The sequence below is a fragment of the Carcharodon carcharias genome, chromosome 10, assembly GCF_017639515.1.
Source record: "Carcharodon carcharias isolate sCarCar2 chromosome 10, sCarCar2.pri, whole genome shotgun sequence".
NCBI classification, from domain to species: domain Eukaryota; kingdom Metazoa; phylum Chordata; class Chondrichthyes; order Lamniformes; family Lamnidae; genus Carcharodon; species Carcharodon carcharias.
In genome coordinates this window covers 138,395,904-138,853,108 of record NC_054476.1, presented here as the reverse complement: position 1 = coordinate 138,853,108, position 457,205 = coordinate 138,395,904, and the positions used below count along the sequence as shown (strand labels likewise).

Genomic DNA, 457,205 nt, shown 5'->3' with positions numbered 1-457,205 from the left:
TTGTCTGATGCAGTGATCTAGGTAAGTTACCCTTGCATTTTCAAATTCGCTTTTGGCCAGATTTATGACTAAGCCAGCCACTACAATTGATTAAACAGGTCCTCTACTTGTTTTACATGTTCTCTGCATGTCGTACTGTTTAGTATGAATGTAGCTGGGGCCAAACAGCATGACTAGACATTGATACAACCCACCTGGTGTAACAAAAGTGAATATTTCTTTCACCATTGATGTTAATCACACTTGCCAGTACCCCCTCAATAGATCAATATTAGAAAGAAATGACACACTGTCAACCCTATCGGTGCAATCTTCTAACCGAGGAATCGGGTATGAATCTGTCCTTGTTACTGCATTCACTTTCCTGCAGCCTATACAAAATTTAGTGGATCCATCCGGCTTCGGAACCAATACTAGCAGTGAACCCCAGCCACTTTGGCTAGGCTCAATCAATTGATTGTTCAGCATATATTGGATTTCTGTTTCTAACTGAGCTTGTTTCTCTGGGCTCAACCGACAATGATGTTGTTTTATCGGCACTGAGTCTCCTATGTCCATGTCATGTTTAGCTAATGTAATACATCCAGGTGTATCCCAGCAATTTCCTTATACTTCCTAAGTAACCTTATTAGAACTTTCCTTGGTCCTTCCTCTAAGTATGAGAACAGAGTGTCTAACTGTCCCAGTATTGTTGTATTGGCGAATTGTAGGAGGTTTGCTTTGGGCACTGTCGACTTCTCCTTCTACCTTGTCCTTACTGCCTCTGTCATCCTCCACTACCTCTTCCATCTGGCACACTTGCTCTGTCATATCATCTTCTTTGCGATGATATTGCTTCAACATATTTATGTAACATAATTGTTTCTTCTTCCTATACTCAGGAGTATCTATCAGATAAGTCACTTTACTAACTCTCCTAACTATCTTGTAGGGGCCACTGAATTTTGGTTTCAGGGGTTCACCTTGTAAAGATAATAATGCCAATACTTTATCCCGTTAGGAATGTTCTAGTTGTAGCATGTTTGGCTGTCCATTCTTTCATTTTGCCTTAGGAAATTTTTAAGTGCTCTCATGCTACTTTACAGTTCCTGTGAGTCTTTCTAGAAACATGGACACGTAATCCAACATGGAGGATTCATCTTTCTGCTTTCTGAACTTTTCCTCAATCACTTTTAATGGACCTCTTATTTCATGACCTTAGATCAATTCAAATGGGCTAAATCCAGTCGGTTCATTCCGAGAATCTCTAGCAGCAAATAATAAGAAATCTAATCCTTTGTCCCAATCCTTTGGATATTCATAGAAAAAGGTCTTAATCATGGATTTGAGAGTTTGATGGTATCTCTGTAAAGCTCCCTGTGTCTGTGGGTGATAGGCGGTAGACTTTAGTTGTTTCATACCCAAATTGCTGATTATGTCCTGGAAAATTTTAGACATGAAGTTAGGACCTTGGCCAGATCGTATTTCAATTGGTAGGCCATAACGAGTGAAAAACTGAGTTAACTTTTCCACTACTACCTTAGTTGTAATTGTCCTTAAAGGAGTAGCCTCTGGAAATCAGGTTGTCATATCCTTGTTTGTAACAATATACCGATGTCTTGCTTTCATTTTGGGTAATGGTCCTACAAAATCTACTAATACCCGGGCTGAATGGTTCTTCAAAAACTGGTATGGGTGTTAAAGGTGCTGGTTTGATTACATGTTGAAGTTTACCTACTACCTGACATGTATGCCACATTTTACAAAATTGCACTTTGCCCTCACGAAGTCTTGGCCAGGTAAAATGCCTGCTAATCGATGCTTGGGTTTTCTGCATTCCCACAAGTGCCGCCATAGGGATTCTTGTGCTACTCGCAATATCTCCTTATGATATTTGGGTGGTACCACTATCTGGTGAATAACCGTCCATTCCTCATCCACAGTTGTGTGAGGGTGTCTCCACTTCCTCATCAGAACTCTGTTTTAAGGTAATAGCATTCCAGAACTCCTTCAGCCTCAGCTTCAGTGTGGGCTGACTGTGCTAACTTGTTTAACTCTGGATCTGCTGTCTGAGCCTCAATTAATGATGACCTGCCAAACACTTCGTTTGAATTATCCTCTTTCCTTAAAGAAAGTTTCGGCTATTCTAACATCTGTTCGTAGTATTCCTTTGACCACTGGTGATGGACTTTGTTTAGCCATTGCTCTGGTCACCACACATGATGGAAAAATACCAGGAACTTGTTCTTGTAGCTGCTCCGTCTCTTTAGCCTCTCTCAGACTTTCTATAATTATGGGCGAAGCTATAACCTTCACTCCTGCCAAATTATTCCCCAGGAATAAATCAACTCCATCCATGGGTAATTTCTTAACCGCTCCTACAATCACCGATCCAGACAACAAATTACACTCCAATTGCACTTTGTACAATGGAACCAGGATATACGCTCCACTTATCCCGTTTACCAATACTTTAGCTTTCGTTAAACTCTCTGGAGGGAAAACTAGGTCTTTCTGCAGCAAAAGAGTTTGCATATCTCCTGTGTCCTTTAATATAGTTATGGGTTTAGCTGCATCATTTGATGAAAAAAGGGTTATCATTCCTTTAGACAAAAACCCTGATATCTCTCATCTACCATATTCACTTCACCTGCATTCACAGCAGTGTTCACCTCCAGATCCTTATTTGTACTTAAAGCTACAATTCGATCTGTGGAATTTTCTTTTTGAGTTCCCTTTTCGGACTCACTCTTATGAACTTCAATAATTCCCATGGGCTTCCCTCACAACACCAGCGTTCTGAACGAATGGGTTCCACTTTATTACAATGGAAACACTTAGGCTTTCGAGTTTCACCTCCACCCTCAGTACCTTCCTTCCTGAGCTGGGGAGGAAATCTCAAGGTATTCCCAGCTATCCATTCTTTACCCTGGCTACTTGCCTTCTTTTCACTCTCCCACTTTCCATCCTTTTCAAATTTATGGGGGTGATGGAAAAAAGGTTTAGCTTTATGGATCAGCTCAGGATTGTCAGCCATTATTGCTGCCTGTCTAGCAGTTGCAACCCTTTGGTCTTCAACATATGTTCTTATTACAGAAGGTAGGGAGTTTTTAAATTCTTTCAAGAGAATGGTCTCTCTGAGAACTTCATAGGTAGTCTCAACTTCTAATGCTCGTATTCACCAGTCAAAACTATTTTGCTTAATCCTTTTAAATTCAGTGGAAGTTTGCCCAGGCTGTTTCTGTAAGTTTCAAACTTTTGTCTGTATGCTTCAAGGACCAACTTGTATGCACTCAAAATGGCCTCTTATACCATATCATAATCCCTAGAAACCTCCTCTGACAGTGAAGCATAAATTTCCTGTACACTACCTATCAATTTGCTCTGCATGGGTAATGTCCGGCTTTCCTTTGGCCAGTTCATCTGTTTAGCCTTCTTCTCAAATGAAATAAAGAATTCTTCAACATCCCTTTCCTCAAACTTTGGAAGTGGCTGCACAAATTTAAACATCTCCCCACTGGGTTCTCATCTGGAAATAAATTCTGCCTCATCTACTGGTGTCTCTTTTTTAACTGCTAGCATTCTAAGCTGGAATTCTCTGTCTCTCTCTCTTTCTCTTTCCTCCTTTTCTAACCTCATCATTTCTAATTCCCTTTCTTGTTTTCTTTCTCTCTCCTGCCTTTCTGCTTGTTACCTTTGGAATGCTCTTTCTTTTTCCTTTTCTTTTTCTGCTGCCTCTAGTTCCATTTTTTTTATTTGCCACTGAATTTGAGCTCATTCTAATGAACCACCCCTTGGAGAACTCGGTCTCTCAGCTATTCCTTCCAAATGCTGTGCCATCTCTTCGATTATCTCTGCCTTCCTAGCTTGAGCAGGCAATCCTGCTCTTAATTTACTTGCTAATTTGATTAACTTGGCTTTTGGGATCCCTTGTAAAATCGTCAGGGAGATGTCTTCCACTTGCAAGAAAGCTTTAGCAGTTTCAAGTGCCATCTTTGACAGTACAAACCTGATGTTTCCTTTTAGATTTTATTACTTAGTAAATCTGCACCCAAATCGTTGTTGTCTTTTGTTCCAAAATATCCTGGACCCGAGCCCCCAAACTTTGTCACGACTCACTGGGGATAGTGCACTGTAATATCAAGCCCCACTGTTCCCTGAGCCATGACAAATGAGAAAAGTTTGACCAAAACACCAGGTTACCCTAATTCTACCTAACTGTTTAATTTAGGTTAACAGAATATGAGCATCAAGTTTGTAAACTTAATAAGTAAATAACTGTTTATTGAACAAACTGTCTTTAACTAGCGGCAAAAGAAAGAAATATGAACTGCTAACTTGTAGCACTATAACTTAAACTCTACCTGCTTCTTACATCCATCCACACACACACACACAAAAACACACACGACATATAAGACACACAAAACATGAATTTTAAGGGTGGGATAAAACAGTTCAATGGCACCAATCTGGAGTACAGAGTTTGATGGGTTGATTTTGATTGATATCCTTCAAATTCCTTGTTGATGACACGAGTTGGTCTTCCAGCACTTTTGGTATTGAATTCACTGGTTGAGAACTTGCTTTTCAATGTCTCTAACAGTGGTTTTTCCCTTTGCTACTTGACAGGGGTTTTCCGAGAGAGCAGGTTATTGAGAAATGAGGAAAAAATGGAAAAAAAACCCAGCCAGCTATTATTGTAGAATTAGTGAAATCTTCCACGCACAGAAGAGAGAGGTTTTAGGTTTTGTTCCTTTCAGGCTAGGAGTTATTCTGCTGCACTCACACAAAACCTGGTCACCTGTTCAGGTGCCAATTAAAATGCTGTTGTCAGGAAGCTCCCTTGGTCCAGGACTCCTCCTTGGCACCACCCTGTCTTTTATGGCATACTCTGTTCCAGGACTGTAACATTCTATATATCCCTCACACTGTTCTAGTGAACATTTCTTTCAACTGTAGTCATTGTAATTTTACCACAGTCTAACATAAAATAAAAAGATATGTTCCTTACATGCCTCCACCCTTAAAAGAGATGAAATGCCATTTCAAGATATGTTTCATCACAAGATGTGTGACACATGGACAACAAAATACGAGATTTACTTTCATTCATCCTTCCTCCCCCTTATAAAATCTTTAGCATTTCTTACTCCTTGAACTTATTTTAGTATTTTACACCCGGGATAATGCATCCACGATGACATTATATTTACCGGCAATATGAACAATCTTTACACTAATTGAAACAATATACTCCATTTAAAAAGTCTCGCATTTCGAGTTTTAAACTTGTCAATGAATGCCTGCACATTATGATCAGTGTAGATTAGTGTTTCTTTGTTATTGTGTCGGACATAAACTTCAAAGCGTTGAAGAGATACCAAAATGCCAGGGTTTCTTTTTCTACTGCAGAGTATTTCCTCTGATATTGACTTAGTTTGTTGGAAAAGTACCCTTCCGGCTTCTCTATCCCTAATTGATCATCATGTAATAGGACTGCACTTACCCCCCCCCCAAGTCGCTAGCATCAATTGCCATTTTAAAAGGTTTGGTAAAGTCAGGAGCAACCAATGCTGGTTCGTTTATTAAGGGTGCCTTCAGCTTTTCAAAGGCTGTTTGGCATTCCGCTGACCGTACCACTTTTGCCTGTTTTCCTAACAAATTGGCGAGAGGTATAGCTATTGTGCTGAAGTTAGGCACAAACTTCCTATAAAACCCACACATTCCTAAAATTCTCATGACCTCTCGTTTCGTTTTAGGAATGGGGAATTCTATTAAAGAGTTGACTTTTGTTCTTGGCAGCACTTGCCCTTGTCCGACGATATGACCTAGGTAAGTTACCCGTGCTAGTCCAGTTTAGTTTCTCGTCAATGGTAACCCCCGGGATGTTGATAGTGGGTGATTCAGTAATGCTAATGCCATTGAATTTCAAAAGGTGATGGCTAGATTCTCTCTTGTTGGAGATGGTCATTGCCTGGCACTTTTGTGGCATGAATATTACTTGTCATTTGTCAGCCCAAGCCTGGATATTGTCAAGATCTTGCTGCATTTGGACATGGACTGCTTCAATATCTGAGGAGTTATGCATGGTGCTGAACATTGTGCAATCATCAACATTGTGCGAACATCCCCACTTCTGACCTCATGATGGAAGGAAGGTCATTGATGAAGCAGCTGAAGATGGCTGGGCCTAGGAAACTACTCTGAGGAACTCCTGCAGTAATGTCCTGGAACAGAGATGATTGGCTTCCAACAACTACGGCCCTCTTCCTTTGTACTAGGTATGACTCCAATCAGCAGAGAGTTTTTCCCCTGATTCCCAATTGACTCCAGTTTTGCTCAGGCTCCTTGATGCCACACTCAGTCAAATGCTGCCTTAATATCAAGGGCAGTCACTCTCACCTCACCTCTGGAGTTCAGCTCTATTGTCCATGCTTGAACTAAGGCTTTAATGAGGTCAGAAGCTGAGTGATCCTGGCAGAACCCAAACTGAGTGTCAAAGATTCATAGAGGTCTACAGCACAGGAAAAGGCCCTTTGGCCCATCGAGTCTGCGCCGGTCAAACAAGTACCTAACTATTCTAATCCCATTTTTCAGCACTAGGCCCATAGCCTTGTGTGCCATGGCATTGCAAGTGCACATCCAAATACTTCTTAAATGTTATGAGGGTTTCTGCCTCTACCACTCTTTCAGGCGGTGAGTTCCAGATTCCCACCACCCTCTGGGTGAAAAAATTCTTCCTCACATCCCCAGTAAACCTACTGCCCTTACCTTAAATCTATGGCCCCTGGTTATTGATCCCTCCACCAAGGGGAAAAGTTCCTTCCTGTCTACCCTATCTATGCCCCTCACAATTTTATACACCTCAATCATGTCTCCCGTGATTCTCCTCTGTTCCAGGGAAAATAACCCCAGTCTATTCAATCTCTCCTCATAAGTAAAATTCTCTAGCCCAGGCAACATCCTGGAAAATCTCCTCCACATTGTCTCCAGTGCAATCACATCCTTCCTATAATGCAGATTCCAGAACTGCATGCAATACTCTCGCTGTGGCCTAACCAGCATTTTATACAGTTCCAGCATAACCTCCCTGCTCTTATATTCTATGCCTCGGTTAATGAAGGCAAGTATCCCATATGCCTTCTTAACCACCTTATCTACCTGTCCCGCTACTTTAAGGGACCGGTGGACATGCACTCCAAGGTCCCTCTGATCCTCGGTACTTCCCAGGGTCCTACCATTCATTATGTATTTCCGTGCCTTGTTTGTTCTGCCCAAGTGCATCACCTCACACTTATCCGGATTAAATTCCATTTGCCACTGATCAGCCCATCTGACCAGCCCGTCTATCGTCCAGTAATCTAAGGCTATCCTCCTCACTATTTACCACCCGATCAGTTTTCGTGTCATTCGCGAACTTGCTGATCAGCCCTCCTACATTCAAGTCTAAATCGTTTATATATACCACGAACAGCAAGGGACCCAACACCGATCCCTGTGGAACCCCAATGGACAAAAGACCATCACCCTCTGCTTCCTGCCACTCAGCCAATTCTGGATCCAATTTGCCAAATTGCCTTGGATTTCATGAGCTCTTACCTTTGTTTTTCTTTCTCCTATGTGGGACCTTATCAAAAGCCTTGCTGAAGTTCAAGTACACTACATCAAATGCATTGCCCTCATCTACACACATGGTCACCTCTTTGAAAAATTCAATCAAATTGGTCAGACCTGACCTCCCTTTAACAAAATCATGCTGACTGTCCTTGATTAACCCCTGCCTCTCCAAGTGTAGATTAATTCTGTCCCTCAGAATTACTTCTAACAGTTTCCCCACCACTGAGGTTAGACTGACTGGCCTGTCGTTCCCTGGTTTATCCCTTCCTCCCTTCTTGAATAACAGTACCACATTGGCTGTCCTTCAGTCCTCTGGCACCTCTCCTGTGGCCAGAGAGGTATTGAAAATTATTGCCAGCACCTCTGCTATCTTCTCCCTTGCCTCACTCAACAGGCTGGGATACATTTCATCCGGGCCTGAAGATTTATCTACTTTTAAGTCTGCCAGACTACTTAGAACCCTTTCTATGCTAATTTCTTTAATTATATCACAGTCCTTCTGCCTGATTTCCATACCCACATCATCCCTCTCACTTGTGAACACCGACACAAAGTATTCATTTAGAACCCTACCTACGTCTTCCGGCTCCACACACAAATTACCACTATGGTCCTTAATGGACTCTTTCCCTAGTTATCCTCTTACTCTTAATGTACTTGTAAAATAACTTTGGATTTTCCTTTATTTTACCTGCCACTGTTTGTTCATGCCCCATTTTTGCTCTCCTAATTTCCTTTTTAAGCTTCCCCCCTACACATTCTATACTCCTCTAGGGCTTCTGTTGTTTTGAGCCCTCGGTATCTGCCATAAGCCTCCCTTTTTCTCTTTATCCAATCCTGAATATCCCTCAACATCCAGGGTTCCCTGGATTTGTTGGTCCCACCCTTTGTCTTTACTGGTATATGTTGACCCTATACTCTCCCTATTTCCTTCTTGAATGAGTCCCACTGCTCTGACGCAGATTTACCCTAAATGTAGCTGCTCCCAGTACACCCTGGCCAAATCATATCTGATCTTATTAAAATCGGCCTTCCCCCAATTTAGAACTCTGATTTCTGGCCCATCCTTGTCCTTTTCCATAACAACCTTGAATCTAACGGAGTCATAATCACTATCTGCAAAATGCTCCCCCACTGATACCTCTACCACTGGCCCGGCTTCATTTCCTAAAATCAAGTCCAGGACCACCCCCTCTCTTGCAGGACCTTCTACGTACTGGCTTAAAAAGCTCAACTGGATGCATTTTAAGAATTCTGCTCCCTCTAAACATATCACACTATGATTAACCCAGTTAATGTTGGGGAAGTTGAAATCCCTCACTATCACTACCCTATTATTTTTACACTTCTCTGAAATTTGCCTACATATCTGCTCTTCTATTTCTCTCTGACTGTTTGGGGGCCTTTAGTACACTCTCAGCAATGTGATTGCTCCTTTTTCTGTTTTTAAGTTCTACCCAAATGGCTTCATTTGAGGAGCCTTCTAAGATGTCATCCCTCCTTACTGCTGTAATTGATTCCTTGATCAATATTGCTATACACCTTCCTCTCTTACCTCCTTCCCTGTCTCGCCTGAAGACTCTATATCCTGGAATATTGAGTGTCAGTGAGCAGGCTATTGCTAAGCAAGTGCTGCTTGGTGGCACTGTTGATGACCCCTTGATGATCGCTTTACTGATGATTGGGAGTAGACTGATGGAGTGATAATTGGCTGGGTTGGATTTGTCCTGCTTTTTGTGTACAGGACATACCTGGGAAATTTTCCACATTGCCGGGTAGATGCCAGTGTTGTAGTTGTACTGGAACAGCTTGGCTAGGGGCACAGCAAGTTTTGGAGCACAAGTCTTCAGTACTATTGCCGGAATATTGTCAGGGCCGTTGGCCCTTTCTTGACATCGAATTGGCTGAAGTCTGGCATCTGTGAAGCTTGGGACCTCCAGAGGAGGCCAAGATGGATCATCCACTTGGCACTTCTGGCTGAAGATTGTAGCAAATGCTTCAGCCTTCTCTTTTGCACTGATATACTGAGCTCCTCCATCATTGAGGATGGGGATATTTGTGAAGCCTCCTCCTGGTGGGTTGTTTAATTGTCCACCACCATTCACGACTGGATCTGGCAGCACTGCAGAGTTTAGATCTGATCCTTTGGTTTTGGAATCACGTAATTCTATCACTTGCCACTTATGCTGTTTGGCATCCAAGTAGTCCTGTGTTGTAGCTTCACCAGGTTGACACCTCATTTTTAAGTATGCCTGGTGCTGCTCCTGGCATGCCCTCCTGCACTCTTCATTGAACTAGGACTGATCCCCTGATTTGGTGGTAATGGTAGAATGCCAGGTCATGATGCAGCTGAGTACAGTGTTGCTGCTGCTGATGTCTCACAGCGCCTCATGGTTTCCCAGTCTTGAGTTGCTAGATCCATTCAAAATCTATCCCATTTAGCACCATGGTAATGTCACACAACACGATGGAGGGTATCCTCAATGTGAAGGCAAGACTTCGTCTCCACAACTACTGTGTGGCGGTCACTCCTACCGATACTGTCATGGACAGATGCATCTGTGGCAGACAAGTTGGTAAGGATGAGGTCAAGTATGTTTTCCCCTCTTCTTGGTTCCCTCACCACCTGCCACAGACCCAGTCTAGCCGCTGTGTCATTTACGACTCAGCCAGCTTGTCAGTAGTGGTGCTACCGAGCCACTCTTGATGATGGACATTGAAGTACCCCACCCAGACTATATTTTGCACCCTTGCCACCTTCAGTGCTTCCTCCAAGTGGTGTTCAACCTGCAGGTGCACTGATTCATCAGCTGAGGGAGGGCAGTACATGGTAATCAGCAGGAGGTTTCCTTGCCCATGACTTCATGCGGTCCGGAGTTGATGTTGAGACTCCCAGGTCAACTTTCTCCTGACTGTATACCGCTGTGCTGCTGCCTCTGCTGGGTCTGTCCTGCCGATGGGACAGGACATACCCAGGGATGGTGATGGTGGTGTCTGGGACATTGCCTGTAAGGTATGATTCCATGAGGATTACTGGTCTGTGAGATAGCTCTCCCAATTTTGGCACTCACCCCCAAATGTTAGTCAGGAGAGTTGAGAGGGCTGAGTTTGGCATTGTCGTTTTTGCTGCCAGGCGTCCGTCCAGTTTCATTCCTTTTTTGTAGTGGTTTGTTGATACAACTGAGTGGCTTTCTAGATTTAAGAGTCAACCATATTGCTGTGGGTCTGGAGTCACATGTAGGCCAGACAGCAGTTTTCCTTTCTTAAAGGACTTCTCTGGGACAGCAAGGGCATTAGTGAACCAGATGGGTTTTTATCATTAGACTTTTAGTTCCAGGTTTTTTACTAAATTCAAATGCCACCATCTGCCATGGCAGGATTTGAACCGGACCCCCAGAGAAATATCCTTGGTCTCTGGATTACAAGTCCAGCAATAATACTACTGCGCCATCACTATCAAGTATTCTAGCACAAATCATTAAACATTTCTGATGATGAACCTGAAATCAGACCTCAACAGTAATCATCTTTTTATGGCACCAATCTGATATAAATATCCTCTGCAACTCCTATCCTATTTCTGAAGTGCTCAATGTCTCTATGAAAATTGAGGATAGTTTTATGCTATGAATTGAAATTGTAGGCCATTTATCCTAAAGCTCTGTTGCTTCCCAATGTTTCATTACCTGTCTTTGTTGTATCATTTGCCTCATTTCAACCTATAACTGGCTGACCTGTTCCTCTGCCTTCCTTTGGATCTCATATCGAAGGTGCTGTTCCTATGTGAATGCAAAGATGATCAGAACTTTACTGAAGTAAAATTTGTAAATTATTTCAATTGCTCATAAAACTAGCAACACCAAGCATGAGTTTGGATATTTTTCTTATCATATTACAGGTTGTTTTGTAGTGAATGTCTCAATTGTTTTAGTTTAGTGGTGTGTGCATATTGGTTGGATTATTTGGGCCTCAATTATCTAGAACTGATTAGGATTACTTACTTCTATTGGGCTTGTCTGGTACTGCAAGCACTGGTTGGATTAATTCAGTAATGGATGCAGTGAATGTGTTTAGTTGGTATGTATGCATTGGTTGCATTTATTCTGTGGTGGTTGCATTGTAATGGACCAACTGGGACAATTTCACCATTTTTTCTGGTTTCCCAAAAACTCCTGTACAATTCTTACTAATAAGTGGGGCAGAACAGGAAGATGTGACCCCGCATTCATGAATCACATGTGTAATGCAAATCATTGGCAATAATGACATCTGAGTAATGAGAGAAAATGCAAACCTGTAAGACTTGCATGACATAAACCTTTCATAGTAATGGCACATTCCAAGGGTTCCTACAACTGATCTCACTTTGTTGAAGTACCTGCTGAAGCTTTTCTTCAAATGAAAACTTCTGTTCCAAATTAATTCTCTTGGTCTCTTCCAGCAGCCTTTTAAGTTGCTCCTCTTCCCTCCTGCAATACAACAGTTTGTTTGATTTGGTTATTTTTAGGCCTGTTTTTCTAAACATTGACAGTTTCCCCAGGTTTTCTTAATATGTAATATTGATGCACTTGCATTGTGGTGAAGAGTTATTTCTGGGAAATTTAGTGCTGTGGTGAGGGTTTTTTAGCGCAGTGGAATGGCACACTTGGAGGACACAATCACGTCTACATCTGTGGTGATCTTCACCCTACCGCTCAGAGCCTTTCAACGTTAACAACAACATCAAGAGCTAATGGCTAAGGGAGTAAACGCAACAAGATCTGGAATGGAGTCCCATCATGCAATTCGTGTATCCCTCAAATGAGCACCTGCTGGCAACTCCTGAAACTGACTGGGCCCCAGACGTGTAAGCTTTCCTCTTTTCTCTGGATATTAGCCTTAAGGGTTGAGAGTGAGGTCTAGATGCTAGGCAAGTCTGCACCTCCTAAAACCTTGTCTAGGCTATGCAGTTAAAAGTGAAGGTTTCAGGAAAGATAAGATTTCGGGACTGGTATTGGTACAAGAGGAATTCCTGTAATTACAGTTGCATTCCATTGGATTGCACAATTTATTGCTGCTCTCCACAATCCTTAGGTTAACAGTTGCCTTCCATGGAGTCAAAGACTAACTGGTGCACACTGAGTGAAGCAGGGGAGACATAATGCACATTCTGTTCTTCATCTTATCGTCGCACTTCATCCTCCCTTAGTCTTATCAACCTTTCGGCTTGTTTGTCTTTCTCCATATCTTTCATGCGTTGAGCCTCTCATTCCTCCCTATAAAATACAGACAGTTTGATGAAAGTACACTGTGCTTCATTAGATTTTGATTTAAAACTATGTGCTATGACTGGAACTAACATTTTTACAAACTCGTAAATGCTAGTCTGAGGAAACAAATATAAAGAAAGACTTAAAATTTGGCCTTTATTTATTCAAACAATACAGAGATATGATAGAAATTTTTAAAACTATGAAACATGGGGCAAGGAAGATACAAGCAGACGGTGTCCAATTATTGAGGGTCTTGAATGAAGGGCCAAAGATAGAAGATTAAAGCTGCAAGATTCGGCTCCATAGCACCTGTATTTTCAGCACTATAGGTGCAGTTTAGGTGTAAAATGGAGTCCGCATTGTGCACACACATTTCCACTATAGGGTGCACCAGACACCATTTTGGTGAGGGTGTTAGCACAGATGATAGTCTGCACTGGAAATGTGCAGAGTGAGAGATTGTGGCATTAGTCAGTGTGTTATGCTGATTTGATACCAGCTGTGCCATCTTTGACTTCAATGCCCCAGCTGATGCCCTCTCTTGAATACACACTGAATATGCGTTCAGCAACAGGAAGGACCCTCCGCCCACCACCATACTATTTGTCAACTATTTTCATGTTAGTTATTGCTGCTGAGTTCGTAGAATTTTAAACTGCTACCTAAAGTTGGTGAAGTCCACAGGCTAGAGTGTTGAAAATGGTGAAAGCCTTGGTTCTGACTTCAAGGCTCCTAGTCAGACAACTTGCTCCCAGTCATAGGTACCATTGTTACCATCTTCCCTTGGCCTGCAGCAGGATGTGGAGGTGGAGCAGAGGCAGTAGAGAAGAGGACAAGAAGCTCGAAGGGGGAAAAATGTTCTCAGCAGGAGGGCATATCCATCCAAGGTCTTCAGGGAGCAATTCCCTTCCCTGAACCTCAGTGATGAGCAGTGTGTATGATGTCTACATTTTATGAAGGAGTTGCTCACTGGTAACTGCCACCTGCAGCCTTAGAATAGGGCATGGATGATGCTGCCAGTGAAGGAAATGTGGCATTTCATTGCATCAGGATTCTTCTAGGCTGGAAAAAGCAACATCTCTAACATCTCACAGTTCACCACCCACTACTGTATAAGTGCAGTCTGCATTCTGTGTGCCAGGAGAGGGACATACATTGCATTTGCCCTGGCCAGAGAAGCAGGTAAAGGAAGCACATGGCTTCTCCAGAACACCAGGCTTCCCAATGGTCCAGGGTGCGACGAACTTCAAACATGTTACTTTGTGGGCATAAATGCAATGATGTACCACAATCTTAAAGGGTTCCACTCCCTGAGTGTGCAGCTGGTATGAGATTATGCTTAGCACACATGCAAGTTAATATCCTGGCAGCAGTCACAATGCCTTTATTCTGTGTAGTCTGCTGTACCATCAGTATTTCAGCCATCATGTCAAACCAGGGAATGGCTACTGGATGACCAGGGCAATCCATTGACCACTTGGCCTATAACTTTGGTGTGCAAACCAAATCTGGGCAATATGCCACACAAGTACCATGCAAAGACCATCTCCAACAAGACAGAATCTAATGATCTGTTCTTGATATTCAATGGCATTACCATCACTGAATCCCTCACCATCAACATTATGGGGATTGCCTTTGACAGGAAACTTAACTGGATCAGCTATATAATACTGTGGCTACAAGAACAAGTCAGAGGCTAGGAATTCTGCAGTGAGTAATTCACCTCCTGACTCTCCACAGCCTATCCACCATCTATAAGACATTAGCAAGGAGAGTGATGGAATACTGCCCGCTTGACTGGATGAGTGTATCTTGAATAATGCTCAAGAAGCTTGACACCATCCAAGAGAAAGCAGCCAGCTTGATCAGCACCCCATTCACACCTTAAACATTCACTCCCTCCACCACGGGTGCATAGTCGTAGCAGTGTAACCAAGATGCACTGCAGTAACTCACCAAGGCTCCTTCAACAGCACCTTCCAAACCCACAACCTCTACCAAGAAGGGCTAAGACAGAAGACTGTGAGAAATTGAGGTTATTCTTACTAATATTTTTGGGGAATATTATGATATTCTGTTAAGAAGGGTGTGTGTCTGTATGTGTGTGTTAATGGTTTAATTAAGTTGGGCAGAGATTACCAGGAGACAGGTTGTCTGGGGGGCTTAAAACATGAAAGGATAGATGTGTTAGGTTTGAGGTATAAGGAAATAGGATGGATCAACCATTTGCATTTTTAGATAAGTTAATTTGTTTGAATATCAAAGGGAAGTCAGAGGTAACAAGAAACATGTTTGCATATTGCAGGAGTTCCATAGGTAAACAGAAAAGGGTATATTACGTTTTATTGACCCGAAAGCAAAGACAAAGTAGAAACATGAAAGATGTTATATTTGGAAGAATGGGAGTTTCAAAGAGGTGTGAGAACAATGGAACGTGAGATGAAAGGGGGGAAAAACGTATTTTAGAGTTACTGTGGAAAGCTTAAGGTAGCTTTGAGATGGATCTGGAGCTGGGAGTTGTTCGTTGTAGCTCTAGGCTGGGAGAAGATGCAGTTTGAATCAACCATCCAGTCAAGCCAGAAAAGCCTTGGGCTACAAAAAGTCTGATTCTGAAGTCTTGGATTTCCACAGCAGAGTGGAAGAGAGTTTATGAGATCATGTGGTATGCCTTTATTAAAGCTACAGCAGTTTACCTTGGGTAATATTATTGGATTTTTATAGTTAAACATCTATAAGGGTGTGTTGCCTGGATGTGGGTCTGACCAAGTAGGGAGTCTTTTGGGGAAATGTTTTGTAAGACTAATTTTAACTGTGCAACTGTAATCTTGTGTGCTTAAGTTTTCTTTTATTCTTGTTAATAAAACTTTTAATTTATAAAATCCCAAAAGTGTTACTTGACTTCTTGCTGCTGAATAAAATAGAAAAGCCAAATTTTCCTCTGGGATTTTGTTTGTGCAGCAATTAACATCGGCTGTGGTCATAACAAGAGCTATGGGAATACTGCCACCTGCAATTTCCCCTGCAAGTCAGTCAACATCCTGACTTTGAACGATATCGCTATTCCTTTACCGTTACTTGGTCACAAACCTGGAATGCATTTCTTAACAGGACTTTGTGTGCACCTACCCCACAGGGACCTTTAGGGTTTCAAGAAGGCTGCCCACCGGAAATTAGGGTTGGGCAATAAATGCTGTCCTTATCAGTGATGCTCAAATCCCAAAGCAGAAAACAAAGAGTAGGAAGAAATTGGTTATTCTCAGCTTGGCAGGCTATAACTAGTGGGGTACTGCAAGGATCAATACTTGGGGCCCAGCTGTTCACAATCTATATCAATGATTTGGATGTGGAGACAAAATGTAATATTTCCAAGTTTGTGGATGACACAAAACTGGGAATGTGTATTTGAGAATGATGAAAAGAGGCTTCAAGGGGATGTGGGCAGGCTTAATGAGTGGGCAAATAACATGGCAGATGGAATATAATGTGGATAAGTGGGAGGCTATCTACTTTGTTAGGAGGAACAGAGGTGCAGAGTATATCTTAAATGGTGAGAGATTGGGAAGTGTTGATGTTCAAAGAAACCTGGATGTTCTTGTTAATAAGACACTGAAAGCTAACATGCAGGTGCAGCAAGCAATTAGGAAGACAAATGGAGGCACTCACAGCCTCTTGCAATGGCATCATTCAGGTTTGGACCAACCTCCTCCTTGGTTCAAGCTAACAGTGCAGCCTTGCAGTGCAGATTAGGAGAATGCTTGCACCTAAGCTGAGAGCACTGCATGCAGTCCAGTGGGCAAAATACCACTAATCGTTCAGGTGGAGTGCAGTGGAGTTGCTTGGAGACTTGGGCAGCCATGCAGCGCACTAAACTCTGGCCATCCAGCCAGCACTCTCTGGGATGCATTAAGAGATCTTCAGACTTAACCAAGTAGTTCTTAGAATATCCATACTAAGCCAAATGTGTCTCTCTTTCATCCTGCAGGAGGAGTACATCAGGAGCATGGAGCCTGGTGGCCTAGCTGTATGCCTCATGGCTAACAGAGAGCGGAGACAAGAAGAGAGTGATGGTGGCACCTGGCTAGGCAGAGGGAGCAGCAGCAGCACCCTCAGGAAGAAGGGGCAGCTGGGGCTCCCGCACATGCCATTGAAGAACCATAGCAAGCCATCACTGGTCAGTGCCTAGCTAGTCCCAGGGTCTATAGGCACTGCCTTTCACTCCTGCAGATGACTGAGAACCAATGTCGCCAAAGACTGTGCATGTCTAGGGAACTGGTTCGTCACCTCTACCACTTGCTGCAAGATTTGGCGCCAAGGGGACATGGAGGGCATCCACTGCCAGTGGCTGTGAAAGTGACCATGAAGCTAAATTTTTACGCCAGCAGGTCCTTGTCATGGATGTCATCTTTGCGAAGGCATGTAATTTTTTGTATTTCACCCAGGACCAGGAAAGCCAGGATACAAGAGCACTGGGATTTGCCCAGATCTTCGGTTTCCCACAGGTGCAGGGTGCCATTGACTGTACTCACGTGGCGCTCAGGTCTCCATGGCAACAAGCGATCAACTATGTCAACCGCAAGGGCTTCCACTCGCTGAATGTTCAGCTGGTGTGTGATCACCACAAACGCATCTTGCAGGTCTGTGCATGGTTTCCAGGGAATATCCATGACTCCTACACTCTCAGTTGGTTGCAGATTCCTGGTCTCAGTCTTCCAGGGTGCACAGAGGCTACAGGGTTGGCTTCTTGGGGACAAGGTCTACCCGTAGAGGATGTGGCTGATGACACCCGTAAAGCGTCCTTGGACAATGAGGCTTATGCTGCAACTCGCATCTTGGTGGAACAAACGATCAGGATGCTGAAAATGAGGTTCTGGTGCCTAGGCCAGTATACTGGAGCCCGGCAACATAGTCAACAGAGGCTGCCACGCATCGTTGTTACCTGCTGCACCCTTTACAACCTGGTGTTGCAATGGGAAGAGGAGCTGGTTGAGGAGGAGATGGAGGAGCTAGAGGTACGGGATGAGGGTGAGGAGGTCCTTGAAATGCATCTGACCCTTTGTCAGTCTTCAGCATCTGACCCCTTCAGGAGCACTGCGTCACTGGTCACAGATGCTGAAGAGATGGAGGGGTCAGCCCCACCTCAAAAGCGCTGAGAGCACACAGAGAAAATGATGGAACTTTGTGATGCCTCCCCATGATATTCTGGCAACAATGACAAGAACCATCAAGGTGCAGACATCAGTAATGTGTCCAGTGAGTGTGAAGCCGGACCATCACTTTGGTCTGAAGGCTGCACGAAGCACAAGGAAGAGGCTCTGGACACACTTGCCTTTACCTTGTGCAGGAACCAAGGTTTCACATCTGAGTGACACGAACACTGTTCATCAGAACAAGAAGCCATAGGCAGGGAGATATTCTTGGGAGTTTATTTACAATAGTGAACATTATGTCCAAGTGATTTACACCCATACCCAGGCTGTGCAACTACAGCTTCTTAAACTTCCTAACCCTGCCACTATGTCTTGGTGCTCCCCCGAATCCACATTGGAGTTGGAGGCAGTCTGCTGAATGCTGAGCCCTGTCTGTGATGACCTTGATGGGTGTCCTCTGGAGGGCTGAGACCTGGAGGGCCCCAGCATGCTTTTGGGGTCCTGCTGTGTTGTAGTGGCTCCCTCCTCGGCCTGCAGAGCTGGAGCTGCTAGAGTTACAAGAAGAGAGGATTTGATGGGCCGACACTCCTGGAGTTGCCTGGATGGATGGTCCCGGTGTGTGCACCTGCTGATCCTCCACCCTATGGGTCTCCGATGGCCCCTGGCTGACTCTTTCGGGGGAAGGGGAAGCTGGAGTGAGATCGAGCTGCCCCGCACCCCTCTCACATTGACACTGCTGAAGGCCATCTACGGCATCAGTGACAGAGTTCAGCCTGTGCGGCAGTGAAGGACTGATGTCCTTGACCAAGGTCTCCATGGCAGCTGCCTCCTACCAATGCTGACCTCAGTATGTTGACATGCCCATGCAATCACCTGACACTGAAGGCAGACGGACTCCTCCATCATGCCTTGCAATCTGAGGAGTGCAGCAGACATCCCTTCCTGATGTTCCCAAACTTGCCTTTGGCACCCCGGCATGAGGAAGTGGTGAGGCGCCAGCATTGCGAGTGAATGACAGCCCCCGCCACTGAAATGGCATGTTTCCTGGGAATGTATGATTAATGAAGCGGGAGTGGGACGAAACGGCGTGAAAAGTCGCCATTGCGGCTGGCAAGTAAAATGTTCTTTTTCCCGGCCACTACCAAATTTAGTGCAAACCTGGGACGATTCCACCTTTGCAATTGAAAGCTAGTCTCAGTAATGGTAACCATGAAACTATTACAATTATTGTAAAAAAATCAGATTTACTAATTCCCTTTAGGAAGAGAAATCTGTCATCCTTACCTGGTCTGCCCTACATGTGACTCAAACCCACATCAACATGGTTGACTCTTAACTGCCCTCTGAAATGGCCAAGCAAGCCACTCAGTTCAAGAGCAATTATGAATGAGCAACAAATGCTGGCCTTGCCAGTGACACCCACATCCATGAAATAATTTTTTAAAAAGTTATAGAATCCAGCAATTTCCTGACAACATGGTTGGCAGAAGGCTGATGTCTTTCACTGGGGGAGACTGCTTCTGGCCTTGAACAACTTCAAGCTCTGCTGGTCCTAAAAGTTGGTTTCAGACTGTACCACTTCAACAGTCTGGGCTGGCTAATATACAGGTAACAGCAAGGGCACTGATAGTGACTGTGCTCTCTACAGCCACTGTCAGTCTACTGGGGTGGACACTGAGTAATCCTAGTGTTGTGCCAATATGGCGTAAAAAGTCAAAAACTGTATGTATCAAAACTTTATTCTTTTTGCTATTTTCAAAATGAATTTTCTGCTGAACTGAAAAAGATTGCTGCTACAACTCACATGACCACAGGATTGGCCCTGGAAGTTACCAGCAAGAGTTACAACCTTCCTCTCATCATTGTGGAATCTCTCACCCAATTGCAACGATATTATCAGGAAACTAGGGGACTCAGATCGAAACTCATTATTCCTGCAGAGCTGTTAACAGACTCATCTCACAGCAGGGACTGTCCAGGTCCATTTCAAAAGGGGACCACTGAGGGGACAATGGATGTCTTTTGCATCTGGACAAGCTTATCCTTCTAGCGGAGTCAGAGGGTCTGCCTGGACAATAACTTCCTGACACAAGACCCTCAAGATGAATAGTAACTCTTTCAAAAGTTAACGGCTGGGACATTATCAATCCTGAAATCAAAGCCAATTCCAGACACTGGATAAACTTCCCTTTTGAATTTATTGTGGTGAAAGAAAGTCACATGATTCGAATGACCATTTTGAAATCTCTAGATTTCTTTGAGAACTAAGAAATCCTCAGTCTGTTGTTTAACATTCAACTAGTAAACAACCAAGAAGCAGAATTCCAAGCTGAACAACTGCCCTTTGAAGCCTGTCTGTTAGAAGATTTCCTACCATCACCTGCAGAATTGACCCATTCTCTGTGTACCAACTTTGTCTTGCGGTATCAGCACCAACTGTCAAGAGAACGCTACACCTCTGGTCTTCAGCCAGCTGAACCGAGCTCCTAGGACTTTGACTGTGGACTCTGATAATCACTTGAACTAATGTTCATTTCTGTGGTTCTTATACTATTACAATCCATAATTGTAACACGTTCTTTTTATTCTATTCCCCCTTACTGTGTGTGTGTGTGTGTGTGTGTGTGTGTGTGTGTGTGTGTGTAGTGGAGTGGGATGTTGCACTCTTCCCTCAGGTTTTGACTGTGAATAAACTAAACTTCTGAATTAACCATCACATGAGTTTGCTGGGAGTTAACCTTAAATTGGATCACACAAACTGAGGGCTTGAGAAAACACGCCACAGCATACTTAAAAAAAAATTCAAAACAGCACATTTATTGCTGGCTGAATGCTGCAATCATGCAGAAAGCTTTGTAAGCATGTAAATAAACAGGTAGCAAGAAGTTTGTGTGCTGCCTGCATTGGAACAAACGGACGCGAATTAAACATGCATTACAAACGTAGTGTCGTTTTTGGGCCTTATCCAATTTTTCCTCTTAAATGTAAGAGATTTCGAACAGTGGGCAGGAGAAACCTCTTTACACAGAGTTTTGACGCTGTGGAATTCACTTCTGTGGTTAATGGTATGCAGTTGAATGAAGGGATTTGGATACAGGGTAGGTAATTAAGATTAGGACTAAGTGTTTCCCTTCCAGTCAAACAAAGAAATAGACAAATGGCCCATTTCCATGTTGTAACCTCTGTGTATTTCCATAAATAATGGAAACTTGGGCAAGATATCACAAGGCAACTAGCACTATGGGATTATACTTTAGAATTGCCATATTTAAGCAGGGAAATAAGTTAATAGACAAAGAAAGAAGCAGAAAAAGAAAAACAACAGATGGGGTGTAGTATGCTGCCAATCTGGTACACTATGAAGTCGGTGCCCTTCAACTTGCTGTACTATCTGAGAAAAGCACTGATACGATTGAAAACAGCTAAGGTAATCATCATCCATACAGTACAAGCAGAAACTCAATGCTAGGCTTTTAATCATGCCTATTAGAACACTTCTAAGATGGACTCACACTGAACAACTTTGTGGTCTCCCTCACTGGAAGCTTAAAACCAGCAGTTTCCCCATGAAGTAGCCTATGTACTGATGGAGGAACGTCCTGAGCTATATTACTTTGAGAAGTAGTTGCCTTTGGTCTGATAAGTATGTACAGTGTTTCATTATCATTACCTGCCCTGCCGCCTCCCTTTTGGATAGATTTGATTAGCTAATTGTTCTCTGAAGAGGTGAGTCCATGGTTGTGGAAATCCTACTGCAAAAAAAAGTTCAGTGTGAAAGACCTTCTGACAAACTCAGGGCAGGTGTAAAATGTAATCTGTATCTCGGTGGCCGTAAAACTGCTAGTGTTGCTGCTTTATAATACTATGCAGTTCCTTCATCTGATTATGGATAGCAGGTGCACTATTCTTTGAACTATGCATAGCTGCTGAAAAGTTTTGTTTCCAGCAAGTTAGAAGATAGCAATTGTAACTCTACTATTCAAAAAGGGAGGGAGACAGAAAGCGGGAAACTACAGGCCAGTTAGCTTAACATTTGTCATAGGGAAAATGTTGGAAGCTATTACTAAAGAAGTTATTGCAGGCCACTAGGATAATTTCAAGGTAATCAGGCAGAGTCAACACGGTTTTGTGAAAGGAAAAGTATGTTTAACCAACTTATTGGATTTCTTTGAAGAAGTAGCATGAGATGTGGATAAAGGGGAACTGTGGATGTACTGTACTTAGATTTCCAGAAGGCATTTGATAAAGTGACGCATTGAAGATTATTGTGTAAAATAAAAGCTCATGGTATGGGGGGGGGGGTGGTGGTAACATAATGGCATGGATAGAAGATTGGCTGGCTAATAGGAAGCAGAGAGTAGGCATAAATGGGTCTTTTTCAGGTTGGCAAGATGTAACGAGTGGTGTGCCACAGGGATCAGTGCTGGGGCCTCAACTGTTTACAATTTATATAAATGATTTGGGTGAAGGGATGGATGGCATGGTTGCCAAATTTGCTGATGACACAAAGATAGATAGGAAAGTAAGTTGTGAAGAGGACATAAGGAGGCTATAAACAGATACAAGATAGGTTAAGTGAGTAGGCAAAGATCTGGCAGATGGAGTATAATATGGGAAAATGTGAAATTGTCCATTTTGGCAGGAAGAATAAAAGAGAGACATATTATCTAAATGGTGAAAAATTGCAGAGCTCTGCAATGCAGAGGGATCTGGGTATCTTAGTGCATGAATTGCAAAAGGCTAGTATGCAGGTACAGCATGTAATTAGGAAAGCTAATAGAATGTTATCTTTTACTATGAGGGGAATTGAATACAAAAGTAGGGAGATTATGCTTTGGTTATACAGAGCACTAGTGAGACCACATTTGGAGTACTGTGTACAGTATTGGTCACCTTATTTAAGGAAGGATGTAAATGCATTGGAAGAAGTTCAGAGGAGGTTTATCAGACTAATACCTGGATTGGGCAGGTTGTCTTATGAGGAAAGGTTGGGCAGGCTAGGTTTGTATCCGCGACTTGATTGAAACAAATAAGATCTTGAGGGGTCTTGACAGGGAGGATGTGGAGAGATGTTTCCTCTTGTGGGAGAATCTAGAACTAGGGATCACTGTTTAAAAATAAGGAGTTGCCCATTTAAAATGGAGATCAGGTGAAATTTTTTCTCTAAGGCTCAGGAGTCTTTGGAACTCTTCCTGAAAAGGTGGTGGAAGCAGAGTCTTTGAATGTTTTTAAAGCAGAGGTGGACAGATTCCAGGCAAGCAAGGGAGTGATAGGATATCAGGGATTGGCAGGATGCAGATTGAGGTTACTATCAAATCAGCCATGATCTTATTGAATGGCAGAGCAGGCTCTAGGTGCCAAATGGCCTTCTCTTGCTCCTTGTTCGTGTGTTCGTATGTTTAAAAATGTCTATTTTCAAAGCTTTTGTGGGCATTAAAGGGAACAACACATACTAATACAGTGCCTTTAGTTAAATAAAATATCCCAAGCTTCTTCATCAGGGCATTATAAAACAAAAGATGACACTGACATACTAGGGCAGATAGCCAAAAGTTTGGTAAAAGACGTAGTTTTAAGGAGCAGCTCAAAGGAGGAAAGAGGTAGTTAGAGAGTTTGAGGGATGTAGGGACGGAATTCCAGAGCTTGTGGCCCAGGCTGCTGAAGGGATTGTTACCAATGGTGAGGCAGTTAAAATCAGAGATGCTCAAGAGGCCAGATTAGATGAAACTAGATATCTTGGATGGATTGTGGGGCTGGAGGAGATTACAGAGATAGAGAGGGGTAAGACCATGGGGAGACTTCAAAACATGGGTGAGAATTTTAATATTAAGCCATTGCATGATGGGAAGCCAACGTAGGTCAACAAAAGAGTAAACAGGACTTGCTGTGAGCAAGGACATGGGCAGCAGAGATTTGGATGACCTCAAGTTTAAGGAGGGTAGAATGTGGGAGATCAGTCAAGAGCCTATTGCAATAGTTGAGTTTAAAGGTAATGAAGGCATGGAAGAGAGTTTCAGCAGCTAATGAGCTGAGGCAGGAAAGGAACCAGCTGATGTTACAGAAGTGGAAAAAGGCATCTTAGCGAAGATGTGGAAATGTCTTTGGAAGCTCATCTTGGAGTCAAGTATGACACGAAGGTTGTGAGCAGATTGATTCAGCCTCAGACCGTTGCCAGAAAGAGGGTTTGAATTGGTAGTTAGGGAATTGAGTTTTTATTGGGAACCGAAGACCATGACTTCCATTTTCCCAATGTTTAGTTGGAGGTGGTAACGAGGTAGAGATGGGTGTCATCAATGTATTTGAAGACTAGCACTGTTTTCAGATGATATTGGCAATGGGTAGCATGTAAATGAGAAAAAGGAGAAGGGGCAAGGATAGATCCTTGGGGGACACCAGAGGGAACGGTGCAAGAACAGGAAGAGAAGCCTTTGGAAACAATTCTCTGGCAATGATTAGATAGATAAGAATGGAACCAGGTGAGTTCTTTCCGACCCAGCTGGACATAATTGCTGATATCCATAGCACAACAGACAAAACCACTGTTTTGCTTAGTGAAACTTGACAGATAAAACTGTACAAAGTGCATAAAAACTCACCCTCTGATGGATCCAATACTTAAAATACTTTAGTGTCCTGCTTGTTTAATGTCTTGTAGAGATTTATGTAGAAATGTTGTTTAATTACTTTCTGAAACTGCTGAGTTGTCAGTACAGGAGCTTGGGATCTTAGCATCACATCCACATCACCTGGCTGGGAGAGAAACTGATTATGATCCAAGGTCCATCCTGTCCATCTTTGTTCCATTCAAGTGGGCAACATTTAATATTCTCAATCAATTTCAACGTATAAAGAGTTGCTTCTGTTACCTTTGGTGTTGGGAATAATTCCTGCCACTGCATTTTTCTTGGGGCTTTCCACTTGGGGGCAGCTGCCTGTTTCAGGTGGAAGCACAGTTTTAATCACGATTCTATGACATACAAAGACCCCGATGCAATATTGAGGGACCAATGAAAGGAGCGAGTGTGTCCACTCTGTCAATTGGTACTAGCCATTATCTAATTGAATGGCAGAACAGGCCCGAGGAACTGATGGCATACCCCTGTAACCAGGCATTAAGTAGTCTTATGAGTGGTCATTAAATGGCCTGTGCACACAAATGTTCAGATCTTACTTTAGAACATGTTCTCTTTGCGATGTTCGGTGCTGTATAATTGGACATCTCCCTGAATTGACATCGCCTTTTGTGTAATATCATTCCATTTGGTGTCACCACTTCGTATGATGTCAGCTCTTGACACACCTTAGCTATTTTAATTGTAAATGAGGTTCCCTCTGCTGGACATAGAACCTAAAACTTTTGTCCTATGATCAAATTTGGCAATTCTTTACCTGCATGTTGGTCATGCACATCCTTCATTCTCACTTGTTTTTCCAATAACTTGTGTCGTACAGTTGAAAACTTGGATTGCTGATTGCTTGGAAGTGTCATTCAGACTTGCCCCCGAAACATAAGTTCAGCTGGTGATGTCATGAAGAGATATTAATGGCTATAATGTTACTGGAAATTATTTTTAAATAGAATTGTCTTTAAATAGAATTGTGTGTCTTAATTGATTAAAGCCAGCTAGTCTGGGTGCTTTGATGTATAGAAAGAAGTAGGTTTGAAATGGTAATTAGATAAATATAGAAACGTTTAGAAACAGAGGTACCAAGGGGGCAATTTGTATTTTTAAATAAACTATTCAAAAGAAAGGGTTAAATCTTGCACCTAGCTGGAAGACACCGAGCAATGTGTTTATATTACTAATAAAATTCATGGGATGAAAATGTTATTGTTAGAAGATGTGACATTAAAAGCCTAGGATACAATGGAAAATTTGCATAGGAAAAGCTAGGTATAAACAGAAAGGAGTTTGTGTGTGTAAGGCAGAGGCATTTAAGATCTAACCAGCTTGTAAGCCTACAGCTGTGTCTGCAAAGGAACTAAATTGCAAGGAACCTCATTTTGAATTTGTAAGGTCAAATGTTCTTTGCCTGGTGTCTGTTTGAAGTGTATGGGTTATTGTTGCCTTGGTGAAGTTTTAACTGGGAGTGAATAATTTGGAGATTTGTTTAAAAGCTATTATGGTAGTAATTTGTAGACATGTATGTATTTAATTTGTTAAATTAATAAATGTTTAATTTAGTTTTATATAAAAACCTTTGAGGCTTAGTGGTCTTATTCCTGAATTCAGAGCTGCATCTCAAACATACCAATTGAAAGTATAGGATATGGCAGTTGTTCAAGTTTCCCTTTGGGATTTAAACAACTCAGCTTTTACCAATTGCTGTGTCATAACAGTGAAGATATACATGCACTCAGTGGTGTTGCCTTCAGATATACCTTTGCAATGTGGAAATCCTGATTTTTTTTCCTGGCAATAATCAAGGACTTAACAGTGCCGTTCATTCACCCTGCTTGGCCATTTGATTGAAAATAATGCAGCCATGATGTAACATGATCAATGACCCACTTTGCGCGCACGTCTTGAAATGGCTTGCCCCATGTACTAAAGACTGTTGTCAGAGACAATTCTTGTGGCATCCCAAACAAAGTGAAAATAGCACTCAGTGTACTGGCAATGGCTGCACTTGACATATTATGTAGTTATCTAATGAAACTTAAAAAAATGTCCATCACTAGTAGAAAGTCATCAGTACGAACATTAAATAAGTCTGCAGCAGTATTGCTCCATGGGTGTGAAGGAATCTTGCGAGGTAGCAATGACCCCTTGTGCTGGCTGACACACATTGTGCATCCTCACAGTCGTCTCTATATCACTGCTGATCCCTGTCCATTATATGGTTTCTCTTGCCAGAAGTCTAGTGAATATTATACCTTGGGATATTCCTAATTCATTTTTAAAGGCCTACATGGTTTTAAGGTTTCCTGGAATGTATCAGGCCAACCTTCGATTATAGTTTTCCATAGTGCCTGGAGTACTGGGTCTTTGGATGTCTCCTCTTACAGTTGTTGACATTTGTGTTGCCCAAAACTCATCAAATTGACTTGTAACGCATCTTCAACTTCTTATTTAGTAAACTGACTTTGCAAATCCAATGAAATATACATTCTTTGATGGATTCGGCAACATGCTCAAGGTGTCTGAAGTAACCTTACAGATAATATGGTCCTGTTCTATTTTGTCCAGTTCAGCTTTAATTTGTCTTGGATATTAACATTGCATTTTGTCAGAGAGTTTATTGACAGAATTCCATCCTCTCAAGACAGCATCCCCTTTAAAACTGCCGCTTGTGTTGAACCGGCCTCGGTATTTAGATTTCAAGTCAAAGACTGACTCAAAGGGATTGTTCTTGATATCTGATATTGCCACTTGTACCTTATTGATCCCATGAACAGTAAAAAGCTTGAAGTGGTGGGCCTGCTATAGCTGGACCTTGAGTATTAATGAGATAAAATATCTGTGACGACCATGCTGATTGATTGTAGCCGCACGTCAGTGTCATTGTACCAATGCAATAAATCCATTATATGCCATTAACTGAGTTGTAGTTTGTTTTACCACTGCCCTCCAGTGTTGGAGGTACGCACCTTCAGTAGTCTTAGGTGAAGGACATTGACACTCGTCCCAGTTTCAATTTTGCTCCTTAATGTGTGCTCTCCAATATTCCTAGGACACACAATGTTAATGGCTGCAAATGCTTCCAATGGTGTGACTGCATCTATGGGCTTGGCAATGCTTACATGCTTGCTCATTTTCCTTTGTTAGAGCTTGAACCAAACATTCTGAACTGGGTTTTTTACATGCCCAATGCCCTTTGATACCACATACCTTCCAGTGATCCTGGTATGCTGGACAGCTTCTTGGTGGCTGAAAAAGTCCATATCTTCTACACAGTTTATTCGGTTTAGCAATCTTTGCTACTGTACCAATGAAGTGCATCTAGTGCTTGCAAACTCTGTCAGCCTACAAGGATAGCTTTGCATTTACCCCTGCCTTTTAATACAGCGTCAATGTCTTCACCTTTTGGCTTTTATTGGAGCTCCTTTTGAAAGGCTTCAATGGGTGTTGATGCTATTACCAACTTTGCAATTCTTTCAGATAACTCAGATTTGGAAAAGTTGCAGTCCCTGCCTTTGCTCTGCAGTTGACAAATTGGTCGATATATTCTTTCATGGCTGCCTGCACAACGTAAATTCCAACTGATGAATGCTGAAATTGACTCTCACATTTAGTTGACCTTTACTGTGGTCCACATTTTCTAAGGGTCCTTCTGATCATCTTCAGGTAAGCCTAAGGTATTCAGCCTATGAAGTCCTTTGTTTCCAGTAGCTACCTTAATTTCGACTGCTTGCTTATCTGGTCCTGATACAGCAAAATCAAGGAACCACAGCAATATTCGTTGTTTGAATAGTTTGAATTCAGAAAGAATATCCACTGATTTTCAATTTATACTTGGGTATTTTACCAACACCCTGGGATTTTCTGTGATTTCTTCGGTCAGAAGAAGTTTTCCTGCTTTCCTCCACAGTGAGGTTTCAAAATATTGTAGGCCTGGCTGCCTGCAGTAATTTTAGTTGCCGCACGTTGTTTCTGAACTCTATGGCACTGCGGGTCTGTGGCATTCCTGCCCTAATTTGCATGCCACATGTATTAAATGGCATTTTGGCATGAACACCACCATGATGCCTCAAATATCTGTAATGGCTGTGATGGCTTTTTTCAGCCTCTTTTTAAGCCTGCCTTTGAATTGACCTGCACTGGAATAGCCCAAAGGAAAACGACTGATCGCACACCTTTATTACCGATCTTATGCATAGTTACTCACTGTTCCCAATGGAATATTGCTTGCAGATAGTGCTTCACCTCTTGCACCCTCTGGCAGCCGGTGCTTCCTTCACAGACTGCTGGTTTAATCCCAGATTGAATCTGATTCTCCAATGATGTTCTTTGCATCTTTGCCGTTCCCAATTTCAAAAAGCTGAGGGTTTTCTTTATTAAACTCAACGCACTGCTGTTATGATGCACACGGTGATCTTCAGATATGTAGGATCTTGAAGAGTCATTGAAGCTGCAACAATTTTGCAAATGTTGCTACCACATTTCATCAACTATCATTGGGACCAGGGAAGCCAGACACAGCTACCACCATGTTGTGCTTCTTTCTATCCTTCAAACACAAACTCACCAATCATTCAGGTAGGACTGGCAAACTATATTGCGACACAAAAAACAAAAATAGCTGGAAAAACTCAGGTCTGACAGCATCTGCGGAGAGGAATACAATTAATGTTTCGAGTCCGTATGACTCTTCATCAGAACTAAGGAAATATAGAAATGAGGTGAGGGGGGTGGGACAGGTACAGCTGGATAGAGGGCCAGTGATAGGTGGAAGCAAAGAAGAGATTGCCAAAGATGTCATAGACAAAAGGACAAAGGGGTGTTGAGGGGCTGAATGGCCTACTCCTGCTCCTTGTTCATGTGTTATAAATGTTACCTGCATTCAGAAACACAGGCCAGAATTTTCCTGTTGGCGTGTGTCCCAACGTAACCGCGTGCTATTGCGATATTGCGTTGGGCGGGTGCACGATGATATCCGATGCCCGCCCGCCATCAATTAACCGACCACGTAAGGTCCTTGAGGCGCCAATTGATGGCGATTTTTCAGCTCGTGTGATCTTTGGGTTGGCGCACTGGCGCAACAGGCAGGCGGGTAGGACACATTTATATAAACCTCATCCACGGGCGGGATAAGAAGGCTCAGTGGGGTCACGAGTGTGCTCTGGCAAATATTGATTTTTCAAAGTTACTGATACTTGCCTTTGTGATCTGCAACATTTCAAAACGCATACCAGCTGCTTGGTCTGGACTCAACTTTCAGGTCAACACTCTACAATGAGGAAACACTTTTGGGCCTGTAGGTTTCAGGAAGCCTTCACTTAGCCTGGGAATAGGAGCTGAACTCCCCACTGGAGGCACCTCCTCTGAAGAGGAAAGGAGGGCTAGAAGGGGGAGGAGGCCAGGAGTGCACATTCAGCCTCCAGGGGAGCCACCTTTGGGAGGACAGGCACAGGCACAAGGGACGCAGGGCCAAGAGGTGGTCCAAGGCGGAAGAGGCTGCAGAAGACACCACTATCCTGCTGCCAGTGTATACAGGCAGCAAAGCAGCTACCTCAATATGTCTGAGGTGCAGTGCCGAAGGAGACTCTGTCTCTCAAAGGAGACAGTCAATTATATCTGTCAGATGATTGAGCTTGAGATCTCTGTGAACTATGTGGGCGGGCATCCCATGCCAGTGGCTCTAAATGTCACAGCTGCCCTCAACTTCTATGCCTATCCCTTCTTCCAGGGGTCGGTGAGTGACCTTTGTGGTGTCTCCCAATCAGCTGTCCACAATTGATTCAAGCAGGTTACAGACGCTCTGTTCAGGTGTGCATTGACCTTCATCAACTATCATTGGGACCAGGGAAGCCAGACACAGCTGGAAAAATTGCTGGAAAAACTCAGCAGGTCTGACAGCATCTGTGGAGAGAAAGACAGAGATAATGTTTTGAGTCCGTATGACTCTTCTTCAGAACAGCGAGCCAGAGGCTTCATGGCGATTGCTGGCTTCCTCCATGTCCAGGGTGCAATAGACTGTACACGTGTGGCCATCAAGGCACCAGCAGATGAGCCCGGTGCCTTCGTCAACAGGAAGGGCTTCCACTCCGTGAACGTGCAGATAGTGTGTGATCACAGGATGCTGATTCTACAAGTCTGTGCAAGGTACCTAGGCAGCTCCCAAGATGCCTACATCCTCAGACATTCTCAGGTGCCAGGGCTCTGCAATGGTCACTGGCAGAGGGGCGGAGGAGCTGCCACCTTCATCCTGAGCGCCCTGAGAGGAGCCCGTTGAGATGACAGGCAGCTGCTGCACTGATGTGAGGTCGCTTCGGACCTCCCTGGTCACCGTGGATGGATGGGCACTGAGCTGGGAAACTTAGTGCCCAGACCATCTCCCACACTGGTACTGACCAGCTGAAGTCACGGCCGATGTGGGGGCTTGCTGGCCCGAGCTCATCCCCAGGAAACCCTGATTGGTCTCCTGGAGGAGTCTCTTCATGAAAGTCGCCATTCTCTCCATGGAGGACGCATGGCGCTTGGCCATGAGGCTCATTGCTTCGGCGATAGTTCGCATGGACTCCTCCACCACGGACACCAAGCCAAGCATAGCCTCATGTATCTCCACCAGATGCTCCCACACACCCTGCCACATTTCCTGCGTTTGCTGCATCGCGGATGACTCCAGAGGCACATCATTAGGCACCAACCGAGCATGTGCCTGGTTCCCTGCAGTCCTCCGACTGCTGGTGCCATGGGCACTCTGTCTCTGCCAGCTCCTCCAGTGAATGTGAAGTGCCCTCACTGCTGTGTCCGGGACACTAGCCAATGTTCTAATTCCCACTGAGATGCTAGTATCTGCGCTGGTGCCTGCCTGACAGAGATGGTGTGGCGCCGGTGAGTCGATGACTTCAGGGCCCTCAGGTGTGAGAGGGGGCCTCTGCTGAGCCTCCTCCCGGCCTTGCTCCGCTGATGCTGGAGACAATGTCAGTGTGCATCCCTGTCCCCCAGATCATTATGCGCTCATTCTTCCATAAGCAATGGTCAAGCCATGTTACAAACTTCAATCACTGAATATTCAGCACTACCATGGCTGTTGGGAGAACAATGGTGAGCTCATTGCTGGGCATACATACCTGCCCGTGGCACCCCACCCTCACCCACATTCCAAATCTTGGCCTCCTGCTCGAAGCGGCTGAGAATCGCTAACTGGGTTGGCCTGCTGCCAGTCCTCACCTGCTTGGCGGCATGATGTGCATTCTTCTCCTGAAAAGGAGAGAAGGGCATTGATTAGTGCTACTTGTACCTGGATTCTCTTCACGGACAGCCCACCCCAACCAGAATGGGACATTACAGGGCTCCAGTGCCTCCTCACCTCCGCTGCTGCACAACACTCACACAAAGATGCTAGGCCTGTTGGACCCCCACCCCCTTGGCCAAATGCTGCCTACATCACATTAGGCACCACACGGACTAACCTTCCATAGCAATGAGGAACAAGCACGTGGAGCACAGAGGACAGCAGACGCCACCTTGAAGCTCCCCTCCCAGTATGTCATGACCCTGACTTTGACATGTCCTGGAGTTCCAGCACTGCACCTCAATGCAGCTCCTCCAGGTTGCCCCCAAAACAGTAATGTGGGTCTCAGTGTACCACATGCTGTGAATGCAGAGCCCATCTCTTCACCACCCTCTCAAAGTGACCTCAGCATGGGCAATATCTGCTGGCCCACCCAGTGAAGGACACATGCTGTCAATAATTTAATGCAGTCATTACACTCAGACTTAGGGGTGAGGGTGGGGAGGAGGGGTGGGTGCCAGGGAGGGAAAGCCTACCTGCTGGGTTAAGTGACCAATGCCAACATGGTACTCACCCTTCCTGAGCGCAACAGGTCGTTGAAGTGTTTGCAACACTGGATCTAGGTGTGCCACACCATGTTGCGGGTGCTCACAATCTCCTCCACCACCTCCCAGACACGTTTGGTCATGTGGGGGGACCTCCTCCTCCCATTCTGGAGTATGAGCACCTCCCGCCATCGTGCCACCTCCTCAAGGAGGGCAGCAAGGCAATCATCAGAAAAACGAGGGGCACAGTGCCCCGCTGCCCTACCCTCCTGCTTGGCCTGCTCACCAGCAGCGCTCTGGGGAGCCCTTTCACTAGCCATGATTCACAGCCTTTGAAAGGCTGCAGGAGCTTTTTAAAACAGGCCGCTGGGTCGTCATTGCAACTCCGCCATCGCCCGCCCACTCCTGCTGTCCTTGCTGGGACCTGTGATTCACGCTGGGCAGGACTTAATTGGTCCAGCCGCTTAAAATGGCGGCGCGGACCCGATCGTGGCAGCGATCAGGTCCATACCCGCCCGCATCCACTCCTGCACCGCCCACCCGACAAGCAGAAAATTCTGCCCACAGTCTTTAGTTCTGTCTGTTTATTATTTTTGTAATCTCCAACCTTATCTGCTGGTTGACTCTTGGGTTTGTACACTCTATCCCTTCCTGCTACATTCTGATCATCATTTCCCTTATTCTGACCTTGGTCTCTTGCCTGGTCTTCTCTATTTAATTGATCACATCTTCCCAAACTTTATCCCTTGCCTCCACTATTTAGTTTAAAGTCCTTTCTACCTCCCTAGCTATACTCCATCCCAGCAAGTATCAGAAAGATCACAACTCTGTCGAAGTCATCACAATAGTTTCCCAAGTATTGGTGCTAGTGCCCCATGAATCGGAACTCATTTCTCCCACACCAATCTTTGAGCCACACATGTAACTTTCCAATCTGATTTACTCTACGACAATTTGCTCAGAGCTCAGGTAGTAATCTAGAGATTATTACATTTTGAAGCTCTGCTTTTTAATTTAGCCCCTGGTTGCTCATACTCAATCCCTCAGCAGAACCTGTTCCTAGTTCTACGTATGTCGTTGGTACTACATGAACCATGACCATCGGATCCTCTCCCTCCCACTGCAAGTTACTCTCCAGCATAGAGGAGATGTCCCAAACCCTGGCATTGGGCAGGCAGCACAGCCATCTGACTCTAGCTCTTGCCTGCAGAGAACCGTGTCTAACCCCTGACTATACTGTCCCCAACTACCACTACATTCCTATTAACTCTCTACACTTGAATGGTTTGCTGTACCATGGTCAGTTTGCTCATCCACCCTTCAGACACTGCTTTCATCCGTATAGGCTTCAAAAGCCTTGAACCTGTTGGACAACTGCAAAGGCTGAAGCTCCTCCGCTTCTACCTTCTGGTTCCCATATCTGCCTAACTCGCAGTCACACCCTCCTGTTCCTGACCACTGACCAAATCAGAGGACATTATCCTAAGGGGTGTGACTGATACACAGTATCCAGGTAACTTTTCCCCTCCCTGATGCAATGCAGTGTCTGACGTTTGGCATCCAACTCAATGACTCTGAGCTGAAGCTCCTCAAGCCACAGATGCTTACTGCTGACATGTTTGGCCTGGATTACCACAGCATCCCTGAACTCTCACATTCTGCAGTCGCAACACAACACCTACATTATCACTTTGATTATGTGTCAATTATTTTAATTTTGACTAATTTACAATTAATAAACACTGCTACTCCCAATAACCTTTACTCCTGTTAGTAAACCTTACAACAACTAATAAAACCATAAAATTAACGAATAAGTTGGACAAGTTTTGAAGCTAATTGAGAAAAACATTCACAAACCAATCACTTACCTGTTTTCCTGTGATGTCACACTTTCATTTCTCTCAGAACACGGACGCTCCGCTCTAGAGCCACAGACTCGATTGGATTGCTCATCTAGGTGGTGGTTACTGCCTCTGGGTCCTCTTTTCATTTTCTCTTCTAGGTGCTGGTTACTGCCTTGAGGTCCTCTTTTTGCTGCTCTTCTCTTCTGTATTCCCTTACATTGTTTGTTTTCCCAAATACATTACCTCACACTTCTCTGAACTGAACTCCATTTGCTACTATTTCATCCACTTGACTCGTCCATTGATATTTTCCTGCAGTCTACAGTTTCCTTCTTCATTATCAGGCACACAAACAATTTTAGTATCATCTGCATTTCCTATTTCAGATTATTTGCATTTTAACCTCAGACACGGCCCCAGCCCACTCATTTTTGGGAGTTAAGGTTCAGCTCTCATCTCTAGTTAGGGAATGGGAAACATACTCACTGTGTCTGCCCCTGATCATTAAGCTGCTAGCCAGACTGAAAGTGCGTGCATGGAAGTCAACTTAAGACAGGATCAGGACAGCCTGCAACATTCAATGTCTAGGCTCATGTAAGAGGAATGATCACTTAGGTGAGGTACCGAAGGGTGATGGGAACTCTGAAGCCATACCCTAGCTAGAATCAGCATCTTTAGAAGAGGAAGAAAACTGCTGAAAAACAATAATTGAAAACAGAACATTTATAGCAAGTGCAGTAAACATGTGCCTGCAATTTCTGTGCTCTTTAAACAATGTTGCTATGTAATTTCAGTGGGAGATTTATGGAAACTCAAAAAACAGCACAGGGAAATGTTTGTATATTTCTCCAGTGTTCCAGAAGACTTGATTTATAATTACTGTAGGCATTTTAAAAATTCTTTCATGGAATTGGGTGTCACTGGCAAGGCCAGCATTTGTTGCCCATCCTTAAATACCCTTGTATTGAGTGTCCTGTTAGACCATTTCAGAGGGCAGTTGAGAGTCAACTACATTGCTGTGGGTTTGGAGTCAAATATAGACCAGAGCAGGTAAGGATGGCAGATTTACTTCCCCTAAAGGAGATTTGTGAGCCAGATGGGTTTTTACAACAATTGGTAATAATTGTCATGGTTACCATTATTGAGACTAGCTTTATATTCCAGATTTATCTATTTTTAAATCAAATTTTGCCAGCTGTCTTGGTGGGATTTGAACATATATTTCCTGGGCATTAGCATGGGTTTACGAGATCACTAGCCCAGTGACACTTATCAGTACACCAGCACCTCCCCCTTAATTAAACAATGCCATTCGCCTATGTATCTTATCAATATAATTAACATACCATTAACAGATCCACTTTTTCTCTTTAAATGAAAATGCTAACACACTCAGTTATGGATCAAATATAAGAAAAATAATGATTTTCCATAGTTTGTACAACCCATCATAATACGAGACATTCCTCTTTGAGGACCTCCAACAATTTCTTTGAGCAAACATTCCTTTTTGTAAAGCAGCCTGAAAGTTGATGACTTGCATCAACCCATTTTATCTTGGAGATCTCTTTTCCCTCAAACATTTCTTTTCTATTAGCAAGATCAATCCTTGTCTTTGTCAAATGTATATTATCCCATTTGGTACGCTTACCTACATAGCATCTAATGGGAAAACTCCTCTGGGAATGCCCTTTATATAGATTTCCCTCAAAATATTTGATGAGTAAAACCTCATATCTATTGCTTATACTAGAGCAGTGTTTCTGCAGCTAAGGTACTTTTAACTACCCTTTTTATTTTCTTGGATTTGCAGGCCAAGGGACAGCATTTTTCATTTTCACCCACCAAGAATATTATGAACTCAGCCATTTTTGAATATCCATCCAGAAGACTGGCATGGGTAGCATCACTAAAAAGGAAGAACTTCATGTCCTTTGTCCTTCATGTCTCACCCCAGGCTGGAAATGTGAGTACACATTTCTCTAGATTTGAATTCTTTAATATTTTATTTGTTCTCAAAACTTCTTCAATATGAGTACATAGCCAATTTAACTATCCAATCAAGCTTCTTAACTGTTCTGTTTCTTCGTTGGATGTAAGATCATCTTTCTGTGATGACTTAGTCTGATTTATCAGGATAAGAGTAACGCTTTCTAAATTTCATTGTTGATTTTAAGTTACCTCCCCACTCGACCTATTCTGCTTAATGTCTAAGCCAATATAGTTAAAGGTCCCCGAAGCCTGACTTCCAATCTTAAATTCCCCTTTGATCTACTTATTACAAATTGCTCAAATTCCGCAGAACCTCCCCATAAAAAAGCATCAACATGCACCATGAATTATGGGGATGTGGTGGCTTAATGTTAATGTCACTGGAAGAGTAATTCAGAGGCCCAGGCTAATGCTATGAGGGACATGGGTTCAAATTCCACCATGGCAGCTGGTGGAATATAAATTCAATTAATAAATCCTAGAATTAAAAAGCTAGTCTCAGTAATGGTATCCATGACAACTATTCCCGATTGTTGTAAAAAAACATCTGGTTCACAAAAGTCCTTCAGAGAAGGATATCTGCTGTCCTTACCTGGTCTGGCCTGCATTTGACTACTGATCCACTGTAATGATTTTTAACTGCCCTCTGAAATGGCCCAACAAGTCACTCAATCCACTACAAGTTTTTTAAAAATTCATTCATGGGATGCAGGCTTCGCTGGCTTAGCTAGCATTTATTGCCCATTACTAGTTGCCCTTGAGAAGGTGGCGGTGAGCTGCCTTCTTGAACTGCTGCAGTCCAGGTGGTGTAGGTACACCCACAGCGTTGTTTGGAAGGGAGTTCCAGGATTTTGACCCAGCAACAGTGAAGGAATGGCAATATATTTCCAGGTCAGGATGGTGAGTGACTTGGAGGGATCTTCCAGGTGGTGGTGTTCCCATCTATCTGCTGCCCTTGTCCTTCTAGGTGGACCTCATTACAGCCTGGTTCAAACATGGACAAAGAGCTGAACTCCCGAGCTGAGGTGAGAGTGACTGCCCTTGACATCAAGGTAGCATTTGATCGAGTATGTCATCAAGGATCCCTAGCAAAACTGGAGTCAATGGGAATTGGGGAAAAGTTTCTGCTGGTTGGAGTCATATCTAACACAAAGGAAGATGGTTGTGGTTGTTGGAAGTCAGTCATTTCAGCTCCAGGACATCACTGCAGGATAGTGTTCTTGGCCTAACCATCTTCAGCTGCTTCATCAATAACCTTCCTTCCATCATAAGTTCAGAAGTGGGGAAGTTTGCTGATGATTGCATAGTGTTCAGCACCATTCGTGACTCCTCGGATACTGAAGCAGACCATGTCCAAATGCAGCAAGACTTGGACAATATCCAGGCTTGGGCTGACAAGTGGCAAGTAACATTCATGCCACACAAGTGTCAGGCAATGACCATCTCCAACAAGAGAGAATCCAACCATCGCCCCTTGATGTTCAATGGCATTACCATCACTGAATCCCCCACTATCAACATCCTGGGGGTTACCGTTGACCAGAAACTGAACTGGAATAGCCATATAAATACTGTGGCTGCAAGAGCAGGTCAGAGTCTAGAAATCATGCGATGAGTAACTCACCTCCTGACTCCCCAAAGCTTGTCCACCATCTAGAAGGCACAAGCCAGGAGCATGATGGAATACTCCCACTTACCTGGATGGGTGCAGCTCCTACAACACTCAAGAAGCTTGACGATCTACATGATGCACTGCAGGAATTCACCAAGGCCCCTTAGAGAGCACATTCTAAACCCACGACCACTACCATCTAGAAAGACAAGTGCAGCAGATAGATGGGAACACCAGCACCTGGAAGTTCTCCTCTAAGTCACTTACCATCTTGTATTGGAAATATATCGCTGTTCCTTCACTGTTGCTGAGTCAAAATCCTGGAACTCCCTTCCTAACAGCACTGTGGGTGTACCTCACCACATGGGATGCAGTAGAAGAAGTGAATGTTACTTGCCACTTGTCAGACCAAGCCTGGATATTGTCCAGGAGTTGTTGCATTTGGACATGGACATGAAGGATGAAGCAGCTGAAGATGGTTGGGCCGAGAACAATACCCTGATGGACTCCTACAGTGATGTCCTGGAGCTGAGATGACTGAGTTCCAACAACCACAGCCACCTTTCTTTGTGTTAGGTACGACTCCAACCAGCGGAGAGTTTTCCCCCTGATTCCAATTGACTCTTGTTTTGCTAGGGCTCCTTGATGACACACTCAGTCAAGTGCTGTCTTGATGTCAAGGGCAGTCACTCTCACCTCACCTCAGGAGTTCAGCTCTTTGTCCATGTTTGAACCAGGCTGTAATGAGGCCAGGAGCTGAGCGGCCCTGGCAGAACCCAAACTGGGCATCAGTGACCAGGTTATAGCTTAGCAAGTGCTGCTTGATAGCACTGTTGATGACTAATTCCTTCACTTTACTGATGATCGAGAGTAGACTGATGGAGCGATAATTGGCCAGGTTGGATTTGTCCTGCTTTTTGTGTACAGGACATACCTGGGTAATTTTCCACATAGCCGGGTAGATGCCAGTGTTGTAACAGCTTGGCTAGGGGTGTGGCAAGTTCTGGAGCACAAGTTTTCAGTACTATTGCCGGAATATTGTCTGGGCTCGTGGCCTTTGCAGTATCCAGCGCTTCAGCCGTTTCTTGATATCATGTGGAGTGAATTGAATTGGCTGAAGACTGACATATGTGATGCTGGGGACCTCCAGAGGAGGCCAAGATGGATCATCCTCTCGGCACTTCAAGAAGGCAGCTCACCATCGCCTTCTCAAGGGCAACTAGGGATGGGCAATAAACGCTGGCCCAACCAGTGGAACCCACATCCCGTGAATGAATTTTTTAAAAATTAAAAAAAAGATTTTGAACAGATCTAGCAACTTAAAACTGGGCATTCATGAGGCCACCAGCAGCAGAAGTGCATTCCACAACAATCTGTAACCTCATTATCTGGTATACCCCCACTCTACTATTACAGTCAAGCCGGGGATCAATCTTGGTTCAATGAAGAGTGCATGAGGGCATGCCAGGAGCAGCATCAGACATCACGAAAAATGAGGTGTCAAGCTTCAACACAGGACTACTTGCATGCTAAAAAGTGGATGCAGTATGCTATAGACAGAGCTAAGCAATCCCACAACCAACAGATCAGATCTAAGCTCTGCACTCCTGCCACATTCAGCAGTGAATGGTGGTGTAAAATTAAACGACTAATTGGAGGAGAAGGGTCCACAAATATCGCCATTCTCAATGATGGGGAAGCTCAGCACATCAGTGCAAAAGACAAGGCTGAAGCATGAAAGATCCTGATGGGACTTAATTGGATGGATGCTGAGTGGATGCTTCCCCTTGTGAGATAGAACCAGGGGACATATTTAAAAATAAGGGGTCTCCCATTTAAGATGGAGATGGGGAAAAATTTCTTCCCTCAGAGGATTGTGAGTCTTTTGAACAGAAAGTGTTGGTGGCAGGATCATTGAATATTTTTAAGACATGGTGGACAGATTCTTGACTAACAAAGGAGTCGACAGTTACCGGGGGAAGACAGAAATGTGGAGCTGAGACCACATTCATATATTGAATGGCGGAGCAGGCATTCATATGTTTATATTAAGCATTTGTAACCATCAGCTAGAAGTGCCAAGTGGATGACCCATCTCGGCTTCCTCCTGAGGTCCCCAGCATCACAGATCCCAGTCTTCAGCCAATTTGATTCACTCCACATGATATCAAGAAATGGCACTGTATACTGCAAAAGTTATGGGCCCTGACAACATTCCGGCAATAGAACTAGCTGCGTTCCCCACCAAGCTATTCTAGTACAGCTACAACGTTGTGGACAATGTGGAAAATTTCCCAGGTATAGAAACATAACAGAGAAACTAGGAGCAGGAGTAGGCTATTTTGCCCTTCAAGCCTGCTCTGCCATTCATTATAATCATGGCTGATCCTCCATCTCAACGCCACATTCCCACTTTCTCTCCATAACTCTTGATGTCCCTAATATCCAAAAAATTATCACTTTCTTTCTTGAACATACTCAGTGACCCGGCCTGCATAGACTTCTGTGGTAGACAGGTTGACCGCCCTCTGAGTGAAGAAAATTTTCCTCATCTCAGTCCTAAATGGCCTGCCCCATATCCTGAGACTCTGGCCCCTGTTCTAGAGTCCCCAACCAGGAGAAACATCCTCCCTGCATCCAGTCTGTCTAGCCTTGTTACAATTTTATATGTTTCAATCAGATCCCCCCTCATTCTTTTAAACTCTAGTGAATACAGGCCCAGTCAAACCAATCTCTCCTCATATGACAGTCCTGCCATCCCTGGTACCAGCCTAGTGAACCTTTGCTGCACTCCCTCTATGGCAAGTATATCCTTTCTTAGGTAGGGAAACCAAAACTGCATGCAATACTCTAGGTTTGATCTCACTGAGGCCTTATATAACTGCAGTAAGACATCCCTACTTCTGAACCTAAATCCTCTTGCAATGAAGGCCAACATACCATTTGCTTTTCTAATTGCTTGCTGCACCTGCCTGTTTACTTTCATTGACTGGTGTACAAGGACACCCAGAACTCTTTGTATATCCACATTTACCAATATATCACCATTTAAATAATACCATACCTTTCTGTTTTTCACACCGAAGCATATGACTTCACATTTATCCATGTTATACTGCATCTGCCATGTGTTTGCCTCACACACGTCTAAATCACCCTGAAGCCTCCTTGCATCCTCCTCACAACCCCGCCCAGTTTTGTGTCATCAGCAAACTGGGAAATATTGCATTTGGTTTCCTCATCCATGTCATTTATATATATCGTGAATAGCTAGGGCTTAAGCACTGATCCCTGCGGTACACCACTAGTTACCGCCTACCACCCGGAAAAAGACCCATTTGTTCCTGCTCTCTGCTTCCAGTCTGTCAACCAATTCTCAATCCATGCCAGTATATTACCCCTGATCCCATGTGCTTTATTTTTTCTCACTAGCCTCTTATGTGGGGCCTTATCAAAAGCCTTTTTGAAATCCAAATGCACCACTATCTATTGGTTCTCCCCTATCTATTCTACTAGTTACATCCTCAAAAAAATTCCAGTAGATTAGTTAAGCATGATTTCCCTTTCAAAAACCCATGCTGACTTTATCTAATCCCGCTAACGCTTACCAAGTGTTCCGTTACCACGTCTTTTATAATAGACTCTAGCATTTTCCCCACTACTGATGTTAGGCTAACTGGTCTGTAATTCTCTGTTTTCTCTCTTCCTCCTTTTTTAAATAGTGGGGTTACATTTGCCACCCTCCAATCTGTAGGAACTGCTCCAGAGTCAATAGAATTTTGGAAGATGACCACCAGTGCATCCAATATTTCCAGGGTCACTTCCTTTAGTACTCTGGGATGTAGATTATCAGACCTTGGAGATTTTTCAGCCTTTAATCCCATTAATTTCTCCATTTTTTTAATTAGCACTGATTTGCTTCAATTCCTCCCTCTCACTAGATCCTCGGTTCCCTAACATTTCTGGGAAATCACTTGTGTCCTCTTTTCTGAAGACAGAACCAAAATATGTGTTCAATTCTTCTGTCATTTCTTTGTTCCCCATTATAATTTGCCCCGTTTCTGACTGCAAGGGACCTCCATTTGTCTTCGCTAATCTTTTTCTTATTATAGAAGTTTTTACAGTCAGTTTCATGTTCCCTACAAGTTTACCTTCATACTCCATTTTCCCCATTCTTGATCAATCTTTTTGTCCACTTTTGCCAAATTCTAAACTGCTCCCAGTCCTCAGGCTTGCTGTTTTTCCTGGCAATTTTGTATGTCTCCTCTTTGGATACTAATACTATCCCCAATTTATTCTGTAATCCATGGTTGAGCCACCTTTCTTGTTTTAATTTTGCGCCAGGCAGGAATGAATAATTCATGCATAAGTTCCTTAGATATTAGCCAATGCCTTTCCACTGTCAGTCCTTTAGTAAGGTTCTCCAATCTATCGCTGTCAACTCACACTTCATACCCTGGTAGTTCCCTTTATTTAGATTCAGTTCCCTGGTTTCAGAGTCAACTCCTTCACTCTCCACCCTAATGAACAATCCTATCATTTTATGGTCACACTTCCCCAAGGGACCCAGCACAACAAGCTTAATCCTTTCTCATTGCACAATACCCAGTCTAGGATAGCTTGCTCTCTAGATGGTTCCTCAACGTATTGGTCTAAAAAACTATCATGTACACACTTAAGGAAATCCTCCTCCACAATATTATTGCTACTTTGGTTTGTCCAATCTATATGTAGATTAAAGTCACCCATGATTACAGTTGTACTCTTATTGCATGCATCTCTAATTTCCTGTTTAATGCCTTCCTTTACATCTCCATTACTGTTTGGGGGCCTATAGACAACCCCCACCGATATTTTCTTTCCCCGGTGTTTCTTATCTCCATCCAAACAGATTCCACATCATGATTTTCCAAGCCAATATCCTTCCTCACTATTGCATTGATTTCCTCCTTTACTAACAATGCTATCCCACCTTCTTTCCCTATTTGTCTGTTCGTCCTAAATATTGAATACCCCTGGATGTTCAGTTCCCATCTTTGGTCACCCTGCAGCCACGTCTCCGTAATTGCAACTATACCATAACAGTTTATATCTATTTGCTCTGTTAATTCATCTACCTTATTGTGAATGCTCTGCACATTAAGATACAATGCTTTTAGACTCGCCTTTTTAACCTTGTTAGTCATCTTAGCTTTATTTTGCACTATGACCCCATTTGTTTCTCACCCTTGTTTTTTCTGCCTTCCACTTTTGCTTCTTACTTTTCTGTCTTAAGTTTCTATCTTTGTTTCCCCTTTCTCTGTCTTTCTGCTCAGGTTCCCATCCCCCTGCCATTCTACTTTAAACCCTCCCTGATGGCACAAGCAAACCTGTCCTGTTTGTACTGGTCCCATCTTCCGCAGAACCAGTCCTAATATCCTAGGAATCTGAATCCTTCCCCTCTACACCATTTCTTCAGCCACGTATTCATCTGATATATCCTGTTATTCCTACTCTCGCTAGCATGTGGCACTGGTAGTAATCCTGAGATTACTACATTTGAGGTCCTACTTTTTAATATACATACTAACACCCTATATTCAGCTTGTAGGACCTCATCTCTTTTTTTTAACCTATGTCTTTGGTACCAATATGTACCATGAGCACTGGCTATTCACCTTCCCCCTTCAGAATGCCTGGCAGCCTCTCCGAGTCATCCTTGACCCTGGCACCAGGGAGGCAGCATACCATCCTGGAGTCTCTTTTGCAGCTGCAGAAATGCCTTGCTATTGAATCCACTGTCACTATAGCCCTGCCACTCTTCTTCCTCCCCTCTTGCGTAGCAGAGCCACCTGTGGTGCCATGGACTTGGCTCCTGTTGCTTTCCCCTGAGGAGTCGTCTCCTGCAGGCTCTGAAATGCAGTTAGCCAGCAGCTGCAGCTGGACATACTTCCTGCACACAGTTGTCAGGGTCACTGGAAGTGTCAATGACTTCCCACATAGCACAGGAGGAGCATATCACAGGTACAAGCTCTGCTGCCATTACTTTCCTTTAGACTAAGCTCATTAGTTACTCCCTTTAAAGAATATTAACAACGCTCGGGGCCTTATTCCACTCCAAACACTTCCACTACAGTCCAAAGTCCTCACCTTATTTTGTTTAAGCAAATGGACTGCCACAGTTTAATTGGTAGAAAAAGTAGAAGCAGAGGTACTCACTTGACCCTACTTACTAATCAGCTGCCACCCCTGCGTCACGTCACATTTTGAATCGTGACGTCACTTCGAACTCCACCACCTGAAGGCTCTGAGGGTACGCCTCTCCTCTCTTGTCTTGGCCTCTGTTTTTCGTGCCCTTTTATACTGCTCTCACTGGCCTCTCCTCTCTGGCTTTGCCCTGTTTTTCGCGCCCTTTTATACCACTCTCGTTGGCCTCTCCTCTCCAGCCTAAAAGTCACTTTCTTCCAACCCTAACAGCAACTTTTAGTTAATTGCTAAATTAAAGAAAGACTAGACTTTAGATAGAATTTAACCTTTAATTTAACCCTTAATCTCCCTTAGTCACCAATCTCCAACTGAAGCTGTCTACTGCAGCCAAACACAGCACTCCAGGTATGTCCTGTTCACAAAAAAGCAGGACAAATCCAACTGGGCCAATTACCGCCCCATCAGTCTACCCTTGATCATCAGCCCCATTACTCCCTCTACCACCGATGCACAGCAGCAGCTGTGCCTATCATGTAGGAGATGCACTGCAGCAACTCAGCAAGGCTCCTTCGAGAGCACCATCCAAATGCATGATGTCTACCAACTTGAAGGATAAGGGCAGCAGATGCATGGGAAGGGATCATCAACAATGCTATCAAGTGGCACTTGCTCAGCAATAACCTGCTCAATGATGCTTGGTTTGGGTTCCATGAGGGCCAATCAGCGCATGACCTCATTACAGCCTTAGCCCAAACATGGACAAAGAACTGAAGAGATGAGGTGAGAATGATAGTCCTTGACATCAAGGCAGCATTTGACGTGTGGCAACATGAAGCCCTAGACAAACTGAAGTCAATGGGAAGCGGGGAAAATGCTCCACTGGTTGGAGTCACCCCCTACACAAAGATGGTTGTAGTTGTTGGAGATCAATCGTCTCAGTCCAAGGACATTCCTGCAGAAGTTCCCCAGGATAGTGTCTCGGCCCAACCATCTTCGGTTTCTTCATCAATGACCTTCTCTCCATCATAAGGTCAGAATTAGGGATGTTCGCTAATTGATTGTATAATGGTTAGCACCATTTGTGGCTTCTCAGGCACCGAAGCAGTCTGTGTCCATGTGCAGCAAAACCTGCTCTACACAACATCCAGGCTTGGACTGATAAGTGGGAACATTCACGCTACAAAAGTGCCAGGAAATGACCATCTGCAACAAGAGAGTCTAACTATGTCATCTCGATATTCAATGGCATTACCATCGCTGAATATTTATTTAGTCATTCACGGGGCGTGGGTGTCGCTGGCAAGGCCAGCATTTGTTGCCCATCCCTAATTGCCCTTGAGCTGATTGGCTTGCGAAGCCATTTCAGAGGCCAGTTAAGAGTTAACTATATTGCACATAATCACATGTAGGCCAGGGAAGGATGGCAGATTTCCTTCCCTAAAGGACATTAGTAAGCCAAATATGTTTTTACAACAATCAATGATAGTTTCATCATCACCATTACTGACACTAGCTTTCAATTCTAGATTCATTAATTGAGTTTAAATTCCACCAGCTGCTGTGGTGGGATTTGAGTCCTTGTCCCCAGAGCATTAGCTTGGGTCTCTAGATTACTAGTCTAGTGACATTACCACTTTGCCAGCATCTCCCCCACAATCAACAACCTGGGGGTTACCATTGACTAGAAACTGAACTGGACCAGCCATATAAATTCTGTGGATACGAGAACAGGTCATAGGCTGAGAAATCTGCATTGAGTAACTGACTTCCTGACTCCCTGAAGCCTGTCCACCATCTGCAAGGCACAAGTCAGGAGTGTGACGGAATGCTCTCCGCTTGCCTAGATGTGTGCAGCTCCAACAACACTCAAGAAGCTCAACGCCATCCAGGACAAAGCAGCCTACTTGATTGGTACTCCATCTGCCACCTTCAACATTCACTCCCTCCACCACTGACACACAATGGCAGCAGTGTATACTATCTATAAGACTTACCACAGCAATTCAGCAAGGCTCCTTCGGCAGCATCTTCCAAACCCGCCTCTACCACCTCAAAGGTCAAGGCTATCCTAGCTTGGAACTATATCACTATTCCTTCACTGTCACTGGATCAAAATCCTGGAACTTCCTTCCTAAAAGCACTGTGGGTGTACCTACACCACATGATGCAGCAGGTCAAGGAGACAGCTCTCCTCCACCTTCTCAATGGCAATTAGGGATGGGCAATAAATGCTGGTCTAACCAGTAATGTCCACAAACTGTGAAAGAATAAAAAATTGACAATACCTGAGAATTTCTCTTTGTGGTACCAGTAGAACCATTTTTGGATTTGTTTTCAGCTGAGTACAGCCTACTTTCCTCAAATCAGACATAACTGAGAAGTACCATGCCCCTGATGGATCATTCAGTCCATAAACACATTTGTTTAATTTCCACACCTGCCTATCTATATTGCTTGCCTTTTTTTAGGCAAAAACACTTCTTTCTGAAAATTTTCACATTGCAAAATGTGGCTTTCATTTCAATTGACCTACATTCCTACAAATACGAGGCCAACAGAGTGAAGAAAAGTGTCAAAACCACTTTTCCTGCCTTGGGGGAGTCCACTCTAACATCATGAAGTCTCTCTTCCAAACCTGGAGCCACTAGTCTCAGTTTAGCCTTATTTGTCCCATCTAAGAATACTTTTTCCATACATATCTATCTGCGAGATAATTAAGGCTGGCTGACCCCTATTTAGAGTAGACACCGAATTCTTTCCAATTATCAAACTCTTTTTGTTTTGCTCTCTTTTTAAATTATCTTCTAATTTGTTTGCAGCCACTGAAACCTCCAGATCATAAGGGCTTCCGCTTCTGCAAAGTGTTCCCAAAGTGTTCTGTAGTCCTTGTTCTATTGTATAGCCCAGTCAAGCTACAGAGAAGAGTCATACGGACTTGAAATGTTAACTGTTTCTCTTTCCACAGATGCTGTCAGACCTGCCGAGTTTTTCCAGAATTTTCTGTTTTTATTTTAGATTTCCAGCATCTGCAGTATTTTGCTTTAATCTTAGTATTAAATTCCAACACATTTCTACTTCTCTTTAGCTCTGAAGAAGTCATACAAACTCGAAACGTTAACTCTGTTTCTCTCTCCACAGATGCTGTCAGCCCTGCTAAGTTTTTCCAGCATTTTCTGTTTTTATTTCAAGCCACAGTCTCTACTTACCTTCCTATCCTTTTCCAGACTACTGCTACAGGATCTCACTGTCCCATGATCAGAGGTTCTGTCACCAGTACATGATTGTTTCCTAGTGTCAGAGTCACTCCCAGATCCACCACGGGGACTGGCATTGCATTTTCTTGCTTTCCACTGTCTCACTTCATTTTGACAGTCCACAGATCTTAGCTCTTGTCTACCATCTTGGAAATGTAGCCAACGTTTGAATTTGCTGGTGGTTTTTCCTTCTCTTCCTACAATGGTCACATCTCTCCAGTCACTGGACCTCTCTGGTATGTATGTTATCATAATACCAACTTTAGACAGTTGTCCTTTAGGTAAAATAGCCCTGGTTTGTTCTCTGGTGTCACTTCAGCCATCATCATCTGGTCCCTTATTTACTGTGTTCTGTTCTTCATAACTGTCAAACATTTAAGTATGTGAGGTACAGGGTGCTTCATTGTCTTCTATTAATTGCTCTGATACTGAAAGTTTATAATCAATCCTGATTAACCGAGATTAATATTTTGACCACCATACTGGAGAACAACAGTCTTCTCATCACATCCTATCATCTTACCTGGACCATTCCATTCTTTCTGTCCCTCTCTTTTATAGTACACTAAAGCCCCAGAAGTAAAGTTTATCTTGGGTGGTTTTATGATATGCCATAAAGCTCACCAGGTTTTCTCTGAGACTTCTGCTTTGATGTATGCCCTACTCCCTGCATGTAGGGCATTCAAATGAGCAGAAAAAGTGGAACTAATTATAGTCCTTTCTAGGGCTGGGGATTATCATACAGCACAAAAGGTATTTAGGAATTCCTTCAATTGATATGGACTATAGTCCTTAACCATTTGAAGCAAATTCTTTGCATGAACATCCCACGTCAGGGCAGATATTAGCTTGCAACTTAGTTGGTCGGCTAAGATCTTATGGAGTATCTCATTGATCACAATTTCACAGAATTCTTTGCTGAAAGGATTTTCAGCTGCAGTGTTCATAACTACAATGTTCAGATTTTCACATGTCTCTAAACTGGTCATTGGAAATTCTCCCCCATTGTCAGTCAGGAATTTAGACAGTGCTCCCAGTTTGTTCTCTATCAATTTTTACATGATTTTATCTGCACTCACTCTTATTTTTACCATGTATTACAGCAGAAAGACTGAATTTGATTGCTATGTCGATAAAAAGCAAGATGAAAATGTTCCTATCCTAGTCCCACACCTTTAAATCCATAGCTACTACTTCATTAAACTCTAATGCTAATGAGAGACTTACAATAGGCCATGAAAGTATCCTCCAATACTTTTTGCATTTATCATATTTTTCATGATTCTCTTCAATGAGCTTTGTATTCATCATCAACCAGCCCCACATCTTTTAGTAGGATTTTAATCTCTGACAAGAGGGATGAGAAAATTGTCTGTATAAGTTTAAGACAATTTGCTTCTTTTTTCTCAAACACCTACCGCCTTAACACTTTTTTAACGTTATGATTAGAAATGCCTTTGTTAAAAGGATGCAAAAATGTCCTAATTGGGTAAATTTCAAATCTATTAGCTTGCCAAAGGCAATTGCTTTGTCATGTTCCATGAATAGTTTCACTTGTGCATTTTTCATGAAAGGCTTGCTTAGCAGGAAGGCTATCTCACTAGAGACTACATCTGTACTAATAAAATGGCTTGCTCCAGCTATGCTGCATAGCTTCACAATTCTTCTCAGTGACCTAAATGTGTTTTTGTTCCCAAACCTAATACAAATAGAACATTCATATTCCCTGACCTTACTTTTATCCTTACTGCTGAGTGAATCTAAATAACACTTTAACCAATATGTTCCACATACTGTCAAGGTGCAATCACTATCCAAAACACAGCAATTAAACGAATCTGTGACCAGTACACTCATTACCGGACTGAAGCTTCTCGTGACCAGTGCAATTCCTTCAGACTGATCAATATGATCGTCTTAAACTTCCAAATTTTCTGTGTCATTTGTCACTTCAAAGACCCTGCTGTTCCGCATCGGGCAATTTATTGTATGATGATATTTTGAGTCACATCTGAAACACCTGTTAAAGTTCCCCAGGCACTCCTAGAGTTTATTCATCTATCATTACTACTCTAACCTGTCATCTTTCAGATCTGCCAAAAATGGTTTCATCCTTATTTATTTTGCCTGTTACTCTTCTGTTGTACTGATGCCTACATCAATGAATGATCTCAAAAGGCCAAGATCATGGAGCCCTCCATCCTCTGTGTCACCGCAGAATGTCCCACTTATGCCAATAAAGCTACTGGAAATGACGGCTTTCCCAGAAATTTTTTTTAAAGCATCAGGCACCTGATCCAAAAGAGTGTTTCTCTCTGAGAATTTAACTCTAGTTAAGAGCAAGAGCCTATCAATGTGATATCTTAGCACAATCCAGCAATTTGAATTTGAGTAATGAACAAGGAATTTCCAAATTGAACTTCTGCAATCTTTTATATAGTCTGTTAAACTCCATGATATATTCCTCTATCAAACCTATCAACATCTGACCATGCCTCCTAGACATCTAATAGATCATCTTTCTTGTTGATTTTATCCATAAAGCTTAATAGAAGCTCAAAATCTTTCTCAGATGAGCCTCTAGCTCACAAAATACTTCTGATCAAAGCATTGTTAGCCGGCTGCACCAGCTCAGCCTTTCATAAAAGGCAGCAAGTGTTTGACAATAAAGACCTCAGAAAGTACAGAGCTATTGTTGTCACTGTACTCCTGTACTGCAGTGAGACCTGGATTGTGTGTCAGCAACATATAAGAGTGCTAGAGAAATTCCATAAACAATGCCTTCGCTGCATCCTCCAGATTTAATGGGTGGACCGTCTAACAAATGCTAGTATCCTCCTTGAAGCCAGCTCCACAATCAGTCAGGCAAAACTCCTGCAAAATCAACTATGATGGACTGGTCACTGTGTCTGGGTAGTTGAAAAGTGACAAAAACAGAATTATCTGGAAAAACTCAGCAGGTCTGGCAGCATCGGCGGAGAAGAAAAGAGTTGTTGTTTCGAGTCAATTCTGTTTTTGTTTTGGATTTCCAGCATCCGCAGTTTTTTGTTTTTATCTAGTTGAAAAGTGTCTGTCCCGCCCGGTCCTGTTTTCTAAACTTTCAAATGGCCAGCATTCCAGGGGAGGATGAAGAAAACACTTCAAAGATACTCTTAAACTCTTTTTGAAGCACGGCAGCATTGACATTAATGACTGGGAGGAGCTAGCGACCAATTGTTCAAAATCGCGACAACCTGTCCATCAAGCTGCATCATGCTTTGAGTCCAAACAACTTAATGAGGAGGGAGAGTGGCAGCAGAGAAGGAAAGAGAAAGGAAGAAAATCCTGCATTCCACATCTCACTACCTCATGGGACGTCCTGCCCCAAGTGCCCAAAAATCTGCGGGTTGAGAATCAACCTGTTCAGTCACATGAAGAGCCTGGCAGAAACTTGTGACCCTGAGTAGACATTATCCTTGAACTGAAGGACAGAAAATAATGAAGCCGTGTCCACATAAGCAGTTTATTTTTCCACTGGTCAAGAGGTTCAAATTCAGTGAACATTGATGGGAAATCATTCCCTGACAATTTACACTTCAGCCATTCTTCACAAAAGTAACTCATATTACAATCTTGTGTTTGTTAAAAAAATAATCTCAGTTTCCAATCTTCACCTTTAGGCAACCATTCTCTGCTACCATGTTAATTGGATCCTAAGTCAGAGGTGAAGAATGAAACTCGACACCAATCCTTTGCTTGATTATAGATTTGATTATAAAATGCAGCATTACATATGTCTGCCTTCCAACTACCACCCCAGTTTCCCAGCAGTCTCTATTTATAAACACTGCAGGTACTTAACGGAACGATGCCTTTCACCTGTGTATCATAATATAATTAACATATTATTAATAATGGTGTTTAAAATTGATATGTTGCCTGCTGTGTTAAGGTGACATTTTGCACCCAATGCAATTCAGACAGTAAAGTTCTGAAGATCACCGTGTAGCAAAAGGGTAACTCTTACATACCGTTTTACAAATTTGTAGATGATCTCGTAGCAAATGAATAAAGGCCATGCAGAATGCTGGAATACAGTTGTAAGAAGGGTGTCCAAGGCCCATAATGTACTGATCCCAGATGTACAACACAGTTTCCATGGTCAAGTGTCCTGTCAAAACAAGAGGTCCTCTCAAGTTCTCGACCTGTGAATACCGGAACGTTTTATTAATAAAATGGCTAAATGAAGGACAGTTTGTGATGGATACTAAATGAGGGCAGGTCCAAAGGCAAAAAACAAAATTAGGGGACTGTTTCTAACTGAATATGTTCATTCACGGGATAAAGGCATCACTGGCTAGGCCAGCATTTATTGCCCATCAAGAGCAATGCTCTTGAGAAAGTAGTGGTGCGCTGTCCTCTTGAAGCACTGTGTCATGAAGCTATTAATGTATATATTATCTTGGAAAACATTTTTCTTTTAAAATAGAGGTTTAGTCTGTGGGTGTGTCTTAATTGGATTAAAGTCAGCTAGTCTGGGTGCTTTGATGTGTACTAGTTTGAGATGTAAACAGAGAGGTAGGGTGCATTTAAATTTTTTGAATAGAGCATTCAAGAAGTGGGGTGAAAACTTGATGCCTTTCTAGCAGCTACCAAGCAATATGTTTATATTATTAGTAAAATTTGGTACAATGAATGGGGTTTCATTGTTAAAAGATAAAGCTCAAAGAGGTTGGTGAGATAATGAGAATTTGAATTCAATCAGTGGTGGTAGGTATAACTTCAGCAGTTTTCAGGTATGCAGGCAGAGGCAATGCAAGATCAAAAGGCAGCTGCAAGCCTCCAACTGGCTCCACAATGAAAAGAACCTCATTTTGAATTCGTAAGGTGAAAATGCTTTGCCTGGTGTTTGGTTAAGTCTATGGGTAGCTGCTGCCTTAATGGAGATTAGTTTGGAAATTTGTTAAAAGTAATGACAGTAGTAATTTGTAGCCATGTGCACATTTTTTAACCTGTGTAAATTAATAAAATGTTTCAATTAATTTAATGTAACCTCAAGAACTGATGGTCTGATTCCTGAATTTAGAGTCGCATCTCAAACATAGCACATAGGTTATGACAGTTGTTTAAAGTTTCCCTCTGGGATTTTTAAATAACTCTACTTTACCAACTGCATCAGTTATAACAATTGGGGGCTGTGCCGGGATAAATTATATTTCTAATTTCTCAATTGGTTAGGAATCAGTGAATCTTAAGCTTATGAGTATGAGAGGCTCTTTGAATTCAGGAGTTGGTGAGGTAATTTAGAAGTGGTGAGACTGCAAGATGGATTTGGCAATTGCTAAGACTTATCTCGGAGTAGAAGAGACAACTCTGATTGGGTTGGAGAAAATAACTAAAAGTAAGTTAACAGGGTTGGCAAGTTAAAATTGGGGTTACCTGATGGTACTAGGAAATCAGATATATTTAAAAGTATAGCACAGCGTCTACAGTTGGAAGTGAAACCTGACACTAGTGAGTCACAGCTGGAGGTAGTGAGACTTTAGTTACAAATTAAGACGTTAGAATTTGAACAAGCAAAGAAACTGAAAAAACTTGAATTTGAAGCAAAGGACAGAGAAATAGCTTTTAAAAGGGAATTAGAAATTACAAAGGTGGAGAAGGAGGAAAGAGAAAGAGAGAGAAAAAGAGAATTCCAACTGCAAATGTTGGCAGTTAGAAAAGAGATGTCAATAGGTGAGGAAGAATTTATCTCTAGGATAGAATCCAGTGGGGATATGTTTAAATTTGTACAAGCTCTTCCAAAGTTTGAGGAAACAGATATTGAAGCAATCTTTATTTCATTTGAGAAGCTAGCTAAACAGATGAAATGGCCACAGGAAACCTGGACATTATTATTTTTATTAATTTAAAAAAATGTTTTATTCATTCACGGGATGTGGGAGTCGCTGGCTGAGCCAGCATTTATTGCCCATCCCTAATTGCCCTTGAGAAGGTGGTGGTGAGCTGCCTTCTTAAACCGCTGCAGCCCATGTGGTGTAGGTACACCCACAGTGCTGTTAGGAAGGGGTTTCCAGGATTTTGATCCAGTGAAGGAACGGCAATATATTTCCAAGTCAGGATGGTGAGTGTCTTGGAGGGGAACTTCCAGGTGGTGGTGTTCCCATCTATCTGCTGCCCTTGTCCTTCTAGGTGGTTGTGGTTATGGGTTTGGAAGGTGCTATCTAAGGAACCTTGGTGAATTCCTGCAGTGCATCTTGTAGATGGTACACCCTGTGGCTACTGTGCATTGGAGGGAGTGAATGTTTATGGATGTGGTGCCAATCAAGTGGACTGCTTTGTCCAGGATGGTGTCCAGCTTCTTCAGTGTTGTGGAAGCTGCATTCATCCAGGCAAGTGGGGAGTATTCCATCACATTCCTGACTTGTGCCTTGTAGATGGTAGACAGGTTTTGGGGAGTCAGGAGATGAGTTACTTGTCACACGATTCCTAGCCTCTGACCTGCTCTTGCAGCCACAGTATTTATATGGATAAGTTATTAATTGAAGTTGTTAGGTAAGGCGCTTAAGGTATATGCTTCGCTTTCAGAAGAAATGTTGGTGAGTTATGATGTGCTGAAAAAAGCTATTTTGAGTGCATATGAGTTGGTTCCTGAAGCACACAGGCAGAAATTTAGGAACATGAGAAAACAGCCTGGGCAAACCTATATTGAGTGTGAATGAGTAAAACAAAGTAATTTTGACTGGTGGATACTGGCGTTAAAAATAGAGACAATCTATGCAGCTCTTAGGGAAGTCATTCTTTTGGAAGAATTTAAAGATTCAATCTCCTTGGTGGTGAGAACTCATGTGGAAGAACAGGGTTGATTTTGTAAGACAAGCAGCAGGGATAGTTAATGATCATGAATTAGTTCATAGAGCTAAACCTTTTTTCCGTCACCCTTTCAAATTGGAAAAGGATAAAAAGTGGGAAGGTGAAAGGAAAGCAGGTAGTCAGGGAAGAGAAGGAGTAGCTAGAAGTTCCCAGGAAGATTTTTCTCGGAACAAAAAGGAAGGCGCTGAACGTAAAAGTGACATTCGAAAATTGAGGTGTTTTTATTGTAATAAAGCGGGGCACGCAAAGTCAGTGTGTTGGAGATTGCAGGGAAAATCTGTAGGAATTATTGGGGTACAGAAAAACTCTGGAAGTAAAAGTACTTTGGGTTCTGAGGTTCAGGCACAGGAGAAACCAGTGGTTTGTATACAGGTGAAACAGGGAGAATCAGTGAAAGGTAAAGAAGTGGGAATGTGTACATAGTTTACAAAGAGAATCTGAGGAGCAGGTTACAGAAATGTTTAAAGATTTTGTGTATGAAGGGAAAATCTTTCCATGTGTACAGGGTGGAGTAGATAAAGATGTTAAAATTTTAAGAAACACAGGGGCTAGTTAATCCTTAATGTTGTGGGATACTGATATTTATTGTTCAGAGGGAGCGTTGCAGAAGGTAATAATAAGTGGGGTTCATGGTGATGCTAAACCTATTCCGTTGTGGAAGGTAAATTTAAAGAATAGATGGAAGACAGGCAAAGTTATAGTTGGAGTGGTGGAAAAATTGTCCAGTGCAGGGGTTCAATTTATTCAGAGTAATGACATAGTTGGATTTGCAAATGTGGGTGATGCCTGTGGTAGTTGAGCAGCCCGTAGAAGTGTTTTCAGCAGAAGTGCTACAGAAGGAACATCCTGGATTGTTTCCTGATTGTGTTATAATGAAATCAAAAACCCATAGGGAAGAACAAAATAAACAAGATAAGCAGGCAGTTCAAAGGCAAGAATATGTTGTCGAAATCCAATTAGCTAGCTCTGTATTTGATAACATTATTCAGGAGGAAGGAATGCAGCACAGTTCAGTTGAAGTGTTTAACTCAAAGAGATTAGTGGAGTTACAGAAAAATGACTTGCAATTAAAACAGTTATATCAGAAAGCTTATTCAGAAACTGAAGCAAAATGTATTCTGGTATGTTATTATCTTTGAGGGAATATTTTAGTGAGAAATTGGTGGTCAGATTACGTCTCAACATATGAAAACTGGAGGGAGGTGCATCAGATTGTTATCCCATTAGTTTATAGAAATGAGGTTCTGACGATTGCTCATGAAATTCCAATGGGGGGACATTTAGGAATTAGGAAAACATAGGAAAAGATAGAGGTTTTTCTTTTGGCCAGGATTGCATAGGGATGTAGTCAAATTCTGTAGAACCAGTCATATATCAAATAACAGGAAAAGCACAAGCAGTGATTAAGCCTGCGACTTTAATCCCAATACCAGCATTTGAAGAACCTTTTACCAGGGTCATGATTGATTGTGTAGGACCCCTCCCAAAGACTAAAAGAGGAAATCAGTATTTATTGACAATAATGGGTGTGTCTACTAGGTTTCCTGAAGTGATACCTTTAAGAAATATTATAATTAAGAAGATTGTGGAAGAGTTAATTTTTTTTTTTTACAAGATATGGTTTACCTAAAGAAATACAATCAGATCAGGGGTCAAATTTCATGTCACAGCTACTTAAGGAAGTAATGAGCAATTTGGGGATAAAACAGTTTAGGTCAACAGCTTATCATCCGGAGTCACAAGGAGCTTTGGAAAGATGACATCAAACTTTAAAAACTATGATAAGAGCATACTGTCAGAATTATGTACAGGATTGGGATACAGGAATTCCATTTTTGTTAGTTGCTATTAGAGGCGCTTCAAATGCATTGAGTAGTTTTAGTCCTTTTGAACTGATTTATGATCATGAGGCGAGGGGACCACTGAAACTGATTCATGAGAAATTGGTGGGTCAAAATTCTGAAGCCACTCTCCTGAATTATGTATCAAATTTCAGGGAAAGATTGAATAGAGCATGTGAGTTGGCTAGGGATTTAAAGATATCACAGTAAGTAATGAAAGTGAAAGCAGATAAGAAGGCTAAAGTTCTGGAAAGTATTAGTTTTGTTGCCAGTATTAGGGGATTCAATAAATGCAAGATTTAGTGGTCCTTACAGGATTGAAAAGAAATTGAGTGAAATAAATTATTTAATAAATACTCCAGATAAAAGAAGCAGAGTGTGTGTCATGTAAATATGCTTAAAATGCACTTGACAGGGAAGAGGAACAAAAAGGTGTTAGTGATGGTGGATGATGAGGAAGAGGTAGAACCGCAGGACTCTGAAGCTGATTTACCTCTAATCAAATTGGATAATAAGGAGGTGCTTGAAAATGTAAATGAAATATTGAGTAACCTTCCAAGCAAGTGTCAAAGTGATTTGGAAAAGCTATTGCAGTCACACAAACCTACTTGTGGAAATAAGTTGGGAAAGACACATTTGGCTTTACATGATGAATGTACCGAAATATCATCTTCAGTGAGGCAACAACCTTATAGATTAAATCCAGTGAAGTTATCACAAGTACAAAAAGAAATTGATTTCATGCTTCAAAATATCATTGAGTCTAGTTATAGTAACAGGAGTTTGCCTATTGTACTGGTACTGATACTGAATGGAACACAAAGACTGTGTGTGGACTATCAAAAGGTGAATGTGATGACAAAAGCAGATTCATATCCCATACCACAGTTGGAGGATTGCATTGAAAAAGTGGGACAATTGAGATTTACCACAAAGATTGACTTACTAAAAGGATACCATTGTCGGAAAGGGCAAAGGAGATATCAGCTTTCGTAATGCCAGGTGGACTATATCAATTTAAAGTCATGCCATTTGATATGAAGAATACGCCTGTGACATTTCAAAGACTGACAAAGTAATTGCGGGTCTAAGCAATTGTGCGGTATATATTGATGATCTAATTATTTTCAGTCAAACGAGGGAGGAGCATTTACAGCATCAGGAAGAATTATTTACTCGACTACAAGAAGCTAATTTGGTGATGAACTTGGCTAAAAGTGAATTTGCAAAAGCGCAAGTTACGTATCTAGGCCATACCATTGGACATGGTAAGGTGGCTCCGAGAGATGCGAAAGTCAAAGCTATCATGGATTTCCCAGTGCCTATAACAAAAGGCGAAGTTTTGAGATTTATGGGCATGAGTGGGTTTTACTGGAAATTTGTACCAAATTTTAGCCAACTGGTTGCTCCACTGACTGAACTATTAAAAAGAACAAGAAATTTCAATGGACACTGGAGTGTCAGAAGTCATTCGATAGTTTGAAAACTGTATTAACTATGACACCAGTGTTGGCAGTACCCAATTATGCCAAGCAATTCAAGTTGGCCGTTGATGCAAGTGATATAGGCATTAGGGCTGTCATCAAAACTGAAAATTGATAGGGTATTTTTCATGGAAGCTGAATGTACAATGGAGAAGATATTCAACGATAGAAAAAGAGACTTTGAGTTTGGTGATGATAGCACTGCAGCATTTTGAAATTTATGAACCCTATTTTGAATTCGTAAGGTGAAAATGCTTTGCCTGGTGTTTGGTTAAGTCTATGGTTTGCTGTTGTCTTAGTGGAGATTAGTTTGGGAATTTGTTAAAAGTTATGATAGTAATTTGAAGCCATGTATATATATTATAATCTGTGTAAGTTAGTACAATGTTTCAATTAATTTAATGTAAAACCTCAACTGATGGTCTGATTCCTGAATTTAGAGTAGCATCTCAAAACGTAACAATTAAAATTATAGGTTATGACAGTTGTTTAAAGATTCCCTCTGGGATTTTTAAATAACTCCACTTTACCAGCTGCATCAGTCATAACACGCTGCAGCCCATATGTTGTAGGAACACCCACAGTGTTCTTTGTAAGGGAGTTCCAGGGTTTTGACCCAGTGATGGTAAAGCCATGGCAATATTGTTTCAGGTCAGGATTGTGTGTGTCTTGGAGAACTTGCAGGTGGTGATGTTCCCATGCATCTACAGCCCTGTCCTTCTAGGTGGCAAAGATCATGGGTTTAGAAGGTGCTGTCGAAGAAGCCTTGGTGAGTAGTTGCAGTGCATCTTGTAGATGGTACACAGTGTCAGTGGTGGAGGGAGTCAATGTCGGAGGTGGTGGATGGGATGCCAATCAAGCAGGCAGCTTTGTCCTGGATGGTGTTGAGCTTCTTCAGTGTTGTTGGAGCTCATCCAGGCAATTGGAGAGTATTCCATCACAATCCTAACTTGTGCCTTGTAGATAGTAGCTGGGCTTTGGGGAGTCAGGAGTTGTGTTACTCTGCACAGAATTCCCAGCCTCTGACCTGCTCTTGAAGCCACAGTATTTATATGGCTCAGTATTTATATGGTGAGGGAAGCGGCCATGCATTAGGGAAACCTTGTATAAAGTGACCAGTTTAGATGCAGCCACGTTGACATCCGTGGAGTTGGGTCTCTAGCATATCTGCCCACTCAAACAACGCAGAGGCATGAAAGTGCCTCCAAATGCTCCAGAGCATTTTACTCCTTGGGCACAGACTGCAAACCAATGAGTGTTTTAGTGGACTGCAGAACAGTTGGACGACTCCGCAGGTTGTACAATCTCCTTGCTAAAGCTGGCCATGGAACAGTAGCTGATGGAGGTGCTCACAGCTCCTTTAATGTCATTCAGCTTTGGAGCAATCTTTCCCATGATTCAAGCTAACAGTGCAGCTTTGCAGTGTGGGTTAGGAGAATGCCTGCACCTGAGCTGAGAGCACAACATGTCCAGTGGGCAAAGCTGCTGCCAACTGGTCAGGTGGAATGGGGCGGAGGAGGGTGGGGTTTCGGGCAGCCATGTAGCGCACCAAACTCTGGCCATCTCCGGGATGTGTCTCTCTTTCATCCTGCAGGAGGAGTACACCAAAATCATGGAGCCTGGAGAATTGGCTGTGTGCCTCGTGGCATACAAAGACCAAAGATGACGGAAAAGAGAGTGACTAAGTGGCCTGGCTGCACAGAGGGAGGAGCATCACCCTCAGGAAGAAGGAGTGGTTGGGGCTCCTGCACATGCCACTGAAGAGCCACAGTGAGTCGTCACTGGTCGGTGTCTAGCTACACCCAGGATCTATATACACTGGGCCTTTCATTCCTGCAGATGGCCAAGAACTATTGTTGCCGAAGATTGTGCATGTCTAGGGAATGGGTTGGTTACATAAGAACATAAGAAATAGGAGAAGTAGACCATTTGGCCCCTCAAGGTTGCCCTGCCATTCAATAAGATCATGGCTGATCTGCCCCAGATCTCAACTCCTCTTTTCGTGCCAGCTCTTCATAGCCCTCAGCTCCCCGATATTTCAAAAATCTATCTACCTTCTCTTTAAATATTTTCAGTGATCTAGCCACGCCAACTCTCTGGGTTAGAGAATTCCAGACACTCACTACCCTCGGAGAGAAGAAATTCCTTCGCATCTCAGTTCTAAATGAGTGTCCCTTTATTCTGTAACTATGTCCCATAGTTCGAGATTCCCCCACTATTGGAAACATCTCAACATCTACCCTGTGAAGCCCCCTCAGAATCTTGTGTGTTTCAATTCTTCTAAACTTTAATGAATAAAGGCCTAACCTGTTTAGCCGTTCTTGATAAGTCAACCCCTTCATCCCAGTAATCAGCCCAGTGAATCTCTTTTGAACTGCCTCCAATGCCAGTACATCCTTTCTTAAATACGGGGACCAAAACTGTACACAGTACTCCAGGTGTGGCCTCATCAACACCCTGTAGAGTTGTAACAAGACTTCCCTATTTTTAAACTCCAACCCCCTAGCAATACAGGACAAAATTCCATTTGCCTCCTTAATTACTTGCTGCACCTGCATGCTAACTTTGTGTTTCATGCACAGCAACACCCAGATCCCTCTGTGCTGCACTTTTTTGGAGTCTCTCTCCATTTAAATAATAGCCTGCCTTTTGATTTGTCCTACCAAAGTGCATGACCTCACACTTTCCTACATTAAACTCCATTTGCCAAGTTTTTGCCCATTCACTCAACATACCTATATCCCTTTGAGATTCCTTATGTCCTCATCACAACATGCCCTCCCACCTACTTTTTATAGTCAGAAAATTTGGATACATTATACTCTGCCCCCTCCTCTAAATCATTAATATAGATAGTAAATAATTGAGGCTCTAGGACTGATCCTTGTGGCACTCCACTAGTTACGTCTTTCCAACCTAAAAGCTATTGCAGGATTTGGTGCCACATGGGCATGGAGGCCATCCACTGCCATTGGCCATCAAAGTGACAGTAGCGCTCAATTTTTATGCCAGTGGTTCCTTTCAGGGCTCCACAGGTAACCTCTGTGGGATATCACAAGCCTCCACCCACGAATGCATCTATGAGGTCACAGATACCAGCTTCACAAGGGCACACAAGTTTGTGCATTTCGGCTGGGACCAGGAGAGCCAGGATGCAAGAGCGATTGCATTTGTTCAGATCTCCGGTTTCCCACAGGTGCAGGGTGCGATCAACTGCACTCATGTGGCGCTCAGATCTCCATGACAACAAGCGGTCAACTATGTCAACTGCAAGGGCTTCCATTTGCTGCATGTTCAGCTGGTGTGCTACCACCACAAATGCATCCTGCAGGTCTGCACATGGTTTCCAGGGAGTGTCCATGACTGCTACATTCTCAGTCGGTCACAGATCCCTGATGTGTTCCAGGATCCACAGAGGCTGCAGGGATGGCTCCTTGGGAGATGGCCTCAGACTTCAGCAGAGCAAAGGTGTAATGAGGCTCATGCTGCAACATGCAACTTGGTGGAGCAAATCATCAGGATGCTGAAACTGAGGTTCCAGTGCCTCGACTGGTCTGGTGGAGCCCTGCAATATAGCCCACAGTGTGTATCACATATCGTCGTTGCCTGCTGCGCCCTTTACAAGCTGGAGCTGCAACAGGGAAGGGAGCTGGCTGAGGAGTAGATGGAGGAGCTGCACATCTCCTCTGATGAAGATGACGTCCATGGGGAAGAGGGTGAGGAGGTCCTCGAAGGTGCTGATGATGGCGATGAAGCCCTCACATTGGCCAGACGAGGCAGGTGTGCTCGGGAGGCTTTCATAACTGCTAGATTTGTGGAGGATGATGATGATATGCAGTGAAGAGACACCATGGACTCTCACATTGCACCTGTGAACCTTTGGCTCCATGTTTGGCTTATGTTAGTGCACATACCCTCTGTGATAAGACTCCTGACAGAAACGCAGCTTGGGCTCTGATAGTCGCTCGAATCCAGGAGGGTGATGGGAGAAATATATCACTGTTCCTTTACTGCCACTGAATCAAAATCCTGGAACTCCTTTCCTAACAGCTCTGTGGGTGTACCTACAACCCAAGTTCAAGAAGGCAGCTCACCACCACCTTCTCAAGGGTAACTAGGGATGGGCAATAAATGCTGGCCCAGCCAGCGAAGCCACATCTTGTGAATGAATAAAACAAACATGCAGTGAGGACACTCCATAGAACTTCACATTGCCTCTGAGGACGTCTGACTTCTGTCTGGCCAAGGGCAGCTCACTTTGCACTCTGTGATCAAGGTCATAACATGGAGGCACCTTTGTCCGTCTTCAACACCTGACCCCTTCAGAACCACAGTGTCAATGGTCACAGATGGTGAAGAGATGGGGCCAGCCCCACCTTAATGGTGCTGAGAGCACACAGAGAGAATGACGGACCTCTGTGACGCCTGCCCACTACATTCTGGCAGCAACAACAAGCACCATTGAGGTGCACACATCACTGATATGTCCAGGGAGAGGCCAGACCATCACGTTGGTCTGAAGGCTGTGCAAATCACAGGAAAGAGGCTCTGGACTGAGACACCTGCCTTTATCTTGTGCAGAAAGGTTTCACATCTGAGTGACAAGAACACTGCTCATCAGAACAAGGAGCCATAGGCAGGGAGACATTCTTGGGAGTTTATTTACAATAGTGAACATTATGTACAAGCAGTTAACACCCTTGCCCAGGCTATGCAACTACAAATTCTTAAACTCCCTCGGGTACTTGTGCCCCGCAATATGAGCTGCCTCGGGGACATGCCCTCTGTGCCATTTGGCACGGCAAAGAGGAGATTTTTGTATGGACTGCTGTTGCACTCCTTCCATTTTCTCGCCCTTGCCCGCCGCCCGGACACGCCCTGGCGTGCCTTGTTGCCGTCCGGCGGCGGAGGCCCCCGATGGGAGGCCCTCTACGGAGATGTCCTCCCCCTTTCTATCGGGGACCTGGGTTGGAGAGTGTTGCATGCAGCAGTCCCCTATAATAGGAGAATGCATAGGTTCACGGACTCCCAGGACACCTGCCCTTTTTGCGGTCTTGTGGAGTCCGTGGACCATGCGTATATAGGGTGTGGTAGGCTGCACTCCCTTTTTAGTTATTTGAAAAACCTTTTATTGATGTTTTGTTTGCACTTCAGCCCCACGCTCCTGATCTATGGACACCCGGTGCGGAAGGGGGTCAGGAAGGAGGAGGATCTCCTCGTGAACCTGTTCCTGGGCCTGGCCAAGTTGGCCATTAACAGGTCCAGGCAGCGGGCGATTGATAGGGGTGTCCTGCCCGATTGTTTGTCCCTCTTCCGCGGCCGGATGTCCCTGGAGAGGGAGCACGCGGTGTCTGCTGGCACACTCGAGGCCTTCTGTGCTCGGTGGGCACCGCAGGGACTGGGGTGTTTTATTGACCCTTTTTATCACATTTTGGTTTAAAGTTTGTAAGGTTCCTTTAAACTTTGTTCTTGGTTTTACAGCTGACCTGAATTAGGGGCTGTGCCTGATTTATCCAAATTTTGTTAATTTAGTTTAATTGTTTTGACTCAGAAAGAGTTACAAATTCTTAACCTTCCTAACACTGCCTCTATGTTTTGGTGCTCCCGGGACATCCACAGCAGAGGTGGAGGTAGGCTGCTGACTGCTATGCCCTGTCTGTGATGACCTTGACGGATGTCCTCTGGAGGGCCAAGACCTTGAGGGCCTCAGTCTGCTTTTGGGGTCCTGCTGTGCAGCAGTGGCACCCTCCTAGAGCTGTGGAACTGCAAACATAGAAAATAGGAGCCAGGAGTAGGTCATTTGGCCCATCGAGCCTGCTCCGCCATTCAATATGATCATGGCTGATCCTCTATTTCAACGCCGTACTCCTGCGCTCTTCCCATAACTCTTGATGCTTTCAGAGTCCAGAAATCCATCTATTTCCTTAAATATATTCAGTGCCTTGGCCTCCACAGCCTTCTGTGTTACAGAATTCCACAGGTTCACCACCCTCTAAGTGAAGAAATTTCTCCTCATCTCAGGCCTGAATGGTCTACCCTGTATCCTGAGACTGTGACCCCTTGTTCTAGACACCCCCCAAGCCAGGGGAAATATCATCCCTGCATCCAGTCTGTCTGTCCCTTTCAGAATTTTATTTTTTAATGAGATCTCCTCTCATTCTTCTAAACTCCTGTGAATACAGGCCTAGTCGGCCCAATCTCTCCTCATGTGACAATCCTGCCATCCGAGGAATCAGTTTGGTGAACCTTCGCTGCAGTCCCTCTATGGCGAGTATATCCTTTCTTAGGCTAGTAGACCAAAACTGCACACAATACTCCAGGTGTGGTTGCATCTGGAGCTGCTGGGGTCACAGGAAGAGGGGATTTGGATGGGTTGGACATAGACTCATAGATTCATAGACATTTACAGCACAGGAGGCCATTCGGCCCATCATGTCTGTGCCGGTCAACAAAGATCTGACTACACTAATCCCATTTTCCAGCGCTTAGCCTCCAAGTCTATGGGCCATGGAAACGCAAGTGAATATCTAAATACTTCTTACATGTTACGAGAGTTTCTGACTCAACCATCCTTTCAGGCAGTGAGTTCCAGACTCCCATCACCCTCTGGTCAGTTGGTAGGAGTAGCATGCCATCATATAGCCTCAGCCTTATTTTCGAGGGCTTCATTTTTGGATTGCCATGTTGAGCCACTTCATAAGATCTGTAAAGGTCAATATGTTGCATGATGCACCCAGTTGTCTATTTGGTATTTCTTATTCGCTTGATACTCTCCCTCTGCAGTCATCATGGCAACAGTCACAAACTATTTGTCACCTATAGACTTGACTATTGTATGGTATATGGTTCTTCATCAGACTCTTCCGTTGATATCTCTCCAGTGGCCATCTGTATAGGCTTGTTTTGCTTTTTTCTAGCCAAGCACTTGTGTGCAAAATGATACTGCTCCTTGCAGTTAAAATAGTATTTTCCCCATGCTGGTCAATCCTTCTTTTCCTGTGCATGCTGTCCTCTGCAGTATTACCATCAGCCTTTTGTCTGCGATTGCTCCACTCTTTTGGCTTGGACTGTCCCTCAGCATAATATATCTCTTGGTCTGCTCTGTCATTCAAATGCAGTAGATGATGTTTCACACCTTCTGCTTTGACACACGTCTATCACTTTCTTGAGCGTCAGTTTCTCATCTTTCAGTAGATTTGCTCTCACTGAGGGGTCTCACATGCCTAAAACTAATCTATCCTTAATCAGGTCATCTTTTAGCTGTCTGAATTCACATGATACTACAAGCTGCATTACTGCCATCACATACTGTTCAATGGTTTCTTGTGCATCTTCTACTCTAGTGTTGAAGACAGTGTTCATAAGTAACATTCACTCAGGGTTCAAAGCGTGCGCTCAAGGCTTTCAAAATCTGTCGTCTTTTTCTTTGTTTATCAGTTAGAATTTGGGTGGTATACACTTTGTAGCAGTTCTTCCCTAGTAATGTTAAAATATTATCAGTTCAGGCTTTAAGTGTAATTTAAGGCTAATTAAGCTTGCTGCTACCTCATAGTTTTGCCACTGTAGGTGGAAAAACTGCCGATTCTGCCATGTATCACTGTTCATTTCAACTGGAGCTAGAATTGGAAAGTTTCCAAAGTTTGCCATTTTCACTCATCCTGTATTTACTTGCAGCCTTCGATATGTGTTTGCTTGCCTTTTGTCCTTGTTCTATAGCTCAGTGCTTTTCCTGAACTTTTTAGCAATTTGTTTTTTCAGGTTTGAATATTTGTGTGTGATTTTCTGAGCTGTGTCTTTTCTGCAGCCAGTATTTCACTTGCAACCTTTGTGTGGTTTTTTTGTGTCTTTTATTTTTCAGCAGCTTTTTTGCAGATTTGAACATTTCCATGTGCCTGGGTTCTCACTTGACTTCTCTGCATAATTTCCAGGGTTCAAAAATCTGTTTCTTCTCCACTTTCTGATACCATGGGCCAGAATTTTACTTTCTGTAGGCGGGTGAGGGCCCAACCCGAATGGGCATAAAATTGTGCGAGATGACGTCGGGCGAGTATCCCAATATCATCGCGCAACCACGTAATATATTGCTCATCGGGCGGAACAGTCAGAAGACAGAAGCTGACAACTAAGCAGGCAATTAAGCTCATTAACAGCGCAATTGTAAGCAATTTTTCGTGGCCCATCCAACCTTATGGTTGGCTGATGGGTCAATTGGCCAGGCAACCTTTACATTTTTGATGAAACCTCATCGAAGGGCGGGATGAAATCTCCATTAGGACATAAAATAAAAATAAATATCTGGGGCCAGCATTTTTATGAGATATGCTTTCAAGTGCTTGATTGTGCTGCATGGACATTTTTTGCAGCATTTTTGTGCTTTCTTTTATTATTTGGAGGGCTGCAGCTCCCTGAGGCCCTCTTTCTGCCCCCACCGACAGTGCTGAACCTTTCTCATGGTGCATTTCATACTGGCTGGCCGTTAATTGGCCGGCCAGCCAGCGTGAAATCACGGTCTGGGGCCGATCATGGTAGGGAGCCCGTTTCCTGCCCACTAGCGGGCCCGCCGATCTCGTACAAAATTAAGGACCATGTTTCATGTATAAAGACAGCTGTACTTCAGTATGTTCTGAGAGAGAGGCTTTATTGAACTGATCAGAAATGGCAGCCTACAGTGAGCTTGCCTCGTGGCAGAGTCACGTGACTATGGCAAGTCAGATGTGACATGTAGATTGATTGCATTTCAAAACTCAAACGGACCCCGCCTCCCCCTAGCCTTCTACCCCTTCTCCACGAGCCCCATTCTGCCCTCATTCACATATTGGCCTGAGATGCAGCAGTGATCCTCGGCCTCTTGGTGCAGTGCCCTCAGCAGCCACTACACCTCCTTGGCGCTGATGCGAACTGATTGCTAGTGGCCTCTGATTGTCCATAGAGAGCTTCTGGCCAGGACTTCCATTCCCTAATCCTGGTAAGGCCCGCCACTGGCCAGTTATGTGCCCAATGGCATTAGCTCGGCGGCCTTCCCTAAAAAGAGGTGATGTGGGACCCTTGCCGGCTCTCCAGCTGACGGCTGAGACCCCTGTTACTTGCATTAAATACTGCCAAATATATCAGCTGAGATCTAATCCATTTTGCATAACTTCCCTGCAGTATTTTTACACAATGGCCACAAAATTGTCTTCTGCAGTGCAACTGGTACCGATGCTATTGGAGCCCTGAAGGCTACAATGACACCACATATTGAGAAGGATGCTAATGCAGGTGTGTGAGAAGTGGTGTTATCATAATGTCAGCCATTCCAATTGATCATCTGCTGATCAGACAAACATGGTCTGTTTCTTCTCTGTTGGCAAAACAACGCCATTGGAAGCTTTGATTCCCACTGCTGGCGCTCCCACAGCTACAGCTGCCAAAGCATACTCAATCTGGACTAGTTTGCCTGAAGGGCTGAATGTAGTGAGAGAGAAGCTGTATCCCCGGACCGCCATCTTTCTGCTGCTACCATAGCTAATAGCTCACAGCTGCAAATGTGTTCAGCAGCATGAGGGTAACTGACAAGTACTATTTAAAGGACAAAGCATCAACTTGCAGATGAGGTGCTCTTGATTTAATTATAGTGGATTGTGTTTGGAGAACTACTGCATACATTCAGCAAGGCATCAGGATTTGGTGATCTAACTCTGCATGAGGTACGTGGACTGTGTTGCAGGGCCTTTGGGTCTGAAACATGACTAACAAGTGAGTGAAGGCTGCAGAAAGGGGAAGCTCTGTAAAAGAAGAGAAGCAGAACTCCCTCCTAGGCTGTAGAGAGGGCTTTAAACTAAATAGTGGGGGGAGGGTTCAGATGTGGGGAGATTTGGAAAGTTGAAGAGAAAGTACAAGACGGTAGTGCAGGATTGCGATAATGAGAAGCAGAGTGTGACAAGAATGGGTAGAGCATACAAACTTGAGTGCACCAGCAGATAAGGTCACAGTAGAGAAAAATGGTAAAAAGATATGTGCCAGTGTGGTGCTAGGTACATAGGCCTTACATGCCAATGACTGGCAGATTGTATCAAACAACACGAACCAGCTGCTGTTCACAACAGACAAGGTACAGACTGTACCCAACCAGACCGTGCTTGCAAAACTCAAAACACTGTGTCCAACATTAGATGTGATTCTGTGATTAGATGACATTTGCTAATTAATCCTCAGTGTGCTAAGAATTATGCTGACAACCAATTTAAGATTGTCAGTTGGGCTCACAATGTGGCGCATTTGCATGTATTAGAAGCTACATATATTAATCCACAGGGCCCTGTTCTTTGCAGATAGAAAGAACATGTACACACATTGCACCTGTTTCAGCTAAACAAAATAAGTGAAAGCCATTCGCTGATTCATTCCTCAGGACAATGCCTTGACCAATCAGGGTCAAGCTGCCTGGTTTAACTTTCAAACAATGTTTGGCATTAACTATCAGTCACCATCAATTGGTGCATTCTTCGTAGCAATATCTCTACCAGTCAGAATCCATTTGCCAGTCAAGCAGCACTCTCTTCTCATACAGTATAAACTGTTTTCCCTTTGTATTGGTACTCTTGAAGTGTCCTGATGAGTGCAAGACAAAAAGCTTTAACATGTCTCTTTTTTTCAACAATAAAAAGACAGAATTAAAGACTCTTTATCTTAATGTACACACAATTCATTACAAGATGGATGAATTTATAGTATGAATAGAAATAAATGAATATAACATAGCCAATGAAGTGAAATGTTTACAAAGTGACCATGGCAGGGACATGAATATTTAACAGTATCTGACATTTTGGAAGGACAGGAAGAAAGGAAAAGGAAGTAGGGGAATCAGTAGAAAAGTGGACGAAAGAGGACCCAAAGGCAGTAAGCACCACATAGAAGAATAGGGGGAATTGCTCATTTATCTTCAAAACTTGTGCAACTTATTATTAGGTGTAAGGTTTTAATAGGTGTAGTAAGGATTACTAGCATTGGTAAAGGTTATTGGGAGTAGCAGTGTTTATTAATTAGAAATTAATTAAAAATAAATTGATTATCACACAATATAGATGGCAGGGCAGGCGATGTGTTGCAATTGTGGAATGTGGGAATTCCTCTTCGCTGGGTTGATCCAGGGCAAACATGTCTGCAGTATATGTCTGTGGCTTGAGGATCTTTGGCTCAGAGTCATTGAGCTGGATGCTGAACTGCAGACACTATGATGCATCAGCGAGGAAGAAAGATACCTGGACACTTTGTACCAGGAGGCAGTCACACCATTTAGGATAGGGCCTTCTGATTTGGTTAGTGCAGGGACAGGAGGATGTGACTGTGAGGCAGGCAGGTATGAGGACCCAAAAGATAGAAGTGGAAGAGCCCCAGCCTTTGCAATGTCCGACAGGTTCAAGGTTCTTACAGCTTGTATGGATAAAAGTGGTGGCTGCAGGGTAGGTGAGCAAATTGACCATGGCACCATGGTACAGGAAGCCATTTTAGTGGGGAGAGTTAATAAAAAATGTAGTGGTGGTTAGGGACAGTATAGTCAAGGGGACAGACATAGTTCTCTGTGCCAAGAACAGGTATCTAGGTGGCTGTGTTGCCAACCTGGTGCCAGGCTTCAGGACATCTGCTCTGGGCTGGAGAGGAACTTGAAGTGGGAGGGAGAGGATCCAGTGGTCGTGGTCCATGTAGGTTCCAACCACATGGGTAGAACTAGAAAAGAGGTTCTGTTGAGGGAGTATGAGCAGCTAGGGGCTAAGTTAAAAAGCAGAATCTCAAAGGTAATACTCTCTGGATTATTGGAAACATGAGCAAATTGGCATAGGGAAATCAGATTAGAGAGTTAAATGCATGGCTCAAAGATTGGTTTGGGATAAATGGGTTTTGATTCATGGGGTATTGGCACCAGTACTGGGGAACGTGGGAGCTGTACTGTTGGGACGGTCTTCACCTGAACCGTGCTGGGATGAGTGCTCTGATGACTCATAAGTAGGGTGGTAGAGAGGGTTTTAAATTAAATAGTGGGAACTAGGGATCAAGTTTGGGAAGATGTGACAAATTAAATAGAGAAGACAAGGCAAGAGAGCAAGGTAAGGAATAAGGCAATGATGATCAGAGAATGGCAGGAAGGGACAGAGTGTACAAACCTAAGAATGTACTAGCATATAAGGCTAGATCTTCATTATCTCTATAACCTCCCCAGCCCTAACATCTCTCTTAAACTCCACATTACTCTAACACTGTCTCCAGTTTTTACCCCACCATGGCCCATGTGCCCATACTCTGGAATTCTCTCTTTAAACTTGTCTGTCTCTCCAATTCACTTTCTTCCTTTAACACCCTTTCTCACTATGTTTTTTTTATCACACCTCCCAATCGTCCTTCTCTGGCAATGTCAATTTTTGCCTGTTTTGTGAAGCACCTTGGGATATTTTCCAACTCAAAATTAATGGAATGTGCATGGACTCTATGTAGGTCAAAGTGAATGTTGAACACAGTGCAGTGCCATGGTTGCTTGGTCAAGAAATAGCGAGTAGCTTTTGTGTTCAGAGATTCCCCTCTGGTTGTAGATGGGGGACAAGAGATGGCATGTAGAAAACCTCACTCAAGCTCCAGGATAAATTATGCAACAGGTCTGGAAGCTGTTACAGCTTACCAACAATTGCATCTTTAAGTACTCCAAGTACTGATGAAGAATCATTGACTTGAAACAATGGCCCATAACTTCTGACCTCCAGGGGGTCGTACCTGGGAGGTACCCAAGAAGATGTACTGGGGTACCCCCCGAAAGTCCCCATGCAAGGACTGCACATGTATTGCCTGGGAAGTTTTTTTTTATTCATTCACGAGGTGTGGGCTTCACTGGCTAGGCCAGCATTTATTGCTCATCCCTAATTTCCCTTTAGGTGGTGGTGAGCTGCTTTCTTGAACTGCTGCAGTCCATGTGGTGCAGGTACACCCACAGTGCTGTTAGGGAAAGAGTTCCAGGATTCTGCCCCAACGACAGTGAAGGAACGGCGATATATTTCCAAGTCAGGATGGCAAATGACTTGGAGGGTAACTTCCAGGTGGTGGCGTTCCCGTGTGTCTGCTGTCCTTGTCCTTCTAGATGGTAGTGGTTGTGGATTTGGAAAGTGCTGCCTAAGGAGCCTTGGTGAGTTTCTGCAGTGCATCTTGTGGATGGTACACACTGCGGCTACTGTGCGTCGGTGGTGGAGGGAGCGAATGTTTGTGGATGGGGTGCCAATCAAGCGGGCTGCTTTGTCCTGGATGGTGTCAAGCTTGAGTGTTGTTGGAGCTGCACTCATCCAGCAACAAGATAGCATTCCATCACACTCCTGACTTGTGCCTTGTGGATGGTGGATAGGCTTTGGGGAGTCAGGTGGTGAGTTACTCACCTCAGGATTCCTCGCCTCTAACCTGCTCTTGTAACCACATTATTTATATGGCTAGTCCAGTTCAATGGTAAACCCCAGGATGTTGATATTGGGGGATTCAGTGATGGTAATGCCATTGAATGTAAAGGGGTGATGGTTAGAGTTGCTCATTGCCTGGCACTTGTATGGCACGCAAGTTACTTGCCACTTGTCACCCCAAGCCTGGATGTTGTCCAGGTCTTGCTGCATTTGGACATGGACTGCTTCAGTATCTGAAGAGTCACAAATGGTGCTGAACATTGTGCAATCATCAGTAAACATCCCCACTTCTGACCTTATGATAGAAGGAGGTCATTGATGAAGCTGCTGAAGATGGTTGGGCCTGGGACACTACCCTGAGGAACTCCTGCAGTGATGTCCTGGAGCTGAGATGGCTGACCTTCAACATTGGAAGTTCAAACTTCCAATGGGCAATTACCCTGTGCTGGGAACCATCCAATACCCTGATTACCAGAGTAGTTACCCCAGAAAAGTCATAAGAATTAAAACCACTTCTAACTCCTGGGTATCGTTCTGACCACCACCCTCCCATTCCCACCACGTGAGCACCCCCCATTGGACGTCCCCAACTACCCACCCTCCACACAATATATTAGAACCTCCCCACCCCGTAACTACCTACCTGGTCATCTGACTACCCACTCCAACCCCCCACATCCTTAAACCCCCCCCGCCCCGACTACCTCCACCCCAACTACCCTCCACCCCTGACTAGTCTCTCATCTGCTCCCGACTACCTTCTCGACCCCCCCGATTACTATCCCATCCCCTGAATGCCCTCCCACCCTGATTACCCTTCCACCCCCTGACTACCCTCTCCCAACTTCTCATTGACCACCAGATCTCCTGACCCATCCTACACCCCCTCACTGACCACCCGATCCCCGTGATTTATTCTATCACCCCACTGACCACTGAAACCCCTCCCATACTGAATACCCAACATTCCCCGAACCCGAATCCCGAAATTCCCACTGACCACCTGCACAGCCTCCATCTTACACAGTTACCTTCTCCCTGACTTCTCAAAGTAGCTGGGACCTTTAAACCTACCTAGTTTACGACATGTAGTGCTGTAAAAAGGGGGCATGGCTGCCTTTTGTGCAACTCTGCTGCCCTGCACTGAAGGCCTTGGGAACCCACTGCACTGCACTTTTCTCACTTGGCATGAGTCAGATGAAGAAGGTACAGTTCCCCACTGAGGTAGGAAAAAGGAACGGAGTGGCAATCTGACTGCAATTGCTACTCCTTGGATTTTCTAACCAATTCTGGCCAGGATTTCCCAGCCCCGCTGTGGTGGGTTCCCTCATGGTGGATGCGGCTAGCCATTCAAAAGTCCATTGATTTCAGCAGGACTGGAAGATCCCACTGGCAGGAAGGGCCAGAAAATTCCAGCCTTTATCTCTTTCTACACAGATGCTGCCAGACCTACTGAGTATTGCCCGCATTCCTTGTTTCTATTCCAGAGTTCCAGCATCTGCAGTATTTTGCTGTTGTATTTCAAAGCATAGCTGCATGTTCTGATAGATCCAGTTTCCTCCTTATTTGCCAGCAGAAGTAAAGCAAGTTTGGAGAAAATGGAAACATTTACTGTAAGCAAATGATTGTCAAATACCAGATGGGCAATAGTTCATAAATTGTACCAAATCTATTTCTTGTTCCCACTTGTTATATGGCATGAGGTAGCTGCATACCGGATGCTGCAGCTATCATTGGCATGGCTTAGAGACACAAGGTTCTAAAAGATGGGTTGGAATTTAATTTAATATAAAAATGTGAATGGAATTACTAGCATGGTACAAAAATGGTGCCTTCATGATAAAATTTTCAGAAGGGAGAACAAGAAATACATTTGAAATGGGACAGAATGGGACATTTTTTTGTTAATTTTAATTAAGTGCTGCAGAGATGAAGGAAGTGGAAGTGTGAAACAGCTGAACTAATAAGGTTAATGTTACATAACTGCCTCAGGTTGCATTGCTCAGTTCAGCAACGTCTTACATCACAGTGCTACTCTGCTTCCAAATTTGGCCAAGCTCAAAGACATACAATTTCACTTCCAACCACTGTGTGGAACACACAACCACAGAAAATCACATTTAGCAGAAGTACATTTTTTTTTCATTTTTACATTGTTACCAATTCTCTTCAACTTTCTCTCACTCCTGAGAGTTCTGAATTAATGTTGGGATTTAATTCATAGACACCAGATACACAGTTGTACCTTACCAAATCTTCAGACTGAGCCTAAGAGAGTTTATACAGGCTATTCTATGAAGAGACATCGCAGATCAGCCTGTCCTGTCCTGACTTGACCTATGGTGTCCTTTAACCAGAGAGCCAGTGAGCAGGACCAGACATGGCATGTTTTTCCCTCTCTGGTTTCAAGGCTAATTGTAGACCTTCCTAATGGTGCTCTGAATGAGATCAACTAACTCTGCACAGATCAAATGTGGCACTTTCTGCTTTGTGTAGCTCAGTACCTTAGTGAATAAATTCATCAGGAAAGCAGCGTTGGATTTCTGCAGAGATGGCAGAAGTCCAAGTCTTGCTGTAGGGGCCAAAAGTGTTCCAGGTTGTTGTTGGGGGGGGGGGGGGGGGGGGGGGGGGGGGGGGGGGGGGGAGGTGGTGGCGGTGTTGAGTTGTGGGGTATTTGGGAGACAGGTTTCACAGGGGGTGATGACTCCGCTTTGGCAAGTGTCAGAACCTGGGGTCACATTTTGCCAGTGGCTGCAAATTAAGTGGTTATTGCCAGGGCTACCATCCTATTATGGACAGCTGCCCACCACCAAGAGCTGCAAGGCCAATTAGAGGGCCGATAGCTCAGCAGCACAACCACTAGTGATGGCCATTACTGGGGCTGCATCTGATATAGGGGAATACATCGATGGTCATGTGCCCTTGAAGACAGGTAAATAGGGTCTGGGGATGTTACTGACAACAGATGGTGCAGTTGCCATGGGGGCAGCCAGTGCTGTCCAGGGGCCTCTCCTCTGTGAACCAAAGAGTCCCCGAAAAGGAGGCACCCCAACCCCAGAGCCTGCTGGGAGGATACCAGCGCTTACCTGATGGCAGACCCTCAGCTGCGTGTAAGATGCCAACAGAGAGGCGTAAAGGCCCTTAATTGGCCCTTTAAGTGGCTCAATTGGGCTCTGGCAGTTTGCCATCGTTCCTGCCTCTGGCAAAATGGCATGGCACCAGAAAGATATTAACACCTTCTGCACCACTTTGCCAGCCTTCGCACCTCCCAACTCATCCTCAAAGGGCTGGTAAAATTCAGCCTGAGGGGTGGCTCCATCTGCCTCAGTATATTGCCAGTTCTAGCAGGGGTCAATGGGCAGAATCGTCCAAGATTTGCACCGTGTGGTAGCCTGCCAGTCGCAATGGCAGCTTTTCAAGCTGTATCATCCCAAACCCGCTGCATTAATCATGCATTCCTGGATACACATTGGTTCGACGGTGGGCGGGCTCCAATTTACCTGCCTTTCCATCACCTCACTGCTTCATCACGCCAGACACCACATTTAAATTACAGCTGTGCTCAGTGCTTTCAGCCCAGGACTGCAGCAGAGAAGACGGCCCTGAAAGGCAAGAAGACTGCAGCCCTTGAGCGCCTCACACTCAACTCCACCACACATTCACTGGCATCTCACTCACTGCCAGTTCAAGGGACATTACCACCCATTCTCACTCACATACCCCCACATGTCCATCTGGCTTCATCTCCCCTGGAGACTGCCTCCTTAGCCCTCACCATCTTGAGGCCACTTGCACAGATCAATACACCCTGGGATACCCTCCTTCCCCAGGACAGCTCTCATCCTGCAGCCTCTTCCCTTGCCTGAGGCCAATTCTCCCCCTTCCCCAAGCAAGACCTAGCCCTGCAGCCATTGAAAAGCCACCCACATTTGGCTGATCTGATAGGGAGTGACCTACCTGTGAGCCCCCCTAGAAGTGATGTGCTGCTGTGTGTGAAGCTTGGCAGTCATGAGTGCGAGTGCTGACCGAAGCAAGGTAGGCAAAGGAACCTTGAAGTCCCGAATGAAGTGCAGCCTGCCAATTGCATGCCTTATATATGTTGTTGTGAAACATGTTAGCATGTGTTTTCCTGCTGTTGTGGGCGGATGATCCAGTGGGGGGAGAGCAGTGGGGATGAGTCCAGTTGGCTGGTCTTATGATGATACGCTGACATATTGCAATGTGGTTCCTGACATCCGATGGCAGGGCAAGTGGCCCGCATTGGCGGCTGGAGCAGATGATTTCAAGCTGGTTTCATGATGTCATGAAACAAACTTTTAGCCATCTCGCCATATTGTCCGCTCACTGAACACGTCCGACACTAGCAGGTGCGGAAAAACCCAGCCAACGGTTAAGCATCAGGAATGAGAATACAGCTTGGTTTCTACTTCCCCAGCATGCAGTGCTTAATCCAATTAACACATTCCATCTTGACCTTGGAGATCAGCCATATTAGAACACACATGAGATTGAAACATAAATGTTGCTAACCTGTATTGTTGAATATCACTGCAGGCAATATTTATACCCACAAGGGGGTTAATGGAAGCAGGATGGTTGTATACTGCAATTCTGTTCACACAATGTAAAATATTAAAACTAATGAAAGCATCATTCAGCCCCCTGGACTTACCTACAAAGAGAGCACTGATCACTGGATGGAGAATGCTACGCACTCCTCTCAATAAGTCTTCCCTGCATTGGTTACCTAAATAGAAAAATACAAAAGTAAACGGTCAGTATTTCTTAAACTGTTTGTTTTCCAGCCCCCAAACTGCACCTCATTTGTTTCTCTCCTTTCCTCTCCTAAGTGTTTGCTGAGGTATCTAAATGGATCGCATCTACTTTTTGGTACCTTACCCAAATGTGTGAACATAAGTGCCAAGAGAAATTCAACATATATGTAGTTAATCTTATCATGGATTAGGAGGAGGTCATCTGCCTGTTATCCTGGGCTGGCCTGTCAGTTTCCAGGAGCCTTGGCCGTATAGAATTATGGAATCACATTGGTATCATCATAGTTCACTAACTCAATGATTCTAAGATTTGGGGTGCCCAGCCTGTCTAGATTGGGGACAGTATGGAAGAGGCAGGAAAATAGTAAACAGCATTGACAAATTTGGCTTGAGAAAAGAAAGAAACCAATAGGTAAAGGTATCATGGCTGATAGTGATCAATAGGTATATGGGTGCATGTTTTATGCAAGTTATGTTCTGAGGCAGTTGACAAATCAGCTTGAAGTGCAGAAAAGGGAACGGGAATCCTGAAATGAGGTTGTGGAAGCCATGGCTGACTAAACTGCCCTTTGGTTTGGAAAGACTTAATGTTATAGCTTGTGTTAATGTGGTTCCTATTCGGGGGATTTAGAATTCTGGCCTGTGTTACGTTAACCCTACCTGGCAGTCTACTGTCCAGGTCTGTGTTTACTTGGGAAGGCTCTGGCTGAGTAGATCTGTCTCAATATCCTTGGTGAAGAAAATCATCCAGGTTCCCTGCTCCTAATCACTCTCCTGAGATCCCTGCTGGAAACTGGGCATATGTGGACATCAGTTAATGACAAGATGAGGCCTGGTTATGATGCCTTTTGCAGTCAAATGGTCTGCTGATACCTGTTTTTATTCATACATGGGATGTGGGCATCGCTGGCTAGACCAGCATTCATTGCCAATCCCCAATTGCCCTTGAGAAGGTGGTGGTGAGCTGCCTTCTTGAACTGCTGCAGCCCATGTAGGTACACCCACAGTGCTGTTAGGGAGGGAGTTCCAGGATTTTGACCCAGTGGCAGTGAAGGAACGGTGACATACTTCCAAGTCAGGATGGTGAGTGGCTTGGAAGGGAACTTTCAGGTGGTGGTGTTCCCATGTGTCTGCTGCTCGTCCTTCTAGATGGTAGTAGTCATGGGTTTGGAAGGTGCATCAGTGATAAAGGGAGTGAATGTTTGTGGATGGGGTGCCAATCAAGCAGGCTGCTTTGTCCTGGATGGTGTCAAGCTTCTTCAGTGTTGTTGGAGCTGCAGTCATCTAGGCAATGGGACAGCATTCAATCACACTCCTGACCTGTCCCTTGTAGGTGGTGGGCAAGCTTTGGGTGGGGGGTGCGGTTGGAAGGTGAGTCATTCAGTGCAGGATTCTTACCCTCTGACCTGCTCTCGAAGCCAAGTATTTATATGGCTCGTCCAATTAAATGGATAACGGTAACCCCGAGGATGTTGACAGTGGGGGATTCAGTAATGGTCAAGCCATTGAATGTCAAGGGGTGATGGTTAGATTCTCTTTTGTTGGAGATGGTCATTGCCTGGCACTTGTGTGGCACAAATGTTCTTACTACCGTTAGCCCAGGGCTGGATATTGTCCATATCTTGCTGCATTTGGACATGGACTGCTTCAGTATCTGAGGAGTCATGAATGGTACTGAACATTGTGCAATTACCGGTGAACGTCCCTACTTCTGACCTTGTGATGGAAGGAAGGTCATTGATAAAACGGTTGAAGATGGTTGGGCCGAGGACACTACCCTGATGAACTCCTGCAGTGATGTCCTAGGACTGAGATGATTGACCTCCAGCACTCACAACTATCTTCCTTTGTGTGAGTTTTCCTCCTGATCCCCGTTGACTCCAGTTTTGCTGGGGTCCTTGAAGCTACACTTGGTCAAATGCTGCCTTGATATCAAAGACAATCACTCTCACCTCGCCTCTGGAGTTCAGCTCTTTTGTCCATGTTTGAACCAAGGCTGTAATGAGGTCAGGAGCTGAGTGACAACAGCGGACCCAAATGGAGTGTCAGTGAGCAGGTTATTGCCAAGCAAGTGCTGTTTGATAGCACGTTGATGACCCCTTCCATCACTTTAATGGGAGGCAGTGACGTAGTAGTATTGTCACTGGACTGATAATCCAGAGACCCAAGGTAATGGTCTGGGGAACCGGGTTCAAATCCCACTATGGCAGATGGTAGAATTTGAATCTAATAAAAATCTAGAACTAGAAGTCTAATAATTACCATGAAACCATCGTCAATTATCATAAAAAGCCATCTCTTTCACTAATGCCCTTTAGGAAAGGAAATCTGCTGTCCTCACCTGGTCTGCTGATACTGCAAAGCCCTCCTCACTAACAGAGGGGGGCTTGTGCCAAAATTGGGAGAGCTGTCTCACAGGTTAGCCAAGCAACAGCCTGACATTGTCTGTAAGGTAATTTTCCTTGAGTATGACTATGTCCCAGACACTACTATCATCATCCCTGGCTATGTCCTGTCCCACCAACAGGACAGATCCAGCAGAGGAGGTGGCACAGTGGTATACAGTTGGGAGGGAGTTGACCTGGGAGTCCCCAATATCGACTCTGGACCCCATGCAGTCTCATGGCATCAGGTTTAACATGGGCATCCATGAGGCACTGTGGGCCATCAGCAGCAGCAGAATTGTACTCGAACACAATCTGTAACCTCATGGCCTGGCATATCCCCCGCTCTACCATTACCATCAAGCCAGGGGATCAACCCTGGTGCAATGAAGAGTGCAGGGGCGGGGGGCATGCCAGGAGCAGCACCAGGCATACCTAAAAATGAGGTGTCAACCTGATAAAGCTACAACTCAGGACTACTTGTATGCCAAACAGCATAAGCAGCAAGTGACAGACAGAGCTAGGCGATTCCACAATCAACGGATTAGATCCATGTTTTGCAGCCCTGCCACATCCAGTTGTGAATGGTGGTGGACAATTAAACAACTCACTGGAGGAGGTGGCTCCACAAATATCCCCATCTCAATGATTGAGGAGCCCAGCACATCAGCTCAAAACATAATGCTGAAGCATTTGCAAAAATCTTCAGCCAAAAGTGCTGAGTGGATGTTCCACCTAGGACTCCTCTAGTGGTCCACAGCATCACAGATGCCAGTGTTCAGCACTTTGATTCACTCCACGTGATATCAAGAAACGGCTGAAGACACTGGATACTGCAAAGACTATGGGCTCTGACAATATTCTGGCAATAGTACTGAAGACTTGTGCTCCAGAACTTTACTTGCCCCTAGCATAGCTGTTTCAGTATGGCTACAACACTGGCATCTACCTGGCATTGCTGCAAATTGCCCAGGTATGTCCTGTACACAAAAGGCAGGACAAATCCAACCCAACCAATTACCGCCCCATCCGTCTACTCTTGATCATCAGTAAAATGATGGAAGGGTCATCAACAGTGTTTTCAAGTGGCACTTGCTTAGCAATAACCTGCTTACTGATGCTTAGTTTGGGTTCGGCCAAAGCCACTCAGCTGTTGACCTCATTGAACCCTTGGTTCAAACATGGACAAAAGAGCTGAACTGCACTCTTCATTGAACCAGGTTGATCCCCTGGCTTGGTGGTAATGGTAGAGTGGGGGATATGCTGGGCCATTAGTTTACATATTGTGGTTGAATACAATTCTGCTGCCGCTGATGGTCCACAGTGCCTCATGGTTGCCCAGACTTGAGTTGTTAAATCTGTTCAAATTCTATCCCATTTAGCATGGTGGTAATGCCACACAACGATGGAGGGTATCCTCAATGTGAAGTTGGGACTTTGTCTCTACAAAGACTGTGCGGTGGTCACTCCTACCAATACTGTCATGGACCGATGCATCTGCGGCAGGCAGGTTGGTGAGAATGAGGTCAAGTATATTTTTCTTTCTTGTTGCTTCCCTCACCTGCCACAGACCCAGTCCAGCAGCTATGTCATTTAGGACTTGGCCAGCTCAGTCTGTGGTTGTGGTACTGAGCCACTCTTGATGATAGACATTGAAGACTCCCACCAAGAGTACATTCTGTGCCCTTGCCACCCTTAGTGTTTCCTCCAAGTGATGTTCAACATGGAGGAGTACTGATTCATCAGCTGAGGGGCCATGGTACATGGTAATCAGGAGGTTTCCTTTCCCATGTTTGACCATGCCATCAGAATTCAGGTTGTCCGGGCAATGTTGAGGACTCCCAGGGCAACTCCCTCCCGACTGTATACCACTTACAGATGAGAAAGTGTTATCAGAGGCAGCACCTATGGAAATATAACCCAACTGCTTCAGGAGAAAAAGGAAGAAAAGTGGAAAGGAATACCTCTGGAAATATGTTGCATGAATCATGCATGTTGGCAGTACCTGCTTGCAGAGTATAAATGTTTTTGATTATATCTGATACTTCTTTGTCCTTTTCATCAAGCAGGTTTGCCACCTCTTCAAAACAATCCTCATGTGTCGAACTGTTGGAGACCTGTGGAATATAGCAAAAAATTACACCATGTAGCTCAGGAACCTGTTAGGATCTGTCAGCCATTACTATAAATAAGATGTGCATCAGTCATAAAGCATGAAATGCATCAGGTCCTGGCAGCATCTCAAATATATGGTGGTGCTTTGCATCAGTCCTGGAAATTGTTCAGCAAAGGCTAAATATCTGACTCAGCAGTAAATATATCACAAACCTCTATACCTCAAAACATGAAGTGTGGCTGAATCTCTCACTAACAGTATGCATGCTCCTAGGACCTGTTAAGTGCAGTGACATTGCTGAACAATCTGTTCTATTCAGCAGAATGTGTTTCAGAACCTGTTGCATGTAGTCCATGGTTATAATATAAACAGATGGAACTGGACTTTTATGTAAATCATGTTTCTTAACTTAGGAAGAAATTCAAATATATATTTTTTTGATCTTTAGAGAGCCTGTGTGTGCTATTTGGGAGCACTGTGACCCCATGTCTATCTGTTCAATTGAGACTAGTACTCAATCTAGTAAATAACAATTCTTTCATGCCTGCAACAGGACGAATGCCGCTCCATGTGGAATTCCCACTCACATTTTCAGTATACTTCATACATTATAAAAACTAAAAAACAATGAAAAACTTCATCCAGGGCAAGCTTCCTTCCATCATAACATCAGAAGTGGGGATGTTTGCTGATGATTGCACAATGTTCAGCATCATTTTCAACTCCTCAGATACTGAAGCAGTCCATGTTCAAATGCAGCAAGACCTGGACAATATCCAGGCTTGGGCTGACAAGTGGCAAGTAACATTCACACCACACAAGTGCCAGGCAATGACCATCTCCAGCAAAAGAGAATCTAACCATCACCCCATGGCATTCAGTGGCATTACCATCACTGAATCTCCCAATTTCAATATTCGGGGGGTTACTAATGACTGTTGAACTGGACTAGCCATATAAATACTGTGACGACAAGAGCAGGTCAGAGACTAGGAATCCTGTGGCAAGTAACTCACCTCCTGACTCACCAAAGCCTGTCCATCTACAAAGCACAAGTCAGGAGTGTGATGGAATAATCTCCGCTTGCAGCTCCAACAATATTCAAGAAGCTCGACACCACCCAGGACAAAGCAGCTCGCTCGATTGGCACCCCACCCATGAACATTCACTCCCTCCACCACTGACACACAGTGGCATCTACAAGATGCACTGCAGGAATTCACCAGAACTCCTCAGACAGCACCTTTCAAACATATGACCACTACCATCTAGAAGGACAAGGGCAGCAGATGCATGGGAACACCACCACCTGCAAGTTCCCCTCGAAGACACACACCATGACTTGGAAATATGTCACTGTTCCTTCACTGTTGCCGGGTTAAAAATCCTGGAACTCCCTCCCTAACAGCTGAGAGTGTACCTACACCACATGGTCTATTTACTATTTCCCACATTAATACCTTTCTCTCTTGCCTTGTCTCGAGTCTTTGATTTACCACATCTTCCCAAATTTTATCTCTTGCCCCCACTATTTGGTTTCATATCCTCCCTACTTCCCTAGTTACGCAGCTCACTAGAACACTGGTCCCAGCATGGTTCAGGTGTAGACCGTCCTAAGTACAGCCCCCAGTTTCCCCAGTACTGGTCCCAGTGCCCCACAAACCAGAATCCACTTGTCCTACAACAGTCTTTCAGCCTTGCATTCATGTCTTTAATTTTATTTACCATATGCCAATTTACATATGGCTCAGGTAATAATCTAGAGATTATTATCTTTGAGGTTCTGCTTATTAATTTAATACCTAGCTCCTCATAGTCCCTGAGCAGAAACTCCTTTTAGTTCTATCTACATCATTGGTACCTACATGAAGCACGATAACTTGATCCTCCCCCTTCCAATACAAGTTCCTCTCAAGCTCTGAACAGATATTCCAAACCCTGGCAACAGGAGACAACACAGCTGTCTGGCTGCAAAGAACAGTGACCAGGATTTTCCAAGCCCATTGCAAAATCCCAGCCAGTGTCTATCCCCCTGATTATACTGCTCCCTCCTACCACTGCATTCCTTTTAACTCCCTCAATTGAATGACTTCCTGTACCGTGGTGCTACAGTCAGCCTGCACATCCATACTGCAGCCCTCACTCTTGTCCATGCAAGCTGCAAGAACCTTAGACTTGTTGGTTAGTTAAAAGGACTGAGGTACCTCCACTTCTACCTTCTTGATCCCCTTACCTGCCTGTCTAGCAGTCACACCCTCCTGTCCCTAACCACTGACCAAATTAGATGACACTAACCTAAGAGGTATGCTTGCCTAATGTGTCACAATGTCTGCAGCTCGGCCTCCAGCTCATTAACGCTGAGCCAAAGCTCCTCAGGCTGCAGACACTTAATGTAGATGTGGTTGCCATGGATTGCAGTGACATCCATGAGTTCCCCAATGCTGCAGTCATGACACATCACCTGTCCTACCATCTGTATTGTGTTAATTAAATAAATTTATTTTTCTTAATAGCCCCCAACCTCCCCAACAAGCTCCCACCTTGACACACTGTGTATTCATAGCAGCACTGAGTGTAGACCAAGCAGGAACCCATTTTATACTTGTTGAAAATCAAATGATTCAAGCTCTGAAAGCCAGTTTAAGCTAGCTATCTAATTAACTAGTTGCAGCTGCTCTCAGAGAGCTTGTATACCCCTGTTTAAGGCTGCAATAAACTTAACTTCTCTTAACTTAAAGAGTAATTTTTAGTTGATTGTCGAATTAAAGAAAAAGAACCTGGAGTTTAGAGAGAAATTAACCCTTAAAACTCCCTCACTCAACAGCCTCAGCTCAATGCAGAACATGTAGTGCAGGGAGTTCCAGGATTTTGATCCAGTGATAGTGAAGGAAGGTGACATATTTCCAAGTCAGGATGGTGTGTAGCTTGGAGCAGAGGTTGCAGGTGGTGGTCTTCCCAGGTGTCTGTTGCCCTGTCCTTCTAGATGGTAGAGGTCATGGGTTTGGAAGATGCTGTCAAAGGAAGCTTGGTGAGTTGCTGTCTCTTGTATGTGATACATGCTACTGCCACTGCGAGGGAGGAATGTTGAAGGTGGAGGATGGGGTGCCAATCAAGTGGACTGTTTAGTCCTGGATGGTGTTGAGCTTTTTGAGTGTTGTTGGAGCTGCACTCATCCAGACAAGTGGAGGGTATTCCACTACACCCCTGACTTGTGCCTTGTAGATGGTGGATAGGCTTTGGGGAGGCAGGAGGTGAGTCACTTGCCAGACAATTCTCAGCTTCTGACCTGCCCTTATAGCCATAACCAGACTGATTCTTGGGATGGTGGGACTGACATATGAGGAGAGATTGAGTTGGTTAGGATTATATTCGCTGGAGTTCAGAAGAATGAGGGGGGATCTCATAGACCTGTAACATTATAACAGGACTAGACAGGGTAGATGCAGGAAGGATGTTCCCAATGGTGGGGAGTCCAGAACCAGGGGTCACAGTCTGAGGATATGGGGTAGACCATTTAGGACTGAGATGAGGAGAAATTTCTTCACCCACAGAGTGGTGAACCTGTGGAATTCACCACCACAGAAAATAGTTGAGGCCAAAACATTGTATGTTTTCAAGGAGTTGAATATAGCTCTTGGGGTGAAAGGGATCAAAGGACATGGGGAGAAAGCAGGAGCAGGCCACTGAGTTGGATGATCAGCCATGATCATAATGAATGGTGGAGCAGGCTCAAAGGGCCAAATGGCCTACTCCTGCTCCTATTTTCTATGTATGTTTCTATGTATATGGCTGATCCAGTTCAGTTCCTGGTCAATCATAACACCCAGGATGTTGATAGTGGGGGACTTAGTGATGGCAATGCTATTGAATGTCAAAGAAAGATGGTTAGATTCTGTCTTGCTGAAAATGGTCATTGCCTGGTACTTATGTGGCACAAATGTAACTTGTCACTTGTCAAATGGAAATACAAGTAATGTTGAGAGTGAAGCATTTTGTAAGCGGAGCGTGCAAAGATAGAAAAATTTTCATTTTTAAGAGTGACAGTCTTTTCTTAAGCATCTCCTTCAAATGAGTAATGTGTTCCATGACTATTTAATGCCTCACGGGTGCATCTGAAAAACCATGCTTTCTTGTATGGTTTCTGGAAGTGGCAGTGAAATTCACTGAATTAACACTGAAACCTGTTTCTTATCGAACAGCAAACCCCTGATTTCTGTAAACTCTAAATTATGAAGACATTACACAAACATCTCACACACTGATTTCTTGAATAAATAAAGGACAGAAATACTGTTGTAAGTGTGTTGTTTCTGATGTCTGGGAATAATGTCTCGATTGGCATCCCACCCACAAACATTCACTCCCTCCACCACTGACACACAGTGGCAGCAATGTGCACCATCTACAAGATGCACTGCAGGAATTTACCAAGGCTCCTTCAACAGCACCTTCCAAAGCCACAGCCACTACCATTTAGAAAGACAAGGGCAGCAGATAGATGGGAACACTACCACCTGGAAGTTCCCCTCCAAGTCACTCACCATCCTGACTTGGAAATGTATCGCTGTTCCTTCATTGTCGCTGGGTCAAAATCCTGGAACTCCCATCCTAAAAGCACTGTGGGTGTACCTACACCACATGGACTTCAGTGGCAGCTGACCACCACCTTCTCAAGGGCAACTAGGGATGGGCAATAAATGCTGGTGCAGCTAGCGAAGCCCAATTCCTGAGAATGAATAGAAAAAAAATAAGGTCAGAAGTGGGGATGTTTGCTGATGATTACACAATGTTCAGCACCATTCGTGACTCCACAGGCACTGAAGCAGTCCATGCCCCTATGTAGTAGCTGGACAACATTCAGGCTTGGGCTGATAACTGGCAAGTAACATTCATGCCACACAGGTGCCAGGCAATGACCATCACCAACAAGAGAGAATCTAATCATCTTCCTTTGACATTTAATGACATTACCATTGCTGGATACCCATCATCAACATAGTGGGGGTTGCCACTGGCCAGGAACTGAACTGGACTAATCATATAAATACTGTGGCTACAAGAGTGGATCACAGGCTGGGAATTCTGCGGAGAGTAACTCACCTCCCGACTCCCCAAAGTCTGTCCATCATCTACAATGCACACGTCAGGAGTGTGATGGATTACTCCCTACTTGTCTGGATGAGTGCAGCTCCAACAATACTCAAGCATCTCGACACCACCCAGGACAAAGCAGTCTGCTTGATTGGTACTCCATCCACCACCTTAAATATGCACTCCCTCCACCACCGATGCATAGTGGCAGCAGTGTGTACCATCTACAAGATGCACGGCAGCAACTCACTAAGGCTTCTTTGACAGCACCTTCTAAACTTGCAACTTCTGCCATGTAGAGGGACAAGGGTGCATGGGACCACCACGATGTGCAAGTTTCCCTCCAAGTCACACACCATCCTGACTTGGAATTATATCGCCATTACTTCACTGTCGCTGGGTCAAAACCTGGAACTCCCTTCCTAACAGTGCTGTTGGTATCCCTACAACAGATGGACTGCAGAGGTTCAAGAAGGCAGCTCGCCACCACCTTCTGAATGGCCATTAGAGATGGTAAATAAATACTGGGCCAACCAGCGCCACCCACATCCCATAAATGAATTAAAAAAACTTAAAAGGTCATGAATCTTGGAATTCTCTACCCCAGAGGTTTGTGCATGTTCCATCATTGAATGCGTTTAAGGCTGAGATGGACAGATTTTTAGTTTCTCAGGAAAGCGAGGTATAAGATCACCAATGTTCAGATTGAAGCAAGCTCGATGGGCTGTCTGGTCTACTCCTGCTCCTATGCCTTATGTTCTTAATTACCCATCTGAAGATAAATTCATGGGGAACAAGGTTAGCGTACCAAGAAACTTGGAGGTGTATTGACCTTCATGGCTCAATGTCAGTGAACCCCAAAATGCAGCCTGCATTAAATATTGACTTCTATAAACACTGGTCTAAGTGACTGGCTTGACCAAATAGGAGGACTGAACCGATGGAGGTAAAAACTTCATCAGACATTGCTCTGTGTTATTCATTGGACCCATGCTGACAATGGTTGACAACTATAATTCAATGGCTGAACCCAGAATTCTGTTTGCACTTGGGTGACTAATGCTGGAAGATCTGACTCAGCCATGAAAAGCGGCCTTAAGCAGAGCTTGACTAGTGCATCTGTGGGGAGGTTGAAAGGAGTTTGAAAGATGTCTTTATATTATTCCTTTCATAAAGTGTGAGACTGGAAATCCACCGCCCCCTTGCTGCAGTCCCCCGCTGCCCAACCCCCAAAACCCCAATCCCCAACTCTCCTGAGAATCTGAAGAAACCCTTTGGAAAGTACAACTACTACAAATATATCTGGTTAAAATCTGATTGTTGGTTGGTGCAAACAACTAGTTTTCAAATCTGCTCAGTGTGTCATTGTATTGTGCACCTTGTGCTTCTCAAAGCTGATCATGCCTTCCATCTACTCACGGGGCTGAATTTTCCCCCCGTCGGAGGGGTTGTGCGGGGGTGGGTGCGAACCCAATCAGCGCCCCCGATCAAAGATGCGCTGCCATTTTATGTGGGCAGGCCAATTAAGGCCCGCCCAGCATGTCACTCGCCCGTAAGCGTTGAGCGCTCCCTGTGCAGGCAGGGGGAATTCCCTGAGTCGTTCCCTGCGCTCTTTCACGCATGTACGCAAAAGAGTGCAGAGATCTCCCTGAGGCACGGAAGTGTCTCAGGGAAATCGGTTTGACATGCGTAAATTTAAATAAAGGGAAATAAAAACTTTTAAAACATGTCCCCTCATGTGACACTGACGTGAAAGAATTATTTAAAAAATTTTTATTGACTTTTAAAACATTTCATGAAACCTCATCCCGCCCGTGGATGAGGTTTCATGAAAAATGCGAAGGTCACCTGGGCTCTTCACCTGCCCGCCAACCTTAAGGTTGGATGGGCAGCTCAGCTAATTGAATTAATTACTATTTAAATGGCCGTAATAGGCCTTTGACAGTTTGAACTGAAAATCTAAATGACGCGTGGTGACGTCGGGACGCCCACCCCATGTCACTGTGCGTCATTTTACACGTCAGCTAGTGGGCCCCGCCCTTACTCGCCGACCGGAGAATTCGATTTTAATGTCAGTCTTGATCAATCCACTTGAAAGATACTTTGGCAAGGGCTTTTCATCCTAGCTCAAGAAGACTTTGCAATGCAGCTCTGTGACACTCCTTTAAAACCCTGTGATTAGAGTAAGGATTTGAATGCTAGTCAGGAAAGCTTAGCTGAGTGCCACCTCTCCATTGCCCCACCCCCACTTCCATCAGAGATGCACAAGTCAAGCTCTGCTTCAGGCTGTCTTTCACGGATGAGACAGATCTTCCAGCATAGAACTCCGAGATCAGCCATTGGATTATAGTGACCATTGTCAGCATAATCCAGTGAACAACACAGACTAATGTCTGATGAAGGCTTTACCTCCACTAGTGCAGTCCTCTTACTTAGTCAAGCCAGTCACCTAGACCTGAGTTTATAAAACTCAACATTTAATGCTGGCCGTACCTTGGGGCTCACAGACATTGCACCAAGAAGGTCAATACACCTTCAAAAGGCAGAAGTCAAAGGGAAATGTTTGATCTTTTACGTATACATACATTAGTAAATAAATGAATTGTATTTCTATTCTTTAATGTTTTATTGTGCACCTTATGATCTTAACTCCTCAGTTTCACTGAACTTTAATTGCCTAATGTGATATGCTAACTGCAAGGAACCACTTAGCTGACATCTGATCAATATGTTATATGGCAACCGTTATTTGTAAACACCAGCTGAAAGCAGAACAGAAAGAGGTTAAAACATGATGGATCCATACACAATTCCAGTTGATGCTAGTTTCCTTCTGTAAGGTATTTGTACCCTTGCACTGTATCATCTAACTGGAGTCTGTACTCAGCTTGCTATAATGTGCTCACTGTGAGGGGGCTAAGTCCTCACCCTGTATATTTTTATAAAATACATATAGATATCCTCATGGCTATTTCTAAAATTTTAAAAACTGGACAAGGACCTTTTAAAATGGCTGAAGCTATGTCTGTCTGTGACCCTCAAACAAAGGGAGCTGCCATGGCAGAAACTTGTACCTGGTTATCTCTGGAGAGACACAAACAACCCCCTGTGGGGGTTGAAATGCCATCTGCATTTTATAAGCCAGTCTGGCCAACCAGAGCTTATTTGTCTTCTAGGACAAAGGACCCCATAACCTTCCTTTCAAGTCTTAATGGTAAGAACATTTAACCATCTCGGGAACCCAGGTGAGGGATACACATCCCATGTCAAAGACTGTGGAGAGGGGGGAGTCATGTGATGTGAACCTCTAGCTGGTGGAACCAATTTTCGCCTCGCTGTACAGCAAACTCAGTCTGCCATTTTTCCATCTAACTAGCAGCAGCACAGAAAAGGGGTTTTGCCTAGATTGAATACCTGGGCCCCATCTACACTGTTTCTACTGGAACTTCACTACCATCACTTACAAGACTGATTCATCTCTGTGTTATTGTCTGATCGTGTGAAGTCAACTCCACTGGAAAAGTGAATTATACATCATTGGTTTTCAGCCTGTTGACCTCTGTGAAGTAATAACTCATTCTACTTTGATTCTGGACTCTGGATTCATGTGAAACAATAATTCTTTTTTCTGTGGTTTTTTTCCCTTTAAATCTTTCTTTTATCTATCCCTCTTTTATTGTATGATTACCAAGGAGGCAAAGTTGCTACCCTCCTGCTGTGCTTGACTGTGTGCAAATAAACTAACCCTTTGAGTTCATCCTATCTTGAGTTTGCTGTGGGGTTATTAGTAGAATATCGGATCACACCAAAACTGAGGGGTTGGGAAATATGCCGCCACTTATAAAGGGGGAAGCAAATCAAAATACCTTTCTGTTTATGGATGGGTGGCAAGAGCAGAAATCAGAGCTGTTTAAATTAATCCCACTCTGTCTGTAACATCACTATAGGTAGTATTGTAACTAACCTATTCGGGAATGGGACTATATTTAAGTGAAAATTGCATTGTCCCAATTACCACCTCATTATTGCTTGATTCACACCTGAATAAACTTGTTTTATCTTCCAATAAGTTTAGAGGATTGAGGGATGATATAATTGAGGTGTTTTAACTCTTTAAGGGATTTGGTGAGATAGATAGATATTTCTTCTGGTGGGGGAATCCAGAACTGGGGAAATAATCTTATGATTAAAACTAGGTTCTTCAGGAGTGCAACCAGGAAGCTCTTCTCATAAACAGTGATAGAAATCTGGAATTCTCTTCCCTAATGGTTGTGAATGCTGGGAAGCTTAATTGAAAATTGCAAGACTGAAATTGATATATTTTTGTTAGTTATCATAATGGATATGAATCAAGCACAAATTAGCAATGAACTACAAAATAGCACTTGGCTAAAATTGAATAGGTAAGAGTAGAACTAAAGGTAGATCCACTAAACTGGAAAAGAGAGAAGAGGCATTGGAGGAAGATGGTTTGCTCAACCATGTCAAAGACTGCAGAGAGGTTGATAAGAGATTGTGTACTGTGGTCACAGTTACAGAGTGTGATTTGTAACATTGGTTGGAATTCTTTGAGTGATGTGCCTGGTGCAGAAACCTGATTATGGGGAAAAAGGGGATGGATTTGGGAGGCAAATGTATCTTCAAGGTCCTTGAAAAGGTGAAGGAGGTTGGAGATGGGCAATATTTTGCAAGGACAGGGGTGTTGACCATTGCTTTTGTTTGAGGAGGATGTGATGACAATTGTTTTGAAAGGGAGGGGAACAGTATCTCAGGAGAGAGAACCAGTTCATGTCAGCCAGCATAGGGGCCTGGAGGAAAGTTAGATGATCAGCAGTTTTGTGGAGATGGACTCTTAGGAGCAGCTGGAAGGTCTTATGGACAAGATGAGCTTGTAAAGAGCATGGGAGGAGATGGGGAGGAACTAGAGAAAAATACAGTGTTAGTGCGGATGGGGATACTGGGAGGAGGTTCGCTGTGATGAATAAAAGAAAATGAGAAAGCAGCAGAGTCAGCTAAACAGTTAAGTTAGTGTTAAAGATGTTCCTTGGACCTGTTGAAAGTGAGAGTAGACAGGATGGAGGAAAGGGGCTCAAGGAAATAGTTAGGGTTAGCAGGTGAGAGTTATCTTTGATTTGCAAGTTTCAATGTATGGCATTGACAGGTGCGTGTGAAATCTGACCATGCTGGTGTGATCCAGACCAAAATTTGACCTGTCCTCATGTATCTTTCTTTGATTTAATATCAATTTTTGTCTGCATATGCTCCTGTGGAAAAGCCTTGGATATTTTACTATGTTAAAGGCACTTAATAATTGCAACTTGTTATTGTACAGATTAGCTATGATCTACCTGAACGGAGGAACAGGCTTGAAGACCTGGATGGCTGACTCCTATTTCTATGGCCTGAATTTTCAGCTCGGTAACTGAGGGCGGGGCCCGCTCGCTGAGGTGTCAAATGACACGGGGTGACATCAGGTGGGCATCCTGACCTCACCGCGTGTCATTTAGATTTTCAGTTTGGCGGGCTGTGTGAAAGAGCGCACTCCCGACTCAGGGAAACCTCCCCCCCCTGCCCACGCAGAGAGTGTTCAGCGCTTCCAGGTGCACGTCATGCTGGGTGGGCCTTAATTGGCCAGCCCACATAAAATGGCGGTGCGGACCCAATTGGGGGTGTTGACCAGGTCCGTGCCCGCCCCCGCACAACCCCCCCGAGAGAGGGAAAATTTTCCCCTATGTTTCTGAAAAATTATGGCATTGTGGAAATTCCATGTCAGGTACTAAATCTTAGTCACAAAGTTATGAGGAGCTGGGGCCTTGGATTTGAGTACAAAGTCAATGTTACAACGAAAAGATATAACTGCAGGAGGTGTGAAGTTAGTATTTTAATCACGACAATACCGTGGTCCGAAAAATGGCTGCAATACAGGAGAGTATTAGAGCATACGAACATAAGAAATAGGAACAGGAGTAGACCATTCAACCCCTCAAATTGCTCCACCATTCAATAAGATCATGGCTGATCTTCCTGTGTTTCGATTTCCACATTCCCATCTACCCCAAATAACCTCTGATTCCCTTGTCTAACAAGAATCTATCTACCTCTGCCTTAAAATATTCAATGACCCCGTCTCCACCACCTTCTGAGGCAAAGAATTCCAAAGTTTCACAACCCCCTGAGAGAAAAAAATTTTAAAACAGTGTCCCCCAGTTCTGGACTCACCGACAAGTGGAAACATCCTTTTGATATTCACCTTGTCAAGGCCATTCAGGATCTTGTAAACTGCAATCAAATCGCTCCTTACTCTTCTAAACTCCAGTGGAAACAAGCCCAGTCTGTCCGACTCTTCCTCATAAGACAACCCGCTCATTCCAGATATCAATCTAGTAAACCTCCTTTGAACCACCTACAATGCATTTACATCCTTCCTTTAATAAGGGGACCAAAACTGCACACAGTATTCAAGGCGCGGTCTTACCAATGCCCTGTATAATTGAAGCATAACATCCTTACTTTTATGTTCAATCCCACTTCTAATAAAGGATAGCATTCCATTAGCCGTCTTAATTACTTGCTGTACCTGCATACTAACTTTTTGTGATTCATGTACTAAAACACCTAGATTGCTCCGCATCTCAGTATTATGCAGTCATTCTCCATTTAAGTAATACTCTGCTTTTTTGTTCCTCCTGCCAAAGTGAACAACTTCACATTTTCCCACATTAAACTCCATTTTCCAGATCTTTGCCCACTCACTCATCCTATCTATATCCATCTGCAACCTCCTCATGTCCTCTTTCCTACCTATCTTTATGTCATCTGCAAATTCAGCTACCATGTCTTCACTCCCCTCATTTAAGTCATTGATGTAAATTGTAAAAGGTTGAGGCCCCAGTACAGACCTTTGTGGGACTCCACTCATCACACCTTGCCAATCAGAAAAGGACCCAATTATGCTTACTCTCTGCTTTCTGCCAGCCAGCCAGCCAATCTTCTATTCATGCTATGTTACCCCCTACACCATGTGCTTTTATTTTCCGTAATAATCTTTGATGTGGCACTTATTAAGTGCCTTCTGGAAATCCAAGTACAGTATGTTTACAGGCTCCCCTTTATCTACTGCGCATGTTACTCCATCAAAAAACTTCAATAACTTGGTTAAACATGATTTTTCTTTCAGAAAACCATGCTGACTCTTCCCTATTGCCTTGAGCTCTTCTAAGTGCCCAGCTATAACCTCCTTAATGGTCGATTCTAATAACTTCGTCACAACAGACGTCAAGCTAACTGGCCTATAGTTTCATGTTTTCTGCTTCCCTCGCTTCTTAAATAGAGGGGTTATATTTGCTACTTTCCAATCTGATGGAACCTTTCCAGAATGTAGCAAATTTTGGAAAATTAACACCAGTGCATCAACTATCTCATTAGCCACCTCTTTTAATAACCTAGGATGTAGTCCATCAGGACCCGGAGACTTGCCAGTCTGCAGCTCCATCAATTTGCTCAGTACCATTTCCCTAGTGATTTCAATTTCACCAAGTTTCTTTCTCCCATTAACCTCCTGATTTGTAGTTATTACTGGAATGTTTTTTGTATCCTCTATAGTGAACACAGAAGCAAAATATTTGTACATTTCATCTGCCATTTCCCTGTTATCTACTATTAACTCCCCACTGTCACTCTCTAGAGGTCCAACACTCACTTTACTTACTCTTTTCCTTTTTAAGTATCTGTCAAAAATCTTGCTATATGTTTTTACGTTTCTAGCTAGCTTCCTCTCATACTCTAATTTCTTTCTCCTGATTAACCTTTTAGTCATTCTCTACCACTCTTTATATTCAGTCGAATCATCTGTCCTGCTACTCATCTTTGAGGATTTGTATGCTTTTTCCTTCAGTTTGATGCTTTCCTTAACATCTTTAGTTAACCATGGATGATGGGTCCTTCCCTTAGAATTTTTCTTTATAGCAGGGATGTACTTATTCTGAATACTCTGAAATATCCCCTTAAATGTTTGCCACTGCTTCTCTATTGACCTATCCTCTAGCCTAGTTTCCCAGTTCACTTCAGCTAGCTCAGCTTTCATCCCCACACAGTTGCCCTTATTTAAGTTTGATACTAGTCTTAGACCCTCTCTGCTCCCTTTCAAACTGAATGTAAAATTCAATCATATTGTGGTCACTACTACCTAGGGGTGTCCATACTCTGAGGTCATTAATTAATCCTGTCACATTACACAATACCAAGTTCTTATTCAAAAACTGGCATTACCCCTTAATCCTATTTTCTCTTATAAAATTGCTGAATATATGATGATGTTCCTAACCAAAGGCATCATTAATTGGTTTTATTTACTTTCAACATTGAAGATATTGAATTATAATTTGAATTTGTAAATCCATTTTTTTCCTTCAACATACCTGATTAGCCTGGACCCTCGAGTGCCATTGCCACCGCTCCATGAATGTTAAATATTCTTCAACCAAAAGGGTGCTAAGCAAACTGAGTGTTGTGTTTTGAGTGGCAGTTGCAATGGAGACCTGCACCAGTGGAACCAGCAGGAGATAGTTTGTGTCTGAAAGACAGCTCTTGGAGGGTTGAATCTTCTGGTAGTAAGATGGGACATTCCTCATTGCCTTGGCTGCGTCTGTAAGCACATTGATGAGTATCAAGTATGGAGGGGTGAACATGCGACTAACTAAGAATAAACTATAATAAGATTAAAGACAGGCACACTACTGAGTACTTCAAAAACAATGCTGATGCAGTTATAAGGTATCTTTATCATAGTAAAATGTTAACAGACTTCACAGGACTATAATCAGCAAAATTTGACATTGAATGACATAAAATGTTAAAAAGCTTGGTCAAAGAAGTAGGTTTTAAGGAGAGGAGAGAGGTAGCAAGGAGAGATTTAGACAGGGAATTTCAAAGCTTAGGGCTGAGGCAGCTGGAGGCACAGCCAGTAATGGTGGGGCGAACAAATTCAGGGATGTGCCAGAAGCCAGAATTGGAGGGTTGTAGGGCTATAGGAGGTAGATAGGGTAAGGATGTGAATATAAGAATGAGAATTTTAAAATCAAGGGGTTGGTGGACCAGGAGCAAATGCAGACTTGTGAGAGTAACTGGTGAAAAGGGCTTGGTGAGAGTTAGGACATGATTAACAGAATAGAGAAAGCTGATGATTACGAGTTAGTTTGTCGAGCTAAACATTTTTTTCATCATCCTTTTAAGTCAGAAAAGGATAGAAAGTGGGAAGGTGAAAGGAAGGTGGGTAGTTAGGGAAGAGAGGTAGTAGGTGGAAATTCGCAGGAAGTTTTTTTCTCAGAATAAAAAGGAAGGTGCTGAGGGTAGAAATGACATCCGAAAATTGAGATGTTTTCATTGAAATAAAGTTGCACAAACAAAATCTGTGTGCTGGAAATTGTAGGGAAAATCTGTTGGAATTATAGGGATGCAGAAAAGTTCTGGAAGTAAAAGTACTGTGGGTTCTGAGGTTCCGGCACAGGAAAAAACAGTGGTTTGTGTACAGGTAAAACGGAGAGAATCAGTGATAGGTAAAGAAGTGGGAAAGCATTAACAATTTACAAAAGGGAATTTGGAGGACTAGGTTGCAGAAATTTTGTGTATGAAGGGAAAGTCTTTCAATGCATACAGGGTGGAGCAGATAAAGATGTTAAAATTTTAAGAGACACAGGGGCTAGTCAATCCTTAATGTTGTGGAATAGTGACATTTGTAGTTTAGAGGGAGTATTGCAGGAACAGGTGATAATAAGTGGAGTCCAAGAAGGTGCTAAATGTATTCCATTGTGGAAGGTAATTTTAAAGAGTAAGTGGAAAACAGGTAAGTTGATTGTTGGATTAGTGGAAAAATTGCCCATTGCAAGGGTTCAATTTATTCTGGATAATTATTTGGCTGGATCACAAATATGGGTGATGCCTATGGTATTTGAGCAGCCTGTAGAAGTGTTTTCAACAGAAGTATTGCAGAGAGAGCATCCTGGATTATTTCCAGATTGTGTGATAACAAGATCACAACCTCATAGATTGAAACAAGAAGAACAGGAAGTACAAAGGCAGGGAGAAGGAAATCCAATTAGCTGACACTGTGTTTGATTATACTGTTCAGGAAGAAAGACTGGAAGACAATTCAGCTGAAGTGTTTAACTCAAGGAGGTTAGTGGAGTTACAGAGAAAGGATCTGCAAATAGGGCATTTATATCAGACAGCTTATTCAGAAACAGAGGCAAAATGTATTCCAGAATGTTATTACCTTAAGGGTAATGTTTTAATGAGAACACGGAAGCCATATTATGTTTCAGCAAATGAAAGCTGGAGGGAGGTACATCAGATTGTAATACCATTTGGATATAGAAATGAGATTCTGAGGATAGCTCATGAAATTCCAATGTGGGGGTGGGGTGGGGTGGGGGGGGGGTGGTGGTGGTGGAACATTTAGGAATTGGAAAGCTGCAGGCGAAGATACAAACACATTTTTATTGGCCTAGATTGCATAGAGATGTGGTCAAATTGTGTAGGGCACGTCACACATATCAGGTGATAGGGAAACCACAATCAATGATTAAGCCAGCACCTTTAATTCCCATTGCAGAATTTGAAGAACCTTTGACTAGGGCCATGATTAATTGCATAAGACCCCTCCCTAAGACTAAAAGTGGAAATCGGTACTTACTGACAATAATGGATGTGTCTACCAGGCTTCCTGAAGCAATACCTTTGAGAAATATTACAACAAAGAGAATTGTGGAAGAGTTAACTAATTTTTTTTACAAGATATGGTTTACCTAGGGGAATACAGTCAGATTTGGATTCAAATTTCATGTTAGAACTGTTTAAGGAAATAATGAACGGTTTGGGGATAAAAGAGTTGAAGTTAATAGCTTACCATCCTGAGTCACAAGGGGCTTTGGAAAGATGGCATCAAACTCTAAAAGCTATGATGAGGGAATATAGTCAGAATTATCCACAGGATTGGGATAGGGGAATTCCATTCTTGTTATTTGCTATTAGGGACGCTCCTAATTTATCAATTGGTTTTAGTCCCTTTGAATTAGTCTATGGTCATGAGGTGAGAGGATCACTGAAATTGATTCATGAGAAATTGGTGAGTCAAAATTCAAAAACTACTCTCCTGGATTATGTGTCAAACTTCAGAGAGAGATTGGACGGAGCATGTGAGTTGACTAAGGAACATTTAAAGATATCACAGCAAGTGATGAAAATGAAAGCAGACAGGAAAGCTACAGCTCGCAGTTTTGTTTGCTGGAGAGAAAGCGCTAGTTCTGTTACCAGCAGTAGGTGATTCCATAAAGACAAGGTTTAGTGGGCCTCACAGGATTGAAAAGAAGCTGAGTGAAGTGAATTATTTAATAAATACTCCAGATAGAAGAAAGAAGCAGAGGGTTTGTCATGTAAATATGCTTAAAAAGTACTTTGATAGGGAAGAGACCAAAAGGCAATGTTACTGGTGGTAGATAGTGGGAAAGAAGTAGAAATGCAGGATTCTGAAACTGATTTTCCTCTAATCAAATTGGATAATGAGGGGGTACTTGAAAATTTAAGTGTAACATTGAGTTACCTTCCAGACAAGTGCCAAAGTAATTTGTAAGAGCTATTGCGGTCGCACAAAGATATTTGTGAAAATAAGCTGGGAAGGACAAATTTAGCTATACATGATGTGTTTGTAGAAGTTTCATCTTTGCTAAGGCAACATCCTTATAGATTAAATCGGCAAAGTTATCATAAATACAGAAAGAAATCAAATTCATGCTTCAAAATGATATAATTGAGTCTAGTTACAGTAACTGGAGTTCACCTATTGTGCTAGTGCCGAAACCAGATGGAACAGAAAGACTGTGTGTGGACTAATGAAAGGTGAATGCAGTGACAAAAGCGGATTCATATCCTATACCATGGTTTGAAAATTGTATTGAGAGAGTGGGACAATCAAAATTTATCACAAAGATTAATTTACTAAAAGGATATTGGCAAGCACTGTTGTTGGAGAGAGCAAAGGAGATATTGGCTTTTGTGACGTCAGATGGACAATATCAGTTTAAAGTCATACCGTTTGGTATGGAAAATGCACCTGTAACATTTCAAAGACTGACAAACAAAGTAATTGCAGGTCTGAGCAATTGTGCTGTTTATATTGATGACTTGATAGTTTTCAGTCAGAAGTAGGAGGAGCATTTACAACATCTGGAAGAATTATTTACTCGATTACAAGAAGCTAATTTGGTGGTGAATTTGGCTAAAAGTGAATTTGCAAAAGTGCAAGTTACGTATTTAGGCCATACAATTAGACATGGTAAGTTGGCTCCAAGATATGTCAAAGTCAATGCTATCATGGATTTCCCCATGCCTACAACAAAACGAGAAGTTTTGCGATTTCTGGGCATGAGCGGATTTTATCAGAAATTTGTACCAAATTTTAGCGGTGTTGCTCCACTGACTGAACTATTAAAAAAGAACAAGAAGTTTCAATGGGCACAGGAGTGTCAGAAGGCATTTGACAATTTGAAACTTGTATTAACCACGACACTAACTTTGATTACTCCAAGCAATTTAAGTTGGCCGTTGATGTAAGTAATATAGACATTGGGGCTGTACTGTTACAAGAAGATGAAAATGGAATTGAAAAACCGATAGGGTATTTTTCATGGAAGTTGAATGTACAACAAAGAAGATATTCAATGATCGAAAAGGAGATTTTGGGTTTGATGCTAGCGTTGCAGCATTTTGAGATTTATGTTGCAAACAATTCATTAGAAACAACTGCTTATATAGACCACAATTGTTTAAAGTTTATTGACATATTTCAACACAGAAGTGCAAGGCAATTCAGATGGAGATTATTACTGCAACCATTTAATCTACAGATTATACGCATAGTGGGATAAGAAAAGCTGATTGCAGGTGCATTATCAGGGGAAAAATTTCCCTGTTGGTGAGTGGGGGCGGGGTCCACTCACCGATGTGTAAAATGACACGGGATGACGTGAGGTGGAAGTCCTGACGTCACCCCGCGTCATTTCCATTTTCAGGTCGGCAGAGGCGCAGCTGAATCAGCTGCGCACCCGCCAATCTATCAACGGCCTATTGAGGCCATTGAGAAACTAATTAAAATCATTAGTGGATCTGTCCATCCAACCTTAAGGTTGGCGGGCAGGCCGGGAGCCCTGGCGGGCTTAAAAAATAGCATGAAACCTCATCCACGGGTGACAGTGTCACATGAGGGGACATGTTAGGAAAATTTTTCTCTCATTCGTATTACAATTTTTAATTTGGAGTCAAGGCAGCACTTAGCCTCAGGGAGATCAATGTGCTTTTGCATGAAAGAGTGCAGTCCTGGCTGAGGGAATCCCCCCTGCCTGCACAGGGAATGCATAGCACTTCCTGGTGGACGTCATTCTAGGTGGGCCTTAATTGGCCCACCCACATAAAATGGCGGCACACCCCCAATTGGGGCCGCAGATCAGAAACACACCCACCCGCGCCCGCCCCCGCACCTTCCCCCTAATGGGGGGGAAAATTTTTCCCCAAGAGTTTGAAGCTTACAGGGAAAATTGGACATTTAAAACCTGGACTCTAAATTGAAATGATTTCAGTTCATACAAATGATTTGTATATATATTGTTATGTTAAAGTATGCATCTGGTAATGTAATAGTGTAAGTGTATAGATAAGAATAGGAGATAGTATAAGATAGGTTAATAATAATGAAGCCATCTTCTTAAATTATAACATTTAATTTTTTAATAAGGAGGGGGATGTCAGGAAGATATAATAATGTTATTGGAATTTATTGTAAATAATGGTATATGTGTCCGAGTGTGTGTATGTGAGACTTAATTGGATTACAGGCAGCTGTGCTGAAGGCTTTGATGTAAACATGGGGCAAGTTTAGAATGTAAGGTATAAAAGGACATTTACATTTTAAATAAACCAGACTGGACTGTTTTCAAAGGAGGGGTGAAATGTGTCAGCTAGCCAGGTGAAGTTCAGGAACAGTGTGTTTATTTTTCCCAAAGATGACTGGTGAAATGGGTACTATGCTAAATTTTATGATCAGGAAGGTAAAGTCCAAAGACATAGGGCAGAATTTTGCCCCAGCATGCGGGCTCGGTGGGGGCGGTTGGGAAGCCGACCGTCGCCCATGATTTGCACCACACCACAATTTCATGTTGTTGGGCCAATTAAAGCCCGCCCAGCATGGAACTTGAGTGGCAGCGCTCAGTGCTGGCAATGGGAGCGGGGAAAGGAGGGCCAGCAGGCTGAGCATGAACTTCGTGCGTACGTGTGAATGCGCCCTATATAATCTCCCTGAGCAGTGACATGTTTTTAATTAAAAAAGAAAGTTTTTATTTTATTTGTATTTGCTTTTGGAGACCTCATCCTGCCCATGGATGAGGGGATGAGGTTTCCAAAAAATTGCAAAAGCCGCTTAGCCTTTTCGCCTTCCTGCCAACTGTTAGGTTAAATGGGCAGTGAAAAATTAAAGTGAATTGATAACTCAATGGCCTTAATAGGCCTTTTAATTGTCAGCGGGCGCTCTGCTTGCTCCGGCGTGCACCCACTGACCGAACTATCGCGTGACTGCATGTTGATGCTGGCACGCTCAGTCGATGTCATTGTGTGTCGGTTGGGTTGGGCGCACGCCCACCTGCTGAGCTAAAAGTTCTGGCCATAGTGAAACAATGGCAATTTGCATTCAAAGGGGTAAATATGTATAAAGGAGCAAAGGCTGTGTGCAAGGGTAGGCATTTTTAAGATCTAATAAGTGTGAAAAACCTTCAGCATCTATGCCTCAAGCTGCTGTTTTCAAAGAGCTGATGTTAAGAAAACTCACTTTGATATTGGCTGGTTCAGGGTTTGGGTCTCATTTTGCCTGGGTATTTTAAAATCTATGGTCTTACTGTTGCCTTAACGAAAGTGTAGCTGGGAGTTAGATTGATTAAAGGATTTAGAAATTATCATAGTAGTAATTTGCAGATCTATGTATGTATTTAAAATCTTTTCTCTTATTAATAAATGTTTAATCTAGTTTTGTAAAACCTTATAAAACTTGGTGGTCTTATTACTACTGAATTCAAGGCAAGCATCTCAAAATTTATACAAGTTGCAAAATAAGTTGTGGTAGTTGTTTCAAGTTGCCCTTTGGGATTTGAACAACTCAGCACTCACCATCGGCTAAGCCATAACAAGCAGCAGATAAGCTGAGGCAGGGGTGGAGTCAGGCGATATTGCAGTGTAATTCTTGGTGATGGAAAGGATGTAGGGGTGGAAGCTCAGTTCAAGGTAAAAGAGGATGCCAAGGTAGCAAACACTCTGTCCAACCTCAGACAGTGGTAAGGGAAAATAATTTAAATAGGTTTTTTATACACTATGGTGGAATGCATAGATGACTGCTACAACCCGTAACGTTTTAACCCAAAAGTAGGTTGGGTACCAGTCTAGAATTAATAAGCATCAGTGATCCATTAGAAATAAAAAGAAAAATATGAATGTTGAAAATATGAAATTATGGCAGAAAATTCCCCCAGTCGGGAGGATTGTGTGGGGGCAGGTGCGAGCCTGATTGGCGCCCCTGATCGGGGCAGTGCCGCCATTTTATGCGGGTGGGCCAGTTAAGGCCTGCCCAGCATGACGGCGCCCAGAAGTGCTGAGCTCTCCCTGTGTGGGTAGGGGGGGATTCTCTGAGTCTGTGCCTGTGCTCTTTCACGCATGCTCGCGAAGGAGCACAGAAATCTCCCTGAGGCAGATGTGCCTCAGGGAGATTAGTTTATGGTTTAAACATTTAAATAAAGAAAAGAAAATATTTTAAGACATGTCCCCTCATGTGACAGTGTCACATGAGCTGGGACATGTCAATGAATTTTTAAATTGAATTAATAAACCCTTCATGAAATCTCATGCTGCCAGTGGATGAGGCTTCATGAACAATGTGAAGGCCGCCTGGGCTCTTCGCCTGCCCGCCAACCTTAAGGTTGGATGGGCAGCATTCTTAATGATCTTAATTACTTTCTTAATGGCCTTAATAGGCCTTTGCCAGTTCAGCGGGTGCGCAGCCGAGTCGGCCGTGCACCGCCAAACTGAAAATCTAAATGACGTGCGGTGGTGTCAGGACGCCCACCCGACGTCACCACGTGTCATTTAATGTGTTGGAGAGCGGCCCCCCCGCAGCCCCCCCACCCCCACCCTGCTTGCCGACTGGAAAATTCTTCCCTATAGATCTGTGAACATCTTAAAGGGAGATCTTCATTAAAACCGGAAAAAAAGCTCATTGAGCCTCTTTATAACACTAGCCAAAACAAGCCAGGGAGAAGATCTGGTAAAAGTTGCCAGTCTTTGTTAAAAAAACCTTCACCAAAAGGAGCTGCTAATATATTGAAAAGACTATGAACACTTTTTGAAAATAAATACAGGAATCACTTGCATTTATATAAGGTCTTTACCTTAATAAAACAGGCTAAGGCGCTTTGCATGGTATAGTATAGCTTATAAACAAAAAGAACGATTTACATTTATATAACACTTCCACACCCATTGGATGTCTCAGCACTTTACAGCCAATGAAGTACTTCACTGTCACTGTTGTATTGTAGGGAACGTAGCAGCCAAAATGAACTCAGCAAACTCCCATAAACAGCAATGTGATAATGACAGGTAATACTGGACTAGTAATCCAGGGTAATGATCTGGGGACCCAGGTTCGAATCCTGCCACAGCAGATGGTGGAATTTAAATTCAATAAAAAAAATCTGGAATTAAAAGGCTAATGGTGACCATGAAGCCATTGTTGATTGTTGTAAAAACCCATCTGGTTCATTAATTCCCTTTAGGGAAGGAAATCTGTCATCCTTACCTGGTCTGGCCTACATGTGACTTCAGACCCACAGCAATGTGGTTGACTCTTAAATGCTCTCTGAAATGGCCTAGCAAGGCCATTGTAACAAACCGCTACAAAGTCTCAAAAAAGGAATGAAACCAGATGGACCACCCGGCATTGACCTAGGCACGGGAAACAACAACGGCAGTCATGGCCCTGTCAACCCTGCAAAGTCCCCCTTACTAACATCTGGGGGCTAGTGCCAAAATTGGGAGAGCAGTCTTACAGCCTAGTCAAGCAACAGCCTGACATAGTCATCCTCACAGAATCATACTTTACAGATAATGTCCCAGACATCACCATCACCATTCCTGGTGGCGGCACAGTGGTATACAGTCAGGAGGGAGTTATTCTGGGAGTCCTCAACATCAGCTCCAGACCCCATGAAGTCTCATGTCATCAGGTCAAACATGGGCTGGTTACCACGTACTGCCCTCCCTCAGCTGATGAATCAGTGCTCCTCCATGTTGAACCCCATTTGGAGGAAGCACGAGGGTGGCAAAGGCACAGAATGTACTCTTGGTGGGGACTTCAATGTCCATCAACAAGAGTGGCTTGATAGCACCACTACTGACTGAGCTGGCCAAGTCCTAGAAGACAGAACTGCTAGACTGGCTCTGTGGCAGGTGGTGAGGGAACCAACAAGAGGGAAAAACATACTTGACCTCATCCTCACCAACCTGCCTGCCGGAGATGCATCTGTCCATAACAATATTGGTAGGAGTGACCACCGCACAGTCAATATGGAGGCAAAATCTCACCTTCATATTGAGGATAACCTCCATCGTGTTGTGTGGCACTACCACTGTGCTAAATTTCGAACAGATCTAGCAACCCAAGTCTGGGCACCCATGAAGCGCTGTGGGCCATCAGCAGCAACATAATTGTACTCAAACACAATCTGTAACCTCATGGCCCAACATATCTCCCACTCTACCATTACCATCAAGCCAAGGGGATCAACACTGGTTCAAAGAAGAGTGCAGGAGGGCTTGCCAGGAGCAGCACCAGGCATACCTAAAAATGAGGTGTCAACCTGGTGAAGCTATAACACAGGACTACTTGTGTTACAAAAAGCATAGGCAACAAGTGATAGGCAGGGCTAAGTGATCCCACAACTAATGGATCAGATCTATGCTCTGCAGTCCTGCCACATCCAGTCATGAATGGTGGTGGACAATTAAACAACTCACTGGAGGAGGAGGCTCTACAAATATCCCCAAACTAATGATGGAGGAGCCCAGCACATCAGTGCAAAAGATAAGGCTGAAGCACTCACAACAATCTTCAGCCAGAAGTGCCAAGTGGATGATCCATCTCGGCCTCCTCTGGAAGTCACCAGCATCACAGATGCCAGTCTTCAGCCAAATTGATTCATTCCATGTGATATCAAGAAACGTCTGAAGGCACTGGATACTGCAAAGGCTATGGGCCCTGACAATATTCTGGCAATAGTACTGAAGACTTGTGCTTCAGAACTTGCTGCGCCTCTAGCCAAGCTGTTCCAATACAGCTACAACACTGGCATCTACCCAGCTATGTGGAAAATTACCCAGGTATGTCCTGTACACAAAAAGCAGGACAAATCCAACCTGGCCAATTACCGCCCCATCAGTCTACTCTTCATCCTCAGTAAAGTAATGGAAGGGATCATCAACAGTGGTATCAAGCGGCACTTGCTTAGCAATAACCTGCTCACTGATGCCAGTTTGGGTTCCACCAGGGCAACCCAGCTCCTGACCTCATTACAGCCTTGGTTCAAACATAGACAAAAGAGCTGAACTCCTGAGGTGAGGTAAGAGTCACTGCCCTTGACATTGAAGCAGCATTTGACCGAGTGTGGCATTAAGGAGCCCTAGCAAAACTGGAGTCAATGGGAATCAGGGGGAAAACTCTCTGTGCTGTTTGGAGTCATACCTTGCACAAAGGAAGATGGTTGTGGTTGTTGGAGGTCAGTCATCTCAGCTCCAGGACATCACTGCAGGAGTTCTTCAGGGTAGAGTCATCGGCCCAACCATCTTCAGCTGCTTCATCATTGACCTTCCTTCCATCATAAGGTCAGAAGTGGGGATGTTTGTTGATGATTGCACAATGTCCAGCACCATTCATGACTCCTCAGATACTGAAGCAGTCCTTGTCCAAATGCAACAAGACCTGGACAATATTCAGGCTTGGGCTGACAAGTGGTAAGTAATATTCGCGCACAGGCAATGAATATCTCTAACAAGAGAGAATCCAATCATTGCCCCTTGATATTAAATGGCATTACCATCACTGAATCCCCCACTATCAACATCCTGTGTTTACCATTGACCAGAAACTGAACTGAACTAGCCATATAAATATTGTGGCTACAAGAGCAGGTCAGAGGCTAGGAACCGTGTGATGAGTAACTCACCTCCTGACTCCCCAAAGCCTGTCCGTCATCTACAAGGCACAAGTCAGGCGTGTGATGGAATACTCCCCACTTGCCTGGATGAGTGCAGCTTTCACAACACTCAAGAAGCTTGACACCGTCCAGGACAAAGTAGCCAGCTTGATTGGCATCCCATCCACAAACATTCACTCCCTCTACCACTGACAAACAGTGGCAGCAGTGTGTACCATCTACAAGATGCACTGCAGGAATTCACCAAGGCTCCTTTGACAGCACCTTCCAAACCCACGACCATTACCGTCTAAAAGGACAAGGGCAACAGATAGATGGGAACACCACCACCTGGATGTTCTCCTCCAAGTCACTCACTACCCTGACTTGGAAATATATTGCCATTCCTTCACTGTCGCTGGGTCAAGTTCCTGGATATCCCTTCCTAATAGCACTGTGGGTGTACCTACACGACATGAGCTGCAGTGGTTCAAGAAGGCAGTCAAGGGCAACTAGGGAAGGATAATAAATGCCGGCCCAGCCAGCGAAGCCCACATCCTTTGAATGAATACAAGAAAAATCTGTTTATCCTGATGTTGATTGAGGGATAAATATTGGGCAGAACACTGTGGATAACTCCCTTGCCCTTCTTCAAAATAGTGCAATGGGATCTTTTACACCATCCAAGCAAACAGAAGGGGCCTCAATTTAACATCACATCTGGAAGACAACATCTACAATAGTGCAGTACTGCACTGGAGTGTCAGTCTTGATTTTTGCTGTTAAGTCCTGGAGTAAGTATTGAACCCTGAACATTGTCATTCAAGGTAAGAATGCTATAAATTGATCCGTAATCAGTAATAATTCAGATATGATTTGGCCAGCGTGGACTGGGAGCATCTACTTTTAGGTAAAGCTGTGTCAGAGCAGCGGGACTCATTCAAGAAGGAAATAGGGAGAGTACAGGGCCAACATATTCCAGTAAAGATAAAGGGTGGGACCAACAAATCCAGGGAACCCTGGATGTCGAGGGATATACAGGAGTAGATAACGCGAAAAGGGGAGGCTTATGGCAGATACCGAGGGCTCAAAACAGCAGGAGCCCTAAAGGAGTAGAGAATGTGAAGGGGGGATCTTAAAAAGGAAATTAGGAGAGCAAAAAGGGGACATGAAAAAACATTGGCAGGTAAGATAAAGGAAAATCCAAAGTTATTTTACAAGTACATTAAGAGTAAGAGGAAAACAAGAGAAAGAGTAGGGCCCATTAAAGACCATAGTGGTAATTTGTGGGTAGAGCCGGAAGATGTAGGTGGGGTTCTAAATGAATACTTTGTGTCGAAGTTCACAAGTGAGAGGGACGACATAGGTATGGAAATCAGGCAAAAGGACTGTGATATAATTAAGGAAACGAGCATAGAAAGGGAGGAGATTGTAAGTGGTCTGGCAGGCTTAAAAGTAGATAAATCTCCAGGCCCGGGTGAAATGTATCCCAGGCTGTTGAGTGAGGCAAGGGAGGAGATAGCAGGGGCACTGGCAATAATTTTCAATACCTCTCTGGCCACAGGAGAGGTGTCAAAGGTCTGGAGGACAGCTAATGTGGTACTGTTATTCAAGAAGGGAGGAAGGGATAAACTAGGGAATGACAGGCCAATCGGTCTAACCTCAGTGGTGGGGAAACTATTGGAAGCAATTCTGAGGGACAGAATTAAGCTACACTTGGAGAGGCAGGGATTAATCAAGGACAGTCAGCATGGTTTTGTTCACGGGAGGTCATGTCTGACCAATTTGATTGAATTTTTCGAAGAGGTGACCAGATGTATAGATGAGCGCAATGCATTTGATGTAGTCTACTTGGACTTCAGCAAGGCTTTTGAAAAGGTCCCGCATGGGAGATTGATAACAAAGGTAAGAGCCCATAGGATCCAAGGCAATTTGGCAAATTGGATCCAGAATTGGCTGAGTGGCAGGAAGCAGAGGGTGATAGTCGAGGGGTGTTTTTGTGACTGGATGCCTGCGTCCAGTGGGGTTCCACATGGATTGGTGTTGGGTCCCTTGCTGTTTGTGGTATATATAAATGATTTAGACTTGAATGTAGGAGGGTTGGTCAGTAAATTTGCGGATGACATGACAAATGGTTGGGTGGTAAATAGTGAGGAGGATAGCTTTGGATTACAGGAGGATATAGATGGGTTGGTCAGATGGCCTGATCAGTGGCAAATGGAATTTAATCCAGATAAGTGTGAGGTTATGCACTTGGGCAGGACAAACAAGGCATGGGAATCCACAATGAATGGTAGGGCCCTGGGGAGAACCGAGGGTCAGAGGGACCTTGGTGTGCATGTCCACCGGTCCCTTAAAGTAGCGGGACAGGTAGATAAGGTGGTTAAGAAGGCATATGAGGTACTTGCCTTTATTAGCTGAGGCATAGAATATAAGAGCAGGGAGGTTATGCTGGAACTGTATAAAATGCTGGTTAGGCCACAGCTGGAGTAATGCGTGCAATTCTGGAATCCGCATTATAGGAAGGATGTGATTGCACTCGAGAGAGTGCAGAGGAGATATACCAGGATGTTGCCTGTGATGGAGAGTTTTAGTTGTGAGGAGAGATTGGATAGATTGGGGTTATTTTCCCTGGAGCAGAGAAGATTGACGGGGGACATGATTGAGAGGTATGGTGAGAGGCAGGAAGGAACTTTTCCCCTTGGTGGAGGGATCAATAACCAGGGAGCATAGATTTAAGGTAAGGAGCAGGAGGTTTAGAGGGGACATGAGGAAGAATTTTTTCACCCAGAGGGTGGTTGGAATCTGGAATTCACTGCCTGAAAGGGTGGTAGAGGCAGAAATCCTCATAACATTTAAGAAGTATTTGGATGTGCACTTGCCATGCTATGGCATACAAGGCTATGGGCCTAGTGCTGGAAAATGGGATTAGAATAGTTAGGTTCTTGTTTGACTGGCGCAGACTCGATGGGCCGAAGGGCCTTTTTCTGTGCTGTAGGCCTCTATGACTCTATGAGCCAAAGCTGACACAGTAGTTATGGCTTAAAAAACAATAGGAAGCATCTGAAGGTAGTGCAAAGCTGCTGGGAGGTGAGGTGGGGGGGACGGGGGCTGGTGGGGTTAGGCGGACAGAGGCTCAGATAAAGATTTGGAGTGATCATGGTTTAACAGCAAGGATTTTAATTCAGTGGATTATGGAACTGGACACCTGTAGAAGTCTGCAAAAAAATGGAGTGATGGAAAATTTCAGAAGTGGATGTGGGCATCAGAATTTCAGAATGAGTAGGAGTTTGTGTAGGGTGGAGTTCAAGAGGTCAACAAGGATACCTTTAGCAAAATTCAGTCTTCAGGTGACAGAAGTGTAAGTAAGAGTTTCAGTAAGGTTGCCATGGAGGCAGGCAATATATAGACATGGAAATAAGATATATTTATGTTGGATAGAATATGGGTTTGAAATTCAGCACAGGATCAAATAGGACACTATTTGGTTCAGCTTGAACTAATGATCAGTGATGGAGCAAGGGCAAGAGTTTTGTTAGGAGCTAAGTAAGGTTGCTTATATTTTCGCAATGTTCAGCTGGAGAAAGTTCTGACTCATACATGACTCCATTCCAGATTCTTATGATAGCGAGGTGATCATGGAATCAAAAGTGGCAATGGAGAATTGGAGCTGGATCTCATTAGTATTGGATCTGTTAACTGATCCCATGTCTATAGATAACATCACAGAGGCAAAGGAGGAATCCAAGGATGGAATCTCTGTTGCAAGTGGAAGGAGGAGCCACTGATGGAGGTATGCTAGTTATATTTGGGTAGTAAGGTGTGAAAACAATTCCCAGGCAGATACTAAAGAAGGATAGAATAGTTAACAGTGCTAAATATATGATGAAGTTGAGGAGGACTGGAAGGGATAACTCTCTATGGTTGTGAAAAATGTCACTTGTGCTAATGATTAGTGTGGCCTCAAGTCTATGGACAGACTAGGAGCAAAACTGAAGGGAATTTTGGGACAGGTGACCATAGACTCATATGGCAATGGCATGTTTCAGGACATTGCAGAAGAAAGGAAGGTTAAATAGTAACACATTCAAAAAATGCTGGAAAAACTCAGCAGGTCTAACAGCATCTGTGGAGAGAAAGACAGAATTAACATTTCGAGTCCATATGACTTCTTCAGAGCTAAAGAGAAGTAAAAATATGATGAAATTTATACAGTTTAAGGGGGGTGGAGCAGGTGAAGCTGGATAGAAGGCAGTAATAGGTGGAGGCAAAGGAGGGATTGCCAAAGATGTCATAGACGAAAGGTCAAAGGGGTGTTAATGGTAGTGGTACTGGCTAAAGGTGGTGCTGATGGTGGCATTAAGGATAGAAAGCAGAATGTGATAATAGCTGGACGAGAGTAAGCACTCTGGAAAGAACAACATGAACAAGTTACAGATGGCCCAGGTGGGGGGTGGGGGGACAGGACAGTGGTGGGAAAAAAGATTGAAAATAGGATAAAAGGTGGGGATAAAACAATGAAAAATGAAAATAAATAAAAATAAAAATAAGTGGATAAAAAATAAAAATGAATATTGAAAAAAGCAGATAAAAAAGGGGTGAGGATGGAGGAGCGAGTTCATGGTCTGAAGTTGTTGAATTCAATATTAAATTGGGAAGGCTGTAAAGTGCCTAGTCGGAAGATGAGTTGCTGTTCCCCCAGTTTGCACTGGAACATTGCAGCAAACCAAGGACGGACATGTGGGCATGAGAGCAGGATGGGGTGTTGAAATGGCAAGCGATCAGAAGGCCTGGGTCATGCTTGTGGACAGACTGAAGGTGTTCCGCAAAGCAATCACCCAGTCTGCGTTTGGTCTCTCCAATGTAGAGGAGACTGCATTGGGACAGTGAATGCAGTAGACCAAATTGAAACAGGTGCAAGTGAAGCACTGCTACACCTGAAAGGAGTGTCTGGGCCCTTGGATGGTGAGGAGGGAGGAGGTAAAGAGGCAGGTGTTGCACCTTCTACGATTGCATGGGAAGATGCAGTGGGAGGGGGATGAGGTGTTGTGGGTGATGAAGGAGTGGACCAGGATGTCCTGGAGGGAATGGTCCCTATGGAATGCTGACAGGGGAGGTGAAGGGAAGATATGTTTGGTGGTGGCATCATGCTGGGGTTGGTAGAAATGGTGGAGAATGATCCTTTGAATGCAGAGGCTGGCGGGATGATAAGTGAGGACAAGGTGGACCCTATCATGGTTCTGGGAAGGAAAGGAAGGCGTGAGAGCAGAGGCGTGGGAGATGTGTCGGACATGGTGGAGGGCCCTGTCAACCACAGTGGGTGGGAAATCTTAGTTAAGGAAGAAGGAAGACATGTCAGAAGCGTTGTTTTGGAAAGTGGTACCATTGGAACAGATGCAACGGTGGTGAAGGAACTGAGAATGGGATAGAGACCTTACAGGAAGCAGGGTGTGAGGAGCTGTATTCACTGTGGGAGTCGGTGGGCTTATAACGAATATTGGTGGACAGTCTATCATCAGATATTGAGACAGAGGGGTCAAGGAAGGGGAGGAAAGTATTGGAGATAGACCATGTGAATGTGATGGAGGGGTGGAAATTGGAAGCAAAATTGATAAATTTTTCCAGGGAACTTCTTTGTAATACATCAGCATATCATCAGAAGCCCAGTTCACCGGAATCATCCCTCCATGGTGGATCATCTGAGCATGTCGGTGTGATTGCGCGCCAATGTATTTCACAACTGAACATAAGTGCACTTGATGAGCTTGGGAATTCGAGGTTTGTTTGTCTACCTTGCTTTAGGCAAAACTCCCGGTCATCTGTGCCAGGCTTCGCAGGCTGCACCACGTCACTTTTAGGAGGGTTAACAGGCAGGTCTCTACTTACGAGACCAGCTGTAAGGCAGGGATGGCTTTTCAATGGCTGCAGGGCTATGGCATGCTTGGTGAAGGGACGGAATTGGTCTCAGGCAAGGGAAGAGGCTGCAGAGCTCGGGCATTACTGGGGAAGGGGGGTATCCCAGGGTTTGTGTGGGAACGTATGTTGATCTGTGCAAGTGGCCTCAAGCAGGTGAGGGCTGAGGAGGCAGTCTCCAGAGGAGATGAGGCCAGATGGAGATGTGATGGCTTGTGTGAGAGAGTGAGTGGTGATGTCCCTTGAGCTGGCAGTGAGCAAGATGCAAGTATATGTGTGTGATGGGCTTGTGCGTGTGTGAGTTTGGAGTGATGAGATGGTTGTCTTACCCTGGCGGCATAAAAATTAGATCATTCATTCAATTTCTGCACTGGATGGCCGACCTCTTCTGTGCAGCATTGGCACTGACCACCTATGCCACTGCCTCCCAAGCTAGAGTGGTGACAGTGATGGGCCTCCTGCAGCCAGAGCGGGGGCAGAGGACATTGCACAGGCTCTAACGGTGTCCAGGAGGCATCCCAGGGAAGCATCACTGATTCAGGGGGCTGCAGCCTTCTTGCCTTTCAGGGCCATGTCTTCTGTACAACAGTCCTGGGCTGGAAGCACTGAGAGATATGCTCGCAGCTGCACTTTACATATAGTGTAGATTGTTAATGGTCTTAATAGGTATTTTAATTATTGGCGGCCGCACAGCCGACTCTGCGCACGCCCACCGAACAAAATATTGCAAGACTGTGCGATGATGTCAGGATGCACACCCGACGTCATCGCAGGTCATTTTACACGCCGAGTGTAATATTCTGTCTTTAAAGTTGATAAGGCACTGGGACTGAATGAGATGCACCCAAGGAAACTGCGAGAAGTGAGAGTGGCAATTGCGGAGGCACTGACCATAATTTTTCAGTTCACCTGGACTGTGGTGTAGTGTCAGAGGACTGGAGAATTGAAAACATCACACCCTCGTTCAAAAAGGGGCATAAGGATAAGCCCAGCAACTACAGGTCAGTCAGTTTAACTTTGGTGGTGGGGAAACTTCTAGAAACAATAATTCAGGACAAAGTTAATAGTCAAATGGACAAATGCAGGTTAAGTAGGGAAAGCCAGCATGGATTGCTTAAGGGAAAATCGTGTTTAACTAATGTGTAGTTTTTTTTGAAGAGGTAATAGAGAGGGTTGATGAGGGCAATGCTGTTGATGTGGTGTACATGGACTTCCAAAAGGCCATACAACAGGCTTATGAGCAAAGTTGCAGCTCATAGAATAAAAGGGACAGTAGCAACATGGATACGGAATTGTCTGACTGACAGGAAACAGAGAATAGTGGTTAATGGATGGCTTACAGGCTGGAGGAAGGTTTGTAATGAAGTTCCCTAGGGATCAATGTTGGGACCCTTCCTTTTCCTAATATATATTAATGATCTAAACTTTGGTGTACAGGGCACAAATTCAAAGTTTGCGGATGATACAAAACTTGGAAGCATTATTAACTGTGAGGAGGATAGTGTAGAACTTCAAAAGGATATGGAAAAGTTGGTGGAATGGGCGGACAGGTGGCAGATGATGTTCAATGCAGAGAAATGTGAAGTGATTCATTTTGGTATAAAGAACATGGAGAGACAGTATAAAACAAGGGGTACAACTCTAAAGTGGGTGCAAAGCAGAGGGACCTGGGTCAATATGTGCATGACATTGAAGGTGGCAGAACAGGTTGAGAGCAAGGTTAATAAAGCATACAGTATCCTGGGCTTTCTTAAAGGGGCATAGAGTACAAAAGCAAAGAGGTTATGTTGAACTTGTATAAGTCACTAGTTCAGCTTCAGCTGCTGTATTGTGTCCAGTTCTGAGCACTGCACTGTAGGAAGGATGTGAAGGCATTGGAAAGAGTGCAGAAAAAATTCACACAAATGTTTCCTGGATGAGAAACTTCAGTTATAAAGATAGGTTGGAGAAGTTAGGACTGTTTTCCTTGGAGAAAAGATGGCTGAGAGGAGATTTGATAGAGGTATTCAAAATCATGAGGGGTCTGGACAAAGTAGAAAGGGAGAAACTGCTCTCACTTGTGAAAGGATCAAGAATGAGAGGGCACAGGTTTAACGTAATTGGTAAGAAAAACAACAGTGACATGAGGAAAAGCTTTTTCATGCAGCGAGGGGTTAGGGCCTGGAATATTCTGCCTGAGAGTGCAGTGGAGGCAGGTACAAATTAAGCATTTAAAAAGGGGATTAGACTGTTATTTGAAAAGAAAGAAAGTGCAAGGTTACAGGGAGAAAGCGGAGAATGGAACTAGGTGAGTTGCTCATTTGGAGAGCTGGTGCAGACATGATGGGCCCAATGGCCTCCTTCTGCACCATAACAATTCTGTGATTCTGTGAAGTCATTTATGGTGTTTATATAACAAGAGAATTGATGCAAGCTGAAACGATGGTTCCTGTTTGCAAATCTTAGAAATATAGCAGAAACTGGGAGAAATAAGGATCCTAATACATAAAGAGAAAGTTATATTTTTACAGGGTTTTATGGGAATAAATAGCAAAACATTTCTGGGACCGTAGAAGCAGGAGATTTTGATTTATAAATCTCTGACAATTACATTGCTGCAGTTAAGATTGCCCAGAGTTGCTTACATTTTGACTCACTGAGAGTTTTGAAGGTTGGCTGTGAAGACAGCAGAGATTCACATTTCAGGGAGATCTCCATGTTAATGCTGGACTGGGGAAGGCTTCCTGAGAGGCTGGAAAGATACCCCAACCATGCTATAGGGATGGACAAAAGACAATTTTAAGCATTAAAGAAGTACAAATTCTCAAATATTCAAATTCAATCCAAGATTATGACTAAATCTGACCATGTACATAGCCTTCACGATCAGCACCCACATGATGATGTCACATGGCATGTTATCAAGATATCAGGAGTGTACATAGGCATGTTCTAAAACATGGGAAAGAAAATTTTAAAAATATGTAGTCGATGTCAAAATCTTGGAGATCCCTCCCTAACAGCACTGTGGGTGTACCTGCACCACGTGGACTGCAGAGGTTTAAGAAGGCAGCTCATCACTACCTTCTCAGCGGCAATTAAGGATGGGCAATAAATGCTGGTTTTGCCGGCGTCACCAAAATTCCATGAATGAATTTTAAAAAAAGCAACGTCTAGATTTTAAAATTCTTATCCTTGTTTTCAAATCCCTCCACGGCCTCCCCGCCCCCCCACCAATGTCTGTAATCTCCTCCAACCACACAACCCTCTCTCATTTAGTTCTAGCATCTTGCGTGTTTCCATTCATAAGTGCTGCAACGTTGGTGGCCGCACCTTCAGTTGTGTGGGCCCCAAACTCTGGAATTCTCTCCCTACACCTGTCCACTTCTCTACCTTTCCTTCCTCCTTTAAAATGCTTCTTAAAATCTACCTCTTTGATCAAGCTTTTGGTTAACTGACCTAATAGCTCCTTATGTGGCTAGGTGTTATACTTTGTTTTATTATACCCCTGTGAAGGGCCTTGGGAAGTTTCATTATGGTAATGGCGCTATATAAATATAAGTTGCTGTTGTTGTTGATGTGTACTCTACCGCAGGAGCTCTCTGTCTTCATCAACTGCTGATTCATCCATAGGTAAAGTTTAAATTAATGTTCCCTTTAATTTGCACATATCTCAAGCTAACAGATCATAGTGCTCTATTTTAAGGTTTATCTACAAAGAGAAATCAGGGCTAAGAACAACCCTTTCCAAACCTTCAAGCTCACAAAATTTAAACATAAGAAATCAGCAAGTACAAGTATAAGAACCGTGTTGCCTAGATTTGGGGCTTTCATTGTCAGTCTGTGCAGATCAATACTGCTCACAGGTTACAGGTTAGACTGCAGGCACACAGGCCTACCTCATTACTTTAACTGAATTTATCCTTCACCTACTTTAAGATAGGCCCTCATCAACTGAAGAATATTACAAAGACGGTGACACTCCAGGAGATAGACAAACTAAAATTTTGTCATCTTCCCCCAGTCAACCACATCCATACACTAATTTTCCACTATTTTCAATAGAAGCTTCTTGCCAGCTTCTCTCATCTAGTTGAAATTGCGTTGTGCAATGATCCCTAGCCGGGGTTACCACTGGACAAGCCTGATCCCAGGGTGGGACACAACTTGATAGATCCTAACTTTTATTTGTTTAGATACGTGGAGAGGGGCTACTGAACAGAGTCACCAGGGTCAGCGAATTAACTTTTAACAAAAGAATAAAACATTTATTAAACATGTAAAGATGAACAAATTATTACGATATTCCTTCACCCACATCTAGACCTTTATAGAAAAATTACAGATTTGTAAGGATAACACAGGTTATAAAAGCTTTCTTATACTCTAATGTTCACAGTAAGTACAGTCCATGTAAACCAATTAGCAACCCACGTTCAGACACACCACGCTCTGAAACCAAATGTGACCACACTCTGAAACCAAATGTGAGATATCACACCAAACAGATGCTATGGATCTCTCCACAACTCCCCGCCAGATGCTGTCACAGCATGAGTCAATCAATCTCACTGAACACCATCTTTCACAAGAAGGTTTCCAATCTCCACTCTCTCAGAGCTCACTTTGGAATCTTCTCCCAAACTGACACTCTCTCTCAAGACGCCCTCCACAAGGGTTCACCTCCAGGGTTTCGAACTCTCTGATGTTCCTCTCCCTAGGGTCACCACATGCATTCACTGACTCAGCTGTGAACAGTACACCACTGCATCACATGCCCATAGCAAAGAATTACAGACCTTCAGCTGTCTCTTTGGACCTTCTTGCCTCTTGCAAGATGTTCTCGCTTTAAATCTGCTTCATGCAGCTTTGGTCTCTTTAAATATGAAGCTTGGAGCCTTTCTGTCTGCCACTCACTCTTAACTTCACTTAACAGGGCCTTTTCCAAGTTCCTGTCCTTTCTTTGACTAGAAGGTCTGCTTGGGGCTTTCTCCTGTTCCACTCACCTGGATTTTAGGGGCTTTTCTTTAATTTGGGACTGGCTATCTGTTCCCTCTGCTCCAGTCTTTCCTGGCAGCTAGTTTCAAAACCAACTGAAATCAAACAGCATCCAAATCAAACTGCTGTTTTTAGTTTCTTCTGTGTGGTGTACCTGTAGGAGGGACCTGCCTCTCTGGACTCCTGTTGCTAGGCAGCAGCCCAGTTTCTCTTGTTTGTTTAACTTTTGCTGCAACAGTCATAAAACTCTCATTAGAAATGCAGGCACCTTTTAAGGTGAAAGCAAATCTCAATTTGACCTTTTCTTAACACACAAATACAGAAATACAAATCAAACTTAAACATTAAAGCTAAAACTCATTCCTAACACCCACAAAAACCAATATAACTTACTTGAACTATTTCTATTTCCTAGCAGGTTGATGTCTCTGACCAGCCCTGCTAGTCACGCTCTCGGTTCTCTCTCTCTCTCTCTTTCTATGTGTGTGTTTCCTTCTCCTCTCACCAGATTTTCTCTTTTTTCTCCCCAACAGCTTCTATCTCCTTCAACATTGCAACAATTTACCTCTCTCTTTTCCCACTGAACAGATTTACTTTCTCTTCCCCCTCCCAAAGTTTTTCACTCTTTTGCTTAACCACCACCTTCTCAAGGGCAATAAATGTTGGCCTTTACATCCCATGAATGAAAAAAAGAATAGGTTGGTCTGTCTTTCTGTCTGTTTCCCCAACGTGATCCACCTGTCAGCTGTGACTCAATTGGTAGCACTCTCACCTCTGAGTTACAAGTTTCCACATTCAAGTCCCACTCCAGGGCTTAAGCACAAAATCAAGGCCATTACTCTAGTGCAATATTACAGCAGTACTGAGAGACTGCTGCACTGTCAGATGGACCTCCTTTCAGATGACAAGTTAAACCAAGCTCCCAACTAGACACTCAGGTGGTTATAAAAGATCTGATGACACTGTTTAAAAGAAGAGCAGGGAAGTTCAGTGACCTAGCCAATATTTATCAGGCCAGAGGCAAGAATACCAAATTTCAAAAGGAATAACAATTTATACTGCATCAGAATAGGATGCTGATTGGCTTGCAAGTGGACTTTGATTGGTCAAGGCATTGTTTTGGAGAATGCACCAGAGAACAGTTATCTCCCAAACTTTTGTTTCATTTCAAAAAAGGCAAGTCAACTCTGATTGGTCAAGATGTTGCCATGGAGAATGCACCAGGGAACAGTTGTTCCCCGATGCTTTTGTTCTTTTAGAAGTTGTTGAACACATCCTACATCTTGGAAGTTACCTTTCTCAAATGGTCACTATCGAAGAGGAGATCAAGCACAGAATCAGCTGTTTCAGGTCTGCCTTTCAAATATTGTGTAACCAGGACTTGAACAATAGAAATATCTAGAAGAGGACAAAGGCTTTAGTCTGCAATGCTGATGTTGTCACCATCCTTCTATATGGCAGTGAGACTTGGGTCACCAACCAAAGGCACCTCCGGATCCTTGAGAATTTCCACCAGTGGTATCTCTGAAGGGTACTCAAAGTCAAATAGGAAGACAGGTGAATAAACTCCAGCATCCTCGCCAAAGCCAATTCCTCTAGCATTGCAACTATGATCAAGAAAACACAGCTCCACTGGTCTGGACACTGCATCAGCCTGCCAAATAATTGGCTTCCGAAGCAAATCACCTTTCACAACTTAAGGATGGCTCCTGATCTCAAAAAGGACAGTGAAAACATTTTACGGACACTCTGAAGGCCTCACTGAAATGGAGACAAATTGACATTGGTGCATGGGAGGAACTTGCCATGTGGTGACACCTCATCTAGGAAGTTGCAAAACAGTTGGAAGCTGACCACATAAACTCTGCTGTAGAGAAGCCACAGAAAAGGAAGGAGAGAGAGCAGAATATTTACTCGAGAACCCCCTCCTTTCTTCAGGACAACTCTTGTCCTCTCTGCCTAAAGATCTGTGGCTGTCTTCAGCTGATAGTCTCACTAAACTTCTGTATTAGTTAGCTATTGGAAAGCACTCCTTTAAATAGCACTACCTTCCTTCCACGGTTACCTTTTGTGTTAGACAGATAAAGACTCCAGGTGAACTTTCTCAAGTCTGGTGGCAAAGTATGGTTGAACAAAACATGCAGTTTGGACTTCATTTCTGGCCGCTTCCGTAATAGAGTCACCTAAAAAGTAAAAGAACATCCTTTCAGGTGAAAGAAATCTTTATCAAAATTTAAACCTATTCACCTAGCTTATGTAAATGAAGCTGCTGTCCTAGTCTGCTAAACTACTCCAGCAGCTTTAATATGAACTTTTTACTTTGTGTCGAGTTTTAATATTAGTTTTAATATTAATCTGATTAATTTATACTTGGATAATCAATGCAATGTGTTGCTGGGATGTAAAGCTTTTTTTATTTTAAAATGTTGTCATCTGATATTGAACTGGAATATTCATCTCAGGGAATTGATGAAATACTAAGTGTGCTGTCAATGTATTATCAAGAAAACTAATCTCAATATCTGGTGTATGAATGCACACTGGGGGCTGGATTTTTGCCATGGAGGTGGGAAACAGAAGCTGGATCTGTTTCTGCGTCAGAAATCCGCCTCCGATAGGAACTGAGTGAAGTTTAGATTTTTGTGGCGGTGAGCCCTTAATTGATATGGATATCCTGTCCAATTCCTGCAGGGGCAGGAATGGAGGCAGATCAGATGAAGTGTGATAGATCCCGTGGTTGTCTAAATGACTATCACTGAGGCTGTTGGTTGTCCTGAGGGAGGGATCTGTGGTTTATGCCAAAGCCTTAATTGTACCACAGTGAAGCAGGATGTTACAGGGGGTTGGAGGCTTGGTATCAAGGGCGGGGCAGGCCCTTGCTTCATTGATGTTGACCTGGATATAATGTTGGAGGCTATGAGGAAGAGGAGATTGGCAAGAAAATGTTTCCTGGAGGAAGGCAGGAAAAGGGCACCTCTATGTATAGTATAACCTCCAATTACACTCTCTCCTCTCTTACCTCTTGTTCCTCCCCTGATGGGCTGTAGCTTTCCAGGATCTCACCATCCTCAAAGTTCACAGCTCTCTGGACAGCCATGTTATGGAGTGCAGCAGATCACCACAATGACCAAGGTCTTGCAAGAGGGTATTAGAGGGCACCATCCAACTGGTCTAGGCACCAGTGCCCTCTGAGCCTGCTAAGAAAGCCCCAGTCAGTAGTGAATCTGGCATGTTGTCCAGCCTTGGCAAAGAGGGCATCTGACACATGGGTGATGCAGCAGTGTGCAGCTACCTAGATGCCACAGAGGTCTGCAACTTACGCTTAATGATCAAAGGATGAAGAAAATCAAGGCCACACAAAAAAAAAGAATGTCACATTTTGTTGTGTGGCACTACCACCATGCTAAATGGGACACATTTCAAACAGATCGAGTAACTCAAGGCTGGGCACCCATGAAGCGCTGTGGGCCATCAGCAGCAACAGAATTGTACTCAAACACAATCTGTAGCCTCATGGCCCGGCATATCCCCCACTCTACCATTACCATCAAGCCAGCGGATCAACCCTAGTTCAATGAACAGTGCAGGAAGGCATGCCAGGAGCAGCACCAGGCATAACTAAAAATGAGGAGTCAACCTGGTGAAGCTACAACACAGGACTACTTGCATATCAAACAGCATAAGCAGCAAGTGATAGACAGGGCTAAGCGATCCCACAACCAAAGGATGGTAGACAATTAAACAACTCACTGGAGGAGGAGGCTCCACAAGTATCCCCAAACTCAATGATGGAGGAGCCCAGCACATCAGTGCAAAAGATATGGCTGAAGCATTTGCTACAATCTTCAGCCAGAAGTGCCAAGCGGATGATCCATCTCGGCCTCTCTGGAGGTCCCCAGCATCACAGGTGCCAGTCTTCAGCCAATTCGATTCACTCCAGGTGATATCAAGAAACGGCTGAAGTCACTGGATGCTGCAAAGGCTATTGGTCCTGACAATAGTACTGAAGACTTGTGCTCCAGAGCTTGCTGTGCCCCTAGCCACGCTGTTCCAGTACAGCTACAACATTGGCATATACCTGGCTATATGGAAAATTGCCCAGGTATGTCCTGTAGACAAAAAGCAGGTCAAATCCAACCTGGCCAATTACCGCCTCATCAGTTTACTCCCCATCATCAGCAAAGTAATAGAAGGGGTCATCAACAGTGCTATCAAGAGGCACTTGCTTAGTGATAACCTGCTCACTGACGCCCAGTTTGTATTCCGCCAAGGCAACTCAACTCCTGGCTTCGTTACAGCCTTCATTCAAACTTGGACAAAAGAGCTGAACTCCCAAGTTGAGATGAGAGTGACTGACCTTGGCGTCAAGGCTGCATTTGACAGAGTGTGGCATCAAGGAGCCCTAGCAAAACTGGAGTCAATGGGAGTCAGGGGGAAAACTCTCCGCTGGTTGGAGTCATACCTAGCACAAAGGAAGGTGGTTGTGGTTGTTGGAGGTCAGTCATCTCAGCTCCAAGACATCACCGCAGGAGTTCATCAGGGTAGTGTCCTCGGCCCAACCATCTTCAGCTGCTTCATCAATGACCTTCCTTCCATCATAAGGTCAGAAGCGGGGATGTTCGCTGATGATTACACAATGTTCAGCATCATTCATGATTCCACAGATCCTGAAGCCGTCCATGTCCAAATGCAGCAAGACCTGGACAATATCCAGGCTTGGGCTGACAAGTGGCAAGTAACATTCATGCTGCACAAGTGTCAGGTAATGACCATCTCCAACAGGAGAGAATCAACCATCACCCCATGACATTTAATGGCATTACCATCACTTAATCCTCCACTATCAACATCTTGGGAGTTACCATTGACCATAAACTGAACTGGACTAGCCATATAAATACTGTGGCTACAAGAGCAGGTCAGAAGCTCGGAATCCTGTGAAGAGTAACTCACCTCCTGACTCCCCAAAGCCTGTTACACTATCTACAAGGTACAAGTCAGGAGTGTGATGGAATACTCCCCACTTGCCTGGATGAGTGCAGCCCCCACAACACTGAAGAAGCTTGACACCGTCCAGGACAAAGCAGCCCACTTGATTGGCACCACATTCACAAACATTCACTTCCTCCACCACCGAAGCATAGTAGTAGCAGTGTGTGCCATCTACAAGATGTACTGCAGGAATTCACCGAGGTTCCTTCGCCAGCACCTTCCAAACCCATGACCACTACAATCTAGAAGGACAAGGGCAGCAGATAGATGGGAACACCACCACCTAGAAGTTCCCCTCCAAGTCACTCACCATCCTGACTTGGAAATATATCGCCATTCCTTCACTATTGCTGGGTCAAAATCCTGGAACTCACTTCTTAACAGTACTGTGGGTGCACTTACACTGCATGGACTGCAGCGGTTCAAGATGGCAGCTCACCACCACCTTCTCAAGGGCAACTAGGGATGGGCAATAAATGTTAGCCCAGCCAGCTAAGCCCACATCCTGTGAAGGAATTTAAAAAAAGAGAACGTAGGATGAGCTTGTACAGGTGATAGCCTTGGCCAGGTAAAATTAATACTCATTGGAAAAGGCACTGGGGGAGAACATTCGCCCATTGGGGTGGGGGGGGTTTGCGCTGGGCGGGCACAGACCTGATCGGTGCCCCTGATTACGTCCGTGCCGCCATTTTATGGGGGCGGGCCTATTAAGGCCTGCCAATTGTGATGCGCTACCGAAAGCACTGAGTGCTCCCTGTGCGGTGGCGGGAAGGGCTTCCCTGAGGTGGGGCCTGCACTCTTTCGCGCATGCACATGAAAGAGCACAGAAATCTCCCTGAGGCATAGAGCTGCCTCAGGGGAATTAGTTCAAGTTCCCAAAGGTTTAATAAAGGAAAGAAAAACTTTTAAGACATGTCCTCTCATGTGACAGTGTCACATGAGCTAGGACATGTCAATGAACATTAATGAAAAAATTTAATTTATGAACCCTTCATGAAACCTCATCCTGCCCGTGGATGAGGTTCCATGAAAAATGCGAAGGCCATCTGGGCTCTTTGCCTGCCCGCCAACCTTAAGGTTGGACAGGCAGCTCAGTTTATTAATTTAATTGATATTTAAATAGTCTTAATAGGCCTTTGAATTGTTTGGTGGACACGCAGCCGAATCGGCTGTGCACCCACCGAACTGAAAATCTAAATGATGTGCGGTGACAGCGGGATGCCCGCCCGACGTCACAATGCGTCATTTTACGCCTCGGCAAGCGGGGCTCGCTCCCACTCGCCGAGCCAAAGATTCAGGCCATGGGCTCATTCAAGACAGCCAGCATAGAGGTATAAAACACAAGTTTGGCAAGTCAGGATGGTGAGCGGCTTGGTGGGGAACTTCCAGGTGGTGGTATTCCCATGTATCCACTGTCCTTGTCCTTCTAGATAGTAGCGGTCGTGGGTTTGGAAGGTGCTGCCTAAGGAGCCTTGGTCAGTTTCTGTAAACATTGTAAACAGTGGTGATCACTCACCCCTCTCAGGCCAAAATTAAGACCAATACATATAAATGATCTGAATTTGGAGACATGGGGCTCAATATCAAGTGGCTGCTTATGTGTTACGGATTTAAAACAGCCCTTGTTTCTCCTCTCACTACCTGTTTGTAAACAGAAAGCTGTTTTTAATTTCTAATTTTCCCCCCTTTATAAGTGGTGGTGTGTTTTCCCCAACCTTCAGTTTGGAGTGATCCAATCCTCTATTAGTAACCCCACAGCAAACTTGAGATAAGGTAAAATAAGAGGGTTGGTTTATTTCACACACACACACAAAATGTGGGAAAAGTGTTTCGCAACATCCATCCCTTTTTGAACTCATACAATAAAAGGGGCATAACGGTAAGAAAGGGGTACAGGGCAAGACCATGGTAAAAATAAGTGTTATGGTTTCACATGAGTCCAGAATACAGAATCAAAAGTCCAGTGGCGTATTCCTTCAGAAATTAGTAGGCTGAAACTGTTGCAGGGTGATCCGACTTTCCAGAAATGAGGATTTCCACGATGCAAGAAGGCACGTCGAGGTAAAGTAATCTTGAAGGCACAGATACAGAAGTTCCAATGTTCCAGTAGTTCACAGTGTAGATGAGGGCCAGGCACTTCACCTGGACAGAGATTTTTCTGCTACTACTTGTTAGATGATAAATGGTAGACTGCCTGGGTTCAATTCCACACAGAAATATTACAGAGTCTAGCAGCTTGTGGGAGGTCATGTGACATACCTTCCACTTCTTCTCCTGGGTTTTGGACAAAAGATGTATTTTCCCAGGTCTATAATCTTGAGGTTTTAGTAGAGAAGTTAGGGTCCCTTTAGTCCTTTGCAGACATTCTGGGCAGGATTTTTCAGTCGGTGTGTTGGGCCCGGCCTCCTCCCCCTGCCTGCACAGGTAGCCTGAGTGCTACCGCTCGCGTCTGACGCTGGGCAGGCCTTAATTGGCCTGCCCGTGTAAAATGGCTCCGTGACAGTCCCCGCCCACTCCTGCTGAGCTCGCCCACTGCCTGAAAAATTCAGGCCACTGTCTCCGTTGGCCAGAGCTCTGCCTTAGAAAAGTAAAAGGGTGTTCGTGCATTTCTTTGGAATTTGATCGTCAGCAATCACACAGGGCATTAGCACCTCTTTAAAGATAATGAGGTCCCTGATGGTTTGTGAAGGTTAGAAATTTCTCTGGTATGAGTCATGGCTAGTCAGGTAAAGCCTTGTCCATTTTTAAAATAAAAGTAATAATTTTATGAAGTAGCCAGGTTGACATCGATATAAAACAAATATATATATATGCCACTGGACTTTTGATTCTGGACTCATGAAACAATAACTCTAATTTTTATCATGATTTTGCCCTGTACCCCCTTCTTTCCCTTTTCCCTCTTCCCTCTTCTATTGTATGTATATATCTTTCATATATATATTCCTTCCTGTTTTATGGCCGGTACAAGTGAGATGAGGAAATAATCAGATTTGGATGCGATAGTTCCATGGAGAAACAAGCTGCTAACACTCACAAAGCTTCATCAGGAGGAATGGAAAGCATCAGATGAGAAAGGAAGAAAAATTATCTCCATATGTGCCAGCTCTGCCAGGTTTTATATTTAGCAAATGCAAATGCCCAAAGCCAGGCCTCCTCATTTAGTGCATTTAAGGTAATAGTCCGCCATTTAGCCTGTAGAAGGGACACTCCTCGGTAATGTGCGGCATTGTATGTGTCTCTCCGCAATGTGTTAGGGGTTTGTACTGAGGCCCCAATAGTGGAAGTTGGCTGCACAGGGGCCTCGGTCTGACGTAGACCTGTTTAGCAAAGACAATCTTTGCCATGGTAGTTCAAAGCCTGCCATTCGACAGATGTGGCTTCTCACAAGGAACTTGTTAGTGACTTCCCGTGTTTCGCATTTCTTGATTCAAAGGATGTCTACTGGTAGGTCTTGTTTAGGAAAGTTACGAACATATGAACATACAAATTAGAAGCAGGAGTAGGCCATTCAGCCTCTCGAGCCTGCTCTGCCATTCAATATGATCATGGCTGATCTGATTTTGGCCTCAACTCTACTTTCTTGTCTGCCTTTGACTCCCTTGTTAGTCAAGAATCTATCTACCTCTGCCTTAAAATTATTCAATGACCCTGCCTCTATTGCTCTCTCGGAAACAGAATTTCACAGACTCCTGACCCTCTGAGAGAAAAAATCCAGAGAAGAAAATATTTGGGTTAATGTCATTAATTGAACTGGCAAATTGAGCCTGGGAATGAATAGATTACATCAGGTAAATATTTACAAAATTCATTGTAGCACTACGAATGTTTTTACATCAAGTTGTTAATAGCTGAGTGCTTGCATGGTACATATCACTCATAATGTTAAAGGATATAAACTCACCACTCCATCTTGAACATGACTCAAAACTGTTTCACTCTTAGTTTGTAGCATTTTGCTGGTGAGGTGATTGCAAATCTGTTCCTCCAAGGAAGAGTTTATCCGATTCATGAGTGCTCTGTGGACATTTCCTGCAGAGGGAAAAAACAGTTGTAAATAATTATGTTTAATTCCCAAGTTATTTCTTGAGTAAATAAGTAGATTGTACTGTGTAACTTCCATAAGAGTAATGACAATGCTTGGACTAAAATTGGTGCCGGCCTTTAATCTCTATGTTCTTCATTTCAGGGCGGTTGATGGCTGCCTGCCTGTGGCTGTGACTTCTGGAGACATCCTGTCTTCCCCACATTGTGTGGCTGGAGTATGAGATCAAGGATTTCAGACCTTACCTGGATTACGTAGGATTGGTTACATTGGATATATGGCACAGAAACAGGCCATTCAGCTAAACCAGTCCACGCCATTCGAGCCTCCTCCTATTTTCCTCATCTAAATCTACCACCATAACATGTATTCTCTTCTCCCTCATATGCTTGTCTAGATTTCCCTTAAATGCATCTACACCTTCGTTTCAACCGCTCCTTGTGGTAGCAAGTTCCACATTCTCATGTATTGATGGCCTCTAGTTATGCTCTTCCCCAGAAGAGGAAACATTCTTTGAATCCACTGAATCAAAACCTTTCAGGGGGTTTGGCAAATCAATTTTGATTGTGGAGGAATATTCCTGTGCTTCCTGACCTAACAAGGAAAGTAAACTTATCTTTGGGCTCTTCTGGCCTCAGCTCCCTTTCTCTCTAGTTTAGTGAAACTTTTAAGTTGCAGTAGTTTCCCCACACAGGTCTCTGTTTAAATTAGTTGTCATACACAGGCTTCTGGTTAAGTTAGCCCCAAAAATGTAATTGGAGCCCAAACTGCAACATTAAAAAAAGAGGCTGACTGTTTGTGGCTGGTGTTCTGCTTGCCTGTTCAGAAGAATAGGTTACAATAAAAACTAAGGGGTGTCGGCAGCTGAGTCCCCTCAGCTGATTTTAACTGGTGGCCTGTCTGGTTTACACCACGCAGCAAGGGTTAAAATCACTTTGTATAATTTTAATAATGACTTTCAGCAGTTTTTTTTTTTGGTTTTCTCTTATTTGTAGGAAAGAAGAGTGAAGCTAGTGAATTATTGTCACTTGGCAGTCCCTTATAATCCATGATAGACAGAGCTTCCTGACAGCTGAAAATACTCATCCACAATCTATCCGACACAGACCTATGCACAGTGTAGCTTATACCTACTATGTGTTCTGTCACAAATGAACCAGAAAATGCTTGAAATACTCAGCAGGTCTGGCAGCATCTGTGGAGAGAGAAACAAGAGTTCAAATTTCTGTCATCTTGACTTGTGATTTTGTCAATGCCACAATCTTACCCCCATTGATCGTTTTGGCAGCTCGCTCTACGAAGAGTGCTTTTTCAGATGCAGATAAATCCGTGAAGAAATCAACATGGCTTTCTGCCAACTGTTGGAGCACCACATCAAATAGTTCTCTGCTAAATTCCTGCCAATCCTACATGAGAAACAACGCACATGTCAGTCTCAGCAGTAATCATTAAAGAGTGATTCCTCTACAAAACAGTTTGGGCCAAGTCCATTAGTGGGATTAAAACCAACAGTGAGATAAAAGAAGCTTTTTCCTCTCGCTCTCATTGACAACTTTTCACTTCACATTAATCCAGTCCTCTCCCAGTTTATAGTATTAATTCAGGTTAGGGTCCAGTGCCGAATTACTAGCTGAATCGGTGCACTCCTCATTTATGAAGATGAATCTGGGTGTACTCAGGTTTATTAAATGAATTGGTGTATTCCTGGTTTATCAGATGAATCTGAGTGAACTCCCAGTTTATTTGATGGATCTGGGAATACTCCGGTTTATTGGATGAATCGGGTATACTCCCGATTTATTAGATGAATAGGGATGTACTCCCGGTACATCAGATGGATCCGGGTGTACTCCCGGTTTATCAGTCCAAGTCCCAAATGCAGCAAGACCTGGACAATATCCAGACTTGGGCTGACAAGCGGCAAGTAACATTCAGGCCACACAAATGCCAGGCAATGAACATCTCCAACATGAGAAAATCTAACCATCGCCCCTTAACATTCAGTGGTGTTACCATCACTGAATCCCCCACTAACAACATCCTGGGGGTTACCATTGACCAGAAACTGAACTGGACTAGCCACATAAGTATTGTGGCTACAAAAGCAGGTCAGAGGCTAAAAGTCCTGCAGCGAGTAACTCACCTACTGAGTCCCCGAAGCCTGTCCACCATCCAGGAGGCACAAGTCCAGTGTGATGGAATACTCCCCACTTGACTGGATGAGTGCAGCTCCACAACCACTCAAGAAGTTTGTCACCATCCAGGACAAAGCAGCCCACTTGATTGGCACCTCTTCCAAAAACATTCACTCCCTCCACCACCAACACACAGAAGCAGCAGTGTGTACCATCTTCCGTCAGCATTACCCAGACCTCTCTGTCGCTTGCCATTTCAACACTCCACACTGCTCTCATGCCCACATGTCCGTCCTTGGCTTGCTGCATTGTTCCAGTGAAGCTTAACACAAACTGGAGGAACAGCACCTCATCTTCCGACTAGGTACTTTACAGCCTTCCGGACTGAATACTGAGTTCAACAATTTTAGATCATGAACTCTCTGCTCCATCCCCAACCTCTTTCCGATTCCCCCCCCTTTTTCCCCAATAATTTATATAGATTTTTCTTTTCCCACCTACTTCCATTATTTTGAAATGTATTTCCATCCACTGTTTTATCTCTACCTTTTAGCCTTTTTTGATTCCTTCACCCCACCCCACCCCACCCTCACTAGGGCTATCAGTACCTTGCTTGTCCTGCTTTCTGCAGAATTCCCGGCCTCTGACCTGCTCTTGTAGTCATAGTAGTTATACGGCTGTTTCAGTTTAATTTCTGGTCAATGATAACCCAAGATGTTGATAGTGGTAATGCCATTGAATGTCAAGAGCAGATGGTTGGATTCTCTCTTGTTAGAGATGGTCATTACCTGGCACTTGTGTGGTGCAAATGTTACTTGCCATTTATCAACCCAAGCTTGAATATTGTCCAGGTCTTACTGCATATGGACACAGGCTGCTTCAGTGTCTAAGGAGTCGCAAATGGTGCTGAACCTGGTGCAATCATCAGCGAACATCCCCACTTCTGACCTTATATGGAGGGAAGGTTATTGATGAAGCAGCTGAAAGTGGTTGGGCTGAGGACACAACTCTGAGGAACTCCTGCAGTGATGTCCTGGACCTGAGATGATTGACCTCCAACAACCACAACCATCTTGCTTTGTGCTAGGTATGACTCCAACCAGCGGAGAGTTTTCCCCCGATTCCCTTCGACTCCAGTTTTGCTAGGACATATTGATGCCACACTCGGTCAAATGCTGCCTTGATATCAAAAGCAGTCACTCTCACCCCACCTCCTGAATTCAGCTGTAGTTGTACTCCAAGCTTATCAGATGGATCTGGCTGCACTCCCGGTTTATCAAATGAATCTGGGTGTACTCCCGGTTTATCAGATGAATCCGGGTGTACTCCTGGTTTATCAGGTGAATCTGGGAGTACTCCCGGTTTGTCAGATGGAACCAGCTGCACTCTGGTTTATCAAGTGAATCTGGATGTACTCCCGGTTTATCAAATGGATCCGGGTGTACTCACAGTTTTTATCAGATGACTCCGGATGCACTCCCGTTTATCAAATGAAGTCAGGATTCTCCTGGTTTATCAGATGAATCTGGGTGTGCTTCTGGCTCATCAAATAAATCCAAGTCTACTCCCAGTTTATCAAATTAATCCGGCTGTATTCCCGGTTTATCAAATCAATCTGGGTGTACTCCTGGTGTTAAAACAGAAATTGCTGGAAAAACTCAGCGCCTCTGTGGAGAGAGAAACAGTGTTAACGTTTCAAGTCCATTTGACTCTTCTTCAGAGCTAAAAAGAAGTACAAATGTGATGGGTTTTATACTATTTAAGAGGCAGTGGAGCAGGTGAAGCAAGATAGAAGATCAGGAATAGGTGGGAGCTAATGAGAGATTAACAAAGATATCATGGGCACACAACAAAGGGAATGTTAATGGTAATGGTAAGGACTAAAGAAGGTGCTGTTATGATCCCCAGCTGATGTTATTACTGGACAAGCCTGAACCCGGGGTAGAACCCCGCTTGATAGATCCTAACTTTTAATTGTTTGTTTAGATACATGGAGAGTAGCTACTGAACAGAGTTACAGGAGTCAGCTGATGAACTTTTAACAAAATAATTTATTAAACCAGAAAAGATGAATTATACTACATTACTCCTTCACCCACAACCAAACCTTTACAGATACATACAGATGTGTAAGGTTAACACAAGTTACAAAAACTATCTTATATTCTAATGTTTACAATAAGTACATAGTCCATGTAAATCAATAGGTGACCTGTGGTCTGACACACCACATTCTGAAACCAAGTAACAGATGCCATCTCAACCAGATGCTATGGATTTTGCCTGAACTCGCCCAGACCCTTGTCACACCGTGAGCCAACCAGTCTCACTGAACTCCATCTTTCACATGAGGGTTTCTAATCTCCATCCCACAAGAACTTGCTTTGGATTTTCTCCCAAACTGATGGTTTCTCTCAGATGCCTTCCCTAAGGGTTCACCTCCAGGGTTTCAAACTCTCCTTCCAATGTTCCTCTCCCCTGGATCATCACATGCGTTCAAGCTTTCTTCCACGCAATCTCTCTCACTGACTCAGCTGTTAACATTACACCACTTCTTCACGTGTCCATAGTAAAATGTTACAGACCTTCAGCTGTCTCCTTGAACCTTCTGGCTTCTCGCACGCCAATATCACTTTAAATCTGCTTCCTGCAGCATTTGTTTCTTCAAGCTTCCTCTCTGCCTCTCACTCTTAACTTCACCTAACAGGGCCTTTTCCAGGTTCCTGTCCTTCCTTTGACTAGAAGGTCTTCTTGGGGCTTTCTCCTGTTTCTGAGTTACTCCTTGTTCCTGGGACCTTTTGGTTCTTTTGGGAAATCTACTCTCTGCAGTTCCCTCTCCCAGTAGACTGCTTCTCTGGAGTCTTGGCTTAACTTCACTTTGGGACTTGCCATCTATCCCTCTGCTGCAGTCTCTCCCTGGTAGTTGTTTACAACTGAACTCAAACTGCTGCTTTTTCTGCGTGTGTATGTGTGTGGGTGGGGCCTCCCTCTCTGGACCCCTAGCACAGTTTTTCTACTCTTGTGTTGCTTTAACTTCTCTTCAAGAGTTGTAAAAATCTCATTAGAAATGCAAGTATACAAATAGACCTTTAGATCTTTGCTTTGACCTTTAGGCCTGCTGTCTCCACTCAAAAATTAAACTAGATCCCAGGTTTCAGCTTTTAACCCACAATTAGGAAAAATATAAATTAAATGTAAGCTTAAAATATACCTTATTCTTAACAAACCCAAACACGTAACTTACTTAAACTATCTCTATTTCCTAACAGTGCTTATAGTGACAGAATGTGTTAACAGCAGAACAAGGGTGAGTGCTCTGTGAAAGCACAACATAGAAACAAGTGGCGGATGGCCCTGTGGGGGGGTTTGGGGGGATGTTGGTGGGGAAAAACAATTAGAAAAAAAGAATAAATAAATTAAAAACAAAAATAAAAATAAAAAGTAAATATATAAATAAAAATATAGGATTAAAAAAGTACAGACTGAGGAGAGAGTTCATGGTCTGAAGTTGTTGAACTGAATGTTAAGTTCGGAAGGCTGTAAAGTGCTTAATCGGTAGATGAAGTGCCGTTCCTTCAGTTTGCGTTGGACTTCACTGGAACATTGCAGCAGGCCAAGGACAGACATGTGGGCATGAGAGCAGGATGGTGAGTTGAACTGGCAAGTGACAGGAAGGTCTAGGTCATGCTTGCGGACTGAGTGAAGGTGTTCCTCAAAACGGTCATCCAGTCTGCATTTAGTTTTGCCAATGTAGGGGAGACCGCATTGGGAGCAGTGAATGCAGAAGACAAAATTGAAGGAGGTGCAAGTGAAGTGCAGCTTCACCTGAAGGAGTGTTTGGGGCCTTGGATGGTGAGAAGGGAAGAGGTAAAGGGGCAGGTGTTGCACTTTCTACAATGCATGGGACGGTGCCATGGGAACAGAATGAGGAGTTGGGAGTGGACCAGAGTGTCACGGAGGGAATGGTCCCTACAGAATGCTGACAGGGTGGGGTGTCATTGGGGAAGATCTGTTTAGAAATGGTGGATGGTGGAGGATGATCCTTTGAACGCGGAGGCTGATGGGGTGAAAAGTGAGGACAAGGGGGCCCCTGTCATGGTTCAGGAGAGAGTGGAAGGAGTGAGGGAAGAGGTGAGGAAATGGGTCAAACACGGTTGAGGTCAACCATAGTGGAGGGGACCCTCAGTTAAGGAAAATGAAAGATGTGTCAGAAGCGTCATTTTGGAAGTTGCATCATCTGAACAGATGTGACGGAGTGGAGGAACTGAGAGAATGAGATGGAGTCCTTACAGGAAGCAGGGTGTGAGGACTTGCAGTCGAGGTAGCTGTGGGAGTAGGTGGGCTTGTAATGAATATTGGTGGACAGTCTATCACCAGAAATGGAGACAAAGAGGTCAAGGAAGGGAAGAGATGGGCCTAATGAAGGTGAGAGAAAGGTGGAAATTGGAAGCAAAATCAATAAATTTTTCCAGGTCCAGATGAGAGCATGAAGCAGCACCAAAACAGTCATCGATATACCAAAAAAAGAATTGTGGGAGGGGGCCTGATTAGGACTGAAACAAAGAATGTTCAACATTCCCCACAAAAATCAAGCATAACTGGGGCCTATGTGGGTACCCACAGCCACATCATTTATTTGGAGGAAGTCAGGCAAGTTAAAGGAGAAATTGTTCAGTGAGAGAACAAGCTCAGCCAGGCAAAGGAGAGTGGTGGTGGATGGAGATTGTTCGGGTCTCTGTTCAAGGAAGAAGCGGAGAGTCTTCAGACCATCCAGGTGGGCACGGAAGTGTAGAGGGTAAAAGCAAAAAAGTGCGGATGCTGGAAATCCAAAACAAAAACAAAAATACCTGAAAAAACTCAGCAGGTCTGGCAGCATCTGTGGAGAGGAGCACAGTTAACGTTTCGAGTCCACATGACTCTTCAATAGAACTAAGAAAAAATAGAAAAGGGGTGAAATATATATGCTGGTTTATGGGGGAGGGATGGGACAAGAAGAGCTGGATAGAGGGCCAGTGATAGGTGGAGATAACCAAAAGAGAGATGGAGAGGGACTGGAAGTTCATGGTGAACAGGAGGTGGTTTGGGCCAGTGAACTGAAAATTGTTGATATGATGTAGGGCATCAGCAGGATCACAAATGTAGGTGAGAAGAGACTGAATAAGGGGAGAGACAATGGAGTCAAGATAGGAAGAAATGAGTTCTCTGGGGCAGGAACAGGCTGACACGAAGGGTCTACCAGGATAGTCCTGTTTGTGGATTTTGGGAAGAAGTACAAGCGGGCTGTGGGGGTTGGGAGACTATGAGGTTGGAAGCTGCGGAGGGAAGACCCCTAGAGGAGATGAGGTCAGTGACAGTCCTGGAAACAATGGCTTGATGTTTGGTGGTGGGGTCATGGTCCAGGGGAGGTAGGCATAAGTGTCTGAGAGTTGGCGCTCAGCCTCTGCGAGGTAGAGGTCAGTACGCAGACAACAACAGCACCATCCTTGTCGGCAGGTTTGGTAGCAAAATCAGGGTTGGACCTGAGAGAACGGAATGCAGTAAGTTTAGAAGGAGACAGGTTTGAGTGGGTGAGAGGAGCAGAGAAATTAAGATGGCTGATGTCACGCTGACAGTTCTCAATGAAAAGATCGAGAGGAGGTAAGAGACCAGAGGGAAGGGTCCAGTTACAGGGAGAATACTGGAGGCAGGTGAACGGATCTATTGAATAGGGGAAAGACTCCTGCCCAGAGAGGTGCGCACAGAGACAAAGGCGACTGAGAAAGACTTCAACCTCGTGACGAGCCTGAAACTCATTGAGGTGACGGCTTAAGGGGATGAAACTGAGTCCTTTGCTGAGTACAGAAGGTTCAGCATCAGTGAGGTAAAGGTCAGAGGGTATGGTGAATACATGGCAAGGGCTGGGATTAGAAGAAGGGATGAGGGTCAGAAGGATGGGAAGGGGTGGAGGGTCCCGGGTGGGTGTTGGTACCAATGAGTTGTTGGAGCTTGCGTTCCTTAGTGCCTGAAAGGAAGAGACAAAGTTTCTTGTTAAGGCAAAATGAAACTGGGGTCAAACTGAGGTCAAGGACAGATCTGAGATAGGGTGAGTCGGTGCTGCTGGAGAGAGGGGTCAAGTATGTTCATATGGCGGTGCCTGGCACTGAGTGTGGATCTCAGGATACAGTGAGAACAGCAATCCGAGGAACGTTGTATGTCCCAGAGATGCCTGTAATGCTGGGTAGATTCGAAACATGAGGCATGGAACTTCAGCTGGAATCCATGTGTGGTAAATTGGGGATGGAGAGTTACTGAAGAAAGAAATATGGCTGTGGGAAGCAAGTTTTGGTAAACACCTTGTCAAACACAAGGACGGAAATGGAAAGCAATGAAGGTGAACAGGGTGAAAGAGACAAGTGGAAATCCTGATGGAGAGAGGACATTCCTGGGAGAAGAGGCAGTGACTCCAAGCCCATATTATTATATATATTTTAAAATTTTTATTCCTATTTATTTTCATTTTTATTTTTTACTTATTCATCTTTTTGGTCCTTTCCCCTTCCCCCACTCCCAACATAGCCATCTGTCACATGTCTGTATGTTGCGTTTTCACAGAGTGCTTGCTCATCGTTGTTCTGCTAGTCTCAGCACCTTCTTTAGTCCTTACCAGTACCATTAACATTCCCTTTGTCTTGTGTCCATGACATATTTGTCAATCTCTCCTTAGCTCCCACATATCCTTGACCTTCTATCTTGCTTCACCTGCTCCACCCAATCTTAAACAGTATAACACCAATCACACTTCTACTTCTCTTTAGCTCTGAAGAAGTCATACGGACTAGAAATGTTGACTCTTGTTTCTCCACTGATGCTGCCAGACTGCTGAGCTTTTACAGCTTCTTCTATTTTTATTTCAGATTTCCAGCATCTGCAGCATTCTGTTTTATACTCCCGTTTTATCAGATAGATCTGGGTGTACTCCAGATTTATCAGATGGATCCGGCTGCATTCCCCATTTATCAAATGAATCTGGGTGTACTCCCGGTTTACTGGATGAATCCAAATGTACTCCCGGTTTATCAGATGAATCCGGGTGCACTCCGCCCTGTTACCTCACTCAGTCTGACTTCTTCTTTCGCTGCCGCCAACCACTCGACCGCCATGACCGCTGAAGGACGACAAACTGGTTACCATGGTGACCGCTGGACGTATTGGGACCGTTACCATGGTGAGCGCTGGGCGTATTGGGACCGTTACCATGGTGACCGTTGGGCGCGTTGGGAGCGTTACCATGGTGACCGCTGGACGTGTTGAGGCGGTCGTGGCCGAGCACAAGCGAAGATCTGGATGCCGGAGACATTAAGGTAGCGCCGATGGAGAGTGAATTAACATTGGCAATCATATGAGGTTTTAGGGCTTTAGTTCGTTAATCAAAGTTTATTTTAATTATTGCATTACTGGCATCATGTGGATCAAGTATTTCCTGCCACCATGCTAGTCACGTGGTGTAGAGGTAATGGAATTACTAAGAAAAGACAGCAAGAAATCTCAATCCATCGAACCCCGTCCATCTATCCCCATCCATCAATCCCCATCCTTCATTCTCCATCCATCAATCCCCATCCTTCATTCCCCATCTTTCAATTCCCATCAATCATTCCCCATCCATCAATCCCTGTCCATCAATCCCCTCCTTCATTCCCCATCTTTCAATCCCCATCCTTCATTCCCCATCAATCAATCCCCATCCTTCAATTCCTGTCCATCAATCCCCATTGTTCATCCCCCGTCCTTCAATCCCCATTCTTCATTCCCCATCCTTCAATCCCGATCCTACAATCCCTATCCATCAATCCCCATCCAATCAACCCCTGTCCACCAATACCCATCCTTCAACCCCTGTCCACCAATCCCCGTCTTTCAGTCCCTGTCCATCAATCCCCATCCTTCAATCCCCATCCCTCAATCCCTGTCCACCAATACCCATCCTTCAATCCCTGTCCATCCACCCCTGTCTTTCAGTCCCTGTCCATCAATCCCTGTCTTTCAGTCCCTGTCCATCAATCCCTGTCCATCAATCTCCGTCTTTCAATCTCCATCATTCAATTCCCGTCCAACAATCTCTATCCTTTAATCCCTGTCCATCTATCTCTATCCTTCAATTCCCATCCATCAATCCCTGTCCATCAACCTCCATCCATCAAACCCCATCCTTCAATCTCCATCCATCAATCCTGAAGGTTCACAACTGTTGGAGTGAAAAAATTCTCAGTTCTAAATGACTGACCCCCTATTCTCAGACTGTGGCCCCTAGTTCTAGATACCCCGGCTAGAGGGATACAGCCTGTTAGCATTTACTTTCTAAGAATATTTGTATGTTTCAATTAGATCACCTCTCATTTTTCTAAATTGTAGGATATATAGACCTAGCCTATTGACATGAAGCTATTAATTATTAGTTTTCAGATGTAAGCTGACGACACCCAGCTCTACCTCACCACTACCATGTCTCTTGACTTCCCCATTGTAACCAAATATCCAATACTAGATTAGCAGAAATTTCTTCCAATTAAATATTGGGAAAACAAGCCATTCATCAGAATTTTGCCAGCCTCATGGAGGTGGGAATGAAGGTGGGGGATCTGGTTGAATAGGGTAGGCCTGCATCGGGCATACTTCCCCGAAGTCTTCCCTCCATTGGCTGATTTTCCCAAAGTTGCCGGCATGGCGGATCACTACCTGACTGATCAGAGGTGGGCAGGTACTTAATATACTTAAGGACCCAATACACTAAGATTTACCCAAGTGATTCCAATTTGGCCAGTGGTGCATGAGAAATGAGAGTCAGAGGCTTGCCTGCTGTAACAAGGTGAGGTATCAGTGGCAGCAGAATTATGAAGGTTTATGGCAGGTTTGCAACCAAGCCAAGCTATCATGTTTAGTGGCTCTGTAGAGGATGGGACCAAAGTCTTTCACTGCTGCTGGACAGGTGACTCCCAGATCCTAAGTAGCCACTGGAGGCAGGACTTCATTGCCCTCTGGAAACTGCGACAGACCTTGACACATTTGTTGCATCAGCTGAAAACTCTGCTGTTTCAGTGATGACACCTGGGGCTCAGCATATGCATGGAGCTAAGCATTGCTAGACCTAGTCTCACTCTTTGAAGGAGAAATGCCTTTGCTACCTCCTCTTCCGCATCTGTGAAGTGTTCACCAGAGTGAACCACTAATTGCACATGCACAACAGAGCCCATGGACATAACTGCTTTTGCAGTGATGAAGGGTGTACAGGAATGAAGTGACGCAGTGTCTTTAGGTGGAGTTACACCATGTGAGCTTTCAAGTATTGGCTGTGTCCCTGGTCTATCCCTCATCTGCTATTGGATCCAGTGGAGAGAAATTATTACAGTGAAACATGTGATCCTTCAACTGACCCCTGTTGTCTCCCCTTGGTAAGCTATTCATTTTTTTAAATTTCATGGGATGCAGGCATCACTGACTAGGCCAACATTTATTGCCCATCCCTAATTGCCCTTCAGAAGCGATGGTAAGCTGCCTTCTTGAACCGCTGCAGTTCATGTGGTGTAGGTACACTCACTGTGCTGTTAAGGAGGGAGTTCTAGGATTTTGACACAGCAACAGTGAAGGAACAGCGATATAGTTCCAAGTTAGGATGGTATGTGGCTTGGAGGTGAACTTGTGGTTGGTGGTGTTCCCATACATCTGTTGCTCCTGTCCTGATAGGTGGTAGGGGTCATGAGTTTGGAAGGTGCTGTAGAAGGAGTCTTGGTGAGTTGCTGCAGTGTATCTTGTGCGTTGCTGGTAGTGGGAGTGGATGTTGAAGGTGGCAGATTGAGTGCCAACAGAGCAGGTCGCATTGTCCTGGATGGTGGCAAGCTTCTTGAATGCTGTTAAGGTTGTACTTATCCAGGCAAGTGTATATTATTCCATCACATTCCTGACTTGTGAATTGTAGATGGTGGACAGGCTTTGGAAAGATAGAAGATGAGTTATTCACTGCAGAATTCCCAGCCTCTGACCTGCTCTTGCAGCCACAGTATTTATATGGCTGGCCCCATTCAGTTTCTGGTCAATGGTAAACACCAGGATGTTGATATTGGGGGATTCGGGTAATGCCATTGAATGTCAAGGGGAGAGGTTAGATTCTGTCTTGTGGGAGATAGTCATTGTCTGGCACTTGTGTGGCATGAATGTTCCTTGTAATTTATCAGCCCAAGCCTGAATGTTGTCCATGTCTTGCTGCATATGGGACTGCTTCAGTATCTGAGGAGTTGCGAATGGTACTGAACATAGTGTAATCATCAGCGAACATCCCCACTTCTGACCTATTTATGGAGGGAAGGTCACTCATGAAGCATCTAAAGATGGTTGGGCCTAGGACAGTACCTGAGGAACTCCTGCAGTGATGTCCTGGAGCTGAGATGACTGACCTCCAACAACCACAGCCATCTTCTTTTCTGCTAAGTATGACTCTAACCAGCAGAGAGTTTTCCCCTAATTCCCTGTGTGGTGGTCACTCCTACTAACACTGTCATGGACAAATGCACCTGCGACAGGCAGCTTGTTGAGGACAAGGTCAAGTAGGTTTTTCCCTCTTGTTGGTCCTCCTACCGCAGACCCCGTCCAGCAGCTATGTTGTTTAGGACTTGGCCAGCTTGGCCAGTAGTGGTGCTACCAAGCCATTCTTGGTGACGGACATTAAGTCCCCTGCCCAGAGTATATTTGTGCCCTTGCCACCCTCAGCGCTTCCTCCAAGTGGTGTTCAAAATGGAGGAGTACTGATTCATCAGCTGAGGGGTGGAGTTGTACATGGTAATCAGCAAGAGGTTTTCCTGCCCATGTTTGACCTATGCCATGAGACTTCATGGGGTCCAGAGTCAATGTTGAGAATTCCCAAGGCAACTCCCTTCCACCCGTATATCACTGTGCCACCACCTCTGCTGGGTCTGTCCTGTCGGTGGGAATGGACAGGACAGGAGAAAAGGCTGGCTAATGTTTCAAGTAGAGATCTTCTTTTATCTTATCAGATGGGCTTGCTGTGTTTTTGCACTATTTTCTGATTTAGTTTCAAATGCTACAGTCGCAATAAATTCTTTTGGATAAAAATAAAAGGAAACATTAATCATTGGTGTCTGTTTTCCTGTTGGGGCTGAGAGATCTTAAAGTGAAGCTGATTTAGCTCAGAGCAATACTCCATGTTGCAAACTGTATTTCATGTTGAATAATGAGACTCCATCTGTTGCGGACAGAGTATAGAGTTTACGTGTTTCACACCACATCCTTTAACTTCAGTCTCATACAGTTGTGGTTTTCAAATTGTTCAACCTACAAGAAAAAAATATGTAAAACCGTCGTTGGGTAGAGTATTTGTTCATTTGTAGCCTTACCACCTACGCTTGTCTGTTTAACTTGAATGCGTATTTTCACATGTGAACGCTGTGGGGAATTGTTATAGTTTGTTAATATCACAGGCTGTATTGGTATTAAGATGGAGGAAACGATAATAACTCTATTTCTCTTGCTGTTATGTAAGTACATTTACATTTCTTTATAACGGTGATGTTAGGTAACAAGTTTGCTGTACGTTGTTGTGATATTTGACACTGAACTAGACTCACTAATGCAGCAAGCCACAGTTATCAATGTAACTTATTTACAAATGTCTATAAAAGCATTACTTTATTTTTATCTGATTTTAAAAAATAAATTAAATGACTACCTTTGGATTGTTCATTTTAATATTGGCTGCCAAATATTTAAAACCTGCTTTAAGTGGATAACTTTGTGAAGCTCCCACCTAGTGCAAACCTTGCTAATCACAAAATACTTAGAGTTAAGGAATACCATTTGCCGATTGGCAAGCTCAGCTCAGGGATAAGGCTGTAATGTAGCCCTGATTTTAGATCCATGCTCACTGCTAGCAAGGTTCTGGGCTGAATGGAGCCTCGCAGAATTACTCCCTAAGCATTTCAACTTTGATATAGTCACTTGTTTCACTAGAAATGTGGAAATATAGTAAGAAATATATAACCAGTTACATTTTGATCAAAAAATACCCTTGGCCCATCTAGCATGTACTTCTAGACCTCTCATCAATCTCATTACAATGATTCTGAAACTAACAGCACACTATCCCTTTTCATAATAGGAATTCATCCACTGCTCCTTAAAACTTTGCCTTAGTTTTCTGCTCCAGCATTTCCTTATTAAAAATTGTAACCCGAAATTCTGTCTTCATTTTACAACTGAAAATTGTATCTCTTTGTCCTCAAATCTTGAGCGTGACAGAATAACTCCGCTAGGTTCAAATTCTCCATAGCTGTGAAAATCCTAAATGTCTATCAATTCCTTCGCCTTTCCCCAGAGAGTAACCCTCAGGCTGGATTAGTTCCTTCATAGTCTTTCCTCATAATTCTGTTCTCTAAATTCGCAAATTAGCTTGGTAGATTCCTCTGGAAAATTCTACATCATTCCTGTACTCCAGGGGTGGCAATATCATCTCCCCAGGCTCTTATAGTTACACACCTCACCATTTTACTTTTATTCCAAAGTATTAAATTTACTTTTGTTTCAGACAGGGAAGAGATAGCAGGATGATTCCCCTTTTTTCCACCCCTCGATTGACCAAAGACAGATGTGTTTTAAAAGAAAGTGTTTTAACATCCTGAGTATTATGATTGTTAAAAACAGACAAAGAGGTTTCTCATAAGTTTTAAAAGAAGAAAGTAGCAGCACCAACTCACATAGGCACACTCACACAAACATACACACATACTTTTGTTGGGTCTTTTTGGGTGATTGGGCAATTGGTGATTGAGTACAACAATTCACTGTCAAAATGAAGCCTTGAAATGTTTCAGGCCTGTGATTCCTTTTTTGGTCCACTGAAGAAGTAGAGGTTAGAGGTTTATGAAGGCAGATTTGCAGTGGCAAATCTTCTTGCATTGGCAGGTCTCCATGGCTTCACTCCAGCTGAGGTGCATTCAAACCCCTGCATCGAGAACCTGGTTTGGTTTCTTTGGTAAGTAAAGGCCTACTCCAGTTCTTGCCTGCTGATGGATCTTAGGCAAGGCCCTGTTCCTTTGCTGGTCTCAACCTCTTCTCCTTCCTCTCTGCCTGCTGTCCCTTTTCAGAAACCTGGTTTTTGTCATATGACCATAGTACCTGTTTTTCATTTCCTTCACAAATGGTCTCTGATGACTTGACCACTGATACAATGATGTTAGAGTTTCACCCATTCGCATATCTTGTGATAGATTGGGGCTTTATCCATATCTATTCTTGGGAATTCCACTCTGAAGCTGAAAAGCCTGCAAATTCATTGTGAATGAGTTGTATAATTATTTGAATAATGTCAGCCATTAATCCACAGGAAAGATCTGTTACATTTCAATGCTTTCTCAATGAGATATCCTGAAACTTCATTTGCATTTTAGTGGCTTGTCCAGGCATGAAAGCTATCTCCAGGGCTTTGTGTAGTTCCATGTATATTGCCAGAAATGAGAAGGGTCACTTGACCTCTCAACTCCACTTTGTTTTAAAAGCAGAGTGTCCATTCTTTATTTTGTCTATTTAAAAGTAGTGTTCATTTTGACCTTATTCTACATAAATCCATGAGTCTAAGTTGCACGAGTGTAATACTTTCTAGAAATTGTTTAACTGCAGCCCTCTACATTGAAAGCAGTTTATTTTTATATTCACTTTGGCACAAAGGCTTTCCCTCTGCATTGGATGTAGCAAAAAATATATACTGGCATTTATAAAGAGCAATTTCAAAATTTTGTTACACTCTGTGTAAGAAGGAAATCTTCTTCCTGTGTTCTGATTATGGGCAACTTACTGGCGAACCAATAGATGGGAAGGGTAAATTCTTGCTTTCGCAGTCACAAAATGTCTCACTGCAACATTGATTTTTATGAGGGAATGTGCTAGGTTCCAATTGTAGATGAAGGTCTACCAGTAGTCTAGCAATAATTTTTAATCAGAAGTGTTAACATTTACGATTATGTTAACCTCACTACAATAGCTGTAATACATAGCAATGAAAGATCCTGAGTGTGAAGTAGCCTGTGCATCTGGACTGAAGGTGAAAATATTCTCAGCAAACTAGAACTTACCTTTTAGTCTACATGAAAGCATGTGCATTTCTTGTGGCTTATTCAATTGCACTATAGAAGTTTTAGTTTGTTGAGTCGAATGAATATAGGTGACGACTGTGTAATAAGAATCCAAACACTAAAATATTATGCCTGGTCAGTAATGAATTATGAATGTGAAGCTTGGAGCATTGGGAAAGAGAAAGAAAAGAAAGTCAACAGCTTTGAAATGTGGAACTTAAGAAGGATCCTAAGAGTAAGCTGGATGGAGAAAAGCACTAATGAAGATCAAAAGAAGACAAATGGAATTCTTCGCATGTGTTATCCATGCAGAAGGATTGGAGCCTAATCACTACTGGGTAGACTAATGGGAGAAGAGCAAGAGGCCAACAGCGAAGGAAACAGCTAAACAGCTTAAGCAGAACTCCAACAGTGGGATCATTCACTGTTGCAATCATCAGAAAGTTTGGAAGATCATTGTCGTCTTCGCCATTCAGCATGGCACTTAGATGACGACTGCGTAACCAAACATCAATTGGTAGAACATGATTACTCAAATAGGAGCACCTGACTCGAAGCTCAGAATTGATGAGCTGAAGTCTGAGCTCTGGATGCTGCAGCACATCCGGGAGGGGGAGAGTTAAATGGATGCTTTGTTTCAGGAGGCTGTCACACCCGATAGATTAAGTACCTCAAGTCCGATCAGTGGTCAGGGTCAGCAGGGTGTGACTGCAAGCAAGGGAGGGATCCTGTGTTCAGGAACAGAGGAGCCTCAGCTCTTGACCTTGCCCAACAGGTACGAGGTACTTGCTCCCAGTGTGGATGAGGAAGAGGGCTGTAGGGAGGATGAGCCAGGTGACCATGGCACCATGGCGCAGGAGGCCATTCAAGAGGGGGGAGCAAAAAGACAAGTGGTAGTTGTAGGGGATTCTATAATTAGGGGAATTGATAGCTTCCTTTGTAAGCAGGATCAAGACTCCCGCATGGTATGTTGCCTGCCCGTTGCCAGGGTGAGGGACTTCTCTGACTGGCTTGAAAGGATATTGGAGAGGGAGGGGGAGGATCCAGTTGTTGTAGGTCCATGTCAGGACAAATAACATAGGTAAGACTAGGAAAGAGGACCTGCTTGGGGATTGTCAGGAACTAGGAACTAAATTAAAGAACAGGTCCTCAAGGGTTATTATCTCCGGATTATAACCCGAGCCACGTGCAAATTGGCATAGGAACACGAGAATAAGGGAAGTAAACACGTGGCTAAACGAGTGGTGCAGGAAAGAGGGGTTCCATTTCGTGGGGCACTGGCATCAGTTTTGAACAGGAGGGATCTGTACCATTGGGATGGTCTCCACCTGAACCGATCTGAGACCAATGTTCTAGCCAAAAGGGTAAAAAGGGTAGTCAACAGGACTTTAAACTAGAAAGTAGGCGGGGGGGGGAAGGGAAGGGTAAAACTCCAAGAAGTATGACTAATGGGAAACGGCAGGTTAGCATGTGGGGGGTGGATTCAACTTCATGGAAAATTATGAAAAAACTGAAAAGAAAGGAGAGGCCAGGAGAGGCTCTTAAAGTCTCCAGAACACAAAATAGGACAGAGTGGAAAGGGCTAGGAATCTAACTTCAAGCACATCAGATAAAGGGATGACAATGAGAAGGGGGTCGAGAAATACAGGACTGAAGGTGTTGTATCTGAATGCACACAGTATACGAAATAAGGTAAATGAGCTTGTGGCGCAGATTGAAATTGGCAGGTATGATATGGTGGGCATCACAGAGACATGGCTGCAAGGGGATCAGGACTGGGAGCTAAATATCCAAGGATATACATCCTATCGAAAAGATAGGCAGGTTGGCCGAGGGGGTAGGATTGTTTTGTTAGTAAGAAATGAAATTAAATCGATAGCAAGAAATGACGTAGGGTCAGATGATGTAGAATCTGTGTGGGTAGAGTTGAGGAACCGCAAAGGTAAAAAAATATAACGGGAGTTATGTACAGGCCTCCGAACAGTAGTCAGGATGTGGGGCACAAGATACACCAGGAGATAGAAAAGGTGTGAAAGAAAGGCAAAGTTCCAGTGATCATGGGGGATTTCAATATGCAGGTAGACTGGGAAAATCAGATTGGTGGAGGATCCCAAGAAAAGGAATTTGTGGAATGTCTATGAGATGGCTTTTTGGAGCAGCTTGTGGTGGAGCCCACTAGGGAACAGGCACTTCTAGATTTAGTGATGTGTAATGAGGCAGATTTGATAAGGGAGCTTAAGGTGAAGGAACCCTTAGGAGGAAGTGACCATAATATGATAGAATTTATCCTGCAATTTGAGAGGAAAATGCTGGAATCAGATGTAACGGTGTTACAGTTGAATAAAGGCAACTACAGAGGCATGAGGGAGGAGCTGGCCAAAATTGACTAGGAGATGAGCCTAACAGGAAAGACAGTGGAACAGCAATGGCAGGAGTTTCTGGGAGTAATTTGGGAGACACAGCAAAAATTCATCCCTAGGAAGAAGAAGCATACTAAAGGGAGGACGAAGCAACCATGGCTGACAAAGGAAGTCAGGGACAGCATAAAAGCTAAAGAGAAAGCATACAATGTGGCGAAGAGCAGTGGGAAACCAGGGGATTGGGAAGCCTAAAAAGACAAACAGAGGACAACTAAAAAAGAAATAAGGAGGGAGAAGATTAAATATGAGGGTAAACTAGCCAGTAATATAAAAGAAGATTGCAAGAGTTTTTTTAGATATATGAAGGGTAAGAGAGATGTAAAAGTGGACATTGGGCCGCTGGAAAATGACGCTGGAGAAGTAGAAGTTGGGAACGAAGAAATGGCGGAGGAACTGAATAGGTACTTTGCGTCAGTCTTCACGGTGGAAGACACGAGTAACATCTCCAAAATTCAAGAGAGTCGGAAGGCAGAGGCGAGTACGGTGGCCATTACCAAGGAGAAGGTGCTAGGAAAACTGAAAGGTCGGAAGATGGATAAATCACCTGGACCAGATGGATTACACCCCAGAGTTCTGAAAGAGAAAGCTGAAGAGATAGTGGAGGCGTTAGTGGTGATCTTTCAGGAATCACTGGAGACAGGAAGGGTCCCAGAGGACTGGAAAATCACTAATGTAACCCCCCTGTTTAAGAAGGGAGTGAGGCAAAAGACAGGAAATTACAGGCTGATTAGCCTGACCTCGATCGTTGGTAAGATTTTAAAGTCCATTATTAAGGATGAGATTTCAGAATACTTGGAAGTGCATGGTAAAATAGGGCAAAGTCAGCACGGTTTCATCAAGGGGAGGTCATGCCTGACAAATCTGTTAGAATTCTTTGAGGTGGTAACAAGCAAGTTAGACAAAAGAGAGCCAATGGATGTTATCTACTTGGACTTCCAGAAGGCCTTTGACAAGGAGCCGCACAGGAGGTTGCTCAGTAAGATAAGAGCCCATGGTGTTAAAGGCAAGGTACTAGCATGCATAGAAGATTGGCTGTCTGGCAGGAGGCAGAGAGTGGGGATAAGGGGGTCCTTCTCAGGACGGCGGCCGGTGACTAGTGGAGTTCCGCAAGGGTCAGTGTTGGGACCACAACTTTTCACTTTATACGTTAATGATCTAGATGAAGGAACTGAGGGCATTCTGGCTAAGTTTGCAGATGATACAAAGATAGGTGGAGGGACAGGTAGTATTGAGGAGGTGGGGAGGCTGCAGAAGGATTTAGATAGGTTAGGAGAATGGGCAAAGAAGTGGCAGATGGAATACAACGTGGGGAAGTGTGAGGTCATGCACTTTGGTAGGAAGAATAGAGGCATAGACTATTTTCAAAATGGGGAGAGAATTCAGAAATCTGGAGTGCAAAGGGACTTGGGAGTCCTAGTCCAGAATTCTCTTAAGGTTAACTTGCAGGTTGAGTCGGTAGTTAGGAAGGCAAATGCAATGTTGGCATTTATTTCGAGAGGACTAGAATATAAAAGCAGGGATGTGCTGCTGAGGCTTTATAAGGCTCTGGGCATTTAGAATATTGTGAGCAATTTTGGGCATGTATCTCAGGAAGGATGTGCTGGCCCTGGAGAGGGTCCAGATGAGGTTCACGAGAATGATCCCAGGACTGAAAGGCTTAACATATGAGGAACGTTTGAGGACTCTGGGTCTATGCTCGATGGAGTTTAGAAGGATGAGGGGGGATCTGATTGGAACTTACAGAATACTGAAAGGCCTGGATAGAGTGGACGTGGGGAAGATGTTTCCATTAGTAGGAGAGACTGGGACTCGAGGGCACAGCCTCAGAGTAAAGGGAAGACCTTTAGAACAGAGATGAGGAGAAACTTCTTTAGCCAGGGAGTGGTGAATCTATGGAATTCATTGCCACAGAAGGCTGTGGAGGCCAGGTCATTGAGTGTATTTAAGACCGAGATAGATAGGTTCTTGATTAGTAAGGGGATCAAAGGTTACGGGGAGAAGGCAGGAGAATGGGGTTGAGAAACTTATCAGCCATGATTGAATGGCGGAGCAGACTCGATGGGCCGAATGGCCTAATTTCTGCTCCTATGTCTTATGGTCTTATAGTATGAAGAAGGTCACAATGAACAACTCCCTTAGATACTCAATAGTAATCATTCTGACTAACATTGTAGACTTTGTTCATTAACTTTCTTTAATTGGATGTAATTATTGGTGGAATGTGTTTCTTTTGTGTGAATTCCTTGCTTTGAGGATATGAAATTGTGTTTAGCATATTGCAGATTTGATTGTTATTTGTGAATTGACATCCTACACAAGTATGGAATGAAGCAGTTTTGATTTCACAGCGGAATTGAAAGTAATAACAGATTTGCAATGGTTGTTAGATTTTAGGTCGTTATTTTTAACCTTTTCTTTATGCAGTTTACTTAATTCTGGGAAAAATTGACAAGTTACTATTGGGCCTGCTGAAAAGGGTTTAATCTTACCATGTTAAAAGGATGAAACAATAAGCATACTAAAGGGAGTCCAACTCAGTCATTTTCACATTTTGAGAACATAGCTTAATTATTTTTTTCAAATTAAAATAATTTCAATTACTTTTGTACTGCTAACTCAAGCTTCAGAGAATAAACTGTTCAATTTAAAATATCACCATATATGGAAATTACTGAGAGAAATTACTGTGTTTGACAGCATCTAAATCAGAAATGGGGTTTTCAGTCTGTTAATGTCATCCACCTCATTAACCTCAAACGCTGCGACAGCCACATTGAATCTATTTTGCAACGGGCCACTTCCCAACTTGAGGCTGCTAGTTCTGTATGTTTTCTGTGAGCATGAACTGCAACCTTAGAACTGTTATATGGTGGAGATTTTAATTTTGCAATGCTGACACTAAGAAAAGTGATGGTATCAAGTTCCACACCACATCAGATCTATTTTATTCAGTGATGCTGAATTTATTTTATTGTCCCTAGATGAATTTAATATTTAAATATAATTCTGCAATCCTATTATTTCTATTTCCTGCAAAATAACACCCACATACAATCCAACATCCAAAGTAAAATGTGCCTGAAAATGACAGACCATCTGAAATGGTAGCCTGCTAGGGAAGACAGACAGCTGGCAGCTTGACCCTGATTGTTCAAGGCATTGCCATGAGGAATGAGTTAGCAAATGGCTGTCTCTTATTTTGTTTAGCTGAAACAGGCTCAATATGTGTACATGTTCTTTCTGTCTGCAAAGAACAGGGCCCTGTGTATTAATATATGTAGCTTCCAATACACGCAAATGCGCCACATTGTGAGCTCGACTGACAATCTTAAACTGGTTGTCAGCATAGTTTTTAGCACACTGAGGATTATTTAGCAAATGTCCAATTGTGGAATCACATCTAATGTTGGACACTGTTTTGAATTCTGATCCCAAACAGTCATGACTCTCTTCTCATACAGTATAAATTGTTGTTTTCCCCTTATATTGGTATTCTTGCAAAGTGTCTTGATGAGTGCAAGATGAAAAGCTTCAACATGTTTCTTTTTTCAGCAATATTTAAGTTCTACCAAACGACAATAATATTATAGCTATATATTTACAGGAAAACATCTTCTATCTAATTCCTCAAGCAAATAAAATCTGTAATTAATTTTTTTTCTTTCATTGGATATGTGTTGCTGGCAAGGCCAACATTTTTACCCATCCCTAATTGCTCTTGAACTGAGTGGTTTGCTAGGCTATTTCAGAGGGCAGGTAAGAATCAATGACATTTCTGTGGATCTGGAGTCACATGTAGGCCAGACCATGTAAGGATGGCAAATTTCCTTCCCTAAAGGACATTAGTAAACAAGATGGGTTTTTATGACAATTGATGATAGTTTCATGGTCATCATTGCTGTGACTAGCATTATATTTCAAATTTGTTAACCATATTCAGCTGCCATGATGGGATTTGAACCCATGTCCCCAGATCATTAAGCTGGTCTCTGGATTACTAGTCCAATGGCATTACCACTGTGCCACTGTATCTCTGTCAAAAAAAAAATTCAGTTTTTGTCTGAACTGTTTTGATTGGTCATTTTAAGGGGTGTGTTTATCAGTGGGTTTATTTGGTGGTTTTATTTCCTGACACATGCGGATGTACTTGAGGAACAAGGAGAACTGAAGCGTGTGGTGCATGTGAGGCTGCCAATGGTTGGTGGTGGCAGCAGCAGAGTAGGGTGGTTGATGGAGCATAAAATAGCAGAAGGTAAAGGGAGCCCAACAACAAATTTATCCTGGTTGGAGAGATTGTTTCTGTGATGGATGGGATAGGATTGATAGGGGATGGAGATGGCAGGATAGAGGTGGGGATGGCATGGGAAGGAATGGAAAGAATAGAATGGGGATGGCATGAGACAGATAACATGGGAAGGACGGAATAGCATGGGACGGGTGGATGAGATGATGGAATTGGTTACATGTGGCAAAATGGCAGGAACAAATATTTAATGCAACTTACTATTGAAAAGGTTTTTTTTGCTTAAAAATGTTGATTCACTAAATTTCAATGAAATAGTTTCAGAAAATCTGTCAGGTGAATTAATAATACATTGGCATTGATTCTATCTATGAAGAAGATGATAATGGCCTATACCCTCCAGTGCTTCCACACCATCTAACTCCAAATGGGCATTCCATTTCACACCTTAGACTCAAGGAGGGAGCAGTTATAATGTTGCGAGGAAACTTGAATCCTAGACTTTGACTTTGTCACGGAACAAACTTGGTTGTTAGGAAGCATTTTTTTGATGATAGCTGCTGAAATTATAATACTGAACCCCTCAGATGTAAATCTACCATTTCAACTCAGGTGAAAACAGGTCTCAAGTAGACTTTCATAATCTATAATTATAAACAAGTCAGAAAGCCAGACTCTTGTCAAAATCAGTATTTATATTCCTAGGACATATAGACAACTTTAAGTAGCTTTTTCCAACGTGAGAAAACTGTTAAAGCCTTTGGTAAAAGAATAACTAGAAATCCTATATCTTATTTTTATTCTTTCATGTGGATATGGGTGTCGCTGGCTAGACCAGCATTTATCACCCATTACTAATTGCCATTGAGAAGGTGGTGGTGAGCTGCCTTCTTGAACTGCTGCAGTCCATATAGCGTGTGTACACCCATGTGGTATTAGGAAGAGAATTCCAGGATTTTGACCCAGTGAGAGTGAAGGAACACCGATATAGTTCCAAGTCAGAATGGTATGTGGCTTAGGGAGGAACTTGCAGGTGGTGGTGTTCCATGCATCTGCTGCCCTTGTCCTTCTACATGGTAGTGGTTATGGGTTTGGAAGGTGCTGTCGAAGGAGCGTTGGGAATTCCTGCAATCCATCCTGTAAATGATACACACTGCTGCTATTTTGCGTCAGTAGCGGAGGGAGTGAACGTTTGTGGATATGGTGCCAATCAAGCGGGCTGCTTTTCCTGGATGGTGTCAAGCTTCTTGAGTGTTGTGGGAGCTGCACTCATCCAGGCAAGTGTGGAGTATTCCATCATACTCCTGACTTGTTCCTTATGGTGGACAGGCTTTGGGGAGTCAAGAGGTGGGTCACTCGTCACATGATTCCAAATCCTAGTCTCTGACCTTGTAGTCACAGTATTTATATGGCTGGTCCAGTTCAGTTTCTGGTCAATGGTAACCCCCAGGATGTCGATAGTGGGGTATTCAGTGATGGTAATGCCATTGAACATCAAGGATTCACTCTTGTTGGAGATGGTCATTGCCTGACATTTGTGTGGTGCGAATATTACTTGCCACTTGTCAGCCCAAGCCTGGATATTATCCAGCCCTTGCTGCATTTGGACGTGGACTACTTCAGTATCTGAGGAGTCGCGAATGGTGCTGAACATTGTGCAATCATCAGCGAGCATCCTCACTTCTGACCTAATGATGGAAGGAAGGTCATCGATGAAGCAGCTGAAGATGGTTGGACTGAGGACATTAACCTGAGGAACTCCTGTGGTGATGTCCTAGAGCTGAGATGACTGACCTCCAACAACCACAACCATCTTCCTTTGTGTTAGGTATGACTCCAACCAGCAGAGATTTTTCTCCCTGTTTCCCATTGACCCCAGTTTTGCTCGGGCTCCTTGATGCCACACTCTGCCAAATGCGGCCCTGATGTCAAGGCCAGTCATTCTCACCTCACCTTTGTTGCTGCACTAGTAAACCAGAGACCCAGGGGTAATGCTCTGGGGATCCAGGTTCGAATCCCGCCACAGCAGATGGTGGAATTTGAGCTCAATAAAAATCTGGAATTAAAAATCTAACAAGGACCATGAAACCATTGTCTATTGTTGTAAAAACCCATCTCGTTCACTAATGTCCTTTAGGGAAGGAAATCTGCCACCCTTGCCTGGTCTGGCCTACATGTGACTCTAGACCCACAGCAATGTGGTTGACTCTTAAATGCCCTCTGAACAACGAGAGTAAGGGATGGGCAATAAATGCTGGCCTAGCCAGCGATGCCCACAACCCATGAATGAATTAAAAAAAAACCTCGGGAGTTCAACTCTTTTTTCCATGTTTGAACCAAGGCTGTATAAAGCCAGGAGCTGAGAGGCCCTGGCGGAACCAAGCTGGGCATCAGTGAGCAGGTTATTGCTAAGCAAGTGCCGCTTGATAGCACTGTTGACGACCCCTTCCGTTACTTTACTGATGATGGAGATGATAGACTGATGGGGCGGTAATTGGCCGTGTTAGATTTGTTCTGCTCTTTGTGTACAGGACATACCTGGGCAATTTTCCACATAGCCGGGTAGATGCCAGTGTAGTAGCTGTACTAGAACAGCTTGGCTAGAGGCATGGCAAGTTCTGGACAGCAAGTCTTTAGTACTATTGCCAGAATATTGTCAGTATCCAGTGCCTTCAGCCATTTCTTGATATCATGTGAAGTGAATCGAATTGGCTAAAGACTGGCACCTGTGATGCTGGGGACTTCTGGAGGAGGCCAAGATGGAATCATCCACTCGGCATTTCTGGCTGAAGATTGTTGCGAGTTTTCGGCCTTATCTTTTGCACTGATGTGCTGGGCTCTTCCATCATTGAGGATGGGGATATTTGTGGAGCTTCCTCCTCTAGTGAGTTGTTTAATTATCCACCACCATTCATGATTGGATGTGGCAGGACTGCAGAGCTTAGATCTGATCCGTTGGTTGTGGGATCCCTTAGCTCTGGCTATCACTTGTTGCTTATTATTATGTTTGGCATGCAAGCAGTCCTGTAGCTTCAGCAGGTTGACACCTCATTTTTATGTATGCCTAGTGCTGCCCCTGGCATGCCCTCTTGCACTCTTCATTGAACCAGGGTTGATCCCCTGGCTTGATGGTAATGGTAGAGTGGGGGATATGCCAGACTATGAGATTACAGATTGTGTTCAAGTACAACTCTGCTGCTGCTGATGGCCCACAGTGCCTCATGGATGCCCAATCTTGAGTTGGTCGATCTGTTCGAAATCTATCCCATTTAGCACGGTGGTAGTGCCACACAGATCAATCAAGGGTATCGTCAATGTGAAGGCGGGACTTCGTCTCCACAATGACTGTGCGGTGGTCATTCCTACCAATACTGTCATGGACAGATGCAGCACCATCATCGTGCTAAATGGGTCAGATTTTGAACAGGACCTATGTGCAATGAAAATAGAAAATTCTAGAAATACACAGTGGTTCATGTAAAGGGAAGGTTTAGATGTTTTGGGTGCATACCCTTCATCAATCATCCATCTTGGCCTCCTTCTGAAGTTCCCAGCATCACAGGTGCTAGTCTTCAGCCAATTCAATTCATTCCACATGATATTAAGAAACTGCTGAAGAAACTGCTGGATACTGCAAAGTCTGTGGATCCTGACAGCATCATGGAAATCATACTGAAGATTTGAGCTCCAGAACTAGCTGCACCATAGCCAAGCTGTTCCAGTCCAGCTCCAAAACTTAGATCAGCATGACAATGTGGAAAATGACCCAGGTATGTCCCATCCACAAAAAGCAGGACAAATCCAACTGGCCAATTACCATCCATCAACCTCCTCTCAATCATCAGCAAAGTAATAGAAGGTGTTGTGGACAGATCTATGAAGTGGCACTTACACAGCAATAACCCAGTCATTGATGCACAGTTTGATTTCGGCCAGATCCATTTGGTTCCCAGCGTCCTAGGTCCAACCATCTTCAACTGCTTCATCAATGACCTTCCTTCCATCAGAAGTGGAGATGCTCACTAATGATTGCACAATGTTCAGCACCATTCGCAACTCCTCAGATACTGAAACAGTCCATGTCCATATGCAGCAAGACTTGGATAACATTCCGGCTTGGGCTGATAAGTGGCAAGTGCCAGGCAATGGCCATCTCAAACAAGAGAAAATCTAGCCATCTCCCCATGATATTCAATGGCATTACCACCACTGAAATTCCTTGTTTCAATATCCTGGGGGTTACCATTGACCAGAAATTGAACTAAACCAGTGATATAAATACTGTAACTACAAGAGCAGCTCAGAGGCTGGGAGATCTGCAATGAGTAACTCACCTCTTGACTCCCCAAAGCCTGTCCACAAGTCAGGAGTGTGATAGAATACTCTCCACTTGCCTGGATGAGTGCAACTCCAACAACACTCAAGAACTGGCCATCTTCCTTAACTGAGGTTTTCCACCCACGGTCATTGACAGGGCCCTCAACCATGTCCGGCCCATCTCCCGCCCATCTGCCCTCATGCCTTCTCCTCCCTCCCAGAAACATGATAGGGTCCCCCTTGTCCTCATTTATCACCCCACCAGCCTCCACATTCAAAGGATCATCCTCCGCCATTTCCGCCAACTCCAGCATGATGCCACCACCAAACACATCTTCCCTTCTCCCCCCTGGCGGCATTCCATAGGGATTGTTCCCTCCGGAACACCCTGGTCCACTCCTCCATCACCCCGTACTCCTCAACCCCCACCTATGGCACCTCCCCATGCCCACGCAAAATATGCAACACCTGCCCCTTCACTTCCTCTCTCCTCACCATCCAAGGGTCCAAACACTCCTTTCAAGTGAAGCAGCATTTCACTTGCATTTCCCCCAACTTCGTCTACTGCATTCATTGCTCCCAATGTGGTCTCCTCTACACTGGAGAAATCAAACGTAAACTGGGCGACTGCTTTGCAGAACACCTGCGGTCTGTCCGCAAGAATGACCCAAACCTCCCTGTCTCTTGCCATTTTAACACTCCACCCTGCTCTCTTGCCCACATGTCTGTCCTTGGCTTGCTGCATTGTTCCAGTGAAGCCCAACACAAACTGGAGGAACAGCACCTCATCTTCCGACTAGGCACTTTACAGCCTTCTGAACTGAATACTGAATTCAACAACTTTAGATCTTGAACTCCTTCCTCCATCCCCACCCCCTTTCTGTTTCTTCCCCCATCCTTTTGTTTTTTCCAATATAGATTTTTCTTTTCCCACCTATTTCCATTATTTTTAAATCTTTTATGCCCTGCTAGCCTTTCCACCCCACCCCCACTAGAGTTGTACCTTGAGTGCCCTACCATCTACTCTTAATTAGCACATTCGTTTAGATAATATCACCACCTTCAATGCCTCTATGTTCTTTTGTTCTTTTGTCTGTGATATCTTTTGATTATCTGCTCCTATCACTGCTTGTTTGTCCCTACAACCACACCACACCCACCCCCCCACTTCTCTCCCCCCACCCAACACCCCCCTACCTTAAACCAGCTTATATTTCACCCCTCTCCTTAGATTCACTCAGTTCTGTTGAAGGGTCATGAGGACTCGAAACGTCAACTCTTTTCTTCTCCGCCGATGCTGCCAGACCTGCTGAGGTTTTCCAGATAATTCTGTTTTTGTTTTGGATTTCCAGCATCCGCAGTTTTTTGTTTTTAACACTCAAGAAACCTGACACCAATCAGGACAAACCAGCTCACTTGATTGGCATCCCATTCACCAACCTATATGTTTGCTCCCTCCATCACTGATGCACAGTGGCAGCAGTATGCACTATATACAAGATGCACTGTAGCAACTCCTTTGATAAGGCTCCTTTGACAGCGCTTTCCAAAACTACGACTGCTACGACCTAGAAGGGCAAGGGCAGCAGACACATGGAAACACCACTCCCTGACTTGGAACTATATTGCTGTTCCTTCACTGTCGTTGGTCATAATCCTGGAACTCATTTCCGAACTGTGGGTGTACCTACACCACATGAATTGCACTGGTTCAGGAAGGTGGCTCCCCATCACCTTTTCAATTGGGGATTGATAACAAATGCTGTCTTGCCAGCAATGCCCACATCCCATGTAAGAATAAAAAAGCCTACACATCCATAATGGTAGCCTGGCCTTTCTCTTAATAAGCGCTGGCTGACCGGTTGCGTATTTCCAGCATTTTCTAATTTTGTTTCAGTTTTCCAGCATTAAACTAAATTTTAAAAAATCAGAGTTATGTGCAACACTCAAATCATTAATACTTGCCCCATTATATAAAACAATGCTACACAATAGTTTTAACACAGGTTTAAAAAATGTTTGGAAGAATTAACAAAACAAATCCTTGTGGTATTTCAGTTGAAGATATCTGTCTAACCTGTGGCAGTTCCTGGCTGCTAAGCTTGCTTTTAGATGCATTTAATGAGGAAGAGAGGAATGAAAGGTTATGATGATAGGGTTAGATGATAAGGTGTGGGAGGAGGCTCATGTGGAGCATAAACACTGGCAAAGACCTGTAGACCCAAATGGCCTGTTTATGTGTTATACATTCAAAGTAATTCCTTTTTTCAAATATGAAATGATGGATTTGCAGCTGAAAAGGAACATTCAGTAACAATAACATACAGAAAAATAGCAATGTTTAAATATAAAGTTTTGCCAAATATTTTCTGTGGAAAATTGGTCAAAATATTAAAAGATGGCAGAATTTGTTTTTCTGATGGTTTCCCACGTTTTGAATTAATGTTTCTTCATGTCAGTTGACGAGATGCCTCATTGTTATGCACCCCCTAGTTTGAGTATAATTGTGAATGCTGCTCAGGCAACTGACAGCTGCGTAAGATTCACGAGATCTAGTTCCTTCCTTCTCACATATCTGTAACAGTGGTCCTTTGCTGGAACCACTTGGCCTCATGCTTTCTGGTTGTGGGTGCAGTATTTTATGCCAGTGCTGGCACTGGCAAAGAGCTGCAACTTGATGAGTTGCCTTGTATTTCCCTTCACATGGCTTCCAATGGGCCTGTCTCCATGGTGCCCTTAGGTGTTGCTTAGTGTGCAACAGTGATAATGTACAAGTTTTTTAACTTCCCTGTTATGGTTGTCTTGTGTTCTCTGGCTGAGTTTCAGCCATACATAATTACTTCAAGAAGGGTACCCACCCACACCATGTTGCACAGCATTCTCTGTGTGAAATTAGGCTGCTAAACACCTGCACTCTTAAGCAGCTGTCAACAGGCAGGCAGCCTGCCAGACTTATGACTTGCACCAACTGCACTTCATCATAACTAATTGTTTTGCATTTTCTTCTAGCTTCAAACTTAGGAGAATAGGAAAGGGGGTGCAGAGTGGTGGAAAGACAGTTTCAACTTAAGTATTTTATGCAGAAGGCAGAATAGAACATAAGAAATAGGGGCCAGTCCAGTAGGCTATTTGGCTCTTGGAGCCTGCTCCACTGTTCAATAAGATAATGGCTGATCTGATTATGGCCTCAACTCAAATTTCCTGCCTGCCCATTCATAACCCTTGACTGCCTTGTAGATCAAAAATCTGTCTAACTCAACGTTGAATATTCTCAATCACCCAGCTTCCACTGCGTTCTGGGTTAGAGAATTCCAAAGCTTAATGACCTTCTATGAGAAGAAATTTTCTCCTCATTTCTGTTTTAAATGGAAGACCCCTTATTCTGAAACTGTGTGCCCTAGTTCTAGATTCCCCAGTGAAGGGAAATATCCTCTCAACATCTACCTTGTCCAACCACATCAGAATCTCAATCACTCATCCTTCTAACTTCAATGAGCATAAGCCCAACCTGCTGTGTCTTTCCTCCTAAGACCACCCCTGCAACCCAGGAATCAATCTTGTGAAGCTTCTCTTAACTGCCTGTAATGCAAGTATATCCCTCTTTAAATAAGGAGACCTAGAGTGCACACAGTACTTCATGTGTGGTCCTATCAATACCCTGTACAGCTGTAGCAAGACTTACCTATATCCCCCTTGCAATAAAGGCTAACATTCCACTTGCCTACTTAATTACTTGCTGAACCTCCATGTTAACTCTTTGTGATTCATGTATGGGACACCCAGATTCCTCTGTACCACAGAATTATGTAGTCGCTCTCTATTTAAGTAATATTCTGCTCTTCAATTCTTCCTACCATAGTGGACAACCTCACATTCTCTCACATTACATTCAATCTGCCAAATTTTTGCCCACTCACTTAACCTATCTATATCCCTTTGCAAATCCTTTGGGGACATTTTATTCACCCTCCTCATCCCCTGGGGATGGGCTGTGAAGCAGGGGGGCTCATTTAATCTGGTGGGAAGATGCAAGGTGGAGACCCTGTCACCTTCCCAACTCAGCCTGATTGTCTGGGGCAAGAATGCCTGAGGGTGGCTTTTCCCTCTGGAAGCCAATTGTGTGGCCAATTAAGGGCCTCATCCTGCTGCTGCTGGAATTTAACCAACTGTGTGTGGGGCCATGGAACATGGGCAAAATGCCAGGTGAATACTGGTGGGTATCTTGCGGCCTGGAAGGGAGTGTCCTTCCTACTTTGCCAGCCCATGTCCAATAGAGATACCCACCAGAGGTATGGGCCACCCTTGGTGAAGACCCCTGCCTGTCCTTCACCTTCTCGCTGGGGCCTCCATATCTGACCCTGGCAAACCCACCCCACTTAGCTTATTTCTGAGGCTCTGTCATTGACTTTCTGGAGAACTACTGGCCTCTGATTGGTGGCAGCTGTCAGGGGTGGGAAATTCCTGCTGAAGGTAGCGAGGACCCCAGCTTCGACTATGTAAATGGCTGATTCGGATCAAGTGGGGCACCGAATGGCTGTGGCAGAGTTGCCATCAGCTTTGCAGCCGGTGGTTGGGCCCACCACTGCGAGAATTAAATTCTGCCCTTATATTTAATTTTTGTTGCTCTCTCGCTCCCTTTCCTAAAGTTTATCTACCTGTTCCATGATGTCCTTCACTCTGGTAGCAGTGAACAAGCATATATTCACATCTTCACAATCATGACTGCAAAAAGGACTGTCCATGCCCCTAACCCAGAATCTCTCACTATTACCACACTCCTGTTCCTATGGGGCTGGATTTTATCCCCGCTGGACCTATTTTTGGTGGTGGGGCCACTTAAAATATGATGAGTAGCTAGCCCACTGCCTTCCTGCCCACCCTCAACCGTCCCATAAAAAGGTAGGCAGGTGTCTTAATCGGCGGATTGAGTGGGGTGGTGGATCAGGGGAGGGAAGTGATTCCCACAGGTGGAATCTTCTGGCCCCACCAGAGGCCAGAAGCTTTCGACTGGGGGAACTTAATTTGGTGTGAGGCCAAAATTGGGTTTTCCGATGGCGGGATGAACTTTGGCAATTATATCCTTAGGATTTAAGAGGTGGTTTAAGGGTGGGTTGACTTTCTGATGAACAATGTCGGGGAGCCCTTTTACATGCATTAGCATGACATACATACTCATTAAAAGACGAGAATTAAGTTCCCTCTCCAAATTAAGTTCCCCGTCAGTGAGAAATTAGAACGCTTACTTTTATGACTGTACACCTGGCAAGATAGATTTCTTCCATAATTAATGGTGAGTTTCTGATGCATTGTCCTCTTTGGGAAGCGTCTGTAAATGCCAGCCTATGCTCAAGACTGGATGGTGGCAGTGTAAGTTGTGTGGAGTATGACCAAAGAAGGGAGGAAGGGTGGAGCAGTAGCTGGACAAAAGTGGAAGGGTTAGTGCAGGCTGTCTCGGTGCCCTTTAAATATGGCGCCTGGACCTTCGACCTCATGAAGGAGCGACGAGGATGGCGACTTCCTGCCTTCCCTCACTGTGAGAATCGGTGAGCTCCTCGTGGATGCATACATAATGAGTTGAGCAATGCAAGATTAAGTCAGCTGTCTCCCTTCCAAGTAGAAATCGTTCCTACTTCCTCGCCTGCCATCAAACATAGACTCCAGAACGGAAGATTCTGGCCCACATGTGGGAATCCTGAATTCAGCAGGGCCAATTGAACTCAGATCTGAGTTATCCTGCAGTTTGAGTGTTACAAATCTTTAGAGAAGTTGTAAATGATTCTGAAGGGTGGGGAAGGTAGGTAGAACTGTCAAGCTGTCAAGTCATTTAAAACCCCTGCCGTTGAAAAATTGAAAAAAGCTGCCTGCCTGCTAGAGAGAATAAAAATAAGTTCTACCGTTTCAATAGCTGTTTGTTGGTATAATCCTAAATGCTATTATTATAGCATTATTAATGCTTGACTGCTTTCCACAACCTATCATCACAGTGGTGGGCTGTAAGTTCACAGTTTGATTGACAGCTCAAAAAGGTTAAAAAGGGATTAGCTGTCTTTGATGTGAATTTTTAAAAAATCATTCATGGAATATGAGCATCACTGGCTAGGCCAGCATTTATTGCCCATCTCTAATTGCCCTTGTTCAGAGGGCATTTAAGAGTCAACCACATTGCTGTGGGTCTGGAGTCACATGTTGGCCAGACCAGGTAAGGACTGCAGATTTCCTTCCCTGAAGGACATTAGTGAACCAGAATGGTTTTTACAAAAATTGACAATGGTTTCATGGTCATCATCAGAGTCTTAATCCCAGATTTTTTTTATTGAATTCAAATTTCATCATTTGCCTTGGTGGGATTAAAACCCAGATCCACAGAACATTACCTTGGCTCTCTAGAATACTAATCCAGTGACAATACCATTTTGCCACCACCTCCCTCCAAAATGCAAATGTTTGCTTTTTAAGGGATTAAGTATTTAAGGGGCTTTAATTGTATTGAATGTGTTTTCATGTTGAAAGATTTTTTAAAAATGTAATGAAGTCTGTAATAGATATTTAGAACTTTATTTTATTTCATCTCAGCATGGCCCCTGAGGTCTGTCCATGGTGGATATTGGGTAAGTTGTCAAAGGGGCTTTAAGGGGCCATATGGATGGGTGGGGAGGTGGCATGGGCTTGCATGAATTGGTACTAAGTTGACAGGGGCTACAAGGGGACATATGGCAGGGCATGGGTTGGCACTAAGTGGCATTAGTGTGTGGGGGTGAAGGGGTGTGAGGGGTGAGGGCTAGAGAGCCTATTGTTTAGTAAAACAACTGTGATGAAGTCCAAGAGAACTGAGGCAAGCCTTTTAAACATCCTGCCTTGGCACTTGGTAGCCTCTGTGCCCATTTCCAATCTGCGTCCAGAGGCGGCGGCCCTGACTCCATCCCGCACCCGCCCCTCAGAATGAAGATCTCTCCATTTGGTAGACTTTTACCTGCTTCAGGAGCAAAAATCTAGGCTGCTATTTCCCTGAATCCTGCAGTGAGCTAAATCTTGATATTTTTGAGTTCAATCATGTAATCAGCAATGGCGTCTGTTGTCCAAGTGAAATAGTTGATCTCTAATAATTTTTGTCCAGGCTAGGTCCTTTCACATGTAATGCATTATATATGACAGATTCTTGATTATCATTCCAGTTATAGCACTGAGGTATTTTACATTATTACCAGGCTCACTGTGCCTTCCCCTAATTTATTCTTTCTCTTCTTACTGCAGCTCTGAATGCATCAGACACCTTCAACATTGATACCAATAGAAAGGTGCACTTCCAAAAAGACAATGGCATCCTGTTTGGTCAGAATGTTATTCAATACAGTCATGGGTAAGAGCATTTATTCAGATTCTATTGGTTAAACTTTGCACAGGTTTTGAAACTCTGGGCTGAATTTAATAGCTGTGGTGGTGACCCTGTCCTGGCTGAAAAGCCAGGGGAAGTCCTGCCGTGGCCATTTTTGGAAGCCCAGAAAGAATTCAGTGGCAATCAGGCAGTTAACTGCTAGCATCTGGGGCTTCCATTCCTTTAAAGGCAAAGAGCCTGCCTCCAAGAGCTGCTGGCCAGTCAGACTCAGCAGCGCCACTGGCAGCAGTGTCTACAGCTCAGACTGCAGCTGACCAGGACCAGCCATAGAGGCCCTGAAATGAAGGTAAATTGAGTCAGGCTCACTTGGGCCTGAGGGGATAGGTGGGCACGGTTTTTCTGCAGGGTCAGCCCTGGGGTGCTCTGTGGGCCAGTGAGTGACTGATTAGGAGCCCTTTCCCGCTGCACCTCACCCCCCCGAGCCTTTACGGAGGCCACCAGCTTTAACTGGGTGGCCTTCCCACGTGGCATATGCTCCCCTCTCCTCTGCTGTTGGTGGAGTACCCACTGGTGGAACGGAACCATTAATTGTTCTGTTAAGGACCTCAATTGGCCTCCAGCTGGGAAGGCTGTTCTTGATCTGCCCCTACCCTGCCTTAATGAGGGCTAGTTGGGAAGGTGGCAGGCACTCCAGCTCTCACCTTCCCTCACAATTCTATGGCTCCCTCCGTGCCTGGTTTCTATGGGGGAAATTAAATTCTACCCAGGATAGTTAATTATTTAAGTTGGTGGTATTTTCTAACATAAATCTTATTCTGTACTTTTCAGTGATTTTTTTTTGCCTTGTGATTTTCATTCTCATCTTTTAAAGTCCTGGTAACAATGCCAAAATAAAAGCCACCACAAAACTTCTGTACCATACCAACTTTATCAAAAATACTATTGAATACTCCATACAAAAGTAAACTTCTCACCCTTCTGCATTGTCTTAGTGTCTGCCTTCTGTGTGCCTTTGCCTGTCCTATTGCTGCTATGCAGTGCTACCCCAGTGGCTGCAGCATGGCTGCACATAGCAACATAGGAACAGGAGGAGGCCATTTAGCCTGAGCATATTATGCCATCCAATGATGTCATGGCTGCTCTGTGATCTAAATCTATTAATTCCCAGTTAAGGGCCTCATCCCAATGCCCCTAGTATTCACCCAGCAGTGACTGGGAAATGCCATGCAGGAAAAACTTGAAAAGAAAACCTTGTTGGGGTTGCTTGTGGGATCCTGTTTGGGGAGGGCGTGTGTGGGTGAAGGGGTGTATTCTCTTGTTCAAAGGCACTCAGTGCCCAATCAAAGAACCTGGCACCGGGAAGAGGGGCCCACTGAGAGCCACACCCCTGGCCTTGCTGTTGACCCCCTCACTGTGCCCCGTCACCCACACCTCGCCACCCCTTGCACCATCACTCACCTGTGCGTGGGTCCATCGGAGATCCTGGACCTTAGGTGGATATAATACGGACAGATACAACACTCAAGAAGCTCAACACCATCCAGGACAAAGCAGCTGCTTGATTGGCACCCCTTCCACATTCACTGTCTCTACCATCGACACACAGTAGCAGCAGAGCGCCCCATCTACAAGACGCACTGCAGGAATTCATCAAGGCTCCTTAGACAGCACATTCCAAACCCACAACTGCTACCATCTAGAAGGACAGGGGCAGCAGACACATGGGAACACCACCACCTGGAAGTTCCGCTCCAGATCACTCACCATCCTGACTTGGAAATATATCGCCATTCCTTCACTGTTGCTGGGTCAAAATCCTGGAACTCCTTCCTAACATCGCTGTTGGGTGTACCTACATCACATGGACTGTAGCGGTTCAAGAAGGCAGCTCACCACCACCTTCTCAAGGGCAACTAGGGATGGGCAATAAATGCTGGCCTAGCCAGCAAAGCCCATATCCCGTAAAATGAATAAAAGAAAAAGCAGCCACCGCATGCCTGGTGGCATGGCAGAACAATGAAGAGTTGCCAGCCTTTGAATGGCCCGCAGCTCTTGGCAGGCAGGAGACAAGGGGCAGCTTTCACCGGCACATGAGACCCCCGCTACCTACATTAATTTCCGCCCATAGACATTTACAGCATAGAAAGAAGCTAATTGGCCCATTAAGTCCATGTAAATTAAATCTCTGTAAAGCGATTTAGTCAGTCCCATTCTCCCATTCTATCACCATAGCCTCCAAGTTTATTTACCTCAAATGCTCGTACAATTTTCTTTTAAAATTATTGATCACCTCCACTTTAACCACCCTCGTAGGCAGCATTTCCAGATCATTACCGCTTGTTGCATAAAAAATTCTTCCTCACATTCCCCCCTGCATCTCTTGCTCAAAATTTTAACTCTACTTCCACTATTCTTTATACAGTTCATCCATTCCCGTATCTCCACTATTAACCTCAGCCAGTGCCTTTCGTTGCCCGAGCAGGATAGGAGCTTCACTAGTTCCCTCAATGCCTTTCCCATACAGAAATTTATCCACTTGTTATTTTGAAAATAATCATTGTCAAAGTATAAGGTGTTTTGACTGAAAATCAGTGCCATATATTTGCTATTCTGTGTGGAAAAAAAAAAGCATTCCTTCAAACCTCTCATCTTGTTTGAGGCTTGCTACATTTGAAGCCATGTCCTGTACTTCCTGCACTGACAGTCCAGTGAAATAATTTATCAGTCTTGGCATCAATACAGCTAAACAAATCCAAGGCTGTATTATATCCTTCTCAGTCCTCCCTTCTCCAATGGAAATATAAATCCTTGGGCCACATTTGGCCTTATTGCTCTTCTCTAAATCATCTCCAATGTATCAATGCACTTTTGAGGGCAGTATGTTTACACACAGTATCCCAAATATGGCCTAATCAGTAATCTGTGTACAATAAGTCATTTATTTCAACTTGCAAACACGTCTGTCTTTGAGATCTGCCTTTAGATTTTTTTTTTCACTTTTTGAAAATGCCATTGCATTGTATTCAATGGATGATTTGTGATCCCAACTTTAATTTTGCACTTTTTTCTATTGCACTGCCATTTAATATGTACTTGTGTTTTGTTTCCTGTTCTAATGTGAGCTACTGCACATGTATTTAAATAGCCGTTTGTTCCCGAAGCCCTTCATCTCCCTTTCCTTCATCATCGAATTGTAGAATGACACATAAGATCATAAGGAACAGAAGCAGGAGTAGGCCATTCAGTTGATCAAGCCTGCTTCACCTTTCAATAAGATTATGGCTTAACAGCACTTTCTTGCCTCTCAGCCCCATGACCCTTGATTCCCAATCAAAAATCTGGTTAGCTCAGCCTTTAATATATTCAGTGACTCAACTTCCACTCCTCTCTGTGGAAGGAAATTCCAAAGACTAATGACTCTTTTAGAGAAGAAACTCCTCATTTCCATCTTAAATGGGAGACCTTGTATCTTTAACCTGTGCCCGCTAGTTCTTGATTCCCCCAGAAAAGGAAACATCCATCCTGTCAAGCCCCCCGAGAAACTTATAAGTTTCAAAAAGATCACCTCTCATTCTTCTCCAATGAGTGTAGGCCCAACTTGCTTAACCTTTCTTATAAGACAACCCCTTCATCCCAGGAATCAGCCTACTGAACCTTCTCTGAAATGCTTCCAATGCAAGTATGTACTTTCTTCTAAAGTAAGGAGACCAAAAAAACAGTAAACAGTAATTCAGGTGCAGTGTAGCAAGACTTCTCTACTTCTGAACTTCGTCTTCCTTGCAATAAAAGCCACTATTTCATTAGCCTTCCTAATTACTTGCTGTACCTTCCGTGATTCATGTACAAGTTCACCCAGATCCCTCTGTACTGTATCATCATGCAGTCTCTCTCCATTTAAATAATATGCTACTTTTCTATTATTCTGTTCTGTGCCAAAGTGGACACCTTCACATTTTCCCACATTATACGCCCATCTGCCAAATTTTTGCCCACTCACTTAACTAAATCCCTTTGCAAATTTGTCTCATCCTGACAACTTGCTTTGCTACCTATTTTTAATATCATCTGCAAATTTGCCTATAATACAGCCTGTCCCTTCATCCAGGTCATTAATAGAAATCATAAATAGTTGAGACCTCAGCACAGATTTATGTGGCAGTCCACTAGTTACAGATTTCCAACCTGAAAATTACCCATTTATCCCAACTCTCGTTTTCTGTTAGTTAGCCAATCCTCTGTCCATGCTAATATATCACCCCCCAACACCATAAGCTCTTGTCTTATACAGTAACCTTTTATGTGGCATCTTGTCAAATGCCTTTTGGAAGTCCAAAAACACCACTAGTTCAGTTTCCCTTTCTCCATCCTGCTTGTTATGTCCTCAAAGAACTCTAATAAATTTGTCAAGCATGATTTTCCTTTCACAAAATTATGTTGGCTCTGCCTGATTGTATTATGATTTTTTAAATGTTCTGCTACTACCTCCTTAATAATGGATTCTCGCATTTTCCCAATGATAGATATTAGACTAACTGGCCTGTAGTTTCCTGCTTTCTGTCTGCATCCTTTCTTGAATAGTTGCCTTACATTTGTGACTTTCCAAAATCTAGGGAATTTTGGAAGATTACAACCAATGCATCTACTACTTTTGCAGTCTTTTCCTTTAAGACCCGAGGATGCAGGCCATTAGGTCAAGGGGACTTGTCAACCTTAGCCCTGTTAGTTTTCCTAGTAGTTTTTCTGTAGTGATCTGGAACACACTGCCCAAAAGGATGGCAGAAGAAGATATAGTTATAAAATTCAAAAGAGAATTAGATATATTCTCAAAGGGAAAAGCAACTATAAGATCTTGGGAAAGACAAGAGTTCTGGAATTGATTGGACACAGTACAGAAGGAAATAATTTGGCCTTTGCCAACTCTTTTGTAGAGCTAGCCAATCAATCTCACACATTTTTTCTTTCCGAGGTCCTGTATTTTTTTCCCCTTGAGTATTTACCTAATTCTCTTTTGAATTTTGTGAATGTATCTTCTAACACCCTTTCAGGCAGTGCATTGCAGATCGCAACAACACGCTGGCTAAAAAAATTGCTCATGTCACCTCTGCTTAATTTCCCAATTATCTGAAATCTGTGTCCCTCTGGTTACCGACCCTTCCCTCCTACTGGAAACAAGTTATTCCTTGTTTACTTGATCATAACTGTAATGACTCGACAGAGCAGACAGATTTCAACAAGAAACAGCTAAACTTTATTACAGGAGCTTTTTAGGTGCCACATGCTCGATAAGGACTCTCGTCAGAAAGCCCCACCCTCCAGATTGCCCGCGCTTAGGGCTCACTGGTTGGATCCTTAACAAAACATCACATGACCCCGATAGACAGCAGGAGGGGCTATACCCTCAGTTCCCAAAAAAACCATCAACGATTTTAAACATCTCTGTAAGCCTCATCTTAGCCTTTTCTGTTCTATGGAGAACAATCCCAGCTCCTCTAATCTCTCTACTCAACAGAAGTTCTGCATCCCTGGTATCATTCTAGTAAGACTCTACTTCCTAAAGTGTGGTTCCCAGAATTGAACATAATACTCCAGCTGAGGCATAACCAGTGATTTATAAGATTAATGTAACGTGGAATATGAAAAGAAAACTGTGAATGCTGGAAATCTGAAATGAAGATAGAAAATACTGGAACTACTCATTAGGTCTGGCAGCATCTATGTAGAGAGAAACAGAGTCAACATTTTTTTTGGTTTTTAGTTTACATTTATCACATACATCATTAATTGGGCACATGTGTGTAATTAAGCAGCTCCTTAAGATTGCATCTTCTAATGTCCTGAGATTTTTGCAGGAGTGGGTGGCTGTTGGGAGTTGTGTAAAGCTGAACCGCTCCAGCCTGTTGGGAACAGGTTCAGCAGCATTGAAGAAGTTTTATGTGACAGAAAAAGTGGAAGTTTTGAAGAAAACCTATTACACAGCAATGGAATTTAATGACACGAAAATTTCTCTACCCTCTCCCAGCTGCCAGCTCTCCAGCTACACTGGCCAATTTGAAAAATCAGATGCTTCCACATTTTTTACACCATACAGTGATGGCAATCAGAGCAATGGCTGCTGAATCATTTCCCTGGTGTCCTGCCTCCATTCCTATCCCCTGGCTACTAATGGACTATCATTTTTGACCCTCACTAATTAACCCCTCACCTCCACCAAAATTGGAAGTTTTATCTGCCCCCCCATTGAAGAGGGTTTGCAACCCGGGAATGAACCTGTTGCCTGATTCCCGCCTTCTCAGCTAAAGCCTGGCCCATGCCTCTATTGTTAAAGCCAAAGATTTGTGTACCTACACCCCAGGTCTGTCTGTTCCTGCACCCCTTTAAAATTGTACCCTTTAGTTTATATTGACTTTCTTCATTCTTTTTACCAAAATGCACAATTTGCACTTTTCTGCATTAAACTTTATCTGCCATATGTCTGCCCATTTTATCAGTCTGTCCTTGTCCTCTTGAAATCTGTTATTATCCTCTTCACTGTTTGCTACATTTCAGAGTTTCATATAATTTGCAATCTTTGAAATTATGTCAAGGGCATTAATATGTATCAAAAAGAGCAGTAACCAACCCTGGGGAACACTACTGTATACTTCCGTCCAGCCTGAAAAACAACCATTAACTACCATGATAAGAGCAAAATACTGGATGCTAGAAATCTGAAATAAAAACAGGAAATGTAAGAAATACTCAGCAGGTTTGGTCTATGGAGAGAGAAACAGTCAAGGGGTGGAATTTAACAGCCCCGGTGCAGCGGGGGTGGGGCTAGAAAATATGGCGAGCCGTTCAAAACCCCATTGGCTTTGGCAGGAGCCGTCGGCAGGAGGGGCCATAAAAATTCTCCCAATGTTTTTTCTGTTTTTGTTTCACATTCATTACTACTCTTTGCTTTCTGCTCCGTAGACAATTTTGCATCCACACCACCGCTGTCCTTTTACTCTTGTAGGCTTTATTTCTGCCAACAAGTCTATTTATGTGGTACTTTGACAAACACCTGTTGAAAGTTTAAAAAACATTTTTTTACAGAACATGTTCTTTTTTTTAATAGTTATATAGATGAAATTTCATGCTAATGTTGAATGTTGGCAAAGCTTCTGACTGTACCACTAATGTGGGGAGTGAGTTTCACAGTCTCAGAATTCTGTATAAAAATGTTTCTTCTGCCCTTTAGCATTTTTCAGGAGAGTATTATAGACATTGTTAACTCATAGTTGCTCTTCACAGACAGCAGAATCTTGCAGTCCTCCACATACTATAATGTCTTGTAGCCTCTCCTTGCAATATCAGCATATTGCAATCTCCCCATGCAGACAATAGAATTGATCTTGGAAGAAGGCAATTCATGCAACCATTTCTTATGTAGAATGGAACACAACTGGTACAGAATATGTAGATTGTCACTGGTGAGCTCCAGTCTGTGAGTTAATTACTGACACAGTATGAGGGAATAATTGTGATTTGTTTTACCTGGAGCATGATGAAACTTGGCATCTTATTTATATATATGTATTTTTGTTATTAGGATATTGGTCAGTTCTCCCCTGTATACCAGTGACAACAGACACTATGGGAAAATAGAGAACTGCAATCCAAAAACAAAGTTATGTGAACATATCATTCTCAAAGGTAATCCCTATCAGAACAAGTTTACAGTTTGCTGTTATTAAATTATATGTTTAGGATTTTTAGAATGGTTTTAAAAGTTTATTTGTGTTGCAAGTCCTTTGTGAGTCTCAAGAGTACACCAACAACTTGGATTAACATAGTTCTCATGGACTTGAAAATTTCTGAGCATTTACAATTAAGATTCTGAGCATGTGGACAGTGGAGGGAGATGTGAGGGGAGATTGTGGAAGAGTAGTAATGTCACTGGACTAGTAATCCAAAGGCCTGGGCTAATGCTCTTGGGGTGGGGGTAGGCAGGAGACACAGGTTTAAATCCCACCACGGCAGCTAGTGGAACTTGAATTTGATTAATAAAATCTAGAATTGAAAGCTAGGGTGAAATCTTGTTTGAGGCGTCAGTGGGTCTTGCCTAGCTGGAGAGCTAGGGAGAGACCCACGCTGTCTCTTTTCTGGGAATGTCTGCTGAACCACAAGTCAATCAGGCAGTGGCGAGGCCACTGGCTGGCCTTCCCTTGTATTAACCAAACAGAGGTTGGCGGCTCTTGTGCTCAGCAGCACCACAGGGGAGACTGTGGCTGTTGTTGGAAGGACAGGCACTGTCCCAGGATCATGGAATGACCCAGGCCACAGGTAAGGAATGTTGTGGGGCTGGAGCGGGGGTGGGGGTGGGTTACAGGATGAGGGTTGCGGAGAGAGGGGTGAATGAGGGTGGGCAGCAAGGGCAGGGGCTTGACTTTCAGCAAGCCCCTCTATTCCCAATGTCGAGTCCCTCCATCAGGTACTGAGTGTCTTTGATTGAGGGACCCCCCCCCCCCCCACCCACCACCTTCGCCACAACACTCTCCCCACCATAGGCGACAAGCAGCCTGCGCAGGTTTACCTGTCCCGCATGCCGGATGGTGACAGGCCAGCCTACAGCTGGGTTAATGCCAGTGGCAGTGAGATAAGGCCTTAAATAGTCATTAATTGGCCACTTAGGGGTCACAACCGATGACATGGTGTGAAGGTTGCCCATGGGCCTTCTCATCCAGAACTTAATTCGGGAGGCGGGAAGACAGTGGGGTCCCGGTACACCAGCATCCCGCCTAATTACATGCCCTTCCTGCCTCCAAGCTCACCGCCAGTGATAGCACAAGATTCCGCCCTAGGGCAGGATCGTCCCAGAGTTGCACAAAGTGTGGTAGCGGGCAGGAAAATGTCGTTTCATCTGCCAGCCACAATGACGGGTTTTCACGCTGTATCATCCCATTCCTGCCACATTAATTATGCAGCCACAGGAAACATGCTGTCTCACTGGCAGACAGCCTCCGACTTACGCGCCACGCCGTTACCTCACCACTCCCTCACGCAGGGCGCCATACTTAAACTGCAGCCGCGTGTGCACTTCTCAATTCTTGCAGCCCAGGACTGCTTTGGTGAAGACAGGGCCCCAAAAGCCAAGAAGAATGCATCTCCCCACAACCCCCCCCGCCCCCACCACCACCACCATTTCAGCGATCCATTCCCGGGATGCCTTCTGGATATCGTGGAGGCACGCCGGGATGTCCTCTATCCCCGGTCTGGCTGCAGGAGGCACATCAATGTCACCACTCCATCTTGGGAGGCAGTGGCAGAGATGGTCAGTGCTAATGCGACACACAAAAGGTCGACCATCCAGTGCAGAAAACATGAATAAACTCATCTGTGCCGTCAAGATAAGGCAACCATCCTATCACTCTAAACTCACACACTCACAAGGCCATTACACATTCACTGGCATCTCACTCACTACCAGCTCAAGGGACATCACCACACACTCTCTCACACACACCCTCACATGTCCATCTGGTCTCATCTCCTCTGGAGACTGCCTCCTCAGCCCTCACCATCTTGAGGCCACTTGCACAGATCAACACGTGCCCCGCACACACCCTGGAATACCTCCCTTCCCCAGTACATCCCTCACCCTGCAGCCTCTTCCCTTGCCTGAGGCCACTCCTCCACCTTCCCCAAGCAAGCCCTAGCCCTGCAGCCGTTGAAAAGCCACCCCTGCCTTATGGCTGGTCTGGTAGTTAGAGACCTGCCCCGTGAGCCCCCCTAAAAGTGATGTGGCGCTGCCTGTGAAGCCTGTTGCTGATGACTGTAAATGCTGCCCAAAGAAAGGTCGGCAAATCAACCTCGAAGTCCTGAGCGAAGTGCAGCTTGCCAGGTGCACGTCGCTTATGTACAGTTGTGAAACACATCGGTGCCTGGATGATCCAGCATTGGGGGAATGATTCAGGCGAGCAGGACTTATAATGAGATGCTAAAGTATCGAAATTAGGTTCCTGATGTGTGGCGGCAGGAAATGCGGCCTGCCATTGACGGATGGAGCAGACAATCACAAACTGCTTTCATGATGGCGCGAAACTGATTTTTCGCCTCCTCGTCATATCGTAACCCCTGCCTGCAATGACACCTGACATCAATGGGGCTGGAAAATTCCAGCCTTTGTCTCAGAAATAGTGTCATGAAGCTAACATCAATTGTTGTAAAAACCCATATGGTTCACTAATGTCCTTTAGGGAAGGGAACCTGCCTTTCTTACACTGCCTGGCCTATATGTGACATCAGACCCACAACAATGTAGTTGGCTCTCTGAAATGGCCTAGCAAGCCACTCAGTTCAAGGACAAATAGGGATGGGCAACAACTGTTGGCCTTGCCAGTGATGCCCACGTCCCATCAAAGAATAAAAAATACTAGCTACATAAGGTATTAGGGCTAGCAGTATTCATCCACCTACAGTGGGATAACTATATTAGTTTAAAAAAGAGGTTTGCTTTATGCTGTTGAAATCCAAATTTTTTCCTGATTCTCTGTTTTCATTGTGAACATAACTGTGGAACAGTTGGGACTTTTTGTAATGTATGTTATTATGTGATGCAGTTTTTGCATCGTCTGAAATATTAAAATATTTTTCCTAACACTAAAAAGAAGAACAGAAGTACAGTATTGGTCTCCTTATTTAAGGAAGGATGTAAATGTCTTGGAAGAAGTTCATTGAAGGTTTACTAAACTAATACCTGGATTGGGCAGGTTGTCTTATGAGGAAAGATTGGACAGGCGAGACTTATATCCACTGTAGTTTAGGAGAGTAAGAGAGACTTGATTGAAATATATAAGATCCTGAGGGGTCTTGACAGGATCAATGTGGAGAGGATGTCTTGTGGGAGAATCTAGTGCCATGGGCCACTGTTTAAAAATAAAGGGTTGCTCAATTAGGACAGAGATGAGGAGAGATTTTTTCTCTCAGAAGCTTGTCAGTCTTTAGAATTTTCTTCGGTAGAGTGTTGAACGAATACTTCACATCTGTCTTCACCCAAGAGAATGAGGATGAAGGTATGGAATTCAGGGAGAGAGACTGCGAGGTTCTTGAGCAAATTGATACACGGAGTGACAAGCTATTGGAGGTGTTGGCAGGCTTAAAAGTGGACAAATCTCCAAGTCCGGATGATTTGTGTCCCAGACTGCTGAGGGAGGCAAGGGAGCAGATCGCAGGGGCTTTGACCCAAATCTTTAATTACTCTCTGGCCATGGGGGAGGTGCCAGAGGACTGGAGAACAGCTAATGTGGTTCCGCTATTTATGAAGGATTGTAGAGATAAGCCAGGGAACTACAGGCCAGTGAGCCTCATGTCAGTGCTAGGGAAACAATTGGAGAAAACTCTGAAGGAGAGAATCTATCTCCACTTGGAGAGGCAAGGTTTGATCATGGATAGGCAGCATGGCTTTGTCAGAGGGAGGTCATGCCTAACAAATTTGATTGAATTTTTTGAGGTGACCAGGTGTGTAGATGAGGATAGTGCAGTTCATGTGGTTTATATGGATTTCAGCAAAGCCTTTGACAAGGTCCCACATGGAGACTTATAAAGAAGGCAAATGCACATGGAATACAGAGTAATTTGATAAGGTGGATTCAAAATTGGCTTAGTTGTAGGAGACAGAGGGTGATGGCAGAAGACTGCTTCAGTGACTGGAAGCCAGTGTCCAGTGGCATAACACAGGGATCTGTGCTGGGTCCCCTATTATTTGTCATTTTTATAAACGACATGGATGACTACCCTATGTGGGGGTAGGATTAGTAAGTTTGCGGATTACACAAAGATTGGCTGGGTGGTTAACAGTGAGGTTGAATGTCTTGGGCTACAGGAAGATATAGACGGGATGGTCAAATGGGTAGATAATGGGCAGATGGAATTTAACCCTGAAAAGTGTGAGGTGATACACTTTGGAAGGAGTAATTTGACAAGGAAGTATTCAATGAACGGCAAGACACTAGGAGGTTCTGAGGAACAAAGAGACCTTGGCATGTGTGTCCATAGATCTCTGAAGGCAGAGGGGCATGTTAGTGGGGTGGTGAAAAAGGCATATATGAGACACTTGCCTTTATCAATCGAGGCATAGATTACAAAAGTAGGGAGGTCATGTTGGCGTTGTATAGAACCCTGGTGAGGCCACAGCTGGAGTACTGTGTGCAGTTCTGGTCACCACATTATAGGATGGATGTGATTGTACTGGAGGGGGTGTAGAGGAGATTCACCAAGATGTGGCCTGGGATGAAACATTTAAGTTATGAAGAGAGGTTGGATAGACTTGGGTTGTTTTCGTTGGAGCAGAGAAGACTGAGGGACAACCTGATCGAGGTGTAGAAGATTTTGAGGGACATGGACAGGGTGAATAGGGAAGGGTCAGTCACGAGGGGACATAAATTCAAGGTGAGGGCAGGAGGTTTAGGGGGATGTGAGGAAAAACCTTTTTTACCCAGAGGGTGGTGACAGTCTGGAATGCGCTCCCTGGGGGGCGTGGTGGAGGTGGGTTACCTCACATCCTTTAAGAAGTACCTGGATGAGCACTTGGCACGTCATAACATTCAATGCTATGGGTCAAGTGCTGGTAAATGGGATTAGGTGTGTAGGTCAGGTGTTTCTCATGTGTCAGTGCAGACTCGATGGGCCAAAGGGCCTCTCCTGCACTGTGTGATTCTCTGATTCTGTGAAAAGGTGATAGAAGCAGTGTCTTTGAATATTTTTAAGGCACAAGTAGATAGATTCTTAATAGGCAAGAGGGTCAAAGGTTATCGGGAGTTGGTGAGGATGTGGAGTTGAGGTTACAATCAGATCAGTCATGATCAATTGAATGGGCGCAGCCAGCTCGAGGGACTGAGTATTTTCATGAAATGTAGAGGCAAGAATGGGAAGCTGAAAAGACTGTAGGTAGAAGATTTTTGAGGGTAGGGAGAAATGGTGCTCGGCAGAGGAAACTGGGCAGGGAATTTCAGAGAGCAGAAATGCATTGGATGAATGAACAACTACCAGTGTTGGATTACAGATTAAATAGAAATCGTGTTTTAGAGGATCTGAGTTTCCTGCAGGGATGTAGGACAGGACATATTCATCAAGGTGGAGTAGCCAAGGTATGGAGAGATTTGAAAACAAGGCGTAGTTTGAAATTTGCACTTGAGGACAAGGGAAGCCATTAGAACTTAGGGCGAGGGTAGCATTGGAGGGCCTGATGGAAAGGCATCGTGTGGCAAGATGGAAGAGCATTTGAAGGTTCGGTGGAAGGCTATTGTGGGGCTGAAATGGAAGGGCATTGCAGGGGCTAATAGAAGGACGTTGGAAGATCTAGCGGAAGGGCACTAAGGGATTTGCTGAGGGGCATTTGGGGGCCTGATAGAAAGGACATTGGAAAATAAAGCTTGAAAGTGATGAAACCACTTACTTAAATTTTTAAAAATTAATTAAGATGATGTGAGCACAGCTGGCTGGGTCAGCATTTATTGCCCATCCCTAATTGCCCTTGAGAAGAGGATGGTGAGCTACATCCTTGAACTGCTGCAGTCCCTGTGGTGTAGTACACCCACGGTGCTGTTTAGGGAGGGAGTTCCGGGAATTTGACCCAGCGACAGTGAAGGAATAGCGATATATTTCCAAGTCTGGATGGTGTGTGGCTTGGAGGAGAACTTCCAGGCGGTGGTGTTCCCATGGGCAGAATTTTCCAAGCCCATTGGCAACGGGTGTGTTTGGTGGCATGAGCAGACAATATGGCGAGAAGACCAAAAATTGGTTTCACAATGTCATGAAACTAGTTTGCAATCATCCGCTCTGCCCGTCAATGGCAGGCCGCATTTCCCACCGTCGGATATCGAAAACTTCATTGTAATACATCTGCATATCATTAAAGCCCAGTTTGCTGGAATCATCCCCCCCACATTGGATCATCCGAGCACGTTGGCTTGATTGCACGCCGATGTGTTTCACAACAGCATATATAAGGTGTGCACTTAAAGTCTGCACTGGAGTGCTGTGTTTGGCTACAGTAGAGTGCTTCACTTGGAATTTGGTGACTGAGGGAGTTAAAAGGTTAAATTCTATCTAAAGTCTTTCATTTAGCAATTTACTAAAAGTTGCTGTTAGGGTTGGAAGAAGGTGAGTTTTCGTCCAGCCTTAAGACAAGGCTCATACAGGATCAGTTTGCAGCTGAAACTAGTTAATTAGATAACTGGATTAATCAGGCTTTCAGTGGCTAGGTTCAGAGAGTATAAAAGTAGGCTATCTTATAGTGCTGAGTTTGTCTGCAGTAGAGCACTTAAGTTGGAGTTTGGTGACTGAGGGAGTTTAATGGGAAGGGAGAAAGTGCTCCTTTCCTTTTCTACCTTTCCTCAGAAAGAATAGCGGCAGTCTTGGTAATAGGCCCTGGTGAGTAAATTAGAAAAGCGTAATATTTTTAAATAAGTTGCTATACTTGGATTTAACTGAGAAGCACCAGGAATAATGGAAATTTAGGGCCAATAGAATAGGGTAATATAAATAATCCAAAGTAGATTAAAGTTAACATAAGGGAAGTAGAGACATGGCAAGGCAGCTCAGTTGAGTGGAATGCATGTCATGTAATATGTGTGAAGCCATGGATGCTACCGGTGTCCCAGGTGACCACACGTGCAGGAAGTGCTGCGAGCTTCAGAAAATTGAGCTCTGGGTTTCAGAGCTCGAGTGGTGGCTGGAGTCACTGTGGTGCACCTGTGAGGTTAAGAGCTACGTGGATAGCACATTCAGAGAGGTGATCACACCACAGCTTAAGGGCTTGGAGACAGAGGGAATACGTGACCGCCAGGCAGTCTAAGTGAGGTAGGTAGATAGTGCAGGAGTCCCGTAGGGTCCTGCTCACAAATTGCTTTTTGTTTTGGAAGCTGGTGAGGGCACTGGTTCCTCAGGAGAGTGCAGTCAGAGCGGCTCAGCTGCACAAGAGGGGAGGAAGAAGAAAGGAAGAGAAATAGTGATCGGGAATTCATTGGTTAGGGGAACAGACAGGTGTTTCTGTGGCCGTAGACATGACTCCAGGATGGTATGTTGCCTCCCTGGTGCCAGGGCCAAGGATGTCATAGAGCAGCTCCAGGACATTCTTCTGAGGGAAGGTGATCAGCCAGAGGTCATGATCCACATTGGTAACAATGGCTTAGATAGGAAGGGGGATGTGGTCCTGCAATCCAAATTTAGGGAGCTTTGTAGAAAATTAGCAACCAGGACCTCTAAAGTAATAATCTCTGGATTACTCCCAGTGCCACGTGCAAGTGAATACAGAAATAGGAAGTTAAGACAGATGAATGCGTGGCTGGAAATATGGCGCAGGAGGGAGGGCTTTAGATTCCTGGGACGCTGGGACTGGCTTCTGGGGAGACAGCACCTGTACAAGCCAGACAGGTTGCATCTAAACAGAGCCGGGACTGAGTTCCTTGTGGATGTTTTGCAGGTGCTTTTGGGAAGGGTTTAATCTAACTCAGCAGAGGTTCTGGGCGCCACACTATAGAAAGGATGTGAACGCATTGAAGAGAGTGCAGAAGAGGTTTATGAGAATGGTTCCCAGGATGAGACACTCAGTTATGAGGAAAGATTGGAGAAGTTGGGACTGTTTTCCTTTGAGAGGAGAAGGCTGAGAGGAGACTTGATAGAAGTTTTCAAAATCGTGAGGAGTCCGGACAGAGTAGATAGGGTGAAACTGTTCTTGCTCATAAACGGATCAAGAACCAGTTTTCAAGTGTTTTGCAAAAGAAGCAAATGAGAGGTTAGAAAAAACTTTTTGACACAGTGAGTAGTTAGGGTTTGGAATGCAGTTTCTGGAAGTGTGGTGGAGGCAGGTTCAAATGGAGCATTCAAGAGGGCATTGGATGATTATCCAAACAGAAACAATGTGTGGGGTTATTGGGAAAAGGCAGGAGATTGACACTAAGTTAAAATGCTCAGAGAGCTGGAGCAGACATGATGGGCTGAATGGCCTTCTTCTATACCATAACAATTCTGTGATTCTGTGACTTGGCGGGCTGCATTTTGAGGGGAACTCAGAGCTGAGTGCAGTGTAACATTGCGCACGTTTGTGAGCGTCACCTGTTGGACTTCAAGGTTGAGGTGCTGCGCATTCAGGTGAGGGCAGGTCGCTTTTTCCTGGCTGGCGTAGAGTGCTGTGCTAGGGCAAAGGCTACCCTGCATTTGAGGTGACTTGGTGGGGATGGGGGTGCAAGGGCTGCACTGTGATCGAGGTGACTTAGGCGAGCAAGGGCTGCACTACGATTGAAGGTAGTGCAGAAGTGTGTGCGGGGTCAGGGGGACAACAGAAGCCACGCATTAGGGAAACCTTGTATAAAGTGACCATCCTCTGTAACAAGACAGTTCAGATGTAGCCACATTGACATGCTTGGAGTCGGGCCTCCAGCTTATCAGGCCACTCAAGCAACATAGAGGCCTGAAAGTTCCACCAAGTGCCCCAGAGCCTTTCACCCCTTGGGCACAGATTGCAAACTGACAAGCTTCAGAACAATTGCACGACAGGGCATGTTGCACAATCTCCTTGCGAAAGCTGGCCATGGAGCAGTCAGTGACGGAGGCGCTCACAGCCCCTTGCAATGTCAACATTCAGGTTTGGATCAGTTTCCCCCATGGCTCAAGCTAACAGTGCAGCCTTGCGGATTAGGAGAATGCCTGCCACTGAGCTGAGAGCACAGCATGCAGTCCATTGTGAGAAGCTGCCGCATATCAGTCAGGTGGAGTGGGACGGAGGAAGGTGGGGTTTCGAGCAGCCATGCAGCGCACTCTGGTCATCGAAGTGGTGGCCAGCACTCTCCAGGATACGTGAATGGGTCTTCAGACTTAATCAAGAGAGGTCCTCAGAACATGTAAGCTAACCCACGCGTTTCTCTCTTTACATACGAACATATGAACAAGGAACAGGAGTAGGCCATTCGGCCCATCAAGCCTGCTCTGCCATTTAATAAGACCTTGGCTGATCTGATAGTAACCTCAAATCTGCATCCCGCTTACCCCCGAAAGTCTATCACCCCCTTGCTTACCAAGAACCTATCCACCTCCGCCTTAAAAATATTCAAAGACTCTTCCACTGCCTTGTCAGGAAGAGAGTTCCAAAGATAGATCGGTTGGAGACTTGGGCGGAGAAATGGCAGATGGAGTTTAATCCAGACAAATGCAAGATAATGCATTTTGGAAGGTCTAACACAGGCAGGAATTATACAGTAAATGGCAGAACCCTTAAGTGCATCGACGGGCAGAGGGATCTGGATGTACAGGTCCACAGGTCACTGAAAGTGGCAACGCAGGTGGATAAGGTAGTCAAGAAGGTATATGGCATGCTTGCCTTCATTGGCAGGGGTATTGAGTATAAAAGTTGGGAAGTCATCCTGCAGCTGTAGAGAACCTTGGTTAGGCCACACTTGGAATATTGCGTGCATTTCTGGTCTCTATATTACCAGAAGGATATGGAGGCGTTGGAGAGGGTGCAGAGGAGGTTTACCAGGATGCTGCCTGGTCTGGAGGTTATTAGCTATGAGGAAAGGTTGGAGAAATTTGGATTGTTCTCACTAGAGCGACGGAGATTGAGGGGCGACTTGATAGAAGTTTACAAAATTATGAGTGGCATGGACAGAGTAGATAGTCAGAAGCTTTTTCCCAGGGTGGCAGAGTCAATTACCAGGGGACATAGCTTTAAGGTGAGAGGAGAAAACTATAGAGGAGATGTGCGGGGCAAGTTTTTTACGCAGAGGGTAGTGAGTGTCTGGAATTCGCTACCAGAGGAGGTGGTGGAAGCAGGTACGATAGTGGTGTTTAAGAGGCAGCTTGACAAATATATGAATAGGATGGGAATAGAGGACCCTGGAAGTGCAAAATGTTTTAGTTGACGGGCAATATGATTGGCACAGGCTTGAAGGGCCGAAGGGCCTGTTCCTGTGCTGTACTTTTCTTTGTTCTTTATTCACAACCCTCATCTGCATTTTAAATGGGCGACCCCTTAGTTTTAAAGAGTGACCCCTAGCTCTAGATTCTCCCACAAGAGGAAACATCTTCTCCACATCCACCCTGTCAAGTCCCCTCAAGATCTTGTATGTTTCAATCAAGTCACCTCTTACTCTTCTAAATTCCACCAGATACAAGCTTAATGTGTCCCACCTTTCCACATAAGACAACACACCCATTCCAGGTATTAGTCTGGTAAACCTTCTCTGAACTGTTTCCAACACATTTACATCTTCCTTAAATAAGGTGACCAATAATGAACACAGTATCCCAGATGTGATCTCACTAGTGTTCTGTATAACTGAAGCAAAACCTCCCTACTTTTGTATTCAATTTCCTTCACAATTATAAATGATAACATTCTATTAGCTTTCCTAATTACTTGCTGTACCTGCATGCTAGCCTTTTGCAATTCATGCAGTAAGACACACAGATCCCTCTGTATTTCAAAGCTCTGCAATTTCTCACCATTTAGATAATGGGTCTCTCTTTTATTCTTCCTGCCAAATTGGACAATTTTACATTTTCTTACATTATTACTCCATCTGCCAGATCTTTGCCCACTCACTTAACCTATCTATATCTGTTTGTAGCCTCCCTATGTCTTCTTTATAACTTACTTTCCTACCTATCTTTGTGTCATCAGCAAATTTGGCAACAATCCCATCCATCCTTTCATCCAAGTCATTTATATGAATTCTGAACAGTTAAGGTCCCAGCATTGATCCCTGTGGCACATCATTCATTGCATCTTGCCAACCAGCAAAAGACCCATTTATGCCTACTCTCTGCTTCCTGTTAGCCAGCCAATCTTCTATCCATGCCAATATGTTACCCTCAATATCATGAGCTTTTATTTTCCGCAATAACCTTTGATGTGGCGTTTTATCAAATGCCTTCTGGAAATCTAAGTACAGTACATCTACCTGTTCTCCTTTATCCACAGCACGTTACTTCCTCAAAGAACTCCAATAAGTTGGTTAAGCATGATTTCTCTTTCACAAAATCATGTTGACTCTGCCTGATTATCTTGAACTTATCCAAGTGCCCTGCTATAGCTTCTTTAATAATAGTCTCTAACATTTTCCCTATGACAGATGTTAAGCTAACTGGCCTGTGGTTTCCCACTTTGTCTCCCTCCCTTTTTGAATAAGGGAGTTATATTTGCTATCTTCCCCTGAATTTAGGGAGTTTCAGAAAATTAAAACCAATGCAGCAACTAACTCACTAAACACTTCCTTTAAGACCCTAGGATTAAGTCCATCAGGATCCAGGCACTTGTCAGCCCACAGCTCCAACAATTTACTCAGTACCACTTCTCTGGTGATTGTAATTTTCCTGAGTTCCACCCTCCCTTTCATTTCCTGATTTATAGTTGCTTCTGGGATAAGACCATAAGAATAGGAGCAGAAGTAGGTCATTTGGCCTATCAAATCCGCTCCGCCATTCAATGAAATCATGGCTGATTTGATAATCCCCAACTTTACTTCCCTGCCTTTTTCCCATAACCCTTGGTACCGTTACTGATTAAAAATCTGTCTATCTCAGCCTTGGATATACTTAATGACCCAGCCTCTAAGCCCTCTGCAGTAAAGAATTCCACAGATTCACTACCCTCTGAGAGAAAAAAATTCTCCTCATCTCTGTCTTAAATGGGTGACCCTTTATTCTGAGATTATGCCCTCTGGTCCTAGGCTCTCCCACAAGGGGAAACAACCTCTCAGCATCAACCCTGTCAAGCCCCCTACCAATCTTCTATGTTTCAATAAGGTTGCTTCTTATTCTTCTAAAGCCCAATGAATACAGGCCCAACTAACTCAACATGTGACATTGGCTGTCTCAGTTTCTCTGCTCCTCTTGCCCACTCTAACCTGTCTCCTTCTGAACTTGCTGCACTCCATTCTCTTAAGTCAAAACCTGAGTTTGTTATCAAACTAGCCAACAAGGGTGGTGCTATTGTTGTCTGGCGCACTGACCTCTACCTTGCAGAGGCTGGGCGCCAGTTCTCAGACACTTCTGCCTATCTCCCCCTGGATCATGACCCCACCACCAAACATTAAGCCATTGTTTCCAGGACTGGCATTGAACTAATCTCCTCTGGAGATCTTCCCCTTCATAGTTTCCAACCTCATAGTCTCCCAGCCCCGGACAGCCTGCTTCTACCTCCTCCCCAAAATCCACAAACAGGACTGTCACAGTAGACCAATCATATCAGCATGTTCCTGCCCCACAGAACTCATTTCTTCCTATCTTGAATCCATTCTCCCTCCCCTTGTCCAGTCTCTTCCCATCTCCATCCGCGATTCCTCTGATGCCCCATGTCATATTAACAGTTCCCTGGCCCTAACTGCCTCCTCTTCACCATGGACGTCCAATCCTTCTACACCTTCATCCCCCACCAAGACGGAATGAGGGCTCTCTGCTTCTTCCTTGAGCAGAGACCTAAACAATTCCCAACCACCACCACTCCTCAGTCTGGCTGAACTTGTTCTCTCACTGAACAATTTCTCCTTAAACTTGTCTCACTTCCTCCAAATAAAAGGTATGGCTATTGATGCCTGCATTGGCCCCAGGTATACCTGTCTCTTTTAGGGTATGCAGAACATTCCTTGTTCCAGTTCTACTCAGGCCCTCTCCCACAACTCTTTTCTCGGTACATTGATGACTGTTTCAGTGGCGCTTCATGCTCTCGTCTGGACCTGGAAAAATTTATCAGTTGTGCTAGTTAATTAAATGACTATTTCCTTAAATTTAAGTCCTGCTCTACTCACTGAAGTCTCGCTCTTTCCAGCCCCGCTCTGCTCACTGAAGTCTCGCCCTTCCAGCCCTGCTCTGCTCACTGAAGTATCCCCTTAAATGTTTGCCATTGCATCTCCATTGACCTATCTCTTAACCTAATTTGCCAGTTCACTTTAGCCAGCTCCACTTTCATGCCCCCATAATTGCCCTTATTTAAGTTTACAAACATAGTCTTGGACCAACTCCTCTCACCCTCAAATTGAATGTAAGATTCAATCATATGGTCGCTGCTAACTAGGGGAGGGTGGTATGGTGGCGCGGTGATTGAGCCTGCTGCCTCACAGCTCCAGATACCCAGGTTCGGTCCTGACCTGACCTGACCTGGGGTGTTTGTCTGTGTGGAGTTTGCACGTTCTGTGTCTGCCTGGTTTTCCTCCCACTGCCCAAAGATGTGCTGATTAGGTGGATTGGCTGTGGTAAATTGCCGCTTAGTTTGTATGTGCGTATGAATGTGCGCCCTGTGATGGACTAGCATCCCGTCCTGGGTGCACACTGTCTACTGTCATGGCTCTGAATCCCTGTGACCCTGAATTGGGTGCAGTGGCTCTGGAAAAGTGAGTGAGTGCTACCGAGGGGCAGCACTATGAGATCATTAATTGATTCCATCTCATTGCACAATACCAGGTCCAGTATAACCTGCTCTCTGGTTGGCTCCAGAGCATGCTGTTCTAAGAAATTATCCTGGAAATACTCTATGAACTCCTCATTTAGGCTACCTTTGCCCATCTGACTTCTCCAGGAGGAGTACATCAGGAGCATGGAGCCTGGCGAACCAGCTGCATGCCTCGTGGCTTACAGAGAGTGGAGACAAAGAAGAGAGCGACAAAGGTGTGCCTGGCTGGGAAGAAGGAGGAGCGGCACTCTCAGGAAGAAGGGGTGGCTGGGGCTCCCGCACATGCCTATGAAGAGCCACAGTGAGCCAACGCTGGTCGACGCCTAGCTAGACCCAGGGTCTATAGATGCTGTCTTTCATTCCTGCAGATGACTGAGAACCAGTGTTGCCAAAGACTGCGCATGGCTAGGGAACTGGTCGGTCACATCTGCCACCTGCTGCGGGATTTGTCATCACGGGGACATGGAGGGTGTCCACTGGCTGCGGCTGTGAAATTGACCACAGTGCTCAATTTTTACATGAGTGGTTCCTTTCAGGGCTCCATACGTGATCTCATAGGATTCATAGACTCATAAGCATTCACAGTTCATCGTGTCCAACTGGTCAACAAAGATGTGACTGTACTAGCCCCATTTTTCAGTGCTTGGCCCATAGCCCTGGGGCTATGTGTGGGATATCGCAAGACTCCACCCACAAATGCATCCATGACGCCATCTTCGCAAAGGCATGCGATTTTGTGCAATTTGCCCGGGACCAGGAATGCCAGGATGCAAGGGCGATTGGATTTGCCCAGATCTCAGGTTTCCCACAGGTGCAGGGTGCCATCGACTGCACTCACTTGGTGCTCAGATTGCCATGGCAATAAGCAGTCAACTACGTCAATGGTAAGGGCTTCCACTTGCTGAATGCTCAACTGGTGTGTGGCCATCTCCAACGCATCCGACAGGTCTGCACACGATTCCCGGGGAGTGTCCACGACTCCTACATTCTCAGTCGGTCTCAGATCCCTAACATCTTCCAGGGTCCACAGAGGCTGCAGGATTGGCTCCTCATGGACAAGGGCTACCCACAGAGGACATGGCTGATGCAATGGCCTCAAACTTCAGCAGAGCGAAGGTACAGTGAGGCACATGCTGAAACTCACACCTCGGTGGAGAAAACCATTCGGATGCTGAAAATGAGATTCTGGTGGACCGGTCTGGTGGAGCCCTGCATACAGTCCACAGAGGGTGTCATCACCTGTTACGCCCTTCACAACCTGGCACTGCAACAGGGAGAGGAGCTGGCTGAGGAGGAGATGCAGGAGCTGGACATCTCCTCTGATGAGGAGGACATCAATGGGGATAAGGGTGAGGAGGTCCTTGATGGTGAGGATGACGGCGATGAGGACATTGCATTGGCCTGACAAGACAGGCACGGTTGGGAGGCCGTCATAGCTGCTGGATTTGTGGAGGATGAGGACGACATGCAGTGAAGAGACCCCATAAATTGCATCCGTGATCGTTTGACTCCAGTCTGGCTGATGGCAGCGCACATACCCTCTTTCTTAAGGCTCCTGTCATGGAGACGCAATGTAGGCCTTAATAGTCACTCTATTCCAGGAGGATGATGATGACATGCAGTAAGGACACTCCATAAATCTTCACATCCTGTGAATGTCTGACTCCTGTGTGGCTGACACAGTTCACTTTTGCTCTTGACCAGAGTCATATAGAAATACAACCGGGAAACTTTAAATGTCAGCCTTCAGCACCTGACCCCTTCAGCGTCACTGGACACAGGTGCTGAGGAGATGGGTGCCAGCCCCACCTCAAAGGTGCTGAGAGCACACAGAGAATGACAGAACTCTGTGATGCCTGCCCATTACATTCCAGCAGCAATAACAAGCACCACCGCGGTGCAGCCATCAGTAATATGAGAAGGGAGTGTGAAGCCAGACCATCACTTTGGTCTAAAGGCTGCACAAAGCACAGAGAAGAGGCTGTGGACTGAGACACTTGCCTTTATCTTGTGCAGAAAGGTTTCACATCTGAGTGACACGAACACTGCTCATCAGAACAAGGAGCCATAGGCAGGGAGACATTCTTGGGAATTTATTTACAATGGTGAACATTATGTACAAGTGATTAACACCCATGCCCAGGCTCTGCAACTACATCTTCTTAACTTTTGTTAATTTAGTTTGATTGTTTTAACTCAGAAAGAGTTACATCTTCTTAACCTTCCTAACCCTGATGCCACATCTTGGTGCTCCCCCAACATCCACAGCAGAGCTGCAGGCAACCTGCTGACTACTATACCCCATCTGTGGGCGTCCTCTGGAGGGCCTCGGCCTACTTTTGGAGTCCTGCTGTGTGGCAGTGACAGCCTTCTCAGCCTGTTGTGTTGGAGCTGCTGGGGCCACAGGAAGAGTGGATTCGGATGGGCTGGACATTCCCAGAGCCATCTGGGTGGATGGCCACAATGTGTGCACCTGCTGATCATCTTCCCTATGGGTGCCCGAGGGTCCCTGGCTAACTCCTTGACGAAAAGAGGGAGCTGGAGTGAGATCGAGCTGCCCTGCACCCTTCTCGAAGGCCAACTATTGCGTCAGCGATGGAATTCAGCTTGCACATCAGTTCAGGGCAGATGTCCTGGACCAACGTCTCCGTGCTGGCCGCCATCCTACAAGTGTTGACTTCGGTGCATTGGCATGCCGGCACTATCATCGCAGACTGAAGTTGGCCGGACGCCTCTTGTGCCTTGAAATCTGAGGAGTGCAGCGGACATTCCTTCCTGATGTTCCCTACCTTGCCTTTGCAGCTCCAGCAACTGAGGTATGACAAAGTCCAGATGTTCGTCATCTGACTCGGACTTGGCAGATTACTGGCCCCCAGCAGTTCTCCCAAATACTGGAGACCTGGGAAGTCCCTGCCACTACCTGCTGTGGATCAGACAGTGCAGTGTGCTCACCAGATTTTGATCCACAGGCTACTCTAGAACTAGGTCCCACTGAGGTGTGTGTCTCTGCGCTGGTGGAGGGTGTGGGTGTGCTGTGACAGGCCTTCAATGAGGCTGCCTTCAGATTCCTCTTCTGATGTTTCTTCAGGGCTAGATTAGAGACTCTGGGTCATGATGCTCCTTGGCTGTTTCCCAGATGTGCCTGTGAAAGCAAAAGAGCAATAATTAGTGCATGGCAAGGGACTGCGGTACAGGACACATCATTCACAGTGTGGTTGGCTGATGGATGTTGCACCTTTGGATCATCACTTGGTAGATCACTGCCAACATCACCATCAGCACAGGAACAGAATCACAGAATCACAGAGTGCAGAAGAGGCCCTTCGGCCCATCAAGTCTGCACTGACACGTGAGAAACACCCGACCTACCCACTTAACCCCATTTACCAGCACTTGGCTCATAGCCTTGAATGTTATGACGTGCCAAATGCTCATCCAGGTACTTTTTAAAGGATATGAGGCATCCCGCCTCCACCACCCACCCAGGCAGCGCATTCCAGACCGTCACCACCCTCTGGGTAAAAACGTTTTTCCTCACATTCCCCCCTAAACTTCCTGCCCCTCACCTTGAACTTATGTCCCCTCGTGACTGACCCTTCAACTAAGGGGAACAGCTGCTCCCTATCCACCCTGTCCATGCCCCTCATAATCTTGAACACCTTGTTCAGGTTGCCCCTGAGTTTTCTCTGCTCCAACGAAAACAACCCAAGTCTATCCAACCTCTTTTCATAACTTAAATGTTTCACCCCAAGCAACATCCTGGTGAATCTCCTCTCCATCCCCTCCAGTGCAATCACATCCATCCTATAAAGTGGCGACCAGAACTGCACACAATATTCCAGCTGTGGCCTCACCAAGGTTCTTTCCTACTCTAACAAGATCTCCCTACTTTTGTAATCTATGCCTTGATTGATAAAGGCAAGTGTCCCATATGCCTTTTTCACCACCCCACTAACATGTCCCTCTGCCTTCAGAGATCTATGGACACACACACCAAGGTCCCTTTGTTCCTCAGAACTTCCTAGTGTCATACCATTCATTGAATACTTACTTGTTAAATAACTCCTTCCGAAGTGTATCACCTCACAATTTTCAGGGTTAAATTCCATCTGCCACTTATCTGCCCATTTGACCGTCTATATCTTCCTGTAGCCCAAGATACTCAACCTCATTGTTAACCACCCGGCCAATCTTTGTGTCATCCGCAAACTTACTAATCCTACCTCCCACATAGTCATCTATGTCGTTTATATAAATGGCGAATAATAGGGGACCCAGCACAGATCCCTGTGGTATGCCACTAGACACTGGCTTCCAGTCACTAAAGCATCCTTCTGTCATCACTCTTTGCCTCCTACAACTAAGCCAATTTTGAATCCACCTTATCAAATTACCCTGTATCCCATGTGCATTTGCCTTCTTTATAAGTCTCCCATGTGGGACCTTGTCAAAGGCTTTGCTGAAATCCATATAAGCTACATCAACTGCACTACCCTCATCTACACACCTGGTCACCTCCTCAAAAAATTCAATCAAATATATTAGGCGTGACTCCCTCTGATAAAGCCATGCTGACTATCCATGATCAAACCTTGCCTCTCCAAATGGAGATGGATTCTCTCCTTCAGAATTTTCTCCAATACTTTCCCTACCACTGATGTGAGACTCACTGGTCTGTAGTTCCCTGGCTTATCTCTACAATCCTTCTTAAATAGCGGAACCACATTAGCTGTTCTCCGGTCCTCTGGCACCTCCCCCATGGCCAGAGAGGAATTAAGGATTTGGTTCAGAGCCCCTGCAATCTGCTCCCTTGCCTCCCTCAGCAATCTGGGACACAAATCATCTGGACCTGGAGATTTGTCCACTTTTAAGCCTGCTATCACCTCCAACACCTTGTCACTCCCTATATCAATTTGCTCAAGAACCTCGCAGTCTCTCTCCCCAAGTTCCATACCTTCATCCTCATTCTCTTGGGTGAAAACGGATGTGAAGTATTCGTTCAACACTCTACCGATGTCCCCCAATTTGCTCAAGAACCTCGCAGTCTCTCTCCCCGAGTTCCATACCTTCATCCTCATTCTCTTGGGTGAAGATGGATCTGAAGTATTCGTTCAACACTCTACCGATGTCCTCTGGCTCCACCCATAGAGTGCCCCCTTGGTCCCTAATGGGCCCTACTCTTTCCCTGGTTATCCTCTTCCCTACGATATATTTATAGAATATCTTAGGATTTTCCCTACTTTTACCAGCCAGAGCTTTCTCATATCCCCTCTTTGCTCTCCTAACTGCTTACTTAAGCTCCACCCTGCACTTTCTGTACTCCACTAATGCCTCCGCTGATTTGCTCCCCTTGTACCTGCTAAAAGCATCTCTTTTCCTTCTCATCGTATCCTGAATATCTCTGGTCATCTATGGTTCTCTGGGCTTGTTAGTCCTTCCTGTCACCCTGGAGGGAACATGTATCCTCCCCATTTCCTTTTTGAACACCACCGCCGCCACCCCCCCCCCCCCCCCCCCCCCCCCCCCCCCCCGCCCCCCACTGCTCTTCTGCATAAGTAGCTGTTCCCAGTCTACCTTGACCGGATCCTGCCTTAATTTACTAAAATCCACTATCCCCCAATCTAAAACATTTTTTTGCAACTTGTCTATTTCTTTGACCATAACAAGCTTAAATTGTACCATGTTGTGGTCATTAGATAGCTGGTTACAAACAGAGGGTGAGCTAAGCAGAGTAAAGCAGTAGTTTGTCTTTTAATTCTTGACAAGGCTGACATTTGTTGCCCATTCCTAATTACCCTTGAGAAGGCAGTGGTTAGCCATCTGTGCAGTCCCACAGAGCTGTAAAGGAGGGAGCCCCAGATTTTTGACCCAGCAACAGTGAAGGAATGGCGATTTGATTCCAAGTCAGGATGGTGTGTGGCTTGGAGGGGAACTTGCAGGTGGTGGTGTTCCCATATATCTGCTGCCCTTGTTCTTCTAGGTGGCAGTGGTCATGGGCTTGGAAAGTGGTTTCAAAGGAAGCTTGGAGAGTTTCTGCAGTGCATTTTGTATATGATATACACTGCTTCCACTGTGTGTGTTGCTGGTGTAAGGAATAAAGTTTATTGTGGTGGGTGGAGTGTCAGTTAAGCAGGCTGCATTGTCCTGGATGGTGCCCAGCTTCTTGGAGTAGCACTCTTCCAGGCAAGCAGAGAATATTCCATCACTCTGCTGACTTGTGCTAGCAGAAGGTGAACACGTTTTGGGGAGTGAGAAGGTGAGTTATTCACTACAGAATTTCAGCCTCTGACTTGCTTTTGTAATATTTATATGGCTGGTTTCTGGTCAATGGCAACCCCCAGGATGTTGACGGTAGGAGATTCAGTGATGTGCTGTTGAATGTCAAGAGGAGATGGTTGGATTTTCTCTTGCTGGAGGTTGTCGTAACCTGGTACTTGTGTGGTGCAAATGTTACATGCCACTAAATAGCCCAAACTGTTGGGGGTTTCCACAGTTAGGGTAGTAGGCAGGCATTTCTGTAGCTACAACCAAGAATCCAGGATGGTCTGGGACTAATGGAGTGGGTCCAAAAGATTTTAATAGGGAAGTGAAACAGAAGTAATAGTTCAAATTACATCCCATGACAGAGGAAGTGATAGAATTGTAAAAGGAGTTTCAAGAATTAGGAAACAAATTACAGATTAGGACCTCTAAAGTACTAATATCATTAAGGAATCCTAGTTTTCATTGATAGCATTATGTCCTGGAGGCTAACAAGTAAATAATGCAGAGGAGAATGCCACAAATGAACTTAAGGGTACACCAGACGTGACATGTGAAAGCAGAGAAGGAGAAATCATTTCTAGCAACAGACACATTGACTAATTTTTTCATGGGATGTGGCATCACTGACAAGACCAGCATTTGTCACCCATTTTTAATTGCCCTTGAACTAAGTGGTGTGCCAGGCCATTTCAGAAGGCAGTTAAGAGTGAACAACATTGTATGAGCCTGGAGTTACATGTAGGCTAGACCAGGTATGGACAGCAGATTTCCTTCTCTAAAGGACGATATTGAAACAGATAGGTTTTTATGACAATTGATGATAGTTTCATGGTCAGCGTTACTGAGACAAGCTTTCAATTCCAGCTTTATTAATTATCAAGAGAATTATGAGATGGACTTCAGAGGAGACAGACTAGAATATGGTAACATGGGATGGGAAACCATGGCCTTGTGTGAGCAGGATGTCTTTTGTGACTTTGACCGGTAGAGTTTCAGTGCCACGGGCGGATGAAATTTGTCTGAACTTTCTCACTAAAGCATGGTCAGTTCTTACTAACTGATCTATTAACAAGCAAGGCATTTGGCATAATTAAATTGTTGATGCCTATCCAATACCTGTAAGAAACTTTGAACTATGACCTTAGCCTGTCCCAGATCTGACTGACTGATTTAACTGTTAGAGGATTGGACTTGATGTTTGAGGGCTACTTTTACTCAAAATATTTTTGTTGAACCTCAGCAAGAAAACTCTAATTTTAAAAAGTGCCACCCTCTGAAGCCATAAAGCCCAGGACAATATGACACTGCACTCCTCTTCTGGTTTTGCAGAAGTGACAGACTTCAAGATAAACAACAATAAATGAACCCATGAACAACAGTTGGAAAGGATAGAATAATGTCCATCTTGTTTGTGCATGTTTATTGTGTGAAATAACAGTCCCTTGTTTTCTGTTTTTCAGAAGATAAGAAGTCTCGTATCAGGTCCGGCTTTGCCATGGCTGCCAACTTACTACACTCACAATTCTTGGTAAATAATAAAGTACTTCATAAATTAAAGCCCATGGGATTAAACGGACTGTGGTAGCATGGATGCAAAATTGACTAAGAGACAGAAATAAGAGATAGATTATGTTGTGGTGAATACTTGTTTTTTAAACTGGGGAAATATAGGGCAGAAATTTCCCCCATTGGTGGGGGTTATGCGGGGGTGGGCAGGGATGGGTGCGAGTCAGATCAGCGCTGTGCTGCTGTTTTACGTGGGCGGGCCAATTAAGGCCCATCCAGCGAGACGCGTGCCCAGAAGCGCTGAGTGCTCCCTGTGTGGGTGGGGATGGTTCCCTGAGTCGGGGCCTGAGGTGCCTCAGGGAGATTAGTTTATGATTTAAATATTTAAATAAAGAAAATATAAAATTTTAAGACTTGGCCCCTCATGTGACAGTGTCACGTGAGCTGGGACACATCAAAGAATTTTTTCAAAATTTTTTATTTAATTAATAAACCCTTCATGAAACCTCATCCCGCCCGTGGATGAGGTTTCATGAAAAATGTGAAGGCCGCCTGGGCCCTTCGCCTGCCCACCAACCTTAAGGTTGGACGGGCAGCATTCTTTATCACTTTAATTCTTCCTCAATGGCCTTAATAGGCCTTTGACATTCAGCAGGCGCACAGCCAACTTGGCTGTGTGCTCGCCGAACTGAAAATCTAAATGAAACGTGGTGACATCGGGACACCCGCCCGACGTCACCGTGCGTCATTTTACGTGATGGCGAGCGTGCCCCCCCCCCCGCCACCCAGCTTGCCGACTGGAAAATTCTTCCCATAGTAATTGTATAGCCTTTCCTACTGACTACTGGGATCATGTGGTTGTTCTTGGAGATTCCGACCAGTGAGCCCTAAACGCAGGTAATCTGAGGAGGGCGTAGCTTTCTAGTCGAAGACCTGGTTCAAACATGCAGCTTCTGAGAAGCTCTCTGTAATTAAGTTATCTGTTTCAAGTAGAAGCCTGTCTGGTACATCAAGTTGTTACATTTGGTGACGAGGGTAAAATAGCTCCAACAGTGCACCTCGCCTTGTGAATGTGAGTACATCAGATCTTAAAACAAAAGAACGGATACTCACCAGTCATGCCACTCTTCGGCAGAATTGATCCTTATGACACAACTATGGAAGACTGGAGCCAGTACATAGAGTGCCTTGGTTTTTATCTCATGGTGAACAAAGTTATCGGGGAGGAGAAGCAGAAAGCAATCCTTTTGTGTGTATGTTTTAGCAAGACACACAATCTCATCCGCAGCCTGATGGCCCCGAACGCGTCCAATTCTAAGTCTTTTAACGAATTAGTAGATCTTCTGAAGACACATTACCAGCCGAAGCCATCTGTAATTATGCTGAGGTTTAAGTTTATTTCCAGAGTAAGGGCTCCTGGAGAGTCCATTGCAACCTATACAGCGAAATTGAAGAAGTTGACTGAGCAATGCGACTTTGGAGACACACTCAATGATATGTTGCAGGACCGATTAGTTTGTGGAGGTCACGACGATGCCATTCAGCGCCGTTTATTCGCAGAAGTCAACATCGATTTGAAGCGAGCCATGGAGTGCTGTGAGAGACTTGCAGGCTTTACAATATGTACAACATGGCATTGTTCTTCATGTGGGGCAGCAGCCTACCACCAGGTATGGCTCGAAAACCAGAGCCACAGCAGCGAAGCAAGTGACAATCTCTGCTGCTAAAAAGGGAAAAGGCCTAGTGGAAGCATTTCAGCAGTGACTCCAAGGTTAATCTATTATAGATGTGGGGATGATCACATGCTGGGCACCTGCAGATCCAAGGAGGCAGAGTGCCATTACTGCCATAAGAAAGGTCACATAATAAAACAATGCAGGGCAAAATCGAAATAGCCGATAAGGCAGCAGACCAAAACGATTGAAGTGAATAATATAACAGAACCTGAAGCTGCCGATGCCAACATCTATTCTCTGTACAATGTCACAGCAGTAAAAAACAAACCTATTACTGTCACAATCCAAGTTAATGGGAAGCCACTAATTAAAGAGATAGATACTGGAGCCCCAACCACCGTGGTGGGAGAGCACATATTTAAATACCTAAATGAAGGTACTCAGCCACTGAATCTGGAGCGAGCAAAAGCTCAGCTGAAGACATACACTGGGGAATCTATGCAGGTAAAGGGCATCGCCTCAGTACCTGTAATCTATAGGCAACAGACAGCCCAGTTTCCAGTAATCAGAGGGACAGGTGAAGGACCTAGTCTTCTGGACTGAGACTGGTTACAAAGAATTAAGCTCAAGTGGTTTGAAATATTTCACTTGAGAACAGGAGGAGCTGCTGAACTGCTAAGGGAATATGACAGTGTATTTCGGGACGAGTTAGGAGAATTGAAGAACCCTCACATGATGCAAGGATCCCTCAGGTCAGTGTTGGTTCCCCTGTAAAATCATATGGAGAAACAAAATTAAATGAGTGCCTCTCCGAACAACCTGAAGAAACAGTTGGCAGAGAAGAACTCAACAATGTTCAGTATTCCAAGAGGAAGCCAAGAGGTACAGGAAAGAGATTGAAGAGCTGAAGAATCAGCTTTATGAAGCAAAAGAGGCATTAAAAGTAAAAATCATGGAACTTTTCAAAATGTGAATGGATAATGAAGCTATGGATAGCTCAACTACCAAAGTGAACCAAATTAAGATTTCACTAGAAAGAAATTTGGCCGACTGTGAAATCAAAATGAAGGACGAGACAAAACTCAAAGCAAACGAGGAAAAAACAGAAATCAGATCAGTAAGGCCAATTGGCTATGTCTCCAGAACAGTCTGCAGCCGAAAAGGGTTATTCCCAACTAGAAAAGGAAGGTTTATCAGTGATATTTGGAGTGAAGAAATTCCACCAGTACCTGCATGGACGATATTTCACCATTGTGTCGGACCTTAAACCATTAATGGGTTTATTCAGTGCGGATAAAGCCATTCCACCAATAGCATCAGCAAGAATTCAACATTGTGCTTTGATATTATCTGCATATGAGTATACCTTTTATGTACTGTCCTGGCTTGCATATTGCAAATACGGATACACTCAGTCAACTCCTGTTACCAGATGGCATTGTACATGCTCCAGTGCCACAAGAAGTTATGCTTGCACTGATTTTTATGGATTCTTCGCCTGTGTGTGCAAAGTAAATTTTGGAATTGGACGAACAGAGATAAAATTTTATCTAAAGTCTAAGACCTTGTATTGCAAGGGTGGTCAAATGCACCAGTGTCTGAAGAGATGAGACCATTCCATGTCCGAAAGGCAGAGTTAAGTTGTCAGGATGGAATCTTGTTGTGAGGATCAAGAATTGTGTCCTTTCGCAATGAAGAGAACCACTCTTGACAGAGATTCACAGTGCGCATCCAGGCATATCAAAGATGAAAATGCCTGTGTGAAGCTATGCCTGTTGGCCAGGCATTGACAGTGACATTGAAAGCATGATCAAGCACTGTCTCCATTGTCAGCAACAACAGAATTTGCCTGTTTCAGTTCCACTGCCTCTGTGGCGTGGTCTGGTCGACCCTGGGTTAGACTACACATTGAATATGTAGGACCATTCTTAGCTATCATGTTTTTATTGATCATAGATGCGCATTCTAAATGGATAGATGTGTATGACATCACCGACATTGAGCAAAACTATCGAAAAGTTGCGTCAATGTTTTATTATAAATGGCCTACCGGAAGTCATAGTTTCGGATAATGATACAGTCTTTACCAGTACAGAGATTCATAAGTTTAAATGGAATCAGACATATTAAAATAGCATCATATCTTCCCTTATAAATAAATGGTTTAGTTGAAAGAGCTGTGCAAACTTTCAAATCTAGAATGAAGAGGTTATCCAAAGGCTATCTAGAAACTTGACTTTCCTATTTTCTTCTCAATTATCGTTTGACACCATAATCAAACGGGTTCAATGCCATCTGAATTATTGATGAAACGCCACCTAAGTACAAGGTTATGTCTGGTGTATCCAAACTTAGAGGGGAAGGTAGAGAAGAATCAGAGTTATTAAAAATTGAATCACCATGTTTATAGCAAAGCTTGAAGGTTTACTATAGGAGATGCAGAATTTTGGAAGTGGACCTTGTTGGGTTCCTGGCATACTTGTCTCAGAAAGTGGTCCCTTGTTCTTCCAGGTGGAAGTGGAAGAGCAAATTGCTCGAAAACAAACATGTGGATCATCTTAGGAATAGAGAGACATTCCAACAACCAGCTATTCCACCTGTGATTAATGTTGAACCATTAATCCCTGAGGTGACAGATCGACCTGGAATACACATACTTGATGTGTCTGTAGAGTTGCCTAACCCTGAACTGCCACTTTCTAATGATATACCTGATGCTGCAATTCCTGATCATGTTTATCCAGTGGAAGAACCTCAAGTGGTAGAGCTACGCCACTCCCTGAACGAATAAAGAAACCACCTCAGAGACACGATCTGTAGTCACCTGACTTGTATACCTGTATATGTTGTGGGTTTTTCAACTGTTCAAATTGGCAAGCAATAATGTAGAACAGCAATGGGAATCATTTAAAACTACATTAAACAGAATACAGAAAAAATATTCCGTGAAAAAACAAGAACAAACTAAATACTAATGAGACACCACGGTTGAAGAAAGACATAACGGGAAAAGACATAAGTAAGGAAAGTGGTATGTGCTAAGTACATGACAGCATGACAAGGTAAAGTATAAAGAGATTAGGAGAGAAGTAAAAAAAAAAACAAATAGGAAAATGGGGTATTATGATATAAATTTATCAAAGAACATAAAACAAAACAGTAAAATATTCTGCAGGCACATAAATACAAAAGGAAGGTTGGGATGGGAATAGGACCACTAAAGGGCCGACAGGATAATATCACAGGCAGAGATAGTGAAATCGTAGAAATATTAGATAATTATTTTGCTTTAGTAGCTACCAGTGAAATGAAATTGGTGAAAGTGGCATTGGAAGATGAGATTGGTAATGTATACTGCAATTACAAGAAAGAGAGAAGAAATATTAAATAAGATAACAGCTTATATCTGCAAATTTGAAAAGATTTAGAGATAGCAGGGGCACTATTGCACAGATTTAATAATTTGTTAGGAATAGGTGTAGTGCCAAGGATTGATGGATGGCTGAAGTTTTTCGTATACTTGAGACGGGAGAGAGAACATCTCCATAGAATTATAGCTTAACATTGGTGGTAGAAAAAGTAATATAATCCCTAATAGAGGGGAAAATAGAAACCTAATAAAGAATGGAGATTTAACTTGGATTTCAGAAAGAAAAGTCTTGCTTGACCAACCTCATTGAATTCTTTGAAAAGGTAACAGAGAAAGTTGATCCGGTTAATGTTGTATATATTTTATATCTAGATTTCAAAAAGGCCTTTGATAAGGTGACATATAATAGAGAAGCAGTAGAGCTGATAGCTAGCTATAGGAAAGACAGAAAGCAGAGGATGAGGGTAAAAGGTAGCATAACCAAGTCACAGAAGGTAGAAAGTCTCACAAGGATCAGTACCGGCACCACTGTTATTCTCAATTTATATTAACAATTTAAACTTCAGAATCAAAAAAATTCAAAATTTACAGATGACACCAAATTGGCTGGGAGTCGTGGTCAATACTGAGGAGGACTAAGCCAGAATATATTAATAACTTGAAAAATGGGATATAATTAACAAATGAATTTCAACACAGATAAGGGTGAGGTATTACATATAGGTAAGAAAGATAAGGAGGTCACATATTACTTTGGAAAGTAAGAGCTGGATTTATTCTAGAGGCCGAAGTCCCACCACTGGGGCTGGTGTCTCCTGCTTAGGTTGGCAGCAGCACCCAGAGAACCTTCTTGGTGATGGTCAGTTAACTGACCACCGCCAGGCATGCCGCCCCTATTACAAATGGTGGCCCACTGCTGCTCAGCAGCACCACTGCTAGCGGCAACCAGTTCTGATGCTGAAGCTGAACAATGTGGGCGTATTGATGACTAGGCACCTTTGAACACAAGTAAGTATTATCTGGGAATGCCAAGGCACAGCAGGCAGGCCATGGTGATTGGGGCAGGGTGGGTTTGGAGGTCGCTGAGGCAGGCAGTATCATTGCTGCCGGGGTGGGGGGGCCTTCCATAGGTCAGGGAGTGTCCAAAAAGAAGGGCCTTCAGAGCCAACTGACAGGTTGCTAGGTTTCACTGGATGGTCTCCCCATGCCGCAGAGGCCTCCCTCAATTTGTCATATACCCGTGGAAGTGGGAAGAGACCCTTAATTGGTCTCATAAGTGTCTCAATTGGCTTCCTGATGTGTGGCCTGTTTGCCAGCTTTCCTGCCACTGGAAAAATGGCATGTTGGCAGGAAGACATTGGGCATGCCTCCCAGTGCTCCCTAGCCCATCACCAAGGGGCTGGTAAAATTCCAGCCTAAGAGTCTAAATGGAGCAGAGGATGAGCAAAGGGACCCAGGATTACAATTACACAAATCATTAAAAGTAGTGATAAAGGTTAATAAGGCCATTAAAAAAAGCAAGCCAAGCAGTGCGATTTACTTCTCAGGGAATAGAATTGAAAAGTGGAGAAGATGTGCTAAACCTGTAAAGAACCTTGGTTAGACTGCACTTGGAGTGCTACCATCATATTATGAAAAAGTGGTAGAGGCACTGGCGAGAATACATGCAGGATTTACAATTATAAAGCTAGAAATGCTAGATCTTGCTAATCAGGAAAAGATGAACAGGCTGAGTTTCTTTTCTTCTGAAGAAGCGAAGGTTGAGGAGTGGCCTAGTAGAAATTTTAACATTGTGAAAGGTTTTAACAGAAAAATAGAAAGAGATTGTTTTCACTTGTAGGAAAAAGCAAAATTAGAGGTCATCAATATAATATAGTTACCAAGAAATTAAATAGGGAATTCAGGAGAAACTTTTGATGAAATGTGGAAGTCTCTAGCAGAGGAAATAGTAGAGGCAAATAGCATAGATGCATTTAAGCGGAAGCTAGATAAACAGCTGAGGGAGAAAGGAAAAGCGGGTTATCATAATGAAGACATACCAGACAGTTTCAACCAGAAACAGATAACTTTATCACAGAGTGATTTTCAGATGCTACATGCTTGAACCAGGTCCTCGACAAGAAAAGCCCCGCACCCCCTGGATTACCTGCGCTTATTGGTCAGAGCCTCCAAGAACAATCACGTGACCCCTGATAGATAGTAGGACAATTACTATATTTACTCCCCCTTTATTTTTTGTTACAGTTTCGATTTACAGAGAACATTTGAATAACCCACAACATATACATATATACAAGTCAGGTGATTACAGATCAAATCTCTGAGGTGGTTTCTTTATTCAGTTAGAGTGATGTAGCTCTACCACTTGAGGTTCTTCCACAGGATTGACATGATCAGGAACTGCAGCACCAGATACATCATTAGAAAGTGGCAGTTTAGGGTTAGACAACTCTTCAGAGACATCAGGCATGTTTATTCTAGGTCAATCTGTCGCCTCAGGGGCTGATGGTTCGATGTTAATCACAGGAGGAATAGCTGGTCATTGGAATGTATCTCTATTCCTAAGATGATCCACATGTTTTTGAACAATTCAGCCCTCCACTTGCACCTTGAAGGACAAAGGACCAGTTTCTGAGACAATTGTACCAGGAACCCTACAAGGTCCACTTTCAAAATTCTGCACAAAAACTGTGTCTCCTACAGTGAATCTTCGAGCTTTGCTATGAATATGGTGATTCAATTTTTGATTACTCTGATTCTTCTCCAACTTTCCCTCTAAGTTTGGATACACCAGACTTAACCTTGTACGTAGGTGGCATTTCATCAATAATTCATAAGGCGTTGAACCCGTAGTTGCATGAGGCGTCGTACAATAATTGAGAAAAAAGTGGGAAAGTTGAGTTTCTGGAGTACCTTTGGATAACCTCGTCATTCCAGATTTGAAAGTTTGCACAACTCTTTCAGCTAAACCACTTGATGAAGAATGATTTGGTGCTGTTTTAATATGTCTGATTCCACTTAAAATCATGAATCTCTGAAACCTTGTCCTGGTAAAGACTACCGTTATAATAAATAACAATTTCCGTTAGCCCATGGATACTAAAATATTGACGCAACTTTTCGATAGTTGTGCCCGATGTTGGTGATCTGACTTCATACACATCCATCCTTTTAGAATGCACATCTATGATCAATAAAAACATGGTAGCTAAGAATGGTCCAATGTAATCAATATGTTGCCTGACTAAGGGTTGACCAGGCCACTCCCACGGATGTAATGGAGTTGAAACAGGCAACTTCCCTTATTGCTGACAATGGAGACAGTGCTTGACCATGCTTTCAATGTCACTGTCAATGTCTGGCCACCAGACATAGCTTTGCACAAGCATTTTCATCTTTGATATGCCTGGATGAGCACTTCTGTCAAGAGTGGTTCTCTTCATTGCAAAGGGACACAACTCTCGATCCCCACAAGAAGATCCATGGCGACAAATTAACTTTTTTGGGCATGGAATAATCTCATCTCTTCAGGTACAGGTGAATTTGACCACCCTTGCAATACAAGGTCTGCGACTTGCATATAAATGCAAGTTGTTACATACATGGAAGTGGGCAAAACTGCTAATAGCAGCTAATCTATTAATTTAAGGACAGTGAGGCAATCTAAACCTGTCGAGATCAGTGCTGGATTCTCAACTATTTACAATTTATATCAATGACTGATGGAGTGACCAAATGTATGGCTGCTAAATTTGCTGATGACACAAATATAGGTATAAAAGTAAGTTGTGAAGAAGACATAAGGAGTCTGCAAAGGAACATAGGAACAAGGAATCTGCAAAGGGAGGTGGTGGCATAGTGGTATTGTCACTAGACTAGTATTCCAACAACTCAGAGTGGGGATCTGGGTTCAAATCCCACCAGGGTAAATAGTGACATTTGGATCTAATGAAGTCTGAATTAAAAGCCATGAAAAACCGTTACTGATTGTTGCAAAAACCCATCTGATTCACTAAAGCCCTTCTTTTAGGGAAAGAAATTTGCTATCCTTACCAGATTATTATTTAAATGGAGAGAAACTTCAGAATGCTTCAGTGCAGAGGGATCTGGGTGTCCTCGTGCATGAATCACTGAAAGCTAGTATGCAGGTACAGCAGGTAATAAGGAAGGCAACTGGAATTTTGGCATTTATTGCTAAAGGAATAGAGTATAAAAATAGGGAAGTGTTGTTGCAACTGTACAAGGCATTCGTGAGACCGCACCTGGAGTACTGTGCACAGTTTTGGTCCCCTTACTTGAGGAAGGATGTAGTTGCATTGGAGGCTGTTCAAAGGAGGTTCACTAGATTGATTCCAGAGATGCGGGGCTTGTCTTATGAAGAGAGATTGAGGAGTTTAGGCCTATACTCACTAGAGTTTAGAAGGATGAGAGGAGATCTAATTGAGGTACATGAGATTCTAAAGGGGATTGACGAAATAGACGTGGAGTGGATGTTCCCCTTGTGGGACATTCTAGAATGAGAGGCCATAGTTTTAGGTTAAGGGGTGGTAGATTTAAATCAGAGATGAAGAGGAATTATTTTTCTCAAAGGGTTGTGAATCTCTGGAATTCACTACCTCGGAGTGCAGTGGATGACGGGACGCTGAATACATTTAAGAAGGAGATAGACAGATTTTTAATTAGTAACGGGTTGAAAGGTTATGGGGAGAGGGTGGGAAATTGGAGTTGAGGCTGAAGTGAGATCAGCCATGATCGTATTGAATGGCGGGGCAGGCTCGAGGGGCTGAATTGCCTACTCCTGCTCCTAGTTCTTATGTTCTTATGGTTGACTGTTAAAATGCCCCAATTGTGGATGGGCATTAAATATTGCGATGCCCATATCCCATGAATAAATGGAAAAAAAAGTTTAGTGAGTGTGCAAAATTTGGATATGGAGTATAATGTGGGAAAATGTGCAGTTGTCCACTTTAGCAGTAAGAATAGAAAAGCAGCATATTTAATTGGAGAGAGATTGTAGAACTCTGCTTTATTGTGGCATCTGGGTGTGCTGGTATATGAATTACAGATGTTTCATTTGCAGGTAGAGTGAACTTTGGCCTGAAGAGTAAAAAAGCAGAGTATCACCTAAACGGAGAATGACTGCAGAATTCTGCGATGCAGAGGGATTTAGGTGTCCTAGTGCATGAGTCACAAAAAGTTAGTATGTAGGTACAACAAGTATTTAAGAAAGCTAATGAAATGCTAAAATGCTATCCTTTATTCTGAGAGGAATTGAACGTAAAAATAAGGATGTTATGCTTCAGTTATACATGGCTTTGGTGAGACTGCATCTTGAATACTTTGTGCGGTTTTGGTCTCCTTATTTAAGGAAGGATGTAAATGCATTGGAAGTGGTTCAGAGGAGGTTTACTAGATTAATACCTGGAATGAGCGGGTTGTCTTATTAGGAAAGGTTGGACAGACTGGGATTGTTTCCACTGGAGTTTAGAAGAGGAAGGGGTGACTTGATTGAAATATATAAGATCTTGAACAATCTTGACAAGGTGGGCGAAGAAATGTTTCCTGTTGTGAGTGAGTCCAGAACTAGGGCACTGTTTTAAAATTAGGACAGATGAAGAGAAATTTTTTCTTTTGGATTGTTGTGCGACTTTGGAACACACCGCCCAGAAGGCAGTGGAGGTGGTATCATCGAATATCTTTAAGTCAGAGGTAGATAGATTCTTGTTAAATAAGGGAATCAAAGGTTATCGGGTAGATGGGAATGTGGAATTGGAAATACAAACAGACCAACTATGATCTTATTGAATGGCAGAGAAGGCATGATGGGATGAATGGTCTACTACTTCTATTTTGCATTTTGTATGTTTCGACAGAATTGGATCTCTGTTCGCCCAATTTCTAATTTGTTTTGCACACACAGGCGAAGAATCCAAGAAATCCAGTACAAGCACAACTTCTTGTGGCACTGGAGCATGTACAATGCTATCTGGTAACGGGACATGACTGAACGCTTCCGCATTTGCAATATGCAAGCCAGAATGGTGCATAAATGTATACTCATACACAGATAATATCAAAGCCCAACGTTGAATTCTTGCTGATGCTCTTGGCAGAATAGCTTTATCCTCACTGAATTATGGTCCGACACAATGGTGAAATGTTGTTCATGCAGGTACTGGTGAAATTTCTTCACTTTGAATATCACTGATAAATCTTCCTTTTCTAGTTGGGAATAATCCTTCTCTGCTGCGGAGAGGTTCTTGAGACATAGTCATTTGGCGTTTTTGATCCATCTTCCATTCTATGTGATAACACAGCTCCCACACCGTAAGGAGATGCATCACATGTTAATACCAATTCTTTTGATGGGCCGTAGTGTACCAATAACATAATGAATGTAATAGCTTCTTAACTTTCACAAAGACTTCTTCCTGTTGTGAATTCCATGACCAACGATGGTTCTTTTTTAACAACAATTGCATTGGTGCTAACACTGTTGACAAGTTTGGCAAGAAGCGGCTATAATAGTTGATCAAGTAAAGACCTGAGTTCGGTTACACTAGACGGAATGGGCGCATCTTTGATTGCTCTAACTTTCTCTTCTACCAGATGCAAACCCATGGCATCTGCCCTGTCACCCAGGTAAGTAACCTCTGGCATTTGGAATGTACATTTCTCTTTCTTTAATCGTACACCGGCTTCTAAGAATCTTCTTAGCACCTCTTCCTGGTTGGCCAAGTGTTCGGTTTCAGTTGGCCCTATGATTAGAACATCATCTCGGTATACTACTACGTGGGGAAGTCCTTGCAAAAGACTCTCCATTGTCCTTTGGAAGATTGCACATGCAGACAATACTCCAAAGGCTAGATGAGTGTATTGATACAAACCTTTGTGCTTGTTAATGGTTACGTACACTCTAGACGTGCTATCCAGCTCTAACTGTTGGTAAGCCTGGCTCATGTCCAGTTTTATATAGGATTTGCCTCCAGCTAGCTTCGCATATAAGTCGCCTATCCTTGGATAGGATATTTATCTAGTTTGGCTGCCTTGTTCACGGTCAATTTATAGTCCCCACAAATGTATATAGTCTGCTCAGTCTTCGCCACTGGAACTATGGGTGCTGCCCATTCCGAAAATTGGGCTGGATGATGCCCAGCTTTTCTAACCGGCAAGTTCTGCATCCACCTTCTCCTTTAAGGCATAAGGCACAGGCCTGGCCATAAAGAACCAGTGTGTTGCCTGAGAATCCACATATATTTTTGCATGAAAGCCTTTTAACTTCCCTAATTTGTCATGAAATATACTGTCGTATTTCCTTAGCAATTCAGGAACTCTTCCTGTTCTCAAGTGAAATATCAGACCAGTTGAGCTTGATTCTTTTGTAACCAGACTCGGCCCAGATGACGAGGTCCTTCACCTGTTACTATGATCATTGGAAGCTGGGCTGTCTGTTGCCTATAGAACACAGGTACTGTGATGATGCCCTTTACCTGCATGGATTCCTCAGTGTATGTCTTCAATTGAGCTTTTGTTCGCTCCAGATTCAGTGGCTGGTACCTTCATTTAGGTATTTAAATATGTGTGCTCCCACCACTGTGGTTGGGACTCCAATATCTACCTCCATTATTAGTGGCTTCCCATTAACTTGGATTGTGACAGTAATAGGTTCAGTTTTTACTGCTGTGACATTGTACAGAGAATAGATGTTGGTATCGGCAGCTTCAGGTTCTGTTGTATTATTCAATTCAATCATATTGGTTTGCTGCCTTATGAGTTGATTAGATTTTGCCCTGCATTGCTTTATTACATGACCTTTCTTATGGCAGTAATGGCACTCTGCCTCCTTGAATCTGCAGGTGTCCATTACGTGGTCACCCCCACTGTCAGTCGCTGCTGAAATGTTTCTACCAGGCCTTTTCGTTTTTCTAACAGTGGACATTGCCTCTTGCTTTGCTGCTGTGCCTCTGGTTTTTGTGCCATGCCCAGCAGTAGGATCCTGCCCCACATAAAAAAACAATGCCATGTTGTATGTTTTGTAAAACCTATGAGTCTCTTGCAGCACTTTCCATGGCTAGTGCTATTTCCAATCGATGTTGATTTCTGTGAGTAAACAAAGTTGAATATCGTCGTCGTGAACTGCACAAACTAATCAGTTTCCGAAGTTGCAATGCTTTGTCAACTGCTTCAACTTCACTATTTAAGTTGCGATGGACTCTAACGGGGCCTTGACCCTGGAATTAAACTTAAAGCTCTGCATTATTACTGATGGCTTTGGCTGGTAATGCGTTTTCACGAGGTCTACTAATTCATTAAAACACTTAGAATTGAGCGCATTCGGGGCTGTCAGACTGCGGATGAGATTGTATGTCTTGCTAAAACATACACTCAAAAGGATTGCTTTCTGCTTCTCCTCCACGGTAATTTTGTTTGCCATAAGATAAAAACCAAGGTGCTCTGCATTCTGGCTCCTGTCTTCCATAGCTGTATCGTGAGGGTCGATTCTGCCGAAGAGTGGCATAACTGGCGAGTATTCTTTTCTTTTCTCTTAAGATATGATGTACTCACATTCACAAGGCGAGATGCAGCATTGGAGCTATTTTACCCTCGTTACCAAATGTAATTACTTGACGTACCAGATAGGTTTCAACCAGACACAGATAACTTTATTACAGAGAGCTTTTCAGAAGCTGCATACTTGAACCTGGTCCTCAACAAGAAAATCCCCACCTCCCGGATTACCCGCACTTAGGGCTTATAGGTCAGAGTCTCCCAGAACGATCATGTGACCCCTGATAGACAGTAGGAAAGGCTATACCTTCAATTACTACAGTTATACTGATATAATTAGATGAGAAAGGATGGGAATAAACTTGAGTGGAGCACAAATGGACTGGTTGGACTGCATTGCCTGTTTCTGTGCTGTACCTTGTAGCTCCTTGTACTGGAAGGAAAATAATGTACAGGGCTACAGACAAAGATCAGTAGAATAAAATTAATTGGAGAGCTCTACCATAGAGCCAGCACAGGCATAATGGGCTGAATGGCCTTTTCCTGTGCTGCAATATACTATGATTCTCTGAGTTTGAATTTATACTTTCTTTTACTCTTCTTCAGCCTCATTCTTTTGGTTAGCTGAGAGGTTAAACACATTATGGGAATAGTAATGTTCCCATCATTATGAAATAGGCTTCATTGTGACTTTAGAACAAATGACTATGAGAGCTAACAACTATAATAATATTACAGCTGTGTCAGCAACACCGGAAACGGCCTCATAAGAACAGTGAAAATTTGAATGGAGTTTGCACATTCCTGTCTTCAGAACTAAAGGAAACATCTTCTTTTGACACTGCCTCATTGGGTGTGTATAGATATCTTCAGTTCATATCTTTCTTGTACATTGATTAATGATTGTATTCAACAGGCCCTGAATTCTCTAGATTATTAGTTGCCTTCTGAAAAATTCTGAATGGGAATGGATGGATGATCTGTTATTTTGCTTGATCGTTTTGGGGGGTCAGAAGTGATGTGGTAGAATCTTTCCTTGGGAGATTACTGAGTGGAGACCACATTTGGAGAACTCTGGAAGATTTCTGGGTAAATTGGATTCTTGGATTGAACAAATGTTTCTCGTTCTAGGTGGTAAGGAATGTGTGGGCTGTGCCAATAAATTACTTTCTTGATGTCTTGAAAGCCACATAAAACTTTGACAGGCACTGAGAAAGGGAGAATGTCACTGAACTGTTCAAATGAAAGAGAGAACGTTAAAGGGCTTTGTGTTGAAGAGTCAGCATTCTCAACCTTGCCATTGCATAGAAGGATCAGTGGGGAGAGGAAACATCAGAGTCATTCTGAATCAATTACCCACCCCTGGATCAGGAATGAGGAATTGAACCCCTCAAGCACCCCTGGATCAGGAATTCAGACACTGAATCCCTTCTACACACCCCATGGATCAGGAGCCTAGATACTGAACCCTTTACGCAACCTTTTATCAGGAATTCAGATATGGAACCCCTTGCACATCCCCTGGATCAGAAGTTCAAATGAAAAGTTAACCTATTTCTCCCTCTTTCATAGAATCATAGAAAAATGCAGCACAAAAGAGGGCCATTCAGCCCACCATGCTTATGCTGGCTCTTTGAAAGATATATACAATTCATCCCATGCCCCTCACCCTGCTCCTTTCCTCTAGCTCTGTAATTTTCCATTTTCAAATATTTATTCAACTGCCTTTTGCAAGTTATTATTGAATCTGCTTTCACCAGCCTTTCAAGAAGTGCACATTCCAAATCATAACTCACCGCATTAATTGTTTTTCACTCAAATCACTTCTAGTTCTTTTGCCAATTCCCTTTCAGGTAACGGTTGTCATGGTGCAGTTCCACCATATTTGGTTTTATCAGATTTACCATATTCTCAGTATATATCCCCATCTCTCAGGTACTAGGGTAATGAACATAATGGAATGGAGATAATTCTGGAAAGAGAGATTGAAGCCTGAAGTGTTGTTCATATTAGAATTAATAATGTAGCATAGGGCAGAATGGTGATGTCTGAGCAGTCTAAGATAGTAAGTTCTGGTGGAGCTAAAATAGAGGCATAACTCAGGGTAAATAGGCGAGAAGGTGAGGGGGAATATAGCAAAAGAAGGAATATGAAGAAATAGAAGGTAAAAGGGTGCTGACGAATATAAATGAGGCAGGGCCCAGTATTTACATGTGAATATGCAAGGCAGTAAAATTAGTAGGAGAGCTCACGTGGAAGGATTGATGTAACCTTGGTAGAAAACACATCAGCTAAATTCTACAGAGTTGTAGAAATTTTGAGCACAGGAGACCATTTGACCTATTGCCTTCTTTCTAAAAGAGCATTCTATTCCTCTGACCTTTCTTCACAACTTTCTATATTCTTCTTTGAAATATATGTCCAAAAGCATTTCTGGATTTTGCTTCCATTCCTGTTTCAATTTCCAGTCAGGTATTTCATTCAGCAACACTCCTAAACTCATCCTTTCTTTGGGGGTAAGAGCAGGGTGTGGGGGCATGGGGCTAGTTGTATAGATCTTTCAAAGAGCCAGCACAGGCACACCAAGTTGAATGGCCCTCTTTTGTGCTGTATATTTCTATGATTCCATGAAAAAGGGAGAAACAGATTAACTCTAATTCTAATTAGTGACTCAATAATGAATGGAAACACATTTGCTCCAATTATCTCATGAATATCCCTTCAAGTTATGAGCACCTCTTTTCTAATCTCCTTTTAACCTTCCTTGTGCTCGTGAGAAGAGAGACTCGGATTAAAGCAGGTAGCTGCAGTTGAAGAGCTACTGCCTATGTAGGCCCAGTAGACAAATGGCTTCCTGCTCTGCTATCATTTTAGGTTTCAACTGTGATATTTGATATATTATTTAATTATGTTAATTTTTAATTGATATTATGGAAAATAAACAGTGAAACAACTTTTCTGGTTTACTTGTAGTGGAATCCAGTGTTGGGAATAACGACAATAGCAAGCTGGAAAGACTTGAAGAGTTTGCAAGTAAATTTATCATTTTTCTTTTAAAACCTCAATAAATTTGTAAGGATTTTTTCCAGTAAGCAGCTTTTGTATTGTAAAATGTTGAAATTGGGTTGAAGAATGGGATAAAAACAGAAAATTCTGGAAATACTCAGCAGGTCAGGCAGCATTTATGGGGAAAGAAACAGTTAACATTTCAGGTCAATGACCTTTCAGCAGAACCATTTCAGTTGACAGGTCATCGATATGAAGCATTAACTCTGTTTCTTTCTCCACAGATGTGGCCTAACCTGTTGAGTATTTCCAGCATTGTCTGTTTTTATTTCAAATTAGCAGCGTTCCCAGAATTTTGCTTTTGTATGAAGAATGGGATGTTGTGACAGATTAGGGTGTGAGCCTACATATCCATGGTGCCCCAGAGCACCTTTAATCATTGGGCTGGATTTAAAGCTCCCCCCACCACCACCCCCCCGACAATGCACCTCCCCCCTCCCCCACCAATGGGTTTGAAGGTGGTCCATCCAGCCCATTGTATCTTCAACAAACATTACAACATCTAGACCAGGAATGAGGATAAGATCCAAAGTTCCTCTCTTCATGAGGACAACTGGGACAGACCCTAACAACGTAAAATAAGGTTGTACTTATCAGATTTCCCACATTGTTTAAATATTCATCTACTCCTGTGCCCTATTGCTGCAAACATTCATTAAAAAAAAGTCCATTGCGAAAATCAGCCATTCGGCCCAACAAGTAAGTTCTACCCAGACATCATACATGATTACGCTTATTATTTACTGTTTCTGTCACTGGCCTATCCACCCCAACCTATCCTTTTAAAATCCACTGTACCATTTCAACTGAATTTTAGAATGATCATTAAGATTCAACCATATTTCAAAGATGCTTGTATAGAAACCCTCTAGAGAAGCAAATGCTAGTAATTCCAACACTAGAGTCTCAGAAGGTGGTGGAGGTGGGGGTCATTGAATGTTTTTAAGGCAGAGGTAGATGGATCCTTGTTAGGCAAGGGAATCAAAGGTTATCGGGTTTAGATGGGAATGTGGAAATCGAAACACAAGATCAGCCATGATCTTATTGAATGATGGAGCAGGCTCGAGGGGCCGAATGGTCTACTCCTATTCCTATTTCTTATGTTCTTAATACTTCTAGATATTATACACAAACATTTTAGGCCTTTTGTAAGCCTCAAAAGGTTTCCTTTCAGAAATTGCCTTGTCCTTTGTAATAAGTTTTAGTGTTGCCAGCAGCTGGTCTTTGGTCTTCAGTACTATGGAACACAGAATGAGCAAAATAGTGCCTGGTTCTTCTTTTTACATTATGGCCAACCTTTCAGTCTGAGCCACCTTAGATGTCCTGAAACATTTGCACTCTCCACCAAGTATCTTCTAGTATCGATAAACACCTTCTTTACTCTGAACCTCCAGGCAGCCAGTGAAGCCAATGATTCTGCCCATCCTTTCTGACAAACCACAGACCACAGCATCTATATCAACACTCCTCGTCCCCACACAGGAGGAGTCAGGAGGTGGGCGGGGAGCATAACTCTGGTCCTTTATTCTTAACTTTACTGATAATTCTATCCTCATGAGGACAGACCATCTATGTATCATTTGCACCCATGTATGTAAAGCAATCACAGATACCTGACATCCCACTTCACCAAAGCATCTAACCTACTATCTTTGATCTTAACCCTAGCTCCCCGAAAGCACACTGTCTTGGTGAATGACTTACCTCTGCACAAAAAAACTATCTGCTTATTCCTACATTACAACAAAGACATTTGAAATGTACTTAATTGGTTGTAAAGCATTGTGCAGTGTCCTAAGGATGTGAATAACTCTATATAAATGAGTATATAAAAGCTTTCTTTTATCTGACTATGGAGTTGCCAACTAACTAGGCTGAGCTATTGTCTAACTTTGTGAGAAAAAACACCTCGAGATGCTTCTCAGAAGATTCCAGCCATTGTTCAGTTGCCAGCACCCTTGCTTCTGGGTCAGAAGGCTGTGAATTCAAATGCTACTCCAGGGAACTGAGCACCAAAATAGCCTGACACTCTTAAGCAGTACTTGGGAATCTTGCATTGTTTAGTGGTGTCGTTGTTGAATGAGACAATAAACCAATACCCTGTCTGCCCTCTCAGGGGGATGTAAAGGCCCCACAGCCGCTATTTGAAAAGAGCAGGCCCCTTAACCAACATGCACTAAAAACAGGTTCTCACATTGCTGTTGGTGGAACCTTACTCTGTGAAAATTTGCTGCGGTGTTTCCTACATTCCTAAAGTCAACCTGGGTTATTGGAGTTGGACACAATTTCTGACTCAGAGGAGAGAGTGCTACCATTGATTCAATGCTGACATACACAGCAAACCAAATATATTACAAATGGATTTGGTTTGAGCTGAAGGCCCTGTTGGTGATAATAATTTATTGTAATTTCAGGAAAAGACAAGCTAATTACTGCCAAGAACAACAACAACAACAACAACAACAAAGAAGACAGTGAATTCTCAGGTAATTGACCACTACATAATGCATAGGCTATCTGCAGATTAAAAGAAATTCCAGACTCTCTGGGCCAGTTACTATTTTGTTGAATTAATTTAGCACAGTATGATGTTCAAACTATAACTAATATTAAGATAATAAATCTAAATTGTCAGCAATAGCTTTATTAATAATAATAATCGTATAGAACTACAATAGGGAAAAGTTATAAACGCTGCTATGTTGCGGGGGGGCGGTGTTTACTCCTGTAAAATAAACAATAGACATATCACTTACGAGACTTAGCATGGACTCTGATCCTGAAACAATGCCACCATATATTACAGAATATTACAATTACAAAGCATTTGCAGCACATTCAGTCTAACAGGCCTATATCAGTGTTTATGCTTCACATGAGCTTCTTCTCGCCTATACTTCATCTAACTCCACCAACATATCCTTCTGTTCTTTTCTCCCTCGTGTTTACCAGTTTCCCCTTAAGTGCACCTATATTAATGATCTCAACTATTCCATGGTTAGTGTTCCATATTCTAACCACTTACTTGGTAAAGAACTTTCTCCTGAATTCCCTATTGGACTTATTAGTGACTATCTTATACTTATGACCCCTAGTTCCATTCTCACCCACAAATGGAAACATTTTCTCTTAAGGGCTGAATTTTACACTCCCCTGCTGGCAGGTTTGAAGGCAGGAGGGCATGTAAAATTCAGAGGACAGCCTACCGCTGCCTACCAATGCAATTGACAATTGGCACCTTGAGGAACAGCAGGAGGAAGAGAAGAGGATAAACAACAGGAGTAGTCACTCACCTGGTTGCCAGAGAGAACTGTGATGGACTTATCCAAGCACAATTCAACTGACCTGAGGATGTGCAACCATTATGGCACAACAATGCTGAACCCATTGGGAACACCCCACCCCACAACACAAAGTATCCCCACAGCCAATAATCTTTTGCCAATCACCGTAACTTGGTGTCCTCTGTTTCTTGACTTTGGCCAATGGGAACAGTTTCCCTCTATCTACTCTGTCCTTACCCTTATGAATTTGCACACCTCTATGAAATTTCCCCTTAGACTTCTCTTCTTTGCCAACCTACCCTCGTAACTGAAGTGTTTCATCCCCAGAACACACTTAATTTTCCAGACCCACTTCATCAAATTTAGGGCTGCGGGGAGTCGGAGCCTATGCCGACAGACAACGGGCACCCAGGACAGGACGCGAGTCCATCACAGGGCACACACTCACATGCACACACACAAACACACAAAAAGGGGCAATTTACTGTAGCCAATTCACCTAACCAGCATGTTTTTGGACGGTGGCAGGGAACCGGAGCACCCGGAGAAATCCATGCTGACATGGGTGGGGAGGGGTGGAGTGGGGTTGGGGGGGGGGGGGGGGTGGCCTGAAGCTGCGAGGCAGCAGCACTAACCACCACACCAGAAACATTCTTGTAAATCCTTTTTGCACCGTCTCCAATGCCTTCTCATTCTTCCTAAAGTGTGGTGCCCAAAATTAGACACAATACTCCAGCAGAGGCCAGTCATTTCCAGAAAGCTGATCCTCTATCTGTTTACCCTATCTTGTGAGCATCACTTCCTCTGAGGTGACAGGTGGCTGAGGAGAAGGCAGTTGCTGCTCCTGTTGCTGTTGCTCTTGTGTTAGTAGTGCTGTTTCTGCTGCTGCTGGTGTTGGTAGTGCTGGTCTTTTTCTTCCTCATCTAAATTTTGAGATCGAGCTGCATAAAATGCTCCCATGCTGCAGTGAAGGGTGACAGATGGGAAGTGGAGATCATAGTCAAAAAAAGCTCAAAATAGCAAAAATGCCAGCCAAAGTTTTGGAAATTACCTCTGAAGCAGTGCAAACATGCTTTTAGAACAGGTCCTGTAAGCAAAAGATTTCAATTAGGTAAAAGGCAGCTGTCCTAGTTTAGAGTTTAAAGAATTTCGATCCAATATCACAATCCCATCAATCCCTGCTCTGTTCTTGTCTTGTTGACCCTAGCAAGTATCAGACAGCTTGGGAAACCCATGTGGTGGCAGTTAAAGCCAGAATCTAGTAAATCTTCAGGCAATTGCTTTTAGCATATTTAAATCGCAGGCTCACGAGTTCCACACGGATTTCCCTCACCTTTTGAAACATGCCTCAATTAAATGTGGAGGTTGGGGGGGTTTCTGCTGACTTCCTGACATGCTTACCTTTTTTGATGTTTTAATCCTCAGCAGACATCAATACCACCCCCATCCCCTTGTAGGTTAAAATTCCACTCAGTACTTCAGCTGAAACTTTATCAGTAATTCGTAAATATAAAGGTAATTTTCACTGTGCTCCTGCACAACCTTTAAAATTATACCATTTTGTTTATATTACCTCTCTTCATTCTGCCAAACAAATACATCATTTTATATTTCTCTGCAGTAAAAGGCAACTGCTATGTGTCTGCATTTTCATTTGCTGTAAAGCTTTGAAATTATGCCCTATATCGAAGTCATTATTATACATGAAACAGAACAGTGGGACTCATATACTGATCTTTAGGGCACACTTCCCACCAGTTTGAAGAATAACCATTCACCACTACACTCTGCTTTCTCTTTCTCAGCAAACTTCACATTCACCCAGCATAGTAATTATAGTTTTGGGAAATGTTGGACTGTAGCTTTAAGAATAATCCTTTGCTGTAAAATCACATGACCTGTGTAAACCAATATATTAGCAGCATGAGGAACCTCTACTGGAGAGTTCTTCTTTAGTTATGAAGTTTGAGGCATATGTATTGTTGCTACTGCTGTCTTGTAATAAAGTCAAATGTTTCCACTAAGAAAAGTTGTCTGAAGATCAACTCTATAACAAACTGGCGAAGGAGAATAAATCAGAATTGTGCAGTATCTTGCCCAGTGATTGAGAGTACCTAAGTTCATTAAAAGTAAAAGAAGATACACTCATCCAAAATGCCACAATTTGGCAGAATTGATCCCTATGAGCCAGCCATAGACGATTGGTCTCAATATATAGAACGAGTCACATTCTACTTCCAAGCAAACAAAATCATGGGGGAAGAAAAGAGAGTGATCCTCCTGAGTATTTGTGGGAGCAAAACCTACAATTTAATTCAAAGCTTGATGGCCCCGAGTGCCCCAGATTCAAAGACTTTCAGTGAATTCGTAGGCCTCATTAAGGGACATTTTCAACCCCAGCCCTCAGTCACAGTGCAGAATTTCAAGTTCAATTCACAGAATAGAGCTCTGTAAGGCAATTGCTACCTATTTGGCGAACTTAAAACGTCTAACGGAATATTGTGATTTTGGTGAAACCCTGAATGACATGCTCAGAGATCGTTTAGTTTGTGGTGTGCAGGAAGACACTATTCAGTGGAGACTGCTGGGTGAAGTGAATCTTGATTTTAAGAAAGCATTAGAATTAGTGCTGGTGATGGAAAGTGCTGTAAGGAATTCATAAGCAGGGGGCGCAAAATGGCGCCGTGCTCCAAATTTGGCGGGAACAATCAGCTGAAAATGGCTCAAAAAGCCGGGACACTGCCGCAAAGTGGGAAACAGTCCCCGCTAACCAAAAATTGAGGGGAAACAGCTTAGCAACTAAATCGAAAAATAACTTTCAGCGACGTGGAAACAATCAATCTTCTAGCAATTGGCAATTTAGAAAAGAAGAATGGTATTTTTGTCACAGAAGTGGATACAGAATGAGACAGTGCAAAGTGAGATTTAAACAGGCTTCCAAACAACAAATGAAGTCCAATGAAGTCTATAGTGTAGAAAAGCTTGAAACAACCAATTCTGACATTTATTCACGGTTTAACATGAAAGTGGGGAAGACAGAGCCAATATTTGTTACAGTGCAAGTGAATGGTAAACCATTAAAAATGGAAGTAGACATGGGTGCTTCTACCACTGTAATAGGAGAACACACTTTCAGACATTTAAAGGTGATGAACAATTAAAATTGGAACAAACATCTGCCAAGTTGAAAATGTACACAGGCGAAGAAATCCAAGTAAAATGTATCACCAGAGCAGCTGTTCATTATAGAAACCAATCAACATATCTAATGGTATTAAAAGGCAGAGGACCAAGCCTCCTAGGTCAAAATTGGTTGAGGGAAATTAACCTTGATTGGCCTGTGAGATCTCAAACGGAAGCTGGAAGAGCTCCTGTCTTGAAAAAGGAACAAGGATGATTTGTGTCCCAGACTTCAGAAAGAGCCTGGAGAGTCCAAAGACTACAACAGGATGAAAAAGGAGTGTGTAAGGATTCAACAACCTGAAGAAATGAAGATTGCCTTAAACAATGACACAGAAGAGCAGCAGAAGAAATTCAAGTAGACTCTGCTGAATGACAGAGTTCAAAATGAAGTGAGTACCCTTCACAAAGAAAAGGAAAACCTGTTGAAAGGGGCCTTCACACACTACAAGATTCCTTCAGGTCAAAGTTTGTGCCTCTGAAAAAATTTGAAGAGAAATAAAGATTTTGGCACATCTCTGAACAAACTGAAGAACCAGTTGGCAGAGAAGACGCAGCAATGTTCAAGTTTCAGGAAGAAGCCAACAAGAAAGAGACTGAAGAGCTGAAGAGTCAGCTAAATGAAGCTAAAGAGGCTGGGAAGCAAAAGTCATAGAATTTTCCAAGATGCGAGCAGATAATGAAGTCTTGGATAGCTTAGCTACCGAATTAAGGCAAGCTTGCATCTGAGAGAAGTTTGACTGATAGTGAAGTCAAAAAGAAGGCAGAGACAAAATTCTCCGTAAAAAAAGAAGACATGTAGAAAGATGCAAAATTACTGATGAGGAGCCACCTTCAGACAAGACTGATTCCAATACTTCCCAATTTGGAGGGGAAGGTGGAGAAACGTCAAGGAAACCAAAAAGCGACTCATTGGCCTGAATTTTTCAGGCAGCAGGCAGGCTTGGCGGGAGTGGGTCGATCACCGCCTGGGCCAATTAAGGACCACCCAGCATAAGGCGCGAGCCGCAGTGCAACCTGTGCTAGCGGGTGGGGGGAGAAGAGAAAGTCAGGGCCAGCGCTCTTTTGCACATGTAGAGTACAGAAAGTGCAGGGTAGAGCTTAAGAAAGCAATTATGAGAGCAAAGAGGGGATATGAGAAAGCTTTGGCTGGTAAAAGTAGGGAAAGTCCCAAGATATTCTATAACTATATCAATGGGAAGAGGATAACCAGGGAACATAGGGCCCATTAGGGACCAAGGGGGTACTCTATGGGTGGAGCCAGAGGACATCGGTAGAGTGTTGAACAAATACTTCACATCCGTCTTCACCCAAGAGAATGAGAATGAAGGTATGGAACTCGGGGAGAGAGGCTGCGAGGTTCTTGAGCAAATTGATATAGGGAGTGACAAGGTATTAGAGGTATTGGCAGGCCTCAAAGTGGACAAATCTCCAGGTCCAGATGATTTGTATCCCAGACTGCTGAGGGAGGCAAGGGGGGAGATCGCAGGGGCTCTGAACCAAGTTTTTAATTCCTCTCTGGCCACGGGGGAGGTGCCAGAGGACTGGAGAACAGCTAATGTGGTGCCGCTATTTAAGAAGGGTTGTAGAGAGAAGCCAAGGAACTACAGGCGAGTGAGTCTCAAGTCAGTGGTAGAGAAACTTCTGGAGAAAATTCTGAAGGAGAGAATCTATCTCCATTTGGTGAGGCAAGGTTTTATCAGGGATAGTCAGCATGGCTTTGTCAGAGGGAGGTCATGCCTAACAAATCTGATTGAATTTTTGAGGAGGTGACCAGATGAGGGTAGTGCAATTGATGTAGATTATATGGATTTCAGCAAAGTCTTTGACAAGGTCCCACATGGGAGACTTATAAAGAAGGCAAATGCACATGGGATACAGGGTAATTTGATAAAGTGGATTCAAAATTGGCTTAGTTGTAGGAGGCAGAGGGTGATGACAGAAGGCTGCTTTAGTGACTGGAAGTCAGTGTCCAGTGGCGTACCACAGGGACCTATTATTCACCATTTATATAAACGACATAGATGACTATGTGGGGGTTAGGATTAGTAAGTTTATGGATGACACAAAGATTAGCCGGGTGTTTAACAGTGAAATTGAGTGTCTTGGGCTACAGGAAGAGAGATGGGAGGGTCACATGGGCAGATAAGTGGCAGATGGAATTTAACCTTGAAAAGTGTGAGGTGATACACTTTGAAAGGAGTAATTTGACAAGGAAATATTCAATGAACGGCATGACACTAGGAAGATCTGAGGAACAAAGGGACCTTAGTGTGTGTGTTCATAGATCTCTGAAGGCAGAGGGGCATGTTAGCGGGGTGGTGAAAAAGACATATGGGATACTTGCCTTTATCAATTGAGGCATAGATTACAAAAGTAGGGAGGTCATGTTGGCGTTCTATAGAACCTTAATGAGGCCACAGCTGGAATACTGTGTGCAGTTCTGGTCGCCACTTTATAGGAGGGATGTGATTGCACTGGAGGGGGTGCAGAGGAGATTCACCAGGATGTTGCCTGGGATGAAACATTTAAGTTATGAAAAGAGGTTGAATAGACTGGGGTTGTTTTTGTTGGAGCAAAGCTACTCTCCACTTATCTAAACAAACACTTAAAAGTTAGGAACGATCAAGCTGGGTTCCACCCTAGGATCAGGCTTGCCCAGTGGTAACCTCAGCTGGGTATCTTAACATTAACAAGTCTATTATGTGGTACTTTGTCAAATAGAACCATAGAAAAGTCATAGCACAGAAAGAGGCCATTCAGCCCATCATGTCTGTGCCAACTGAAAAAGAAAAAAGTGGCTGCCCATTTTAATCCCACCTTCCTGCACCTGGTCTGTAGCCTTGCAGGTTACAGCATTTTAGGTGCAAATCCAGGTACCTTTTAAATGAGTTGAAGGTTTCTGCCTCCACCGCCAAACCAGGCAGTGAATTCCAACCATCCATCCTTCAGAATGAAGAAGTTTTTCCTCATGCCCCCTCTAATCCTTTACCAATCACCTTAAATCAGTGTCCTCTGGTAACTGACCTCTCTTTCAGGGGAAACAAGGCAACCTTATCTGCTCTATCTAGCCCCCTCATAATCTTGTACACCTCAATCAGGTCACCCCTCAGCCTCCTCAGTTCCAAGGAAAACAAACCCAGCCTAATCAATCTTTCCTCAGAGCTGCGATTTTCAAGCCCTGGCAACATTCTTGTAAATCTCCTCTGTACTCTCTCCAGAACAATTATGTCCTTCCTGTAATGTGGCGACCAGAACTGTACACAAAATTCCACTTTTGGCCTAACCAGCATTTTATACAGTTCCAGCATTACATCCCTGCTTTTGTATTCAATATCTTGTCCAATAAAGGAAAGCATTCCATATGCTTTCTTTACCACCTTATCCAGCTGTCCTGCCACCTTCAGGGACCTGTGGACATGCACACCAAAGTCTCTCACTTCCTCTACCCCTCCCAATATACTCCCATTCATTGTGTATTCCCTTGCTTTGTTTGCCCTCTCCAACTGCATTACCTCACACTTCTCTGGATTGAATTCCATCAACCACTTTTCCGCCCACTCAACCAAACCATTGATATCATTCTGGAGACACTATCAACTACACAGCCAATTTTTGTGTCATCTGCAAATTTCCCAATCATGCCACCCCATTTAAATCCAAGTCATCCAAATCATTAATATATACAACAAACAGTAAGGGACCCAACACTGAGCCCTGTGGAACACCACTGGAAACCGTTTACCATTTGCAAAAACATCCATCAACCGTTACCCTTTGTTTCCTGTTGCTGAGCCAATTTTAAATCCAACTCACCACATTCCCCTGTATCTCTTGGGCTTTTACTTTTCTAAGCAGTCTTCCATGTGTGACCTTGTCAAATGCCTTACTAAAATCTATGTAGACAACATCCACTGCACTACCCTCATCGATCCTCCTCTTTTCTTCCTCAAAAAAATGTGATTAAATTACTTAAACTACTTAAATTAATGAAATACTTAAATTACTTAGACACGACTTTCCTGTAACAAAACCATGCTGACTATGTCTGATTATCTGTTCCTTTCTAAGTGACAGTTTATCCGGTCTCTCAGAATTGATTCTAATAATTTTCCCATTACAGATGTCAAACTGACCAGTCTATAATTATTTTGGTCTACCCTTTGCATCCTTTTTAAATAATGGTCCAACGTTCGCAGACCTCCAATCCTCTGGTACCAAGCCTGCATCTAGTGAGGATTGGAAAAATGATCCTCTGAGCTCCTGCTATTTCCTCCCTGGCTTCCTTTAACAGGCTGGGATACATTCCATCCAGCCCTGGTGACTTATTCACCTTCAAGGGTGTCAGTCCCTCCAGTATTTCCTCTCTCATTATGCTTATTGTAACTAATATTTCACACTCCTCCTCTTTAACTGGAATGTCTGCTTCATCCCTCTCAGTGAAGACAGAGACAAAGTATTCAAGAGAACCCTGCCTATCTTCAGCATCAGAGCACAAGTTACGATACATCTCTGAACTGCCCTACCCTTTTCTTCGTTATTCTCTTGCTCTTAATGTACAGGTAAAACATCTTGGGGTTTTCTTTGACTTTACCTGCCAATATTTTTTCATATTCTCTCTTTGCTTTCTTAATGATCCTTTTTGCTTCACCCTGTACTTTACATAATCCCCAAAGCTTTCTACAGTATTAAGTTTCTTGTGACTGTCATAAGCTTTCTTTTTCAGCTTTATCTTACCTTGGATGCCTCTGGATAACCAGGATGCTCTAGATTTGGCAGTACCATTCCTTTTCTTTGTGGGGACATGTATACGCTGTGCCCATAGAATCTTACTTTTGAATGCCTCCCACTGGTCAGTCACTGATTTCCCTTCAAGTGGCTGTATCCAGTCCACAGTCTCCAGTCCACTCTCCCCAGCTCACCTCTTGAGCTTTGTAAAATTTGTCTTTCCCTAATTTAGAACTTTTATTCCTGTTCTATCTTTGTCCTTTTCTATAATGATGCTAAATCTAACTGTATTATGGTCAAAATCTCCAAAATGGTCCCTCACAGTTACTTCATCCACTTGCCCAGCTTCATTTCCTAAGACTAAATCTAGAATTGCACCTCCTCTCGTTGGGCTTGTTACATACTGGCTAATAAAGCTCTCTTGAATGCAGTTCAAGTTTTATGCCTTGTGTGCTGCTAATACTGTTTGTATCCCAATTGATATTAGCGAAGTTGAAGTCCCCAACTATTATTGCCCTATTGTTTTTGCACTCAAATTTGCCTACATATATGCTCTTCTATCTCCCTCTCACTATTTGGGGGTCTATAGTACACTTCTAGCAGTGTGGCTGCCCTTTTCTGAGCACAACCCATATGGCTTCATTTGATGATTCATTTATTATATCATCCCTTCTCACACAGCTGTAATTGATTCTTTAACCAATAATGCTACACACCCACTTATTTTAGCCCCCTCTCTACCCTATCTGAAAACCCAATATGCAGGGATGTTGAGCTGCCATTTTACCCCTCTTTAAGCCAAGTTTCCGTTATAGTGATGATATCATGCTGCTATGTGTCTATCTGTGCCCTCAGCTCATCGATTTTATTTGCTATACTCCTTGCACAGACAAATGCCTTTTAATATTGCCAATTTCAGAATCTCAGAATCACAGTGCAGAAGAGGCCCTTTGGCCCATTGAGTCTGCACTGACATGTGAGAAACACCTGACCTACCTACCTAATCCCATTTAGCAGCACTTGGCCCATGGCCATGAATGTTATGACGTGCCAAGTGCTCATCCAGGTACTTTTGCAAGGTTGTGAGGCAACCTGCCTCCACCTCCCTCCCAGGCAGTGCATTCCAGACCATCGCCACCCTCTGGGCAAAAATATTTTTCCTCACATCCCCCCAAACCTCCTGCCCCTCACCTTGAACTTATGCCCCCTTGTGACTGACTCTTCAACTAAGGGGAACAGCTGCTCCCTATCCACCCTGTCCATGCCCCTCATAATCTTGTACACCTCAATCAGGTTGCCCCTCAGTCTTCTCTGCTCCAGCGAAAACAACCCAAGCCTATCCAACCTCTCTTCATAACTTAAATGTTTCACCCCAAGCAACATCCTGGTGAATCTCCTCTGCACCCTCTCCAGTGCAATCACATCCTTCCAATAACGTGGCAACCAGAACTGCACACAGTACTCCAGCTGTGGCCTCACCAAGGTTCTATACAACTCCAACATGACCTCCCTACTTTGTAATCTATGCCTTGATTGATAAAGGCAAGTGTCCCAAATGCCTTTTTCACCACTCCACTAACATGCCCCTCTGCCTTCAGAGATCTATGGACACACACGCCATGGTCCCTTTATTCCTCAGAACTTCCTAGTGTCATGCCATTCATTGAATACTTCCTTGTCAAATTACTCCTTTCAAAGTGTATCACCTCACACTTTTCAGGGTTAAATTCCATCTGCCACTTATCTGCCCATTTGACCATCCCGTCTATATCTTCCTGTAGCCCAAGACACTCAAACTTACTGTTAACCACCTGGCCAATCTTTGTGTTATCCGCAAACTTACTAATCCTAACCCCCACATAGTCATCTATGTTATTTATATAAATGGTGAATAATAGGGAACCCAGCACAGATCCCTGTGGTACGCCACTGGACACTGGCTTCCAGTCACCAAAGCAGGCTTCTGACATCACCCTCTGTCTCCTACAACTAAGCCAATTTTGAATCCACTTTATCAAATTACCCTGTATCCCGTGTGCATTTGCCTTCTTTATAAGTCTCCCATGTGGGACCTTGTCAAAGGCTTTGCTGAAATCCATATAAACTACATCAACTGCACTACCCTCATCTACACACCTGGTCACCTCCTCAAAAAATTCAATCAAATTTGTTAGGCATGACCTCCCTCTGACAAAGCCATGCTGACTATCCCTGATAAAACCTTGCCTCTCCAAGTGGAGTTAGATACTCTCCTTCAGAACTTTCTCCAGTAATTTCACTATCACTGACTTGAGACTCACTGGCCTGTAGTTCCCTGGCTTATCTCTACAACCCTTCTTAAATAGCGGCACCACATTAGCTGTTCTCCAGTCCTCTGGCACCTCCCCCGTGGCCAGAGAGGAATTAAAAACTTGGTTCAGAGCCCCTGCGATCTCCTCCCTTGCCTCCCTCAGCAGTCTGGGACACAAATCATCTGGACCTGGAGATTTGTCCACTTTTAGGCCTGCCAACACCTTCAATACCTTGTCACTCCCTATATTAATTTGCTTAAGAACCTCGCAGTCTCTCTCCCCAAGTTCCATAACTTCATCCTCATTCTCTTGGGTGAGGACGGACGTGAAGTATTCATTCAACACTCTAGCAATGTCCTCTGGCTCCACCCATAGATTGTCCCCCTTGTCCCTATGGGTCCTACTCTTTCCCTGGTTATCCTCTTCCCATTGATATACTTATAGAATATCTTAGGACTTTCCCTACTTGTACCAGCCAGAGCTTTCTCATATCCCCACTTTGCTCTCCTAATTGCTTTCTTAAGCTCCACCCTGCACTTTCTGTACTCCTCTAATACCTCTGCTGATTTGCTTTCCTTGTACCTGCTAAAAGCCTCTCTTTTCCTTCTCCTCGTAACCTGAATATCTCTGGTGATCCATGGTTCTCTGGGCTTGTTACTCCTTCCTATCACCCTGGAAGGAACATGTTGAGCCTGCACCCTCCTCATTTCCTTTTTGAACACCCCCCACTGTTCCTCTGTAGATTTCCCCACAAGTAACTGTTCCCAGTCTACCTTGGCCAGATACTGCCTTATTTTACTAAAATCCACTCTCCCCCAATCCAAAACATTTTTTTTTGCAACTAGTCTATTCCTTTGTCCACAACAAGCTTAAATTGTACCACATTGTGGTTGCTATCACTAAAATGCACCCCACCAACACCTTAGCCACCTGTCCGGCTTCATTCTCCAGAATTAGGTCCAGCACTGCACCGTCCCTTGTTGGACCCTCTACATATTGACCTAAAAAGTTCTCCTGTACACATTTCAAGAAATCCACTCCAACCAAGCCCTTAACACTATGTCTATCCCAATTAATGTTGGGAAAGTTGAAATCACCTAATATAATTACCCTATTGTTATTGTTTTTACACACCTCTGCAAATTGTGCACATATTTGCTCCTTAATTTCCCGCTGACTATCTGGGGGTCTATAATAAACACCTAACAATGTGGCTGCCCCTTTTTTATTCCTGAGCTCTACCCACAAAGCTTCATTCGATGCCCCCTCCAAGATATCATCTCTCCTTACTGCAGTAACTGACTCCTTAACTAATAATGCAACGCTTCCTCCTCTTTTACCCCCTCCCCTGAAGATTCTATATCCCTGAATGTTGAGCCACCAATCCTGCTCTTCCCTCAACCATGTCTCAGTGATGGTTATTATATCACAATTCCATGTGTCAATCCTCACCCTTAATTCATCTGTTTTACCTATAAAACCCCTGGCATTAAAGTAGAGGCCATCCAGCCTTGCCTTACTCCCTTGAAGCTTAATGCAGCTGTACTCCCTCTGACTTGATTGTTTTACTGTATTATGATGTGCCCCTAATCTGCTAACATTCTGTGTCCTCTCCCCCTGCTGAATTAGTTTAAACTCCTCCCAACAGCACTAGCAAACCCACCCGCAAGGATGTTAGTCCCGCTCTGGTTCAGATGTAGACCGTCCCGCTTACTCAGGTCCCACCTTCCCCAGAAACGGTCCCAGTGATCCAGGAATCTAAAACCCTCCCTCCTGCACGAACTCTTAAGCCACGTATTCATCTGCGCTATTCTCCTATTTCTGAGCTCACTAGCACGTGGCACTGGGAGTAATCCAGAGATTACAACCCGAGAGGTCTTGCTTTTTAGTTTACTGCCTAATTCCCTGAATTCTTGATGCAGGACCTCATCCCTCTTTCTACCTATGTCTTCGGTGTGACCAACTCTCTAAACGTGCTATCCATGATGCTCTCAGAGTTGTGGATGCTCCACAGTGTCCCCAGCCGCTGTTCCAGCTTTGAAACCCGAGCTTCCAGGAGTTGCAGCTGGTCACACTTCCTGCACACATGCTGGTCCCAGGCAGTGGAAATGTCCCCAGCTTCCCACATGGAGCACGAGGAGCACACCACGGCTTTGAGCGCTCCTGCCATGACTTATCCCTTTAAATTAAATCTTTTAAGTCAATTACTCTAGGGCCTTTTTTCCTGATCCTCCTTACTGTAGAATATACAAACTGTAAACCACAAAAAGACCTTAAATTATAAGCTATTAAAGTAGTAAATACCTCACCCACTGCTTACCAGTGAATCCTTTCCCTTGTAGCCTCTACTGCTGCAGCACGCTCTGAAGATTTAAGAAGTTGGATAGCAAGGAAAAAATGCAAAGAGCACCTCATCCCTGATACACCGAATTCCCGCTTTGCACCAAATTGCCAATACCCACTCTGGCTGTGCCCCACTCAGGATGTGCTCTCTCTCCTGTTTGTGTGCAAGCGTGCTGTAGTGTGCTTCTAGATAGTCCCTTTCTTAAACAGAGCTGAGTTAACGCACCATTAGTTAAGCTTCAAATAGTACTTAACACCTATTCAGGCCCTAACCAGGCTTCAGGTGATTGACTGTGCTGTAAAACTTTAAACCTTTGCTTCTTCTGTCTTTCAGAGTCACCCTCTAATTTTCTACCTCCTACTCCCTGCTCTGAATTTGTCCTACCTGAATCTGCCTTCAGGTTCCCATCCTCGTTTAAACCCTCCCCAACAGTAGCCAATCTCCCTGCAAGGACATTTGTCCCGATCCTATTCAGATCGTCACCATCTGGCTTGTACAGATCCCACCTTCCCCAGAACTGGTCCCAATGCCCCAGATCTCTGAAGCTCTCCCTCCTGCAGCATATCTCCAGCCATGCATTCATCTGGTGTTTTCAAATGACTTTTGAACATCAATGTACACAACATCAACTGCACTATCCTCATCAAGTGTCTTCATTACTTCATCAAAAAATTCAACCAAGTTCGTCAAACACAATTTACCTTCAACTAACCCATGTGGCTGTACTTCGTTAACCTGTACTTCTACAAATCAGAATTATTTTAATCTGTGATTGTCTCGATTACCATTGACAGTAATAGGTCACCATAGAGAGAATAATTTTTATGTAATTGCTTTTGTCACCATGATCATCCATCACTGTTGACAGCCTTCTGTTGTCCGTGGCTTAGGGTGAATTTTATGGGGCGATGCATTGCTGGCCACCCCCTCCCCACCCGCTGCCCCTGAGTGATAATACACTGGGGGGCAACCTGAACAAATTCAGCATGGAGCTTCTGCCCCTCAGTGGAAGGAAATTTCACCTGGAGAGCTGAGTCCAATCTGATTGGCCGACACTTCTTGGAGTCCCTGCAGTGCCAGAACTCAGTAGTGGGTGCTGCTGGGACTGCAAGCAATCCAAGGAGAGACCACATGGATGCTGGACTTGGGTAAGTCCAGGATTTTTGGGCAGGGAAGGATCAGACATCCTAGAGAGGGATGAGGGGATAGGGGTTGGGTTTTGAAGGCCAGCGGTGGTGGCACAAAGGGGGTTACCATCTTGGTCGGGGGAGGGGGGGTGACCTGATGTGCACAGGACACCTCCAAAGGAGGTACCCCTCCTTCCTTCCTGCATTTTTACCAGCGTTGATAAAAAGGGGCCTCCCCACTCTCGACTGTCTTCCACCACCAACAATACTATGGATGAATTAGGCCCTTAGCTGGGCAGTTAAGGACCTCAAAAGGCCTTAGACCAGACAGGAGAGCAGGCTTGTGGGTGCCTTAACCATCCACCATGTTATGGGGAATGGATCAAGGGTGAGCAGGAATGCAGTGGGCTAACCACCCATCATATTTTACATGCCCTCTCCACCAAAAACATGCCTGGCAGGGGGCTGTAAGTTCCAGCCTATGATGTAAAATGGATGCCTCAGTTTCTGTAAAGGGTAACCAACAGGTAAATGTCTATTTCACTGTTGTAAAGTTTAATGACTTACATTAGCTCTGAGGCTTGAATTACTCTGGTGGTAAGTGTAAAGACAGTGCAACAGAACTGGATCTCTATTGACCATGGCGTAAGGCCTGCCTCAGCACTCTGGCACTGGGCTTAAATAAATTTTAAAAGGAGTAAAACAAAAAGCCCTCACCCCTCAAACACTCCCTGCCCTCATCCATGCCAGCCTATGCCAACACATGCCACCTTTCACCCCTTTGGCCCCTCAAACCCCCATGCCAACCCATACTCACCTTTGTGGCCCTGAGACTCCTGTTACATCAGTGATACATGGAAAGAAATTTTCAAAACTATATGTATCAAAACTTTTTTTTTTGCTATTTTTAAAATGGGTTTTCTGCTGAACTGAAAAGATTGCTGCTACAAGTCACATCTCCACAGGATTGGCCACTTGTTCTGGAAGCTATCAGTGGGAGTTACAAGAACAAAGGAACCCTCCTCTCATCATCATGCAATCTCACACTCACAATTATAAAGATATTATAATCACGACACCAGGGAACTTGCAGATCAAAACTCGTTATTCCTGCAGGGTTGTTAACAGACTCATCTCACACCTGGGACTATCCAGGTCCATTTCAAAGGGGACCTTAAAGGGGAATATGGACACCATTTGGATTTTAATAAGCTTACCCTTCTAGTGGAATCAGAGGATCTGACTAGACAATGGATTCCTGACAAAAGAACCACGATATGGATGGTAACTCTTTCCAAAACTAATGGCTGAGGCATTATCAGTCCTGAAACCAAAGACAGTACCAGACAATAGATAAACATCCTTTTGGAGAAAGAAGATCACATGATTCAAGTGACCGTTTTGAAATCCCTATATTCCTCTGAGAACTGAGAAACCCTCGGACTGCTGATATAACACCAACTGGAAGGAACTCCAGCAGCTCCCAGCCGAGCATTAGCCGGCAACCATTTCTCAACTCCTCGAAGCCTGTTTAATTTTAAAAGCCTCTGATCCAATGCCTGCTAAGCAGTCTAAGTACAAAAAGCCCACTGTGCTGCAGCATCATTCATTTCAAGAATTTTCATTTTGTTATCTCCAAACAGAAACTCATTGGACCTGACCTCCGCCAGGAAGGAAACACCCTCTGGACTTTGACTTCTCGGACTCTGGAAATCACATGAACTAATATTCATTTTTGTAGTTGCCCATAGTTGTAAATCTTATTCTTTTCTATCCCCTCTTACTGGATATACGTGTGTGTGTATCACAGAATCACAGAATTTTAACAGCGCAGAAGGCCCATCGTGCCTGCACCGGCTCTCCAAATGAGCATTATGACCTAGTGCCATTGCCTTGCCTTTTCCCTGTACCCCTGCACACTATATCCTCTTGAATGTCTCGATTGAACCTTCCTCCACCACACTTCCAGGCAGTGCATTCCAGACCCAAACCACTCAATTGTGTGAAAAAGTTTCCTCATGTAACATTTGCTTCTTTTGCAAATCACTTTAAATCTGCCCTCTCATTCTTGATCCTTTTCACAAGTGGGAACAGCTTCTCCCTATCCACTCTGTCCAGCCCCTCATGATTTTGAACATCTTTATCAAATCTCCTCTTCGCCTTCTTCTCTCCAAGGAGAAGAGTCCCAACCTCTCCAATCTATCTTCATAACTGAGATTTTTCATCCTTGGAACCATCCTTGAAAACCTCTTCTGCACTCTCTCCAATGTGTTCATATCCCTCCTATAATGTGGCGCCCAGAACCCTACACAATACTCCAGCTGAGACCAAATGAGTGTCTTATATAAATTCAGCAGAACCTCCTTGCTCTTGTACTCTGCCCCTATTAATAAAGCCCAGGATACTATATGCTTTATTAACTGCTCTCTCTACCTGTCCTGCCACCTTCAATGATCTATGCACATATACAGCCAGGTCTTTCTGCTCCTGCACCCCCTTCAAAATTTCACCCCTATTTTATATTGTCTGTCCATGTTCTTCTTACCAAAATGTATCACCTCACACTTCAGGGGGAGGTGATGGCATAGTGGTATTGTCATTGGACTGGTAATCCAGAAACCCAGCATATTGCTCGAGGGACCTGGGTTTGAATCCTACCATGGCAGATGGTCGAATTTAAATTCAATCAAAATCTGGAATTGAAAGTCTAGTGATAACCATGAAACCATTGTCAATTGTTGTAAAAACCCATCTGGTTCACTAATGTCCTTTAGGGAAGGAAATCTGCCGTCCTTATATGGTCTAGCCTACATGTGACTCCAGACCCACAGCAATGTGGTTGACTCTTAAATGCGCTCTGAATTAGGGATGGGCAATAAATGCTGGCCTAGCCAGTGACACCCACATCCAATGAAAAAAAAAATTCCCTGCGTTGAATTTCATCTGCCACCTGTCTGCCCACTTCACCAACTTGTCTATGCCCTTTTGAAGTTCCACATTGTCCTCCTCACAGTTTACAACACTCCCAAGCTTCATATCATCCACAATCTTTGAAATTGTCCCTTGCACACCAAGATCTCGATCATTAATATGTATCAGGAAAAGCAAGTGTCCCAATACCGACCACTGGGGAACTCTACCACCATTACTCTCTGCTTCCTAGTTTTCAGCCAATCCACGTTGCTACTGTCCCTTTTATTCTATGAGCAATAACTTTTATCACAAGTCTGTTGTGTGGCACTGTATCAAATGCCTTTTGAAAGTCCATGTACATCACATCAACAGCATTACCCTCATCGACCTTTTCTGTCACTTCTTCAAAAAACTCCAGCAAGTTAGTTAAACACAATTTTCCCTTTAGAAATCTATGCTGGCTCTTCCTTATCAACCCGTATTTTTCCATGTAACCACTAATTCTATCCCGAATAATTGTTTCTAGAGTCCTGCCCACCACTGAAGTGAAACTGACTGATCTGTAATTGCTCGGGTTATCCTTACAACATCTTTTGAACAAGGGTGTAATGTTTGCAATTCTCCAGTCCTCTGGCACATCCCCCAACTCTAGGGAAGACTGAAAAATTATGGCCAGTGTCCCTGCAATTTCCACTCTGACATCCTTCAATATCTTTGGATGCATCTCATCCAGTCATTGTGCCTTGTCAACTTTAAGTACCAACAATCTATTCAACACTTCCTCTTTATCAACTTTGAACCCTTCTAGTGACAGAGTTTCCTTGTCTGTCACCATGGCCTGGGTAGCATCTACCTTCTTGGTAAAGACAGATGCAAAGTATTCATTTAATACCTTAGCCATGTGTAAATTCCCTTTTAGGTCCCTAATTGGCCCTACTTCCCCTTTTACCACCCTTTTAGTATTTATATGCCGATAGAAGACTTTGGGATTCCCCTTTATGTTGGTTGCCAGTTTTTTCTCATAACCCCTATGCATTTCTGTATTATGCTTTTTCACCTCCCCTCTTTTGTATTCTGTTTTCCGTGAGTGAGTGAGTCATTGAGAGAGTTTGCCAACAGGTCCTCCCCCACCTCTGAGTTTGAATGTGAATAAACTAACTTTCTGAATAAATCATAATGCAAATTTGCTGTGAGTGAATTAAATTGGATCACACAAACTGAGGGTTTTGGGAAACACATCACAGCATACTTTAAAAATAATTCAAAACCACCTCTTCTTACAGACAGTTGGAGAGAAGATAAAGAAGTTCAGCTTCTCTCACTCCTGTCTGTAACGTCCCTTACGCCAACCCATGCTCCCACACCTCCCAATGGCCTGCCATACCCCATATGCCAACTAGTACCAATTCATGTTAACCCATGCCTCCACTCACCACACTTGTCCTTACTCCCCCTAGTATCTCACCTAGTATCTTGGACAGTTCCTTGACAGCTTTTACAGTTCCCTGACAGCTTTGATAGATGGACAGTTCCTTAACAGCTTGACAGTTCCAATGAGTTTGTGCATAAAAAGTGCATAATCAGTCACTTGTAACATTCCCAAAGGCTACCTTACCTCTTCCAAAGGATGTCTTAGATTCCTGAAGGTGTCCTGAAACCCTTTCTAAAGGGGCACCTTACCCCTCCAAAGGGGTACCCTGGCTATTCAAACGAGTCCATCAAGGTTAGACCAGCTCTTACCTGCGCACTCTGGGATTCATGCAGCTGGGTGCAAAGATCGGAAATCAATAGAGCCAGCTGGTTATTTAAATGTCCCCTGTCTCCACAAATTATGCATGTGCGAGCCCCTGCCTGACTTCAGTCCCAGTCCTGGGAAGATTGGAAATGCTGTGTTTGGGGTTGGCTATTTTAGCCAGTTCCGGGATTTTTGTGGCAAAAATCTGGGCCCGTATGTTAATTGTGTACATGCCATTGAACCATTATGGAGCGCCTTGATATCTAAGAATAGGATCGCATGCTCTGAATTGCCGAGCAATGAAAAATCTGGTTGAATTCATTGTTACTTATTTATCATTTTTGTTTCTGTAGAGATGGAGATTGCATTTGTGCTGGATGGATCTGGGAGTATCGATGCCTTGGATTTCACAAGGACAAAAAACCTGATCATAAACTTAATGAAAAATGTTTGGAAACAGTGTCTTCAGGTAAATAATGAAAGCTATCATAGGGACTGGAATACTAAGGTTGGGCCAGCAGGCAAAACCAAATTATTAAAACAAAAGCATTGAAATAGGGAGTAGAAGAATCATTTAATATGTTGATCAGGAACTTTGCTGATTTCCTCATCCGTAAGACAGGGTACAGAGATACTTGAAAAAGAAACATTTGCAGAGCTAAGTGGAAAAGGCAGGGGAGTGGCACTCGGTGAATTACTCCTTCTGAGGACCAGCACAGACATGATGGGCTGAATGGCCTCCTTCTGGGCTGTAACCATTCTATGATTCTATTGTATAATTTCTAAAACCCATAAACCAGAAGACTAAACAGAGACTTGGAACTGACTCTAGAACCTTACTGGTGCTATTAAGGACGACGGGTGGGCTCTTGATGCTGCCAGCCCAATCAGAGAGCCGGCAGCTCTGAACTCGGCAGCCCCTCTGGGAGAGATGGGAGCTGCTGAGGTAGGTCGGGGAGCATGACGGCACTACAGCATGGAGGCAATGTTAGGGGCATGTATTTAACGTTAAAATTATTAGGGGCAAAGCCATTAGGCCCCTTGAAGCGGAGGGGAAACCCGTCTGGGGTGGCATCGTTTGGATGATGATGTAGCCTTGCCTTTGGAGGATGGAGTCTCTGATTCTGATGGCCCCCCCTGCAACCACTGCCACCCCCACCCCAGCTTGCTGCAGGGATGTCCGCTTCATGGGGATGGTGGCCTGTGCATGTGGTGGAGGGTAAAGCTCCACCATTGACAAAATGCTGGTGTGCCTGCAAAATTGGACCTAATGGAGTCCATAGTCAACTTAATTGGCTGCCTGTCTCTGTGGTGGGGTCCCTTCCCATCCATGGGTAACTTCCTCAGTGGCATTGGGGAGCTGTCCTGATGCGACTCCCCATTATTTTACCAGCCTCTGCACCTCTTTGTCTGCCAGAGTGCCTGGAAAATTAAGCCAGTACTTTCACCGTAGCATCTTGGGTTCAGCCCAGACTGAGGAAAGAAATTCACTTTTGTGAGCTCATGTCAACATTGAACATTAATATCAGGTCACTGTTTTTCCCTGCACTATAATAACCTCTCAAAAGTGAAGGGTTTTTACATTCATATTGGTTGAAAGTGTGAGAGAGAAAATGCAGGAAGATTACTCTCTAAAATTCCAGTGGGGAGGTTCCTCAAGGCAAGGACAGTAATTTTCTCAAATTGTTCCAATACTATTCTTAGCAGGGATATGCTGCTTCAAAGATAAATGGTATTGTCAACTACCAAGTCACAAATAAGGTACCTAAGAGAATGTGAAGCTTCTGACCTATTCTGGACAAGCTCCAGTGCTTTGGGTGGATTCTTGAGGCAAGGAGGGTTCTGGAGAGGGGATAAGTAGGCTTACAAAGCAAAAGGATATGGCAGCATTGCAAGGCAGCTATTTAGGTAATCATACCCAGAGTGTGACAGGAAGGGACAGAGTGTACAAACATAAAAAGCAGCAGCAAATAGGCTCAAAGGCAGAAAAAATGATAAAAAGGCAAAATTAATGTCTCTCTACTTGAATGCACGTAATATTCATAACAAAATTAATGAATTAGTAGCACAAATAGAGGTTAGTGGGTATGATCTTATAGTCATTATGGAGACATGGTTACAAGGAGATCAAAACTGGGAACTAAATATTCAGGGGTATGTGACTTTTTGAAAGGAAGGCAGGAAGGAAAAGGTGGTGGGGTAGCTTTGTTAGTACAAGATGGAAAAAGTACGATAGCAAGAAATGATCTTGGATCGGAAGATATGGAATCCATATGGGTGGAGGTAAGATATAACAAAGGGAAAAAGACACCAGTCTGTAGGGTCCCTAACAGTATGTAGGACAGAGAATAAATCAGGAGATAATGAGGGCATGTAAAAAAGGCAGTACATTAATCATGGGCGACTTTAATCTTTGTGTAGATTGGGAAAATCAAATTAGCAGATATAGCCACGAGCAAGAATTCATAGAGTGTATTCGGGACAGTTTCCTAGAACAATATGGTGTGGATCCAACCAGCGATCAGGCTATTTTGGATCTGGTAATGTGTAAAGAGCAGGTTTAATAAATGATCTCAGAGTAAAAGATCCCCAAGGAAACAGTGACCATAATATGGTAGAATTTAGCATTCAGTTTGAGAGTGAGAAACTTGAATCAGAAACAACTGTGCTAAACTTAAATAAGGGTAATTAGAATGGAATGAGGGCAGAGTTGGCTGGAGTGGACTGGGAAAGGAGTTTATCAGAAAAGACAATTGATGAACAATGGCAGATATTTAAGAAAATAGTTCAAGACTCACAACAAAGATATATCCCAGTGACAAAGGAGGATTCTAGGAAGGGGATAAACCAGCCATGGTTAACCAAGTTAAGGATACTATCAAATTGAAAGAAAATACAATGTGGCAAAGATTAGTGGTAAGCCAGAGGGTTGGGAAAGTTTTAAAAACCAACAAAAGATGGCCAAAAAATAATAAAGAGGGAGAAAATAAACTTTGAGGGTAAACTAGCAAATAATATAAAAACAGACAGTAAGAGCTTCTTTAAATATATAAAAAGGAAGAGAGGGGCCAAAGTAAACAGGCCCCTTAGAGAATGAGGCTGGGGAAATAATAATGAGGAACCAGGAAATGGCAGAATAGTTTAATAAATAATTTGCATCAGTCTTCACGGTAGAAGATGCTAACAGCATTCCAAAAATATATAATCAGGGAGCAAAAGATGGGGTGATTGGGGGTGGGGAGAGGAAATAAATACAATAACTATCACCAGAGAAAAAGTACTAAGGAAATTAATGGGACTAAAGGCCAATAAGTCCCTTGGACCTGATGGGTTGCATCCTAGGATATTAAAGGAAGTAGCTACACAAATAGTGGATGCGCTGGTAGTAATCTTCCAAGAATCCTTAGATACTGGAAAAGTCCCAGAATATTGGAAAACTGCCAATGTAACGCCCTTATTCAAAAAGGGAGGGAGGAAAAAAAAAACAGCTAACTATAGGCCAGTTAGCTTAACATCTGTCATTGGGAAAATGTTAGAGTCTATTATAAAGGATGTAATAACATAGCATTTAGAAATGCATAATATAATCAAGCAGAGTCAGCATGGCTTAATGAAGGGGAAATCATGCCTGACAAATTTATTAGAATTCTTTGAGGAGGTAGCAAGCAGGATAGATAAAGGGGAGCTGGTAGATGTAATATATTTGGATTTCCACAAGGCGTTCAATAAGGTACTGCACATAAGGCTACTTAATAAGATAAGGGCCCATGGTGTTGAGGGTACTATATTAGCATGGATAGAGGTTTGGCTAACTATTGGAAGGCAGAGTTGGGATAAGGGGGCCATTTTCAGAATGGCAACCTGTAACTAGTGGAGTGCCACAGGGAACAGTGCTGGGGCCACAATTATTTACAATATATACTAATGACTTAGATGAGGGAAGTGAATGTACTATCATTAAGTTTGTGGATGGCACAAAACTAGGTGGGAAGGCAAGTGGTGAGAATGACACAAAGAGCCTACTGAGAGATATAGACAGGTTAAGGGCTATGGGCCGGGTGCAGGAAGGTGGGATTAGAAAGGGCACCTGGGTGTCTTCAGGCTGGCATGGACAAGATGGGCCGAATGGCCTCCTTCTGTGCTGTAACTTTTCTATGGTTCTATGGTTCTAAGTGAATGGGCAAAAACTTGACAGATGGAAAATCATGTGGGAAAATGTGAGGATATGCACTTTGACAGGAAGAATAGAGGAGCTGAATATTATTTAAATGGAGAAAGACTGCAGAAAGATGCAGCACAGAGTGGTTTGGGAGACCTCATGCTTGAATCCCAAAAAGCTAACATACAAGTTTAGCAGGTAATAGGGAAGGCAAATGGAACATTGGCATTTATTTCAAAGGGAATTCAGTATATTAGGAAAATCTTGCTAAAACTATAAAAGGCACTTGTTAGACCACACCTACAATGCTGTGAACAATTTTGGTCCCCTTATCTAAGGAAATACATACGGGCATTGGAGGCAGTCCAGAGAATGTTCACTAGGTTGATCCTGGGTATGGAGGAATTTTCTTATGAGGAGAGGTTGAGTAGGTTGGGCCCGTGGCACACTGGAGTTTAGAAGAATGAGAGGCGACCTTATTGAAACATATAAGATTCTTAGGGAGCTTGAGAGGTTGTTTCCCCTTATGGGAGAGTCTAGGACCAGAGGGCATTATCTCAGAGTAAGGGGTCACCCATTTAAGACAGAGATGAGGAGGAATTTCTTCTCTCTGGGGGTAAAAAATCTCTGGAATTCTTTTCTGCAGAGGGCTGTAGAGGCTGGGTTGTTAAGTATATTCAAGGCTGAGATAGACAGATTTTTAATCAGTAAGGGAATCAAGGATTTTGGGGAAAAAGCAGGAAAGTGGAGTTGAGGATTATCAGATTAGCCATGATCTCATTGAATGGCGGAGCAGACTTGATGGGCCAAATGGCCTGCTTCTGCTCCTACGTCTTGTGGTCTCAGCAAAGAGAGTTCAAGTTGGTAACATTAGAAATCCAGCAGAGAAGGTAGCCTTTCCTCTTTAACCTCTACAGTCCATAACTAGAGCCTTTGTCATACTTATCCTCCACATGTGTTCAAATTTAAATCAAGATTTCCTTTGTCATCCTACAGTCACAATGTTTCTTTAACTGAAAAGCTTTTATCTGGCAAAGATGTATCTGATCTCAGCAGACTGAGTCTTGAGGGTAGCAGCTGCAATTGTGTTCTTGATTGTTAGACTTTGTGTGACAGTCACATTTCAATCAACATTGTGGTCTTGCAGACAATTATTACCTGTCCTGGGTAGTCCCTGGTGGTCTTAAGATTTATACTGTTTTAGTTTGCAGACTCTGCTACCATTTTGCGCTGGTAGGAAAGATGCACTGCTTTTATCAGTGTACGAGTATATTTCTTCACTGTAAAGTATTGCTTGTCTTTCTTGTTCCTGGCTTAATTAAAAAGAGTTAGGGAGTGGGACACAGGCAAACGATAAAAGGACAGAGGGCCGGGTAGGGTTATTGAAGACAAGCATGATATTACAATTGATGAATGGGTTAGGATAAAAGTTAATGTGAAAGTTAATGAGGACCAGGAGGTCAGATGGGATATTGAGGAGGTGGGAGGGGAGGGGCAGAGGGCTGAGAGAAATATCAGGGTTTCTGCCTCTATCACCCTTTCAGGCAGTGAGTTCCAAATCCCCACCACCCTCTGGGTGAAAAGATTTCCCTTGAATTTTCTCTAAGCCTCTGATTAAGGATCCCTCAACCTGAGGGAATAGAGCCCTCCTATTCACTCTACTTAGAACCTCAATTTTCTTCTTCTTCTTCAGTTCTCTACCAAAAGGCAGGTCTGTCCCTCAGTGCCACATCCTCCTTGGGTAGGGCAAGGAATTCGATCCCAAATTCTCCTCAGCTGGGTCGGGGAATCAAACCCTGTGCTGTTGGCACCAATCTGATCCACACTGGCCATCCAGCCAACTGAGCCAACATCCCTCTCTCCCCAGGAGTCCAGGTTGCTGTGGCAACATACACTTTCACACGTATATTATAGCCTGGAGCTATGAATAGTGATGGTAGAGGCTCCAATTTGTTTCCATCAAATGGCTGATCAGGAATTTCTCCCACTCTTACCACCTGCTATTGGTGTATGTTGGAAGGAGATCCCTTGTTTCAGGTACTCTGCCTTATCAAGGGACCCAGCATCCTGAAGGTGGGGGGGACCCACTGAAAGCCAGCCTCCTGCATTTATAGTTGACACCCTCCTTCCCCCACCCATAGCCAGTGCTCCCCCCTCCCTGGAAATCCTATTTCCCTCTCAACTTACCTGGGGATCAATCACAGATCCTCTGCGTGGGCCCCACTGCTCCCAGTGGTGCCGCTGGTACTGCAGTGCTGCCAGCTTCTGATAGTGTGGTGACCAGAACCGCATGCAGTATCCAGCTGTGGCCTAATTAGCTTTTTATACAGTCCAGCATAACCTCCCTCCTCTTAGAATCTATTCCTCGGCCAATTTAAAAAAATTCTTCCCTGGGATGTGTGTGTCACTGGCTAGTCCAGCATTTATTGCTCATCCCTAATTGCCCTTGAGAAGGTGGAGGTGAACTGCCTTCTTGAACCGCTGCAGTCCATGTGGTGCAGGTACACCCACAGTGCTGTTAGGATGGGAGTTCCAGGATTTTGACCCAGTGACAGTGAAGGAACGATGATATATTTCCAAGTCAGGATGGTGTGTGGCTTGGAGGGAAACTTCCAGGTGGTGGTGTTCCCATGTGTCTGCTGCCCTTGTCCTTCTAGATGGTAGTGTGTCGTGGGTTTGGAAGGTGCTGCCTAAGGAGGCTTGGTGAGTTCCTGCCATGCATCTTGTAGATGGTACACACTGCTGCTACTGTGCATCAGTGGTGGAAGGAGTGAATGTTTGTGGATGGGGTGCCAATCAAGCGGGCTGCTTTGTCCAGGACTATTTCACACTTCTCCAGATTGAAATCTGTTTGCCATTGTTTCACCCACCTGACTGGTCCATTGATATCTTCCTGCAGTCTACAGCTTTTTTTCTTCATTATCAACCACGCGGTCGATGTTGTGTTGTCTGCAAACTTCTTAATCATACCACCTACATTGAAGCCCACAATGTGGAGTGACAACATGGGGATAATGGAGAAAACAAGAAAATAGTGAGGGAGAATGAGACATCAGAGAATAAGTGGCTAGTAAATCAGATGTGACACAAGTTGTTTACAACTCCATTCTGGCCATGGTTCTTTCCAGTACCATCAGAAAGTGCACCTGTTCCTCTTAGCAGCTCTGTCTCCATTGTGTAGCTCCGTCTCCATTATGTCCCCTGACACCTCACACTCAAAAGGGAAAATAAAAAAAGAACTGAAAAATGCAAAAGATGATACTGACATACAGACTAAATGAAGACAATATATGCAGAAGCAGAACAAATTGGAAGACACAAACGAAGGATAAGACACAGTCAGAAAAGTAGATACAACAAAGACAAACACACACATATACACACACATCCACACACCCGTGTACACAAAGCCACACACATACATTCACTGATATAGGCTAAAACAAACACACACAACATACACAGGTAAATTTGCAACTTTCTCTGATGCCATGGGAGATCCACTATTTCATTCACTGTACTTTCCACTTTCTTTACTTACTGAAATAAATAACCTGGGTTTATCTTCTATTTACTATTTAATATTTAATATAATTTGGTGAGGTCCCATCCTTAACTATTCTCTCTGTAAATTGCCAAGCTTCAACTTCTTGAAATACTTCACATAGTTCATTCCTTTCTCCTGAGAGTGTGGGAGCCCTCTCCTGGCCATATTGAACCTATTTAGCTAACCTTGCTTTTATTTTTGTTCTAGTGTGAATTTGCCTTGGTGCAGTATGGTGAAGAAATTAAGACAATATTTGATCTGAAGGACAGTCGAGAAATGAATTCTAGAATATTCTCAATTGTAAAAAATATGCCTCAATTGGGTAAGGTCACAAAGACGGCTTCAGCAATACAACATGTTCTGTGAGTATTAAATATTCTGGCATTGTCTTTAGCACCCTCCTCTGGAAATCCTTTGAGTTTATTACTTGATGAATAACCACTTAACATGGATATATAAATATATTGTTTAACAGGACATTGCATAGTTGTTAGTCTATTTTTATTCTTCATCTCTCACTTCAGAACATTGGGCAATTTCTAGGACCATTCCCAAGACTATCCTGTTTTAAGATAATTCAAAGTGACTTGTTTGTGTAGGAGAATGACTCAAAGTCTGGCTCCAGCCTGACCTCAGCTGTAGGCTGAAGTTTTGGTTTATGATACCTCTTCAAAACATATGATTATCAGTAAGGGTTGGCTCAAGGCCATAGGTAAGCCTGTAAAAAAAAAATTTAGGTTGTGAAGCTACGATTTCAGTTAATGATATATCACGAGTATGCAGCAGAAAAACTTCCTGAAATTTTTGCAGGCTTTAATCTGTGTTGCAATCTAAAAGTACAATTAATAATAACCTGATATTTGAGACTATGGAAAAAGAATAATTTCAACTTCCTTTTCAGCTGTTCCCTTGATATAGCTGAGGGAATACCGTCGAGATGATTTAGAAAATTGAATCTATAAATGTTTCATGTTAGCTGTGGGTGCCTGAAATGCAGAAGGTTGCATTTTCTAACCATTCCTGATAATATGACAAGGCAGAAAACAGCCAGAAGAGTAAGCCATGTGTTGGCAACAGAATCACAGAATTGTAATGGCACAGAAGGAGGCCATTCAGCCCATCATGCCTGCACTGGCTCTCCAAATCAGCATTATGACCTAGTGCCATTGCACTGCATTTTTCCCATAACCCTGCACATTGTTTCTATTCAAATAATCATCTAATGCACTCTTGAATGCCTCAGTTGAACTTGCCTCTACCACACTTCCAGGCAGTGCATTCCAGACCTAAGCCACTCATTGTGTGAAAAAGATTTTTCTCACGTCACACTTGCTTCTTTTGCAAATACTTTAAATCTGTGCCCTCTCGTGCTTGATCCTTTTACGTGTGGGAACAGCTTCTCCCTATCTGCTCTATCCAGCCTCATGATTTTGAACATCTCTATCAAATCTCTTCTTAGCCTTCTTCCCTGCAAGGAGAACAGTCCCAACCTCTTCAATCTATCTTCGTACTGAAGTTTCCTATCACTGGAACCATTCTTGTAAACCTTTTCTGCACTGTCTCCAATGTGATCACATCTTTCCTATAATGTGGAACCCAGAACTGTACACAATACTCCAGCTGAGGTCTAACAAGTGTCCTGTATAAATTCAGCATAACCTCCTTGGTCTTGTACTCTATGCCCCCATTAATAAAGCCCAGGATACTATGCTTTATTAACTGCTCTCTCTACCTGTCCTGCTACCTTCAATGATCTATGCACGTAAATGCCCAGGTCTTTCTGCTCCTGCACGCCCTTCAAAATTTCACCCCTTATTTTATATTGTCTGTCCAAGTCCTTTCTACAAAAATGTATCACCTCACACTTATCCGCTTTGAACTTCATCTGCTATCTATCTGCCCTCTCTGCCAACTTGTCCATGTCCTTCTGAAGTTCTACAATGTCGTCCTCACAGTTTACAACACTCCCAAGCTTCCTATCATCCACAAACTTGGAAATTGTCCCCTGCACAATAAGATCTAGATCACTAACATATATCAGGAAAAGGAAGTGTCCCACTACTGACCACTGGGGAACTCCACTGCAAACCTTACTCCAGCCTGAAAAATATCCATTGACCATTACTTTGTTTCCTATTTTTCAGCCAATTTTGTATACACGTTGCTACTGCCCCTTTTATTCCATGAGCAATAACTTTTCTCACAAGTCTGTTGTGTGGCACTGTGTCAAATGCCTTTTGAAAGTCCATGCACACCACATCAACAGCATTACCTTCATTGACCTTTCCTGTTACCTCTTCAAAACACTCCAGCAAGTTAATTAAACACAGTTTTCCCTTTAGAAATCCATGCTAGCTCTTCCTTATCTACCCATATTTTTCCATGTGACTACTAATTCTATCCCGAATAATTTTTTCTAGAATCTTGCCCACCACTGAAGTTAAACTGACTGATCTGTAATTGCTGTACTTATCATTATAACCTTTTTTGAACAAGGGCGTAATGTTTGCAATTCTCCAGTCCTGTGGCACCTTCCCTGAGCTTAGGGAAGACTGAAAAATTATGGCCAGTGCCCCTGCAATTTCTACTCTCACTTCTTTCAATATCCTTGGATGCATCTCGTCCGGTCCTGTGCCTTGTCAACTTTAAGTAACGACAGTCTATTCAACACTTCCTCCTTAACAGTTTTGTATCCTACTGGTGACAGAGTTTCTTCGTTTGTCATCATGGTCTGGGTAGCATCTATCTCCTTGGTAAAGATGGATGCAAAGTATCCATTTAATACCTCAGCCCTGGCCTCTTCGTCCATGTGTAGATTCCCTTTCAGGTTCCTAATTGGCACTACTCCTCCTTTTATGACCCTATTGCTATTTATATATGGTGGAGATTCAGTGAAAGGCCTCGTTGTCCCATTTTCCTGCATTTTTGCTAGGTCCCCACAGAATGGGAGGAAAACCCAACCAGTCCAGTAAGTCTATACTATTGGACTGCAGTGAAAAATGTATATTCTCAGGCCATGTCTTCTCCTTCCTTTGACAAAATTCAGTACATTAAGAACTTTAACTGTTCACTATTTGAAAGATTTAAGCCATGGAATGGGGTCTGTGAGCTGCTGCTTTAATGTATTTTTGTACATTCACAGTGACAACATTTTCAATGAAACACAAAGCTCCAACAAAAATGCCAAGCGGGTTATCATTGTGGTGACAGATGGAGAAATATTCAGGGATGAGAGAAATCTAATGGATATTGTCAACTCGAGTAAAATGGTGAATGTGACACGTATAGCTATTGGGGTAAGTCTATTAATGCCAGGTTCTTGGTGTTGGCTCAGTGATTGTTTGTCCAGTATGATTTCCTGTGCTGTAAAAACCTCACATCATCAATGGATTAGTCAGGCAATCAAAACTATGGGTCAATGCCAGTAAATTGTGCTGCATTTAGGGATGGTGTAACAACCGATGAGTGTGTTTTTGATTGAAAGGAAACCAGCCCCCATTCATCTTCCCCTCCAAATACCTTCCAGTCACCCTTCTGATCTTTCCTGCCCTGTCCAAGGCTCTGATCTCCAATCACCCTGCCAAATCTCTGACCGCTTTCTCCCGAGGCTTCTGACATCACCACACCGCTTTTCTCACCCCTGAGACTTCTGAATCCCCCAGGCCTCCCATAGGGCACCATCCTTTGGATCACCTCTACTTTCAATCAACCGCAAAATTTCTCCCCTCCCCTCCCTTCCCCTCCTCCTAGATTGACCCCTAAGAATCATAGGATTATAGACTGGTTACAGCACAGGAGGAGGCCACTTGGCCTGTCAAGTCTATGCCAGCGCTCTGTAAGAGCAACTCACCTGACACCCTCACCTTTTCCCTGGAGTCCTGGAATTTTTTTTCCTTCAGATAATTATCTATTCTCTTTTGAAAGCCTTGATTGAATCTGCTTCCACCACACTCTTAGTCAGTGCATTCCAGATCGTAACTACTCGCTGCATAAAAAAGATTTTCCTCATGTTACCGCTTCTTCATTTGCCAATCACCTTAAATCAGTGTCCTCTGTTCTAGATCCTTCCACCAAATGGAACAGTTTCTCTATAATATATAATAAAAGCAAAAAGTGCTGGGAAAACTCAGCAGGTCTGGCAGCATCTGTGTGAGAGAAATAGAGTTAATATATCGGGTCCTTATGACTCTTCTTCAGAGCTGCATAGAAATAGGGGAGAGAATTTTTCCTATGGCAGGCGGGCTGGGTAGGAGTGGGTAGGGGCAGGCACAGAGCCGATTGCCGCCCGTGATTGGCTGCGCACCGCCATTTCATGTGGGCAGACCAATTAAGGCCTGCCCAGAGTAACGAGCGGCTGGTAGCACTCAGCCCTATCTGTGGGGGCGGGGGTAGGAGGGAGGGTCGGGGCACGAAGCTTCCTCAGGGAGATTGAATGCATTATAAAACTCTTTAATAAAGTAAAAAATTATTTAAACATGTCCCCTTATGTGACAGTGTCACATGAGCTGGGACATGTTTGTGAAGTTTGGAAATTTATTTATTTACTTTATAAAAGCATCAGGAAACCTCATCCCGCTCATGGATGAGGTTTCCTGAAAAACAAGAAGGCCGCTTGGACTCTTCGCCTGCCCGTCAACCTTAAGGTTGGACGTGCAGCATTCTTAACTAGTTTAATTACTTTTTTAATGGCTTTAATAAGCTGTTGACATTTCAGCAGGCGAGCTGCTGCTTCTGGCGCGTGCCCGCCGAATGAAATATCAAGATGATGCATGATGATGTCAGGACGCATGCCCAACGTCATCGCACATCATTTTACGTGTTGGCGTGTTGGGCCCGCCCCCACACGCCGATGGCAAAATTCTGCCCAGAGAGTTTCTCTCGATCTACTTTGTCAAAGCCCTTCATGACTTTGAACGCATCTATCAAATCTCCTCTTAATCTTCTCTTCAAGGAAAATAACCCAACTTTTCCTACCTAACAACATAACTGGAGTTCTTCATCCCTGGAACCATTCTCGAGAACCCTTTCAGCACTTTCTGTAATGCCTTCACATCTTTATGTGGTGCCCAGAGTTGGACACAATTACCCCAGTTTTTGCTAATCCAGGAATCACGGAATCAGGGGCCGGAAGTTTCCTGTTGGCGTGCTGGGGTGAGTCCTGCACGCCCGCGCGAAAAATGATGCGCGGTGACATCGGGCGAGCATCCCGATGTCACCACGCGCCATTGCGATATTTCGTTGGGCGGACGTGTGTTGATCTCCGATGCGCGCCCGCCATTAATTAACGGGTCACTTAAGGCCCTTGAGGCGCCAATCGACGGTGATTTTCTGGCACCCGTGCAATCTTCGGGTTGGTGCACGGGCGCAATGGGCAGGCGGGTAGAACACATTTGTATAAACCTCATCCATGGGCGGGATAAGAGAGCTCAGTGGGATTGCAAGTGTGCTCTGTCAAATATTGTTTTTTCAAAGTTACTGATACTGGCCTGTGTGATCTGCAATACTTCAAAACCCATACCAGCTGCTTGGTCTGGACTCACAACCTTCAGGTCAACACTCTACAGTGAGGAATCTTTTTTGGGCCTGCAGGTTTCAGGAATCCTTCCCTTAGCCTATGAATGGGAGCTGAACACTCCACTGGAGACACCTCCTTTGAGGAAGAAGGGAGGGCTAGAAGGGGGAAGAGGCCAGGAGTGCACATTCGACCTCCAGGGGAGCCACCTTTGGGAGGACAGGCGCAGGCACAAGGGGTGCAGGGCCAAGAGGTAGTCCAAGATGGGAGGGGCTGCAGAAGAAGCCACTATCCTGCTGCCAGGGTATACAGGCGGCAAAGCAGCTACCTCAACATGTCTGAGGTCCAGTGCCAAAGGAGTCTCTGTCTCTCAAGGGAGACAGTCAACTATATCTGTCAGATGATTGGGCCTGAGATCTCTGCAAACTGTGTGGGTGGACACCCCATGCCAGTGGCTCTAAAGTCACAGCTGCCTTCAACAGCTATGCCTCTGGCTCCTTCCAGGGCTCGGTGGCTGATCTTTGCAGTGTCTCCCAATCAGCTGTCCACACTTGTGTCAAGCAGGTTACAAGCGCTCTGTTCAGGTGTGCATTGATCGTCATCCACTACTGTTGGGACCAGGCAAGCCAGACACAGTGAGCCAGAGGCTTTGTAACGATTGCTGGCTTCCCCCATGTCCAGGGTGCAATAGACTGCACACATGTGGCCATCAAGGTGCCAGCAGGTGAGCCTTCATCAACAGAAGAGCTTCCACTCCATGAACGTGCAGATAGTGTGTGATCACAGGATGCAGATTCTGCAAGTCTGTGCAAGGTACCCAGGCAGCTCCCACGACGCCTACATCCTCAGACATTCCCAGGTGCCGGGGGTCTTCAGTACTCCATCCTGGCTTGATGGGTGGCTGCTGGGTGACAAGGGCTATCCCCTCACAAAAGCACCAGTGATAAACCCATGGTGTGCCTAAGGTGCCTTATGTTTATGTTTTCGGGTGCTACGTCTTGGTGCTGCCCCCTTGCTGGGAGTAGTATCTGAGACATCCTGCTGACTCTGCTGTCCTGTTTGCCTTGATGACCTTGGTGATTGTCCTCTGGCCCGTGGAGCCTGTGCTGGTCCCGCCTGGGAGGGAGCAGCCAGTTCCACAGCTGGCACCTCCCCAGTCATCGCAACCTCACCGGATGCAACGGTCACAGGCAGAGGGACAGAGGAGCTGCCGCCCTCATCCGTAGTGCCCTGAGAGGAGCCCACAGAGACGACAGGCAGCTGCTGCGCTGACGTGAGGTCGCTTCGGACCTCCCTGCTCACCGTGATGGGTGGGCACCGAGCTGCAAAACTTGGTGCCCAGATCATCTTCCATATTGGCAATGACAAGCTGAGGTCACCGCCGATGTGAGGGCTTGCTGGTTTGAGCGCATCCCCAGGAAGCTCTGATTGGTCTCCTGGAGGAGCCTCTCCACGAGAGTCGCCACTGTCTCCATGGAGGATGCATTGCACTCGCCCATGAGGCTCATTGCTTCGGTGATAGTCCACGTAGACTTCTTCACCACGGAGACCAAGCCAAGCATAGGCTCATGTATATCCCCTAGATGCTTCCGCACACCCTGCTGCATTTCCTGCATTTTCTGCATCGTGGACGACTCCAGAGGCACATCATCAGGCACCAACTGAGCTTGTACCTGATCCCCTGCAGTCCTTCGACTGCTGGCGCCATGGGCACTCTCTGTCTCCGCCAGCTCCTCCAGTGACTGTGAAGTGCCCTCACGGCTGTGCCCCGGGACAGTAGCCAATGTTCTAATTCCCACTGAGGTGCTAGTATCTGCGCTGGTGCCTGACTGACAGAGATGGTGTGACACCGGTGAGTCCGTGATTTCAGGGCCCTCAGGTGTGAGAGGGGGCCTCTGCTGCTCCTCCTCCCGGCCCTGCTCCACTGATGCTGAAAGGACAAACAAGGACGTTGGATCAGTTAATGTGGAGACAATGTCAATGTGCATCCCTGTCCCCCGGATCATTATACGCTCATCCTTCCATAAACAATGGTCAAGCCATGTTGCAAACTTCAATCACTGAACATTCAGCACTGCCATGGCTGTTGGGAGAACAATGGTGACCTCACTGCTGGGCAAACATACCTGCTCATGGCACAACATCGGTGGACCTGGGCGCATGGTGCCTCTCCAAATCTTGGGCCTCCTGCTCGAAGTGGCTGAGAATCACTAACTGTGCTGGCCCTCTTCCAGTCCTCACCCGCTCGGTGACATTATGTGCATTCGTCTTCTGAAAAGGAGAGAAGGGTATTGATTAGTGCTACTTGTATCTGGCTTCTCTTCACGGACGGCCCACCCCAACCAGAGTGGGACATTGCAGGGCTCCAGTGCCTCCTCACCCCACTGCTGCCAAAGCAACAAAGATACTAGACCTGTCCCCCCCACCCCATTGGCCAAATGCTGCCTACATCACATTAGGCACCACACAGTCTAACCTTCTATAGCAAGGAGGCACAAGCACGTGGAGCGCAGAGGACACAGATCAATTGGTGCCACGCCACCTTGAAGCTCCCCTCCCAGCATGTCATCACCCTGAATTTGACATGTCCTGGAGTTCCAGCACTGCGCCTGGGTGCAGCTCCTCCAGGTTGCTCCCAAAACAGTCTCAATGTACCACATGCTGTGGGTGCAGAACCCGTCTCTACACCAACCTCTCAGGGTGACCTCAGCATGGGCAATATCTGCTGGCCCACCCAGCGAAGGACACATGCCATCAAAAATTCAATGCGGTCATTACACTCAGACTTGGGAGAGGGGGTGGTGGGGGGTTGGGGGGGGTGTTGTCAGGGGGGAAAGCCTACCTGCTGGGTTAAGTGACCAATGCCAACATGGTACTCACCCTTCCTGAGCGCAACAGATCGTTGAAGCGTTTGCGACACTGGATCTAGGTGCATCGCACCACGTCACGGGAGCTCACCACCTCTGCCACCTCCTCCCAGGCACATTTGGTCATGTGGGGGAGCCTCCTGCTCCCATCCTGGGGTACGAGGACCTCCCAATGTGCTACCACCTCCTTGAGGAGGGCAGCAAGGCAATCATCAGAAAACGAGGGGCACAGTGCCCCCCTGCCCTACCCTCCTGCCTGGCCTGCACACTTGCAGCGCTTTGGGGAGCCCTTCCACTGGCCATGATTCACAGCCTTTGAAAGGCTGCAGGAGCTTTTTAAAATAGGCCAACGGATCGCCATTGGACACGGTGGTCATTGCAGACCTGCCGCCGTCCGCCCACTCCCACTGTCCTCGGGAGCTGCCTTTCACGCTGGGTGGGCCTTAATTAGCCTGCCCGCGTAAGATGGCAACACAGACTCGATTGTGGGCGGCGATTGGGTCTGCACCCGTGTGCTCCTGCACCACCTGCCCAACAGGCAGAAAATTCTGCCCAGAGAATTTTAACGGCACAGAAGGAGGCCATTCGGCCCATCGTGTCTGCACCAGCTATCCAAATGAGCATTATGACCTCGTGCCATTGCCCTGCCTTTTCCCCGTACTCTTGCACATTATTTGAATAGAAATAATCATCTAATGTCCTCTTGAATGTTGCAAATGAACCTGCAACCACCACACTTCCAGGCAATGCATTGTAGACCTGAACCACTCGTTGTATGAAAAATCTTTTCATTTGCTTCTATTGTAAATCACTTTACATCTGTTCCCTCTCGTTCTTGATCCTTTTACAAGCAGGAACAGCTTCTCCCTATCCACTCTGTCCAGCCCCCTCATGATTTTGAACATCTCTATCAAATCTCCTCTTAACCCTCTTCTCTCCAAGGAGAACAGTCCCAACCTCTCCAATCTATCCTCATAGCTGAAGTTTCTCATCCCTGGAACCATTCTTATAAACCTTTTATTCACTCTCTCCATTACATTCACATCCTTCCTATAATATGGCACCCAGAACTGTACACAATACTCCAGTTGAGGTCTAATGAGTGTCTTATATAAATTCAGCATAACCTCCCTGCTCTTGTACTCTATGCCCTTATTAATAAAGCCCAGGGTACTATATGCTTTATTAACTGCTCTCTCTACCTATCCTGCCACCTTCAATGATCTATTGACATATACAGCCAGGTCTTTCAGCTCCTGCACCCCTTTCAAAATGTTACCCTTTATTTTGTATTGTCTGTCCATGTCCTTCTTACCAAAATGCATCACCTCACACTTCTCCACTTTGAATGTCATCCGCCACCTATCTGCCCACTCCACCAACTTGTCTATCTCTTCTTGAATTTGACAATGTCCTCCTTGCAGTTCACAACATTCCCAAGCTTTGTATCATCCACAAGCTTTGAAATTGTCCCCTGCACACTAGGATCTAAATCATGAATATATGTCAGGAAAAGCAAGGGTCCTAATTCCAACCCCCGGGGAACTCCACTGCAAACCTCCCTCCATCCCGAAAAATATCCATTGACCATTACTCTCTGCTTCCTATTTTTCAGCCAATTTTGTACCCACATTGCTATTGTCCCTTTTATTCCATGAGCAATAATTTTTCTCTCAAGTCTATTGTGTGGCACTGTATCAAATGCCTTTTGAAAGTCCATGTACACCACATCAACAGCATTACCCCCATCGACCTTTTCAGTTAGCTTTTCAAAAAACTTCAGCAAGTTAATTAAACACAATTTTCCCTTTAGAAATCCATGCTGGCTCTTCCTAGTCAACCCATATTTTTCCATGTGACTACTAATTCTATCCTGAATAATTGTTTCTAGAATCTTGCCCACCACTGAAGTTAAACTGACTGATCTGTAATTCCTGGGCGTAATGTTTGCAATTCTCCAGTCCTGTAGAACCACTCCCGAGTCTAGGGAAGACTCAAAGATTATGGCCAGTGCCCCTGCAATTTCTACTCTCACTTCCTTCAATATCATTGGATGCATCTCATCCAGTCCCAGTGCCTTGTCAACTTTAAATACTGACAGTCTATTCAACACTTCCTCCTTGTCAACTTTGAACCCTCCTAGTGACAGACTTTCCTTGTCTGTCACCATGGCCTGGGTAGCATCTACCTCCTTGGTAAAGGTGAATGCAAAGTATTCATTTAATACCTCAGCCATGGCTCCTTCATCCATGTATAAATTCCCCTTTAGGTTCCTAATTGGCCCTACTCCTCCTTTTACCACCCTTCTACTATTTATATGCCTATAGAAGACTTTAGGATTGCCCTTTATGTTGGATGCCAGTCTTTTCTCATAATCCCTCTTCACTTCTCTCATTTGTTTTTTCACCTCCCCTCTGAATCTTTTGTATTTTTCTTGGTTCTCAATTGTATTTTCTACCTGACACCTGTCATAAGCACATTTTTTCTTCTTTATCTTAATTTCAATTTTCTTTCTTATCCAGGGAGCTCTGGATTTGTTTGCCCTACCTTTCCCTTTCAATGGAATATACCTTGATTGTGCCCGAACCAATTCTTTTTTGAATGTCACCCATTGTTCAGCTACAGTTTTTCGTGACAATCTTTTGTTCCTGTCTATCTGGCCCAGCTCTGATCTTGCCCTATGAAAGTCAGCTCTTGTCCAGTTCATTATTCTTACTCTGGATTTCCTATCATCCTTTTCTATCATCATCCTACAACATACAATAGAATGATCACTGTCTCCTAAATGTTCCCCCACTGACAACTGATCGACTTGGCCCACCTCATTTCCAAGAACCAGGTCCAACAGTGCAACTTTTCTTTTTGGATTGGACACATAGGGGAGAATTTTCTCCCCGTCGGGGGAGTGGGGGTTGGGCGGGAGTGGGCGTGGGCGGGTGTGCAGCTGATCGCCGCCTCCAATCGGCTGCACGCTGCCATTTTACGTTGGATGGGCCAATTAATGTGTGTGGATTGGGGGGCGAGGTGGCGGTGGGCAGAGTTGGGGCCTTCGCTCTTTTGCGCATGCGCACGAAGGAGTGCAGAAACCTCCCTAAGGCAAAGAGCTGCCTCAGGGAGATCAGTTTGATTTTTAAAAATTTTACTAAAGACATAAACATTTTTTTTAAGACAATCAGTCATGAAACCTCATCCCGCCCGTGGATGAGGTTTCATGAAAAATGCAAAGGCCACCTGGGCTCTTTGCCTGCCCGCCAACCTTAAGGTTGGACAGGCGGCTGTCTTAAGTGGTTTAATTGTTTTTTAAGTGGTCTTAATAGTCCTTTGACAGTTCGGCAGGCGGGCAGCCGACTCTGGTATGCGCCCGCCAATCTGAAAATCGGAATGACATGCGGTGACGTCGGGACGCACGCCCGATGTCACTGCGCGTCATTTTCCACGTCGGCGAGCGGGCCCCACCCCTGCTCGCCGAGCCAATGATTCTGGCCGTACTACTGTAGAAAATTCTCCAGAATACAATCTAGGAACTTTTGCCCCTCTCCACCCTTTACACTACCACTGCCCCAATCTACATCTGGGTAATTAAAATCCCCCATTATAACTACTCTATAATGCTTGCATCTCAGCAATTTCCCTGCATTGTGGTGCAGCCAGTTCTCTCTCAGTTATACAGCAACTTTGCAAAATTTCTCTGGGATCTTGATTCTGTTATGTAGTTGAGTGAAAGGTCAAGCCATGGAACAGATCATGTGGACAAGATCAGTAGAATTCTGACAGAATGAACTTCTCATTGTATTTCCACTAAGGTTGGATCAATCTTTACCAGGCAAGGAGCAATGAATGAGCTGAAACTAATTGCTTCTGATCCAGATGAGAAATATGTATTCCAGGTGGATAACTACGCTGCTTTAGATGGTCTCCTGGCAAGTCTAGAGACACATATTGTTGGAATTGAAGGTATATTTATCTATTATTGTTCTTTATCCTGAGCACAATATTTGCACTGATCAAATTATGGTAGTTGATAGCAATATAAAGAGAGCTATACATATCTGAAGTATCAATTGAGACTGAATATTTCAAAGTCATTCTCCCATCTCACATTTTCAGAATGGGTGCTCCATCATGGAAGCTACCTCATGTCTTCCCACTTTGCACCGGTTCTCCCATTCTGACCTTGAGCTACCACATCCCCCAATTTGAGCCAGCCACCCCTCTTGAAACTGTACAGGTAAACAGTTATCATTGATTCCTAACAAGGCCTCAATTAGGTGCCAGTCAGATGTTGCACTATGAGCATTTCCTTCACTAATAGAGATGGCTGAAACTCTATGACTGACATAATAAATGTGGAAAACGAAAACAGAATCACCTGGAAAAACTCAGCAGGTCTGGCAGCAACAGCGGTCTGCTGAGTTTTTCCAGGTAATTCTGTTTTTGTTTTGGATTTCCAGCATCCGCAGTTTTTTTGTTTTTATAATAAATGTGGAACTGAGAAACGCCTGCATGCCACTTGTAGAGGCCTAGTGTTGCTTTTTTTAGGATGCCCTAACCTTGACCATCTGTGTGAGGTGATTAGACTTCTTATGGCATGCCTGCCAGGTCATTGGGTTCAGACTCAGGGAGGTGATATTCCTGGCCTCTCCCTTCAGAGGGTAGCCCTTGAGGGTCACCTGGCCCTCTGTACTTGCTCATCTCCACCACTAATGTCGCTAGTGCTGTATCCTTCACCCTGCAAACCTCTCTCTGCTCTGGTATTCACTTTGCCATCATTTAAATTGCACCAATGTTCTTCAGTGCAGTTTTCATTATTGAGGGACACCCTGCCTTTAAAAAGGACAGGTTGGCTGCACTACACAGTTTGTAAACAGCAATCCTGGGCTCCCCTGCTGAGTGCAGAACAGCCAGTAGCATTAAAAAGAAGACAGCAATGCAGGAACTCACTTGGCCAGATGCTACGATCACTCAGATGAGGTAAAATCACCAAATTTACGCCCTGCCCAACTCGACCTGAGTGCATCATGGTCCCCATGCCCTAAAATCAGGATTTCTCATTTTCTAGCACACAGTCTTTAGCCAAGAAATGAATGATGCAGGTGAATTGTATGAAATGACAGCACGGAGTGCGGACCTATGCAGGGCAATTGCAGGGCAACCTGCTGTAGAAAGCTTTTGACAAGGCAGAACAGCACACAGGAAACTGTTGGAGATAATTAACCCATGGGACTAGGGAAAGGAAGTAAATTGGATTGAATCTGGTCTGAAGTGAGAAACAGTAGGGTTCGAATTTTCATAGGTTTGGAAAGGGTCTCCAGCTTAGACAAAATGGTGCTGGAGTCCCGATTCCGGAGGCTCCACCCCTGAAATCAGCACCCACCATTTTCGCTGGAGCGAAACGGGGGTGGGTTGTAGTTTGCACATTCATGGTTCACAGTGGCAACGGCACTTGAAAAATGCAGCTACCTTCAAACAGATCCAATTTTCATTAGTGGAATGTCTAAAACATAACTTGTGGGCTTTAGGCCTTTCAGCAAAATGTCTAAAGCTGCTGGAGCTATTTGTAGAGGCAGTATACCCTTTTGGACAGGTCCAGGTGCCCCTTTGGGAGAGGTAAGGTGTCCTTTGGGATTGGTAAGAGTAGACGTGAGTGGTTAAAAAGCGGATAACCTCTATGGAACTGTTAAATGTTTGAAGAATGAAAAAAATATAGTCTGCAGTTTTTAAAACAAAGCAATGCTTACAATCCGCCCCTCCCCGTCTGTTTATATAAGTCTGAATGCTATCATTACAGGATTTGTGCTACATGACTGATTCCACAACATATCATTATCACAGTGGGGTGTCTGTCAGTTCACAGTTTGATTGACAGCTCCAATGGTTATGAAGAATTTGATGTGGGACTATGGATACAAATGCTTGTTTTTATCAGGGATTAAGTATTTGAATAAAGTATTTACTTTTATAAGGGATTAAGTAGATGAATCAATTTAAATATATTGAAAGGATTTTTATGAATGAGAGTTTTTTAAAATAAAGTCCACATTAGACACTTAGGGCAGAATTTTATGCACCCGCTAGTGGCAGGAATCGTGGTGGTCAGGAACACAAAGGTGTGAGGCCAAAAGCCTGATATCTGCCGGCAGGAAGATGAGTTGGAATTTTCCCCTCAGGACTTTCATGCCACTCTAATGGCAGGTCGACTTTCCCACTGATTCATGTCAGGAACCCCATTTGCATGCATTAGCATGTCATCAATACTCAATTAAGGTCACAAATCACTGGAATCACGTTCTCCCTCCTAATTTAGGGCCGGTAATTAGACTGGTCTGATTTGCGACAGGATATAAGTGGCGTACACCTGCTCACCTTCACTTCGCTTGTGACTTTGAAGTGCGTATAACTTTGTAAGCCTGCTTGCAATGGTGCTGCTGCCATCTCTCACTACTGCTCTGACTCCTGACTGCTGGCAAAGCTGCTCTCAGATGAGACCAGGATGGGATGGGCTGGCAGGGCTGCACTATCTCAACAGAGACAGCTGTGGGGAGAAAAAGGAGGAGCTGGGACAAAAAGCTCAAGGAGCTGGCCGCATGCCTCCAGCACCTTGCCTCAACTCTTGCCCGCTTTTCCCTGCTCTCCCCCACTTCTCCCCGGCTCCTGCTGCTCCTGTCAACACCCGCCAGCATTCAAGCGCTGCTAGGCCTCAGGCGTCACTCATCTGATCGGAGCATCACATGCCAAGTGAGGGTGAGTGATTGAATGTGTATAATTGAGTGAGTGAGGGTTGGGTGAGTGAGTGGGGATTGAGTGAGGGAGGGTTGGGTGAGTGAGTGGGGGCTGGGTGAGTGAGTGAGTGTGAGTAGTGAGTGAGGGTGAGTGTGAATGAGTGTGTGAGGGTGCCCAGATATGGCAGGCTCAAAAAGGCGACATTTCTCTGAGAGCTGGGGTCTCTTCCATTTGGCTTTGCCACCTCCACCTCCTCCTCTCTGTCATCTCCACCACCTCCTCTTCCTCTCTGCCACCACCACCTCCTCCTCTGTGTCTCCATCGATCTTGTTCTGGCTCTCCATGTTGACCAGCTTTCAGTAACATCAGTCTTGGTCACTGGCTGGCTGCTTTCCCAATGCTGATGCCTTTATTTCGAAGCCTGTGTCAGTGAGCGAAAAGGCAGACTGGCAGGACTGGAAAGGAAAAGGCTACAGCAACACCAGGATTGCCCGCACAGGCATCTTGTGCCACATATGCACCAGTGAGGGTGGATACAGATGGACGTGGTCTCAGCTACATCCTTCCCCATTTCTTGTATCTTTGTGTATGGTTCGACACATGGAAATTCTCTAGATATTGTCATATTGCCTGTGTAATTTCATTGTGCACAAAAAAAGGTCAGAAATGGAACAGCACATATATAATGGATTTTTAGTTTGGAAATTTGTATTTTCCAGCCCGTGAACTATTGTAGATTAAACACCACTCCCATTCCCATATATGTGAGGATGATAATTGCTCAATGCCCAAAAGTCACATTTAAATCAGAGGTAGGGACACATCAGAGCCCCAGTGTGGCTCGAATGAATCTGGGGCAAGGGGCATGCTTGACTTCAGCCTGTCTCCAGTTCAAGATAACTGCTCCCAAAATATCACAACCAGACATAGCGTAAAGTCAGCTGACAAAATCGGGGGTGAAATGATTTCTGGTTAGTTTCTGGTTGGTTCTGGTGGACCCAGGTACTGGTTATTCCAATTAGGATTGTGACCCAGTTTCAACTGATTTTTCCTTGGTGAAACAGACTCATGACTGGGGGAGGGGGTGGTTTGAAGGAACCAGTTGGGTAAATGTCAGTCAGTCACTTAGTCCAGGAATTGAGGCCATATGGTCAGGGTGAGAGATTAAAGGCTGACCTAGGGCTCTGGGGACCACATGTTTTTTTATTCATTCATAGGAAGTGGGTGTCGCTGGCTAGACATTTATTGCCCTTCCCTAATTGTCTTTGAGAGGATCATGGTGAGCAGCCTTCTTGAACAGTTGAAGTCCATGTGGTGTAGATACATCCACTGTTAGGGAGGGAGTTCCAGGATTTTGATCCAGTGACAGTGAAGGAACAACGATATATTTCCAAGTCAGGCTGGTGTATGGCTTGGAGCGGAGTTGGCAGGTGTTAGTGCTCCCATGTGTCTGCTGCTCTTATCCTTCTAGATGGAGTTTGGAAGGTGCTGCCTAAGGAGCCTTGGTGAGTTTCTACAGTGCATCTTGTAAATGGTACACATTACTACCACTGTTAGTCGGTGGTGGAGGGAGTAAATATTTGTGGATGGGGTACCAATCAAGCGGGCTGCTTTGTCCTGGGCGGTGTCAAGCTTCTTGAGAGTTGTTGGAGCTGCACTCATCCAGGCAAGTGGAGAGTATTCCATCACACTCTTGACCTGTGCCTTGTAGATGGTGGACTGGCTTTGGGAAGTGAGGAGGTGAGTTACTCGCTGCAGGATTTCTAGCCTCTGGCCTGCTTTTGTAGCTAAAGTACTTACATGGCTAGTCCAGTTCAGTTTCTGGTCAATGGTATCCCCCAGGATGTTGATAGTTGGAGATTCAGTGATGGTGATGCCATTGAATGTCATGGGGCGATGGTTAGATTCTCTCCTGTTGGAGATAGTCATTGCCTGTATAGTTACTGTGGGTATAGCTCTCCTGCTGCCTATCAGGGGTCACATGATGTTCTGGGAGGCTCCAACCAATGACCCTTAAGCGCGGGCAATCCAGGGGGGTGGGGCTTCCTGATGAGAGTCCTGATCGAGCATGGAGCTCCTGAAAAGCTCTCTGTAATAAAGTTATCTGTTTCTTATTGAAACCTGTCAACTCCGTCAAGTCATTACAGCCTGTCACTTGGTTGGCATGAAAGTTACTTGCCACTTGTCAGCCCAAGCCTGGATATTATCCAGGTCTTGCTGCATTTGGACATGAACTGCTTCAGTATCTGAGGAGCTGCAAAAGGTGCTGAACATTGTGCAATCATTAATGAACATCCCCACTCCTGACCTACTATTACTGTCATGGACAGATTCATCTGTGACAAGCAGGTTGGTCATGATGAGGTCAAGTACGTTTTTCCTTCTTGATGTTTCCCTCACCATCTGCCACAGACCCAGTCTAGCAGCTATGTCCTTTAGGACTCAGCCAGCTCAGTCAGTGGTGATGCTACCAAGCCACTGTTGGCGATGGGCATTGTAGTGTCCACCCAGAGTACATTCTGTGCTCTTGCCACCCACAGTGTTTCCTCCAAGTGTTGTTCAACATAGTGGAGTATTGATTCATCAGCTGAGGGGGTGTGGTATGTGGTAATCAGTAGGATGTTTCCTTGCCTGTTTGACCTGATGCCATGAGACTTCATGGGGTCCGGAGTCGATGTTGAGGACTCCCACGGCAACTCCCTCCCGACTGTACACCACTGTGTCACCACTTCTGCTGAGTTTGTCCTGCCGGTACCACATTGCTATAGGTATGGAGTCACATGATAGGCCAGACCAGGTGAGGATGGCAGATTTCCTTCTCTAAAGGACATTAGGAAACCAGATGGATTTTTACAACTAGCAGTCCAGTGACAATACCACTATGCCACCGCCACCGCCTCCCCATGGAAGTGATCACGAAGTCCTTTCCAATCATTGACATCTCAAGCAATGTCATCATTCAGCCTGGAATCAGTAACCCTGAAGGATAATGAAGGGATCAATGTTGGAAAGGTCAGCACTCAATGCTGCATGTGGCATCTGTGCGATGTGAAAGACAGTACACCAGCGCTCAACCCGAGCCAACTGCACACAGCTGTCTTTGCCACCATTTTCTGCAGTCTTTGAGAATTAGACTTGGTTGCAGTAGGCATAATGCATCCAGCAAGTGTGCTTTCACACTCACAAGGAACACAGCTCAGTGCCGATGCCACAACTTTAGATTTCAACCTCTAAGACACAGGAGCGCGCATACTTCAATCGTGTGTTGCAAGACATAAATAAGCATTCCTCTATCTACATGCACTTTCAGGCATTGGCTTGACGCATCTTCCTTAGATGAAAAGGGGGTGAGTGACTAACTTCGCTAAACATAACTTGAATTTGAGGGACACGAAGGCAGACCATTGAAGAGTGGGAGCTTAGAATACCCTTGAAAGAAGACATCACATAGAATCATAAGCAAGAGGTCGATGTGCCCCGTCCCCCTCGCCTAGCCACTGATGGATCCCATTAATTCCCAAAGCATTGGAGTGGAGGTCTGAGAGCAAATCCGGCAGAAACTGCTGGGCCATGGTCTCCAAGGCAGCTGCCACCCTTCTGATGGAGACCAAGAGGCACTCGCATGCTGGAGCCACGACATCAGAGAGAACATGGACGGACTCCTTCATCCTTCGTTCTAGTCTGGTGACTGCCTCTGACAATGTTGCCTGATGTTCCTCTGCCTGTCTTTGCATCTCCAATATGTGTGCAATGTCGACTACAGATGCTCATCATCTGACACGGATTCAGCTGGGGGCTGTTCTCCAGCAGTCCTCCAAGTGCCAGAGACCTGGCCTGTCACTGCCTTTCTTTTTATTCATTTACGGCATGTGGGTGTTGCTGGCTAGGTGTTGCTGGTGTTGCTGTTTACTGCCGATCCCTAATTGCCCTGTAGAAGGTGGTGGTAAATTGCCACCTTAAACTTCTGCAGTTCCTCCGACTGCTAAGGAGATGTGTCCATGAGGTGTTCTCAGATAGTGAACCGGAGCCTAATCTAGATCTAGGAGCCACCGAGATGTGTGTCTGTGCGCTGGTGGAGGTTGCAGGTGAACACAGTGATGGCTCAACATCTAGTGGGTCTGCAACATCCTCATCTGAGGTGGACTGGGGGCTGGGGCTGAGGGGCTAGCTGGAGATGTGTCTCGGCCTGCTCCTGTTGGTACCTGGAAGAGAAAGATAGAATTGGTTCCTGAGTAGGCAGAATCCAACATTACATTTAACTCATTGTGAAGATCATGATGTGCCTGACTAGTGGAGGGTTAATCCGTACTGGGTTCCTTGGGGAGGATTTGCCACAGGATTGACAACCTGTCCTTCCCTGCAAACTTAGCTGCCTCATCCTTGAAGGGAATAAGTTCCTGGATCTCAGGGATTGCCCCACCGATCTGGGCTCTCTCCGTCTTGTTGTGGGCCAGCTTTGAAGACAGACGGAATGGAATGTGATGAGGATGGATTCAAAGAGAAGTTGGGAAGCATGCATGGCTGCTGTGTTTACTGAGCTCTCCCCAGTAAGGGCAGAAGATGTTGTTTGTACATGAGATGATGGTGATGTTAAAGTGTGTTTGAGACATTCAGTGCAAATGTTTCTCTGCTAATGGTGTGTGAGATCCCCAGGTAGACTTACCCTGGCGGAGCGAACAAGATCATTCATCCTCCTTCTGCACTCCAGGGCATTTCTTTCCTGTGTGCCACAAACACAGACCTCTCTGATGACCTCCTCCCAGGCTGGCGACATCAGGCTGGTCGACCTGCTGCTGCCATCCCTCTGGAAGAGGACTTTTTGGTCTTTGTGGGGGGTCTGGAGGAGAGCCACGCGGGACTTGTAGCTGAAATGTGGCACAGGGCTTGCTTTTCCTGGTGGACATTTTGTTGGGTTACACCACACAGCTGGCCTTCAGAGAGTGAATGTATGTTTGGGCACAGTTTACATATGGAGCCAGGAAATTTGACCCCATGAGGTAATGGCGGGCAGTTGAATAAGTGCCCGCCCCCCACGTGATTTGGTGTGTAGCTCGCTGATACATAATTAATAAGCTTTCAAGCAGAAATTCGGGTGTGAGAACTCGGCCCACCGACCAGCGGAAAACACGCTGACTATCCCACCTGCCACTGCACTTAGTCTGAAAAATGGAAAATTTGCCTTGGGAATTTATTTTATTTCATCTCAGCATGGTTCTTGATGTCTGCCCATGGTGGATACTGGATGAGTTGGCATGGAGAGTGTAGGGCAAAGGGTGCTGGATGGGTGGGAATCGGTTGCCATGAGTTGGGACTAAGTTGGCATAGAGGGTATAAAGGGCCATGCGGGGGGTGGTGGGTAGGGGTTTGATGTGATATGTGCCTGCATGCATTGTAATGTAAAGGTGCTGAGCAGAGCAAGGATTAACATGGGACCGGAAAATAGTCACAAGGTATACTCTCACAGAGCAGCCTAGAACAGCAGTCTGTAAGTAAGCAGCCTGCCTGCATGGCAGTAACAGCTCCATACATGACCATACCTTGGAACTGTAAATAGTTAAAGACCAACAATAAGGGGTTCATCTTTAAACATACCAGGGACACACTGGGACAGGGAGAGAGTCACTGTACTATTCCCACCTGCACTTGGACAAGGAGAGAGTCACTCTTCAGTTCCCACCTGCACTTGGACAGGGAGAGATTCACTTTACTCTGGCTAATAGTATTGATAAAAGATCATAGCCTTGAAGTTTCTAGCTGAAAAGTTTGGAATTTCAGTTTTGTTATTCCTAGAAGGACTAAGAGAGGGAGATTTGTACTGAATCATTCCTGTACATCTCTTCAGTTATGTGTCCAATTGCAGACTCCCTTTCCAAATATTAACTTGCTTCTTTCTGTTTCGGAAGCTGACTGACTGCTGTATTTTTGCACTTATTTTGTTGTTATTTCAGCCTCCTATATTACTGAGCTACAGTTGATCACATGTATTATTTTACTAGATTGACAGGTAAAAGAATTTCTTGTCTCTTAGTTGCAGCTGAAGTCAGTGCTGGGAATAACAGCAACAACAACAACAACAGTGGCAATAATGACAGGAACAAGGACTGGGAAGAAGGTGAGGAACTATCACTTAAAGTTATCCTTTTTTTCTTAGATTTGCAAACTGAGAAAGAATGCGAAAGTTTTCAGGATGGCATTGGCAGGTTGGCAAAGTGACAAGCAGGCGGCAGATATAGGTCAGTGTAGAGCAATAAGAGGTAGTACATTTTGAGAAAGAGAACATTGAAAGAGCAGTGATCCTACATAGTAAAAATCTTTTCAGAGTGGAGAACCAATGACATTGAAGACTACAAGAACAGATCTTTAAAGGTCAAAGTCCAGATGGAAAAGGCCATAACAAGTACATAGCATTTAGGGCCTGAATTATAGTGGCATTGAATAGAAATGAAAAAATTGGAAAGACATTGATTAGGTTGAAAGTTGAAATATTGCACAGGCCTGGGAAGGTGATCATAGACAGGATACTGGTGTTTAGAAAGGATAAAATAAAATGTCATTAGAATAATTCCAGGCACTACGGCAGCAGCCTTCTGTCTCGTAAAATGATGGTTTGCGCAGTGGTGGTCAACTCTGTGTTAACCATCAGCTGGTGTGGCTCAGGAACCCCATTCTGGCATGGTAACCTCTGTCACATTTACTACAGAGGAAGACAGTGGGTTGAGAAGGTGCACGATTCGCCGGCCTCTGTTTACCTGGGCTGTCTTCTCGGCCGGCTAAACTTTTCATTTCTCCGCCCCTTCCAATGTCCTTCCAAACATTCAGCCTCTAGAAGTCACAGCTGTCAGTGACTGTTTCCACTTGTCAGTGTCAGCATCTACCAACTTCATATCTCACTTGCAGATGTCCTTGTAACAAAGGTATGGACATGCAGAAGGTAGTGACCCAGTGGCCAGTTCACCATACAGAAGATAATTGGATATACAGCCGTGATCCATCTGATCAACAAGGTTGAGCCAGTACAGATATCATTGACTTAGCAATGAGTGTATGTTGATGGTGTTAGCACGCTCCAGGACGTCTGAGTTGGTGACCTTGCCAAGATTTGTTTGACGCAATGAAGGTAGAAACTACTTAGCCTTTTCTCCTGCCTAGCATATGTTATCCAGGTCTCACTGCTGTAGAGGAGTGCGCTGAGGACACAGGTTTGGTAGACTCACAGTTTGGTGATCTCAGTCAGGTTGCTGTTGTTCCACACCCTCTTACTCAGCTTAGACTTAACACGCAGCTTTTGTCCTGCGTGTGTTGATTTCAGCATCAAGTGACTGATTGCTGGTGAACGGAGAACCTAGATATGGAAAACTATCAACAACCTCCAGCTTCACATTGTCAATGCTGATAGATAGCGGTATGACAACATCCTGGACCATGACATTTGTCTTCCTGACACTGATAGTCAAATCAGCTCTCTACATCCGTGTCTGTCCATTTGCTGTTGCAGGCGTTCCTCAGTATGGAATGTTAGTGCAGCATCATCAGCGAGAGAAAATCGCTGATGCGAACTTGGCCTACCTTTGTCTTGGATCTCAAGTGAGCAAGGCTGAGCAGCTTTCCATCAGTTCTGGTACGTAAATAGAGACTCCCTTAGATGACCTGAAGGAGTATGACAGTAGCAAAGGGAAGAATATGCCAAAGAGTGCCAGTGCCAGAACACAACCCTGTTTGACCCCACTGTGGATCCCAAAGTGTTAATGTTGTCCCATCATAGTTGACATTACCCATCATGTTGTCATGAAATAACCTGGTGAGTCAAGCATTTATTGTCCATCCCTAGTTGCCCTTGAGAAGGTGGTGGTGAGCTCCCTTCTTGAACCACTGCAGTCTATGTGGTGTAGGTACTCCCACAGTGCTGTTAGGGAGGGAGTTCCAGGATTTTGACCCAGCGACAGTGAAGGAATGGCAATATATTTCAAATTCAGGATGGTGAGTAGCTTGGAGGGCAACTTCCAGGTGGTTGTGTTCCCACGTGTTTGCTGCCCTTGTCCTTCTAGATGATAGCAGTCATGAGTTTGGAAGGTGCTGTCTGAGGAATCTTGGTGAGTTCCTGCAGTGCCTCTTGTAGATGGTACACACTGCTGCCACTGTGCGTTGGTGGTGGAGGGAGTGGATGTTTGTGGATGTGGTGCCAATCAAGCAGGCTGCTTTGTCCTGGATGGTGCCGAACTTCTTGAGTGTTGTTGGAGCTGCATATGGAGAGTCCTCCATCACACTCTTGACTTGTGCCTTATAGATGGTGGACAGACTTTGGGGACTCAGGAGGTGAGTTATTCACCACAGGATTCCTAGCTTCTGGTCTGCTCTGGTAGCCATAGTTTTATATGTAATTCTGTTTTTGTTTATAGTTTTATATGGCTAGTCCAGTTCAGTTTCTGGGTCAATGGTAACCCCTAGTATGTTGATAGTGGGAGATTCAGTGATGGTAATGCCATTGAACGTCAAGGGGTGATGGTTAGATTCTCTCTTTTTGGAGATGGTTATTGACACTTGTGTGGTGTGAATGTTACTTGCCACTTGTCAGCCCAAGCCTGGATCTTGTCCAGATCTTCCTGCATTTGGACATGGATTGCTCCAGTAGCTGAGGAGTCGCGAATGAAGTTGAACATTGTGCAATCATCGGTGAACATCCCCACTTCTGACATTATGATGGAAGGAAGGTCATTGATGAAGCAGCTGAAGATGGATGGGCCTAGGACACTGCCCTGAGGAACTCCCGCAGTGATGTCCTGGAATTGATATGATTGACCTCTAACAACCACAACCATCTTTCTTTGCCCTAGTTATGACTCCAACCAGCAGAGAGTTTTCCCCCGATTCCCATTGACTCTAGTTTTGCTCGGGCTCCTTGATCCCACACTCGGTCAAATGCTGCCTTGATGTCGAGGGCAGTCACTCTCACCTCACTTCTAAAATTGAGCTTTTCCATCTATCGTGTTAAGAAGCGTCTTGGAATGTTTTACTACATTACAGGCCCTTTATAAATGCAAGATGTTGCTGTTTTGTTGGTATTTATCACACCTAGTTTCCTGCCATTCCACTACAGGAATCAACCTGGGAGAAGGAAGTTTAAGAAACTGGTAAAGGATTTTATGCTGCAGCCTAAAGGGGCGCTGCAAAGAGGGAATCTCATTCCATTCTTGATAATAATGCATGAAGTTTACATGAACAAAAATTGTTTAAAATAGAAAGTAAAACACTGAGGAATTTGTTGGGGAATCTGTCATTTGCTTAAAGGATCTGGTACTGATTATAACACGGTTGTCATCATTTCAGAAAAAGCCAAACAAAGCAACAAGAACAGCAATAACAACAATGAGTTGGAAGAGGAAGATGATGAATTCCCAGGTAACATCCTAATGATTATCTGTATATTTGCCAGCAGCTCCTAGCATGTTCTAAGGGGCCAGTTGCTGTTTCACATTTGCAGTAAACACTGTGAGCTGAAGCAAGTACTAACTACTACAGGTATAGAGCCTCCCTAACCTCAGTAACAGCTTTATTACTATAATATTAATCTTAGACAGCTACAGAAGCAATTAAGAATCTGTATAATGCAAGTCTTATGTATATGTGCATTTTTTTTCACTTCTTTTGGTTACACTTTTATGTCAACATTTAATAGATTAAAATAATATACAAACATATAGGCCCAGATCTTCTGGTCTCCAGATAGTTAGAGACAGGACATACCCCCCCCAAGATGCATGTTGGAACCCCTCAGAAGCCCCAGTGCATTGACTCCATGGGAATTGCCTGGGAAGTTTGAATTGCTGATGGCCAATTTCCCTGCTGCTGTAGAGCCTCTGATCAGATCTCCAACTCTGAGTTAGAGTCAGAGACTTCGGACAGTTCTGACTTACTTACCTAGATGGTTACCCAGGAAATGTTAGACAGGAAAATCCTAGTCTAACTCCTGGGTAACCATACAACTGCGCTCCAAATACTCTCACTGGCACCCCCCTAACTCCTTCCCCCCACCTAACCTGACCCAATGTCAGCACCTGACCTCCCCCAAAGACTAGCTGTCCCTCCCCGACCTCTGAACTCCCCCCGACCTGACTTCACCACCCTAGCCCCGTGCCACCATCCCCCCCCCCCCCCCGACTCCCTGACCCGATCTGATCTGACCTCACCACCCAACTGCCCCCCCGACCTCCTGACTCCCGCTGACCAGGCCAAACCTGACCTGACCTCACCACTATACTCACCCAACTCTTTGACTCTCCCTTGACCCAATCTCACCACCTGACTACCCCCCCACACTGACACCTTGACTCCTCCCCAGCCTGACCAGATCCAACTTGACCCCCAGACTTCCCCAATCCGATCAGACCACCTCACCACCCTACCCATCTGCCACCCTACCCACCTGCCACCATAACCCCTTACCTTCTAATGTCATCCACCCTTACCCATCTACACATTCATCCATTCGCTCAGACACTCATTCATGAACAGACTGAAAAGCTGTTTAAATGTCCCAGATCTTTTCAGTGTATTAGTGAACACTTATCAGAACACAGCAGCTCATGCTGTAAAAAGGGGGTGTGTCTTGTCTTGCGTTGACAATCCAGTGCTACGAGGAAGTAGTTGGATTGAAGGTATGCTCAGCTTCCAAAAAAGCCAGGATCGAATTTCTTTCCCGGTCAGGAAGACAGAGCTCTGGTGTGGCACAGAAAGGTAGGAACAGTGACAATTCGATGCTGATTGCTGCACCTCCGAAGATTCAGGCCAAAGAATAGAAACTTCCCTTTGTAAGTTATGACATGTCATAATGCAGGCTCTGGCCACTCAGATACTCCTCATCGAGGCAACAATGGAAACTATTTTGCTTTTCCCTATTTTAGAGGTGTTTGAAACCTATTTTTTTCTCTGCCTGATTTCATGACACAAAGCACCCTCTTTGTCTCTTACCGTGCCCCTTCTGCTTCTCCCCCTCCCAGAGCCAGCTTGCCTGTAAACCTGGTACCATTCTTCATCAAAAGGACAAGAGAGCATAAAAAAACATGAGCAGGAGTAGGCTATTTGGCCCCTCAAGTCTGCTCCATTTTTCACAGGATTATGGCTGATCTGATTGCAGCTTTAACTGCATGGGGTGGATATAACTTACCTGCCAGCAGGTTTGAACATGGGAACAGCATACACATTGCCTACAGGCCCAGCCCTGCCCTCTCCACAATTTTACCAGTAGCAAAGTGGCACCAGTGGGTGAACTGAGCATCTTAAAGGCAATTTTTTTTATTCATTCAAGGGACATGGGCATCGCTGGCTAGGCCAGCATTTATTGCCTATCCTTAATTGCCCTTGAGAAGGTGAGCAATTAGGGGGGTGGACAATAAATGCTGGCCTAATCAGCGATGCCCATATCCTGTGAATGAATTTTTAAAGAATTACTGCACACTTAAGAGACTCATCCTGCTACTGTGATTGAAATGGCGGCAAGAGAGGCCCATGCCAAGAACCAGCCCAACAGGTTTCCTGGTGGAGTGCAGGGATCAGGTCCCTCCTTATCTGACCCACTAGACTGATTGGAGGGCCCTATGCAAGATGTTATCCCGTCCAGGTTCCCCTCCCTGCATGGCCTCTCAAATTCTGGTCCACCCACCTGTCACCAGGGTCTGCCTGATTTGCCACTGAGACCCCCCAAACACTCACCAGTTCTAATCCAGCATGGTATGCCTTCTCATGGCCTGAAGTACTGGACAGCCGCCAACATCCTGAGGAACAGAAGTCCAGCCTCTGGTCTATTTACAACCAGTCAGCTGTTAAATAGCTGCAGGGCAGCCATTCTTCTACTGGGTGATCTCTACCTGCCACCCTGCCCCTCCCACCTCCACAACCACAACTGCAAAGGGGCAGGGACTGTGGCGCACCGTTAAATGCAGGCTCACTTTCCTGCCTGTCCCCTATCACCCTTGCCTCCCTTGTATATCAAAAATCTTTCTAATTCAGTCTTGAATGTGTGCAATGACCCAGCCTTCACTGCTCTCTGGGATAGACTCTGGGGTAGAAAATTCTAAAGGTTAATGGCCTTCTGAGAGAAGAAATTCCTCATTTCTGTCCTAAATCGGAGATCCCTTATTTTTAAACTGTGCGTCCTAGTCCTAGACTTCCTCACGAGGGGAAACATCCTCTCAACATCTACCCTGTCAAGTCCCCTCAGAATCTTATATGTTGCAATAAGATCACCTTTCATTCTTTAAACTGTAATGAGTATAGGCCCAACCTGCTCAATGTTGTTGTAAGTATGCATATTGTCTTTCGAAGAGTTCAGGAGGTTTGTATGGTTGAACAATAACTGTTTATTCATAACACATAACTATATACATATATACAGGATAAAGTCCTGACTAGGTGCTATCTTCATGTTGACTTCTACGAGACACACCACTACACTCTACTACTCCCATGTGATTTTCTGCATCACAATGTGGGCGGTACTGTTTTCCCAGTCCCACGTTAAACCTTACAGTCCTGAATACCCTTATACTACACCCTTCCCTAGTCTTTAGGACAGAGATGAGGATAATTTTTCCTCTCTGAGGGCTGTGCGACTTTTAGCCTCAGAAGGTGGTGGAGGTGGGGTCGTTGAATATTTTTAAGGCAGAGGTAGATAGATTCTTGTTAGGCAAAGGAATCAAAGATTATTGGGGTTAGATGGGAATGTGGAAGTTGAAACACAAGAAGATCAGCCATGATCTTATATGAATGATTGAGCAGGCTCGAGGGGTCGAATGGTCTACTCCTGTTCCTATTTCTTATGTTCTTACGTTCTAATAATATTTACATGCTATCTCTTCTTCCCCCCAAGTCTCTGACTTTACTCTTCCAGATTGTGTTCTTTTCAAGTTTGGAGGAGTGTTGTCTCAACTACTTTGGGCTGACTTTATTGGTCTGGAGTTGAAGTTGTGGTACTTGGTGTTTCTATATCTTGTGTACTCAAATGTATGATAGGAGGTTCACCACAAGGAATGAGAAGACTTCTCCTGTTCCGTCTGATTGTGCCTTCTGGGGTATGTATCAAGTAAGATGGCCATTGATCTTTATCCCTCAGGACAATGGCACCTTCTCTGGCAAGATCCCTGATCCAAACCTTGTCACTTCTGTTTCGCCTTAGCAGGTTTCTGGTACGGTACCTCCTATTATAATTGGAAACTTGTCACTGTCTATAGGACGGTTCTCAGTCCGGAACCTTCTGATAGTCCCTGACTACCAGCCCTGGGATTAATTTCTTTGGCAGCATGGGAAGTTGAGTGTGAAGTTTTCTGCCCATCAGCAGCTCAGTTGGGGCTAATCCACATTGCAGTGGAGTGGATCTATATGTCAAAAGCGCCGTTGGAAAGTCGTCATTTTTCTTCAAGAGTGTTTTAAAAGTGCACGTGCCCCTTTCCGCCTCACTGTAAGATTGTCTTGGGAAGCTGGTGAGGTGTTGAAATCATAATTCCTGGCAAAATGAGTAAAGTATTCATTAGCAAATTGTGGCCCATTGTCAGATATCACCTGGTCCAGGATGCTATGGATCGCAAAGATTTCTTTCAATGACCTAATGACTGATCCTGTGGTCGTTGTGTATAAATACTTCACTTCGATCCACCAAGAGAAATGGTCAAGAATGAGAAGGAAGGACTTGCCATTGTATATGAATAATCTATTCCCAAATGTTCCCACTGTCTGGTGGGAAATTGTGTGGGGTAAGGAGCTCCCTCTGGACTGGTTTGTGCAGCACCCACACGTGACAGTTTAAAATTATCTCTTCAATTGCTCTTGATATTTCCAGCCACCACACTGCAGACAGGGCTCATGCTCTGTTATGTGATGCCCAAGTGGCCTTGGTGAATTCATTGTAGAATCTCCAGCCAGAGTGAAACAGGAATGACCAACCGCTCATCATACACTAGCAGATCATCAATTACAGAGAATTGTTTCTGCAGTTCCAAGTAAATTTTCATAACATTGTCACCTGGATGCTGCAGGGGCCATCCTTATAGGCAGCACTGATGGATGCGGACACACTCTCCATCTCAAATCTGCTCCTGGTGTATCTGTTGAAGCTTTCTGGAGCTCGCTGGCAGTTGTCGCGAATTGGGACTTTGAGTCGAGCTCAGATTGATATTGCATGGCATAGTGTGGTCTACTGTGATCCTGGACAGTGTCTCTGCAGTTGTTTGATGCTTCCTCTGCATGTAGACTGTCTTGTATGCAATGTGCAAGAGATGCAAGCGAAATCTTTGAATTCTGGAGCGGACATCCTGGCGAGTTATTTCTCATCCAATAGTGAGACTAGTGATTTGTGATCAGTTTTGATGATCACTTTCAGCCCACCAATATAATCGGAGAATTTTTTACAAGCCTATGTTACTGCGAGGGCCTCTTTCTCAATAGCTGCAAACCACATCTTTGTGTCTGACAGCCTCCTAGTTGCATGATATACTGGTCAGCAGCATCCATCCAGCGGCTCTTGGAACAGAACTGCCAGTAGTCCTGTTGAAGAGGCATCTGCTGCAATTGTAGTTGCAGGAGATGACCGTCATCTTGGTCATCCCGTCAATTTACTGTTGTACTTGCTTCATAAGCGGTTGCGGTACGTTATGTGGTATAAACAAGCATGCAGGTTTGGCATTATTTCTCAGTGTTAAGTTGTATGCAGCCTCCAGTCGCCACAGCCCAGTGAAAAGTTTGGAAAATTCTTTTTAAAATTGGAATCAGATCTATGCTGGTTAATCTTGCCAATTTTTTGGATGAGTTTGAAGTCAACACAGACTTTCTTGCTCAGGAGAGAAAATTCTTGGTTGTGGAGCAGATATAATGTCTCTCATATTTGTTAGTTTTCATATTGGAGCATTGCTTGCAATGTACCTTTGACCTGGAGCTTGATGCCTCCTGGTCCATATAACTGTGTTGTAGATGGCTTCAGACATTGTTTCACTGGCCACATTTCCTGATCCAACGGGACTGATACACTGGTTCCTGTGTCTAATTTGAAATTCGTGAGGTGACCATTTACAGATATTCAGCATTCCAAAATGTGAATCTGGGATCCTTAATTTCTCCCAAGAAGCATTGTTAGAATTCATCTTGGTGTGACTCATTTACATGGGATCCTTTGCATGTCTTGAGGTTTTGGACTTGCGCATCTTTCCAAAGATTATCATGCCAAATTTAAAAGCTAATTTCAGCCTTTTTTTTTTGGAGTTTGCTCATCCTTTTGTGATAAAGCTATGTACTTTGACTCTGCATTCGATTAGGTCTCGCAACAGACCTCCATGTGCTCTGGTGGAGTCCTTTTATGCTGCACAGTGGATCTTTCCTCTGCCCTTCAGTCCCCAAGCCTGTAATGGAGCTTCTTAGGTGAGCTCTAGCTATGTATTCGAGGTCTTCAAGTTAGGTGCACTTCTCTCAAGTCAGACTGCAGCTTCTTTGCTTCTTCATTCTTAGGGATTTTGGAGTCCTTCACCTATTGTCACCATGTTGTAAAGTTGTACATTGTCACATGAAGAGGTCTAGAGGTTTGAATGGTTGAACAGTAATTGTTTATTAATAACACATAACTATATACATATATACAGGATACAGTCCTAACTAGATGCTGTCTCCATAGCAACTTCTACCAGACCCACTCCTATATTCTCCTACTTCCATGTGACTCTATTCATCATAATGTGGGTGGTACTGTTCCCCAGTCCCACATTAACCCTTACATTACTGAACTCTGATACCACAAGCCTTTCCTCATAATACAATCCCTTCATGCCAGGAATCAACTTTGAGAACTTCCTCTGAACTGCTTCCAATGCAAGCATATCCCTCCTTAAATAAGGAGACTAGAGCTGAGCACAGTACTCTAGGTGTGATCTCACCACTGTTCTGTACAATTGTAGCAAAACTTCCCTACTTTTATACTCTATCCCTCTTGCAATAAAGGCTAACATTCCATTTGCCTTCCTAATTACTTGCTGTACCTGAATGCCAACTTTTTGTGCTTTATGTATGAGGACACCCAGATCCCTCTATATTGCAGCATTTTGCAGTTTCTCTCCATTTAAATAATATTCTGTTTTTCTCTTTGTCCCACTAAAGTGGACAACCTCACATTTTCCCACATTATACTCCATGTGCCAAATTTTTGCCCGCTCACTTAATCTGTCTTTATCTTTTTTCCAACCTGTTGTGTCCTCTTCGCAATTTGCTTTCCTACCTATTGTCAGTAAGTTTGGCTACAGTGCACTCAGTCTCCTTATCCAAGTCATTAATATAGATTATAAATAATTGAGCAACTTTGGCCCTCCACTAGTTACAGTTACAGTTACTAGTTACAACCCGAAAATTACCCACTTATCCCATCTCTCTGTTTCCTGTTAGTTAGCAAATCCTCTATCCATGCTAACATATTGTCATCAATACCATAAGCTCTTGAGTAGTAACCTTTTGTGTGACATCTTATTGAACACCTTTGGAAATCCAAATACACTGCATGTATTGGTTCCCCTTTATCCACCCTGCTTGTTACATTTTCAAAGAACTCTAATAAGTTTGTCAAACATAATTTCCCTTTCATAAAATCATATTGACTCCTCTTGATTGTATTATGATCTAAATATCCTGCTACTGCTTCCTTGCTAATTCCAAATAATAATAAAAATTCCAGCATTTTCCCAATGACAGATTTTAGTCTAACTGACCTATAATTTCCCACTTTGTGTCTCTCCCCTTACTTTAATAGAGGTGTTACATTTATGGTTTTCTAAATGGTTGGGACCTTTCCAGATTCTAGGGAATTTTGGAAGATCACAACCAATGTATCCACAATCTCTGCAGCCACTTCTTTTAAGACTCTAGGATGCAGTCCCATTAGTTTTCCAAGTACTTTTTCTCTAGTAATAGTGATTGTTTTAAGTTCCTCCCTCCCTTTCGTCCTTTGATTTTCTACTATTCTTTGGAAGCATTTCATGTCATCTCATCTGCTGTGAAGGCAGATAAAAAATACTTGTTCAAGGTCTCACCATTTCCTTGTTTCTCATTATTAATTCCCCAGTCTCATCCTCTATGGGACCAATGGTTAGTAACTCTCTTCCTTTTTATATACTTGTGGAAGCTCATAATGGCCATAGTTCAATGTCACCTCAATGTGATGTTGGTCATTCTGGTAAATATTAAAACAGTAATAATAAATAATTTAAAAAGCCTTTTACATTTAGAAGTGCCCCTGTACTGTCCAATATTTAGTAATATAATAACATAACCTGGATCAGAACAAATGGAATCCATTCTGATCTGCATTGGATATAGGATCTTCTGCACATTGCCACCTGAACTAACGCTTTTGCTATTTTTTTCTGAAAACCGTTTTAATAAAATAAGGTAGATCCTAATTATGGTGAATGCTTTTGGAGGTAGATCTTGTTGGAGGAGGTGCATACTATTCAAGCCCATTTGCGGTGTTTACTATTTGTAAAGTTGCTTTATCTTACATACAATAAATAATTGTTCAGCGATGATAGTATTTAAATTTCCCCTTGCTTTTGTTCACATACAAATTCCTTTTGAAAACAAAGAAAATGGTCAAAATACACCACACTATCGATATTAACATTTTCTGATCAGCCTTCTGGTCTTAAGTGACTCAGCTTAGGATGAGCAAATTTTCCCTCGACAAGTAGGGCTCCATTTCCCCCTACCCCTTTTTTCCTTTACTTCTCTGCGAATTCATTTAAGGTGGAAGGGCAGACCCTTCAGCTCTTTCCCAATTCAGGAATTTGTCAGTAGGCCTTCCAAGCAATTGTCAGCAGACATCCCATGCTGGGGCGTGAGATGATTGGACCAAATTGTTTCAAATGTAATGCTCCCTTTGGAACGTTGAAAGGGGTGGGGAAGGGAAGATTTACTTGGTGGTGGCATCACTCTGGATGCTACCTTTCATATCAGTACTTCTGAAATGTCTTCATTTTGCCTTATCTGAGGATTTGCCTCCACTGTGGTTGACAGCACTCTTAACTGTGTCTGTCCCACTTCCCAAACCTCTGCTCTCGCCTCTTTCCCTCACTCCCAGAACCACACCAGCCTCCATATTCAATGGATCATCCTCCACCATTTCCGCCATCTCCAGCATGATTTATGTCAGCAGTGGATTCTGACTTGAGTTGATGTCATCATTCGTAACTTTAAGTCTGAAACACCTCGAATATCAACTTTCCATGTTTTGAGAGTTACCTTGCAGGAGTCCTGGCACAGATAACACAAAATTCAATTACCTGCATTCGAGTTCCCTATTTACAAATTACCCACCTGAAATTTCATGGGACAAAGAATTGACAATCTACATGGTTAATGATGAGCCTGCTAACACTGATCCCCTTCTGTGTGGCGTAATTCAATTTCACAAACCAAATTCAAATGATGCTACAGTCCCTGTATTTAGCTGTCTTCAGTCTCATGCCTAGGATTATGCATAAAACCAAACATTGGGGACTCTTGATTAGTCGACAGTTTCTAATTTCCACCCATTATTGTAGACGATGGAAATTCCACTGTAGATGATACCCGTATAACTTACAGATGATGATCAGTTAAAGCCCAATGCAAATAAAGCTGGAACTCAGGTGGCTGGATGGTAATTACATAAGTATCATCAAGAAATAACGCCTCATCTTTTGAGTGGATACTCTACAGCCTCTGGACTCAATGTTGCATGCAATCATTTTAAATCATAAACCCTACTCTTAATTGTTTCCTTTAGCTGTTTTTTTCCCTTCCCTTATTTCTCTCTCATTTTCTTTTGTTCTTATCCCATTGTCACTACCTTTGGCTTTTCACCATGAAACCTTTTTGTCACTTAATTTCTCCACCCTATCATAGAGCTTTTCTTTTGATTTTTTGCTCTCACCCTTCTGGCCTTCACTTGCTCGAAACCTATTAAATTTTGAACTTTTCTGAGTCCTGATAAAAGATCACAGACCTGAAGCATTAACTCTGGGATGTATTTTACCAGCCCGCTGGAGATGTAGCTGCCCACTGCCCGGAAGTGGGCAGTCAATTAAACCAATTAAGGCCCAATTCCCACCCAGCCAGCATTGTACCAATGTGGAGAGGGGCTGATGAGAGTGGGGAGACAACCAGTTAAACTCTGGCAGCCTCCTAGTGGATTCCATGAGGACCCCTTCTTTATGGCCACTCCATAGCCCACAGAAGACCTCACCTACTGGCGACAATGGCTGTCTCCATGGCTCCAGCACATGCTGGAGGGTGCAATTCCCTCCCCCCTCCCTGCCACCACCACAATCACCGGTGCCTGCCTGACTAGCCTTGGCACAGCACATAAGAAAAATTGCCTTGCCTTTGAGGGTGCCTCAACATGGAGAAGTTCTCTTCTTCTTCACGCAACATCACCAGCAGCCACCACTATTGGTTGCACTACCAAGCTGCCTTCCAGCTGATTGGGCCTGCAGTTCTGGGAGGTGGGCTGCCATCCTAAATTGGCCAGCAGCCCTGCCGCTGGTAAAAAGCCACACAGGGTCCTGCTGTGCATCTTGGTGCAACTTACAGTCCCCAGCACTTCCTGCACTTTGATAAAGTTCCAGCCTCTGTTCTGCCCTCCACAGATGCTGCCAGACCTGCTGAAAGTTTCTAGCACTTTCAGTTCTTATTTCAGCATCATCAATTCCTATCTAAAGCATCTTCACATCTGAAAGTTTGAAATTGGGATATGATGCTTCTCAGAGCTAAGCTGAGGTAATCCATGGTTGATTTCAATATTACTGATTTAGTGTTTGTGTTTCTGCAGGCACAGAGATTGCAATCGTTCTGGATGGATCGGGAAGCATCGATGCAGCTGATTTCCAGAAAGCAAAGGACTTTGTTATAAGCATAACAAAAAACATTTGGAAAAGGTGCCTTGAGGTAAATGATGAAAGCTGTCAAAGGCATTGGAATCTTTTAGGAACCTGGGCCAGTCAATGACAAATGCAATTCAAAACAGATGAATATAAAATGCTTACTATAAAAGAATCAAATAGGTACCAGATATTAAAAGAAACAGCGGCACACAAAAGGCAGAACAAATCCAACTCAGTCAATTACTGCCATCAGTGTACTTTCAATCACCAGCAAAGTGATGAAAGGTCTCATTGACAGTGCTATCAAGGAGCTCTTACTCCCCAAAACATGCTCACCAATGCTCGGTTTGGGTTTTGCCAGGGCCACTCAGCACCTGACCTCATTAGAACCTTGGCCAAATATGAACTAAAGAACTGAACTTCAGAGGTGAGCTGAGAGTAACTGCTCTTGACATCAAGGCATTTGACCAAGTGTGGCATCAAGGTCTCCTAGCAAATTTGAAATCAATGGGAATTAGGGGAGAAACTCTCCATTAGCTGGAATCATACCTTGGTCAAAGGAAGGTGGTTGTGGTTGTTGGGGGGCAAATATCTCTGACCCCAAGCACCACTTCAGGAGTTCCTTAGGGCAATGCCCTAGACTGAACCATCGTCAGCTGCTTCATCAATAACCTTCCCCTCATCATAAGGTCAGAAGTGACAATGTTTTGATGATTGCATAATGTTCAGTTCCATTTGTAACTCTCCAGATAATGAATCATTCCATTCCTGCATGGTTCAAGACTTGCCTTTCAGGCTTGGGCAGATAAGTGGCAAGTAACATTCGCACCACACGAGTGCCAGGCAATAACCATTTCCAACAAAGAATCTCACCATTTCCCCTTGACATACAACAGCATTAGCATCGCTGAATCCCTCACCATCAACATCCTGGGAGTTATCATTGACTAGGAACTTAACTGGACTAGCATACAGCTACCATGGCTACAAGTGCAGGTCAGACGCTGGAAATTCTGCGGTGAGTAATTCACCTGCTGACTCCTGTTCACCATCCACAAGGCACAAGTCAGGAGTGTGATGGAGTATGTCCCAGTTGCCTGGCTGACAACACTCAAAAGGCTCAAACACATCCAGGACAAAGCAGCCCATTTCATTGGCATCCCATCCATCACCTAAAACACTCATTCCCTCCATCACTGGTGCACTGTGGCTACAGTGTGTACCATCTACAAGATGCACTGCAGCAACTCACCAAGGCTCCTTCGACAGCACCTTCCAAACCCACGACTACTACCGCCTAGAAGATCTAGGACAGCAGATGCATGGGAACACCACCACCTGCAAGTTCCCCTCCAAGTTACGAGCCATTCTGACTTGGTCAGACAAATGGTAATCTACCTGAAACATGAATTTCTCTCTCCACAGATACTGCCTGGTCTGCTGAGTATTTCCAGAATTTTCTTTTTCTATCACTGTTTCACAAAGTTGTTTATAAATGATATTTATAAATGAACCTGCACTTCTACTCTCACCCTTTCACTCTTAACTACAATAGGGTTCCTCTTGTCCTTGCAGCAGCCTCCACATTCAATTCATCATCGCAGTATCACAGTTTCATTACAGTGCAGAAAGGGCCATTCAGCCCATTGAGACTGCACTGGTTCTCTGAAAGAACATTCCACCCAGTGTCACTTCCCTGTCTTATCCCCGTAACCTTGCACGTTCTCTCTTTTCAGGTAGTAATCCAATTCCCTTTTGAATACCTCAATCGAACCTGCCTCCAGCACCCTTTCAGAAAGTTTGCCCCAGACTCCAACCACTTTCTTGGTGAAAAATCTTTTCCTCATGTCACAATTACTCCTTTTGCCAATTATTTTGAACCTGTGCCCTCTAGTTCTTGATGTTCTCCTGGGTGGGAAAAGTTTCTCACTATTTACTCTGTCCATACCCCTCAGGATCTTGAATACCTCTGTCAAGTCTCCTCTCAGCCTTCTTTTCTCCAAGGCAAACAGTCCCAACTTCTCCAATCTATCCTCATAGCTACAGTTCTTCATTCCTAGAATCATTCTTGTGAATCTCCTCTGTATGCTCTCCAATCCCTTCACATCCTCAAGTATGGTGCCCAGAACTTATTTTTTATTCATTCATGGGAAGTGGGCTTTGCTGGCTGGGCCAGCAGTAATTGCCCACCCCTAATTGCCCTTGAGAAGGTAGTGTTGAGCTACCTTCTTGAACCGCTGCAGTCCATGTTGTGTGGGTACACCCACAGTGCTGTTAGGAAGAGAGTTCCAGGATTTTGACCCAGCGACAGTGAAGGAACGGTGATATATTTCCAAGTCACGATGATGAGCGACTTGGAGGGGAACTTCCAGGTGGTGCCGTTCCCATCTATCTGCTCTCCTTGTCCTTCTAGATGGTATTGGTTTTGCTAGGGCTCCTTGATGCCACACTCAGTCAAATGCTGCCTTGATGTCAAGGGCAATCACCCTCACCTCACCTCACCTCGAGAGTTCAGCTCTTTTGTCTATGTTTGAACCAAGGCTGTATAAAGTCAGAAGCTGAGCGGCCCTGGCAGAACCCAAACTGAGCTTCAGTGAGCAGGTTATTGCTAAGCAAGTGCCGCTTGTTAGCACTGTTGATGACCCTTTCCATCACTTTACTGATGATGGAAGGTAGACTGATACGGTGGTAATTGGCTAGATAAAAACAAAAACAAAAAACTGCGGATGCTGGAAATCCAAAACAAAAATAGAATTACCTGGAAAAACTCAGCAGGTCTGGCAGCATCGGTGGAGAAGAAAAGAGTTGACGTTTCGAGTCCTCATGACCCATCAACAGAACAGAACAGACCCTTCTGTTGAAGGGTCATGAGGACTCGAAATGTCAACTCTTTTCTTCTCCGCCGATGCTGCCAGACCTGCTGAGTTTTTCCAGGTAATTCTGTTTTTGTTTTGGTAATTGGCTAGATTGGATTTGTCTTGCTTTTTGTGCACAGGGCATACCTGGGCAATTTTCCACATAGCTGGGTAGATGCTAGTGTTGTAGCTGTACTGGAACAGCTTGGCTAGGGGCATGGCAAGTTCTGGAGCATAAGTCTTCAGTACTATTGCTGGCATATTGTCAAGGCCCATAGTCTTTGCAGTATCCAGTGCCTTCAGCCATTTCTTGATATCACATGGAGTGAATCGAATTGGCTGAAGACTGGCATCTGTGACCTCAGGAAGTGGCCGAGATGGATCATCTGGGTGCAGTACTCTAGACAAGGCCTAACTGGTGTCTTATCCAAGTTCACCATGACCTCCTTACTCTTTACTTAGTGCCCCCATTAATAATGCCTAAGATACTATATGCTTTATTAACTGCTCTCTCAACATTTCCTGACATCTTCAAGAAGGTATGTACACGTACACCGAGGTCCCTCTGTTCCTACACCTCCTTCAGAGGTTTTCCTTTATTTTATACCATCTCACCATATCATTCCAACCAAAACGGTTCACCTCACACTTCACTGCATTGAGCTCCATCTGCCACTTGTCTGCCCAATACACCAACATGCCTATGTCCTTTTGAAGCTCAAGACTATACTCATCACAGTTGACAACATTTCAAATCTTCATATCATCTGCAAATTTTGAAAACATGCCCTGCACACCACAGTCTAGGTCATTAATATATACCAAGATGAGTGAGGGTCCCAACACTGACCCCTGGGGAACCCCACAACAAACCTTCCTCCAATCAGAAAAACAACCATTTATCGCTAAACTCTGTTTCCTGTCACTCAGCAAATTTCTTATCCAAGTGCCTACTTTCCCTTTTATTCCATGACCTAGAATTTTGCTCACAAGTCTATTGTGTGTCACTGTATCAAATGCCTTTTGAAAATCCATATACACCACATCAACTTTATAAATCTTCTTTGTTACCTCCTCAAAAAACTCCAAACTAGTTAAACATGATTTTCCCTTAATGAATCCATGCCGGCTTTCCTTATTTATCCTGCACTTGTCTAAGTGATTATTGGTTTTATCCTTACTGTAGTTTTCAGAAGTTTCCCTGCCACTGAGTTCAAATTGACTGGTCTGTAGTTGCCGACTTTATCCTTGCACCACTTTTTGAACAAGGGTGTAATATTCACAGTTCTCTCGTCCTCTGGCCTCTCTTCTGTGTCTAAGGAAGGCTGGAAGATTATTATTAGTGCCTCTGCAATTTCCACTCTCAATTCCCTCAGTACCCTTGGATGCATCTTAGCCAATCCTGATACCTTATCTATTTTAAGTAAAGATAGCCTTTCCAACACCTCCTTCCTCTCCATTGTAAACTTTTCTAGTGTACCTTCTTTCTCACATTGGCCTGGATAGCAAGTTTTTCCTTTGTAAAGACAGATGCAAAGTACTCGTTCAACACCTCCGCTATTTCTCTAGCCTCCATATGCAAGCTCCCTTTTTTGTCCCTAATCTGGCCCTACTCTTTCTTTTACCACCCCTTTATTATTTACATGCTTATAGAAGACCTTGAGATTCTCTTTTCTGTTTGCTGCCAGCCTCTTTTCATACTCTCTCCAAATATAGACTGGGATAGGAATAGTACAAAAGGACAAGAGGGGTGACAGTTCCTGGAATGTGATCAAGATAATTTTCTACTTGCTTTTCTTATTAGTTTCTTCACTCCCCTTCTGGTCCTTCTATATTCAGCGTGATTCTCCATTGTATTTTCTACTTGACATCTGTCTTACGCGCACTTCTTCCTTTTCATCTTTACCTCTATCTCTCTTGTCATCCGCGGCACTCTGATTTATTTGTCCTACATTTCCCTTTCAATTGAATATAACTTGACATTGTCTGCAATACTTTTTCTTTGAAGGTGGCCCATTGTTCAGCCATTCTTTTCTGCTATCATTTGATTCCAACTCACTCGACTTAGATGCATTCTCCTCCCATCGAAGTTGGCTTCCCCCCAATTAATTATCCCTGCTCTGTATTATTCTCTGTCCTTCTCCATTACTAACCTAAACCTTAGGATACAGTGGTCACTGTCCACTAGAGGCTCTCTAACTGATATTTGATCCACTTGGGCCAAATCATTCCCCAGAACCAGGCCCAAAAATGCATGTCCTCTTATTGGAGTGGAAACACACTGCTGTAGAAAATTATCTTGATCACATTCCAGGAACTGTCGCCCCTCTTGTCCTTTTGTACTATTCCTATCCTAGTCTATATTTGGATAATTGAAGTCCGCCATTATGATTAATCTATAATTCTTGTGCATCTCCATAATTTCTTTGCAAATTTGTTTCTCCACATCCCTTCCACTAGCTGGTGGTCTATATACTACACCAATCAATATTATTGCATGTTTCCCATTCCTTACCTCTAGTCAGAGAGACTCTATCCTTGACCCCTCTGGAACATCCTCTCTCTCCAGTACTATAATGCCATCTTTAACCAATATTGTCACTCACCCCCTCTTTTCTTCCTTTCCTGTCTCTCCTTGCACCTAGGAATATTTAACACCCAGTCCTGCCCTTCTTTGAGCCAGGTCTCTGTTATAGCAATAATATCATAATTCCATTTATCAACCTGTGCCTACAGTTCACCAATCTTATTAACCACATTCCGTGCATTCACATATTTGCACATTAGCCCTGATTTAGGCTTTTTTACTTTCCTGCTTATTCTGACCCCATCTAATGACTTACTATTGCCTGCTCTAATTCTATCAAACTCTCCAAGTATTCTATCTACCTTGATGCAACTCTCTGATATATCCTTCTTATCAGTTGATACTTCATTACTTCCCACTGCCAGTTTTTCTCCTCTACACTCTGAGTTTTTCCCTCAGGTTCCCACCCCCCTGCCAATCTAGTTTAAACCCTCCCCAACAGCACTAGCAAACCTCCCAGTGAGGACACTAGTCCCAGTCCTGTTAAGGTGTAACCCGTCTTCCTTGTACAGGTCCCACCCACCCCAGAACTGGTCCCAATGCCTCAGAAATCTAAAGCCCTCCCTCCCACTCCATCTGTCCAGCCGCGTGTTGAACTGTTCAATCTCCCTATTCTTATGTTCATTAGCACATGGCACTGGGAGTAATCCTGAGATTACTGCTCTTGAGGTTCTGCTTTTTATTTCCCTTCCTAACTACCTAAAATCTGCTTTTAGGTCCTCATCCCTTTTCCTACCTATGTCAATGGTCCCAATTGGAACATGGCCTCTGGTTGCTCACCCTCCCCCAGGAGAATGTCCTGCAGCCGCTCTGTGAAACCTTGACTCTGGCATCATGGGGGATACATACCATCCTGGAGTAACATCAATAGCCGCAAAAACGCCTGTCAGCTCCCCTAACTATGGAATTCCCCACCACTATAGCACTTTCACTCTTTCTCCTCCCCTCCTGTGCAGCTGAGCTACCTGTGGCCTTGGCTCTTGCTTCAGTCCTCTGAGGAACTATTTCATTTACCAGTATCCAAAATGGAAAAGTGGTTCGAGAGCGAGATAGCCCCAGGGGATTCCTGCATTACCTGCCTGTTTCTCTTAGATACTCTGGTGGTCACCCATCCCCTCCCTTTGTACATCTTAGCTGCGATGGGACCACCTCTCTAAACATGCTATCCACGTAATCCTCAGCCTTGCGGATGCATTACAGGGACTCCAGCCACTGCTCAAGCTCTGTAACTTGGAACTCAAGTTTCTGCAGCTGGTGACACTTCCTGCATATATAGCCTTTCCCTTCCCTAATCCCTTTCCCTGCCTGTTTATTTGTAGGAACCTGAAACTTCTCTAACTTTTTCCAATTCTGGTGAAAGGCCATTGACCTGAAACATTGGACAGGATTTTATTGCAGGCTTCAGGACCCCGCTATCAGGATCAATTGAGGATCCTGAGCACGTCCTTTCCGGCAGTGGGACCCACTCTGCAATTTTACTGGAGGCAGCCTCCTACTTCGCCACCTCTGGACTGGCCATCCAATTAAGGACAGCAGGTGGGATGTAGATGCTGCTGGCCCAATCAGAGGGCAGGCAGCTCTGAAGCCTTGACATCCCCAGCAGGAGAGCTGGGTGCTGCTCTGAAGAAGCTCAGGGACTGAGATGGTGTCTCAATTTTCAAGAGAGGGAAGTGAAATATTTAAATCAGAGGGGCCAAGCAGTTGGGCCCTTCAGAATGGCCTTTTGGGGCCTGGCACCTTTTTGAGGCAAGGAGCCTCCAGCTTTGGCCTCCTGGATAGCTACAGGGAGGCCACCTCAATCAAGCTGGCAGCCTCCCCACTTGATGGGGGTGTGCTCCATCACTGATAAAATACTGGGTCCTGGAGAATCACCCTAATAGGGCCCTTAATTAGTTAAATTTGCTGCCCTCCTCCATTTGATGGGCAGCTAACCCATACCCCCTGTCCTGACCCTGATCCCCACCATTTTATCAGCAACCACCCCCCTGCCCCCCAGCCTGCTACCGTTGGGCTGAGAAAACTTCACTAGCTAACTGTTTTCTTCTCCACAGATGCTGCTTGACCTGTCGATAATTTTCAGCATTTTATGTTTTATTTCAGATTCCCAGCATCCTCAATTTTTTTTTGGTTTTGTATAAGTGATCTTATTACCTTAAACCAGATTGAGAATAATAATTTTCAACGTATTAGGCACCAATTTTAGGTGGTCACAGAAATTAACATTTGCTTTCTGTTCTAGTGTGAATTTGCACTGGTGCAGTACGGTGAGGAAATTAAGACGATATTTGATCTGAAGGACAGCCAGCAAATGAGTTCTGGAATTTTCTCAATTGTAAGAAATATGTCTCAACTGTGTAAAGTCACAAAGACAGCTTCAGCAATGCAACATGTCCTGTGAGTATTAAATATTCTAGTGCTTTCTCTTCAGTGCATTATCTCTCTCTGTTGATTAATGGTTTAGGAATCAGTTGGTTCTGTAATCTTGGTTCTGTTGCCCCTCTCCTTCTTCCTTATGCCCCTTTTCATCTTGTAGTTTATACAGTGCATGAAATATCTTTCTGTGCATATGAAGTGCTATGGGATTGTAAGTTAGAATTATCAATCATATGGCACAGAAGGACTCTGATCTCTCCAGTTACTCCAACTCTCCTCTTTACCCACGGCCTCGCAAATTTCTCTTTTCAAGTAGAGTAAAATCTTTGTTATCTAGCATGCTCTGGGAATGGGCAGTGCCGGTCAGTCCAAAATACTGGTTAACTGGGAGTTACATTACTCCAAACACAAGACAAGGTGCTACTCTGTCTTTGAGGGGTTCAGGGGAGAGGGGAAGCAGCAGGGCAGTCAAGAGCCCAGCACAGCAGGGCAACACAGTAAAAATCGAGCTATTAGTTGCAGACTAGCTTTGTGCTGTCAGTTCACTGACAGTTGCTCTGAGTGGTGTATCTTTGTTCAGTCACAAAACCAAAACAGACCTAATAATTTAATCATTTTAATGTAAAGACACAGAACAACTTATGTAGATTTATAATCTACTGTTATTATTATTAGTTTTTTTAATGAATGTATTATCTGATTATTGAAAGTGACTGGCTTTTAAAAAAAATCTAGACGTCAGAAATTCTGGTGACTAGAGAATTCCGGTTGGTAGTGTGCCGGATGATACCAAGGCCCAGATTTTCGCCATGATGAAGAGGCTCTCTGTTGTGGCGAGAATCCCGGAAATGGCCATAAATTCTAAATCTCGCTCCTGAATCTGGAATTTCCCATCTTCGCGGGGGCAAGACTGGAGTCAGACGGTGTTCACGCATGCGCAATTTGCGGAGGCAGCTGGGTATTTAAATCATCAGCTGCCTCCACTGAAATGGAATTTTGGAAGAACAGGAGTGTGGAATTCGGAGTGTGCAGATTAAAACAGGAAAGAGGAGGTCTGAACTTGGTGGATGCATTTGGAGAGGTAAGGTACCCTTTTGGAGAGGTAAGGTACCCCTTTGGGGTTGTTAAAAGCTAACATGATTACACATTTTTTACACACAAACTCATTGGAACTATCTAGCTGAAGAACGGTCCAATTGTCAAAGAGCTGTTCAGCTGTCAAACCTGTCCAGGAAGTGTCAAAGCTGTCAAGGAACTATCCATGTAAACTAGGTGAGTTGGCATGGAGGGGTTCAGGGCAAAGGGTGGTGGGTGGGGTGCACGGGTTGGATTGAGGTACTAAGTTGGCATATGAGATATGGGGGTCTATGGGTGTTGGGTAGAGGGGCAAGGGTTGGCACAGGTTGGCATGGAGTGGGCATAGGGAGTGTGAGGGGAGGAGTGAGGGGTGAGGGCTGGAGGAATGTTTTTTGTTTAATTATTATTTTTTATCTCTCTAAACACTGTGCCAGAGCATGGAGGCTGGCCTTATGCCCAGCCCACCTCTGCATCCGGTAGCCTCTGCGCTTATTCCAGGGTCCCCCACACTGACTTGTTTTTCAATCCGCAACCTTCAGGCAACCATTTTTAAAGATTGGGTCACTGAGCCAAGAAATCTCCCAACTCGGCCAACCCAAACCGGGGACAAAAATCTGAGTCAAAGTCCAATTCCCTTTGGAAAGGCTTCCACACACTTTCAGGCAGTGCATTCTCGATCATAAGAACTCATGGAGCAAAAATAGTTGTTTCCGTTGCTAGTACAAATGTATTTAAGTAAACAATCTCTGCTGTGTGGAGTGTTGCATTTCAGCTGACATTTTGTGGGCTTTGGGGGAATTTTAACACAGACACACTGGGAACTGCAGAGGCGTGAGTGAGGAAAGTGTGCAGGAAATCTGTAAAAATCAGTTTGCCATTGCTGGGATCAATCATGGGGGAGTTTGAGGGCTGGAAGGAAGCAATCCTGTTTCTTCCGGTCCACAGGGAATGCCTCCCCAAGGTCGTCCACACCCTGCTGCAGCTGCCGGGTTTCCCAAGGCTGAGAAACATGACCAACCCCAGTCAAACCTGTAAGGCAGGCTAACTCCGAGGCCATACATATTACATATTTAAATCTGAGGCCTCCATCCTCATTAACATATTTACATATTTAAATCTGAGGCCTCCATCCTCATTAACATATTTACAATGCAAACTACCTGCTGGGAATGTGTTGGCTGCCTGCCCTTGTCCTGCCTCAGTAAAACCTTGAAGACAGCAGTTGAAGCCGGCTTCCCAACGTGCACAGAAATTTTTCCCATTTAACCACTCTCTCACCAGCACTCAGTCTCATCTGTTCGCCCAAGTTAAAATCTCCCCCTTTGTCTAGAGGCAATGGAATGAATTTTAACCCCTAAAAATTGGTGGGTTGGAGTCAGGTGACAGGTAAATAGTTTTAAAATCTCAAATTTGATCCCAACTAGTTTCCATCCTGCCCATTTCCAGATTTAATGGAGGCATGACAATGGTGGCTGGGGGTCAGGGGTGTGCCAGCCAAGCCACTCCCAGCAGGCAGGTAGGCCATTTAATTATTTTTATGAGGCAAGGAACCTCACATTTAATCCCTGGCCAGCTCAATTTCCCTGGCCTCAGAAAAGGTTGTTAGCTCAGGGAAGGTGAGACAGCATTGAGGAAAAGGTAAGTGCCCTTAAAGCACTGCTTGTGGGCCACGAGGAGCGGAAATGCTCCCCCCGGTCCTGAAAACTATCCTTCCCTGGGATCAGATTCCCCACCTCCATCAGAAAGCTACCCCATCCAAAGAGCCCCTGATTGGGAATTGGACTCCATCCCCACCCCAAAGAACCAGACAACTCCATGGAATGAAATGCCGCCTCCACCCTGCCCCCACCCTGCCCCCCTCCCCCCTCCCAGCCCAACGCTCCTATTACCAGCTGCAGGCTTCCAACCTCTCCAGAGTAACTGAAGCCCCTCATCTTTGGCAACATCATGGCAAATTTCTTCTATATTCTTTCTAAAGCCTTTGCATTTTTCCTGAAGTATGGTGCCCAGAATTGTCCACAACACTCCAGCAGAGACCTAACCAGCGATCTATAAAATTCTAACAACTCTGTTTGCTTTTATATTTTATTTCTCTCTATATAAACCCAAATAACCCCATGTGCTTTTTTGACAACCATACAATTTGCCCTGCCATCGTTAAGGATTTGTGTTTGTAGAGACCAGGGGCGGAATCGTCCTAGATTTGCACTAAGTGCGGTACCGGCGGGTAAAAGGACATTTTACCCACCGGTCGCGACGGCGGCTTTTCACACCGTATCGTCCCACACCCACATTAATTATGCATTCCCAGCAAACATGCCATTTCCATGGTGGGTGGGCTCTCATTCGCCTGCCCGCCAGCACCTCGCAGCTTCATCACGCTGGGCGCCCGATTTAAAGTCCAGCTGCACGTAGTGCTTCTCAGTGCTTCTAGCCCACAATCGCTGCAGGGAAGATGTCCATGAAAGGCAAATAGGCTGCACCCGCCAGGTTTAGTCACTGGAACGCCTTTTGGACGTCAAGGAGTTCTGTCAGGATGTCCTCTACTCCCACTTTGGCTGCAGGATGGGTAGTGGCGTGACCAACCAGGCTTGGGAGGCAGGGGCCAACGCCCTTTAGAAGAGGACAGCCACCCAGTGCTGTAAGAGGATGAATGATCTCCTCCATTCTGCCACTCTTCTCATCACTCTCAACTCTCACACTCACAAACCCATCACACATCCACAGGGCCATCACTCACTGCCAGTTCAAGGGACATCACGATTCACTCTCTCACACTCACCATCATTCTCCTCATCCCATCCATGGGACCAGTCACCACCCATCAGGCCAGGCATACTTATCATCTGGCCTGGCAGGCATCCTTCTTACACTTTCCACATCTCTATTCATGCAGGACAAGCTGGCACACAACAAGAGGGAGATGTCGCAAACTGGCAGAGGAATGTCTGTAACCAAGGTCCTCATGGACTTTGAAATCAGAGCCATCCAGTTGGCCAGCAAGGATCTGGACCAGTCCTTTGCTGATGGTGAGGTCGGCGCTGCTCTACCGAGTACCCAGCAGTGCAACATCCATCAGACAACCATGCCACAAGTGATGTGTGCTGTTTCACAGGCCACTGCCGTGCACTAATTATCTCCTCTTGCTTCCGCAGGCACATCTGGGAAACAGCCGACAGAGTCCATGACCCAGGGCTGCTAATCAAGTCCTGAAGAAATCTCTCAAGAGGAATCTGGAAGCACCCTCCTTAAAGTCCCATCACAACACTCACCCACACCCTCCACCAGTGCAGAGACACACACCTTGGTGGGACCTAGCTTTAGAATAGCCTCAGGATTACAATCTGGTGAGCACATCGCACTGTCTGATCCATAGCAGGCAGCGGCAGGGGCTATCCCGGTCCCAGCCAGAAATTTACTGAGTCTGAGTCAGATGACGAGCTTCTGGACTTGGTCATGTCACAGTTGCTGGAGCTGCAAAGGCAAGCTTGGGAACATCAGGAAGGGATGTCCGCTGCAACCTTCAGGTTGCAAAGCACGATGGAGGAGTCCGTCTGTCTTCAGGTGATAGCACCGGCATGCCAATGCACTGAGGTCAACTCTGGTAGAATGGTGGCCGCCATGGAGACCTTGGTCCACGACGTCACTCCTACACTGCTGCACGGGTTCACCTCCATCGCAGATGCCATAGTTGGCCTCCAACAGTGTGTAAGCGAGAGGGGTGCTGGGCAGTTCGATCTCACTCCAGCTATTCCTGCTGCTCAAGGACTCAGCCTGGTGCCATCGGGCATGCATAATGAAGAGGATCAGCAGGTACATATCCCAGGGCCTTTCATCCAGGTGACTCCGAGAGTGTCTGGCCCATCTGAATCCCCTCTTCCTGTGACCTCAGCAGCTCTAGCTCCACAGGCTGAAGGTCCCACTGCCACACAGCACGACCCTGAAAGCAGGCTGGGGCCCTCCAGGTCTCGGCCCTCCAGAGGACGCCTGCCAAAGTCATCACAGACAGGACATCGAAGTCAGCAGGCTGCCTCCACCACCGCTGTGGATGTCTGGGGAGCACCAAGACCTAGCGGCAGGGTTAGGAAAGTTAAGAAGAATTAACTCTTTTGACACAACCAAGTAAACTACAGCCTGGGCATGGGTGTTAATCACTTGTACATAATGTTAGCTATTGTCAATAAGTTCCCAAGAATGTATCCCTGCCTATGGCTCCTTGTTCTGATGAGTAGTGTTTGTGTCATTCAGATGTGAAACCTTTCTGCAGAAGATAAAGGCAGGTGTCTCAGTCCAGGGCCTTTTCCCTGTGCTCTGTGTAGCCTTCAGACCACAGTGATGGTCCAGCCTCACACTCCCTGGACACATTACTGATGCCTGCATCCCGATGGTACTTCTCATTGCTGCCAGAATGTAGTGGGCAGGTGTCACAGAGTTTTGTCATTCTCTCTGTGTGCTCTCAGCACCTTTAAGGTGGGCTTGGCTCCCAACTGTGACGAGTGATGCTGTACTCCTGAAGGGCTCAGGTGTTGAAGGTGGACAAAGGATCAGATGCTCCTAAAGTTTCATGGCTGCGTCTCAATGATATGACCCTGATCACAGAGTGCAAGCGAGTTGCCCTCATCCAGACAGGAGTCAGACATTCTCAGAGGCTATGTGAAGATCTATGGAGTGTCCTCACTGCATGTCGTCATCATCTTCCTGTAGTTGAGTGACTATTAGAGCTTCCACTGTATCTCCATGAAAGGAGCCTCATCACAGAGGGTATGTGCACTGCCATAAGCCAGACTGGATTTAAACGTTCACAGTGCAATGTGAGGATTTGTGGGGTCTCCTCTCTGCATGTCATCATCATCCTCCACAAAGCTAGCAGCTATGAGAGCCTCCCACACATGCCTGCCTTGACTGGCCAGTGCGATGGCCTCATCGTCGTTATTGTTGCCTTCGAGGACCTCCTCACCCTCATCGCCATCGGCGTCCTCCTCAGTGGAGGAGACCTCCAAATCCTCCATCTCCTCCTCAGCCAGCTCCTCTCCCAGTTGCAGCATCAGGTTGTAAAGGGCGCAGCAGATGACGATGATGCATGACATCTTCTGTGAACTATATTGTAGGACGCCACCAGACTGGTCTAGGCACTGGAACTTCATTTTCAGCATCCCAACGGTCTGCTGCACCAAGTTGTGGGTTACAGCATGAACCTCATTATACCATCGCTCTGTTGCAGTCTGAGGCCGCCGCACGGGTGTCAACAGCCACGGCCTCTGTGAGTAGCCCTTGTCCCCGAGAAAACATCCCTGCTGCACCATGTAAATGCAGTCTCTGGCACCCTGCACCTGTGGGAAACTTGAGATCTGGGCAAATCCAACTGCTCTTGCATCCTGGCTGTCCTGGTCCTGGGCGAAATGCACATAGTTGTGTGCCCTTGCAAAGTTGGTATCTGTGACCTCACGGATGCATTTGTGGGTGGAGGCTTTGGATATCGCACAGAGATCACCTGTGGAGCCCTAAAAGGACCACTGGCATAGAAATTGAGCACTGTGGTCACTTTCATGGCCACTGGCAGTGGATGCCCTCCATGTCCCCGTAGCGCCAAATCCTGCAGTAGGTGGCAGATGTGACTGACCAGTTCCTTAGATATGTGCAGTCTTCAGCGACACTGGTTCTCAGTCATCTGCAGGAATGAAAAGTGGCATCTATAGACCCTGGATGTCACTAGGCGCTGACCAGCAACGACTCGCTGTAGCTCTTCGGCGGTGTGCAGGAGCCCCCGCCACCCCTTCTTCCAAAGGGTGCTGTTCCTCCTTCTGCGCAGCCAAGAGCCTCACTCGCTTTCTCCTCCATCATCTTCACTCTTTGTCAGCCATCAGGCATACAACTAATTCACCAGGCTCAATGCTTCTGATGTACTTCTCCTGCAGGATGAAAGAGAGGGACATGTGGGTTAGCATGGGTGTACTAAGAAACTGTCCTGGTTAAGTCTGAAGGCCCCTTAGTGCTTCCCAGAGAGTGCTGGCCACCACTTGGATGGCTAGAGTTTAGTGCGCTGCATGGCTGCCTTAGACCCCACCCGCCTCCACCCACTCCACCTGACTGATTGGCAGCAGCTTTGCCCACTGGGCTGCATGCTGTGCTCTCAGCTCAGGCACAGGCATTCTTCTAACCCGTACTGCAAGGCTGTTAGCTTGAACCATGTGGGAGACTGGTCCAAACTGGGATGCTGATATTGCAAGGGACTGTGAGCACCTCCACCAGTGACTGCTCCATGGCCAGCTTTTGCAAGGAGATTGTACAACATGAGCAGTAGCCTAAGCATTCCGCAGTCCACTAAAACGCACATTACTTTGCAGTCTGTGCCCAAGGGGTGAAAAACGCTGGAGCACTTGGTTGCACTTTGATGCCTCTGCATTGCTTGAGTAGGCAGATAAGCTAGAAGCCCGACTCCAATCATATCAATGGCTGCTCTTGAACTATCTCAGTTGCAAAAGAATGGTCACTTTATATAAGGTGTCCCTAATGCGTGGCTGCTTCCCTTGCCCACCCTACCCCCCACCCCGAATGCTTGTGTGCAATATTCAACCATAAGGTAGCCCTTGCCCCCCCCACAAGTTGCCTCAATCACAAGGCAGCCCTTGCCCACCTACAAAAGTCACTTCAAACGCAAGGCAGCCCTTGTATCCCCCTCCCCAATGCACCTCAAGCTTGAAGTCCAACAGGCGACCCTGACGAGCACTGCACATTGTTGCTGTGTACTCATCCCTGAGTTCCCCTCAAAGTGCAGCCCACCAAGTGTACACCTTTTATATGTTGTTGTGAAACATGTTGCCATGCTTTCCCGTTGACGTGGGTGGACGATCCAGTTGTGGAGGGGGGAACGATTCCAGCGGGCTGGCCTTATAATGATATGCAGATGTATTACAATGAGGTTCCCAACATCCGATAACGGGAAACGCGACTTGGTCTCTGTTTATCTACATTTTTCAAAATTGTGTCATATTTGGTATATTGTCTTTCCATTTTACTCCTTGCAAAGTGATTCACTTCACATTTTTCCACATTGAAATCAATTTGCCTTGTTTCTGCCTATTTCACCATCTTGTCATTCTGGAGTGTACAACTATCCTCATCACTATCCTCTACTCCACCAAGTTTCATATCATTTGAGAACTTATAATGCTGCTCCCTTTAACCAAGACGAGGTCATTTAAAGAAGTAATGGACACAGAACTGACCCTTAGGGAAACCCATCCAGTCTGATAAACATCCATCCAAGCACCCTTTGCTTCCTGTCACTGAGCTAATTTTGTATTATTACTGCCACTTTCCCCTTAATCCCAGGGCACTTTGGGCAGGACTTTCCGGTCTCACCAGTGATGGGAATCATGGCTGTTGGGGGAGCAAAATTGGGAAAGATGGCAAAAGCCATTTTCTGCTGGCAGAAAAATAAGTTCGCATTTTCCTCTCCAGACTTTCATGCTGGGTTGGGCTTCCTGCTGTTCCATGTTGGGAACTGCATTTGCATCTCATGAATGCTCATTAAAAACCCAGCTCGCTGGAATCAGGTTCACACTCCAAATCTAATTGCCCTGCCAGTGGGTCATTAGACCAGCCTGATTCATGACTGGGTATAACTGGCCTGCACCTGGTGACCTTAATTTCCCTCACAACTGCGAGGTTTGCATGCACAATGTTTGGCCATCTTTCACTGTGCTACTCTGACTCCATGCCAAGACTGCTCAGGCAAGATCAGTGGGAAGGGGCTGGAAGGCAGATGCTTGACTGGGCTGCAGGTTGATTGGAGCCTGGGAGGGAAGGGGTGGACACAGACACATGAGTTGGGGGGTGGGGGAGGTGGGGTGGTGTTTTAAAGGAAGTATGGGTTAAGTGTGTGTCAGTCCTGGGGCAGTGGACAGCAGAGTGTAGGGGCCAGAAATTAAAGGCAGTCCTGGGGTAGTGTAGACCATATTGTCAGGGCTAGAACTTAAGGCCAGTCCTGGGTCAGTGCGGACCATGCTACAAGGATAAGCCTGGCATGCATGTCTTGGTCCCGGCTCAGGAAGGGGGAAAGTCTGTCTGTGCAGTGTTGGATATGAACAGCATGGCGTGCAAGGCGTGGTCAGTCCCTGACACATTTGGTCCTGCGGGTTGGTGGCTTGGTACTGCGTTGCAGATGGCACTGTCATGGTCAGAGGAGGCATCTACTGCCTGTAAGAGGAGGGTAGTTAATGCTCTCATAGGGAAGGTCCCAGGTCACTTTTCATAGGGCATCAAGCTGGGGAGGGGTAAAGTTAACTTGGTGCATGGGGACTTTGACAGAAATCAGTTTGGGGAGAACAAGGATATTGACTACAATGACAGTAGGCTCCAGGGTTAAAGGGGGAGGCAGGAGAGTGATCAGACGGAGGGAAACTTGCACATGATAAGCTTCGAGAACAATAGGAGGGACTTGAATGATGACAGTTGGGTGTTGGAAGCTGGTCATGAAATAGAATCGGAGCAGCACCATCTTGATTGCCGATGGAATGGCGCAGTTGAAAAATAACCTTGGGAAAAGAAATTGCTAGGGGATGGGTCTGAGGGCTTGTGGGAAGGGTTGACTACTGCAGTTTTGGGCTGATGCACCCAAATAATTACCAGTTCAGGACATGGTGAACAAAGCTCAGCTGAGACATGTTAGGAAAACCTAAATGCCCATTGAAGGATTTGAGCACTTTAACTCATGGGGCCAAATTTTCTGTTCGTTGGGTGGGTGGAGCTGACCCAATTGCAGGCAAGCGCAAACCTGCACTGCCATTTTGCACGGGTGGGCCAATTAAGGCCTGCCCAGCGCATTTCACACTCCAGTGGAGAGTGGGACTTTTAAAATTGCGGTGGGCATTCACAAACCACCGGCTCCAATGGGGAACCGGCAGTCTGTGTAAAGAAAGGCCAGGCAGCCTCCTTTAGGCTGATCACCATTGCCAGCTCCAGGTGCAGGGGGTCTGCACAGCAGGCTCCGGTGGAGAGAAGGCCAGGGGAGGGGGGCAGGTCAGCGGAGGAGGGCAGGCCACAGGACAGGCCAGTGGGGGGCCAATGTGCCTCTTGCTTCTCTGATGCCTGCCTTGCTGCCCTTGTTGAGGAGGTGGCAGCACATCGAGAGGTCCTGTTTCTCCAGGATAGGAGGAGGAGGGCCCCCCATGTTACAAAGCGGGTCTGGCAGTTGGTGGCGGAGGTGGTCAGCTCCATGGATGCTATGCGACGACTATAGACCCAGTGCCACAAGCACTTCAATGATTTATTGTGCTCTGGAAGGGTGAGTACCATGTTGGCCTTGGCCATTCAACCCAAAGCCTTCGCCTTTGAGGCCCCCCCACCACCCACGTCTTAGTGTTGTTACTGCATTGGGCATTTGGCACACGCTGAGTGGGCAAACGGATAGTGACCATGCTTACATCAGCCTAAGTGGTTGATGAGAAGATGGGTTCTCCCTGCAGCATGTGTTGGTGTTTGTCGCACTTGAGTAGCCTGGGGGCAACCTGCAGGAGAGGCAGCTAGACACATACTCAGAACTCCAACATGTCTTATTGACGGTGATGAGATGGTGGAAGGGGAGCCTCAAGGTGTCGTCGCCAAGAGCCATCTGCTGGCCTCGGCCCCACACCTAGTTGCGCCTCCTTGCCATGGGCGCTAAGACCCGTGTGTTATTGAAAGTGATGGACACCGAAGGTGTCCAAGGTGGCCGTTGGGGGAGGGGGTTGGGAGCAGCCGTACTATCTTTTGGTGACTGATCACCAGTAGTGTGGACAGGAGCCGCTGGAGGCCTCAGATTGGCCACTGTGGTTGGGGTGCGGCATGTGTGTGCACAGTACATGAGCGATCAGCCCCAATAAATTATGTTCTCTGTTCCGCAGGTGAAAACTGCGCACAACACCCATGAGCGCTTGCGCACTGGTGGTGGCCAGGCCATGCTCCACATATTGACCCAATTCGAAGAATAGGCCACGGAGCTGGAAAGGAGCCAAGCGGCCAGGTTGGCAGGTGTCGGGGAGGCTGGGGTGCAGCAGCCAGGTATTTGAGGCCCACAGTCCCATCCACCGTCTTCCCACCATCCAAAGCACTGATGATTGCTGCAATCGTTAATGCAGCAACACTGCTCAGTCGCAGACTGATACAGTCAGACGTGTGGGTCATACACAAAGGTTCCTCAGCCCCTTGAGGACGCACGTCTCTAGCACCTTCCAAAGTCACCTTATCCCATTTCTGACCACTGTCCCCATGGTCTAACATGTCATGGCATCGCTGCTGCACATCAAAATACTTATTGCATCTTAGGAGAGTTTGTACCTCCGCCACTCTTTCACATTACTCTGTCCAAAAGGTCCTCAGCACCTCACCTGTCAACCTCATGCCACTCAACTTAAATAAATGCCACCACGTTAGTCATCCCTCCGCCAAGGGGAAATGTTGCCTTCTGTCCACCCTGTCTATGTCCCTCATAATGGTAAGAAGGTCAATAATTGTTAATCTCCTGTGCTCCACAGCAAATGTCACAAGTGTATGCAATGTTTCCTCATAACTCCAACTCTCCAGGCCAGCTTGCATCCTGGTCAGGAACCTCTGCACTCTCTCCACTCCAATGCCATCCCTCCCATGAAGTGCAGGTCACAACTGAATGCAGAAGTGTAGCTGTGGCCTCGACAGCGTTTTCTGCACTTGCAACATGACCTCCCTTTTCCTACATTCCATTCCTAGGCTAATAAAGGCTTTTACCTTGTTAAACGCCTTATGTTCCTGTTCTGCTACCTTAACGGTTCTACCCAGCAAGGTCCCTGTAATCATCCTTACTTTCCACGGTCCTATCATTTCTCCTGTATTCCCATACCTTGTTTGTCTTGCCCAAGTGCTTAACCTCACACTTATCCACATAACATTCCATGTGGCATTCCTTAGGCCATCTGACCAGCCTGTCTGTATGCATGTGCATTGTTTGGGCCTCCTCTTGACTATTCACCACCCCATCAATGTTCGTCTCCTTAGGTTCTTGAAGGTTGAGCGCATCATCAGCCTGGGGGAAAAGGGGTGAATTGTGTTACTGACTGAACGCTAACTGATCCACTGTCCTTGTTGTTAATTTCAGCATCATCACCGCATAGCCTCCAGGAGGACGTCCAGAGTCCCCCTTCCACACCTGAGGGACGTCAATTGGCATGAGTGTCACATCATTTCAGCGAGCCAGGCACCAGCACTGCGACAACCACATCGGTGTGGAATGTTACATCAGCTAGCGTCCCGGGTCACAGTGGAGAGGGCACTTCACAATCGCTGGAGGAGATAGTATGGACAGAGAGTGCCGATGGCGCCAGCAGCCAGAGGACTGCAGGGGACCAGGCATATGCTGAGTCGGGCAGTGATGACGTGCCTCTGGAGATGTCAGCCATGCAGCAGCTGCAGGAAAAGCGGCTGGGTGCACGGGAGCATCTGGCAGTGTTGCATGAGTGAGTGCTTCACTTGGTCTCTGTGGTGGAGGAATCCAGGCAGAATGTCAGTGATGGCATGAACCTCATGTCAGAGCGTCAGGCTTCCTCCATGGAGAGATTGGCGACTCTCATGGAGAGGGGCTTCCAATGGATTGATCAGCTTCTGTTTGGGTTACACTCTGACCTGCAAGCCCTCACAGCACTAATGGCCACGGGTGGTCATTGGCAATGTGGGAGATGTTCTGGGCACCAAGTGTCCCAGCTCGGTGCCCATCCATCTGTGGTGAGCAGGGAGGTCCAAAGTGACCTCACGTCGGTGCAGTAGCTGTCTGTCGCCGCTGTGAGCTCCTCTCAGGGCGCTCCGGATGAGGGTAGCAGCTCCTCCGCCCCTCTGCCAGTGACCGTTGCATCCGTTGAGGCTGCAACAACTGGGGAGGTGCCAGCTCTGGAACTGGCCACTCCCTCCCAGGCAGGGCCAGCACAGGCTCCACGGGCCAGAGGATGTCAGCCAAGGTCATCGAGGCCAACAGGACAGCAGAGTCAGCAGGCTGTCTCACAAGCCACTCCGACCGATGAGGTGGCACCAAGACGAGGCACCTGCAAGTGTAAGCATAAGGCATGTCAGGCACTCCACAGGTTTGTCACTGGTGATTTTCTGTTGGCCCGAGATTAGGGAATTTATATTTGTCAATGTCGGAGCAACGTTTTGTTTTGTTTTTGGTGGGACCATCTGATGGATGGGAATAAAGTCCACATTTGTTACCATGGCTGAGGGTGTTTCCTTTGTGCTGCATTTGTATGTTTCACAGACATATCATGAGTGTTTGAGTGGACATTGATGTTTATGTACTAAGCCCTTAGTTGCAGCTGATGAAGTGGAAGATGTGGCACCTAAGTGCCGCAAATGGATGCGCCAGGCAATGCTGGTCCTGCAGATCCATTTGTGTGGAGCTAGCTGAAGGCTCGTTGGATTAAAGTCTCCCGGATGTCCCTGCCTCCTTGGTGTAGTAGCGGGTCAGCGTGCTGCCCCTCATCATTGCCCTGTGCTTCCTCATCCTCTGAACCACTGCTGGGATTCATCATGTGTAGCCTTATCCACTGCGTCAAGGTCTTCATCGTCAACTGCATCCCCCCTTTCCAGCGCAAGATTGTGCAGTGCGCAGCATGCTACCACTATCACAGAGACGCGATCTGGGGAGTTCTGGAGTGTGCCCCCTGAGCGGTCCAAGCATCAGAAACACATCTTGAGAAGACCAATGGCTCTCTCCACCACAACCCTTGTGGGGGCATGGCTCCTTTTGTAGCGTTCCTCAGCTTATATTCTAGGATAGCAGAGAGGCGTCATTAGCCATCTTCTGAGGGGTTAGCCTTTATCACCCACCAGCCAACCATCCAGCCAAGCCGAAGCACTGAAGAGCCCTGGCACCTGGGATTGTCTGAGAATGTAGGTGTTGTGGGAGCTGCTTGGGTACCTTGCACAAACTTGCAGAATCTGCATCCTGTGATCACTCACTATCTGAACGTTCATGGAGTGAAATCCCTTCCTGTTGACAAAGGCACCGGGCTCACCTACTGGCACCTTGATGGCCACATGTATGCAGTCTATTGCACCCTGGACATGGGGGAAGACAGCAATGGCCGTGAAGCCTCTGGCTTGCTGTGCCTGACTTGCATGGTCGCAGCGGAAGTGGATGCAGATCAATGCACGTCTGAACAGAGCATCTGTAACTTGTTTGACACAATTGTGGACAGCTGATTGGGAGACACCGCAAAGGTCACTCACCGAGACCTGGAAGGAGCCAGATGCATAGCAGTGGAGGGCAGCTGTGACTTCCAGAGTTGCTGGCATGGGGTGTCCGCCCACAGTTAGGAGAGATCTCAGGGCCAATTATCTGACAGATGAAGTTGACTGTTTCCCTTGAGAGACGGAACCACCTTTGGCACTGCACTTCAGTCATATTGAGGTAGCTGCTTTGCTGCCTGTATACCCTGGCAGCAGGATAGTAGTGTCTTCTGCAGCCCCTTCCACCTTGGACTACCTCTTGACCCTCCGCCCCTTGTGCCTGTGCCTGTCCTCCCAAAGGAGGCTGATTGTCCAATCCTGGCCTCCTCCTTATTCTAGCCCGCCTTTTCTCCTCAGAGGAGCTGTCTCCAGTGGAGATGTCAAAACCCATACCCAGGCTAAACGGAGGCCTCCGGAAAGCTGCAGGCCCGATAAAGATTCCTGACTGCAGAGTGCTGAGCTGAAGCTTCAAAGTACAGAGAAAGCTGCTGGAATTCGTTCTGAACTGCTACAGATCACACAGGCAAGTTTAAAATACTTGCTGCAATAAATACTTCACATAGCACATTGACAACCCCACTGAGCCCACATATCCCGCTCGTGGATGAGTTTTGTTAAAAAGTCACTTACCCACCTGCCCGTTGCGCCCATGCGCCGAGCTAAAGATTGTACGGGTGCCTCAAAATTAGCGTCAATTGCCGAGTTAAGGGCTTTAACAAGCCCTTTAATTAATGGTGGGCGCGTGTCGCACTTCATCGCGCGCCTGCCCAACTAAATATTGCGATAGCGCGTGGTGACGTTGGGACACTCGCCCGACGTCAGTGCACGCCATTTTAAGCGCTGACATGCGGGGCCCCCCACCCACACGTCACCCAGACAATTCTGCCCATGGTGTGCATTCTTGTGAGAATCCGTTAGAGCTTTACGTGGACATAAAAGCTAGACCCCCTTGGAATGTCTTGTGGAAGCCCTGGTGTGTCTGGCTGACACTGCTTCCCCACTGTGGGTGCTTGAGGGCCCCTCTCTGACTCCTTGAGGAGAAGGGGCACCTGGAGGGAGGTCGAAGTGTCACTTCCCCTCTTGCCTATCTACTGATGGATTCCACTCATGGCTACAGCAGGCCCAAGCGCATATCTGACATAAACTGCTGGACCTAGGTCTCCAAGGTGGACACCACCCTTCCAATGGTGACCTCAATATGTTCGCATGTCAGAGCCGCAACATCAGACAGAACATGGATGGACTCCATCCTCCGTTCTAATCTGGTGACAGCCTCTGGCAACCCTACATGCTGTTCCCCTGCCTGTCTTTGGAGCTCCAACATTTCTCTGAGGACCGATTCCAGAAGCTCGTCATTGGACTCAGGCTCAGCAGGGGCCCGGCCTCCAGCAGTCCTCCGAGTGTCGGTGACGTTGGCTGTCACTGCCTCTGCCTGCTGTGGAGCCGTTTCTGTGCTCAGTGACCCTGAGCCTGCTCTAGAACTAGGTCCCAGTGAGGTGTGTGTCACTGCGCAGGTGGAAGGTGCAGGTGAACGCAGTGCCGGGTCTTCCTCAGATGTTTCCTTAGCCCCCTCATCAGAGGTCAAAGTCCTAGAACTCCCTGCGTAACAGCACTGTGGGTGTACCTACAGTACATGGACTGTAGCGGTTCAAGAAGGCAGCTCACCACCACCTCCTCAAGGGCAATTAGGGGATGGGCAATAAATGCTGGCCAGGCCAGCATAGCCCACATCCCATGAATGAATAAAATAAAAGGTGCTCTGATATCTTGGGCTGATAGGCTGGCTGACAATGCCCCAGTGCCTTTTCTTCCTGGTGACTGTAATAGAGAGAAGAGATAATTAGTTGTTGGCTAGACAGTAACCTAGATTAAAGAGCACTCAGTGTCTGCGGATGGGCGACAACTGCTGCATGCACCTTCACTGGCTTGTTGGGAGACGCCGATCTCACCTTTGGCACAGGGATGGTGCCTGTCCTCACCAGCCAGCTCTGCCACCTGCTTCTGGAAGTGGATGAGTGGCCTCAATGCCAGCATTCCCCCCTCCGGTCTGGGATCTCTCCTGCTGGTTGTGGGCTATCTTGTCCTGCGTAAAGACAGATGGATAGACTGTGAGCATTACTGAAACAAGAGCAGTTCATAAGCATGCATGTCTGCTGTGTGTGCTGAGTGGTCCCCAGTAAGTGCTGAAGGTATGACTTGTGCAGGATGTCACAGGAGATGATGATGTTAAAGTGTATATGAGAGAATCAGTGGTGATATCCCTTCTGCTGGTAGTATATGAGAGATCCCTGTGGACTGCAACCCTACAAATGCCTGATGGCCTTATGAGAGTGTGAGTTGGGAGTGAGGAGAAGGTTGATTTACCCTGCTGGAGGATATAAGATCATTCATCCTCTTCCTGCACTGCAGGGTGGTCCTCTTCTGAGGTCCACAGGCGCTGACCTCCCTGGTGACCTCCTACCAAGCCGGCGTGGCGAGGTTGGTGGACCTCTTGCTGATATCTCTGGGGTAGAGGACCTTCCGCCGGTCCTGGTCTGCCTGGAGTCAGACACTTGTTGCTGAACTTAGAGGGCAGAGGACTTGCGACAAGCCCTGGGCCACTGTGAGTGAATGTGTGTATGGGTCCCATTTAAATTTGGTGTCCGGACCTGCAACCCCATGAGGTAACGGCGGGTCAGATGAACCCCAGCCCATCCTACCATGAGATTCGACAAGTTGCTGGTTGATGCATAAATAATGAGCTGAAAAGTGGATGATCTGGTGCAACAAGCCGCCCAGCAACCCAGCGGAAATCACGCTGACTTTCCTACCTGCTACCACCCATGGAGTCTTCTGAAAATCCATGTATACAACATTTCCTGCACTATGATGATCACATTTCCCTGTCACCTTATCAAAGAATTTCATCAAGTTATTCAGACATGATTTTCCTTGAACAAATTCATGCTGGGTCTCCATAATTATAACATGGCTAGGATTTTCCCATCGGCGATTTGGCGGCGGCGGCGGGGGTGGGGGGGGTGGGGGAGGTGGAGGGGGGGTCGCTCGCTGATGGGGAAGTGACAGGGGATGACGTTGGGAGGAACACCCAACGTCATCCTGGTCCCTGTAAATTTTCAGGAAAGCAGGTGGATAGAGAAATCTGCTGTCCGCCCGCCAACCTGTCAATGGCCAATTAAGGCCATTGACACGATAATTAAGCTTGTTAAAAGCCCTGCCCGCCCTACCTTAAGGCTGGTGGCCAGGCCAGGAGCCCCAGCGGGCTTCTGATAATATATGAAACCTCATCTACTGTCCATTTTTAAAAAGTTTCATATCACATGTCTCATGTCACATGAGGGGGACATGTTAATAATTTTAATATTTTTCTATTTTTGGTGGTTTTTTACCTGTCAGTAATCACCCTGAGACAACACTTTGACAGATGGGGAATCCCTGCCCCCGCCCCCCCCCCCCCCCCCCCCCCCCCCCCCCCCCACCCCGCGCGTCCCCCCCCCCCCCCCGCCCCCTGCACAGGAAGCGCATAGCGCCTCCTGTCAGGCAGGCTGCTGGGCGGGCCTTAATTGGCCCGCCCACTCAAAATAGCGGCCGGCCCTGTTTTAGTGGTGGGGGTCGGCTGTCCGTCCGCCACCGAGCCAGTGGGGCCCGCCCGCCCATCAAGGGCAAAATTCTGCCCCATGTCTTTCTGAAATTAAACTCAATTTTGTTCCTGCTAATGGTTTCCAATAACTTCACCGCCACTGATGCTCGGCTGGCTGGTTTGTAGTTTCCTGGTATATCCTTCTTCCCTTTCCTGAACAGTGGTATAATCCTGCAGTCCTCTAGCACTGTTCCTGTACCCAATAAGGATTGAAAGATTGCAACCAATTCCTCTGCTAGTTCTACCTTTGCTACTTTCGGAAAACTAGGATTCATTTCAACGGATCAGATGACTTACCAATTTTCAGCAATGATAATCATTTTAGTACGTCTTTTCTGATGGCCTCCTTGATCTCCTTCTCACTGTTTTGAGCTCTATAAAAAAAACAACAATGGACTGGATTTTCACCTTCAAGATGGATAGCAGGAGTTGGGAAATTTCCCGTCTTGGCGTGACCGCCTCAGGAGAAAGTGCCTGCAAAGGCGGGATTTTCATTCAGAGTTGGGGGTGGGATGAATGTTAATTGGAGTCAGGTCTTCTGTCCCCTGAAACAATTCAGAGGCAGCCACAGTTGCTGCCAAGTCCTGAGGTGGGCTGGTTAAAGGACTTTATTTAATATTCGACCCTCCAGCCCTCACCCTTCACACCCCCTCACTTCCCCATACGCTCCCCATGCCTCTCTACCCACCCCCAAGGTTCCACATACTCTTCAAGCCAACCCATGTTCCTCCACCGCCCCCCCCATGACCCTTCATGCCCTCCGTGCCAAGCTATGGCATTTCTATAGCCATGCCTTTATTCTGTGCTGGTGAAAATTGGGGGTGCCAGGAATGGGGCTGGGAATTCTGGAATCTGCCATTTTAAAGGTTCATGGAGTCTCAATGACTCTGCAAAAATGCAGCCCTATGTAACAGCTCCCCTAGTGTGTGTGATTTTCTGATGCATGTTTGCATATGAGCAACCTCATCCTATGCAGTGACTTGGACAATCTACTCAACTTTTTTCTTTATTTCTCAAAATATTAATGCCACCATATTACAAAATTAAATCACACAATAAGTGAAGACTTAAGGCCATGGAATGTGCCTGTGAGCTGCTGCTTTAACGTTTTTTTGTACATTCACAGTGACAACATTTTCAATGAAACACAAGGCTCCAGAAAAAATGCCAAACGGTTTATCATTGTGGTGACAGATGGAGAAATATTCAGGGATGAGAGAAACCTTACAGATGTTGTCAACTCGAGTAAAATGGTGAATGTGACACGTATAGCTGTTGGGGTAAGTTTCTTAATGTCAGGTTCTTGGTGTTAACTCAGTAATTGTCAGAGATCTGTTTGTCCCGTACTGTTTCCTGTGCTGTAAAAACCTCCATCAGTTGGGCAGGTTGGCATCCTTCCATCTGCGAGAGATGGTGGTAGTATAGTCTCAGAGCTTGCCTTCCTCTGTAGGCGATTGAGGATTATGGATCCAGCCTGGCAAACGATGGGTTAATGGATGCCCAAGAAACAAAACCTCCATAAGGTCTGGCAGCATCAGCGGAGAAGAGCAAAGTTGACGTTTCGACTCCTCATGACTCTTCAACAGAACTAAGTAGAAACAGGAAAGGGGTGAAATATAGGCTGGTTTAAGGGGTTGGGGGGAGGGGGGAGAGAGGGGGGGCGGTTTGGTGGGACAAGCAAGCAGTGATAGAAGGAGATAACCAAAAGATGTCACAGACAAAAGAACAAAGAGGTGTTGAAGGTGGTGATATTATCTAAAAGAATGTGCTAATTAAGAGTGGAGAGCAGGACAAGAAAGGTAGCTCTAGTGGGGGTGGGGTGAAATAAGCGATGGGTGGAATACATTTAAAATAATGGAAATAGGTGGTAAAAGAAAAATCTGTATAAATTATTAGAAAAAACAAAAGGGAGGGGGAAGAAACGGAAAGGGGATGGGGATGTAGAAGGGAATTCAAGATCTAAAGTTGTTGAACTCAGTATTCAGTCCAGAAGGCTGTAAAGTGCCTAGTCGGAAGATGAGGTGCTGTTCCTCCAGTTTGCGTTGAGCTTCACTGGAACAATGCAGCAAGCCAAGGACAGACATGTGGGCAAGAGAGCAGGGTGGAGTGCTAAAATGGCAAGCGACAGGGAGGTCAGGGTAATGCTTGCGGACAGACTGAAGGTGTTCTGCAAAGTGATCTCCCAGTCTGCGTTTGGTCTCTCCAATATAGAGGAAACTGCACTGGGAGCAACCAATGCAGTAGACCAAGTTGGGGGAAATGCAAGTGAAATGCTGCTTCACTTGAAAGGAGTGCTTAGGCTCTTGGATGGTGTGGAGAGAGGAGGTGAAGGGGCAGGTGTTGCATATTTTGCGTTTGCATGGGGAGGTGCCGTAGGTGGGGGTTGAGGAGTAGGGGGTGATGGAGGAGTGGACTGGGGTGTCACGGAGGGAACAATCCCTATGGAATGCCGCCGGGGGGTTGAAGGGAAGATGTGTTTGGTGGTGGCATCATGCTGGAGTTGGCGGAAATGGCGGAGGATGATCCTTTGAATGTGGAGGTGGTGGAGTGATAAGTGACGACAAGGGGGACCCTATCATGTTTCTGGGAGGGAGGAGAAGGCATGAGGACGGATGCGTGGGAGATGGGCCGGACACGGTTGAGGGCCCTGTCAACTACCGTAGGTGGAAAACCTCAATTAAGGCAGAAGGACTTGTCAGAGGAACTGTTTTTGAATGTAGCATCATCGGAACAGATGCGACGGAGGCAAAGGAACTGAGAGAAAGGAAGCGGGGTGTGAGGAGCTGTAGTCGAGGTAGTAGGTGGGAAGGGACTGGACATGGGGAGAGAGAAGGGAGTCAAGATAAAGAGAAATGAGTTCCGTGGGACAGGAGCAAGCTGATACGATCGGTTTACCAGGACAATTCTGTTTGTGGATTTTGGGTAGGAGGTAGAAGCGGGCCGTCCGAGGTTGGGTGACTATCAGGTTGGAAGCTGTGGGAGGAAGATCCCCAGTGGAGATGAGGTCAGTGACAGTCCTGGAAACAATGGCTTGATGTTCAGTGGTGGGGTCATGGTCCAGGGAGAGGTAGGAGGAAGTGTCTGCGAGTTGATGCTCAGCCTCCGCGAGGTAGAGGTCAGTGCGCCAGACAACAATAGCATCACCCTTGTCAGTGGGTTTGATGACAATGTCAGGGTTGGACCTGAGAGAATGGAGTGCAGTAAGTTGAGGGAGAGAGAGATTAGAATGGGTGAGAGGAGCAGAGAAATTGAGACGACTAATGTCTCGCCGACAGTTCTCAATGAAAAGATCAAGAGAAGGTAAGAATCCAGAGGGAGGTGTCCACGTGGAGGGAGAATATTGGAGGTGGGTAAAAGGATCCGTTGAACGGGGAGAGGACTCCTGCCCAAAGAAGTGAGCCCAGAGACGAAGACGGCTGAAGAAGAGTTCAGCATCATGCCAAGCCCAAAATTCATTGAGATGAGGGCGTAAGGGTATGAAACTAAGTCCTTTGCTAAGCACTGAACATTCAGCGTCGGAGAGGGGAAGGTCAGGGGGTATAGTGAATACACGGCTGGGGTTGGGATTGGAAGATGGGGTGGGGACGGAGGGACGGGCAGGGGTAGAGGGTCCTAGATGGGTGTTGGTGTCGATGAGTTGCTGGAGCTTGCGTTCCTTAGCACTTGAGAGAACGAGAAAAAGTTTCTTGTTGAGGCGTCGAATGAGACGAAGAATAAAATGAAACTGGGGGCACACGCAGCTTTGGAAAAGGGTACGGTGGTGCTGCTGGAGGGAGAGGTCGAGTGTGTTCATATGGCGGCGCATGGCACTGAGTGTGGATCTCAGAACGTGACGGGAACAGCAGTCTGAGAAATGTTTTATGTCCCGGAGATACCTGTAATCCTGGGTGGGTTCGAAACATGAGGGGTGGAATTTCAGTTGAAATCCACGTGGGGTAAGTCGGAGACAGTCACTGAGAAAGGAGATATGGCTGTGAAAGCGGGTTTTAGTAAACACCTTGTCAAACACCAGGAGAGAAATGGAAAGCAATGAAGGTGAACAAGGCAAAAGAGAGATACGGAAATCTTGTCGCAGAGACGAACAGAACTTCTTCAAGGTAGGCATTTCTTGAAGAGCAGTGGCAGTCAATTAAACACGAGATAAAAACAAAAAACTGCGGATGCTGGAAATCCAAAACAAAAACAGAATTACCTGGAAAAACTCAGCAGGTCTGGCAGCATCGGCGGAGAAGAAAAGAGTTGACGTTTCGAGTCCTCATGACCCTTCAACAGAACTGATTTTTCTTTACAAGGAGAGGGAAATATAAGCTGGTTTAAGGTGGGGGGGCGGGGGGAGAAGTGGAGGGATGGGGTGTTGTTGTAGGGACAAGCAAGCAGTGATAGGAGCAGATCATCAAAAGATGTCACAGACAAAAGAACACAGAGGTGTTGAAGTTGGTGATATTATCTAAACGAATGTGCTAATTAAGAATGGATGGTAGGGCACTCAAGGTATAGCTCTAGTGGGGACGGGGTGGGGGAGCATAAAAGATTTAAAAATAATGGAAATAGGTGGGAAAAGAAAAATCTATATAAATTATTGAAAAAAAACAAAAGGAAGGGGGAAGAAACAGAAAGGGGGTGGGGATGGAGGAGGCAGCTCAAGACAAAAGTTGTTGAATTCAATATTCAGTCCGGAAGGCTGTAAAGTGCCTAGTCAGAAGATGAGGTGCTGTTCCTCCAATTTGCGTTGGGCTTCACTGGAACAATGCAGCAGGCCAAGGACCAACATGTGGGCAAGAGAGCAGGGTGGAGTGTTAAAATGGCAAGCGACAGGGAGGTTTGGGTCATTCTTGCAGACAGACCGCAGATGTTCTGCAAAGCGGTCACCCAGTTTACGTTTGTTCTCTCCAATGTAGAGGAGACCACATTGGGAGCAATGAATACAGTAGACTAAGTTGGAGGAAATGCAAGTGAAATGCTGCTTCACTTGAAAGGAGTGTTTGGGTCCTTGGACGGTGAGGAGAGAGGAAGTGAAGGGGCAGGTGTTACATCTTTTGCGTGGGCATGGGGAGGTGCCATAGGTGGGGGCTGAGGAGTAGGGGGTGATGGAGGAGTGGACCAGAATATCCTGGAGGGAACGATCCCTACGGAATGCCGATAGAGGGGGTGAAGGGAAGATGTGTTTGGTGGTGGCATCATGCTGGAGTTGGCAGAAATGGCGGAGGATGATCCTTTGAATGCGGAGGCTGGTGGAGTGATAAGTGAGGACAAAGGGGACCCTATCATATTTCTGGGAGGGAGGAGAAGGCATGAGGGCGGATGCACGGGAGATGGGCCGGACACGGTTGAGGGCCCTGTCAATGACCGTGGGTGGAAAACCTCGGTTAAGGAAGAAGGAGGACATGTCAGAGGAACTGTTTTTGAAGGTAGCATCATCGGAACAGATGCGATGGAGGCGAAGGAACTGAGAGAATGGGATGGAGTCCTTACAGGAAGCGGGGTGTGAGGAGCTGTAGTCAAGGTAGCTGTGGGAGTCGGTAGGCTTGTAATGGATATTGGTGGACAGTCTATCACCAGAGATTGAGACAGAGAGGTCAAGGAAGGGAAGGGAAGTGTCAGAGATGGACCACGTGAAATTGATGGAGGGGTGGAGATTGGAAGCAAAATTAATAAATTTTTCCAAGTCCTGACGAGAGCATGAAGCGGCACCGAAGTAATCATCGATGTACCGGAGAAAGAGTTGCGGAAGGGGGCCGGAGTAGGACTGCAACAAGGAATGTTCCACATACCCCATAAAGAGACAAGCATAGCTGGGGCCCATGCGGGTACCCATAGCCACACCTTTTATTTGGAGGAAGTGAGAGGAGTTGAAGGAGAAATTGTTCAGTGTGAGAACAAGTTCAGCCAGACGGAGGAGAGTAGTGGTGGATGCGGACTGTTCGGGCCTCTGTTCGAGGAAGAAGCTAAGGGCCCTCAGACCATCCTGGTGAGGGATGAAGGTGTAGAGGGATTGGACGTCCATGGTGAAGAGGAAGCGGTTGTGGCCAGGGAACTGGAAATTGTTGATGTGACGTAAGGTGTCAGAGGAATCACGGATGTAGGTGGGAAGGGAGTGGACAAGGGGAGAGAGACAGGAGTCAAGATAACGAGACATGAGTTCCGTAGGGCAGGAGCAAGCTGACACAATCAGTCTACCAGGACAGTTCTGTTTGTGGATTTTGGGTAGGAGGTAGAAGTGGGCCGTCCGAGGTTGGACGACTATCAGGTTGGAAGCTGTGGGAGGATGATCCCCAGAGGAGATGAGGTCAGTGACAGTCCTGGAAACAATGGCTTGACCTACCTATTCTAAACCCATTTTCCAGCACTTGCCCCGTAGCCCTGAATGCTATGGCATTTCAAGTGTTCATCTAAATAATTCTTAAATGTTGTGAGGGTTCCTGCCTCTACCACTCCCTCAGGAACACTCTGTGTTCCAGATTCCAACCACCCTCTGGGTGAAAAAATTTTCCCTCAAATGCCCTCTGAACCTTCTGCCCCTTACCTTAAATTTATGCCTGCTGGTTATTGACACCTCCACTAAGGGGAAAAGTTTCTTTCTATCCAGCCTAACTATCCCCTCATAATCTTGTGTACCTCTATCAGGTCCCCCCTCAGCCTTTTCTGCTCTAAGGAAAACAACCCTAGCCTATCCAGTCTCTCTTTATAGCTGAAATGCTCCAGCCCAGAAACATTCTGGTGAATCTCCTCTGCACCCTCTCCAGTACAATCACATCCTTCCTATAGTGTGGCGACCAGTACTTCTGACGATCCCTGATTAATCCCTGCCACGCCAAGTAGAGATTAATCCTGTCCCTCAGAAATTTTTCCAATAGTTTCCCTACCACAAATGTTAGACTCACTGGCCTGTAATTATCTGGTTTATCCCTACTACCCTTCTTGAATGATGGTACCACATTTGCTATCCTCCAGTCCTCTGGCACCTCTCCTGTGGCCAGAGAGGATTTGAAATTTAGTGTCAGAGCCCCTGCAATTTCCTCCCTTGCTCACATAGCAGTCTGGGATACATCTCATCTGGGCCTGGGGATTTATCCACTAGCCCAATAACACCACCAATACCTCCTCCCTTTCAATGCTAATTTGTTCCAGTATATCATAGTCCCCCTCCCTGATTTCTACACCTACATCACCCTTCTCCATATTGAACATAGGTGAAAAGTAATCATTTAAAACCTCACCTACATCTTCCGGCTCCATGCACAGACTGCCACTTTGGTCCCTAATGGGTCCTACTCTTTCCCTGGTTATCCTCCTGCCCTTAATATATTTATAAAATGTTTTGGGATTTTTCTTTATCTTGCCCGCTAGTGTTTTTTCATGCCCCTTCTTTGCTCTTCTAATTATTTTTTATGAAGTGCCCCCCTACACTTTCTATAGTCTTCTAGGGCTTCTGTTGTTTTCAGCAGTCTGTAACTGCCATAAGCCTCCTTTTTTTTGCCTTATCCAATCCTCTATGTCCCTTGACATCCAGGGTTCCCAGTACTTGTTGGTCCTACCCTTCACCTTTACGGGAACATGTTGGCCCTGAACTCTCACTATTTCCTTTTTGAATTACTCCCACTGGTCTGATGTAGACCTTCTTGTAAGTATCTGCTTCCAGTCCACTTTGGCCAGATCCTGCCTTATCATATTGAAATTCCCCCAATTCAGGACCTTTATTTCTGGTCCATCTTTGTCCTTTTCCATAACTACCATAAATCTTACAGAGTTATGGCCACTATCCTCAAAATGCCGCCACACTGACATTTCTACCACTTGTCTGGCTTCATTTCCTAAGATTAGGTCCAGTACCGCCCCTTCTCTTGTAGGACTTTCTATGTGCTGGCTCAAAAAACTCTCCTGGGTGCACTTTAAGAATTCCGCTCCCTCTAAGCCTTTCACACTAAGACTATACCGGTTAATATTGGGGAATTTGAAATCCCCTTCTATTATTACCCTATTATTTTTATGCTGCTCTGAGATTTGCCTACATATCTGTTCCTCTATCTCCCCCAGACTGTTTGGAGACCTATAGTACATGCCCAGCAAAATTATTGCCCCCTTTTTGTCTTTAAGTGCTACCCATATGGCCTCATTCGAGGAATCTTCTAAGATACAATCCCACCTTACTTCAGTAATTGATTTCTTGATCAATAGTGCGATACCACCTCCTCTTTTACACCCCCCTCCCCTGTCACACCTGAAGATTCTATACCCTGGAATATTGAGCTGCCAGTCCGCCCTTCCTTCAACCATGTCTCTGTGATAGCAACAATATCATATTCCCATGTGTTAATCAATGCCCTCAATTCATGTGGAAAAACTCAGCAGGTCTGACAGCATCTGCGGAGAGGAATACAGTTAACGTTTCGAGTGCGTATGATCTTCATCAGAACTGAGTTTTTCCAGCTATTTTTGTTTTTGTTTCAGATTTCCAGCATCCGCAGTATTTTGCTTTTATCCCTCAATTCATCTGCCTTACTTGTAAGACTCCTTGCATTAAAATAGATACAATCCTGCCTTGCATTATTCCCTTGTGCCTTAACAGGTCTATATTTACTCTGCCTTTCAGACTAACTTAGTTTCTCTTCTATATTTGGCTGTGCATCACCCCCTACTGTACCTCTACTCTGTATCCCATCCCCCTGCCAAATTAGTTTAAACCCCACCCCCCACAACAGCACTAGCAAACCTCCCCGCAAGGATGTTGGTCCCGTTCCGGTTCAGGTGCAACCCTCCGACTAGTACAGGCCCCACTTTCACCAGAACCAGACCCAGTGATCCAGGAAACTAAAGCCCTTCCTCCTGCACCATCTCTTCAGCCATGCACTCATCGTCTCTATCCCCCTATTCCTATATTCACCGGCACGTGGCACAGGGAATAATCTAGAGATTACAACCTTTGAGCTCCTGCTTTTTAATCTGTTGCCTAGCTCCCTAAATTCTTGTTGCAGGACCTCATCCCTCTTTCTACCTATTTCATTGGTACCAATGTGAATCACAACCTCTGACTGTTCGCCCTCCCCCTTCAGAATGCCCTGCAACCATTCTGTGACATCCTTGACCCAGGTACCAGGGAAGCATCACACCAACCTGGAGTCACGTCTTTGGCCGTAGAAGCACCTGTCTGCATCCCTCACTATTGAGTCTCCTACTACTATTGCTCTTGCACTGTTACTCCTCCCACCTTGTGCAGCTGAGCCACACAGTGCTGTGAACTTGGCTCTGGCTGCACTCTCCAGAGGAACTTTCACCCTCACTGTTTTCTAACACACAGAAGCGGTTCTTGAGTGAGATGCACTCTGGTGCTTTCCTGACTATATGCCTGCCTCCCTTCTTCTGACTGATGGTCACCCATTCCCTCTCTGACTGCACTTCCTTAAGCTGTGGGGTGGCCACATCTAAAAACGTGCTCTCCACGTAACCCTCAGCCTCGTGAATGCACCACTGTGTCTCCAGCTGACGCTCAAGCTCTGAAACCTGTTGCTCAAGCTGGTCAAGCCGGTGGCACTTCCTGCACATGGGGTCATCCAGACGGCAACGTGTGTCTAAGAATCCCACCTCCTGCAGGTCGTACAACACACTGGACTGAGCTCCCTTGCTGTACTTTTTTTGTTTGTTTTTTATTAAAAGATTATTTCCTTAAATTTAAGTCAAGTAGAAAATTATTTCGTTTTTCCTACAAAAAACAAATGCTGAGACTCTGTCCTTCTGTAATGTCGCTTTAACATGGAAAAAAACACTTACCCACTACCTACCAATCAGCTCTCTCCCTTGCCTTGACATCACCCCTTTCAAATTCCAGCACCTCCGAGTGTTTGGGTGAGATCCGGCTCCCTCACAGGTAAACTCCGCTCTGCTCTTTATGCAGCCGCTCCACTCCCTCACAGGTAAACTTCCACTCGTTATTTAGCTGCTCCACTCCCTCACAGGTAAACTCCTGCTCTCCTCTAGGTGCTGCTGACTGCCTGTCCCAGGGCCCTCATCTTGCATTCTCGTCTAGGTGCTGCTGACTGCCTGTCCCAGGGCCCTCCTCTCACACTCTCCACCAGGTGCTGCTGACTGCCTGTCCCAGGGTCCTCCTCTCACACTCATCTTTTTGTGTTAACAATTGAGGAATAAGTATTTACCAGAATGCCAGGGATAACTCCCCTGCTCTTCTTCAAACTAATGCATTGGGATCTTTTATGTCCACCTGAGAGGGCAGACAAGGCCTTTAACTTCTCATCTGAAAGATGACATCTCCAACATGCACTACATACTGCACTGGAGTATTGGCTTTGATTTCAGAGTATAAATCCTGGAGTGAGACTTTAACCCATAAATTACTAACTCAATTTGGAAAAAGTGTATCCATCACTGGAACACAAAAATATTTGTGGAACATTTTGAAACTTTTACCAATTTGGGCTGCTCGGATGTTTGGTTTGATTTGAATTATGCCTTTTAGGTTCAACTGACAAAGGGTTAATTCCTAGCACTATATAAAGCATTTAGAACATTTTTTAAAAATTAGAATACATAGAATACACAGAAGATTGAGCAGGAATGGGCCATTTGGCCCTTCGAGCCAACTCCGCCATTCAACACGATCATGGCTGATCCTCTATCTCAATGCCATATTCCCACTTTCTCTTCAGACCCCTTGATGCCCCTAGTATCCAAAAAATTATCAGTTTCTTTCTTGAATATATTCAGTGACCCGGCCTCCACAGCCTTCTGTGGTAGATAATTCCAGAGGTTGACTACCCACTGAGTGAAGAAATCTTTCCTCATCTCAGTCCTAAATGGCCTGCCCCATATCCTGAGAATATGGTCCGTGGTTCTAGACTCCCCAACCAGGGGAAACATCCTCCTTACATCCAGTATGTCTAGCCCTGTTAGAATTTTATATGTTTCAATCAGATCCCTTCTCATTCTTCTAAACTCTAGTGAATACAGGCCCAGTTGAATCAATCTCTCCTCATGCGATAGTCCTGCCATCCCCAGTATCAGCCTAGTGAACCTTCGTTACACTCCCTCTTTGGCAAGTATATCCTTTCTTAGGGAGGGGGACCAAAACTGCACACAATACTCCAGGTGTGGGCTCACCAAGGCCCTGTATATCTGCAGTAAGACATCTCTACATCTGAACTCAAATCCTCTCGCAACGAAGGCCAACGTACCATTTGCTTTCCTAATTGCTTGCTGCACCTGCCTGTTTACTTTCATTGACTGGTGTACAAGGACACCCAGATCCCTTTGTAAATCCACATTTCCCAAAATATCACCATTTAAATAATACTATGCCTTTCTGTTTTTCACACCAAAGTGTATGACTTCACATTTATCCATGTTATACTGCATCTACCGTGTGTTTGCCCGCACACACAACTTGTCTAAGTTGCCCTGAAGCCTCCTTGCACTCTCCTCACAATTCACAACCCCGCCCAGTTTTGTGTCGTCAGCAAACTGGGAAATATTGCATTTGGTTCCCTCATCCAAGTCATTTATATATATTGTGAATAGCTGGGGCCCAAGCACTGATCCCTGTGGTACACCGCCTACCAACCAGAAAAAGACCTATTTATTCCCACTCTCTGTTTCCGGTCTGTCAACCAATTCTCAATCCATGCCAGTATATTACCCCCGATCCCATGTGCTTTGATTTTGCCCACTTATGTGGGACCTTATCAAAAGCCTTCTTGAAATCCAAATACACCACATCTACTGGTTCTCCCTTATCTACATCCTCAAAAGACTCCAGTAGATTAGTTAAGCATAATTTCCCTTTCATAAACCCATGCTGATTTGGTCTAATCTCGTTAATCCCGTTTACTAAGTGTTCTGTTACTACGTCTTTTATAATAGACTCTAGCATTTTTCCCACTACTGATGTTAGGCTAACAGGTCTGTAATTCTCTGTTTTTTCTTTCCCTCAAATAGTGGGGTTACATTTACTACTGCTCCAGAGTCTATAGAATTTTGAAGATGTCCACCAATATAGAAGATGTCCACCAATGCATCAAATATTTCCAGGGCTACTTCCTCTGGTATTCTGGGGTGTAGATTATTAGGCCCTGGGGATTTTTCAGCCTTTAACCCCAATAATTTCTCTAGCACCATTTTCTTTTAAACACCGATTTTCTTCAATTCCTCCCTCTCACTATACCCTTGGTTCCCTAAAATTTCTGGGAAATTATTTGTGTCCTCTGTTGTGAAGACAGAACCAAAATATGTGTTCAATTATTCTGCCATTTTGTGCCCCATTATAATTTCCCCTGTTTCTGACTGTAAGGGTCCTACATTTGTCTTCACTAATTTTTTTCTCTTCACACATTTATAGAAGCTTTAACAGTCAGTTTTTATGTTCCTTGCAAGTTTACTCTCATACTCTTCCCCTTCTTGATCAATCTTTTTGTCCACTTTTGCTGAATTCTAAACTGCTTCCAATCCTCAGGCTTGCAGCTTCTTCTGGCAATTTTATATGTCTCCTCTTTGGATCCAATACCATTCCTAATTTCTTTTGTAATCCATGGTTGAGCCACCTCTCCTGTTTTATTTTAGCTCCAGATAGGAATGAATAATTGTTGTAATTCATGCATACGTTCTTTAAATATTAACCATTGCCTATCCACTGTCAACCCTTTTAGTAAGGTTCCCAATATATAATTGCCAACTTGCGCCTCATATCCTCATAGTTCCCTTTATTTAGATTCAGGACCCTAGTTTCAGATTCAACTTCTTCACTCTCCATCCTAATGAACAATTCTACCATTTTATGGTCGGTCTTCCCCAAGGGACCCCATACAATAAGATTCTTAAATAATCCTTTCTCATTGCCCAATTCCAAGTCTAGGATAGCCTGCCCTCTAGTTGGTTCCTCAACAAATTGGTCTAAAAAACCATCATGTACACACTCCAGGAAATCTTCCTCCACAGCATTATTGCTAGTTTGGTTTGTCCAATCTATATGTAGATTAAAGTCGCCCATGATTACAGTTGTACCCTTATTGTATGCATTTCTAATTTCCTACTTAATGCCTTCCCTTACTGTTTGGGGGCCCATAGACAACCCCCACCAATGTTTTCTGTCCTTTGGTGTTTCTTATCTCCACCCAAACAGATTCCACATCATGATTTTCTGAGCCAATATCCTTCCTCACTATTGCATTGATTTCCTCCTTTACTAACAATGCTACCCCACCTCCTTTCCCTATTTGTATGTCCTTCCTAAATATTGAATACCCCTGGATGTTCAGTTCCCATCCTTGGTCACCTGCAGCCATGTCTCCGTAATTGCAACTATATCATAACCGTTTATATCTATTTGTGCTGTTAATTCAACCAGTTTATTGCAAATGCTTCATGCATTATGATACAATGCCTTTAGACATGTCTTTTTAACCTTGTTAGTCATCTTAGCTTTATTATGCACTATGACCCCGTTCGTTTATCGCCCTTGTTTTTCTGCCTTCCACTTTTCTGTCTTTCATTTCTATCCTTGTTTCCCCCACCTCTGTCTCCCTGCTCAGGTTCCCATCCCCCTGCCATTCTAGTTTAAACACTCCCTGACCACACAAGTCAACCCCCTACCACCTCCCGAGGACATTGATCCTGGTCCTGCCCAGATGCAAACCATCTTGTTTTAAGATGATGAAGATGATTTGGTGGAATATAGCCATTGGAGCTACGATGAATTGTTTACTTTTGCATTTTGCACCAATATTGAGACAATGAAAAGTTGTTGATCACATTCCAGAGAAGTTAATTCCTTGATATTAGAATGAAGCCATTGTTTTTGGCTCCTGCTCTAAACTCCATTCCCTATCTATCGAATCCAGCCCTCTCCCTGGCAGAGTCTAATGTTGTCAGTCTGTTCACAACCTTGGTGTCACATTTATCCGTGTGATAAACTTCCAACCTCATATTTGCGCCATCACTAAGGCTGCCTATTTCCACCCCTGTAACATCACCTTATTTCATCCTGTCTCAGCTCATCTGTTGCCAAAACCCTCATTCATGTCTTCACTATCGCAAGACTTGACTATTCCAATGCACTTTGGCTGATGTCCCACATTCTACTTTCCATAAACTTGAGTGATCAAAAATGCTGCTGCCCATGTCCTGACATGCACCAAGGCCCATTCCTCTATTATCCCAGTGCTCGCTGGCCTATGTTGATTCCCAGTCAAGCAAAGCCTTGATTTAAAAATTCTCATCCTTGTTTTAAAATCTCTCCATGGCCTCACTCCTCACTATCCCTGTAATCTCCCCCAGCCCCACAACCCTCTGAAATATCTATAATCTAATGCTGGCCTCTTGAGCATCACTGATTTGAATTCCTCCACCATTAGTGGCTGTACCTTCAGTTGCTTAGCCCCTTGCGGAGTTTGGAGCGGGCCAGAAAAGAATGGCTTTAATCTTTCCAACATTTAGCTAGAGGAAATTTCTGCTCATCCAGCACAGGATATTGGATAAGCAATCTGATAATTTAGCAATTTAGTGGAGGAGTCGAGAGAGGTCGTTGTGGTAGAGCTGGGTGTCGTCAGCATACATGTGAAAACTAAAGTTGTGTCTTCAGATGATGTCACCAAGGGGCAGTGTGTAGAACTGAAATAGGAGAGGGCCAAAGAATAATTCTTGGGGGACACCAAAGTTAACAGTGCAGAAACAGGAAGAAAAGCCTTTGCAGGTGATTCTCTGGCTACGATTAGATAGATAAGAATGGAACCAGGTGAGACTAGTTCTACCCATCTGGACAACAGTGGAGAGGATTTGCAGAAAGATGGCGTAGTCAACCGTGTCAAAGGCTGCAGACAGGTTGAGAAGGACGTGGAGGGAAAGTTTACGATAGATATAAGTTGACCTGGCTACAAGACTACCTCATTTTTTTGGACCCAAAAAAATCAATTTTGTATATGCTCGGCATATAAGTCACCCCACCTTCTCAGCCACAACATGCTATATTCAGATTAGGAGTCAGCCTCAATTTTTCACCCCACAAATGGATGTTTTAGTTACTGGTACTGGTTTGGATTGTTGTCCTTTTTTCTTGTTGAATTATGGTTAGATGAGATTCCTCTTACACTATGAGTGACTTGGATATAGGCTGTATTAAATTTTTCTTAAAACTATTTATTTACAACTATTTACAATAAAGACCTTGTCACCCTGTAATTAAGTAAAGCCAAATCTAGGTCATTATTCCTTTTCATGAGCATTTTGATTGTTTTCATGCCTCTCTCCGCTTTTCCATTAGCCTGTGGATGATGTGGCGAACTGGTCACATGGTGAAATCCACATGGTAGCGAATTGTCTGAAGTGTTCATTTACGAATTGTGGGCCATTGTCTGAAACTATTTCAACTGGAAACGATGTGTGGATAAATGTCTTTGAAAGCCTTTACCATGGCTTCTGTGGTTGTGGAATGGAGTTTGCTGATCCCTAACCCACAAGCATAACTAGAAGGTAGATATTTCCTCTGGAATCAAAGAGATCTTTTCCTGGTCTTTGCCAAGGCCTAGACGAAAATGTTGATGGCAGTAATGGTTCTGTAAATTCTTGACTGTTGATGACACAAGTATGGCACATCGAAATAAGTTCTTCTATGGCTTTCAAAATTCCAGGCCACCGTATGGACTGTTGTGCCCGTGCTCTGCATTTTGTTTTGCCCAAATGAGTTTTTGGAGAACATCTTCTCGCATTGCTCTTGGAATTACTAGCCTATCATTGAAGACTAGAAGGCCAACATCAACAATTGTCAGATGTTTCTGCTACTCATGATATAGTCTTAACACCTGATTGCTTGGGATGTATTCAGGCCAGCCTTGGCAGTATGTTCTGACCTGAATACTCTCTGTGTCTATCAGCTGGGCTTCTCTAATCTCTCTGAGCTTCTTTTCTGAGGTTGGTAGAGTGTTTGCTTTTGTGGAAGAATATGCTTCAATCTCAGAGATGAGTGTCAAGTCTTGTTTTGTAGTCTGGCCAACTGTAGCTCTCGACAGAGCATCTGCAGTTGTTTGACTTTTTCCAGGCATGTAGTCTGTTGTAGAGTCATTAGTCTGAGCTGGAAACACTGTGTCCTTGAAGGCATCTTTGCGATTTCTTTGGAGTTCAGGAGAGTGACCAGAGGTTTATGGTCCATCTCAATCCTAAACTGGAAGCCCATTAGATCATCAGAAAATTTTTCGCAGGCTCAAGTCGCCACCAGTGTTTCCTTTCCTATTGTTGCTTAATGTTTTTCTGTCTCTATCAGTGATCGAGAGGCATAAAAAACAGGATCTTTTTCCTGCTGCCTTCCTGAATTTGAAGCAGGGTGACTCCAAGTCCCGTCGATGATGCATCAGCTGCCACTATTGTTGGCACTTTGGGGAAAAGGAAAGTTCTAAGAAACAGATTGAGGATCTAACGAGTGAATTGAAAGAATCTAAGGAGCAGTCAGTGACCATGGAAGAAAAACTAAGAAAGGAACTGAATGCCCGGGTGAAGTTGCTAAGTGCATATAAGGATTTCACAGAAAACTCTGAAACAAAGACAACTGACTTCACCAGAGTAGTTGTTGAGCTGAATGAAAAGCTTGAAAAAGGGTTAGAAAATAAGACAGTAAACAAATATTTGGCTGAAATTGTGAAACAAGTGAAAATGAAGGTTCTATTTTTGAAACATCAACATCCAGGAAGAACATGGCGGACCCCAAGGAAAGAGAAAATCCATGTCTACTCTAGAAATGAATGGAGTGAACATTCCCTTTGAAAGGAACTGGACAAACCCACCGTGTCCAAATACAGCAAACAGATTGTCGATGAAGTGAAATGCAACTCAAAGGAGCTCAAAAAGCAAATCAAACGGAGACAACCAAGTACCAGAAACACCAAGTACTACAATTTCAATGCCAAACTGATAAAGTCAACCCAAAACAACTGGGATTATCATTCCTCAAAATGTGACAGAACAAGATCTGGAAGAATTGTCAAGCCTCCAGACCACCTGAATTTATAAAGTCAAAGACTTGGAGTGGGGAGAAGGGATAGCATGTAATGTAAGATTGTAATTTAAATATATTTGGGTAGGGACTTGGGAGGAGGTGTAGTATAAGGGTGTTCGGGCAGAGAAAGGGTTAATGTTGGACTGGAGAACAGTACTGCCCAAGTTTGATATAGAGAGTCACATGAAGGTAAACTGTTTGGAGAGTAGAATCTGGAGGAGCCTATATAGAGACAACATGCATGCATGGCAGTACCTTGGATATGTGTATAGTAATGGATTATCAATAATGGTTTATGTTTATACAAGCCTCCAGACCTCTTAGTGAGGCACCAGACATTCTTCCAACACATCTACAAAGTAAAAGTCAGGAGCGTGATAGAATATCTCTACTTGCCTGGATAAGTGCAGCTCAACCACCAAGGAAGAAGCTCAAGACAATCCATAAGACCATAAGACATAGGAGCAGAAATTAGGCCACTTGGCCCATCGAGTCTGCTCCACCATTCAATCATGGTTGATAGGTTTCTCAACCCCATTCTCCCGCCGTCTCCCCGTAACGATTGAATGGCACCCCATCCAAGGGCTTAAATATTCACTCCCTCCACCAGCGATGCACATTGTACTGTCTACAAGCTGCACTACAGCAACCCACCAATGCTTCTTCGACAGCACCTTCCAAACCCGTGACCTCTACCACATAGAAGGACAAGGGCAGCAGGCGGATGGGAACATCACCACCTGCAAGCTCCCCTCCAAGCCACACACCATCTTGACTTGGAACTATATCATCGTTCCTTCATTTTCACTGGATCAAAATCCTGGAACTCCCTAACAGCACCAGATTGACTCAAGGTGGCTCACCACCATTTTCTCAAGGGCAGTTAGGGATGGGGAACAAATATTGGCCTAGACAGTAACTCCCACTTCTCATGAAATAATTAAAAAGAGCTAGAAGGAGATGTAGATTTCTGAATTCAGCAGCTAAGTGTCTTTCCCACTCCCCTTCCTGCAATCGGACACCGCCTCTGCTGAGTCGCAACCTTCCAACTCTCCTCCCTGACTCCCCCATCCCAATCTTTCTAATCCATTCCTCTTACCCACTTACAGCCCCCAATCTCTGCTTCTGGCACTTCCAATCTCACCCTACCCTGACCTTTAGGATCTCACTTCTGTCCCTTACAATTTTACCCTCCACCCCTTAAAATCTCTAACAACATCCCCCACACACAGATGTTTCTGATCTTCCCGACAGCCTTCGATCATTCCTCCAACTCCCAAACTTTTCCGATTCCTCCCTCCGTGCTTTACACTCCCCTGTTGCAGATAGGTGCTTCTCGGTCTGGCTGGCTGGCTGTGACTGGGAAACATGGCTAAAAGGTGTTAATCAGATTCTGACATTAGATTCTGCAAAACCTGAGAAAAATCTGTTTACCTAAGTTTTCCAATCTCAGAAAAACTCCCACTGCTCCCTCCTCACCTCTCAGCTAATATCAGCATGCATTTTTGTCTTCCCTTGTAAAGTTAGGTCTGTATGTGTGATGTTTTTCAGTAATTGCTGAGTTTTAATTTGTCCAGAAACTTTCATGGTTACAAATTATAGCGAAAGTAACAGCTTCTGCACTGCAAAGTAAACTGATTGTATGAAAAACTTTACAACATTTCAGTGTGAAAAGAGGCTTTATAAGTAGAAACGTTTTTATTAGAGTTTGAGTGGTGTTAAGAGTGTCCTTTAGGTTCATTTGGAGGTTGGAGGAAATTTAGCTTTAACTGTTCAGCATGGGATTGGCATTCTGGTCTCTAGACAGTTAGTTGTGTGATGTGGTAAAGCCTGCATTGTGGTCCAGCCAGTTGTCTCTCAGTTATACAGCAACTTTGCAAAATTTCTCTGGGATCTTGATTCTATTATGTAGTTGAGTGAAAGGTCAAGTCATGAAACAGATCATGTGGACAAGATCAGTAGAATTCTGACAGAATGAACTTCTCATTGTATTTCCACTAAGGTTGGATCAATCTTTACCAGACAAGGAGCAATGAATGAGCTGAAACTAATTGCTTCTGATCCAGATGAGAAATACGTATTCCAGGTGGATAACTACGCTGCTTTAGATGGTCTCCTGGCAAGTCTAGAGAAAAATATTGTTGGAATTGAAGGTATATTTATCTATTACTTTTCTTTATCCTGAGCATAATATTTACACTGATCAAATTGTGGTACATAGCTGACAACAATAGAAGATGTCTATTCATATATGAAATATCAATTAAGGCTGAGTATTTTAAAACCCATTTTCTCTGATTGCTTTCACATCTCCGGGATAAGCGCACCATCATGGAAGCTGCTTCCTGCCTTCTTTCTTTGTTTCATTTGGCTTAATTCCACACCTGAAAATTTTTACCTCATTTTTGCTTTCAAATGTGCTCAAAACTGATCAACAATCATTTGACATCAAATGTTCTGATTGGGAATGGGTTTTTCACGCAGGCAGCAGCGTTCTGCCATCTATGAAATTGAATTTGATCAAAGGCAAAAGGTGTTCAAAAGGCATCAAGTGTGCTTGAAGCTATCAAATGCCCTCAAAGATGGCAAATGTGCTCAAAGACAATCCACATTAAAAAATGCAAGGAAATTAATTACTTAATATCTGCATTTATTCAGTTTTATCATTTAGTCCAAGAAACCTTTCCCCTATAACATGCTTGAGAGCACCACCAGATCTCCATCAGTTCTGAATTTATTTTATTCATTCATTAATTGCCATCCTGGGGAAAAAACATGCAGGACGTGGGACAACCAACATGAGTCTCAGTGTCCCTGGCGCCTTCCTCCCCCTTCAGCACACCCTCCCTCACCACCGCATCCCCATACCCTCAGGGTTCCCTGGTGGTTCACTTCCACCCACTTAATCTCCTCCTGGTGACCCAGCCCCACCCCAGCCCCAGCCCCAGCCCCAGATGGCCCTCACTTCCCCCCAATATCAAGCTTATATCACACCCCCCCCCCCCCCCCCCCCCCACCCCCACCCCGACCCAGTCAGTCTCACAGGCCATCACCTCCCCTCCACACCACTCCACTCTTGGAGGCCTTCACATCCTCCCACCCAGTTTCAGAGAATTCCACTCCACCCCCAGTCTCAGAGGTCTTCAACCCACCCTGCAGACTCAGACGCCTACCCACCACCTCCCACCCTATCCCATCCACCAGACTCCAGGCCTCGGGGCCCCCCCCGCCCCACCTGCTGATGATTCTCTCCATTTTTCACCACCACCCCACCTCCTCCCAGACCCAACTTCCTGAACCCAATACTTACACTGGTTCACACTGGCAGGAAAACTGCAGCAGAGTCAGCCTCACTGTCACTTCTGGTTCCGGTTGTTCCGGGAGGGGAGGGAAGAGAGAGAGAGAGAGAGAGAGAGAGAGTGGGGGACAGAGAGTGATGGGGTGAAGAGAAATGGTGGGAAGATGGAGTTGAGGATATAGAGAGTGGGGGAGGAGGGTGGAGAGAAGGGGGATAGAGAATACATGGGGAGAGAAGTGGGGAGATAGAAGGGGGACATAGAGCAGAGGGAGAAGAGAGCGGGGAGAAGAGGAGAGAGAGAGAGAGGGGAGAGAGAAGGGGATAGAGAAGGGGGAGAGTGTAGAGGGGGATATAGAAGGGGGGATATGGAGTAGAGGGGAATGAGAGTGGGGAGAGGGGCAGAGAGAGAGGGGGACAGAGAGGGGTGGAGAGAGAGAGAAGGGATAGAGAAGGGGGAGGGAGAGTAGAGGGGTGAAGAGAGAGTGGAGGGGAAACAGAAAAAGGAGAGAGAGTAATGGGGAAAGAGAAAGGGGAGAGAGAATAACGGGAAGAGAGAGGCGGGGAGAAGAGGAGGAAAGAGTATGGGAAGGGGGGAGCACGAGGAGAGAATGGGGCAAAGAGTCGGGGAGGAGAAAGGGGAAGGGTGAAGGAGAAGAGGAGGAAAGAATGGGGAAGGAGAGAGTGGGGAAGAAAAGGGAAAAAGGGAGGGTGGAGATAGGGGAAGAAAACAGCTTCAACCTTGGCAGAGGTGAATGAGGGTGTTTGGTGATGGGGAGGGGCAGAAGAAAATTGCTCCGGTGGGGGAGGGAGTGCTGGGGGCAGGAGTGTGCTGTGCTAGTTAAAGTTTATGAAGAAAGACATAAAACTAGCTAATCAAAACATGTTAAAACAGAGCCAGCCTGCTTTTCCAAAATTAGCTCAGTTTTAGGATGTTTGAAGCTGTAGAAATTCAGAAATATGGAGAGCAAACTCTCTGATCATTTTTGGTGTCAGAATGCTTAAGGTAAATAACTTTGCTAATTGCAAATGTTTGAGCACTGCAATTTGGGCCAATTGATGACAATGATGTCAGTTAGGCTCCTTGCAATGTTAAATGATTGTCTTTGAGTATGAATGATAGCATGTGAGAACTAAATCAATGCTTTGGGTTGCATTAGAGTGCTTAAGTTGGAGTTTGGTGAGTGAGGGACTTTTAAGGGTTAATTTAAGGGTTAACTTCTATCTAAATTCTGTTTTTCTTAAATTTAGCAATTAACTAAAAGTTGCTCTTTGGGTTGGGGAGCAGGTGAGTTTTAGTCAAGCTTTACAACAGGGGTTATACAGGCTCTGCTTGCAGCTGCAGCTAGTTAATTAGATAACTGGCTTAAACAAATTTTCAGAAGCTAGATTCAGAAAAAAAAGGCCATCTACAGTGCTGCTTTGTCTGCACTGGAGTGCTGTTTCAGGCTGTATCAGAGTGCTTAAGTTGGAGTTTGGTGAGGAAGGGAGTTCGGTGGAGAGGGAAGGAGGTGATTATTTCATTTTCTAGCTTTCCTCAGAAAGAGTGGAGGCCATGGTAAGTAGGACCTAGTGAGTATTTAATCTGTCCTTACTATTCTCTAAACTTAGGGAAGTAAAAGTAAAGGGAGTAATTTAAGGGTAAGTTATCGCAAGGCAGCTCAGCTAGGTGGAATGTTGCTCAAGTGGGATGTCAGGGATACTTCAAGTGTCCAGGGTGGCCACATGTTCAGGAAGTGTCTCCAGCTGCAGCTACTTGAAATCCACGTTTCAGAGCTGGAACTGCGGCAGGAGTCACTGTGGAGCATCCACAAGGATGAGATCTTTATGGATAGCATGCACAGTGAGGTGGTCGCACTGCAGGTAAAGAGTGCATAGGCAGGAAGGGAATGGTGACTGATAGAGTAAAAGCAATAGGCAAGTGGTGCAGAAGTCCCCTAGGTCCATCTCCCTCTCCAACAGATTTTCTGTTTTGGATACTGCTGGTGGAGATGGCTCTTGCTGCATTCTCCTGAGAAACTAAGTCCCTGGCTCAGCTGTACAGAGGGGGAGAGGAGAATACAGCAAGAGCCAAGTCCCTGGCAGCACGAGTGGCTCAGCTGTACAGAGGGGGAGAAAGAGAGTGGGAGAGCAATAGTGAAAGGGGAACAGATAGACATTTCTGAGGCCGCAGACATGACACCAGGATGGTATGTTGCCTCCCAGGTGCCAGGGTCACGAGTGTCACTGTGCGGCTGCAGACATTCTGAAGGGGGAGAGTGAACAGCCAGAGGTCGTGGTTCATATCACTACCAACAACATAGGTAAAAAGAGGGATGAGGTTCTGAAAGTAGAATATAGGGAGTTAGGAAATAGATTAAAAAGCAGGACCTCAAAGGTAATAATCTCAGGATTACTTCCAGTGCCACGTGCTAGCGAGATCAGGAATAGAAGAATAGACCAGATGAATGGGTGGCTGGAGAGATGGTGTAGGAGGGAGGGATTTATATTCCTGAGGCATTAAGACTGATTCTGAGGAAGATGGGACCTGCACAAGCTGGACAGGTTGCAGCCCAGCAGGACTGGGACCAATATCCTCGCAGGGGTATTCGCTAGTACTGTGGGGGAGGGTTTAAACTAGAGTGGCGGGGGATGGGAACCTGAACGGGGAGACTAAAGAGAGGGAAACAAAGATAGGAATGAAAGACAGAAAAGTAGAAAGCAAAAGTGGAAGGCAAAGGAAACAAGGGCTAGCAGCAAATAGGGCCAAAGTACAAAAAACGTGTAAAAATGTTAAAAAGACAAGTTTAAAGGCACTGTATCTGAATGCATGGAGCATTTGTAATAATGTAAATAAGTTAACAGTGCAAATAGATGTAAAGGGCTGTAATATGCTTGTGATTACAGAAACATGGTTGCAATGTGACCAAGCTGGGAAATGAATATCCAAGAGTACCCAATATTTAGGAAGGGCAGGCAAAAAGGAAAAGGAGGTCCTGTGGCATTGTTTGTTAAGGATGAAATCAGTTCAATATTGAGGGAGGATATTTATTGATTCAGAAAATCTAGATGTAGAATCAGTCAGTGTGGTGCTAAGAAGCAACAAGGGGCAGAAAACATTAGTGGGCGTTGTCCATAGGCTTCCATACAGTAGTGGTAAGTTAGGGGATGGCATTAAACAGGAAATTAAGAAGGATGCTACAGTAATCCTGGGTGACTCAAATCTACATAAAGAATGGGCAAACCAAATTAACAATAATACTGTGGCAGGAGAATTCCTGGAGTGGAGACAAGATGATTTTTTGGAGCAGTATTTTGAGGAACCAACTAGGGAACAGGCTATCTTAGATTTGGCATTGTGCAATAAGAAGGGGTTAATTAATAATCCTGATATGCCAGGTCCATTAGGGAACAGTGACCATAACATGATAGAATTCTTCATTAGGATGGAAAGTGAAGTAGTCTGATCCGAAACTAAGGTCCTAAATCTAAACAAATGAAACTACGAAGGTATGAGGCGTGAGTTGGCTAAGATAGATTGGGGAACTTCATTAAAAGGCATGACGGTGGATAGGCAATGGCTAATATTTAAGGAACGAATGTATGCATTACAACAGTTATACATTCCTTTTTGGCACAAAAACACTACAGGCCCAGTGTGAACTTGCTGGTGCGTCACCAGGTGGGATGAGTGAGTGAATCCCTTCCCACATTTGGAGCAGGTGAACAGTCTCTCTCCAGTGTGAACTGGCTCGGGTCTCAGCAGGTTAGACAGCTGAGTAAATCCCTTTCTGCGCTCGGAGCAGGTCCAATCATGGCTAACAAAAGAAATTAAGGATAGTATTAGATCCAAAGAGGAGTCATATAAAGTTGCTAGAAAAAGTAGCAAACCTGAGGATTGGGAGCAGTTTAGAATTCATCAAAGGAGGACCAAGAGATTGATTAAGAGGGGAAAAATAGAAAATGACAGTAAACTTGCAAGGAACATAAAAGTGGACTGTAAAAGCTTTTACAAGTATGTAAAAACAAAAAGATTATTGAAGACAAATATAGGTCCCTTACAGTCCAAAATGTGAGAATTTATAATAGGGAACAAGGAAATGGCAGTTCAATTAACAACTACTTTAGTTCTGTCTTCATGGAGAAAGACACAAATAATTTCCCAGAAATGCTAGGGAACCCACAGTCTATTGAGAAAGAGAAATTGAAGGAAATTAGTATTACTAAAAACAAAGTGCTGGAGAAATTAATGGGAGTGAAAGCTGATAAATCCCCAGGGCCTGATAATCTACACCGCAGGGTACTAAAGGAGGTGGCCATGGAAATAGTAGATGCGTTGGTTGTTATCTTCCCAAACTCTGTAGATTCGGGAATAGTCCCAGCAGATGCAGGGTGGCAAATGTAACCCCATGATTTAAAAAAGGTAGGAGGGAGAAAACAGGGAATTACAGACTGGTTAGCCTAACATCAGTAGTAGGGAATATGCTAGGGTCTATTATAAAGGATGTGATAATGGGACATTAGAAAATATCAACGGGATAAGACAAAGTCAACGTGGACATATGAGAAGGAAATCATGTTTGAAAAACTTACTGGAGTTTTTTGAGGACGTAAGTAGCAAAATAGATAAGGGTGAGCCAGTGGGTTTTGGGCCAGGATTTTCTGGCCCTTCCTGCCTGGCGGGATATTACAGTCCCGCCGAACTGAATGGAGATTTAAATGCTCACCGCATCTGCTGGGGGTGACATGTCATGGCGGGGGTGTAAAATCCTGGTCGTGTTATATTTGGATTTTCAGAAAGCTTCTGATAAAGTCCCACATAAGATGTTAGTGTGCAAAATTAAAGCACATGGGATTGGGGGTAATATATTGGTATGGATTGAGAATTTGTTAGCAGATAGGAAACAGAGAGTAGGAATAAAAGCAAAATACTGTGGATGCTGGAAATCTGAAACAAAAACAAAATTAGCTGGAAAAACTCAGCAGGTCTGACAGCATCTGTGGAGAGGAAGACAGAGTTAACATTTCGAGTCTGTTTGACTCTTCATCAGAACTAAAGAAAAATAGAAATGAGGTGAAATATAAGCTGTTTGAGGGGGGCGGGACGTGTGGAGCTGGATAGAGGGCCAGTGATAGGTGGACGCAAAGAAGAGATTGCCAAAGATGTCATAGACAAAGGATAAAGGGGTGTTGACAGTGGTGATATTAGCTAAAGGATGTGCTTATGGTGACATTAAGAATAGAAAGCAGGACAAGCAAATGACAGATGGCCCTAGTGGAGGTGGGATAGGGTGAAGGGATCGAAATAGACTAAAAGGTGGAGATAAAACAATGGATGGAACTAAGTTTTAAAATAATAATAGAAATAGGTGGGAAAAGAAAAATATATTTAAAAAAATATAAATTATTAGAAAAAAGCGGGGATTGGAAAGCGGGTCAGAATGGAGGAGAGAGTTCATGATCTGAGGTTGTTGAACTCAATGTTAAATCCAGAAGGCTGTAAAGTGCCTAATTGAAAGATGAGGTTCTGTTCCTCCAGTTTGCATTGAGCTTCACTGGAACATTGCAGCAGGCCAAGGAGGTACATGTGGGCATGAGAGCAGGGTGGTGTGTTGAAATGGCAAGCGACAGGGAGGTCTGGGTCATGCTTGTGGAAGGTGTTCCGCAAAGCGGTCACCTAGTCTGCGTTTGGTCTCTCCAGTGTAGAGGAGATCACATTGGGAGCAGCGAATGCAGTAAACTAAATTGAGGGAAGTGCAAGTGAAGTGCTGTGCCCTTGGATGGTGAGGAGGGGGGAAGTAAAGGGGCAGGTGTTGCACCTTCTGCGGTTGCATGGGAAGGTGTGGGAGGGGGTTGAGGTGTTGGGGATGATGGAGGACCAGGGAGTCCCGGAGGGAATGGTCCCGACGGAATGCCAACGGGGGTGGGGGTGGTGGTGAAGGGAAGATGTGTTTGGTGGTGGCATCATGCTGGATTTGGCAGAAATGGCGGAGGATGATCCTTTGAACACAGAGGCTGGGGGGGTGATAAGTGAGGGCAAGGGGGACTCTATCATGGTTCTGGGAGGGAGAGGAAGGTGTGAGGGCGGAAGCACTGGAGATGGGCCAGACATGGTTGAGGGCCCTGTCAACCACTGTGGGTGGAAACCCTCGATTAAGGAAGAAGAAAGACATGTCAGAATAATTGTTTTGGAAAGTGACATCATCAGAACAGATGCAACTGAAGCGAAGGAACTGAGAGATTGGGATGGAGTCCTTACAGGAAGCAGGGTGTGAGGAGCTGTAGTCGAGGTAGGTGTGGGAGTCGGTAGGCTTGTAATGAATATTGGTGAACAGTCTATCACCAGAAATTGAGACAGAGACGTCAAGGAAGGGAAAAGAATTGTCAGTGATGGACCATGTGAAAATGATGGAAATTGGAAGCAAAATTAATAAATTTTTCCAGGTCCAGACGAGAGCATGAAGCGGCACCAAAGCAGTAATCAATGTATCAGAGAAAGAGTTGTGGGAGGGGGCCTGAGTAGGACTGGAAGAAGGAATGTTCCTCATATCCCATAAAGAGACAGGCATAACTGGGGCCCATGCGGGTACCCATAGCCACGCCTTTTATTTGGAGGAAGTGAGATGAGTTTAAGGAGAAATTGTTCAGTGTGAGAACAAGTTCAGCCAGACGGAGGAGAGTAGTGGTGGATGGGGATTGTTCGGGCCTCTGTTCGAGGAAGAAGCGGAGAGCCCTCAGATCATCCCGATGGGGGATGGAGGTGTAGAGAGATTGGACACCCATGGTGAAGAGGAGGCTTTTGGGGCCAAGGAACTGGAAATTGTTGATATGATGTAGGGCATCAGAGGAATCGCGGATGTAGGTGGGAAGAGACTCGACAAGGGGAGAGAGAATGGAGTCAAGGTAGCAAGAAATGAGTTCCGTGGGGTAGGAACAGGCCGACACGATCGGTCTGCCAGGACAGCCCTGTTTGCGGGTTTTGGGTAGGAGATAGAAGCGGGCTGTCTGAGGTTGGGAGATTGAGGTTGGAAGCTGGGGAGGGAAGATCTTCAGAGGAGATGAGGTCAGTGACAGTCCTGGAAACAATGACTTGATGTTCAGTGGTGGGGTCAAGGTCCAGGGGGAGGTAGGAGGAACTGTCTCAGCCTCTGCCAGTTAGAGTCAGTGTGCCAGACAACAACAGCACCTTCCTTGTCAGCAGGTTTGATAACAAAGTCAGGGTTGGACCTGAGAGAATGGAGTGTGGCAAGTTCAGAAAGAGACAGTTTAGAGTGGGTGAGAGAAGCAGAGAAATTGAGATGACTGATGTCACGCCGACAGTTCTCAATGAAAAGTCCAAGAGCAGGTAAGAATCCAGAGGGAGGGGTCCAGGTGGAGGGAGAATATTAGAGATGGGTAAAAGGATCTGTTGAACAGCGGGAGAACTCCTGCCCAAAGAAGTGAGCATGGAGACGAAGGTGGTGGAAGAAGAGTTCAGCATCGTGCCGAGCCCGAAATTCATTGAGGTGAAGGCGTAAGGGTATGAAACTGAGTCCTTTGCTGAGCACCGAATGTTCAGCACCAGAGAGGGGAAGGTCAGTAGGTATGGTGAAAATACGACCGGGGCTGGGATTGGAAGCTGGGATGGGGTTAAAGGGATGGGCATGGGTGGAGGGTCCTGGATGGGCGTTGGTGTTGAAGAGTTGTTGGAGCTTGTGTTCCTTTGCAGCTGAAAGAAAGAGACAAAGTTTCTTGTTAAGGCATCAGATGAGACGAAGAATAAAATGAAACTGGGGGCAAGGACAGCTTAGAGATAGGGTGAGTCGGTGCTGCTGGAGGGAGAGGTCGAGTGTGTTCATATGTCGGCGCATGGCACTGAGTGTGGATCTCAGGATGCGACGAGAACAGCAGTCCAAGGAGTGTTGTATGTCCCAGAGATACCTGTAATCTTGGATGGGTTCGAAACATGAGGGATGGAACTTCAGTTGGAATCCACATGGGGTAAGCTGGAGACAGAGAAAGTCACTGAGGAAGGAAATATGGCTGTGAAAGCGAGTTTTAGAGAGTATGAATAAATGCATCTCTTTTGGAGTGGCAGGCGGCAACTAATGGGGTACCGCAGGGATCACTGCTTGGGCCCCAGCTATTCACAATATATATAAATGATTGGATGAGGGAACCAAATGCAATTTTTCCCAGTTTGCTGATGACACAAAACTGGGCGGGATTATGAGTTGAAACTTAGTGGGAATGTGAGTGGTGAGGAGGATGTTAATAGGCTTCAAGACGATTTGGACAAGTTGAATGAGTGGCAAAATACATGGCAGATGCAGTATAACGTGGATAAGTATGGAATTATCCATTTTGGTAGGAAAAACAGAATTGCAGAGTATTACTTAAATGGTGATAGATTGGGAAATGTTGATGTACAAATGGACTTGGGTGTCCTTGTACACCAATCACTGAAATCAAGTTTGTAGGTGCAGTAAGCAGTTAAGAAGGCAAATGGTATGTTGGCTTACATTGCGAGAGGACTTGAAGTACAGGAGCAAATATGTCTTACTGTAGCTGTACAGGTCCTTGGTGAGACCACACCTGGAGTATTGTGTGCAGTTTGGTCTCCTTACCTAAGAAAGGAAAATCTTGCCACAGAGAGAGTGCAGCGAAGGTTCACCAGACTGATTCCTGGGATAGAAGGACTGTCGTATGAGAGAGATTGGGCTGACTAGGCCTTTATTTACTGGAGTTTAGAAGAATGAGAGGGGATCTCTTTGAAATGTATAAAATTCTAACAAGGCTGGACAGACTGGATGCAGGGATCATGCTTCCTCTGGCTGGGGGTTCTAAAACAAGGGGTCACAATCTCAGGATATGGGGTAGGCCATTTAGGACAAAGGTGAGGAGAAACCTCTTCATTCAGAGGGTGATGAATCTGTGGAACTCTCTAGCACAGAAGGCTGTGGAAGCCAAGTCACTGAATATTATTAAGAAGGAAATAGATTTCTAGATTCTAAAGGCGTCAAGGGGTATGAGAAAAAAGTGGGAGTATAGCTTTGAGGCAGATGTTCAGTAATGATCATATTGAATGATGGAACAGGCTCGAAGAGCTGAATGACCTACTCCTGGTTCTTTTTTCTATATTTCTCTAAATGATTACTTTTGAGTGCAATTGATTTCAAATGAGTGCAAATGAATACTGTTAAATGCAAATCATGTCAAAATTTTCAGGTAGGGATATAAGGGATCATTGTAACTCTTGGGAAAAATGGCGGCCGAGAGTCTCTGGGCCTGTCCTGCCTTGATTCCCTCCTCAGGTCTGAAGATTGAGATAGCAGACCTGCCTCTGGCATAAAGTTGGCCTTGCGGCCAGGAAAATTCCTTTTCCTGGCAGTCTGCTGACAGAGGCGGAATCACAATGCGGGGTTGTTCCCACTTCCCAATTCCTGCCTCTGATGGCAAAAATCTGACCCTTTGGCTCTGATTTGTCTGATTCATTCTATAATTTCTGATTTATCTCACTGATTTCCTGTCATCTGAAAGTTTTCCCAAATTAAATTTCTGATTCCAACTCATTGATGTAAATTAGAAACTGCACTGTTCCCACACTGATTCCTTGGCTATTGCTTCCTCTGGCCTGACATAACTACGGTCACAAACTGATGTTCTTTATCTATTCCTTAGATTTACCCTGAATCACTAAACTTTCGTATGCTTGTATTATTTCCCCTCCTATAAGATAGTAGATTGGAGTAGGGTTGCCAACCCTCCAAAATGTCCCTGAAGTCTCAAAGAATTAAAGATGAATCTACTGGACACTGCTGCAAGTGATCTGGGAGTAAAATTATTGCGGTTTTAAAAATATCTGATTTTTTTAAAAAAAATCTTTAAAAACTTTTGTTTACTAGTTTTAAGAATACCAAAGGTAAGAAGAAATTATGGTTTACTGACAGTTCAGTTTAATCCAATCAAGGTAATGAGAGTCTGTTCACTTTCTAATTTGTTCTGGGGTTGGGGCACCATGAGGCTGGATGTATTGGGTGACCAATGGCCAGAATGTGGGGGTAGAAAGCATTGTGAAGATGGTCATACTGGTCAGCCGATGGTGGGAACATGGAGCAGAAAGGTTGGATATACAAATATATGAATTTGGAGTAGGAGTAGGCCATTCAGTCCCTCGAGCCTGCTCCATCATTGATAAGACCATGACTGATCTGATTGTGGCCTCTACTTTCCTATCTACCCCCTATACCCTTTGACTTCCTTGTCAGTCAAGAATCTACCTAACTCAGCTTTAAAAAATATTCAATGACCCAGCCTCCTCCACCCTCTGGGAAGAGAATTCCATAGCCTAATTACCATCTGAGAGAAAAAAAGTTCTTCTAATCTCTGTCTTAAATGGGAGACTTCTTATTTTTAAACTGTGTCCCCTTGTTCCAGTCTGTCCCATGAGGGGAAATATCCTTTCAACATCCAACCTGCCAAGCCCCCTCAGGATCTTATATGATTCAATAAGATGACCTCCCATTCTTCCAAACCCCAGTGGATACATGCCCAACGTGTTCAGCCTTTCCTCATAAGACAACCTCTTCATCCTAGGAACCTTCTCTGAACTGCTTCTAATGCAATTATATCCTTCCTTAAATAAGGAGACCAAAACTGTACACTGTAGACCAGATGTGGTCTCAACAACACCCTGTACAACTACAGCCAAACTTCCCTAGGTAGGGTGAAACTTCCAAGAATACTTCCAACTGGAGTTGGAAACCCTGTAATAGAATAATGCAAACTGTACACTATATTGAGCCATGAGGCACACGGGTAGGGCATTTTGCGCACACACCTTTGCCTCAAATCCCTTTGTGCCTTTGGTTAACAAAAATTTATTAATCTCAGAATTATAATTAACAATTGATCTAACATTAATTGCCATTTTCAGAAGAAATTTCATAATTTCTACCACCCTTCGTGTGAAGAATTATTACCTAATTTCGCTCCTAAAGCTCTAGCCCTAATTTTTAGGTTATTTTCCCTCGTCTTGATTCCCAATTACCAAAAATAGTTTTTCTTTATCCACCTCATCAGTTCCTTTTAAAATCTTAAACTTCAATCAAATCATCTCTTAAACCCCTAAATTCCAGGCAACACAACCCTAGTTTATGTAATGTCTCCTTGTAATTTAACACTTGGGCCCAGATTTTCACTAAAGAAGTAAATAGCTCGAGTCAGGAAATTTCCTGACTTGCCACATCTGCATCAGTAGAAAGGCCCCTGGGTCACAGGATCTTTGCCCTGGGGGTGGGTGGTGTGGCATTGGGGTGGGGGGGGGGGGAGTGCGGGGTGAGTGTTTAGGGTAGAATCAGGCCAGCCTCACTGTCATGGAAGAAAATCAGAGGCAGACACCAGGGCAGCTGAATGCCAAGGCAGGCTATTAAAAGTCCCATCTCAGTTCTCTGGAATTTTGTCCTGGTTGTTTAGGTACAACTTAGACCCTCTAGCCCTCACCTCCCACACCTTATCACCTCCCCACCCACTCCCTATGCCACTTCTATGCCCCATGCCAACTGAATGCAAACTCATGCCCCCACCCACCCTCCATGACCCTTCATAACTTCATGCCAACACACCCTGGAAAATTTTAAAAATCTAATAGAAATTTCGTTATGCAGACTTGATTGTTTAAAAAAAAAACATAAAAGCCCATTTAAACTTTTTTTTTAGAAAATTTCAAGTGCTTAATCTTTTACAAAAACAAACTTCTATTCACACCTCACATAAAAGACAGCTAATCTTTTAATTTTTTTTCTTTTATTATCTTTCTAATAACCTTTAAACTGTCAATCAAACTATGCACTCAAAAAAAAACCTGCTGAGATAATCGTAGCTTTTGGAAATCAGCTAAACACACAATGACATAATGTTAAACCTTTGGGAAAATATCAACAAACAGCTACTGAAACTCCTAGAACAGAGATTTTCAAAGCTCACTGACACTTGCAGCCTGCTTTTGTTTCATTTCTAAAGGGCTGGAGATTTAAGTAACTTCATACCATAGCAGTTATACAGACCTAATTCGTCCATCAAGAGCCTTTACATCTACTCCGTAAATTTGCGACTGCCACATTAAGTCACTTTCAGCAGCCAAAATAGGGTCTGTTGGACCTTAGCACTGAGTTCAAATGGTCCTGCTGAGTTTAAGATTCCCTTATGTGTGAATCATGCCCATCTTCCTTTCCCCTACCAGCAAAAATGGAATCAGTTGGAAATGGGGGCAGGACTTCCACAGTCATGTCCTGCCTGCTATTTTGGAAGCTCCGAAGAGTCTCCACGACTATCTGTGCCTTAGGGTCCAGCTATCATTCTGGTAAATCTACACTGCATCCCCTCCCAGGCCAATACATTCTTCCTAGGGTGTGATCCCCAGAACTGAACACAGTTCTCCAGGTATGGTCTAAACAGGGCTTTGCACAACTGTAGCATAACTTCTGCCACCTTGTAAGCTGGTTCTTTCAATATAAAAGTCACCATTCCATTAGATATTTTGATTATTTTCTGTACCTGTTCCAGAACCAGGGGTCACAATCTGAGGATACAGGGTAGACCATTTAGGACTGAGATGAGGAGAAATCTCTTCATCTAGAGAGTGGTGAGCCTGTGGAATTCACTACCTCAGAAAGTTGTTGAGGCCAAAACATTGTATGTTTTCAAGAAGAAGTTAGATATAGATCTTCGGGCGAAGGGGATCAAAGGATATGGGGAGAAAGCGGGAGCAGGCTATTGAGTTGATGATCAGCCATGATCATAATGAATGGCGGAGCAGGCTCGAAGGACCGAATGGCCTACTCCTGCTCCTAGTTTCTATCTTTCTATGACATTTTAAAGATCTATGTACTTAGACACATAAGTTTCTTTGGACTTCCACTGTTTCTAGCTTTTCATAATTTACAAAGCACCCTGTTATATCCTATTTAGGTCCAAAGTAGATTGCCTCACATTGCCTACATTTATTTTCACAATTTTGCACATTCACTTAATCTATCAACGTATCTCTATAATTTTATGCTTCCATCAACACTGCTTATAGCTGATTTTTGGAAGAGTTCCACCAGTCTCCTGCTGTGGTTGCTGTTGGAGACTCGGAGAACCCCAGCAGAAATTCAGGGCTGATGAATGATTGTTGTTTCTATTGAATGATGCTTGCCAGGTCTGATATGGTTTGTTAAATCATTATTGCTGCTTATCTTCACTGTCGTTATTTATATTGTCTATTTATTCATTAATTTTCCAGGTACCCAGGGCACAAACGTTAGTGCGTTTCAGATGGAGCTGGCCCAAGTTGGATTTAGTGCACATTACTCTGCTGATGTGAGATTTTGCTAATCTTTTATTCATCCTGTGACTAACAATTTATTTTAGAAAGATATAAAATCATATTTTCCATATTATATTTAATTTATAAACATGGGAGAGTACAAGAATGAATGAATGAATGAATGTCCACTGTAGCTCTCATTCACCCACTGTCTCTAATATCTGTGCGATTTTTCACAAATTTTCTCTTTCACTCTCTGCCCAAGGTAATCTGTTCCACACTCTGCGAAGCTTGAGCCTGTGTTTCCTGGTTCTAGAGTTTGTGACCATCTCAAAAATATTGCCCTTTTGTAACATAACCGACAGATATTTGGTTTCTTGTATCTATACAGAACTGTACAAAAGACAAAATGTGTTTTGGAACAGTTTATATGTGTTTGTTGGTGATCTGTTAAATAATTGGAGAAACAACATCATTTACACACTTAACATACCAGCAAATAACCACAAGGAACACAGTCACACGCAAGGTATTTGGGCATGACCACACTAATAATTTTTGGCATCTGAAGTTCTTTATGGCCTCTTGCTATCACCCAACATATTGAAGTTTCCAGCCAGTATTAGTCCGTTCAAGCATCCATCATACCTTCCTCTTGTAGTAGTCTTCACCACTCCATCTGGGAGACTTTTGGGATTATTTTTATTGATTAATTTAACTCACTAACTTATACGACAAATCACTAGATTACTGAGATAAATTTACAGACTACAGCAGTGTTGTATCAATGATCCCATGCACAAAAGGAACTGGTTGCATGTTTTCACCTGTTATGATGTGGCAGATGATGTGTGCTAGGTGGACCAATTCCACAAGGGACACTTGGTCGCACTATCACAATGGTTTTGCAATTTGTATTTATTATGAGAAGATGCGCGCACTGAATTCAGAAGTAATGAGTCCGCCAAGACCTTTAGAGATCTTAAAAATTAAATTAGAATATTTATTAACAAAATAAAAGATTTCAAATACATAACATAAGACTACAATTATTACCATAACAACTCCTAAAATTCCTAATTAACCTAACTCCCAGTTACACACCCTCTTTAAGGTAACAGTCCAAAATAGATTTTAGATTTAAAACAAAAACAGCAAGTTAACACAGTACCTGCCTAACAGTGGAATTCCAAATGACTTCTCCAACTTCAGTTTCTTTACATAGCAGACTTATGCAAAAATGGCTGGAGACTTCTTGAAGGCTGTTTCACACACTCCTTTAAGATGGCCCTCTCCTCTCATAGCATTTCATTCTCCTTTTATACATGTCTCCCTCTCTTTAATATGTAAATTCTATTGTTCCATATGTCTTTGATGCATAATTTCCACGTTCCCCAGCATCAGATTTGGGGGGTTTCTGAAAGGTGCACTGGGGATTCCCTCTGGCAAGTTCCCAGGTAAGGATTTGCATGGCAATTGCATGGAAGTGCACACTTCCTCTGGATAATTGTGCTGCACTGGAAACCATCCGAAAATACAATTTAAATCGCAAACTCCAATGGCTCTGTGGGGGTTGTAGCAATAATTACCCAGAAAAAAGTTAGAATTAAAACTGCTTTTAACTTCTGAGCAACTATTGCAAAAAACCCAGACCAACCCTATGGGAATCCATCACATCCCCGAACCCCTCCCCCCCACCACTTCCCCTCTACCAACCCCACAAGACACCCCCCCCACCACCCCCCCCAGCCGACCTCTGATGCCCCCACCTCCCCACACCACTGACCTCGGACCCCTAAACCACAACCCCTACAATCTAATAAACACCTGCCCTTGGACTGCCCCGACCACCGACACCCCCACCTCCACCCTCAACCAATCCCCAGACCTTGGACCCTCCTCCTGACCTCAGACCCCACCTGACCTTGGATCCCCCTGGACTTCCAACACCACCACCCCCCCGCCCAGATCTCGGACCACTCTGCCCACCCCCGGACCAATCCCCCCAACAGCCCCCAACCCCCGGACCACCCCCCTGACCCATTGCCTGACTCTGCACCTGCTTTGTGGCAACTAGTGCTGTAAAAAGGGGGCATGGCCTCCTTGAATATACTGGACCTAGACTTCACTGGGGACTGCCAGGAGTCTTTCGATGCAGGCCCCAAGCAGCTCCAGTGAACAGAAGTGTCAACATTATATTCAAGACCAGGTATTTATTTCTTCTAATTTCTGTGGACCAGTACTTTCTGAAGCTAGTCAGAGGTTACGGCCCTGTATCTTCCTCATAATATAAAAACTTTCATGTTACCAATATTGTCAGTGACCTTTGGGGAAAAATAAACACACTCCTTAGCCTTGCTTATCTGGTTAGTTGTAAACAGAATAACATCCCTTTGAAATCCAAACAATCCATTCATTTATCTAAAAAAATGCAAATTCCCTTCACACCTTACATGCTAAGCCAGCATCATGTTTACTCATTATCTTTTCAAGCACATTTCTACACCCAGCTTCTTTTGATGATTTCAAGCTTGCGGTCTACTTGACTCACACAGACAGAACCACCTATACTTACCCCCATAAACCTACTTTACAATAAACCAGAAAAATGTTATGAAAATTATATTTTTGTCACACACCCATTTTTAAAGGATCTCATACTACACATTCTCTTCGTCTCCAACACATTGAGCTATGATGCAATCAGACAAGGTGACATTTTCTCTTTATACCAGTTCACGGGATACAGTTTCTTGTATTAAATTAATATGTCTTTTTCTGAGAACAACCTAATGATTGTCATGGTTAATTCCTCTGGAGTAAGCATCTCTGATCTTTACAGGGCAACATTTTGCTTGGTGCTGTAGGAGCATATGACTGGAGTGGAGGAGTAATAATGTACAACCAAGCAACAGGAGCACAGTTTCTAAATGAGTCCAAAGGAACACTTGAAGCAGCTTATGGTTACCTTGGTATGTTTCACCTTGCAAAATTTCTTGATAAAACTCTTAGAAACTTTATTCATGTCAATACCCTGTAAACAAATACTGGAACTGAATCAAACTATTAAATTTATTTCAAATATACATAGGGCTGCATCTTACCTACGTTGGGCAGGCTGGGCGCGGAGCTGATCGCTGCTTGCGATCGGCTGGGCGCCGCTATTTTACATGGACACAGTGCTACCTGTGCAGGCGGTGGGAGGAGGGAGAGTCGGGGTCTGCGCAAGGAGCTGCCTCAGGGAGATTAAGTCAATGGTAAAACAAATTATATAAACATGTACCATCATGTGACAATGTCACATGAGCTGGGACATATTGGTGAATTGTGCAAAATTTAATTAATTATTTTAGAAAACCTTAAGGAAACCTCATCCCACCCGTGGATGAGGTTTCCTGAAAAATGCGAAGGCCACTTGGGCTCTTTTCCTGCCTACCAACCTTAAGGTTGGACGGGCAGTGTCGCTAACAACTTTAATTGGTTTTCTAATGGCCTTAATAGGCCGTTGACAGTTCGGTGGGCGCACAGCCGCCGAACAAAATATCAAAATGATGCCTGATGATGTTGGGACACAACACCCGACATCATCGTGCGTCATTTGTGCGTAGGTGTGTCGGGCCCGCCCCCCCACACCAATGGCAATATTCTGGCTATATATTTTCACACAAAATTAATTTAAGACCAGGTAGGGCTAAAACTTTCTCTTTGCTACTCCTATCCTTTTTCTTTTTCCTTGTTCCTTTGATTATCAAAGGCACCCATAGCACACAAATAAATGTGTGAGTAGCAAATGAGAATTGGGCCTTTGCAACACTGATGTCTTCTGTGAAACTGTAGTCATATTGAAATGTAGGAAACACAGCAACCAATTTGCGCCTAGCAAGCTCTCACAACCAGCAATGTAATAGTCACTAGATTATCTAATTTAGTGAAATTGATTGAGGGGTAAATATTGTCCATGACACGGGAGAATTCCCTTACTCTTCAAAATAGTGCCCTTGGAGCTTTTACGCCAATCTAAGGGGGCAAATGGGACCTCACTTAGACACCCGATCCAAGAGACAGAACCTTTGTCAGTGCATTGCCTGACCCTGCACCTGTCTCAACTCATCTGCTGCTGAAACCCCCATCCATGATTTTATTACATCTGGATTTGGCTATTCCAATGCACACCTGGCCAGCCTCCAACATTCTATCCTCTGTAAACTTCAGCTCATCCAAAACTCTGTTGCCTGCATTCTAACTCACACTAAGTCCTATTCACCCTGTGCTTGCTGAATTAGATTGGTCCCTAATTGAACAATGCTTCAATTTTAAAATTCTCATCCTTGTTTTCGATCTCACCTGTCCTTGGCCCCTCTCTATCTCTGTAATCTCCTCTGGCCTTACAACTCTACGAGATGTCTGCACTGCTCTGACCCAGCAGTTGGTAAAGCTGAATTATTTAAAAATCCCAGAGGGAAACTTTAAACAACTGTCATAATCTATATTTTTAAGTGGTATGTTTGAGATACAACTCTAAATTCAGAAATCAAACCATCAGTTCTCAAGAGGTTTTCTATTAAACTAAATAAAACATTTTATTAATTTATACAAGTTAAATATATACTCATGGCTACAAATTACTATGATCATAACTTTAAAAAAATTTCCCAAACTAATCTCCATTAAGGCAACAGCAACCCATAGACTTAACCAGACACAAGGCAAAGCATTTTCACCTTACCAATGCAAAATGAGGTTCCTCTCACTTTGGTTCCTATGGAGACAGTTGTAGGCTTACAGCTACTTTGATCTTACATTGCCTCTGCCCTGCACACATGAAAACTGCTATCAGTTATATCCAGTACACCTCACTGAACGTAAATTCTCATTGTATCACCAGTCTCTTTGAACTCCCCCTCTTCTAACAATAAAATCCCTTTTATAGTACCAATTTCATTAGTAATATAAACATATTGCTTGGTCTCTGCTAACTAGGTACCGGATTTCACTCGACTTCTTGAATGCTCTATTCAAAAAATGCAAATGCACTCTACCTCTCTTACATCTCAAAACTAATACACATCAAGGCACCCAGACTAACTGGCTTTAATCCAATTAAGACACACCCACAGACTAAAGCTCTATTTTAAAAGAAAAATACTTTCCAGTAATATTATATGCATTAATAGCTTCATGACAGCAAACCTCCAATTCTGACCTCTTGAAGATCCCCATTTTAATCTCACAATCATTGGTGGCTATGTCTTCAGTTGTCAAGACACTAAATTCTGGAATCCCCTCCCTAAACCTCAGCACTTTTCTTCCCTCCTTTTAAGACACTCCTTAAAACCTAACTCTTTGACCAAGCTTTTGGTCATCTGCCTTAATAGCTGCTAATGTGGCTTGGTGTCAGATTTTGTTTGCTAATGATCCTATGGAGTGTCTTGGGACACTTACTATGTTAAAGGTGCTATATAAATGCGAATTATTGATGTTGTTGCAGCACTCCCTCAGTACTGCACTGGGAGTGTCAGTCTAGAGTTTTGTGTTCACGTCTCTGCAGAAGGACATTTAATCCGCAAACTTTTGATCCAAAGACTTGAGTGATACCCACTAAGCCATGATACTCAACTTGAGTATGTATGGGCCGGTGTTAAATTGGCATTTATTTTAAATTGAAGAAATTTCAGATATATAGAATATTTTCCTTTATAAAATATTCAATATGTATTATATTAAAATACCCGTGTGGGTCCAAATTTGCATTTCAAATGACATTGAAAACTCCTAAGTTAGACTTCCTCTGTAAATTGTAAATGTGTTAAAGTTTAACTGCATTTTTGGAATTGTTTTTGTCTTTCTAATTTCCCTTTAGTGTTTGAATGTCTTCATCTTCCCATGTGATTCAGCACCTTTTCATCTTTTTCTGTCTTCTAGAATACATCCATTGACTGGCTGCCAAGTCCATGAGCTGCCTTTTGTCGTAGTTATCATATGGCTATGAACTGATTACCTTTTACTCTCCTTTTTGCTAGTCCCATAAGGGAGCTTGCTGGTGTTCATGTACCATTTCTGATGAAGGGTCCCAACCTGAAATGTTAATTTGCCTTTTCTCTTTCAGATTCTGATGGATCTGCTGTGTATTTCCAACATTTCCTGTTTTTATTTTAGATTTCCAGTTTTTCTTACTATCTCTGTAGCTCTGTAATGTCTGTTTCTACACTGCAGGGTACAGTGTAGCTACAATAAAGGGAGCGAGTGGGCAACACCTGTACATTGCTGGAGCCCCTCAGCATAGCCTGACTGGAAGAGTCCTAGTATTTCAAGCAGGAACTCCTGTCAAAATAAAACAACGTCTTGCAGGGAAACAGGTAAGTTCATCTTTGGAACTAAAGTTCAACATTGGCAAAGCATTGATACAAAATTAAAGGTTTGCTTGATGATGAAAATTTCCACACAAATGATTTTAAGATGCTGTAGCATAAAATAGTAGAAAGGTGATAAAATTGATAATTATATTTATCTGTTTCAGTTGGGCTCATACTTTGGTTCAGAGCTGTGCTCCATCGACGTAAACAATGACAGTGTAACAGATTATCTTCTTGTTGGTGCTCCATTCTTTCATGTACAAGGAGAGGAGGGCATGGTTTATGTCTACCGTCTCAATGATAAGGTAGGAAATGGGGGCTGGTCCTCCTTAGCATGTGCATTTAGACCACAGACAGCCAGACGCTGCCTCTGGTAGATTTTGTCATGTATTGAGTGTTGCTTTTTGAAGGATAGGCAGCTAATAGAAAAGGAAATCCCAAGGACTTCTACAAGCATATAAATAATGAAAAGGATGGTAAAAGAAAGAATAGGGCTGAATAGGGATAATAAAGGGAATTTGCACCTGAAGGCAGGAGAAATAGCAGAGGTACTACATGAGTACTTTGCATCTGTCTTTACAAAGGAAGAAGATGCTACCTAGACTGAGGTGAGAGAGGAGGTACACTAGAAGAATTTAGAACTGAGAAGCAGGAGGTTTCAGAAAGGCTATCTTTACTTAAAATTGATAAGATACTGGGACTGGATGTGATGCATCCATGGGTAATAAGGGAAGTGAGTGGAAATTGCAGAGACACTAGTGACAATCTTCCAGACTTCCTTCGACACAGGGGTTGAGGAGGCAGTTTCCAGAGGAGATGAGACCAGATGAAAATGTGAGGGGTTATGTGAGAGAGTGAGTGGTGATGTTCCTGGCACTGAGTGATATGCCAATGAATGTGTGAAGGGCTTGAGACTGTGAGTTCAGAGTGATGAGATAGTTGCCTCACCCTGGCAGCACGGATGAGATCATTCATCCTCTTTCTGCATTGGGTGGCTAACCTCTTCAGTGCAGCATTGGCACTGATCACACTGCTACCACCTCCCAAGCTGGCATGGTGAGATTGCTGGACTTCCTGAGGCCAGAGTAGGGGTTGTGGACATCAGGGCGAGCCTCCAAAAGGCATTCCAGGGATGGTGTAAAGAACCTATTTTTTATTTTTCTTGGACTGTGGCTTTATAAATTACAAGACTGCGGTTGGAAGACATTCGCTGGAATAGGATGAGGAATATCTACAATGTTGCTATCATGGAACAGAGTGCCATAAGAGAATAGAATGGTGCCGGAAAAGAGTTCAGGACTATGGGGAACTGCCTAATGACAGCATTTTAATTAGCTCCTGAATAGTTGACCAGGGTTTTGTGTGGTAACAGTGCAGGCAGAACAGCTCCTAGCCTGCAAAGAGGGAAGACCTGAAACTTCTCTCTCCTGTAAGATTCCAGCAATTTTGCCATAATAGCAAGCTGGGTATCCTTCATATTTCTGTAACCTGCTTTTTCTGAAAACCCCTATCAGGAGGAAAAGGGGAAAATAGTAGTGACATTGAAAAGCAAGTTTTTCAACCAGTGAACCACAGACTGAAAGTGCTGGGAGACCACCTTTTGCCATCAACACAAATTGCAAGGAGTTTGGAAGACATCAATCAAAATCAACCCATCTAATCCTGTACCCTGGATTGGTGCTGTTGAACTGTTTTATCTCACCCATAGAATCGTGTGTGTGTGTGTGTGTGGTTTAAGTTATTGAGTTAGAAGGCAGCAGTTCATATTTCTTTCTTTTGCCACTAGTTATAGACTCTTTGTTCAACAAATGGTTATTTACTTATTAAGTTTACAAACCTGATGTTCATATTCTGTTCACCTAAATTAAACAGGTAGAGTTGGGGCAATCTGGTTGTTTGGTCAAACCTTTCGCATTTGTCGCAGCTCGGGGAACAGTGTGGCTTGATATTACAGTGCACTATCGCCAGTGATTCGTGACAATGGTCACTGAACTCTTCTTGGCTTTCGGGGCCATGTCTTCGCTGGAGCAGTCCTGGGCTGCAAGTATTGAGCACTGTGTGCGCAGCTACAGTTTAGATATGGCGCCTGGAGTGAGGTAATGGCATGGCGGGCAATTCAGAGGCCCCCTGTTAGTGATACAGCATGTTTCCTGTGCCTGCATAATTAACGAGGCGGAAATGGAGGATACGCACAAACATCCGCCTTTTGGCCAATGGGAGAAACATCTTTATTCACATCTGCCACCTCACTTAGTGCAGTTCAGGAAAAAAATTGCCTATGGTGTCATTAAAATGGAACTCGACTGCACCAGTTGCTGAGTTCACAAGTTCAATGAATATAGATTCAGAAATTGGTGGCATGTCTAGATTGCTATGATGTAGTAACATAGTACAATTGTCTATGGCTTCCTTGAGTGGTTTCTTGGCAAATAAGCAATCAGTGTTGAATGCAGCATTGTTATTGATATACAAGTCCTATAAATGTGAAGGAATTCTTCAGCAATAGGCAAAGTACTGACCCTACCTATGCAGCCCGCACTTGCAAAACTCAAAACATTGTGGTCCAACATTAGGTGTGATTCCACGATTGGACAGCACTTGCTAAACAATCCTGATTGTGCTAAGAATTACATTAAAAAACAATTTAAGATTATCAGTTGGGCTTGCAGTGTGGCTCACTTATGCATGCTGGAAGCCACACACACGGTGCCATCCTTTGCAGACAGAGGGAGCATGTCCAGCATTACACCTTTTCCAACAATGAATTAGACCAATTAGACTTGATCTGCCTGGTTTGAATTTGAAACAAAGGCAGTTAACAGTTAACCATTCTCTGCTGCATTTCCCATGGTAACGCCTCTATCAGTCAGAGTCCATTTGGCAACCAACAACACTCTCTTCTCATGCTGTATAAATTGTTGTTCCCTTTTCTGTTGGTTTATCTTGCAATGCTGTGCTGACGAGGGAAAGGCCTTGATAGCATTTCTCTTCTTTCAGCAAAGCTTGTAAAATTTTTATCCTTAGCATTGATAGAGCTCAGGTTCCACCCCAGCACAAGCCTTCTGCCTGGGACTAGAGTTAGTGGAAAGGATAGGCAAGTGTAGTGCAGCAGCAGATTTCTCAGGATTTAGAGATTAGAACCTCATGACTTCTTTCAGGTTCTGATTAGATCTTGATAACATTGGGAGAGAGGGATTCCACCTGCAGAATAAAAATCATCCTGAAAATCTTAGGCCTACCCTCAATCCTTGGAGGTTTATGCAAATGGCAATGCCTTTGTTTTTTGGGTCTCCCCAGCACTGGACTCCCATTCAGTGTGCTGAGAACTTGGCACTCTCCCCTTCTGCCTTATTTGAAAGATTCCATCATTCCCATGTCTATGGAGTGTAGGGCAAGGTGCTCCCAGGTAAGTCCAGAAATTCAGTGCTATGAAAATGCCCCAATTTCTTGACCTTTGTCCCTAGGGAACAGGTCATTCCTGTACACCTGGCATTCCCTGGGGAGCTGGACATTATCCTGGGTGTACTGGGCATTTCCTGGGGAGCTGGGCATTTCCTGGGGAGCTGGGCATTCTCTGGAGTACTGGGCATTCCCTGGGGTGTGGGTCACAAAAGTCAATTTTCAAAAGTGATTCTCAGGACCTCACAAAAATGTATAAAATGCCACAAGGTGCATGTTGATGAACTTAGCTAAATATTGAAGGGCTCCTTCTAATCAGTTGAATTATGAGCAGTTCATAGCATTGGTTCCAGGTTTTCATCCTTAATGCTTTTTTTTTATTAAACAGAATACTTTTGAAGATAAGGAGAGTTTGACAGGAATATCAAGCATTACCAATGCAAGATTTGGAGTTGCCATTTCAAATATAGGTGACATCAACATGGATGGATACAATGATGTAGCAATTGGAGCTCCTCTGGAGGAAGACCATGGAGGAAGTGTCTATATCTTTAACGGATATCGAGATGGCATCCACAAGACTCATTCCCAGGTAAGGTTAGCTGCAGGAGCTTTATTGTGTTTGCCACAGTCCAGACTCTCTTAACTCTATTTGTCATCATGCTGAAGAGCAGTCTCCTCCCGTGACCTGAAACTTATGATCTTTGTAATGCTGTGAACATAATTGTTCCTCGGGGCTGACAATAATCCCTTACTGAGATTTCACAATAGAAAAACATTACCCTTTTCAGAGAAAAACTACAATTTGAATTTTAGTCTAAGAAATTGACACAGGATTGGAAGAACTACCACAGAATAAACAGAAATGTACAGCTCAGGGAAGCCATAGACATTTGCACTGTGTCACTATATCATGGTGATCTAGATGTGCTGACATTGTCTGAATCTGTATTCATTGAACTTACGAACTCAGCAACTTGTGCAGTTGAGTTCAGTTTTAACAGCACCATGATGTTGTTATGCCCAAATAGATAGTGTTGCCATGGGATCCCCTCTAGACCCAGCTCAACTTTGTCGGTTTCCATGAAAGTGCGCCTTCAATGGAATGACAGTAACCTCCTGTGCCCTGCATATTTCCGATATGTAGATGTTACGTTACCTAAAGTTGAATCCGCAGCGGCATGAATTTCCTTACACATCTTAATGGGCTCCATCCTGTGCTCAAATTCACCTTTGAAATAGAACAGTGAAATGAGCTCTCATTCCTCGACGTGCTAGTTGAGGAATCTACCAGTGGGTTCTCCATTAGTGTCTACTGCAAGCCTACCTTCATGGTCAATATACGCCATAGGCATTCCTACAGTTCCACTTGCTATAAGATTGGCCTTATTGGCAACCTCATAAAAAGGGCCCAAGTCATTTACTCTTTGTGGAAGTTTGGTGCTGAAAATAGGGCACGTCAAAGCCATCCTGTGGGATAATGGCTACCCGGACCAGATCATTGCACACTGTATATTGCATAAACTCATGAATATGGTGGCCTTAGGCCCATTCGGTCCTGAAAATGCCTATTCTACCTCAGATTAACCTGGAAGGGTAAGGTGACTCAAAAATTTGAACAACAGGTGAAGAAAGCTGTTGCACACTGTTACTATGCAGTAGCAACACAAATGATATTCTCCACTTATAGGATGTTGCCATCAAACCAAAAAGATATTCTGCGAATCACATAAATGAGTAATGTGGTTTATGAATTTCAGTGCTGGTGTGATGCCAGGTTTGCAGGTTGTATGTCCCAATGACTGGCAGATCATATTGAACAGCATATCCCTTCAGCTGCTCGCAACAGGCAAAGTTCTGACCGTACCCAGCAGTCCATGCTTGCAGAACTCAAAACTTAAGTGTCCAACATGTGTTTCAACAATTGGACAACACTTGCTGAACAATCCTTGGGCAGAATTTTGCCCGTGGCATGCGGGCTTGGCGGGGGCGGGCAGGGGCAGTCTGAAAGCCGATTGCAGTCTGCGGTCAGGCCCGGAAGGCAATTTCACACTGGTGGTCCAATTAATCCTGCCCAGTGTGAAACACACGCAGCACTGCCCAGCGCAGCGTGTGCAGGTGGAGGGGAGTGTGAGCCAGGTGAGTGACTCTGTCACATGAGCAGGGACATGTTATTAATGAAAAATGTAAAGTTTTTATTTTATCTTTATTGGCTTTTGGAAACCTCATCCCACCTGTGGATGAGGTTTCCAAAAAAATGCAAAGGCCGCTTGGCGTTTTCGCCTGCCTGCCAACCGTAAGGTTGGCTGGGCAGCGACCAAAATTTAATTAACTTTTTAATGGCCTTAACAGGCCTTTTAATTGTTGGCAGGTACGCTGCCGACTCTGTGCGAGCGGGCAATGACATCAGGATGCTCACCAACGTCAACGCGCATCATTTTACGCTTGGTTGGGTGTGTGCCCGCCCGCTGAGTGAAACTTTTTTTACCCATGATTGTGCTAAGGACTACACTGACAATCTGCTTAAGATTGTCTATTGGGCTCGCATTGTGGCTCACTTATGTTTGAATTTAAACAATAGTTTGGTGATTAACTGTTCAATGATGCATTCTCCATGGCAATGCCTCTACCAATTAGAGTCCATTTGCCAACCATTCAGCATGCAGTATAAATTGTTCTCTTTATAATTGGTATTCTTGCGAATTTGTCCTGATGAGTGCAAGATGAAAGCATGACTTTTTTTTCAGCAACACTGAAGTTCTGTACTACCAAACAACTAGGAATAATTTATGACACATTTTTACTTTACATCACACTCTTAGCAGATACGTAGCCTTGAAGATTAAGTTCAAAACTCCTCCCAGCTTTTCAGCAGGCTCTCTTCCCTGCTACCTAAGGGCAAGTCTTCCAGTGTCCTTTGAAAAGCATTCCACTTAGTCTTCTGAATATCTCTGAACTGACTTCCAGCAGCAAGGTCCACTCCGGTGACTTCTTATTCCTTACATCTTCACGAGACCCACCGCTCTGGACAGAGAACCAGTTCTCACCAGCATCCTGCTTGGTAGCTTACACAAAACAGTCTTTTCTCCTACTTTTCGCAGCAGCAGCTGCTTGTGTTTTCCTCTCCGCGTCTCTGAAACTGTGTTCCTGTATCCAGGAAACCAGCTGCCCCTCTCTTTTGTCAAGGTGTGAAAATGGACACCTGATTTTCTATTGATTTCAGTTACAGAATACATGGGCTGTCTCTGGGTAGAGTTAGTGGGCCGAATCTTCCATTCTGGAGCATAATTTGGGTGAAGGAGCAGAAATGAAAGTGATTTCTGCAGAGGGGTGGAAAGACTGGACCCCTGCAATCTCACATTGGCTAGCTCATTACATACACATGCGCAAGGAGCAAGGTGTATCTTGCAGCAGGGGTGGGCAGGAAGCCACCGTTCCACTCTTATCTCATGTGGTGAAAGGTCCTGGTGCCATACTTAAAGGGCACCTGAACAGCCATTCAGTCTGCCTGTCATTCCAGAGGGGGAGACCTGCAGATAACAGAATGGCACAGAGCAGACAACATGTGGCCTCATGGTTCAGCAATGCCTCCTGCAGGTTCCCCATGCTCTCCAGGAAAGGCAGGAGATGCTGTTTCCCAGAGATGGCAGCAGGACGCCCTCCTGGCAGTGTGGATGGAGGTCACAGTGGAGGTAATCACCTGTGGGGCCCATTCCAGAACTGGCATGCAATGCAGGAAAAAGGATGAACGATTGCTGTGCTCCGCCAGGGTAAGTGGCACCATCTACTCACTTCAAACTGACATTCATTCATAAGGGCATCAGGCAGTGTAAGTGTGCAAGTGCACAGGGATGACAGACAGGAGTTTGGGCTGCAGGACTCAGCAGCAGATGGGACATGTGCACTGAATGTGTGGCAACCACTTCCTGCTCTCAATGTTCTATCAGTTGCAGGACATCCTGCTTGTTAATACTTACTGGAAATGGCTCAGGAGCTGCCACGGGCATGCATGCTCCTAAACTGCTTACGCACCTATTGGGATGACAATCGATCCTTCTGTCTGTCTGCAGGACAAAAGCACACACAACAGGAAGGAGCGGGCCTAGACTGCCAGCGGACTGCTGGATATTTGAATTCTCACCACATTTGAGGAGGAGGCTGCAGAACCAGCTGGGGAGAACCGGTGCTGTGCCTGTGCCGGAGGCGAAACAGACATCGCCAGGAAGTCAGTGAGGATACCTCCAGTCTGCCGTTATCAGATACACCCACAGAGAGACACTGTTTTAATAAGGGAGCCTGCTTAGGCATCCAATAAATCTTTTTCTTCACTCCAGATACCAGGAGGAAGAGAAGGCAGACTACTCACAGCTCCAGCTCCACCTCCACCACAACCACTGAGAAGGATGCCTCAGGATGATGCACTGTCATGGCATTCACCTACACTCTCCATCAGGACAGAGACATTCAGCTCGGTGGGTGCATGCTGTAGAGAAGGCTCGGGGTCACAATCTGGTGAGCACATCACTGACATGGATCCACAGCTGGCAGAGAAAGTGACAGCCGAGGTCTCTGACACCCGAAGGACTGCTGGAGACCAGACCTCTGTTCAGTCCCATGCTGGTGACGAACCTCTGGACTCGGCCATAAGAGACTTGATGGAGATGCAGAGACAGACAGGGAACATCAGGCAGAGGTGCCAGAGGTCATGCTCAGCCTGAACCAAAGGCTGGAGGAGTCTGTTCCCGTTCTGTCTGATCTCGTGGCTCTGGCCTGAGAGCACATAGCTGCCTCCATGGAAAGGGTGGCTGTGGCCATGGAGACCCAGGTCCAGCAGAAAACAGAGGCTGCCGGATATGTGCTCAGACCTGCACTCCATCATCGTAGCCATGGGTGCAGTGCAGCAGTGGCTGGGTGAGAGGGGGACAGGGCACCTCGACTTCCCTCCAGGTGTCCTTCTCCTCATGGAGTCAGGGAGGTGCCACTGTGCACTCACAGGGAGGAGGAATGCCAGCCACCTGGGGGCTTCAGCCCAGGACACTCCAAGGATGCCCTGCTGCTCAACCTCCCCTCTACCAGTGACTCTATCAACTCCAGCAGGTCAGGCTGAGAAAGGTGCACCTGCACCTGTACAGGAGATCCTTAGCACCCTGGGGCCCTCCAAAGTCATCACAGTCAACAGGACATAGCAGTCGGAAGGCTTCCTCCACCTCAACTGTGGACGTCGGGGCTGCACCTAGACGAAGTAATAGAAAAAGAAAGATAAAGAAGTTTTGAAGGCACACACGTACCATTGGTGTACAACCATTGTATAGACTTCTGGCATTTGTAAATATTTTCACTTGCACTTTTCGGAAGTTTCTTGGATTCTCATCTTGCTACTAGTTGCTTCAACGGTCGCAGATGTTTAGTGTGACCTGGGCATGTTTCCTGCAGTCCATTACTTGCAGCTCACCAGGTTCTGAACTCTGAGAATGATGTCTGTTCAGAGTATGCAGCAAAGTCATTGCAACTCCTGCTGCTGTTGCCTTGATGTAAGATGTGAGGTGAATGCAGAGAGTCCTCAAAGGCAGTTAAATAAGCTAAGTGAGTGGCAAAGAACACTAAATGCAGTGTGAGGGTTAGAAGAGTGAAGCTCTCCCACTGTGGGTCTGAAGAAAGAAAACCAGAGTCTTCTCTAGATGTTAGGAGAATGATGGGGTGTGCACGTCTAATTGTTCCTGGCTGTCCTTGTTCAAATGTAATAGTGAGCTAATATGATCCCAACTGATGTTACCACTGGACAAGCCAGATCCCAGGGCAGAACCGGCTTGATAGATTCTAACTTCTATTTTTTGTCTAGAAACATGGAGGGCGGCTACTGAACAGAGTCACAGAAATCAGTCTGCCTCTCAGTATCCTGATTTAAACCCTTAGGACAAAACTCTTGACATCACCAACCAGGCTCCTTAGACCACCTCTCTACATGTTCACCGTCCAGAGAGCCCATCCACTGCCCAACAAGAGGACCAAGGCATGCATGACATGCTTACCGTCCTAACATGTCCTGGTCTTTCTTTCCTGGATACCCTCCCACCCTTCCCCACTAACCTTTTCCCCCTTCTCCTGCCTCCACTCCACCCTTCCCCGCTGAGCCTGCCTCCCTTGTCCAGCATTCACGCAGCTTGGTCTACTGGCACCTGATCTTAATCAATAGACCGACATTTATGAGTGGCCCCCAAGAAGGATAAAGCAGCAGCTACTCATTCCAAAATCCAGGAAGAAGTCAGCCTCACCAGGTGCGTGCCACTTATAGGCTATCATGAATCTGAACACATAAATTTCTAACGTGGAGAACTTAATTTAGGCACTTAATTCTGGGGAGCTGGGCTTTTAATGAGCATGCATGTCATGCAAATACATGCAAAAGGATTTCCTGACACATTGATGGGAAGCTCAAACAGCCTTTAAAGTTCTGAGAACTTAATTGAAAAGTTCATCCTGCCGTTGGTAAACTGATTTTTTGACTCCTGCTCCAGGCTGGCCCAGAAGATTCAGCCCAGTATGATCACCATTCACTACATCCAGGACATTCTGTTTTACCATAAAGGAGAGCCATTTTAAAATATCATGTAATGTTACAATTCCTAATGCCAAAATCTACAATAAGATAGAATCTGCATATTGAACTATTTTAAGGAAATATTCCAATTTATTGTCTTTCCTGATGCACCTTTTAATCTTTAAATTATTTAGCGAATAAGGGGGAAGGACGTTATGCTTGGACTGCAGTACTTTGGACAATCAATAGCTGGCACATCAGACATGGATGCAGATGGGCTCCTTGATATAACAGTTAGTGCACTCGACAATGTTGTAGTGCTCAGGTATGTAGCCATATTTAATCCAACACCTTGTTTTAACAGACCATTTTGTTACCTTGCTAATATATTTTGCTTTGTGTTTTTAAGGATGCTGAAAACTACTCAGAACTTGGCAGACTGTTTAGAGGGAAAATAAGACTTAAGGCTTTGGAAAATGCAAGCACCATAATATCATAGTAATATAAGAACACAATAATATAAAAATAGGACCAGGAGTTGACCATATGGCCTCTCGAGCCTGCTTTGCCATTCAACATAATCATGGCTGATCTTCTGCCTCAACTCCACTTCTTGCCTGCTCCCCATATTCCTTGATTCCCTGAGGAAACATAGCATTGTAACATTAAGGCATGCATTGTAACATTATAGACACAGGATCGTAAAATTATAGACACAGTATTGTAACATGAAAGGCAGAACATTGTAATAATCGAGGCATACATCTTACCATTAGAGACACAGGATTGTAACATTAAAGGCATAGCATTATAAAGTTAGAAGTCTAACATTGTAACGTTAGAAGATAGACACTGAAAAATGTGAGGTGATACATTTTGGAAGGAGTAATTTGACAAGGAATTATTCAATGAATGGCATGACACTAGGAAGTTCTGAGGAACAAAGGGACCTTGGCGTGTGTGTCCATAGATCTCAGAAGGCAGAGGGGCAAATTAGTGGGGTGGTGAAAAAGGCGTATGGGACACTTGCCTTTATCAATCGAGGCACAGGTTACAAAAGTAGGGAGGTCATGTTGGAATTGTATAGAACTTTGGAGAGGCCACAGCTGGAATTCTGTGTGCAGTTCTGGTCGCTACATTATAGGAAGGATGTGATTGCACTGGAGGGGTTGCAGAGGAGATTTACCAGGATGTTGCCTGGGATGAAACATTTAAGTTATGAAGAGAGGTTGGACAGACTTGGGTTGTTTTTGTTGCAGCAGAGAAGGCTGAGGGGCGACCTGATCGAGGTGTACAAGATTATGAGGGGCATGGACAGGGTGGATAGGGAGCAGCTGTTCCCCTTAGTTGAAGAGTCAGCCACAAGGGGATTTAAGTTCAAGGTGAGGGGCAGGAGGTTTAGGGGGGGATGTGAGGAAAAACTTTTTTACCCAGAGGGTGGTGACGGTCTGGAATGCGCTGCCTGGGAGGGTGGTGGAGGCGGGTTGCCTCATATCCTTTAAAAAGTACCTAGATGTGCACTTGGCAGTTCATAACATTCAAGGTTATCGGCCAAGTGCTGGTAAATGGGATTAGGTAGGTAGGTCAGGTATTTTTCACATCAGTGCAGATTCGATGGGCCGAAGAGCCTCTTCTGCGCTGTGATTCTGTGATAAGAAATAGGAACAGGAGTAGACCATTCGGCCCCTCATTCAATAAGATCATGGCTAATCATCTTGTGTTTCGATTTCCACATCCCCATCTAATCCCGATAACCTTTGATTCTCTTGCCTAACAAGAATCTATCTACCTCTGCCTTAAAAATATTCAATGACCCCGCCTCCTCCACCTTCTGAGGTAGAGTTCCAAAGTCACACCTCCCTTTGAGAGGAAAGACACCTTACCATAACATTGGCCACACAGCACCATAACATCATCTAATTTTTTTTACCTTTCTATACTTACAACTTTCCTTATTCATTGTTTTTTGCCAACATGAATATTATTCTCCTTTCTGTCTGTGATATTCTCTGATAGGCCTGGTCTTAATCTTCCTGAGATATATGAATAATAAACGCATTGTACGTGACATTGGTAGTATAGGTTTGGGAAAAAGTAGGAGAGAACATACAATATACAGAGTAATTGATGTTGTAGAGGAAATTGTGAAGCACTAATACAGCCCAGGCCTCCACTGATACAAGCCATGAATAGATGCAGTTAGACATGTCATGTATGCCAGTCAGTGTATGGCTCCTCTTAAAAGAAACTAGTTATACTTGTGCATTATTTTGGTGTTTTAACAAGTGATGACAATACCTTGCAGCTCAAGACCAGTTATCAACATTGGGGTGAATGTCACATTTTTTCCGAAGATGGTGCCTTTGTCTTTCACAGCTACCTCTGGACTGGAGAAAATTTTTCAAGCTTCTGTGTGTTTTACCACTCAATCGAAGTTTGCATCATTAGGTAATGCCTCAATGACACTGCAGAATGTAAAAGGGTATTTCAGCATCACTTTTATCTGTGGTTTCATTCTTATCTATCTAATTGCAGCCAGAGAATCACTTGCAATGGCTTCACTTCCTACTCCTGCACTGTTACCTGTAGCGTCCCCCAGTGATCCCTGTAGGCCCCCTCCTATATATACATGCTGCTCCTTGGCAACATCATCCAAAGGCACAGCGTTTCTTTTCACGTGTACACTGACCTCACCCAGTTCGACCTCATCACCATGTCTTTCAGCTTCTCCACTGTTGCTAAATTATCAGATTGCTTATCCAACATTCAGAACTGGATGAGAAGTTTCCTCCAGTTAAATATTGGGAAGACTGAAGCCATTGCTTTTGGTCCTGTTCAAAATTCTGTTTCTGAGCTACCAATTCCATTCCTCTGCTTGGCAACAGTCTGTGTTTAGGCCAGTCTGTCTGCAACCTTGGTGTCATATCTGAGATGAACTTCTGACCTCACATTTGTGCCATCACTAAGACTGACTATTTCTGTAATATCGCTCAACCTCACCCCAGTCTCAGCTCATCTGCTGCTGAAACCCTCATTCATGATTTCATTACCTTTGGACTTGACTACTTGAATGCATTCCTGGCTGAACTGAAACTGAACTGGACTAGCCATATAAATACTATGGGTACAAGAGCAGGTCAGAGGCTAGGAATCGTGCGATGTGTAACTCAACTCCTGACTCCCCAAAGCCTGTCCACCATCTACAAGGCACAAGTCAGGAGTGTGATGGAATATTCCCCACTTGCCTGGGTGAGTGCAGCTCCAACAACACTCAAGAAGCTTGACACCATCCAGGACAAAGCAGCCCATTTGACTGGCACCACATACACAAACATTCACTCCCTCCACCACCGATGCACAGTAGCAGCAGTGTGTACCATCTACAAGATGCACTGCAGGAATTCACCAAGGCTCCTTCGACAGCACATTCCAAACCCACAGCCACTACCATGTAGAAGGACAAGGGCAGCAGATAGTTGGGAACTCCGTCACCCAGAAGTTCCCCTCCAAGCCACTCACCATCCTGGCTTGGAAATATATCGCTGTTCCTTCACTGTCGCTGGGTCAAAATCCTGGAACTCCCTTCCTAACAGCACTGTGGGTGAACCTACACCACAGGGGCTGCAGCGGTTAAAGAAGGCAGCTCACCACCTTCTTGATGGCAACTAAGGATGGACAACAAATGCTGGCCCAGCCAACGACGCCCACATCCTATGAATGAATTTTAAAAAAAAATTCTTAATCATTATCGCTCCACCATTGATGTTGCCTGGGCCACAAGCTCTGGAATTCCGTCCCTGCTGGTCATCTGACCTAATCTTTTTATGTGGCTCAGTGTCATTATCGTGAGACTATAATAATTTTCATAACATTTTTCTGGGTTATTGTAAAGTAGGTTTATCGAGGTAAGTAGTTGGGTCTGTCTCTGTGATTTAATTACATTTGGAGTCAAATAGACTGCAGGATTTGACTCATCAAAAGAAGCTAGGTTCTTGACATGCTAATGGGTAAACATGGATGCTGATTTAGCATGTAAGCTGCGAAGGGAATTTGCATTTTTAGATAGATGAAGGGGCATTTGGATTTCAAAGGGAATCTCAGTCTGTTTACAAAAAGCCAGACAAGCAAAGCTGGGGATTCTTGGTACCAGATCGAGCATACAAATAGCCAGACGAGTTTCCCTCGTGGATTTGATCCGCCCGCCACACATCTGCCACGTCATAACAGTCATACTTAGTTTTATAATACTCCTTTGAAGCATCCTGGGATGTTTCATTGCTGCCCTGTATTCTACATTACAACACTTAGCAAGTAATTGATTAGCTGTAAAAAGTCTTGGGATGTCTGAAATCATGGAAGGTACCATATAAATCAAAGTATTTTTGTGATAAATCTTCAAATTATTGCGTGGTGCAGTGATGGATTCTGTTTCTGGTTTCTACATCCAGCTTATTTTCAGGGTTTGTGGCAGCCATTTTTTTCTGGGGCTTTTTGGTGGCTGTCTGTTTAACACTCAATCACCTGCACAGTTAGTTTAACAGGCAGATAAAGCTCAGACTTTCAAACAAGTCAAATCTTTTCATCTTGCGCTTAATAGTATATTTGCAAAAATACCAAATGTAAAGGGAACAACAATTTATATTTCATGAGAAGAGAGTGCTGACTGGTTGGCAAGGGGACTCTGATTGGAGAATGCACCAGCTAATTGATGACTGATAGATAACTGCCAAGCTTTGTTTAAGTTCAATTCAGTCAGGTTGACTCTGGTCAAGGCCTTAGCAATTAACTATCAGTAATCAGAGTGATTCAAGATACAAAAGCTAAAATAACATAGGAAAACAAAGTTTAAAAGATGCCATAGCATTGCTGTGATGGCATAATTATAACTGAATATCAGAAGAAGGTGTAATGTAACAATGGAGTCAAGTGGCATAGGCAGGTAACTGGAAAAATTAGATACAAAAACAAAAAATACTGGAAAAACTCAGGTCTGACAGCATCTGTGGAGAGAAAGACAGAGTTAACGTTTCGAGTCCATATGACTCTTTTTCAGATACGGACTCAAAATGTTAACTCTGTCTTTCCACAGATGCTGTCAGAACTGCTAAGTTTTTCCAGCATTTTTTGCTTTTGTTTCAGTTTTCCAGCATCTGCAGTATTTTGCCTTTTATATAATAGAAAAATCAGATATTCAGTATTAGTGAGCTTTACTAATTTTATTCTGTATACTTTATAGATTTGAAGAATTCCTTTGTGAATTATACCATCAACCTGGATACAAAGCAGGAGAGTAAAAGAGTGAAATTTGCAAAAAATGATGCAACTCCTAACTCTCTGTCTGATTTTGTGAGGATCTCATCTGATGTCTGTAAAAACTATTCACTCGTTGTGCAGGTAGGATGAGAGCTTTTTTTCAAATCTCCCCTTAAGAAGAAGATTTCCAGCTTCTCCAATCTTTCCACATAGCTGAAGCTCCTCATCCCTGGAAACATTCTCGTGAAACATTTTTTGCACCCTGTCTAATGTTTTCACATCCTTTATTAATTAAAATGTAGTGCCCAAAATGGGACACCATACTCCAAATGAGGCTGAACCAATGTTTTATATATGTTTTATATACGTTTTTCACAACTTCCTCAGCTCAGGAACCTGTACGTTATCAACTGCTTTCTCAACATGCCCAGCTGCTACCTTCAATGATTTGTGCACATATACCCCCAGCAGGACCCCTTGCTCCTGCACCCCCTTTAGAATTTACATTTTACTTTATATTGCCTCTCATTATTCCTGAATCACTTCACACTGTTATATTATCTTGTTCTAGATTAATACATTTGAAGCTGGAGAGAAGCATAGAGGTTCAACACAGATCATCTTACTACTGCTACATTATTCACTGTGCAGTTACTAAAGATGGTTGCTGCATCACATGACATTACATCACTTCCCGTGATGACATAACTATTTACATAATCATATATTTAAATAAGTATACTTTATATGTTAGCAAGCACTCAATTACAACACACACTTCTCTGCGTTAAGTTTCATTTGCCATTTGTCTGCCCATTCCACCATATGTCCAAGTTTACCACTATCCTCATGGTTCACAATGCTTCCAAATTTTGTGTCATCAGCAAATTTGAAATTGTGACCTGTACAACCAAGTCTAAGTCATTAATAACTATCAAGAAAAGCAGGAGTCCTAACACTGTCCCTTGGGGAAACCCAATAAATACCTTCCTCCTGTCCAAAAAACAACTGTTCACCACTATTGTCTGTTTCCTGTCACTCTGCCAATTTTATATCCATGTTTCTCCTATACCTTTTATTCCATAAGCCATAACTTTGCTGAGAAGCCTGTTATGGGCTCTTGTATCTTTTGGAATTCCTTGTAGCATCTGTTACCTTACCAAAAAACCTAAACAAGTTAGTCAAGCAGGATTTGCCCTTAACAAATCTGTGCTGGCTTTCCTTCATTCATATTTGCTTAAGTGACTGACTATTAATTTTGGCCCATATTATCATTTCTAAAAGCTTTCTCACCATCGAGGTTAAACTGACCGGCCTTTAGTTGCTCGGCATATCCTTGCAATCTATTTTTGAACTAAGGTGTAACAGTTGTAATTCTCCGATCCTCTGGCACCATCCTTGTATCCGAGGAGGATTGAAAAACTATGGTCAGTGCTTCTGCATTGTCCACCTTTATTTCCCACAGTATCCTTGGATGCATCTCTTCCAGTGCTAGTGACTTGTCAACTTAAAGTACAGGCAGCCTATCCAATATCTCTTCTAAATCAATTTTTAGCTGAACTAGTGTCTCAATTACCCTTTATTCTATGATTTAGGCAGCAACATTTTCCTTGGTAAAGACTGATGCAAAGTACTCGTTTAGTACCTCAGCCATACCCCATTCGTACCATACAAATGCCAGGCAATGACTATCTCCAACAAAAAATAATCTAACCATCTCCCTTGACGTTCAAAGGCATTATCACCATTGAATCATAGAGTGGTCTGTAGCACAGAAAAAGGTCCTTTGGTCCATCGAGTCTGCGCCGGTCAAACAAGTACCTAACTATTCTAGTCCTATTTTCTAGCACTAGGCCCATAGCCTTATGTGCCATGGCATTGCAAGTGAACATCCAAATACTTCTTAAATGTTATGACGGTTTCTACCTCTACCACCCTTTCAGGCAGAGAATTCCAGATTCCCACCACCCTCTGGGTGAAAAAAATTCTTCCTCACATCCCCTCTAAACCCTTACCTTAAATCTATGCCCTGGTTATTGATACCTCCACCAAAAGTTCCTTCCTGTCTACTCTACCTATGCCCCTCATAATTTTAATACACTACAATCATGCCCCCCCTCAATCTCCTCTGCTCCAGGGAAAATAACCCCAATCTATCCAATCTCTGCTCATAACTAAAATTCTCCAGCCCAGGCAATATCCTGGTAAATCTCCTCATGCACTCTCTCTAGTGCACTCACATCCTTCCTATAATGCGGGTTCCAGAACTGCATGCAATACTCTAGCTGTGGCTTAACCAGCATTTTAAACAGTTCCAGCATAACCTCCCTGCTCTTATATTCTATGCCTCGTCTAATAAAGGCAAGTATCCCAAATGCCTTCTTAATCACCTTATCTACCTGTCCCGCTACCTTAAGGGACCGGTGGACATGCAAACCAAGGTCCCTCTGATCCTCGGTACTTCCCAGGATCCTACCATTCATTGTGTATTCCCATGCCTTGCTTGTCCTGCCCAAGTACATCACCTCACATTTATCCGGATTAACTTCCATTTACGACTGATCAGCCCATCTGACCAGCCTGTCTACATCCTCCTGGATGTGAATCCCCAATAATCAATATCCTGGAGGTTACCATTGACCAGAAACAAGCCATATAAATAGAGCAAGTTAGAGGTTGGGAATTCTGCAGTTGAGTTACTCATCTCCTGACCCTCCAAAGCCTGTCCACAATCTACAGGGGACAGGTCAGGAGTGTAATGGAATTCTCTCCACTTTTTTGTTTTATTCATTCATTCACGGTATTGTGGGCTTCGCTGGCTGGGCGAACATTTATAGCCCATCCCTAGTTGCCCTCCAGAAAGTGGTGATGAGCTGCCTTCTTGAACTGCTGCAATGTGTGTGAGGTAGGTACACCCACAGTGCTGTTAGGGAGAGAGTTTCAGGATTTTGACCCAGTGACAGTGAAGGAACGGCGATATGTTTCCAAGTCAGGATGGTGAGTGACTTGAAGGGGAATTTCCAAGTGGTGCTGTTTCCATCTATCTGCTGCCCTTGTCCTACTAGATGGTAGTGGTCGTGGGTTTGGAAGGTGCTGTTGAAGGAGCCTTGGTGAATTCCTGCAATGTATCTTATAGATGGTGCACTGCTGCTACCGTGTGTCGGTGGTGGAGGAAGTGAATGTTTGTGGATGTGGTGCCTGGATGAGTGCTGCTTCAATGACATTCGAAGCTTAACACCAACTCGAACAAAGCAGCTCACAATTGGCACCCCATCCACCACCTTGAACATTCCCTCCCTCCACCACTGACGCACAATGGTAATAGTGTGCCATATCTACAAGATGCACTGCAGCAACTTTCCTACCATGTTTGGAAAGCACTTTTCCAATCCGTAACCACTACCACCTAGCAGGACAAGGGCAGCAGATGCATAAGAACACCACCACCTGAAAGCTCATCTCCCAAGCCATACACTATCCTGATTTGGAAATATACCACCTTCACTGTCACTGGGTCAAAATCCTGGAACTCCTTTCCTAATAGCATTGTTAGGGTACCAAAACCAGATGGACAGCAGCAGTTCAAGAAGGCAACTCAACATCATTTTCTCAAGGGCAGTTAGGGTTGGGCAACAAATGATGGACTTGCCAGTATGCCCATGTCCCATGAAAGAAAAAATATCCTTCCATATGTCACCCCGCCATATCTCTGTAACGTTCTCTATCCCTACAACTCTTGACGACTCTGCATTTGACTAACTCTGGCCTCTTTTGCATCCCTGATTTTCATCATGGCACCATTAGTGGCTGTGCCCTCAGCCAACTAGACCCTAAACTCTGGAAACCACTTTGCTTTTCCACCTCCTTACTCTTCTCCTTCAGCACCTTACTTAAAAGATACCTCTTTCGTAAGATTTTAGTTATTCCTCCCAATATCTCCTCTTTTGGCTCAGTATCAGTTTTGTCTGATTACTTTTCTGTGTCAAACCTTGGTATATTTTTCAACATTAAAGGTACTATGTAAATGCAAGTCACTGTTGTTGTAATTTCATAGGAAAATATATGTTTCACCATTTGACCTTTGCTTTAAGAACTGTATGGCCCAAAAATGGATTAAAATTTATGATTAACAAATACACTTCTTTAATTTCAGCGTTGCACAATTGATTGTATCTCTGCAATTATTGTAGAGGTGAACTACACACTGAACAATACTGAAGAGAAGGCTAGACTACCCTCACCAATTCTCGATCATTTTACCAAGCCTTCAACACATTTTGAGGTAAAAATGACAAACTTGAAAAACTGAATTAATTATGATAATTAAAGTATGCCCTTGGATACATTTTAAATTAGAGATTATGAACGTTTTAGCTTGCTCCCTTCTAATCATAGACTCTTAAAGCACAGGAAGTCATTTACCCCATCACTCCTGCGCTGGCTCTTTGAAAGAGCTATCCAATTAGTCCTATTCCCCTGCTATTTCCCCAAAGTCCTGAACCTTTTTCCTTATCATATATTTATCCAATGTTACTGAATCTGTTTTCACCATCATTTCAGGCAGTGAATTCTAACTCACAACTCACTTCATTAAAAAGATTTCTCCTCATCTCCCCTCTGGTTTTTTGCCAATTATCTTAAACTGGTGCCTTCTGGTTACCAACCCTTGTGCCACTGTAAACAGTTTCTCCCTATTTACATTGTCAATCTTTCATAATTTGAAATACCTTTATTAAATCTCCCCTTAACCTCTCTGCTCTGAGCATAACAATCCCAGCTTCTTCAGTCCCTCCACAAAACTGAATTCCCTTACCCCTGGTACCATAATCTGCCCTGTACACTCCCCAAGTAATGTCTCCCTTTGTGGCTGTCAATCCATTTTTTTATGCTTATCTGTGAAATGCCTTGGTTGTTTCTTTACATTGAAAGAAGCAAGTTGTTCTTGTTCTTGTTGTAGGAGTTTCTAAAATGTACAGGACAATCACAGGTATAAAAGATTACCCCACTTGAGATAGGGATGTAGTATTGGTGGTCTCATATTGTCTAATCAAGATACAGTGCTGGATACTTCTGGGATCTGACACAGCCTGATAGGGATACAGTGCTGAATACCCCTGGGTGTCACTAATGACGTGTTCAAGCACAGTTCTTTCTCCCAGGATGACTGATTTGTGGCAGTAGCTGAGCTGAAACTGTCCACTTACATCTGTCCTCCTGTCCTATATGGTATCTGTATGGATTGAGCCTAGGAATATCCTCTTACTCAAAATGCTATGGTATGGGTATGGTAGCACCATGGTTATGTTACTGGAATAGTTACTGGAATAGTAATCCAGATGCTTAGACTAATGATCCAGAGACGTGAGTTCAAATCCCAATAAAGCAGCTGGAGAATTTAAATTCAATTAATTAAACAAAGGTCGAATATAAAGCTAGTATCAGTAATGGTGACCATGGAACTACTGTATTGTTATAAAAACCCATCTATTGTCAATGTCCTTCCATGGCTATGTTCACACCCAGATGTCCCCGGAGAGGGAGCACATGGTGTCCATCGGAACGCTTGAGACCATTGGTGGGCACTGCAGAGGCTGGATGCATCATCAGCCCCAGGAACATTATATTACTTTAATTTGACAAGTTTTTTTTAAGGTTACAGTTCCCCTTTAAAGGGCTGTTAATTTTATTTGTTAATTAGTTTATTTGGCTATTTTGTTCTTAAAATAGTATAAATAGGCAATTTTCTGGGCTGTGTGCAAGGAAAGCTGTGAGACTGAACAAGTCAATAAGCTCTCTCAATAAAGAAAAACTCTTTGTCTTGTGGCCTTTTCCACTCCAGAGACTAAATGCGGTGGCAGGCGGGAAACTCCCACTGGGCAGCGGGGCAGGTTCTTGCATCATATCTTCCACTTTTCAGCTCATTATTTATGTATCAGCGAGAGGCTCGTAAAACCTTGTGGCAGAATGGGCCAAGATTCATCCGCCCCACCGTTACCTCATGGGGTCGGAGGTCCTGGGTGCCATAATTAAAGAGCACCCATACACACATTCACTCACTGCAGGCCTGGTGTTGTGGAGAGTAAAGCAATGCCCTGAAAAAAAAACCCTCTGCACCATAGTTCAGCGACAAATCCCTGGAGAGAGGCTGTACAAGACAAGTGGGAGGTCCTCTTTCCACGAGCAAAGTCCCGCCTTCACATTGAGGATATTCTTCATCGTGTTGTGGCACTACCACCATGCTAAATGGGATAGATTTCAAACAGATTTAGCAACTCAAGACTGGGCATCCATGAGGTGCTGTGGGCCATCAGCAGCAGAAGAATTGTACTCAAACACAATCTGTAACTTCATGGCCCGGCATATCCCCCACTCTATCATTACAGTCAAGCCAGGGGATAAACCCTGGTTCAATGAAGGGTGCAGGAGAGCATGCCAAGAGCAGCACCAGGCATACCTAAAAATGAGGTGTCAGTTCTGTAGTACTGCCATATCCAGTCGTGAATGGTGGTGGACAATGAAACACCTCACTGGAGGAGGAGGCTCCACAAATAATCCCATCCTCAATGATGGAGTAGCCCAGCACATCAGTGCAAAAGATAAGGCTGAAGTATTTGCAACAATTTTCAGGCAGAAGTGCCGAGTGGATGATCCATCTCAACCTCCTCCGAAGGTCCCCAGCATCACAGATGCCAGCCTTCAGCCAATTTAATTCACTCCACCTGATATCAAGAAACAGCTGAAGGTACTAGATACTGCAAAGGCTATGGGCCCTGACAATATTCTGGCAATAGTACTGAAGACTTGTGCTCCAGAACTTGCCGTGCACCTAGCCAAGCTGTTCCAGTACACCTGCAACACTGGCACCTACCCGGCTATGTGGAAAATTGCCCAGGTATGTCCTATTCACAAAAAGTAGGAAAAATCCAACCCGGCCAATTGCTGCCTCACTCTCCATCATCAATAAAGTAAGGGAAGGGGTCAGCAACAGTGCTATCAAGTGGCACTTGCTTAGCAATAATCTGCTCACTGACGCCCAGTTTGGGTTCCGCCAGGGCCACTTGGCTCCTGACCTCATTACAGCTATGGCTCAAACATGGACAAAAGAGCTGAATTCCCGAGGTGAAGTGAGAGTGACTGCCCTTGACTTCAAGACAGCATTTGACTGAGTGTGACATCAAGGAGCCCTAGTGTAACTGGAGTCAATGGGAATCAGGGGAAAAACTCTCCATTGGTCGGAGTCATACCTAGCACAAAGGAAGATGGTTGCAATTGTTGGAGGTCAGTCATCTCAGCTCCAGGACATCACTGCAGGAGTTTCGCAGGGTAGTGTCCTCGGCCCAACCATCTTCAGCTGTTTCATCAATGACCTACCTTCCATCTTAAGGTCAGAAGTGGGTATGTTCACTGATGATTGTGCAATGTTCAGCACCACTTGCAACTCCTCAGATACTGAAGCAGTCCATGTCCAAATGCAGCAAGACCTGGACAATATCCAGGCTTGGGCTGACAAGTGGCAAGTAACATTTGTACCACACAGTGTCAGGCAATGACCATCTTCAACAAGAGAGAATCCAACCATCATTCCTTGATGTTCAGTGGCATTACCATCACTAAATCTCCTCTATCAACATCCTCGGGGTTACTATTGACCAGAAACTGAAGTAGACTAGCCATATAAATGCTGTGGCTATAAGAGCAGGTCAGAGGCTAGGAATTGTGTGACGAGTAACTTACCTCCTGACTCCCCAAAGCCTGTCCACCATCTACAAGGCACAAGTCAGGAGCGTGATGGAATACTCTCCACTTGCCTGGATGAGTGCAGCTCCCAAAACACAAGAAGCTTGATGCTGTCCAGGACAAAGCAACCTGTTTGATTGGCACCACATCCACAAACATTCACGCCTTCCACCACGGACACACAGTAGCAGCAGTGTGTACCATTTACAAGGTAATCTGCATAAATTCAATAAAGCTCCTTTGACAGCACATTCCAAACCCAAGACCACTACCACCTTGAAGGACAAGGTCAGCATATGCATGGGAACACTACCATCTGGAAGTTCCCCTCCAAGTCACTCACCATCCTGTCTTGGAAATATATCACCATTCCTTCACTGTTGCTGGGTCAAAATCTTGGAAATCCCTTCCTAACAGCACTGTGGGTGTACCTACACCACATGGACTGCAGCAGTTCAAGAAGGCAGTTCATCACCACCTTTTTTAGGGCAACTAGTGATGGGGCAGGTGTTGCATCTTCTGCGGTTGCATGGGAAGGTGCCGTGGGAGGGGGTTGAGGAGTAGGGGGTGATGGAGGAGTGGACCAGGGTGTAATGGAGGGAACGATCCCTACGGAATGCCGCCGGGGGGGTGAAGGGAAGATGTGTTTGGTGGTGGCATCATGCTGTAGCTGGCAGAAATGGCGGAGGATGTTCCTTTGAATGCGGAGGCTGGTGGGGTGATAAGTGAGGACAGGGGAGACCCTATCATGTTTCTGGGAGGGAGGAGAAGGCATGAGGGCAGATATGCGGGAGATGGGCCGGACACGGTTGAGGGTCCTGACAACCACTGTGGGTGGAAAACCTTGGTTAAGGAAGAAGGAGGACATGTCAGAGGAACTGTTTTTGAAAGTGGCATCATCAGAACAGATGCAACGGAGGCGAAGGAACTGAGAGAATGGGATGGAGTCCTTACAGGAAACGGGGTGTGAGGAGCTGTCGGTAGGTTTGTAATGGATATTGGTGGACAGTCTATCACCAGAGATTGAGAAAGAGATGTCAAGGAAGGGAAGGGAAGTGTCAGAGATGGACCATGTGAAAATGGTGGAGGGATGGAAATTGGAAGCAAAATTAAGAAATTTTTCCAGGTCCCAACGAGAGCATGAAGCAGCACTGAAGTAATCATCAATGTACCGGAGAAAGTGTTGTGGGAGGGGGCCGGAGTAGGACTGGAACAAGGAATGTTCCACATACCCCATAAAGAGACAGGCATAGCTGGGGCCCATGCGGGTACCCATAGCCACACCTTTTATTTGGAGGAAGGGAGTGGAGTTAAAGGAGAAATTGTTCAGTGTGAGAACAAGTTTAGCCAGACGGAGGAGAGTAGTGGTGGATGGGGATTGTTCGGGCCTCTGTTTGAGGAAGAAGCAGAGAGCCCTCAGACCATCCTGGTGGGGGTTGGAGGTGTAGAGGGATTGGACGTCCATGGTGAAGAGGAGGCTGTTGGGGCCAGGGAACTGGAAATTGTTGATGTGGCGTAGGGTATCAGAGGAATCACAGATGTAGGTGGGAAGGGACTGGACAAGAGGAGAGAGAAGGGAGTCAAGATAGTGAGAAATGAGTTCTGTGGGGCAGGAACAGGCTGACACAATCGGTCTGCGGGGACAGTCCTGTTTGTGGATTTTGGGTAGGAGGTAGAAGGTTGGGTGACTATCAGGTTGGAAGCTGTGGAAGGGAGATCTCCAGAGGAGATGAGGTCAGTGATAGTCCTGGAAACAATGGCTTGATGTTCAGTGGTGGGGTCATGGTCCAGGGAGAGGTAGGAGGAAGTGTCTGCGAGTTGACGCTCAGCCTCTGCGAGGTAGAGGTCAATGCGCCAGACAACAACAGCACCACCCTTGTCAGCGGGTTTGATGACAATGTTAGGGTTGGACCTGAGAGAACAGAGTGCAGTAAGTTCAGAGAGAAACAGGTTAGAATGGGTGAGAGGAGCAGAGAAATTGAGATGACTAATGTCACGCCGACAATTCTCAATGAAAAGATCAAGAGTAGGTAAGAATCCTTTTACCCACCTCCAATATTCTCCCTCCACCTGGACCCCTCCCTCTGGAATCTTAAGAACAAAGGGACCTTGGCATGTGTGTCCATAAATTTCTGATGGCGGAGGGGCATGTTAGTGGGGTGGTGAAAAAGGCATGTGGAATACTTGCCTTTATCAATTGAGGCATAGATTACAAAAGTAGGGAGGTCATGTTGGAGTTGTATAGAATCTTGGTGAGGCCACAGCTGGAGTTCTGTGTGCAGTTCTGGTCGCCACATTATAGGAAGGATGTGATTGCACTGGAGTGGTTGCAGAGGAGATTCACCAGAATGTTGCCTGGGACGAAACATTTAAGTTATGAAGAGAGGTTAGATAGACTTGGGTTGTTTTCGTTGGAGCAGAGAAGACTGAGGGGCGACCTGATCGAGATGTACAGAATTATGAGGGGCATGGACAGGGTGGATAGGGAGCAGCTGTTTCCCTTAGTTTAAGGGTCAGAAATGAGGGGATATAAGTTCAAGGTGAGAGGCAGGAGGTTTAGCAGGGAATGTGAGGAAAAATGTTTTTACCCAGAGGGTAAATGTGCTGCCTAAGAGGGTGGTGGAGGCGGGTTGCCTCACATCCTTTAAAAAGTACCTGGATGAGCACTTGGCAGGTCATAACATTCAAGGCTATGGGCCAAGTGCTGGTAAATGGGATTAGGTAGGTAGGTCAGGTGTTTCTCACATGTCGGTGCAGACTCGATGGGCCGAAGGGCCTCTTCTGTACTGTGTGATTCTGAGTAGCGACGGTTGAGAGAGGACCTGATAGAGGTGTATAAGATTGAAGGGCATAGATAGGGTGGATAGGAAGGCACATTTTCCATTTGTAGAGGGGTCAATAACCAGGGGGCATAGATTTAAGGTAAGAGGTGGAAGGCTAAGTGGGGAGTTGAGGAGAATCTTTTTCACCCAGAGGGTGGTGGGAGTCTGAACTGCACTGCCTGAAAGGGTGGTTGAGTCATAAACTCTTGTAACATTTAAGAAGTATTTAGATATTCACTTGCGTTGTCATAACCTCCAGGGCTATGGGCCAAGCGCTGGAAAATGGGATTAATATAGCCAAATCTTTGTTGACCAGCATGGACATGATGGGCCAAATGGCCTCCTTCTGTGCTGTAAACGTTTGAGCCTCTGATAGGCCTCCCAGTCCCATGCAGAGTAAGATCCTCTTGGAGAATGTGGCAGATATGATCCCCCACATCTCTTGACATGTAAAGGTGTTTGTGGCACTGTCTTTTGCCGAGCTCCAAGTATAAGAGGCCTCTACTGTAGACCCTTGGTTGTGCCAAATGCTTCTGTGAATTTGGTGTCTCCTCATCAGCATCTGGGTCTTCCTGGGGCCCTGCTGGCTCTTGTTCCTCAGGGCGACATTCTTCCCTGAGCTGTGCCATACGGCAAGGGGCCTTTCTTCTCCTCACTCACATCAAACCTATCAAGAATGCAGCGTTGCTTGTAGCCTGCACCCCTCCTTCTATCTGTGGACAAATAGAATAGAGACATGATTGCACCTTACCCTGGAATAGTCTCCCTCCATCACCAAGCCTGGAAGCCAGTGTGAAACCCTTGGCCTGCTGTCATTCCAGACATGGCATCCACAGGCCACCCCTTGCAGCTGAAGCACATCCTGAAGGTTCACAGTTGGCTGAGCATCCTCCCAGACATGATTGAGCATTAACACATAGACTTTGATCAGGGTGAATACAGCCATGTGCTCTTACCCTCACTCAGGCTACTGTCAGCCTGCCTCCTTTGGCCTAGACACTGGCCCAGCCTCACACTAATTTCATGACTGCAAGTGTTGTGGCCTGTAAGCCATGACCATCCAGATGATAATGTGGAGCCTTCTCTTGAGCTTGTTTATGTGCAATACCTGTGGCTCCTTAATTGTTTGATCTTCATTCCCTCTTTGCCCACATGTCCATCACAGCGACATGTAATCAGACCAAATAAAATATTGCTCCAAGCCTTAATAGATTCTTGCATGAATGTGCTCCATGAGTTAAGGTGCCAAACTCCTTTAATTGACATTTGATGCATGTTAACAGTTCTCAGCTGACCTTGATCTGCATGTTTTGAGCCAATAATTATTGGGGTGCCCTTCAGTCAGCCCAAAATTGCAGTCGTCGACTCCTCCCACATGCCCTCAGACCTTTCTCCTGGCAATTTTTTTCAAGTGTTGTTTTTCGGCTGCATCATTCCAAGGTCTTGGTCATCATGGTGGTTCTGTGATTTGTCCGGACAACTAGCATCCAACATCCCCCCTCTTACCCTCCAAGTCCCTCCTATCCTCCTGCATCCTCGCCCCATCCACTTTCTCCTCTTCCAATCAATCTTTTGTCCTTATCCAATCTGGCTTATATGTGACTCCAGACCCACAGCGGCATGATTGAACTTCAGCTGCCTAATGAATGGCTTAGCAAGCCTCTCAGCTACCTTCAAGGAAGCAGCTCCCCACCACCTAAAGGGCAATTAGGGATCAGGAATAAATGCTGACCCACATCCTGTGAATGAATTAAAAAAAACCCCATACTATGTTTTTAAAATGTCAAGTTTCAATTATCTACCAAAATCGAAACCTTTCTCCAGTATTATATGTAGCTGTTAGAACGCAGGCCAATAGAATTTTGTTGCTAAGATAACTGTATAAGTTGTGGGAAACATTTATATCTGGACCTTGCATTTTCTTTTAGATCGAATTCCAGAAGAACTGCGGCTCTGATAATATCTGCAACGCAAAACTAGACTTGGCATCCAATCTGCCACAGTAAGTTAGTTATTTATATAATGGTGCCGGCGTGAATAAGCTGATACAACCTATGCTTTGTGTGTCAATATAGCACAGTACCTTTCTTCATGTACGATAGGAGCAGATTAGGTAAAGGTTCATGGTGAAATATTCAGATACCAAGGGACATAAATTAAAACATGGGGCCGGATCTTCAAAACAGGGTTGAGAACCTGACACCTAGATAAATCCCCCGAGCTGTGTCACGCTTGCCATACTATTTTAAAATTCCAATTGGTTAAATGGCCAGGAGGTGAGCTTGGCACTCAATTAGAGATGCCAACTGACTTCAGGAGGTGGGAGCTGCCTGCCTGGTGCCAGCGCCAAAGACAGGCAGTGGCCATGTTGGGGCCAACCACTGCCTTGTGAATTGGAGCAGGCAGCTCCTCGGATGGCCAGGCCATTGAAAACAGCAATGGATTTCCTAAATCAGGTTGGAATAATTGGAACAATATCACCCTCTCTCTCCAACCCCTTTGAAAATTGTAAACTGTCGCAGAGGCAGCAGGATCCAGCCCCAGACTCCAGGAACGCAATTTTCAAACCCCGCCCGCCCTCATTCCTGTCCCCACCAGCATTTAAAAATCCGATCTGGGGTGTTAGCAGCAAGAAGGTAATTTAGGTTGAACATTTATACTCAAAATGCAATGGAGTTGTGATGGAGAGAGCTACACATTAGAGAGTGTTGAGTGATAGAATCGCACATAACTGTCACAAAGAATTTTCACAGTTGGTCTTATTTTACTGATACAAACTATAACTCTGTTTTCAGAAACTTTACTTGGATTGTTGGTAAGACAAAAGAAGTGAGTTTGAAGATTGATCTGTCCAATATTGGAGAAGATTCATATCTCACCACCATGGTCCTGTCCTACCCAAAGAGCTTTTACTTCAAGGGGATCTCAAAAACACTGGTGAGATGAGATTCTGACAAAGGGTTTATGACTGAAACATTCAAGAGTTTTAATCCCCAAGATCAGGAGGGTTGGGGCGGGACGTTGTCTTGTTTCTTGTTTTAGTGATGCACACAGGCTGTCGACATTGTAGCTGAGCTAACTTTATTGATATCGCATTTTCCTGACGTGAACACATTTCTGAAATATAAAGACAGGCTCCAACATGTGTTTTCTGACCTTCAACCCCCAGGTTAGATGACCCAGTATATAGTACAAAGTACCTATAGAATCTAATACTGGAGTCCACAGTCACAATCAGCTATCATTATGACAGATGTGAAGCAAAAATAGTAAAATGTGTGGCTCGGCTCCAAGCTCCCACATCCAGACACGTTTAGCTGCGTGTGAGCTACCTGTTCGCTGGAGTCAGTGAGGTCAAAGCTTAAGATGATCAATCATTATACAGGTGGTGCGATCATTAAGACTTGGTAGTGAGGCTGGATTAAACAGGCATTTGAGTTGAACTGGCTCTGAAGCCAGGTCGGGTCTCCAGAGTTTGGGAAAAGGAGGCGAGTTTCACGTATATTTCATGGGTGTCGAAGTCCAGATTGCCTGACCTCCATTAAGTCTCCATGCTTACAGCTGCTTTGTCAGTTCCCTTTGGCAAAAGTTTCACAAAGCGTTCTTGTCACTATATAAGTTTGTGAGAAGTTGTAGGTTTTCAAATGTACACCCAGCAGGACAGGGGAGTTGAGGGGACCGTGCATCAAATGGAGAAAACAATCACTATCCACATCAGCGATGACATGCTGTGGTGGGATTGGCACTTACATATGAAATAGGAGCAGGAGTAGGCCACTCGGCCCCTCAAGTCTGCTCCACTATTCATTAAGATCATTACTGATCTGTCTGTGTTTCGAGTTCCACATTCCCATCTATCACCTTCTACCACCATCTTGCCATCTATCTAACCCTAACCTTTGATCCCCTTGCCTAACAAGAATCTATCTACCTCTGCCTTAAAAATATTCAGTAACCCCGCTTCCACTGCCTTCTGAGGCAGAGTGTTCCAAAGTTGCAAAACTGTGAGAAAAAATTTCTCCTCATCTCTGCCCTGTAAGAGCAACACCTAATTTTAAAATGGTGATCCCTAGCTCTGGACTCATCCACAAGAGGAAACATCCTTTCCACGTCCAGCTTGTCAAGCCCAATCAGGATCTTGTATACTTCAATCAAATTGCCCCTCACTCATCTAAACTCCAGTGGAAACAAGCCCAGCCTGTCCAACCTTCCCTCATAAGCATAACTGCTCATTCCAGTTATCAATCTAGTAAACCAGCTCTTGCACAGAAGGGAAGGGCACAGGGGGGAGGTGCAGGTGAGTGGAGAACAGCAGAGAGGAAATCAATCTAGGAGAGACAATCTCAGGAGGTACAACCCCCCAGGAGTGTCGGCAGGCTCATGACACCTGTGAAGAATTAGTTGCAGGAGCACTAAATGGGAGTCATATGAACACCAGATGGGGCATAAAACAATCCATCAACATGTTGAAGATGTGCTTGAGGTGCCAGTGAGGGCCTCCAGATCATGGTGCTGTGCTGTGTCCTGCACAACATTGTACAGCAGAGAGAAATACATTTAGAGGGTGACCGAGATACTCACCAGGCGTCACCTGATGAGAATATTAGGGAGGAAAGGGAGAAGGAGGAATGTGAAGGTGGGACACCTATCACTGGATCATATGTATTCATTGTTGTCAAGGACGCACTCTCATAGCTGAGATGCCCAGTTAGCTATTCTAATCTATCACCTCCAGACCCCCCTTCCGACACAAAACAGTGCTTCAACCACACATCCGTCCGTTGCACATCAATCCAATTGGCCTCATCAAAAATTGGCACTCATCATGAAACAAGTGAAAGGATAAGTTAGCACTTGGGACTCAAGAATGGGCAATGCGTGGAAGTGGTGTTCATGAATTTTATTATATAGTTATTTAATATTATTATAAAAAAAGAAACTTAACAACATGACATTTTGTCAAACAGCCATGTGCACACCCATGGTAAATTACAATTGCTTTAACTATGCCTCCAGTAGCTTATGCATGCAACCCCCAGACATTTCAACAGAGGTATAGACAGATTGCTCACGTCGCTACCCTGACTGCTTAGCTGCTTTTTATTGACTTCCTCTGGGTTTTGGAGTCTCTGAAGGCCCTGCCAAAGATTGCTCCACCTGTACTCATGCAGGGATAGATTGAGACATCAGGGAATGGGTACTGGTCCAGAGTGGCACCAGGTGAGAAGTGAGAGCACTTTGGGTTTAGTTCCCACTTCCATGTCTCCTTTGCCCATCATCCTTCTCCTGGTTCAGCACCACAATACTTCTACTGCAGACCAGCTTGGTGAAGATCTGCAGTGCATACTTGTAAAGTCATGGATAAGGTATCTGAGATCCTGCTTAAGCTGGCAGAATTGTTGCCATTAAAAGTCTGTATGCTATTCCAAATGGATTGTATGGACTCATTTGAGAACCAAGTGTGAAACTCTGTAGATGAAGCCAATCTCTTACAGTTAGCTGTACCACTAAGCCACTACTGTTCAAGTTCACCTTCTCCATCCTCTTTGCTATTGTAACTTTCCTGTCTCTCTATCTCTAATTGAGAGGGATACAAAGGTGCCATTTATCTCCATAATGTTCTCTGCTGCATTGGTGAGCTGGGTTTTTTTCAAATTTGATCATGAGATGTGTGCTGGCAAGGCCAACATTTATGACCCATTCATAATTGCCCTTGAGAAAGTGGTAATGAGCCACCTACTTGAACCACTGCAGTCCTTGTGCTGAAGCACTGTCAGAATTATAAGGGATTCAAACTTGATACCAATTGCTTCCGGCAAACTTTTTATTGGTACACAACAGAGACCAACATATTAGCTCAGAAGAAGTCATACGGACTCAAAATGTTAATCCTGTTTCTTTCACCACAGATGCTGCTAGTTTTTCCAGCATTTTCTGTTTTTGTTTCAGATTTTCAGCATCTGCAGTATTTTGCTTTTATCAGCATATTAGTGTCTAGGTAATAATTTATTATTTCAAGCAGATCATATTTCACCTGTGAAACTACTGGACAGAGTAGCTTGGGATGTCTACTTCTTCTTTAGTGTTAGGCTCCTGTCATCATTTATGTCCACTCACACTGGCTAGATGTCTTATTTTTGTCTTCCAACTCTGTCTGGTCACTCACAACCCTTTTCTTTCATACCCCTTTTCCTTGGCCATATGACTCAATGGATCCAATCATACTTTGCCATATAAGGTCCTTTGTTCTGATAAGTCCCTCTTCAGGTACACTTATTCTACTTCCCTTTTTCCCACTCAACATCTTACAGCAGCGTCTGTTTTTTCTGCTCTTTCTGAATCTTATGACCTTGTCCTGTCCAGTTCATTGGTCACCAAGTCAACCATCGCATTGGCCAGTTTAGCAATTTGTCACACAATGGCAGTTGCTGTTGCAGCTTGTGAGTTTAAACAATTATAAGCATTTCTCTAATCCTATTCAATATCTTGAAGAGACATAATTCTTTTTCCAATGTGTGACATTCATTTTGCACCAATTCCTTTGTAACAGAATACATTTGTCCTTGGTTCTGCATTTTGTAGCCATTTGCAGTTTAGATTATACTTCACACACCATCTTGCACTTTGCACGACAATTTTTTAAAAATTCTTCCATGGGTTATGAGCATTACTAGCAAGGCCAGCATTTGTTGCCCATAATTGCTCTTGAGAAGGTGGTGATGAGTTGTGTTCTTGAACCGCTGATTCCATCTGGTGTAGTTACATCCACAGTGCTGTTAGGCATTTACAAACTACAAATTATTGTTATACACATATTATTGCTAAGACTTGTTATTGTAAATAACAACTTAAGGACGAGAAACATTATTCAACAAACAGTGCTGGTAGGGAGGGAGTTCTGGGATTTGGACCCATTGACAGTGTAGGAATGACAAAATATTTACAGATCAGGGTGATGTGTGACTTGGAGGAGAACCTGCAGGTGGTGGTGTTGCCATGTATCTGCTGCCCTTGTTCACCTAGGTAGTAGAGGTTGCAAGCTGCGAAAGTGTATTCAAGTCTTGGTGGGTTGCTGCAATGCATCCTGTATATGGTGCACATTGCTGCTGCTGTGCCAGTGGTGGAGGAAGTGAATGTTTAAGGTGGTGGATGTGGTGCCAAACAAGCAGGCTACTGTGTCTTGGATGGTTTCGCGTTTCTTGAGTGTTATTCGAGCTACACTCATCCAGCCAAGTGGGGAATTTTCTGTCAGATCCCTTCTTGTGCCTTGTAAATGGTGGACAGGCTTTGAGGAGACAGGAGGTGAGTTACTCAACGCCAAATTCCCAGCCTCTGACCTGCTTATGTAACCACAGTGTTTATGTGGCTAGTCCAGTTAAGTAATCCCCAGATTATTTGTGGTGACTTCCCTCATTTCTCTCCCTGTCCCTCGCAAATACAGAATGTTTGCACTCTCTTTTTCTAAAAGAAACATACCAACATACGAACATATGAAATAGGCCCCTCAAGCCTGCTCCACTATTCAATAAGATCACAGCTGATCTGCTTGTGTTTCAAGTTCTACATTTCCCTCTACCTCCAATATCCTTTGATTCCCTTGCCTAACAAGAATCTACCTACCTGTAACTTACAAATGTTCAATGACCCCGCTTCCACTGCCTTTTGAGGCAGTGTTCCAAAGTCGCACAACCCTCTGAGAGAAAAGAAATCTGCTCATCTATGTCCAAAAAGGGCGACCCCTAATTTTAAAACAGTGTCCCCTAGTTCTGGACTCACCCACTATAGCAAACATCCTTTCCATATCACCTTGTCAATATTGTTAGTTTAAACTAACTTGACAGGGGGATGAGATCCTGAGAGGGGGTTCAGTAGGGGGAGATGCACAGCCAAAGTTAGAAGAGAGAGCAAGTGAGTCTGGAAGGCATAGAAATTACAGGCCAGTCAAGACACAAGGGAGTTTGGCAAGGTTGGATGGTATTTATTTTAATACAAGGAGTCTGACGAATAAGGTAGATGAGTTGAGGGCACAAATTAACACATGGAAGTATAATGTCATTGCTGCTGCAGAGACATGGTTGAGAGAGGGGCAGGATTGGCAGCTCAATATTCCAGGATATAGGGTCTTCAGGCAAGACAGAGAAGGAGGTAAAAGAGGAGGGGGTGTCACAATATTGATCAAGGAATCAATTACAGCAGTAAGGAGGGATGACATCATAGAAGGCTCCTCAAATGAAGCCATATAGGTAGAACTTAAAAACAAAAAAGGAGCAATCACATTGCTGGGAGTGTACTATAGGCCCCCAAAAAGTCAGAGAAATAGAAGAGCAGATATCTAGGCAAATTTCAGAGAAGTGTAAAAATAATAGGGTAGTAATGGTAGGGGATTTCAACTTCCCCAACGTTAAATGGGTTAGTCATATTGTGATATTTAGAAGAAGTGGAATTCTTAAAATGCGTCCAGGAGAGCTTTTTAAGCCAGTACGTAGAAGGTCGTACAAGAGAGGGGGCGGTCCTGGACTTAATTTTAGGGAATGAAGCCGGTCAAATGGTAGAGGTATCAGTGTGGGAGCATTTTGCAGATAGTGATCATAACTCTGTTAGATTCAAGTTTTTCATGGAAAAGGACAAGGATGGGCCAGAAATCAGAGTTATAAATTGGGGAAAGGCCGATTTTAATAAGATCAGGTATGATTTGGCCAAAGTGGACTGGGAGCAGCTACTTTTAGGTAAATCTGCATCAGAGCAATGGGACTCATTCAAGAAGGAAATAGGGAGAGTACAAGGCCAACATATTCCAGTAAAGAGAAAGGGTGGGACCAACAAATCCAGGGAACCCCGGATGTTGAGGGATATACAGGATTGGATAAAGAGAAAAAGGGAGGCTTATGGCAGATACCGAGGGCTCAAAATAACGGAAGCCCTAGAGGAGTATAGAATATGTAGGGGGGAATTTAAAAAGGAAATTAGTAGAGCAAAAAGGGGCATGAGAAAACATTGTCAGGGAAAACAAAGGAAAATCCAAAGTTATTTTACAAGTACATTAAGAGTAAGAGGATAACAAGGGAAAGAGTAGGGCCCATTAAGGACCATAGTGGTAATTTGTGTGTGGAGCTGGAAGACGTTGATAGGGTTCTAAAGGAATACTTTCTGTCGGTGTTCACAAGTGAGAGGGATGACGTGGGTATGAAAATCAGGCAGATGGACTATAATATAATTAAAGAAATTAGCATAGAAAGGGAGGAGGTTCTAAGTGGTTTGGCAGGCATAAAAGTAGATAAATCTCCAGGTCCGGCTGAAATGTATCCCAGGCTGTTGAGTGAGGCAAGGGAGGAGATAGCAGGGGCGCTGGCAATAATTTTCAATACCTCTCTGGCCATAGGACAGGTGCCGGAGGACTGAAGGACAGCCAATGTGGTACCGTTATTCAAGAAGGGAGGAAGGGATAAACCAGGGAACTACAGGCCAGTCAGTCTAACCTCAGTGGTGGGGAAACTATTGGAAGCAATTCTGAGGGACAGAATTAATCTACACTTGGAGAGGCAGGGATTAATCAAGGACAGTCAGCATGGTTTTATTAAGGGAAGGTCATGTCTGACCAATTTGATTGAATTTTTCGAAGAAGTGACCAGGTATGTAGATGAGGGCAATGCATTTGATGTAGTCTACTTGGACTTCAGCAAGGCTTTTGATTAGGTCTCGCTTGGGAGACTGATAACGAAGTTAAGAGCCCATGGGATCCAAGGCAATTTGGCCAATTGGATCCAGAATTGGCTGAGTGGCAGGAAGTGGAGGTTGATGGTCGGGGTGATTGTGTGATGCCTGTGTCCATTGGGGTTCCACAGGGATCGGTGTTGGGTCCCTTGCTGTTTGTGGTATATATAAATGATTTAGACTTGAATGTTAGGAGGGTTGATCAGTAAGTTCGCAGATGGCACACAAATTGGTGGGGTGGTAAGTAGTGAGGAGGATAGCCTTAGATTACAGGACGATATAGACAGGCTGGTCAGATGGGCTAATCAATGGCAAATGGAATTTAATCTGGATAAGTGCGAGGTGATGCACTTAGGCAGGACAAACAAGGCACAGGAATACACGATGAATGGTAGGACTCTGGGAAGTACCGAGGATCAGAGGGACCTTGGTGTGCACGTCCACCGGTCCCTTAAGGTACTGGGACAGTTAGATAAGGTGGTTAAGAAGGCATATGGGATTCTTGCCTTTATTAGCCGAGGCATAGAATATAAGAGCAGGGAGGTTACGCTGGAACTGTAAAAAAATGCTGGTTAGGCTACAGCTAGAGTATTGCGTGCTGTTCTGGAATCTGCAGTATAGGAAGGATGTGATTGCACTAGAGAGAGTGCAGAGGAGATTTACCAGGATGTTGCCTAGCTGGAGGGTTTTAGTTATGAAGAGAGATTGGATAGACTGGGGTTATTTTCTTCAGAGCAGAGGAGTTTGAGGGGAGACATGATTGAGGTATATAAGATTACGAGGGGCATTGATAGGGTAGACAGAAAGGAACTTTTCCCCATGATGGAGGGATCAATAACCAGGGGGCATGGATTTAAGGCAAGGGGCAGAGGTTTAAAGGGGATGTAAGGAAGAATTTTTTCACCCAGAGGGTGGTAGGAATCTGGAACTTACTGCCTGAAAGGGTGGTAGAGGCAGAAACCCTCAACATTTAAGAAGTATTTGGATGTTCACTTGCCATGCCATGGCACACAAGACAATGGGCCTAATGCTGGAAAATGGGATTAGAATAGTTAGGTACTTGTTTGGCACAGACTCGATGGGCCAAAGGGCCTTTTTCTGTGCTGTAGACCTCTTATGACTCAATGACTGTTCAGGATCTTTTCTACTTCAGTCAAGTCACCACTCGCCCTTCTAAACTCCAGTGGAAACAAGCCCACAACCTTAACCTTTCCTCATAAGACAGCCCACAAATGCACCAAAGGTATCTTGCACACTCCAGGCACAATCCGACATTTTCAATCTAGGTATCAATCTAGTAAACCCCCTCTGAACTGCCTCCAATGCATTTATATCCTTCCTTAAATAAGGAGACCAAAACTGCACACAATATTAGAGATGTAGTCTCACCAATGCCCTGTATAACTGAAGCATGACATCCTTACTTTTATGTTCAATTCTTCTCATAATAAAGGATAGAATTCCATTGCCCTTATTAATTACTTGCTGTACCTATATGCTAACTTTTTGTGACTTATGCACTAGAACACCTAGATCCTTCTGCACCTTGGAACTCTGCAGCAATTCTCCATTTAAGTAATCCTCTGCTTTTTTACTCTTCCTGCCAAAGTGAACAATTTCACATTTTCCTACATTATACTTCATCTGCCAGATTTTTGCCTACTCACTCAACCTAGCTATGTCATCTGCAACCTCCTTATCGCCTCTTCACAACATACTTTCCTGCCGTTCTTTGTGTCATCTGCAACTTTAGCTACTGTGCCTTCACTCCCCTCATCTTAGTCATTAATATAAATTGTAAAAAGTTGAGGCCCCAGCATAAACCCCTGTGGGCCTCCACTTGTACATCCTACTAATTGGAAAAAGACCTATTTATGAACGAATGCTGCTTTTTTTCCAGCCAGCCAATCTTTAGTCCATGCTAATATGTTACTCCATATACCATGAGCATTTATCTTCCACAATAACCTTTGATGTGGCACCTTATCAAATGCCCCCTGGCAATCCAAGTACAGCACGTCTACAGACTCCCCTTTATGCACAGCATATGTAACTCCTTCAAAGAACTCCAATAAATTGGTTAAACGTGATTTCCCTTTCACAGAACCATGCTGACTCTTCCCAATTCCCTTGAGTTTCTCTAAGTACCCAACTGTAACCTCCTTAATGATTGATTCTAACACCTTCCCCATAACATATGTCAAGCTAACTGGCCTATAGTTCCCTGTTTTCTGCCTTCTTGAATAGAGGGCTTATATTTGCTACTTTCGAGTCCGATGGAACCTTTCTGGAACCTAGCGAATTTTGAAAAATTAACACCAGCACGTCATTAGCCACCTACCTCATTTGCCACCTCCTTTTAAGACCCTAAGGTGAAGTCCATCAGGACCGGGAGACTTGTCAGTCACAGCTCCATCAGTTTGCTCAGTACCACTTTCCTAATGACTAATTTCACCAAGTTCCCCTCTCCCTTCCATCTCCTGATTTACAGCTATTACTGCAATGTTTTTGTGTCCCCTCTAGTGAAGACAGAAGCAAACTATTTGCTCATTTCAACTACATTTCCTTATTATCTACTAATAACTCCCCACTGTCACTCTCTAGAGGACCAACACTCACTTTACTTTTTTTCTTTTTAAGTACCTGTAGAAACTCTTGCTATCTGTTTTTACATTTCTAGCAACTCCCTCTCATACTCTAATTTCTTTCTCCTGATTAACCTTTTAGTCATTCTTTGCTGTTCTTTATATTCTGACCAATCATCTGACCTGCCACTCATCTTTGTACAATTATATGCTTTTTCCTTAAGCTTGATGCTTTCCTTAACTTCTTTAGTTAACCATGGATGGTGGGTTCTCCCTTGGAATTTTTCTTTATTGTAGGAATATACTTATTATGAGTATTTCGAAATATCCCCTTAAATATCTGCCACTGCTTCTCTATTGATCTATCCCCTAGCCTAGTGTCCTGGTTCACTTCAGCTAGCCAGGCTTTCATGCCTTTATTTAGGTTTAAAATACTAGCCTTAGACCCACTCTTTTCCCTTTCAAACTGGATGCAAAATTCAAACATATTGTGGTCGCTGCTACCTAGGGTGCCTTCACTCTGAGGTCATTAATTAATCCTGTCACATCACACAATACCAAGTCTAATATGACCTGCTTTCTGGTTGATTCCAGGACGTGCTGATCTAAGAAACTATCTCAAAAGCATTCTATGAGCTCCTCATCTAGGCTACTATTGCCAGTTTTATTTTTCCAGTTCATGTGTAGATTAAAATCACCCATGATTTTTGCTGTCCCTTTATCACAAGCAACCAATATTTCGTCTTGAATACTTTGTCCTACATTGTGGCTACTGTTAGGGGGCCTGTGGACCACTCCCACTAATTACTTATTTCCCTTACTATTCCTCATCTCCACCCGAACCGATTCTACATCCTGATCTCCTGAACCAAGGTCATCTCTAACTATTGCACCAATGCCCTCTTTGATTAACAGTGCTACCCCTCCACAATATCACAGTATCTTTACAGTGCAGAAGGAGGCCATTCGGCCCATTGAGTCTGCACTGGCTCTCCGAAAGTGCATTCTACCTAGACCCACTCCCCTGCCTTATCCCATAACCTTGCACATTCTCTCTTTTCAGATAGCAATCCAATTCCCTTTTGAATACCTCAATTGAACCTGCCTCCACCACCCTTTCAGGAAGTTTGTTCCAGACTCCAGCCACCCTCTGGGTGAAAAAAATTTTCCTAACATCACATTTACTCCTTTTGCCAATTATTTTGAATCTGTGCCCTCTAGTTCTTGATGTTCTCTTGAGTGGGAACATTTTCTCACTATTTACCCTGCCCATACCCCTCAGGATCTTGAATACCTCTGTCAAGTCTCCTCTCAGCCTCTTTTCTCCTTGGAAAACAGTCCCAATCTCACCAATCTACCCTCACAGCCACAGTTCTTTATCCCTGGATCATTTTTGTGAATCTCTTCTGCACTCTCTACAATGCTTTCACACCCTTCCTCAAGTATGGTGCTCAGAACTGGACACAGTGCTCCAGATGAGGCCTAACTAGTGTCTTATACAAGTTCAACATGACTTCCTTACTCTTGTACTCAATACCCCTATTAACAAAGCCTAAGATACTTTATTCATTGCTTTTGCAACATACCCTGCCCATACGCTTCCTACTCTTCGTGAATATCATAGAACCCTTAATATTCATGACCCAATCCTTGTCATCCTGCAGCCACATCTCCGTAATGGCTATCAGATTATATTTATTTACTTCATTGTACGCTATCAATTCATTTACTTTGTTATGAATGCTACGTGCATTCAGATACAAAGTCTCTAGTTTTGTCTTTTTGTTATCTTTGTAACATCTAGTCTTGACTATTGGTATGTGCTTAGATGTTATCACTTCCTGCTATTTCATGACCCTCATTTCCCATGTTACTAGCATGGTCTGCTTCTTTGAATCTACACCTTGATTTGCCACATCTACCCAAGATTGACCCCGTTCCCAGCAACTGTCCCCCTGCCCCGCCTTGTTTAGGTAAAAGTTTTCTCTACTTCCCTAGTTAATGTGATTCACTAGATCACCCATCCCAGCACACCTCAGGTATAAACTGTCCCAACAGTACAGCCCCCACTTTCCTCAATATTGGTGCTAGTGCCCACAAACCGGAACCCACTTCTCCCGCATTAGTCTTTCAGTCGTGCATTCATCTCTCTAATCTTATTTGCTCTATGCCAATTTACATGTAGTTCAGGTAATAATCCAGAGATTATTACCTTTTGAGGCTCTGCTTCTTAATTTGGTACCTAGCTTCTCATGCTGACAATACAGAATGTCCTTCCTTGTCCTGCCTATATCATTGGTACCAACATGGACCATGACAACAGGACTCTCCCCCTCCTACGGCAAATTCCTCTCCAGTCCTGCGCAGATGTCCTGCACCCTGGTACTGGGCAGGCAACACAGCTTTCTGGACTCTTGGTCTTTGCTGCAGAGAACAGTGTCAATCCCCCCACTATACTGTCCTCTACTACCACTACATTACTACATTCCTGTTTGCTCCTCCCGCTTGAATGGCTTCCTGTACTGTTGCCATGGCTAGCCTACTCATCCACCTTGCAGACCTCGCTTTCATCCACATAGGCTTTGAGCACCTCAAACCTATCTGACAATTGCAAAGTTTGAGGCTCCACCATACTGTTTGGTCGGTCCCATTACCTGCCTCAGTCATGATCATGCCCTCCTGTCCCTCACTGCTGACCAAAACAGATGACTCTATTCTAAAAGGTGTGACCATCTTCTGGAACAATGTGTCCAGGTATTTCTCCCCCTTGCTTATGTTGAGCAGTGTCTGCAGTTCAGCTTCCAGATCAACAATCCTGACCTGGAATTCCTCTGGCTGCTTACACTTTCTGTAGATGTATTTGTCATGGATCGCCTTGGCGTCCAAAAGTACCCACATTTCACAGCTGCAACCCTATCCTGCCATTGTAACTTAAGTTATTTAGTTAATTTTATTACTCAATTAACTTAGAATAATTCCTATGTATGCCACATCTCCTTCCCCCTTGCACCAAATTCCCACATGAACATAGTTCGTTACTCACTCTTCTGTCTCACTCCAGTGTAGTTGCCTGTCTCCTTGTGAGCCCCTTACTGACTGTGCAGTTTTAAAAGCCTGTCTCCTTTATAGACCCTCTGATGAGTCACTAGCTAGTTTAGCTTCCTGCTACAGGAAGTAACACCACTTGAACCAATTGCTTTCAGATGATTGACCTGTCACCTGTCTCCTTGCATGCCCTTTATTAAGACAGATGGCAGGATTTTCTGCACCTGCCCACCACCGCGATCTTTGGGTCCCGCCGCAAGTCAAAGGACTTCTGGCTGGGGTGCCACCTCGCCCACAGTGGGTCCCACCTGTGATGGGACCAGAAAATCCTGGCCAAAGAAACAGAACTTGTAAGTGGAGATCAAATATTTACCAACTGGATGCAGTAAATTTAGCGAGAGTGACTATCATACAGATGCATCACATTGGATAAGGTGGAGTGAGTGGCAACAATGGATAGATAAATGGGGAGGTGAGAAAATGCTTAGGTAGAGAAGGAAGTGGATGTAAGGAGTTGATATGATGTGGCAAACTTGGCAAGACAATGGGTTGAAATTGCACAACAGGATGTAGGTGAATCATCAGATGCACTCACTTTTCCTGACCTAGTTAGGTTATTAAACTGTTTCCTACATTGCAACCAAGACCAGGGCAGCTGCATGTCTTCCCCATTGCTGGGGGAAAAGGTATGTTCCTCCTCCTCCTGACTGCACCCAGTAGTAATTCTGGGGAAGCATCATTGAATCCCTGTGCTACCTCTTCTTCTTATGAATGATCCTGGATGCCTCCTGGTTCCTCTAAATTTCATTTTTGCATTGGCCCTTTTATTATTGGTCTTTAGATGGTGTCCTGTGAGTGAGCATCATCCCCACTTCACAACTTGAGACACGAAACCCAAAAGAAAACGTTCAATCAAGTTGAAATCAGAAAATCAAATCAGCATTGCTGAGTTTCATCACTTGACCTTACCTGCATTTTTGCATCTAACCTGTTTGTTACCCATGTTACTTTCTTCTCAGCTTGGAGATGTCAAGTGTACCGATCTAGAAACAACATCTTCCTTATCATTCTTAAGCTGTGAGATTTCCCACCCAGTATTCAAGAACGCTTCACAAGTAAGTAGTGAAATCATTGTACTTTCACTTGTTAAAAGTTAAATAAAACCGGACGTTCATTGCTCTTCACCTAAAACAAGCACATGTGTACACACATGTATATGAGACAGTCTAACCATTACATGTATGCACACATGTACATAAAAAGCCCTCCCCTCCACATGTAGACATACAGCATTTTCCCACATGTATACATGTAGATGTTCATACACACATGTGTTCAGATATGTACAAACAATCATAAATTGCATTTATATAGTAACTATAATGTAGAAAAAAGTCCCATGATACTTCAGTGGCATAATCAGAAATAAATAGATGCTGAGCAAAGGGAGAATGTAAGGTAGATTTTAAAAAAAGCTTGAATGAAGAGGTGAGTGCTAAGAATGATTTTAAAGAAAGAGAGGGGGAGAGAGAAAGAAAGGTAAAGGAGTTTAGGAAGGAAATTCCAGAGCATAAGGCCTGACAGCAATGGGAAAGCTATCAATTATGAGGTGAAGAGAGGGAGGTGCACAAGGGCACAGAGTTGGAGGAACAGAGAGTTGAGGTAAAAAGGAAGCAAATAGCTAAAGTAAATGTTGGTCCTTTAGAGGATAAGACTGGGGAATTAATGGGAAACAGACATGGCAGAGACTTTGAACAAATATTTTGTGCTTGTCTTCATGGTAGAAGATAGTTGGAGGGGAAGGGTTCACACAAGGCGAGATTTGGAAAGTTAAAGACAAAAGACAAAGTAATAGTACAGCAATGCGACAATGATGGCTAGAGTATCACAGGAAGGGACAGAGTGTATAAATGTAAGAGTACACCAGCAAATTTGGTTAGAGGAAGGAAAAATGGCTTTAAACTAATTGGGGGGGTGCCGGAGGATGGAGCAGGGTTCAGGTAAAAGGAGATTTAGAAATCCAAAGATAAAAGTTGTGGCAATATTGAAGTATATTGCTGGTGAGAGTAGAAATAACAGGATATATTGGATGAATACATGGCTGAAGAAGTGGTGTAGAGAGGAGGGATTCAGATTTCTGGGACTTTGGGACTGGCTCTGGGAAGGTGGGACCAGTACAAACAGGACAGGTTGCACCTGGGCAGGACCGGGACCAATGTCCTTGGGGAAGTGCTTGCTAGGGCAGTCGAACAGGGTTTAAACTAGAATGGCAGGGGGATGGGAAACTAGAATGGCAGGGGCATGGGAACCTGAGCAGGGAGACAGAGGAGGGGGAAACAAGGATAGAAACGAAAGACTGAAAAGTAAGAAGCAAAAGTGGAAAGAAGAAAAACAAGGGTGACAAACAAATGGGGTCATAGTGCAAAATAAAGCTAAGCTGACCAACAAGGTTAAAAAGATGAGTCTAAAGGCATTGTATCTTAATGCGCGGAGCACTGGTAATAAGGTAGATGAATTAATGGCGCAGATATAAACGAGTATGACATAGTTGCAATTATGGAGACATGGCTGCAAGGTAACCAAGGATGGAAACTGAACATCCAGAGGTATTCAATATTTAGGAAGGACGGACAAGTAAGGAGAGGTGGGATAGCTCTGTTAGTAAAGGAGGCAATCAGTGCAATAGTGAGGAAGGATATTGGCTTGGAAAATCATGATATGGAATCTGTTTGGGTGGAGATGATACATCAAAGGGGGACTTGGTGGGGCATTGTCTATAGGCCCTCAAAAAATAACGGAGATGTAAGGGAAGGCATTAAGCAGGAAATTAGAGACGCATGCAATAAGGGCACAACTGTAACCGTGGGTGACTTTAATCTACATATAGATTGGACAAACCAAACTAGCAATAATTCTGTGGAGGAGGATTTCCTGGGGTGTGTACATGATGGTTTTTTAGACCAATACGTTGAGGAGCCAACTAGAGAGCAGGCTATCCTAGACTGGGTATTGCGCAGTGAGAAAGGATTAATTAACAATCTTGTTGTGCAGGATCCCACGGGGAAAAGCAAGCATAAAATGATAGAATTGTCCATTAAGATGGAGAGTGAAGAAGTTGAATCTGAAGCTAGGGTCCTGAATCTAAATAAAGGGAATTACGAGGGTATGAGGCACGAGTTGGCAATGACGGATTGGGGAACCTTACTATAAGGGTTTATCATGGATTGACAATGGCTAACATTTAAGGACCATATGTATGAATTACAACATCTATTCATTCCTGGCAAAAATAAACAGGAAAGGTGGCTCAGCCATGGATTACAAATGAAATTAGGGATAGTATTAAGATCCAAAGAGGAGACATAAAATTGCCAGAAAAAGCGGCAAGCCTGAGGATTGGGAACAGTTTAGAATTCAGCAAGAGTGGACAAAAAGATTGATCAAGAAGAGGAAAATGGAGTATAAGAGTAAACTTGCAGGGAACGTAAGAACTGACTGTAAAAGCTTCTATAATTATATGAAGAGAAAAAGATTAGCAAAGTCAAATGTAGGTCCATTACAGACAGAAACAGGGGAAATTATAATGAGGAATGAAGAAATGGCAAAAGAATTGAACACATATTTTGCTTCTGCTCTCACAAAAGGGGACACAAATAATTTCCCAGAAATGTTAGGGAACCAAGGGTCTAGTGAGAGGGAGGAATTGAAGAAAATCAGTATTGGTAAAAAAAAATGGTGCGAGAGAAATTAATGGGGTTAAAGGCTGAAAAATCCCCTGGGCCTGATAATCTACATCCCAAGAAGTGGCCCTGGAAATATTCGATGCATTGGTGGTCATCTTCTAAAATTCTATAGAGACTGGAGCAGTTCCTACAGATTGAAGGGTGGCAAATGTAACCCCACTATTTAAAAATGGAGGGAGAGAAAAAAACCCAAAAATTACAGGCCAGGCAGCCTAACATCAGTTACGGGGAAAATGCTAGAGTCTATTATAAAAGACGTGGTAACAGAACACTTGGAAAGCGTTAGCGGGATTAGACAAAGTCAGCATGGGTTTATGAAAGGGAAATCATGCTTAACTAATCTACTGGAGATTTTTGAGTATGTAACTAGTAGAATAGATAAGGGTGAGCCAGTGGATGAGATTTATTTAGATTTTGAGAAGGCTTTTGATAAGATCCCACATAAAAAGGCTAATGGGCAGAATTAAAGCACATGGGATCGGGGGTAATATACTGGCATGGATTGATAATTTGTTGATAGACTGCAAACAGAGAGTGGGAATAAATGGGTCCTTTTCTGAGTGTCAGGTGGTGACTAGTGGTGTACCACAGGGACCAGTGCTTGGGCCCCAGCTGTTCACGATATATTATTTTATTAATTCATGGTATGTGGGCTTCGCAGGCTGGGCCAGCATTTATTGCCCATCCCTAATTGCCCTTGAGAAGGTGCTGGTGAGCTGCCTTCTTGAACCGCTACAGTCCATGTGGTGTTGGTACATGCACAGTGCTGTTCGGAAGGGAGTTCCAGGATTTTGACCCAGCAACAGTGAAGGAACAGCGATACATAGAAGCTGGCAGGAGGATGCCGACAAATGTACCTTCAGTGTCCGATATTTCCAAATCAGAATGGTGAGTGACTTGGAGGGGAGCTTCTAGGTGGTGGTTTTCCCATCTATCTGGTGCCTTTGTCCTTCTAGATGATAGTGGCCATGGGTTTGGAAGATGAATTCCTGCAGTGCATCTTGAAAGAGGAAACTAAATGCAATATTTCCAAGTTTGCTGCTGACACAAAACTGGCTGGGCTGTGAGGAGGATGCAAGGAGGCTTCAGGGTGATTTAGACAAGTTGTGTGTGTGGGACAACACATGGCAGATGCAGTATAACATGGATAAATGTGAAGTTGTACGCTTCGGTGTGAAAATCAGAAACACACTATTTAAATAGTGATATATTGGGAAATGTAGATATACAAAGGGATCTGAGTGTCCTTGTACACGAGTGAATGAAAGTAAACAGGCAGGTGCAGCAAGCAATTAGGAAAGGAAATGGTATGTTGGCCTTCATTGTAAGATGATTTGAGTTCAGAAGTAGGGATGTGTTACTGCAGTTATACAATGCCTTGATGAGACCACACCTGGAGTATTGTGTACAGTTTTGGTCTCCCTACCTAAGATAGGGATATACTTTCCATAGAGTGAGTGCAGTGAAGGTTCATTAGGCTGATACGGGGAATGGCAGGACTGTCATATGAGGAGAGATTGATTTGACTGGGCCTGTATTCACTAAAGGTTAGAGGAATGAGAGGGGACCTGATTGAAACGTATAAAATTCTAAAAGGGCTAGACAGACTGGATGCAGGGAGGATGCTTACCCTGGTTGGGGAGTTTGGAACAATGGGCCACAGTCTCAGGATACGGGACAGGCCATTTAGGACTGAGATGAGGAAAAATTTCTTCACTCAGAGGCTGGTTGACTTGTGGAATTCTCTACCACAGAAGGCTGTGGAGGCCTGGATAATGTTTTGGATATTTGGGGTATCAAGGGGTATGGAGAGAAAGCGGGAATATGGCTTTGAGATAAAGGATCAGCCATGATCATATTGAATGACGGAGCAGGCTTGAAGGGCCAAATGATCTACTCATCCTTGTTTCTATGGTTGATGTGAGTAAAGACTAGCTGGTGGGACAGGGAGGGCAGAGAGTTTAACAGTAATTGTGCATCACAGAGTAAGGTCCATGCAGGAAATGGCAGTAAAAGAAAAATGAAGTCCCTTTATCTGAATGCATGGAGTATCTGCAGTAAGATAGATGAACTAGTGGCAAAAATATAAATAAATGGTTTAGATCTAATCACCATTATAGAGACATGGCTACAAGGTGATCAAGGTTGGAAAATAAATATTCCACAGTACACTATTTCGTAAAGACAGGCAGAATAGAAAAGGAGAACAGTAGCCCTCTTACTAAAGGATGACATATCTACATTAGTGAGAAAGGATCTTGGCTCAGAAAATCAAGAAACAGAATCTGTATGGATGGAGATCAAGAATAGCAAGGAACAGAAAATGCTGATGGGAGTAGTTTATAGGTCCCCTAACTATAGTTATACCATTGAACAGGGCATTAATAAAGTATTGGAGCTTGTAACAAAGGCAATGCATTTTTGTGGGGAACTTTAATCTTCATCTAGACTAGACTAATCAAATTTCCAAAGGTTGTCTGGAAGAAGAGTTTGTAGAATGATTTTGTGACCATTTTCTGGAGCAATGCAATATGGAACCAACTGGGGATAAAGCTATTTTAGACCTAGTATTGTGCAATGAGGCAACTTAAATTAGCAATGTCATAGTAAATGATCCAATGGAAAATAGTGATCATAATATGATTAAATTCCACATTAAGTTGAAAATAGAATCTCCAACCACAAACAAGAATCTTTAACTTAAACAAAGCCAATTATATAGGCATGAGTGGAGAGCTGGCAAAGGTTGATTGGGTAAATAGACTAAAAGGTATGATAATAAATGAAGAGTGGGAAACATTTAAAGAAACAATTTAAAATACTCAACAAAAGTACATTCTATTGAAAAACAAAAACTCAGTGAGAAAGATACATCTGTGGTTTACTAAGGAGGGTAAGGATGATAATAGATTCCAAAAGGCATTTGATAAGATTACTTTTACTACACACAGAAAGAGCTCATGTTGTTGGGGGTAATATATTAACACAGAGGAATGGCTTAGTAAGTTGGGAAAAAGGTTGCCAAACTATAACTAGTGGTGTGCCACATTGAAAAGTTTTTGGACCTGGTTGATCTTGCTCCAGATCATGCACATTACCTTTCATTTGGCAATTTGACTACTCTCATGCTCAGTGATACTGCTGGCTCTCTGGGTGCTGCCTGCATTCCTTAGTAAGACAGCAGCAGGCCCCATCATGGCTGCTATCCGCCTTTACCACTCATGCTCTGCAGGCAGCTCCCACATACTGGTAATGCTTGATGCTACAAATTAGGCACCGAACTCACCTCTGGGTCAATTAGGGCATTCACATTTGCAGAAGACATTATGTGAGTGACGCAGATGTGGCAGGAGATTGGGTCCCAGAAATTATTTGCGTATTGGGGTTCCTGACCCTGAGTTGAAAATCAAGCCCAAAGAGTCTGCAAAGGGATATAGAGAGGTTAGTTGAGTGGGCAAAATTTTGGCAGATGGAGTATAATGTGAGAAAATGTGACGTTGTTCACTTTGGTAGGAAGAATTGAAAAGCAAATTATTATTTCTAATTGTTTTACTGAGTGAATGAACTCCTCCAAAGCCAAGCAATAGCCTCTTAATTTGGTGAGTTTAAGATGATTAGTCCACCATTTAGCCTGTAGAGGGGACACTTCTCAGTAAAGGCAGCATTGTGTGTGTCCCTCCACAGGTGCAAAAGGGGTTTATACTGAGGCCCCAGTGGTGCAGTTTGGCTGCACAGGGGCCTTGGCCTATCATAAACCTGTTTAGCAAGGACAACCTTTGCCATGGTAGTTCAAAGCCTGCCATTTGACAGATGGAGCTTCTCACAAGGAACTTGTTAGTGGCTTCCCATTTTTTTCATTCATTGATCTAAAGAACGTCTAATAGTAGATCTTGCTCAGGAAGGTTGTTCCATGTGGGGCACTGAGATGGAAAACAGAAAGTAGATGGTTGAACAGGTCATTATAGTGGTAAGTGAGGTGCAGCACAGATGGTTTCAACCAGTTTGTGGGTTTTCATCAAACCGCGGATATGTGAGGGAGTGATGTTTGCAAGGACAGGAAGCCAGGGGAGGGGTGTTGAGCGTAGAATTCCAGTTACAATTTAATCATTGCATTCAATTGAATGCCCACAAGATGTGTGTATGGTGACCTTTGCCAGACAGGTGCACAGTACTCTGCTGCAGAGTATAATAGGGCAAGTGCTGAGATTCGGAGTGTTGTGGCAGCGGCGTCCCACATAGATCCAGCAAGTTTAGTTAGTAGATTGTTTCTGATTTCGACCTTGGCTGATTTCTGCAGATGTTTCTGAAAGGACAGAGTCACATCTAGAGGCATTCCCAAATATGTTAGGTGGGGATCATGCTTTAGCCTTTGGCCACCCATGTAGACAGTAATTCTCTTTTGGCACTGACATTATGGAGGTGGAATACACTGGATATATTTTGGAGGGATCCTGTGTGAGATGCCATGTGCTGCAGTAGACTGTCAACTTTGTAACATCTTTGTTAGGCACTCTGGTCCAGAGTTCAGAAGGATGGAGCTTGAGTGGCACAACAGATATCATCAGAAGAGATGAACTGAGCTCTGAGGTAGTCTATTGGCCTGTTTCCCAATGCACTTCACCCTTGTCCAAGGTGGACTCTGAATCATCCGTTACAAAGAAGTGTTTCAACAACTGTCACAACTCATATTGGTAGAAGCACTCTGGATAGCATTAGGAACAGGCCAATGTGGCACACTGTATTGTAAGCAACTGTGAGGTCCAGTAGCACTATACCTGTATTCATGTCTTCTTTTTCCTTCCTAACATCACTTGAGGTGTACATACATCACAGGGCTGCAGGGTTCAAAAAGGCAGCTCACCACCACCTTCTCATAGGCAATTAGGGATGGGCATTAAAAATGCTGGCCTAGGCAGCGACACCCACATCCCATGAAAGAATAAAGAAAGGTTCTTTTTGAAGCCATTTTTGATGGTGGTGGTGAGTGCAATATTTGATCCTATGTGCTGCAGCCTACAAAAAGCAGTTTGCTCAACATTTAGGCTGGTCTTAAGCCACAGATATTCGTTGCAGGGTTTTTGTTTATTCATTCATGTGATGTGGGCTTTGCTGGCTGAGCCAGCATTTACTGTCCATCTATGATTGTCCTTGAGAAGGTGGTGATGAGCTGCCTTCTTGAACACTGCTGCCCTGTGATGTCTGTACACCTCAAGTGATGTTAGGAAGGAAAAAGAAGCCATGAAGACAGGTATAGTGCTACTGCAGTCCATGTAGTGTAGATACATCCACAGTGCTGTTAGGGAGGGAGTTCCGGGATTTTGACCCAATGACAGTGAAGGAATAGCGATATATTTCTAAGTAGGATGTTGAGTGACTTGGAGGGGAATCTCCAGGTGGTGGTTGTCCTAGATAGTAGCGTTCTGTCAAAGGAGCCTTGGTGAGTCCCTGCAGTGCATCTTGTAGATAGTTGACACTGCTGCCACTGTAGGCCCATGGTGGAGGGAGTGAATGTTTGTGGCTTGTGCGCTAATCAAGCAGGCTGCTTTGTCCTCGATGGTGTGAGCTTCTTGAGTTGGAGCTGCACTCATCTAGGCAAGTGGAGAGTATTCCATCACACTCCTGACTTGTGCCTTGTAGATTGTGGACAGGCTTTGGGGAGTCAGGAGGTGAGTTACTCGCCACAGGATTCCTAGCCTCTGACCTGCTCTTGTGGCCACAGTATTTATATGGCTAGTCCAGTTCAGGTTTTGGTCAATGGTAACCCCAGGAAGTTGATAGTGGGTGATTCAGTGATGGTAATACCATTTAATGTCGAGGGGCGATGGTTGGATTCTCTCTTGTTGGAGATGGTCATTGTCTGGCACTTGTGTGGCATAAATGTTACTTGCCACTTGTCAGCCCAAGCCTGGACATTGTCCAGGACTTGCTGCGTTTGGACATGGACTGCTTCAGTATCTGAGGAGTCACGAATGGTGCTGAACATTGTGCAATCATCAGCGAACATCCCCACATCTGACCTTATGATGGAAGGAAGGTCATTGTTGAAGCAGCTGAAGCTGGCTGGGCCTCTGACACTACCCTGAGGAATTCCTGCAGTGATGTCTTGGAACTGAGATGATTGCCCTCCAACAACCACAACCATCTTCCTTTGTGCTAGGTTCCCATTGAGAACAGTTTTGCTGGGGCTCCTTGATGCCAAGGGCAGTCACTCTCACCTCACCTCTGGAGTTCAGTTCTTTTGTCCAAGTTTGAACAAAGGCTGAAATGAGGTTAAGAGCTGAGTGACCCTGGCGAAACCCAGTGAGCGCCAGTGAGCAGGTTATTGCTAAGTAAGTGCCGCTTGATAGCACTGTTGCTGACCCCATCCATCACTTTACTGATGATTGTGAGTGGACTGATAGGGTGGTAATTGGCCAGGTTGGATTTGTCCTGCTGTTCGTGTACAGGACAAACCTGGGCAATTTTTCAGATTGCCGGGTGGATGCCAGTGTTGCAGCTGTGCTGGAACAGCTTGGCTATGGGCATGACAGGTTCTGGAGCACAAGTCTTCAGTACTATTGCCGGAATATTGTCAGGGTCCATAGCCTTTGCACTATCCAGTGTCTTCAGATGTTCCTTGATATTACATGGAGTGATTCAGATTGGCTGGAGACTGGCAGCTGTGATGCTGGTGACTTCCGGAGGAGGCCAAGATGGACCATCCACTCGGCACTTCTGGCTGAAGATTGTTGCAAATGCTTCAGCCTTATCTTTTGCACTGATGTGCTGGACTCCCCCATCATTGAGGATGGGGATATTTGTGGAGCTTCCTCCTCCAGTCCGTTGTTTAATTATCCGTTACCATTCACGACTGGATGTGGCAAGACTGCAGAGCTTAGATCTGATCCATTGGTTGTGGAATTGCTTAGCTCTGTCTATTGCTTGCTGCTTATGAAGTTTGGCACGCAAGTCGTCCTGTGTTGTATCTTCACCTGGTTGACACCTCATTTTTAGGTATGCCTGGTACTGCTCCTGGCATGCACTCCTCATTGAACCAGTGTTGATCCCCTGGATTGGTGGTAATGCTAGAGTGGGGGATATGCCGATCCATGAGGTTACAGATTGTGGTTGAGTACAAATCTGCTGCTGATGATCCACAGCGCCTCATAGTTACCCACATTTTCGTTGTTACATTTGTTCTGTTCGAAATCTATCTCATGTAGCATGGTGGTAGTGCCACACAGCATGATGGAGGGTATCCTCAATGTGAAGATGGGACTTCATCTTGACAAGGACTGTGCAGTCTTCACTCCTACTGATACTGTCATGGATAGATGCAACTGCAGCAGGCAGGTTGGTGAGGATGAGGCCAAGTATGTTTTTGCCTTTTGTTGGTTCCCTCACCAGCTGCTGCAGACCCAGCCTAGCTTTAAAAACAAAAAAATTGCGGATGCTGGAAATCCAAAACAAAAACAGAATTACCTGGAAAAACTCAGCAGGTCTGGCAGCATCGGCGGAGAAGAAAAGAGTTGATGTTTCGAGTCCTCATGACCCTTCAATAGAACTAGGTGAATCCAAGGAAGGGGTGAAATATAAGCTGGTTTAAGGTTGGGGGTGGGGGGGGGGGGGGGGAGGTGGGTTGGGGGGGGGGGTGGAGAGAAGTGGAGGGGGGTGGTGTGGTTGTAGGGACAAATAAGCAGTGATAGAAGCAGATCATCAAAAGATGTCACAGACAACAGAACAAAAGAACACATAGGTGTTGAAGTTGGTGATATTATTTAAATGAATGTGCTAATTAAGAATGGATGGTAGGGCACTCAAGGTATAGCTCTAGTGGGGGTGGGGGGAGCACAAGCAGGGGGCCAAATTGTTTCAGGAATTCTGATGTATTGTCATATTCCCCCTGTTTTTTATTCCTCCTATTTAAATGAAGAGAGACTGCTGAATGCTGAGGTTGGGAAGGATCTGGGTGTCCTCATGCATGAATCACAAGAAGTAAGCATACAGGTACAGCAAATAATTCGGATGGTAAATGGAATGTTAGCCTTTATTGTAAGGGGAATGGTATATAAAAGTAGAGAGTTCTTGTTACAACTGTACAGGGCATACTTGAGACCACACCCAGAGTACTATGCATAGTTTTGGTCTCCTTATTAAAAGAGGGATACACTTGCATTTTAGGCAGTTCAGAGAATGTTCTCTAGGTTGATTCCTGGGATGAATGGGTTGTCTTATGAGGAAAGGTGGAGCACATTGGCCTATACTCAGTGGATTTTAGAAGAATGAGTGATGATCTTGTTGGAGCATAGATTCTGAGGGGGCTTGACAGGGCACATGCTGAGAGGATGTTTCTGTTTCTTGGGGAATCTAAGACTAGATTGCATTGTTTCCGAATAATTCACTTAAATTCAGAATTTAAAATGGAGATTAGGAATTTCTTCTCTCAGTGGGTTGTTAATCTTTGGAATTCTCTAACCCAGGGAGCAGTGGAGCCTGGGTCATTGAATATATTTAAGGCTGATTTAGGCTGATTTGAACAATGGGGGTGGGGGGGGGGGGTCAAAAGTTAGGCAGAACAAGCAGGAAAGTGAAGTTGTGGACAGGATCAGATCAACACTTTGAACAGCCTTTCAGCCATGTATCTACCCACAGAAAAGGTGAAGGAATTTACTAGTGTCTAGGGATACAGAGGAAATGGAGCTAGGGAAAATAAGGAAGAAATGAATAAATATTTGACTGAGCAGGTTTTAACAGATTTTAGCTTTTAGGACCACTATAAGCACTGCTGCTTCTCCCTGATGCTGCATCCTATTTTCCTATTTGATTAGTCTCCACTGCTACCCAGTCATCTTCTGTTACAGTCTTTGATGCTTTATAAACACTGACTAGGGGTTGTCTCCCAATATTATTTCTGGTTCAGGATTAGTTTAATGGCACTTAACTTTAAACAGTGTGTGGAATGGTCCTGGATTTGCACAAAGTGTGGTAGCAGGTGGGAAAAAGTCATTTTACTCGCCAGCCTCAATGGTGGATTTTTGCGCCGTATTGTTCCATTCCTGTCTCATTAATTATGCAGCCACAGGAAACATGCCGTCTTGCTGGCGGGCGGCCTCTGATTTGCCTGCCAAGCCATTACCTTGCTGCTTCCTCATGCAGGGCACCATATTTTAACTGCATCCGCATGCACACTTCTCGATGCTTGCAGCCCAGGACTGCTCTGGTGAAGACATGGCCCCAAAAGCCAAGAAGTTTGCAGCCCTGATTCAGTGACACACCCCTGGAACGCCTTCTAGACACTGTGGAGACCCGCCTTTAGCCAGTACCATTATCATTAATACCCCTTTGTCCTTTTGCCCATGACATCTCTGGCAATCTCTCCTTTGCCTCCGCCTACCTCTGGCCCTCTATCCAGCTTCACCTGCTCCATCTCCCTTAAACAGTATAAACGTCATTACAATTTTACTTCTCTTTAGCTCTGAAGAAGTCATAAGGACTCGAAATGTTAACTCTGTTTTTTTCTCTCTCCACAGATGCTGTTAGACCTGCTGAGTTTTTCTAGCATTTTATGTTTTTGTTTCAGATTTCCAGTGTCCACAGTATTTTACTTTTATACCAAAGTATTGAAATTAGGTTCCCGACATATGGTGGTGAGAAACGTAGCCCGCCACTGACGGGCGGAACAGACAATTGCAAACTGGTTTCACGACAGCATGAAACCGGTTTTTGGTTGTCTTGCCCCCACCCCCCACCCACCCCGCCATGATGCCCATGCCAACAGGGCCGGAAAATTCTGGCCAGTGTTTCTAATTTGCTACTTTCACTAGATATATTGCAGCTTTTTTCTTATTCTGATAATCTATTGTAATGACAGGTGAACTTTTCTATTTCTTGGGATCTTGAGACAGCCCCATTTAAGGAGGAATTTGCAAGTGTCAGCATCAATGTCAGCAAGTGAGTAATGAATCAAATAGTTGTAAATTTTAATAGAACGGTGATACTGTTTTTAAATGTTATCTTGAATATTTCGCTGTCCAACAGTAACTCTAATCAGACCAAATAAAGAAATCCCGGGGGTTGAGGGTGAGGTATGGCAACTGAAGCCTAACCAATTTTTTGTACAAATTGAATCTAATTTCCTTGCTTTTATAGTCAATGCCTGATGACCCAAACTCAGATTCCACTTTTTTATTGGCTTTTTCAACTTTTTCTTTTGCTACCTGCATATTCATCTTCAAAGATCCCTTTGTTCCTGCACTCTATTCAGAATCTTACCATTTAGGTAATACACCTTTTTTCTGTTCCATTTCCCAAAATATTATACTTCATATTTTTCTCCTACCACTCTACTAACTATTCAATGTCCTCTTGAAATCTCTGCCATTGTATTTAGTTTGTCTTGGCCCCTAATTTCATATACTCTGCAAAATTTAATAACATTTTTACTATGCCCATATGTCCAAATTATTTATATAAATGGTAAATAAAGAACCAGATCCCTGGGAAATGCTGTAACCACATCCTGCAACCCTGCAAAACATCCACATACCCCAACTCATTTTTTCCTACACCCTAACCATTCACCTTTTTTATGCTTATCCACTCGCTTTAGTTCCATATGCCTTTAATTCAAAACAAGTCTTTTTTGTGGCACTTTATCAAATATCTTCAGCTAAGATATATATGTCCATTTAATTCTCTTTACTTCCTCAATTATTTCCTCAATGGATGGTGGAATAGTGCTAATGTTGCTGGATTAGTAATCCAGAGGCCCAGGCTAATGCTCTGGCGACATGGGTTCAAATCCCACCAAAACAACTGGTGGAATTTAAATGCAATTAATAAACCTGGAATTTAAAGCTAGTCTCAATATTGGTGACCATGAAACTATCATTTATGTCATAAAAGCCCAAATGGTTTAATAATGTCCTTGAGGGAAGGAAACTAGTCAGGCCTGACAGACCCACTGACAGACTCTTAACTGCCCTCTGAAATGGCCTACCAAGCCATTCAGTTCAAGGGGCAATTAAGGATGGGCATCAAAAGTTGGCCTTGCCAGCGACATCCACAACCCATGAAAGAATAAATTTTAAAAAATTCAATTAACTTAGCTAAGAATCTGCCCTTTATAGATCTTGCTGACTGTTCCTGACTAGCCTGTGCTCTTCTAAGTTTCACTAATTTACAAACTCTAGGTTTATCCACAACCCCTAATTCCAGGAGTTATCTGTTTCTCTGCCTCAGCAGGATTTTATCATTTGCTGCTCTCCAGTGCTTGGATGCAGTTCTGATTTCCAAAACTATTCCAAGATTCTGCATGTGTCTCTGCCATCTCTTTTCTGGTCTCATTATGAATTCTGGGATGTATACTATCTGGACTTTTCTTCAATTTTTACCTCCATTAGCCTTTTTTTAATTACATCTCTTTAAGATATTTACTCAACAATAGATCTTCTCTTCCTTCACAGTAAGAATGGAGTTGGAGGAGCTGTTCATGCTACCCATAATATTACAGTGAGGCATGGGTTGAATGTGTTTCTGAAAGCAGAGTAAGTAATATTTCAAGAATTAATCTTTAGCTTTCTGCTTTTACAAAGTTATTATTTTGTATTTGTTATGAAAACTATAATTACTTCGGAGTTGAGAGCAGAGGTCGGGAACTTCAACTCCTGATGGACCTCGGAGCTTTATGCATGTGCAGACCGGGAAAGGCTGCACATGCGCAGTTCTATAGTGTAACTTCACCGGGCCCAGGACAGGCCCAGCGCACCTGTGCATAAAGGGAGAGAGAAAGAAAGGTGCAGAAACCTGGGTCAGGTGACCGAGAGCGGCGTGTCATTGCCAGCAAGTGTCCTAGGTGGGACAGGGAGAGGTCCCACAGTGAGAGGGGACAGGGACAAGTCCCAAAAGAAGGAACCCAGAGAGGCGATAGGAACAGGAAAAGATCCTAGTTCAGTTAAAAAAGAGAACAGCAGAGCAACAGGCTCCAAACAGGAAAAGGGCTGCAGGCAGCAGACTTGGAGTGAAGAAGGCAGCTGACAATTGGTGACTTCATGCTGTGAGCCATTGGGGAACAGGTACCTCTTTGAAGCAGTAGTGTTCTGCTTGGCGCAGCCGGAGAGCAGAAGTTGGGCTTGAGTTAACGTTTGAGTGCATACTCAGGAATCCAGGGGAACAGAATTTCAAGAAAAGAGATTGAAACCTTGTGAGGCGGGCTGTTGTTGATGCTGCCGGAGTTGGAACGACTTTGGAGAGAATTCTCAGTTTATATCTTTGAAGGTGAAGACTGGAATCCCTCGTGTGAGAGACAGATTTCCAGTGAGAATGGTTGATGTGTTGGTGGAGGAGGAGCACAGCTTTAACTGCACATGTGCACTTTGACAAGAGATGACGGATAAGATTAAGACTGGAAACCCTGTCCACTTTGCCCCTGTTTAGCAGACGGCTCATGGAAATCAATTCAATTTTGATGGTCAGCTCTGGCAGCTGGGAATTTTGGTTCCAGGCAACTTCCCATCTGTCATGGGTCACTACCCCTTATGGTGGCTATGGCTATATTTGTAGACCTCATTGGACAAGAAAGTTGTGAAGTGTTCAGCAATCATTAAAACAATGTCTGACACTCTGGAGCTCTTGGAGGAAATCCAAAACATTTTTTGTTTCAAGATTCCATTGTCCAAGTTGGCCCTTGAGGAACTTAAATTTCTTTGTTGCCTGTGTTAATCAGATGTTTGTGGATATCACAAGATATCATGTGCCAAGCTTGTGGTGCGTGGTTTTGGCCACAGAAGAACCAATCTGTACTTGTCCAGAGTCAAAATATGGGAATAGGATGATTACTTCTAATGCTCAACTAGTTAAACTGCTCAACTGCCAAAGGAAGCAAATTTACACAGTTACAGCTGTCATATGCTAAGCCTTTTAGCTGTTTCAGCAAGCTGGAAGTGCAGGTGCGAACAACATGGAATCGTTGGCTTCTTAATGTACGCTCATTAAACTCCTGGCTGCTTCATTTGTGAGCTTCCAGTGCTGAACACAAACCTCACCAGACCCCGCTCTGTTTCACAACTTATGTCATGTCTGCATCCTAAATAAGGGCATAACAGGCTTGAAAATTCATGAAAAGTAACATTCACACCACCCAAGTGCCAGACAATGACCATCTCCAACAAGAGAATCTAACCATCTTCCTTTGGCATTAAATAGCATTACAATCACTAAAACCCCACCATCAACATCCTTGCGGCTTACCATTGACCAGAAACTGAACTGGATCAGTTGTATAAATACTGGTGGATACAAGAACAGGTCAGAAGCTGGGAAATCTACAGCAAGTAACTCAGTTCCTGACTCCCCAAAGCCTTTCCACCAACAATAAGGTACAAGTCAGGAGTGTGATGGAATACTTTCCACTTGTTAGAGCTTCACTCATCCAGACAACACTGAAGAAGCCTGACACTATCCAGGACAAAGCACCACCATAAACGTTCACTCCCTCTGCCTTTGATGCATAATAGCAGCAGTGTGTACCATCTTCAAGATGCACTGCAGGAACTCAACATGGCTCCTTCGATAGCACCTTCCAAACCCTAACCCTCTACTACCTAAAAGAACAAGGGTAGCAGGTGCATGGGAACATCACCGCCTGCAAGTTTCCCTGAAAGTTACACATCATCCTGACTTGAAACTACATCAATGTTTGTTTACTGTCACTGGGTCAAGTTCCAGGGACTTGCTCCCTAACAGGGCTGTGGGCAGAATCTTACACTCCAGCCAGCAGTGGGACTTGTGGTGAATGGAGGAACAAGATTTGGCAGAAGGTCAAAAATCAGTTTCCTAGTGGCGGGAAATTAGTTTGAAATCTTGATTTCCCGACCTTCATGGCGGCTTAAAGACAGGTCGAGAGTCCCGTGGAGCTGTCAGGAACGCCATTTGCATCTTATGAATGCTCAGTAAAAGGCCAACACACCGGAATCGTGTTCCCCGTCCAAATTAAGCACCCTGCCAGTGGAAATTTAGAATGTTCAATTTCATGATGGTATATAAATGGTGTGCACCTAGCAAGGTGGACTTCTTCCTGGACTTTTGAGGTCAGTAGATGCTGCTTTTGTCTTCGCTCGTAACCTTCACTCAAATAGGGTGCCAGTACTCAAAGCTACAGCAAGGCTGGAAACAGGAAGCAGGCAGAGATGGAAGTGGGTTGAAAGGTGGAACGGAAGCTGGAAACAAGAGCAAGGCAAAGGGTGCCTGGGGGTGGTGAGGGTTAGTGTGGAAGGGTGCAGCAGAGGCTGGCCATGGGAGGCAGGTGAAGGCGGGGTGGAAGGGTGGAGTAGAGGCTGGGCAGGAGAGGCAGGCTATGTGGGGAAGTGGGGGATAGTGTCCGGGGAATGGGGGAAGAGTGTGTTCGGGAAAGAGGGGGGGTGTGTCTTTGAGGGCAAGGTCAGTGGTGTCGATGGTGGAGTGCTGAGGGGAGAACTCAGGGTACTGGTGGTAGGAGGGAACCGTCACAGTCAGAGGGGGAAGTGGAATCTAGTAGGGTGGCAAGTTCAGGGTGTGAGTCTGGTAGGTGAAGGTCTCATTGGGCAGGGTCATGGAGGGGAACTAGACAGGAAGCTCAGATAACAGGATGGGGCAGGGTCAGGGTGGGCATGGGGACAGTAATGGGTGTCGGCTCTGAGGGGAGACAGGCATGTAGAGGTGGATTATTATAGGGTCCAGGTTAATGGAGGGAGGTTCAAAGGTGACAGCGGGGAGAGGAATGGTGATTTTGGGCGGGCTATGGTGATGGGGGATGTTGGTGGGTGAGGGGAGAGGGTAGAAGGTGGTGAAGTGAGTTTGAAAGGTGACGCACACCGTTTTTCCAAACTGACCTTGATCACACAGTCAGTGAGAACCCTGAAGGTAGGAACAGGGTCTTTTCAGATGGGTGGAGTTCAAGGTGAACATAAGTGGCAGCCTAAAGGGACATCTTATTAATTATGAGAAAATTGGATGTTAAAGATGCTCACTTGTGTTCTTCTCTTATGGTGAAGCCCGCATTGCAGCAAGTTTGTTCCTGGCTCTTAGGTTTGAAATCCCAGTAAGGCCTGGAGCCACCATTCATTCTGTGCCATTTGCCATCTGCTGCAGTCAGAAACAGTGATGAAGGGAGTAAGGAAGGTGGATCCTCCCAAGGGGCATGATTGCTGGAGGGCAGCTAACTCATGAGTCCATTCTCCTGGGTGAATTACAAGGGATCATGCGGTTGGTTTTCTATGCTGCCGAAGCAATGGTCTCGAGGATGGTGAAGACAAGAGGTAATGTGTCCATGTGAGGTATCTTGAAAATGGCTCTCATCACCCTGGTCAAAGAACAGTTACTCCATAAACTTACATGTATGAAGAGGAGGAACATCCACCTCTTGTCCTCCAGGATGTCCTTTATCTGGGAGGGTGGGAATGCCATTTTGCACTCAGTGATCAATGACGCAGTTGGAGATATGGGCTTGAAAAATCAATAGGAAGGGGACGCGGGGCATGTGGGAGGGGTTCAGCGCAACAAATTTGGGCTGAGTAAAGTGACACCCTGTTAATTTCCTGCTGCAATCATTGAGAGTATGGCTCTGCTGAGCGCAAGACTCAAGGATCTAATGCACAATGGACCCGCTCCTTTACTACTGCTATGTATTCAGGCAAGAATCCGTTAGGTATTGAAACTGCAGTGCAGTTGGTCTTAATGGCCATCTGATCATTGCAGAGGCATGCCAAAAGAGAAGGTTGATCAAATAATTGAGGGCCACAGATGCTGCACAGAAGCAATGTGGACCCTACAGCTCTCAGTCTTCCCAGTGTATTGGTGATGGCATGCAAGGCACCATGCTCATAATCATGACTTAAGTACAAGGACTGGGTCTCGATAATTATTGTCTAGGTTACTGGAGGAGAACTGACAAATAGTCTGACTGAAGGTTACAGCAAATGGATCTATTGGGCATAATGAATACCTTCAGATGTGTCTGTGCAGAAAACAATGATGATGCAGGAGACCCTCTGAAGGGAATGTGGCTCATCTGAATCTTCGACACATCTGAGGGGGATGCCCAGCCATCTGCCAATCTCCAGGATGTAATCATTCTGCATGCAGTGGCTTAGAATGCTGTATGTGCATTGAGTGCAGGTCTAGGGCTAGAGACTTGGTTCCTGCCTTGGAAATGGAGGGAGACCATTTTTCCATTCAAGTGGAACTAGCATTGATTGCTCAATTGTATCCATTCACAGATTAATGGAGTAGTGCAGAATGCAGGCTCTACGTGGGGTTGTCTTGTTCGTAGATATGATGAGGAGGAGAAAGGCCCATCGCCCATTGGCCCAGTTCCGACCTCCTTAAGATGCGCTTCCAATATTTGGACCAGTCAGGCGGGTTCTCCATTACTCACCACAGAGGGTTTCCTGCATCATTGTTTTCTGCGTCCTGCACAACCTTGCGCTGCAAAGGCGGCATGGTTTCCCTGAGGGAGACATTGAGGGGCAAGATGTTTCCTCAGATGAGAAGGGCATGGAAGGGGATGACTCTGAAGATGGCGAAGATTCAGATGAGCCACATGAGGATGCCATTACACGGGCATAATGCAGAAGACATGCTCGTGACAACTTCATAGCCCCAAGGTTGCAGGAGGAATAGGGTCATGACTAGTTTTCACAATTGGTACTCTATTCAGCCTTCAATGCAGAAGCACTACAACATCATCATTCTCAGCATAAACATCTCAGGAATAGGCATGGAAGGACATTCAGCCTTAAATGCGGGGACGATCACAAGCCGCAGGAAGGCATGGAAGCCTGAGGTGTTTGACGTGTGATACTGCTTTTTTCCAAATGCTCACCCTCATAAAGTAAATGCCATTGCAAGCGACACATTGGGGAAACAATGGCATCGTTAGTAGCAAGAACTATTTTTGCCATCCACAAAAACCAGAGATCAGCGTGACAACAACAGAATAATTAATAAGCCTGTTGAGCGATTCTCCTGCACCAAAATGATATCTGCCTGGGGTGTATTGGCCAGCCATCATGGTGACATTGTGCCTTTGCTGATGGTGCAGGTGTGAACATAAAGGCTACTCACTGTGGTGAAATCATGTGGAAATCAATGCAACTGAAGTTACAGGTGGGAGGTCTTTGAGGGGGAGCATGTTTTGCCCCTGAATGCACATGGAACATTGCAACACTTGAATATCAGTTAAATCCATGACACTTGGAGAAGGAATAAACTAGAACGTATTTACAAATGTGCAAAGTATATAGAATGAGTGAACACCTGTGCCACCAGTGTGCATTCAATACTTTTTAATTTTCTAACCCTACCACTATGTCTAGGTGCAGCCCTTACAGCAGAGATGGAGGCAGACTGCTAACTGCTATGCCTTGTTCTGAGATGATTTCAGCAAGTGTCTTCTAGAGGCCTGAGGCATGGAGGACTCTGGCCTGCTAAGGGTCTCATGCTTTGGGGCAGGTGCACCTCCCATGGCCTGATCTGCTGGAGAAGGAGGGGACACTGGCAGACGGGAGTTGGAGTGGCAGGGCCCTTGAAGTGTCCTGGGCGGATGTCCTGGGGGTGTCTGACTGGTGCTCCTTCTCTCTTTGGGTATCTGATGGCTCCACCCTGACTCCTTGAGGAGAAGGGGCACCCTGCCCCCCTCTCGCCTAGCCACTGCCGGAATGTACCCATGGCCAGAGGGACGGAGTGCAAATCTGAATGTAAATCCGGCAGAAACTGTGTCTTCTGCTGGATCTGGGTCTCTATGGCGACTGCCACCCTTCCCATAGAGACTTTGGTGCGCTTGCATGCCGGAGCCACGACATCAGGGAGAATGTGGACAGACTCCTCCATTGTTCATCCCATTTGGCTTACAGCCTCTGAAACTCTGCCTCTCTATGCATCTCCAACTTGTGTCCTAGGACTGATTGCTGAGGCTCGTCGTCGGATTCAGACTCAGTAAGGACCTGGTCTCCAGCAGTCGTCCAAGTGCCAGGTACCTTGGCTGTCGCTGCCTTCGCCTGCTGTGGACCCGTGTCTATGAAGTGATCAGCAGATTGTGAACCCGAGCCTACTCCAGAACTAGGTCCCACTGAGGTGTGTGCATCTGCATTGGTGGAGGTTGTAAATAAACGCAGGGACGGCTGTACAGATGTGGGACCCTCTTCCCCCTCTGAAGGGGGCTGGTGCTTCCTCTTGTGGAGGACGATGTCCTCCCTCTGTTCTTGCTGGTACCTGGGACGAAGGGAAGAGAGAATTAATTACGCAGGGTCATACATTACAGATCACTCACAGTCATTGTCTATATGTTGTCGCTGTGTAATGGATGCTTCCTCACTGGGTTGTTGGGGCCGATCTCGCCTTATGCCCAGGCACCATCAGTGTCCTCCCTTGTCAGCTCTGCATCTCTGCCTCTGTCTCTCTGTCACTGAATGTGGATTGTGCTGATTGTGCGTGACATCCCTGTAGACTGTAACCCTCAGACTGACTGATGTTCTTATGACGGTGTAAGTTTGACTTACTCTGGCAGAGCGCAGCAGATCATTCATCCATTTCCTGCACTGCAGGGCAGTCTTTCTTTGGACCCCAAGGGCGCTCACATCCCTGGCGACCTCCTCCCAGACCAGCGTGGTCAGGCAGGAGGGCCTCCTGTTCTCATCCCTCAGAAAGAGTAATCCTGCTTTTCCTCCTTCTCCAGGAAGGCATCGCTGAACTGTCGGGCTGAAGTTTGCTGTTTTCTCCTGGACATTTTATTTATGCGATCTGGAGGTCCTGGCCTTCAGTGAGTGAACAGTTGTCCAGGTGCCATTTAAATATGAGGTGACGGTGGAGCAGGCAACCTCCTGTCTGCCCCGCCACGAGATTCAATGAGATACATAATTAATTAGCTGAACAGCGCAAGATCTCGCATGTTCAGCCACCCCACTCTGCAGCGGATGTCACTCTGACCTCCGCTTCTGCCACCAGACTTAGACTCTAGAACAGAAGATTCTGCTCTGTGGGTGTATTTACATCACAAGGACTGCAGTGGTTCAAGAATACAATTCACCACCACCTTCTCAAGGGCTTTTAGGAATAGACAATAAATTCTGGCTTTACCAGTGACTCTCAGTTCCCAGCAATGAATAAAAGAGATCATCAGTGTATGTTTTTCTGTTAGTCAGGCTGCTATCTGTAAAGAACATTAATGTAAGAAGTATTCCTAATTAATCAAAGTGTTTACTTTATTACAGAAATCAAATAACTAAAATTGACATCAGCAATGATGTGGATGAGACTGTAAAGATTAATTTCCAGGTATGGTGTGCTATGTTTACCTGTGATTAATTGTTCATATACAATCGCAGCTTTGTTAGAATAATTCAGATTCACTGCAGAGTGCCAAGTTTTATTGTTACATCCAAACAGGTAAAATATACAAATTTTCCTCAGTGATAGCTCAGTTAAATTCATTCAACAAACATTGGCACAGTTTAACAATGCTGAGTGTTAAAGGGTATGCTGATATGCTGAATTTGGCAATAGTATGGTTGAGGGCTAACCCAGTGGTTCTGGACTTTTTTTAGGGCTAGCTAGGGTTATGGTTAGTGTTAGGGTAACATATAGTTATTATAGTTCTGGGCAAAGAATCCAGAAAGAAGCTGTGAAATTGAACTAAAATCACCCGGGCCAGAATTTTTACCTTGATCGGCGGGCGGGCAGCCGAACTCCGCCGCCGAAACGGGGCCCGCCGCCATTTTGAGTGGGCAGGCCAATTAAGGCCCGGCCAGCGGCCTGCCTGACAGGAAGCTTCCTGTGCGGGGGGTGGAGGGATTCACCATCTGTCAAAGTGCGCTCATTTGCACATGTGTGCAAAGGAGCGCACATCTCCCTGAGACTAAGTGCTGTCTCAGGGAGATTACTGACAGTATAAAAATCTTTAAAAATAGAAAAATATTAAAATTATTAACATGTTCCCCTCATGTGACAATGTCACAAAAGATGGAACATGTTAATAAGAAGCACTGAAACTTTATTGAAGTTTTTAAAAACGGACATGAAACCTCATCCCGCCAGTGGGATGAGGTTTCATGTATTATCAGAAGCCCGCTGGGGCTCCTGGCCTGCCCGCCAACCTTAAGGTAGGACGGGCAGGGCATTTAACAAGCTTAATTATCCTGTCATTGGCCTTAATTGGCCGTTGACAGATCGGTGGGCAGACAGCTGATTTTGCTGTCCACCCGCCTTCCTCAATATTTAAACGGACCGGGATGATGTTGGGGGTTCCTCCCGACATCATCCCCCATCATTTTCCTGTCAGCGAGTAGGCCCCACACCCCCAAATCGCTGACGGGAAAATTCTGCCCCCAGGTGTTATGAAATTCACCATGTAAGAAGATGGTTTACTGTAAAAACCCTGCTGGCTCACTAATGTCCCTCAGGGGATCCCCTGCTAGGCCGGGGTGTGGTTAACACTGTGCCCTGAAGGTAAATAAGCATGTGCAATAAGCACTGAATTACCAGCATTGCCCACATCCCAAGAACACTTTTTCAAAAACGTTTTCTACACTAGAAATGTCATTTTGGCTGGATGGCTAGTTTGCGGTGCAGAGTAACGCCAACAGCCTGGGTTCAATTTCTGTGCCGGCTGAGGTCAACCATGAATCCTTCTCAACCTCGTCCCCTGCCTGAGGTGTGGTGACCCTCAGGTGAAATTCGCCACCAGCAGTCTCAATAATGAGAGAGCAGCCTATGGTCTTTTGGGACTACGGCAACTTTCATTCATTTCATATCAGTAGTTTTAAAACTTAGCTTTACTGCCAGAGCTAAATACTTTCATCACATCTTGCAGAAATGTCATGAAAAACACAGGGACAATGCACTCAGACAGACAGGTCTGAATAAAAGTTTTATTGTGACTCCTTGGGTAGAAAGGAGTTAACCCTGGGTTAACACATTAGCAACAGGAAGTGTAGTAAACAATGAGGATAGTAACAGACTGTGGAAGACTGACAAACTGATGAAATGGGCAGATGCTTGGCAGATGAAATTTATTGCAGAGATGTGTGAAATGAAGCATTTTGATGGGAAGAATTAGGAGAGGCATTGTGAACTAAATGGTACAATTTTAAAGGAGGCACAGGAACAGAGATATTCAGGGGTGTACATATCCAAATCTTTAAAAGTAACAGGACAAGTTGGGAAGGCTGTTAATACAGTGTCCTTGGCTTTATAAAGAGTACAAACATAAAGTACAAACCAAGGAAGTGATGCTAAAAATTTATAAAATTCTGGTTTGGCCTCAGCTGGAGTATTGCGTTCAATTCTGGCTCCACACTTTAGGAAGAATGTCAAAGCCTTGTAGAGGGTGTAGAAGAGAATTATTAGAATAGTACCAGCAATGTGGGACGTCAGTTATACGGAGAGACTACACAAGCTGGGATATTTCTCATTAGAGCAGAGGAAGTTAAGGGGAAACTTAATAAATTTCAGCTAATTAGTGTTCAATATTATGAATGATTTTGATTGAGTAGATAGGGGAAACTATTCCATGGACAGAAGAGTTGAAAACCCAGAAGCTTTGGGTTCAAAAGAATTGGCATAAAATCAGGAGGGGGATGAAGACATTTTTTTAACTTAGCGAATTGTTGTGATCTGGAATGCATTTTCTCAAAGGGTGGTGGTGGAAACAGATTCAATAATAACATTCAAAAGGGAATTGGATAAATACTTAAAAAGGGGGGAAAATGCAGGCCCATGGAGAAAAAGTAAGGGAATGGGATTAATTCAAATATTCAAAGAACTGGCACAGACACGATGGGCCAAATTGCTGCCTTTGGTGCTATATGATTCTATTATTTTAACTTTATTATGAAAAGTGGCTCTAATTGTATAGATGTATTTAAGGGGAAGCCAGAGAAGCTAATGAGGGAAAAGGGAATAGAGGGCTATGATAAATTTAGATGGGGAAGAATGGAAAGAAGCTCAAGCGGAACATGAATGCTGGCTTGGACTGGTTGGACCAAAAGACTTCTTTCTGTGCAGTGTATCCTATGTAATTCTCAATGTTTCCAGGATACTAACTACCTTTCTTCAATAGAATGCAAACTCTTGTGTGCTTCTGTCACAGGTCAACATGGACAACCCTTACAATGCTTCGGTAAATCTAACAGTGTCAATTCCAGTGAAAATACAGAACCGGCAAATACTCACGCTGCAACAGGTAATACCGAATTTAATCTGATTTAATTTATCTAACACTTTCAGCAATGTCAAAATGACCCATTTACAGACACTTATAACAAGAAACAGTTAAATACTATATTGCCATCAATACCATTAAAAGGTTGACCAGTACCAGACCTGTACAAGTTTCAATATCAGGGGTGTGGATACAACGTCTGTACAAGCTCTAGTATCAGAGGGAAGAATTTCCCCCCTGTTGGGGGGAAATGCAAGAGCTGGCACATGCAGGCGCGCCTCTGATTGGCACCTCCAATTGGGAGCATGCCACCATTTTACATGGATTGGCCAATTAAGGCCTGCCCAGCATGACATCCACCAGGAGGCGCTATGCACTCCCTGTGTGGGCAGGGGGGAGGGGATTCTCTCAGCTGAGAGTGCGCTCTTTTGCACATGCGCGCAAATGAGTGCACTCATCTCCCTGAGGCTAAGCGCTGGCTCAGGGAGATCGGTGCCAAATTTAAAAATGGTCAATGTACAAAAATAAAATTTCTCTGACATGCCTCCTCATGTGACACTGTCACATGAGTTGGGACATGTCCATCACTTTTAATCAAACTTTTATTAAATTTTTAAAAACCCTCATGAAACCTCATTCCGCCCGTGGATGAGGTTCCATGCTTTTTCTGAATCCCACCAGGGCTCCCAGCCTGCCTGCCAACCTTGAGGTTGGACGGGTGAGTCCATTAATTACTTGAATTAGTTTTTAAATGGCCTCAATAGGCCGTTGACAGGTCAGCGGGTGCACAGCTGATTCGGCTGCGCCCCCACTGACCTGAAAATTGAAATGTTGTGGGGTGATGTCGGGAGTTCTGCCCAACGTCATCCTGCGTCATTTTACACGTTGGCGAGTGGGCCCCGCCCCCCGCTCTCAATATCCTGGCTAGAGTATCAGTACAAGACCTGAACTGACTCCAGTATTATGGGTATGAATACTATTACTGAGCTGATTCTGTAACAATGTAGTTATGTTATTGACTAGAAATTCAAAGGCCTGGGCTAATGATCTAGTGATATGATTTCAAATGGAAATTTATAATTAAATAAATCTGGAATTGAAAAGCTAGTATTAGTAATGGTGACAAAAAACTAATGGATTGTTGTAAAAACTGAACTGGTTCATCACTGTCATTTTGAGAAGGAAACCTGCTGGCCTTACATAGTCCAGCCTATATGTGACCCCAGACCCACAGCAATGTGGTTCATTCTTAACTGCCCTCTGATATGGTTTGCTAGGCTATTTCAAATAGCTATAAAAGAAAATAAAACCATTTGGATTAGCCAACGCCAATCTATGGATTGGATTCAGGCAGTTAAAAGGCACACACAGCCCAGATGACCCTGCAAAATATTCCTCGCTAACACCTGAGACTTGTCCCACATACTACTCAAGCAACAGCCTGACATTGTCATACTCACAAAATCATAGGATGCTATTTAATACAGGTGACAGGGTCTTGCCCGCTGGCTGGAGAGCTGGCGAGAGCCCTGCTTTGCCTCCCGTTAAAAAGGCCTGCTAAATTAAGTACCTGTCAGGCACTGAAGTGTACACAGCAGGCCTTGCCTGGGATCAAGAACCCTGGAGGCGGATATCCTGCCCCCTGCCCAGCCCCAGCACCCCACCGAGAATTGCCAGTCAATCAAAGACTGGCAGCTGTGCATTGCAGAGGGCGCCACCAGAGAGTGGTGCTAGCTGCTAGTAATACACCCAGAAAGAGGCCTATGATCGCTGGGGAACCCAGGCGACAGGTGAGTGCGTGCAGAATGGGAGTCACAGGGTGGGAGCCTGTGACTGTCTCTCCCCACGGCAAGATGCCATCCTGGCAGGTGAGCTTGTATTCCATATTAAAATAGGGCTTCATTTCATCAGACTTTGGCTCGTTAGACCATCCCTTACATGAGACAAAACTGGATCACGGTCTGTCCACTCTCTTATTTGTTTGGCATGTACTGGTGACTAATCCAGAAAGTTTAATAACAAGACAAGTTCCTAAGGAATTGCGACATTCACATTGCTGTCTTTTAGAGGCAATTGGCTCAGTGCATCGGCATTTGCAATATGGCTTCCCGGCCAGTGGATAAAAGTATACTCTTAAGCAGCTAGAATCAGTGCCCACCTTTGGATGTGTGCAGAGGCAATTGAGGGTATTGCCTTATCTTCCCCAAACAAACCTAGTAGTGGGCTGTGATCGAATACAATGGTGAAGTGGTGACCATGGACATATTGGTGGAACTTCTTAACGGCAAATACAATGGATAAGCCTTCTTTTTCTATTTGTGAGTATCTTCGTTCTGCAACACTGAGTGTTCTTGAGACGTAACCAATGGGCCATTGGGAGCCATCCGCCTCTACTCCATAAGGGGATGCATCGCAGGTCAAAATTAATTCTTTCTTTGGGTCAGAATGTACCAACAGGGCCGAGGAATGTAGTAACTGCTTTACTGTCATAAAAGTCTGTTGTTGTGGACTTTGCCAAGTCCACCTGTGGTTTTTCTTGAGTAACCCGTATAGTGGAGCCACTACTGTTGACAAATTTGAGAGAAAATGACCAGAATAGTTAATCATTCCCAAGAAGGACTTGCGTTCTATGGCATTTTTCAGTGCTGGTGCCTCGCAAATAGCTCTCACCTTGTCTTCTGCTGAGGGTCGACTCGCAGGGACTTCACCATGACCCAGATAAACCTCTTCTTTTGTTAGGAAGATACATTTTTCTATTTTCGAACGTACTCCTGCTTGTGAGAAATGCTTCAATACCTCTTCCAGATTAGCCAGGTGCTCTTCATCAGTTAGTCCTGTTACTAGGACATCATTGAGATAAACCACCACATGGGGCAAACCTTGAAGTAAAAGTTGTGTAGTGAGTAAATATCTGACTCTATTTCTTCTGGTTCCTCTATTATGTGGATTTCACGATTTCTGCTTTTTTGTTTAAAGCTTGATCTTGTCTTAATCTGCCTTTACAATATTGCATAATGTACACATTACACTGGCAGTAGAAACACTCGATTCTTTTAAATTGACGTTCACTTTCAGGCTGTTTGGTTCAATTTCTGCTGTTTATTATTGTGGGTTTTCTCTGTTAAAACATTGCTGGTCTGTTAATGGTGGCTGTTTCCCGCCTTTCCATGGAGCCCAGCACTTTTGCATCATTTCTAACCGGTGCTTACCTCCCGACATGAAGGACAGCGCCATTTTGAGCTCCCTTGATTGATTCTGAATCCCTGACTGCGCTCTCCATTGTGAGCGCCGACTCCAGCGCCTTGCTAAAGTCTAAGTTAGTTTCTGACAACAACCTTTTTTGAATGGCAACTTCGTTAATCCCACACACTAATCAGTCTCTTAACATGTTGTTTATCAACATCCCAAACTCAGTGCTCTGTCAGTTGCTTTAAGGCTGCTACATAGCAAGCGACAGTTTCTCCAGGGGTACAACACCTCAAATTGAATTTAAAACGCTGCGTTGTTACTGAGGGTTTTGGCTGGAAATGGCTTTTCATAACATTTATCAACTCATCAAAGCTCTTGGAATTTGGGGCGTTGGGTGCCATTAGACGATGAATTCGGCCATGTGTTTTACTGCCACACTTCGATCACAGGACCGCTCGCTTCTTCTCCCCCGATATGTCATTGGCCGAAAAGAAGTATAATGTGACCAGTCATCGGTGGTCTGATCAAACAGTTCAATACTGCCAACTGTGGTATACTGGAAGGAGATAACTTTGATGACTATGATGAAGGCTGTACTCACAATTGCCTTGCTATGTACGGCTGATTTACTTCTGCTAAATTTCTTTGGTGTCGACGACTGGTCATGTTTTGCCTTGTCGCCAGTTATGTTCTTTCTGTCGGGTCGCTTTGTTTGTGAACACGGCTATACGCCTATCTACTGGTGGGTGAGCTGGTAAACAAGATACTGCAGACATAGAGACCAATGTAAGATGAGGCGCATCCTGTTTATTAACACAAGTCACAGAGCATTAACACGTGTGTGCTTCTCAAACCAGATCCTATTCTACACTACTTACCATTGTAGCCCATGCTACACAGCAATTGGGTAATACAATCATGTGGTCAATCTGCTCACATTATCTTAAAGGTGTATTGCAATTCAGATTACCACACTTTCCCAAACTGAAAAAGGCCACTCCCAGTTGGGAAAAAAAAATTGTCGGTTGTATTTGCTGTCAAGAAGTTTCACCAGTACCTACAAGGGTGACGTTTTGCAATTGTGTCTGTGTGTCTGTGTGTCTGACCATAAGCCACTGATAGGTTTGTTCAATGAAGAGAAAACTATTCCGCCAATAGCTTCAGCAAGAATCCAACGTTGGACTTTGACAATATCACCCTACGAGTACACATTCATGTACCGCCCTGGCTCACATATAGCCAACGCAAATGTACTTAGTCGTCTTCCGTTACTGGGCAGTCTTGTTAATACATCTGTTCCACAAGAGTTAGAGTTATTATTAAATTTCTTAGATTCATCACCTGTATGTGGCAAACAATCAAGAATTGGATGAACAGAGACCCAATACTGTCAAAAGTCAAAGACTTTGTTTTACAAAGATGGCCAAGAACACTTGTGTCTGATGACTTACGAGCATTTTATTCCAGAAATACTGAACTGAATTGTTAAGATGGAATTTTGCTGTGGGGTTCGAGTCGTGTTCCCATCACAGGATAGAGAGTCACTCTCTTTGCAAAGTTCCACAGTGTACACCTAGGTATAACGAAGAGGAAGATGCTGGCACACAGCTACGTCTGGTGGCCAAGAATAGACAGTGACATCGAGAGCATAGTTAAACATTGTTCCCTTTGCCAGCAATACCAGAAGTTGCCTGTTTCAGCTCCTCAACAACTTGATTTGTAATCACCAGAGACAGTACAAACGTTTGCTGGATTTTCTGACATGTTTTTATTGTAAATGTGGGAAACTTAAAAGGGGAGGAAGTGTAGAAACTAGATGTGTTGTCCTACCCTCCTGTCAATCACTTATCATGTCATGCGATTACGGAGGCTTCAATCAATAAGCTTATTGCACGGGTAATCCTGTGGGCAGGGCTTCCGATGGAGAGATCGCGTCTAGTGTACAGGCACATCTACATGTCTCCTTAATAAAGTGAAGCTTTTTCTTCACCAAACCTGCTGCTCCATCAAGTCCCAGAATCACAGAAAATCACAATGCAAAGGAGGCCCTTCAGCCCATCGAGTCTGCACCAACACGTGAGAAACATCTGACCTACCTACCTAATCCCATATACCAGCACTTGGCCCATAGCCTTGAATGTTATGACGTGCCAAGTGCTCATCCAGGTAATTTTTAAAGGATGTGAGGCAACCCGCCTCCATCAACCTCCCGGGCAGTGCATTCCAGACCATCACCATCCTCTGGGTAAAAAAGTTTTTCCTCACATCTCCACTAAACCTCCTGCCCCTCGCCTTGAGCTTATGTCCCCTTATGACTGAACCTTCAACGAAGGGGAAAAGCTGCTCCCTATCCACCCTGTCCATGCCCCTCATAACCTTGTACACCTTGATCAGGTCGCACCTCAGTCTTCTCTGCTCCAACGCAAACAATCCAAGTCTATCCAACCTCTCTTCATAACTTAAATGTTTCATCCCAGGCAACATCCTGGTGAATCTCCTCTGCACCCCCTCCAGTGCAATCACATCCTTCCTATAATGTGGTGACCAGAACTGCACACAGTACTCCAGCTGTGGCCTCACCAATGTTCTATACAACTCCAACATGACCTCCCTACTTTTGTAATCTATGCCTCGATTGATAAAAGCAAGTGTCCCATATGCCTTTTTCACCACCCCACTAACATGCTTCTCCGCCTTCAGACACACATGCCAAGGTCCCTTTGTTCCTCAGAACTTCCTAGTGTCATGCCGTTCATTGAATACATCCTTGTCAAATTATTCCTTCCAAAATGTATCACCTCACACTTTTCAGGGTTAAATTCCATCTGCCCATTTGACCATCCCATCTATATCTTCCTATAGCCCAAGACACTCAGCCTCACTGTTATTCACCTGGCCAATCATTGTCATCCGCAAATTTACTAATCCTACCCTCCACATAGGGTAGTCATCTATGTCGTTTATATAAATGGCGAATAATAGGGGACCCAGCACAGATCCCTGTGGTACGCCACTGGACACTGACTTCCAGTTACTAAAGCATCCTTCTGTCATCACCCTTTGTCTCCTACAAGTAAGCCAATTTTGAATCTACTTTATCAAATTACCCTGTATCTCATGTGCATTTGCCTTCTTTATAAGTCTCCCATGTGGGACCTTATCAAAGGCTTTGCTGAAATCCATATAAACTACATTAACTGCACTACCCACATCTACACACCTGGTCACCTCCTCAAAAAATTCAAACCAATTTGTTAAGCATGACCTCCCTCTGACAAAAAGCTATGCCAACCATCCCTGATCAAACCTTGCCTCTCCAAGCGGAGATCAATTCTCTCCTTCAGAATTTTCTCCAATAGTTCCCCTACAACTGACATGAGACTCACTGGCCTGTAGTTCCCTGGCTTATCTCTACAACCCTTCTTAAATAGTGGAACCACATTAGCTGTTCTCCAATCCTCTGGCATCCCCCCCGTAGCCAGAAAGGAATTAAAAATTTGGGTCAGAGCTCCTGCGATCTCCTCCGTTGCCTCCCTCAGCAGTCTGGGACACAAACCATCCAGACCTGGAGATTTGTCCACTTTTAAGCCTGCCAACACCTCCAATACCTTGTCACTCCCTATATCAATTTGATTAAGAACTTTGCAGTCTCTCCCCGAGTTCGATAACTTCATCCTCGTTCTCTTGGGTGAAGACGGATGTGAAATATTCATTCAACGCTCTACCAATGTCCTCTGGCTCCACCCATAGATTTCCCCCTTGGTCCATTATGGGCCCTACCGTTTCCCTGGTTATCCTCTTCCCGTTGATCTACTTATAGAATATCTTAGGATTTTCCCTACTTTTACCAGCCAGAGCATTCTCATATTGCCTCTTTGTTCTCCTAATTGCTTTCTTAAGCTCCACCCTCCACTTTCTGTACTCCACTAATGCCCCTGCTAATTTGCTTCCCTTGTACCTGCTAAAAGCCTCTCATCGTAACCTGAATATCTCTGGTCATCCATGGTTCTCTGGGCTTGTTACTCCTTCCTATCACCCTGGAGAGAACAGGTTGAGACTGTACCCTCCCCATTTCCTTTTTGAACACCCCCCACTGCTCTTCTGTAGCTTTCCCCACAAGTAGCTGTTCCCAGTCTACCTTGGCCAGATCCTGCCTTATTTTACTAAAATCCACTCTCCCCCAATCCAAAACTATTTTTTTGCAACTTGTCTATTTCTTTGTCCATAACAAGCTTAAATTGGACCATGTTGAGGTCACTATCACTAAAATGCTCCCCCACCACTACCTTAGCCACCTGTCTGGCTTCATTCCGCAGAATTAGGTCCAGCACTGTGCTGTCCCTTGTTGGACCCTCTACATATTGACCTAAAAAGTTCTCCTGTACACATTTCAAGAAATCCACTCCATCCAAGCCCTTAACACTATGTCTATCCCAATTAATGTTTGGAAAGTTGAAATCACCTAATGTAATTACCCTATTGTTATTGTTTTTACATACCTCTGCAAAATGCGCGCATATTTGCTCCTCAATTTCCTGCTGACTATCTGGGGGTCTATAATAAACACCTAACAATGTGGCTGCCCCTTTTTTATTCCTAAGCTCTACCCGCAAATCTTCATTCGATGCCCCCTCCAAGATATCATCTCTCCATACTGCAGTAACTGACCCCTTAACTAATAATGCAATGCTTCCTCCTCTTTTACCCCCTCCCCTGCCTCGCATGAAGATTCTATATCCCTGAATGTTGAGCTGCCAATCCTGCCCCTCCCACGTCTCAGTGATGGCTACTATATCACAATTCCATGTGTCAATCCTCACCCTTAACTCTCACCCTTACAGTAATGCTATTGAATATAACAATGGTTGGATTCTCTCTTATTGGTGATGGTCGTTGCTTGGCATTTGTGTGGCGCAAATATTACTTGTCATATATAAGCCCAAGGCTGAATGTTGTCCAAGATAGTTTCATGCTGGCATGGACTGCCTCAGTATCTGAGGTGCTGTGAATAATACTGAAAGTATGCAATCATCAGTGAACATCCCCACTTCTGACCTTATGTTGGTGGGAAGGTCACTGTTGAAGCAGCTGCAGATGTTTGGGCCAAGGAAATATCCTGAGGAAATCCTGCATCCTTGTCCTGGGGCTGAAATGATTGGTTTTCAATAAGCACAACCATCTTCCTATCGGCCTGACTTCAATTAGTGGAGAAATCTCCTTCTGATTTCCATTGAGCCAATTTTGTTAAGGTTCCTTGATGCCACACAATCAAATTCTGCTTTCCTGTCAAAGGCAGTCCCACTCACTTCACTTCTGAAATTCAGCAAGGCTGTAATGAGGGCTGGAGCCATGTGGCCCTAGCAGTACCCAAACTAAATATTGGTAAGTAGTTTGTTGCTGTGTAAGTGCCACTTGATAGCACTGTTAACAACACCTTTCATCATTTTGCTGATGATTGAAAGTGGAGAGAGGGATGGTAATTGGTTAGATTTGTCCTGCTTTTTCTGGATAAGACATACTGAAGCAATTTTCCACATTGCCAGGTAGATGTCAATGCTGTAGCTGTGGTGGAACAGCTAGTTCTGGAGCACAAATTTTCAGGACTACAGTTGAGATGTTGGTGTCAGGGCCTGTAGCCTATGCCATATCCAGTATCTACAGCTGCTTTGTGTTGTCACATGGAGTGAATCAAATTGACTAAGACTGGCATCTGTGTTGCTAGGGACCTCCGGAGGAGGCCAAGATGGATCCACTTGGGCACTTCTGGTTGGAGATTGTTGCAAATGCTTCAGCCTTGTTTTTTGCACTGTTGTGCTGGTCTCCACCATCTTTGAGGATGGGAATATTTGTGGAGCGTCCTCTGATAACTTAATTATTTACCACCATTCATGAATGCGTATGGCAAGACTTCAGCGCTTTGATCTGACCCATTGCTTCTTGGATAGCGTAGCTGTGTCTATCCTTCCTCTGCTGTTTAGCATGCATGCAGTACTTTGTGTTGTATGGTGTTGGGTGTAGTTCTGTCTGTCTTATTAAATATTCTTATTTGTAGTCTTAGGTAGTTCAACAGTAAATATTTATTAACTACTAGAAACTATATACATGGGTACAGTAAAGGCCCAAGCCAGGAGCTGTCTCTATGCTTGCTTCTAGACATGGCTCTATCCAACACTACACTGACCCTTGAGTGCAGGTCATGTATTCTGTGTGGGCAGTACTGTACTCAGTCCCATGTTAACCCCTTATGTGCCAGGCCCTTATACTACACTACTAGCTTCACCAGGTTGGTGCTGCATTTTTAGGCACACCTGGCGCTGCTTCTTGAACTCCTCATTCCCCTTGCTTAAATGGTAATTGTGATTCCACTCTTAATTTTATTGACTGATGTCAGACTTGGTTGGGTATCTGGAACTAAACAGGCTGTTGTTTTTTTCACAGGGAACTTTGAAACATTGTAAGAAAATACAGAAGACCTTAGAAATGCAGCCAGCACAGAAAGGAACCGATCAATGGGTACTTATTGAATTGTTTTCTAACACTTTTTATATGCTATATTCAACCAAACAGAATAATATTGACTTATCAGCATCTTGTCAAGATACAGCAGCTCATCCCAAGCTGGGGAGAAGGTGGTTTAAATTGCCAGGAGAGGAGATTGAAGCAGAAAGCAATAAGCAAGAGATATAAGAGGTGATCCTTTGGAGAAATGGAGGGATTTGGTGGAAGGGGGATGACATGCAGAGAGGAGGAGCAGGTTGTAGAATGAGGAAGGGAGGAGAAGGGATTGAAGGAGAGATGGTATAGGAGGGTTTGGTTTATTTGATCTCTGAAAAAAACATGTTTGTTGGGCCTAATGGCATTTTTTGCAACATTTTTATGATGCAGGCAGCCAGAAAAGTATTGAGGTGTTTTACTTTTAAGGGATAGCAAAACGTTTGAGACCTTTATCTTGCGAGTGTTGTTAATTGTACTTCTTATCAGAGTGCAAGGATTAGGTGAAGTCCATGTTTATACATGGCCTGTACAGGGAATGGGCTTGAAGTTGGGGCAGATAAGAGCAGCAGATGGTTTTACCATCTGAGCTATCCTCTCCCATGGGATTTTTCTCCACTCTGAACCTGCCCCAGCAGTGGGGATTATTGCAGGAAATCCCCACCTGACCTATTGCACGGCACAAAGCACTGGAACCTACACTGTTCAGATGCTCCTACCTTTGTTGGTTTAGGGAGTGATTGCAGGTCAACCAGCAGGATTACCTCACCACCTCTTCAATTCAGATAATGAAATAATTTGAAGGGGGATATAGTGAAAGATTGCTTCTATAGCTTGGCAATGTATCAAAATGGCACCAGAAAAGTTCAACAGGATGTTAGGAGTATTTATTTCATACATTAGATTATTTAACGCTTTACCACAAGTGGCTAGAGACAGATTATAATACAATTTAAAGGGGAATTGGATAAGAATTTGCAAAGGAAGAATGTAAAAAGGGTAGGGCTAGGGTAGCTAATTGGCATTAAGAGTACCATATTGATAGGGTAGTTATATTACTACTAATAATCCAGGTAATCTGAGTTTAAATCCAACAATTGCAGGTTGAGAAATTGAATTCAGTTTTAAAAAACGTCTGGAGGTATAAAAACTGGTATCAAAGTATTTACAGCACAGAACATAATATAATAAATAGGAGCTGGACTACAGCTAATCAGCATTCATAATCTAGCAGCATGCATGTCTTCAGTGGTAGTGGCAGAAAACAAGACATGCACAGGAAGAGGAGATCCCCAGGCATGTCCACATCTCAGTCACAACAGTGTTGGCATCATTAGATGGCAGTGAAGACTTCAAGTCTTCTCCCACATCGCTCTTGTCCCTAAGTGGGCTCTCAGTTCCCAGAGTGAGCTCACTCACAGGGCCCCATAGACCAAAGCAAAGATCAAGACCTGGCAATTCATGAGGCAAGTGTGAATGCAAGACTTGTTCTTGCTGCAACTGGGTGGACATCCCCCAAGTTGAAAGAAGCTGGCATTTAGAGCTAGGAGAAATGTGGCCATATTCCTTCACTTGACTTCACTCTTTCTGCCACCTGTCAACGATTAACATATCACATCTCCCATGTCTTCCTTCCTCCAGTGTGATTGTGTTCACAGAACCTCAGCAGCCTCCTGAGATTCCTGGGCCTTCAGATCTTCATCCTCAGATGAGTTCTCATCCTCCTCCAGGTCATCCTCTGGCAGGGGTTCACAGAGATGAAGGGCACAATGCGATGATGTGGGGAACCCTGATGGGAGAGAGTATTGGAATGAGCCACCTGAGTGGTCCAGGCAGCTGAAACACATCTTCAGAAGCCCTATAGTCTGCTCTATAAGGGAGCATGTGGAGCTGTGAGCAGTGTTGTACCTCTCCTTGGAGTGACTGAGGGCAATGCAGCGATGTCATCAGCCAGTGTTCCAGTGAGCACCCCTTATCCCTAAGCAGCCACCCCTGCAGATGTAATGGTCCTTCAAATCTTACACGGGAATAACTCAAGAATGTAGGAGTCATGGCAACTCTCAGGGTACTGTGCACAAGTGTGCAACATGTGCTTCCAGTAATCACACACCAGTTGTACATTGATGGAATGATAGCTCTTGCAGTTTGTAAACATTAGGGGCTGCTGCCATGGAGCCCATATAGCCACATGGGTGCAGTCTATTGCACCCTGCACTCTTGGGAAGCCTGAGATGGCAGCAAAACCAGTGAACCATGCAGCCTGGCTACCTTCATCCAGAGCAAACCTGAATGGGCTTTCCTATCAAGGGCTGCTGTGACCTCGTTTATGCATTGATGTGTTGTGGACTGAGATGCAGCATAGATTACCTGTTGATCCTTGGAAAGAACCAAAGGCCAAGAAATTGACTGCAGCAGTCAGTTTCAAAAGCACTGGCAGGGGATACCTTCTGACACCATGTGGCGTCAGGTCTTCACGAAGAATGTGGCATATGTGATGTACCAGATCTCAGGACAAATGCAGGCATGCACGGCATTGCCTCTCTCATTTGTAAATAGGAGACTCTTGGACAATAAACCCTAGGCCTGGCAAGTCACTCTTGTCTGGGCATCTCCTCCTGACCTTCCTGTTCATGCTGTGGCTCCACTTCACCGTGTCCCTCCTGCTGGAGCTGCCTCTCCCATTGCATTATGACCCTGACAAAGGCAGCATTGAGCCCTGGATCTACATATGCTTTTGTCTTCTCTCTGAAAGGAAACATTGAAGACATTAATGATTCAAGGGGTAAGAAAGCAAAGCTCAGAGGATGACACATTTGGAGACTGTAACGGTTCCTGTCCCACTTGCAAGGTGGCTGATGCACCTTGTTCCTGAGACACTAGCACACACATCGAGGTGATCAAGATGGCATCGCAGATAGAGCCCTGCCCTGCGTGGGATGCTAAAGTTTGTGAGTTGGGTGACCCAACCTAACTCTGTGCTCCAATCTGATGTGGCATATTAATAACTAATAAGTTGCTCATGGTCAATGAGTGGATGCCCTTTGGCCCAGTAAGAGTGCCACATCTGGTAAATATGTGACAGGCCTTCATTGATGGAATGCCATATATGAAACAGCTGTATCTCCCTCACTATTACCTGCATTCCCAAATTCCACATTCCTATGTGTTACACTTGAGATTTAGTGACTGGACATGTAGCCACTGAGTACTGTGTAGCCCTTTAACAGTAATAATGAAGCCATTGGCTTTAAGTGGCTGTCATCGCACGGAGCTTTCTTTCTAAGCAGACTCCTCCTCACTCTGGCAGCAACAAGAGATTAAAGGGGCACTCTAGGAAGGCCTCCCTTGTGTTTGCCCTTCCCCCTAACTGCCAATCCACAGCCTTCCCTTCCTCTTGTCTCCCTTGTGTTCGTGAGCCTGACCTTCGTCTCAAAGCCCACCACCAGTTGAAGTGCTATTCTCTGAAAGAGGAGGCCTGCATGAGTACCACAGCACAGTGGTGTTCCTCAGGACAATGAAAGCAAAGAGAAGGAGCAGTCCAATTCTACAACCTTGGCAGAATGACGTTCATCGCAACAAGACTGGTGCAGCATTCTGGCAAGTATGTTCCACTCACCTCGAAGTTACCAGCTGACTGAAGTACGACTTGTGCACACCACCCAAACAGGTTTGACACTGACATAATTTCCCAGACACTGTCAGGGAAATTGCAATCTGTTTTTATGACGGTAGGTTTCTGATTTTTTGCCTTCTGCTGGATTCTCCACTTGTGCCTGTCACAAAAGAGAATGGGAGAATTTTGGCCAACACCTCCGTGTCTACCCGATCAAATTCTTCCATAATCCTGAAGTCCTCAGATGCCGTATGGTCATTTTTTTTAGAAAAAAAAACTCCAATTGTTTTCATTCTTTCTGATCAGTATAACCTTTAGCTTTAATACTAGTATCATTCTAGGAAATCTATTTTGTACCTTCTCTAGTCATAGATCATGTAGTCATCATAGCACAGAAGAAAGCCATTCGACCCATCGAGTTTGCCTTTTAATAATATGGTAACCAGAACTGCATTGCTACTATTAATTTTTTTGTATGCCTGTACCCAAAGAACCCTTTGCATTTGTAAATCTATTTACTGAGGAGATCAAAATATATTACATTCTATTGCATTATCCCCATTTAACCTTTCTGTTACTACTTCAAAGAATTCAATACCTGTATGTTTGGCTATGCTTTTGGAATCTATGCTTTTCATTATATTATCACTTTCTAGATTTTTTTATATTACATCTTTGAGTAAGGATTCCATTAATTTCCCTACAACCAGCATGAAGCTAATCAGTCCAAACTCCCTTGGACTTTTTATATCTCTCTTCATATATAAGAATCACATTAGCTGTCTGCGTTAGTCTTGAGGCTATTCACTTCCCTAATGTTTATATATATGTAAAATGCCTCATCTATCTCTTCTCTAATTTCTTTTAGCATGCACTGTAACAGTGATCATCAGGCTTTCAGATTATTGTAAAAATCCAACTAGCTGATTAATGTTCCTTGGGAAAGAAAACTTGCATCTTTACTCATTCAGGTCTATACTTGACTTCTATCCACCATCTTAACTGCCCTTGCAAGTCTAGGAAACCACTCAGTTGTACAGAATCTTAACCCTGGAATGACCTACTTAACAGCATTCTGGGAGCAAAAACAAAAATGCTGGAAAAAAACTCAGCAGGTCTGACAGCATCTGTGGGGAGAAAGAAAGTTAACGTTTAGAGTCTGAATGACTCTTCAAAACATTCTGGGAGCACTCGCGTCACATGGTCTAAAGTTCAGGACCCTCCATCACCTTCTCATGGTAACAAGGGATGGGCAATAAATGTCAGCCTTCACTGGGCTTACCGCATCCCAAGAATGAACAAAGAAAAAGCTCCAGTTGAAGAGCAGGCAATAGCATGATTTCTATGATTCTATGAGTTTGTCCTTTATGAATTATATATTTATGTGTTGATTTTTCATAGGTCTGTTACATGGAGGGATGTGAATGTTGGCATTTTGCGTGCACACTCACAGAAGCAAAACAAGATATCGACCTAACGACAAAGTTGTCATTGAGCAATTTAAAACAGGTAAAATTTGAATTAGTTTCTGATGTAAAATAAGAATTTATCTTATCTGCAAATAACTATTCTATTTCATCTTGCCTCATCATGGACCTCAGCATTCGGTACTAAGTGTCAGATGTAGTATAGGCATCCAATGCTGGACTGTATCGTACAGGTATCCAGTAATGAGTTTGGGGGGCCCAATGGTACAGGTATCTAGTAATGGGTTTAGGGGCACGCTGGTACAGGTATCCAGTAATGAGTGTGCTGAGCAATGTGTTGCAGATATTCAGTAATGAACATGCAGATACTATGGTACAGGGGAGGCGATGGCGTAGTGGTATTGTCACTGGACTGGTAATCCAGAGAACCAGGGTAATGCTGTGGGGACTCAGGTTCAAATCCCACCATATCAGAGATTTTGAATTCAATAAAATATCTGGAATTAAGCCTAATAATGACCATGAAACCCATCTGGTTCACTAATCCCCTTAGTGAAGGAAAAAATCCGCTGGCCTACATGTAACTCCAGATCTGCAATAATGTGGCTAACTCTTAAGTGCCCTCTGAATAAGGGCAATTAGGGATGGGCAATAAATGCTGGCCTAGCCAACGACACCCACACCCTGTGAACAAATAAAAAAGGTATCAAATACTGAGTGTGCTGAGCAATGTGGTGCAAGTATCCAGTACTGAGTATTCAGGCACTATTCTACAAGCATCCAGTACCAGGCAGTCTGGTACAGATATCCAGTACTAAGTGTGCAGGACACTGGTACAGGTATCCATCACTCAATGTAGGGGACGCTATGGGACATGTATCCATTACTGGGCTCGGGAAAGAGCAGAAGGTGCAGGAGTCTTTGGGCTGTGCAGCATTCTCAAACTAGTACTCAGCATTGAAGACTACTGGGAACGACGACACCTGAAAGAGTGCAGTCCAGACCTTGGCACCAATGGGCAATAGACTGCACAGGAGGGAATAGAAAGCATAGAAATGCAGTTGTTATAGGAGATACCACAGTTAGGGGGACAGGCAGGCATTTCTGTAACCATCAGTGCAAATCCATTATAGTTTGTTGCTAAAAACAAAAAAACTGCGGATGCTGGAAATCCAAAACAAAAACAGAATTACCTGGAAAAACTCAGCGGGTCCAACAGCATCGGCGGAGAAGAAAAGAGTTAACGTTTCGAGTCCTCATGAACCTTCGACAGAACTGAGTGAATCCAAGAAAGGGGTGAAATATAAGCTGATTTAAGATGTGTTGGGGGGGGGGGGGCGCGGGGTGGTTGGTGGTGGGGGAGAGAAGTGGAGGGGGTTGGTGTAGTTGTAGGGACAAACAAGCAGTGATAGAAGCAGATCATCAAAAGATGTCACAGACAACAGAACAAAAGAACACATAGGTGTTAAAGTTGGTGATATTATCTAAACAAATGTGCTAATTAAGAATGGATGATAGGGCACTCAAGGTATAGCTCTAGAGGGGGTGGGGGGAGCATAAGAGATTTAAAAATATTTAAAAATAATGGAAATAGGTGGGAAAAGAAAAATCTACATAATTTATTGGAAAAAACAAAAGGAAGGGGGAAGAAACAGAAAGGGAGTGGGGATGGAGGAGGGAGCGCAAGACCTAAAGTTGTTGAATTCAATATTCAGTCCGGAAGGCTGTAAAGTGCCTAGTCGGAAGATGAGGTGTTGTTCCTCCAGTTTGCGTTGGGCTTCACTGGAACATTGCAGCAAGCCAAGGACAGACATGTGGGCAAGAGAGCAGGGTGGAGTGTTAAAATGGCAAGTGACAGGGAGGTTTGGGTCATTCTTGCGGACAGACCGCAGGTGTTCTGCAAAGCGGTCGCCCAGTTTACGTTTGGTCTCTCCAATGTAGAGGAGACCACATTGGGAGCAATGAATGCAGTAGACTAAGTTGGGGGAAATGCAAGTGAAATGCTGCTTCACTTGAAAGGCGTGTTTGGGACCTTGGACGGTGAGGAGAGAGGAAGTGAAGGGGCAGGTGTTACATCTTTTGCGTGGGCATGGGGTGGTGCCATAGGAGGGGGTTGAGGAGTAGGGGGTGATGGAGGAGTGGACCAGGGTGTCCCGGAGGGAACGATCCCTATGGAATGCCGACGGGGGGGTGAAGGGAAGATGTGTTTGGTGGTGGCATCATGCTGGAGTTGGCGGAAATGGCGGAGGATGATCCTTTGAATGCGGAGGCTGGTGGAGTGATAAATGAGGACAAAGGGGACCCTATCATGTTTCTGGGAGGGAGGAGAAGGCGTGAGGGCGGATGCACGGGAGATGGGCCGGACACGGTTGAGGGCCCTGTCAACGACCGTGGGTGGAAAACCTCGGTTAAGGAAGAAGGAGGACATGTCAGAAGACCTGTTTTTGAAGGTAGCATCATCAGAACAGATGCGACAGAGGCGAAGGAACTGAGAGAATGGGATGGAGTCCTTTCAAGTGCTAAGGAACGCAAGCTCCAACAACTCATCGACACCAACACCCATCTAGGACCCTCCACCAGTGCCTGTCCCTCCGTCCCCACCCCATCTTCCAATCCCAGCCCCAGCCGTGTATTCACTATACCCCCTGACCTTCCCCTCTGATGCTGTACGTTCAGTGCTCAGCAAAGGATTAAGTTTCATATCCTTACGCCCTCACCTCAATGAATTTCGGGCTCGGCATGATGCTGAACTCTTATTTCGTCTTCGTCTCCGGGCTCACTTCTTTGGGCAGGAGTCCTCTCCCCGTTCAACGGATCCTTTCACCCATCTCCGATATTCTCCCTCCACGTGGACCCCTCCCTCTGGATTCTTACCTTCTCTTGATCTTTTCATTGAGAACAGTCGGCACGACATTAGTCGTCTCAATTTCTCTGCTCCTCTCACCCATTCTAATCTCTCTCTCTCTGAACTTACTGCACTCCATTCTCTCAGGTCCAACCCTGACATTGTCATCAAACCCACTGACAAGGGTGGTGCTGTTGTTGTCTGGCACACTGACCTCTACCTCGCTGAGGCTGAGCGTCAACTCGCAGACACTTCCTCCTACCTCTCCCTGGACCATGACCCCACCACTGAACATCAAGCCATTGTTTCCAGGACTGTCACTGACCTCATCTCCTCTGGGGATCTTCCTCCCACAGCTTCCAACCTGATAGTCGCCCAACCTCGGACGGCCCGCTTCTACCTCCTACCCAAAATCCACAAACAGAACTGTCCCGATAGACCGATCGTCTCAGCTTGCTCCTGCCCCACAGAACTCATTTCTCATTATCTTGACTCCTTTCTCTCTCCCCTTGTCCAGTCCCTTCCCACCTACATCCGTGATTCCTCTGACACCTTATGTCACATCAGCAATTTCCAGTTCCCTGGCCCCAACCGCTTCCTCTTCACCATGGACGTCCAATCCCTCTACACCTTCATCCCCCACCAGGATGGTCTGAGGGCCCTTAGCTTCTTCCTTGAACATAGGCCCGAACAATCCCCATCCACCACTACTCTCCTCCGTCTGGCTGAACTTGTTCTCACACTGAACAATTTCTCCTTCAACTCCTCTTACTTCCTCCAAATAAAAGGTATGGCATGGGCCCCAGCTATGCTTGTCTCTTTATGGGGTATGTGGAACATTCCTTGTTCCAGTCCTACTCCAGCCCGCTTCCACAACTCTTTCTCCGGTACATCTATGATTACTTCAGTGCTGCTTCATGCTCTCGTCGGGACTTGGAAAAATTTATTAATTTTGCTTCCAATCTCCACCCCTCCATCATTTTCACATGGTCCATCTCTGACACTTCCCTTCCCTTCCTTGACCTCTCTATCTCAATCTCTGGTGATAGACTGTCCACCAATATCCATTACAGACCTACCGACTCCCACAGCTACTCGACTACAGCTCCTCACACCCCGCTTCCTGTAAAGACTCCATCTCATTCTCTCAGTTCCTTCGCCTCCGACGCATCTGTTCTGATGATGCTACCTTCAAAGACAGTTCCTCTGACATGTCCTCCTTCTTCCTTAACCAATGTTTTCCACCCACGGTCGTTGACAGGGCCCTCAACCGTGTCTGGCCCATCTCCCGCACATCCGCCCTCATGCCTTCTCCTCCTTCCCAGAAACATGATAGGGTCCCCCTTGTCCTCACTTATCACCCCACCAGCCTCCGCATTCAAAGGATCATCCTCCGCCATTTCCGCCAACTCCAGCATGATGCCACCGCCTAACACATCTTCCCTTCACCCCCCCCCCCGGCGGCATTCCGTAGGGATCGTTCCCTCCGGGACACCCTGGTCCACTCCTCCATCACCCCCTACTCCTCAACCCCCTCCTATGGCACCACCCCATGCCCACGCAAAAGATGTAACACCTGCCCCTTCACTTCCTCTCTCCTCACCGTCTAAGGTCCCAGACACGCCTTTCAAGTGAAGCAGCATTTCACTTGCATTTCCCCCAATTTAGACTACTGCTCCCAATGTGGTCTCCTCTACATTGGAGAGACCAAACGTAAACTGGGCGACCGCTTTGCGGAACACCTGCGGTCTGTCCGCAAGAATGACCCAAACCTCCCTGTCACTTGCCATTTTAACACTCCACCCTGCTCTCTTGCCCACATGTCTGTCCTTGGCTTGCTGCATTGTTCCAGTGAAGCCCAACGCAAACTGGAGGAACAACACCTCATCTTCCGACTAGGCACTTTACAGCCTTCCGGACTGAATATTGAATTCAACAACTTTAGGTCTTGAGCTCCCTCCTCCGTCCCCACCCCCTTTCTGTTTCATCCCCCTTCCTTTTGTTTTTTCCAATAAATTATGTAGATTTTTCTTTTCCCACCTATTTCCATTATTTTTAAATATTTTTAAATCTCTTATGCTCCCCCCACCCCCACTAGAGCTGTACCTTGAGTGCCCTACCATCCATTCTTAATTAGCACATTTGTTTAGATAATATCACCAACTTTAACACCTATGTGTTCTTTTGTTCTGTTGTCTGTGACATCTTTTGATGATCTGCTTCTATCATTGCTTGTTTGTCCCTACAACCACACCAACCCCCTCCACTTCTCTCCCCCCACCCAAACCACCCCCACCCCCCCCAACACACCTTAAACCAGCTTATATTTCACCCCTTTCTTGGATTCACTCAGTTCTGTCGAAGGTTCATGACGACTCGAAACGTCAACTCTTTTCTTCTCCACTGATGCTGCCGGACTTGCTGAGTTTTTCCAGGTAATTCTGTTTTTGTTATAGTTTGTTGCTTCCTTGTTGCCAGGGTATAGGACTTCATGGAGTATATGCTGAATATTTTGTAGGGGGAATGGAGTGAGCCAGAGGTTGTGGTACAAGCCAGTACCAGTGAAAGAGGGGAAATAGAGGTCCTAACGTCAGATTTTCAGCAGCTTGGGTGTAAGTTTAAAAATTAAGACCTCTAAGATAGCAATCTCAGGATTATTCCAGTACCCCACACTTAGAAATAGGATGTTAGGAAAGAACAATGCTTGGCTTGAGGCAGGAAAGAGGGTTTCAAATTCTTGAGATTAAAATGTCATGGTTTGCTCCTCATCAACAGTTCACTAGTGTGGTTGGGGAGGTTTTAAAAAAATTGGCAAGCAGGTGAGCATTATATAGAATTAGAAAAGAGGAATAAGGTGCATAAAGTAGTGTTGGATAGTACTAGAGAAGGAAGTAGTATTGATAGGAACAGACTGAGGAGGAATACACAGACAGATTTAGAATACAGGTACACAAACTGTGGCAAACAAACTGGGTAAGCACATATCTGTGGTATTATATAGTGGCACTAATGTAAATGTATCTTAAAAATGGTGAGAACTAGGCACTTAATATTCAAGTATACAAAGTGTTCAGAAAAGTTAGAGAAAATGGAGGTAAGGTGTCAGTAATGATCAGGGAAGACATTGTAGCACCTGAAAGAGGATATCCTTGCAGGGCCAAGAACTGAATCCTTGTAATTAAATGTAAGCAAAAAAAGTATGATTACACTACTTGGGAGCATTCTAGCCTCCTCACATTTCACAATACTCCAATTTTTGTGCCAACTGCAAATTTTGCCCTCCACAGCCAAGTCTGGGTCATTTAATATAGATCAAGAAAAGCAGGGGAACTAACACCAACCCCTGGGGAACCCAACTATGTACCATCCTCTAGTCCAAAAGAGGACAGTTCACCTGTTATTCAACCAACTTTGTATCTATGCTGCCACTGTTCCTTTTATTCAATGAACTTCAACTTTACTGAGAACCCTATTATGTAGCACTTTATCCTTTTTGGAAGTCTATGTATGCCACATCAACTTCATTACCCTCATGATCCCTTTCTATTACGTACATGTGAATTAGGAGCAGGAGTAGGAGATTCAGCCCCTCAATCCTGATCTGCCATTTGATAAGTTCATGGCTGGTCTGATTGTGGCCTCAGTTCTACTTTCCTGTTGAACCCCTATAACCTTTGACTCCATTGTCAGTCAAGACTTGACCTAACTCAGCCTTAAAAATATTCAGTGACTCTGCCTCCATTGTTCTCTGGGGAAGAGAATTCCACAGATTCACAGCCCTCAAACAGAAATAAATTATTCTAATCTTCATCTTAAATAGGAGACCCCTTATTTTTAAACTACATCCCCTAGTTCTAGTCTCTTTCAAGGGGAAAACATTCTCTCAGCATTTACCCTGTCAAGTCCCCTCAGGATCTTGTATGTTTCAATAAGATCACCTCTCATTCTTCTAAACTCCAATGGATACAGGCCCAACCTGTTCAACCTTTCCTCTGAGATAACCCCAAGATCAGATGAACAAACCTTCTTTGAACTGATTCTAATGCAATTATACCCTGTAAGGAGACCAAAACCATATGCCAAATCTATCTCACCCCATCAAAAAATTCAATCAAGTTAGTCAAACATGCTTTGCTTTTAACAAATCCATGCTGACTTTCCTTAATTAATCCACACTTGTCCAAATGACTTAATTTTGTTCCAAATTATTGCTTCTAAAAGCTTTCCCACCAAGGTTAAACTGCCTTGCCTGTAGTTGCTGGACTTATCCTATTTTTGAACAGGTGTGTAACATTTGCAATTCTTCAGTCCTCTGACAAACCCACAGCCACCCTACTGTCCTTAACCTGGTATCTAAGGAGGATTGGAAGGTTATGGCCAGTCTGCCTGTAATTTCCACTTTTACGCTCCTCCACATCCTCAGATAAATCTGATCCGGTCCTGGTGACTTATCGGCTTTAAATACAGATCCTCTTTCTAATACCTCTATCAACTTTTAACCGATTTGGTATCTCAACTACCCCCTCTTTCACTATGACTTTGTAACCGTCTTCTTCTTTAGCAAAGTACTCATTTGGTTCTTCAACCACATCCTCTGCCTTCATGTGTAAATCCCTTTTTGGATCCTTAATTAGCCTTACTCCTCCTTTTAACACCTTTTTACTATTTATATGTCTATGTGATGTTAAAAAGAGCCAAGTCAAAATCAAGATCAGAGCTTTTCCTTTTGGAGAAAGTCTATTGACTGTTCAGTAACTGAGCTCTCCTCCCACACACCCAGTGTCCCAGCTCTCCCCTATTTGTAAGCTCTTTTATATAATAAAAAATAAATCAATAAAATAAAATAATAAGAGGGGTGACAGCCCCTGACAGGGCACTGTAACAAAAACAGGAAAGTTAAAGGAAACTTATGTAGTTAAATTAAATTGTCATTCTTGGGGCTGATGATGCGTTCCAGACCCTACAGTGCCCAGTGTTACTCACAATAAGAGGTTGTGGTGGAAGAATTAATCCAGGCTGATCTTTAGGTTAAAGCTAGTTTATTTTCAAGCCAACTCCTCAGTACTAGTAGCTTCCACACAGTGTTCCAGCTGTATCTTATTATTGTATTTAGATGGGATAATTAATGCCCATCACCTGTTTAACTAGCAATTGTTTTTTGCCATATTAACACCCACCAGTCACAGAGTACCTCAAGCGTACCAGTGGACACAGTGTGCTCTGTCCCCAGGGACTCCTGTCTGCAAACAGAGCCACAGAAAAGGGGCAGACAGTCGAGCCAGACGACCCCCTTGACTGCCTATTGCCTGGATCTGTTAATAGCCACCTTGGGCAGGCTCAGGAGCAGGCTTATAAGGAGGTTGTCCTCCCTCCACATCGGGTGACCAAAGATCAGGAGCATGGGGCTGAAGTGCATCCAGATTTTGAGGAGTGGCCTTTCAGAGAATCGAAAAGGGGCTGCAATCGCTGGCAACCTATATAAGCATGGAACACAGACTTCTCAAGGCCACAGGAATTGCAGGCGGCCTGGGAGTCCATGAACCATCTTAATCTCTTACTGCACAGGAATGTTATTTACAAAACCCTACACGGTGGGTCTTGATGGAAAAGGGGAGGACTTCCACATAGAGATCCCTCCACTGGGCACCCCTGCCACTGCAGGACAGAACGCCATGGCGTGCCCGGATAGTTGGCGAGGGCAAACACAGGAAGGGTGTGTAGCAGCAGCTCGTACAGGAAACCCCTTTGCATCGATTGAAAAGGCACAGAGGGAATTTCTGTGAGATGGCTCAAATTTTGGGGGCGCGGCTCCCGAGAGAAGTGCCAGGACACGGGACCAATGTGAAATTCCATCCGGAAGGGAGTCGGGGGGGAGTCCACCGCATGCTTGGGCCGCCTCAACACCGAGTGCAGTCAGGTCCGAGCATCACAGTTTTAAGGCTGTGGATGGCTTAGGTTGTGAGCTGAACATCAATAGCCTCACATTACACAAGGTATTGCAGCATTATCCAGTCTGCTCCTCCGCCATCCAGCATGCCCCTGACTCTGGTAACTCCAGCAGCCCAAGCCATCAGTTACGCCAGCTACCTGAACCTGTAGTGGTGGAGGTGCAGATTCCTGAGCAGCAGCTCTCTAATGATGTTCCAGACTTTGATCAGTTCCTGGTAAAAGACAGGCAACTCCTGCAAGGAGGCATGGAAGTCTCCCAGCTCTATAAACAGGAGCTGCAGATCATAATTGAGGTGTACGCCTGGTGGAAGATATATGTAGCCAGTACACACCACTGGGGAGGGGGCACGGTGCATAGGTATCGCTGCAAGGCCTGAAGGTGGAAGGTTGCCACTTGGGTGCAAAGGCACACCAGCTCTTGACTGCCTTCCCTAAGCGGGAGACTCAGAACCTCAACAGAGACCCAGTGCATCCTTCTGTCCCAGAAGAAGTCGATGAGCTTTTTCTGTATTTTTTGTGACAAACTGAGGAAAGACTTGAGTCAGTGCTGCTAATTCTGGTTCACGTTACTGTTCACACCCAAGGTGTTTAGGGGTGAGTGGATGGATCGGATGAGCAGTACCAGCTCTGACCAATAGTCAAGGGCCAGCTGGACTCTATCACGATGACCCAGGTTGTCAGTGAGAAATTCCCAGAGTGTTCTGCAGGGGGGTGTGGAAACTCGGTGGGTGATGCAAGGGCATCCACCGTCTTACTCATTGTCCCCAGGGCCCTCCACCAAACCACCATCCTCCTCCGGATCGTCTTCCAAACTCTCCACCACATATTGTGGTGGACAGCTCAGAACCTTGTCAAACACTTTCTTAAAATCCATATAAACAACATCGAACTCATTCCCTTCGTCAATCTTCTCTGTTACCTTATTAAAAAATGCAATTAGATTAGTCAAGGACAATCTGCCTTCTACAATCTGTGCTAACTCTCGTTAATTACCTCAAACCTCTCAAGTACCTGTTAATTGTTTTCCTGATTATTTGTTGTTTTTAAAACTTTACCAACCACTGATGTTACACTGTCTGGCCTGTCGTTATTAGGACTATCCTTACACCCTTTCTTGAATAAGATTGTCACATTTGCCATTCACTAATCCTTTGGCACCTCCACAATATCCAGGGAAGATTGAAAGATTAAGGCAAGCCCATCTGCTATCTTCACTCCTGCTTCCTTTAGCAATGTGGGTTTCAAGCCATCCCAGACCAGGTGACTTATCTACCCTAGACTTGGCCAGCCTTTCCAATTTTCACCCTGTCCACTGCCTCCACTGTCTCTGTTTCTACCAATATTTTGTCAGTTTCCTCTTCCTTAGTAACCACTGATACAGATCCCTGACCTAATAGATTCTGCCCTTGATCCCTTTCGGATATCCAGTCCTAATATATACTTAATGCCACAAATCTGAGGAGTGTGCAGGGGAAGAGAAGCATGGAGGTTCATGTGCACCAACCTTTGAAGGTGGGAAGATACATTGAGAGAGTGGTTAGCAAAGCTTCATAAATAAAGGTATTGACTGCTAATGAAGGGAAGTTATTCTGAACCTTAATAAAGCTCTGGTAAGGCCACATCTAGAGTAATGTTTCCAGTTCTGATACCAGACATTAGGAAGGATGTAAGGGTCCTTGAGAGAGTGCTTGATAGGGCGGATGCTGAGAGATTGTTGGTACAGGTATTTTGTACTGAGTGTGCAGGCACTTTGCAACTGGTATTAAGTACTGAATGTGGGGGCACTATGGTACAGGTATCCAGTACCAAGTGTGCTTTCTCTTTGTACAGGTATCCAGCACCATGTGTGTAGGCACTCTGGTACAGGTATCCAGCATTGAATATGTATGCAATATAGTACATATATCTTATACCAAGTATCCGGGCACTATGATACAGGTTTCCAGTACCAAGTGTGCTGGTACTATGTTACAAGTATCCAATGCTGTGCAGAATTTAACAGGTATTGAATACTGAGTGTTGGCGACACGATCGTACATGTATCCAGTACTGAGTATAATTGATACTATGGTATGGGCAACATGACCTTTTAATATGTTTCCCTCTTGGTTACTCTCCCGTTGCATCTGAGATGAAGGAACTACATAAATAGATGAGAAGATAACGATTTAAGTTAATTACAGTTGGATTGGGAGAGGCGGTGGCATAGTGGTGTTGTCACTGGACTAGTAATCCAGAGACTCAGTGTAATGCCCTGGGGACCTGGGTTCAAATCCCACCAAGGCAGATGGTGAAATTTGAATTCAATAAAAGCCTGGAATTAAAAGTCTGATGATGACTGTGAAACGCATGCTAATTGTTATAAAAAACCGATCTGGTTCACTCATGCTCTTTAGGAAAGGAAATCTGCTGTCCTTACCTGGCCTACATGTGACTCCAGATCCACAGCAATGTGGTTGACTCTTAAATGCCCTCTGAGCAAGAGCAATTAGTGATGGGCAATAAATTCTGGCCTAGCCAATGATGCCCACATCCAATTAATACATTTTTTAAATTGCCATTTTGAATTTCTCAGGATTGTCATTATCTTTTAAGTTGTAGTAAATCTCATTTTAATTCTTCCATAAATTTATCTTTCCTTCCTCAGCTTGTAAAGAATAAGGCTGATATTGTGGTCTTGGGAGCTGTTGAGTTTGATAAAACGCTATATCAGGAAACATCTAATGCTGAAGATGTACGTCACAAGATAAAGGTAAAGCACAGAATCTACTTACTCCACAATCTACACTTAAAAATTGAGTTGGTGTGAAATATTCAGTGTTCCTAACACAGAGACAAAGTGATAATGCCTCTCCCCAACATATCAGCTATTTTATTTTTGTGTGTATGGGCCATTTCTTTAGTGTGCATTTAACATTTTTTTGCATGAGTGTACATGCATGGTAACTTAAAGGGGCTGACATGTGTGCGCTCTATCCAGGGACTTCCGAGTTGTTGTGCGACCATGCAGCTTAGGGGGAACACTGCCTGCTCCTCCCCAACCTAATACTCCCTACTCCCCTGCCCTACTTTCCCAATCCCTCCCCAATCTAGCACTACCCACAACCCCTCCCACTCTCCACTTTCCGCCCCCTTACCCCCTCCCCTCCTAATTTAGCACTTCCCATCCCTACTCTCCTCCCCATTTTCCCCAGCCCACTTCCCCATCCCTACCCCTCTAACCCTACCTGTCTCACTCTTCCATCCTGCCTTTCGCCTCCTCTCTTTCCCTTTCCATTCCCCCCACATGGCATAGGCCCATCTGACTTCCAGGTACAGGAGCTACAGATTGAAATCCAAGGAGAAATCCTCTGAAAGAAAGCTTGATATTCCTTTTTATTCATTTCATACATTTTCTTGATTTCTTTTTGCTTTTCTTCTTCCCACTGTGTTCAGGCTTTGTTTAATCCTATACTATCATGAAGGATTGCCTCTTCGTTTTGAAGTTTTGATGTATGTTCAAGAACACGTATCCTTCCTCGCAGCTCTATTGTGTCAGTATTGGACTCAGCTTTACCACTCTCTTTCAAAACATGTTTTCCCTCTGCTGCTATCTGCTTTACTTCATCTTGGTCTTACTTTTTTTGCATTTTTAATTTCAATGACTTCAACTCATCTCCAACTGCCATTAACTTTTCCTTTTGAGGTGGATGCTCCAATGTCCTTTTAAAATTAGTAGGCTGAGCATCTGACTCTTCTGACACATCTTTAGTTGAAACATTAACTCTCACAGCACGTTTACAGAAAGCCATGAATTCTTTTAAGTAACTCGGCTTTTCCTGTACACTTTCAGTTTCAACAGTCTCAACAAACCACTAGAAACAGCAATACTTCAGCCCCAGCCAAGTCATTTTCGCATAAGAAATCAACCCAATCAATAGGCAAATTAGGTATAACACCAGCAATTACAGGACTGTTAATTAAGGCACATTTTAAATTAACTGCACACAAAGGCATGGGTAAATATTTTCTGTTGATCCCCTAAAGATGACAGTTGACTTGTCTGCTTCACCTGCCAAAAATGGGGACACTTTAGACCCAACAAAAAACTCCTATGATTTCCTGCACCATGATTCACTGTATCAGTAAGCATACGAGAAACTACCTGTTGTCATAAGCTTTACCCACTATGTCAGCCTTTTTGGGAGTGGCACTGTGCAACTGTACTAATACTACATATTTGTTTTTTATTTCAAAAATTCAGCCTTCACGTGTCCTTTCTTGTGGCAAAAGTAGCAGATAGGTCCCTCTTAAACTGAGCCTGTCCTCCGAACCTTGACTTCTACTAACCCTAGAAGGGCCTGGGTCTTTACCTTCTCCTCCTTTCTCAGCAGGGCCTGACCTCTCCTCATCATCAACCTTTGTCTCATTTCAATTTCCCTGGAAGGTTCTGAAATGGGGCCTGTTATTAATCATGAGTTAACTCATAAGATAAAAGCAAAAAACTGCGGATGCTGGAAATCCAAAACAAAAACAAAAATACCTGGAAAAGCTCAGCAGGCCTGGCAGCATCTGCGGAGAGGAACACAGTTAACGTTTCAAGTCCGTGTGACTCTTCATCAGAACTAAGTAAAAATAGAAGTGAGGTGAAATACTCCTCTCCGCAGATGCTGCCAGACCTGCTGAGTTTTTCCAGGTATTTTTGTTTTTGTTATGAGTTAACTCATGATCATCTGCCATCACTGAGTAAAGCAGTCTTTACTTGTAAGTGCTCTGCTGAAAGAGATTGTAAAGAGGCCTCCAAGGCCATCCCTATCAAAATACTTTGTAGGAACATAGCCCACTGTTTGTTCAGCCAATTCAGACTTATGGTAATTTTTTTGAAGGACATATAGTACATCTCTACACCTTCTTCGCTAACTGTAGGTATTAAGCGAAAATTCCTCACCAAATCAAAATTAAGAGATCTCTCTGAGTCAGCTTCATTCTTCTCATCAACTCAAGTTCACATAATTGGATCTAATACTCCATTCTGAGTGTTTTCATCTCTCTCTCTCTCTTTCTTTCATTATCTCTTTCCTCTCTTGCTAATTTCTTTCTTTCTAAGTCAATCTTTCCCAGTTCTATTTCTTTTTCAATTCTGGCCAGTTATACCCTATCACAAACGGAAGTGGTCCTTTCTTCCTTGAGCGCCAGATGCCTAGCTAATTCTTCAATGTGCCCGTTTTCCCCTCCCTCCTGATCTATTGTTAATCCCCACATGCTGTGCTACAGCCTGGAAATAATTTCTTTTTCAATTGCTTCAATTCCATGTCAGATCCTCCCTTTCAACAAAGGCTTGAGCCTCATAGGTATTGATGTTGATTTCCCAATAAAATATAGCAACAACAAACATGAGACCTTGTTTGTTTAAATGCTGGAAATTTCCACTGAACGTGTTTTACAGTCTCTGTTCTTGATCCTGGACTTAAGCTTTACCAAAAAAGAAACAAAATGGGGAGTATAAAACTTATTTCATCAACTTGTTTCCACCATGTTAATGCCTTCAAACGGCCCATCCCCAACTCTTCCCTTCCCTTCCTTGACTTCTCTGACTTAATTTCTGGGGATAGGCTATGAACAAATACTGTAACCATTATAAGCCCACTGACCCCCACAGCTATCTCGACTGCACTTCCTTACACCCTGCTTGCTGTAAGGACCATTCTCTCAATTTCTCAAGAGTCCATTGCATCTGTTCTGATGATGCAACCTTCCGCAACTGTGCTTTCCGTGTCTTTGTTTTTCCTCAATCGAGGATTCCTGCCACCACTCCCCGACCGCCAGTGTGGTTGTTGAGGTCCTCAACTGCGTCCAACCCATTTTCTGCACCCCTGTCTTCCCTTCCAAAACAATAAAAGATTCCCCTTATCCTCACCTTCCACCCCATTACCCCCCACATTAAACTGATTATCCTCTGCCATTTCTGCTACCTTCAGTGTGATGCCATCACCACCAAACACATCTTTCTGTCTCCTCCACTGTCAGCATTCTGAAGGAGCCATTTCGTCTGACACCCTGTTTCGCTCCTCAATCATCCTCAACCCCTTCCCACCCCACTTCCCCATGTAAACTCAGGCTACGTAACACGTCCTCTCTCCTCACCATCCAAGGCATCAAACATGCCTTCCAGGTGAAGCAACAATTTACGTTTACTGCATTATCGCCTCACAATGTGGCCTCCTCTACATTGGGGAGATCAAACCCAGATTGGGTGACCACATTGCAGAACACCTCCACTCAGTCTGCAAGCATGACCCCAAGTTCCAGTTGCGTGGCATTTTAATTGTCTGCTTTGTTCTCAAGCTGACATCTCTGCCCTTGGCCTGCTGCAGTATTCCAATGAAACTCAGTGCAAGCTCAAGGAACAGCACTTCATCTTTTGATTAGGCACTTTACAGCTTTCTGGCCTCAACATTTAGTTCAACAATTTCAGATTGTAAATTCTATCCCTCCATTCTGTTTCTGTTTTTTTTTTGTTGCATGCACTGATCTTAATCTTGTTTTTCATGTTTTTGCTTTCAGACACAGCTGTTCACTATTCTGCCATTCACACCCACTCTGGACAAATCTTTTGTTTCTTTATTACAACCATTACCACTCCCTTTGCATTTTGTACTATGAATTATTTTCTCATTTAACCTTTCCTGCACTCTACCCTATCGCAGACCTTCTCTTTTGTTCTTCTTCCTTCCCTTCCCCTTTTACTTGCACATTGACCTGAAAAGTTAACTCTGTTTCTCTAGAAAGGGTTCAGACTAGTAAAGATAATTTTTAGGACAAATATCTGACAATTCTTCACAGTGATTGACAGCTGAAATAAACTTTTTCATTTAAAACAATGGAAACAAAAAACACAAATAATTTGGAAAACTATTGAATGCTACAATGAGAGGGTTTGGAATCGGTCTGAATGTAGGAATTATAATGGGCCAAATGGCTTTCCTTATATTTACTTATCTAGTGAATAAGCTCCCAGCTATTAGCTGTGACTATCAGGCAGTCCAGTGAATCTATGACATCTCAACTGTTGGGGCATTGCAAGCCACAAACAATATTATTTAAATTTCACATCAGCTCCTTGCTGCTTGGTGGGTAAATGGAGTGCGTGGATGGAGCAGACACATGCACTGACTACCTCCACAATGCAGGCAGAAAGACCCACATTAACAGTCAGTACTGGATTGGTGAAACAATTTAATATATAGTTCATCCATTGTCATCTTGTCAGGGTATGGTTCCTGCTGGTGCCATCAGAGATACTGCCTTCTATGCACGTACAGACCACAGGGATGCTGGTGCCAACATCTAACACTGGAAGAAAACCGGGACTTTTCTTGAATCCTATTGCCTTTTCTGCATCAAATTGGAGGGGGGTGTGCAAGTTAAAGATCACTACTTCTGAGCACCCTCTATTATTGGAATAATGAATGAGGCAAGAGGGATTGGAATTCCCCCTGCATCCCCATTACCATGGCAGCATATAGCTGTTTCTGTTGTAAGCAGAGACAGTCAGCTCACCTTGGAGGGAACTCCACAAATCCTGGGCATCATTGAAATTTGCCCCTTTTTCTTGGAAAATTAGCCCCTTTAAAACTCCTTTTTCTGCTAAAAACTTAATAACTTGCTAACTCTGGTTATTTCCTATTTAGGTACATGTGAACATTGTAAATACTCCGGTCTTTAACGCTATTCCAGTGGTGGCTGGGAGTTCAGTTGGCGGAATCCTGCTTCTACTTTTGTTGATTATACTTCTTTACAAAGTAAGTGTAATTGTCTAAATCCATCCTATACAGGAGCAAGGAAAAACAATTCTGTAATTTGAATCTCACTACACAATATTAAGATGGATATTGGTCCTGTGTGTAAAGTTTGAATAAAAATTGTAGTCAAAGAAATAAAATGTTTGTATTTTAACAAATATGCCACAAAATACTGCACACAAAGGGAGGAAAATGGTGTTAGGAGTTTTGGAAAGTTGAGTGTTATTAATCAAACTGAATTATAGTAACTGTAACTAGTTGATAGATCAGCAGGTTGCCGAGAAACGAGGAGAGGGGATGAATTCTGACCCACTCCAGATGTTGTCTTATCAACTGCAAAGCATGAGACTGAGTGGGTAGAATGGACATTGACCATGATGATTAATGTTTAACTTCAGTAAGAGATAGTGCTTGGAAATTATATTTGGAAACTAAGGAGATACAGGTGCACCAGTCAAGAATAGAAAACAATATTAAACGTTCATGGTGGAAGTTGATACTAGGGTGGTCACCATCAGCACTTTTAGTTTTGAATATTATCTTAAACCTGAGCATTTGCATCATGGCCTTACAGATCCAGTTAATGTGCATCATGTTAACCCTTTGCTGCTGAGTGAAGAAGAAAATAATGACATTGAACGAACTGCCATTTGAAGAGTGGCTGTAACTCATACTGTATATGTCCACCTTACTATATGATAATACAAAGCAGTTCACTTAACTATATGTTAATCCTACACAGTGCACCTCACTATATAATAACCCTATGCAGTCCACATTACTATGTATGAATTCTATGCAGCCCACCTCACGATATTTGAATCCTACACAGCAACCAAAATTGGTCAATGGATCAATTGGCTGCTGGGAGACACTAGAAGAGTTCTATTCACCAAGATGTCTTTTTGTCAGCTGCAAAGCAAAAGACTGAATGACCAGAATGAATATTGTCCATGCATTTTGTTTTTTATTCTTTCATGGGATGTGGGTGTTGCTGGCAAGGCCAGCATTTGATGTCCATCCCTAATTGTCTATGAACTGATTGGCTTTCTAGGCCATTTCAGAGGGCAGCAAAGAGTCAACCACATTGCTGTGGGTCTGGAGTTACATGTAGCCGAGACTAGGTAATGAAGACAGATTTTCTTCCCTAAAGGACATTAAGGTCCGCCCAGCGTGACGTCCAACAGGAAGCGTTATGCGCACCCTGTGCGGGCAGGCGGGGGGAGGGCATTCCCTGAGCTGGGAGTGCGCTCTTTCACGCATGCACGCACAGATCTCCCTGAGGCAAAGTGCTGCCTCAGGGAGATCGGCTCAGGTTTGAAACAATAAATAAAGATGAGAAAAAAAATTACTGACATGTCCACTCATGTGCCACTGTCACATGAAGTGGGACATGTCAATTTCTTCTACTAAGAGATTTCATACAAATTTTAATAACCTCATGAAACCTTACCCCGCCTTTGGATGAGGTTTCATGTTTTTTCAGAAGCCTGCCTGGGCTCCCAGCCTGCTCACCAACCTTAAGGTTGGATGGGCAGGCCGATTAATCGCTTTAATTACTTTTTTAATGGCCTTAATAGGCCTTTGACAGTTTGGTGGGCGCACAGCCGAATCAGCTGCGCGCCTGCCGAACTGAAAATCTAAATGACACGGGGTGACATCGAGACGCACACCCGACGTCACCCTGCGTCATTTTATGTGCCGGCGAGCGGGGCCTGTCCCCCTGCTCACCGACCAGACGAAGCGGCCCCAAGGGACAGTGAAAGGACAGGTCAGATAGAACCACTGCATACAAAGGGAAATGGAGAGGTCTAATACAACTACTGCACACAGACAGGAATAAACAGATTAGGATATAAGAACATAAGAATAGAAGCAGGTGTAGGCCGTTTGGCTCATTAAGCCTCCTCCACCATTCAGTAAGATCATTGCTGGTCTGATTGTGACCTTAACTTCACTTTCCTGTCTGTCTCCCATAACCCTTCACTCCCTTGTCAATCAAAAATCTGTCTAAGCCTGGGATGTATTCAATGACTCAGCTTCCACTGCTCTCTGGGGAAGCGAATCCAAAGACAAATGACCCTCTGAGAGAAGAAATTTCTCCTCATCTCCATCTTAAATGGGAGACCTCTTATTTTTTAAACTGTGCCTCTTAATTCTGGGTTTCCCTACGAGAGGAAATATCCTCTCAGCATCTACCCTGTTAAGCCCCCTCAGAATCTTATGTTTCAATAAGATTGCCTCATTCTTCTAAACTCCAATGAGTATAGGCTTAACCTTCTCAATCTTACCTCATAAAACAATCTCTTCATCCCAGGAATCAGCCAAGTGAAACTTCTCTGAACTGCTTCCAATGCAAGTATATCCTTGCTAAGTAAGGAGAACAAAACTGTACACAGTACTCCAGGTGTGATATCACCAATACTAGTAGCAAGACTTCCCTATTTTTATACACCATCCTCATTGTGGTAAATCCCAGCATTCCATTTGCCTTCCTAATTACTTTCTGTACCTGCAAGCTGACATTTTGTGATTCATGTACAAGGATGCCCAGATCCCTCTGCACTCTGCAATCCCCCTCCATTTAAATAATATTCTGCTTTTCAGTTCTTCCTGCCAAAGTGGACAACCTCACATTTTCCCACATTATTCTACATCTGCCAAATTTTTGTCCACTTAACTTAACCTATCCATATCCCTTTGCAGACTTTTCGGCTAGAACTTTCTGGCCCCTCCCTCTGGCGGGATCTTCCGGTCCCGCCGAAGTGAATGGAAGTTTGAATGACCAGCCACATCTGCCGCAGCGGGATCTGCCAAGGCTGGAAAATCCTGGCCTTTGTGTCCTCCTCACTATTTTCTTTCCTACCTATATGGTCAGCAAATTTGCCTACAATACAATTTGTCCCTTTTTATCCAAGTCATTAATATAGATTTTAAATAGTTGAGGCCCCAGCACTAATCCCTGCAGCACTCTACTAGTTACAGTTTGCTAAACTTGAACCGTGGAACCACAGAAAATTTACAGCACAGAATAGGCCAATCAGCCCATGGCGTCTTCGCCGGCCGAAAAAGAAAAAACAAAAAAAGAATTTAAAAACCAGCTGTCCATTCCAATCCCACCTTCCAGCACCTGGTCCATAACCTTGCAGATTTCAGCACTTTAGGTGCAGATCTAGGTACCTTTTAAATGATTTGAGGGTTTCCGCCTCCACCAAATGAGGCAGTGAATTCCAAACATCCACCACCCTCTGGATGAAGAAGTTTTTCCTCCTGTCCCCTCTAACCCTTTCACCAATCACCTTAAATCTGTGCCCCCTGGTAATTGACTTCTCTGTCAGGGGAAATGGGCAACCCAGGCCCCTCATAATCTTGCACACCTCAATTAGGTCACCTCTCAGCCTCCCCAGTTCCAAGGAAAACAACCCTAGCCTATCCAATCTCTCCTCATAGCTGCAATTTTCAAACCCTGGCAACATTCTTGTAAATATCCTCTGTACTCTCTCAAGAGCAATTATGTCCTTCCTGTAATGTGGTGACCAGAACTGTACACAAAATTCCAGCTGTGGCCTAACCAGCATTTTACACAGTTCCGTCATCACATCCCTGCTTTTGTATTCTATACCTCATCCAATAAGGGAAAGCATTCCATATGCTTTCTTTACTACCTTATCCGCCTGTCCTGCCACCTTCAGGGGCATATGGACATGCACACCAAGGCCTCCCATTTCCCCTATCCCTTCCAATATCCTCCCATTTATTGTGCATTTCCTTGCATTGTTTGCCCTCCACAAATGCGTTACCTCACACTTATCTGGATTGAATTCCATCTGCCACTTTTCCGCCCACTCAACCAAACTATTGATATAGTTGTGGAGACAACAGTTATCCTCTTCACTATCAATTTCATGGCCAATTTTTGTGTCATCTACAAATTTCCCAATCATGCCACCCACATTTAAGTTCAAATAATGAATATACACAACAAACAGCCAGGGACCCAACAGGAGCCCTGTGGAGCGCCAGTGGAAATGGTTTTCCATTCGCAGAAACATCCATCAACCATTACCCTTTGGTTCCTGTCGCTGAGCCGATTTTGAATCCAACTTGTCACACTCTCCTGTACCCATGAGGTTTTACTTTTCTGACCAGTATGCCATGTGGGACCTTGTCAAAAGCCTTACAAAAATCCATGTAAACAACATCCACCGCACTACTCTCATCAATCCTCCTTGTTACTTCCTCAAAAAGTTTGATTAAATTAGTTACATATGACCTTCCCCTAACACCATGGTGACTATCCCTGACTAATCCGTTCCTCTTTAAGTGACAGTTTATTCTGTGTCAGAATTGATTCCAATAATTTGCCCACCACTAATGTCAGACTGACTGGTCTACAATTTCCTTGCACCCTTTTTAAACAATGGTACAACATTTGCAGACCTCCAGTCCTCTGGTACCTCACCTGTATCTAGTGGGGATTGGAAAATGATCCTCAGAACACCTGCTATTTCCCCCCTGGCCTCCTTTAACAACCTGGGATACAATCCATCTGGCTGTGGTGACTTATCCATCTTCAAGGATCAGTCCCTCCAGTACTTCCTCTCTATGATTATTGTACCTAATATTTCACATTCCTCCTTTTTAACTGGAATATTTGCTTCATCCCTTTCCTTAGTGAAGACAGAGACAAAGCAATTGTTGAGAACCCTGCCCACATCTTCAGCATCAAAGTAAAAGTTACTATGCGCATCTCTGATAGGCCCTACCCTTTCCTTAGTTATTCTCTTGCTCTTAATGTACTGGTAAAACAACTTTGGGTTTTCTTTGATTTTTACCTGCCAATATTTTTTCATATCCTCTCTTTACTTTCCTAATTACCTTTTTACTTCACCCCTCTACTTTCTATGCTCCTCTAGGCTTTCTACAGTATTAAGTTTTTTGTGACTGTCATAAACTTTCTTTTTATGCTTTATCTTACTTTGGATGCTTCTAGATAACCAGGGGGTTTTAGATTTGGCAGTACTGCCCTTTTTCTTTATCCCGACTCCTGTTAGTTAGCCAATCCTCTGTCCGTGTTGATATATCACCCCCAACACCACGAGTTCATAACGTGTTCAATAACCTTTATGTGGCACCTTATCAAATGCCTTTTGGAAATCCAAGTACACTATATCTACTGATTCCCCTTTCTCCACCCTGCTTGTTACATCCTCAAAGAACTCTAATAAATTTATTAAACACAATTTCCCTTTCACAAAATCAGTGTTGACTCTACCTGATTGTATTATGATTTTCTAAATGTCCTTCCTCATAAATAATGGATAATGGCATGTTCCTTATGACAGATATTAGACTAACTGGCCTATAGTTTCCTGCTTTCTGACTCCCTCCTTTCTTGAATAGTTGTGTTACATTTGTGGATTTCCAATCTGCTGGCATCTTTCCAGAATCCAGGGAATTTTGGAAGATTACAACCAATACAGGGAATTTTGGAAGATTACAATCAATACATCTATTATCTCTGCAGTCACTTCCATTAAAACCCTAGCATACAGGCCATCAGGTCCAGAGGACTTGTCAGCCGTTAGTCCCATTAGTTTTCTCAGTACTTGTTCTCTCATGATAGTGATTGTTTTAAGTTCCTCCCTCCCTTTTCCTCCCTGCTTTTCTACTATTCTTGGGATGCTTTTGTGTAGTCTATTGTGAGAACAGATACAAAACACCTGTTCAAAGTCGCTGCCATTTTCTTGTTTCCCATTATTAATTCCCCAGTCTCACCCTCTAATGTTTAATTTTGTTATTATTTTCCTTTTTATATACTAGTAGATGCTTTTACTGTCTCTTTTTATATTTCTTCCAGTTTTCTCATCCTCCTGCTGTTTCTCCTGCTTTTTTTTTTAGTTATCCTTTGTTACGCTATTTAAGAAGGGTTGTAGAGATAAGCCAGGGAACTACAGGCCAGTGAGTCTCACGTCAGTGATAGGGAAACTATTGCAGAAAATTCTGAAGGAGAGTATCTATCTCCACTTGGAGAGGCAAGGTTTGATCAGGGATAGTCAGCATGGCTTTATCAGAGGGAGGTCATGCCTAACAAATTTGATTGAATTTTTTGAGGTGGTGACCAGGTGTATAGATGAGGGTAGTACAGTTGATGTAGTTTATATGGATTTCAACAAAGCCTTTGACAAGGTCCCACATGGGAGACTTTTAAAGAAGGCAAAGGCACATGGGATATAGGGTAATTTGATAAGGTGGATTCAAAATTGGCTTAGTTGTAGGAGGCAGAGGGTGATGACAGAAGGATGTTTTAGTGACTGGAAGTCAGTGTCCAGTGCCTTATCACAGGGATCTGTGCTGTGTCCCCTATTATTTGTCAGTTATATAAACGACTTAGATGACTATGTGGGGGGTAGGATTAGTAAGTTTGTGGATGACACAAAGATTGGCCAGGTGGTTAACAGTGAGATTGAGTGTCTTGGGCTACAGGAAGATATAGACGGGATGGTCAAATGGGCAGATGGAATTTATTCCTGAAAAGTGTGAGGTGATACACTTTGGAAGGAGTAATTTGACAAGGAAGTATTCAATGAATGGCATGGCACCAGGAAGTTCTGAGGAACAAAGGGACCTTGGCGTGTGTGTCCATCGATCTCTGAAGGCAGAGGGGCATGTTAGTGGGGTGGTGAAAAAGGCATATATGGGACACTCGCCTTTATCAATCGAGGCATCGATTAAAAAGTAGGGAGGTCATGTTGGAGTTGTATAGAACCTTGGTGAAGCCATAGCTAGAGTACTGTGTGCAGTTCTGGTCGCCACATTATAGGAAGGATGTGATTGCACTGGAGGGGCTGCAGAGGAGATTCACCAAGATGTTGCCTGGGATGAAACATTTAAGTTAGGAAGAGAGGTTGGATAGACTTGGGTTGTTTTCGTTGGAGCGGAGAAGACTGAGGGGTGACCTGATTGAGGTGTACAAGATTATGAGGGGCATGGACAAGGTGGATAGGGAGCAGCTGTTCCCCTTAGTTGAAGGGTCAGTCACAAGGGGACATAAGTTCAAGGTGAGGGGCAGGGGGTTTAGGGGGGATGTGACGAAAATCTTTTTTATCCAGAGTTTGGTGACGGTTTAGAATGCGCTGCCTGGGAGGGTGGTGGAGGTGGGTTGCCTCACATCCTTTAAAAAGTACCTGGATGAGCACTTGGCATGTCATAACATTCAAGGCTATGGGCCAGGTGCTGGTAAATGGGATTAGGTAGCTAGGTCAGGTGTATCTCACGTGTCGATGCAGACTCGATGGGCCGGAGGGCCTCTTCTGCACTTTGTGATTCTGTGATTCCGACCTGCTCTTGTAGCCACAGTGTTTATATGGCTAGCCCAGATCAGTTTCTGGTCATTGGTAACCCCCAGGATATTGATAGTCAAAGGACGATGGTTAGATTCTCCCCTTTAAGAGATACTCATTGCCTGGCACTTGTGTGGCATGAATATTACTTCCCAGTTGTCAGGTGAGAGTGACTGCCCTTGACATCAAGGCTGCGTTTGACTGAGTGTGGCATCAAGGAGCCCTAGCAAAACTGGAGTCAATGGGAATCGGGGGAAAACTCACATCCTTTAAAAAGTACCTGGATGAGCACTTGGCACGTCATAACATTCAAGGCTGTAGGCCAAATGCTGGTAAATGGGATTAGGTAGGTAGGTCAGCTGTTTCTTACGTGTCAGTGCAGACTCAATGGACCGAAGGGCCTCTTCTGCACTGTGATTCTGTGATTCTTTGCTGGTTTCTAAAATTTCCCCAATCTTCTGGCCTATCACTAATCTTTGCAGCATTGTACATCTTTTCTTTCAATTTGATACCATCCTTAACTTCCTTAGTTAACTACAGATGGTATATCCTTCTCATAGAGTTTTTCTCAATGGAGTCTTTTTTTTTTGAGACTTATAAAGTATCTCCTAAATGTCTGCCACTCCTTCTCTGCCATCTTATTTTTTAGCCAATTTTCCCAATGCACTTTAGCCAACTTGTCTTCATATCCTTGTAAATGCCTTTAATTAAGTTTAAGACACTACTTTTGGACCCCAATTTTTTTTTTTTGTTTCATGGGATGTGGGCATTGCTGGCTAGGCCAGCGTTTATTGCACATCCCTGATTGCCCTTAGGAGGATGGTGGTGAGCTAACTTCTTGAACTGTTGCAGTCCATCTGGCAAAGGTACACTCAGTGTTATATCTCACCCTCAAATTGAATATGAAATTCCATCACGTTATGATCACTCTTACCTAGAGGATCCTTTACTATGGGGTCATTTATTAATCCTGTTTTGTTACACATGACCAGATTTAAACCTAAAATAAAAGCAAAATACTGTGGATGCTGGAAATCTGAAATAAAAACAGAAATGGCTGGAAAAACTCAGCAGGCCTGGCAGCATCTGAGAGAAACAGACTTAACATTTCAAGTCCAATATGACTTGTTTGGAGCTGGAGAGAGGTAGAAATGTGCTGGGTTTTATGCTGTTGGAAAAGGCGGATGGGGCAGTTGGAGCAAATAGAAGGTCAGGAATAGGTTGGGGGTCAGAAAATATGTCATGAAACACAAGACAAAAGGAGTGGTAATGATAGGATAAAGGTGATAGCTTTTGTTCAGAGTAAGTGTTAATAGCAGAATAAATGTCAGCACTGTCTGAAAGCAAAGTAGCAGAATGAGTTAATAGAAGAAAAAGGGTCAGTGCTGTCTGAAAGCAAAACATGAGAACAAGATATAGAATGGTATTTGGGGGGGAAAAGATTCAAAATAGAGAACAGAGTTCAGAACTATAAACCTCTCCCACCAGTGACTTCTTTGGTATTTCTTATCTCCACCCAAACTAATTCTACATTTTAACCCTCCAAACCAAGATAGTTTCATGACTTGACTGATCTCAACCTTGATTAACAGAGCTACCCTACCTCCTTTTCATTTCTTCCTGCCCTTTCAAAATGTCAAAAAGCCTTGAATATTTAAGTCTCAGCCATGGTCACTTTGCAATCATGTCTCAGTAATGTCTATCATATCGTACTCATTTATTTCTATTTGTGCTATCAATTCATCCATCTTGTTCTGAATGCTGCAAGCATTTATGTTTGTATGCTCTCTCCCTACTTGTCACACTCTGGTTACCATTATCTGTGCCATTACCATGCATTATTGCTTTGTCCTTTCGCTTTAACTTTCCAAATTTCCCCTCATGTAACCTCACACACACTATTTAGTTTAAAGCACTGTCTACAGCCTTATTTATACAACTCAACAGTAACATTAGTCCCAGTGCAGCAGGTGAAGGCCATCCCACACCTCTGTCTTTCCCCAGTCCCCCATGAGTCAAAACTCATTTCTCCCACAACAATCTTTGAATCACGCATTCAACTCTCTGATCTCGTTTACCTATGCCAATTTGCTCATGGGTCAGGTAGTAATCCAGAGATTATTACCTTTATGGCTCTGCTTTTTAATTTAGTTCCTGGCTGCCCATACTCACTCCCTCAGCAGAATCTCTTTCTGAGTCCTACCTATGTCATTGGTACCCATATGGACCACAACAACTGGATCCTTCCCTTTCCACTCCAATTCTTCTCCAGCCTTGAGGAGATGTCCTTAACCCTGGCACCGTGGCAGGCAACACACTTGGGATGCACATTCTCAGCTACAGAGAACAGCGTCTATCCTCTTAGCTATACTGTCCTGTACTACAACTACATTTCTTCATGCTCCCTCCACAGTGCCGTGGTCAGTTTACTCATCCTCCCTGCAGCCCCTGCTCTTGTCCACACTAGCTGCAAGAATCTCAAACCTGTTAGACAATTGCTACCTTCTGGAGCTCCATACCTCCCTCTCTTACAGTTACATTCTCCTGTCCCTACCCACTGACCAAATCTGAAGTAATTAGCCTAAGGGATGTGGCTGCTTCCTCGAACAAAATGTCAGGGTCATTTTTCCTCTCCCTGATGCATCGCACTGCGCAAAGCTTAGACTCCAGCTCATCAATTTGGAGTCGCAGTTCCTCAAGCTGCAGACACTTACTGCAGATCACACTGTTGTCAATCAGCTAGCCCTCACATGCCACAGCTGCAGCACATCATCTACCTGCCATCTATATTTTACTTTGATTTAACTAATTAGTTTTTATGTTTAGAATATCACTCAAAGAGTACATGGTATTATATTGTGTAGGTTAACTAGTTGCGCTACAGATTTAATATAATACCTGTTATGTTTTACTATGGGGTTGCTTTGTTCGCGAACCTGTTGTACGCTTATCTGTCGTTAGGTGAGTCGATTAAAATATACTGCAGTGGCATAGACCAATATGAAATGAAGCACATACTATTTATTTTCGTAAACAGAGCATTAACATCTCTAACCAGACTCAACTCAAAACTAACATTAACATGGTAGCCTGCACTATTGGGTCTTACAGTCACATGGTCAATCTGCTCACATTCTCTTAAAGGTATATTACACCTCAGATTACCACATCCCTCCCCCTTTATTTGAAAGTACATTTTACAATATTTTAACTATTTACAAAACTAAACTGTTTACAAATCCAGTCTCTCATAAGGCTTTTTCAAACGTGTCGACTTCGTAGCTCTAAGAATTCAGATGGTTTATCTGAGGCCTCCCTCTTAGGAGTTATCTGACCACTTGGCTCCCCTTTAGGATACTGTAAGCTTGCCTCTTCGACTCTCTCAGGCTCAACAGTTCCACAGGTACTTCCAAAACAAGATGGGTTCCTTCTACCAACAGGAATGTTTCGTGCACCTTTTCTTGTGGATCTCTTTCCCTTTTCCTGAGGTGATCTACATTCCTCATGATTATCCAACCTTCAACTGACATATGGTAGGACAGGGGTCCTGTCACTGCACGGATTTCACCTGATAGTCATTTGGGCCCATCTTCAAAGTGCTTTGGGAAAACAGCTTCTCCTACTGAAAAGTTTTTTTCATGACTGTGGTAATTGTGTTCATTTTTCTGGGCCTCCTGACTTCTCTCTACCCTCCCCCCTAAATTCAGCCCTATGAGGCTCAAACGTGACCTGAGACGTCTCTTCATTGATAACTCTGCGGGGCCAATACCGGTGGTCGTATGTGGTGTAGTCCTGTAGCTGAGCAGGAAATGTAATAAATTTGTTGCTATTAGAGTCCCCATCTAGTTTTTTCATTTCAGCCTTAAAGGTCAGGACTGCCCTCTCAGCCAACCCATTGGATGCAGGGTGGTATGGTGAGGTCTTGACATGTGTTATGCAATTGAGACTTGTAAATCTTTGGAATTCCCCGCTGGTGAATGGTGTTCCATTGTCAGATACTCTTCTGTCTGGTAAACCGTGTATCACAAAACTCTGACACAATCTGTCTATGGTGGTGGCAGATGTGGATGATCTCACCTTGTATACGTCTATCCATTTGGAATGAGCGTCAATAAGTAAGAGGAACATTGCACCCAAAAAAGGCCCCATGTAATCTATGTGGAGGTGGACCCATGGCCTTCCTGGCCATTCACAAGGATGCAATGGAGCAGAAGGAGGCAATTACTGCACCTGTTGTCACTGCTTACAGCTCTTGACCATGTTTTTGATTTCAGTGCCCATCCCTGGCCACCATAAGTAGCTGCGCACCAACATTTTCATTCCAGAAATGCTGTGGTGAGCGCTATGCAATTCTAACAATTATGGTTGTCTTCCTCTGGAAGGCACAATGACTCTCGCTCCCCACAGTAAGATGCCATTCTGGTAGGTGAGCTCGTATCTCCTGTTAAAATAGGGCTTCATTTCATCCAACTTTGGCTCGTTAGATCATCCCTGCAAGACTTGTTCCCTGATGTGAGACAAAACTGGATCATGGTCTGTCCATTCTCTGATTTGTTTGGTATTCACTGGTGACGAATCCAGAAAGGTTAATAACAAGACAAGTTCCTGACGGATGGGGACATTCACATTGCTGTCCTTTAAGGATAATCGGCTCAGTGTGTCAGCATTGGCAATCTGGCTTCCTGGCCAGTGGATAAAAGTAAGAGGCTAGAATCAATGTCGCCAATGGGCCGTTCAGAGTCATCTGCCACCTGTTGGGAGAGTACCGCCCCTACTCCATAAAGGGATCCATCGTAGGTTAAAATCAATTCTTTCTTTGGGTCAAAATGTACCAACTGGGCCTATGAATGTAGTAACTGCTTTAATGTCGTAAAAGCCTTTTGTTATGAAGCTTGCCAAGTCCACCTGTGGTTTTTCTTAAGTAACCCGTATAATGGAGCCAGTACTGTTGACAAATTTGGGAGAAAACGGCCATATACTTAATGATTCCCAAGAAGAACTTGAGTTCTGTGGCATTTTTCAGGGTTGGCACCTCACAAATAGCTCTCACCTGGTCTTCTACTGGGTGAAGGCTCTGCAAGCGGACCCTATAACCCAGATCAATCACTTCTTTTGCTTGGCAGATATATTTTTCCCTAAATATACTCTGGCTTATGAGAAATGCTTCAATACCTCTTCCAAGTTAGCCAGGTGCTCTTCATCAGTTGGTCCTGTTACTAGGACACTATTGAGATAAACCACCACATGGGGTGGACCATGAAGTGAATTTTCCATAGTCCGTTGGAAAATGGCACAAGCTGATGAGACTCTGATGGGTAACCTGGTATACTGGTGTAACCCCTTATGTGTGTTGATAGTCAGAAAATCCCGAGAGGCCTTTTCTAGCTCGACTTGCTGGTAAGCGTCGCTCATGCCGAGCTTCATATATGCAGTTCCCCCTGCCAGCTTGGAGTACAATTTATCAACTTTTGGTATAATGTGCCTGTCAAGTCTGGCCAATTTGTTAACAGTCAACTTGTAGTTCCTCACATATTTGCACACTCTGGTCAGGCTTTAGTACTGGAACTATGGGTGCTGCTCATTTAGAAAACTGTACAGGTTGTTAGATTCCCAACCTTTCCAGCCTGTCCAATTCAATATCCACTTTTCCACATAAAGCATAGGGGACTGACCTCACCTTCAAGTATCTGGGGATTGCTCCAGGATCCACATGTATTTTAGCTTGCTGCACTTGAATCTTCCCGACCTCTTCCCTGATCACAGAGGCATATTTCTGTAATAATTTTTGCAGATCATTCAATTCTGAGTTGAAAAATTTCAGTCCACTCCAACTTTATTTCCTTAAGCCAGTTCTGACCAAGTAGAGTTGGACCCTCCCCTGCTACCACTATCAGGGGTAGCAGACTGTCTTCTATATTGTACTGGAACTTTGCATATACCTTTTACTCATATGTCTTTGCCAGTATATGTCTTTAATCTAGCATCTGAGTTTTCCAACTTTAGTGAGTGGCCTTCTCCATTCAGATACTTAAACGTGTGTTCCCCTATGACTGTCGTGGTACACCTGTATCCATCTCTATTCGAATGGGTTTTCTGCTGACTTCTACTGTCACATAGTTTGGTTCTGTTTTACACATTTTTAAGTTGTGTAGTGAGTAAATATCTGACTCTCTTTCTTCTGGTTCCTCCATTATACAAATTTCATGACTCCTGCCTTTTTGTTTGAAATTTTGCCTCAATCTTTCTTTACAAAATGCATAATATGCCCATTGCAATGGCAGTAGAAACACTTGGTTTTTTTAAATTGTTGTTCATTTGTAAGCTGTCAGGTTCCAATTCTGCTATTATTAATGTGGTTTTTATCCATTAAACCATAGCTTTTTACTGGTCTGTTAATGGCAGCTGTTTCCCACCTTTCCAGGGAGCCCAGCGTTTTTGTGCCATTTTTAACCTGTGCTTCCCTCCCGACGTGAAGGATGGCGCCGTTTTGCGTTCCCTTGATTTCTCCTGAGTCCCTGACTGAACTCTCCATTGCGAGTGCCAACTCCAGTCCCTTGCTGAAGTCTAAATTTGTTTCTGACAACAACCTTTTTTGAATGACATCTTCATTAATCCCACACACTAATTGGTCTCTTAGCATGTTGTTAATTGACATCCCGAACTCACAGTGCTCTGTTAGTTGTTTTAAGGCTGCTCCATAGCAAGCGGCTATCTCTCCAGGGGCGCGATACCTCGAAATAAATTTGAAATGCTGTGTTGTTATTGAGGGCTTTGGCTTAAAGTGGCTTTTCACTAGATTCACCAACTCATCAAAGCTCTTGGAATCTGGAGCGTCAGGTGCCATTAGATTACGAATTGGGCTGTGTGCTTTACTGCCACATGTCGATAAGAGGATCGCCTGCCTCTTCTCTCTCTATGTTGTTGGCCAAAAAGAAAAACGTGAGGCGTTCAATATAATGTGACCAGTCATCAGTGGTCTGATCAAACAGTTCGATATGGCCAAATTGTGGCATACTGGAGGGAGATAACATAAGGGTGAGGGTTTACAATTGTAATGTACTTATAATCAGACTGCAGGGCATGGCTGATTCACTTCAGTTGACTTCTCGCAGCTTCCTTGGTGTGGTCGACTGGTCATGTTTTGCCTCGTTGCCAATTGTTATGTTCTACTATGGTGTTGCTTTGCTTGCGAACCGGTTGCATGCTTATCTGTAGGCAGGTGAGTCGATTACAATAGACACAGAGACCAATATGAAATGAAGCACATGCTATTTATTTACACAAACAGAGCACATGATGTGTGCTTCTCCAGCCGGACTCAACTGTAAACACGGTAGCCTGAGCTACACAGCTATTGGGTCTTACAGTCACGTGGTCAATCTGCTCACATTCTCTTAAAGGTGTACTACACCTCGGATTACGCCAATACCTATATCTCCCCAGTAGCAGTTTAAACTACAGCCCTAGTTTGGGGGATAAAAATTTAAAACTCACCAATTGCCTACCTGTACACCTATTTAATCCCTCAGGCCTTCAGCTCTTGGGTCTTGCTGTATCCAGTTTGCTCTCTTGGACCACTCCTTTTTATAAAAACCAGAACAGCGCCTCTTCCCTCATTTAAAAAATGCCTGGATTTAAGCACTCAGTCTTGCTGCACTCAGTCTCCAGTTGCACCTTTGTGCAACTTACTTAGAAAGAATTACTGCATACAAAGAGACAGTAAATGGATAGATGAGCTTGGACCACAGTACACAGAGGAATGGACAGACAAATAGAACTACCGACCATAGTGAGTGGTGATCTGTGGTGCGTTTAATGGTAACTATTGTGCAAATCCAGCAAGCTCTTAAAGATAATTGTGTGGCTAAAGGTGAGATATCAGGCAGGATTTAATGCACTCCCAGCAGTAAGTTTGGGGGCTGGGAGTGCATTTTACTGGGGGTGAGGGTACGGACTGGGGACCCCACTGCCTTCCCGCCTCTGCCCGATTAAGTCTGGGGCGGGAAAACTCATGGATAGCCTTTCTGCCTGCAGGCTAATTGAGGCCTGTAAGTGGGCAATTAATGCCCATCTCAGGGCCTTATCCTACTACCACTGGTATCCAACTAGTGGCAGGTGGTGGAGTCACCACCTGGGGAGCGGGCTTCCAGTGGGTGTCCCTCATTAAAAAGGCACTCAGTGCCTGAATAAAGGACCTGGCTTGGGAAGGAGGGTTGCCACTGAGAATCACGGCTCTGCCCTTTCTTCTGATGCACTCTTCCCCATGATCCCCAACCCGTCTTCATTCACTTGTGGCCTGGGTCCTTTACCGACCCTAGTCCTCCTATTGGCTAGCAGCCCTCATGGGGTGGGATTTCCTGGTGGGCACTTAATTTCAATGGGCCTTCCTCAATGGGGTTGAAATGGAGCTCCCTAGCTGTTCTCCAAACCACAGGCTAGATCCCAGTCGCCAGCATTAAATTCTGCCCAGCGTCTCTGTGAACCAAACAGTGGAGTGATGTAAATTGGCCAGTCTTCTCTGCTGATTTGCAACTCCCAGTGTATTTCTTAATCGTTAGAAACTTTTGGGTGATTTGTGCATTAACAGGTAATAAGTTAATTAGCCATAATCCACAAAGGACCATAGAAAGAGACAATTAGTTAAATAGCTTGATGGACACCAATGGCATGGGATTTAATGCTGTTATTTTTCCAGCAAGTCCATTGTAATCAGCAGACTGGTTTTCAGGTTACGGCCTATTTAAAAACACAGCACTGGAAAACTGGGCCATTAATATTTTATTTAAATTTGTCAAAATTCCTGAATCAAGATTTCCCCATTCAACATGAGATGTGTGTGATCAGCTTTGGTTTACTATGACACCTTTCCCGTTATTTGTCAATGTTCTTTCCCACCAAGTGTTGACTTGGTTTCATTTCCTGATTCTTTTAGCATATGATAAGTTTTAAGGTTTCCAAAGCTCAATTGTAGATCTGTATTGTGAAGTACCATTATTTGTACATTCACATTTACTGTGAGAGGACATTAGTAAGGATTGAACTCCAGGTGGACAAATCAAAACTCATGATTGAAAATCCTGCAGAGGCCGACTGATCTCAATGCCCAAACTTCCACTAGGTGGCCCCCATGGTTATGTTCCATGCCAGGAGTACAAATTCATATCATCCAGTCTGAAAGGTAAATCCATGGAGGTGTTAAATGGCCAGATACTGGCCACCGGTAGCACTTATCCAGTTCTGAAGTCACTTTTCCTTAACCTTCAAAGCGCTATTTCTTAATCATACTCATTTGGTATAACTTCTTACATTAATTTTCTTTCTCCTTATTTCGCAGTGTGGCTTTTTCAAACGAAATTACAAAGACATGATTGAATTTGAAGAAGAAACAGAACAGTAAACATTGAAATCAAGGAATTAACTTGCTATCGTTGATGAATCATTCATAGCGAACATTCAATCAGTATATTAAATAATGTATAATACATTTAATTAAACTTTTCAGCAGCAGCATAACCCACATTTGAACTGAATAAAAATGCTCCAGATGTGATCTTTTCTGGGATTTTCTGAAAGGAGAAAACCACAAACTCAGTTAAATGCAAAGTATATTCTGTTCGCACTAAATTCTTAGTACATTTGGATCTGAAAAACAGAATGCCATTCTGTGTATTGACAACCTGCAGAGAGATTAGATCTGCAACATATGCTCGAGCAGGGGATTACTCAATAGATCACTTTTGGAGCAATTTATATCAAGCCTACTCTAATCAATCTGCTTCAAACAAAATTCTTCAAATGTTTTTCTTTAAGGTGTAATTACTTAAGTTTATTGTCTTTTTAATTCAAATTTGTAATAAATTGAAAGTATATTGTTAATTGTGATGGAATCAGTGATGAAATGAATTCTGTCGCAAACATGGTAGGTATACATGACTCCAGTCCATGGGTGGAATTGTCCCTTCCTGACAGCGGCGGATGGGGGGGGGGGCAGATGTGGCGGGAGTCCACAAATCAGTTTCCCAATATCAGGAAATCAGATCGGAATCTAGTTCTTCCAATTTTCATGGCGGGTTATTGGAGGATCGATTTCCCTGCTGGTGGACGTTGGGACGTTGGGAACCCACTTTGCATTTCATCAATGCTTGTTACCAGGTCAATAGACTGGAATATTGTGACCTGTCAGATCTTCCGCCCCGCTAGCAGGAATTTACACTGTTTTGGTTTTACAACTTAACAAACGTAGTATGCATCCGGTAAAGGAGACTTCCAAGACTTACTGGCCAGTCGATGCTGCCTCCGCCATTCGTGAGACCTGCAGTAGATGTTAAGCATAGGAAGAGGGGTGGGAGACATGAAGGGGGGTAGGGTGGAAGATACAAGGGCGCGAAGGGGGTGTGGAAGGAGGCATGGAAGACACAAAAGGGAAGGAGGTGGAAAACATGAAGAAGGGGTGGAGTGAGTGGGGAAGGGGGTGTGAGGGCCAAGCATTTTATAGGATAGGGTCAATGGAGTTAATGGTGGAATCCTGGGGGGGAGAACTGAGGGTGCTGATGGTAGCAAAGGATGGTCACAGTGAGAGGGGAAAGGGGGATGCAGTAGATTGGAAGGATCAGGGCATGTGTATGATGGGTGTAGTTCTCATCGGGAGGGTCATTGAAGGGGTCAAGACAGGCGGCAGGGATAATGGGAGTGGGCAGGATCAGGATGGGCATGAACACTGTGACTGGTGCTGGCTCATCAGGGATGGAAGGCACGTCAAGGTTGATAGTTTTAGGGGCCGGGGTAATGGGAGGTTCAAGAGTTACAGAGGAGAATGTAAAGGTCACATGGGGAGTCAGTGGTAATGGGGGGAAGTTGATGAATGATGGGGAGGGTAAAAGGTGGTGGAGTGTTTGAAAAGTGATGCAAGGCATCACAAGAGAAAGGCAACTCAGCAGCAAAGCAATGCCCTCGATGTCCAACTGCAAAACATCTAGGTAGGAGGAGGGTCTTCTCGAGTGGTTGGAGCTTAAGGTCAGCACAACTGCACAACTAAAGGGACACCCTAATAAACATGAGAAGACTGTGTGAGGGCCCCTCCCTGATACCTTGGGAAGAAGGGGCCCCTGGGAAAAGGTCGAGTTGCCCCATTCCTCTCTTGTCTAGCCACTGCTGAAACCATGGCTAGTGCAGTGGATTGCAGGCCTGGCTGTAAATTCGGCAGAAACTCTGGTCCTGGGTCTCCAAGGTGGCCACTGCCCTTCCCATAAAGACCTTTAGGCGTTTGCATGTCAGAACTAAGACATCAGAGATCACACAGACGCATTCCTCCATCTCTCATGTCAGTCTGTTGAGGGCATCTGACAGCTCTGCCTGATGTTCCCCATGCATCTCTTTGAATCTCCAGCATATGCCCTAGGGCCAATTGCAGAGGCTCACCATCTAATTTGGACTCTGCAGGGGCCTGTTCTCCAACAGTCCTCTGAGTGCCAGAGACCTCGACTCTCACTGCCTCCTGCTGCTGTGAAGACATGTCAGTGCAGTGACCACCACTGAGTGACCCTGAGCCTTCTCTTGAACAATGACCCACCAATGTGTGTCTGCGCTGGTGGAGGGTGCAGGTGGACGCCGTGATGGCTGTGCAGGTGTGGAAGGGTTTTCTTGATCCCCCGAGGTGGCCTAGGGGGCTGGAACTTTCTTCACCGGAGGAGGCTGGCCTCCCCCTCTTCCTGCTGGCTCCCGGAATGGAGAAAAGAGAAAATGAGTGACTGCCTAGACTGTCTTAGACATTACACACATCATACACACTCTTGTTTAAAGTTATTTCCTGCTTCCTCACTGGATTGTTGCAAGTGGCTGGCCCTCTAGTGCCAGCTGCTGCTGATCAAATTCTGTGAGGATTCATTGATCCGACATTCCATCTCCTGTCTTCTCTCTCTCCTCGCTGTTGTGGGCCATCTTGTCCTGCATGAAGACAGATGGATTGAGTGTGAGTACGTTGGACGAAAGAGCAGGTTAGAGGCTAGAAATCCTGTGGAGAGTACCTCACTTCCTGACTCCCCAAAGCCTGTTCAGCGACGACAAGGCACAAGTCAGAAATGTGATGGATTAATCTCCACTTGCCAGGCTAAGTGCAACTATACAATAATGAAGAAACTGAACACCATTCAGGACCAAGTATCCCACCTGATTGGCAACCATCCACCACCTTCAACATTCACTCCCTCCACCACTAACGTATTGGCAGCAGTGTGTACCATCTACAAGATGCACTGTTGCAACTCACCACAGCTCCTTTGATAGTGCCTTCTAAACCCGCCACCTCTACCAGCTAGAAGGATACGAGAACATGGAACACCAACACCTGCAAGCTCCCCTCCAAGCCACACATCCTGACTTGGAGCTGCACTGCTGTCTCTTCACTGCTGGTGGGTCACATTCCTGGAAGTCCCTCCCTAACAGCACAGTAGGTGTTCCTGCACCACATGGACTGCAGCAGTTCCAAAAGGCAGCTCACCACCACCTTCTCAAGGGCAATTAGGATAGGCAATGAAAATGCTTGCCTAGCCAGCGATGCCCACATCCCATGACATGAAATAAAACCATTGCCGATGTGAGTTTGGAAAGTTGAAAGTTCACTTACTAGCTGAGCGGATGAGATCATTCATCCATTTCCTGCACTGTAGGGCTGTGCTCTTTTGGATTCCACGGGCACTCAGCACCCTGGCAACCTCCTCCCAGGCTGCTGTGGTCAGATAGAAGGGCCTCTGGCCCTCATCCCTGCCTTTCTCCAGGAGAATCTCCAGGGAGGCATCACTGAATCATGGTGCTGGAGCTTGCTGCCTTCACATAGACATTTTTGGTCTTCGAAGGTCCTGGCTCAATGACTGAATGGCTGCCCTGGTGCAGGATGCGTGACTTCCTGTCCATCCCACCGCGAGACTCGACATGAGTCTCGTGGCTGCATAATTAATCACTTGAACAATGCACGATTCAGCGTGTTCACCACCCTCCCCCCCCCAACTCTCCTGAGGAAGTCACTCCGACTTCCCACTCCTGCCACCGGACTTAGTACCGGAGCAGCAAATTCTGGCCTATGTGTCAAATTTGAATGCACAGCTGAGATTGGATAAATTCAGAAATAATTCCTAAAAAAAAAGCAAAGCATGATCCACAGGAATGTGTGAATTTGCACCTTAGCATTCTACTTTTGGATCTGGCTGTTGCCCAGCACTCTGCTAATCCATAGCTGGCAGCATTGTACAAAGCTGACTGTAGTGCCAGTGCAGGGCTGGGTAGTACTTATCCAGAGCTATCTGTGCAAGCTCATAGCAGGCACCATTAATGCAGGACTGCAAGTGGTGTTAGTGCAGTAGTGCAAGCCAGCACCACTAGTGCAGTATTGTGAACTTCCACCATTAACGTGGTAGTGTGAGAGAAAACCAAGGACTGAATTTTCAATTGCTGGTGGGATCAGTAATGGGTATGAGTGGCACTGGAGCCCACCATCTCCAGAATGTGATGCCATTTTCAAAAGGAGGGTAGTGGGGGTGGCGGTGTCTGGAACCTGCCATACGACCAACTAAATAGCTGCAGACGACAGAGGGCCAGTACCGGAGGAGACTCTGCCTATCAGGGCAGATATTCTTGGAGATTTGCACCATGTTGCATAATGACCTGATGCCTCATGGACCCCATGACAGTCCCTGTGGCAGTGTTTATGCACCCGACTCATTCCAAGGCTCAGCCAAGAGCCTGGCTGGCAACTTGCTATCAGTGGCTCACACATCCATTTTGAGATAGAGGTGTCAGTGGAGGTGCAGGGGGCATTGGCTTTAGCCAATATCAATGTATTCCCAGGTCCAGGAGGTCACATGTACTCACATAGCCATTAGCACACCGATGGGTAAGCCAGCCAGCTGCCTCAACAGAAAAGGATGCCCACTCATTGAATGCAGAGCTAGTCTGTGACTACAGGAAGCGCACACTGAAGGTGTGCACTCAGTGCTCAGGCAGCTGTCATGATTCCCTCACCTTCAAGAGTACCAGCAGAGGTAGCTCCTGGCACCCATCTGGTACCCAGATGACAAAGCAAGAGTCGTTACAAAAGGCGAAAGGCCATCTACTTACATGAGCCTGCACTGAATGGACCATTAGCGTGTCGAAGATGTGCTTCCAGTCAGGTGGTGCCCTCCAGTCTGAGCTAGCCAGGGTGTCCCTATTATGGTCATCTGTTGTGTGCTCCTAAACATGGCTATTCAGAGGCCTGGAGCTAGGTGAGGAGGGAATGATACACCACTCCTCCTCGGAGGATGATGGAAAGGAGGAAGATGAAGAGCAAGAGGTGATTGAAGGGGGTGCTGCAGAGAAGTCCAGCACCCAAGCTTTGGAAGGAGACCTCCAACATCGTCCCAGGCCTCACGGCGATCGGAAGGCTGGCATGGCTGCAAGGGCCAAGATGATTCGTTATCACTTCAACTGAGTTGCTCCAAATCTGAACTTGAACCACCAAGTTTCTAGCCAGCTCCCGCACTTGTATAATCCCATCAATGTGGAGTATGGGGTCTCCATTGCCACCATTGTCCCACCTCACAGACCTTGCACCCATAACAAGCCCATGGGTAAACCCCACCCTGGCATCCCTCCTTCAGTCTTCTTCTCAGTCCCCACCACAATCCACAAATGTGTATAAAGTCTGAAGGATACCATCAAGCAATATTTTTATAGCTACACAAATGAATGACAAAACATTAACAGAGGAAACATCACCCAGGTAACCCATTAAGTGAAAGTAATGCCATGACACCTTGCATTCATGGCTACTCCTATGTGGCTAAGGTTGAAGTGGAGGTAGCTTGCTGCATTGTCTCTGCATCAACTGAGATGCCTGTGGCTTCCATCCTCATCTTGGAAGTGACCATGTGGGCTCCCCCACAGACTCCTGTGCTTGCATCATTGCAGGGGCAGCTTCTATCACAGGGCCTTGAGGCAGGGATGTTTGCTGAGTGGGAGGGGCTGAAGTGGCAAGGGAAGACAATGGTACACCTGAGGGGTGACCCCCTTGTCAGCCTCTTCCACTGCCTCGCCCTTTCATGATGCTTTTGGTTGCTGAATGAGGCCATGAGCTGGGACGCAGCTGACATCCACTCCTTGCACATCTGCGCCATTAACAACACTGAGTGTGCCATGCAACTTTCTGTGTATGTCAGCGCACTGCATGGATTCTTCCACTGACTGCCCTTGTCTCTGCTATGCATCAAGAATCACCAGCAATTGGCAATTCATCTGCCTCTGATGCTCCAGAATGACCCTCCTTGTCTGTGACACCTGAGGCTCAGCTTTGTCATCTTTATTGCAAGGAGATTGCAGTACCAAAATAAAGAAGCCTTGATACAATTGTACAGGGCTTTGGTAAGATGACATCTAGAATACTGTATGCAGTTTTGGCCTCCATATTTAGGAGAGGACATACTTGCATTGGAGGCAGTACAGAGAAGGTTCATTGAATTCCCTGGGATGAGAGGGTTGTCCAGAGATGTGAAGCTAAGTAAATTGGGCCTATATTCTGTGGAGCTTAGAAGAATGAGAGGTGATGTCATTAAAACATATAAGATTTTGGAGGGTTTGATAGGGTATATACTGAGAGTTCGCTTCCGCTGGACAGAAAATATAAAACACGAGCACCGTCTCAGGATAAGGGGCCAATCATTTAGGAGAACTATCATCACTCAAAGGATTGTGAATCTTTGGAATTCTCTACCCTAGAGGGGTGTGGATGCTCCATCATTGAATACATTTAAGACAGGGATAGACAGATTATTGGCCTCTCAGGGAATTAAGGGATATGGGGAATGGACAGGATAATGGAGTTGAAGCTCAAGGTCAGCCTTGATTGTGTTGAATGGCAGAGCAAGCTCGATGGGCTGTACAGTCTACTCTGTTGTAATACTTCTTTAAGTGATAGCAGTATGACATCACTAGAAGGGAAGTGTGCCATGCAATCCAATCTTCGTTTCACTTTTGCTTTTGAGCAAAGCACACAGCATACAGTTCTGCTGCTTCTGTCTTCAAGCTTTCTATCCACGTATATCAGTTCTCATGTGTCCAGTCTTAATAAATGAATCCCCAACTCGAGAGAGCAGACGGCCTAAAAACTCACAAGAGAAGTGGGGAGAGTTCAGAGAGTGGAGGAGCTAAAAACCCACGAGAGAAACAGCAAGAGTTCGGAGAGCAGATGGGCTGGCCTGTGGACAGTCAGAGCTGCGTTCAAAAACAGAAATCAAGGTGTGACATCACAGGAAAGCAGTAAGTTGATTGGCTGGTGAGTATTGATGTTTAGGGACTGATGTCAACAACTGGCAGATTAAAAACAATAAAATTATTAAGTAATGACATTGAATAAGTCAGTAGCTGGTGAGTATTATCTATCGTTTTATTTTTAATAAGTTTTATTACAACCAGTAACATGTGTTAAGTATTAGTAAGGTTTATCAGTACTAGTAAGGTTTATTAGTATTACATAAGAACTAGAAGCAGGAGTAAGCAATTCAGCCCCTCAAGCCTGCCCCGCCATTCAATACAATCATGGCTGATCTCATTTCAGCCTCAACTCCAATTTCCCGCCCTCTCCCCATAGCCTTTAAATCCATTACTAATTAAAAATCTGTCTATCTCCTCCCTATATTTATTCAGCGTCCCGACATCCACTGCAATCTGAGGTAGTGAATTCCACAGGTTCACGGCCCTTTGAGAAAAGTAATTCCCCCTCATCTCTGATTT

General features: G+C 44.4%; 1 protein-coding gene across 2 annotated transcripts; it reads left to right on the top strand.

Annotated features, from left to right (window-relative positions):
- Positions 1–138,013: 138,013 nt before the first annotated feature.
- On the top strand, positions 138,014–450,319 carry LOC121282961 (integrin alpha-E-like). 2 transcript variants are annotated; one of them, XM_041196807.1, is made up of 38 exons: positions 138,014–138,158; positions 158,979–159,084; positions 166,631–166,734; positions 188,188–188,255; positions 202,526–202,640; positions 204,761–204,820; positions 207,268–207,339; positions 226,809–226,924; positions 234,369–234,523; positions 237,304–237,457; positions 246,428–246,494; positions 255,289–255,372; positions 258,585–258,656; positions 269,089–269,204; positions 276,822–276,976; positions 296,032–296,185; positions 313,892–314,042; positions 328,428–328,504; positions 331,294–331,423; positions 334,665–334,807; positions 334,969–335,109; positions 338,592–338,795; positions 344,936–345,066; positions 347,047–347,189; positions 349,978–350,135; positions 354,148–354,276; positions 362,482–362,555; positions 363,349–363,490; positions 376,914–377,009; positions 389,488–389,567; positions 391,082–391,162; positions 398,861–398,924; positions 401,737–401,829; positions 411,436–411,510; positions 416,504–416,611; positions 427,971–428,075; positions 432,994–433,104; positions 449,782–450,319. In XM_041196807.1, the coding sequence occupies exons 1-38, from the start codon at positions 138,119–138,121 to the stop codon at positions 449,842–449,844; spliced, it is 4,137 nt and encodes a 1,378-aa protein (XP_041052741.1). In that variant the 5' UTR covers positions 138,014–138,118; the 3' UTR covers positions 449,845–450,319. The 2 variants fall into 2 exon arrangements, with proteins under 2 accessions (XP_041052741.1, XP_041052740.1); XM_041196806.1 differs by having other exon boundaries at positions 246,344–246,494.
- The last annotated feature ends 6,886 nt before the right edge of the window (positions 450,320–457,205 follow it).

Excerpts from the sequence above, each read along its gene's own strand:
- LOC121282961 (XM_041196806.1), top strand. The coding sequence starts at position 138,119 with ATGGAGGAAACGATAATAACTCTATTTCTCTTGCTGTTAT. Across the intron at positions 334,808-334,968 it reads AACGTCTTGCAGGGAAACAG|TTGGGCTCATACTTTGGTTC; the intron begins GTAAGTTCATCT and ends TATCTGTTTCAG. Across the intron at positions 338,796-344,935 it reads TCCACAAGACTCATTCCCAG|CGAATAAGGGGGAAGGACGT; the intron begins GTAAGGTTAGCT and ends TAAATTATTTAG.